We start from the raw sequence: 576,716 nt of genomic DNA, 5'->3' as shown, positions 1-576,716 counted from the left end.
TGAGAAACACTTGTCAGTTTCAAGGAACATGCTCACTGTGGGACAGAGAGAATGAGAGTTTGAACCTAGACTGGCATAGTAAATGCAAAGAGGAGGACACAGGTTGGAGAGCGATTCAAGAAGGAGAAATGACAGGGCAGAGTGACTGGTTGGGAGGTGAGGAGGAGGAAGAAAGGGAAGTGAGTGTCTAGGATGGCTCCTTGGCTTTGGGCTGAGTTGGCTGGTGCCATTTACCAAATCACAGAATACAGAAGGAAGGATGGGTACTAAGGAGAATATAAATAATATCCTTTGGGACGTACTAAATTCAAGTTGCCTGTGGGACCACTAGGGGTAGAGAGGAACTTTTGCTCATCTACTGACGTGAAGAACATGCACAGCTCAAACAGTTCTTTCATTGCTGCTGGGAATTTGCCCTATTTACTTTTGCCAGTCCTTCTCTCACAATCCTCTTTGAAAATAAACATATGCTTGGGTGGGGAAATATATAGTTTCTGATATCTTTATTGTGACTTTGTGACAAGAGAGTCAGCGAGCTAAAAATATTGAGAACCTGGGGCCATACTGATCTTTAAAGTCCCACATTTATCTCTATCCTCTCTTCATCAAGCTGAAACAAAGTCCCTTTAAGCCAGGCATGGAAAAGCCTTTAGCTACCAGCCAGTCAAGCACTGCTAAGCTCCCACAACCCCTTCTAGTCTCCAGCCTCCACCTCCGAGGGCATGCTGCCCATGCCTGTCACAAGGTGGCAGTCCTGCCCAACTGACCCGGTATGAAGCCGTGGGTGTTGACATGAATCCCCCTGCCTCTGACACCCCCTCAGTTCTCATCCCAGATGCAACCTTAGCTCAAAAACCTTTAAGAATTATAGAACTGGAGTTCAAATTTCTTAGCCTGACAACCAAGCCACACTCAAAGCAGTGAAGGAGGAAGGAGTGTCTCCAGAGGCCTGGCAGCATTTTTGATGGTAATTAATGGAATATCCTCAGGAGACAAAGGGACTTTTAGGGGATAAAGGTATGGATTTCTAGGTCTAGATTCCATTGCCTGAGGGTGGGGTATGCTTTTACCAGAAACAGTGGATTTCCTTTCCTTTATCATTTTTCAGTCTACGATTCTTCTTCAGTGCTTACTGCATATATTCTTCCTGCTGTCCATTCAGCAGGCAAACATACACTGATTTTATTGTAATTTTTCATCATATTTGTCTTTATCCCTAATTAGATTTTTAAGTCCCAGGGTTTTATATTCCTTACAACCCATAGCTTAGGCTGTACACAAAGCAGGTATCAAAAAAAAAAAAAAAAAAAACTTGTTGAAAAAGAAAATACTTGTAGAGTGAATGGATGAATATATTGCTAAGTACAGATCACCAGGATAGAGCTCACCTTGAATGGAGAAGCTCGATGCAGGCGCCCCAGCCTACCCTGTAAGGACAGCTCTGGGTTCTTCTAATCTTCCTTCAGCTAATTACCTCAAGGTCAGTGAAGCTTGAGAGTAGGAAAAAGATTATTATAAAGAGTGGAATTGTGTTCAATAGGTTAGTGCAGAGGCTCAGCTACTTGCTTCTTGTAGAATCTTGAGCAAATTACTTAATCCACTTGGACCTTATTCTTTATCTATGAAATTAATCCATTATGGAGAGCCAGCACAGTATAGCGAAAGGAGCATCGAACATAAATCTAAAGACACTGGTTTGAGTCCCGGCTCTATTGTTAGTTAGAGGTATCGTCTTAACCTGCTTAAGCCTCAGTTCTAGCATTCTATGTATATTAACTCTTAAATAACTCAAACTAAAACCGTGCGTGTATATATGTGTGAATGTGTTTGTGTGTGTATGGGGGGGCATGGTGTTTGGATATCTATTGCTGTATAACAAATTACTCCCAAATTTAGCAGCATAAAAGAACAAATGTGATGATCTCATGCAGTTTCTGGGAGGTTGTGGGTCAGAGTCTCTCACAGGTTGAAGTCAAGCTGTTGAGTCAGGGCTACAGTCATCTCAAGGTTCCATTAGGGCTTGAGCTTCCCAGCTCATTCCTGTGATTATTGGCAGGCTTCAGTCCCTCAGTGGCTGATGGCTGGAAGCTTCAGGTCTTCACCACGGGTTGCTACCAACATAGCATCTGGCTTCCCCCAGAGCAAGAGATCCAAGAAAGCTAGCGCTAGAGCAAGAGTACAGATAGTTGTGGCTGAAGTGGGGTACCCAAGACTGAGGCTGCAGTCTTTTATAGCCTAATAATCTTGGAAGTGACCATCATTTCTACTGTGTACTGTTGGTCACACAGACTAACCCTGGTGCAATGGGGGAGCAAATCACACAAGGGTGTGAACACCCAAAACAAGAATCCACAGGGGTCATTTTGGGGGCTGGCTGCCACAGTACTCAACAGCAGAAATAACAGTATTCTGAAGTACTCTTCCTACTCTTTCTCATCTCATTTGTTTGTCTTCCCTGCCAGAGTGTGAGTTCCTTATGCTTTGCTCTCTCCCCATGCTATGCTCTCAATATTAGTGAAATAAAATGAATGAATGAGTACTACACTTTATCCACGTTTCAGTCCTACCATTTTTTTTTTAAATGAGATGGAAGAAAACTTAGGCAGCCCCTAGTATACTTCATCTCTTTACAGATATGAAAACCAAGGTCCAGAAAGTTTTCCTTATTTGTTAGCAGTAGAACAAAGACTAAAATTTGGCCTCTAAACTCCCCATTCTCTATATTTTCCACTTCACTCTCTCTTCAGTCTTTGTAACTTGGAATTATCCTTGACACAAAATTTAGTAGCTTTGCTAATAAATCACCTACCTCTGCAGCTCTGCCTTTTATGCCATTGCCTTAGTTCCACTTGTACTGAAATATTCAGTAATGCTTTCATCTGATTTCCCTTCTATATGATAATTTTCTCTGTCTGCTCACTTTCTGATTCACTGGTCCTAACCCTAAATGTTCTGAATGGCCAAGGTTTCATGGATATTAGGTTCTAATATTAACTTGCACTATCATCTTCCATGCTCTGTTTATTTTTTATTCTTGTAATACAGTTCATAATTATGTGTCTGAAATGGCTTCTAGTTTAAAAGGCAAAGGCAAAGATCCTTTTGCAATAGGTCCTATTTAAATGACAGACCACATTTTTGCTTCATTTCTCCATTCTTTCCCTTATCTAGTTCTAGCCTCATTAAAAAAAAAATTTTATTTGAGATCGCAGCATTTCTAGAGTGAAGATGTCTCTTTCCCACTTACCGATATTGGAAGCAGCCTTCTCCACTTTTCCATCTCTGACAGTGGCATTTTGCACATTAAGCTATTATAGCATGCACCACATTGCATTATTTACATGTCTGTCTCCCCTATTAGCCTGGGCACCTTGAAGGCAGGCTTGTGTCTTACTCATTTTTTATATATTCCAGTATCTCATAGTACAGCACCTAAGAGGATCTCCATACCTATTTGTCAAGTTGAATCAAGCAACTCTTAATGTCATTTAGAATACTAGACGAAAGCGTCCTCTTCCCAGCAGTGATGGTGCTTACATAAGATCTTCCTGTACTTCTCTGGGTTGGAGACAAGGATTATTATTTTTTCAGGCTCTCATATGCTATCCTTTCAGGATCCTGTTGCCCTAAGTCTGACCCGAACAGAGACATTGGAAAGCCCTCCCTCCCAGGGCAATGTAATTCGAGGTATGCCTGGAAAACCTCTCCCCCACAGGTGTGGTCCTTTTTCAGGTAAATCCAAACCCTTCCTCATTGGAGGCTGAAGACTTAGTTGACAAGAGGCTCCTTGTGAAATCCAGGTGTCGCAAGGAGAGGCTGTAACTTGTCTCTCGTCTGCTGGCACCTTAGCAGGACTGGCCTTTCAACAGAAAGCTAGAGGAGCAAGCGGATTTCTGGTGGGATGCAGCCCTCTGTCTGGAGTGGAGGTGGTCGGGGGATGGCAAAGGGGGAGATGAGAAGAGCAAACACAGACTGCAGGCCTGCCCTCCACATGACTCCATCACCGTGAGCAGCAGTTGGTACAAAGAGGAGAGAGATGCAGAACAATGCCTTTTGTCCTCTCTCACTTGCTTGGGCTTCTTGGTTTTCTCTCTTTCTCGTTTGTATTTCTTGAGCTTACACCGAAAGCTGGAAAATTAGCCACCAGGCTGCTACCAGCTACCCTGCCTGCTTTGGTGACTGAAGCAGCCAGGAGGGTCAATCTGCTGCACGCACCTTCTGGAGGCGCTAAGAGGGCTGTAGGGAGCCCTTTACTCAGCAGAGGGTGCTGTGCTGGCAGCCTCCCTCACTCTAAAGAACGGTCATTTCTCAATCATTCTAAAGTTAGCTCCCTGTTTCGAAATTTTGTTTGTTTTTCTGTTTTGCCACACAATGTAACCCATACACTGGATGACAAATGTCTGCTTTTTAAATTAAACCTTAAAAGCATTAAAACTGTTTTTGAGAATTAAATCCTGCCCACCCCCCACTCCCCCAAAACCTCAGATGGAGTTAAATTCTCAGGTGATGTCAGGAAACAGGATTGGATGTTGCTGCCCTCCTTTTGTAGCAAGTAGATGTGTTTGCTGACCTTTAGACTGATGGCTGAGTCTTCACCCTCACTGAGGCCACCCACAGAGCAGGGGTGGTTAGGGGGTCCCAGAAAGAGGTGTATGTCTTTGAGGATTTGAGTGTTCTCTGACTGAGCATGCTCAGGATAGTTCATTCCTCTGGTATTCAGGAAGAGCCTAGCTCAAGGTAGAGTCTAAGTAAGAAGTACTGGGCTGGATGTGGCCCCCCAAGGGGGCCTTCATGGCCCACCTCAGTAGTTCCAGGAACATTCTAGGCCTTGCCAAGGTGATGAGAGTGTCTGTGCAGTGACTGGCCTATGACCAACCTCTTATCACTGATGTGCTTTGGGCAAACCCAACAGCTGGCAGCATAATCCTGACAGTCTTTCACTTGAACCTTGGGACTTCTGCCCTGTTATTCCTGGGAATTGCCTCAGGATGGACACCGGACCCTTACCCCCTTGGCTTCTTAGAACTTGCTCTCCAGTTTCATTTAGACCTTGTGAAGCAGGAACTAATGGAACTGCCTAATGCTTCTTAGCATTTCAATGTTGTTGCATTCATAATGTTATTCAATTTAAAAATAAATGTATTTTCTACTTTGCAACTCTTATGTTCTCTTTCATTCAGCTGTTTAATAATGTCAAATGCTTAGAACCCAGATTAGAATTGCTTACAATGGTCTCTGATTAAACCCCAATAAAAGCACAGTCAGGAAAATTCATAATATAAGGCATGCTAACTAACTCTTGGAAGGTCAATTTATATTTTGTAAGTCTTAAAATAATTTGAGGATTATGCCTTAAAGTGAAAAGCTTTATGGGTACTTTGGCAAAATATTAACAATAATAAATTTTTAAAACCCCAAAACTTGGGTAGTTTTGTTCATGCATTCATTACCTTGCCTGCTTTCAAAAAATTATTTGAGACAATGTACCATAATTCCTTAAAACTACTGAAATAAAAATACAAGGATGAAGACAAAGCATTGAAGGGCATTCAATAATGATTCCAGAAAACTTGGACCAAGGGAAATGTCTACTTTGAAGTCCAAGACTTAGTTCCAGGTTTTCCCAGAGCCAAGGCAAAAAGAGAAGTATGTTGGTTACATCTCTCTCATATCTAACATGAATAAGTGCATTGGACAAATGTCTCCTGGAACTAAATTCTAAAAATATTTGTGTTGCGACTCTTTGGGGATATTGATCAAGATAGTGGGCATATCTTTAAGTAAGATGCTCTTTATTTGATATTATCTATACAAACTTCCAATTTAAAAGTGAGGGCATGGTATTAAATCATAGTTTGTGAAACCATTTCTATAAAGAGCTAGAGCGGTATTCAGGTATATAATTTTCTGTTGAGATAGCACGATATAGCTTAGAAAATCTAAAAGAAATACAAGGAGAATGAAAAGTTAAAATTGCTGTCGTCTCTCTTTCTTAAGCATCAATAGTCTTCACTGGGTTTTTGTTGGGGACTTAGAAAAGACACTTTAGAACTAAGGTTACTGGTGGGAACCTGAACCCCAGGTATCCTGTGTTGTTTGAACTAATATTCATATACCGCAGAGATGTGGTGAATATGTTTTATTATACATTTTCAAGACTCTGACTTATCTTCCTATCCTGATGATAGACCACTCCAATCCTGAATAAATGAAGAAATGCCTGCAAAAGTATTAATAAAGTGCTTTGCAGACTGACTGGGCCTTAGAAGGCACTCAGAAAGCGTGAGTGCTCACTTGGTAGAAGCAACTTGCCGTGGGCCTTGAGCGTGCCTACATGTTCTTGCAGAGTGGGCCAGATTGCAAGGCTTATCCATCTCCTGATACTGAACAGTTTTTGTAGTTGATCCCACAGCCAACTATGTAGGTTTAGGTGACCACAGTGCAACTACCCTGTGACTACTTGCTCCCCAGGTGGAAGGGGACTAACTAACTTCAAAATACTCATTGCTGCTTTTTAAATTTTAATTTCTTTTAAAATATCTTTATTTTCTGCTTGGTGCAATGTCTGCTGCTTGATCAAAAAGTTCTGGGCTTTAGGCCTTGGCTTCCTCCTCTGCAAAGCAATCCCCCAGTATGTGCAGGTATCGTTTGGTTTTATCACATCACGCCTGTTAGCCTTGAGAACTAGGCGAACTGATGCCAGTATGCTGATGCTCATGTTGCCTACCATGCTGTGAGTAATAAAGTTCTTTGTCTCTGACCCAGAAATCTTTTGTCTCCTGTCCATGAAACTGTGGTAGATTACCTGGTTAGCCTGCAAGTGGGGAAAGTCTCAGACTTTTTACAACTTTTGACAGTCTTCCCCTGTCATCATGGCTTATTCTTCCTTCCTCTTTAGACTGCCCCTTTGAGGAAGATTCATTATCATCATTATCTCTAAGAGTGTTTCCTCCAACTGGCAAGCTTATTTTCCTTTTACTTTATTTATAACTACAATGACCTGGACTTACATTCTTCAGCTTGAATGAGAATTGTGACAGTATAAGAGACCCTGGGTGGGACATACAGTCCATAAATATTGCTGTCAAATGATAACAGTAATAATACTAATAACACAATATTTTTATCATCATTATATATGAAGAAATTGAGACTCAGAGAGATTGTGAAGCTTCTCCAAGCTCATATAGCCCATGAGCAGCAGAAATATAATTAAGACCTAGGCCTGCTGACTCAGTCATTATTCTGTATTACTTCCCCAGCAGTAGTTTCCAGTTCGGTTTCATATATATGGATATTTATATGTAGATGTGTATTGTTCTTACTTTGACCTCTTATCCCTCCTAGCTAGAGATTAGTAACCTCTTTTTAATCTCAGCTCAAGTCTGGTGACTGTTCCCGTGTCATCTTCGTCCTTCTTCAGAGTTGTCTTTACCCAAATTGGCCTGAGTCCCCTTCCGTTTGCTTTGGGCTGGTAGTCTAATCAAGTAATGGTAGAACCAAGGAAGTTACAGTCAGCAATTACTCATAATGGCCAATGAAGTTAAAAAATATTCTTACTCCTAACTCCATAATAGTCATTGCTGCTCCTCCTATTTTTAATTTCTCTTAAATATCTTTGACTGATTTTTTGGTCCACTTGTCATTGTGTCTGCACACTTTGGACAATATTAAAACTGTTCTGCTGATGTCTGGGAGTTGAATCCTTTCATCTGTGATATTGGGAAAACTTACTGAACCATCTACGTGGTGGACCTGGTGTTTGTTGTGGGAAGGACTGGTTTCCAACTGCTCCATTTGAAAGAATACCTCTGACTCTAAATAGAAGCAGAACTTTCCTCCATTGTCCTTCTTACTTTCCACTTTGAAATAATTCACAGCCACAACTTGACCAAAGACTCCTATTTCCAGGGCTGCATGTCTCCCAGGCAGATTCCTCATTACTGGTACAATGCAATAATTTGTTATGCCCTGATTGCAGGTTATAAAATGAGCAAAGGAATAATCATATTGGTAACAATAGTTAAAAATATTATACTACCTCCACCATCGTTTATTGAATATTGACTATTCACAAGGCTCAATACTCAGTTTTATAGATATTATCTCATTTAATCCTTTTACCACTGTACCTAAAGTAGGTGGTATTATTATCAACTCCATTTTATAGATGAGGAAGTTGAGGTTCAGAGAGGTTAAGTGGTTTTCCAAGACTGTTCAGCTGGCATATGGCAGAACCAGACCTCCATCTTAGGTGTTCAGCTGTCAGAGTCCTCTCTTTAAACCAACATGTTCTAAAGCAGAGGTTCTCAAAGTGTGATTCCAAGAACAGCAGCATCAGCATCCCCTGGGAGCTTGTTATTAACATAGATTCTCAGGCCTTATCTCGTATCTACTGAAAAATGCAGAGAGTGGGGCCAGCAATCTGTTTAAATGTCTTCCCAGTTGATTCTGATGTATGCTAGAGATTTTACAATCACACTCTAAAGCTTTTTCCTCTTCCTATAAATATCTAGTATCAATTCCATTAATATTAATAATAAGAAATAACTTACTTAAAAAGGGCATATTTGTTAAATATGAATATGTTAAAATGTACATTGCCGTACGTAGTATCATGTATAAAGTATTTTTGGCAAAAAAACAAAACCTAAGTCTGGTGAAGCCTCTAGCTCTAGCTGCCACTTTACAGGGAATACAGTGACAGAAGAGCATGGTAAACGACACCATGGGAATGTATTCAGCAAAATCCAAACTGTGAGACGTTCTACAGGATTAATGACTTCGTTTCTTCAGCAAATAAAGTGCAATGAAAAAAGATATGAAAGAGAAATGCATAGATTAAATGAGACTGAAGACATCAACCAAATGCAGGGTTTAGACTTTGTTTGGATCCTGACTAAAACAAAATTTAAAAAAGCAGATAAAACAATATAAACACTATATGGGACAATCAGATATTTAGGGACATTTAAATGCTGATTGGACATTCGAAGGTGATAAGGAATTAATGTTCATTTTTAAAGCTATGATAATAGTGTTGTAGTTATGCTTTTAAAAATGTTCTTATTTCTTCAGACAAACATACGGGACTATTTACTGAAATAGAATTTCCTAGGGTCAAGCCACTGGAGTTAGTGAACATTATGGTGCTTCCCCACACGTTCCCTTTTATCCTGGTGTCTACCCAGATTTTCATTTGAGTGTTTATACCCCTCTATCCTGTGTAGTCCAAATAGTGGGATATGTAGCTTGGGCTTAATTTAGCTCGATCTCAAGTCCTAGCTATATTTTCTAGCTTGAGGATGGGCCAATTAGGCAGGAAGAACGTTTTCTGGAGATTTCTAGGAAAGAAATTTCTCTGTTCTTTTGAGCAAATTCCAGAAAGAAACTCAAACTTGCTTCTCTAGGAGACAGATGGGGTAGCCAGTGCCTCAGATGGTCTCTTGGTATCCATGACCTTGTGTAGTCTCCTTCCACAATGAATCAGGGCTGACCTGTGTGAACAATAGAATGCTGTGGAAGTAATGGTGTGTGACTTTTGAGGCTAAAGACATTGCAGCTTCCTTCCAGCTCTCTTTGATTTCTTGCTTTGGGGAAAGCTGGTCACTATGTCATGAAGACCCTTGAAGCTCCGTGGAGAAGCCCAGATGAAGAGGAACCAACTTGCCAACATCAGCCTATCAGGCATGTGAGCAAACCACCCTGGAAGTAGATCTTCCAGCTCTAGACAGACAGGCCTCCAGCGACGGTAACTTCAGCTCACATCTGACAGTAATGTCATGAGAGATGCCTAAGCAGAACCCCACAACCTAACCCCTCCAGAATTCCACACCTGCATTGACTTCAAGAGATAATAAGTGATTATTGCTGTTTTGAAAGTACTAGGTTTGGTGTAATTTGTTGCACAGAAATAAATAATGAATATAGTAGATGAAAAAACTGTAGCTCAGGGAGTTGTAGTAGGCATCTTGTGACCCTGGGAAGGAGCCAACTTGAGGTGAAGCTTGCATTTTGGAAGACAAAGCAGAGAGGCTGGAAAGAAATTGATTCCTCGTTGTCATCACTGAAGCTCATCTCACTCTGCACTCTGCAGGTCATGAGCAATAAATATTTTACTGTTAAAGCCAATTTGGGTTTCTGTTACTTTTGACTGCCTAATTAGGGAAAGAAACATGAGAATTTTGATGGTACGAACGGGCTATAGGGACAGTATGAGAATAAACAAAGGAGTAATAAGAGTGCAAGGTGATCCTGAACAGACATGTTATTGTCTTAGTTTCCTAGGGCTATGGTAACAAATTCCCACAAACTGGGTGACTTCAAACAACAGGAGTTTATGCTTTCACAGTTCTGGAGGCCAGGGGTCTGAACCAAAGATGTCAGCAGGCTTTTGTCCCTTCTGGAGACTCTCAGGGAGAGTCTGTTCCTTGCGTCTCTCCCAGCTGCTGGTGGCTGCCAGCAATCCTTGGTGTCTTTACCTTGTGGATGCGTCTCTCCAATCTCTGCCTCTGTCATCACCTGGTGTTCTTCCCTGTGTGTCTTCACATGGCCTTCTCATGAGGACAGCAGTCATTGGATTTAGGACCTGCTTTGATCCAGTAAGGTCACATTCTGAGGGTCCTGATAGACACGAATTTTGGGGGGACACTATTAAACACAGTGCTGCTATGCTTTGTAGTGTTCGTTCATTCACCAAATACTTATTGAGTGCGCACTGTATGCTAGGCCCTGTGTTGCTTATCAGGGATAGAGTGATGAATAAGACAGATGTGGCACATGTCCCGCATGAAGCTTACAGTCCATACAGCACAGATATTAGACTTCTATATAATAGAAGACAGATATTAGACAAATGGCTGCAAGTATAATACAAATTACAAAAGAGGAAACACTGGAGGCAATGGTATCACATGAGAAGAGACCTAAACCATCTGAGGTAGGGTGGAGGATGATTAAAAAGGCCTCTTTATAGAAGGGACATCTAAGCTGAAACCAAACAGCATAGGTATTAGCCAGGGGAAGGGTATAAAGGCCAAATGACTACAAACTAGTGCTGCAGATGAGAGTTTGCACTTTTAAACAGCACTTCAGTAATGCTCATGCATCATGGACTTTGAGGATCCCTGCTCTGGGGCCTCAGATGACCCAAAATGTGCCCCAGTTTCCCCCTGTGGGGAGAGCCTGTCTCCCTCTGCTCCCCCATTCAGCCCTGTGAACTGGGGCCAGGTGGGGAGGCCCCTTCATACTTAGCCTTCCTACCCATTCGTTCACACGTGCTGCCTTTCACCACTGTGCAGGATCAACTAAATAAGACATGTGGCTTCTCTCTCGCTTAGTTTTTTCCACTCCTTCCGTGAGCATTCTCCAACTTTTCCCTTCCTCCAACCCTGCGCTATTTTCTGCCACATGCCCAGCCTATTGCTTTGCATTTTAGTTGGTAATTTATTTGCCATTGAATTGAAGAAGGTTGCTTTTCTCTTGCAAACATCTTAACTGTATGTTACCCTCATTCAGTGATTTTTAGGAGGAAAAGGCGTTTACATTTTTTCACTTCTCATCTTCATCAGCACAGAAAGTGTTTTTTAAAAGTATCTTTCCTTCAGAATAAAAGACAGGGTTAAACCACAATAATATTTCCCAAATATCACAACTGAAAAAAAAAAAACTGTAACAAGATTTGGGGCTGTTTCTCCGGAAAACTCTAGTAGATTCTTACAATTTGGCTCCTTTGCAAGGTTACAAGACCAACATTTAAAATGACGTGATCATAGATTTTAGAGCTTTCAAGAATCTTGGGGGTCATCAAAATTCTGAAAGACCATCCTCCATGTTATTTTGTGGACGAGGAAAATTAAATCTGAAGGCAAGGTGAGTTACATAGTCACTCTTAGCCAGATAATTCAAAACTCCTGTTACTCTTCAAAAACTGTTATTTTATTTATTTTTAATGACTTGGTTCTCCACCTTACTTTGCATGTGTGGTGAGGCTCTTTACGTCTGGTCCAATTTCTCCAGCTTTCTCCTCCTTATTTGTTGCCACAACTCATAAGAAACCTAGTACTCTCCTCACTCAGTGGGCTGAGTTTCGGGAAATGGGGGTCACCTCATATCAGGTCTAAGGGCCTTGCCCCTACACTGGAGCTCAGGCTTCTGAGTCTTTTTCAAAAGGTTATGCATGTCTTAAACATACAGAAAAGAAAAAAAATTATTTTAAAGCCGTTTTCATTCGCTGTCTTCAGTCTAAAAATAGGGTGACAGAGGGATCGTGGGATAAGCAGCCGGAGCAAGGAAGAGTCGGTTGCCACAGTAACCAATGAGCCATTTCGCTGCATTTGCCTTGACTGTGTGATTTCTGGGAGTTTTTTCCCCTTTCCTTCTCTTGTGCGTGGGGGTGGGGGTAGGTGGTGGGGGCATTTTTAGATTATATAATATAGAACCAGATTCCTTACTTCCGGCATTAACCACTCTTCATGAATATGCTATTCCTTTTTACTTTTCCCCCCACTGCAAACAGCTTAGGGTCACTGGCTTTGCTGGGGACCAAGAGGAAAGATTATGATCACACCCATCTCCTTGCACGGGAGTGCCTTTCTTGAACACTTCTCCAATTTTTGACAACCTAGCTCCATAGAGATACCAACCCCCACCCCAGTTTCTATCAAGTCCTCAAATGCCCCATTCTCCCGCAACCCACCAGGAGACTACTGGGCCTTTCCTTTGTTCCACAGAAGAGAGAGGCAGCTCTGTGTGTGGGTGGAGTCAGTGAAGTCACTCTGAAGCTGACCTGGTTCTGCTGTCCTGACGGCAAGCTCCACCCTCTCCCAGTCTGCAGACCCTGGAATCTGGATACAGGCCCACATTGGAGTGTTAAGAGCACTGCCTCTGGAGGCAAACAGATCTATATTTGAATCCCGATCCCAACACCTAGGACTAATCACTGACATTTATGAGCCTGCAGTGTGGTTGTGAGAGCTGGTACACCTAAAGCAGCCGGCACAGTGTCTAGCATGTACTAAGCACTGAATACGTGTTAATCTCTTCCACTCCTTCCCCAATTTCCCAGTCCACCCATACCGCCTTCTCCTCTCCCTGCCGTAGCAGGGCTCTGGTGGACCCTTGCAGGCTTACTCCCACACAGCGTTTGAAAGAGCTAACATATATTTGAGGGGTCACCCTCTCCCACGTCTGTTTTAAGGGACCCTTTTCTACCCAACTCTCCGTAGTCCTCCTTCTCCTCACTGGCTGCTTCGTGTCCTCACATGGCATCCCTCCAAGCTTCAGACCCTTCCTGATGCCTTTTCATCAAAGCACATCTGTTCTCTATCCTATTCATGAAGAGCCCAGTAGGTGCCTGGATGATAGCTAATCAGGTTTAAATCAAAGCATAAAAATCTGTTCAGTGTATCCAGATGGATTAAAATGATACTTGAAAAGCTCCAATCTTTACTGCTTATTAGGGGGATCAGGAATGAATGAGAAGCTGAATTGGAGGGTATTAGTTAGAAATCATTTTTTAGTTGCAGTGATAGAAATTCAACCTGAACTCACCTAAGCCAAAAAAGAAGACATTAGCTAACACAAGTGGAAGTTCAGGAGTGGGCTGTCCAAAGCGATCCCAGAGATGTAACACCTGTCTTCAGAACTCTTTCTGTTCCTTAACTCTGCTTGTCTCTGAGCGGCTTTAGCCTCTGTTTACCACAGACAGGCTTTGTCAAAATCAGTAACACGGCCTCAGACTTACATCTTTCCAGCTTCTAAGAGGCAAGACTCCTTCTCTTTCAATTCCAAATTGGATAATTCCAGGGAAAGGCTTTGGTTAGCTTGGTTTGGTCTTATGCTCACCCTGCACAAAGTTCTGTGGCCAGGAGAATAGGGTGCTATCATTGATGATGTTTTGTCTCATATCAGGGAGGTGACTGTGATGGGCGGCCATCAGAATGACATGATTAGAATGGGGGAGGATCAGTTCCCCAAAGGAAGGTGGAGTGTTGGTGGAAAGCAGAAACAACAGAGGTCCACTTCAGAAGAGGAACTGAGAATAGTACTGCTGGACCATCAGGAGACGACTTAAGGAGAGCAGAGGTGGGACAGAGCAAGTGCTCGATCGACCCTGAGGAAGAAGACAGGCTCCCGCCCTCTGTGCAGGAGAAAGGACTAAGAACACAAAGAGAAAGACAGGTGGAATCACAGGGACAGGCCCAAATGCACATACACCGCCAGGGAGGAATCGAGAGAGGACTGAAAAAGAAAACTGAAAATTGCGGCCTCTGTCCAAGGAACCAACTATTCATAATAACATCATATCTCAAATTGGGTTCCGTGGACCCCCCATGTTCCATTAGATGCTACTAGGTGCTGCTTAGAAAAAAGAAAACGGAAAAGAGAGGAAAGAAAGAGAAAGGAAAAGAAAGAGATGGAAAAGGACCCTGGCAATGTTCTGGAAATTACAACTTAAAGTTGATTAGATTTTTACATTTTTTTGTATTCTTTATGTATCAATTCTCATTCCACACTTATTTGACCATAGAATCAACTTTCATAACCACAGACCACTTACTAGCATCTTGACGTGGACCCACGTCGCATAGATCATATTTTGGAAAATACTGCCGTAGCGGCATCTGCACAAATCATGGTGACAATGAGAACGGCAGATGCAGAAGAACCTTTAGAAATGTCTGAACAGTTTTTCTTTTAGTTAAACTTTTTATTTTAAGATAATTGTAAACTCATATGCAGTTGTAAGAAATAATATAGAGAAATCCTTTGTACCCTTTACCTAGTTTCCGCAATGGTGACGTCTTGAGAAACAATAGTGTGCTATGACTGTCTGGTTATTGACATTGATGTGGTCAAGACACCAAACATTTTCATCACCACAAGATCCTTTATGTTGCCCTTTTATGGCCACGCTTACATTCCTTCAGCCCTACCCGCTCCTTAATCCCTGAAACCACTAATCTGTTCTCCGTTTTTATAATTTGGTCATTTCAAGAACGTTACATGGGTGAAATCATACAGTATGTAAACTTTGGGGATTGGCTTTTTTCACTCGGCATAATTCTCTCGAGAATATGCGTACCAATAATTTGTTCCTTTTTATTGTTGAGTAGTATTCTATAGTATGAATGTATCAGAGTTTGTTTAACCATTTATCCATTGAAGGACATCTAGGTTGTGTCCAATTTTGGGCTGTTGTGAATAAAGCTGTAATAAACATTCATGTACAAGCTTTTGTATGAACTTTAGTTATTTCTCTTAGTTATATGCAGATTGCAATTGCTTGGGTCAAAGAGTTTAAGTTTTGACAATCCTTTATGTTCTTTATGTTGTTCCAGATACTAGTCCTCTGTCGGGTGCGCAGTTTGCAAAGATTCTCTTCCAGTTTATAGCTTCTGTTTTTATCTTAACAGGGTCTTTCACAGAGCAAAATCTTTAAATCTGATGAAGCCAAATTGATCAGTTTTTCCTGTTATGGGTTGTGCTTTTAGTGTCAAGTTTAAGAACTCTTTGCCTAGCCCCAGGTCCTAAAGATTTTCTCCTGTAAAAATGTTTTGTAGTTTGTTTTGCGTTTAAATCTGTGATTCATTTTGAGTTAATTTTTGTATAAGGAGTGAGACTCTGGTAGAGGTTTATTATTATTATTTTTTGCCTAAGGATGTCTAATTGCTCCAGCATCATTTGTTGAAAAAGGTGTCTTTCCTCCATTTGCATTGCCTTTGAAGCTTTGTCAAAAATCTGTTGGGCATTTTCACGTGGGTCTATTTCTGCGTTCTCTCTTCTGTTCCACTGGTCTATGTGTCTGTCTCTCTGCCAATACCACACAGTCTTGAGTACTGTAACCGTATAATAAATATTGAAATCAGGTAAAATGATTTCTACAACTGCTTTGGACTGAATGGTTTTGTACCCCCACTCCCCAAATTCATATGCTGAGCCCTAACCCCAGTGTGGCTATATTTGGAGATAGGGCCTACAAGGAGGTAACTGAGGTTAAATGAGGTCATTAGGGCGGGACTCCCACCTGATAGGATAATGTTCTTATAAGAAGAGATGCCTGGGAGCTTTCTCTCTCTCTCTCCCCCTCACTCACACTCAGAGGAAGGGCCAAGTGACGTGCATACGTAGTGAGAAGGTGGCTCCCTGCAAGCCAGAGAGTGCTCTCATCAGGAACTGAACCCTGCTGGAAACTTGAGCATGGATTTTCCAGCCTCTAGAACTGTGAGAAAAATCTCTGTCGTGTAAGCCCCTCTGTGCTATTTTCTTAGGGAAGCCCTAGCCCGCTAATACAGCCACCTTAATCTTCCTTTTCAAAAATTTTTAGCTATTCTAGTTCCTTTGCCTTTCCATATACGTTTTGAATAATCTTGTCTATACCTACAAAACACCTTGCTGGGATTTTGATAGGAATTGTGTTAAACTTTTATAATAATTCTTTAAATGTTTCGTAGAATTCTCAAGTGAAACCATATAGGCCTGGAGATTCATTTTTTGGGAGTTTTTCAAATTTTGAGTTCAGATTTCTTAACGGTTATAGCATTATTCACATTATTTATTTACGAGTTGTGATAGTTTGTGCTTTTTTTTTTTAAGGAATTGATTCACTGCATCTAAGTTGTCAAATTTATATGTATGGAGTTGTTTATAGTATTCCCTTATTATCCTTTTGATACCTGCAGTGTCTGTAGAAATATCCGCAGTTCCATTCCTGATCTTGGTAATTCATGTCTTTTCTTTTTTTTTCTTTGTCAGTCTTGCTACAGGTTTGTCAATTTTATCGATTTTTGAAAAAAACCAAGTCTTTTTCCACTGATTTTCTCTATTGTCTTTCTGTTTTCAATTTCATTGATTTCTGCTTTTATTTTTATTATCTCCTTTCTTCTACTTGCTTTGAGTTTATTTTGCTCTTCATTTCCTAAGTTCTTAAGGTGAGAGCTTAGATTATTGATTTGAGACTTCCTTCTTTTCCTATATGCATTTAAAGCTATAAATTTCTCTCTCAGCACTGATTTAACTGTGTCCCACAAATTTTGGTATGTTCCATTTTCATTTTCTTTCAGCTCAATGTATTTTTTAATTTCCCTTGATATTTCTTCTTTGACCCATATATTATTTAGAAATTTGTTCTTTTGGGTCATGAATGTTTGCAAATTTCCATTGTATCTTTCTGTTATTGATCTCTAGTTCGATTCCATTGTGGTTAGAGAACACACTCTGATTTTAATTCTTTTAAATTGTTTGAGGTTTGTTTCATGGCCCAGGATTTGTTCTATCTTAGTATACGTTCCATGAGCACTTGAAAAGAACATATATTCTGTGGTATGTTGGGTGTAATGTTCTGTAAATATTTATTGATCCTATTGGTTGACGGTGTTATTGAGTTCTTCTAACTTTCCTTGCTGATCTCCTATGTAATTGTTCTATCAACTGTTGAGAGAGGGATGTTGAAGTCTCCAACTATAATTGTGGTTTTGTCTATTTGACTTTTCAGTTCTATCAGCTTTTGCTTCACACATTGTCTATTTCTGTTGTTTTGTGCATATGTATTTAGGATTGTTATGTCTTCTTGGTAGATTGACCCTTTTGTCATTTTATATCTATCTCTGTCTCTTTTAATTTTCTTTGCTTTGAAGTCTATTTTCGGGGCCAGCCCCATGGCCGAGTGGTTAAGTTCTTGTGCTCCACTTTGGCGGCCCAGGGTTTTGCCAGTTCAGATCCTGGGCACAGACATGGCACCACTCATCAGGCCATGGTGAGGTGGCGTCCCACATAGCACACCCAGAGGCACTCACAACTAGAACATACAACTATGTGCTAGGGGGGTTTGGGGAGAAGAAGAAGAAGAAGAAGAAAAGAAAAAGAAGATTGGCAACAGATGTTAGGTCAGGTGCCAATCTTTAAAAGTAAATAAATAAACAAAAATTACAGTCTCCTTTCCTGATGTTCATAGAGCATGCCTGCTTTCCTTTGATTAAGGTTTGTATGAGCCATCTTTTTCCATCCTTTTACTTTCTACCTGCCTATGTCATTTTGTTTGAAGTTAGTTTCTTTTAGACAGCATGGAATTAGGCCATATTTCTTAAATTCACTTTGCTAATCTTTCTCTTATAATTGGTGTATTTAGACCATGTTCATTTAAAATGATTATTGATCAATTAGGGCATAAGTCTGCCATTTTATGTCTTTTGTTTTTTTGTTTGTTCTCTCTGTTTTTGGTTTCCATGCTTTCTTTTTTCTGCATTCCCATAGGTTGCTTGAACATTTTTTAAAATTTCAGCTCCATTTATTTATAAAGTTTTTGAGTGTATCTCTTTTCATAGATTTTAAGAGTTTGTTCTAAGTATTACACTGTACATGCATACCTTGTCACAGTCTCCTGCTATCATCGTATTATCAGAGTGAAGTGTAGAAAGCTTATGTCCCTTTGTTTTCACCCTTTCCCATTTATAATATAATTTTCTTAGATAGCTCCTCTACATATATTCAGAACCACATCAGGCCATGTTATATTTTTTGCTTGAACCATCAAACATAATTTACAAAACTCAAAAAACATTAAAAATACAAACCTAGGAACAGTATGAAGGAATAAAAAACACAGAAAGAAAAAAATGAGTAAATACAATAGACAAACAATTTACAGAACTCCTTCATTTTGATGAGAAATCTAGTGTCTTTTGAATTATTTTTCCCCTATTGATAAGGTGTTATTTTTCTTTAGCTAATTTCAAGATTTTTTCTTTGTCTTTAGATTTCATGAGTTTGACCCTGAGGTATCTTGGTGTGAATTTCTTTGGGTTTATCCTGTTTGAGTTTCATTCACCTTATTTAATTTGTAGATTTGTATCTTTTGCCAAATTTGAGGAGTTTTCAGCCATTATTTCTTTGCATGCTTTTTCAATCTCACCCACTTTTGCCTCTCCTTCTGGGACTCCAATGACAGAAATGTTAGATTTTTTGTTATAGGCCCACAGGTCTCTGAGACTGTTTATTACTTTTTCAGTCTATTTTCTCTCCTTTGTTCATATTGGATAATTTCTATTGTTCTATTTTCAAGTTCGCTATTTCCTCTGTCTCCTCCATTCTACTTTTGAGTCCATACATTGAGTTTTTTATTTTAGTTATTGTGTTTTCAGTTCTAAAATTTTCATTTTGTTCTTATGTCTTCTATTTCCTTGCTGAGACTTTTTATTTTTTTGCTGAAGCTTACAATTTTTAAATGTGTTTCAAAAATGTTTGAAATTGCTCATTAAAATATTTTTGTGATAGCTGCTTTAAAATCTTTGTCAGATAATTCTAACATCTTTGTCATCTATTGATTGTCTTTTCTCACTCAGTTTGAAATCTTTCTGACTCAGTATGACAAGTGATTTTCAATTGAAATCTAGACACTTTGGGTATCATGTTATAAGACTGGATCTTATTTAAACATTCCACTTTAGCTGGCTTTTTCTGACACCACTTTAGCACGAGAAGGAAAGGGTTTCCACTTCATTACTGCCATGTGAGAGCAGAAATCCAGATTCCCTACTCGGCCTTCACTGACAGCTGGGGCTGTGCCCCTTGTGACTGCTGGGTGGGAGTGGAGTTCTGGCTCCCCGCTAGGCCACCACTGATTCCTCCCCGCCTCGTTACTGCTCCCAAATGGGCTGCACTGATGCCACACAAAGCCTCTAATGACACCGTGAAAGAGGTGGTCTCATTATGGCTTGATGGTAGTTAAAGTTCTGAATTTCCACCAGACCTTCTCTAACATGCCAGTGGGGAGGAGGACGAGCATCTCATCACTACCAGGTGGGGATGGAAGTCCAGGCTCCCCACAAAGTGTCTATTGACACCAAGGGCTGTAGTTTGCAGCCTCTCGATAGGGATGAAAGTGCTGAGTCCCTTCTTGGCCTCCTCTGACATCATCCCAGTGGGGATGTTCAGGTGCTTCATTACAGCCTGGACAAGGTAGAAGTCTAGGCTTCCCGCTTGGCTTTTGCTGGCATGGGTGGGAGGTTGCCACAGCTTTTTCTACACTGTTTGGTTATAGCTGAGTGGTTCTTGTCTAAAAGTTTCATGTCTTGCTAGCCTGCCCCTTTCCTGGTCCTTGGGCTAGAGAGAGCATGCTTTTGTTGGGGTCATTTTGTCTGCACCCATCGATGTCCTAAAATTTCAGCTTTTTCAGACCCCAGTCTGGGATACATGAGGCAAGGCAAAAACCAGGGAACTCATCATTGTGTTGTTCTTTAGGTCTCAAAGTCCCCAGCTGACCTGCCTTCCTCTCTCTACCTTTCAAAGTCTTCTTATGTTTGTTTTTATATCTGTAATGTAAAAAGATTTTAGTTGTACTTTATAGGAGGAATAGGGAATAGGGAAAAGTATGTGTACTTAATTTTCCCAGGAGCAGAAGTTCTCAACACACCTTTGATAGACAAGAAAATTGAGGTTCAGAGAGGTTAAATGAGCAACTGAACATAGAACAGCTATGTTCATACTCAAGATGGATTAAATACCCAGCCTCCTTCTTTCCCTATGTTTTTCTCTTTTGCATGCCACCTGAATTCTCACCCAAGAAATGCAGGTGAAATTTCTCTTGAACTCTGATGATGCTTATGAAGCTCGGGATTTTTAAGAAGGCTGAATAATGAAATGGTTTGTAACCTGTGATTTAATGGAATAGCAAGTCCTCCCTTAGATAAAAACAGCAATTGTCAGTGATCTACTATTTGTTTAAAATGAAGGAAAATTTAGGAATAAATCCCAAATGCTGTGTCTGAAAATAATACTCATTTTCACTGTCAAACTTAATTCCAGACTCATAGCCTTAAAGCAGCCTTTTTAGACTGGCCGTTCCCATAGCCATGCTACCAGTTGTTTTTCACCTTTCTCGTATTTCTGATTTAACTGAACTTCTATGAAGCATCATTTGTAATCCCTCCCCTTTCTCTTTCCTCCCATGCTTCCCCTCTTCCCTACACACCCAGCCAAAGTGGAACAGTAAGGCCCTTTGAGATCTGGACATTTTCAGAGCCAGGTTATTCGGGGTGGGAACAGTATTTTCTCTTTTCCCAAGTCAAGGAGAACCCCTGATCCATAGTATGGTCTATCCATATAACTGTAACTGCTGGTGTAAATATTTCTGGCATTTGTATTTAGAAGAAAATTTATTTGTTCCTTAAGAGTAGGGCCCATATATATATATTTTTTTTTTTAAAGGATTGGCACCTGGGCTAACAACTGTTGCCAATCTTATTTTTTTTTTTCTGCTTTATCTCCCCAAACCCCCCCTGTACACAGTCGTCTATCTTAGTTGCATGTCCTTCTAGTTGTGGGATGTGGGACACCGCCTCAACGTGGCCTGACAAGCGGTGCCATGTCCACGCCCAGGATCCGAACTCTGGGCCGCCGCAGCGGAGCGTGTGAACTTAACCACTCGGCCACGGAGCTGGCCCCCTTTTTTTTTTTTTTTTTTTTTGACTTGTGGTAAAGTATACATAATGTAATTTTGTCATTTTAACCATTTTCAAGTATACAATTCAGTGGTATTAATTACTGACTTAACTGAGGCTGTCATAAAAATATACCACAGGCTGGTGGCTTAAACAACAGAAATTTATTTTCTTCCAGACCAGAAGACTGGAGACTAGAAGTCCAAGATCAAGGTGCCAACATGGTCGGTTTCTGATGAGAGCTCTCCTCCTGGCTTATAGGTGGCCAATGTCTTGCTGTGACCTCACGTGGTGGGAAGAGAGACTAATTTTTTTTTTTTTTTTAAATATTGGGAACAGCATCTTATAGTGGTCATCACCAACTTGATTTGTAAGTGACAATTACCAGGGTGGAGGGGAGGGGGAAAGGAGTAAAAGGGCACATGTGTACAGTGATGGATGGTAATTAGTCTTTCGGTGGTGAACATGACGTAACCTACACAGAAATCGAAATATAATAATGTACACCTGAAATTTATACAATGTTACCTCAATAGAAAAAATAGATGAACAAATATCCACCTGAGGAAGACAGCCCCAGCTGGGTGGGCTGAACCATCCTGCTTCCTCCCCCACTTGGAATTTTCTTACTTGATTATTTGCCTTCCGCTTATCATAGTAGTCCACTGCTCTTCACCCTGAGCTGTAAAAGCTGGAGGGACCCCAAGCTTGGTTCTAGGCTCTCGATTCTCTTCTCCACTCTCCCCTTATGTAATTGTATCTAATTTAATTGCTTTAAATGGCATCTATATGCTGATGGCTCTCACATTTGTATCTCTAGCCCTGACATCTTCCCCAAATTCCAGACTCATAGACAGCTGGATTCATAGCTAGCGTATTTTTTTTTTACTGTTTCCTGTTTTTGTTCTGACTTTTGTCTTCCACTTTTTTTCTGCCTTTTGTGGTGTTAATGGGACATTTTCTATATTTCATTTTCTTTCCTTTCTTTGCGTATCAGTTAAAATTTTTTGTTTTTCACTTTTTTTAGTGGTTGCCTTAGAGTTTGCAATATACATTTACAACCAGTTCAAGTCCACTTTTAAATAACACTATACCTCTTCAAGGATGGTGCAAATACCTTTCAACAACAGAATAATGCTATTCCTCCTTCTCAAACCTTGTATAATTGCTGTCATTTATTTCAATTACACATAAGCATATATATAATTATATAAGTATGCACACATAATTGAATACGTTATTGCTATTATTATTTTAAACAAACTGTTATTCGTTTAGCTAAGAATAAAAAAAAATATTTTATCTTCACTTATTTCTTCTCCAATGTTCTTCTTTTACGTAAATTTGAATCTCTGATGCACATCATTTTTCTCTCCCAAGAACTTCTTTTAATATTATCTTGCAAGGCAGGTCTACTGGCAACACATTCCCTCAATTTTTGTTAGTCTGAGAAAGCCTGCTTGTTTCTCTCCACTTTTAAAGGATAATTTTGCAGAGTACAGAATGCTGGCTTGGTGGGTTTTTTCTCTCAATACTTTAAACATTTCATTTCACTCTCTTCTTGTTTGCATGGTTTCTGAGGTGTCAGATATAATTCTTTAGTATTTTGGGGGCATTTATTCTGTTTGGTGTTCTAGGAGCTTCCTGGATGTGTGGTTTGGTGTCTGACGTTAATTTGGGGAAACTTTCAGTCATTATTGCTGCAAATATTTCCTCTATTCCTTTCTCTCCATCTTATCCTCCTGGTATTCCCTTTATATGTATGTTACACCTTTTGTAATTATCCCACAGTTCTTGGAGATTCTATTCTATTCTGTATTTTTCACTCTTTTTCCTCTTTGCTTTTCTGTTTTGAAAGTTTCTGTTGACATATCCTCAAGCTCAGAGATTCTTTTCTCAGCCATGTCCTGTCTACTAATGAGCTCATCAAAGGCATTCTTCATTTCTGGTATGGTATTTTTTAATCGCTAACATTTCTTTTTGATTTTTTCTTAGAATTTCCATCTCTCTGATGAAATTGCAATATGATCTTGCATGTTGTCTGCTTTATCCATTACAGCCATCAACATATTAATCATAGCTGTTTTAAATTCCCTGTCTGATAATTCTAACATTGCTGCCATATCAATCCTTTTTCACTTTCACTTTTTAAAAAAATTTAAAAAATTTTTTTCGTGAGGAAGATTGGCCCTGAGCTAACATCTGTTGCCAATCTTCCTCTTTTTTCTGCTTGAGGAAGTTTAGCCCTGAGCTAACATCTGCACCAATCTTCTTCTATTTTGTATGTAGGTTGCTGCCACTGCATGGCTGACGAGTGGTGTAGGTCCTCATGTGGGATTCAAACCCGCAAACCCTGGACAGCTGAAGTGGAATGCGTGAATTTAACCACTATGCTATGGGGCTGGCCCCTGCCATATCAATCTGAGTATGATACTTGCTCTGTCTCTTCAAACTGTGTTCTTTGCATTTTAGTATGCTTTGTAGTTTTTTCTCTTCTTTTTGTTTTTTGTGAGGAAGATTGGCCCTGAGCTAGTGTCTGTTGCCAATCTTCCTCTTTTTTTTTGTCTCTCCAACCCCCCCACCCCCAGAGTACATAGTTGCATATCCTTGTAGTTGTAGGTTCTTCTGGATCTTCTGTGTGTGATGCCACCTCAGCATGGCTTGATGAGTGATGCTAGGTCCATGCCCAGGATCTGAACCGGTGAAACCCTGGGCCACCGAAGCGGAGCACTCAAACTTAACCATTTGGCCACGGGACCGGCCCCTGTAGTTTTTTCTGATAGCTGCACATGACATACTGAGGAAAAGGAATTCCAGTAAATATGTCTAAGGTGTTGAGGACAGGGTAGTGTTCTTGAGTCCCACCATTAGGTCTCAGTCTTTTAGTGAGCCTGTGTTTCTTGACTGTCAACTTCATCAGTGCTTCTCGGCCCTCCTCTTCCTGCCCCCGAGGTGGGATAGGGTGACTAGAGTAGACTGGAGTTGGGTATTTCCCTTCTCCCAGCTTGTTAGGCTCTGATAAAATCCCAGCAGGTTAGGTTGTGGCTAATAGTTTTCTTGAAGCAAGGCCTCGTTAAGGACAGACTCTTCTAGAGTATTTCAAAATGGTTTCTTTTCCCCTCTGCTGGTAGCACAAAGGGATTTTTTTCCCCCAATACTCACTGTGAGAATCTGGTAGAGCTCCTGGTGGTAAAACTCACAAAAATGTATGGGCTCCCGTGACTAGTCCCCTTGGTGTTTTTAACTCACAGACTGGTCCATACGGAGCTTCCACAATTCAGCAATTACAGTTACGATTTCCTGCCCCAGCACTGGCTCTCACGCAAGTTTCTGCTCATGGGTTTCTACTGCAATAAGTTGCGATTCTCTGTATTCACTTGTCTGTCCCTCCAATTTAGGGAACAGCAGTTTGTCCTGTGACCTCACTTCTCTGATGGTTCTAAGAAGAGTTGTTGCTTTTTCAGTTGGTTGGGTTTTTTTCTTGTTGTTAGAATGGAATGGCAACTTCCAAGCCTCGTGCATGCTGGACTGGAAACCAGAACTCCAAAATCATTTATGCTGCTGGCTACCACCCACCACTCCCGTGTCCTGACCATGAGCAAGTCTTGTGGGTTCTACCACCAATGCACAGCTGCATCCATCAACTTCTTTCCCACTTTGACCATCGAAACAGTCCAATCCAACATCATCTTTTGCCTGAATAACTTCAACAGCTTTCTAAATCATCACCTGACTCTTCTATTCTTGTGTGCCTACAATCAATTCCCCATTGGCAATTTGAGTTATCTTTAAAATAAAAACCAGATGTAGCTTCCCTTTAGAACTTGCCAATGACTTCCCATTGTGCTTAGAATAAAACACATTTTCAAATAATGTTCTATAAGGTCTTACATGATATAGCCCCTGCCTGCTTCTCTTAATTCCTCTCTGCCTTCACAGTCACTGCACTCTTGAATGGATCTTCCATTTGTTTCTTGATGTGTGCCTTAGACAGCCTGGGCTGCTATAACAAATTACCAGAGACTGGGTGACTTAAACAACAAACATTTATTTCTCATAGTTACAGAGACTGGAAGTCCGTGATCAGGCTGCCAGTATGATCTGGTTTCGGCAAAGGCCCTTTTTCTGGTTTACAGATGACTGTCTTCTCATTGTCTCCTCACGTGGTGGAGAGCAAGCGAGCTAGCTCTCTGGCCTCTTATGAGGGAACTAATTTCATTCATAAGGGCTCCACCCTCATGACATAATCACCTCTGAAAGCCATACTTCTAAATATCATTACATTAGGAATTAGATGTCAACATATGAGTTTTAGGGGGACACATGCCGACCATAGCAACATGCTAAGATCATATCAGCCTTGGGGCCTTAACATGAGCTCTTCCCCTGCCTGAAATGCCCCTCCCCAGTTTTTCACATGATTGGCTCCGTCTTGTCATCCCGATCTCAGCTTAATTAGTACTTCCTCAGTGGGATGGTTAGTTTATGTGTCAACGTGGCTAGACTATAGTGCCCAGTCAGTCCCTCAAACACTAATGTGAAGGTATTTTGTAGATGTAGTTAACATTTACAATAATCGACTTTAATTAAGGGAGATTTTCCTCAATAATGTGGGTGGGCCTCATCCAATCAGTTGAAAGGTCTTAATATCAAAACCCAGGTTTCCCTGAGGGAGAAGAAATTCTGCTTCGAGGCAGCAGCATCACCTCCCACCTGAGAGTTCCAGCCTGCTGGTCTGCCCTATAGATTTTGGATTTGCCAGTCTTCACAACCACACAGGCCAGTTCCTTGAAATAAATCCTCTGTGCATGTGTGTGTGTGTGTCCGCTATTTGGTCTGTTTCCTTGGAGAACCAGCTGTCACGATAAATGCAGTGACGGCCTGTCTACCTACCTCTCTCTGTTCCTCCTTCCCCATGTCACTCTTATAGTGGGTAACGCTGTTTTTATTTTCTTTATAGCACTCATCTCTCTGCACATCTCTCTTGATCATTTGTTTGTTTGTTGTTTGTCTCTCACGTTTCCTTACAAGGAACATGAAAGCAGTCTGGGTAGCTTCTCTGCCTTGTTCACCCTTCTGTGCCCGGCAGTTAGAAGTGCCCGGCACCCTTCTCAATAAATATCGTTGAATGAATAGATGAATGCTGCCTTGACTTCTTCCCCACGAGGCCTGGTCTCTTTTTCTTACCTTGATCCTGTGCCATCCCAGGGAGGTGTATTCTTGGCTCTCCTGGTAGAACAAGATGTAAAAATGGGACTCTTTTAATGTCTGTTTTACCTAAGGCCTGAAAAAGTAAGTTGATAATAGGTCTGAAAATAGTAGGTCAAAAGCATCTCCACATTCTAACATGAAGTGCTCAGCCGCCCAGGCAGGCATTTAAGAACTTGCCTTCTGTCCCCATAGAGCCAGCCACCCAGCCCGTGGGAGGAGCGAGGGTGCGCCCTCTTCACTCAAGCCTTGTTAGGGGGTTTCAGGGGAAATGTTATGGACTGTGACGGTCTCCTGCTTGTGAAACATAAAGGCAAGTGGCTGTGGCTGGAGGTGCTTGCTGAGCTGGTAGAGCAAGGAGAGATGGCTCAGGAGAGGCTGGTGGAAGAGAGGGGCAGAGCTTGGCAGAGTGAAAGGATGACGGAGGGTTTTCTGTGGAGCATGTGTGTACCGGATACGGGCCTCTCCCTCCCAGAGAGAAAGCTGCCTGGGGTTTGTCTTTTAAACTGCCTGTGAGGGCTCCCTGCAAGGGGCAGGGGACCGCGGCAGAAACTATAACATCAGATGTCTAAATGCTGAAGGAGGAAACGTTAGTGACCCAACTGAGGAGATGCATTTTTTGCGGCAAGGGAACTGCGGATAAGCCATTTCCGGTGGTGTGTGGGAGCATCTCGGAAGTGCTCACGAAAATGCCAGGAGAGGAAATGTCTTAAACACCTGCCAGTCCCAGAGAGCACGGACTCCAGCTTACAGCACTGGCCGTCCAATCAGACCTTCCTTGTCTGTGGTGGCGCCAGCTAGGCCAGCCCTGGTAACAGGTCAACCCCAAATCTCAATGGCTAACACAGCAATGGTTTTATTTGGTTTCTTCAAAGTCTATGCAGGTGGCCCTTCACCATCCCATGGCAGGACACGCGGGGATGGAGGAGCCACACAGGCTCTTAACCGCCTTGATCCATAAGTGACACTTCACTTCCACTCACAGTTCACTGGCTAGAATAAGTCATATGGCCCAAACCTAACCGTAAGGGAGGCTGGAAATGCGGGGGGAGCACATGGAGTATCTGATGAACACAACCTCTGCCCACTGCCCTCCTCCTCCTTTCCTCTAGCTCCTCCCCCTTCAACCTGGACATGGGACCGATATTCAGCCCAAACACTCCAGTGTAGTCATACTGGTTGTTAAATTCTTTTAAATCTAGGTGATGGACAGGAAATGGTGATTGTATTATTCTTTCTGCTTTTGTATATGTATGAAATGTAAAATTTTGACAATTACACAGGACTGGTTTTTTTTTTTTTAATTGTTTACTGGGCATTTATTATGTTCTGGGGTCTTTTCAAATATTTTATTTTTAAATCTCTGCAGGCCCGTGAAGTTGGCACTAGTAATATCCCCATTTTACAGACGAGGACAATAAAGCGCAGAAGATGAAGTAGCCTGGCCAAAATTGTCAGTCTAGTAAATGATCTCCCATTCATTGCAATTGCCTGTTAGTTGTTTGTCAAACAGAGTAGGAGCTTTTTGGGTGAAGGAATCATTCGCTACTCAGTTTAGTATCTCTAGCATCCTGCCCAGGGCTTGGCACAAAATAAGCATGCAGTAAATGGTAGGAATAGTCATTTTCATTATTGAAATGGAAATATAATATGACTTGAGATGACTTAAGAGACTGAAGAAATCCTAATTATTTGGGTGAGATTGGAAAAGCCATGGGGCATGTTCTAGACTTCTCCAAGGGGCAGGATGAACCAAGTCCCACTAGTGTGAGCAGAGTGGGGCTTTCTTCATCATGCACCCTGTGCGTTCCACATGTTCCCTGTACAGGTAACACTCATCTGGGAGATGATTTTGTAGGACTCACCTTAAATGCCACCTCCTCACGCAGGCCTTTCCTGAGCATGGGGGCCCAGGCAAGTCCCCTCTTGTAGCCTCAGGCCCAGCCTTTTACTAGTCTTCTTTATAGCTCTTACTGCAACTTGCAATTTTTTATTTACTTTAAAAAAACTTCTCCACTAGAATGCCAGCTCCATGAAACAGGAGCATGTCTGTTTTATTTACAATTCTCTCCCCAACCACAAGAAGGAATCACACATATTATGTGCTTCGGAATATTTATTCGGTGAGTAAATGAACAAATGATTGAGGCCTAGCCCTCATGTCACCTCCTTGTCCTGTACCCCGGGGCCTGATAACAGCGGCTTGGATTGAGTGGAGCCCTCCATTTGCGCTACTCAATAGGTGGAACCCGGGGAGGGAAAGTGGCAGGAAGGCATCTGACCCAAATACTAGCAGAGAGAGGTCGGGACTCAGTGGACAGTTTCCATGGTGCCGTTTGTCCAACACGAGGCTATGCTGCAGCGACATTGATGGATTTTGGGAGTGGGGGAGGATATCTAACCTGGGAACCTTATTATCAGTTCTAGTTGTGCTTCTGTGGGAAAATGCATTCTGAGTTTAAAATTACAGGCTTTAAACAGCTAATTTATAAGTTCCAGCCTGTCACTATATAATATTAATGTCTCATTAGGAACTCAAAACTTGTTGACATGCTAGCATTGTTGGCAGTTGGGAAATACAGAATAAAAGGCACCTTTTCCTCCCGCAAAGATTGCCCTATCTAGGGGAGAGAAGGGCTGAGATTGCTATCCCTATCCTGAAAAACTGAAGAGAAATTGCTTCTCACTCACAACAGTATGGATTCCGTTGTGGGGAGAGCCAGACATGAAAATAATGATAATTTAGAGTTATTCTAAATGCTTTATGCTTTACTTTTAAAGAAAGCAAGATACATACAATGTAATGAAGAATCAGGGTGTCATTTAAACCAAATTTGACTTTCTTATTTTAAAATAGTTTTCCTCTTTTTTTCCCTCTTCTAATATCTGTATAAATTTGGTCAAATGTTCTGTATCCTCTACAGCTTGTAAGCTGACGAAATACTCGCTGCCTTTCGCCTGGGGTTACATTGGCAGCTAACATGTCTGTCTTGCCCCATAGACTCTACGTTCCTATGCCCCAGAATAATGGCTCCCTGCTCTTTATGGCCCTGCATCCCATGTACCGTCTTGCTCATGCTTAACCCGTGGAGACTTTCACTCGCTATTAACTAAAACGTGTGGACTATGTTTTCTTTTCTCCAAGACACCTTTTGAGCACTTTGGGATTCTTGATATTATTACTGTGAAAGAAGAAATATATGTCCTGTGCACACTCTGGCTGTTACCAGAGGTAGCAGTTGTCATCAAAATAGATGATGCTCCCACGTCTTTTCTCTGAGAAGCTACTGATAATTCCATATATAATTATGGTGAAAAAAATTATATAGAATTGAGTGTAAAGGATAATTCCTTTTCAATTTTTTAGGATAGGGTGGGAATTCAAACCAAGGGGCTCATTTTTAGTGACAAGTGGAGATGGGTCTTTTACCATCCTTGTTATTCAAGGAAGTATTAGGGAGTGGGAAAATGGTATAGTTTGTAGATATTTTTCATGTGTTTTAATTTGCTTTAAGTTTAGAGGTTGACATTTTCCACTTGTTTCCAAGTGAGAGTCTGTCTGTGTCAGTTAACTACTGCCTGATTGCAAACTACGCCAAAATTCAGTGGCTTCAAACAAGGATCATTTACTTAGCTCATGAGTCTCCAGGTTAGAGACTGCATGTCTGGGCATTTCTGCTGATCTCGGCTGATTTCCCTGACCTGTCAAGTGATCAGCTGACCATTGGCTGAGGCAGTTGAGCTCCCCGGCTCTCAAGCTCCAGCAGGCTAGCCCAGGCTTGTTCTCGTGCCAACAGCTGAAACACTTTTTCACAGTTATGCATATGTCACATCTGCTCACATGCCATTAGCCAAAGCAAGTCACGTGGCTAAACCTTGAGAAATGCAAAGTCACCTGGCAAAGTGGCCTTGAAACAGGGGAAGTGAAGAACTGAGACCATGAATGCAATTAATCTACGGAACTCCTCTCAGTCACCATCACATCCCTCACACTGAAGAAAAAAAGAGGTTCAGAACTTTGGCTGGACTCCATCATGGAGGAACGTGAGTAGTTTTCCTTGGTCCTCTCAGGGGTCCTCTGCAACGTGGTAGGAAGATCACAGGACTGAAATCAGAAGATTGGGTTGGAATCCAGACTCTCCCACATCTTTGTGATTTTGGTCAACTCACTTCAGCTCCACAAACCCCAACCATAAAAGGGGGTTAAGATTACCTGTCCCACAGTGTTGTGAAAATCAAATTTGACGATAAGACTATACATAGTGCTTGGTATAGTATCAGCTCAGTAAGTGTTTTCTTTACGGCAAAGATTGGCTACTCTCTTATGGATACAGGTGGTAGAACTTCTCTTTTTCTTTTGCCTTTTACTACTAAGAGGAAAATATTACTCATTTTAATCAAATGGATGACACAGTCATCTATAATATTGAGGCATACACCATATTTACGTCATGTGTGAAGGATGGCTTAGGAACAGTAATAAGTTTATATCATAGAGCATCCAATATTACCATCGTTATTTCACCTCCCAAAGTAACACGGTATTTATGAGTTAAAGTTTTTTCCAATTTAATACATTTAAAATTCCTTTCTTCATTTGTAGCATCTCGATATACTTTACTCCAGCTTCGTTGATGTGTGGAGATTCTTATTCATTATTTAAGGTCCCTATTAAGAGCATGGATGTCAAAGTCTTTCCACTTTATGGGTATTGGCAGGGCCAAGAGTGATCATTAGAGAAATTTAAATTCCATTAATAGCCCAAATATGTAAGCTACATTAAGAACAAATTGTTGCATAATAAGTAAATACATTTTCCCCACTAGTTTGCTTCAAACGCATTTAGTAAAAATGATCAGGGATGGCTTTTTGAGATTTTATTTTAATGTTTGTAAAAGTGTAGTGGGACCATTAAAAGCATTTGAAACATTATAGAGTTTAAAGACGAACATATTTTATCAGCCTCTTATAACAGGTTCTTTAATGTAGTCTTGTCTGTAATTTTGAAGCTAAAAGCACAGTTTACATTTAAGATGGTTTTTCCCAGCATTGCAAGCTCCATCTGTGGCAAGTTTCAATAGCTGCCCTTTCTCTTCCTAACCTTATGGACTCGTGAGGTCCATCAAGCAAAGGGTGGGGGAAGACTGGGGGGGCTGTGCATTATTACTGTCAATCATATTTTTCAGTGAAACATATTTAATATTATAGAGAAAGTCAGCTTATAATCAAGTGTTTAGGTTAAATAGCCTGAGAAATAATCAGTTCTTTTTGTTGTCCCGTTAATCTCATTTAAAGATTTCTTGACTCCCCTTACGCCTATATTTCTCTCAGACGTTAAACAGAAGTTGTCGTTATGTTGTTGTCTGATCTAGTCTTTATTTAAAATTTTGATGTTTTGTTCATTATGGATTGTTTTCATTAATCATAATTTTTAAAAAAATGTCTTAAGATACTATCTCAGTTATTGAGTTTTTAGGCATCCCCTTAAATTTTGCACCCCCAACAGAAGCCTCACTCACATCCCCCTAGTCCTGGTTCCGGGCAGTTTTACAAGTCAGAATAATATGATGTTGAATTTTGTACCCACTACCAATATCGTTTTTCAGAGAGAATCAGGATTTAGGAAGTGGTGTTGAGAAAGGAATTGTAGCAGTTAGCTATTGCACTGTTACAAACCACTCCAAAGCACTCATTTATTAGCTCCCAGTTCTGTGGGTCAGCAATGGAGGTTGTGCTCAGCTGGGTGGTTCTTCTGGCGTCAGCCAGGCTTGCTCATCTGTCTGTGGTTAGCCGTGAGTCGGGGAGGCAGTTTTGCTGATCTTGGCTGGAAGTGTGGAGACTGGGGTGAAACAAGTGAGGAATTGAACTTTATCTTATAGGTCATGGGATGCAGAAAAGTTTTGTGTGGGGGAATAATAATAATAATGTTGTCATGAGATCTGCATTTAGAAAGCTCACTCTGAGTAAAGTATGCAGGTGAAGTGGAGGGAAGAGTTAGAAGGCTGCTCTGCTGGTCTGAGTGAAATATCTTCAGGGTCTGAATTAAAACAGTGGCAATGGAAAAAGTAAGGAAGGGGACATGGCTGTGCTATATTAACAAGGACATTCATGTGACCCAGGCTCACACTTTGCATTTAGTTGTCATGTTTCATTAACTTCCTTCAATCTGGAACAGCCCCTTAGGTTTTCCCTCAACTTTTCTGACCCTGGCACTTAAAGAATAACAAGCTGGGGGCTGGCCCTCTGGCTTAGTGGTTAAGTTCAACACACTCTGCTTCAGCAGCCAATGTTCGGTGTCTGGGCATGGACCTATACCATTTGTCAGCGGCCATGCGATGGCAGCGACCCACATACGAAATAAAGGAAAATTGGCACAGCTGTTAGCCCAGGGTGAATCTTCCTCAAGCAAAAAGAGGAAGATTGGCAACAGATGTTAGCTCTGGGCCAGACTTCCTCAGCAAAAAGAGGAAGATTGGCAACAGATGTTAGCTCAGGGCAAATCTTCCTCAGGAAAAAAAAAAAAGTGAAAAAAAAAGCCAGTTCTTTTGTAGAATGCCTATGGATTTACAATATTTGGTGATTTTGAATAATGCTCCTATTTACATCTGGCTGGTATATTTTGGTGTGTACATGTATGCATTCCCCTTGGCTATATTCCAAAAAATGGAATTTCAGAGTATGTTTATACTAGATTACGTGGTTAATGCGAAACTCTTTTTTATAGTAGTGGTACCAATTTACATTCTATTAGCAGTTTTCCATAGGGGCTGTACCAATTTACATTCCCATTAACAGTGCACAGGGGTTTTTTTTTCTCCACATCCTTGTCAACACTTGCTATCTCTTGTCTTTTTGATGATAAGCATTTTTTTTGAGAGTTTTAAAGTATTTATTTGATTTCTCTATGTGATCACAGCTATGATTTTACATCAATATAGTCTGTTACTACTCACAAACAGAATACATATTAAAACAAAAGCACTCCTTTCCTCCTTAGAGTTATATAGTGGGTGCTGGGCTTCCTGTGAACAAGGGGTCCCTTGAAGTCTTTGAACTATCTGAGGTGCTATCTCATTGTGGTTTTGATTTGCATTTCCCTGATGATTAGTGATGTTGAGCACCTTTTCACATACCTGTTGGTCATGTGTACGTTTCTCTGAAAAAATGTCTATTCAGTTCTGATGTCCATTTCTTAATTGGATTTTTTGGGTTTTTTTGATATTGATTAGGATGAGTTCTTTGTATATTTTGGAAAGTAACCTATTATCATATAGATAGTTTGCAAATATTTTCCCTCATTCTGTAGCTTGCGTTTCATTTTGTTGATCATTACTTTTTCTGTGCAGAAGCTATTTAGTTTGATATAGTCCCACTTGTTGATTTTTCTATTTGTTGCTTGTACTTTTGTTATCATACCCAAAAAATTCCTCCCAAGACTAATGTGAAGGAGGTTTTTCCCTATGATTTCTTCTAGGAATTTTACAGTTTCAGTTCTTATGTTTAAGTCTTTAATCCATTTTGAATTAATTTTTGTGAGTGGTTTAAGATAGGAGTCCAGCTTCATTTCTCTGCACGTGGTTATCCAGTTTTCCAACACCATTTGTTGAAGAGACTATCCCTTCCCCACTGAGTGTTCTTGGCTCCCTTGTCAAATATTAGTTGACTCCATATGTAGGGATTTCTTTCCGGATTCTTGATTCTGTTTCAATGGTCTATGTGTCTACTTTTATGCCAGTACCATACTGTCTTGATTACTATAACATTGTAATACAGTTTGAAATCAAGAAGTGTGATGCCTCTGGCTTTGTTCTTCTTTTCAGAATTGCTTTGGCTACTGGGGGTCTTTTGTGATTCCATACAAATTTTAGGGTTGTTTTTTCTATTTCTGTGAAAAATGCCATTGGAATTTTGATAGGATTGCATTGAATCTGCAGATAGTTTGGGTAGTATGAACATTTTAACAATAGTAATTATTCTGATCCATGAACACAAGATATCTTTCCATTTTTTTGTGAATTATTCAATTTCTTTCATCAAAGTTTTGTAGTTTTCATTTCTTCTTAAGTGTTTTATTTTATTTTGATCTTGTGAATGAAAACTTTTTTTAAAATGTCTTTTTCAGATATTTTATCATCTGCATATAGAAACACAAATGATTTCTGTGTTGATTTTATACCTTTAAACTTTGCTGAATTCGTTGATTAGTTCCAATATTTTTTTGATGGAGTCTTTAGGATTTCTGTATATAATGTCACATCATCTGCAAACAACAACAGTATTACTTCTTCTAATTTGGATGCCTTTTATTTCTTTGTCTTGCATAATTGATCTGGCTATAACTTCCAGTACTATGTTGAATAAGAGTGGTGAGAGTGGGCACCATTATCTTGTTCCTCATCTTAGAGGAAAAGCTTTCAGCCTTTCAGTATTGAGTATGGTGTTGGCTATGGTTTTGTCATATGTGGCCTTTATTATGTTGAGGTATGTTCCTTTTATACCCAATTTGTTGAGTGTTTTATCATGAAAGGATGTTGTATTTTGTCAAATACTTTTTCTGCATCTATTGAGATGATCATACGATTTTAGTTTTCCTTCTATTAATATGATGTATCAGATTGATTGATTTGCATATCTTGAACCATCCTTGCATCTGAGGATAAATCCCACTTGATCATTGTGTATGATCATTTTAGTTTTCTGTATTTTGATTTGCTAATATCTTGTTGAAAATTTGTACACCTATATTCCTTAGGGATATTGATCTTCAGTTTTCTTTTCTTGAAGTGTCCTTATTTGGCTTTGGTATCAGAGTAATTCTGGCCTTGTAAAATGAATTTTGGACTATTTCTTCCTTTTCAAGTTTTTGGAAGCATTTGCAAAGGATTGATGTTAATTCTTCTTTAAATGTTTGGTAGAATTCACCAGGAAAACCATCTGGTCCTGTGCTTTTTGGTGTTTGAAGGTCTTTGATTACTAATTCAATCTGATTACTTGTTATTAGTCTGTTCATATTTTCTTTTTCTTTGTGATTCAATCTTGATAGCTTGTATATTTCAAGGAATTTATCCATTTCTTCCAAGTTACCCAATTTGTTTGCATATAATTTTTAATAGTAGTCATAATCTTTTCTATTTCTGTAGTATCAGTTATAATGTGTCTTCTTTCATTTCTGATTTTATTTTTTTGATTATTTTCTCTTTTTTTCTTAGTCTAACTACCAGTTTGTCAATTTTATTTATCTTTCTAGAAAACCAGCTCTTAATTTCATTGATCTTTTATATATTTTTTTTGGTCTCTATTTTATTCATTTCTGCTCTGATCTTTGTTATTTTCTTTGTTCTGCTTACTTTGAGCTTAGCTTGTTGTTCATCTTCTAGTTGCTTGGGGTTTAAAGTTAGGTTGTTTATTTGAGATCTTTCTTTTTTCTTAAAGTAGGCATTTATTGCTATAAACTTCCCTGTTAGAACTGCTTTTGCAGCATCCTATAGGTTTTGATTGGTTGTGTTTCCATTTTCATTTGTTTTAAGATATTTTTGATTTCCCTTTTGATTCCTTCTTTGACCCATTAGCTTTTCAGGAATGTTTCGTTACTACATACTTGTGAATTTTTCAGCTTTCCTCCTATTGCTGATTTCTAGTTTATATCATTGTGGTTGGAGAAGATATTTGGTATGATTTCAGTCTCCTTAAATTTGCTAAGATTTGTTTTGTGACCTATCATATGACCTATTCTGGAGAATGTTCCATGTGCACTTGAAAAGAATGTGTATTCTGCTGCTGTTGGTTGGAATGTCCTGTATATGTCTGTTAGGTACATTTAGTGCAAAGTATGGTTCAAGTTCAACATTTCCTTGTTGATTTTCTGTCTGGATAATCTATCCATTGTTGAAAGTGCAGTACTGAAGTTGCTGCTATTATTGTATTGTTGTCTATTTCATCTTTCAAATCTGTTAGCATTTGCTTAATATATTTAGGTGCTCTGATATTTGGGTGCATATGTATTTATGATTGCTATACCTTCTTGATGAATTGATCTAATTATCACTATATAACGATCTTCTTTGTCTCTTGTTACAGTTTTTTGAGTTAAAGTCTATATTGTCTGATATAAGTATAGCTACCCCTGATCTCTTTGGGTTTCCACTTGCATGGAATATCTTTTTCTATCCTTTCGCTTTGAACCTATGTGTGTTCTTAAAGCTGAGGTGAGTTTTCTTTAGGAGCATAACATTGGGTCTTGCTTTCTATCCATTCAGCTACTCTGTGATTTTGATTGGAGAATTTATTTGATTTACATTTAGAGTAATTATTGATAGGTAAAGTCTTACTAATGCCTTCTTTTTTTTACTGTTTTGTAGTTCTCTTCTTTTTTTATCTCTCTTGCTGCCTTTTTGGTGAGTTGATGATTTTCCATAGTGGTGTGCTTTGATCTCTTTTCTTTATCTTTTGTGAATCTACTGTAGGTTTCTACTTTGTGATTATCATGATTATATAAAACATCTTGTATATATGACAGTCTATTTTACACTGACAACAATTTAACTTCAATTGCATTAAAAAAAACTCTAGTCTTTTACTCCTCTCCTGTTATGTTTTCGATGTCACATTTTACATATATTTATGCTGTGCATCCATTAACAACTTGTCATAGCAATGGTTATTTTTAATACTTTTGTCTTTTAACACTTATACTAAAGTTAATTAGTTAACACATTACTATGTTACGAGAGTAGAGTATTCTGAACCTGATTATGCTTACCTTTTTCAGTTTGTTATTTATTGTTATGTTATGAATGAGAATCCTTTAATATCAGTTTGAAGAACTCCTGTCAGCATTTCATGTAAGGCAGGTTTAGTGGTAATAAATTCCCTCAGCTTTTGTTTGCTAGTGAAAGTTTTTACCTGGCTTTTTTTTCTGAAGAACAACTTTGCTGAGTAAAGTATCCTTGGTTGGCAGTTTCTTTCATGCAGTACTTTCAATATAGCATCCCATTCTTACGTGACCTGCTCAGTCTCTACTGAGAAATCCACTTATGGCCTCACAGGTTCTCTTGCATTAGAAAAATTATTTTCTATTGCTGCTTTTAAAATTCTCTTTTTGCTCCTCTGGTTGGATAATTTCAACTGATGTGTTTTCAAGCTCACTGATTCTTTCTTCTGCTTGATCAAGTCTGATGCTGAAACTCTCTGTTGAATTTTTCAGTTCTGTCATGTATTCTTCAGCTTCAAATTTTCTGTTTGATTCTTTTTTGTGTTTTCTATCTCTTTGCTGAACTTTTCATTTTGTTCTTGTATTGTTTTCTTCATATTGTTAAATTATTCATCTGTGTTCTTTTGTAGCTCTCTGAGCATATTTAGAACAATTATTTTGAATTCTTTGTCAGGAAATTCCTGAATCTCCATTTTTTGGAATAGTGGCTGGAGGTTTACTGTATTCCTTTGGTGGAGAAATGTTCCGGGCTTCTTCATGATCCCTGTAGCCTTGAAGAAAGAGTCTCTGCATCTGAAGAAAGAGTTACCTCTTCTAGACTTTCTAGAATGGCTTTGGCAAGGGAAGAGTTTCACCTGCAGGTTCAGCACACTGGAGCATGCTGTGACCCAGGATCTAGTGGTGCAGGGTGCCAGCGTGGGAATGTGTGATGGCACTGGGTCCAGACATGCATAGTGTCTTTTCAGCTCAGGGTCCACAGCATTGACAACTGTGTAGTTGTTGGCAAGCATTGTGGGGGTCCTCAGTGGCTGAAAGGGCTGTTGGGGTCCTCAGTGACACCTCCAGGTCTAGCAGCTAGGGACCAGGGCAGCCAGTGGTGATGACCAGAGATGGTGGTATGCACACACTTGGCTGTCAGGGCCAGTTGCATGGGGCTATATAGTGGTAGGGGCCGGTTGCAGGCACACACATAGTGGGGGGGACCAGGGCAGGCAGCAAGGACTGGGGCCAACTATGAGCTCACTGATAGCTGCAGTGGCTCTGGCTGTCAGTGTCCTCTCCTGCAGCTTCACAATCTCCCCCTCCTCAGATGTGCATGCTGCAGTGGAGGCCAGTGATGGAGGTTGGGCTGGGGGTATGCAGGTGCAAAGCTAGAGGGGCTAGCTATAGGTGGACATGGTGGTGCAGGCCAGTGACAGAAGGTATGACCTGATTAGGGCCCACAAGCAGCTGCAGGGCCATGTCTGTCAGTGTGCTCTCCAGAGGCTGTACATTCTCTCCCTGGGCATGTGTACTGCAGTAGAGGCTGGTGAGAGGCGTTGGGCCAGTGACATGCAAGCACACAATTGCACACACAGCCATGGGGGTCAGTCATTGGGATCTAGGCTGGCATCTTCCACTCCTGTAGCTGCAGAGGCTTAAACTGGCTACTGATGTGGCTCTCATACTCCGTTGGGGGCCAAGGAGAGAAAGGGGGCAGGAGTTAGATGGCTGGCTTCAACAAACATGAATCCCTGTGCGACCAAAGCTGGTAAATTTGCAGGGGTTCTGTAGCAGCTGTGCTGGCTGTTGATCACTTCTTCAGTGGCTACAGCTGTTTGGTTTGTAGAGGAGGTCACTGTGAACTGTGATAGCTCCCACAGTGCCCCTGCTTTTCTTCCTTGCTCCTAACCAGGTCTACGTCTCTCAGCTTTGCTGGTTTGGATGGTATGAAACTGAAATGAGAACTTCATTTGCTGCCCTGGAAGGCTGGAAAAGCTGGTTGCTCGCCCCACTCTTTCTTCCTTGGTGAGGAGAACTCTTTCCAGCTGGGCAGTTCCCTCTTGTGCTGAGAAATGCTAGCTTGGGGGATGGGATGAGGCAGGCAAAATGAAGCTGTCTTCTTTCTCTTCTTGTGTGGTTATTCTCAGGGTTTTTTGTTCTGCTGTGTTGCTGGAATTTCTTAAGTGGGCCCCAGAGCTTTCCCAGAGCTGTTTTCGTTCGTGGATAGCTGTCTAAGTGTTGATCTTTGTGGGGAGACAGAGGCTGGGGTCTCCTACTTTGCCATTTTGGTGACTTCACCTCAGAAATGCTTTAGTTGTATGCACAATGCTCTTTAACATGTCTTTGTAAATTTATTCCTGGTTTTTAAATTTTTTTTGATAATCATAAATTTAAGTTACTAAAAAAATTTATTTTTCTTAATGTTTGTTGCTGGTGTATATAAATATTTTTTTTCTGTGTTGATCCTGTATTCAGTAACTTTGCTATACTCGCTAATTCAATAATCTATCTATAGCTTATTTGTGTTTCCTAGGTATACATCATATTATTTGCAAATAACAAAAATTTTATTTCTTCTTTTCCTACATTTATAAATTTTATTTTATTTATTTTTGCCTCACTGCATGGCCTAAGACCTGAGTAAAATGTTTATTAGAAGTGATGACAGCAGGCATTATTGTCTTATTTCTAATCTCAGAGGGAAAGCATTTGGCATTTCACTATTAAGTAAGAATTTGCTATAATTTTTTTTTGACATACTTTATCACGTTAAGAAAATTCTCTTCTATTCACAGTTTGCTAAGAGTATGTTTCTTATAAATTTTGTTAAATAAATACAGTGCTTTGTTTATATCTATTGTGATGATTATATGTCATTTTCCTAATTAATAATTGATAATTAAAATTGATTGATTAAAGTTGATAATAATAATTAAAAATTTTGCTTCAGTAACGTTTAACTTTGGTGTTATCAGTTTCATATATTGCTTGATTTATTCTTTTCAGATTTATTAATTTATGTTTATGAGTAATGGCGGCCTGTAATTTTTCTTTCTTAAAATGTTTTTATTAAGTTTTGGTATCAAGAATATGTCAGCCTCAAATGAGTTGAAAAGTGTATTTTTTTCTCTATTTTCTGGGAAAAGCATGCATAAATATGGCAACACTTTTTTCTTATGTATTAACTTAAATGCATCTGCAAAATATTTTCTTCTGGAAAGGATTTAAGTTATAGACTAAAATTTTTAAAGAGCTATAGGGCTCTCCAGATTTTCTCATGTATCACTCTGGGCAAGATTTTTCACCCTAGGAGTTGGTTCATTTCATCAAAAATTTCAAATTTATTAGCATAAAGTTTTTCATCATATCCTATTTTATTGTATTTTTAATATTGGTGGGATTTATTACAGTGTTCCTGTTTTTATTGTTAGCATTAGTTATATATGATTTCTACTTTTGTCTTAGTCTTTAAGGCTTTCTTTTTTAATAACAGCTTTATTGAGATAGAATTCACACACCATAAAATTCACATGCCATAAAATTGCAAAATGTACAATTCAGTGGCTTTTAATACATTCACAGAGTTGTGCAACTATCATTGCTAATTTCAGAATATTTTCATTACTCCAAATTAGTCCCTGCTAATGTATCCATTAGCAGAGACTTTCCATTTCCTTCTACCCTAGCCCTAAGCAATCACTAATTACTTTTTGACTCTATGAATTTGCTTATTCTGGACATTTTGTATAAATGGAATCATGCTGGCTTCTTTCACTTAGAACATTTTCAAGGTTCATCCATGTCGTAGCATGTATCAGCACTTCATTGATTTTTGTTGCCAAATAATGCTCCATTGTATATATATTTCACATTTTGATTTTCCATTCATCAGTTGATGGATACTTGGGGTTGTTTTCCACTTTTTGACTATTTTGCTATGAACATTCATATAAAAATGGTTGTGTTTACATATGTTTTAAGTTCTTCTGTGTATATACCTAGAAGTGGAATTTTGGGGTCTTGCTGTAACTCTAGGTTTAACATTTGAATAACTATCAAACTGTTTTCCAAAGTGGATGCAGCAATTTGTAATTTCACTAGTATTGTTTAAGCGTCCCAATTTCTCCACATCCTCACTAAACTTGTTATTGTCTGTCTTTTTTGTTTAGCCATCCTTGTGAGCGTGAAGTGGTATCTCATTGTGGTTTTGGTTTGCGCTTCCCCAACAATTGGATATAGTAAGCATCTTTTCATGTGATTATTGTCTATTTTTATATCTTCTTTGGAAAAAATGTCTACTTATATCCTTTTTCCATTTTTAATTTGATTATTTGTCTTTTTATTATTGAGTTGTGTTCTTTAAATATTCTTGATAAAAATCTCTTATCAGATGTATGATTTGCAAATATTATTTCCTATTTTGTTGGTTGTCTTTCACTTTTTTGATGGTGTCCTTTGAAATGTAAACATATTTAATTGTGAAGTTTCATTTATCTATATTTTCTTTAATCACTTGTGCTTTTGGTATTACATCTAAGAAACCCTTGCCTAATCCAAGGTCACAAAGATTTATTCATATTTTGTTTTCTAAGAGTCTCACAGTTTTAGCTGCTACGTTTAGATCTATGATCCATTTTGAGTTAATTTTTTTATAATATGGTGTGAGGGAGGGGTCCAACTTTGCTCTTTTGCCTGTCAATATCTAGTTGTCCCAGCATCATTTGTTGAAAGATTATTCCTTCCTCATTGAATTTTCCTGGCCTCCTTGTTGAAAATCAACTCACCATAAATATAGGGGTTTATTTCTGTACTCTCAATTCTATTCCATTGATCCTTATTCTACTATTCCACTGTCTTGGTTACTGTAGCTCTGTGGTAAGTTTGAAATGAGAAGTATGTGTCCTCTGACTTTGTTTTAGTTTTTTAAAGACTGTCTACTCTGGGTTCCTTGCATATGGTTAGAACATATGAATGCTATGAGCAGCTTCTTAATTTCTGCAAAAAAGCCAGCTGGGATTTTGATACCAACTGCATTGGATCTGTAGATCAGTTTGGGTAGTATTGCTATCTTAATAATATTAAGTCTTGCAATCCATGATCACGGAATATTTTTTTATTTAGTTAAGTTTTCTTTAAAGTTTTCAACAGTTGTATCGTTTTCAGTGTACAAGTTTTGTATTTCTTTGTGAAGTTTATTCCTAAATATTTTATTCATTTTGATGCTATTGTAAATGGATTTTTTTTTTTTTGAGGAAGATTAGCCCTGAGCTAACTACTGCCAATCATCCTGTTTTTGCTGAGGAAGACTGGTCCTGAGCTAACATCCATGCCCACTTCCTCTAATTTATATGTGGAATGCTTACCACAGCATGGCTTTTGCCAAGCGATGCCATGTCGGCACCCAGGATCCAAACCGGCGAACCCCTGGCCGCAGAGAAGCAGAATGTGGGAGCTTAACTGCTGTGCCACTGGGCCGGCCCCTTGCATTTTTTTCTTAATTTAACTTTCAGAGTATTCAAAGCTAGTTTATCAAAATACAATTGAGTTTTGTATATTGATCTTGATTCTGGAATCTTGCTAGTCTTGCAAGGTTTTTGATCTTTTCTTTTTAGCTTTTCCAAACACCAATTTTTGGTTTTGTGGATTCATTATTGCACATTTTAAAAACTTATTTCATTAATTTCTTCTCTTGTCCTAATTATTTTCTCCCTCCTGCCTTTTTTTTTTTTTTTCGAGGAAGATTAGCCCTGAGCAAACATCTGCTGCCAATCCTCCTCTTTTTGCTGAGAAAGACTGGCTCTGAGCTAACATCCGTGCCCATCTTCCTCTACTTTATGTGGAATGCCTGCCACAGCATGGCTCAACGGGCGGTCTGTAGGTTCACAACCGGGATTCAAACCAGCGTACCCTGGGCTGCCGAAGCAGAACGTGCAAACTTAACCACTGTGCCACCAGACGATCCCAACCCTCCTGCTTTTTTTTGGGTTTAAATTTCATCTATTTTTCTAATTCTTGAAATGGATGCTTAGATAATTGATTTTCAGCATTTTTCCTTTCTTATATACATTTAAAGATATGACTATCCATTAAAGCATGGTTTAACTGCAACTTACAATTTTCAAAGTATAATATTTTAATAATTATTAGTTCACATATTTTCTGTTATGATATTTTAACATATACTTGACTTATAGTGCATTTCTTAATTTCTCTTTATTTCTTAATATGTATTAATTTCCAAATATGTGGTGATCTTTAGTTATCTATCTCTTGTTAATTTCTCACTTAATTGCACTGTGGTACTGGACATATTATATACCATATCAATCTTTTGAAAGTTTTTGATATTTCATAGCATAGCTTATAATCAATTTTTTGCAAATGTTTTATACACAGTTGACAGTAATATGTATTCTATAGCTATTGAGTGCAATCTAGTATGTCATATTTGTTAATTGCATTGTTCCAATCTTGTATCTTTTATATTTTTCATCTACTTAATCTATCAGTTAATGAGAAAAGTTGTTAAAATGCTCAGTGTGATTGTCGATTTGTCTATTTCTCCTTAGAGTTCTATCACTTTTAGCTTTATATATTTTGAGGATTTGTAATCAGGTGCATACACATTTAAAATTTTTATCTTCCTAGGGAATTAAATCATTGTGAAAGTTTCCTCTTAATCCAGAGTAATGGTTTCTACATTTTGTCTACTTTGTCTGATATTAATATAGTTACAACCACTTTCTTTTGGCTAATGTTTGTGTTGTGTATTTATTTTGCATCCCTTTATTATAAACCTTTTAATCCTGTTTCAGTTATCCATCCATGAGTAACAAACCACCCCAAACCTTAGTGACTTAAAAACAGCAATGTGTTCTCTCTCTTGGTTCTGTGGTTGATTTGGCTCAGCTCAGCAGTTTTCATTTAGGAGGGGATCGCTCATGTAGCTGCAGACTTACGGTAGCAGTTGCTGGAATCATGTGAGGGCTTGATTTGGCTGGATAGCCAATCAATTTTTTCGTGAATTATCTCCAGATACAGACGAGACTTGTTGAGTACATTACTTGGATACAGTTCCTTTCAATCTATATTTCTAAAGGCATGGTAATTTTAGAATATTTGTACTTCTTTCAGGATGACCATCTTTCCCCAGAGCACATTTGCCAAGAAATTAAGTTGGATGATACAAGGCTTATTTTGACTTACCCTTGAAAGTCACAAAGTACCACTTACATTAAATTGTATTGGTCCAAAGCAAGCCACGAATCCATCCCAGATTCAAGAGGAGGAGATTACAAAAGAGCATGAATATAAGGAGGTGGGAATTATTGGCGCAGAGGGCAGGGGGGATAATTTTGATGGTTAGATACCACGTAACCTTCTATTTTACATATGTTAGCTGTAAGTAGTATATTGTTGCTATTTTTAAATCCATCCCAAAATATATTTTTGAAAAAATAAAATGTTTAGGCCATTTACATGTAATCTAATTATAGGTATATATTGGGTTTTATTATTCCATGTTACTACTTCTTTTCTATTTATTTCACCATCTTGTATGCCTTTTTCTTTTCTTTCTTGACTTCTTTTGTATTGAGTAATTTTTATTATTCTGCTTTCTCCTCTTTATTAGTTTGGTTACATTTTACTATTTCTGAGTGCTTGTTAATGAGTTTACTGCATCCGAATTCTTGGAGGAAAATTTTTCTGGCTATAGAATTTTGATTGCTGTTTATTTCTTTCAACACTTTGAAGATGTAACTCCATCATCTTCTAGCTTCTAATATCTCCTTTGGGAAGTTATACAGCATTCAAATAGCTATTCCTTTGAAGATAGTCTTATTTCTTTGGCTGCTTTTAAGACTCTTCTTTGTTTTTTGTTTTTATCAATTTTATTATGTTCCTCAGTATGATTTTCTTTATATTTATTCTGCTTGGTATTTATAAGACTTCTTAATTTGTGGCTTCATGTCATTAATCTATTTTTGGAAAATTACCACCAATGTTTCTTCAAATATTTTTTCTGCCTCATTGTTTTGATTTTAAAGACCAAGATGTATGTCTTGGACATAATCTTCCTCTAGGACTAGAAGTATAGAGATGTATACTATGTTGTGGTTGATATTCTTCTTCTTTAGTATCTAGAGAATTTTCTTATTTTTAATGGCTATATAGTATTTAGTTGCACAAGAATTATAATTCATTTAAATAGCTCTCTATTGACAAAAATTTATAAATAATAGCGTACCCCTATTTCTTGGAATATATTTCTTCTTTGCCTTTTTCTTGTTTACTTCTCCTTGGTAACTCATGCCAATTCTTTACGACTAATCTTAAATACAAAGACCTAACAAATTCTCTCAAAAAGATTTACTCTTTCCCTTGTTGTTTTTACACACCCCCATTGGAGCAATTATTACAGGTGGTTATAATCTTCTGTTTGAATGTCTTTCCTCACAATGTGAACATCTTATGATCAAAGGTCATGCCTGAGTCATTTTTGTCTGTCAATTGCCTAGTGATATTTTTGTAACTGTAAACGTTCAATAAAGGCTGAATAAATAAAAGAGTTTTCCCTTCAGAGATCTTCTTCTTGCCTTCCTATCTCCCTGCTGTGTTCATTAATTACCTTAGGAATTCCAATACTGATTGCTGAAAAGACTCACAGGAATCAAATCACTTGTACTCATGGAACAGTTTTAGTACAGGCAAAAAATACAACACAACAATATCAGGAAGATGGTATGCATTTAAAGTGCCTGGAGATTTCACGTCCAGGTTTATTTGTCTACTTCTTGCTAGATTGAATAACACACGCTTTGTCTCCAGGTCTCAAACCACCACCATTGTGTGTGCAAAGCGCCTTATTCCCAGGAAGCCCAAAGACTGCTCCCGGTCCAGGTCTCTTGTAGTGAGCGGGTCATAGAGACACACTACATTTGTGGGATCAGATTCAACTGTCAAAGAGGAACCTGCCTGGCTCCACCAAAACCAAGTACAAATCGTAAGTTTTATTATAATTAGTAAACAGTGCTGATTGATAGGCTGGTGCATCCTGCCACCAGACAACTCACAGACTGATGGTTACAGAGCATCATTTATCTTCAGTTAACATATTACATAATGCGGGCCAAAGGTTACTATTATGCAGCAGGAAGCTCTGGAAGTAAACATCCCAGAACAGCAGAGATTATTGTGAAATAACTGATGAAAAGGATAATGTCAGGACACTTCTCCTCAGTTTCCAGAGCACCAAAGATTCTTTTAAACCCTAAACATGAGAAACATCCATCCTTACCTGGGCCACGTGAGTTTCTCTGTAAATAAACCCAGCCAAACTTTGAAATACATTTTTTTGGAAGTAACTATCTATTCTTGAAATCACAGCTATCCACTGTCCGTCCTCAAACTAACTAGATATTAAATGGCTCAGCAGAGATGAAGTCAGACCAAGAGGAAGTTATAGTTTAATTCACCAAACTTCAGGTGCTATTCAATTACGAGCTCCCTGTAACTTACCATGCCTCAGACCTCATTTTAGGTCCAACTTAATTATAGAATCTCAGTAATGCAGGGGGCCTTCATTTATCTGAGGCTTACTTGCTCCTACTTGTAATTTTCGTGCTCCTTTTAACACAAATACTAAAAGGCAGGTCTATGTTATTTCCACTGAAAAGAATTCCGTTTCCTCAAAGCCCGCCTGTTTTAGTGTGCTGTTATACTCAGTTATCCTTCCCCCTTCCCTTTTCATTCTGTTGTGTATAGTGCCTGGCATATAGCAGTTGTCCAATAAGTGTTTGCTAAATGAATTAAGGAATATGAAAGTAATTGTCATGCCAGATCAAAATCAGATCTTTCCCACTGTTGCATTTCCAGCGTTTTCCTCTGAACTGCTAAACACTGCAAGAGGGTATGATTCATTTGGGCTGATATGACCCATTCTAAATCTACGCTATTAAATCCAGCTGGGTCATCATTGCTATTGAACAATCTTTTCAGTCAAGTCTTGTTGCCTTCCTAGAGCATTCGTCATAGTAGTTTATCCCAAGCACTGTAACTCCTCAAAACCCTAACACCACCCTGACCTTCCTTACTTTCAGCAGCAAACCTTTTGAGAAAATTCTCACTAGCAGCACTGCCAACTTTCTCCCTTGTGGGGTGGTTATACAGGGTGATATATGGGTGGGTGGTTGTATGCATATCTTATTTTGCCTTCTTATTGTAAACTTCTTGAGGCCACGGTTCATCTTTTACTATCTTCTACCTCAGCCTGCTTCATAGCCCATTAGACATAGAACAGTGGTTTTCCGATATGTCGAGGTCATCCATTCTGGTTATTGTGGCATAATAAATCACCACAAAGTTAGTGTGTAAAACAACCATCTTATTATCTGTGAGCCGGGGATTTGAGAAGGGTACAATGAGCATAATTTATCTCTGCTTCATGATATCTGAGGGTCTTAGCTGGGAAGACTCAGAGGATAAGGGATCATTGGAAAACTCATTTATTCATATGTTAGATATAGGGTAGGAGGATCAAAGACAAGTACTGCCACTGGGAACACTTACATGTCGCTTGGCTTTCTCATAGCATGGTGGACTCAAAATTGTCAGACTTCTTAAATGATTGGTGGTTCAAACCTTTGAGTGTGAGTGTTCTAGTAAGCAAGATAGAAGCTGAATTTCCTTTTATCCTGGCTTTCATATCTGTTGCACTCTATCGACTGTTGAAATAGTCACAAATCTTGCCCATCTTCCAGGGGAGAAGGGCCGCAGACCCTAGCTTTCAATGAGAGGAATGTCAAAAATCAAATTGCAAGAAGGGCATGTGGAACAGTGGATATTGTTGCAACCGCCTGAGGAAAATACAATCCGCCACATTACCCCCTACATTTTCTCTTTGTTGCCTTCAAAAATCCCGTTTGGTCTCAAAGGCAGAAATGTACCTCCTCTTTGCCAAGGCTAATACCTTCACCTCTACTCTCACCACCTTACTGGCCCTTGTTTCATCAGTGCTGCTTCTTTTGTGTTTTTCTTCTCTGCTTTTCCATTTGCCCATATTCCCTTCTGTCTAAAACATGACCATTGTCCTTTATCATAAACATCCCCCTGCCCAAATTCTTTCATTGATGCTATTTTCCCTTTAATTACTCTCCTGTCATTTTCTTTCTCATTCAAAACATATTCCTGTATCATATTTGCACATTATTCTCTCATCTTTAACCTTGCATTTTGGCTTCTTTCCTCTGAAATTTCTCCAAAGGCTGCTAACATATTCCTAATTACCAAACTCCATATAGTCTTTTTGCAGTTTTCATGCCCTGTAACATCTCTGCATTATTTTATACTAATGCCATATGTGTACCTACATAATCGATCTAATTAACTGAGAACACTGAACAAGCTTTATTTTTTCCTACCCCTGCTCTTACACTCAAGATATTCTCTTTACCAAAAATGCTTTTCCATTATCTCTACCTTTCAAATTTTTTCCATCCTTTATGCTGTGACCCCAGATGCCTCTTCCTCCACAGAGTCTCTCCCAAACACCCAGTCTCCTGCTTCTGACTTTCTTTAGAATTCATTTTCTGTCATTTATTGAAAAGCACATTAGGCATATGTTAGAATCCTTTTGATTCCGTCACTGTATGACCTTGAACAAGACACTTAATTTATCTGGGCCTCAGTTTCTCTCATCATACAAATCTTAATTTAAACAATGTTACAAATTTTATACGTTTGTTGTAGCCAATATCATTTAAAAATTTACTTTATATGAATAATATTTCCCACTCCTCCCCAATTCTGCTTGTGTTAAGACTTTGCCTCAGATTCTTAAAAATATTTCTATATCTATTTTCATTAAAAATAAAACAGGAGGGGTTGGCCCAGTGGCATAGTGGTTAAGTTTGTGTGCTTGGCTTTGGCGGCCTGGGCTTCGTGGTTTTGGGTCCCAGGTGCAGACCTAAACACCACTCATCAAGCCATGCTGTGGTGGCGTCCCACATATAAAATAAAGGAAGACTGGCACAGCTACAATCTTCTTCAAGCAAAAAGAGGAAGATTGGCAAAAGATGTTAGCTCGGGGTCAATCTTCCTCTCAAAAAATAAATAAATCAAATCAAATAAATAAAAAAAGATACTTCTATATTCATGTAACACGTACATACGAACACATGTGATATACACATTCACACAAACATTTTCCCAATCTTCCTTTTTTTCCTCCCCAAAGCCCCAGTACATAGTTGTACATCCTAGTTGTAAGTCATTCTAGTTCTTCTATGTGGGATGTGACCACAGCATGGCTTGATGAGCTGTGTGTAGGTCTGTACCCAGGATCCAAACCGGCAAACCCAAGGCCACCAAAGCGGAACGCATGAACTTAATCACTCAGCTATGGGGAGGCCCCGGTATGTGACATTTTGAGAGTGGATTCTCTTACTCAGCATGATAGTGTCTACATATACAGTGTCTCTGTACTATACAGGGCCCGCTGCTCACTCTTCACACCAGAAAGAGAGAGCTTCTCTTGAAGCTCTTGCTGTCTGTGCTGAGTCCACAGCTCTGGGATTTGGGTTGCTTCTCAGTACAGGCTGGGAGATGACGAAGGAAACAAATAAACACCTGGGAAATTCATCACCGGATCATTCATAATTCAGGTTCTCTTTCCTCAATCTTCCTGCTGCTGTTCACTTTTCAGAGTCTTCAGATAACTTCTTCATGCATTTCTTAAGGTTTCGGTTATATTCAGTCTAGCCTTGCAGATAAAATACAAGACATCCTGTATAATTTTTTAGTATAAGTTTATCTCAAATATTGCACGGGACATACCTATACTAAAAAAATTCCTTGTTTATTTGAACATCAAATACAAATAGATATTCCATACCTTTATTTGCTAAATCTGGCAATCCTAATTTAATGGGAACAGCGAGGAGTGTGCTTACTCCATCTTACCCTGAACGGAACTTGGCCTCATTATTTTGAACAGTTGCCTACCATCCCCTTGTATGGAGGAACATAATATGTTTAGCCACTCCACTACTGAGGGACATTTAAGCAGTTTCTAGTTTTCTCCTCTCTCAAATAATGCCACAGTGGCATTCATTTAGATTTATCTTTGGACATTTTGAGTCTCAGTTTCTTTATCTATGCCAAATAGGGAAGGGCAACTGCCTATCTCAAAGGGTTGTTGTGAGAATCAAATGATATAATGAGTGTGAATATGCTTCGTAAGCTGTTAAAGACTATAGAAATAATTTCTCAGCACTTTTCTTGTACTGAGTTGCAATGGACTTACAAGCATACATGTTTAGTTTCCCTAATCAACTTAAAAAAATTCCTTGAGTGGATGGATTTTGTCTTATACAGCTTTGTAATCACTTCTATCAAGTTCTATCACAGTACTTTGTTTTTAAATGACTCTAAAGAAATAATAATTGAATAAGAGAATAAAATTTGCCTATATCTTCTAACATTCTCTCTCTCCTCTTTTAGATATAGCTCATTAATTATATTTATCTTAGTTCTTTTTCCCAAATTGGCTATTTTTTAAAACCAATTTCCTAAAATCATTCATCTTCAGCTTTTTACACATATTTTTGCCAAGTTTCCCAGTGATTCAGATGATCAATCAGGCCCATGAACCCCTAATCTAATACCCTGTCCCACTAATGCAGGCACTGGTATTTATTTACTGCATCACAGACGGGGGGGTCATCTGATCTTGCTTCAGTCCAGGTAGGGAACTCACTCCTCCAGGATTCTCGTGGTTCAAGTTTCAGAAAACTCAAATAAGCTTAAGCCATAAAGGTGAGTAAACATGACTGAAAAATCCAGAGGTAGTACCAGCTTGATCTACTGGCTCACATGTTGTCACTGAGGTGGTAGCATTGCTCTGCCTTCCTAGGTAAAAGCTTCATACATAGGGGTTCCCTGCCACTCTAGATTTTCCTTCCAGATTGCAAAATGGCTGCCGCAGTTCTAGATCTTGCATCTTCAAACTATACATTCTAGGGGGGAAAATCTCTGTAAGTAGCTCTTGAAGAAAAGAATTTTCTTCTTCCTGGAAGTTCCAGCAAGCATCTCATTGGCTCTGATTCCTAATCAAATCACTATGGCCAGGGGAATGGGATATGCTGATTGGCTTACTTCACAGCAGCCTGTGGTTTGGGAGGGTCTGGTTCTTCCAAACTCTGGGTGAGGATGAGAAAATGATTTTTCAGAGGAAATTCAGAATGCTTTTAAAGGAAGTGGAAAGGATGCTGGGGAGCCAAAAAATGCCAAATGTTGTCTACAGGAACCTTCTATGTTTCAGTTTCATTTCATCTATCTACTGAAAGCATCTTATTTTTTCTCGTCTCTATTACTTTATTTCTCTGCATCACTACCAACTCTGCTTGATAGAAGTCTGCTCAATGGTAGTTCTATTTAATGAAAATGTTTTTCTGAGAGTCAAGCAATTTCCTTTTAGACACAGATGAATTGAAATTAATCATTTACAAAGAGAAGAAAATCTCTTTAACCATCTCCATTGAAAATCTCTTACCATTACACACCTTTGCATTCAATACAAAGTGAAAATACCAACTTCCTTATCCAAAGGCAGGCTTAACATATGGTTGCAGGTGGGTTCTCACTTTTAAATTGAAGTTAATTATAATAATTTGCCTGGGCAAGAATTATCCTAAACAGAATAGGAACAAGATAACAGTTTTCATTAAAATGAGAATCAACTGGGCAACTGAAAGCAGCTGCCATGGATGGGGGCAGACAAAAAAAATCATAGACTCAAGAAAGTCCACAGCCAGGAAGAAGGGAATGTGTTCTTTCCCTCCTTGGTTCTCTTACCAATGTCTTTAAAAAATAATTTAAAACAAACAAATAAAGAAGAAGCAGCAGTAGGGTTTGCAGACCAGCGAGAGCATAAACTATTGCGCTTTCTAAGCTGTTCCCCTGCCTGAGGCAAAGGGAGAGTGAGCTACTGGTAAGAGATGCGAATTAAAGGCATGAGGGTTTTAAGAGTAACCGCTGATTTCTTCCCTTTACTCCATTTTTGTTGCTCACTAGACCATCTAAGATGACAGCCCAACTCCTTCTGTTTATAAACAGAAAATGTCTTTTGATCTGGCAAGCAACAGACAAGTATGGATAAATCAGACCTGAGAGTGTGTTCACAGAACCAGACCAGACAGTGGCTCTTGCTTCCAATAGAATGCAGGTTAAGTGCTTCCAGGTGTTGTTCTCTGGTTACTGCACAACTATGACATCTTTGCCAGTCCGCTCCCCACCAAATTAATCTCCTTGCATAATATCCAGTGATCTAACCATCTAGTACCTCTGCCTCTCTTGTCTTTTCCATCTTCTTCGTGCCTCACTCTCATCTGCTATCAGGTTCTCTCAGTGCCCACCTCTCATGCATGGTCTCATCCCCCATATTCTCATTCTCTCACTTTAGCTCACCCTTCTTCTATCACTCTAGAACTTTCTCTTTCCCTTACTGCCCTTCTTTTTGGTGTCACAATCATGTTTGAACTTTGGCAAAGGGAAAAATCACTCTGCAAAACATCAATGATTCTGATGGAAACAGCTATGTCCTCTGAGTTGGGAATGAATGTTGTGAATGGTGCTTGTTGTAAAAAAGGCAAGTAGAAGGGAAGAGTTCAAAAACAAAATCTTCTACTTTCCATAGCATTTTCTAAAGCATTTTCATTCCTTTCACCTATCTGTTTCACCAAAAATGTAGCTAAGAGATTTCCGAATAAGTATGAGCTAAAACTCCCTCTGAAGTGGAAAACTTTCAATGAGTGTTGACATTAGTCTTGTAGTTTCCATCTCTACTGTGGGAGTTTTAAAAGATTTATTGAAGTGCAAAAGGAAATTAATCCAAACATCAAATTGGTTGGAGTCATTTATAGTATTTTGTTGTTTATCAGATAATTAATTAGGTGTACTTCTTGATCTGTAGTCCCTGGTCACCCTTTCTATTCATTTCTGCTCCTCCTCCATCAAAGTTTTACAGACTATGTTAATCAAGGTCCGAGTAGGAAATATATGACACCCTCAAATTAGGAACACTAGAGAAGAGTTTAGTAAAAGGACTATTTACAAAAGTGGGGAGAGGTATAGAGGAACCATGATGGATGGTCCAGGAGCCATGGGCTCCCTTACCAGCCCCAGGCCTGCAGGTGAAAGAGGAGAGAGCAGTTGCTGGAACTTTCAGAGAGAGAGTCATGAAGAGAGAACTTCTTTGACAGGTGTTGTGACCTTTGGTTGAAGGACACAGCTTCCTCCCTACTCTCCTTTTCTTTTCTGATCTCCCACCAGGTCTCTCCACTGGTTGAACCCAACCAGAATCTGGAGGATAAAGGAGCCTGTTGATGCAGTCCATACCTGTAGTCTCTCAGCAGAGAGATTAGGATGGAGAACAGTAGAGAGTGGATCAGGAGGGGCACACAGAAGAGATATGACATTCAGGTACACCCTTTGTGAGAGGAAGACCAACTGTAAATATAGAAAAATAGTACAGAAAGTTTACTTAAATTTATTGGGATAACATTACATGAGTTAGGAACTGATCTGAGATAGAAATACAAGATTCTTTCATCTTGGTCTTTGATCTTAATTTTTAACTTTAGACCTATGTAATTTTTGCAAGCCTATTTATACCAATGGGTAAATAAAGCTTTAAAATATGTGCCAATATTTTAGGTCCATCTCGGAATGCTACATTAGAGGGGAAAAACCTTAAGCATACTCATGATTAAATCTTCTATGTGTTGGTAGTGAATAATTTTAATAAATGAATATAAGTGCTTATGTTTTATGAAGAGATGCTGTAGAGGACCTCTGTTGATTTTAGGCCTCCTTTCTGTCTTCTTTTAGAAATAATTCCTTGAATTTTTATTGGGAACGCACTCATCCTCTCTTAGCATTTGTGGATGTGAGTTGACTTGGCCAAAGGGTATACTCAATCCCCTTAGCCACAGGGTTGTGATCAAGGATGAGCACCTGCAACAAGATAGACCAACATTTATTCTTAAAACTCCCCTTGAACTCTGGAGAGCACAGGATGGAAGTTGCTTACAACCATTTCTCAAGTGGACCACGTGGCCGCTGACAATGAAAGCAACATCAAAGAGAGAAAAACCCAGGTGTGGAGAGAGAAAAGGCTCTGGTGACAGAGTTTGAACCCTTGGCTTAGTCTATGCCAGAGGCCAGCTCTAGTCCTGTTGCAGAAGCTAGCAAGTCCCTTTTTACTCAAGCTAGTTTGAGTTGAATCTTCTGTCACTTGGAACCAAAAAGCTGTTAAACTGATACGAATGTTTTCTAGTCAAGTTACCTGTATAAGACTTTTCCTTAAAGGCAAAACTATTTTCCCACTGAGTTCCATTATAAAGTTCCCTCTGAAAAAAGTATTTCCACAGACTGTTGGAAATGAGATCAGTAACACTACATCGCAGGACCGCGTAGTCTGTCAGCAAGCATGCCGTGTTTTCCCAAGAATGGGGATATCTGCCCTTAGTCCTGTGCTTGCACTTTGATTTGGTTCTCATCTTTCTTTGGACTGAAGACTTTCAATGGTTAACAGTCTAGCTCCATCTGTAGATATTGCCATGCACATTAGCATTCAGAGCATCACATAAAGTAGAGCAAATTTGTTCCTTGCTTCATTGATCCTGTAAGATCAGCCTTTGGTATAGTTTATATGAATGAACGTTGTTTCCATACACACATTTAGTGAGTCTGAACCTAGTCTCTTTGTATCTCAAGGGCAAGAGAAGGAAGGAGAGACTGAGTTTTGTAGAGCTGTGGAGGTCACTCTTGGAGCCATTCTGCTTTCTTGGATGATGGTAAGAGTAGTGATTAAAAGTTGGACCTGAGTGTCAGCTTCTCAGTGTTCTGATCTGGAGAGAGGGAGGAGAGTAGCTCTGCTATAAGACTCGGCGGAGACTCAGCTTGGGAGAGAGTCCCCGGCTGAGCAGATCCCCAAGGGAATGTGCTCCAGGTGTGTGGGGAAGGCTGTAGCCACTATTTTCTTTCTGGCTTACTAGGGCAGTTCTGGTCCCGTCAGTAGCCCTGGGGTCCTGTTCTTTGTGATGGATGTGTAGGTCAGTGCAGGCAGTGGGACATGATTCTTTCTTTTATCAAAGAACTGAAAGTGGAAGAGTGAGTTATCTTCTTTCCGTATCTACAGTAGCACAATGATTTGGCTCTAGAGTCAAAGAGACCTGGTTCCAATTCTAGCTCCATCTTTACAAGCTGTATGGCTTCCATAAGAAGGAAACAATAATAGTACCTACCTCAAAGGTTGTTGTGATAATTAAATGGGATAATTCTCATTAGAGCAATTAACATAGTACCTGGTACATTATAAATCTTCATTAAATGTTAATTTGAAAGGGAGAATGGGAGAAAGGGAGAACACTATATGAGATTTTTAAAAAGCAAAAAATCTTTCTATAATCAACTTCCATTTGCCCATGGGCCTCCCAGCAGCTACTTAGCTATCTCCAAGTTTCCTTGTCACACTGTTGAAAAATGACTGTAGATCACATTGCATTTCAAATAATCTAAGAACTGTGCAGCCAGCTCAGGATCTGAAATTAACTTTGCTTTTATATTGTTCATGCTAGTTGCTCTTCAAGTACGATTATAATCAGAAAGCTAGCACTAAAAATAGTACCAATTCTCATTTTTTCTCTCAGTGTTATCTGCTGCCATAGTGTTTCCCAGGCATGTTTATTTACTTGATTCACAACAGTGAATCTTTTCTCTTATTAGCCTGAAAGCAAGAGTTGGATTCCACAGCAACGCTCCTTTCAGCTGGTAAAATCGTTATTGCTGGTGAAGCGCAGGAGGCCCGGGCTGCTGTTTCCCCTTGAGAAACTCAGTGGAAGTGTATGTCATGGTGAGAGTTGTCGGAACATTTTGCTGTGGAAGAAAGAGAGGACCAGAGGAGAACGTTCCCTTTGACAAGTTCAGGATTCTTTTCCCTCTGAAAAGAATGACAATTTAGCCTTCAGATTTTTCCTCGCTCCCTTTTGGCCACTTATTTGTGCTTTGTATGGAAAGGGGGATTTAGTGGTAGGTAGAGAGGCCTAGTGACAGCTCCCGGCCCCTCTCGCCTCCTCTCCGATGTCTCATACTCACAACCCGGCAGTAAACGATGGGAGTAACTTGAGAATTCTGTTTATAATCTTTTTGATTATTACATGCCAAGATGTTGACCAGTCAGGTAAATCAAAATACTGTAACATTGGAAGCATTTTACCCCGGGGTATTTGCCCCTAAAATGTCTCTAACTTGTCCATCACAAACCTGAAAAGTTAGACTGAGACGATTTGGGGTCTTAGTGGGGTTATTAGGTGAGCACCAATTGCTGCTAATTCTGTAATTATTCGGTTCTTCCCCTCTCCCTCTCTAACATCCCTCCTCCATTAAAAAAAAATCTTGATCCAACCCTGAGAAGAAGCAACAGGCAGCCTGAGGACACAGCTCTGTAATCTGTGAGCTCCAAATGCTGGCTGTGAAGCTGGAAGGTTTGCAGCCAAAGCCGCCGGGGAAGCAGCATCTGAAACAAGCTCCGAGAGTCTGGGGGTGGGAGGGAGGGAGAGGGAAGAATATGAGGGGGGGAAGGAAGGGATGGAAAGTGAACAAACTCAAAACAGGATTTGAAGCAAAAAAAAAAAAAAAAAAGGCAAAGCCAACCAAATCAATATTCCAGTTCCTTCAGTTTTGGGAAAGAACGGCATGCTGAGATGGGCCTGCTGCTGCTGGAGGAAGCGGGAGACGTGGAGAGGGTCCAGCCCCAGCACAGCCCATCACTAGCTGCGCGGGGCTCCAACAAGGCTTTGGGCTGTTCTTCCCGCATACGTAAAATGGAGGATGCGTACAGCTGCCCGAGCATCTCCTAGGGTTGAGGAGAGGCTGAAGCTATATGAGAATTCATGAAACCACTTAAAAAACGGAAAAGGCTGATACCCAATGTAACACATTATTATCAGTTCCCTTCCAGAGAATGTGTCTCCAACACACCTCAAGCTCCTCTGTTTCTTCCCTTCCTCAGAAAGTGTGATGCTTACTCTAAGGCATCCAAGGCTCTGCACAGAATCTTCCATGGTCAAGTCACATGCCATCTCATTCTTAGCGAAGAAGTGAAGACACAGACCCTGCTCTGCCACTAATTCCCAGAGATTAAAACAGTATTGGGCAGTTGGTCGGGTCTTGCCTCCAGCCAGGCTTTTCTACTGGGGATTACTGTCCAATTGGCAAGCTCTCTCTGGCCGATCTCCAGGTATGACTTGTAAGGTGGTCACCACTTCCTGCCATGTATGGGGTGAGGAAGGGAGTCTGTGGAAGGACACGGCTAGTGAGCTGTGGAGCTCTGTGGTCCCTAGAGGCCTCCAAATGACTTCGATTGTAGCTGTAATTCAAACCATTTCCTGCAGTTTGAGGAGAGGGTGGGAATCCTCAGCATCCATACCACCCAGACTTAGCCAGACCACGTTGCTGCCAAATGTTTGGGAAGTCCATCATTTTTACCCTGGAGCTTGGTAAAATTCTGGGGCTAAGCTTCTACATTGATCTTACGCAAATTGAGGATTAGAGCAGAGATTTTTCAGAATGTTCCTTGGTCTGACTACTCAGGCATGACTTGGGGAAGCCTTGGAACTCCCTGGGAGATTTTGTTCTTTATGGCATGCCGGGACAGCGAGATATAGCACCTCTGACATGATCCCTTTTCACCAATCGTGGCAATATATGCATCATAATCACTCGTTAGTGACAGACTTCCCTCATTGTTTTAATGTCTAAGCTCTTCATTTACTCACACAACAATTTATTGAGTGCCTATTAAATGCAAAGCACCACAAAACCAACAATTATTTATTAGATATCTTGAGGACTACATGCTCTCAAGGGATTTTCATTGTTGTGCCTGAGACATATGAGATATTTCTATAAAATATGGTACGGGACATCTCTCAGTGCCCAATGAGTGGTAGAGAAAATAAGTGCTATAGGACCTCAGAGGATGAGGAGATCCACGCGTGCTAGCGTGGTTTAGGAAGAGTTCACAGAGAAGAGGGGATGGAAATTGGGCTTTGAATCTGTATGAGTAGGACTTGAAAGGCATAGAGAAAGCGAAGGATGTACCACATGGGGGACGCAGAGGCAGGCTTGCACAGGATGGAGATTGACCCCAGAGCAGAATGGGAGTTCAGTATAGTGGTTAAGACCATGGGCTTTGGAGTCAGTCTGATACCCACTATCTGTGTGACCTTGGGAAAGTTAGTGATCACCTCTTAGCATCATTTTTCTCTCTTATAAAATGATACTAATTCTAGCCTTGAATGGTTGTCATGAGGAGTAAATGAGATAACAGATATAAAAATCCTTAGCACATTGCCTGGCACATAGTCAACCCTCAATAAATGGTAGTAATTATTAGTAATCCCAATAATAACAGTTGAGTTGTGGAATTTATCTTTTTTCTGGGGAAAATGGGAAGCTGCTGAAGATATTTGTATGGGGGTGTGACATGGCCAAAGCAGTCATCTCGGAAGGTGAGTGAGGCAGTGATGTGAAGAATTTGTGGAGAAAAAAGAGGCTAGATGTGGGTATTCCAACTAGAAAACAACTTTAATCATTCAGCCATCAAGTAATGACCTTAGTCTTGGTGGAGGCAAGGAAGGGTTGGAAAGAAAAGACATTTACACTAATTTTCACGATTGGATGTAGGGGATAAAAGACTGGAAAGTTTCCAAGATCAGAGTGTAAGCTTATTGAGGACAGGAACTGTATTTTAATTCTCTTCAGCCCTAGTTCTTAGCACATTGCCTGGTATACTACAGCCACCAGTAAATGTTTTTGAATAAATGAATGAGTAAAGGAGTGAGTGAATGAATGAATAAATGACAGAAAAATGATTCTTAGGTCATGAACACAGGTTGTTGAAACAATGGAAGTTGCCACTGACCAAATTCACTCCTTTCTTGGAATATTTCTGGTATCAATGTACTCTTTGCCCGTGATACTTAGGCAAAAACATTTATGTACTTTATACACAAGGTTCTGATATCAGTATGCAATTGCTCCTTTCTAAGGAAATGGTTCAACTTTAATGAGTGTGGCTAAAGGGAGGGTTTTAGATTAAGGAATTTTTGTTAGATTTTGTTTTTTTAACTTGAATAGAGATTTTACATAAGCAGGGTGTTCTTTTTAGAATCACTAAAACTCAAACCTATGCAAGTTTTTATTCAGTTTCACGAAATTTCTTGTAAACTTTAAGATTTATAGAGCGGGATTAAGAGGCCATCTCCATTTTTACATTTGTATAATTCTGATCCTTTTCTCCTTTTTCTGTTTCACAAGAAATTGGAATAAATTGATTTGTTTCTTTAGGCCAATAACTTTTGTGGAAAACTCAACTCTCTGGTTTCTGAAAATGGAGGAAGAAATTCTAATATGATCAGACCCAGGGATTTGGCTGCCATCCAAAGGTGAATGTTCACCATCAATCCGTAGGCCACAACCTGAAACGGTTTACTAAAAGACATCAACTTCCTTAGATTTAAATTCATTCAAAGGCCTTGTTCCTATTTTTCAGAGAGGCAAAAAGAGACCCAAGCACGATGACATCTGGCAGTGGGACACTTACTTTTATCCTTCATTGACCCTTTGCAAGACTTATGACCTTGTAAAGTTCTGTAGCCCTCATTTGCTGGACGTTTAACTAAGATCATTTTCCCTTTTCAGTAACAAAACCGAATCAATTCCCAGGCTTGTCCTGAATGAAATAGATGGAATTTAGCCATGTGACTGTGTGAGCTCTTACTGAAAACAAGATGCCCTCAGGAGCTGTTCAGCAGCATTCACCTTTCCCTGTACAAATATAATAGAAAATGACTTTGTTACCTGCAGTCTTTTTTCTGAGTCCTGAATTGTGGTAATTATGTAAGATTCCAGCACTTTTAACTAAGGTTTCTCATGTTAGGATATTATAGTAATTTGTAGAGGAGTATAGATTTTTGATGTCATGGGGAACAACGTTATATAATGGCCAAAGCTACCCTGGTGGGCAGTGGAGAAAAGAGCTTGTACTTGGTGCCACAGACCACCAAATACCCAGCTTCCTGAGAAATCATTTATAGGAACCATCATCTATACTTTCTTCCTCCTACTGCCACCACCAAGGCTGATCCTGACAGCACAGAGTTGATGCCCACGTGATGAGTGCGTGGGGCAGTAGGACAGGCGAGCTTTCATCAGTGAAATCGTTATTGACAGAGACTTGCTTCTATCTGATGTTAGCACTGATCTGGGCAGTAGTGGAACCATGAAGAAATTTAAGGTACCAGCTTCCCTGATCTACTGTAAAATGAGATTATCTTCCTGGGCAGCTGCTTCCTTCTGGCCTCTGCACAATAGAAGAACAGGAAGGGGCCAGTGACCCCCGAGGAACCCTTAGGAGCCAACCTCGGGCTTCTATGCAGCCACAGCTGGGAATGGGGCCTGCATTAATTCAGGTTTTTTTAGCACCCAGGAACAAAAACCAACTCAAGTAGCTTATGTGGGAAAGGGGATTTCTTGGATGAATACTAGAATATGTCAGAGTCTAATGAAGAGTTGAACACTCACTCGTCAGGAAAGGTGGGGACCAGTGTGGCTCTGGGGACCTCAGAGTAGTAAAAGCCTTCCTTTTAGAGCCTCACTGTTAAACAGACCCAGTTCTCAAAGATTTCCAGCCTCTGGGTCTCTGTTCACTATTTCCTATTCACCATCGACAGACTCTTAATTGTCTGCCTTGTACTAGGTGTCCATTTTTAGACTAATTAGTTATGGCTACTGGGGCAGAGTCAAGGAACAGAAAGATGGCTGCCAGAAATCATGCCTCTGGAGAGCTCGAGCAGCTCTGTGAGAAGTTAATATAATACATTTATACTGCTTATTTATTAACGTCCTATTACTCTGCAACAAGCCTGGGGAATTGAGATAGCATTCCTTAAATGTGGAGGGAAACTCATCATTCTCTGAGGCATTAAAGATGCTTCAGATCTTTGGGGAATCTCCACTATTTCCACAAAATAATGAGCCACGAAACCCTTCATCACTGGTGTATCAGTTACGTATTGCTGCATAAAAAATCACCCCCAAATTTTGTGGCTTAAAGCAACACTGTTTTTATTTGCTCATCATTGTGTGGGTCAGCGATTTGGGATGAGTTTAGCTGAGCAGTTCTTCTACTGGCATCACCTAGAGTCACCCATGGGGCTCAGTCACCTGCAGGCTTGAATGGGGGCTGGATAGTCCCAGGTGGCTTCACTCACTTACCTACCATTTGGTGTTGGCTTTGGCTGGGCCCTTTTCCCCGTGGTTCTTCCTCCTCAGACAGGAGAGCCAGGCTCCCTCACATAGATCACCACATTATAAGAGGCCTCTTGAGGCCTGAGCTTGGAAGTTCTACTATGTCACATCGCTGCATTCTACCATTCACAGCAAGTCACAAGGTCAGCCCAGACTCAAGAATAGGGGAGATAAACTTTTTCTCTCAATAGGAAGAATGGCAAAGTCATGAGCATGTGGGGATAAGAAACTATTGTAGCCATCTTTGCTAATAATCTACCATGCTTGGAACCTACTGGCATTAAAACAAAAAGAAAACATTCAAGCCAATATCCAGCCTTGGAGAAAGTTGAATGGCATGGTATCATAACATCCCTGTGAGAAGTTAGTGGCCAAACAATGACGCTTATAATTCTGGTAATTCACAGGACAGTTGTGAATAATGCACATCCAAAAGCATACTGCATTGAGATAAAGGGGGATTGGATCATAGACCAGTCTCATTACTGACTTTCTCTGCAAATTTTACAAAGCACTGTACCTCCAAGCCTCAGTTTCCTCATAGACCAGACAAGGAAATATGTAAATCACACGACTTTCATGAGAAAGTGTTCTGTGAGCTGTGAAAATGCTATATAAAATGAAAAGTCACTAAAAAGAACTCAAATTGTGAAGTCTTGTTTTCCTCCTCTCCTCCAGTTATGTGGTTTAAAACAAGGAATGATCTCAGGCTTAGGTTGCTACAAAAGATATGTTTTTATGAACATTTTCTTTCATCTAAATGCTTTTTGATGATTTGCCAGTGAATGTAGTGCAATCTATGGTCTTTCTAAGTGTACAAAAATGTGTGAAATTAAAACACCCAAGAGGAAAGTAATTGGATGTATCCATTTGGGGAAAAAAGGAAAGCGTGTGGAAAAGAAAATGAGCTTAAAAGCATAAGAAAGACTGTGTCTTTTAGACTGTGTAAGAATAATTAGGTGAGATTCCTCTGTGTGGACAGTTTTAAGAGAAAATGATTTGAAATGGTAGAGTGTGTGCCAAGCTAGGTATGAGGGCTGAGCACACAGTTAACTGTGAAGGAGGAAAACAAAAGAACTTTTCTAAAGCTCAGCAATTTCCTTGGGGAGTGGGTCATGATGAATATAAAAACACAAGGTTTTAGTGTTTCCAGAGAAAAAGGTGGTATGGGCAGGATGAGTGAGGACGTAGGAGAGCCTCGTGAGGTCACTTCAGCACATACGTGAGAAGGTGAATACATTCTTCAGGATTTCGCAACCTCCATTCGTCCCTTAGCGCATCTGGGATGCACTTCACCTTGTTCCCTTAGTCCTTCTGACTCAGCACGCTTCCATGTCTCGTTGCCAGCCAAACACACTGCACATCCATTTGTGCTGCTTTCTCAGTGTCTATGTACACCCAGAAATGGAGGCAAGGTTTTCACTCCCTAGGACAATTCTCAACCATTGGACATAGGAACTGGTGGAAAAAAGAATTCCCCAGCCTCCCTATGCTCTAGCTCAGGGGCTGGCAAACTTCGGCGCATGGGCCAAATGCAGCCCATCTGTTTTTGTAAATAAGTTTTATTGGAACACAAGCATGCTTGTTCATTTACATATTGTCCGTGGCTACTTTCGTGCTACAACGGTAGAGTTGAGTAGGTACAACAGAGACTGCATGGCCTGCAAAGAGGAAAATATTTTATATCTGACCCTTTACAGAAAATGTTACCAGCCTCTGCTCTAGTGGCACAATTCTGAGGCACATTCTACATGGTTTCTCAGAGTGTCCCCCACAAGGGAGACCCAGTTGCCCACAGTGGTAACCAGCACATTATTGCACACTTTAGCGCCTTTTTGCCCGTCCTTGTCTCTCTTTCCCTTCTCCTTCACTTTCGCTTCTTGGGATCACTTTCCAAATGAACCACCTGCACTTGAGACCTCATCCATTTGTAAATACTAACTAAGCTAGAACTCAGTGCTCCTCGGTAGTTCTTTGTCATGTTACACTTATGAGACTTTGCTCCATTATTTTACTTTGTGACTCATCACAAATACTATGCATAAAACCAAAACACACACACGACCTATCACTGAAACAAATGTTTTATGAAATATCTATCTTTGCCACCAGTAACATATGCTTGTATTTTCTATTCTATTTTACGCTTATATATTTCATTTAAAAGATAGTCTGGTCATGACCAATTAAATTGATTTCAACATAGCCCTAGAGGTCTGTTTACCAGTTTTTGAACCCATGGGTCTCTGAGTGGCCACAAGCCAAGCTTGCAGGGGCATAGAGTCCACAAGGCTGTGATCAGATTGCCTGGCAAAAGGAATGCAGATTGGGTATCTGGAAGATGTGACCAGGAACTGTTGTCTGTAAAGGCAGAAATGCATAGCTCTATCCTGAGAAGAGCACGGGGAATGAAACGAGAGGATGAAGCAGTGAGGAAAGAGAAAATTGCCTTTAGGATGAAAGAGGAAGACAGAGAGGAGAAAAAACCTAGTGAGAAGGTGAAGCTGCAAAGAACCACAGAACATCCCTCCACTTTTGCCTTGCGTGAAACCGTACCCATGGGTAAAAGTAGCAAGGAATAACATTTGAATGAATGTAAGTAGGCAGTTAAGTCCTTCCTTTATTTTTAAGTCGATGTCGTCCATCAGTTACGATTTATGTTGTCTTCAGGTCTTTACCCGTGACTTCAGATGACCTCCTCCTGCTTAACTCTATACTGTCTGGATTCTTCTACCTCTCCGGTTACTCCTTCTTGGTTTCTTTTGCTGGATTCTCTTCTAGTATTTGCCCTTAACTGTTGATGTTTTCTGGAGATCAGTCCTTTACTTTGTGGGTTTTTTCATGCCACACGCTTTCCCTAATCAATTTCGCTCACTCTCATGGTTTACTGACCATTTCTACGCTCCTGGTCTACAAAATAAATACCTTCAGCCTAAATCCCCTCACCCCCAGCTTTGTTTACCCAATAGCTTACCTAATATCTAGATCACAAATTTAGTACATTCCAAATTGAACGCATTGTCTGTAATATCCACCTACTCTCCGTCTCCTCCTGTTCCCTGTCTTGTATTCTGTCTTTTCCACCATCAGTACGGTCACCTAGACCAGAAGTCTGGGAGCCTTCCTAAACTCCTTTCTCCTCCATCCAAGTGCTCACATGTCCTAAATGTTGTTAAAGTCATTCTCCTCCTCTATTTCTACTGACACTGTCCTAATTTTGAGCGTCATCATCTCTCCTTTGTATTATTGAGATAATCCATCCGTTGATCTTCCTGCCCCTGGTCTCTCCCCATTCAGTTCTTTCTTCACAAAGCCACGAGGGTCATCTTCTAAAATGCCCCAGTCGGGGTTTGGATCAGGGAAACAGAAACCACACGAAGTACTTTAAGCAGGGATAGATTTAATACTGCCAAATGGTGCTTTTAAAACATTGGAAAAATTGTAGGACTGTAGATCAGAGAAGGTTGTCGGTGGCTCTGAAGTTTGCTAGTAGGCCTACCGTGTGATAGTAAGCTTTCCGGGGACGAGGAAGCAGCTATTGCTGCCCTGCTGAAGGACTTCAGAAAACCACTGCCGAAATTCACAGCTGTCTGTAGCACCAAAGTGGGTACTTCACACATGGCAGAACACTGAGAACAACCTCACGTCTGCTGCAGCGCCCACATTTGCCTGCCACTATCGGAGGAGTAACCGTGGCCTTTGGTTTCCTTCTGCCTTCTGAAATTTGGCAGGATTCTAAATTGGTGAACTTTAAACTGGAACGCTGCTGACAAGAGATCTGAGAATTATATTCCAAGATTTCCAACTCTTGTGGTACAGGAGTGGGAATGGCTCTGAGGACCACAGGTAATCTGGTACCCTCCCCTCCACCACTGGTGGGATCGAAATCCAAACTGCTCAACCATGACAACCCACATCCTTCACGAGCCAGTGCCTTCCTACTTCTCCAAGCACCTCTCTCCACTCCCCTTTCTTCCTCAGTGCCAACCTGATTGAATTACTTACTCGGTTTCATGACCACACTTTACAGTTTCCCGGCTCAATTCCTTTGCATATGCTGTTTCCCAGGTCTGGAAGTCCTCCTACCCTCCCACAGCAACCTTCTTGGCAAATTTATATTTTTTCTTAAGACCCCAATTTCCTCTTCTGTGAAGTTTCCTTAATTATCCCAGTAGAACTGAGCCTCTCTTGTACCAGCACTGTGCCTTGCACTCGCTTCTTTATTTAGTAGCTGCAATATTCATTTATGTGCCTGCCTCCTCTATTACACTTTGAGCTCCTTAACTCTTTCTTCTTTACCTTTATCCCACTAGTGCCCTACCTAGTGTTTGACTTATAGGAGGTGCTCCATTCACAAGGAATAAATGAGTAGGTGAAAGCTTCTATAAGGCACTGTATAAGTTACTTCTATAAGGTACTGTGCCTTGAGACATAGCATCAGTGAAATTGCTTACAAGCTGTGTAAGGAACCAGACCCCTTGTAATAGAGATACCATTTACTAAATTCTACCCCACGGAAGACAGGTTTATATAGTAGGTTCCAGCTGTGTTCTGATTTCTAGCCTACATTCCTTGTCACATTTAAGCAATTATTCAGCAGCTACCTGTATTTCCACATCCCAAATATCTTTTTAAATGGATTCTGAATTTGGAAATGGTGTAGGACTTTGGCTAGATACAATTCAGCTTAAAAAAATATATACTCATCTAAAATGCCTGCTTGCTTCATCTGACTGTGAGATTTTAAAGAAGGAAATAGCAATGGGGCTGGGGATGGGAAAAGGGAAAGCTGGCCATCTTTTTGAACAGAGAATGAGGAGGAGTGAATTGGTTTCCTAGGAGATAAGGCTGTTCTTTATTTAAAGTTTTTCCACAGAAAGATTTCTGTACTGGTGTCTTCTTCTTAGTCATAAGGAGTTCACCATCACAGACGCAGCTCAGAATGGCTTTCAATCAGCAGCTGCCAAAGGTGACCCTAATATCCTGGTCTTTGGTCCTTACTTTCTCTGCTGAAGACTAATAAAGGTAACTAATTATACTAATTGCAAAAGACATTGTCGTTATTTAATCACCTATTGCTAGGACAGGATTTAACGGTAGATCCGGTGGTAGGTCATAGGCTCATCCTCCCCCTGTATAATCTCTAGAACAGTTGCCCCACATGCTGCCATCTAAGCTACTTCCTCCCACCAGGTTTTCTCAGATGCCCTGAAGAGAAGGGAGCACAATAATCTCTCAGCTCAAGGGCTTTAGTATCAGTAGCATCTCCCTTCCAAGGGATCCCTTAGCTTCAGAGCAATTGAAAGTAGCACCTTCTCAAAGAGCTTGTGACTCTATGTCCCTGTGTCCCTGTGAGCAGGCAGAGCCAATTTCCTCATCACACACAGCTTTATTCATCTTGGTCAGTTGGAGGTAATCAAGACAGTCTTAGGTCAAACCCTGCAGAAGCTAGACGTTACGCCAGCCCCTGTTTCAGCGTTTTCCCCATTTCCGGTGATGACCACTCTTCCCCAAGGTCAAAGAAAGTCAATGCCGACAGACAGCACTGAAGTATTGCCCCGCAGCAAACACGTTTCCAAGTGTCTGTCCAGCTCACATCTCTCTTCTCTGACTGTCACCCTCCTTCTCTCTCAGCTGGGCTGCCACTATTTACCTTTGTTTTATAAGTACCTGAGTTTCTGGTATCCATTGATTCAACCAAGGTATATTTCTAACTCAATCTGGGCTAGGTAATTCTCCCCCCAGTGAGTTTAAGATGAGACCAAGAAATACTAGTTCCCGCCTGAGCTGGCTCTGTGGATGGAGATGTCAAGGGCTGTATGGTAGTCACGCAGGGGACTGGGAGACAGAGGGACAGAGAGACTAAGGAGGGGTGCCAACCTTTAGTGCAGCTTGTACAAATTCTTCAATAAATGTGTTTTGTTGTTGTTGCTGGTATTTTATTTCAGAGTCAAAGTGAAAACTGAACGTAGAGAGGGTCCTTGGAGAGAAAGGATTGTGGTTAGTACAAGCATTCCTGAACTCCTCCTCGTCTATTTTTTTGGACCTTGGATAATAAACCAGAACTTGACAGCTTCCATCTTAGAAAAAGCATAGCTTGAGCGGGATAATGTGTGGACCCTTTGTGTAGAAAATCTGGTGAGGAAGATGCACTATTTAGCTCCCTTCCCAGCCCAGCCTCCCTAACCTGGAAAGTGGGTAATCTGCTGGTCAGCTCACCCAGGTTCGACTTGAGGTATCTATAACCCAACACTTGCCATGGGAATTAGTATTTCCTACAAATGTGGCGGGATTTCTGCAGTTTTCCCAGCTAAGAGAAGCCATGATCTTTCTTTGCCTTGGGCTTTCCAGCCTTCCCCCTCACCCTAACCTCTCTGCTTACTTTCAGGTACTTATTGCCTCCTGTGCTTCCTCTAGTCTCCTAACACATCAATGACTGCAATGATGTTAGCTATTCTGTTCTCTAATGTGAAGGCTGTGTCAGAGCTAGAGCCACTAGAAGCATATTTCCAAGGACTGCTAAGCATATTGCCTAAGGCTTCTGTCAGGTGTGGCTTCAGGACCAGGGTCCCTTCTGCAAGAGTGTGGGTCCTCTCATCTAACCGCTATACTGTCTTCGTTTACTCCATGCTCTTCCCTCTGCCCCAAACTGCCATCTGTCCATTACTCAGAGTCTATCTGCAACTCTTTCTCTGGCTGCTCCAAATGGCTACCTTTGCTGAGTGTCTGACTTCCTGCCTGGCCTTCTTACCTTCTCCTCTCCTCTCCCTTCCCCTTTCTTTGATGCATGGTGATCAGGTAGAATTGTCCATCCAAATTTGCCTTAGAGTTTCACCACAGGCCCTCCAGGGCAGAAACTTCAAGAAGGGAGCACTGAAAATTGCTTCTGCTCAGCATTATCTCAAGGATGGGACAGAGAGAACTTGGCAATATGGCCGAGAGCACCAAACACCTCACCCCTGGGTTGTATTAGGTGGGGGAAGAACACTGAGACAGAACAACACATAGCGATAGCTTTGGAGCCAGGATTCTGATTTTTTAATGATGCTGGGGATGGGCTGTGTACGAACACTTACAAAGAATTCAGGAAAGCTGGAAATCTTGGTCTAATTTGTTAATACAAGAGAACAAGCAGTATAAAACTTATGCTAATTTTAGTAATTTATGAGAATGACTTACCCTTTACAACTAATTACTGCATGCACCATAGCTATTATGCACATTATTAATAGGTGTCAGACTAATTTTATTGTAAGTTTTCTTTGATCCCAGTGCTAAGTCCCATGAATGCATGTGCAGTCTTCTCGTCTGACATTGGCTTCTGCTCACAACTTTCAATAAGTAGCAGAAGCACCACAGGAAACTCAATCTGCTCTTCACAAGATCATATGAACTTGGGAACACCATTGTTTATCTATTTAAAAATGTTCTTGTATTTGAAAATGACGTGGATGCACATACCTTATGTTTTCCTGTATTTCACTGAAAAGATCAGGCTTGACCTCCATTTCATTCCTCTAGATCTGTGCTGTCTGCTAGCCAATTGTGGCTATTTAAATTAAACTAATTACATTAATTCCTCAGGTATACTAGTCACATTTCAAGGGGTCAATAGGCACATGTGGATAGTGGCTACCTACTAAACAGTTCACATATAGACCATTTCTATCATTGCAGAAAGTTCTGTCAGGTGGTGCTGCCAGAATCTTGGTGATGGTGAAAGTTGGGTCTGTCTGTCATGGGATGACTAGATCTGCTGCCTCTGAATTTTCTGCATGGATGTGGGGCCCAGGGAACCTCAGGGGAGGATGTGGGGGAGATAACAGTGAGAGTAGCTGTGACTCATAGGAGTGGACTCTCCCGAGAGAAAGCTGCACTAGCAGGTCGGGGACCCTGGTGGGAAGTGGGGAGGAGGCCTCACAGCAGTGCAGGTCCCATTCTGCACATGAGAGTGGGTTGCTACTCTTTACTGTCGCCTTGTTCAGTGGGAGACAGAGAAGTCACATCCAATCAGCTCAATTTATTGGTCTCACAGTAGCTGGAGGATTGTTCAATAAAAATTTGCAGAGTCAGTGAGGGACACAACAGACACGGCAGATTTTTATAACGTCAACAGCTTTCTCGCATACAGAGCTTTACAGTTAATGCGCCCCTTAATGAATTCTTTCATTTGATGCTCATGACCTTGTAAAGTGAGCAAGAAATCTACTATCCTTTTCTTGCTGATGAGAAAGTCAAGGCTCAGAGAGTTTAAGACGTTTTCTCAGGGTTACCCAGCTAACAAGTAGCAGAATTGTGATTCAAATTCGGGGTTTAGGATTCCAAGTGACATGTTCTATGGCAATGCACGGCCTCTTAGGGGCCTTTCCAATACGAATATTTCCAGCAGCAGACTGCTGATGTGGTAGGATTCCAGAGTGCCTTTGACTCTTAGGGGATCCCAGGGACCTGTTGATTCAACTCTGATAGGCTTTTTAAGTCGTCGGCCTGATGCGTGGTTTTTATTTTGCACATTTGCCTGAATTCACGCTTTCAGGCTTTCACAGGCAGACTGCCTGGCATTCTGAAGCAGTGGCTTTCACACCGTGTCCCACCAGCCCCAAAAGCTGCACGGAGGGGCCACAGAGGCCGCTGTGGGGGTGGGGCACAGTGGGGAGGCCTTGTGTTTGGGCTCTGGGCTGTTCAGGGCTGATATGCTTTCAACTATTTTTATATATTTGACGTTCCACAAAAAAAATTCACTTGAAAAAAGGGTTCTTTTGCTAACCATTAGAAAAAGAATCACTCTTCTAAAGGGTTTTTGTGGCAGCTTGCTTCCTGCGACAAGAAAGTGGGGCAAGCTGAACTCTCCACCCAGGCATCATCCAGGAACGGGATTCATCTGTAGACCAACACTTTCTTTCTAGTTAGAAAAAACTCGTAGAAGTTCAGAGTCTCCTGTACCATATGGAGCCAGCTCTAAGGTAGGACAGGGGACAGAGGCCACTGTGTTGGGACCAGAGGGCCCACGGTCATTTGAAGGATCCGCCCTATTGTCTTATTCTGACACTTTGCCCTTGTTCTCTTCTCAGGCAGGATTCCTCTTCGATGGCTGAGTCCACAGCATCTGCCGAATCCTCTCTCTATGGCTTGCCACTTGGTCCTAAGGGCTTGTTGGTCTTCACCAGAAGCAGCTTCCAAATTGCTTCAACCTCAGAGACCAGCAATTGTGGCCTCGTCAGCCTGCCAGATCCTGTTGTTGCTCACCTATGTGCAAAGCAAAGAACTTTCAAGAAGGTCAGAGAATTCCCCGACATCAGTTTTTGGATTCCTTGTTCCTCCCTTGAATGTGAATACAGTAAAATTGATTAAATAATCCAGGATTTTTACATTATAATTCTGCTCCTGTGTAACATTTACTGTGTAATTAATCTTAAAGCTCTTAATTTTTCATTGATAGATTTGAATGAGCATGATGCCACTGTCAGCACAAAAAGGAGAAATGACGTGTGTCACATGGGAACTGGAAAATAAGGTTGACTTGTGACAGTAAAACTCAAAAAATCCACACCTGGTGGATGAGATCAGCCAGCTTTAAAATTTACGTACCTTGAGGAATAATCAAGAAATAGTGCCTAGTGCTTCCTGAGTGGCAACACCATAGTATATAGAGCAAGATGACTAGGGTATGGTCTCAGGAAGGTGAAAGGGTAGCATGATGTTTGAAAGACTAACCCAAACCATTCCAGAAAACAGATGAATTGAATCATCTTCTACAGTAATAACAAGGTCAAAACACTGACGTGACCAATTGTCTGCTGCCTTGTTTGGGCAGATATAACTTTTATGTTGTAATTATATGTGTTGAGAAGGGGACAAAAACCTACAGAGGGATTTTAAATCACCAACACTGTCCAAAGAATCCAGGATCTGGACACTGGCTCTAGGACACAGGAACATTTTGGGGAGAGGCACACTCTCTGTTGGGTAGCAAACGTCATCTAGCTTTCCTAGAGCCTGGGTGAACGCATTTGACTTTTTGGCTACAGGATGTAGAGGAGAAGTTACAGTTCACCTCAATCAATGGGATTTGCTGTGAGATACATGGGAGAGCTGGTAGGTAGTTACACGTAGCACAGCAGAACGACTCACAGGAAGGAGGTCTCTCACCTCACTAGTCTTCCAGGTGCATGACTCAGCACTCCGGCTTGGCTTCCTCTTCTACTTGTCTTTGTTCTACATTGCCAAACTACCAATCTCCATTTTCTCTATATTGATGCTTCCATGAAAGCACTGTTTCTTATGTCTTCAGGCTTTTACTTGTTCTCTCTCTTCATGTGTTTCCTATTCAAAATCTCATAGAGAAGCGATCTAACTAAGCTGCTATTCAATACAGGGCCAACTTCTAGACCTCTAGATGGTGACCCATCTCTGCAGGCTCCAGTGGAGCAAAGGATGGAAATCTATCAATAGGGAAAGTTTCAAAAGGCAAACCTTGGAAACGTCTCAGAAGGTTAGTAAAATGGGCAGGCACTAGTGGAATCTGACCAGTACAGTGAGTTATTCCCCCCACCTGTCCTGCCACCTTTGTTCTGATTCACACTCATCAAGTAGCTTAAGTCTTGTTATTTAAATCTACCAGATTCTCTGATACTACCATTTCCTGGCTAGTGGACACAGATACTTTAATCCTTGGGAAGAAGTGCCCCAAATTTAAATTAATAAATTGACATTTTGGCTAATGTGATGGTTAATTTTATGTGTCAACTTGGCTGGGCCTTAGTGCCCAGATATTTCTTCAAACATTATTCTGGATGCTTCTGTGAGAGTATTTTTGGATGAGATTTACATTCAAATTGGTGGACTTTGAGTGAAGTAGATTGCCCTCATAATGTAGGTGGGCCTCATCCAATCAGTTGAAGGCCTGAATAAAACAAAAGACTGACCTTCCCCAAACAAGGGAGAATTCTGCCAACACAGAGCCTCCTGACTTGAACTGCAACATTGGCTTTTCCCTCGGTCTCCAACCTGATGGCCTACCCTGCAGACTGCCTCCATAATCACGTGAGTCAATTTCTTAAAATAAATCTCTCTCTATTTATATACACACCCTATTGGTTCTGTTTCTCTGGACAAACCTGACAGTTTGCAGTTCATGTCAAGTCTCTTGTGAGTTTGTTTAGCACAGCTCAGTTCTCCTGTGTTCATCCTACTCTGGGGGCTCTGAAACTCACATTTCTTGAGTAATTGTCATCTTCAGTTAATATCTTTCATCTTTTTCCTCTTAACCACGTTGATCTCTTTCTGAGACATTCAGTGATTTATTTAATGCTTATTGAAACTTCTTAAGATTCTTAGGTGAAAGTTCCATAGCACTGTAAAGTGAGATTCACACGAGACTCCAAATAGCTTTTAAAGGACAGATGGACCCTGTGGCTCAGGGTACTAGTCAAAGTTGAACCCAGGGGGTTATATGTTGTACAAGGTGGCAAAAGACCAGATGGACAGAGGACAATGTCTCTAAAAGTTTTGGTTATTGTATTCCTTTCCTATTGTTGTTTTTACAAATTACCACAGAGTTAGTGGCTTAAAACAACACACATTTATTGTTTTATGGTTCTGAACGTCAGAAATCCAAAATGTGTCTTGTGGGTCTAAAATCAAGATGTCAACACAGCTGCATTCCTTCTAGAGGCTCTAGCAGGGGAATTCCTTTCCTTGCCCTTCCCAGCTTCTAGAGGCTGCCCATCTTCCTTGGCTCATGGCCCCTTTCCAGCTAGCAATTACATCACTGTGACATCTACTTCTATTGTCACATCTCCTCCCCTGACTCTGACTCTCTTGCCTTCCTCTTTCTCTTGTATAGATCTTTGTGATTATATTGGCCCACTCAGATAATATAGAATAATCTCTCTATCTCAAGACCCTTAACTTAATCACATCTGCAAAGTCCCTTTTTTTATATAAGGTAACATATTTACAGGCTCTGGAGACTAAAATCTAGACTTGGGTGGGGGGCATTTTTCTGCCTACCACAGTTACATTATTTTCTAATTACATACTTTTAATAGGCATTTAAGGGTTATAGTGTGGCAGGACTCTAAAAATTGGAAATAAAGAGAACAAAGTCATTTAGAGTCACATTTTAAAATGAACACGTAATTTACAATAAAGGTATGCAAAATGATCTGAAGAAGATGAGATTACTTGTAGGCAAGCAAGCTTTCACTGTTAGCTCTTTATTGTCTTAATATCATGGGTAGAATTAGTTCAAATTAAAGAAAAAGGAGAATAACATAGGTACGTATCGGCAGTGCTTACCCAAATACTACAAGGGAAAAGGGAGACTCTGGTGCTGGACTTTATTTCAGTTTCATGGTCGGTATGCCTCTCAAGAGTGAATGACACGGGGCTTCACTCCTTGCATTTCAAGTACGCTAGGCCCGTTGGCAAGTCCATTGCTAGGGTAAGATTGTATGTCAGGATAAAGAATTTGATTGGTGAATTCTAAACTATATTTATAGAATAAGATATTCTGTTTTATGTGATATTGATAAGTGTCCCATAAAGATAAGAGTCAAATTTGTTCTAGAAAAAGCTGCCTATCCAAGCCCTTGGAGATTCACAATGTACAACAGCAGACCAAAGGAAGTACTCAGTTATGAAAGCTGTTTAACTTGGTTTAATCCAGCATTTCTCAAATTTATTTGATTACTGAACCTCCTGTTGTTGTTGAAAGATCTATTAAAATGTCTTACAGCACATAACACATTTTTGGGAATGATGCATTAAAGATTTGATTTATCTACCTCCCCTTGTTTTGAGTCCGTGCTCACAAAACCACCTTTTGATTTCCATGTAGTTGGACCGCAAGAAAAAAGAATGTTTTGATCAAGACAACATGATATTTCTTGCACGGGTGGTGTTATATTTCTCCCTGAAAATTAACACACCAGTCTTTTGATGGCTGCTTTTATCTCATGTGCCTTTTAGTTAGTGTGAGTTGATCTTTTTTGTCACCCAACTTCTATTTACTTTCAAATGCCTGTCTACTCACCAATATCTGCAAAAGGAAGGGTAGCCAGAACTTTACTGCTAGAGTGACAGGTGGAAAATAATAATGAGTTCTGGACTGCAAATACTTGTCCTGGTGGCCTGACATCATGAGAGTTGCCTGGACTACTTTGGGAAATGAGTGGAACTTGAAGCTAACCATCAAAATAAAGACCTAAAATCACTACATTTCTGTGTCCTTAGGCAATCACTTCAATTTTTTTCCTATCAACTAACTGATGAATAATACCATCAATCTATTATATGCGGTTACTATGAAGTGTATTTATACTCCTGATCATAAGAAGGTCCTCCAAAGCTTAGAGAGAATATGGGGTTAAGGAGGGCCAAAAAAGATTAAAAATATCGTGTAGTTTCATTTTGAAAATCAACCTGTAACCCAAAGATCTTTTATAAGAGCAAGTTATTGTTAGAACCAGTGGCCTTTCTCTTATTGCACTCGGCTGTAGCTAGACTCTAATACATATTGTGATTTGTACTAAAATTCTCAGCAGCTCGGAAGAGAAATAAAATTTAGAGGAAGTTCAAATAAGAATAATCAGGTATTGTACTATGAAAGTCAAGGAGAAAGATGAAAGGATATAGAATCATTTAGCCTTTCAAAGATAATAAAATAGAATTGCTATCATAGAAATATATAATGAACTTCTATAATTCATTAAAAATTAATATATTTAAACAGACTAAATTCATGGTAAATAAATTTTTAATAGCCTTGTAGGCTTCATTCTTGCCATCCTTCCTCCTTTGAGTTCTCAATTTACTCAAGCAGAATTTCCCTTTGCAAAGTACTGTGCCTCCAGCTTCTACCTCTCCATCTTCCAATGGTTCTTAATCACCACCTCACGGAAGAAGACCCCAGATTTGCTCTTCTTCTCCTTTTCAGGACCTGACATTTAAGAATTTCCCTTGCCAACAGTTTATCCTGGCCTAGGCTTACAGTTCCTCTGTGTCTAATTCTTTGCTAAACTTTGTCTTAGCTCTCATTCAGTGTAAAAAAGGCCCCTCTGGCCCCCACCCCACCCCCTTTTGGCATTAGAGAGGAGGTTGAGCAGGGAATTCCACAGGCACAATCAGCAGTAAGACCAGGACTCGTAGAAAACAATGGAATCCACAAGAGCTGAATTAGATCAAAGAGAAAGCATACTTCCCTAAGAAAAATTTTGTTTATATCTCCTGTCTTTTGTGCATAAAAATGTTTAATTTTAATGTTTTATTAATAAGATTTTTTCCTTTATTTTTATTTTAGAAAGAGTGCAATTAAACACAAGAAAATCTGCATGTGATTTTAATAGCCCCAAATTATAATATAATTATTAAATTTTAATATCAAGTTTCCACAAAATTTTAAAATCTTATAAAGTCAAATGACTCTAAATCAAGAGCCATTTGGGGCCAAAAATAGAAAAAAGCTGTACTTTTAAATATTTTTTATTAGATTTATTTAGTCTCTCACTGTGCTCTAGACATAGATTGAAACTTAATCTTTGAAAATTCAGTTATTTTAGAATTGCAGCTTTGAAAATGGAACTTATTAATCTCAGAAGTGACTGTATAAGTGGTTTTAAGTGCTCACTATTCTCCTTCCTCGTCTCCAAATAAGAAAAGGACTAGAATATCAAAGACTCCACTTAATTTCTGAGTGCCCAAGAAAATTTTACGGAGAAAGTTTTTTTCCAAAATCTAAATTTCTAAAAGTCTTTCTACTCTTCGCCTCATGAGGAATTAGTACTAACCTTTTTTGCCTTGGTTACAGTTATCAGGCATATATATTAATTATTTTTGTGCAAGTTTTCTTAAATGTACTATATTTCTGCCTCTTCTTAATCAAAGAAAGCCACTCAATATAGCGTTTGCTTGATAAGTCGATGTCATCCTTATGAAGCTTAATATTTTATATGTTGTTTTATTGATGTCTGCGTGAGTTAGTGAAGCTTACAGGGCTATAGCACTCATAAAATGGCCCCTGGTTAGTGTCTGATTATAGTTGGGAATTTGGCTGTTTCCCCCAATGTTTTTAATTGCTTCTTAGGCATAGCTTTATGCCTTTTCCAACACAACCTGTACGCTCCTTATAATTTAAGAAAACCTAACAGTCTTCTAGAGAAAGCAGACAAGCAGCTTATGAGGTCTGTAAGCCTTTACAAAATTGTAGGTCTTAGAGCCCATGGCAGGCTCTGCTTCTTCTGTAGATAAAGTCCATAAGCTTTGCTATAGCTGGTTTTCTGGCAAGGCAGAGATCTTTCTGGTTTCTGGATTAGTGGTTATGGATTAGATATCTGTGGCTGCCAGAAGTCTTCCCACTAATCTATTACCTGCAGTGTGTGGCATTTTCAAACGACGTTAGAATGTATGTATACCGTTGTTGAGAAAACCATATAAATATGGGATTGATAGGCAATAACTAGAATTATTCGGTTGACTCCTGTTTTTTAAGACAATGCTGTGGGTCCAAGCTGTAATTGCTACGGTCAAGTGTGGCTAAACAGGCAAATGTGGAAGGAACTATGCACGTGTGAGATGTGACCCTGGGTTAGCAGGTGTAGCCTACTGTTGTTTAACTATTCTCCTGAAGGCTTTCTTCACTTTCCTTACAGTGGCAGCTAGGGCTACTTTGTGTACTGCTGCGATTTCCCAGCAGTGCAAAGCTCTGTTGCATTGCTTGATGCTGCGCTTCGGTATGTTCTTATAGCATTTATCCTGCTCTCCTTGCTTGTGATTTTTCTGACTTCAGCTTTCTTATACAATAGCTCCTCGAGAGTCCTGCTGTCTTCCATTCTCTGCATACACAGATTCCAGAGGAACATCAATATGAGGACCATTTCAATGCTGAGACTGACAATATTCCTTAGGATGCTGGTGAGGGACCTGATTTTAAGTTAACATTCTTAGATCTGGGAGATGGTATTGCTCCCTAACACATAGACATCTGTTATGACCCATGCAACATTACATTATAAACATCTGTTTATTGTAAGTTCTATCATTCGAGTGAGGGACTCTAGGATGCCTTGTGCTGCCCCTATAATGTTGTAGGTATGCTATTGTAGATGTTGACCAAATGGACAAAACTGCTTCAGAAGCTCTGCGTGGTGTGCACAAAAGATACAGAGGTTTTAGCGAAACAGAAGTTTAGAATGTGTTCTTGCTTATGGACTCTCAGCTTGTAATGCTAGAGTAAGAGAATAATGCTAAGCTAGCTCTAAACTTGGTCTGTCAGGCTCATAAAAGACACAATGGCATTTTTCATGTACTTCTCTACTTCTTTGTCAATAATTCTCGGCAGTAAATGGTTCTTTTAAGCTTATGCCAGTCCATTGCTCTCTCTTGACTCTATAGAGAATTTCATGATAAATCCATGCCAATTGCCAATATCTCCACGGTGTTTGATGATGCTTGTAACTTAGACATTACCCTTCAGCTTGAATCCATTGAAAAGGCTGTACAAAGCAGAGCATTGTACAACTTTGTTTTACTGATGATGTGGAACAAGTTAGACAGGACACTGTCTATTAGTAGGTTACTGCGTAAGTCAACATTGCTGCATAACAAACAATGTAAAAAATCTCAGTTGCTTATAATAAATATTTATGCACCTATAGGGCAACAGGGTTTCTGCTGGGGTTTGGCTGAACTTGGCTGAGCTTAGCTGGGTTTGGCTCCAGGCTGAAGAGTGGATGTACATATACTTCACGCTTCTTTATTTTAGGACCCATGACTATCCAAGGCGTGCACTTCTGATGATGGATCACAGGAATGCAAGAATCAAGCCAAGTCATCAGAGTACCTTTAAAACCCATGCTAATATATCGCTGGATAAAGTAAGTCACATGGCCAAGCTCAACATCAATGGGGCAAGGAAATATCCTCTTGCTACTCTAGGGAGAGCTACTACAAAGCCATAATATACAGATATTTGCAGCTATTGTAGTGTGAAGAGGTCAGTGAATCTTCTCTGTAAAACAAGATTGAATACGAAACTGGACAAAATTTTCAACAACCATTTCAGGGCTATGGAAATTGACCAAAGGCAGATAATAATTGAGAAGTATTTATTCTTGAAAAACTGCAAGAATTTTGAGTAAGAACTGTGGAAATATGCAGCATTTTTGTTTGGCACTGCTTCCATGCCTCTCCCAGCCCAGGTTGGTCAGTGAAAGCTGTAGTTTTACCAAGTAGCACTGGTCATCAACACCAGCAGGTTTGCTTCCTGAGTGGGCAGACTCAGTTTGAGGCTGAAGACAAAAACCCCATGGCTTTGTCATCTGAAAGTAGGAAACTCAGTAGGAAACAAATGGGGAAAATCTACAGCTTTGCCGGCCTGAGGCTCTGATTCTATTTGGGGCAATTGGTGGACCAGCTAGTAACTTAATGGGGAGATCTTGGAAGTGAGAGAGTCATAAAAGGTCTCAATAAGCTTTTCATACCTTCCTGGCTGACTGGGACTATGAACTATGCACATGCCCAGAGGAGGCCCAAAAGAATCTGGTGGAAAGTAAAAGCCAAGGCATACTTGAGACCTAGCTGAGCTTTGAATGCATTTTTCAATCTATACACATTTTGATTGGCAAAGAGTGAAAGTGTTTTTTGATTTGGGGTGTTTAAGCAAACCCCTGCATAAATCATTAGCTGATCACTAAGTTATTAGTGACACAGGGGTGAGCCCTAATGTGGCAAGTGGAAAAATAATTTTTAAAACACAATTTTGAACCCTGAGTAGAAACATTAGGAGTTGCACACAACGTGGAGACAGATTCTATAGTTTAAGTTCATTCAAGTTACCTTAAAAAAATCCTTTGGGGCTGGCCCCATGGCCAATTGGTTAAGGTTGTGCTTTCTGCTTCAGCAGCCCAGGATTTTGCCACTTTGGATCCTGGGCACAGACCTAGCACCACTCAGTAAGCCATACTAAGGCAGCATCCCACATGCCACAGCTAGAAGGACCCACAACTGAAAATATAGAACTATGCACCTGGGGGCTTTGGGGAGAAGAAGGAAAAATAAAATCTTAAAAAAAAAATCCTTCAAGGGCTGGTCTAGTAGTTCAGACTGGTGCTCTTTGCTTCAGTGACCTGGGTTAGGTTCCCAGGTGTGGACCAACACCACTCATCAGTGGCCATGCAGTGGCGGTGACCCACATACAAAATAGAGGAAGATTGGCATGGATGTTAGCTCAGGGTGAATCTCCCTCAGCAAGAAGAAGAAAAAAAAAGAACCAAATAGAAATTCTATATTTGAAAAATACAATAACTGAAATGAAAAATTTACTGGCCAGACCAATGAAAAATTTAAGAAGACAGGAGAAACAATCAGTGTACTTGAAGAGAGATCAATAGAAATTATCCAATCTAAAGAAAAAAGAAAAAATAAGATTGAAGAAAAATGACCAAAGATTCAAAGACCTGTAGAACCATTTCAAGCCTATGAAACACTTATAATGGTAGTCCCAGGAGGAGTGGAGAGAGAAAAAGGGGCAAATTTTTTGGAAGAAATAATGACCACAAACTTCCCAAATTTGATGGAAAACCTTAATCTATAGGTCCAAGAAGCTCAATGACCACCAAGTAGAATAAACACAAAAAGACCCACACCTGGATCCACGATAATAAAAACATTAAAAAGCCAAGACAAAGACAAAGTTTTGATGCAGCAAGAGAAAAATGACTCATCATGTATGGAGAACAACAATACATTAATGGCTGACTTCTCATAAAAATATGGTATCTAGAAAGCAGTGGAAGAGCATATTCAAAGTGCTAATTAAAAAAAAAGGGCTGTTTACCAAGAATTTTCTATCTAGCAAAACCATCTTTCAAAAATCAAGGCAGTAGGGCCAGCCCCACGGCCTAGTGGTTAAGTTCAGTGTGCTCCACTTTGGCAGCCTGGGGTCAGTTCCCAGGTGTGGACCTATATCACTCATCAACAGCCATGCTGTGGTGGTGATCCACATACAAAAATAGAGGAAGTTTGACACAGATGTTAGGTCAGGGCAAATCTTCCACACCAAAAAAAAAAAAAGAAGAAGAAGAAGAAGGCAGAATAAAGTCCTTCCCAGATAAATAAAACAGACCTGCCCTATAAGAAATCCTACAGGCTGTTCTTCAGGCTGAAAGGAAATGAGAGCAGATGGTGAGTCAACTCCACAGGAAGGAATGAGGAGCACTGAAAATGTTAAATATGTGAGTAAATATAAAAGACTATTTATTTATTGTTTTCTCTTTTTTCTCTTAATTTCTTTAAAAACAAAGGCTATTTGAAACAACAATCATATTGCTATATTTTGGGGGAGGGGTTGTCACATGTATAGATGCAATACGTATGACACTACTAACACTAAAATGAGAGGAGAAAATGGAAATGAGCAAAAATGTGTTTTATTATTATTGTTGTTGTTATTATTATTATCCTGAAGCAGAGTGTGATAAGTTGAAGATGTACATTGTAATCCTTAGACAAACTATTAAGAAAATAATTTTTTAAATAGAGCTAAACCATTTATAGAGAACAGAGCAAGGTGCAACTCTATGCTGTCTATAAGAGACATACTTTATATTCAAAGACACAAATAGTTTGAAAGCAAAAGGACAGAAAAGCAACAGTAACCATTAAAGAACTGGAGTGGCTTTATTAATATACAAAAATAGAATTTAAGACAAAAAATATTACTAAAGACAAAAGGAAACATTTCATAACAATAAAATTTTCAATACATCAGGAAGAAATAACAATTATAAGCGTATAAATACCTAACACTAGAAGCCCAGAATACATGTAGCAAAGACAGACATAATTAAAGGATAAATAGACAATTTAATATTGTAGTGATTGAAAATTTCAATATTCCCTTTTCAGTAATTGATAGAAGAACTAGACAGAATATCAGTAAAGACATTCAAGACTTGAATAACACTAGCAACCAACTTGACATAAATAACATAGAAGGCTCCATTCAACAACAGCAGAATAGACATTCTTTTCAGGTGCACACAGAACCCTCTCCATGATAAACCATATTATAGGACATCAAATGAGTCTTATAGTATGTTTTCTGACTACAACAAAATTAATTAAGAAACCAACACCAGAAAGTAATTTGAGATTTCCCAAATATTTTGAATTTCACAATATACTTTTGGAAAAATGATGAGTCAAAGGTGAAATCACACAGTAGATTAGAAAATGTGCTGAACTGAGTGAAAATGGAAACCGAATATATCAAAATTTATGAGATGTAGCTAAAGCAGTGCTTAGAGGGGAACTTATACCTTAAAATGCTTATGTTAGAAAGGAAAGAGATCTAAAATCAATCATCTAAGATTCCACTTCAAGAAGCTAGATGAAGAAGAGCATATCAAACCTGAAGTAAATAGAAGGAAGGAAATAATAAAGACCAAAGAAGAAATAAGTGAAATAGAAATCAGAAAAACAATAGATTAAATCCATGAAAACCAAAAGTTAGTTCACTTTAAAGATGAACAAAATTGACAAACATTGAGCTAGACAAACAAAGAGAAAAAAAGAGAGAAAGAAAGACAAACTGAGAAAATCTGGATGGAAAGGGAAAACATCTCCACAGACCCTACAGAAATTAAAAAGGTTATAAGGGAATATTATGAGCCATTTTATGTTAACAAATTAAACAACTTGGATGAAATGGTTAAGATCTTTGAAAGATACAACTTACTAAAACTGTCTCAAGGAATGCAAGAAATATGAATAGACCTGAAATGCCTAAAAAGATTGAATTAGTAATTAAAAATCTTCCTACATAGAAAAGCCCAGGCCCAGATGATATCACTTGTAAATTTTATTAAACATTTAGGGAAGACACAATACCAATCTTATACAAATCCTTTCAGGAAAAAAAGGATGAGGGAACGCTTCCCAACTGGTTCTGTGAGGCCAGTATTAGTGTGATAACAAAGCCAGACAAAGATATGACAAGAAAACCATAAATCAATTATTTCTAATGAACATAAATGCAGAAATCCTTAACAAAATATTAGCAAATTGAAACAAGCAACATATACAAAGGATTATATACTATGATGAAGTAGAATTTATCCCAGGAATGCAAGAATGATTTTACATCCAAAAACCAATGAATATAATATACCATATTAACAGAATGAAGGACAAAAGCTACAAAATTTTCTCAATGGACACAGATACAAAATCTAATACCCATTTAAATCTAATACCCATTTGATAAAACAGACTCTCAGTGAATTAGGTCTAGAAATGAACTTTCTCTACCTGATAAAGAACATGTATGAAAAATATATAGTTAACATTGTACTTAACTGTGACTAACTGAAAGCGTCTCACAGAGATTAGGAATAAGGCAAGAACATCCACTCTCATCACTTATATTCAACATTTTACTGAATGTTGTAGCCAGTGTGATAGAGCAAGGAAAATAAATTGAAATCTTTATGCTTTTGTATGTAGAAAACCCTAAGATTATATGTTTATATGAATGTATGTATGTGTGTATATATTATAACTAATAAGTGAGTTTAGCAAGGCTGCAAGATAAAAAATCAATACGCTAAAATAAATTTTCTTTATACTAGCAAGGAACCATCAGAAAATAAATTCAAGAAAGGAATTCTAATCACAAAAGTATCAAAAAGAATAAAATTCTTAGGAACAGATATAACAAAAGAAGTGCATGAGCTAATAGTACAAAACATTGCTGAGAGAAATTACAGAAGATCTAAATTCATGGAGAGATATACAATGTTCATAGATTATAAGACTTAATATTATTAAGATGGCAATTCTCCCCAAAATGATCTCTAAATTTAATGCAATTCCTATCAAAATTTCAGAAGGCTTTTTTTTCTTGTAGGATTTGACAGGTTGATCCTAAAGTTTTTATGGAAAATGCAGTGAACTTAGGTTGTCAGAACAGTTTTGTAAAAGAAAAATAAAGTTGAAGAACTTACACCAGCTGATTTCAAACTCACTATAAGGCTACAGTATCAGACAGTGTGGTATAAGGTCAAATATATAGATCAATGGAACAGAGTTTAGAAATAATCTCTAACATTTACGGTGAATTGATTTTCAAAAAAAATGCAAATACGATCAGGGAAAGAATACTCTTTTTAACAAATTGTGCTGGGACAATTGGATATTCCTATGCCAAAATTTTTAAAATGAACTTAGTTTACACTGTACACAAAATAATTAACCCAAATCAATCAAAGGCCAAAACCTAAGAGTAAGAACTATAAAATTTCTAGAAGAAAAATAAGAGAAAACCTTTGTGATCTTAAGTTAGGAAGAGATTTTTTACATCTGACATAAAAACAATCTATAGGTGGCAAAATAGATAAATTGGACTTTATCAAAATTAAAATGTTTTACTCTTCAAGAGATACCATCAAGAAAATGAAAAGGCAAGCCACAGACTAAGAGAAAATATTTGTAAATCACATATCTGGTGAAAGATCTATTCAGAATGTATATCTCTTACAACTCAGTGATAAGAACACAAACAATCCAATTAAAAAGTGGGCAGAAGATTTGAATAGACATTTCACAAAGACAGGCAAATGACTAATAAATACATGAAAATATGAAAACTTTTGGGAAAGGTATATTAAAACTACAGTGAAATATCGGTAGAATGGCTATTATCAAAAAGTCTGACAGTATCAAGTGTTGACAAGGATGTGGACAAACCAAAATCCTTATACAATGCTCGTGAGAATGTAAAATGTTACATCCACTTTGGAAAAATTTTGGCAGTTTCTTGACAAGTTACACATATACTTACTATACTGCCCAGCATTTCCACTCCTCTGTAACTACTCAGGAGAAATGAAGAGATAGAAATTTTTGCATGTGAACATTTATAGCAGAGTTATTTTTAATAGCCAAAATATGTAAACGATCCAATGCTAATCAACTAGGAAATGGATAAGCAAAATGTGGTCTATCTGTACAATGGAATACTAGAAACAAAAAGGTAGTAACATGAATGAATCTCAAAACCATTGTATTTAGTAGAAAAAAACACAAAAGATTATATTTTGTGTGATTCCATTTATATAAAATTTATGAAAAAGGGGAAACCATAAAGAGATGATTGCCTGGGACTGGGGATAGAAGACCAGATTGATTGCATACAGCATGAGGGAACTTTTTGGAGTAAAAGAAGTGTTCTAAAACTGGATTGTGTTGATGGCTCCATTACTGTATAAACTTACCAAAAATCATTGAGCTATACACTTACAATGGGTAAATGTTATGGTATATAAATTATACTTCAATAAACCTGTTAAAAAGCCATATGGCACAGAGAATATAATGTATAAATATATAATAAGGAGGAAATGAAAAAATTGGAACAATAATTCAGTCTACCACAGTTACCAAATACACTTTTTTAAAATAAATAAAATTTGCTGGTGAATTTCTTGGGGCAGTCAAACTTGAATTGCTAGCTTCTACAGCCCATATCTAATATTGGCTTCAACTAGACTCCTCCATCCACATCTTTGTGGTTCACCTCTGCACCCCTAGCAACTAGCACAGTGCATATAGCAGGTGCTTAATAAATATTTTTTGAATGACATAAAGTAAGGATGTCTTGAAACTCTATAATTTTTGATATCTACTATATAGCAAAAGCATATTCCATTTTTCAGTAATATCTAAAGTTACATTGCAATTTTAAAATATTCTCTTAAAAATTTTTATTTTGGTTTTGAGATTTGAGTATTCTTGCCAGGAAAAATACATATATAACTCAAATTATCCTAGCTATGGACCACTAACCACGTAAGTATTTAGACCTTTATGAAGTCCTGCAGTTTCTCACCACTCTAAAAGTCTCAGCAGCCCAGGGGATATTTCATGTGTGCTCAAGCGTAGTTCTTCCTGCTAGTATCCTCACTGCCCTTATGGACAGGGTAGTTTCCTTGCTTGTGGCTCTTCTCACTCTCCCAGGTATGGTAGATGGTGCTTCTCCTCAACTGACCCTCTGCTGCACTGTGAGCAAGCACCACCAATCTGTATCATCCAGCAACTGGGCCTGGCACAGTGGCAGCAAGGGAGTGTCATGTTAGTCTATGCTGCTCCAGCCCTGGGAGTTGGCCATGTCAATTGCACACTGGCTCCTGCACCAAGCTCTTAGCATGACAAGGCTTTGAGGTGTCCCACTGTGGAACCGGAGAAGGTGCCTTCCTACCTTCAGGGTTGCATTGTGTTAGGTGTCCTAAGGCAGTCTTGCTTGGGCCCCAAAAGGTTAGAGTTTGAAGAAAGATTTTGTTTTACTCATAGGCTCCTTTCTCCTTAGGATCCAGACCTGCACCAGGGGAGCAGTGTTGGGAAAAATTTATGTGGTCTCCACCATGCTGTTCTCAGAATCCCAATTCTCCTCTGTCTTGAAAGGTCACTCTTGTCATGCTTGTGTCCTTCCCTGCCACTAAGTTCTTTAGAACCCCATGAAAATAGACTTTTATCAGGCTGCTCCCTCAATTTGACAAACACGTGCAGATATGCCTGAAAACACAGCAATGGGTGATGGCTCAATAGTGATCTTTACTACCTTTGGAATCTTACCATCATTATTAAAGAGGGCCTGCCATGGCACCTGGGACAATGAACATTTGTTTTTTTAACTCTCAGACTTACTGTTTCTTTTTATCTTGTTAAAATTATTTAAATACCAGAAGTTTAAAATATAAAATTATTTTATAAGATATTATTTACAATTTTGATAGTGGAAGAGTTTCTTCTCTTTTTCTGGATTGTGGTTGCTCAAGCAAGGTAATGAATAGAACATAAATTGGTAAGTGTTGCAAGAGGTATATTTTGCACCATCACTGTGACTTCTTCAGAAATTCATCTATGGCATCGGTTGAAAGTCTGCTGTGTGGCAGGTGTTAATTGCTTCCCCAAATCTATTATTGTTTTGTTCCTTAGTAACCACATCCTTGCAATGGGCCCGGCTGAAAATTTCATTTCCCAGCCTCACTTGCAGATTGATGTGGCCAATGAGATATAAGTGAAAGTGTTACTTCCCAAGGTGGGTCGTCTGCCCCACCACGAGACATGCCCATAGTCAAGAGGAAGGTGGTAGGAGGGAAAGGGTGTTTTTTTATTACAGCTTGCTAGCAAGAGGGAAGATGACTGAGTAATGTCTCAAAGAACTGTATTACAGAACAAAGACTACAGGCCATTTATACAGGGGTCTGGTCTCTGGGTGGGTCAGACATCTGATCCCAGTTCCTGATAGTGTTTTGTTTTACTGGATACGCATCAGAGACTGGAGCAACCCTCCATACCCTGATCTTTCAGTTGTCATTGATGATGGCTTACAGCATAGACACTGCCCTGCGGTCATCACATTCCTAAGGAACTCAAAGGAACAAAGTTATCATCTTATCGCAGCTGGGAGAAGCCATAAAATCCACAGAGCCTGCAGTTCCCCTGGAGACAGACCCTTACTTACCTAGGCAAAGGAAAGCAAAGATTCAAAAGGGCGGGTGAGTAGGGGTTAGTTAATCAGAAATCATTCAAATTTATAATATAGTTTCTTTTCTATAATATGGCTTCCTTCATGTCAACCTTGCATTGAGCCAGTACCAAAAGATGACTTCTAGGAAGGAGTTCCTTAAAAGCAAGAGGATGAGCATGCTTTCTTCTCTTCCTTCTTCATGGGGATGTGATAGCTGTAATTAATCAGTCATATTAGAACTGTGAATAAGCCTTAAGAATGGAAGACTTGATTACGAGGGTTGAAGACTTTGAGGGGTCACCGTGGTGGGTCTGGTCTGCCTGCATAGGCCTTCTTTTAGGTTTAAGGGAGAAATGAAGTTCTGTATTGTTTAAGATATTCTTTTTTCTTGGAATACGCAGCCAAGTGTTATTCCTAAAGAAACATCTGCTAAGCACAAGAAGAAGATGAAATGTCCCTGATATCAGAAGAATAAAGCACCTGATTATTGTGTATTGATTCGGAAATGGTTCCCATTATGAAACGACATCTCAAAGGAGCAGCTGTTACAGCATCCAGTTTATCTGAAGCCTTCAAATATTAGTTAAAAATAAATGTTTATGAATCAGAGTCATAAATGGCTCAGAAATGAAGCTGGGCTAAATACCAAACCTCTGAGACTGAAGTCAGAGAGGACAATTGTGTTTCCTATGCTGTGTCTCCTGGGGCCTTTGTTAAGAAGAATGCTAAATAAACCTAAATTCTGATTCACAAAATGGATCCCATATTGCCATATGTCAATTATCTTAATTCTTCTGCCTCTAAGGGAAGGCTATTTATTTGTTAAAAAGTAATATATCCATATAATAAGAAATTCAAACAGTACAACAGGATAGAAGGTATCCTTTAAACTACTAAAATCTCCATCTACTCTGTTTTACAGATGTTTACTAAGAATTTTTTCCAGCTTCATTGAGGTATAATTGACAAAGCTGTAAGATATTTAAAGTGTGCAATGTGATGATTTGATATGCATATATATTGTGAAAGGATTCCTTCCACTGAGTTAAACACATCAATCACCTCACATATATACCTTTGTGTGTGTGTGTGTGTGGTGAGAACATTTAAGTTCTAGTCTCTTAGCAAATTTCAATTATACAATATAGTATTATCAACTATAGTCATCATGTTGTACATTAGATTCTCAGACTTTATTCAAAGAATGTTTTTGTGATTACTACAGTGCCTAGTATATTTTGGTCTATTTATTTATTTAAAATTTATGATGATGATAATAAGTATTATTCTAACTAGGTTATTAATTCCCAGAAGATAGGAGCTATGTCTTAAGTTCATAGGCCAAGCCATTGGCCTATAATTACCATAATGGTATATGTCAAAGATAAATTAAAACATAATTAAAATTAAAAACCCTCATAGTAATACCACAGGACATTTTGGGATTCAGATATTGTAGAGGTTTGAGTGGTGCACCCATTTATTTGGGTTTGGGTGCTTTGGCATCTGAAACTAGTATGCTCTACCCAACAGGTCTCTTTTGCATCCACAAATTTACATAGGAGTAGAAGATTCTCTTGGAGAAAATCAGATGGTACCCTGACCATACCATCTTCCAAATGAGGTTCAAATACATAAAATCACACCTGTTATATGGGGATGGCTCTAACTGAAGCTGGTTGCAGAAAAGGAAAATGGGACACTTGAGAATAAAATTTCCACAATGTAGGGGTGAATATGTGACAAGAATTGGGTTCAGTATCCAGACATAAGTTATTAGAGAGGAGCGTTGGTTCTGGGAGTATGGACAGGCAATAGAATTCATCCTTGCCCAGTGTATTAGTTTCCTTAGGCTGCCATAACAAATTACCACAAACTTGGTGGCTTGAAATGACAGAAATTTTTCTCACGCAGTTCTGGAGGCCAGGATTCTGAACAAGGTGTCGGAGCACCATGCTCCCTCTGACGGCTCAAGCAGAGAATCCGTCCTTGTTGCCTTCAACTTCTGGTAGCTCCTGGCATACCATGGCCTGTGGCAGTGTAACTCCAAACTCTGCCTCTAGCCTTTCATCTCTGTGTCTGGTTCCCCTTCTCTTCTCTTAGAAGAACCAGTCATTGGAGTTAAGGCCCTCTCTACTCCAGGATGATCATGTCTTAAGTTCTCTAACTTAAGTACATCTACAAAGACCCTTTTGCCAAATAAAGTCACATATACAAGTTCTGGGTGGTCATGTCTTTTGGAGGGCTTGTCTTCAACCCACTTGTTTACCCTCTGTCTACCTAAAATTCATGTCCATCCCACATGCAAAATAGTTTCACGCTATTCCAACATTCCCAAAAGTCTGAGTCCATTACAGCATCAACTCGTAGTCCAAAATTTCATATAAATATCATAAGCTCAAAGGCCCCAAATATCATCATCTAAATCAAGTAGGGGCGAGACTGTGGGTATCATGTATCTTGGGACAGAATTCTTCTCCATCTGTGGACCTGTGAACATAGAAAACAAGTTATTTATTTCCAAAATATAATGGTGTGGCAGGTATAGTATAGACATCTACATTACAAAAGAGAGAAATTAGAAGAAACAAACGGGTCACTAGTATGAAGCAAGTTTGAAATCTAGTGGGGCCAATTTCCATTAGGTTTCAAGGCTTGAGAACAATCCTCTGTGGCTTGAGGCTCCTCCCTCTGTGCTTGTGGCTCCATCATCCTCTGCATCCTTAGTGGCAGCTCCATTGTGCTCTGGGCCCTTGGCAGTGGCTCCATTCTCCTTGGCCTCTGGGCACACAGAAGTCCAGCCTTCTGAGTCATTCTTCCTTTTTCTGAAAGGGTAGCACATGTTTGCAGCTACGTAGCTCTATAAGCCCATTTCCTGCCTCTGTACTTTTATGAGCAGACAGCCTTCTTTCATGTGCTCCAGTCTCTATCTGTGTCATCCAAGTTGGCATGTTTTTGCTGGTATAATATTGTCAAAGCTGTGTGGACTTCTTGTGTATCTCAAGGGGGTCCACACTATCAGACAAGAGGGTTCTGCATGGATTCTTCCTGGATAACCTCACCTCTGTTAGATTCTGCTGAGATGCTTGACTGGAACATGAGTCACACACCTAATCTTTTCAGCAAAACGTTGTCCAGCTACACTCCTGTCTTTCTTTCCAGAGCAGGCTCTCTCAATAGTGAATTTCCTAATTTTAGCATCCTTGGCTAAAGGATGGGTAGACTGAAACCTCTCAAATCATCAAGTGCCGGTTCCTTTTTGCTTGACAGTCACTTCCTTAATTTATCTCTCTTCTCCTGCATTTTACTATAAGCAGCAAGGAAAAACCAGGCAGCACCTTCAACGCTTTGCTTGGAAATGTCTTCAGTGAAATATTCGAGTTCATTTCTTACAAGTTCTGCTTTTCCAAAGTAGAACACAGTTTAGCCAAGTTCTGCCACTTTTTAACAAGGATTGCCTTTCCTCTAGTTTCCAATAACATGTTCCTCATTTCCTTCTGAGATCTCACCAGAAGTGCCTTTAATGTCGGTATTTCCACAATCATCTCCATGAAGCAATCTAGGGTTTTTCTGTCAAGCACCTCCAAATTCTTTCAGCTGCTACCCATAACCCAGTTCCAAAGCCACTGCTACATTTTTAGGTGTTTGTTACAGTAGCACCTCCCTTCTCAATGCCAAAATCTGTATTAGTCAGAGTTCTATCAGAGAAACAGTAGGAGATATAGAAATCTCATTATATTTTTTATCTATCTATCTATCTATCTATATCATCCATCTGTCTATCTACTTAACTATCTCAATAAGTTGCCTTATGTGATTGTCCTGGCTGGCAAGTCCAAAATCAGTAGGGCACGTCAGCAGGCTAAAAATTCTCTCACAGGAGCTGAAGCTGCTGTCCACAGTCAGACTTTCCTTTCTCAGAGAAACAACAGTTTTGCTCTTTTTAAAAAACAGCTTTATTGAGATATAATTCACATGCCATACAATTCACCCACTTAAACTGTGCAACTCAGTGGTTTTTATTATATTCACAGATATGTGCAAATTTCACCACAGCCAATTTTAGAATATTTTCATCATATCAAAAAGAAACCCCGTATTCTTCAGCTGTCTCTTCTCATTCCTCTATTCCCTGCATCTACCCCGGCCCCCCCACCACACCCTAAGGAACCACCAATCTACTTTCTGTCTCTACAAATTTACCTATCTTGGACTTTTATATAATTGGAATCATATAGTATGTGGTCTTTTGTGGCTGAATTCTTTCATTTAACATAATATTTTTAAGGCTTATCTTTGTTGTAGCATATATCAATACTTCACTCCTTTTTATGGCTGACTAATATTCCATTAATTAGGTTGCCAGATTGTCAGATGAATTATCTATTCATCTGTTGATGGGCATTTGGGTTGTTTCCACCTTTTGGCTATTATGGATTAAGCTGCTATAAACATTTGTGTACAATTTTCTGTGTGGACATATGTTTTCATTTCTTTTGGCTATATACTTCAGAGTGGAATTGCTGGATTACATGGTAACTCATGTTTATTCATTTGAAGAACTGGCAGACTATATTCCAAAGTGGCTGGACCATTTTGCATTCTCACCAGCACTGTATGAGCCTTCTGATTTCTCCATATTCTCACCATTTGCTGGTTATCTGACTTTTTGGTTCTAACCATCTTAGTGGATGTGAAGTGGTATCTCATTGTGGCTTTAATTTACTAATGATGTTGAGCATCTGTTTGTGTACTTATTGGCTTCTGTATATCTTCTTTGGAGAAATGACTATTTGGATACTTCCCTGAACAAAAGCCATTTTTTATTGGGTTATTTGTCTTGTTATTGAGTTGTAAGAGCTCTTTATATACTATATAAAGTATCTTATAGATATATGACTTGCAAATATTTTATCCCATTATGTGAGTTGTCTTTTCACTTTCTTGAGAGTGTTCTTTGAAGCATGAAAGTTTTTAATTTTGATGAAGTCTAATTTATTTTTTCTTTTGTTGCCATATCTTAGAATTTTGGTGTCATCTAAGAATTCTTTGACAAATGCAAGATCACAAAGATTTTCTCTTAGATTTTCTTCTGAGAAAGTCTTTTTGCCCTTATATTTAGGTCTTTGATTCATTTTGAGCTAATTTTTCTATATTCTGTGAGTGTGGTTCCAACTTAATTCTTTCACGTGTGACTATCCAGTTGTCCCAGCACCATTTGTTGAGAAAACTATTTTTTCCTATTGAATGGTCTTGGCACCCTTGTCAAAAATCATTTGACCATAAGAATATGTGTTTACTTCTAGTTTCTCATTTCTGTTCTATTGATGTATATGTTTATTTTTCTCCGTATTGTCTTATATATCATTGCTTTGTAAATACCTTTTGAAATTAAGAGATGTGAGTCCTCCTTTATTCTTCTTTCTCAAGATTGGCTTTTCCATTCTGAATCCCTTGTAATTAGATATCAATTTTAGAATCAGCTTGTAAATTTGTACCAAGCCAACTGGGATTTTGATAGAGATTGCACTGAATCTGTAGTTCAGTTTGGGGAGTACCACCATCTTAACAATGTTAAATCTTCCAATCCATGAACATGAAATTTTACTCCATTTATTCATATCTTTAATTCCTCTCTCTATATGTTTTATAGTCTTCAGAGTATAAGTTTTGCAATTCTTTTGTTAAGTTTATTCCTAGTATTTTATTCTTTGTGATGCTACTCTGAGTGGAATTATTTTCATAATTTCATTTTTGGATTGCTCATTTCAAGTGTACAGAAATACAATTTATTTTTGTATATTGATCTCATATCTTACAACCTTGCGGAACTCATTTATTAGTTCAAATAGTTTTTTAGCAGATCCTTCAGAATTTTTCTATATATAAGATCATGTCATCTGTGAGTGGAGATACTTTTATTTCTTCCTTTCCAATGTGAATAGCATTTATTTCTTTTCCTTGCCTAATTGCTATAGCTTGAATCTCAAGTAATATGTTGAATATAAACAATGAGAGCAGACATCTTGTCTAATTCCTGATCTTAAGGGGAAGCATCTTGTCTTTCACCATTAGGTATGGTATTGGCTGTGGGTTTAGTTTTGTTCTTAAGGTCTTTTAAATGATTGGATAAGACCCCCCTCCCCTGCCTTGATTGAAGATAATCTTCTTTACTTAAAGTCAACTGATTGTAGATGTTAACTAAATCTACAAAATACTTTCACAGCAATATCTAGATTAGTGTTTAATTTAATAACTGGGTACAATAGCTAGTCACATTGACACATTATCACATCCAGGTTCTTTGAAAGGTAGGTGAGAGCAAACGGCTATGTGTGTGAAATAAATGAGGTATAATAGCAAAATCCACCATGCTTTGGAGCCCCTTGGTGTGGAACCCTAAGAGGATTAAAAAGAGAAGCACTCCTTTTCTCATTTCACAAGAGTGTTGTCAAGGACCTCAGCTCTGAGGTGCAGCATCAGGGTTTCGGTTTCACTGACATCAGATTTTCTAGATGGTGTTGGAAAATCCATCTTTTCCCTGAGCTCCAACTTGGTGAGTGTCCTACAAGCAATTCAAATTTAAAATAAAAGAGCTCATCTCTTTCTTTCACACTTTACCTCCTTCCTCTCTATTTTTGCTTCTGTTCTGGTCTCTGCCTCAATGCATGGTATCATCAAACATCTGATCTCTTAATTCAGAAGCCTCAAAGTCATCCTAGATTCCACACTATCACTTACCTTCTCATTCAGTTAATATGGTGTCCTAGAAATTCTTTCCTCTCAATTTCTTTCAGGCTACCTCCTTTTCTATTCCCCCCATTACTGCTTTAAGTCAGTCTCCAAATGATCTTTTCTGCCTGTGGTCACGTTTACCCTCTAGTGAAATCCTCCACACAATTCCAAGAAAGATTTCTTTAAAATCCTAATCTGATGACCCAAATGCTCTGCTTAAAACCCATCATTAGCAACACATTGCCTAGAGGAGAAACGCCAAACCTCAGAATGTGGTAACTAAGGCTTCCATAGCCTTATCTGTTATTCACCATCACGTCCTCACCTTTACTACCCGGCCCCCGAACCAAACATGCATCAAGATTCCAGCCACACCCAAGTACTCGCACTTCCCTAAACATGTTATGCTGTTCCCTATCCCTGTGCTTTTGCTCTGGCTCTTCCATCTGTTTTGAATGTTCTTCTCTCCCTACTGTGTTTCTCCACCTTCATAAATATAAAAGGGCACACAGTTATCTTTTAAGACTCAATATCTAAAGGAAATAGAGGAAGGAAGAGTCTTCAAAAAAAGTTGAGGAAGAATTATACATGAAAATATATAAGAAAAAGTATTGCGTCCTGAATAGTGTTAGAAAATGACATGGTTACTCAGAAAAGATTGAGATTACAAAACAAAATATGTCCTTGAGACTCTAAGAGGTTGATAAACTTTTATATGCTTTTAGACTCAACCTTTATATTAGAATATTCTCATACCCAAAGATATACAGGTACTACATGATATCTTTGTACACTTTTTAAAGTTTAATAACTTGGGTTGGAGGTATGACAGAAGCAATGTATATTTATCATATAAAGTCAAAAGAAATTTTCTCCTAAAAAGTGATATGGACTTTAATTCCATAGCCAAGGTTATCCGTTACCTTCTTGTTTATGGCAGCCATTTGTGTTATTTGTAACAGGACTTGCAATGAGTGTATATTGTTATAACTGCATAATATGGTTGGCCTAGAGTTTAATAAATTCACTTCTGAACTTCCACATAGGTTATTTCTATCATAACCCCAAACTAAGTTATTAAACTTTAAGATGCACAGGGGAAAGAAAATAGAATGTAGCTTTTTGAAAACTCTGCAAGTATTTATATGTGTATATGTGCATGTTCAATATGCGTGTGCATGTAAATGTTTAGGCATACACAACACATTTTTCTGGTGCAGTTTTAAGTCCATTTTCTTTTACCCTGTCCTGAGTGGAATGAAGTTAAGCTTGTCATCATCTTTCTTAGACTTAACATTTATGCTCTTGAATACTGTTACTAAGCCATCTGTTAGCCTATTCACTGTACAAAAATTATCTAGCTCTTTTCATTTGTCTTCACCCTATTTCCCAAATGTGAAGTAATTCCAGTCTAGAGAATGCTGTCAAATTCATGGCAGGCTTTAGGGGTACGAAAATGGGGTTCCCTATTTAAGGAAACAGCACTGAAACGTGGAATCGAGTAGGAGGACTATTCTTCCCCAGAGTTTTCTAGGAGGTGCTTTTACTTATTCAAATATTAAAATGATTGCAGCAATAACAATACCATTTTGTATTCCAGGTATCATTTGAGGAATTTAAAAACACAAAATTTTTTGAAGAAAACAATGAGATCTGGTTGCTTTGCACTTCAGAAAACTGCAAACCTAAAAGTTCTTAAAATCTTGGCAGTTTCTCTAAAGTGAGAAGTGGCCCCTGGTTTCAACAGTGTACGGGATGTGGCATTCACTGATAAGCAAGTCAGAGTGAAGGACCTATTATTCTGTAGGACTACATTCCAGTTATTGCTCAAGCACATTTTTCATTATACAAATGTTCTTGTGTGATTTTATATCTTTGACTAGTCTTAATATTAGTCTTAATAATACTTTACTCTCCAGAAAGATTTTAGTTACAGTAGTACTTTCTCAAAAAAGGGAGTATATTCCAAATGATAAGGTTCTCTTAAATTTGTGTTGAAATGAACAGACTGCAACTTCAGTTCTGCACAATGACTGCATTCCAGAAAGTGGAAAAAAGGACCAGCTCTACTGGTGGGCATTGTCAAGAATTAGCCCGTGATTTATACATTTGAATTTTCTCTGTGCATATGTAACAAGCACAAAGCGACCTGAAAGGGAAATACCTTAATGTTACATTGGTCACATATCCTAGATCCCAGATATCAATTGGGAGGGGAAGAGGCATTGTCCTTCCTTGCTCATGCCCACTCAAAGACTGAGATGTCCCGGGACAGGACTGAGGAGCAGAGGAGGAACAAGAGAAGGAGGAACAATTGTGTGTTTCCCACTTCTGGATCAATTCAGCTTCTGCTGACTTGACAGTTGTCCATAGTAAGTTGTCCTCATACCAACTGCATGGAGAACTTGCTAAAGAGAAGGGATGCACATGTAACAGGCAACGTAAGAACATACATTTAATAAGCAGCTGTAAGAACACCAATGCATTCACTTACCTCCCTAAAAAGACGTGAGGAAGTTCACATATCAAGTAAGGGAAACCCCATGTTCAAATCTTCTTCCCATGCCCACCAAATACTTTATTCTCAAACTCCTATGATTAAAGTGGTCTTAACCTCCTCATCTCATTTGAATATTCTGCGAGCTTTTCCCTGGTTCAAAAAGATCATTAAAACATACTGGGTACCATAAAGCTATTGAAGCTTCTCTTTTGCTCTTATAAAATGATATTAAAATGAAAACGACCTCTCTCCTGCCTCCACTTTTGCACTGTCCACTCGCAACTATCAGCTTGCTGCTATTGCTGCTCTTGCTGATGGGTTTCTTCTCAATGAGCATTTATTCAATGGCTCAGGGGTCACTTAGACATGCTGGAGCATGGTAACAACCCATCTAATGCTCCAGTTTCTTATATCATAACATTTTTAATCCATGCTACTGAGCAAGAGTAGCAGTTAAAGGAAAAAAATCCGATGAATATTTTTGTGAAATGTTTATTTATAGATCAGAATTTTTTTTATATTCAATCATAGTGAATAGGGGTTGTTTGTGGGCTTTTTTGGTAAACATAATATTTAGAACAATCAATTATTTCAAGGCACTTTCCTGACTTACCTTATTCTGTGTCTCCTTTGTCTTCCTCAAACTTAATGTGACCTGACTGGTATAAGAAGACATGGAGAAATAAATCAGAGACAAAAAACTCTAGCCTGCCTTACAGCTTTCTGGTTTAAATATAATAAAAATCTTTATTTCTTCTGCTAAAGGGAGACATAAAATATTAGGAAAGATCATTTTAGACAAGATGTTACGTGGTTTTAAACAGGGAGTTCTTCTAAAAATGGTTATGAATTCCACTTCTCTAAGAGACGAGGAGGAAGCAATCTGGACACATATTTTCTAGGTAGGACGAACGCCCCGGAGGGTGGGGCAGAAGCACACAGAAAGCAATTCATCTCTTCATCTGGAACTGACTGAAACTTTGAACACAGCCAGCTCAGTCTATGGAGGTCTCCAGTTGGGAAGGACAATAGATTTAATTGGCTGGTGAGGCACGTCCACCGTTGGGCAGGAATTTGAAACCCCCAGTTCGAAGTTGGAACTGATAACCTGGTAACTGTTTTTGTGCTTCCCTCCCCAGAGCAAGGTGCACAGTGGCACCTATTGTTTCTAGTGAGCTAGATAAAGCAATGAACGTGGGTCTGTTGACTCCTTTCTTTCTGGTGTTCCTCTTGGTCACTATATGGTAGTCTTACATTCAGAACTTCTTTGAGGGTAGAAGGAGAAAAGGGTATGAGAGGATTTAGGAGGGTAAATGAAAGTGAAATTTCACTAATGGGAGGAAGACTTTCAAGTTGACGTGAAAAAAATCTCTCTTTTGTCTTCTTTTCCTTCTCTGGAGTCTGAATAACTTTGGGGTTCAGAAGATAGCACAAGAGAGTGGAGGAGAGAATTTCACCAGCACCCTACTTTTCTAGGACAAAAGAGACCCAAGTGATTTTGTCCAATTCTTCTCTTGAAAACATCTTAAAGGTAGGCAAAATGCCTTTCCTCAAACCATTAACTAAAACAGTGCCAGAATCAGATTTTCATCAACTCTTTTGGAAAAATTGTATACACTGTTCTGTTATTAAAAATGATCTTTTGTTTGTTCTATGAACATAACCCTAATAATTAAATAAGTAACAATCCTAAGATTGTGGCCTTTTTGAACATCCTATTGAAATCTTATAATATAGTTTACAAGTCCAGAGATGTCCTTTTTGCCAGCTGTTTTATTTTTGTCACTTGTGTTTTTTCATTCTTTCTTTTTAAAATTAATATCAAATCAACATTTACCATTAAATGTAGAAATTAAAAAAGAAGTGTTACGATGAGTAGGTCTATAAAATTTATTGTGCGAATTAATATTTTTGTTGATATTGGTTATACTTAAGTTAAATTAGCTTTCAAACTTTGGGATGGTGCTAAAGCATGTGGTTTTCATTTTTTGCTGTAAACTCTTTCATTCAGGAATTATTGACGCTAAAATTATTAGGCAAATGTAGAGCATGCTATGCTTGTAGAAGATTTCATAATCTTCTTTATTAATTATTCTTCACATCACATCTGTCTAGTGAGTATAAATTGCCAGGAAGATAATATCATCAGACCTGAAACAATAATTTTATTTTTTGAGGAAGATTAGCCCTTAGCTAACATCTACTGCTAATCCTCCTGTTTTTGGTGAGGAAGACTGGCCCTGAGCTAACATCCGTGCCCCTCTTCCTCTACGCGTGGGACACCTGCCACTGCATGGCTTGACAAGTCGTGTGTAGGTCCACACCCAGGATTCGAATTGGTGAATCCTGGGCCACCAAAGCAGAATGTGTGAGCTTAACTACTGCACCACTGGGCTGGCCCTGAAACAATAACCTTTAAAAGTGATAGAGATTAATATTCAGGGCTGAGGGCTAGTCCCAACACTCTAAGTGCACATTTACACCTTTTTAAATGAAAATATGACCTTTGGCCTCAAAGATAGCTCCAGCTCTGGATACAATTTTAAGTTGCATCTTTATAAAATCTTGAGCCTCAAGTCATCATTTGGAGAGTAAAATAAAAGTCGAAGCTTAGAGAAAATATTGCAGAAAGATTTTGCTGCAAATTCTTAGAATTCTCAGGACACACGACTCTATGAAAGGTGAGAGAGTGTAGGCCCTCAATGGTGGAATGGAGAGGGTTCCTTCTTCAACATACACAGGGACATAGTCCTCACACACAGTAGGGAAGGAAACTCAGAGGGAGACTGAGCAGGAAGAACATCTCTCTCAGGGTCAGCCATTTCTTCCTGAATTTTCATCTCATTCAGATCCTCTGCCACCTGCCTCGTTAAAGTGAGCACAAGGAAAGAAAGGCAAAGTCGCAAGAATAAAGAAAACCCCAGAAAATAGAGAATAAGACTCCATTATGTGTCCTTCTGTGGCACATGTTCAGGGACAAGCCATCTGAAAGATGCCTCTGGATATCCAAAACGTGAACTCTTATTTTAAGCACAAGAAGAACTTTATCGTATTTTGGTCCTTGAATGGGATGGTTCTTTGCATATGTTTTATTTAAGAAAAGAAATACTAAAACAGAAAATTTCCCAAGTGGGGAGGGAAGATGTTAAGTATTGGAAGCGATCTTGGATAAAATTTGATGAAGGTGAAGGGAGTTTTGTTGTTCAGAAATGAACAATATTTTAAAAGAACATTTTTGCATGTGTAACTAGTGATATATTTTGGAGGACTGATTATTCAAGTACAAAGAAGTTGACAAAACACTCAAGAAATTTTAAATGTTCTTTTCTTCTTCTTTCTGAGCTTGACCTGTAATTGAAAGATCCATTGATTTTGCTTTGTCATTGCAGTTAGTGGAATTTTTGTGTTGTGTAATTTGGATATAATGCATATGTCGCCATGAGATAGAGTCAATGCATTTATTAGCATCTATAACATATTAAATGACCACGACATTAAAGCCCAATGTGTTGGTAAACACATCCACTATTAAGTTAATAAAAATCATTATAATTTATATAACATTTTGTAAGCTTCCGCTCCAAAAATATAGAAATTGGATTAGAGAATAAATCTATTCCTAAGATGAAAGCTCAAAGAAACTTGGGATGCAGTCATAAACTGCATTCCTATTTCCACTTAACAATATTATATCTGTGTTACTAACTATAGGACAACCATGTGAGGATGTGAGTGATATAGTATAATTCATCACTTTTGTAGAATCAACAATCCAAATTTTGCAAATAACAAATATCCTACAAAATTTGGTGCCATGCTAAGCAGTTTAGATTCTATCCTGTAAGTGATGACAGATAGCTAAAGGATTTTAAAGTGTAGGGTTCCGTGATCAATGTGTGTTCCTGAAAGATCCCTCTGATTTAGTGTGCTAGTGGATGGGAGTGCTAGTAAGTCTGGAAGTTGGAAGAACAACCAAGAGTCTATTGCAATAGCTCAGGGAAAAGCTATGGAGAGCTTGGAATGAAATAGTGAGAGTAGGGAAGCAAAGGATGAGATGGATTCAAGAGGTATTTACAAAGAAGACTGAATTAGTGTGAGAGATATGAGAGAGGGGCAAATCAGATTCATCATAAAAATTCTGGCTCAGACAACTAGGTAAATGTTGATATTACCCACAGTGTAGAGACTATAGTAGAGGAAGCAGATCTGGCAAGAGAAGAAAGAATATGGATAAGTATGGGACATGTTGAGTGGGCAGTGCCTGTAAGATGTAAGTACCATCCAGGCAGCAATCTGCAGTGCACTTGAAAATGTGGCTCTCAAGTCCAGGAGGAAGGTTGGACCTAGGTCATAGGTTTGGAAATCATTGTTGTACAATTGGTGTTTGAAACCATGGGAGTAGATGAGATCTGTAGGAGATAAATTCTTGTGAAAGTGATAGTATTGCTTCAGTGAACTTCCTAATGCAATATTTTTCCCATAATAAGAATGAAGCTTCAGAAAGCACAGGGAATTTCTCAAGATGAGGCTTTTGTTCTTTTAACTTTGAAGTGGTGGATGACTGTTGTTGTCAGAGAAAAGAGAGACGGTTAACATTGTCGCAAGAAGGTGCATGACTCTCTCCTCACAGTGCTCAGTCAGGGTGAATTTTTATTTATGTTTATTTCTGGTGAGATCTTGGCCAGGATGCTTCTGGAATGGCTTCTGAAAGTATTGCCCACTAATGTATTCTTGGAATAATAGTGTGGATTTAGGCTACTATGTGGCACTGTAAATTATATGATCTCTGCTCTATGAAAAACTACCATAGACATGCCTTTCCCACTCTATATTTGCTCACTTTGTAAAAGCATAAACCCTGGCTGTGTGTCGGGTCCAGCCTTACTCAACATCTATAATACTGATCTGCCTGGGTAATTCACGAAGTCGAAATGCTACAGCCACATTGCAAGGAAAGTTGGAATTGGTCAAAATTCCATTGAATCAGACTAACTTAGGCCAATGTGAATTAAATTCCTGGGAGTTGAGTATGGTAGTTAGGAGTTTCTGTAGGTGCTTCTGTGATAAATATATTAAAATATTTTCAATAGAAATATATTAAAATATTTTCAAAATTAAGATTTTATTTTTATTTATTTATATTTGGTGAGGAGGATTGGCCCTGAGATAACATCTGTTGTCAAACCCCCTCTTTTTGCTTGAGGAAGATTGTCGCTGAACTAACCTCTGTGTCAATCTTCCTCTATTTTGTGTGTGGGATGCCACCACAGCATGGGTTGATGAGTGGTGTGTAGGTCCATGCCCGGGATCCAAACCCATGAACCTTGGGCCACTGAAGTAGAGTGAGTGAACTTAACCACTATGCCACCTGACCAGCCCCCCAAATTAAGATTTTATGCCAGAGAAAATACACAAAATAAATGTGATGGATATAATTTGAATATACAAATGTAGAGACAATAATTATAGATACATAAAGTTAATATTTCTTCTCCACAGAATGATTGACAAAAGAGGAGGACAAACTATTTGCACACAAGAAAGAATGAAAAATAAATCAGTAAGCTTGATGATATCCTTAGATAAATACCTTAAAGACCATAGGAGATGCTCCTTCTTACATGTTATATAAACAAATATAAATAAAATAATAAAAACCAAGTTTGCAGGGCAGTAGAAAAAGAAGTACAAGTAAGATTTTGCAAACTCATAAAATCTCCCTAGAAAAAATTGGAAATGAAAGCAATAAATATGCTACTACTTGATGATCAATAATCCACTTTGGGGAATGCATTCCAAGTGAATATTTCTGCAAGAAAAACATGTATTTTTTAATCCAGATGTTTATAGTATATTATTCATCATATTGAAAAATTGGAAACAAATGTTAAGGAACAGGTTAGTAAATTACAACCTTTATCTTGATAAACATGTGACCTATGTAGATAACTAGGAAATTATATACAAAGTAGGTTTAAATGAAAAAAAGAACAGAAGTAAACATAATCACATCTTTTAAAACTACATAAAATTTAAATATATACATATATACCTATAAAAGATTGAAACAAATGACATAAATAGCAAGTGTTTTAAAAATAAGTCATAGGCTAAAGACTTCTTTAAATGTAAAAGTAATTAAAAATACTAATACAGAAGAAAAGATTTTTGAATCTTTATTAATAGTTTTAAATTTAAGTTCCTTTCAAATTAAATGGGATGGTCGATTATTTTTAGGGGTCAGAGGGCAAGATAAGACATAAAAGTGGATGTTCTGTTAATCTAATTCTAATAGTCTTGATGTCAAGGGTAAATGTGCATTCTTAAAAACCCGGAAAATCTATAGCTTGGTAGCATGAGTCTTTGGAAGGTCTTAATTAAGCCAATCTATTGTTCCTTCTGCAATCATGTTAGTTAATCTTTCTCCCCTGTTCTTCCTTTAGATGTTGACATTATTAGACAGTTAAGTTTTTGGTTTTAACATTTCTCATGCCATCAAGTATGATTTCAAAGTACAGGCAAACCTTATTAATTTTGACCTTACTAAGTGGAAATCTGTGATAATTTAGGCAAGATTTGTTTTGGTTTTACTACGTCAGGCAAACTCTCCCATGGCAAGATTTCTCAGGGACAACAGAGGGATTCTGAAGACTACCCCTCTCTAGTCTTCCTTATCGCTCGTCTGTCCCCATGAACTGTCACCGTCTAAAATTAGCCTTTTTTATGTAAGTCTTTGCTATAGTTAACACAAAATTATCCCTGGGGGAAGCACTCTAAACCAGGGGTCACAGTCTAGATACTGACAAGAAGTTGTGTTTTGTTTGATCCATACAGTGTTTGTGTTTTCCCCTCTGAATGTGAAAGCCTTTTAGTAAAGCATATACTTCTCGGTTCCCCAGAGCTCCCAGCCCCGTTACTCCTGGCTACTTCATACATCTCAGTTCACCACTTCTTTAGCTGTTAAGATACTCTCATAAAACCGTTTCAAAACATGCCACATTGTTCTTCAGTGATCTTCGGAATATTAGTTCTTAACAGAAGTGCTCACTGTCACATGTTTCTGCTGCTTTGCTTATGTTTATTAACATTTCACAGGCAAAGCCTGAATTCTTAATTAAATTGTAACTTCCTGAGGGCAGGGATGGGTTATAAATAATTTTGTATCTTCCACGGTGCCTAGTAGAATGCCTTTCATCCAAGTGCTCCGTGACTGTCAAATGACTGCCTAATATGCAACCAAGGGTAGATAGAGACGTTAACATCAAGTAGAGTGATACTATTCATATCTGCTTTGAAGTTTGCAAAGCATATGGACTATGTCATTTGGTCTTTTCAATCTCCCTGGACAGGAATGGGGGTGTAACAGGTAATAGAGCATGAACACCCTAGATTCTGAGAAGGGAGGTAGAAATTAGAATATGTAAGTATACATATGCTTATACAAATACATTTCAAATTAGTTCTTTCACCTTGACTTTGAGTTTTAAGACTCAAATGTCTAATTACTGGTATGTCCTGAGAGGCCATACAGTTGAGGAAGTACATATCAGTGCCGCTCAACAATATTTATGGCTCCAGTCCTTCTAAATAGGACTGCACCTCCCTGTCCCCATGAAGTTGGGCTTGGCCATGAGACTAGTTCTGACTGATGAGTTGTGGGCAGGAATTAGATATATGTCTCTTAGGACAAAACATTTATCTGCCAGTTCAAGAAATGTCATCCCTCTCCTTCCCTATGGCTCCTATCTTGGTAGCATATGTTGCTGAAGTGACTTAAGATTGAGGCAACAGATAATGTTTTGTCTTGAAGGGTTGCTTGAATCTGCAGTGGGTTCTGAGAGAGCAAGAAGTAGTCTTTTGTTGTGTTAAGTCTCTCTGGTTTGGGGGCTCTTCACTGATGACCTTGACTATCCTGACTAACACAGTTATCGGGACTCGAGTCTGACACGTAGGTAGAAACTTTATTGACTGATTCAAGAGTGTAGTTGTCAAGAGTGCAGCCCTAGGGCCAGATCACCTGTGTTCATATCCAAGCAGCGTTACTACTTGGGCAAGTTTCTTAAAGTCTCTGTTCCTCAATTTTCTTATCAACAATACAGATAATAGTAGCACCTACCTCATAGGGTTGTTGTGTGGATGAGGGAACTAATTAATGTAAAGCACTAAGAACAATGTCTTAGAACGGTACTCAGTGAGAGTTATTATTAATATTATTATTACTAGTTAGAAAGCTTGTCAAGGTGATAACTAAACTTAGTGTCTTTGGTTTCTTACCGCCAAATCTGCTTTTCCTCTGTCCCCTTTCTTAGCGGCATCACAAGACTTCAGTTAGCCATGCTCAAAAATGAGGAGTCTTCTTATCACGCTCTGCCACCAGACATATTCAGCCAGTTGCTGTTTCCTGGCAATTCTACTTTGGCAAAATAAATAAATAAACACAACTGTATAATCCCTGTATCATACATTCTCTCTTCTCTTTTCTCATTGCCACTGTCATAATTCATGACCACTGCCTTGAGTATAGCAACAGCCTTCTAATTTGTCTGCCTGCATCTGATATTTGTGCAGCGGACTGATCCTGGTAGGGAGATCACGCAAGCTGACCTTTTTGTCATGCAACCTGACCTTGAATCCCAGCTCTACCTCTTGCCAGCTCTGAGATTTGGGGAAAGTTACTTAACCTTATTACGTTTTCTTTTTCATCTATGTAAGGGGATACCAATATTTACTTTATAGGATTGTTGAGAGATTATATGAGATAATTAAGGTAAAGCCCTCAGAACGTAGTGGGGAATCGATCATGCTTAATTTGACTCCTTTTCCCCCATGGCCTTTAGCCCAAGTTGTTGCCAACCTTATTTTCAAAAAGTCTAGGGCGAGTCAAATTTCTGTCCTCCTCCAGAACCACAGAGTGTAAAATAAAAAGCAGACCCTTTGTGTGGAATTCAATAGCCTCCACAACCTGCCTTAATACTTTCAGTACATTCCTCCTTGGACTCTGCATTTCATCGCTTGCGATTACTTGAATGTGCCTCTGAGATTCTGCCTATGCTTTCCCTTCAGTTTAGAATGGTCTAACTCCATGATGACTATAGTTAATAATACTGTACTGTGTATTGGAAAGTTGCTAAGAGAGTAGATCTTAAAAGTTCTCATTACAAGAAAAAAAAAAATGTAACTATGTGTGGTGATGGATGTTAACCAGACTTATTGTGTTGATCATTTTGCAATATACACAACTATTGAATCATTATATTGGACACCTGAAACTAGTGTAATGTTATATGCCAATTATATCTTAACTATAAAAAAAGTCTACTCCTTCTAAGTTCAGAACTAGTACCACATCCTCTGAGGTGCAAGATTTCCTTTATCCCTCTGTATGTCAGTTAGCTCTTGCCATAAAATTGATAAACCATAAACCACCCCAAAATGCAGTGGCTTAAAACACCAAGCATTTATTCTCACAGATCTATGGGTTGGCTGAAGATTGCTTGAAGTATGCTGGGCTCAGTTGGGGTGTCTCAGTTTTGCTCTGCATGTCTCTTCCTTCTTCCTAGGACAAGCATGTTAGTCTAGACATGCTCTTCTTGTGGCAATGGAAGAGGTTTGAGAGCTCAAGCAGAAATCTGTAGGCTTCTTGAGACCTACATGTGGAACTGTCTCTCCATCAATTTTGCATCATTCTATTGGTTAAAGCAAGTCACACTGCTAAACCTGAAGTGAAGACGTAGGGAAGGATGTCCCACCCATAATGGCAGGCCACTGCAGAGTTACATGGCAAAAGATGTGGTTATATGAAGAGGTGAAGGATTAGTGCCAGTAAAAGCAATCCTCCACACTCTATTGGAATGAATGGGTTTTACTCCCGGGGTCTTATTGCTTCTGTCTCTACTATAGGGGGTAAATAGTTCTGCATTTTATTGTTTCTTTGCTTACATATTGTTTTCTTTTCTTTAGACTATCACCTTCTGGAAGCAGGAATGTGTTTTACTTATTTTAGTTTTTCCAACAATACTTAGCACTCCACTTCACACATAGTCAGTGTTTGGTTAATGTTTTTCGAATTAGTATTTTAAAATTTGAAGTAAACGAGCTAATTAACTTAGAGGTGTGCTTTAGCATTTTGTAAAACAAATTTGCAAAATGTTTTTGTTCAAAGAAGAAATTCAGAAATTGCTAAAGAAAAAATTCTCCACAGAGTAACTAAATTATTTATGAATCAGCACTCACAGCAATCTACCAATGGATAAAAGAAAAATTTTGCAGAGAAGGAAATCTGGAAGGTTTATAGAATGTGTCAGTGAACATGAATGAAAGAGAAATGGTATTTGTAAGATGTGAGAGAATATACATTTTGAAGCTTCAGAAAAGGGCATAATAATTTTTACAGGTTAAAAATAAGTGCACTGTATAATTGGGGCTTGCCAAAGATCATCATCAAAAAGCATTTATTAGTATTCACTGGTGATCAGTTGTCATAGTGGAGATTGTAAAATGGTGGTCCTCTACTTCTATCACTCCTCAGCATTTATTAACTAGAATATTTGTAAAGAAGAACTTTTCTTCCCTCCTCTCACCATCATTTTCTTCAGGTATCCCTACAGACTAATAGAGACTTTTCAAATTCAATATGTCATAATCAATAATGGTCATTATTCTTTTTTTGCTAAAATTGTCCCAAATTTGGGCAATGGGAGATCCTTTACGCTGGATTCTACATCCCTTTGACATGTCCTCATTAATCTTAGAGCACTTCCTCACTTTTAAGCCAAACAAGATGTTCCAGGCTCACCTTGTATTTTCCCTGACCCGGCCCTGGAATCAGCCATTTCTTCAAGGATCTCTGGTTCCTTTTAGTGGAGAATGGTGTTTAGAAACCAGGATCTGGGTGCTAGGTGTGCTTATTGTTACTGGGATTTCATTGCGTTTAGATCCTTTTAGTGGATAGAGCTTATATATATATATATTTTTTTTTTCCCCTCTCCATAATTACTGCACAAATACTACTGCCAACAATCAACACACTATTTGAAGTTTAAGATTTCTTTTTGATACTCTTTGTCCTGAAGTTATTAGGAAACAGGAACATGGGAACATAGTCTCAAGTTATCACCCAATGGGTTACTTAATAATTAGAAAATATACTTTTACAATTGAGAGATCTGATAGATATCCCCAAAATCAATGATCAAATTTGGCATCATCAATAATGAGACAAATTGGTATTATGTGCCCTCTGATATAATGCAATGGAGTTCACAATATCACTTGGCCAAAAATGTTCATCCTTAATCTATTCATGAGGGAAAAAAATCTGACAAATCCAGATTGTGGAATGTTCTATACGATAACTGGCTCAGATTCTTTAAAAAATATCAATATCATGAAAGACAAAATATTTTAAAATTTGAAGTAAATGAGCTAATTAACTTAGAGGTGTGCTTTAGCATTTTGTAAAACAAAATTTGCAAAATGTTTCTGTTCAAAGAAGAAATTCAGAAATTGCTAAAAAAAATTTCTCCACAGAGTAACTAAATTATTTATGAATCAGCACTCACAGCAATCTACCAATGGATAAAAGAAAAATTTTGCAAAGAAGGAAATTTGGAAGGGTTTATAGAATGGGACTATTCTAGATTAAAAAAGACTAAAGGGACAGGATAACCAAATGTCTGATAAAAGACAAAAGACATTTATGGGACAACTGTAAACTCTGAATACTGATTTAAGTATAATTCTGATATATGCATATTGGAAGACACAAGGGTAGAAATGTGCATATACGTGATACATTAGTTTTTGTTTTTGTTTTTTTGTGAAAGAGAGGCAAACCCTCATCTTCCATGGTGAGATGTCAAGAGATAACAAGTGAACTGAAGAATTAAGAATCAGCAATGTAAGCATGCCATTTTGAGCTGTGAGGGTGAGTGCCAACAGTTTCAATTAATAGAGCTGAAAACGGTTTGCTTTAGGGAGTAGGAAATGGTGGTAGTGGGAGGTCATAGGACCACTGTTGAACTAGACATCTTCTTCGACTTACGATGGGGTTAGTCCCAATAAACCCCGTGAGTTGAAAATGCATTTAATACACCTAACCTACTGGACATCACAGCTTAGTCTAGCCTACCTTAAACATGCTCAGAACTTACACTAGCCTACAGTTGGGCAAAATCACCTAACACAGAGCCGATTTTATAATAAAATGTTGACTATCTCATGTAATTTATTGACTACTGTGCTGAAAGTGAAAATCAGAATGATCGTCTGGGTACAGAATGGTTAAGTGTATTGGCTGTTCTCCCTTGTGATCCCGTGGCTGACTGGAGCGGTGGCTCGCTCCTGCTGCCCAGCCTCATGAGAGAGGATCCTATTGCCTATCACTAGCCCGGGAAAAGACTGAAATTCAAAATTTGGTTTCTACTGAATGCGTATCACATTCTTACCATCATAAAGTCAAAAAATGGTTAAGTTGAACCATTGTAAGTTGGGGACCATCTGTACTTGATTATTCTAAACTCTTTGCTTACATAACTTTGATAAAACTAAAACATAAATTTAAAAAGAAAATAAACCTCAATTTAAAAACAAATTAAAAAATGAGTGCATGCTATGAAGAGATACAGAGAAGAGGGAAGTTGGGGCCAGACTATGAAGAAACCAACATGTCAAGGGAGAGTTTGAACTAAATCCTGTTAGTCGGGAGTCTGTTGAGACATTCAATCAAGCAGGGTCATTGAAATGCAGCTCTTAGAGAGGCAGAGAAAAATCCTTCTTTAAATGCTTTCAGACCTCATTCTTTCGGTCCTCTTAGAAGTCACTCATTTGTGTATTCATTCAGGCACTGCTCTGGGTGTCGGGAATGTGCCAGTGAACAAAATGGACCAGGCCCCTGGCCTCGTGGAGCTTATGTTCATGCCTCTTAAGGCACCTGTGCAGATCTGGGGCATGTGAGGAAGAACTGCCCCTCGCCTCAGATGGGAGCCTTGGAGTTATATCAAAGTGCAAGGATTTGTGTGTGTGTGTGTGTGTGTGTGTGTGTGTGTGTGTGTGTGTGTGCACATGCACCCTAATGAAATCCAGCTTAATTTACACAATTGCACATTTATTTTGTGGGACCACTGTCTCCAGACATGGTCGTCACATGCCGCTGTGACTCCATGTTCTCTCAAGAGCCTGCCCAGGTCTCCCTGCCGGCTCTTCTTTCCCTCAACTCAGGCAGGAGATCCCCAAGCTGCTTTCTCCTTATTTCCTTTAACTGGACTTCGTGTAAGGTCTCTTGGCTGTCAATGGGAAGGCTGCAGGGAGCAGAGGGGCCACAAAAAGTGGGCAGAAGTCCCCATCAATAAAAGCTACTCCAGAAGATAAAGGACTCTCTGAAGGGGGTATGGAAGAGAGGTGGCATCTCCATGAAGGATGAGGACAAGAACCATTCCAGCGGTAAAGGCCCACATGGAAGGAGGGGATACTGAAGGGGAACAAGAATTTTGATATGTAGCTCATGAAGAAGAACCTTACAAAATTTCAGAGAAAGGCATGAAGTGAGAGAGAGAAAGGAACTAGTGAGAGGAGAGAGATAAAATTTGTCTCCATTTTCTTTTATCATTTGCATCATTATCTGACTGCCTCTGGTAATAAGATGTTTCAAATGCTTCAGATGGAGATGCAGTCTCTCATCCATGTTGTCTGTAGTAAAAGAAATTAGGGCACATTTCTCAAGAAGCTTGAACAATCTGATAGGGAAACACCAGAAGAGTGCATCTTCTCTACCTCATAATGCTAAGACTAGAGACGGTTTTTTTCCAAAGTGTTTAGATGGGAGGGAAAAAAAAAAAGGGAAAAAATACCTATTCAGGTAGATAAAATCAAGATTCTAAAGGATTTCTTTTAAAAAACAGCTGGGTTAGATATGGTGTTGTCATATCTTTGCTGTGTTGCAGGAGGAAAAAACACAATTAATAAGGCAGTGCCAATCTAACTGTGCTTAATAGGGGGTTATTACCATCTGGGTGTGTTCTTGCAGGAGTTGAGTGATGCTAGAAATAACATCAGGCAAATTCTTCTTGTTCTCGATTACAGACAACACTTAATATCACACATCTTTTATCTCTTACTTTCTAGATTCAATCATTCTTCTCTGTGAGAGTCTTATTTGTTCCTCCCTTTTCCTCTCCTCCTTTCTTCTCCCTTTGTGTAATTTGGAAAAGAAAAGGGCCCACTTAGGGAAATATTAAAGAAATATTTCCCTGAGGACACAATGTAAATGTCTAGAAGTGCATTGTTACAATGTACACAACAGGCTCAATAAAATGCAGTGGATAATGAAGACTATTTTCATGGTTGGAGGACAGGCAGGTCTTCAGACATGGGATGAAGGTTGTTTATCCCTTTGAGAAAAGACTGCCCGAGTTGAATAATTAATATCGTTATGATAAGAATAAAATAGAGATTCTTTTAAAAGAGTAATGATGGTAGAGTCAGGATCTCGGTATGCTTGCAAGAGTTATTAAAATTGAATGCTTTGCCTATGTTTCCTGTACACTTCAGGAATTGCAAGCAAAAGAAGATGGATTGGATTCAGCAGAAGGCATTAATATGCATGTTGTCAACTGAGCCTTTAACGAATTATTTTTTCAAAGATAAAAAACATCCAAATATTTTCTCCAGAAACCAGGAAGCCTGTTTTAGAGGCTTATGAGCAGAGGCAGACTGACTTTGAAGCTAAAGCAGCTTCAGATTCTCAGCCCCTCAGTGGGGACCCTTTCTAAGGCCGTGGGAGAGGCCCTAATAATGTGTCCAAATGTTTTAGTAAAATTGGCAAAAGTAGCATATTTTAATTGCAATCATTTAAGATTGCTGTCTCTTTCCACTCCAACTTTCTCTGCCTGATTTCCCCTCCCACTGGTGTCCTTGGAGTGGCGGGGAGGATTTTTGGGATGAGGTTAAGAGGAAGTCGAGTTGGGCATAATGTAATGTAATTTGGGTTTTAGTAAAATATATTTATGCAGCTTGCAATCAGCTTCCTGTAGAGTTAAGTAATTGCCAGTTGTCCCAAGCAAGGAAAACCTTCCCGGAAAATGCCACCTGCCCCTTTACCCTGCTTCCCTAGCATTGTGACATGAAAGTGTCACAGACGTGTGTTCTGTGGGTGAATCCCATTATTCTGGTTGGAGAAAAACCTGCCTCCACCTTTCCTAAAATTGTTGACCACTTTTCTATCTTGTAACACTTTTTTTTCTTTCAAATTTGTCTCAAAAATAGAGTATGCAACAACTTAGAATTTTCTTTAAAGAATCAAAGTGTAAAGTTTCTCATTAGAAAGCTGCTTAGGCTTTGTAACACGAGTACATCACATTAAGGTTCTAAAATTTTCATAGGCTGGGAAGAGCAAACTGAACAGAGCGATGTAAAAAAATTTATTCCAAGAGTTGATAAAGCTTGATTGCGCCACCTTACCTGCAGTTAGAAAAGATATTTTGGGACATTTTAATAAAACAAGTGAGAAAGTACAGACTGCTGTTTGGGACATATTTGAAGAGTTCCTTCTATTATTACCTACGTTTATTAAAGAACCAAGAGAAAATTCAGATAATAATTAATAGAATATGAAACAAAAAAGATAAAGATTAGCACTGACATAAATAGAAATCAATCTGACACTGAGAAGCAAATTGCAACATTTTTTTCAAATCATCCCCAAACTGTAATTCTTTAAGAAGAAAAGAGAAATTTTGAATAGAAGTAATGAATAGGCTTCTGGTTTGTTTGATAATCCAGTTAATGAAGAGGAGTGAGTCATACGAACACAGTGGGAAAAAATTTAAATTTCTGGCTGGTTTGAGACAAAATACTGACATTGATGAAGATAATGTAAAACTTATAATACATTGCAAACTGCTTAGTGAGTGTCATCAATTCAAGGGATCTTTAAGATTAGTCACTGTACAAGAAAACTTGAAATCCTTGCAACCTTACAGCTTATATACAGATAAATTTGATAAAGGTTTTCCTCAAAGGTAAATAATGAACATTTCACTACTACCAATAAGTAAGAAGTTTTTCTAAATGATCAATAATGAAAAACAGTTTTTGAACAACCAAGGTAAAGAACAGACTGGATTCTATTATTTCCATGGAAAATTATAAATCTTAATGTGAAGAAGTGTTCAAAGAGTAGGGAGTCAAAAATATAGAAAAACAAGCATTATAGAAGTGTCAGGGAGTAACTAATAAAAATTATTTAATTTAAAAAATATGACATTTATAAGTATCAAGGAATTTTTAAATTATTTTGATTGATTTATTTTCTCATTTTAAGTAAATATTCCCTTTCACTCCAAATTTTCTGTTCTTTTCCTTAAAGAGGAATCCCAAATTGTAAGTTTCAGGTCCCACCCTTTTGTGCTACCAATGTTTGATCTGAAAGAAGTTGTGAGTTAAATATACTTTTTCATTTTTGCTGGGCAAGGTATGGGCTTTGCATCTGCTGACTGGGCCATGGACAAGAGTGTTTGCATCTTCTGAGATCCTGTCTTTGGGTCAAGTGAGCTGGCAGACACCTCCGCCAGTGGCATCAGCAGCCTCAGGCAAGAGCTTTTACTTCAATAAACAATGCTGTGAGATATAATCCAACATCTTGTCTTGTTAGAATATTGCTTTCTGTACCGCCTGAGTAGGAGTTAGGAAATGCATATTTGCAATGTTGAGAAATGGTGTTTCAAATTTCATGAATCTGGATGATCCTTGAAAATATTTTTACTGAAAGGTTTGTGGTCCTTGGAGAAGGTTGTTCATGAGAAGTGCAAGTGAGTGACAGGGAGTCTGAGAAATAAGGAGACAAGTCTTGCTCTCATGGAATAGACAATGGGCAATGAATACCATGGAGAAGAGCTATCACCTTCCACTTCACAAGCTGCATGCTCCCTAGAATTAGCTCTTCCAGAGTCAGTAAGCCTGCTTGAGAAAGTGGTTTCTAATAGTCAAAAAAAAACCCTTAATATTTACTGAGTCCCCACCACATGTCCGGAATTGTGCCGTGTTGGAGGAGGTCATCAAGAGGACATGACCACCGGTGACCTATGAGGTGCACTGGGGTAGTAAGGGGCTCCTTCCCCTCTCCCCTCTGCTTGGAATGTATGTTCTGCCCATGTTCCTGCACTAGGAGCCACTTCAAGGTTGCAGCCTTGAGAGAGTAATGTGTTGTTGAGACCCGTCTGGACTGGATATGTGATGGAACCCTGTTAAGGCATCTGTATAAACTCTTAAGATACTGGCGAGTTGGTGCAGAGACCTACTCATCTTGCAGCCACCCAGGACAGGCCTCATATGTAAGTTCCCTTGCTTATTAAACCTGACATCTACCAGTCTGGAGCCGTCTGCCTCTTTCTTCCGTCTCTCCTTGGCCTTCAGGTACAGGGGCCAATTTCGAATTTCACCCTGGGAATTCCCGAGGTTGTGAACCAACAGCCAGATGCTGGGAATATATGGATAACCTAGATTGTGCTCTATCCCCTTAAGGAGTTAAACACTAATTGGGAAGGCAGGAAATATACATAAGAATATATAGACATAAGAGTATACATATACGATTTTAAGTTTAACCTTATGAAATTGCCTTTTTATTATAGGTCAATAATGACTATTTCATATGATTGGCAATTTCCTGTGATTGTAGTTTTAATATGGTTCAACATAAAAAGCTTACGGAAGTATTATTTTCCTTTCGGGCCAGTTCTTCACAATGTAGGACCAAATATCCAGTTTAGTACGTGTAGCATCTTCGGTGACTGGATCATACATGCCAGTAGCATCACCCAGTCATTTGATAACTGATCACACAAATTCCTTGGCACATTTCCACCTGCAGGGCGTGGGAATCCAGGGGATGGTGGTGAGGGGCCATGCCTCATTTTAAAATCCTTGAAATTGTTACAGAAATCAATTCAGGCTTGGTTGATTGACAAATATCCTCAAAAAGGTGGGACTTGAGCTAGAACTTGAAGGGGAGGGTGGAGATAATTAGGGAGAGGGGGTCTGTGTGTTCATTCTTCTCTCGACACTTGCAAAAGTGAACAGGCTGGAATGGAATTGCTGGGTTCAGGAAGGGGGGAAAAGAAAACAAAAGAATGGTCCAATCTTGATGAAGGGGATGATGAAGGGGATTGGGGATAGGAAAGGTAAGGTGGGCTCAGAGATTAAAAAAGAAAAGAAGGTTAAAGGGCAACCCTTGAGTGAGCTTGGATCTTATTCTGAAGGCAATGGGCATTCCTGGAAGATCTGGGGAAGTGTTTCAGGAAAGCCCCATGGGGCCCTGGCCCTCTGCATCCTAGCCCTCTCCTGGAATCCGTGTTCTAACAATTGGAAATCTGTACCTAGAAGGGCTTGGGTTGGCTACTGTGTACCAAGAGGCACAGCATCTCTGGGGTGGTTCTGCAGCGCTCCAAAGAGGAGGAGCATCAGCCCTAACCCATTTTAGAAAAACAGCAATCCCATCGCCAAGAAAGATTCACTTACATGTGAGCACACTGTATTTGTGTTTTCATATAATGCTTCTGTGTTTGTGTTTCTTAAAAATTTTAAATTTAAAGATTAAACCTAACAAAAACTAGGAAACATGAAAGAATTAGCTCAGGTGTATTAAGAGTACTGTCTGCTCTAGAGGAGCGCAATATACATCTGGTGTATTCTGCATAGATCAAAGCAAGCTCCAAGCTACTAGGTGTAACCACTTCACACAGGATTGTTACCTGTGTATTTGTATGTCTGCTTCTCAGGAATGTCCGTGAGCAGCTCATGATATAAAGACATGAAAATGCTCCACCGCTGTAATATTCTGGATCTTTGAAAAGACCGTGGATCAGAATAAAAATGATGCATACACAATGATATTGATATTAAAAACAAACAGTACTACAGGTGGTGATAAGTGCTATTAAAATAGAAAACAGCTTAAGAGACAGCGATGAATAGATGTTTGCCTTTTACAAGAGGGTGGGTTTGTAAATGCCATGAAATCTAGATTGTATTCACAAGTCTCATCTTCTCTCTTCAAGGTCTCTAAATAACAGGATCTGCTTTAATAAAAAACTCCAAACTCCTCAAACCTTTGCAGGCAGTCAGCAAAGCACACATACATCTGTACTATACAATGTAGCCCTTAATTACATTTCGCCTTGCTTTGTTTCCCATTGTTTTACTTGTCAGCCTCATGTGCTCAAAATAGATCTTAAGCTCCTTGAAGGCAAGAACTCGGCTTTAAACTGCGGCCAGCACATGGGGATGCACGTACCAAGCAAAGGCTGATTTATGGAAAATAAAGCAAGGGTCTTAAATTTCAAACTGCAGCTCCGCCTTGGAGATGCTTTCCGCAGCCCAGCGCGGCCGCCCACCACTGGCACTGTCTCGCTCCCAGCACCCGTTAGCAGCCCTTCCTCATTGCTGTTCCCCACTGCGGCCAGCAGGAGGCGCCACGGACTCGAGTTAAGCCTTTTCCCCCTTTCTACCCCACTGGCCCCCAGCACATGATGTGGGAAGCTGCCTCCGCCAGAGTGAGGGGGTGAAGGAGTTTGGGGGTAGGGTGGGGAGGGGGATGTGGGGAAAGAGGACACGCGCACGCACACACACCCTGGGAGCAGAAACATCTTCCCTAGCTTCGTGGGTTTCTCCTCCCACCAAAGCCAGTGTGTGAGAGGTAGGGGTGTGTGTGTTTGTGTGTGTGTGGGCGGGGGATGGGGGCACGTTTTTGAGTGTGAGACCCAAATCCAGACCAGGCAACCTGTGATCTCCCGCCCTCCCCCCGTCCCCGGTGATTAATACCATTTTTCTTACTCTCCCCCCGCCTCCCCTTCCTCTCCCGCTGCCGTGCGGTTGATCTGCACAGCCTGCCCCCGCCCGCTTCCCCTCCCCCGGCTCCAAGCATCACCAACTGGAATCTGGGCTCCTGCCTCTTCACCCCCCTTTTTTTTTTTTGAGAAAGGAAGGTCCCCCCACCCCCTTTCAAAAACCACTTCCTTCGGCTTCTTCACCTCTAGGAAATCTCGGGGCTTTGCTCTATCGAAAGTGCTCGTCGGGGTGATTTTTGATCACCACAATGCTGAAGTGCTGGCGTCCGAATGCATTTTCTTTTGCTTTGCAAAGAAGAGTCGTGAACTTCAAAATCCCCGAGACGGATTATTAATCCTGCTTTGCAGGGAAGGAAAACCCTCAGTCCCCGGTCACCGGCCACCCCTCTCCGGAGACTCTGCAATCGTGAGGCGCTCAGAGTCGGTACGTAAATAGGCGCTTTGGAGTCTCTTGTCTCAATTTTGGGCTTTGCGGGTGACAGGAAGATAAAGGGTCGAAGCAGGGGAACCGTTAACCAACCTGGTATTAGGTAAAGCTCTTAAATCCAGCAGAAGCCAGCACTTGCTAATTTGGACGTGGCTTTTTTTAAAAAGGTTTTTTTTAGGGCGAAGGGGTAGGGCTCTCCCCGGTCTTCGGGGGGATTGATCCCCTCCCGGAGCAGGGAGGCTGGGCATGGGTGCCCCGGGCCGGACCCACGCTCCGCGACCATCCGTCCAATCGACACGTTGCAGGTGAAGCCCCGTGCGCTGCACATCAGCGCGGAGGCGGCGTGAGTGTGCGCGGGGGTGAGTGTGCGCGGGGGTGAGTGTGAGTGCGCGCGCGGGGGCGCGTGCGCGTCGGGGGCGTGTGTGTGCGCGCGCGTGTCAGTGTGCCCCTTCCAAGAAATGCCCAGTGTGCACCCGGTGCACAATCAGAACCCATTCAGCACCAGCGCGGGGTGGGAGGAGGCGCTGCTGCTGGAGGAGATGGGGAGAGCGAGACAGACATGTCAGCAGCAATGCAGATGGGGCTGGGGGCCGCACTTGCTGGCGAGTTAAGTGGGGATTGGGTTTCTGCGTGTGTGTGAGTGTGTGTTGCTATATGGTGCCGCTTCTCCCTCCCATCCTCCTTCCTTCCCACTTCCCTCCTTCGCTCCCTCCCTCCCTCGCTCTTCTCCCATTCAGGTTGGCTTTCCCACCTCTCATCCATGCCTGTCCCAGGAATGGTATAGCCAGACCTTTTCTGAATTATTTATAGACCGGTGCCAGCTGTTTTCAATTCCTCTCGTGTGCACTCTGTGGGAAATGCGGGGTTTCCTCCCCCTTTTCCTTAAAACGAATTGATATCTTTTTCGGAATGCATTTTTCTCACCCTCCGGGGACACTCGAACCAAACCCTGACCGCGTCTTTTTCCCCCTTAGGAAGGGGACGCTTTGGGAATGACCATGCTCCACGGAGGGACAGAGCCGGCCCACAGCTTCTCCACACAGAGCCTCCTCCACTAAAGCTCCAAAAAATCAAAAACCGTAATTGCCAGAAGAATCATTAAAAAATATAGTCCAGCCACTAACCTCACATGCAAACGGAATAATTACTCTGGATTCTGCATTGTGAGCTGCTCTCCATACCCTGAATTACCTTTGAATTCAATCTTTTCTTTCCTTTGAATTTGCATCTCTTCAAGACACAAGATTAAAACAAAACTCACGCTAAATTGGATTTTAAATTACCTTCCTTTCATTTATCCTCCGTCTTTCTTATGTGGATATGCAAGCGAGAAGAGGAGACTGGACATTCCCAACATGCTCACTCCCTTAATCTGTCCGTCTAGAGGTTTGGCTTCTACAAAGCAAGGTAGGGCAAATTCGATTTCATTTTCTTCTCACCTGGGGTTGGGATTCCTTGTTTATCTCTCTCTTCAAGTCCCTCAAATGGGTTTTTTTTTGGGGGGGGGGAGAAAAGGTAACAAGATATTAAAATAATGCTATTTTGGGAAAAAGGCTTATTACAAAGGAGGAAATCTCCCATGTTATTTCTTTTCCTTCCTCAGCAAACAGGTTTTGGGCTTTTTGCAGGGGGTGAGGGGGGATGTATGTAACGGCAGAAGATGTTGCATGGCATGAGGGATGATATGTGTGCAGACAGCTGGGAGACCTGTGTGATTTTCGAGTTAAATTGCATTTTATTCACTCAGAGCTAAAGCTCTGATTTTTATGGGAATCCAGAATTTTTTTTTTTTTTCAGGCTGGCTTTTCCCCCTTGCCACTTCCACGCCTCTCTCTCTATCTCCTGCCTCTGCCTTCCTGGTCATCATTTCTATACCTTTAAAAAATGAAAATAATGATTGAGATTACTGTGGTCGGTGCCCCGAAGTCCACTTGCTGTCTAAAGGGTTGACCCAGGGCCCAGAGATCCCGGGAGGCCTACTGCAGAGGGACAGGTCCCGGTGGGGAATCAGGCTGGTGTAGGAACACCTGGATTTGAAGGATGCTGCAGGTTAACAGGACTTAAATCTTCAGCTTGGAAAGAAGGAATTCTGTCAATATTCTGCTTTTAATTTGTATCTTTTGTGTGTGCTATTATTTTTGAGCTGTAAATTTCTCCTTCTGTCTACACATCTATTTATACCCACACATCCTCCAAGCAAACTGTTACTTCCACACTCTTGCAAAATGGCTATCTTGCAGAGTTCTAAAATGCTGTGCATGTGGAAGGGGTGCAGAATTCGACACGTGAGTCTTTGTGTTAAACAAAGAGATGTGCCGTTTGCCTGTGTTGGTCTTGTACCCTCAAAATCGAATTCATACTTTAATTTTTTCCCCCTCTCATCAATTTTTACAATATTTGAAATGCGGTTAGGCAGTATTTTCATGTACTTGAAAAGAGAAATAGCAGGAGAAATGGAAAAGACTTAGCTAATGACTCTTCAGCTAGTCACTCATGAAATCCAAGACAACTCCTGAGGAAATCCAAATATCCACCGGCTGGAGGGCCATGATAGTGAGCTGGCTGCTCCTCTCCTTAGTCCACTGACCATATATCCCCAAACTCTGAAGGCGCCCAAATGCGGGAATCAGGTTGAGAGAAAGCTCTTCAAAATAATGTAGCAGGATCATTAGCATCAATAGTCCTTCTGAAAGGAATCTCCCCCCAAATCTTTTTTCCTGGCATTTTTTTAGAACAATACTTTAAAATAATCCAAAATACTAAAGGAATGTGGGAGAAGTAGTGGAAGGTCCTTGTCATTCCACAGTAGAAGATAGTTCTTCATTGTCCAGAGAGGATGGATATAATTCAAATTCCCTACCCCCCTCCCCCAGGTTTCATTCTTTTGAGCATTTATTGCTTAAATGGTAATCGGCAACCATGGTGTCAGCCAAGTGAGAGGGTGGGATCCCACTTTCAACCATGTTCTCACCATGTCTACAAATAACTGAGGTTATCTGATGTGTGCTCACCTTAGAGACACCTGAGCTGGCTCCCCATCTGCTTCTACTCCTTCAAGTGGAAAGATGAACTCTTAATTTTACTTCAAAATAGAACCGAGGTAGGGATGAGAAAAGCGGCTCCGTATGCGATGATCTCATACGTACAGATGAGCAAGGTGAGGTGGGTATTGGAGGGCATATGACCCCTTTGCATTCCTGGTGCCTATGACACTGCTCTACACCAAGTGGTCTTTCATGTTTTGTTTATTGGGGATGAGGTTGACAGGAGGCCTTTTGAAAGGGTCTCAGGCACATTCACCTTGAATGCTAGTGGGATTAGGCCAGGTTCTAGGCCATCATCATTAGTTGGCCCTAAGACTAGGCAAAGGACAAGAGGTTTAAAGGGGAGTGTGCTGAGGAAGAGGAGGACTGGGCAGTCGAAAGCTACAAAGAGAAAAGAGAGGAATTCCAACTGGAAAGGGCTTGCTGGGATTCAAGGAAGAATCGCCACAGGTGGTCTGTACCTTTTCCACATCCAAAGCCCTTTTGGAGATCCTGGTGAGGACGCAGGTGTTCCCTGTCTTCGTGAGCAGATTCCGTGAGGCTGTGACTCAGTGGTGTTCTGGGCTGTCTTGGAGCCATTGTTCTCTCCTCTTTTTTTCCTCACAGCACAAAGAGCTGACTGGGTTCTATTTTGTCTTCCGTCCTTCTGCCACCCCCTAACCCCTTACAATGTGGGTTACCTGGGAAAGAAATGTGGCTCCTGGTGGGAGGAAGAGCAAATTTAATTTCAATCAAGGATCCTTCATGATGTACAATTAAGAAAAAAACTAATGGGAAATAAAGACTTCCCAGGAAGGGTGTTAGATTGGAGATTTCAAGGGAAGCAGAACAACATGGTTGTCTTCTGTCCGTGTGTTTCAGGTGTAGCAAAGCATGATGGATCTGTGAACACAGAATGATATGGCAGCTTAGAGATAGATCTTAACTTGCAAGGAGAGGAGCAGGGTGTGCCCCTAGATTGTCTAATTTCTTGTCTTCATAGATTCCATCCCCAGGAAGCCTGTCTGTCTGAAGAGTCTTGCTTTGCCACTGCATGTGTGTAATTTATGGCAGGGGTAGATGCAGGCAAAGAGAATAAGTCAGGAGGCAGAATGAAGGAAAAGGAGGAGGAAGAAAAAAATTCCACTAGTCACTACTTTGCACACCCAGTGCCTTTCTTTTAGGCTGAGCAAGAAGAGCGACTTCCTCTGGCGAAGGGATAAACAGCAGGTACCTTGATTTTGTATTCCTGCTTCACCTCCAGAAAGATGGCTTCAGAACCTTGATGGTCTTCCTTCCTGGGTTCGTGTACACCCACCCAGCCTTGTGTGGGGAGGGGCAGTGGGCACCTTGGAGGTGGACACATGGTTTGAAATTGGTTGGTGGGATGAGTGGTGCTTGACAGGGAGAAACAGGACTGAGCTGATCCAGCCCTTGGGCACATCCTCATTACCTTGTAAAACGTTGTCCCATCTCTTCCATAAATTTGATGAACCCGGGATGCTGGGGGTTTTTTCCTCCTATTTTCTTGTTCCAGAATATGAAAATGAAGGTGACATGTCCACCACTACTGACAAGTTAAAGCAAACATTTAGTTAATATTTATGGACTATGAAATATAGAAGGAGGCAGGAGAAAGGACAGGATATATGTGAAGAAACCATAGCAAAAAAATCAGCCCATAGAAGCCAGGGTGGGTCTCACCATTCTGAAGGTTGGAAAACTATTGTTCTGAACAATAGCCTTCTTTCCTTAATAATGAAGACTGTAAGTTGTTGGGGTCAGGAGTGGATAAGCTCCTTTTTCTCTCTGCCATTCTATGCCCTCCTTAAGAATTCTAGAAATTTCTTCCTTTCAGTAAACTACATTTTCAGTCTCTGCTGCTGTGCATATAGTCGGATACTAGCATCGTCTGTCTCTATAAATAAATATGGATCAAAAGAGTTACTGGTCTAATGAATTGCTCACATTTATTAAAGTGCATCCCCTCTTTGCAACCACAAGAAGAAATCTCCAGGGAGAATAGATTAGTAGTTGAATTGATATTATCTTTCAGAAGGATGCAGAAGACAGAAGAACAGAATGCAGTGGGAATGAAGGAGCAGACATAACTCAGAGGAGGTGGGTTTCTGAAATTGACCTGTGGCTGTTAATGGTATGTCTGTGGCCATTACACAAGATCTATTGTGTGGATGAGTTCTTGGGGTTTTGTGAACCCAGAGAGGTGTGTTCAGGAACCTTTGGTTGGTTCTTGGATGCTCTCCAGCCACCTTATTTTTGTCTTTTCACTTTCTAGTGCCTTCAGCTGAGGCTGGCAGAGAAGAGACCTAGTACATATGTTGACTCTTGCTGAAATCCTCCATGACTGCCCCAAGCAGAGTGATTGCTCTGCCTTCTGTGCATCACCAATGCTTGCTCATGGTTATTTGTACACTTTATCCTAATTTTGTTTATATGCCTTGTTTCCCTAAGAAGTTTGTGAGCTCCTTGAGGACAGGGTGGGATGTCTATTCATTTTAGAATCCTTTGTACTTAGCATAGTGACTGGCACATAATAGATACTTGAAAAAATATTAAATGAATGGAGAGAGGAAGTGAAATAATTAGTGAATGATGCTATTTGTTGTTTGTTCTGGTGGGTATAGGAATGGCTTGAAGTTATGATGTTTGATGAGATTAAGAGTATCAGAGCTCTATGACACTTTAGAAAGCATCTACTGTGACTTTCTCCTTTAATGGATGGAGAAACTGAGATCCAGGGACATTAAGTGATTTGCTTAAGGTTGTGTAGCTGCTTAGTGTCAGTGCTTTGTGCACCATACCATTGACTAGAGGGAGATGTGGAGGTTATCTATGGATTTCAAATGTCTACATCATTGTGCCTCAAACTTTACATAGGAATCACCTGGGGATCTTGTTAAAATGTATGTTCTGATTCAGTAGGTCTGGGGTGTGTACCTGAGGTTCTGCATTTCTAACAATCTTCCAGTTGATGTCAAATATGCTGGACCATGCATCATTGGTCTACATCATTCCTGAATCTAATTCTATATCTTGGTTAACTGGCAGTTTCACATATATATTCTACTTTTGGGGTTTCTAGCATTTCTGCTTTATTCTTAAAAACAAAAGAAGAAAAACCAGAAAGGGACCTATGCGTTTAAGTTCACTCATCTCCTCTCTTCCAGCTCTCTTTCACCCGTGTATATCTTTTGCCTCTTTCCCTTTCATTTTCTATGCATTCTTATTCTGGTCCTTCTCATAATTGCTTCTTCTCTTTATTTTTATGTTCTCCTGCATCTGAGTTTATCTATTTATTAATGTTTCTTAGTCTCTTCTCTTTCACACTATCTCTTCTTTTAACTTTATTTATTTTTATGTCTTTAGCTCTACTCAATGATTCAACAGACATTTGTTAAGAACCAATATTTGTCAAGCATTGTGTTATGAAAAAGAATTAGCTCTGGTCTTTACCTTCCAGTAGCTCATGATTTAACAAGGGAAATGTGTAAAGAGATCACCGTACCCTTAGGTAAGATCTATAAAGGAAAGAAGCCTGGGAGAATGAGGTGGGCTTTGTGGAGGGATTGACATTTAATCTATGTATTTAAGAATAAATAGGAGTTTTTAGGAGAATGAGAGAATGGTCATTTTAGGAAGATGGAGAGGGAAGTTGGTGTAAAGGGGCAAGCCCCTTCCTGGCATCCCTTACCTTGGAGAGAAGAGCAGCACAGGAATGTGCTGGTTCATTCATTAGGATTTTCAGATTCTAAACGATGAGGCCAGAGAGTAAAGTCAGGGTCTTCTGAAAAGGAGAGGGCAGAGGTTCTAACTTCTGCTTTATGATTCTACACTTAATGAATCCTAGCCCTGTTTATTAGGTTTGCCTCTAGAGTGAGCAAATGATACAATTTTCATCTTAGACCACTGGATTGCAACTAACTTTGTTGATGGCTATTATAAAGAAAAGGACAGCTGTTAGTTGGTTTGTAGCCAAGGAGAGAGCTGGATCCTAGCCCAGGCCAAGCTGCTCGGAATGAAGGGCCAGCCTAGCCCTGTGTTTCTAGAGTGTGGGGTAGAGAGGTGCCTTGCCATTCAGACACTGGCTGCTTTCGGTAATGGCAAAGGGGAGTGATGGAAGAAGAGGGGCTCAGTTATTCCTAGGGAATTCACAAAATGTTTTCTGGTAGCCTTTTTAGATGGCTTGCATTTTGGAAGTCTTCTTTATGGGGATGCCCAGGTGTAGAAACATGGGAAGACACCTTCAGCCATTGCTTGATTAAACAGTAGCATTGGTGCCTAAGGGAAGATGGATTTGAAATGCATGCTCCTCTAAATTTTATTTGCATCTTTTTCTGCTCCTCATCCTTTTAGTCTTCTTTCCCCACTTTCATCATTTCTTCATATATTGTGGTATATATTTCTCCACTTTCATCATTTCTCTGTATATTGTAGTGTTTCATTAGCAAAAGGAACCTGAGCTCAGCCTCAAGACTTTTTAAAGATCCACCACATATAAGAGATTATCTTGAGTCTGAATGTATGTGGAGAAGAAAAAGTCACCACTGGCTGAATTAAGGGACATTCATTCCAAGGTGACTTGTGGGGGAAGGTGGTGGACACATAGTGACAAGGCTGTGCCTAGAAGGACGGGGATCAGGGAGAAGATGGAGAAGCAAGGCCAGACCTGTGGAAGTGGCTGACCTGGAAGGAAAGCGAAGCTACAGGCTTCGACCCTGCTTGGAGTCATGGGGAGGGTAATGTCTGTAGTGGAGAGCTTCCTAGATTAGGACAATTTAGGGTTTCAACTAACTCGTTCGACTCATAAAAGCCACACTATGCTGTACACATGCCATCATCCATGTCTTTGCTCATTGCCTCACTCAGACCCTGAATTTCCTTCTTCAGAAAGAAATGTCAAGTTTAAATTTCTCATTAATCTTTATATAGACCCTCTCAGGGCTTCAACTGGTTAGAATTTCTTAGGAAATCAGATCTTGTTTCTTTTTGAGAGGCGGGACTTAAAAACAATGGCTGGGTAAAGCACTGCGTGGTTAGGAGCAGAGAAGAGGAGAGTCCTAGAAGAAACCTGAAACTTAGGTGACTTCTTTAATCATTTTCCCAAACCTAATTGCACTCTGTGAAAATGCCCAGACTTTCTGAAGCTATCCTCGCACTTTCTAGGGGCCTTAGTCTGGTCTCTCAGCTACCACAGTAGCTGGTGTCTTTGGATTAGAGATCAGTATATTCTGTGTGTATCCAAATACACACAAATCACATGCACCACACACGCTAGCCTTGTATATGTATGAAGATGTTTGTGCAGTGACTTGCCTACCAAATACAGTAGTCGAAAATAATCTTAAATGCTTTACATGTGTTTGTGCAGTTTAGGTACAGAAATGCATGTGTGTGACATGGGATAATAAGAATATTTAAGCTGACAGGCACCTTGAAGATTATCTATCCTCTTCCACAACCACCATCTTAAAGCTGTGAAAATAGTTCTAAGGTTAGCCACATTATCTAAAGCCACATACATGTGGCTGAGCCATGTCCACTGGATCTCCTTTCAGTGCTTTCCCCTCCACTGCCTTGCCCCTGGTCCCCTTGGAATGCATGCCCCTTACGTCATCCAGTGGGGGGCATTTGCTCATTCACATACCTTCAGAGCCCAGAGTACTCCCTTGATATGTAGTGCATCTTTAAAAATGTTGTTTTCCCAGGAGACCCGGTAACTGCCTAAACCATAATGGAAGAGGTGGTGGTCCTGGGACTCAGGAGCTCCCTTCTGCTTCTGCTTGTGCTATTTTACTTGGTGGCCATGCACAAGTCATTGACCCTGGGCCTTGATTTTCTCGTTTCTGAAACAGTGACACGGGCTAAAGTAGTGTCCCATAACCCCATTCAACAACAAAATCACCGGCAGAGCTTCAACAAAAATCAATACGAAAAACTAAACAACAGCAGCAAAAACCAATGATGTCCATACCTAGGCCATACCCCAAACAGTTAAATTAAAATCTCCGAGAGGAATCCAGGCAGTGGTCATTTAAAAACATCCCCCAGAGGATTCTAATCTGCGGCCATATTTGAGCACCACTGGGCAGTGATTGAGAAGGCACCTTTGAGTTCTAGATATCATGCGATCCCAGCATTTTAACATGTAACGTGAGACCCTATCACTGTTAAACTGTGACTAGCAGAGGGTCCCTGAGCCAGAGGTCAAAAGAAGTGGTTGGAACATGAGGGGATTTAGTGTATAGACTGCACGCAGGAAGTGGAACTCGTGTTGAATTAAGAGCAGAGCTGTATTTACCCTGTTCCCAAGCTCTCTCCACAGTGACACAGGCCTGGTGTGGAAAGTTAGGAAAGTTAGAGAGCTGCTTTCCCTGACACCCTTGAAACAGGTGTGGCTGTGAAATAGGGCGAGCAGCCCTTGGTTCTGCAAACATCCTCTGTTCCACTTAGTTTTTAGTGAGGGTGCCCCATTTCTTGTTTCAGAGAGAAAGCCTCATTTCACTCCTTTGTAACACTGTAAATGTAGGAAAACTATTAATAAATGGGGCTGGATAAGCAGACCCTGATTGACTGGTGAGGGGTGTGAATGGTGCAATTATCTTGGTGCTGGTTGGAATGTACTAGCCATGTTGCCCTCCCTCTCAGTGCCTGAAGTAGAATATTAAAGGCACGAAGAGGAGGAAGAGAGGAGGAGGCATTAAGCTTCTTTCTTCTCTAACTGTAACTTTAATCACTGATTATTACACTGGTTAGGTTAATAGTTTTCTCACATCCTTCCTTTTTAGCTCCCTCCCTTCCCCATTTTAGAATAAATGTGAACCTCAGTCTACAGAGGTGAGAAAAAAAGCAGATTTATGGATCTGTGTCCCTTTAAAAAGACAAACCGTAAGAGAGTAAAATTACTAGTTCTTTTTTGGACCTCTGCTAATAGCGGTTGGGGATGTGAGAGAAAGGTTATGAGTGTAGTTTGGACTCTCGGTGGTGTTTGGTGGGATATGCAGAGGTGTAAGGCACTGAATATTGAGGAGAAACCTAAGAAGTGTACTCATTGATCTGAATTTCCAGATATCGGTTGGTGGGCCCTATGTATGCAAAACATCCAACCCATTAAGATCCTTTTCCCTTGGATTTGTTGCCAGGCAGAAATGCTTTATCCATGAGTTCTGTTTGGCCAGAACTGATATCTTCAGAGTTCATAGCTCTCCTTTTTATCACCTTGTTAGGAACTCGAGGGTTGTTTCTGGGCTTAAGGGGAAAAGGAAAAATTTCCTTGTCTGGTCCTGTTTACATCTGTATCCTGGTTTTCCTTCAGCTCGTAGAGGAAGAAGGGCTGCAGAAGAAATCCTGCCCTAGCCAAATAAATACAGGTGTTCAGATTTGGAAGGTCTTTTTTGGGTAGGAGAATGTTGACCCCTTGGATCTTTGGAAAAAAAGTGCTGAATGGGTTTTCTTAGAGCCTGAATGTAGAAGAGAAATCACTTTTGTTGATTAATTTGTCATTTTTTCATGAGAACAAGATTCATGCTTTGTGTCACTATGTCCTCAGTGCTTGGAGAATACTCTGCACACAGGCTGTGCTCAGAAAATGCGAGTTGTCGATACAGATGATAATGGAAATGAATGTGCATTGAGGATAAAGTTGACATATTTATGCCTTTTATGTTTACATTTCCTTGCCGTCCAAATGCTTCTTGATGCTTTGGGTGAATTTTACTAGAGTTGAATAGGTGAGAGTGTCTTTAGTGCTAGCCACAGGCCGACAGAATGACAATATACCCACTTCTTGGAGCTTCATTTTACATTGTGTTCAATAAGGATATTTTCTCAAAAGCTCTCACTCATCTCTAATTATGTTTTTCCCCTTTCCGTCAAATTCCGTGTAAAAACTGTCCATTCCTCAAGGTCCATCTCAAAGGCTGTCTCACCCATGAAGTCTTGCTTGATTTTCCCAACTAGAAATAACCTCTCCCAAGCTGTTTGTTCACATACCATTTTTATTTTTTCCTCTGTTTGTAGCACTTTTTTTAATGTTGGCTTTTGGGATAAGTACCTTGAGGGCTTCTTCATCTGGTGTCACCCAATCACCTTCACCACGCTGGGCTTTCTGGAATAAATAAGATCATGGTTACTCACCTCTCAACCTCTCCTTTGTATTCTGTACCTATTTACAAAGATGCTGTGATTTCAACATAAAATTCAAGGTTGGCTCTAAAACTTATGAATGACCTTTCGGTCACCGTAGCAGGGAAACTAGTTTATGGATAAATCTGCATTTATGCGACTAAAACAGAGTTTAGGGAAGGGAGTGAGAAGGTCTTGGAATTAGGTAGCCAGAATTTATAGATCATTTTAGAGATAAATGGTGAAATGAAACTGCTAAGAGTTATTGCTGTCAGTCCAAATATAATAGTTATGCAAAAGGAATTGCCTCACCTTTGCTTGAGACAACTTCCTCTTGAAATTGGGCCTTGAATTGGCAACAGATATCTGTGGTGTGCCCATTATATCCTGGGCTGTGTTAACCTATGTTATCTCATTTCATCCTTACCACAAGGCTGACATTATTATTTCTGTTTCTCAGATGAACAGAGTGAGGACTAGAGAGCTCAAGGTCACACAGCTGCAAGCAGCAAGCCAGGATTCCAGTTTATGTCCTCTGATTCTAACTTCTGGTTCTTTAAATTATATAGAGCTGCCTCCACGTAAAAGAAGATAAGGGTTTATGTCGAGTGTAGAGGAACCTGTAAATACCACGTACTTTGAAACTTCAGCTAAAGTGACTTTTTTCTAGATCCGTTCTCTTTGGGCTTTGCTTTTGGCAAAGGGCAATGTTGCTTTCAAATGGAAAAATAGATCTCTACAAAATAATAATAGTAAAAAATTTCTAGACCTTAATTTAATTCAGTGAGGACAAAAGGTGAGAAATTCAGGGCACTGCTAATCAGCCTCTCTTTTATTTCACATGACAGTGGAGTCTTGGGCACCATCTTCTTAGCCTATTCCAACCATTTTGTAAATGTACTTCACCTCCAAACTTGAAGACTCTACTTCCTTTAAGAGGAAACAATCCTCTTCTCTCTGCTCACTTAATCTTGGGCATTCTGAAGATTACCCATTTTCTTGTACCTGTTTCTTTCTCAAACTCATTTGTAAATTACTATAGTGGAGACTAATGGTTAGGGTAAGAGAATGTCAGTCAGGACTACTGCTTTGTTGTGGGGTTTTTATTATTAACAGGAATCCTTATTGGTGTTCTATGCTGTATTCTCACTTCATTCCAAAAAGGACATGAGGGAGCTGGTTTTGTTTCAAATATCTGCATCAACTATTGACTCAGAGGGCAGTTTTATATAAAATAAACATATAATATAAAGGTTACATTTCCTATGTTTTAATTTTTCTATCTAAAAAGAGGCTATCTCTCGGTGCCTCATAGATTTCTGGTGCCTTAGCTTTACAACATGCATATTTTAAACTACTTTTCAGTAATTTGAGGCAAAGTGCTATGTGAGGGAGCAGCACTTGGCAAAGGGCCAGGAGACCAGGTCCCGTCGCAGCCCCGCCTGGGCTCCGTGTGATGCAGGCAAGTTAGACAACCTCACAGAACTGACGTCCTCATCTCTAACATGAGGTCTTTATGGAGACAATTATTGTGTTGTGGTTTAAATGAGGAAACATAAAAAATCCCCTCAAACCATAAATTTAATATACACACACACAATATTATCATTAATAACTCCATCCTGCTCAAAATAACAGCTTCTCAGTGGCCTTCAGTTCAAACATCCACTCCCAGTGGGCAAGAGAATCAAAAATATGTGCTGGGGAAGACTGGCAGCAGTGGCAAAATCACCAGTGTTCCGAACGCAGAGCGGCACCAAGGCATTGTGACCTGTGGTTTTAATCTTTGGTCTGTCTCCTTCTCAGGTTCTCTTTCACAGTATTTATCTAGAAAACTAGATAAATACTTGCCAGAAAGGACAGCAAGACTAATCTTTCTAGCTTTATGTATGGAACTATTTTTTCCAGGCTTATCTTTCATCTTTACGTGATTCAAGAAGAGTAGAGATGGAGATGGCGACACCAGCCGATGAAAAGGATAATGGGAAAGGCTGTTTCACAATCACGGCCTTTGGTCATGTCTCTTGCTCTGTCTGCGGTGCCCTCCCCACCTTACCTCACCTGCTTCACTCCTATTCTGCCTTCAAGATTCAGCTCAGGGATCTCCTGCTCTTCCTGAGTCCAGGTCTTCCTGGTCCCCCCAGGCTGGAGTCACTGCCCTCGTCATGCGCCCATAGCCCTTGGGTTTGAAATGACTCTTGCTGTGTCTCTATCCCGCCCACCCAAGGACATGAATTTCTAAAGGGCAGAAGCAGCCTCCACTCTCTATCCCACGTGTGCCTAACAGAGTGCTGGCACACAGTGGACACGTCATAAATAGCTGCTCACATGGTGTGAGTGCCTGTAGGCCCTGCGCTCAGTGCTTTATGTGCGTTAATGAATTTAACAGTCCCAGCCACTCTAGGAGGTAAGTATAATTACTATCTGCATTTTATGGATGAGGATACTGAGGCACGAAGAAGTTAAAACTTGCTTAGCTCGAGTGGCAGAGGCAGGATTCAAACCCAGCCATCTAGCTGAGCTCACACTCATAAGCTTTATGCTCTGCAGCTTTGTAGTAAATTTTTATGCATGACTTGAATGGTCAGAGACTTAGAAGAAACATATTGTGTGGCCGGTTCTACATATGAGGATGGTGCAGGGAAGAGAAGAGAGTGCACAGCAGGATTAGAAGGGTGGTTAGGACTTGGATTTTTATGAATATTTGTGGACCTCATTCTCCTGATATGCTCATTACATATAGGACACACCCAGAACCATCTTCCAGAAATGCATAGGAATGTGATTAGTGTAATTATTATTGTCGAGTTTTGCAGAGGATAAAGTGGGTTGTATTTCCAGCACTTGTACTTCTCAACTGCTTACAGAAATTGGAAAGTCACCTTTCCAATTCTTAAGTTTTCCTGGCCACCATCTCCTCCAGTGACACTTCAGGGAGGCTGGGGGCCTACTGGCCATACTCCTCCATTCTTTCTTCCTGCATCTAACATGGTGGCAGGTGCAGAAAACAGTGGTTGAGAACAAGATCTCAGGAGTCAGACAGTCAGGGTCTCTGTTCTGCCCCTTATTAGTTTACTGGGAAAATGTCTTCACTTCTCTGTACCCCCAGATTCCTCATCTATAAGATGAGGTAATAATTATTCTGACCTTTCAGTTATTGTGAGAATTAAGTGAGTTATTTCAATTTGAACAGTAGTTGTCACAGAGTAAGCATCCAATAAGTATTAACTACTATGATGGCCCCTGGTCCCAACCTAGTCAAAACCAGTTTGGGTGGCAAAGGTGTAATGCAAAGTTGTCCCATGTATGGGGCAGTCGTTTATGAACTAGAGGCTTCCAGATAAAGACTGGCATTAACTTCTTTGAGTAGCTCATCAATTCATAGCTGGCAAAAGAAGAAAGTATGGCCGAGAGCTGACATGTTCCTAGAATATTGAGAGAACATGAATTCTTAGTACAAAAAAAATGCAGAAGATGCCTACAAATAGGAGCCAATTAATTAAGGGTTTAAAGGTTGAAGTGAGTTTTGGGCAAAGTGACCATGAACTGATTAAACATGGGATAAAATGAGAAGCTGTAAGGCAACCTGCAACAAACAAACAAACAAACATTTTGAGAAAGAAAGAAAAATTTTCAGTGAAAGAAGGTAACAGAGACAAAGACAAACCAACCTGGATGTAATAATAACCATCACTTACATTTCTGGAGAGCTTTATCATTTACCAAGGGCTTTCTCATATATTTTCTTCCCAACACGTTTTTTGATCTTCCCAAGAACCTACTAGGAGGGATTCTGGGCAGGAACTATTATCCTTGTTTCACAAATGAGGAATTGAGGTACAAAGTGCTCTAGTGATTGTCCAAAATTGTATAGTCAAGAAGAAGAAGCAGATGGAACTTAGTCCCAGCTTTTCTGAATCCCAGGTCTAGGGCTCACTCTTCTCTGTGTAGGCCTTGGGAGAGCCAAGAAGAGGAACTTGTTACCTTGGGGGAGAAAGCGTGGAGGAACCCTTTTGGATAAACAAAGAATTTACTCTGAAAAGAAAAATGACTTTGGTGGGCAGGTGAGCAAATTTAGAACTAGTAAAGTTTATGAAACCTGAAAAGGCAAGGTCAACATATTATGCAAAAGAGATATGGGTTTTGCGCAAAAGAATTATTATTTTACTTCTCTATATTTCTTTACTTCCCAAAATTTACACAATAAAGTGCATTATTTTCATCTTCAGAAAAGATGAGACAGGAAATAAAAAAAGAAGTTTAATTATATCAGGCATTAGATAAAAGTAAAGGGGTAAAAGTCATCTCCATCAGGGCAAGAGGTATACCCTTACTGTCTTAGAAATATAACTGGGAACTGGTTGCTAATGTACAATCGCATACGTGTGTGTATAATCCGGATTCTGGTGTGGGTTAGGGAACAAAAAACCACGTTAAAATTGGAGAGGATTTTAAAACATTAATTAAGAGTCTAGTCAATAACCTCAGGTCTTCATGACAGATTCTAAAATGCCTCTCACAAGGAAGTGGTCACTGCAGGGCCAAAGGCTGCCATTTGAGAAAATCACAGAGGACTGGAAAGATATCTGAGGGCCAGCTTATAACCCTTTATAAAAACAGATGATGGCTGGAAATTACAAACTCACAAGCATAAATGTTAAATTGGAAAAATATTGAACCTAATAGTCAGTTACCAACACCTTGCAGAGACCAGGGCATAGTAACCATCAAAATGGCTTTTTAAAGAACAAAGCCTATTAGATCAGTGGTTTTGTGAGAAGGCCAGGCTTGGCAGGCTGTAGGAAACAGATACATGTAATTAAGAAAAAGTAATGAAAGTTTTAGATCTGACTTCCCCTGAGATTCTACCTTTTAAACAGGGAAAATGGAGTGGGTTAAATAGTTGGTGCTCAAAATGGAGCAATGGGCAGTGGCTGGTGGCTAGGGTGATGCCATGGAAGTGTGATTGGTTCTTATGTGGGGGGAGCTTGAACTCAGCCTCTATTAACATTCCCGACAAGGTGGGGACAGTGAAGTACTAGCCTGCCTCTCATGTCTGAACTGAGGAAGGGCTGTGCTCCTGTCTGGGGGGTGAGGAGGTGTTCTGCCAGATTGGCTTTGCAGCCGTGGGACACAGGAATAGCCCATTACAGCCTCTGCAGGCCATGCTGCCACATCTGTGCCTTGCTCCCTGCTTTATCTTTGGCACCCCTCCCGCTCCTGATCCACACATGCATGTGATCAGCGATTCCTAAAATGTGTGCTCGCTTTTATGCACACTCCAGAAATTGCACACAGAGTATTAGGGGGCCATCCATGGCCGCCAGGTTAAGAACCCTTGCTCGAGACTGTGTGTCTGGGGCACACCCTGGTGGATATTCCTCCAGTTCTTTGTCCCTGGAAGGTAGGCACCGTGGGGAAGGATTTTCCTTGAGACCCCAACTCCTTAGTTCTTCCAGGATTAGCCAGCCTCATGGATTCATTTACAGAATGTTTATGAAGGCTTGTGGCCAAGCGCAGGGCTCCAGGCTCTCTTTGCTGTGGAATCAGGCATTGTGCCTGTCATCTGAGAGCTGACAGACCAGGAGCTGAGACTTGAGCAAAAATGGCTGGAGAAGGAGGCAGAATTGAAGTGTCTGTAAGGTGGTCTAAACCAAGTGATGGAGGAGCACTGGCCATCTGGCCTAGACGTGAGCAAGCCAGCAGGGCCACCTGGGAGTTGGGGGCTTCAAGTGCTTTGGAAGGGGTGAGTATAATTCAGATGAAACTGGCAGATGGGACACTAGCTTTATTACTCTCCCTACTACGTCATCCCTCCCCAGTCTACCCCAACTGGCTTCTTGAGTCTTGTCTGAGGCCCTGAGAACAAATTCGAACCCAAGATGAATTCTCCTTTGGGACCCCAGAGTGAGGATTTCTTAAGATTTCTGGTAGGATTCCCCGCCCTCCCAACAGAGTGGACATTATGGAGATAATCTTTTTGGATTCCCTCCTTACCCCTCTCACAATGGGAGCTTCATCTCTATTTTCTATTGGGTGTCAGGCAATGCCTTTCCAGGATGCATCAGTGCCAGTATCCTCAGGATTTCTAGGCTGGAACTGCTGTGGCTTTTAAACCAAGGCAAACCTAGATTTTGAATAGCGTAAGTCTGGAGGTAAAGGCTGAAGCTCTATTATCACTGTCCAGAGAAGCAGCCTGTGAGAATCGAGAGCCAGGTCTTTGATGTCAAAGGAATTTGAGTTCAGAATCTCGAATTTGCCTCTCGCCAATGAGTGACCTTGGGTAAGGCATTTTATTTTTTGGCCCTCGCTTTCCTCTTCTGTAAAATGTGGGTTATGTGAAGGTCAGATGAGGTAAAGTATATAAAGTGCCTGGAACTTAGCTCCCTTACCTCTCCCATCCACATCCTATGAGCAATGCTGGCAAGTTCTCAGGAGAACAGGAAAAGGAAAAAGTGATGGTCCTTGCCGCCCTCTTCCATCTCCTATTTATCCCACACAAATGCCTACCCCAATCTATCCCTCAGCAGTCCTCCACTATGGCTCTAGAGCCAAGAGGAAAAGAAATATAGACGCTGGACATGTTTGTTTCTATGAGGGAGACAGAGTGAAGCGTGAAATCCAGTGGCCTGAGATCACCTCAGGGAAAGGGGAGTGTTTTGAAATACGTCCTGAAATTAGGTAAGTCTATAGGGGCAATCTGGAGAGACCTGGGGGCTGAGATCCTGGTGTTATTAGAGACAATGGCGGTAGCAAGAAAAGAGGGAGAGAGAAAAAATAGAGTTTGGTGGAAGCAAAGAGAGGTAAGTGCCATATCCAGGACATCAATTTCAACCAAGTTCTTTATCCTTTTCCTCCACTTTGTGGCTTGAGGAGGAAGAAAACAGGGAGGGGGAGAGAAAGGAAGAGGATGGGTGGAAAGGAAAGGGTAGAGGGCGAGTAGGCCTTCAGGAGGTTTCCACCTCTCAGACCATGGGGCCAGGACTGGCACAAAGAGAGGGCCTGTCCAGTGTAGTCCCAGTGAGGGTGGTGCCCACTGCCCCGTCCACCTTCCCAGCCTGACCCAGGACGATGACGGAGTCATCAGCAGTTTTGGCACACTTCCGGGGAGAGTCAGAAAGCGACAGCTGCTCTGCCACCCTGGAAAGTCCTGTCTGGACTCCCCGGGAGTTTTTGCGACCTTTTTGTGGAGGTCAGCCAGCCCGCCTGCCGGCCAGCCCGTCCCAGCTTACTTGGGTGTTACAGTCCCTGTGATGATCCAGTCCACTGCTGAGCAGATGTGTGCCGTCTGTAACTTGCTCTGTGTACATATCTTTGTCTTACTTTTGCCTCTAAATGGTGGCAAACAGACATTTTGGGAAAGAATTAAGCATTATGAGTTCACAGAATGTCAAGATTTCAAATGGCAAATACAAATCAGTTTTGAATTTTTCGTGGTGTTACATTATTTGTACCATGGTGCCTACCAGTAGCATAGGCAATTCAGGGTTAATCTTCTACAAAATGAATGAGGTTTGCTAAAATCTGAGTTTAGCGAGTGCAGGCTGATGGGATATTGGTCCTTGTGAAACCCTTCCTTTTCCGTCAGAGAAGGGGTGGTGTACATTTAAGGCATTGGGTTCTGGTCTCCCTTTGGTGTCGGAATCATGGGTGGGAAGGAGGTGGGTGTGGAAGCAAGAAGAGCCTTCCTCTGCTCCTGCCTGGTTTCTCGGTGCCGTTGGGCTCCAGCCCAGATGCAGCTGGAGGACGAAGCTGCTGCCAAGTAAAGCCATGCTCCCTGCTGCTCACTGTGTGGAAGAGCCAGCTCGGTGCACGTGTGCATGTGTGTGTGTGTGTGTGTGTGTGTGTGTGTGTGTGTAAGAGAGAGCGAGAGAGAGACAGACGAGACAGAGAGAATATGAGAATATGAATGGGAAATCATTCCTTTGCAGGGTACAAAAAACTTTGCAGAAGGTTCACAAGGGTGCTGATTCTGATTTCCTGCTTGGGCACCGGTACATTTGAAAGGCTGCCCGGGTGGTTCTAATGTACAGCCAGGCTTGCGAGGTGCTGTTCCAGACCCTCTGCCCCGGCTCTCCCACTCCTGCTCCTTTGTCTCATGCATGCATGGTTCTGCTTTACCTCCAACAGTGCGGCTTGCAACATCCACTCTGAGGGAGGAAGACAGTCCCCAATTTCCTAAAACTCCTGGCCATTCTTGTCTGCCAGTCTACTGGACCCATGTTTCTAGAAGACATGGTGGATTGATTGGATAAATGCTCTTAACTCTGTAATTTTATGCACACAGCTCCTCATGCTGTGGAAATAACTGTTCTTAGATTTTTCATTGTAAGTGGATTGTTCAGATTGCCCAGAGGGAAAGAACTTTCTCTAATTTTAATAAAACAAGTGTTTATTTAGCTTTTCAGTTAAAATAGTCAACATTTTTGCTCTCTATTCTGTTTTCTGCTATATTTTAAAATAGACACCAAAGAAACTTGTTAACATGTTGGATTCATGGGTTTTTGCACATCCCATTTCACATCAACCACTTACCAGCTAAGATGCATCCTTCACTTCATCTACATTGCACCTCCGTCCAGATCTCCAGTGATGCTTTTCCCTAAATTATCATGTCTTTTTCACCCTCTCCCCCCGCAGACCTGGATTTGCCCTCCTTGTGACCTTCAGGCTTTGCTTCCTCTACTTCACTGTCACTGACCCTTGGCTTGTCGGGATGGAATCCTTTGTTGCTTCCCTCCCCTCGCTACTCTGCCACTTTACGTTTCATCACATTCTAATTTTATTTCTCCTTTACTGACCCATCAATTTGCACTCATATTTGCTTTTTTCTGTTCTGCCGCTCGTGCTACTAAGGGCAGATGAAGAAAGTCCCAGAAGTGAGCTCACCTGGGCTGCTTCAGAGTCTTCCTTCCAGAAGGCCATCCTCACTGGAAGATGGGTGACTGGCCTTTGTTTATGAGCCTCAGAATCACATGCCTGCCCAGTTCTTAAAACCTCCCTCCCTGAGCGTTCTCTTCTCCCTACTCCTGCTCACAGTTGATGGTCTCATCACACTTGGCTGAGAAAATCAACACGCTCTGATGTAAATGTCCATAATCATTCTCTTTTCAACATAAACATTTGTGTCTGTCTTTTGTTTGCTGGAAACTTCAGAGCGGCCTTTGTTCCATCTTTCACAGCTTTGACAGCTTTTGTTTCTGACCCAATTCATCTTTTCATTAGGAGTTGTGCTGTCACACTCAAGGCCCCCCGCCTTTCCTGACATCATGAAAATTTGTCTTCCCACTGCTTCTTCACTGCTGCTTTCAGTGTGGTCACCCGAAAACCTTTATTTATCCAAAACAAAATTCATTTTCTTTCCCAATCCAACCCCTCTTTCTGGGGTCCCTATTTCTTGGCTGGTATCAGTATTCTCCCGGTGCCTCAGGCCTGGAACTTTGGGGATCTTGTATATCTCTCTAAAACTCTCTCCCCAGCCCCTGATGGATTCTATGGAATCTGTCTTCAATGTGATGGATGGATCACATTGGTGATGGATGGTAATTAGTCTTTGGATGGTGAACAGAATGCAGGCTACACAGAAACTGAAATACAGTGATGTATACCTGCAATTTATATAACGTTAGAAACCAATATTACCTCAATTAAAAAAAGTAATTAATTGAAAAAAATGTAACCGCCAAAAAAGTGCTTTTGCATATGATTTCTCCTGTCCACAAAAAGGCAGTAGAGCCTTGTGGTAAAAATCATTGACTGTGGAGCCAAACTGCTTGAAGTTGTCAGTTCCTCATGGTGGGACCTTTGAAAAATCATGTAGCTCTCTGAGTCTTAGTTTCTTTATTTATAATTAAATTAATTAATAATACCTATGAAGTGCTTAGAACAGTGCCTGGCACATCGTGAGCACTCAACAAAAAAATGTGAGGTATTATTACCTTGACACCAGAGATTCTCGACTAGGGATCATTTTCCCTCTCAGGGTATACTTTTCATTGTCTGGAGACATTTTTGAATTTCTTGACTAGGGGGAAGGGAAGCTACTGTCATTTAGTGGGTAGAGGCCAGGGATGCTGCTAAACCTCCTATAGTGCCCCCGGAAACAATGATCCAGCCCAAATGTCAGTATCGAGGTTGAGAAACACTGCTCTACATCTTGGCCCCAGAAACTGCCACCATTTTCTCAAGGTGTAGTCTCATGCCCATTTCCGTTTTTTTCTCCATCCTCAACTCTTTGGAAGGCTCATTTTATCACATGGTTTCAGTTACAAACTAATTTCGGTGGTTCTGAAATCTACATTTCCAGCATGCTGATTATGTCTCCAGTGGTTTTTTAGAAAAAATCTCCCCTGGAACATTCTGTCGATATTGGAAAATGTTAAAGGGGAAAAAAAGACCCAGTGTTCCTCTCCCTTCTCCATTCAAATGGCCACCCTTTTCCAACATTTCCATTGTTGCCAGTGGCACACCGTCCTGGCACTGGTTCCCACTGGCTGACTTTCCAAAAGCCCCCACTTCTAGTCTACACCGATTTCTGCCAGTTCTTCCTCTGCATTGTTTCCTTTGATCCTCATTTCCATTTCCATGGCTACTGCTTAGTGCAGAACTCTCCATGGCTTCCCCGCCTCCCCTTCTTGCCTGCATCCTCCACACAGCTGCTGGAATTGTCTTCATTAAACACTGTTTTCCTCTGCTCAAGAATCCACAGTGGCTCTCCATTACCACTTATTAGCAAAAGGAAATTCCCCATGAAGCCCTTTATGGACTGACCTCCCTCTCGCCTTGGGTCCCCACCCCAGCAGCCGCTAGCCTTTGTATTGGTCCCGACACGGTCGCTGGGCACTCACCTGTCTAAGCTCCTCTTGTCCTTGTCTCTATGCCTTGGCGCGTTATAATTTTCCTCTTTGGAAAGCCTTTTTCTCTCCTTTTTGCCAAACCATGTCTGTCAGCTCTTTCAAAAGCTGCCTCAGTTTTGAACCCCCCTAGGAAACCTTCCCAAATAACCCACCAGATTCTCCTTGTGCTATTACTCAATATCTCATTTGGATCTTAAGTACTTATTAGACTCGGCCGACATTAATTTACACCTGCTGATATGTACAAAAAATCCCTAAGTATTTTTAAAGCTTTCCCAAATGTGTACATTTCATTCCTCCCCCACCTTTTTTCATTAGTACATCTTTTTTTTTTAAAGCTAATTCCCACAGCCCAAGTAAAGTGCACTGGATATAGCAGGGCTTCAGTAAATGATGTCTCTGTAACTGTCTTTCTTTTTTTTCCTCAAAGCCCAGGAGGAACTCCAAGGGCATATTTTATGGGTGACTTTAAAATAACCTGCTCTTCTCTTTGTGTTTGTGTTAGTGATGGGTGGGAGGAAGAGGAGGAGGAGGAGGAGGGAGAGGAGGAGGAGGAGGATTAGGAGAAGGAGGCAGCATGTCTGGATTTGCCAAACACAAGGCAACAAAATGGCTCTGCTAAAGAGACTGCCAGCAGGAGCATGGATGTGGTGTGAGAAAAACACACCAGTGCCACAGCTTGGGCACTGGCCAAAGGAGAACCTTCACAGGGATAAAGGAGAGAAGTAGGAATCTTAAGTACTTATTAGACTCTGGATGTTTTAACTCATGAGGGTAACAACTAGCTATTGTTTAGCATTTTGCAGCAAACAGGGCAAGCTTAAATATATTATCTTGTTAGATTTATGAGGAAGATGATGATATTCCATTCTGCAGCTGAGGCAACTACAGCTAGGAGAGATCACGTGACTTGGCCCTGGGACTCAGGACCATTGTGAACTCAGGGCTCCCCCACTGCGCCCCACTGCCTTGTCTTACTCTGTAAGATAAGGCTTTAGGGGTCACCTATCCGGTTCGATGCCCTTATTTTACAGACTGGGCTGCTAAAGGATTCCCTGATGGCATTAAAGTCCATTATAACTAAAGCTGGGCCTCAAATTAACTCCTAATTAGTGCTCTTCTCACTTTATCACCAACACTACATTTTATTCCTAATCCAAGGTGCAAATTGATCTCTTCATGACAACTTTCAAACCAGTGCTGTCCAATCGAACTCTCTGCCGTGATGGAAATGTTCTGTATCTTTACTGTCCAATGTGATAGCCGCTAGCCACATGTAGCTAGTGAGATTGGAGATTTTAAATTTAAATGGTCACAGGCACTTGATGGTTTCCACATTGGACATTGCAGCTCGAGACTCACTATTTTCTCATACTTGTCAAAATTAGTGATTTGCCTAATCTGGGTTTTCATCTCATCTCCCTTCCCTTTTCACCTGCTGGGAGGTCACAGAAAACCATGAGGGACCAGAATGTGGGAGCTTGCTGGAGACCGGCTTGCTCAGAGCCTGGATCTTCTGCAGGAGAGAGGAGAGAGCTGAGACAGCTGACTGCTGTCCGGTGTGGGAAGCGTTTATGGGGAAGACACCGCCAGTTCCCGGTCTCCTGCCTCCCAGCAGCCCCATGCGAGCTCAGCGCTCAAACCTGTGGGGCCCTTGGCCTCTTCCCACAGGAGATGGGCTGAGGAGCGAGCTGAACTGCTTGTCAGAGGTTGGTGTGGAGGGGGCTCTGACGTGGCATTGTGGCAGTAGGCTAGTCTTCTCCATGTGGTCCAGAGGAAGCTTTTTAAGGAGATGTGAGTTCATTTGGTGCTTTTGTCTTTAATTTCCACTGAAAAACAGCTCAGAAGTACCTTATAGCTGACGCCTCTCTTTACAGGTCTCTGCCTCTCTCCTGTGTGTTTGTGTGTGTCCGTGAGTGTATACACATACCTTTCTTCCCATACCTTGCCTTGCTTCAAAAGTACTAGTTATTCTGCTTACTGAGGCTGGACTCCCAGAAGAGGCTCCTAATGGCACACTTGTTACTGCCCAGTCAGGTGGAAGCATCAGAAAATGACAAACCCCCAAGAGAATAGCTAATAAAAGCGATAGGTTGATGGTTTGGCCTGACCCTCTCTTCGCCTGTTTCTTTCCCATTTCTTGTTCACATATTCTGTTGAACTTGAATTTTTATCTAATTCATTATTTATGCCTACAAGAAAAAAAATACTGAATTCCCTTTAACCTGTGGGGCATAAGGCATTGGGAGCTCTCACCCTAGATAAATGGAGTCTGATTACGCATGGAAATGAAGGATAGAAGAAGAAAGAACTTTTCTTAGAAATTTGGTCTTTAATTACAGGACTAGAGGGAGGATTCTGAGCTCTGCTTCCCTGAGTCCAGAGAAATTGTGAAACAAGATAACCTTGACATTAACTATTTAAGAGACAGAGGCATCCATGTAACATGTATCCTGTTGCTCTTTATTGCCATATACATTTATAGGAAAGAAGAAGTTTGTTCTTCAGCAGCTCACGGGCTTACTGGTGAACCCCAGGAGACATTCCAGGTTTTGTTCATGATGTCGCAGCTGATTGCTGGGCAGACAGATGTGACACCACACAGGGCATCCAGAGTCCATACGGAGTGAACAGTTGGAGGCAGTGACTTGGAGAACAAGGCTCTTGTTTTCAGACTGAGGCTTTTAAAATGGAGCGAGGGTAGGAGGATTCAGGGCTGCTGACAGAGAGAAAGAGTTATTGCCCTGATGAGAGATTTTTGCAAAATTCTCTCTGAGGAATATGGATTTTAAGAACATAACTCAAATTGCCATGAGTTGTCTTTTAAATCAGAGATCTAATCGCATCTGCCTTCTCAAAAACCTTTAAAGGCTCATTATTGCATGCAGAATGAAGTCCTGCCTTTCCCTGCTGGCGCTCACAGGCACCCGAGGTTGAGGTTTGGCTCTCAAGGGCCTGTGCAGCCTCATCCCGGCCCACGGCCCAGCTTTCTCCTCTCCCCTCTGCTCTTCTCTTCTGTGTACTCAGCGCATGTGCTTGCCAGACTTCTGGCTTTGCTCAAGCTGGTCCTTCATTCCTTCAGTCAGGCACATCCCACCACCCCCCACACCTTGGCTTCATCAGAATTCTAGCCCTTCTTCAAGGTCCCATTGGAATCCCATCTCCTCTCAGAAGCCTTCCATATCCTTCAAACAGGCAGCACATTTCTCCCTCTTCCTGCCTTCTTATGTATCACTCTGTGTTCTCCATGGTGCTTGTCACTGCCAAGTCTTATTTCAGAGTTATTAATATATGTGTCTGACACCACCACTTGATGGTGGGCCCCTGGGGGGCCAGGCTGCATCTTGTTCATCTTCATATTCTGCGCAGAATCTAGAAAAGCGCGTTGCATACAGTAGGCATCATTAAATGGAACTGTTGTTCGTTTCTTCGCTGAAACAGCTGGCTGCTTCCCTTTATCTCTTCATTTACCTTTTATACCTGGTTCAGGGTTTCTAAAGATTGTATAATCTATACGGGCCCAAATTTGAAATTGAGGTAAGGAAGAAACCTGCCCCTGTGTCTGTGATGAATTCTGCCCAGTTCATCTCAAAATCATTCTGAAGCAGAACTAATTTTAGCTAAGTAGAATAAATATATTTTGCTTCAGTTAGAACTGGTTCAACTTGTTTCTCGTTCTTTCAGTTCATCAAAGTAAAGTTTCAGGTTTGAATGCCTCGCAGGTTCAACTCTGTTTGGATGGAACCAGAGTAGTGATTTAGGCCAGATGCTGAGCTTGCTGCAGACATGTCCCCACAAGACTTTAGTTCTTGTTCTTGGCCTTTCAGCATCTTTACTGTCATTTCAGGGTATTGGTTTTGGATGAGTGTTTTCCTAGATTATGTTCTTGAATAGTATTTAGATTTATTTACAGGTTGAATCCTGTTAAAGGAGTAGCTTGAACACGAAAATCTCTCTACTACCAATGAATGCTAGGTCTAAACATATGACTCACTTGTCTCAAATAACTGTCAGTTGAATACAATTTTTGAACTTAAAATAATTTATGGTCAAAATGTTTATAGTTTAATGCTGTCTTTCATTTCCTTTAAATATCTTAAGGAGGTTTTGTTAAATCAACAATTTTGTTGAATCCTCTTCTGGGAGAGGAAAGAGACAGGGGATGGTGAGTTGAGGGAAGAATCATTTATATACACCTGAAAGCAAAAAGGGCACTAGTCTGCCTTTACCCTTCCCTCTGTCAGCTCTATCATGAAGGTGTTTCTCTGGCCTGGAAGCTTTCCCCGGTGACGGGGAACTTGGCAGACTCAGTTGCTCAGATTTTTCACTTTGTGACCAACTATGCTCCTTTTATGTCATAAGATTTTTTTTTTTCCCCTTCAAAGAAGAAAAATTCTCTTTTCATATGTTTTTGAATGTCCCCAAATGGTTCCCTTGAACCTGGATGGGGCTCAGTCTGCAGATGGCCAGGCTTACTTGTAAGGGTCCAATTACAAACACTCCTTATTTACCTAGAGCAGTGGAGCCAGAACTGCCCTGAGTTTGGTAGCAGAGCTCTCACACTAACCTGATGCCTGGCTTCATCCTCCTTGTGTCTCACCCTCAGCATCAGGGGCTGGTCCTTGCTGTGGACCTGGCACCATGCTGTCTAGCCTGACCAGTCCCCTTGGTGAATCATGTAGCAAATATTGCTTGTTTGTTTGTGTTGGTCATTTTTTGTAGGGGGGAGAGGGGACTGAGGTGAGACATTCTGGATCAAGCTCAGTGTAGGTTAGGCCTGGACCTATTGGGCAGATTAGATCTGAAAGATGGGTCATAGAATGTTAGTGCTGAGAGGGACAGCTCATTGTGTGGCTGAGAACACTAAGGCCCATGGACTAAGCAAATGTCAAAGTATATAGCTAGTGCCTGGGCCAGGGCTGGAACTCAGGCTCCCTGATACCCATTCCAGGGCTTTTTAAATGACATCAATGATCTATGTGTTCTTTTGATCCCATGTTTTTGGCTTTTTTGTTGCTGGGAAAGATTCATGCTGAGCTAACATCTGTTGCCAATCTTCCCCTACTTTTTTTTTCCTTCTAAAAGCCTTGGTACCTACTTGTATATCCTAGTTGTAAGTCCTCCTAGTTCTTATATGTGAGCCACCACCATACAGTGGCTACTGACAGATGAGTGGTGTGGTTCTGTGCCTGGGAACTGAAGCCAGGCCACCAAAGTAGAGCACATGGAACTTAACCACTGGGCCATAGGGCTGGCTCTGATCCCATGTTTTGATCACTAAAACATTTTGGAATATTTATCCCCAATAGGTATAAATTTACTATATAGTCAGGAAAACAGAGCCCACACCAGGTAGTTTGAACAGGAAAACTTAATATTGGGAATTAGTTACAGAGATTGGAACAGCTGAAAAGCTAAATAGGGCATGGCCAACCCCATATGCAACCCCAGATCAGCAAAGCAGGAAGTCAGTATTGACCTTTGGGTGACAGAGAACACGATGGAATTGTCTTTTGGGAACTGGAACAAGTGATGGCTACTTAGCAGAGAATGGAAACCACAGCAGAGATACAGCCACTGGGAAGATGCTGACCATAGCAGAAAGAGAGGGGGAGAAAATGTCTTAGCTGCCTCTCTTTGGCAGTCTCTTGGCAGTACCTTTTTTGTTTAAATGTAGCCGGAATCTATTTGGCAACAGAGCCTGGGAAATGTGGTCTGTAAGATTATTCCCCCTGCAATATAGAGCCATGCAGAGGAGGGGAGTAGGGGAGCAGATCTCAGAGCAAACAGAAAAATTGAGGCAGATTACTTTCCAAAGAAGAGAGCGACAATATGTCCCATCCCACCTGCTCTTCTGCAATGGGACCTAGCCACTTCCCATCATGGGGTGGAGCCTAGTGTCCACCTCTTGTGTCTGGGCAGTTTTATGACTGCTTCCATAAACCAAATATGGAGAAAGAGACACTAGGTGGCTTCTGAGGCTAGTCAGGAAAGGCCATACGGCTTCCACTTCATTCTCTTGGTATGCTTGCTCTCTGGACCTCCAGCTGCTGTGCTGTGAGAAGCCATATGGAGAGGCCATGTGTAGGTGCTCCAGTTAATAGTCCCAGCTGAGCCCAGCGCCAGCACTGTAAGTTAAGAAGTTCCAGGGGCGGCCTCATGGCCGAGTGGTTAAGTTCAAGTGCTCCGCTTTGGTGGCCCAGGGTTTTGCTGGTTCAGATCCTGGGCGCAGACATGGCACCGCTCGTGAGGCCATGCTGAGGCGGCGTCCCACATGCCACCACTAGAAGGACCCACAGCTAGAATACACAACTATGTACTGGGGGACTTGGGGGAGAAAAAGCAGAAAAAAAAAAAGATTGGCAACATCTGTTAGCTCAGGTGCCAATCTTTAAAAAAAAAGAACTTTAAAAAAAAAAAAGAAAGTCGAGATGATTCTAGCACCCAGCCCTTGGAGTCGCCTCCCAGCTTTTTGAATCTTCCCAGCTGAGGTCCCAGAAGTTGTGGAGCTGAGACAAGCAATCCCACTGTGCCCTATCCAAACTCCTAACCATCAGAATTTGTGAGCATAATAAAATGATAGTTATTTTATGCCACTAAGTTTTGGAGTGGTTTGTTATGCAGCCATACATAATTGGAACACAGTGACCAGGATGTTTGTTTAGCACATAATTATATGTGTATACCGTCTAATATGTTGTGTCCATTATAAAGCACACACAAAACCAGAAATTAAAAATGGGTGAGATAAAGTTAAATGTAAAATGACGTTCTAACATTTTTTTCCTACACCTAGTGAATGGTCTTGCCCAGCTCCTGGGGTGTTGAAGACCACACATTATTCTATACATTGTATCCAAGGCCAGAAGAGGATGGACTATGATATTTCTGGTCTTCTAAATCACCAATGACTGCTTCAACAGTCTGAGAGGAAAAAAGAAAGATTGTGGGGGGCATTGATAGAGTTGGGAAGGACACTGCGGAGGTGCCCAGGGAAGGTATGTAGTAAGGAGAGAGACAGGTAAATGTGGGTGAAGGAGAAGTTCTGTGAGATGGAAAACAGAGCTCCTAGACAGGGTGGAGATCATCCTAAAGCAGAATTAGGCTTTGAGGATATTTAGTTTCACTTCTGTGTTGCCATTCATGAGGCCTATCTGTGGATTTCTGTGTATACTGTATAATGATTAATAGATAAGAATGTTGTGTTACAATTTCATTAACACAATGGGAACTATTACTGAGAGCCGATTCTAGAATTGAGTGCCTCAGAAATTTGAATACTTTTGGAAAGAGATTGGGTTGAGTCTTTTTTCTAATATTTCTCACTCCCTTTAAGGAAGCAAATGATATGCACATATAGACACATACTTAAAGTCCTTATGTACATTTTTATTTTTGTATCATTATATCATGTAGGCCTCTTCCTTCACTGCTCCTATCCAAAAATGCAACAAAGATCTTTAGAGTTCTTCTTTCTTACTGCTATATATATACATAGATCTACTGTTAACATAAAGTATACTTACATATAAAACCCATAAAATAAACATATCTAATCTATTGAGAGTATTGAGGGGAATTAATAAATCTATAAAAATATATATATATATATTTTTACTTAGTCCCAATAAAGTCTATTTAGCACCTTCTTACTATGAATTTCCTTATAGGAACCATGCAGGTCAACCAGCTATGTTGTGTGGTGGCCAGCCACTGTTAGGGGTGTGGTTTCACCGATAAATTAGACTGTGTCCTTGCCCTTGAGGAGCTCACAGTCTAGAGGGAGAGATGGACAGATGAATGGGTAATTATATTTTGTGTGGTGGGTGCTGTGATGGAAGGAGGTATAGTGTGCTCAGGAGCATGTGGGATGGACACTTAGTTTCCATGAAGTTTTCCTAGAGTTTTGACAAATGGGGGCAATTATCTAGCTCTACCAACCATGAATCACATATGCTTGGCTTTTGGATGCAGTGAGCTTTCTACAAACAGACTGAAACTTTTGACTTGAGTATTCTGTTAACGAGACAAGCTAATTTGCCCAATGGGACCTCTTCACCCCTTACATTTAGGCTAAATGCTTTTCACATTGGATTTTCTTATTCCAGTAGCAGGATTCCCGTCTTCCCCTGGAATGAATTCTCTCTAGCCTATCTACCAAGCAGAGAGACTGTTCAGGGCTCAATCTATTTTTTCAGTATTTCTAGTTCATTTCTGGCCTTGGCCAGTCTGCATACAGGAGTTTCCCTATACCATGTCTAGGGTTGCCAGATTTAGTGAATTGGAACATGAAATGCTCAGTTAAATTTGAATTTCAGATAGACAATAATTTTTAAGTATGTTCCACATAAGTATGTTCCAAGTATTGCAATATTTGCATACTTATGCTAAAAATATTTGTTGTTTATCATTGAAATTCAAATTTAACTGGGTGTCCTGTATTTTATCTGGGAAGCCATACCACCACTCTCCCTTTGCTTCATTCTTCTTGGAATGTTCACAAGGGAGTGGGAAGTGTTTGCAACTTTTATCTCTAGAAGCACCACTTCTGGAGTGGAGATTTTGTCCTTCATTTTCCTCTTTCCTGGTCAAGCTTAGTGTTTTTCTATGTTGCATGTGGCTAGGCCTGTCAATCAGAGCAACTGTGCTGAGCTTATTTCTGATATGGGCTCTGGTGATAATAAAAATCTGGCCTCTGGTTAAACTGCTTCTACCAAAGCAATATTGTACCTAAAACTTATTTTGCTCCATAAACTTGAAGTGGAAACTATTTATAAGGAATTGTGCCTGAAGCATGAGTCTGAGGCAGGAATGTAGACTCAAGGAGCAAAGGGCATTCACTGTCTTAAAGGGGTCTGAGACATCTAATCTGACAGATCAGAAATCCTTTTCGTTTATTTCTTTGTTGTTGACTGTTATCTGATAAACAAGATCTCTGGGCAAGTAACTTCTGGTTAGGCAAGGAGTCAAATAGAAGCAACGACAATAATTTATTGAACATGCGGTTCATGCCAGACACCGTGCTAAATGCTTTCCACACAAGTTTTTATTTAATCTTCACAATAATTTAATGAGGTAAGTTCTTTTATCACCCTCATTTTCCAAGTTAGGAAACAGGCTTTGTTGTTAAGTAACTTGCCCAGGGTCGCATCCTAGGAAGTGGCCAAGATGGGATTTGAACCCAGGTTAGTCTGACTATAGAGCTCCCACTTTTGACTAAAGCACTACACTGCATGGAATTAGGTCTGGCTAGGGGGTCTCGGTAAACAGTTGTGGGTTAATTTGCCTACTCTATTTTCATGCTTTCTAACAAGGAGGGATCCTTTACAAACTCTTCAATAACTGCTTCCAGTGTGTGATGCCCCATTTTGACAGGCTACTCTTCCATATGTTAATATAGTGTTTTTCCTCTGCAGTATAAAACCATAACTTAGCTTCAGTGGAAATAGCAAACTGATCAATGTCTTCTATATAAAGTGGTAACTTTTCTTTTTCCTTCAGCCATCTAGTCTTTCCTCTTAGGTTCTATAATCAACAGTCATGATCAAAGATAATTCAAGTACCTGTTTCCTAATGTTTGGTACTCTTTGTTGTTCTCTTTTGAATTCCTCCTCAATTATACGTACTGAGTGCATAATAAATATGAATTTGATTGGTTTGGTTCTTGCAGGCGTCTGTACTGCAGAGACGGCATAGCCTGGTATGTATTGAGAGGTGGGTATTGTTTTGCTGATTCCCTTGAATCTATATCCATCTCTTGTTTCTCTCATCACCCATCAATATGCACCACATTGAATGTACCTTCTTGATAACTGTGGTTTGTGATCTTAGTAATCCCAGAATATGTAAATGAATAAAAGGGTTTGTTAATAATCCTGGGTCCACTATGGGATGCCTGACACCCTGGTATAGAGGCTGGTGAGAGTGTAGATGTCATATGTGGTATGACCGTAAGACCGTAGAGCTCCTCACACCTGAAGCACCCCATGTCAGTGGCTGTGAGCTGATTGCAGAATGCCCTGCAGCTTTTGTGCTTTAAGTCCTTTGAAGACTTCAGAGGCCCTGTTGTCCGTCTGGTTGGTGTTCAGATCGAGGGTCTTGGAAACCTGTGGCAGCCCAAGGAAAAAGAAACGGGAAAAGGGAGAGGAAGAGTTTCAGAGGGCCTGGAGGATGTGGGAGAGCCTTGGAGGTGGAACAGCTGGGAACTCTCTTTTGAGATTTCCTGGTAGCAGGCAGCAGCTTCTGGGATGTCTCTCATAACTTCCACCCAGCTCAGGTGGACTTGCTGTCCAGGCTGAAATGCAGACCAGCTTCTCCCTTCTCTTCCGATTTCTCTTCAGGAACTCTGGGTTCTTTAGCTAGTGGAATCATTCCTGACTTGTATCCCCCAGTGTCCAGCAACCACACAGATATTTCTGCCATCGCCAGCTGCAGGGATGAGTGGCCTGCCCTGCTGCTATAGGGAAAGTAGTAGGAGTGCCCTCTCAGCCTAATTTAGCCACATCCTCTTTTCCCAAGCACTTAGTTCTTTCAAAGAAAAAGTAGTCCGCAGTAGTATGGCGAGTTTGTGGTCCCTGGGTTCCTGAGTAGCTGCCCATCAGTTTAGAGGGACAAAAGTGCCAGTGACTCCAAATTGTCCCTCTGTCCCCAGAGTTCTCATTAGTCAGTGATTGTCTTCGTTACACCTGGGCTGCCTGTCTGAGGACCACAACTTCTGAGTCTTCACTGTGAATCAAGACGCACCATCTTTGGCATGCCAATGGGCTTGATGTAACCTACATTAAGAGGAATTCAAATTTTATAACTAGAAGTTAGAAGCTCCTTGCAGAATCCAGGTCTCTTAAGTCTTAGCTCCTCTTCCCTTCAGAAACATGGCTTTTGAATGAATAGTCTTTGTTAAGTCACCAGTGTTGGCTGTGCCACCACCAACTGTGTTACAATCTTTGGCATCAGAGCAGAACCGGATGACGCTGGCAAAAATGAATTTAAGAGGATATTAAAAAAAGAAAACCTAAGACCTAAATCTATAGGACTGTGCTTTGTCTGTGAACAAAGAAAAATAGGACTTCTTTGCTTTTTACAGTGCTGTCTCAGCAAGGTACACATTTCAGCATCTTTAGTCCCCCCAGAGGACTAACAAAGGTTTGTGGTTCTTTCATCGCAGTACATTTTGGAATTTAGCATTTAAACATATGGGGCAGAGTTGGATTGATCCTTATGAAAAGAAAGCACTTACCCGAAGGATCCCCCCTGGCAGGAACTTCTTTAGGCTTTTGCTATGAGGCAGTGTGGCTATATTTGCCCCAGAACCTTCTTTTTTGTCTCCATTCAACAACAGTTTGGCATTTTGTATTGTATTTGCCCATGTGCTAGTTTTGGGTATCATCTTCTCCTCCCCCAGTAGCACTTTTTCTACATTTAACTGAAAGATTGTTGGCTTTTGAGTGAATAAATGCCATGCTTTCAGGGTCTAGGTGGAACTATGACAACTTTTGCCATAGTTTTCTTGCAGGGATGTCCTGAGGAGATTGAAAGAACAATTTCAGTTTAAAAATGTGCTACTTCCTTCATTCTGGGACAGGCCAGTAAACCTAGAAGGTGATAGATGACATGAGTTTAACATTGTGGAAGTGATCTGGAGAAGAATTCATACTTCATCCTCAGCTTTGCACTGTATGTCAGCGATGGTTGCCATGGTGATGTTTTTGGTGTCATCAGCAAAGGATTTGGGCTGCAAGTGGGAAATGAGCCACAGCCGGAGGAAAGGTCCTATAGGATCAACAGCCACTTTTTGTTAGGGTTTCAAGTTGAAAAGGGGAGGCTGGAATGGATTATGGAAAATATAAGGTTCAGAATGGAGAATGTCCAAGGAGATGTTGAGATATTATGTTGCAGGATATGGGATAAAATTGCTATTGGATGTGTGAAGAAAATGTGTGTGTGGGGTTGCAGCTGTCTTTGCTCCTGTCATTGACCACAGTCCTCTAGTGAGGGGAACCTTGGTTTTTGAGCTGTGTTACAACTGCCCTGGCAAAGGCTGGTTCATGGGCTTTGCTGCTTGCTGGGCCAAGCTGTTGACTCACCCCTATTGGGAGATAATGAGGAGAAAAAAGCAAGGTGCGGCCTAGATTGGTGTTAACCCAGGAGAATTCACATAGTGAGCCTCAGCCTTTTGCTACTCTGGTGGTATAGACAGGGAGGGGTACGTACATTCAGCTTCGTGATTTATTAGCTACACTGTCGGTGGGAAAAATAACAGGTCTGCAGTGTTCCACAAGTTCTTAAACACAGCATCCTTCAAACTGGAGAACAGATCCTTTTGTGAGCATGTGAGGACTTTTCATGGGGTATGGAGGCATGAATAATTTTAAGGGACTTAATTTCCACATCTTCAGTTTTCTAGTGTATTCTTTCCTAAAACCCATCTGCATGAGAAAGTCCTACCTCCTCTTTCATGGTTGCCCTTTTCTTGCTTTATAAAAGAAAAGCATATTTCTCATTTACCCAGAACTTTATTATGTGCATTGCCCTCAGGTGAAAAAACTTCCAGGGGGGCCACAATCAGGGATAATTAGAAATATTGGTGGAAGCAGAAATTTCCTTTATTTAAGACACCATAAAGTACCCCTGTATCCAGCTTATTAAGGGACATATTTCTAATAAGATTCTACTACTTATGTTTAATACTCATCTGTCAAAATTTGTATTTGTGTTATTGTCACCAAATATTTGCACATAATAATTGTAATACTATCTCAATCCAGAACAGTGAAACACTGAGAGCCCGTGATTACAGATAATACAAAATAATAGAAAACTTCAATTTCTATACATATTTTGGTTGCAAAGAAGTATGATAGAGAGTGGTCATTAAAGTACCTTCAAGCATAATCCACATTACATATCCATAAAATCTTGTGAGGGAAATGAGAGAGAAATACAATGTCAGGATAAAAAAGGAATAATATAAAATTTGCGATGCTTAGAGAAGAGCTTAATCTTATATTTTAAAAGTGGATGGTGGTAGATATAAAGTTACTATGGTATTTATATTTCATTGAATACATTTAAAAGAGTGATGGAACAGTTTACTTTAAAATGTTAATATTTACTATCTGTCAGAAATTATATCCTTTGCAACCATTCAGATTATGGTGAAAAAAATTTTTATGTCAGTTTAAAAATGGGCACAGGGTGCATAATTTTTAAGAATCCTTTCAGTGGGTAACTGAGCCAAAAAGTTTAGACATTATTCACCTCTCTCCCCCCCAGTTTTTGTATCTTTATACTAACTTCAAAACCTGACTTTCCTTGTTTCCTCCTTTGACCCACCAATATTTTTATTCAGTATCTCCATGGAGTGGTCTACATCATCTTCTGAAGTTCCTAAGGAGCTGCTTGCCTCCATTTCCAAGTCAGGCTTGCTCATCCGCCTCCTTACATTACCATACGGTTGTAATATGGGCAGTGTGGTTTGGCATCCTAGACTACCCTGTTGGGCATCTGCACAATCATTCTTTGGAATTAAGCCTAGTGATAGCTGGTTTACTTCCGAGTATGAATGCATCATACTATGCTTCTGAAATCAATGTCAGGTGAAGAACCACTTGTTTCTGATACCTAATCTCATAGACTTCAGTTAGGGTTGGACTGACCTGTTTTTGCCACTGCCCTTATACTGTTGATTCTGTTCCTTTGACAAAATAGACTACTGTAGCACTCATGGGAGTCTGAGCCATCACCCTCATTGACTCTCATACGGCCCGTCTCACTGTAGTGTTGCCATACCTGTGGGTACTGGTGCTGTCAGGGTGCTCTGTGGAAAGGCTGCCCTGGAGAGAGAAAAGCAGAGGTGGTATATAGGAAATCTGCTGTCATTGTGTTCACAGGAACTTGACACTGTCCTAACAGGTAAGACAAAGGTTCAGGTATGAGCACCTGTACTTAGTTCCTAAAGAAGCTTTCTTTGGGATCACACAGGTGGAGCCAGGCTTAGGCAGTAACATCCAGGAATTCAGCAAGAATCTGTAGTGATACAGACGACACAGCCATCAGAAAGGAAGTGTAGTTAGTTAAAAAAATTGTAACACCTCATAGAAATGCTTACCCTGCCTCTTCTCACTCTTTCTAACATCATAACAATGACACATTCGATGGATTAAGCAGCTGGAACAAGAAGATTAGCAGGTACTTTGTTAGCATTTTGTTTGGTGGGCCTGTAGCTGTTGTTTCAAATTTTTTTGGCCTGCCCCAATTTGTTTCAGACCTTAGACCTCTAAGCCCCTATTTAGTATTAGTGCAAACTTAGGAATTTGTATTGAATCCCTCTGTTCTTGAAAAGCACATAATACTAGAAAAGCAGTTTATTTTTCTAGCTATTGCCATCTGTGAGGTGAAGTGATGTACGATCAACAATTCACGGTTTACAGGAACCACATGAATTAACTTACCCAGTAGTCCATATCCTGGAAAAATTAAAGCTATGAGCCTGTAAGAAAATCGGTAACTGAACCGATGGCCCACAGCTCGCCCTCTCAGCTGGGAACCTATACCTTTCTTTTGTGTTCTAGATTACCTATCATGGTTTAAGACACAGAGTAACTGCATGAAAAATACTTGAATAATTAGGTAAAAGCCTTAATATTTCTCTCTTAAAACTGGAAGAAATGTTTCTTCCTTGGACTCAAGTCAGATCTGGGTTCATATCACTGCCCGTAACTAACTTCGTGACCTTGGGCAAGTTATTTTACCTTGCTGATACTTGCTTTTATCATTTGTAAAATAAACAGTAAAAAGTCTACTTTTGTAGTTGAGAGGACTAGAGAAAGAAAACGTGAAATACAAAGTAGGTGCTGAGTGATTATTACCATTTTCCTCAAAAGCATCTTAAGAAGTCTTTCCCTAGGCATGGGGCCATGCTTGAACCTGGCATACAGAGGCGCACAGCAGACCACCCAGCTATAAGCAGTTAAAGCTGACTTACATGGCTCTACGGCTCTTGGGGAGCTATACTGGGGCAGGGGCAAGGATTCTACCTGGGGTAGCACATGGTAGTCATTTGGTTATTTAGGCTGTGAAATGTTAGGTTGTATGACTGAGATAGTGGTCTTGAAATTGTCACCTCTCCTCAGCAGCGTGTGGTCAGAGAAGGGTTTTAGGAGATCACTGAAGGTGCTTATTATGGGGAGGGTGTGTGGCAGTTCAGAAGCTGATGTTTTCGATTTGAGGAAGGATATAAGAGAACACCTAGATGGGGATGGATAAAATTAGATCAAGTGGGTAATAAATAGGCCCATCTGCATAAAATTGTCTTTTCCAATGAAAATTAAGGAAAAGTAGGCAAATCTGGATATATTGATAAAGAAATTTATGTTCATCCATTCATCCATTAATTCAATAGATATTTCTTGAGTATATTCTATGTGCCATGAACTGTGATAGTGCCAGTGATACAGCAATGAGCAGGCGAGGCCAGGTCCCTGTCCTCCTGGAGCTTTCAAGTAATGGGAGAGACAATGAACAAACAGATGTGAATATGATGGTATCAGAGAATGATAAGTGCTGTCAATAAAGCTGAAGACTGAAGAGGGGACAGAAAGTGATGGAAGTTTCTATTTTATACAGATTGGGCAGGAGAGGCCTTTTAGATAAAGTGACATTGAGCAGAGACATGAATCAAGTAAGGAGGTGGGTCATGTCAACATCTGGGTTGAGTGTATCTCAGGCAGAGGGAACAACAATGCCAAGACCCTAAAGAAGAAATATATATTTTTGTTTAAGAAAAAGCAAGGAGGCTTTGCTGAGATGGCAGTGAATGAGGCAGAAGTAAGGGAGGTGAGTCACAGAGGTAGTCAAAGCCAGTTTATGTAGGGCTTTGCCTGTCATGGCAAGAATTTGGGCCTTATTCTAAATTCAGTGGGGAATCTGTGGAGAATTTTGAGTAGGGACATGACACGACCTGACTTAATTATCCTTTATGTGAGCAAATTATCATCAGAAACCTGTCTTAGAAACTGTCATTTGATTTGCGTAGCATGTCTGATGGGTTGATTTCATTGCAGACATGAGGAAGTAGTACAGGCCAAGAGTTACTGGCCTGAACTTTAGGCTCAGACAGACTTAGATTTGAATCTCGACTCTACTTCTTAAGGTTAATGTTGGGCAAAATACTTAAAGTTGGTACACTTCTCTTTTCTCATCCTCAAAATGGTGGTATGATAATATCTACCTACGGAGCTGTTTTGAGGATTAAACAAAATAACATCTCTGAAGTGCTGGTGCATTGCAGGCACGTCCATGGAGCAGTGCTCATTGGATGGTGGCCATTGCTCTTATCAGACAGGGGAGGTAGCAGCTCTAAGCCTAGAAGTCAGGCCCTGTCATTCCCTGGGGTATCCCTTGCTCCGCCCCCAACCCATACTGCCTGCCACTGAGGAGATGCTTTTCTCATGAACCACCATCTGGGGAGGTGGCCTCTGCAGGGACTCAAGGGGTCCGGGACATGATCAAAATGCAAGCCAAGCAAGGTGACTCTGACAGCGGCTCTCAGGATTCTCTGTGATTTATCCTCATGGGGAAACATCATAATGAGATTGTGCTCTATCCCCACGTATAGTGCTGTGTGAGCAGCAGGCCCTGGATAAATATTTGTTAAGGATGTGAATCCTTTAAAGTGATTATCGTCTCTATTGAAAGATATTGTATTGTAAATTCCCATTAATTTGGATTCCCTTAATTTAGATGAATTCGGACCTCATCTTTATACTTTGTATGAAATGAAGAGTTGGAAATAAGTGACTTACCTGGGACTTTATAAAAAATAGATTATTACCTAATTTAGGCCTATCAGGACATTGTTAATTAATTTGCCTCATTTTATTTTACTTATTATTCGTATGTATCTTCATTTAAAATGTTATTTGTGCAGCAATTAAAATTCATAAAATAATTATTTCCAAAAGATTTAAGTTTTCATTAATTTTGATAAGGTATTCTAGCCCTTAAAAATTGCAAAGGAATTAGATTTAATTACATTATTCAGTCATACAAGTAAGGTTCCAAAACACTAAGTGCTTGGGCATATGACTGAAGAGTTGACAGGGTGTGTGGTGGGGTGAAGATTGGAAGATTTTTTTCAGGCCCAAGTGAACAATTCCAGAGCAATAAATAGTGAAAGGGGTTGCTGCTTAAAAAGTGGATAAGTAGGACGTTATGAAGTTCTGGGCTGTCCTCCCCACCCCCATCATATGAGCTATTCCTATAGACAATTCCAGTTCCTTCCCCACAACCACCTATGACCCACGATTGAAATCTGTGATCTCGGAAGCCTTTGGTTCCAGTGGGAAAGGTAAACTGGTGGTAGCTGGGGAAAGAGGTTTGCAGTGTGAAAGATGGTCAAAGGCAGCCCTTTTTCAAAGGTTTGTAGGAGAGCGGATTAAAGATTGACAGCCTTGGGGCATGCAAACTTGAGCCAGTTGTGACTCACTGGTCTGTACTGTCTTTGACCTTTTGCCCAGGAGAGGGCAGTAACATGCTAACATTTAAGCTTTTCCAGTTGTCCTTAGACACTGCAAGAGCTGCTATAGAATTTGCCACAGTTGTGCCTCATTTTCATTCTCACCTGATCAATGTTCAGTCTTGTGTTTAGTTGTTTTTCCCTTGACTTCCATGGTCTGCACACACGTAGATCTGGAAGTGACATTTTTCACCCGTTCATAGGATGCTAACATATTGGAAATCTGCAGTGATGCTCTCCTACGTTTAATGCTGTGAGTGCTGCATGCCTTGGTTACCACTTCCCACTGGATCAAGTTTAAGGGCAGTGTATGCCACTCTATCTCAGTCATTGAGGTGGCTACCCTATCCCTGAGTTTTCTAGACTAGCACATCACTCTGCCCACTGTTTACACATCCTCCATCCTCCTATAGAGCTTTACACCTTAGACTTAGAAACAAAATGTCGTGCCTGGTCCCATGCCTTACACAGGATTTGAAATGAGACCAGCATTATTTTTTTTTTTTTTTGCCCCTTTGTCCATCTTCACAGCAGGAAGATTTGGCCCATGCCCCAGCTTTATCATGCATATGACTAGGGTTATCTACTTTTCTTTGGGAGAACTTTTTAGCCCCAAGGTCTGTGAGGAGTTGTGTGCTACTTGTAGGCATTTTTAGCTTCTGACCAGGCTTAATATGGGAACACAATGTAGTCTCGAAGTACTAAAAATAGGAGGAGGCATTGGAATATAAAATAATCGTCATTATCTAGCAATACTATTTTGATCATTCTTGGTAATTGGCTTAGCTTTATCCAAAAGCCCCAGAGTGTGAATCTCCTCCCTACTCCCCTCCCTCCCCACCTCCACCATCTGCTTATGGGTGTGCCTGCCTTCCCTGGGGCCAGTGGTACCCTTAGGGGGCGCCAGCATAAATACATAGGTTAATGAAAGAAAAATGTGAGAAATGAAGGGAAACTGTGAGAAATAGAAGGTGGACAGGATGAGTGGTGGGTGCTGGGAAGGTTGATGAGGTGGTGGATAGTTAGAAAAGAAAGGATCAGTGTCAACTGGAACCTCACAGGCCCTGTGAGGTGCACAGTGAGTCACCTAGTTCCGGGCATCATGTTGAAAGGTCTGTGAAGAGTATAAATGTTTGTGAGATGTGTGCGAGTGTATATGTGTGTGTGTGTGTATGAATGAGAGACAGACAGAGAGAATGAATACAGAAATGGAACATTCACTCATCACAGAATGACTTATTGAGCAGAGCAGCTCTAGGATATGAGTGAAATGTAAATTTCACCTCTGCTCCCTTCTCTCCACCCAGCCAGGCCACAACCCGTTATTTCCCTTGGTTGAGTGTTTAGTGATTTCCAGCCATAGGGCTTCCCTGGCTTCTCCTGGGAGCTGGCTTCACACTCTGTTGAGTTTCAAATGTTTCTTGATACTCAGCCTACACTTCCCTTTGCTCAATATCACTCCATTATCACCCCTTGTACCACCCTCATAAATCAGTCTCTTCTCTCACTTCATCATTTTGGTAGTTTGGAGCCTTATTTGTTTCTGTATGTGGTGGGGGAAGGGGATGGGTTGGAAGGCTAATGGGAAGGTGAGAAAAACCACTGGGGAAAAATGCCTTCTGGCTGTGCTACGTGGAGTTCTTTACAGGTGAGGAGGTGTCCTTATTGTGCTCTTCCATAAATCATAAAGCAGTCTGAGTGAGGCAAACCTCATCACAATGATTCGAGTGCCCGTATCACCCTTCCAGCAGGTGCGCTGGTTGCGAATGGCGCAGGGAGCTGAGGGGTGAACAGGGTGGCACAGCTCTGAAAGGTAGGCTCTACTGCAAAGGATTTAAATCTTAGTTTCATGGTGAAACTGTAAATATCTCAGGGGACTGCTGAAACTTAGTGATATAATCTCTGGATTTCAAACTCTTGTCCATAGATTCATAAGCTTGCAACGGACATTCTACTGGACCATGAGCTTGTGTTCCTGGGTTTTCAGGTCATTGCAGCTGCTACCCAACTCCTGCCTGGAGGCTGGAGCTAACACAAAGGCACCCTCAACCTTTCTAGTTTTGCGTTCTGTGCACCCCGTGTGGAGTGGGAATGTTCCTTGCATTAAGAACACATTTTGTGCTTTTGAAGTTCCCTGTCTCCACAAGGGAATGTTAGAAAGTAGATTTTAGGCAACTAAACTCTACTAAAGATCAATAAAGGTGATCAGTAACTACAATAATAATAATATTAGGTGGTAATTCAAAGACTTCATTCAGAATAGACAGGGGTAGGGAACAGTCAAATTGTTTTGAGGTGGGTTTTTATTTTATTCTAATCCTCTGCTTCTCTCTTTTCTCTTTCCTGGATAGGTGTGAGTTGGTCAAGTTTCATGGATGGCAAAAAGAGGAGAGAAACATTTAATTACCTTTATCTTTTTAAAAAAAAATTTAAATCAACTTTATTCAAGTAAAATTTACATAAAATAAAATTCACATTTTAAGTATACAGGTCAATGACTTCTGACAAATATATACAACCACATAACCACCACTCTACTAAAGAAATAGAACATTTCCATCCTCTCAGAGAGTTCCCCGGTGCCCCTTTGCAATCTGTTTTACTCCCCAGTTCCCTGCCCAAGGCAACTATCAGTCTGCTTTGCAATCCCTACAGATTAGTTTGGCCTGTTCTACGAATTTCATCTAAGTGGACTTAGACATGATGTAATCTTTTGAATCTAGCTTTTTTGCTCAGCAAGATGTCTGTGAGATTTATCCATGTTGTTGCACATTATTAGTAGTTCATTCCTTTTTATTGAATAGTGTTTTATTTATGAATATACAATAATTTACTTATTCACCTGTTTATGGACATATGGATTATTTCTAGTTTTTGGCTATTATGAATAAATCTGTGAAGAATGTCCATGTCCAAAATTTTTTCTGGACATACGTCTAAGAGTAGAAATGCTGGGTCATATAGTTGCATGGTATAGTATTTTTCATCCTTTTACTTTCAACCTGAATATGTCTTTATAAAATGCATTCCTATAAACAGCATAGAGTTGCGTCTTGCTTTTTTAAGCTAGCATGACAATCTCTGCTCTTTCATTGGAGGATTAGTATATGTATACTTAAAGCAATTATTGATGTGGTTGAGTTTATGTCTACTGTCATGCTATTTGGATTTTATTTGTCTCTTCTGTTTTTCTTTCTCTGTTACTTCTTTCCTGCCTTCTTTTAGGTTAATAAAATATTGTGTAGTGTTTTCCATTTTCTTTCCTCTGTTGACTCCTTATTTATACCTCTGCTTATTGTATTTTTTGGTGGTTGCTCTAGGACTAACAATATGGATTCTTAATTATGGCAGTCTTTTTAGAGTCAATATTGTATCTCTTTACACTTCACATGTGACACTGTATGTGTCCTATTTTCCCCTTCTCACTTCTTACTTCACACCTGTCACTTCCCAATTCCCACTTCCCGTTTCCTTATTCACACTTCCCACTTGATGGATGTAATAACCTCACAGCAGCAAAATTTCATTCCAAATTCCATTTTGTCCTGTGTGTGACTATTGTCTTATCTTTTACTTCTACGTATTCTGTAAAATTTGCCTTAAGTTGTAATCATTTTTACTTTAATAAACAGTATTATTTCATGTAATTTATGAGAAAAATGAGAACATAATCTTTTGTATTTACTTGTTTATTTTCCATTTCTAGTGCTATTTATTTATAGATCTGAGTTTTTTAATTTGGTATTATTTCCCTTCAGTGTAAAGACCATCCTTTCACTCAGCTTTTATTTATCTGAAAAATTCTTGAAGGATATTTTACTACTAATAGTACTCTGGGTTGATAGTTTTTTCCTCTTCTTTTAAGCACTTCAGAGATATTGTTCCATGGCTTTCTTGTCAACAGTTTTTTTTTATTTTATTGTTTCCATGTAAATAGTGTATCTTTTGTTTGCTGGCCGCTTTCAAGATCCTCTGTTTCTTTAGTATGGCCTTCAGAAGTTTGAGTATGATGTACCTAATATGCTTCCTTTTATATTAATCCTGCTTGGAGTTTGCTGAGCTTCTTGGAAGAGTAAGTCAATGTTTTTCATGGTATTTGGGAAGTTTTTGGCTGTTATTTCTTCAGATATTTTTTCTGCTTGAATCTCACTCTCTTTATCTTTTGAGACTCCAATTATATGTGTGTTAGATCATTTGATATTGTGCCAAATATCAATATGCAGCTCTTTCATTTTTAGTCAATCTTCCCCCCCACCCCCCGCTTTTCTTTATTTTTATGTTATGCTTGGCCTCTAGCTCTCTTTACTGCAGTCAGAAAATTGTCTCTAGGCAGAGAGCCAGAGTGAAACAAAAGAAAAGAATAAATCAATGATATTATTAATCTGTCTTCAAGTTCACCAACTCCCTGCCATCTCCAATCTTCTGTGAAGCATATAGAGTGATTTTTGTTTTAATTTCAGTTATTGTACTTTTTAGTTCTAGAACTTTCCTTTGCATCTTTTTGTAATTTCTTTTTTCTACTGAAATTCTCTATTCACTCATTAAGACCATATTTTCCTTTAATTACTTGAACGTATTTTCCTTTACTTCTTTTAATACATTTACAATAGCTGCTAATAGCTTCTTTTGAAGTTTTTGCTTGCCAAGTCCACATTCTGGATCACATTTTGCCTTTTCTCTGTATGTGTGATTTTTTAATTGAATGCTGGACATTAATGATAATATGCTATAGAGACTCTGGATTCTGTTATTTTCCTTGGTGAAGTATTAATTCTTGTTTTATCTTGCAGTTTAAATACTGGCTGATCACCTTGAGCTTGTGCAGACTTGGTTTTATGCTTTGTTATTGCTTATCTATGGAAAGTCCATGGTATTTCCTAAGCCCTTCTAGCTTGGTGGACTCCAATCTCTAAATTCTGTCTCCTTACGGATCTTGTAGGGGGTTGGATTTAGTCTATATTAGGGTGAGACTAGATAGGTCTTATTTTAGGGTGTGGTCTTTATTCCTAAGGTGACATTTCTGGAATCTCTACTCTGGAAGAGCTGGAACTCCAACAAACTCCAGCACTTCCCTTTCCCCATCGGTGCTCAACCTCTAGTATCTATGTTTTACTTTCACCCCTGTAGTAACTGCTGTCTTGAAAACCTTGGGTATCTTCCTCTGAATATATGTTCATCCCTCAGCCATGGATTTAAAGGAGATCTCATCTTGAATTTATGGGGTCCCTCACTGCATATTTCTCTCTGATACTCTACCCTGCAGATTTCAGCCTCTTTAGGTGCCAGGAACTCTGACCTCTGCCTCCTCAGCATAGTGTGACCACTGCTGTGTTTGGTCTTCGGCTCTCCATACGCCAGTCAGGAAACTGTCTCTAAGCAAAGAGCCAGGGTCATCACAGGCTTATTTCATGAGTTTCCTTTTTCTTAGGAATTGAAGTCTTATGCTACTTTTTGTCCACCTCCTGGAAACAGTTGCCCCATATATTTTGTTCAGTTTTTCAGTTTTGTTCAGTAGCTATCCTTGTTTCCAGTAGGAGGGCTAGTCTGATACCAGGTATTCCATTATTGTAAGAAGCAAAAGCCCTCAACTTACTTTTGTCTTTAATAAGCTAGTACTCATCGAATATGTACCTTGTGCAGGATACTCTTCTATTTATATGTATTATCTTTTTAATTCTCACTATGGTGCCATGAAATAGGTACTATTGTCATCACAGTTTTTTAAGTAAGGAAATTGATGTGCTGAGGGTTAAGTAACTTGTGGCAAGAAATCCAACTAGCAAGTGTCAAGAGTCTAGATTCAAACCAGACTGAGTTCACACTTTTAAACCATATACTGCCTAACTTGACAATACTCAGTGCTCTAGGAGTATCACTTAGTGTCATTGTTAACACATAGAAAATGCCTTCCTCCTCTAAGGATGAGATGAAGTGCTTCATAAATGCAAATATGATTATTCATGTGGGATAATACCCACATGATACACCCCCAAATCAAGGTGCAGCCATGCTGTATTCTGAAGTTGGCATGTAGTCAAGTAGTTTAGTGAGTTCTGTTTTAGTATAACAATTACTAACTATTGCTTATATTAAGATTTGTATGATATAGAGGGCTTACAATTTCTAACTGGTCACACATGCTTGTCTTTTGAATAGCTGAGGCAGAGCCAAACTCATTCAGCCATGGCTCTTGAAAACCCCAAACTTTGTATTGTTATATGCTTTTCTCATCTACAGACCACCTGTTCTTTCTGTCATCTCTGTCTTAAAGTCTCAGGAGGTCCTGGCTGTCCATTCTTAAACACATTAGGTCTTCTTTGAAAGGGAAAATGGGAATAAGCATTTCATCCATGTAGGTGAGGCGAGAACAGGAGAAATAAGACATTAAGCTGCTGCTTGTGGTTGGGTTTTTTAGCTGGACACATAGGAGGGTACCAGAGCAGATATTATTTTCTGGCTGCTATTCATAGCTGCCTTGACAGATGACCAGGAGGTGGGGATGAGTGAGCACAGGGATGTTTGGTTACATCAGAACTGAGAGCCATGCTTTCCATATAGAGTGCTGGTGAGCATTATCCCAAGTGTGTGCAGCAGGAAGTGGAAGCCAAGATTTAGGACTCAGCCATGTGCATTGGGGTCTTGGCTCTGCACCAGTGATGCAGCTATGAATTGTGGCCAGATGTCCCATTATGTTACATTCATTTGATAGGGCGTGGACAGGGAGGACAGGGCGTGTTAACCTGGGGTCAGGGAAGAGATGTGCTAATAAGGAAGCAGTGTCAGGTAGCAGACAGACACCTGGGTTCTAATAGGAGTTAAAATCACTTACAAGCCCTGTAGTCTTGTGTAAATTACTTAATCTTTCTGAGCCTTGGTTTCATTAATTGTAATGGGAATCATAATGCTTGTTGTATCCAACCTTAAGAATTATTGTGAGAAAATGAAATAAATGTATATGAAAACTATATTATCTGATCCAGTATCCAAACAGTTTTCTGAGAGTACGAGAGTCAATGGCATGCAACTTGTGGCAATTTAATTATTGTGCACTCTCTGATTTTTAGAAAAAATAAAATAAATGGAACCAGTTGACTGGGGAGATTTAGACATTCACAGAGGAATGGAATATTAGGATTTGAGTTCATGAGAGTAACTTAAATAGGGCTGCTGAGATGAGGCAGTGAGTTAACAGACATTTTCTGAAGTCCTTTTGGTGCTCAGCACTGTGTTGGAGAACACAGGAGAAATAGAAGGCAGAGTCCACGCCCGCTTTGGGCTGTATATCCTCAAGAGGTAAGACTGGATGATGGTAACAGACGTTTTCAGAGAATCAGCAGTTTGAGTAGGTTGAGGAGATACTGAGGGGTAAGAGGAAGGTTTGAGGAGGAGGCAAATATCCACTGTTGCCTTTCGTAGCCCTGTTCACCTTCAGGCAGTGAACCTCATTCTGTCAGCTTAGATCAGTTCCTCTCCCAAGCTGGGTTTTACCAAGGCAGGTAGTTCTATACCCTCTGGCCAGTAGGATCTGGCACAAATTAAGCTGCTCCAAGCTTGGGGTCTGGCAAACTGAGTAGACTTGGGCCACGCACCTGCAGCCTTCCCTTCAACAGTTACTGTCCAGTTCCATCATGGGGCTTCTACTTTGCTTTTTCGACGTACTTTCCAAGGCCTCTGCAGGGCTAGGAGCCCATCTCTGAGACTTTGCCCATTGGCCAGGCTGATACCGTCTCTGTAGAGGTACCAGCAATGCCTGAGCTATGCTGGGGACTGGATATGGCTGTATTTGAGAAGTCAGGGTAGCTGGAGGGTGAAATTAGGATAGAATTATAAATGCAAGGATATTCGGGTGGGGCTATATCAGGTAGATGCCTGGGGATATGGTGATTCAATGGGTAATTAGCTGGAAACAAAAGCAGACTGTTGTTAAATTAATCTGCTGGTCTTGGAGTTCAAGTAGTGACCAAGAAAGGAAATAAATGGCTGTCACATTAAATTCACTGGATAGCAGGTGCTATCCAGGGAAAGGAGCCATCTTTCAGGTCTTACTTAATGTTTCAGTCAGGGTGCCCGCAGGAGAAAGTGGCAAACTCAAATGGTTTAATTGAAGGAGGTTTGATGGAGGCACTATTTTCAGAGGTATGGGAAGAAATAAGGGACTCATCATGAGCTGATGAATAACAGTCCAGAGACTAGTAACAGCTGGAAGCCGTTATCACCCCTGGCTGGGGGACAACGGGAGGGAACCATGTTTAAGGACCCTGCTGAGAACTGTAGCTATGGGAGAGGGACTGCCTAGCAGGAGCTGTGGACACACACACACACACACACACACACAGTCCCTTTGAGAGCAAACAGCACTTTAACTATCATCTTGGAGTACCAACAAACAAACATCAATAGTTTTTGACTAGTTTTTTTCCTACTCACTTTATCCTGGAGCAAGATAGCACAGAAATTAGGTCTTCATAGTCAAAGGATTGACTGCCTTCTACTTCATCCTGATTTTTACCACTAAGTCTAAAACCAAAGTTCTCCAACCTTTTGGTTCTTGACTCAGCATTTCTCTGGATCTTTCTCAGTTCTGGAAGTCTCCCTAAATTAGTCTTGCTCTTTGTGGTAGAAGCTTAGGATGGGCATCCAAGAAAGGCTTCTCTGCCTTCCCTCCCTCAGGACTTCTCTTCCATGTTCCTGTTTGTTTTTTGAATGCATAATACCTCTTAAATACGGACTTTCATTAAAACCAAAAAACAAAACAAAATAAAAAATAAAACTAAGCCTTTGCAGAGATTCATGACTGGGGCTTTCCATTTCCTTCCCAGCTCAACACACACCTTCTCTGGAAATCCTGGTCTCAGAGTCCAGCCTTCTCTGGGCTAATCCTTTTGCCAGCAGTCCTGAGCCCATGCTCCTTCCTTGCACCTTGAGGCTGTCTCTTTTCACCAGCTTCCTCTCTTCTGCTGCTTGCAAACATGCTTAAATATCCTTCTAAAACCCTCCCTGAAACCTGACTTTGCCTTTTGAGCTATCATCTTTCTTCTCCACTTTCTTTCACCTACAAACATCAACTTTGGCTACATTTATTTCCTCAGTAGCCACTCACCTGTTAATCACTCACAACCCAGCTATTGCTCCTATCAGTTTATTGAAACTGAACTCTTTGTCATTGTTGTCCTACTCTTCTCCAAATCTTGTTGGCACCTTTTTAGCATTTATTCTCTTCCACCTCTCTGCATCCTACAGAGAATTAAGAGTGGTCAGCTTGGATGTTAGACGTCATCTAGTCCCATCTTCCTCCTGGTGCAAGGGCCCTTTGTATGAACCTCTCATGGATGGTCATTCAGCCTCCACTCGAATACTTCCAAGGATGATCTCTACTTGATGAGGAAATAGTAGTTGAACATTCTGCCTTATATGGAGCTTAAACATATCTCCTTCCAACTTTTCTATTCATTAATTCTGGGTTTGCTCTCTCCCTCTACATGGAATAAGTTATTTACTTCAGTTAGGTTCACTTTAACAAACATTAATTGAATGCCTGCTGTATACAATATGTTCTGTGCTAGAATAAGCATAAATACTAAGATTCCATAAAGGACTTTTTAGGTTTTTCCAAAAAGAGGAAGACAAGTAAGGAAGCAATTGGCTCAAAGTTTGGGTAAGATGATAGAAAATTACCAGATGAATTAACTTGGCCCTTAATTTATGAGCTAGTCTGATTCACCTTTTAAATGGCAATCCTGCATGAGACAGGATGTTCACTGCTGCTTACTAAGTGGTAGGCACTGTTCTAGTCACTGGGGATACAGCAATGAAGAAAACAGACAAAAGCTCCGCTCTGTAGAACTGATTTGCTAGTAGAGGCCATAGATATTAATCATGTGAAAACATTATATAATTTTAGATAACGTTAAGTTCCTCAAATGAAGTAAAGAAGGGTTCAGGGCTGTTTTGGATAATGTAGTCATGGAAGACCTCTCGGAGGAGGTGGCATTTGTGTAGATACCTGCTAAATCAAAGGGAGTGGTCCATGGGGGAACCAATGGCAAGGATAAACACTCTAAGACAGGAACAAGCTTGGCATGTTTGGGTAGTAGCAAGAAGGTCAATGTGACTGAAATGTAATGAACATAAGAATATTAAAAAATGAGATTGGAGGGGCTGGCCCTTGGCTGAGCGGTTAAAGTTCTGTGCACTCCACTTTGGCGGCCCAGGTTTGCCGGTTTGGATCCCAGGTGTGGACCTACTCCACTCATCAGCCATGCTATGGAGGCATCCCACATACAAAGTAGAGGAATACTGGCACAGATGTTAGCTCAGGGCTAATCCTCATCATGCAAAAAAGAGGAAGATTGGCAAGAGATGTTAGCTCAGGGCAAATCTTTCTCACACACAAAAATAAATAAATAAAGAGAAAAGATGAGATTGGAGAGCTAGATAGGGACCAAATCATGTGAAGCCTTGTAGGTAATAGTGAGAGGCCTGGGTTTTTATTCTTTGTAATGGAAAGTCATTGGAGGACATGTTCTGATTTATATTTTAATCCAGCTACAGAGTTTCATAGTCCAGGTGAGAAATGATGAGGACTGAAGTAGCAGCTGTGGAGGTGGTGGGCAGTGTTGGATTCTAGGTAAATAGTCATTGTAGAGCTGACTTACTTTGCAGATGGATTGCATATGGAGGAGGTGAAGGAAAGAGAGGAATTATGGATGACGATGGAGTCGGGTAAATGGTGGTGCTAGTAAATGAGATAGGAAAGACTTGGAGAGGGGTAAAATTGGTGCAGAAAAAGGCGCAGTATTTTTTGTCTGAAATAGTTGGAGGTATTTCTGATTTAGAAATCCATTGAAGCCTTAAGGTTGGAAGAGGTCAGGACTGGAGATATAAATTTGGGAGCCATCAGCATAGAGATAGAATTTAAAGCTATGAATTCACATGTGATCACTTAGGGAGTGAGCCTAGGTAGCTGGAAAAATAAAGTCAGGTAGTTAGCCTTGAAGCATTCCATTTTTAGAAGTTATGAAAAGGAGGAGAGGCAGAAAGAAGACAGCCAAGACTGACTACCGAAGCAGAAGGAAACCAGGATACTGCAGTATTATTGAAGCGAGAAACGCAAGTGTTTCACAAATAAGGGGATAGTCAACACTGTTAAATGCAGACAAGAGATGAGATGGTAAATTGACCATTGGATTTGGTGATATGGGGATCATTGATGACCTTTATACAAGCAGTTTCAGTAGAGGGCTAAAGGGAGAATGGAATGTGAGTAAATAGTGTTCTGCAAGTATTAGGTGAGTGCCACAGTCCATGTCTTCTTCTCTACACACTATATATACTGGTTCTTTCAACTGTTCCTAATGTATATAATTTTTAGATTTTTCTCAGTTTCTTCCTAGTCAAACCATGTACAAACGAGCTCAAGTGTTTCTAGATAATGTTCAGAACTGAATATAGTACTCCACATGTGATCTATCCCATGTAGGATATATCAGGAAAATGATTTCCTTCATCCTAAGTATTCTACATCTATTATTGCAGCCTAAGATACATAGCATTTCTTTTTTTGACGAGACTGAACGTTTGATTGATATTAAGTTATCATCTAAGAGCTCTAAATCTTAGACATACATACTATTTCAAAGCTACTTCTCCATCCTGTTATTATACAGATGAGTGGGTTTTTTGTTTGTTTGTTTTGTTTTGTTTTGTTTTAGCCAAGTGCTAGACCTGATGGTTGTCACCGTTGTACTTCATCTTGTTTGATTTGGCTTGCTATGGTCTATTTTGGGTCTAAATTCTGCCATTCAGTGATTGATGTAATCCTTTTATAGGCAGGTTCCTATGCCTTCATTCTAGTCATTAATAAACATGTTAGTTGCTTTATATATTTTGTGGAAGAGGGTAGGTATAATTATAAACCACTAACGCATAAATATAAATGTGGACAGGCCAGAGGCTGTTCTTAAACACAATTCAGTAATGATGAAGGCCCACAAAGTTAGAGGGTCTGGTTCTTACTTGCTCAAGCTCAGAGCCAGGCAGATGCTGCTGTCACCTAGCTGTGTCTAGTCTGTTCTCCAAAGCTCTTTCCCAGCTGCTTTAGTCCTTTCCTCTAATCCAGTTGTGAATCTTCCTGACTGCGCCGTTATTCTGCCCACCATTCTCTGTCATTTTCTCAAAGATCTCATGGGAAACGTGGTCAAGTCCCTCATTGAAATCAAGATTCCTTATATTTACATTTCTCTGAGTCACCAGTCTAGCAATCTTATCAACACAGGTTACAATAAGGTTCTATTTAAAATCTAAGGTTAATAATAACTTGTAATAATTAATATTTGTTTATCATATTGTGGTATTCAGAGTGTTTTAATATATGTTTTCTGTTTCCTCACTTAACCATCACACTAATCCATCACAATAACCTAGTGTTACCTAGGATGCTTCATTTTGCAGATGAAGAAATTGATCATCAAAGAAGTTAAGTAGCTTACCCGATTGCTTATAAATAGCAAAACTAGGATTCAAACCACTGACATGGGAGACTGGAAATGGGGACCTGGGAAGGTCACTGAGGCAGTCTATTGTTCACAGGTGATAGGAGATAGAGGAAAGCTGAAGCTTGATGCTCCTGTGGACACTCAAAGCTTTGTTGAGGCCTAGCATAGTAACACCAGGTATGTGGCAGAAGACTGTTTTCAGATATCCATCACTAAGGGGGAAGAATATCTTCTTTAGCACATCCTGGGGCCTGGCTTTCCCAGTTCGGGGTTGGATCTGGACAGAAACTAAGTTGTTATGCTGCTATTATTACTGGCAGATGAGTGAGGCTAGGGTACAAATGGACCAAGGGAGAACCTATGCTGATTCCTGGTGGTCACATCTTTCTTTTTTTTAAAGCAACCACATCATTGTTTAAGTCTGTTTTAGAGCTTTTCTATGAATCTGTGCAAGTTAGAGCTGATCAGATTTTCTAGACTTCACTATTTTTTGTTTGTTTTAAAAAGAGGAACATATGCCAGTCTCCAATTTAGAGACCCAGTCCTCTAAAGGATTAGTAATAGTGATTCTTGAACAAATCTTCGAGTTATTTAAATGTCCTTAAATGCAAGACTTTGGTATTAGTCAGACTTGAGTTTAAGACCTAGCTCTATACTTATTAACTGGGAGCTTGGATAAGTTTTTGACCTTTTATTTATTCATCCATAAAATGGGAAAAAATGCTAATACATAGTATAAACAGCATTGTCATGGGGACTAAATTAGTTAATGCATATCAAGTATTTAGCACAATGCCTGATACATCCTAAGAAGTCAGTAAACGCTAGCTTTGTTGTTGAGTTGCCATTGTTCTGGGTCAGCACCTGATGTATTTGTTTAACTGATTGATTGCTTTTTTACTGTTTCTTTTCCTATGTAAGGTTTCGGTTTCATCTTAGCCATATTTGCCTTACCCTTTTCAGTTTGAATATCATTCTCCTTGGTGGAAGAGATAAAAAGCAAGATAAAAGTTGAGTATCTCTGCCATCTCTCTGTCATCTTCTAACTTTCTGTCATCATATAAAGCTGTTTCTATCACTTCCTGGATCATTTTCTTTTGAACACAGCTTTAACAAGTCTTTTACCATTTTTTCCTAAGCTTTAGTGACTTTTCTTACAACTTCATCCTTATGTTTTTATAACTATCCTCCTTTTATATATTATGAGTACATCCTTAGCTTTTATACATTTTGTTATATAATCTGACATAATCAGAGAACTTTCTGGGTATCTGTATTGTCTCTTAAATATCTTCTGCATTGGGATTCTTAGCTATTATATAGCTGGAATCAAGTCATTTGAAGCAGTGCATCTCTTCTGAATCACACTGCCTTTTTAGAAATGTCCACAGGCTCAAATTCATTATTTCCAACTTTTAATTTTTCTTCAGAAACCATCTTACTAAATTACACATCTCACTCTCCACAGCATCCTCTTACTTAGCTAGTCTAAATTCCAGTAGGATGTGATCATTTTCTCAAAGGAATATCATTACTTCTACATAGCCATCCAGGACAAGGATCGACAGACCAAATCTGGTCTGCTATTTGTTTTTGTAAATAAAGTTTTATTGGAATAGAGTCATATCCATTTGTTTACATATTGTCTGTGGCTGTTTTTCTACTACAAGGGCAAAGTTGAATGGCTGTGACAGAGACAGAAGCCTTGTGGCCCAGAAGTATAAAATGTTTGCTATGTGTCACCATATAGAAAACAATTGGCTGGCCCATTACTAGGGCTTCCTTGAGAAGGACTGTTACACCCCCTGTAGCAGCTCTCCTCAACGATTTCTTAACCTTCTGGAAAACACTGCTGTCAGAAGGGAAAATCAGAATTGAACTTCTACCATGTCTAAATAATTGAAATCTCATATCGCTAACATATCTTGCCTTTCTGCCAGTTTTGTGATCTTTTTCAGGAAATATTTTCAATATCCTCTGTCAGCCTAAGATGCTTGGTGGTCTACTCTTACTGTGATATTATTTTCTGTCTTGTTTTATCTTTCATCCAAATGCTCTCAGCCATGTATCCTGGTTCGTGAATTTCCATACAAGTCAACACCTCCTTAAATGCCTTCTATACAAGTCTGTCTTTTTAAAAATGTAGGCAGAGGCAGTTAGGAGATAAAGTCCTTGACTTTGTTCATTTGCCGCAGATATGCTCTGCTCCTTTTGCTTCAATTGTTGGACATCCTTCCCTGCTCTTATCTAGCTTCCACCCAGGATGGTACTGGGGAGGAGCTGGAGCAAGAGGGTCACTGTACAAAGTGATCTCTGAGTCTATGTATCAACTGGAGAAGGAAAAAACTAGCCAGGAGAGCAGCTGCTTCTGCTGCCTGGGAAGAAAGGATTGGGTACACTGTGTAGGTGTAGATGGTGACTTGAGTACATCAACAGGAAGGGTCAGTAGCCCCGGCATTAAGCAAGGTCCAGAACAAGAGAGATGAACCTGGACACGTACAAACCAGGCTGGACGTTGCTTTTTGCAGTTGCAGCTCCTTAAAAACGCTGAACCCTAAGTATTATGAAAATCCTGGACCCTAGGCATTAAACTAAGTGACATAAATCAGAAAAAGGCAAATACCATATGATTTCACCTGTATGTGGAATTAAAGAAGAACAAAACAAACGAACAAACAAAATAAAACAAAAACAAACTTATAGATACAGAGAACAGATTAGTGGTTCTAGAGGGGAAGGAGGGTAGGGGGTGGGCAAAATGAGTGAAGGGGGTCAGCTGGAAGGTGATGGATGGTAACTAGATTTGTGGTGGTGATCACTTTGTAGTGTATGCAGATGTCGAATTAGAAAGCTGAACTTCTGAAACTTACGCAATATATAAAAAAAGATGAACGCTAGCTGTTCCCTAAGCCAGCTTTCCCACCTCCATTATCTTCCCATTTTCTGCCTTCTGAATTTGTACTCCTTCCCTTCCCTCTCCCTGGTCTGATTGTGCCCCTGCTGGATTTATTTCTTCTCTAAACCACAGCTTCATACAAACAGGAACTCAGAATCTTGCTTATTCTTGCCTCTTTTTCATTGCTGCCTCTGATTCTGAGTCACTAAAATTTATTTTTTTTGTGTATCTCAGTTTTCTTTTTCCATGAACCCTTCAAACTGAAAGGAAGAAAATATTTTAGTAGGGAAAGAATTATGAGAAAAGAGCTAATGGATTAATGTAAAAGCCAATCATTCTGTATTTTAACAATAGGTCATTCACAGTACTTACTGCAAGAACCATTAAAATCATCAACAGGTCATTAGTGCTGACTTTGAACTAGCTCATCAAAATCTCACTATTAATAGCTTAATAGCTTTGAAAACTGTTCCAGAATGCTTGAATTTTAACAGTCAGGAATTAAAGATGGAGCGAGATGACTACTGGGCTCCCTTGGTTTTAAGGTCCCAAGAGAAGTTCCAGGTATGTGAGGTCCTTTCCAAAAGTGTGAGGTTGTCATGGAGGGCGGGGAATTGAGTTTGCTCATAAAACACTTCCTGGTGCCACTGTCAGGGCAGAAATAAAGTGGTTGACATACTGGTCTGACCTGCTGAGCCAACCACATGTTCCTTTCCAAAGAGGTGGAAATCAGAAAAGAAAGCGGGGCTTTGAAGATTCTGTCAGCAAATATCTCAAAAATGACAGCTGTCCTACTTTCTTTTGCAATCCTTTCGTGACGTAACAGCTCTCATTTTGTTAAGAGCTTTTTCTAACACCGTACTTCTAAATTACCCCTTAATTTCTTCCTGTTATTCCTGCTCTGTGACGTGCTGTGTAAGAGAATTTTGCAGAAACCGGAGTCCTGGATGGGTTAAGTCACACAGGAGGCCTTGAACTTAGTCTCCAGTCAGAGACTGGGAGGTGCTGAGAGCTGTTCCTAAGGTGGAGCCAGGCAGACAATTGCTGCTGAAGGCGATGCTGCTGTTTCAGCCATTTTTTAAAAAAGGTCCTCCTAGTGTAGGGGTAGTTTTTGCTTCAGGGGTACATTAGAAGATACCTGGATTCTGCCCTTCTTATGTTGTTAAAGCAAAGATTTCCATTTTCCTTTGAGGTATTCGGGGGGGGGGGGGAGTTAGCATTTCTATCATCATCTTCATTTTCCCTTTATGGTTAGAGTCTTAAGGAAAGTTTTGTCCATGTCTATGCCTGGGTATGGATGGTGGAAAATGAGAAAATACCACTTCTGCACCCTTACCCCTAATTTTATAACTGAGACAATTAAGGAAAATGTAGATTAGCATTTAGAGAGGGGAAGAAGATCTTACCCAGAAATAGAAGGGTTAAAATGAACATCATGTACTTTGGAGGAATATGTGAAGAGCTGTCATGATGGGAGAGATTAGAGATATCAATATAGATACAGAAATGGATATTTCTCTGTCTGCCCCTCAAGATCCACTGCCCATCCTTGCATTCTGCTTTGACCACTATGAGGCTGAAACCTGGTTTACCAGATCTGTGGGCCCCCTACTGATCTGGTTAGGATTGGCAGGTGGGATGCATGGCAAGAGAGAACATCAGGAAGGTGAGGCTGAATGACCATTCTCCAGTTTCCTTTGTCCCTCCTATGCTGTGGGTTTAGAATGCCTGCGTTCTTCTCTCAAAGACTGCAGCTCCCTTAGGGTGACCCCTCTCACAGGTCCAGCTCCTGCTGGGTTGCTTTATCAGCCTCCTTACCTCGCCTCTTCAGGGATCCAGGGCTGGGAACAGTTCCCACCATTGCCAGACCCAGGGTGTTGCATCACCCCTTGTTGGTTTCCCTGGACTCTGCCCACACCTTTATAAATAGCCTGTGTTAAACTCTCCTCAATCTCCCCATTTGGGATTGCCATCTGTTTTCCATTGGGACCCTGACAGATACAATTCTAGATATCTTATACCTATATATAATATACCTACTGTCATGTACCCATTTTATTATGCAGAATATGGTGTATACCTCAGGTCTTTCTAAAGCACCAACCAGCATGTGGCACTGGTGAGTTCCCCCAGAGGCACTGCTCAGAGATTCTGGGAGGAAAGAACAATAGGGGTAGGATTTCTGGTTCTTTGTAGGCTAGGAAATGGATCCTGATTCTCTCCAACACTGAGAAGAAAATACCTTCTTCCCTACCAAATTCTCCCTGCAAGAGAGTGGCATTTTTAGTTAACAGGACAGCTTCTTCTTCTGGCCCCAAAGCAATGTAGGCGAGTTCATGGAGGCAGAGTAGGGTTTGCTGGGTGACAGACAACACCCAGTCGGGCTGAGATTAGGCTGGCCTCATCCTTATTCTTCACATACTCTTTTGAGCCTGGATAACTGAGATTTTTGTAATCAGCAAGTCTGGCACTTAAAGTCTGCAGTGGCTCTTAGCCTCAAGCAAAGATGGTGGCATCCTTATATGCTCTCCGCTCAGGAGAGCAGGGCTGTTGGAAAACAAAGTTAGTGTATCTTTAGCATTCATCCCTTTACCCTGGATAGCCTGATTCATTTTTAGTACACTTCTCCAGACTCCACTGGGTTTATCCTCTCCTCACTCTCCTTCTTTAAAGAAAGTATGCACCTAATAATTCAGACAATGTACCATAGAGGTCACTTACTGTGGTTGCACTTTGCTAATGTCTGATGTGTTGTACTTTACGCAACACAGAACTTTAATGGCATTTAAAAGTGCCTCTTCATATTGCAATCTCATGTCTGATTCTTTGCTTTCACCTTAGTTCTAAGGTTAGGTGATTTGTTCTGTTGTGTGAATATGAGAATCATTTCTTTTTCCCAGAAAAATGTCAATGTGAATTTTTTTCAAGTTGAATCAAAACACTGTGATCTTTTAAATCACTTGCTTTATATATAATGGTATATCTTACACTTAGGTCTGAAAAGTATTCTGAGAATTGCTGAAGGGTCAGATAAACAGAAGGCATTCTCCAGATTTAGTAGAAGCTGCATCTCTGTTAGTCGGGCCTTTTGGTTGCAGTCCACAGAAAATGATATTGACTAATTTAAGTGGGGGAAAAAAGAGAAGTATATTAGATTTGAAGGGAAAGGAAAGGGAAAAAAGCCACAGTGTTTCCAAGGATCTGGGTAGCAGGAATTAATAGTTTTTTCTCCCAGAGATACACACTACTAGAACAAATGATGCTTAATGGTTCTATGGTTTCTAAAATCTTTGTGATACTCTGCTTAAGATTCAAATTCCAAGGAGAGGGCATCATTCTGGCCCTGTGTGGGCCACCTTGTTTGACAATCCCATGGAGATTTTATCCACTGGGGGAGGAGTGGTTTCTCAAAGCACAACTTGGGTGTTGTTACCACTGAGAGAAGAACGGGTGCCTGGCAGGCAAAGCCAACAGATGTCCACTTCAGCATCTCTCTTTAGTCTTCTGTTTATCGTTCTTCCAGATCATTAACTAAGATGTTAAATAAAACTGGACTTAGCACGGGTGCCACAGGCTCCCCACGAGGCATTCCTCTGACTATGTACATTATCCTTGATAATTGTTCATTTGCCTTTAGTCAGGTTTTAGCCTCTGTGATGAGATTCTCACTCCTGCCAGTTTGAATTTCATGTAAGGAGTAAACTTTCATGAGCTGCTGTTATCAGTTTCTTTTTTACAGTCAAAATATATTATTTCATTGACTGTGTGCTCCTCTCTACTAATCTTGTAATCCTACCCCAAATAACAATTTAATTTGGAAGACTGCCACATGGCCAAAACATCAGCTTTCCCTAGCCAGCTTCCATCGTGTGAGCAAGGGCCTGAGCTAGGACAACCAGGGCACCCTGTCACCTGCCATTCTGGCTAATGAACTGGAGACACAATTCCTATTTCAAATGACCTGCTGAAGCACTTCAGTGCTCTCTGAACCATTGAGGAAAGATTGAATTAGACTCAATAGAGTTGTATAATCTAAGCATATTTTAGGCTATTCAAATCCAGGGAAAATTGGTAATGATAATAGCTAATATTTATGGGGGAGCTTACTATGTGCCAGACACTTTGCACTTTGCCTGGATCACCTTTCTCAAACCTTCATCCCAACCCTAACAACTCTGTGAAAAAGGTTCAATTATTATCCTGATATTCCTGATGCAGAAACTAAGGCTTAGAGACAAAATAACTTGTCGAAGGTTACATATTTAATAATATACATTTGTATATAAACTTTAACCTCCATTCCGTGTTGCCACTTGTGTTAGGCAAATATTTATCCACCTATCCATTGATTCACTGATTCCTCAAGTCAGTGAATAAGATATATATTGAGTGCTTACTATGGGTCAGGCACTGTTGGAGGCACACAGCACAGAACACACAGTTGATTAGACATGATCGCATGAGAGATCTTACATTCTAGTTGGTAAGAGAAGATGTATACGGAAACTCAATGGAACACTGCAAGTCCTGACTCTGCTCTTCACGGAGAGTACATAGACTTTCAACCTGCCCAATGCTGCTGCTCCATCTAGAATCCCTTCTGGAACAGGAACACAGGAGAAGCTTAGGGAGGGAGGGAGGGAGGGAGGTAGACAGACAGATGTGCACTGTGTCTCTAACTCTTCCACCAAGAAACTCATAATAGCAGAGGGTAGAAACATGTCCTTCAGGTTCTGATAGTGCCATGTAAAGTGGCCTTCTGCAAGAGTTCTTTGCTTTTGTTTTGTATTTTATCCTAAAATTTTATTTTAAAATATCCTTTCCTCTGTAATATTTCAATGATTATTTTAATATAAAAATAAATTCCTTAAAGTAAATATTATAAAGTATGGCTCAAGGATATGTACCATGTTTCTCTGTGCTTTTATATACCCTGGCGCCCACAGGGTTGGTATGTATACTCCGATTTGAGAAACGTGGAATAGACTAACATATCAGTCAGGATTCACAGAAGGCACCATAGATATTTTGAATAGGAAGTAGTCTAATACAGGGAATTCGAGGTTTACAAAACCTTTGGAAGGCTGGGGGAGTGAAGACCCGGAAAGCCCTGGTCACGAAAAATCTAAGTGCAGGGACTGCACTGAAGCAAGCGGGTGATTCTCCGGAGATGCTGAGGTCACAGGTAAAACCCCACCTTTGTTATGTGTCAACGCCCAGGAACTTGCCTCTGGGTGCATGCTGGTGGAATCTAATCAGAAACTTGCTAGCAAGGGCATCTGGAAAAGGTAGTTTCTAGGCTTTAGTGACCTAGCATGCAAGGGTCAGCTCAGAGAGGTGAGAATGGTGCTGAGGATCAACAAACAACATCCTGTATAATTAAAATATGATGTCTTGGCCTAGGATAAGGCAAGATCATCCCATTCCTTTTTTTCCCCCCTACCTCAGTCCTATCCTTTAAACCTCCTCCTTGAGAAGCTAAATTGCAAAGGAATGATGTCTAGTGAGAAACATAACAGAGTTGGGGAAATTTAGTTCCAGTGATGCTCCTTCTCCTTTTTTATTTCACCTTCCTACGCTCCACCTTCTTGGTTCTCCCATTCCCCCTTTTTTTTAGGAAAGAGAAGGGCTGTTAGTCTCAGGATTGTGTTTGAATTCCTCTGGGGGCTTTTTATCATTCTAGGGCTTTTGAGAGATAAGCTCTTTAGGGGAGACACAGGGTGAAAAGCTGAGTTGACTGAAAGGATGTGTAGTGTATTCCTCTGTGGCAATGTGACCTTCCTCCTCTGGTAAATGGAGTTAAATGCTCCAGCCAGTTCATCTGCAACATCACTGATCTCATTTTCAAGATGCTTCTGATATGAATTCAAAGAATATGGTCTGTTTTCTTTCAGTCCCTGAGGTCCCATCAGCCCTCAGAATGGGGAGCCTTTCCATTACTTTCCAAGAAGACCTTTTCTTCTTTAGCTCCCAATTTTAAAGCAAGATCTTAGTCAAAAGCTTTCTTTGGTTCATTTTGATGCTTCCTTACCTTTTTGTATATGGACGCCACCGCTTTTTACTCAAATGGATTAGTTTAAGTTAAGGGCCATCTTAAAAGACTGCATCACATGTTTTTTTGGTATTTTTAGAGTTGTCATTACACCTGTAAGCAAAAAAAAAAAAAGCCATATGGCCTCTTCCTGGCATCTTTCATGTCAGACAGGGCCATTATTTCCAAAATGTTGACACCATTCCAAAAGTGTCTATTAGGGAATATTAGTTTAGAAAAGAATTTGAATTTAAGAAAAGTGAGGGAAACAAATGATTTAATTTATGTGGGTGAGTGTTTCACTGGGATAGTTGAAATAGAATCAATGAAGAATAGAGTTGATAATCCTACACTTGGTTTTGTTTGCTTTGTATATGGATTATATATTGGGACTCCTAGATCTATAAATTCTACACTGCATTCAGAAGGTCACCAAGTACCAAACTTAGACACCCTGACTCAGAAGACTGAAGATAAGGATGGCCAGGTCTATGTGCCTGTTTATGGGAAGGCTTGGTTATATGAGTGTTAATATACTGAAATCAGGCAGGTAAATGAAGGGCTTTTGGGTTCTGCATGTGGCGGAAAAGGAGCTCAGGCACATTGTGGGAATTCCCCAGAATGGAGATTTCGAAGCAGGTGAATCTCTCTCATTAGCTGGAGTTAGAAGTCTTTATTCCTTTTGAGAACAAGCGAGGTATTAAATAAGTGAAATAAATAAAAGTAAGTTAGTTGGAATACCAATAGTTTTGAGTGGGTGGAAAGATTGAGAAAGATCTTGGAGAAAGAAAGCTGACTTTCGAGCTAATTGTTCCAAGAAGAGATCACAGGAGGGAGGGACTGTGAAATCTTTTTTGAGCTTTATTTTGAGAAAGTCATTCATTTTGTAACTGCAAATACTGTGTAAAAAAGGAGACCCCAACTTCAAAATGGGTAGTCTATCAATCAATTATCCATAGGCTTTTAGGGGAGGGAGCAAATAACCATTCCTTTAATACATTTTCTTTTCCCTTAATGAACATCTTATTGCAGAATGTGAAATGAGAACTGGGGTTGGTTAGTGCTGTCTGTGACTGATAATTAGGTGAGAGATCAGAAACCAGGATTTCTAATAACTATGTAGACATTTTACTGAACATGTCCATATTTCAGACTGTCAAACTCCTACTAATGGATAGATGCATGGTGTTTATTGGATTCAGCTGAACTCAGATTTATTGACTACTATTTTTCATTTGCTTTCACGCATATCATTGTATTTAATCTTCCTAACAATCCCATAAGGTATTCCTATTCCCCTTTTACAGATCAGAAAATTGAGGTCCAGAGGAGTTGAGAGACTTGTCTTTTAAAATGCACACAAGGAGAAAGAGTGGACCTGATATCAAAAGCTGATAGATGTCTGATGGCAAGTCCGATGCTTTTTTCACAGTGCCGCCCTACTTGGTTCCAGTTTCTGGGGACCTGAATTCCATCAGTGATATTGCCAGCTGACCACTGTGATGTCTTTATTTGAGAAAATCCACCCAGCATGTTCAAAAAGCCTGGTGAGGTGACCTAATTTATAAGAGGATACAAAAAAACCCTACAAAAATATCTGATATTTTTCTAGCATACAGAATAAGAAGAAAGCAGCAAGAAGCATTTTTGTATATTCTGAAAGTATCACTTAAAATGAGATATTCTCACATAATGGAACAAATGTTTTTCATCCAACAATTACAGGCAAGTTTTGAATATATATTTATCTGTAATATTATATAGTTTTCTGTGAATATTCTAGCTTCTTTCTGCACTTTGGGATAAATGTACCTTCTTAAAACTTGGTCTCTGAAGTATAGAGACCAATTTTAAGAATCTAATGGCATGCCAGAAGAATTTCCAGCTAGCCTGCATTTACCTTGGTCACTGCCGTCTCCCCTCTCTTCTTCTGCATGACTCTATTGTACTGCACTTTACAGCAGCTTTTAGCCTCCTGACATTCCTCTCATTAAATTAACTGTCATTTAGCGTTTCTTCTCCTTTTAAAGTACTGCACCACTTCCCAACACAGCCGGCCCACCTTAACTGTCGCCAGCTACCTCTCAAATCTCTAGATCATCATCCTAGGCAGCTGGCTACCTGCAGCAGCGGTGTAGGGTTCTTCCCCCAAACAGCAAACACTGTTCACATGGTGTGTTGCCGGGCCTTTGTATGAAAGCAGGAGCAGCCTTGATTAGTAGGACCATGGGATTTGGTGGGGACCCAATTTGGAGCCTTCTCATAATGAGGTGTGACCCAGAGGAACAAGATGTTCTAGGGCTGGCCTCATGAATTTGCAAGAGGGCCCACCGGCCAGGAAAGACTGGGAAGACTGAGAGGCTCTGAAATGAAAACAGGGCCAGTTTTCAGGCTTGTCCTAAGTGTAGAAGGTTCATTTCACCCTTGGTGCTTTTGCTCTCTTCCCATGTCCTTTTCCTGAAACATGAGTCCCCCTTTCCCATCCTTGCCTGGCATATTTCTATCCATTCTTCAAGTCCCAGTTCAAAGGCTACCTTTTGGTAAAGCCTTCCTTGACTTTCCCTGTGGCATGTGCTACTCCATTCTGTGTGTTTCCAGACTGGCTTGTGTGGATCAGGTACCTCGTATGTGGTACTTACTTGTTTACAGATTTGTCTCTAACGGAGCTTGGAGCCCCAATGTCATCTGTGCCATCCTGGCATGTAGTAAAGACTTGATATTTATCAAATAAGCAGATAGGCTTTCCCTTCTGTCCTCAACGGTCTCTTCCTTGGGTTAGGGTTTTTTAGTTTAGTTTTGTTTTTGTCTAGGGCAAGTGGCTGAGAAGAATCCACAAAGACGTTTAACACCCTGGAATGAAGGTCATTAATACATGCAAAGCTCACAAATTCCAAACAAGAGGATGAGTCTTCTTTCTCTCCATCCCTTAGGGCCAATCTCAGTTTGGCAAAGATGATAATTTGTGTATGATTTCAAACCTAACAAACTTTCTGACTTAAAATAAAAGCTAACTTAATATTCTTTATTGCTTCTTGGAATCTGATCTTGCCAAGATGAATGTAAGAAATACTGTGAAGTAAGGTAATTCTTGTCGAAATTTGACTGAGTGGAATTGAAATGCCAGGGTTCTCATTTTCAAAAGGTCCCCGGCATTTTGCCCCTCATTTTCAGTTAATGCACAGGCCTTTAGTTCCTGGCCTGAAAGCTCTGCCCTTTGGTGAGATACCCTATGACCCTTCAGAGTAATCCCACTGAGGGGAAACCCTCAGGGACTGTTAAAAGGATAATTGCCATTTACAAACATTCCCCCAAATACAGTGAACCAGAGAAAATGTTGATTTTTACCTGCATTTTAAAAACAAGGCTTCTAGTTGCCTGGTGATTGAAGGGGCATTGGAAACAACCTTCGAGTGACCTCATTTTCCTGCTCCACCAAGTCAGCCTTGATGGAGGTAGCAAAGCTCAAAGAGAGATGCCTGCCAGGTAGTTGGAAGGTTCAGAAGTCTTGCTTGGAAGAGTAGCTGAAGTTGGCACTTTGGCAATAAGTGGAGGTGGCTCTAAGGCTGTGCTGTCTGGTACAGTAGCTACTGGTCATACATGGCTATTTACATTTAAATTAATTAAAACTAAATGCAATACAGATTCAATTTCTCAGTTGCTGAGCTGCATTTCAGGTGCTCAGGGGCCACGTGTGCTGCCCTGTTGGGCGCTGCAGATATTAACTACCGTCAGTGCAGAAAGTCCTACTGGGCAGTGCTGCTCCAAGGACCTGGAAGTCTGGATGTAACCTTCTGCAAGATGCCTGACTTCTCTGGAATGGCCAGGAGCAGTCCTGGGAGGCGCAGCTTAAAATAGAGAGGGAGGTCAGTGAACAGTGTTGGTTTGCCTGTGGCCAGGGGTTGGGTGATGCCCTGCGATACAACCAGCAGGTGTGAAACATGGCTAGTGGAGAGGGAAGAAATGGAGTGGTTTAGACTCAAATTGAAATCTAAGTTATTTTGTGACTAATGCATGCCAGGACCTATGGTAGTGGCTTTCACCTGTTACCTTACTTCCACCTTTAAGATTACCCGCTTTTTACAGATGAGAAAACAGGCTGAGAGACATTAAGTAACATGTATAAGGCCACACAGTGAGTGGCAGGGCTTGAGTTGGAACCTGGTGTTTCTAACTCTTAAGTTCAGTGATTTTCTGGCATTAGGGGTGGGGAGAGGGAATAGGGAGCAGGTGGGCAAAGAACTAATAGTTAAAAGAGGGAGATATTAATTTGAAGAAATCGACCAGGTTGCTCCATCCACTAGTCCCTCAGAGCCTATTATGACTCAACCACCTGCTCAGGGTCTGTTGTCAAGGGCTCATGCTGAGGTGGAGTCTTCTCCCATGGGAAGCTTAATGACTGGAATGAGGATTTGTTGAATCTAGACTCAAAGATGAAAATATAATAATAATAATGATAATTATGTAGTAGGTACCTTTCAGTGTGCCAGATACTGTTCTAAGCCTTTGTATAAGTTAGTTCATTTAATCCCCATAACTACCCTGAGGGAGATACTGTTACTACCGTTATTTTATAGATGAAGAAACTAAGGTTTGGAGAGAGAAAGTAAATTTTCCAAGATCACACAGTGAGGAAGTGGCATCTTCAGGACCAATTCTCTTCATTGTGGCTGTCTCAGATGGCCTTGGGGCAAGGCGGGTGATGTACATGCTTGAAGTCCCTGAATGTCATGCAGCAGGGAAGAGTGGAGAGCTGGAGTGTATGCCCAGTCTAATGTTTCAGATTCACATTAAACAGCAACAGCAGCGCCTCTGTGAGGCCCAGCCAGAGCTCACCTGCAGGTAGCATACTGCAGACTAACAGAGAATTTGCAAGCATTCATTTTTCATATGTTGAAGCAGAGTCCTAAAGGGATGAAATGACTCACCCAGTGCCTCAGACAGTAAGTAGCAGCACCAGTGGACCAGTTCCCCTTATAAACCTTTCCCTGCCTCTAGTCCTACAGTTTCAACCCCTTCTCAGGATAAGTGGTTCTCAAAAGGGACACTGCTTAGAAGTTTCTGGAGGCTCTCTTGTATGAGTCAGAGTATAAAAACTGTCTTCATCATCCATTTCACTTCAGCTGTTCCATGTGTGTCTTGGGTTGTGTGTGGTGTAGGGTTGATATAGGAAGGGCATCAGATGTGTTGGATAGAAGATTCTAGACTTTAAAACCATGTTTTAATGCTGACTTCTTCTGGTGCTTTAATGAGACTTTTGTTAGAAAAGAAGAGGAAATGTAAACATGGCTCTGATATAATTAAAGACATGATGGGATCCTTCACCCAGGCCACATGGACTCTGACTATCTGTATCCTTTTATGGCTCTTTGCTACCCACTGCCACTGTTCCTCTTGGTGCAGGTGGCAGGTGCAGGGCTTGTTTGCAGGGCTCAGTCTCTTCTTTCTGACAGGAAGATTGAGTAAGGTGAGATAGTATCAAACCCACTGAGCCAGAGGGCTTCAATTCTAGCTGGCAGGACCAGGAGCCTGCCTACTTCCTCCTCTAAGCAGACGCCAGGAGGACGGACCCCAACAATTTGTTGTGCGCATCCTGACTCCTCCTACTCTTCTGCCTCTTGCCTCCTCATGTTGGGAGGCACCTAAAGCTGAGACATTGAACTTTATAAAATGCACATGCATTAAGTCCTCTCAAAGAAATCTATGAAGGATATTATATTCAGCCCCATTTTACAGATGAGGGGACTGACTCTTGGAGGCCAATCCCCATATAGAAAAAAGTAGTTGGAACTCAGCAGCCCCAAATCCTAAGGCCATGCTCTTTCTGCCCTGCAGTCACCTTGACTCTTGTTGAGGGCACTTCAAATTCAGACAGATCCAGGCCACCTTAATTTGGCTGCATCCTCATCCTGTGCCCACCAAGTACAGAGCTCTGAGCAGGAGGCTCAGGTGAACCTGTTTCTCTCTCAGACCTGCTGTGCTCTCTGAAAGCTCAAGGCAGTTTTCTGCAGGTCATATTAAGTATGTAGCTTCAGTAGTAGTATTAATTCCTTACAGTACTGTTCACACATCATTTCCTTTAAATGCTAAACATGTGAAAAGTAATTCACGTTCTCCTCTCACTCCTTTCTTCCTCTTTAACCTGTGATTGTCTCCTCTCTCTTTTGCTTTTCTCTTTCTCCTGTTTCTCTGTGAGTGGCAAGAGACCCCAGTTGGTTATTATTCACTGCATACAGTTGTTAAATTACACCCAGAGTGAATGTCAGCCTGTGATGGAAGAGCTGCAGCATCAGCTCCATCTTAATGACCACCCCATGCTTCCTGGGGTGGGAAGCACTACCGAGCTGTCCACAGCATAAGGTGCAGTCGCTAAAGGGAGAGGTGGGCAGCGGGGTACGTGGGACTGGGTTAATTCCTGCTCCTTAGTCACCCACCCCCTGCCCCTGTGTGTCAGGTGCCGTTTTCATTTCTGTCTGTTTGCCCCACACGGTGTGGCAGAGCTTCGCTGTCCTGACGGCATGGGCAGTCAAGCCTGCCGTTTTCCATCTAAAAGCTTTCTTCATGAGGAGATGGAAAAAAACAGAAGAGGAGGAGAATGAGAGAGCCCTAAGTGAACAGGTACCTGAATACCTTCCTCTATGTGTCTGCAGCTCCTCCCCCTCCTGCAAGGAGAGACCACAGTGATTGACCCCCAGCATCCTGTAGGAAATCTTTGCTGCCATCAGTCATTGTGGGGGTACCTGTGTGAGGACTGGGGTGGAGAAGGAGCCTCAGGCCTAGAGTAGGAGTCCTGACAAAGGGAGAGAGAAGAGATCATCCTCCCTCAAAGCTATGGAAGACAAGGGACTCTCCAGAAAGATCAGAGTTTCATTTATTGCCTTAGGTGAGCAGGTAGCCAAGAACTGTGTAAAGAATAATAAATATTGACACAAAACGTAGAGAGGTTGTGGGTTGGTTCCTGGGTCCCAGGCTGTGAGGTCAGAGCAGACTTCTGAGACTTATTTGCTTTCCTGGCTGGAGTTCCCTTGCAGCTCACTTCTGGGGGTTCTCCCCCTCCCTCACTCCCCACCTCCAACTTCTACCAAAGCCTTGGTGTCCAGGCGCTAAATCCCATCCTTTCCTAAGGTCCCCTCGAGGCTGAACCATCTATATTATCATTCGTTCATTCCTTTATTCAACAATACCATTTTATTTGCTGTAGCCTCATTATCTCTTATTTTTTTCTTATAAATTCTGTGCTAAATGCTAGAGATATAAAAAGGAATGAGATACTGTTGTTTTCTAGAGGAGTTCCTGGTCTAGTTGGGGGGGACAGACAAGACTCAACACAGTACCAAGTGTCACAGTAGAGATATCTATAGGGTCTCATTTGAGAACTGAAAGTGGCCTGAAGGAGGGCAAGCCCAGGAAATGCAGGAAGGGTCAGAAAGCCTTTTAAGAGAAGGTGATGCTGGAACTGACTAGATAAGGAGAGAAGGGAAGGGTGGCCTAGGCACCCTGCAGCATGAGTTAAGGCGTGGAGATATGAGAAAGCACAACACATTTGGGAAACCAAGTAAAGGGCAATAGGTTTGGCATAGATGGGGTCCTGAGGGGTCATGCCTTGAGAAGAGAGTGAAAATCTATGAAACGTGCAAACCACAAAGATCATTTTATGTCACGCTAAGGGATTCATTTGAACTATATCCTGAGAGCTTCAGGAACCCACTGAAGAACCTTTACACAGAGCAGTGACAGTAAAATTTGCATTTTATAAAAAAAATTCCTTGGGAAATGGTGTGCAGGAGGATTGCTCAGAGCAGTGTGACCTGGTGGCAGAGCTCATATAGAGGCCTTCACAGGGATCTTGGCCAGAAAAGAGGAAGGTCTGAGCTAGAGCAGCGGCAGGCAGATGAGGCTGAGGGAGGAGGACTTGGCAGAAGGGATTAGCTTTGGACAGGAGGACGCTGCTTCTGCTCTGGGACGGCAGAGACGGGAAAGAAGGCTGCATATTGCTAGAATTACATCCACATATTTTTCCCATTTCAAACAAGTTTAATTCAGTTTTCATCCTTGAACCTAACACCAAGGCATTATAATGGTATTGACTCTTGTAAATACTCTCTGGAAGAAACTTGCGGGTGTTTATTTGTGTGTCCTATCAGTTTTCTAAGACGCTAAGCTCTTCAAGGGAGGGCACACGATGCATTTATCCATCTATTATCTGCAGCATTCAGCACACCAGGCATACTTAATAAGCATTTAATAATAATAAGAGCTGAGCCCCAGGAGCATTATTAGATTTGTCAGTGAAGGAATAAGTAGGTTTGGAAGCAGTTTGTCTAAGTTTAAATTTTACTTAAAAAATATCAATTGTTTGAACTTTTGAACATATTAAAACCCATTCCTGAAATATAATACAAACAGCTTCTGCTCTTGGTTTCCTAGGTAAATATTTTAGTTGGCTTAATTGGAGATTGTTTCTTAAAATATAGGAGGTGGTACTTCTCTATAGCTTAATAATCTCTGACAATCAATCAACCTGTCTTTAGAAAAAGAGCTTTTGACAAAGAAGGTTGACATTTTCTAATTCAGGTCCCTATTCTCTTTTTTGATATTTATATAAATTAGAATAACCACCATTAGTTTATCTCTTATTTGCAATATCTTTTTCTCTCTCATATTCACTTCCTTGTCACATTTATCTTTATTACTCCTGGGTATTCCTCCATTCCTTAAGGCCGTCTTCTCCTCTTTCCTCCTGAGTCTTTCTAGTCTCTGTCCCCAGTTTAATGACCAGTAAGACATCTGCCATCAGGCCACTGGATACAATGTATTTCCACAGTTTATCAGTGCTGGGCACCAGACCGTGCTGTGCCCCTGTGTCTTATGATGCATCCTTTCCCTGAGACTTTGGTAAGCCTGAAAGAAAGTTTTATTGGATTTAAGAACAAAACTCACTATTTCCTGCCCTCCCCCTCCATTTGGGCTCTACATCCCTAGGACACACAGTGCATCTCCAGTGGCCCTAACCTGAGGGTACTATTATAACCATTGCAATATGAACAATAGATTTTTGACTCCCTGTGTTGAATCCAGGCAGTCCTCATCAAAGATAAGTTCTCATGAGTGGGTGGTGTTCATCTTTATCTACTTAGGCTGGCTCACAGCCAGTCTTGGGTTTTCATATGGACTTTTACACATATAAGAAGTAGTAAGTCAACTTTAAATGAAGCCCTATGTAACATGGCTTGCCTGGGCCATGGAATTTGGAGCTCCAAAATTTTGTCCTTTGTGTTGGTCCAGGATCAATGGCTTTGATCCAGTTTAAGGAAAGTAGAAGGAGAGAAGGAAGCATGTTTATGTCTTTCCTGGAGGCTGCCCTCATTACAGAGTATAAGCTAGTGCCCATACTTACTAGAGTGTGTTTATACTACACATGGTGTGTACACAGAATCCCAGGGCTCCTTCTGATCACTTCCACTACTTATCAAGCATTTCTAGATTCCATTAAAGTGGTTCTTGTCTTCTGCAGCGGTCCAGCAGTGTGCTTTGTGTCAGGCACTTATCAGGCCACTTTGAATGCACTTTCTTCAATTCCAGGCAGTCGCTGAATACACTGGGCTGTATTCTGTGACAAGTCTCAAGCAAGCGGACAGGACTTGAAACAAATCATATAAGAGACTGTAGAAGGAAGTGGTGGTTTTTAACTTGTAGGAGAGAAGGTCAAGGCAGGACGTGATGGTTTTCTTCAAGCATTTGAAATTTTGTCATATGGAAGGGGATTAAAGTTGTTCTATGTCTCCCCAAGGAGCAGAATTAGGTGCAAGGTAAAGGGAGATAGAGTTCAATTCATTATAAGGAAGGACTTCAGAGTGTGAGAGTTAAGAATTTTTACACTGGAAATCAAGCTCCTTGAGTTTAAATCTACCATCTGCTAGTTACTAAAACTTGGGTAATTTCTTTCTTTCTTTTTTTTTGCTGAGGAAGATTCCAGCTAAGGCATCCATGGGCAGTAATAAGTAAAATGCCATTCATGCACACTTTTTTTTAAAGAAAAGGATGAATTGTTTTATCCTGAATTTTAAGAAACATTGAAATAATAAATCTATCATTTTTAATGTCGAGTTGTTTATACACTTTTAAAAAAAATTGAGGTATAACACACACAGTAAACAGAGCAAATCTCAAGCGTACAGCTTGATGAAATTTTACATATGTACACACCCATGCAACTACCACACAGATAAAGGTAAAAAACATTTCCAACAAGCCAGAATTCTCTCATGCCCCTTTCCAGTCAATACCACCCACTGTTCTGATTAACCGCTATTCAGACTTCTGTCAACCTTAGATAAGTTTTGCCTGTTTTTGAACTTCGTATAAAGGAAATGAAGCAGTATGTACTTTCGTATCTGGCAGCTTTTGCTCAACATCTTATCTATGAGATTCTTTCATATTGTTGCATGTAACTAGTTTGTGCAAAAAGCTTCTTATTTCTAAATGGTTTTCCATATTACAAATAAATCTTTGGAAGAAATGTGAGGCTAGAAGGAGTCTTACACAACTTCAAATCCCTGTCCTTTGATTTACAAATGAAGTATCTGACACTAAAAGATACTAAGTAGCTTGCATAGATAACTAATGGCCAAGTAACACAGTCTGCTATGTCTTCACAGAGGCAGATCTATTGCAAACATTATTCTCAGTAAGCGTCATGCAGATAGTGTCTAAATTATACATAGAAAATGTGAATTATTTAAAATTACAGATTACTAGGGTACAAATTAATCCTGTTCACTATTGGGTTGTATACACATTTTGACAATGACATTTTTAGAACAGTTTATTCTGTTTATCCAGATAAGGAAGTCATTGTCGTCATTCCCATTCACACAAGTCACAAAGCCCTACATTCAACAAAATGGAATTGATTTTCCCAGACTAAATCTTAAACACATTCTCCCTCACACCTGTGCAGGTGGGCTCACACTCACTCACACACACACACACAAGCACACATACCCCACCTACAACAGCCTATGTGAAAACCACACATTTCCTAGGATATAATCATTCATCTCTATATCACCAAGTGAGTAATTGTCTCTCCACAGCCCTATTGTTCCCGAAATTCAAAATGTGGTTCTTGGAATTGACTGAATATAGCAAAACTGTATAGTAAGGAGAAAGGAGGAGACGGAAGGATGGTAAAGAACTGCCTTCAGTGGGCAGTGCAGTTTAAGCTTTGATACTGAGGACAGGAGGTAAGGCCTGGGGGGCCTGTGGATTTGTTTGTAGTTGTTTATGGATGGAATACATTAAGTAACAGAAGTATAAAGAAACGCCATTTCATCTCCGGGAATGTGGCAATCTGAGTATTTAGGCTAACCCTCTGGCTAAAAACAAATGAAAATACTGGATAAAAAGGATGTGGTCTTAAAAGCATCAAACTGCTATAAGAAAATGAGGAATCAGGAGGCTGAAATCCAAGACAGGGAAAAGCATTGGGAGCTCTGTTTACCCAATGGTATTTGCTGATCCTGGAAACTGAGCTGCAGTCTTGATGGCGAGCAGGAGAGGGCAGAAAACAAAGCTTGGAACTCAGCCCAGGTGGGGAGCCCAGGGAAACCCTCCCATATTAAGCTAGAACCTCCGAACCAGAAATACCTGCATCACATCTCCAGGCAACTCTATGGAGAGCTTCCGTGAGACTGAGGACAAGGGAGTGAGGTCGTGAAGAAGCGAAAGAAAACTCGTCCCTGGGAAGTTGTACCCACAGCCCGCTCTCAGCCCATCAGAGTACTTGCAACCCATATTTGCATAAATGGATGGTCAAGAACCCTCCAGCAGGAAATTTAGTTTGAGGTGGCTGTGGGTTCGCAGCACTCTTAGGCACCTGGCAGAAGGAAATGCAAAACGTTGGAGGAAGACATTTTTATCCTAGACCCCTGGGAACTACCTCTCCCTCTATTTAAAAGGGTACTGAACAGTGCCGTCAAAGAAAAGCAGCACATAACGAACCCAGCATGGACCGGAAGAAACAGAGCAAGACAGACCACCAAAATCTCCAGACTTCGGCCTCACCAGACATATATTATAAAACGACTACACTTACCGTATTTAAAGAAGTAAAAGGCAAGCTTAAAAACAGCTCCAGGAAACAGGAAAGTATAAAATGTATTCCACGAGATTTGAAAAGGAACAAACTAGGGGTTTTGGGATTCCCATCTGACTGACCCTGCTTGGCCTGACCCACCGCTGGTGAGTGGCGCCTGCGCCTTCAAGGGCCTACATCGCGCCGCACATGCGCACATGCGCACATGCCGGTGCTGGGACTGCGGAGGCGCATCGGAGCCTACCCAGGAGGCAGTGCGTAGTCTCCTCCAGGACGGCGCACTACCCACGCCTCAGGGGCGTGCTCACAGCGGGAGCCGCCATCTTGTAGTTTTTCGCGTTCCTCTTTTTCTTCCTCCGCTTTCTCCTCTCCTCCGGGCCCCAGTCAGACGGAGCCGTTTTGCTCAAGGTTGAGAGCTTGGGCCTGCGGTTTAAACTGATAAAAAGATAAGTTAACGGGAAAAAAGGAAGGAAAACAGACATAACTTGCTGGCTTGTCTAGAGTCACATGTACTTAGGTGACAATTTACAGAAAGTCAACTGTGCAAGTTGATGGACGACAACTGTTTTCAGTCTAAAAATAATTAAAAAATGGCAGAATTCTTTATGGAATGTGAAGTAGAAGAGCTGGAAGCATGACAGAAGAAAGTGAAGGAGGAGGAGGATGTTGAGCCCATCTTTGTTGGAAAGATACCAAGTTCAAAACCAGCGATTTCAAATGTTGTGAACAGAGTAAACGCCAGCTCACATTCGAGGGGAATAAAGAATGGAGCAGACAGCCGAGGTATTACTGCTACATTAAGCCTACAAGTCAACGCTGCACGAACCCAACAACAAATCCAGTGGCTGCTTCCCCAGTAAATTTTCATCTTTGATCTACATCTTCAGATAGTTCTGTTATGATTCAGTCTTTGTCTACACATGTAAGTCTTTCTGAAACTACACAGTCATCTCAAGGATACATTGGATATTATTTATCAATATCAGTAATACCCAGTTAAAATTTTGGGTTATCCTGTAGAAGCATAATTGGCGTCAGAAAATATCACCATTTTATGATAGCTCACCCGGGAACTAACTACCCAGCCTGTTCATGAATCAGGTAGTATGCTTAAAATGAAGTGCTTAAACTTTTAAAATAATAATATGCTTAAATTAGACAGGTACAGTGTTGAATGCTGTGCTATCAAAACATGAATAAACTTATAATCAGTAATGAATATTGCATAATGGTACATTATTTAAGATTATAAACTAGGCCAAGTGTTCTTAGTTCTTAACTGGCAAAGTTGTAGCTTTTTATTCTGAAACCATGCTTTCATAGTTTAGGTTAAAGAACTCAAAAAAGTTTAGTTAATATTTATTGAATTGTTGATATTTGTAAGGTTTTGAGCTAAATGCTATGCATAAATTAATCTCATTTAATTCTTAAATGTTCCTGTGAAGTAGGCACTACTATGATTATCTGTTGTTTTTTTTTCTGCTTTTTCTCCCCAAAGCTGCCCCCCACCCGCACCCCAGTACATAGTTGTATATTTTAGTTTTGGGTCCTTCTAGTTTTGACATGTGGGATGCCACCTCAGCATGGCCTGATGAGCAGTGCCATGTCCGTGCTCAGGATCTGAACCAGTGAAACCCTGGGCCACTGAAGCAGAGCAAGCGAACTTAACCACTAGGCTGGGGCTGGACCCCCCCCCCCCCCGCTTTTTTTTCCTGATTATCCTTAATTTATAGTTGAGGAAACTGAGGCTCACAGAGGTTAAATAATTCACTCAAAGTCACACAGCTGGCAACTGATAGATCGGGGGCTTCAATACATATTAATGTGTGGTTTATATGTATATGAATGCATACATCCGTTATATGTTGTATATAAATGTATACTTAAAAAAAAAAAAGGGCCGGCCCAGTGGTGTAGTGGTTAAGTTTGTGCACTTGGCTTGACAGCCAGTGTTCCAGGGTTAGATCTCAGGCACCGACCTAGCACTGCTTGTCAAACCATGCTGTAGGGGCATCCCACGTAAAATAGAAGGAGATTGGTGCAGGTGTTAGCTCAGTGACAGTCTTCCTCAAGCGAAAAAAAACAAAAGAGGAAGATTGGCAATAGTTGTTAGCTCAGGGCCATTCTTCCTCTCACACACACACACACACAAAATGGAAGTATTGCCTTAGTGTGACAGTTTTCAAGGTATAGTCTTCAGTGCCCTGGGTTCTACTGAGACTCTCCTATAGGTTTGGGAGTCCACGTAATTATCATGGTAATACAAAGATACATTTGTCTTTTTCATCATATTGACATTTCCAGTGACGATGGAAAAGCAATGGTGGGTAAACTGCTGGTGCCTTAGTGTGAATCAAGACAGTGGCACCAAGCTGTAGTAGTCATTTTTGTATTAGTCACCACCATGCACTCACAATAAACAATATTCCAGTTACACTCAATTTGCTTAATGAAGTATTAAAAATGTTACTAATTTTGTTAACTCTCTTCCCTTGAATATGTCTTTTCAAAATATTTTGTGTGATGAAATGGGTAGCAATGTGTAAAGCACTTCTGTGTCTGAAGTATCATGGTTATCTTGAAGAAAAACACTGATGTGATTGAACTATGAGCTAAACTACCTACTTTTTTAAAATAGAAGACTACTTTTACTTGGAAAAAAGGAACAACTAGAACTTTGAGGAGCAGAAAACAAAATAACTGAAAGTAAAAACATATGATTGATTTAGCAACAGATATATACAGCTGAAGAGAGAATTAGGGGACTGGAAGATGAATCAGAAGAATTATCTAGAAGGCAGCAGGGAGAGATCCTTCCCACTGTTCTTCTTGAGAAAAGAAAATGTAAAAAAGAGGTTAAAACACGTGGTGGATAGAGTGAGAAAGTAAAGACCACCTCTGCGTATAATCAGAGTGCTAGGAGTGGTGAGAGAAAATAGGCAGAAGCAATATATTTGAAGAAATAATGCCATAGTTTGCATGCATAGATCCCATTGGTTGCATCATAATGATAAAAAGTTTAGTTTACTAGAAATATATAACAATTTAAAATTTATATATACCTAAAAGTCTGACCCTAAAATAGCTATATCTATATTTATCTACTTATATTTTATAAATTAACAGATTTACAAGAAAAAAATGTACAGATTCAAGAAGTATAACGAATACTGAGAAACATAAATAAATGTATATTTAATTTGTATTTCAAAATAGTTTTTGATTTAAAATTATATCATATTACAGCATAAAATCAACTACATAAAGAATATTTTAAACAAAGTCATAGAAAAATGATAGATTATTATAAAGAAATGACCAGTAGACTAACTCCTGACTTCTCCACAGCCACAACAGAAGCCAGAAGATAGTATAAACTTTACATGCTGAAAGAAAATAATTGATACCTTAAAATTTTATACAAGTGAAATATCTTTTAAGAATGAAGTAAAAGTTTTAAAAACAAAGCAATATAAAAACTAGAATTTTAGTCACTAGCAGATCTTCACTAAAGGACACGCTAACGGTTGTACTTTAAACAGAAGGCACATGAGCCCACCATGAAAGGTGTGAGTTGCAAGATGGAGTGAAGAACAGATAATGAATAAATAACTGAATCTAAATGAGTATTAACCATTTACAACAATAATAAAAATGACTAATAGTAATAAAACTAAAAATTGAAAACTACATGATAACAAAAATGTACAAATTAAGTAGGGAGGTTAATGGGGTTAAAGTGTCTTTCTTACTTTTTCTGAGAGAAGGGTAAAGATGTTAACTTTAAACTTCAACAAATTAAGTAGACATCTTACTCTCTAGGATAATCACTAAAACAGTAGAAACTGAGTGCGTAACTTATAATTAGCAGATGGAAAATAAAATTAATAAAAATATTCAGTCATCTAAAAGAAGGCAAAGAAAGAGGAAAAAAACCCAGGAGAGGAGGAACAATTAGAAAACACAGAATAAGATGATAATTTTAAGCCTATTAAGTACAAAAACCAAAAATGCTCTAATTCAAAAAAATAGCAGATTGGTTTAAAAAAACCAATGATATGCTATTTACAAGCAACATATCTAAAACATAAGGGTATTGAAAGAATGAATATAAAAAGTTGGAAAAATATATACCATGCAATATTAACCAAAAGAATAATGATATAGCTATATTAGTATCAGATGTAATAGACTTTAGACAGAGGTCAGTTCAATGATTAAAAGTTTTGATTGACTAGGAAGATATAAAACTTTTAGATTATGTGAATTTAGTAAAATGACATCAAAATATGTGATATAAAAATTAACAGTTGTAGAAGGAGAAATAAAAACATTCACAATTATGATAGGCGATTTAAAGAAAATACTCCTCTCACTCACTGATAGAACAAGCTAACAAAGTATCAATAATGGATATGGAAGATTTAACCAATATGATTAACGAACTTAATATAACAGATATATGCAGAACACTGCAGTAAAAAGCTCAGAATACAATGTCTTTTCAAGCAAATATGGAACATTTAAGAAATTGATCATTTACCAGACCTTAAATCACTTGTCAGTGAATTTCAGAGGACTGAAATGTCAAAAGACTTTATTCTTTTTGACTACAGTGCATTTAAGCTAGAAATCAATAACAAAAAGATAACTAGAAAATCTCATGTATTTGGGATAAATAACTCACACATTAAAGGAAAAATCATAATAGAAGTTCAGAAACTATTTTGAATTGGACAGTAACAAAAATGCTACATATTGATACATATGGGATGCAGATAAAACAGTCCTTTGTAGGGAAATTTATGGTGTTTTATAGCTTATATTTAAAAAGAAAAATCCTGGAAATTAATAAGTTAGACATCTGTCTCATGAAGTTTGATAAAGGGAAATACAATAATCTAGAAGAGTGTACAAAGAAGGAAATGAGTATAAATGAAAGAAATTGGTAGTAAACATATACAGTATTCACAAAGTCTAAATTTTTTTTTTGAAAAAATCTTACACATTTACAAATGTCTAACAAGGCTGGTCACAGAAAAATGATAAAAGGCACATGTAATCAATCTAAGGAATGAAAAAGAGGATTGCACAATAAATGGTACCTAAAAAGGTAAGAAGTTATAAAAAATTTATGCTAATGAATTTGAAAATTTAGTTGAAATAGAAAAATTATTAGAAAATATAACTCAGCAATTGTTGTTATTACATGCCCTCAAGATGTCTGTGACTCCTGGCTATCCTATGAATGAGTGATGGTCACAGCGTCCTGTCCTCAACAGCCCTGCTCAGCTCCTACCTATGACTTCCTTTATGGAGTCAATCCATCTCATATTTGGTTTTCCTCTTTTTCTCCTGCCTTCCCAGCATTGTTGTCTTTTCCAGAGAATCCTGCCTTCTCATTATTTGCCCAAAGTGGACTCCTCATTTTTATCATTTTTGCCTCCTATGATAGTTCAGGCTTAATTTGCTCTAGGACCCACTTGTTCGTATTTCTGGCAGTCCAGGGTATCCGGAGACCTCTCCTCCAACACCAAATTTCAAATGAATTCATTCTTTTGCGGTCAGCCTTCTTTACTGTCCAGCTTTCGCACCCATACATGGTAATCAGGAATACGAGGGTATGGATAATCTTGGCCTTGATCTTTAATGACACTTTCTTACACTTGACGATCTTTCCTAATTCTTTCATTGCTGCTCTTTCAAGGCTCAGTCTTGATTTCTTGGCTGCATCTCCATTTAAATTGATGACTGAACCAAGATAAACAAAATCTTTTGGGGCCAGCCCCGTGGCTGAGTGGTTAAGTTTGCACACTCTGCTTTGGCAGCCCAGGGTTTTGCCAGTTCGAATCCTGGGTGCGGACATGGCACTGCTCATCAAGCCATGCTGAGGTGGCATCCCACATGCCACAACTAGAAGGACCCACAACTAAAAATACACAGCTATGTACCGGGGGGCTTTGGGAGAAAAAGGATAAATAAAATCTTTAAAAAAAATCTTTTAACAGTTTCAATGTTTTTATTGTCTATGTTAAGGTTGTGTAGTTCTTCTATTGTTAAGATTTTTGTCTTCTTGATGTTCAAATGCAGTCCTGCTTTGGCACTTTCTTCTTTCACTTTAGTCAGAAGTTGTTTCAAGTCATTTCTGCTTTCTGCAATAGGATACTCTCATCTATTTCTTGCATTGTTGATATTTCTTTCACCAATTTTCACTCTCTCTTCATCTGAGTTTAGCCTAGTCTTTCATATAATATGTTCTGCACACAGATTAAATAGATAGATAAAATGTGCCTTTGTCAGACACTTTGCCTATAGGAAACCATTCTGTCTCTCCACATTCTGTTGTGACAGTGGCTTCTTGTCCACAATGCAGGTTATGCATCAGGAGAATCAAATCCTGAGGCATCCTCGTTTCTTTCAGAGCAGCCCGTAGCTTTTCCTGATCTACACAGTCAAAAGGTTTAGTGTAGTCTAAAACTTCTCCTGCAATTCTTTGGAGCACTCCAGTAGCCAATTAATAGTCGTAATTAGATCTCACATGCTTCTCCCTTTAAAAATACAGCTTGGACATCAGGGGTTTCTTGCTCCATATGAAGTAAAAGATTTTGTTGCAGGACCTTTAGCATCATTTTACTTGCATGGGAAATTAGAACAATGGTCTTATAGTTACTGCACTTCTTGGTGTCTCCTTTCTTGGGGATTGGGGGATATATTGAGCATTTCCATTCTGTAGGCCATTGTTTTGTTTTCCACATTTGTTGGCATATTCTTGTTAGGATTTTCTTTCAGATTCAGTCTCTGTGGCTTGAAATAATTCTATCGATATCCCATTTACCCCTGGTGACTTATTTCTACCCAGTACTTTCACATCAGCTTTTATTTTGCTTTCTAAAATTACAGGTTCTTCCTCATAGGAATCTTCTTCAAAGGAATCTGTTATCCCTTTGTCTCTTCTGTATAGATCTTCAGCATACTATTTATTTCTTTCTTTTACTTTCTGATCAGATCGTGTGCTTCCGTGTTGATCATTCAGCATTCCTAATCTAGGTGAAAGGAGAGTCCCATGCTGCACAACACGCACAATTGGAACATGGAACGTGAGAAACGTGAACCAAGGTAAACTGGAAATTGTAAAGCAAGAAAGGGAACTCACCAGTACTGATTCTCAAATAAGTAGAAAACCTAAAGATTATCATAATCTTTAAAACATTCAATTGATAGTAAAATAAATCTTTCATAAAAGAAAATGCCAGGCCTGGTGGCTTCATTGGCTCGTTTTTTCAACCATTAAAGGAAGAAAAGTTTCACTCTCATGTAAATTTTTCTAGAGAATATAGAAAGAAATGACAATCACTAGTTTTTTGTTTTATGTTTTTTAAATGAGGCTTACATAGTCTCAATACCAAAACACAGCAAGGGTATGAGAAAGACAAATTACAGGCTTATTTCACTCATAATATAGATGCAGAAATTTTTTTAAAATATCCAATAGCAAATTAAATCCAATGATCTTTGAAATCATTTCTATATCATGACCAAGCATCTTTCCAGGAAAGCAAGTTTGGCTTAAGTTATAACATCAATTAGCTTAATTCACCACATTAACAGATTAAAGGAGAAAATTATATTATCATTTCAATAGATGCACTAAAAACACAGGGGCCTTTTGCGGTAGTTATAATATACTATTTTTGATCTGGGTGGTAGTTATAGGAAGTGTTTGCTCTAGAATTATTTGGAAGAGTGTACATAAATATTTTGTGAACTTTTTGTGTGTATGTTTCACAATAATAAAGAAAGCCCTAAGCTGTTTATATTTTCTTGAGTATATTTGAAAAAAAGTTGTAGAGGAAAGATATTTTAGAGTGGTGTGAATAGATTCAAGAATAGAGACAGAGAAAGATCATTCTGGAATTGGAACATCTTGAAAACAGCATGGAAGTGGGAAAACATGCTTCTTTGAGTCCTCTCAGTAGTACCCATATCCTTTAGGAGAAGGTGGGGAATTGGTGGGAAATAAGGCAGTTATATAGGTTAGGGATATATCATGTGAGATCTTCCTAGACTTGAAACTGTTTTGAAATTATTCTTCAATTAAAAAAAAAAACCCGAAACTGTTTTGAGATACATGGTCTTCTACAAAGCACACCTATGGATTTGAAAGGAAACATGACCATAGTTGTGTCCTTGTTAGCATCAGAAAGAATAAGAAAAAATTTCAACGTCTTAACATGCTATTCTTTGTTTACACTACCTAACAGGAAGTGGATAGTTGGCGATTTCCCCATTTGATTTATTTAATTACAGATGAATCATTTGGTTTAACTTATTGTTTTGACGTAGGAAATAATCATGTCTAATATTTATAGATTTCTTAATATGTATCTGGCACTTTTGACCACTGTGCTGTGTTGCCTAGCAGAGCTTCTTGGGGCAAAAGGAGACACCCCTCTGGACTTTCTTGCCTATTTTCATTTTCATTTTCATTTTGGTTGAGCATGGCTTACATAAAGCAGCCCCCCCCCCCCCCCCCAATTGCCCTGCAACTAAACACTTTTCAGCTTGGCACTGAGCCACTTACTTTTGTCAGGTCATAGTGTCTTGTCTTATTTCTACTGAACGTTATCCAGTATTTTTGTGTGTGGGGCGGGGAGGGACTGTTTTTCTATTTTAAAGAAGCTTCTTTTTTTTTTTACTTTGAAAGAGTTAGGGGCCCTGCACAAGTTAGTGTCATACGTCAGTTTAGTTAATGTGGTCTTGATTCCAGCATCCAAATCTTTGATAACCTATTTTGGGTTGAGTAAGACAGTGTTGAATTCTAAATTTGTCTCCACCTTATAAGCTAATTTGACCTGAGGCAAATTACTGACTTCTCTGAATCTTAAGTTTTCTCTTCTATAAAATGAGAAAAATAATTCTTACGTAAGCCTAGCACAGAATGTGACAAAACACAATTATCATTGAGTGGTGGTAGTAGTAATACTAGTAGTTGTTATTATTTGCACTAGGAAATATGCCAAGAAATGCAATGAGCAGACAAAGAAGGACTACATTTATGCTCTGCCTCTTGAATTCTCCCCACATCCAGCAAGCAGGATCATCTGGCCACATAGTGACTATACAGTGGTAACCAAGAGAGGTTCTTCTCTCTGGTTGAAAGCACCAGCCTGGGCATCAGGCAGTCCTGGGTTCAAATCCTTACTCTGCCATTTAGTAGCTGTGTGACCTTTAGCTAGTAACTTAACCTATCTCTAAAAAGCTTTGAATATTAAGTGCAATTCTGTGTGTAAATGGCACAGCAGAGTGGCTGATGTAATTAATTATTCAGTAAATGGTTATTATTATTTTCTCCAGGAATCTCCAGGAACTATTTCTCCAATAGTTCAATTAATCAAGAATATAAGGATCTAGAAATAATGATGTAGAAAATCCCTCCCTTTCAGTGTCTGACCCTGATGGATCCTATTTGCAGACTGTGGATTCGGTTAGCTCAGAAAGGAGAGAAGGGGAGTAACAGAAGCAACCCTTGTATGTCATTATTGTCATTGTTTCTTTCCGATCTCTCTTTTTTCGGCATCAAAAGCAAGCTCTGTTGGCAGAGCCAGTGCTGGTTGAAGGTAGCACTTTCTTTATTCTGAAGAGGATGGCAGTGGGAGGTGGGAGGTAGGAGGATGGACATTAAGGACCAAGTTATTTATTTATTATTATTGCGCACAACATAAAATTTAACATTTTAATCATTTTTGTTAAGTGTGCAGTACAGTAGTTTAACTATATGCACATGGTTATACAACGGATCTCTAAGACTTTTTCATCTTGTGAAACTGATACTCTATACTCATCAAACACTCTCCTTTCTTCACATCCGCCAGCCCCTGGCAACCATTCTCTTTCCTATTTCTAAGAGTTTTATTACTTTGGATGCTTCATGTAAGTGCAGTCATGCAGTGTTTGTCTTTTTGCAGCGGGCTTATTTCACTTAGCATAATATCCTCAAGGTTTATCCATATTATAGTATATGATAGGATTTTCTTAGTTTCATAGGTCTATTTTAAACTTTTTGTGGAACTTCTATACTGTTTTCCATGGGGGTTATACCATTTTACATTCTAACAGTGCTCAACAGTTTGCAGGGGTCCCAATTTCTCCACATCCTTGCCAACACCAGTTATATTCTATTTTTATTTATTTATTTACTTATTTTTTTTTATAAAGGCCATCCTAAAGGGTATGAGGTGATATCTCATTGCAGTTTTGATTTGTATTTCTCTTGTGATTTCTGGTGTAGAGCATCTTTTCATATGCTTATTGGCCACTTGTATCTCTTCTTTGGAGTCCTTGTCCATTGTTTTAATTGGGTTACTTGTTTGTTTGTTGTTGACTTCTAGGACTTCTGCTTATTAACCCCTAATCAGGTATGTATTTGTAAATATTTTCTCCCATTCCGTAGGTTGCCTTTCATTTTGTTGATTATTTCCTTTGCTGTATAGAAGTTTTTAAGTTTGATATGGTCCTATTTGTGTGTTTTTGCTTTTGTTTGTGCTTTTAGTGTCATATCCAAGAAATCATTACCAAATATAATGTCATGAAGCTTTCCCCCTATGTTTTCTTCTAGGAGTTTTGTGTTTTCAGGGCTTATATTTAGTCCTTTAATCCATTTTGAATTAATTTTTGTATATGATATAAAGTAAGAGTCAGACTTCCTTCTTTTGCATGTGGGTATTCAGTTTTTCCAGTACCCTTTGTTGAAGAGACTATCCTTTCCCCATTGTCTAGCCTTGGCACCTTTGTCAAAGATCATTTGGCCATATATGTGAGGATTTCTTTCTGGGGTCTCTATTCTCTTCCATTGTCTACATGTCTGTCTTTATGCCAGTACCATACTGTTTGGTTACTGTAGCTTTGTAATATGTTTCAAAATTGGGAATTAAGAGGCCTTCAGTTTTGTTTTTCTTTTTCGAGATTGTTTTGGCTATTCAGAGTCCTTTGAGATGCCATATGAATTTTAGGATGGTTTTCCTATTTCTGCAAAAAAACACCTTGGGATTTTGATAGGGATTGCATTGAATTTCTAGATCACTTTGGATAGTATGAATATTTTAACAATATTGAGTCTTCAATCCAAAATCATGGGCTTTTTTTCCATTTATTTGTGTTTTTACTTTAATTTCTTTCAGGAATATTTTGTAGTTTTCAGTGTACACATCTTTTGCTTCTTTGGTTAAGTTTATTCCTAAGTATTTTATTCTTTTTGGTGCTATTGCAAATGGGATTGTTTTCTTAGTTTGCTTTTCAGATTATTCATTGTTCGTGTATAGAAATGCAACTGATTTTTGTGTGTTGATTTTGTATCCTGCAACTTTGCTGAATTCACTTATTGGTTATAACAGTTTTTCTCTGAACTCTTTGGATATTTCTGTGTATAAGATCATGTCATCTGTAAACATAGATAATTTTACTTCTTTTCCAATTTGGATGTCATTTAAAATTTTTTTTGCCTAATTGCTCTGGCTAAAACTTCCAGTATTATATTGAATAGAAGTGGTAAGAATAGGCATCTTTGCTTTGTTCCTGATCTTAGAGGAAAAGCTTTCAGTTTTTCACCATTGAGTATGATGTTAGCTATGGGTTTTCCATATATGGCCTTTATTTTGTTGAGGTGGTTTCTTTCTCTAGTTTTTTGAGTGTTTTTATCATGAAAGGGTGTTGAATTTTGTCAGATGCTTTTCTGCATCAGTTGAGATGATCATGTGGTTTTTGTCCTTTATTCTATTAATGTAACATATTACATTTATTGCTTTTTGTATGTTGAACCATCCTTGCATTATAGGAATAAATCCCACTTGTTTACAGTGTGTAATCCTTTTAATGTGCTAGTTTGGTTTGCTAGCATTTTGTTAAAGATTTTTGCATCAATATCCATGAGGGATATTGGTCTATAGTTTTCTTTTTTTGCAGTATCTTTGTCTGGTCTTGGTATCAAGGTAATGTCGGCCTCATAAAATCAGTTCAGAAGTGTTCCCTTTTAAATTTTTGGAAGACTTTGAGAAGGATTGGTGTTAATTCTTTAAATTTTTGGTAGAATTCTCCAGTGAAGACATCTGGCTTTGTTCAGAGGTTTTTGACTACTCATTCATTCTCCTTACTAGTTGTAGCTCTGTTAAAATTTCTATTTCTTTATAATTCAGTCTTGTAGGTTGTATGTTTCTAGGAATTTGTCCATTTCTTTTAGATTATACAATTTGTTAGCATATAATTATTCATAGGAGTCTCTAAAGATCATTTTTATTTCTGTGACATCAGTTGTAATGTCTCCTCTTTCGTTTCTGATTTTTATTTGTCTTCTTTCATTCTCAGTTTAGCTCAGGGTTTGTCAATTTCATTCATCTTTTCGAAAAACTCTTAGTTCCATTGATTTTTTTCTATTTTTTTATTCTCTTTCATTTATTTCTGCTTTATTTTTTTTTATTTCCTTTGGTCTGCCAACTTTCAGTTCAGTTTGCTCTTCTTTTTCTAGTTCCTTGAGGTATAAAGTTAGGTTGTTGATTTGAGACCTTCTTTCTTTTTATATCTAAGTGTTTATGACAGTAAACTTCCCTGTTATAGTACTGCTTTTGCTGTGTCGTATAAGTTTTGGCGTGTTGTGTTTTCATTTTCAGTAAGGAACAAGTTATTAAAATAATCGGGGCCTGGGACATAATTCTCCAGTAGAACTAAATAATTAAGCCATACTCAATTATTGTGATTTTCCCAATAAAAATGTGCTCTCATTATGTATCTATCATCTGTCAATCATCTATATAAATATCTCTCTGTTTATCTATTTCTGGAGTGTATGTTTAAGATTACCTACTACAGCATCCTTATTTTCTAGAGGAGGATTCTAAGCCCCAGAGAGATAAGTGTCTTGCCTGAGATCTAATAGCCAATTACTTCCAGGGGTCTAAGGGCTCCAGACTTATTTGGAGAGCCTATGCATCCTATAGACTGAAAATACACTTAGAATGCAGAAGGCCTCAGGAGACCTTTCTTGGGAAATGATAGGTAAGGAGATTAATATTTCAATTTGTACTCTTGTCAAATATTAAAGATTTGGGAGTCTCTTAGCTGATCATCTTTTGTACTCTTCATTACACAGTGGTGTTTCTCTCCTCTATACCTGCTCATTTGTAACTTTTGGCTTTATCAGTGCAGTGCAGGTGGGGGTTGGGAGTCTTATTTAGAACGTGCTAACAGAGAAGGTGATGGAGCAATTCGGATAGTTTCTGCAGCAAGGCTCTAACTGGTCTGAGGCCACGATTTCCCTGCACGAGAGAGGCATGAGTGAGGCTGACTAATATGAGAAGCTCTGAGGAAATATGCTCTGTCAGTGAGAAACTTTTCTAACACATCAGGCTTTTCCCTAGTTCTTGTCCATTTCTCAGAGAGTTGTGGGGAGGAGGGGAGGCAGTGAAATGATACTTCTTTTTAGGGCAATCAAAAAGAGCAAGGGAAGGAGAAATTTAAATGTTTGCACTATTTTAAATAAGTAACATCCTCCTCATCATAATCGTTGTCATAAATAGTATCTGTTATAGGGGCAGATGTGCCAGGCATCTTTCTGGGTACTTTGCATACATTAAATGAGATCATTTAATTCTCACAAGAGTTCTGCAGGGTAGGCGTTATTGTCTCCATTTTACAGATGAGAAAACTTTGGCTCAGAAAGTTCAAACAGGTTGCTTAAGGTCACTCAGCTAGTGTATGTCAAAGCCAGGCTAGCTCTGTTTACAGTCCTTGCTAGATGGTGAAACTTAACTTGTACATAAAGTGATAATAGTCCCCCCAAACGCATTTTATATTCTGGACTTTTTTCTTTCAAGGACTTTGCTTGTCCACAGAGCCATGAGATCACCATGTGAGTATAATAAAATAATAGAATGGATTTTTTCAGTATGACTTATGGAAATCATTGCCATGTAGTTGTACATTGCATACTTTTCAGAGATGTGTTTCAATTTTTACAAACACTTTTATGGTCTTAATGATAGGTCCCTTAAATCGTCAAAATTTTCATAACTTTATTTGAATTCTTTGCATGTTCTTGCTGGCCAGTGGTGATACTGCAGACCTTCTGAAGGACTAACCCCCTCACTTATTGCTTTGCTCTTTTCTTTGGATACCTTATCTTCTTGATTCTATTCCAAATGTCTGCCTTGATCTTTAATTACAGTCCTCCATGGACTTGTCATAGCCAGGCTCATCCTGCACCTAGCTTCATCAGCTTTGCACTCCTGTCCCAGTCTTCATCACTGTTACTCATTTCCCTTGGCACAATCTGTCTGTTCTCAGCTCTGAGTTTATTGCCAGTTAAAGGAGCCTCCCTATTGATAGAGCCCTCTGTTTCACTTCACCTCTCCTCTGAAATCACATGATGATCCTCTCTTTGCATATGTTATTTTCTATTGTATTATTGAATTCCTATATGTAGAAAATATTTGCATTTGGAATTTGCTTAAATATGCACACATACATTTGGTAAAAACCCATTGGATATAAAGAGAGTTTAGGTGTTCTGCCAAGTGTTTTAAGTCATGATTTAGTCAACCTCTGTTACATACAGTAATACCCTGATTAATAGGCACAGGGATCTTAAGCCATAAGACACCTCCTTAGACCCCAAAGTTAGAGGAACTGACATAGCATGAAAAGATCTAAAGATCTACATTTAAAAACTTTTTTTAAAGCCTTCAGATAACAAGCTTAGTAAGTCACCTTGAAATACTTTACCTATGTCAATCACAGCCAACAAGAATCACAATGCAGGGATCGCTAGCCTAATGTATGGGAACAGTAAAATATTTATTATCTGCAGAGTTCAGTTTACATTGTTAACCTACTTCTCTGTCATTTCTCAAGAACTTCTGAAATTCTTGGCCTTTCAAATTTTGGAAGGAGCTGTTTTGATCTTAGAACAACAACAAAACAAACACTGCTTTAGCCTCTCCTTTCAGTTTATTCTGCTAATTGAGCATTTATCGACCACCCAGGACAGTTATACACAGATCAAAGAGCTCAGCCATGCACTTCCAAAAGCTTTTGAAGTCCCTTCATTATGCAAAATGGTTAAAGTGAAAGTGCTCATTTCCTGGGTATGGTAAGAGATGGGTGTAACTGCAACTTTAATTTCAACTTTCCACTTTCTTACAGTCATAGCACTGGGGTATAAGCTTGGCAATGTAAATTAGTGGAAAACCTCCAAACTGGTAGTCCAAGCATACTGGCTTTGCCACTGGCTGGCCACCTGACCTGAGCAAATTTCTTTGCCTCATAATTTCTTTGGGCCTCAGTTTCTTCTTCTGGCAAGAGAGAGGCTTATCTAAACCAACCCATACAATTCTTAGTTGCTCTTATATCTTTATTATGTGTCTACATGATGCACACACATTCACAATATTTACGCAACGTGCAAGTGCCTTTAGATGCACATAAAAGAGGGTGCAGCACTTTAAATAAACTTGATAACTCAGAATTAGACCATGACTCTTACTTTGCAGAAATGATTCTTTCCAAAATGATTCATTATGTGATTCCCTTAAGTCACAAGTAGGAAATATGTGACCCTAGACAGATTTATGCACTTAATTTTATTCAGCTAATGGGGTAAATATTTTATATGCTTGTAATTACTAAATCACAAAATAGCCTTAAAAAATTTAGTGGCAGGACCTAAAAGAGAACAGGAAAAGGCTGATACTCTGATAATTTGTTTCTCTGCCTTATTTCAGTTTTATTCTTCTTCCTTTCTTTATCTTTTTCTATTAAATGACTGGTATAAATACTTGAAATATATGTAATATATAACTTTAATAAAATTTTTTTCTGATTATAAAAATAGCAAATGCTCATTGTGGAATATTTGGAAAAAATGGAAAAGATGGCAGAAAGAAGAAGAAAATCACTCAAATTCCAACAAAGTAATTGCTGTTAATATTGTGGTATATTTTCTCCCGTGCATCTTTATATAGATAGAATCATACCTTTTTTTTGCTGCTTTTTTTTATTCAACATCACAGCATAAGAGATTTTCTATGTTGTTAAAAATTCTTGGTAAATGTAATTTTTAAGGTTATTTAGCATTCTGTCATATAGCTATGGCATAATTTACTTAACCACTTTCTTACTGTCGGCCATTTAATTACTTTCAATTTTTCACTATTATAAATGATGCTGCAGTGAACATTTTGGTTATAAAGCTTTTCTGTCTGTATTTTACATTATTTCTTTAGGATAGATTCCCAGAAATTGAATTACAGTTCAAAGATATGAACGTTTTTAAGGCTCTTGATCCATGATGCCAAATGGTTTCCCAAAATGGTTTTTATCCATTTTCACTCCCTGCAAATTGTGAGAGTGCCTGTTTCTACCATATCCTTGGCTGCTCCCCTCTAAAAGCTAAATAAAAAATGTTTATGATTTGGTAGGTAAAAATTATACTCTACTGCTATGTTTTTATTTCTGTAATTACTAGTGATATTGAACTATTTTCCATGTTTGTTAATCATCTCTGGTTTCTCTTTTGTGAATTTTCTCACATCTACAGTCTATTTTAAATTCTTTATTATATTTATGAGTATAATTTTGTGCCATCGCTATATAAATCAGATGAATACAAACCCTCTTCTTCCTTTAAAAATGTCATATTAAGTTGTTTTTTGGTTATTCTCTGCTGATTTTTTTTCTATCATTCATTAGTTTTTCAAAATCATAGTTTTAAATGGCAAGCTGTCATGATGTGCCTCTGAGTAGATGGCTTTTAAATATATGTGGAATAAACTTATAGAATTGCGTTTTATGTCTGGCTTTTCAGGCACATGTCTATTAAATAAAGTGAGATATGCTCATGCTTATCTTTTCACAGATTTCCAGGTAGCTGTGTGGGGTTCGAAATCTTCTTAAGTTTTTACAGTTTGTCATTAGTTAATAATGATTAAATAAATAATTTAATGAATGTTTTTCATCTAATATTTTGGTATATCTCTTCCCTTGTTTCTGTGGATTTTTTGATTTGGAATCACAAGTTTTTCATGTTGCTCTTTTCATTTGATATCACAATTTAAGGATTTTTCTGTTACTAAAAACTCTTTTGGAAATATTATTTTTAATGGTCTCTGCTACCTACCCCCCACTCCCACCATCTGTCTTCTGTATCATTCTTCACCAGCATAGGAAAAACAGGAACACAAATTTCTTTGGTAGTTGGCTGTATGATTAGAAATCAATGTGTGCACAGGCCCCATGAATATTTTATTGATAACAGTGGTGAAATAGAGTGTGTTCACTCTTTTAAAATATGGCTGCTCAGATGTAATTAAAAAGCTGTTCAAAAAAATTTAATCAAATTTATTTGTACAATAGCACTTAGATATGGACCAAGTGCTAGTCACTGATCAAGGTAGATCAAGTAATTTGAATATTGAACAAAGCCCAGAACCAAATGAACAATTCTCAAAGGATGAGGGGTTGTTTTTGGTCAGGTCATAGCTCAGCTCTGACTCAGTCATCTCCCTAATGACTGTTACTCTGAGCTTTGAGTCCACTAGTTCCATGAAAGAGAGTGTACTTTTAGGATGTCAGGTGAATCAGTTTAGAACAAGTTTTAGGATGCATTCTCTAAAACCAGTGATATTATATCTTCTGGGGGTGCTAACTGGAAGACCTTCACTCCCCTAAAGTCTAAAGTCCTCAAAAGAATTGTATGATTAATGTGGACCACAGCTGGTCCTTGGAACTCTTGTTGGAAGTTCTGGAGCCCCCTCCATATTCTCATGGATCACAAGGCTTTTGAGAGTATTTTGTATTTACAGGGAGAAGCCTCTTTATCAAAAGTGGCAGTCTCTGCCTTGCCTTTGCCACTTCTGCAGAACCAAGAGGAGTAAACAATTTGTTGGAGAGTAGAGAGAATGGGAAGTACAGCTTCCCCCGGCCTGTGCACTGTTTCGGTTCACAGTGCCTGGGAATCTTGGGCCCTCACCAGCCCCCTGGATCACTTTGGAAATTTCGTTTATTCCATTCCCAACAAAGGAAGGATAAATCTAGCCTATGCAATGTTTCCTTTATGAGAACTGAAAATTGTTTTTAAAATGATATTCTGTATAAAGAGACTAGGACTAGAGAACCATGAGAATATTTTATTGAATCTGACATACAAGCATAAAATACAAATTAGAACTGGGCCATTGGGAGGTGGAACTTCTGATTCCTTTCTTCCCCTATGTTATTATAGCCCTGAATGAAAACCCTTTCTGAGAGTTAATTTAAGGATCTCACCTTGCTTCTTTGGGACAGTTGTGTTTAGCCTATGAAATTTCAGTTCAATTCATTTAACAATTATTTATATGAGAGTCACTGGAATGGTTTCATTGAGTTTGAATCTGGCCTCTATCATTTTTTAACTGTAAGATCTTGGACAAGTATTGCTGTCATGAGGGACCAATGATGTGCCCATGTTGAGTGCTGAGCATGGTGCCTGGTGCAAAATAAGTGCTAAGTAAATATTAGTTCTTGTCATTATTTTTATTAGATTGTACCCTTCTAAAGGACAAGGTTTATCTTACCTTTGTATTTTTGACATCTTTGAAGAGTGCCTTTTACGTAGTAGGGAAATAATTGTTGGATTTGATTTGTTTCTTTAATAGCTTTTCTTGGGTTGAAGCAAGTCTTTCTCTCCTTGTAGCTTTGATGGTGGTTATGTTGATGATGATGGTGGTGGCTCTGGCAACATCTGTAAGATAACATGTAATTTACTATTCTGAGGTTAAATAGAGGATGTGCTTTTGCAGTTGCCAGTCTGACACCTTTTGCCAGCACCCTTGTAAATTTCACTTTAAAAAGCTTTGTAAACTGCATTGTTTTAAAAAGAAACATTGTGTGGCTGCATCTGTACAGTAGGTGAGAACATTTAAATTTAGAATTACTAAGGAGACTGTCAGATTCCATGAGGTTAAGAATAAAATTCCAAATTGGCAATGAGGTAGTGTGATCCTCATTGTGTTTGTAGCACACCTATTGAAAGATACTAAATAATGCCTTGGAATGACCATTATAGGTTTAAATGTAATTCAGTGGAGCCTGTAATTTTCTCAGGGCTTTGAAATTCAGTGAAGTTACAAGCTGGTCAGGATCTTGAAGGGAGGAGGGAGAGACCATTGATGCAGGAGGATGCAAGGAAGATGATCTTTCTTCTTGAATAGGAATCACAGTCCCATTAAAAGAAAAATGCTAGAGTCTTGGCAGAAAACACAGATTTGCATATTATTCACATATATTTGCATATTGAGTTCAAGAGGCTCTATCTTCAAGTATGTAAAATAAATAGTGTAATCTGCTGCAATTGTGTTCCAATCCAGTATCCAGGGCATTGCACAAATGAAATACATAACACATTTAAAACTCACATTTCAGAAGCCAAAAGATGGCAATCAGCTGAAGGTAGCAGTCATCAGTAATACTGACAGGGAGCAGAGATTGTCTGACTTGGCTAGAGTACAAGGTTGGGAAATCCACTGCCCTCGAGTGTCCTCACCTGCAGAAGAAGCCTGCTTTAGGTTCGTCCTGGACCTGCTGGAGTTTGCAACTTCAGAGACCATGGTGCCCATGGAGTTACTGCCTCTCTCCCAAAGTCGAAAGCCTTCATGGTGCCCAAACAGCACTTCTTTCTATTAAATCCTAACTGACCTGGGTGGGAATCTCACTGCGTACAGGGTATTGGTGAACAGGGCTGGACCACATACCCAACATCCACTTGATTTTACCAGCTCTTCTAGTTTGGTCTTAGAGACTTAAATACTTAAATATTAATCAATGAGATAACGAGCGATGTGGGGGAAACATAATCACATAATATGCACAAGCCTTCCTACAGTACCCCCTCTCCTCAGTAAACATATACACTAAGTAAAAATAGTATTTGCTATGTAAATGCTGCTTTATGACAATCCCCTGCCTTCTTTTTCCAGCCATATTGGTGCCCCTAAGCCTCTCTTAAATAGACATTCTAGTGCTGCTGTTGGGCACACGGAGTGGTGGTGGTGGTACAAGGCACTAGTCAGCAGCAGTCAGTCAGATTTCAAGATCCAGTTTAGGCTCTTCAGTTTACAAATCCCTAATGTGGCTTTCAGAAGCTATAGAGTAATCCATAGGAGATTCAGAGTACAGAAGTTCCTGATGTATTTTGCTTTCTAGAAGTGATAGGTAGGTGGGCAAACTTCATGGGATGTTAAAACCAGAAGGGTCTGAGAGAACAGGCAGTTGGGGCAAGAGGAGTTTACTGGAGGAGGCAGTAATGCATTGGTGATAAGCAGCGGCAAAATATCCGAGAGAGGGACACCCATTCTTCATCAGTGTTGAAACTATGTTCTTAATGTTTAAAGTCCTTAGTCCATGAAGATTTAACTTTAAGATGTCGTGGAATCTTAGCTGTAGGGAGAATGGAGGATGAAGATGGTGTGTGAGATCAAGGAAAGTAGAACTGATCAAGCAATAGAGATAACCTCAAAAGGAGATGGGATGGAGGGAACACCAAATCACAGAGTCCAGATAGGCACAAGGAGCTCAGGTCTGGACCCATCCCTTGCTGAGAATCTGGAGATCCTTGTGTCTGCTTAGAAGGAAAACTCTGGTCAGCGCTCTGGTTGGTGGGCTGGAGTTCAGGGCAAGCCTCTAGCTGTATTAGGGGATTGTAGAGCATTGCAGAGGCAAGGTAGGCCAGCCATATGGTCAGGATCAGCCCAGCAGGGGCTACTGGTGGGCAACAAGGTCTCAGTTCCTTCTAGGCACAATGAAGACACAGTTAGGGTAGGAAGGAAGGCCATTTCAGTCCCCACTAACTGATGGGGCCCAGACTATTGCCTTGATCAGGCTCTGCTTACAAGCTTAAAAAAGATGGAGTCTGATGATCAGCAAAGCTGAAGAATGACAGTGGTTAATGATGAGCTTTGTTCTCCTGATTGTACATCTTTGTACCTGTTACCACTGGGTATTTTAGCTTCCTGGGTTCATATTTACATGTGAAAAATGCACTTATTTTTGTTATTTGAATGAAAACCAGGTGTATGCCCATTTTACCAGCGCAAAAATCCATCCTTGGTGCCTTCCATAAGTGCTAGGAGGTTGAGAACACAAGTAGTTTGGAAAAATATGGGTTTGGCATGGTCTTAGGGAACAGAAATACTTTACTGCTGTTCACGTTGTAATTTCACATGCCAGCCTCTCTCTTCATTTTTAGGTAAGTCACTTAACCTCCTGCTCTTGGTTTGTCCATTTACAAAGTTCGTGTTTAATACATGCATACCTTCCAGAGGTTTTATGAAAATTAATTAGGTAAAGGTTATAAAGTAGTTGGAAGATGAAGCACTAAATGTTATTAAGTTGGGTAATTATACTGTGCTTACCTAAAATTTCTTCAACAGACTCAGATATAAAAGGTTTTTTATGCCCAATCCCAAGCTAATAGGTAGATGGCAAAATTGTTTCCTTTGCCTAGAGATGTTATGTATATTAATTTTGGGTTAAACGCAGCTGTCTCTTTGTCTCCTTTTACACTCATTCCACTTATTCTCTCTTCCTCTCTCATTTCTCTGCCTTCTCTTTCTGATGCCAATTCAGCTGTTTCATTGCTTGCTCACTGGACTTGGAAATGGGACAAAGGAGTCAACAGGCTTGTAAAAGTGGCTCAAGGTGGACTGTGAACTTTATCAGTCCTGGGTCTAAGTCCATGGCCACGAAGACTGAGCTGTTGTCACCATACATTTGAGGACATGACATGGTTTCTTTCACATTTCAGAGAGAAGGTGCTTTATAAATATAATCCCTAGCCACAAAGCAGACTCAGAAGTAAATGCCTGAGAGCTATTTGCCCAGCGAAGCATTTATTGGCCCTCTTTCCTTTTCGAGATAGCTCCAAAGAAATGAAATACAGGAGATCTGCAAACCCCCAGTCTTCATTACTCACTTTGCATAATTATTACTTGTCCTGGATAAGTGGGTAAGTGTAAGTAAGACTGAAATAAATCCCTAAAGTGTTCTGAAAGCAGGTTGCTTTGACTAAGAATTGAATTATTCTTTTAGGAGTTTTGATTTTTTTTTCTGCTTCCATTCATGCTATCACTTGCTGATATTTTTGTAAGAGCTCTATTGACTTCTGTGCCTATCTTCCCAGCCATGTATATTAGTTTTTTTTTAAATCTAGTTTCAGGGATAGAGAGAACAAGCATTATTATTATTTTCTTTTTTAATTTTTCTTTTTTTTTTTTTTTGAGAAAGATTAGTCCTGAGCTAACATCTACCACCAATCCTCCTCTTTTTGCTGAGGAAGACTGGCCCTGAGCTAACATCCATACCGTGAGCTAACATCCATGCCCATCCTCTTCTACTCTGTATGTGGGAGTCCTGACACAGCATGGCTTGCCAAGTGGTGCGAAGGTCTGCACCCAGGATCCGAACTGGCAAACCCTGGGCCACCAAAGCAGAACGTGCGAACGTAACTGCTAGGCCACCGGGCCAGCCCCTAGCATTCTTTTTTTTTTTAATGAAGATTTCTCTGTGCTTAATTATGAAGACATTTAAAAACATCAGTGATGGTTTATTTTATAAAAATTCATTGAACTGCAAGTACACATAATGTATGTACTTGTGTAAATGTTACCTGTTAATAAAAAGTTTTTAAGAAATCATTTATATTATTGAAATTTCTATAATATGTTTTCTTCTTTATTCTTGTTTGTTTCTTCTGTGTCATTTTAAGTTTTTTCAAAAGCATTTTAGCTTACTTTTGTAATTATTTTCCAGCTTGAAATTTAATTTGTATTCCTATGCTGTCATTTGAGAAGATGTATAGGGTAGTGATTAAAAGCATAGATGCTAGAGATAGCTGCCTAGGTTTATATCCCAGCTCCTCTATTTAGTAACAGTGTAACCTTGGGTTAGTTACTTAACTTTTCTATACCTCAGTTTATTCATCTGTTAAGTGGGGCTAATAAAAGCGTCTGCCTCGTGGGTTGCCTGAAGATTAAGTGAATCATTATATTTAAAGCACTTGGAAATGCATAGCACACAGTAAGTACTTTGTTTGTTCAGAAGTGAGGATTTATTCTGTGTACCTCCTGTATTATGGTACTGTCCTACCCTACATTATTTGGTTGAGAAACTCTGAAGCCCCTGGAGTTGGCTTGGGTTCGGGGGGTTTACTATGGGGCAAGGAGTGTGGGCCTCCAGAGGAATCTGGGTGGGGTGTGGGAGGAGTTATTGGACAGCCTGCAGGAACCAAGCAGCTTCTCTCCTTGTCTCCTTCCCCCGCTGGCTGTAGGAACTCTTGACGTCTTATCTCTGTTTCTCTGTCTATGTCAATATTTTGGTTCTCTTTGCCACCTGGCCCTTTCTGCTTGCTCATCAGCACTCCCCAGCTCAAAGTCGCTCACCCCAAATGATAACCTCAGCCTTCTAACCTGTTCAGCCTCACAAGTCCATTCCCACAGCAGCTAACTTATTCAGCTTCTCTGCGTTCGAATTCTAGTTTTACTAATTGATTGAGCTTGGTCAGGGGCCTAGCCCTCATCCAGTGAGCTGGAGTAAGTGAGGTGATGTGGAACTGTGAGGACAGGTGACAAATTCAGTGCTTTTTCTGAGGCAGCTTCTATATGAATTTCTCCATGGCTTTTCAAAAACATGAGATGAACTGAAGAAATGAGCCAATTTTGTAAGAGTTCTACATGAGATGAACTGATCTTTTCTCTTTTATTCCATTAAAAAATGCTAGTTGAGCCTATAGTTTGGGAAACATTGCTCTGAGACTTGTGTGTCCTGGTGGATCAGGGTAGGGAACGATTGATTGGCTTTTCCGCCCACTCTGCCCTCCAATAAGGGCTTCTCTCTCTTTAGTGCACAACAGTATTACTTGGAGCGCTTGTGAAAAATGCAGATTCCCAAATTTCATCTCCAGAGATTGTGCATCACCTTTTCTGGGGTCAGGCCTGGGTATCTACTGAGTTTGACAAGTGCTCAGGTGTTTCTAAGGCAAGTTACTTGCAGGTCGTATTTGGAGAAACACTGCATTAGATGTGAATTCTCTAATAAACCATATACCTTGCCCTCCTCTTTTCCCTCTCTATGCATGAATACTCTATCTTATAAACAAGTTGTATTCTGAAAGTCAGTTTCTGAGACTCTTGTTTAACACTTAAGAATACCACCTCTTTTAGGAAGGTTGGTAGATTCCTAAAGCAACATATAAAGCTCAATTAAGCTTTCTTTTAAATTTTGTCACCAGCACTTCCCAGACTATACAGCTGGCAGCACTAGTGTGAATAAAGTGTGAATCAGAGGCTACAGGCATGATGGAGGAGAAGAGCATTTATATGGCGAGTGAAATAGATATGAAGGAGGAAAGAGTAAAAATTCTCACGTTAATGGGGAGAAATTTGTGAGGAGTTTCTAACCACACCCAAGTAAACAGAAGGATCTTCTCTTAAGGATGTGTATCTGTGCTTTCAATTTAGGGAGAGATTTCGTCTTTATTTAGTTGACACTTAAATCAGTTTTTTGGCCCTGGCCGCTCGTTTTCTGTGGTTTAGTATTTATCTTTCCTTGTCTACAGGATTTTTTATAAGTATATGTATTAGTGACACCTAGAAATTGATATAAAATACACAGAACTTATTCAGTAAATTGTTTCCCATCACTGACTTCTCCATCCCCAAGTATTCATATAGGAGATAATTTTAATACAATTTTAGTCTTCCCCCATCTCCACATCTTACTCTATTTTACTCCTCATCAATTTCAGATCTGTTATCTCCTTTCCAGCAATTTTGTGTGGCCTGATTATCTTCTGCATGAATAGCTGTAACCTCCTTGGGGGCTTCTTGCTTTCTGTTTTCCTTCAGTCAATCTCATAAACTCTGACCAAAATAACTCAGTAGGTACGCTAATTTAAATTCACCACTCTCTTCTTCTCAAGTCTTTATGAAAAGCTTATAGAAGGAATCTTGAAGCAAAGTGGAAAAAAATATTTCCAGTAAAGGAAGCAGACCAGAAAACCTCAACTATGTATCCAAATTCATGACTAAAAAATTTTCATCAAATTAGAAATATAAGGGAACTTCCTCAACCTGACAAAGGGCATCTATGAAAATCCTACAAGTAATATCCTACTTAATGGTGAAAGAGTCAATGCTCTACTCCTAAGATTAGGAACAAGACAAGGATGTTCTTTGACTACTCCCTTGAAAAATTGTATTGGAGGTCCTAGCCAGTGTAATAAAACTAGAAAAAGTAGTGAAAGGAAAAAATAAAACTTTGTTTCTAGGCAACATTTACTGTCTATGTAGAAAGTAGAAAGAATACACTGTAGTCCCCTGATCCATGGTTTTGCCTTCCATAGTTTCAGTTACCAGCAGTCAACCATGGTCTGAAAATATTAAGTGGAAAATTCCAGATATAAACAATTCATAAGTTTTAAATTGTGTGCTGTTCTGAGTAGTGTGATGAAATTTCACGCCTTCCTGCTCCGTCCCTCCCGGGATGTGAATCATCCCTTTGTCCAGCTTATCCACACTGTATATGCTACCCACCCATTAGTCACTTAGTAGCCATCTGGGTTATCAGATCAACTGTCTCCGTATCCTAGTGCTTGTGTTCAGGAAATCCTTATTTTATTTAATAATGGCCCCAAAGCGCAAGAGTAGTGATGCTGGTAATTTGGATATGCCAAAGAGAAGCCATAAAGTGCTTTCTTTAGGTGAAAAGGTGAAAGTTCTCAATAAGGAAAGAAAAGGCTTGTGTGCTGAGGTTGCTAAGATTTATGATAACTTTTATTACAGTATATTGTTATAATTGTTTTATATATTTTATTATGTTATTGTTACTAATCTCTTACTGTGCCTAATTTATATGTTAAACTTTATCACAGATATAAAAACATAGTATATATAGGTTTGGTACTATCTGCAGTTTTATGCAGCCACTGGGGTTCTTGGAACATACGCCCCTGGATAAGGGGGGACTACAGTACCAAAAAACTAGTAAGATGAACAAGTAAGTTTGGTAAGGTCACAGGATACAAGATCAATATACAAAAATTAATAGTATTTATATGTACTATCAATGAACTATTACAGATTGAAGTTTAAAAAATAAATTTATAATAACATCAAAACCATGGTATTCTTAGGCGTAAATTTATAAAATACCTGACCCAATAGGCTTAAGATGTCACTTCTTCTCAAATTTTGTATAGATTCAACACAAGCTTAATAAAAATCCTAGCAGTCTTTTTTGTAGAAATGGACAGCTGATTCTAATATTTCTATGGAAAAGCAAAAAAAGCTAAAACAATTTTGGAATAAAAGAATAAAGTTGGAGAACATACACTGTCTGATTATAAGACTTACTATAAAGCAACAGTAATCAAGATAATGTGCTAATGGCATAAGAATAGATGTAAAGATCAGTCAGGCTGGAGAGAGAGTTTAGAACTGGAGCCACATACACATGGCCAGTTGAAAAAAAAAATCCTCAACTCATGCCTTGTGCCATGTAAAAAAGTTACCTTAAAATGTGTCATAGAACTGTAACTATAAAATTATGAAACTAAAAACTTTAGAATAAAATAGGAGAAAAATCTTTGTGTCTTTGGTTTAAGCAGAGATTTTCTAGATATACAAAGAGCATGAACCATAGAAGAAAAAATTGATAAATTGGCCTTCATTAAAAATAAAGAAGGTTCTTTGAAAGGTATTGTTAAGGGAATAAGATAATCCACAGAGTGGAAGAAAATAATGTGCAAAATACATATATAAAGGCCTTGTGTCTAGAAAATATAAAGAACTGTTATAACTCAATAGTAAAACAACCCATTTAAAAATGGGCAAAATAATGGGCTTTAAAAAATGGGCTTTAGCAAAATAAAGATGTAGGTGTTAAAAAAAAAAAAAAGAGCACTGGCAAAGACCCTCAGTATCATCAGTTGTCAGGAAAGTCAAATCAAAGCCATGGTGAGATACCACTAAACATCCAATACAGTGAATAAAATTTGAAAAAAGAAAAAAGGAAGGAAGAAAGGAAAAGAAAGGAAGGAAGGGAAGGAGGGAGGCAGAGAGGAAGGAAAGAAAGAAAAGAAAGAAGGAGACAGAGAGAAAGAAAAAGAGAAAGAAAGAAAGAAAAAGAAAACTCACAAGACCAAGTGTTGGTAAGAATATGGAGGAACTGCTGGTGGGAATGCAATTTCTTATAAAGTTAAAACTACTCTTACCGTATAACCCCGCGATCCCACCCCCAGGTACCTACTTAAGAAAAATGAAAACATATGTCCACACTAAGAACTGTACGTGAATGATATAGCAGCTTTATTCATAATCACCTAAAGTGGAAACACCCCATATATCCATCAACAGTGAGTGGCTAAATACATTGTGGCGTATCCATACAAAGGAATATTGCTTGTCAATAAAAGAACAAAGTAGCGATACATGCAACAACATTGAGGAATCTCAAAAGCCATTATGTCAAATGAAGGAAGTCAGACACAAAAGGCTATATACAGTATGATTCCATTTATAGAACATTCTGGAAAAGGCAGTAGGGACAGAAATCAGATCAGTGGTTGCCAGGAGCAGGAGAGGGGAGAAGGAGTTGATTACAAACACAGGGAACTTTTTGGGTAATGGAAATATTTTATATCTTGCTTATGGTGATGGTTACGTACTAAATATATTGCTAAAAACTTAGCTGTGCAACTAAAAGAATGAATTTTAATGTATATAAATTATACCTCAGTAAACTAGACCAAAAAAAAGAGAATTTTATTATTAGTTAAAGTTCACTTATTGATGTATGCCTGAATGAGTAATTTCCATGTCAGTTCCATTTAGTAATGACAAACCTCCATATTTGCATAATATCTTTCAATTTGTAAGCTACGTTCATACCTATTTTTTCATGTAAATTTCACAACCCTGTGAAATAGGCACTGTTGTTTACATTTTAGAGATGAGCCACTTCTCTGAAGTTCAGAGTCTAAGTGATGTGCTTAAGGTCACATAGTAAATCTTTTTCAAATCCAGGGCTTCTTCCACCATTTCTCAATGCCTCTTTAAAAAAGTTGATCATATTTGCCAATTAGGAAAAAAACAGTTTTTCGTTATGGCTCACTTGGCTGCTCTTTCTTCCCCTTGATTAGCTTGGAATTCCTGCTTTGGTGCTTTACACTTATTCTCTGGTCCAGACCAATTCCAGGGAGCTTCCTGGTGTTCCACTCAGCCCTTTCCCTTCTTTCATACACCCTCTGTCAGAGCCCTTACATTTCCTCCAATGTATAGATCTCCTGGGAAAACACTCTTGGGCACCCACTGTGTCCCCTTCCTCTGGCAAATGTGTCAAATACTATAGTTTGTGTTGTATCTAAATGGCTGATCTCGCCATTATTTCTTCATCTGTCTCTTGGTGGAGGGATTTGTGTAAGAGAGAGCCATGTTGACTCCGGATTGGGAAACAGATGGAAATTTGGAGAATTGATATGAGAATGAACAAGTGCGTGGCTGGTAGAAGAATGAGTGAATTTCAAGGCATGACTCATTAATTAGGTGCAGGAGTAAAGGCTTAGCAGCTCCTTTTTCTTAGGAGCTCAGACTGGATCACTTTTGTTTGTGTCAAGCTACATTGATACATTTCTATGTAGATTCTTAAGGGAAGAGGAGAATAGGAAAGATGATGTCAGGTTTTAAAGAAAGAAAAATGGGGTTTGGCATGCAGAAGAAAATGATTCTGTTGGGAATAGTTTGATATGGAGTGAAAGAAGAAGCCAGAGGAAAGATTGTTGTATGAAAACATTGGGACATTCCTTGAGGTGATGAAGAAAGAATTTGTTGCTAAAATAGAGAAAGTAGCAGGGTTTGACTTGGACTTTAATATAAATTAGACAAAGAAAAACAAGGGCACGTGAAGAGCTGTGAAAATCTTTCAGACCTGTTAACCCTGAAGTGAGGCCAGGCAACTAAACAGACAGATAAAAGTGTAAAACTAGGCCTTTCTTTATAGGTTACAGATAGTAAGATTTGAGTCACTGGCTCAGTTGAAGGAGAGGAAAGTGTAGGGGTTGTGGATAAATTCTGGGGAGAAATGATGCCCTCAGGAGAGACAGGATAAGGAAAGAAAAAGAGTGATCCAGAGAAAGTAAAACTGCAGAGGAAGAAGCACCCAGAGACATTCAGGTACACGTGGACCAGGGAGATGCAGAGAGGTTAAGCATCAAGAGACATGGCGAAAAGGAGAAGCAGGTGATAAATCTTGTCAAGCACAACCAGGGAAACTTAGAACAGCAGGAAAAAAGAGGCAGCTGGAGTTGTTCCTGAACATGTTGTTAGGACTCTTGTCAAGGTAGTTTTAGTAAAATGGAACAGATGAAAATGTGAAGACACTCAATAAGAACTCTAGAAGAGGAAACTTTAAGAAAAAGACAAGATGAGTTTAAGAAGCAAGGTGAGGAATGCAATGAAGGATGGAAGAGAGGCAAAATTAATGAAAATAAGATATTCTCTCTCTCTCTCTTTTACACATACACACCCCCCCCCCATACCTATTTATCAGCCAAAGTGAGGTGAGAGAATTTGAAAACTGAAAAAAGCTGACTAAGAATGAAGGGTTTCAATGAGGCTGTGGGACAACTTTTGAATGAGCAAGTGAAAGTAATAAACAGGAATCGCTGAGGGAGTAGACTTAGGATAGAGATGAGAGGAGGAGAGAGGTCTCTGAATACAAGGACAGTTTCAGGCAGTAGTCCAGGGTGGTTGTGTTTAGGTTCATGTTACCACAGGGTTCATGTTGAGAAGAGAACTGTTTCTGTGAATACTATTTCAATCAAAAACACTTCAGTGAATGGTATTTTCTAGGCACTTCGGTCTCTTAATCATTATAAAATTGGGGTCTTAGCTTGTCAACAGTGATGGCTATTATTGAGAGCAGAGAAGGCATTTTCATGCTGTAGTAAGCCAGCCTCGTTGATTGCCCAAAGCTCTTGAAAGCAGCTGCGGTTTCATTCACCTTGGAATTTGAGAATAAACTGGATTTAGCGATTAGAGATCTGTGCCCCCCACAACTCCTGTTCTTCCATCGTTTCTTGTTGCCTCTCTAGCAGTAAGTCCTAAGCACCTTTGCTGAGCACCCAAATTCCTTTGCGTACCGTTTCAGCTTTATCTCACAGCTACTCTTGCCATGAACTCTTGCTTCTTGCCAGGCCACCCTGTTTACCATCCCTGGTAAGCTTTGTGTCCCACTGCTTTTCCACCTTCGTGCCTTTGCTCAAGCCCGTTTCGTCATCTTAGATACCCTCAGAACTTTTTAGCCAGATAAAGTTGTTCTCAGACTCCAGGCTCAGAGCAGTTTCTCTCTGCTCATCTTCATTCTCATTTAGCACCTTCATGCTCTCTGACAGTCCACTGTTGAGGATGTGTGTGTCTTCTCTCTATGCTGGAGTGGATAGTCTTTGTGGGCAGACACCAAGTCTTAACTCCCTGGAACACTTCATTGCGATTCGCATGATGAGCCCTCAATAAGGATTTATTGATTCATTGGACTTTTGAGGGGAAAGGGATAGAAACTGGTGTGTGAGGTTGTAAGTCAAGTTTTCTACTTTCAAAATCTAACTTTTCCCAGTTTTATTGAGATAGAATTGGCATGCAGCATTGTGTAAGTTTAAGGTGTACAGCATAATGACTTGACTTACATGTACTGTGAAGTGATTACCATATAAGCTTAGTTAACATCCATCATCTCGTATATCAAAATCTAATTTAAATGGGAAAGCCACAGATATGCTAATTACACTCTCTGTATCTGGATGTGCAGATATCTGCCCATGGATTCTGGCACAGCCTGTGGCTGAGTAGTGTCAGGGAGGAGCTTCATTTTGGCCCCAGTGGGCCATGAGAAAGGAGGTGGACCGGCTGCCATTTCTATGGTGACAGTGGACGTGGTAATTCAGGCCTGATGTACATTCTGTTCTAATAATTTTTAATGCAGGATTCAGAGGGAGCAGCTACTTGCTTTGTAAAAACAATATAAAACGTGAAGGGTGGCCAAATTGCAACTGTATTATTATCATTTTGCCAAGGGTTCTCAAACAGTTTTTCATTCTTTTTCACTATTTTAATTTCTTTTCCACATATCAAGAAAGAATACAAAGTTAACTGTCATATGTTTCCTTGAAATATCACCTTTATGTTTTCTTGTGTTGTTGTATGTCTTTGTTTATGCTTTGGCCAATAATTTGTCACTGAAAATTGATTCTAAAACTCAGTTTTTTCATGAAGCAGATTCCAAGCAAATAAAAGAGCAGGAAAAAAGAAGATAGGGCTTCATTAACCAGTTTGTTTCTTCAGCAACGTAAAGTCTCATTTAATGACCACATTTTCCTTCATGAAAATGCTCTGCCTTTCTCTGGATTGTGCTTTGTAGTCACTGTGATAATTGCTGGGGATATTTTTCTCATTCCCAATGCTTTTACATTCCTCACTCTCAAAAAATACTGGCTCCTGAAGGCTGTTCTCTTGAAATATTCTACAGATGTTTATCAATTCTTGCAGAGGCCTGGGCACATGGAGAGCATTGCTGCTTACAGTGCTGTGAACCAGGACCTGAGGATAAGCAGGAAACATTATCAGGAGAGGCCATACCTTATTTGGTGGCAGGTAGTGGTGGAATTCATGTCCTGCTTTTGCTATTTTGAACCTAAGAGAGGCTCCTAGGCATTATTGTGTAATGCAGGAATAGTCTGTATCATTTATGGCCAGAGTAGGAAACAGATGGCACCCTCAACTGGTTTAATTTGAAGAGAGTTTAGTAAAGGGACTGTTTACCAAGGTGTGGGCAGTGCACAGAAGCCACAAGAACTAGTATGGTGTCCTGAAGCTAGTAGCAACTTGGTATAGTTACCACCACCTGTAATCCTGAAGGAGGAAAGTGAGAGCAATTTCTGGAATCTGGAAGGGGAATTGTCTGGAGACAGTCACGTGGAAAGGGTCATTTCGTGGAAGCTGTGACCTTCAGTCAAGCAATACAGCCAACCTGCAGTGAACCCACAGGGAGGAAAGCACAGAGAATAAATACCCTAGTCCTGGTCTTCTTGTTCCCTCTGGGCTTCTGCTTGTGCTCTCTGTGGGTCAAACCTGACAACCCACCTGGAAGTCAGAGGACTAGGAAGTCCATTGATGTGTTCCCAAAGCTCTGCCTCCCAGAGCTTAAAGCAGAAAAGAGTAGAGAGTTGATCTTGAGGGGAATGGAAGACAGAGGGATTCACAGAATTGTAAAGCTGGAAGAGACTTTGAGAACAACCAGTCAATTTCTCTTATTTCACAGATAAAGAAATAGAGCCACGGAGAGGTTGAGTAATTCTTTCTAAGACACATGGCTTGTTAGTGGCAGAATTATAACAGGGCCTGAGATTTCCTGATCCTTAGTTCAGTGTCCTTTCTGCTACACCATGATTCCTATAGAGTAGTTTGAGAGGAAAGGGAGAGAGAGCAGGAAGGGCAAGTGAAATTAGAGAGATAGTTTCAGTTTATGATTAATTCTCTGAGTAGCTGCTTGATTTCACATATGATGTTATAGGGGTTTAAGTGAATTTGGTATTAGTTATGATTGATTGTGTGGTTATCCTTGTGTGGTTATATACATACAAGTATTTGTATTGATGGCAATAATAAAGATGACATTTTATTTTAAGGATAACCAGCCAGCTCAAATGGTGTAGCTTTTGTTCGCTCTTTATTCTGGCTTTGCAACTGTGCTCTCTTTGAGGTCTTTAATGGCCTCAGAGTCTTGTTGTAAATGTAGGCTCCAAAGTGAAGTCTGAATCATGTTTGGGTGCCATGCTTCATCAGCAGAACCATCTTAGAACTCAGAGACCGAGGGAAAGAGGGCTAATTTGTACACATATACATATATCACTCGTATGGGTGTTGATTGACACATTTATGTACACTTGCAAATAAACACCCAGATACATAGGCAATTATTAACTAACAACATTAACCTAGGAATGATCCCTACATAATATCAAAAAGTTGGAAATGGTATTGGTATTTATGGTATTTCCCCTCATGTTATAACCCTTGGAGAGTGAAGGACCTAGAACAGTGTCTTTATTTATGTGTCAGTGGAGATGGAGAAAGGTAACTTATTACTGCTGTTCTTAAATTCTTATTCATTGGTTCATTCATAAATGTCATCAACAGATGTTTGTTGAGCACCTACCATATGCCACACACTATGCTAAGTACTGGAGATAGATAAGGAAGACAGATGTAATCCTTGCCCTCACTTCTTTAGGGTTTGCAAGAAAAGCTATCTTACTAGCCAAAGTAGTGAGAGTTGGGTTCTCCTTTCCTATTCTCCATGCAGGGAGAATCACTGTTGGTGAGCAAAGATAATAAATGACTCTTGATGTAGGTGAAGTTTTCATATTACTTTGTACAAGATTTCGTGGCTATTTAGGAGGGGGGGAATAGATGCTGGCTGGCTCAAAGATTTAAAATCTATTTTAAATATTGCTTTTGTTGGATATCAGGTTGTTACTTATAGACTAACTTTTTAAAACAACCTATTTCTAAGGTCAGAAGAAACTGTACTAAAGCTGGGGAGGGAGGTGGGAGGGAAGAAGTTCTTTGACTCTTTTCTAAGTAATTCCAGGCAAAAGAAGCTCCTTATCTGCCTCTGAACAGAGTATATTCACATTCAGTGAATAAATATCAGGTACCTGCTATTTGCTAGATGCTTTCAAGTAAATTGTTTAATATTCACAACAACTCTGTGAGGTGAGGATAATAACCCCCATTTTATAATGAAGAAAGTGAGATTCAGGTAATTTAAGTTATTGCTTCCCCTCCTGCCAAGGGAAGTAAGTGTCAAAGCCAAGTTTCAATTCTAGATCTTTTGACTTCTAGGTCCTTGCTTTCTTTACTGTATCATAATACCCTTCTAAATAATATTTTATTATTTTTGCAATTTCTATCTATTGTTTTCATTACTCTTTCCTGCTCATCTGTTGGTACTTAGCTTGTTACTCTCCTGATCTCCCAGGCAGGATTAGGTGGCCTCCTGTGGCATACTGGGCATGCTCTACTACAACGCTTACAGATTGTGCTGTAATTTCCTGTTTGTTTGTCTGTCCTGGCCACTAGACTAAAGGGTCTTTGTAGATTGGTGACCATTTCAGTCTTGGATCTCATCTCCTAGCACAATCCCTGGCACATGGAAGACATTCAATAAACATTTGTTAAATGAGTCAGTCTTCACAGTAATCCTGAGAAAGCAGTCATCTCATGTTTTACAGATGAGGGGGCTGAGGGTCAGAGAGGTAAAGAAACTGATCCAAGATCCTACAGCAAGTTAAGAGTAAATGTAAAACACGTGTTCACCACTCAGAAGCTTTGCTCTCTCCACCACAACACAGAACAATTATTATTGCTGGGTGGAACTAGGGTTTGCAGAAGAGATTTTGTTGAGTGTTTCAGTGGCTTGGAATATACTTAGGCAGTAGGAGCAGATCATCTTGTGGGACTTGTAAATGGCCTTTTTCAACGTCTAAATTTTAGATCTATTTTAGCACAGGCTGCTTATCTTCAGCTCAGAACATGAATGTTTCTGGGTAGATGCCTATGGGTTTGGTGGTTCCTGCCCCATCTCTGGCTCACTGTTGCCCTCCCAATCTGTTCCTTTGACCTCCTTCCCAGTTGAGATTTTCCTGTTGCCCTGTTTCTGTGCTGCTGCTTCTTTTTTTTTTTATCATCTGTCACCCATTTTCACTGCTCATCCCCCCTCTTAATAGTCAGTGACAAGCCAATAATTTTTATTAACACTTGAAAATGCTATTTTGCTGCTAAACCAATACATGCAATTGCCCTAATCTGATGCCAAATGGTAATAATCAGAATTAGGTTTCAAAAGGTTTGGATTTCATCAGGGCTTCCCACACTGTCCTTGGAGGCATATAAATTGATTATAATTAAGAACCGTATGCAGATGTTAGAAGAGAAACTTTGACCAATTTTGGTGTCCACTCTTGCAGAATATTAAAGAAAAAAAAGTCAGTGGCTGTTGCTGGTGAGAGTACAGATAATCATCTATGTTTGTGTTACAAATTTCTGTTAAAATGCACACATGTAAAGTGACTTATAATTCTTTATTAGTTATCTGTACAACACTTATGTCAAGCACTTGAGTGACAGTAGAAGTGATACTTCTGCTTTGTGCATACAGCAGGAAAGAACAGGTCAAATAGAAAAGTCTGGATTTAGCCACTGAAAGTGTTATAGAACAATGAAGGAGCTCAGGTGGTAGGTTTGCTTAGACCAAATAAGAACAAGAAGGCACTTATTCAGTGGAAGTCCTAGGAAAGAAAATATCTCTGCCAAGGAATTCAGTGCTGCATTAGTCCTTTGCAGTGATGAGGCCATCTTCTCATAGGGGTCTAAGGGACTGGTGGTCTTTGGAAGGGCATCCTTACCTGCATTGTGTAGGAGGACTTGATGGTTCATCTGCTGGCTCAGTATTTGCATATTTTTTACCTGTATCTTGTCCCTCCCTCCTATCTATCCTGGTTTCTGATCAAACGCTTTCTCAGAAGTAACTTAACTAAGGCTCTGTTTTCTTTGATTTTCTATTTACATTACTCGTTGTGGTTATAGTATGTTGAAATGGATTTGGGGTTGGCTCCGCACAGGACTGTATTTAGATAAGTAAATACCCCATCAGGACCAAGGAATGCTCTTTATTGTCATATAGGTCACTACATTAAGAATGGATTTGGCACGTTTGTAGGATGTCCAGGTAGACTTTTCTTTTGGCACTGGTTTCATAGGCACACAATCCCAGCACCTGCACCCACCCTCCCAGACTATCAGGATTTCTTACCTTGTTCCTTTCTGAAGAAAGAACAGGGACAAGGGAGCTCAGGAGCTCTGAAAGAGTAATGGATGGTGGTAATAGTGGGATAAAGAGGAGAATAACAATGCAGAGAGAAGTTTTAGGTTCTAAGTCAACTGAAATCAAAGGTTGATGCCTTTTGTATGTTATTTCTACAGATTTAGATGATGTTTAGGTGATGTTTAGCAGACCCTAAATTCATTTGGAGGGTTGAAATTGGGTTTCCAAATGCCTGAATATATAGATGGTGTTGTATTTCATTTGCTAGAAATAGATATTGGTCTGGTACTTCAGAATGGCATTAGAATAGTAGATGTTTGGCATCTGTGATACTCATACTTTCTGCTTCAGATGGTTGGTGAGCACATTTATTGCCTAAGCTAAGTATTCTGAATCAAATTCACCTCTTTGGTTGAACATTTGCTCTCCTCCTATAAATTTGAATTTAGAAAGTATATTAAAACCCAAAATTGACTTGGAACTTAAAACTTTTAAAAATAGTTAAAAAAATTTTTATTTTGGATCTGTTTTGCACAGTTGAGTTAATCGTACTTCTCAGTTCATGGCACACTTTTGTTATTGGTTCAGATAAGGATGTCTTGATTAATTAGTTTTTATGTAACTTTATTCTTCTATATACATTTTAGAATAAGTTAATACAGTTCCTTAAAAGATCCTACTGTTTTTTTGGTAGGAGTTGCCTTGAAATTATAGATTATTTTTGGAGAAAATAGGACTCTCTAAAATACTGTTATCTCATTCATGAAAGTGGTACATGATTACATTGTTCAGGTCTACTTTCATATCCTTTAATGGAGTTTCAAATTTTATCTGCAGAGGTCTTGGGTATTCTTTGTTAATTCCTAAATAACTTATAGTTGCTTTTGCTATTATGGCTATTATATGTTCTAGTTGGTTAAAAGAGAGCTGTTGATGTTTTCTAAGAGTATCATTTATCTAGCAATCTTGCTCTACCCATATTAAAATTAATAGTTTTAAAATTCTGTTGGATTCACTATGTAGATAACCATATTGTCCATATAATACTAGTTTTTTCTCTTTCCTTCCCTTTTCTAAAACTTTTCTTTTCTTGACTTATTTTATTTACCGGAATCTCTAGTAACAGTGATAGCACTAACCTTGCCTTTTTCTCCATGTCAAAAAGAATGTAATCAAGAGTTTTTGTTATATACTATTACTAGGTAAAGACTGATGGTTTCCTTCCTTTCCTATTATCAAAGAGTTTTTTAAAAAAACATATTCTAACATTTATATCATAAATAGATGTTTCCCTTAATCAAATGTTTTCTTCATTTTTTTGATATTAATGTAAATTCACCACGTTACTGTGGTGAATTAATTTGATTTCTATTCTGAAGTTAAGCCATCCTTGCATTCCTGGTATAAGCCACAATTGATTATGATTATTATTATTTTTAAAATATACCGTTTGTTTTGGTTAGCTAATATTTTGTTTAGGATTTTTTTTTTACCGTTATGTTTATAAGTGAAAGAGACCTATGATCATCTTTTCTTGTACTATAATTATCTGGATTTAGTATTAAACTGTCCTTATTTTTCTGTTTTTTTCAACTTGTATGAACAAGGCTCATTTCTTCCTTAAAAGTTTGATGAAGTGGCTGCCCTGGTGGCGTAGTGGTTAAGCTCAGGCACTCAGTTTTGGCGGCCCGGGGTTTGCAGGTTTGGATTCCAGGTGCAGACCTAGCACCACTCATCAAGCCATGCTGTGGCGGCATCCCACATAAAACAGAGGAAGATATGCACAGATGTTAGCTCAGTGACAATCTTCCTCAAGCAAGAAGGGGAAGATTGGCAACAGATGTTAGCTCAGGGCCAATCTTCCTCACAAACACAAAAAGTTTGATAGACCTCATCTATAAAACCATGGGTACCTGTTTTACTTTTCTTTTGGCAAAGATGAGGTGGGGTGATGGGGTTGTTTTGGTGGATTAGAATTGGAGGCCTTTGATAACCATTTTATTTTCTTTAATGGTTATTATTATATTCAAAATTTCTACATTCTTTTTTTTTTTTTAAGGATTTTATTTTTTCCTTTTTCTCCCCAAAGCCCCCCGGTACATAGTTGTGTATTCTTCGTTGTGGGTTCTTCTAGTTGTGGCATGCGGGACGCTGCCTCAGCGTGGTCTGATGAGCAGTGCCATGTCCGCACCCAGGATTCGAACCAATGAAACACTGGGCCGCCTGCAGCAGAGCGCGCGAACTTAACCGCTCGGCCACGGGGCCAGCCCCCAAAATTTCTACATTCTTTTGAACCTCTTTTTGCTTTTTTTATTAAGTATTTTTACATTAAATTTTAAAAGAAAGTTTTCATAATATTCTTTTATTATTTAAAAATTTCTAAGGGCTGGCTCCGTGGCCCAGTGGTTAAGTTCTCATGCTCTGCTGCGGCGGTCCAGGGTTCGGATCCTGGGTGCGGACATGGCACCGCTTTTCAGGCCACGTTGAGGTGGCGTCCCACATCCCACAACTAGAAGGACCTGCAACTAAGATATACAACTATGTACGGGGGGGTTTGGGGAGATAAAGCAGAAAAAAAATTCTATTATATATGTTATTTTCCGTTTTCATTATCAATTTCATTTGTATTTTCTCTAGTTTTTCCTCAACTGGTCTTTCAGAACTTTTTCTATTGTGGCCTTTTAAAGGATCAGCTTTTGGTTTTGTTTTTGCTCTTTTCTTTGCTTTCTGTTTAATTAATTTCCGCCCTTATCTTTATTATTTATTCCTTCTTAGGGTTGACTGTTAATTGTTCAATAAGTAAAAATTTAATTACAATGAATTTTCATTTTCTTATAAGTAAATTTAAAGGTATAGGTTTTTCTCTGAACTGTTTTAGTCATGCTCTAGAAATTTTGATATTTAATATTTTCTTCTTTCTCTCTCTCTCTATATATTTTTTTTGCTGAGGAAGATTCACCCTGAGCTAACATCTGTTGCCAATCTACCTCTTTTTTGTTGTTGTTTGAGGAAGATTAGCCCTGAGCTAACATCTGTGCCAGTCCTCCTCTATTTAGCACGTGGGATGCCTGCCACAGCAGGGCTGACGAATGGTGTAGGTCTGTGAACCCAGGCTGCCAAAGCAGAGAGCACTGAACTTAACCACAATGCCATGGGGCTGGCCCCTAATATTTAATATTTTCATTGTCATTCTGTTCAAAGGATTTCTTAGTTTCTCCTATAATTTCCTTCTTAACCTTAGGGTTGTTTTTATTCTCTTTTTGCGTGAGGAAGATTGGCCCTGAGCTAACATCTGTGCCCATCTTCCTCTATTTTATATATAGGATGCCTGCCACAGCATGGCTTGATAAGTGGTGCATAGGTCCACACATGGGATCTGAACCCATGAACCCTGGGCTGCCAAAACAGAGTGCATGAACTTAACCACTATGCCACCAGGCCAGCCCCTAACTTAGCTATTTTTTTTTACATTGTTTTTAACTTTTTCTTAAGATTATGATAGTTTACACCCTGTAGAATTTCAGTTGTACATTATTGTCAGTCATGTTGTAGCTGCACCACTTCACCCTGTGTGCCCTCCCCCCACCCCCCATTTCCCCTGGTAACCACCAGTCAGTTCTCTTTGTCTATATATTTAACTTCCACCTATGAGTGGTGTCATACAGAGCTCGTCTTTCTCTATCTGGCTTATTTCACTTAACATAATATCCTCAAGGTCCATCCATGTTGTTGTGAATGGGGCTATTTTATCCTTTTTTATGGCTGAATAGTATTCCATTGTATATATATACCGCATCTTCTTTATCCAATCATTTGTTGATGGGCACTTAGGTTGCTTCCACATTTTGGCTATTGTAAATAATGCTGTGATGAACATAGGGGTGCATGGGACTTTGGAATTGCTGATTTCAAGTTCTTTGGATAGATACCCAGTAGTGGAATGGCTGGGTCATATGGTCTTTCTATTTTTAATTTTTTTAGGAATCTCCATACTGTTTTCCATAGTGGTTGCACCAGTTTTCATTCCCACCAACAGTGTATGATAGTTACTTTTTCTCCACAACCTCTCCAACATTTGTCACTTTTTGTTTTAGTTATTTTTGCCATTCTAACAGGTGTAAGGTGATATCGTAGTATAATTTTGATTTGCATTTCCCTGATGATTAGTGATGATGAGCATCTTTTCATGTGTCTATTGGCCATCCGTATATCTTCTTTGGAGAAATGTCTGATCATGTCCCCTGCCCATTTTTTGATTGGGTTGTTTGATTTTTTTGTTTTTGAGCTGTGTGAGTTCTTTATATATTATGGAGATTAACCCTTTGATGGATATATAACTTGTAAATATTTTTTCCCAACTAGTGGGTTGTTTTTTCTTTCAATCCTGTTTTCCCTTGCCTTGAAGAAGCTCTTTAGTCTGATGAAGTCCCATTTGTTTATTCTTTCTATTGTTTCCCTCATCTGAGGAGATATGGTGTCTGAAAAGATCCGTTTGATACTGATGTCAAAGAGTGTGCTGCCTATGTTTTCTTCTAGAAGACTTATTGTTTCAGGTCTAATCTTTAGGTCTTTGATCCATTTTGAGTTTATTTTTGTGAATGGTGAGAAAGAATGGTCAATTTTCATTCTTTTACATGTGGCTGTCCAGTTTTCCCAGCACCATTTGTTGAAGAGACTTTCTTTTCTCCATTGTATGCCCTCAGCTCCTTTGTCGAAGATTAGCTGTCCATAGATGTGTGGTTTTATTTCTGGGCTTTCAATTCTGTTCCATTGATCTATGCACCTGTTTTTGTACCAGTACCATGCTGTTTGGATTACTGTAGCTTTGTAGTATGTTTTGAAGTCAGAGATTGTGATGCCTGCAGCTTTGTTCTTTTTTCTCAGGATTGCTGTAGCAATTCGGGGTCTTTTGTTGCCCCATATGAATTTTAGGATTCTTTGTTCTATTTCTGTAAAGAATGTCATTGGGATTCTGAGTGGGATAGCATTGAATCTGTAGATTGCTTTAGGTAGAATGGACACTTTAACTATGTTTATTCTTCCAATCCATGTGCATGGAACGTCTTTCCATCTCTTTATGTTGTCATCCATTTCTTTCAGGAAAGTCTTGTAGTTTTCATTGTATACGTCTTTCACTTCCTTGGTTAAATTTACCCCAAGGTATTTTATTCTTTTTGTTGCAATTGTGAATGGTATTATGTTCTTGAGTTCTTTTTCTGTTAGTTTGTTGTTAGAGTATAGAAATGCTACTGATTTAGAAATGTTGGTTTTATACCCTACATCTTTGCTGTACTTGTTGATTATTTCTAATTGTTTTCCAATGGATTCTTTGAGGTTTTCTATATATAAGATCATGTCATCTGCAAACAGCGAGAGTTTCACTTCTTCATTGCCTATTTGGATTCCTTTTTCCTGCCAAATTGCTCTGGCCAAAACCTCCAGTACTATGTTGAATAAGAGTGGTGAGAGTAGACACCCTTTTCTTGTTCCTGTTCTCAGAGGGATGGCTTTCAGTTTTTGCCCATTGAGTATGATGTTGGCTGTGGGTTTGTCATATATGGCCTTTATTATGTTGAGGTACTTTCCTTCTATACCCATTTTATTGAGAGTTTTTATCATAAATGGGTGTTGGATCTTGTTGAATGCCTTCTCTGCATCTCTTGAGATAATCATGATGGTTTTTGTTTCTCCTTTTGTTAATGTATTGTATCACGTTGATTGACTTGTGGATGTTGAACCACCCCTGTGTCCCTGGTAGAAATCCCACTTGATCATGGTGTATAATCTTTTTAATGTATTGCTGTATTCAGTTTGCCAAAATTTTGTTGAGGATTTTTGCATCTATGTTCATCAGTGATATTGGTCTGTAGTTTTCCTTCTTTGTGTTGTCCTTGTCAGGTTTTGGGATCAGGGCAATGTTGGCTTCATAGAATGTGTTAGGAAGTGCTCCATCTTACTCAATTTTCTGGAATAATTTGAGAAGGATAGGTATTAAATCTTCTTTGAATGTTTGGTAGAATTCTCCAGAGAAGTCGTATGGTCCTGGACTTTTATTTTTGGGGAGGTCTTTGATTACTCTTTCAATTTCTTTACTTGTGATTGGTTTATTCAGATTCTCTCTTTCTTCCTGCTTCAGTTTTGGGAGGTTGTAAGAGTCTAAGAATTTATCCATTTCTTCTAGGTTGTCCAGTTCGTTGGCATATAGTTTTTCATAGTATTCTCTTATGGTCTTTTGTATTTCTGTGGTATCCATTGTGATTTCTCCTCTCTCATTTCTAATTTTATTTATTTGAGTCTTCTGTCTTTTTTTCTTAGTGAGTCTGGCTAAGGGTTTGTCAATTTGTTTTTTTTTTCAAAGAACCAACTCTTTGTGTCATTGATCCTTTCTCCTGTCTTTTTTGTTTCAATTTCATTTATTTCTGCTCTAATTTTTATTATTTCCCTCCTTCTGCTGACTTTAGGCTTTGTTCTTCTTTTTCTAATTCTGTTAGGTGTCATTTGAGATTGCTCATCTGAGGTTTCTCTTGTTTATTGAGATGAGCCTGTATTGCAATGAATTTCCCCCTTAGGACTGCTTTTGCTGCGTCCCAAATGAGTTGGTATGGCATGTTTTCATTTTCACTCATCTCCAGGTAATATTTGATTTCTTCTTTAATTTCTTCAATAATCCATTGTTTGTTCAGTAGCATGTTGTTTAGTGTCCACATTTTTGCCTCTTTCCCAGCTTTATTCTTGTAGTTGATTTGTAGTTTCATAGCATTATGATCAGAAAAGATGCTTGCTATTATTTCAACCCTCTTGAATTTGTTGAGGCTTGCTTTGTTTCCCAAGATATAGTCTATCCTTGAGAATGTTCCCTGTGTACTTGAGAAGCATGTGTAACTTGCTGTTTTTGGATGGAGTGTTCTATATATATCTATTAAGTCCAGCTGGTCTAATTTTTCATTTAATTCTTTAATTTCCATGTTGACTTTCTGTCTGGATGATCTATCCATTGGTGTTAATAACCTTAGTTATTTTTAATAGTAAGTTTTAAAAAATTTTGGATATGTGATATTTTTTAGCTACTAAAAAAATTTATTTGTAGTTTAATCACATATAGAAAAATGGCAATTGTTTCATATTAATTTTTTGGAATTTATTGAAGCATTTTTTTAGATTGAATATTTTCCATGTACTGAAAAGAATATATGTTCTCTGTCGTATATGTATTTCTAGATATCTCAACTAGTTCAAGCTTATTATTTATGCTTTATTTTTTGATTGTTTATGTCTTTGTTTATATTTTGTCCATTGGATTTATTGTTTCTCCCAAGAGTAATCTTAGTTATTGCTTTATACATGTTAAGCCTATATTTTTGGATTCATATATGTTCATGATTATTATATCTTCTTGGTACTAGTAGGTGACATCTCTCATTGTCACTTTTGATGTTTTCACGTTGAAGTTTATTTTGTCTTGTTACTAAAATTTTGATAGATATTCCCTTACTGATCTCCAAAAAAGGTTATACTTATTTGTACTGCACTTGACTTATACCACATGAGATCCCTTGTTTCCCCACACTCTCTGACAAATTTTAAGGCCTGTGTATCCTAGCTTTCTGTCTTTATTGGTAGCTTGGGAAAAAGGACCTGATGCATGGTTCTGGCACTTTTAATCTTCTTTTATTCCCTACCCATCATATTCTAACCACTGTCTCCATAACTAGGTCACTCCAAAGAGTGTCCTGACTATATTAAAGGATGGTTCTTGGAAAATTTGACTTAATCATCTATTAAATCACATTTTACCCTTCCTGTTGTGGTTGCCCAGTTTTCACTGAGGACAAGATTGGCCCACCTTCTCACTCAGATGTGTCTTCCCTTGGAGTCTACTCTGAGCAAAGAGTAAAGTGGTTCCTGCTATAGTTACCCTGCAGTTGTAGGCATGAACATAGGCTGCTGTGGTCTTCTGCTTGCTGTAGATCTGGGTGCCACTCAGTTCAAGCTTCAAGGAGGCAGAGGGCCAGGAGGCGAACAGTTGACCCCCTAATCCTGTTGCTTTGTTGTTGGTTCTGCTTGTGTACCCTGGTGCCTGAATTCATAGCATGATTTGGGGATGCTGAGCTCCACTGATTCCCATACCAACCCTGGCCTGAATGACTCTTGAATTCTGCTACATGACTGGTAAACTGTCAGTGGAGTTTGCTGCTACCCTAACACCCTTATATGACATCTTCTCTACAGAGTTATAACTGTTATGGACCTAATATCTCTTGCCCATTGTGAGACTTCCCTTAACATTCCCCTCAGACCCTCAGTCTGCCATTCTCTTTCTCTGCCTTTCACTTCTACCTCCCACATGCTGACTTTGTGCTTTCATAAATAGCTAGGCTCCTTGGACAACTTCTATGGATGCTTAAATGTAACATCCTTTGCATCTGTAGAATATTTTATATTCTTCAAAGCACTTCCATCTTGTTGTTTGATCCTCACATAAACTCTTTCGGGTATGTAGGTTGGATATGTTATCCTGATTTTACTGATGAGGATATAGAGACAGTGATTAGGTAACTTGCCCATCCCTAGGCACTTAGTTAACGTGGGACTAGTATTAGGACACAGTTTGTTTTTGGTTGGTTATTTCGTTCATTTATTCATTCATATACTCATATTATATCGAGAGGCAGCAGAATAGAGAGAGCAAGGGTTTTAGGGACAGACAAACTTGATTTGAAACTTGATGCCATCCCTTATTAGCTGTGTGATTTTGGTCATGTACTTTTCCTCTCAAAAGATCGATTTCCTTGTTTGTAATATAGGGAAAAATTATGACGTAATGTTTATGTATGATTTAACACTATATGAAAATTACCTGGCAATAATAGTGTCTGGCATATGAAAGGTTATAGGTAAAATGTTGTTATAAATATATAATATATAAAATAGGCTACTGTTATAGGTAAAAAGGGTTAAATATTGACAATTTTGTAGTGGTAGAAACTCAATGGCTACCATTATGGAGTCCTTCCCTATTGTATATGAGGCCCTGCTAGACCCCAAGAATGGAAACAGAAATGAGACAGGGTCTTCTTTGTGGGACTGTGTCTTCTACTAGACTGTCGTCCTGGAGATTAGAGCCTATGTCTGTTGTATCCTTACACCAAGAACAGTGCTTGCTAGAAAGCTCAATAAATGCTTGCTGAACTGAAAAGGTCCCTGTCCACAAGGAGATTATCAAGTAGTTAAGATAGGCAGGCACATGATCATATAACTATAGTAAACTGTTACAGGTATTTGGTAGACACATGTAGGCTTTGGTGAGAGCTAAACGGAAACAGTACTCAGTTCTACCGGGGGAGGGTAAAGTGCAGTGGAGAAAAGAGGGCAAAGCTTCACAGGGCAGGTGCATCAAGACTAACACATGGTCTGTCCGTGGAAGGAAGCAAAACCAGTTTGCTTATCTTGGACTACATGCTTACTTTCAACTAACCCCCTTCTAATGTGTGAAATTGAGTTTGTATTCAAAGCAGCTTCTTTGTCTCACAGTACCTCTGTTACTGGTATCTCCCATAATGTGTTGCTTTTAAAGTGCTTTGCTCTATTCTGAGTATAAAAGAGACGCTCAGTAAAACCAGATTCTATTCTTTGAGAGTCACAACTAGCCATTGCTTAACAAAGTATAATATATTGTGTAAGAAGAAATAGAGGAACACAAGAGATATTTTAAAGAGAGAAAATAAAACATCAAAGTGGGAGAGTGTAGAGTGCATTAAAGTTAATAAACTGTTGTGGCAGAGTGGACCACTTTTCAGTGTGAAGGAATCTGATTTAATGACTGGTAACTGTAGGATTAGAATCTCGTTGGAATGAGGTTAGCTGCTAATTTTCCCAAATTCTAAATCTTTTGGTTTTTCTTGAGAACTAGCCCTTGAAAGTGAACAGATTATTATTATTGTTGTTGTTGTTGTTATTTTGCCAACAGCTCTTTGAGATGCTAAACCAATTTGTCTTCCTCTAAATATTCAGTGCTGTTCAACTCTATGTAGTGCTGCTTTACTTTAAGCTCTAGGAGGAGGAATTCAGGCCCTGGCTCTCCTGATAGATTGGGTACAGTTCATCAGCATGGGTTTCCAGGGCTTGTATAGTCATTCTCTGTTTCCACAGAGACACGGAGACCAGAAAACTGTCAAGAGTGAACTTTGCTCAGCCATGAACCACTGAGCTACTCGTCTTATTCGCAAGAGATAGACAAGGCAATCGATACAGGTCTCTTTCTTGGCAGTGTGGAAGGATGACTACCGCAGCAAGAGTTCCAAAATGTTTTCTGCCAAGAACTGGATTGGATTTTGTGCTTCTTCAGCCACAAAATGTCCCCACATCTTGCTCCCAAATCATTAATGTCCTTTGCAGTCGGTCTGCTCAGCCTGAATGCTTCCTTATCTTTCTTTATTCAATGCCCTCATTATTATTGTTTTCTTGTGTTAGCTAAACTCTCAAAGTTTTTGGCTGCCTAGTATGTTACCTTTTTTTCCAATCAAGCTGGAGATAATAAGCTGCATTTTCATCCTTGATTACACTCTCTCTCTTTGTAGAAAAATGAGAATTCCTGGTTCTAGTTTTGGGTACAGTTTGTAGAATATTTCCTTGGAGTATAAAAATGCTATGTTTGTGTATTGGCAGGCTGGTATTATAATATCATTGACCTTGGGAAAATTATATCACTGTTTTGAGCTTTAGTTTCTTCATTTGAGAAGGGAAATAAGATGACTAATTTATAGGGTTTCTATGAGGACCAAAGATATTGCATAGGAGGAAATGCCCAATACAGCACACAGCACATGGCAGATGTACAGTAAATGATTATTTAAAACAAATCAAAGCAACATAAGCAGAACCAGTTCTTTTTAAATAAGAAGAGCTCTTTGAGAATGGTGAGAAATGTAAAGAGAAATGACCAAACTCTATAGAGAGCTGTGTCCTCAGTCTGGTTCATAGTATAAGATTTAGGGGCATTTGTGGAAGTAAAAAGGCATGAGTTTGTTGTAGCTAAAGGTAGTGAGTTGTATGTAACCATGGAGTCAGTCATTTCAGGGAAGTCACTGCTGTAGGATGTCAAGGAAAATTTTTCAAAGGTGACTCTAACATTACTGCAGATATTAATGGTATTTGTCCAAATCGCTATACTTTGATGCATAAACATATCAGAATAAAACTATTCCTTGCAATAGTTGGTGACGTAAGAGGCATGCACGGTGTAATGCAGTGGAATGTAAATTGGCCTAGAAGTCAAAAGATCTGGGTTTACATTCGTTTCACTTAATTGGTTGATGGTTTTGGACTTCTTAGCTTCTTTGAGCCTTAGCTTCAACATCTATAAAATGGGGATGGTAATATCTTTCTTATTTTTCCCCCTGTTGGCTTATTGTAAGGATCGATTGAGATGTTTTTAAAAGTACGCCCACATATTGGTTGTTTTTTGGACTTGGTAGTAAGAGCCAGATACTAAAAGGGTTGCTGAAGAATTTTCAGGCTCTTGTCCTCTTTGGGGTGAACATGAAGTAAAGGCAGCAAGAATGTGGGGCTTATGTATCTGCAGCTCCCTCTATCCAGCTTATCCAGACCATGTTTTGTGGCTAACCTCTCCTGAGCCCATTTTGCTGCTCACTTTGCCTGGCCACTGCCATTCCATTGGCCAAAGAGCAGACTAGGATGGGTTGTGACAGGAGTGACAGGGATCACACAGCAACAGTAAGACCCCTTCTTGGAGACTTCTGCGTTTATGCCCTTGGCATGACTGCCTGGACCACTTGCATCCGCTTTGCCTCATTTGTCTCTGTATGTTTGCTGCTGATGGCTATACCAATAGCATCTTTTATTATCTTGCTCAAGGATTTCTGATGCTTTTGAAAGTTTTTTTTTTATCTCACTCTGCTGAGCCAACGTGAGAGATATGAGAGTAGGCTAGAAGATGGAAGTTGGGTTTGATAATCAAGAAAAGGAGATAAGGCCCTTGACTTGGCAGTACCAGCCTCTTCAAAGACAGGTCATGTAGTGTGGGTGTTGATTTAACCACTCTGTCTTTGTGTTTCCAGGGAGTCGACGAGTTGAAGATGAAGCCCAGAGCAGAGTGCTGTTCTCCCAAGTTCTGGCTGGTGTTGGCTGTCCTGGCCGTGTCAGGCAGCAGAGCTCGTTCCCAGAAGAGCCCTCCCAGCATTGGCATTGCTGTCATCCTCGTGGGCACTTCAGACGAGGTGGCCATCAAGGATGCCCACGAGAAAGATGACTTCCACCATCTCACTGTGGTGCCCCGTGTGGAGCTGGTAGCCATGAACGAGACTGACCCAAAGAGCATTATCACTCGCATCTGTGATCTCATGTCTGACCGGAAGATCCAGGGGGTGGTGTTTGCTGATGACACAGACCAGGAAGCCATCGCCCAGATCCTTGACTTCATTTCAGCCCAGACTCTCACTCCCATCCTGGGCATCCATGGGGGCTCCTCTATGATAATGGCAGATAAGGTAAAAGGGGGCTACAGTAAGAAGAGCCTGGGAGATTTGTATTGAGAACTAAATGATGCATTTGTTTTAATGCAAAACTTGATTATGAAAGATGGAAGGTAACCAGAATGCACTGAGTATAATGAGACCAGGAATTAGTCTGATTGCTTAGAGGTGAAAATGGAGGAAAGATGCTGGTATCTAGAAGCTCCTGTAGTTTTGAACAGATTTGTGTGTCCATTTGTTGGTAAATGGATTCACTGAAATGAGTAGGAGATATTGGAGCTGTAGTTCTGTGATAGATTTTCTTCCAATGTGTGTATACATAGCTCCTTCACAACTTTAAAATAAGGTGTGCTATATTTTTCCTTGGTAATACTTGTTCTCCCTGCCATACCAGTTTCAAGAATATAAAAAGAAAAATCCCTTGAGGCACATAATTTCTCTCCTTGAAGATACAGATGTTATGGAGAAGTATTTCTTGCTAAGGTGTCTAGGCTCATCACACGTTGATCTGCACTTTGAGTGGATTTTAATCCATAGAACCAGTAGCAGCTGCGTTTTCCCCATGCATAGATTTGAAGGTAATGGTTCTTAACCTTGGTTGCCTACTGGAATCACCTGAAGAGTTTTCAACACCGCCAGTGCCTGTGTCCCACCCTCAAAGATTCTGGTTATTGGCCTGGGTTTCTGGATTTTGAAAAGCTCCCTAAATGATTCTAGTGTGCAGTTAAGGCTAAGGACCACTGCTTTAAAGTCTAAAATAAATCCTAGTGTCTCCTATATTAATATCATCTGACATTGAGGCTTATTCTCTAACTGCAGAAAAAGTGTTTTGTTTGTGGTTATGTTTTGTTTTACATTTTCACTTGTTCAGTTATTTTCCCTTGCTTTACTGATTATTGATTTTTGTGTACATACAGCATTTCTCACATATGTATTGTCCTTTGCAGTCATTCATATCTTAGGATGATTCATTTCACCCCAAGTGCAATATTTATTGTTTTTTTATAACTTTGGGTTTTTAAAATAGTTTGCACCTTTGCATTGTCATCTTATACTTGTTAACATCACTTTAAAAACAGCTTTAGTTTTCTACTTAAAAGACATGCCTTGGGGTTAATGATGTTTGTAAACACTTCAAAACCTAGCACAGACACCACAAGCCTGCTAAGTGGCCAGCTGAGAACCAGCACAGTGCAGGGCTTAACCCAGTGAAATAACCTTGCATGATCACTGTCGCCATCTGTTGGCAGCAGTCAGAAATGGCTAGCATCTGTTTTGGAGCTTCCTCTATTCAATCTAGGAAAGGTCAAGTGGAAAGTGCTAAGTGGAGGAACTTCAGTAGCATATGAGAAAGATATTGTCCCATTCACATGGGCGTGGGTAAAGATGTTAGAAAACAAATGCTGGCATGAGAAGCCCATGCTAAGGGAAGTGGGATAAACTTAAGGGAAATGGAAAATATAGACTGTGGCAAAACCCATTGAGTTTTTGCTTCAGGTAGATTTTTTTTAACATCATTGTCCTTAGCAAATTATATTATATTTTAGCAGTGGGAGTTTGAGGGCACAATATGGCACTGAAAGAATGCCAAGATGGATGAGCCAAATTTTTGAATCATAAATAAGTATGTACTTATTTTGAGAGCAAGACAGGTGACAATCTTTTTTTTTTTTGCTTATGTGAGCTGTCATGCAACCGTGTTATTTCAGATCCACCGCTCCCTCCCCTCACTGCCTCTCCCCAGTTTAAAAGGTTATTGTCTAAACTGGTTGGTTGCTTCTCTGTTGTCTATCTTACAAATGCGTAATAACAATATAATAATATGAAGTAAGATGCACACCATGTGGAGAGCCTGGGCCCTTTGGTTCACCGATGTATTCTAGGTGCTTTAGAGTGTTTATCATAGGCTGGGGACATAGTGCTTTGCACTCATTATCTTTAGTACTTTTAACAATCCAGTGAGCTCAGTAGTAATATTCGTTTCCATTTGACAGATGAGGAAACTGAGCCTCAGAGACATTAAATAACATATCCAAAATGATGTAGCTAGTAAGTGGCAGCCAGGATTTGAACATTGGTTGCTGATTCCAAAGGCCATGCACTCTCTTGCCTCTCAAGAAAGTGGAGAGGCTGGTTAAGGTCTCACATACCTTCCTATTCTTTACTTTCTTCTCTGTTATATAGCATTGGGATGGAGGTTATCTGACTAAAAGTAATCCATCAATTGATTCATAATGGTAATACTGGAATCTGACTAGAGGAGAGAATTAATGAGGATACAAAATGATGTATCTCTCGGTGTAGCATGATTCCATAGAGAGTCCATTGGTTACTGCTTCTAGGGGTAACAGAGAGGATTAAGCCAGTGAGGTGGATTCTTTTAGGTCATTGTAATGAGATTCTTCTCTGGTCTCTTTCCACTTAGCCCCATCCTCCCCCATTGCAACCACACCCAAATATTCCATCTTTTCTTTTCTCTCTCCATCAAAAAAAGGAGGTGGGCAATGATTTTTAGGCAATTTCCTAAAATAGCCTAAACAGTATTTAACTGACTTTTGGAGTGAAAAAGATAAGTTTTCAAAAGGTAGGTAAGAGGAAGAAAAGGAAGAAAGAAGGAGGTCCTGATAACATGGAAGCTCAGCCACCAGGGGTTAAATGCCTGAATGGGCAGCTGGTGGTTGCAAAGGAGGGTGTAGCAGGACCCACCAGGACTGAGAGGGCAGCAGCGCCAAGGTTCCTGGGAGCTGTGCAGAGGGACCTTCACAGGCTTAAAGGATTTGCATGAAGGCAAGTAAAAAGAATCCCCCAGATCTCAGAGAAATAAACTTTTGGGGCAAGTTTCAGAAATAAAACACCTCTAATTCTAAGACCATTTTTCAAAATAGAAGTTTATTTTTAAGTATCATCAACATATTTTACAAACATGGAATGAGGACACAGAGTTTGACAACTATGAATCAACTATGGGGCAATAGGACAAAACATTTGAAAGTAGAACTGAAGCAGAAAATCTAAGAAATAAAACTGCTCTATGTTAAAGGGATAGTCTTCAAGGTATAGTTACCATCTGAAGGATGATAAATAAGTCTTCCATTTTGCTTCCCTCTTCTAGGAGATGGGTAATTACCTCTCCATTTTAACTTAGGTTCTTTTTTTTGTTAGTTTGTTTCAAATAAAACCCACTTATTAAGTGTCCTTGTGGAGGATTGTATTACAGGAATAAAGTCCCTGATTCAAGGAGTTTGTGATAGAAGAAAGCACAGTTATAAAGATTTTTGACAAAAGTAGAGACACAAGTTTAGCATCTAGTCAACTAACTTGTGCTCACTTTTTTTTTGCATATACTAATTAATCAGTACAAACATTAATTAGTGCTCTACTTTTCCAGTGAGGAAGTGCACCTTATGCCATGGTAGAAAGAAGCATAGGAACTGGTAGAGTAGAGCTGTTAAAAGTTCACAATTTGGAGTCAGATCTGGTTTTAACCATCATTTCCTAGATGTGGGAATCTGGACTACTTACCAACCACTTACTCTAAACTTTGGTTTCCTTGTCTATATAACGGAGGTGATAATATATCTGTTATAGAATGTCGAAGATTAAATGAGATATTACATAGCAAATGCTTCCCTAAGTGTCCAGCATAGCATTCAGTAGGCTAAGCTGAGGGTGATATGGAGCAATTTGAAGGGAGAGGTTTCAAGATACAGAGAAGGAATTGGAATTGAATAGTGTCATGCCCAATTGTAGAGACACTTCTGAACTGGAGACCAAACAAGAAGAGGGCTCAGGTGAAAGTCTGAGGAGGACCTTGAAGTGTGGGATGGGAGCCTTGGTCTTGCCCCACCATGGAAACTGAGGCTCTTCAGCAGTGTAGCCATGCCATAGGCAAAAAGGGCATGTTCAGTTATAGAAGAGCTCTAACGAGGAAAGAACTGCCAGGCACTTGTAACAAAAGAGTGTTTAGAATAGTAACGGAGAACATTTAAAAATGTATAAGGTGATGTTTGGCAATCCCCACTTGAGTATAAAGAGTCTGTTTTGTTTTGCCTTGTTATAATTGCTTTTATTCTTCCCGAAATACTGGATTTAGGATGCCCATCTGAATCTAAATAATGAACTAGACGTATTTCCATTTCTTTCCAGGAGGTTTCTCTGATGATTTGCTGAAATCTTTCTTGGGTTTTCAGATTTTAGCTCAGAGAGGTAAAATAACTAATCCAGGATATCATAGCCTATGAGCAATGGGACTGGGATTCAAATCCCAGAAGTACATGTTTTGAAGCTTGTGCTTTCTGTTTATACAGTTCTGCCTCACAAAGCCCTGAACTAAGAATTAGGCCTGAGTTTTAGTTTCCATTCTCATGAGCAGCTTTGGAAATTTGGGCAAAGAAATCACTTAAGCTACGTGATATTCAGTTTACAGTTTATAGGATTTGAATTTTGTTTTCTGCTCTACCCACTTTACGAAATTTTGAAGATAAAATGAAGTAAAGAGTGGTGATAGAGAATGACAGACTTATTGACAACTATTTTGTCACTAGCATTAGGACCAATGAAAATGGCTTAGGCAGGAGGTAGGAAGGAAAACAGAAAGTGAAAGTGAGAGTAGGATCGGGTGAGATGATGCAAGATTTAGTCTTTAATGCTGCAAGAATGGAAGAGAAAGGGTATGCTGCGTGAAGGGTGAGGGTCTGGAAATTGATCAGAGTGAAGTACAATAACTAAAACATACGCCATATTCCATATATTGTTCCTTGTTAAAGGACATGCGGAAATATTCTTACTCTGGAGTCTGTTGCTATGATTCTTTCCTTTCTGAATTGCTTAGTTGAGAATTGATGCTTTGAATAGCACTCATTTTCTGTGCAGAGAGCCACATTTTGGAATCCAGCTGGGGCTAGGAAGATACTCCCTGCTCTTCTTTGGTCCTTTCTTTTCTTGCTCTCCCCACTACTCGCTATGCCCCCTCCCACACACACACCTAATGGCAATGTGTTTGGAGAGAGTGGCTGACCCAGCAGTGGTATGTGACACTGTAAATAGGCTTGCCTTCCAATCGCTCATGTGGGATTCCATATTCAACATAATCTTGAAGCCAAGAGGGCTATATTACTCATACTGTACTCTGTGCTTCTTCCCTAATTTTTGTGTCTTTTAGTTTTTTACCTTGCTTTTAGTTGTCAGTCATATGGCATTCCTTGGGACAGAATACGTCAAGAGCAAACTGTGGTTTTATAGCATTTCTTGGATGAGCAGAGTTAAGACATAGAGGTGGGAAAGGTCAGAGGGAAGAAGCTAATATAGTATGCCAGCTTGGTTGCAGAATGATGTTAATGATCATTTTAATTCTTAGGCAATCCTATGGGATAAGTAGTAGTATTTCTTTTCACTTGATGTGGAAACTAGATCAGAGAGAGTTTGTGTACTGTAGCCAAAGTGACATACCTAGAAAAATAGTGGTACTGGGATCTGAATCCAAGTATGTTTGACTTTCAAACTTTTTTGGTTGAATTTAAAACTCCCTCAGTCCACACACTGAGGAAGTCAGGAAAAAGCTAGGATAGAATTGCCTGCCTTGAGGTCAGTTCCTCTTCTCCTATTTTCTCCACTTGCTTGAACTATGCTTTGAGGGACGATGGGTGGGCAGTTCTCTCTAAGACACTATAGACTTCGCAGTGACGCACCTCTAAAGTCTGTCTGTGTGTCTGGATTCCAGTCTTGCCACCTGCTTCTGTGGAATGTGTTTCATGTTGGCCAGCATGTTCTCTCATTTCAAGTTGGACCTAGGATTTGCTTTCAAGAGACTGGCCACTTGAAGTTCGGGTGCAGTTTTAATGCTTGGGAAAACTGAGGCCGCAGAAATTGCTTTAGGCATTCACAGAAATTGAGGTGCTTGGTGCTAGAAAGTAACACACGAGCCATCACTTCTTATCCATACTCCAAGAAAGTGATGTTGTGTCTATAGGAAGGCAGTGTCAGAACATGGAGAGAATGCAGCCTCTGGAGTGCATTCTCAGCCGTGTGACCTTAGTTGTGCTCTTTAAACTCTCTGAGCCTCAAAATTTCCATTTGTAAAAAGGGGACAAAAATAACACCTAGTTCTGAGTGAGCATTGAGCCTTATGAAGCAATGTACCCACTGCTTGGAAAACAATAGGCCCTCAGTATATACTATCTTGTATTTTCGTATACCAGATCTTACCTAAATTATTTGGTGAAAATGGGATCCTAAAGTTTTCCTGTTAACTGAAAGAGAAGAGCTTGGGATGTTACTACCCTTCATTTTAAGCCTGGTGAATAAGCAGCAGTTCGGTAGATTCCCCCTCTATGGTGATGCAATTACTCACTGTGACATGATCAGAACTTATCAAGATTTTCGAAGCAGAGACATACAGTGATTTCAATAAACTAATACACATAGGGTATAAGCAGTGAAGATAAGTCAAGAACGTTAAGAAAGAAAGCACAGCAGACTAAAATAGTGTTTGAATTCAAGGTCACTCATTGATTTGGAAGTGTTGATATATGAGAAAAAGTGAATTATTAGATAGGGAAATAATAAAGATACCAGGTGGGAAGTAGTAATATGTCATAGATAGAGAGGAGTACTTAATTTACTAATTTTGCCAGCCAATTTTTGATATATTACTCTGTTATTGCTGAAAAACTCCTTAGATTATGACTTCTACACCAAGAAAATATTTTCATTCTTCTTTTTGAGACTTCTGTGATTTTGTCTTTTTGCCTCATTCTTAGTCATTAGATCTATATTTTATTCAAAATTATATTTTGATTTTGTGGTTTAAAAGGATCCAGCAATCAAGAAAGTAACATTAAGGCTAGTTTTATTTTATTTTTCTGGGGACAAAAACAATTTATTGCTACAATTCTATTTTACAGGGACAAAGAACACCCAAATTATCATGGGTTGTTATGAGGTTACAAGGAGAAAGAACTAACGTTGACTGATATTTACTTTTGTCAAGCTCTGAGATAGTCACCTTATATGAGCTTATGTATGTTATTTCATTTAATTCTTTCATTGAATTTATGAGGCATGTATTTTGTCTGCATTTTACAGATGAGGAAATTGTAGATCAGAGAAGTTAACTCTTTTGCCCAAACCTTTAGGTAATGATTCGCTTACAGTGGCTTCAACAAATAGGTGTTTATTGGAGTCTCGGGACAAAGTTCCTGGAGACAGGGACTGCTGGGGGTGGTTCAGTGATGCAGGGATGTCAGGGCTGACCTCTGGGATTCTCTTGGCATTTTTGTCATGGTTGCGAGGAGGCTACCCTAGCTCTAGGCATCATGCTTCTACTCACATAAGGAAGAGGCAGGAGGTGGGTATTAGATCAGGAAAAGTCTGCCCCATATCCTTGATCTCACGAGCCCAAATAATGTCACATGGCCAACCCGGTGGGGGTTGTGAGGCTTTCTGATGGAGGTGGCAAGGGGGCGGGGTTGGGAACAGCTTTGGGGTTAGTCAAAAGTGTCTATCAAAGGGAGTAAGAGACAACCTGGGAATTCAACCAGTGTTCCTGTGATTCTAAAGCCCAACGTCTCTCATCTGTCATTTCTCCTGTTTCGCACCAGACTCTGCTTTTGTGCCCAATCTTCTCACATGTCCTCTGGAACTAGGACCTTGCTCATCAGTTATTTCCTTTTTTCCTTGATTATCAACTTATTCCTCCCTGTTGGCATCTTTTCTCTAGCTTAGTGTTCCTCAGGAGATGTTTGGAAATGTATTGGGGCGGTGGTTTGGATGTCATAATGACTGGGGGGGAGTGGTGTGTTTGTGTATGTATGTCTGTGTGCTACTGGCAGTTAGAACCTGGAGACCAGGCATGTTAAGTGTCCTGCAATATATATGATAGTACCCAACAGTCAAGAATAGTCTTACCCCAAATATCAATTTTACTTTCATTGAACACGCTCAAGTCCCTCTCATGTTAGTATATGAGAGTAGATGTACATGAGTAAATAAACAAACATAAAGGCTTTCCTTTGCTCTGGTTCTTCTTCCCTCTCTCCTTCTTTTCACAGTTCAGCTCTTTAAAGGGCAGTCTAAAATTGCTGTTTTCACTTTCTCATCTGTCACTTACTACAAAATGCCAAATCCAACGGAGTTTTCAAGTTGTTCTTGACCTTCTGCAGCACTGAACTCTGTTGACCCTTTTAGTGCTATTACAAAAGTTATGATGACAAAACTAATTAGATTTGTCAGATTTGGTGACAGTGGGAATGAGAATGAGTAGACTTTAAAACATGGGTGGGTCATATAAATGGAAATGTCTAGTAAGCGGTTGGATTTGGAACTTGAGGTAAAGAGAGTGATTTGGGCTGGAAATACAGATGTGAGCCTCATTGACAAGGAGAGGGTAGTTGACACCAGCAGAGTAAATGAGATGGCTCAGAATGAATAAGTGGAATGAGGAAAGAAGAGTGTCAAGGGTAGAACTTTAGGGTGCACCATCATTTGAGGAATGGTCAGAGGTGGAGATGATAAAGGAGCTGAGAAAATTATTAGAGAGATAAGAGGAGAACAAGAAAAACAAGGAAAGAGAGTCATCATATATACCAAGAGGGAGTTCTAAGAAGGGAGTAGTTATTCAGTCCAGAAATTAACCCAGACCACTTCCTTCCCTTCACAACAGTTACGCAAACAGTAGAGAAGCCTTCTTACCAGTCCCTTCCCCTCCATGCACTATGATGGCCTCAGTGCTGGCACTCCTTCTCTCTTATTTACATCACCATATGGTAGCTTACCTGTGTAATTTTTTAGAGACTCAAATCTGATAGTTACGCTTTCACTTAAAACTGCGTTGGCTTCCCACAGCTCGGAATACGACATCTTCTTTGATGTGATCCCAGGCCGCCCTTCCAAGATTTTCTCGTAACCTCCCTGCCCTTGAACAGTAATGTCAGGCCACAATAAATTATTTACAGCTCCCTGAATGGTCTTGGCTGTTTACATCTCTGCTCCTTTGTGTGTGGTACCTCGTTTCCTTAGAATATCCTCTTCCTTGTCCACCCGGAAACACCTACTCACTCTTCAAAAGTCATAGAACTTCTTCTGTGAACCCTTTTCTGACTGTCATCCTCACAGAATTTACTGTTTCTTTTTTTTTGCACTCCCCTTGTTCCCTATTTATGCTCTTATTGTAACTCATCTTATTTACCTGTCTGTCTCACTTGCTGTATAACGGGCTCATTGTGAGCCAGGGCCATGCTTTACTAATTTTTGTATTCCCAGCACATGCCATAGTGTCTGGTGCATAGTAACAACTAACTTTTATTACAAGATTAACACTTATTACACTGTACACTCTATACACACACTGTAATGGGTTGAATGGTGGCTCCCCAAAAATATATGTCCATGTCCCAACTCCTGGAGCTTGTGACTATGACCTGATTTGGAAAAAGGGCTTTTGTAGATGTAATTAAGTTGAGGATCTCATGATGAGATCATCTTGGATTAGTCCATTGGGCCCTAAACCTAAAGAAAAATGTCCTCATGAGAGATAGAAAAGGCAAAGACATAGACATAAAGGAGAAGGCCTTTAAAGGGAGGCAGAGGCTGGAGTTATTTAGCCAACAAGCCAAGGAAGCTACCAGAAGCTGGAAGAGGCAAAGGAAGATTCTCCCCTAGAGCCTTCAGAGTGAATGTGACACTGCCGACACCTTGATTTCAGGCTTTTGGCCTCCAGAGCTGTGAGAATATAAATGTCTGTTGTTTTAAGCTACCAAGTATGTGATAATTTGCTATGGCAGCTCTAGGAAAGTAACACACACCATAGTTAAGAGGGGAAACTCTGGAATCTCACTACCTCGGTTGTTTCCTGGCTCCACCATTTACTGTGTGACCTTCAGCAAATTGCTTAACTTCTCTGAGCCTTGGATTCCTCATCTATAAAATGGTGATAAAAATAGACCCTATTTCTCAAGATTATTAAGTAAAGTTGTTAAAAGTGCTTAGAAAGGGCCTGGCAAATAGTGGGAATCAGTAAGTATGAGTCTGTGAGAGGTATTCAGTAAGCCTCCATAGAATAAGTGAATGAGTAAGGAGGGTGATGTAAACAGAAAAAGCCGTCAGCAGTATGATCTATAGAGCTCACCTAGATCTGTGCTAAGTGGGCATGCACTTTGGGAGCTCTATCCAAAGGCGGTGATCGGACATTCTGGACCACCCTGGGCCTGGGACAATGCTGAAAGGGTGAAGGGTCAGCCTTCTGTTCAACTGTTCCACTGCTGGGCCTCTCGGCCGAACTATGGGGCAGTGAAGTTTGTCTTTTAGCCCTGATACTTCCCTCTCTGCACTCTTCTCTCCTTGTTTTTATTTTTGCTTCTTTGTTTTGTGTGCATGTGGGGGTGTGTTTTCAAATGAGGTGGCTGGTATCTTTCTCCTTCCCAGTGCCCAGGATGGTGCGTCTCACCTTGGGCTGCCCTCCCCATCCAAAGTCCTCATGCTTTCAGATTTTCCTTCTTCTCTGCCTTCAAATCACAATGCCTGAGTTTTTTCCCTGTATTTCCTTTTGTTCCATACTTTTCATAGTCCTAATTGCAATGGTGATAATCGTAATAGTTTTTTTTTTTAATTAGCTGTCTGTCCTGCTAGACTACAAGCTTCATAAGGACAGGGACTATGTCTTTTTCATTTTTATATCTGTAGCGCTTAACATATGGCTTAGCACATAGTAAGCCCTTAATATATATTTATTAAATGTATGGAACAATTAATTATTTCAGTGCAGCAGATGTCAATTGCACTTAAGAGAAAAGTATTTTAACCCAAATGAAAATGGATGATAGGATTACTCTCTGGTTACTGGCAAATGCATTCCTTATCTCTCTCTAGGCTGCTATCTCCATCACCCTTGCCTTGTTCACATCTGCCAGATAGCAGCAATCAACAACCTGGCACTCACACCTCGAGTTATAACTTTCATGTCCACTCTGTTTCCAGCTGTCAGACATGGCAAAAGGGCTGCCTCAAGTTAGGGGTGCAGTCTGAGGTTGCAGAGAAAAGCTTTTCTCATGCAAAGCAGTTGGGTGCCAGTGATAATCTTTACTTTATTAGCACTCTTTTGAAAGAGAAGCAGAAAGAAATAAACACTTTTTTAAAGTTTTGATAAACTTAGGCAATTCATATGACATGCTAATCAGCAAGATATCACCAACTAAATTTAATCAATGCAATTAAATTTCCAAAGGCAGTAGCAAGAGATTTTGAAATTTCCCTTAGCAAACAACATCCTTTCTCATTTACTTATTCATTCATTCAAAAAATATTTATTAAGTATCTGCTGGGTGTCAGGAACTGTTTAAGATCCTGGAGATAACAGTCAATAAGAGAGACATTGACTGACAGTAAACAAACACATAATTAAACACATAAAGTAAACAATCTTACAGTCGTCCTTTTGGTATCCATAGGGGTTGGTTCCAGGACCCCTTGTGGATACCAAAATTTGTGGCTGCTCGAGTCCTGTATATAAAATGGTGTAGTATTTGCATATAACCTGCACGCGTCCTCCCATGTACTTTAAATCACGTCTAGATTACTTACAATACCTAATACAAAGTAAATGCTGTGTAAATAGTTGTTATACTGTATTGTTTAGAGAATAATGACAAGAAAAAAGTCTGTACATGGTCAGTACAGACACAAACATTGTAGGCCTTTTGATCTGCAGTTGGTTGAATCTGTGGATGCAGAACCTGCAGATGAGGAGGAAGGACTGTATTGTAGGTAGTGGTAGATGTTTTAATGAAAAAGAATAGGAAAAGGGTATCATGGGCTATTTTAGGGTCGTCAGGGAAGGTCTCATAGGAGGTAGCACTAGAGATTTGTCTGACAAGGATCAAGACGCATGAAGAATTGAGGAGCAGCATTTTCGCAGCGAGAACAGCAGGTGTGAAGGCCTTGAAGTGAGGCCATATTTCTTGTTGTTTGTTTGTTTTTTTGATGAGTAGCAGGAAGGTCAGTAGAGTTGAAAGGTGGTGGACAGTGGGAACAGTGGTAGAAAGCAAGGTTGAAAGGCACTCTGGGAGTGGACCATGTTAGGGCCTGAGAGTCTTAGCACACAGAGTTGCATATTTTTCACTTCATTCTAGAGGATGTAAGAAGGGAGTGATATAACTTGACTTAGCCTCTTTTCAGCTGGAAGCAGTTTTGATATGGATAGAATATATACCTTGGAGCCATTTTGAGTCTTGTCTCCACCTTTCAGAAGCTGGGTGACCTCTTGGCATGTTGTGTGACTTCTGTGATCTGTTCTTTCTCATCTATGATGTGACCAATACTCATCAACTTCAAAGAGCTATTATGAGATGAAAAGAAATAACCTTTAAAGGACTCATGACTTTGCTAGGCACGCATCTGATTTTAAATAAATGGCTGCTATTGTCGTTTCTAGTAGTGTTGAAATACAAATTTCTTTTGAATCAGCCCTCATTTTCTTTTGATATATCTATGGATTATGAAGGCTTTTTATTTTGTTTTTACAAATTTTGTTTATAAACTTGGGAACAAATTAGCAAAGTAATGTAGGAAGTTAGAAGCATTATAATTGGCTTTACTCTAACTGAATAGCTGCTCTCTATTTGAGTTCTTAGAGTTCCCATGCACCAGTGTCCCGTGGCTGGTTCCTGGACTTGTGTCTGCATAATTGCAGTCTGATGTAATTTCCCCTCTTTCCAAATGAAAGCGATGGTACTGAGAAGAGTGCCACAGGGAATGGAGCAACTGAGGTAAGATTTTGGGGTGAGAAGTGTGAGCGTTGAGAGTAGGAGGTAGTGTAATGGCACAGCCAGTCTGTGTAGCCTGCCTTTAACTAAGGATTCCTGGCATACCTCCAAGTCCTCATGACCTGCCACCATGTGTCTTAGATGCATCCTGTTGCCTTGACAACATGTTGTCCAGAGTTGTAGGGAGCAGGAGCCTTCAACCTTTGAGCATCATGCTTCTAGGACAATAGACTTCATAGGAAGCCAGGCTTCACTGTGGTTTCTGCATGCTGCTGCAACCCACCCCTCCCTTCTACTCCTACTGCCTACCCTTATTTCTACTGCCTTCCCTCTGCATTCTTACTTCTTCTGCTTTTATAGATCCACTGTCTGCATAGCCCTTCTAGCTCTCTCCAAGCCCTTTGCCTTTCTTTTTCTTACCATGCCAATGTTCTCATTGCTCTTATAAAAGCAAATCTTGTAAATTCTCAAAAAATAAAGCTGCATGATGTAAGTTGATGGGATGGTGAGAATGAAGGAGTTAGAAAACGTTAAGAAAGGGGGAAAAGGAGCTTGATGGAATTTCTGTAGTTTACTTGTAAAATATGTGGTAGTGATTCTTAAACTGACTAGATCTGAGAATCAACAGAGGAGTTATTTTATTATTATTATGTTTTAACAATACAGATTCTCTGGTCCCATCCCCAGAGAATCTAATTTAATAGGTTTAGAGTAAAGCCCCACTAATTGCTATTTTTACAAACTACCCCCAAGGGATTCTGAGCTACAGCCAGGTTTGGGAACCACTGGTGAGTAGAAGATGGCATGTTGTTTAGGTTATAAAGGGTTATAAAGTTTTGTGACGGATCAGGATCTATCTGTTGAGCTTTATTTTTATGGTCCCCACTGCAGTGTATTCATGTGGCTACTTAATAATGATTAAGAAGGAAGAAGAGGAGTTGGAGAAAGATGAGAAGAAGATAAAGGAGATGAGGAGGACAGCAAAGGAAAATGAAAGGGAGGGAGCAATGTGAAAATGATAAGGAGAAGCTGTGAAATTGGGGATGGGGACATCAACCATCAGATGTCAGTTCTACGTCCCTCTTGTCTCTGACTTTCAGTTGGAGTATCTTGGTCTAGAATCCATTAACATGCTCTTTTGGATGTGTTTTGAATCCTGGATTTTCCCTGGTTATTAAGAGACCAGCGTGGGCTAGATCTAGAATTTCAGAAGAAGTCAGCTTCATTCTATTCCCCACTTTTAAAAAAACCAAGTGTCTACTACCTTTTAGTGCCATGGCATGTTAGTGCCATACTTTATATGAGATAGTGGTTTACCTGCATTTAGCCAATTCAGTTCTCAAAGGAGCCCCAGGATTTAGGCAGTAGAATTATTCTCCTTCTTTTACAGATGAAAACACTGAAGATGGGAGAGGAAGGTGGCCCACAGTCACACAGTGGTACTGGCAATGTGGAACCAGGAAGCCTTGTCTGACTAACAGTAGAGCCTATGGACTTCAGTAGTTTGCTTTACTTTCTCTTGAACACTTTCATTTACTTGGTCTTCTTGTGACCTCTAGCTCAGCTTGGAGGGGAATGTTCCAACTGTCCAAACAGGGACCAACTGGAACTTGGGCATAGTTGATTCCTCCATCTCCCAGTTGATCTTGATTAGGACCTAAACATTCAGAACAAGAAAAGAGCTCTGAAGGAGAGAAGAGAGTAGGACAAGAGACAAAAAGTAGAAAGGAAAAGAGAATTTGAAGAGAAAAGGACATGGCGGTGAGCACAACAGCCAAGGTGATTCCCAGTCTGATGGGGCCCGGGACTGAAGCTGCTCAGGAGCTCCACCTCCTTCTCAACTTTAAGCTCTCAGGAGCGAACCTGAGACCCTCAAGTCCATGACACTTCCAAGTGTATGCCCCAGGATTTGATTCCTGAATCAGATCAAACTCTTCAGTCACATTTCTGGGGTTAGAGGGGTATTTTTTTCTAGCTTGCTGTATGTCAGGAGTAAGTGAAATCAGATGTACCTCAGTCTAAGATTCCATCTCAGCAGATGAGAAGTTGACAAAGTAGGAGCAGTGTCTTTGCCTCACTGTCCTGGATGGCTGTAGGTCTTGGAGAAAACTGTCTCTTTCTGCTTCCTGAATAGTCATAGCAAATCAACTGTAACTGCTGTTACTTTGAAACAAAATCCCTACCAGTTTCTTGAGTGGTGCCCAAAGGTGGCTTCAACTGGCCCTCTCCTCAGCTCCTTCTTGCTATACCTCTCTTTGCTGGGCCTTCAGCACATACTCTCCCTGTTAATTCCTGATGATCAGAGGCCAGTGTATGTGCAAGAGTGGGATTCAAGTGTGTGAAAGGTAGCCATGTCAGGCCGGAGAGACAGATATTTAGGTGGGCTCAGGCAATGCAGAAGAGAGGCAAATTTATCTCACAAGTGTGAGAATCCTTTCCAAAGGAAGAGAGCCCCTTAGTCTCCTCCTCTTGTGATTGGGACAACACGGAGCACATCAGGCGCACTCAGTACGTATTTGTTGGTAATGATAGAGCCTTTGAAATCAGATGGGAACAGGCCATATGCTCTTGGAAAAGGGCCTACATTGCAAGGTGGGATGGATGAGTGAGATGTGTTTTTGCAAGTTCTTTTCATCTCTTACATCTGTGATCCTGTGAATAATTCTCTTCCTCTTGGCCTTGGCTGGCTCCTTGCCTGGAATCTCTGCTAGAACCCTCCCCTCACAGTGCCTCTGAGAGGAGATCACAGAGGGTCTCCTACTCTGGATGGATGGTTCTGGAAACTGAAGTTGATACTGAAAGTGGCAAAGAAGGTCTGTATCCTGCGGTTGGAGCCCAAGGATAGAGGAATTTGGGCAGGAAGTGTGAGTGCATAATTCCCAGAACCAGGCAGGAGAGGAGTAGGGAATTTCAGCTGAAGTTGTCCTTGGCAGCAAGAACAGCAGCTCCATTTGCCCTCATGTAGGCAAGGGAAGCTTTCGTGAGGCTCACTAGGGGCCAGGCTGAGCAGTAGGTCCCAAGTCAGGGCTGCTCTGCAGGATAGAAAGAAAGGGTGGTGGTCAGAGTCCCAGTTCTCATCCCATCTGCCTGCCTGCCATCCATTTTCCCAGAAAAATCTAGCCTGTCTGTATCAGCAGAAGCTAAGAGATAGGAATACTTCTCTTGTGAATGCCCTGATCTCTGATTCTCTGAGACTAAATTGGTGGCTAATTTTACCAAGGAAAGTAATGTGGCCTTTGGGGTTCTGGAATTTTTCCCGTCTATCCCTGCATTTTCTCTGCCCAAGGGGACGTCGCATTGGTCAGTGAAAGGAAAGAAGTGATGACACCTTGAGTACTTGGTGTCATTTCAGTTCTTGGAGACTAGATCAGTGATTATTACAAAAACTAGCCTGTTAAGCAGAGAAGGGGATTTGGACACAGGTTCACTCTACATGCTCTTGAAGAGGACATTTCCTCTTCTCTTGGTGTATTCAACTTTTGTGCTCTCTTTCATCCAGTAGAGAGGTTCCCCAGTCATTACAGTAGGGCCTCTGATGCTTCTAAGAGTTGCAAGTATCTGCAGCTGGTTTCTTGTCTGCTGGGGGGTAGCATTAGAGCTTGAATTGGTTTCTTTTCTGTGTTTCTGGGATTTCCAAGTAGTGACCGTGGGCACCTTTGTTATCCTGATCTCTATGGTTAGCCCTGGGAAAAGTAATGCAACTGGAAACAAATACATTTTTAATCTTTGTTTTAAATTCCCTTTTCCCACACTCCTCTCTCCCCTTTTGACAATTGCCACTTCCTGTACTTGTCCAGTGTCCTTTTTCTGCCTCTTGGCTACCGAGACAACTCACCTTCCCCTGCCCCAAGCTTCCTGCGTTGCCCTCTGATGGGACTTCCCCATGAATCACTGTGTGATTCAGTCCTGGACCTGTTTTCCATGTAGCCCCCCAGTGTGTCCTCCTTATAAGTCTCTGTTTCCTTTAAAACTTGGAGACAGTCTATAAAACTAAGTCTTTGCCAGGGTCTAAATAGACAAGAGGAACTAATGTGTGACCCTTTCCATAGGCATTTATATTTTAACTCAGAGGAAGAAATTTGTACAAGTGGAATTTCAGATACTATGTTGGGTCATGATGAAAATATATTTTTAAAAAGGAAGATACTTTGCTAACTCCTACAAATTGTGCCATTCACAGGGAGCCTCGTTAATCCTAGCATGAGGCTAGGCTCTGCTGGGAGGCCTTGCTCCAAATATAAATACTGAAGGCAGCCACTGAGAAGGGTGTTGGTTATCGTTGGCTGAGCAGGAGACAGCACTGAACCTGCTCTGGAGCCTTGGAGAGCATTACAGCTATTAAGGCAGAAGGGCTTTTGGAGGTCCTTCTGAGAAGGGGAAGAGAATCAAGCAGAAGTGGGCAGCTCAGATTAATCAATGAACTCTGACAATTTCTAGATGGTTTTGATTTTCCACATTATAGAAAGGGCTCAACTCCTACTTTCTGAACTAAGAACTCTTAGCTGCCTTTTACTGCCCCAGAGACTCAACTCCTAACCTGTCTGTGTCTGGGTTCTTCTTGGTTTTTCTCTCTTGTAGATTCTCTGATTTCTGCTTCTCTCTGTCCTCCTTTCCCTCTCCTGTCTGCTCTGTGCTCCTGCATCATCTCATTTCTGGTTCATGTTTCTCTGTCCTTCTCTCACCTTGTCCTCTCCCCTGTTTCCTGTGACCCACTCTTCCACGTGACTTGTACTTTATGTGGTACACACAGCTGTCTTCATGCTTCATCCTGTCAGTGTCAAGTCCCTCAATGCCCTACCTTTGGACCTGGCATAGTTAAAAGTTCCCAGCTGGTCTGCTTTTGACTTTTGGAGCTGTCAAACGTTAGTTTTGTAGTCTGTGGCAAGTTGGTTCATTTGGTTAGAACTTGGCATTTAATAAGGCCAACCAAGGACATATGTCCTGTCTCTGTAGGACCCTGCTAGCTCTCTTCCATTTCATGGCAGAGGTGACTTTCAGCCACCACCTTTCATATTTATGCCCTTGGTCACAGTGGGGGTATGGCTAAGGGGCTGTGGCTGAATCAGTGCTCATTTACTGATAAGTAACAATGGTAATAACACTGTGTATATATTTTTAAAGTAAACTTTTTATTTTGAGATCATTGTAGATTCGCATTTTATAACTTTAAAGGTCTAAAAGTGTCATAGACTGGGGCCGGCCCCTTGGCCGAGTGGTTAAGTTTGTGTGCTCTGCTTCAGCGGCCCAGGGTTTTGCCAGTTCGGATCCTGGGCGCGGACATGGCACTGCTCATCAAACCGTGCTGAGATGGCACCCCACATAGCACAGCCAGAGTCACTCACAACTGGAATGTATAACTAGGTACTGGGAGGCTTTGGGGAGAAGAAGAAGAAGAAGAAAAAGATTGGCAACAGTTGTTAGCTCAGGTGCCAGTCTTTAAAATAACTAACTAACTAAATAAATAAAAATGTCATAGACAGAATATCTACAGAATTCAGGCTCAGACAGACTTGGACTCAGATTCTGGCTCTCTTCCTTATTAGTTCTGTGACCATAGCCTATTTACTTAACTTTTCTGTGCCTCAGTTTCCTATCTGTGAAAGAATGATAATAATAACTACTGTAACACATGTTTGGCCTCTTTCAGCCTCTCTCTGCTTGTATTCCTTTCTCTTCCTGTTTTGGCACTAAGTCTGTTCTGTTATACTGTTTTTCTTAATTGTCCTTTCATTTTTACCAGTGTCTCCAGAAACTCTCTCTGCTTTCTCTTCTCACTCTTTTGTGTTCTCTTTCCTTTTTCCTCACTCTTAGCCCACTCCTCATTCTTACTTTCTTGCTTTCTCTCCCATCACCCCCTCATGAAATTTTCACTTCCTTCTTAAGGCACATTTCCCCTTGTCATTCACTGTTCCTGAGCCCTTCATGGCTATCGGGAGAATATACAGCCCTTAATTATTTATAAGCATGAGAGAATAATTATAGAAATGGTTTAATTACTTTTTCACATAGATCCTAACAGCACCGGCTGGGCTAGATGATGGTGGAGTTGGAGCATATCAGCAGGCACACTCGACATGAGGAAAAGGGTTGTTTTGAGGTGGGGATGCAGCTATAAAGAGTGTACAGAAGATGTAATCTCTTTTGTCAAAGAACTCAAAAAAAATCCCACAATAGGCAGTTATACACAGCTATGATTACATAAAATATGAGATGTATGTCCCCAATATCTGAATTGAGGAAAGAGGGTTTGGGGCTAATTTTTTTTTTAAAGATTTTATTTTTTCCTTTTTCTCCCAAAGCCCCTCGGTACATAGTTCTGTATTTTTAGTTGTGGGTCCTTCTAGTTGTGGCATGTGGGACGCCGCCTCAGCATGGCTTGATGAGCGGTGCCATGTCTGCTTCCAGGATTCGAACTGGCGAAACCCCAGGCCCCCGAAGCAGAGCACGTGAACTTAACCACTTGGCCATGGGACCAAGGGGCGAATTCTTTTTAAGATCACTTTGTATCACAAAGGTAGTATAGTGAATGCAATACTACTGCTCATTTTTTTTTTTTAGGAAGATTAGCCCTGAGGTAATATCCGCCAGCAATCCTCCTCTTTTTGGTGAGGAAGATTTCCCCAGAGCTAACATCTGTGCGTATCTTCCTCTATTTTATATGTAGGACGCCTGCCACCGCATGGCTTGATAAGTGGCGCATAGGTCCGTGCCTGGGATCCCAACTGGCGATCCCTGGGCCACCAAGTGGAGTGTGTGAAGTTAACCATTACACCACTGGGCTGGCCCCTATTCCTCACTTTTGGGGTGGTGAAGGGGACCTTGTTGTCCCTTGGGCTACTCCATGGGGTTGAATGGAAATAATTCATTCAGTGGCAATTGGGGTTACAGTGGAAAGAGCCTACACTGAACTATAAAGTCAGGAGGCGTGGTTCTCAGCCTTGCTTTACAACCAACAATAGCTGTTTGACTAGCCAGGTCCCTTAATCTTAGTCTCACTTTTTCATCTGCAAAATGAAGGGATTAGGATTTATAACATGCAGAATGCTTCACTAAAGGAGAAAAATGACACAGAAATTAGATGAAGAAGACTGAATTTGATAAAGTAAGATCTGAGAGGCCTTTACGAAAAGTTTGCAGCAGTGAGCTACAAAAACCAGGCAGATAATCCATTCTAGAAATTTCTGATATGATGTCTAAGAAAAGAAGATGTTAATTGAAGAAGTGAGCAATTGAATAGGGGGGAGCCACAGAAAATGTACAGGGGTCAGTGTGAGTAGATTAAAAGTTAACGAAAGAAACGAGAGAGCGCGGCAAAATTTGAAAATGTGTCGTCAAATTATGAGTTGTGAAACTGCATCCTTTCTGATGGATTTTGAGGTTTGGCATGCAGAATGTTGTGAAGAGAAGTTGCAGCTCTTTACATGCAGTGAGCAGGGAAAGGGAGTTCTGAAAAGGAGCACCCTATTCTCATCCTCACCCCATCCTAGTCCTCGCCCTTCTGCAGAAGTCCACGTGAACGTGTTATCTTGCTGTACTATGTCAAAGACCTTTCGGCCTGGAACAGATCTCGGAGGCTAGGGAAATGCCCTTATTTCATGGTAGAGGACACTGAAACCAAGAAAGATTAAGTGACTTGCCTGAGGCCACACCTCAGTTCTCTCTTGGAGTTGGCCTAATTTTCCAGATTATCAGGTCAGTCTCTGGTAGGACTTTTACCTCAGCAAAACACCAGTCCTGTGTAGTAGTTCAGTCTAGCAGATAATGTGATGTAATGAATTGCTTTCTCTCTCCTGACTAGAGGTGAGGGGAAAGAGCAAATTGAAACTAGGATGGGGAGGGAGGGAATGAGATTTTTTTTTTACCTGGTTCTCTTTTATCTGCACTAAATGTGGTCTGAGATAATTGATTAAAAGTATATTAATGAATCTGTCAGATATTGATAAAAGTAAATATCATTGAAGGATGTTTTGGACTATATTTAGTGGAAGACCTATATGCTGGGGATTGTAGAAATTTATGATAATCACAGGTAGGAGGATGGAAAGCAAATTTGGATAAAGTAAATTCTATTGGTTGAGACTCTTCAGTGATTTAAAGAAAGCTTCAGAAACTGGTATCTCCCAACTACTTACAGGCTGCAGATAGGTCTTCTCTTTTCTCCAAAAATGATGCCCTGAGATTACCCCTTTCACTTCTCATCTTGAAGCGTCCCTCTAACTGAGATACTTGGGAAAGAAGGACTCAAGTATGCATGGAGATTTGTGTGCAAGTAGGGATTCGTACTAGAAGAGCAGGGAGACTTTCAGAAAGAAAGGAGAGGGAAAATAGATCAGAAAGAAACACCACAAATGTGTGGCTGGAGATAAAAAGTATATAACCAAATCTTAAGTTTTATGATATTTTACATTTTTCAAAGTGAATTTATGTACTTTGTCTCAATTTGATACAATTATTGTGCAAGAGGAGAAATAGATAATTAGGTTGTTTCTCTGGAAACAAAGATGATTATTATCACCATCCCCATTCTCCAGATAAGAAAACTAAGATTTTAAGAAGTTAAAAGATACATCAAAGACTGAGAAATTGTAAGTGGCAGATCTAGGTCTTCTGGCCCCTAATCTAGTGCCTACAAGAGAAGGGAACCATGTAAATCACATGGAAGTGTGTTTAGTGGTGATGAGCAATCTATGGTGTCTGGTCAGAACAGGGGAGTCAAACAGAATGGTAGAGGGTTTGGCCATAGGAATTCTTTGTAGATCTTGGCTGATGAGATTTAAATTGAATGAAGAGCTCAGATGGGACTGGAGAAGATCAACAAGTTACTTAAAGGGAAGAAAAAGAAGCTATGGATTTAGTAAGTCTAGATGCTGAAGAACCAAGACTTATTAGAAAGATTGGGCAGACATCTAGAATGGGGAGTTCATGGGTAAAGGCCCATACAGAGGAATTTAAAAATAAAGCTCATCATTAAACCTTAGTGTTAGTGAATAAAAGGCAATACCATTCAAGCAAAAGATGGCAAACCCAAGTCTTCAGCCTCTCACTTTATCTATCCTCTCTTGGGGAAAAAAGAGCCACTATTAAAGCTTTTTACCAGGATACACTTAAACCTGTTCTGAACAAAGCCCAGAATGGGCTGGGGACATTTTCCCTTCATTAACACTTCATTAAGCTTTGTCAGATATAAGCCTCCTAGCCAGATCCTGGCAAGGGACTCTCACTGAGGTGATAATGAGGAGAAAATGTACTAGGTTTTTGGCCTACTCCAGAGTTGTTAAATGTAGGCTAAAATATATTTTGATAACATTGGCTTTAAAGTGGATATTAAACACCGTTTTACACTGAGCAGTGGAAATAGAATACATAGGTACAACGGAAAGAGATATGCACATCAGTATAACCTGACACATTTCAGAGACTTGGTGATTTTTGCGAACAAATTATAAAAATCTGAGTCATGTTGCACTTAGCAAATGATAGGATCTTGATAGATTTGCCACTTTTACCTGTTATTTTAAAAATGCCTCTTTCAAAAACAGATATAATTATCTTTGTAACTCTTGGGATATTGGTGCTTCTAGCCCTAGTTGATGTCTTCTGGCTATTTAGTATTTATCAACTACCAGGTGTTCTTAGAATTAAATAGTGCTTACTCTTTAGTAGCTTTTATAGTGTTCCTCAAAGTCTTGTCACACTGATTTATACTGTGAAAGCCTGAAGGTGAAGACATATTAAGAAAAAAAAGTATATTTAGTGTTTGCTTTGAAGAAGCTTTTGATTTGATCATCCACAGAAAATTGGAAAAGCTTTAAAATTGGATCAAATATGAATGGCCCCTAGAAGTGGTCTGGGCCATTTGATATGGACACAGTTGGCTGGAAGATTATACTTATAATAATCAGCGATCTGATGTTAACCAAGATTTTGGAAAGTGTGTGTGTGTGTATGTGTGTGTATTCTGAAGAACATAACAAGTGGTGAAATGGTGTTTTCAAGGTGTTTTGTCTTGGCCCAGTATTGATACCATAGTTTTTTAAAAAGCAGTGTTATGACAACAATAAAGCAGATTTCCTAAAAAAAGAAAAATAAATCACTGCAGCATTCCAGTGAACAACTAATCAGAAAAGAGTTGGAAAGGGAAGAAGATTAATGTTTATGGAACACTTGCTATGTGTAGGAACTTTACGTTTCTTGGATTGTAATTCTCATAATTATTTTTGCTGATGAAAACCCATCACTTCCTTAGATCTTCCTTTCACCCTGTTTCCAAAATGAACTGTAAAAGCTAGCTTTCCTTTCAGGTCTATTTTCACAAAAAACGTCAACGTTTTGATAATTCCATCGAATTATCTTGAAAAGTAGTCAAGATTAATGTATTTATTCAATAAATATAATTGAGCATCTATTATGTGTTAGATGTGGAGCAAATCACTGAAAGTACAGTAGTGAAGTAGGGGAAACAGGTTGACATCAATAGGATTTTAATCAACAGTAATGTGCAGAATGCTTCACTAAAGGAGAGTATAGCACAGAAACTAGATGAGGAAGACCAAATTTGAGAAATCAGATCTGGGAGGCCATCATGAAAGGCTTGTAGCAGTGTGCTACAGAAACCAGGCATGGTCACCCTCAATACTTAAGGCTTGCCTCACAGGGCTAGGAAAAATAATACATGTAAAGACTGTTGATATAGATATTGGCACTTGGTAGGTTATTAGCCACCAATGTTAGTTGAATGTGAAAAATGGAAGCAAACAAATTAAAACAAAAATCCCAAATATTATACAAGGAAAACCCCATGTGACTCAATTTAGAAGATACCTGAGTGGTGAGTGTCGTGTTGGAGAATGGTTTTACGAAGCTTCCCGAAGTCCCTTGACCCTTGCAGTGACAGTCCCTTCTCTAAGCCTCCACTTCTGCTGGGAGGGCTCCACTCTCAGTGGAGACTTTAATGCTTCCAGGCACACAGCCTCTATTGCCCATTGCTAAGAGAGGTTTCTTGGTTTCTTGATTCACAGACTATTTTATAATGATGATGGAAGTGGTGGCATGATACATGGTGAGTCTTTATTTTCCCAATTAAAAATATATTTTTAAATGCTATACATTTCTTTTTAAAAGAAAGGACATGGATATTAAAAACAAAACTAGGAAATACATGATCTCAGAATAAACAACAGTCTTTTAAATTGAATACATTTAGTTGTATCAACAATCAGTGCGTTATTCTTATTGTTCTCATTTCTCTGTGGGCCAGTGATAACTTTATCGTGGATTGTCATTGATCCATGGACCAGTGTTTGGGAAGCGCTTGCGTAGATATTATTGCTATAAACAGTATTCCAAAGGAAATTACTTTGAAGACCTGTGGCTCCAAATGCTTCCTCTGAACAGTTGCTCTGGAGTCTGACAGGTTGAGGACTCTGCTCAGATCCACTTTCTCTAAAGAAATTGCAGCACAATGAAGAGTCTTGCGCTGAGGTTCTCCGGTATATCATAATCTCCTTTAGTGACTGACTGATGAGGCTTGGGGATGGGGGAGTAGTGATCGATGGACTCTGTCTTTACTTTAGCAAGCCTTTTATTTCTGTCCTGTGTGACATATTAATCAATAATCTGAGAAAATAAAATCTAGGCACAACTTTCTGGTTGGGAGGTTATTTCAAAGTTGTGGTATAGAGGAGAAGGGGCTTATCTGAGAGTTAGACGTCCTGGGTTAGGGTCTGGCTCTGTCAGGGCTAGCTGTGTGATTTTGGACAAGTTGCTTCATTCATTGGGTCTTAGTTTCCTCATTCTTAAGATGAGAAGTATCCCCTGGGGCTCACCAAGTTACCTTCAGCGTCCTAAAAACCTGACAGTAACTTTACATTTACCCACAAATAGGCTGTTTAGGCTAAGAAAATGATGTGTTTCTTTGCTTTGAGTTAACGTTATATCAGCTCATTGATGTATGGTTATCTCATGCTGCTCTAATACCTATTAATGAAAACAGGAGAACTATGATTATTTAATAAATGCATGGATATAGGGCATTATGTCATACTCATAATGAGGAATGATTTTCCTTTACTTCCTCTTGCTTTTGGCCCCTGGAGTATCAAGCTGAAGGAGTTGTTCATACATTTCCTTTTTAGAAGTGTGTAAAAAATGATAGGAAAACAATTCAAGACTCAGAAGGGAAAAACCAAACAAGATGTAGCATATTAAAGATAAAAATCAGTCATGTAGTATTATTTTAAAATTAAATCAACAAAGAAATACCCAGTGATTTTTGGACATATAAAAGGTGGAAAGTGATCTAAATTCACCTGAACAGGTGCTTTGTTGAATGCTTTATATTTTATTTTGTTACATTTGATTATATTCTTTAATTGTATTATATTATTTAACATATTGCCTTAATGATATCATTTTGACTTCCCTATAATCCAGTGAAGTAGATATTATTGCCTCCATTTTATATAGGAGAAAACCGAGGCCAAGAAATAAGTGGTTGTCAAGGTTGCACATCAGGTAAGAGGTACAGCCAGGACTGAAACCAGGCACCTTTGGCTCCAAATCATGAGATTCCCCTGCACTGATACATTCATTCATTGCCACTTCCTAGTGCAGGGTAAGTGTCCAAGGCACTTTTTTCAGCCCTGGAATCTCTTTACCTATCTTATTCTGCTGTTTTTACTTTTTTCCTTTCCAATGAGATGACCTTGAGTTCCTTTCCAACTAATGTTTCTAGAATGTCTGGATTCTTACTGAATGAACAGGTTCCAGAGGGAGCAAAACTGGCCCCAGTGATATGGAGGGGTGCAGTGGGGCAGAACTGAGAGGTACAGAATGAAATAGAGCAGTACGTTCCACACTGTGGTAGCATGCATAATGTCCTCTTAGAGATGAAGTGAAACATGCCTTACCGTTTGAGTTACAAGTGGTTGGTGCTTCATTACAGGATAAACTAGTTCTTTCTCTGGATAGGTGGGGAGAAACATTACGTTTTATTCTGAAAGATTCAAGTATAAAAACATTCCATGATTTCTATGTAATATAAGTACACACATATGCAGATTTTCTATTATGGAGTTGTTTTTGTTTTTTGGTGAGGAAGATTGGCCCTGAGCTAACATCTGTTGCCAGTCTTCCTTTTTTTACTGAGGAAAATTATCCTCGTGCTAACATCTCTGCCAGTGTTCCTCTATTTTGTATGTGGGACACGGCCACACCATGGCTTGATGAGAGGTGTATAGGTCTGTGCCAGGGATCTCAATGTGTAAACCCCGGGCTGCTGAAGTGGAATGTGCAAACTTAACTGCTACAGCACTGGACTGACCCCTATTGTGGAGATGTTTTATGTTCACTGAATGAGCTGTATGAATCCATTCAATAAGTCAAAGCTTTGACCTGGTTATTATTTACTATAGAGGGTGAATTTTTAATAGCCAATTGATGCTCTTGGGTGGCTTTTAATATGCACATTATTTCTGGTTCTTGGGCTTTTCTTGTGCCTGTCCCTGTTTCCCTGAGGACTGTGGACAACAGTGGCATAAATCTGAGGCATGTAGTCACAAGACCTTTGTCTGACACCTGGGTCTTCCACTTGGTTCCATTTCTTGCTGGCTGCATGACCTTGGGCAGATCACTAAACCTCTCTGAATGAAAGTTTCTTTGTCCATAAATGATAATGAATGATGTAATGATTAAAATGAGACAATATATATGAGAGTGCTTTGTTAAGCTATAAGCATTATACAAGTGTTAGGTGTTATTATTACTCTAATTAGAAAGAATTGAAAAGAACTCAGGGATTTTCACCATGGTGATTGTATGTGTAGTTACATTTCACTTAGTTGAACCACTTTCAAATTTCCGTCATCTGGAAAAGGTTCTAGCCTGAACCTTTCCTCTGTGTGAATAAATCATGGAAAAGCTGCTCCTGGGCCCCATCACTTTCCCTCAGTTACCTTTTAGCCCTTATCCAACCTGTTCCCCTTGTTTTGTGGATGTCTATGCACATTATGCCATATAATTGATTTTAAATGATGGAAAATCAGCCAGGCTACTATAGAAACTGCTGGATTCTTTGCTGTTTCTCTTGTAGATTTACTTACCTTTTTGCACATGCATGCTTTACAATGCCAGAGCTGACTTCACCTCAGAGTGTGATCAGTAAATGTTATAAAGAGAGTCCTTTATGGCATCTTTTGCTACGTGTTGGCAGAGTGGATGAGTGAAAGGGTTGACAAAACAGTGGTTCGGGCACTGGGGGCCTTGCTAAATGACTGCAGATTCAACGAGCTCCCCAGAGGAGCTTCTGAGAAAGTCACCTTGTCAGTGAAGGTGAGTATGTGAGTGCTGAAGTGCCTAGAATAACATGGAAGGGGGGAACGAGACAGGTTTATGCCTTCTTGCATCAGCAGGGTGCCAGGAGCAAGCGGCGGTTCCCTTTATGTATCTCCTCTGAAGTACACTCCTGAGCCAAACATCTGGCTTCTCCAACCACTCCCCCTCCCCACATCTTGCCTGTTAAATAGCTTTGAGGCCATGTTAGAAATTCTCCTGTGTCATACCTGATCCTCAGTGACTACTGGTTGAATGAGTGTTTTGACCCTATTAATCATTGAAGAGGTGACAGGAGAGGAAGTAGGTAAGAAGAAGAGACAGACACCAACTTTGTAGAAGGTGGAGGCCAAAAGGTTGGCACTGTAATCACAAGAGGCCATTTAAGTAATGTGATGAAACAGTGCATGGATAATTCAATTATTTTTAAAATGCAAGTTAATTCAACTGAGGAATGGAGAGAGAACTAGGAAGGTAAGGTACAAAGAATAAGAATTTGGAAAGAAAAACACTGCCAAAGTCTTTGAGTTCTGCAGGCCTGGGTTGCTCCACATATAGAAGTTTCTCTGAATCAGATGGACTTATACCAGGAATTTTTCCTTAGACAATGAGCCATCTAAGGGAATATCCGGGCCTTTAAGGGTAGAAAATGGACCACATAGGAGCTTTGGGTTATGGCTGGCTGTGTTCCATGCTTTGTTCTAAGTGGGATTTTAAACAGTGAGTTTGTTAAACACTTTTGATTTTTCTCTCTCCTTTTCCCCCGTTTGCTGTTTATCTCATTCTTTGCCATTCTCACCCTTCTGACATGCAGCCTTTTGCTCATTTAATTTTTATAACAATGAATGCTTTCACTTTTCCTCTTGTATCTCCCTCTTAAATCTTTAAATCCCTTGGTAATTCATGGAGCTCCAGCTAGAGAAAAAGCAGAATTGCAATCAAGGAATGCGTGGTATGATATTTTCTATTAAACAAATATTTATTCACGTTTATTAGAACGGCCATGTGCTCCTGGCAGCTCCCAGAGAGGCTGGGGGTGGGAGCCTTTAGCCCCTTCACAGATTTCCATCAGCTATACCCCCCACTCCCACATGAGTTACCCCAAATAAACACACATAATAAATGCAGGCACTGTTTGCAATGAATGGCAGCCTTAGTACAACTCTTGAAGCCCTACCTTCAAACCAGACTGCCAACCCCAAGCCCCTCTGTGTGGAAATCCTGAGCCACCATTGAGAGGAGGGTGGTGGTTAAGGGCAGCGACCATGAAAATCAAAATCAAATTCTGCCCACTCCTGGCTGTTTGAATTTAGGCAATTATGTAACCTCTTAGAATCTTAGGCTCCTCATTTCAAATCAGGGCAATAATACCAACCTTGTTGGGTCGATGGAAAAGGAAATGCCTTACAGTGCTTGGCTGAAAGGGAGCCCTTTTTATTTCAGCCTGCAGATGGGACAGGTACTATGCCTCACACCTCCACAGACATCTCATTGGGTTCTCACAACAGTCCTGTGACGTGGAGATTATTGTGCAAGGGAAGAAATTTAGGACTCGGTGATTGTGGTTTGAGCCTGTGTGGAGTGGTGGAGGAGGACTTGTTTTAGGGAAAGATGTATTCTAGGTTGGAGGGGATGGGATGAGGGAGAGGGTATTTCTGGTGGGAGAGGTGTGGTTTCCTTCAGCTTGGGATCTAGTGAAGTCTCTGAGGCCTCTGCCTTGAGGCAGGGCCGTACAAGACAAGACAAGGCCCATTCTGGGCTGTAGGATGTATATGGAACAGGAAACTTTCTGATCAAGCACAGCAGAACAAGTGGAAATTTCAGTTTCATATGCTAAGAATAAATCTATAGGGAAAATGATTTGATGTAAACAAATGAACAAAAAAAGGGGAGAGAGGATAGGCCTGGGGATAGCAATATATATCTGCTTTTATTCTTCTTGTTGTTATGCTAGGAGGAGAATCGTTTTCCTCATCAGGTTACCTGTGATGCACACCCCTCCACCCTTGGGCATCTGGGTGGGCCACCGGGCAGGAGCCATTCACTTTTCCCTCTGCATTTCCAGCTTGACCCTTGCCTTTTGGAGCTGCTCTGTTCACCCTCCTCTGTCTTAGGAGAGCCCATGGCCCTAATAGAGGAGAAATGGGGAAAGCCACAGCAGGCAAGCAGGCCAGAAGGATCAGGAGTGAGACTTTTTAAAAGGAAATGATACAAAGTAATGTGAAAGGCAATATAGTTGAGAATTAGTTGCAAGGTAAAATAAAAGCTGAACACTAAGTGCATTATTTGAGTAATTAATGTTCCGCATGGGAGAACAATTTTATATTCTTATTCGTATTTTCTAAAGGTTCAGAGCCACACAGTAAACTGTTTCCTGAATTCCTGTCATCACTGGCTTGATCCCAGAGATCCACACATTGCATAACTTCATTTAGGCGTGGTTTCCAGGTGGCTTTTAAATTTTTTTGTAAATGAAATGTTTTTTTCCTTAGGCCAGAATTCCCAACCAGTGTGCCATGAATGGGTTACAGGTGTGGCCCAAATATTGTTCTCCTCAGCCCCAAGGGCTGCCCGATTTCCTGCCCCTTTGGCACAAGACCACCGTCCCCTTGGGGGTCCTGGGAGGAGGCCTGAGTGCTGCAGACAGGTTTAATGTTGGGGCGGCAGTTCTGAGGAAGGTGGTTGAGAAGTACTGGGTTAGCATCTATATGCCTTTGGGAGAATCTTTCTTAAGATACAGGTTAACTATCTGCAAATACAGTCCCCAACCTGCCCAAATCAGAGAAGAAAGATCCAGTTCAGAACTTGAAGCTTCACTGAAATCTCCCTTGAAGAATGGCCAAGCTTTGGGCAGCATCGCCCTCTGGCCCACAGCAGGCTTCAGGCTTCTTCTTTCTCTCTCAAACCCCCTACACTCTTCTCTTTCTTCTCCTTCATAGTTGAACTATTTAACACAATGTTTAAAGGCATGCCTGACTGCCTTGTGGAGATTCAGAGTTGCCATGGCAATGTGGCCTGTTTCTCCAAATTAGAACATGTTCTTGCTGCCTTCCTTTTTTTTTTTTTTTTTTTAAATGTGGTATGTTCTCTGTCTCACACAACTCTTTTGCTTCCTTAAGTCTTTCTTTCTCTTTCTTTCCCAGAATGCTAATTTAAATGCCTCTCCCCAGAACTGGACAGGTCTTTAGCCTAAGGAGACACTTTCTTGAGGTTCTCTCTCCCCTCCCATCCTCCCACTCCATGTGGGACTGTGCTTGCTGAAGTGCATTTCATTGGCCTTCAGAAAGTCCTTTCTGCTAGGTTTGCTCCTGACTGCTGTTCTGTCTGGGCTGGGCTAAAAGCAAATGAGTTTTTGTTTTATGTGAAAACCTGTTGTGAACGGAAAGAGGTAAGGAAGAGCCAGCTATAGCTTGGATGGTAAATATTATTTCTCAGATATGTCTTCCTAGGTACATAATCATTTTAGGGAATGTTCACATGATAAACAGTATTCAGGATAAACGAGGGTGCATGCACCTTGTCTTTTCCCTTACCACTCATTTTAGGATCCCAGAAAAATATGAGCTTCAAATCAAGAAAGCTCTATAATCCAAGAGTAAGGACAGAAATTGGTCAATGCTTTGACCAAAAAAGGCAGGAGGATGGAGGCGTTCCTTTCCTCCAGGATTATTTTTGCTCCATAGATTATAGATAGCTCTTTGAGCCACTTGAATTACAGTCTGTGATGAAAATGGGGGAAAAAAGAGAACAAGGAAAGCGAGACAGATTTAACTCTCCTTTCACTCACTTGCATTCCGTGTGCTCTGTTCTTCGCACAGGAAGGTCAGTTAGAAAATCTTCCTTTGGCCCATGCTTAGAGCAGAGGTGCACAAACTCAGCTGCACTTTGGAATCATCTGGGGAGTTAAAAAAAATATAGATGCCTGAGTCCTATCCACAGAGAGTCTCACGTAATTTTTTGGGGGTGCACTCAAATGTAATTTTTTTTTTAAAAGAAGCTCTCCAGGTGATGCTAATGCATCGTGGAAGTTGAGATTTTACTGACTTAGATAGTGTTTGTTTTTGGAAGATAGCAATCGTGGCTTTCATACACTTGGGTTTAAAGTACCATCTCTGAAATCCTTGGGGAGAAAAAAGGCACATAATTCTCAAATTTTGTTAGTTCAAACTTCCCCCTCCCTCTCCTGCATATCAATTTTAGGAAATCCAAAATCCTCTTAAAACATGACCGTTCTTTGTCCTGTGAAAGAGGTGAAGGGGGAAGACCAACACAATTAGCTAGTAAGTAGATGGGAGCTGTCACAGGGCCAAGGTCTACCAGTAGATGAGGGATAACAAGATGGGAACCCAGGCAGTGTCAGGGGTTGCTAATATGAGGGTGAGGAGAGGGAAAGAATGTGCCGTTGCAGTCACACTTAGGTCCAAAGATGATGCTCTTAGTAGTAAACCGGAATGAAACATGACTTGGCGTTTTGATTTGCTTCTGGAACTTGACCTAAAGCTGCTGATGGAACTTCCTATGGAGGGTTTCTTCTAGTTCTAGACATTATCAAATAGAAAAGCTGTGTTTTACTTTGCTCCTTTTTCTTGCCTTTGCTTGTGGTCAGTGGGAACAAGTATAGCAAAAGGTAACAAGCCTTCAAATACAAACTTTGATCACATTCAGGAAACATCACTAGAATGACTATCAGTTTTTTCTTTTCCTCCATGATTTCCATTAGGGAGGAATCATGGGGTTGTGAGAAGGGCCTGATATCTGCTTTGTCATTAGCGAGCTGATGATACTGTGATACTGTGGAGAAGTCCCTTATCCTCTGGGGACCTCATTTTTGCATCTGTATAATGGAGTGGGAATGAGAGTGAGGTGGGCCCATTAGGGCTTCTTCAGTTGTAACGATGTTGTTTTTAATCAGTCTCATGTTAGTCTGAGTAGTCTCAGTCTAACATTTGCTAAAAGTTACTTATCAGGTGGCAGCATGGTGACAGGCCCTTCTTGGATGAAGATGGGAGATAAGCCAGATGAGAGGATTCTACATTTGGAGTATCCTGGGCTCAGGAATCATTCAGAAAAACCAATCAGAAAACAAGTTAAAACAAAACACATTCTCAATTAGCTTAAAGAACCAGAATTAGGGATCAGGGAAAAGCTTTCAAGTAAAACAAGAATAAGAAAAAGGATAAGATTCTGAAGAGACAGACAGGAGGAAGGTTTCTTCGTCCATCATGACTGTCCTAAGGCAGGTTATAGTGTGTTTATTTCCTTGTGAGGACCAGTCCTGGACAAGGGGCCTAACAATTCTTATACTTGAGTGCCTACAACTCTTCGAATGGATTGATTGAAATTTTGAGATGTCTTAGTGGTCAGCTATCTTCCAAGTTCAGATTTACGGTATGCTCATGGATCAGTACAGATCCACATTCCCTATTTACTTTCAATTCAAGAAACAATAGTTTTTAATACTGTACCATATGCCAAGTACTATGCTAGGCACTTTTTCAAGAAGCTTACAACCTCATAATAACTACAACTTTAATGATGACCATTTGTATATCATACAGTATACAAAGCCATTTTCCCATTTATTCCCCATATCACTTATTCATTCATTCATTTATTCAATAATTATCCACTGAGCACTTGTTGTGAACATTCTAGACACTGGGGTTACAGTGTTAAAGTCACTTTATTGATGTAGGTTGTAACTGAGTGGGTCGTTAAATAATCACAAGTAAACCTAAAATTCCAACTGTAAGAAGTACTAGGGATGTGAGGTACATGATGTTAGGGGAACTTGACCTAGTCACAGAGGTCAGGAAGGTGTCAGGATGAGTAGTGCCAAGTGGGTACAGAGAGGAGGAAAGAGGGTTCCAGGCAGAGGAAATAGCATGTGCAATGGCCCTGTCAGTGGAGGATGCATATAAGGTCAAGTCTGAGAGTCTGAAGAAGGACAGTGCAGCTGGAGCCAATACATCAAGGATACAAATAACTACAACACAAATAGGGAAAGGATCACTACAGGAAGTGCACTTCCAGAGTTCTGTGGTGGAGAGACCACCCCTGATGGGAACAGCAAGGAACCTTTGCTGGAATGCTATTTGAGTGACTGTAAGTATTGTTTTTGAAGAAGGGCCTTGAAGGATGGTTAGGCTTTCTGTACATGGAGATAGAGTGGAGGGGAATCAGGCAGAAGGAAGAGTAAAGGCTACAAAGCATGGCATGCCTGGGAGGGACAGCAAATAGCCATTTTGGCTTTTTTGTAAGGTAGTTACAGGGAAAGTAACAGAAGGTAAAGATGATAAGGTGGAGAATTGACTTTACTCCTTGGGAAGTAATACATTTTTGAACCCTTGCAGAAGAATACAGAAAGCTCCCTTTCACTGGCATCAGAAAATTCAAATGCAAACAATAATGGGATATTATATTTTATCCATCAGAGTGACAATTTTTTAATTTAAAATACTTAATGTTGGTGAGAGTGTGGGAAAATAGACACTCTCATAAATTCATGGTAAAAATGTAAATCAGAATGACCTTTGTGGAAGACAGTTTGGCAATAAAAGTATCAAAAATATGTATACCCATTACAGCTGTTTGACTTATAAAAACTGATCCTGTGACAATGCCAAAATACTTATTTGAAAGATGGTCATCATAGCATTGTTTATCATAGTGAGTAAATTGAAACATTTTTGCACCATCAGTGATGGACTGCTTATATTAAATTATGGTGTGGAAGATAGCCATTAAAAATTGCATTGTAGAAGAAAATATTTAATGAAATGGGAAAATGTCATAGTCTATAAATACATGAAAAAAGCAGGTTGTAATATTTGGTCAACAGATATTTGTTGAATCCCTACTATGTTTAGGACACTGTAGTAGAGACTAGGGATAGAGTGTGAGTAAGACAGACAGACCCTAAATTCTAGAGGGTTGTATCCAGTGGGGATGGAGGGTACACACTCTGAAGGTTTTATCCAGCCGTCCATCGTTGTGGTGGGGTGTCCGCTCTGGAAGACTATGTCCAGTGTGGTGAGTGTTTTTCTGGGGATGGAGAGTGAGCTTTGGAGGAGCACGTGTTTGTAAAAATGAATATGTTGTGAAGATGTGAGCATTGAAAGAAGGTCAATAAGTTATCTCTGAATGAAGGTAGTATAGATGCTTTAAATGTTCTTTATGTTTTTTATAATTCCCCAATTTTCCACAATTACTAGATATTATAATACTCTTACAAAGGATTAATATTTGTAAAAAGAAACGTAGACGTCTTAGGAAAATTGCTAAGTTTTTGTAAACTCCATGCTCATTTGCGAACACCACTTTTCTTTAAGTTTTTCCCCTTATTTATACTGGCCAACACCAATAAATAAAAATAAACTCACAAAAATATGTCCCCTCACCGGAAAAAAACCCCACCTCTACATATAGAAGCATATATTTTGGAATAGATATGTAAATGGCTTCTCTTATAAAGGCAAATTCCCCTGAAACCTTATAGAAAACTAAAGAAAAGCAGAATACTGCTTATTGAATTTATTGTGGACCTGCTGACTTGTTTCTCTTAAGCCCAGTCAGATTACTTCTTGTTTCTGGATATGTCAGCACACAGTCTTTATAAGGTTGAATAAGAACAGAGACTAAAAATGTCTAATAAAGGAAGCAGCCTGGCCTGGTGTAGAGATGGAGCTCTATAACATTGGTCTACTGACTGGCTCTAGAGAAAATTTTTGTGGGCAGTCACCAGGTTCCCCCACATAAGCCTCTTTTTCTCCTTTCTCCTGTCCTTGCCAGTTCCCAGTTTATTGCCTTTCTTTTACTCAATTTCAAACCCTTTCAGTCTAGCACATTTATTGTGTGTTGCTGTGTACCAGTATTGTGCTAGTCTCACTCTCCCTGTCCTGGGCTTTACTCACTGCTCCCGTGCCTTCATGCCTGTCAGGCCTGAGCTGGCATCTCCGGTGGCCAGAAATGGTGTTGGTTCCTGGTGTAGAAGAGAGGATCACCAGCAATTAGTAAACGCTGAGAATTCTCCCACCTCAAACATTGTCTTTTGGGGCAACTTAGAATTTACTTGCATTGATTTGATAGGGAACCAGAAATCAACTTACTTACCTATATTTTTCACTATACACCTGTGATGAGTGGGTGGAGAGGTGGTGATGATGGCGATGTTATAAAGATTAGGACTTCCCTGCTAGGCTTCATTTCTCTCCTTGCCAAAAAAAAAAAAAAAAAAAAAAATGGTGCTCTAAGCAGAATTCGGGGGGAATACTGCCTATCATTTAAGCCTGCCTCAATAGGAAAGAGGCTTTCAGTCTGTAGGGCATATACTGTCCTGTGGATTAGTTTCTCAGCTTGAGGGGGGATATAATATGTAGTATATATGTATGTTTGATATGTATAATATGTAATATATGTATTATATATGTTTTAGCTTTTTTTCTTTCTTCTTTTGATAAGATGTTCTGAAGATAAGCTAATGCTTGTGTTTGCTCCAGAGAAGATTGGAACATTTGTTTTTTCTCCAATTATATTCTCTGTAGTTTCTATACAACTCTCATTTTCATTAAGAAATGAAAGAAATGGTATCTTTGGGTGTTCGTATAGCATCATAAAGCTAGAAATCGTATGTCAAAAAACCTATTCCTTAAGTTAGAAGCATGAGTAAGTTAGCTTATTTATTTCAGTTTTTGCAATGCTAATAGTTTTCTTATCTGAAAGAATCTATGTGTTCATGAGTTATAATCCAAGTCAGAAAAATAATATAATTTAGTCATAACACAAGGTATAAGAATGAGTTTACTGACTTTGTCCTTCTTTGGTTTTGGACACCTCCCTGAGTTATAAACCCTTACCTTAGATCCTTTCCTCTATAAAGTCCCTTGCTTTTCTCAAATATCTTGTATGTGAGAGTTTAAAAGGACTCTGGCTTGTTGACAGACCTCAAACATTTTTTGATGACATGGTGACACATTTGCCATCTCTGTCTGCCAAATAGTGGCTCTCAGGTGCTTTGCAGAATGGATTAGAACTGTCACACATGTTCTTGTCTCATCCCTCATCTCACATGCTCGTCCACCAGCACACTACACCACTTCCTCACTCCTTTACCTTCTCACAAAATATTGGGAAGAGGGAGGAGAAGACACTTTATCTGAAGTGGCTCCTTTCTTCAAGACAGAGAGCTATGTCACAGGGAGTTCACAGTATCAGCAAGGCACAACTGCTTCTGTAAAGGTAATCCTCCTGTGAATTCAGGGATATCCTCATCTGAGAAAGAGAAAGGTTTCTGAAATCTGAACAGGTGGACTTAGCAGGGCTGGTGGTCTCTTACCTCCCACATCTCCCTCTTAGAGACTGACATCACAGAGAGGATTTCAGTTTTAATTTGATAAAGATAAATCTCAAATGTTTGACCAAGACTTAGTAAAATTCACATAATCATTAGGTCTTTTCAAATTTATTTGTTAGGCTAGGACTACAGATAATGAAACAGAACTGGGAGTGTTGAAAGAACAATTTGAAAAAAGGGTGTCAGCATCCTTTAGGGCTTAGTTCCCTCATTGTCTTTTCTCTTCATTCTAGGCCATAATCCTTTCTCTGTGTTCTAAGTTCTAATTAAAAATGAACAATATTATTTAATTCAACAAATACTTATTGAGTACCTAGTATATGCAGGTTCTTTCCTATGTAGTGGATATTGAGGGATAAATGGACAGGTTTCAGGTCTAATGGAGTTTGCATGTCCAAATCTTGTAGGTGGTCAGATAATGAACACATCAGTAAACAATAATTTCAGATAGTGATAAGTTCTACAAAGAAAATAAAGTGGAATCTTTTAATGCAGAGTAGCTGGGGGAGTAGATAATTTAGATTGTGTATTCAATGAAGGTATTACTAAGGAGGTAAAGTTTCAACTCAAATTAAATGAAGATCTATGGTAGACACACTCTAGGAAGAGTTAACAGCAGGGATAAGGGCTCTGATGTGGAATTGTAGAAAAGAAAGAAGGCAAATGTGGCTGGAATATAGTGAGCCAAGGGTGATTGCTAGGAGGCAAAGTCAGAAAAAAAGATAGGCACCACGTCATGTGTATCATTATAGGCCATGGTAAGAAATTTAATTCCACTTGTAACATGAAGCCACTGAAGGCTTATGAGCAGAGACAATATTATCTTATTTAATATTAAAAATAAAAACTCACTTCCAGCCATGAGGGAGTAAAGCTATCTAGAAGTACCCTCCCACCATAAATAACTGGAAAATTGAAAGGTAAAAAAAGGAAATAGCTAATGTTAGACATTGGAAGACAGCAGTATAGCATTATTATTCCTGAGAAAAGGGAAATAAGGTTATCCAAGGCTGTTTACCTGGAGATAATTTCAGGACTAGGCACAGGGAGGGATATGCTGAGCAGAGTTCAGCAATTTCACGAGTTAGGGAAATAGAGATCAGACTTTTGGGAGGCTGGGCAAGTTTTTTGTGGGATAGGATACTTGAAATGAGAAAGAGCTCCAGAAATACGCATAGGGTTCTTCTTGAGTCTAAATATCAATCTGTGCATATTTGAGGTGAAACTCCATGAGACTGGACAAGAACAATTTCTGAGGAAATAACAGTTATCCAGGAGCTGTAAGAAGAACAATTCCCAGAACTCCCACAGGGCCAGGGACCATTCTAATTCCTTTAAGTCAGAGTGGAAAGACTTCATTGAATACATAGGGCATTCAATAGAGATATTAGAAGGGCTGTGTCTTAGAAGTGGGATTAAATTAGTGCAAAAAGAAAGGTTATTTGATAAAAAGGAACAAACTTACCCACAAGTAACTCCTTGCCAGGAAAAGTCCTACATTTTTAAAGGGAATTTAAAATACTCATGCACATACAAAACAGGAAAATATAACCTATAAACAGTACAAAAACCCAAGGAAACAGTAGAAACAGATGCAGAAATAACAAAGATGTTCAAAATATAAGTAAAGGATACTGAAAGAGCTATTATAAGTATGTTCAAGAATGTAAAGGAAGATGTCAATGTGATGAGGAAGAAAAATGGAAGACATTTTTAAAAGACCTGGTGGAATTGAGAAAGGGGGGAAACCCCTCAATATTTGAATTAAAAAAATAAACTGGATAGGATTAACGGTAGATTAGACATTGTAATAAAATTTAAAGGAATTGTAAGACATAGAAATAGAAACTATTCAAAATGAAGTTCAGAGAGCAAAAAGACAAAAATATGAACAGTTTCAATTACTTTTAGGATAATATCACTCAGTCCAACTTGTGTGTAACTGGAGATCTAGACGAGAGAGGCAAAGAAAAAAAATTGAAAAAATTAATGCCTAAAATAGAATTGCACATTTGATGAAAACTTTATGAAACTATTTGATGAATACAATTTAGAAAGTTATTAATCCACTGATTTAAGAAGTTGAGTAAGTCCCAAATAGAAAACACATGGAGAAAACCACAAGAAAGCACATCATAATAAAATAGCTGAAAACTACTGATAAAGAGAAAAATCTTGAAAACAGCCAGAGAAAAATGGCACATTACTTTTACAGGAGCAAACATCAGAATGACAACAGCAGACTTCTCATCAGAAAGTATGCAAGTCAGCAGAAATAGACCAAGGTGTTTAAAATACTGAAAGAAAAAAACCTCAACTAAGAATTCTATACTCAGCAAAGATATCTTTTAAATATGAAGGTAAAATAATGAGTTTCATAGGGACAAAAGCTCAGGTAATTAATCAGTGGTACAATTTGTCTGAAAAAGCAAGTTTTTCAGACAAAAGAAAAATGGTATCAGATGAAAATTTGTGTCTAGACAAAGAAATGAAGAACATCATTAATAGTAAATATGTGGAAATTAGTAATCATTTAAAAATATCTTGGGAAAATAATTGATTGTCAAAAGCAAAAATAATAACAATGTGTTATGGAATTTATAATATATGTCGAAAGTAAAAACTATGATATTAATAGCCCTAAGAATGGGGGAAGGATGAAATTTACTGTTGTATGTTTCTTATATTACTCTGTAGTGGTATAACATTATTTGAAGAAAGAATGTAATAATTTAAAGATGTATATTGTAAATCCTAAAGAAACCATCAAAATAATGACAAAGAATATAGCTAATAAGCTGATGATGGAGATAACACAGAATTATAAAAATAGTCAATCCAAGAAAAGGCAAAAAACAGAAAAAAGGAATAGAGGTAAAAAATAGGAAACAAATAGCAAATTGGTAGATTTAGACCCAAGCATATTAATAATAATACTAAATGTAAAAGGCCTAAATATTCCATTGAAAGGGACAGATTGTCATATTGGATTAAAATCCAAGACCAACTATATGCAATCTATAAGAAATCCACCTTAAATATAAGGAGACAGATAAGTTAAATGAAACAAGATATACTATACAAGAGCTAATCAAAAGTAGGCTGTATTAGTATCAGACAAAATGGATTTTAGGATAAGGAATATTACCGGGTATGAAGAGGAATATTTCATAATGAAAAGGGCTCATTGTTTTCAAGAAGATGTAATAATGCTAAATGTATGTGCGCCTAATCACTTCAAAATAAATGAAGCAAACACTTATGGAACACTGATGGAAAAGAGAAATAAACAAAACTACATCCATAGTTTGAGATTTCAGCACTCCTCTTTCAGTCATTTATTAAAGTATGCCAAAACATACTAAGAATATAGATGAGTTGAAGAACATTATCTACCACTTTGACCTAATTAACTTTTATAGAAGACTTCATTCAACAACAGGAGGATATACATTCTTTTCTAGTACATATGTAATATTTACCAAAATAGACAGTATTCTGGGCCATAAAACAAGTCTCAATAAACTTAAACTTATTGAAATCTTACAAAATGTGGTCTGTGACCACATCAGAATTAAACAGAACTCTATCTGGAAAATGCTCAAATTTTGGAAATTAAATAAGAAACTTCCAAATCATACATGCATCAAAAAATCAAAAGGATAATCAGGAAATATTTTAAACTAAATTAAAATGAAAACAACATATTAAAATTTGTGCAGTATAGCTAATGCAGTGCTTAGAGGGGTATTTATGGGATTAAATGCTTATATTAGAAAAGAAGAAAGGTCTACAATCAACGATCTAAGTTTCTACCATAAGAATCTAGGTAAAGAAGTACAATATGAATCCATAATAAATAAAAGAAAAATAATAAAGTAAGAGGGGAAATCAATGAAATAGAAAATGGACAAATGAAAGAAAAAAAATCAGTGGAACCCAAAACTAGATCTTTGAAAAGATCAATAAAATTGATAATCTTCTAACAAGACTGACTAAGAATTTGAGAGATTAAACATAAATTGCCAATACCAGGCATGAAAGTGGGACACCACTATAGATCCCATAGAAATTAGAAGGATAATAAGGGAATATTTTAACAACTTTGTGCCAAAAAAATTTGACAATTTATATAAGTGGACAAATTCCTTGGAAGACACAAAACTACCAAGGCTCACTTGAGAAGAAAAGATAACCTGAATTCCTCTATATCTATCAAAGAAATAGAATTCCTAGGTAAAATCCTTCTCACAAAGATAATACTAGGCCCAGTGACTTCACTGTTGAATGCCACCAAATGTTTGAGGAAAGAATAATATAAATTTTACACAAACTCTTCTAGGAAATAGAAGAGGAATGAACATTTTAAAACTTATAGCCAGTATTACCTTGGTGCCAAAATGAGGCAAGGTATTATAAAAATACTATATACTAGTATTCTTCATGAACGTAGAAGCAAAAATATTTAACAACATACTAGCAAATAGAAATCTAGCAAGTTAAAAAAAAGTTAATATATCATGTCCAAAAGGTATTTATCCCAGGAATGCTGTATTGGCTTAACATATGAAAATCAATGTAATTCACCATATTGACAGAAAAAAAAAAAGAGCAAAACCATATATGATCTCAACGGATGCAGAAACACATTTTGATAAATTCAACACTCATTCATGATATAAAACTGTCAGCAAACTGAGAACAGAAGGAAACTTCCTCAACCTGATAAACACATCTGTGTCAAACCTACAGATAACATCATACTTAATGGTGGAAGAGTGAATACTTTTCTTCTAAGATTGGAAATAAGGCAAAGATGTCTGCTCTTATTGCTTCTGCTTAACATTTTACTAGGGATTGTAGCATACTCAATAAGTAATGAAAAAGAAATCAAAAAGGAAAGGAAGAAGTAAAAGTATCCACTCTTCACATATGACATGATCTTCTATGTGGAAAATTCTAAGGAATATGCATACAGTCACTAGAATAAACAAATGAATTTAACAAGGTCCGGGATTCAAAATTGATACACAAGAATCAATTGTATTTTTATATACTATCAGAGAACAATTGGAAATTTAAGAAATTAAATAAATACTACTTGTAATAGCATTAAAAATATGAAATACTTACAGAAAATGTAACAAAACATGTGTAAGACCTCTACACTGAAAACTATGAAGCATTGCTCAGAACAATTGAAGACTTAAGTAAATGGAAAGATATAATGTGCTCGTGGATCAAAAGATTCAATATTCTAAGATTCATTTCTCTTCATCGTAATCTTTAGATTCATCTAAATCTCAGTCAAAATCATAGTGGGATTTTATTTTAGAAGCTGACAAGTTATTATAAAAAGTTTATGGAAATACAAAGGACTTAGAAAAGCCAATAAAATTTTGAAAAAGACCAAAGTTAGAAGACTTAGACTACTTCATTTCAAAACTTGTAAAGCTATAGGAATAAAGACAATGTGTTATTGGCCTAAGGATAGATACACAGATCACTAGGACATAATGGGGATCATAAATAGACCTCTACTTTATGATCAGTTTATTTTTATTAAAGACTCCAGGATAGTTCAGTGGAGAAAGAGGCTTTTCAGTGAAAGGTGTTGGAAAAGTTGGTATCTGTATAGAAAAAGAAATGATCCTCAACCTTTGCAGGTATCTTTAAACAACTAAAACTAGGAATTGTAGGTTGTGGACTTTGGGTGTCATTTATGTAAGAAAGACTGGAATTCCAGTCATCAAATCAACAATCAAAGAAAAGGCTTTGTCTTTATGTCAAAAGATTAGCAAATGAATGCACATTTATATATTTTAGCTTAAAATAAGATGCATGAGATATAAATATTCCTTGCTTTAACCAAAGTTTTCTGTCTGGCCTGATTTTGTCAGATAAGAGGACTTCTACCATAGTGACTTTGTACGGTTATTATGAGACTTAACAGGATGTTGTAGGCTGTTTGGCACATAGAATTTTCTCTATAAATAAAAGTTTTTAGTATTACTCCATACTTTCATTTCTCATTAACCTTTGTCTGATTCCATCATATTTTAGTTACCTTTTCTCCTGGGCACACTTTTTTTTACCAAATAGGTCATAAGTGCATGGACTGTGTACTTATTTGTAACACCTACAACCACCCTTCAATGCCTGAGACATTTAGATCTTTGACTACTGCTTAGCCAACTGAGAGGGTAAAACTACTCTACAGATACCTTTCAGAATCTGTTAGATTGTTTGGCTCCTTTTGCCCAAATATATTAGAAAGGTGATACCATTATTTTTAACCAAATATGTTACAAATGTGGTTCCATACTTTTTTCATAGATTTCTCTTTTTGCACATCCAAATTCCCTTCTGAAGTTACTCAGTTACTAATTCATAAGACTTTAGGCCCAGGCTTTTAGAGGATGCCTACAGTACAGAAAGAAGAATAGAAAGACAGAGAGAAGTAAATTGCTTTCAATCTCATTCTCTGGTTTTCGTATGACTTGTTATCTTATCTTAGAGTTAGGGCATATTTCATGGCTAGGATTGAGAATATTTATGGGCAGTTCCTTACTGCTTCATTGTCTCCCATATTTATTCTTTATAATGGAGAAAGTTAGAATGTTTAGAAGTCTTAAAATTCCAAGGAATATATGTTTACTTCATTTTAAGTTTGGTTGGTTGAAAATTTTGGCCCTGGAAAGGATGGTAGACTTGTAATTCTTGTGAATTCAATAGTTCATTTGATTGTAAGCTGTTTGAGGATAGAGGCTATATCTTAATCAATCATATTTGGCTCCATAGGAACATTTCACAGTGGCTGGTACTAAATTTTTCCTAAATGACCAAGTGTTCAAGGGTCTTTGGTTACTATATGGGCCAGAATTGATCCCAGGCAAATGACAAAAGAGGGAAAGTTTGTTTTATGCTCTCTCCTACTTCTCTTATTATGTAACACCTTTCTTCCTTTCTGACTTCTGTTTTCTTCTCTGGCATCAGTCCCTTTCTATTGCTCAGCTGTCCATTAACTAATCCCTGATAACAATTGGCTGATCATTAGGTTAGCCTTTGCATGTGATACATCTTTCAGATATTTACATTTTAACAACATTCTCTTAAACGCAGAGGGTTGCATTTCACATTTCAAGTTTGGGGCCAGGAATGACCTCTGTCAAGTGTATAGTGCATGTTAGGGATGGACAGAGCCCTCCATCCTGGGACCCTTCTTTACTCTATTGCGTGGTTTCAGAGGAAGAGAATGACTTTGCCTGAGGAGTGGGAGAATCTCTATGTAAGAAATGACATTTGAGTTGGGCCCTGAACAATGAACCATGAGTTTTTCCAGATAGGAGGTGATTTGGGGTAAGGGATGAAGGTGGGAAAGAGGAGCAGTAATAAAACATTACAAAAAAATGGAACAACAGGATGGGCAGAGGTACAGAGATGAAAGAGCAGGATATATTTTAGGAACATCGAGTAGTCTTGGGTAAATGGGGCAAACGTTGAATGATAGGAAGTGGGAGGAAATTGGGAAAACACACACACAGACAATCCAGGTTGGGCTGGATTGTGAAGGGCCATATATGTAATTCAGAGGAATTTGACTCTCCTCCTGGGGGGCAGTGGAATGATCAAATTTCTGTTCTAGAAAGCTCTCCTTAGTAGCAATGTGGAAGGTGAATTTTTGTGGGCAGGGAGACCAGTTATTAGCCTGTTGTGGTAATCAGCCAAGAGACAGTAAAGACAAGGTGGGGAAAAAGAGAAAGGATTGCCTTTTAGATAATTAAAAGATAGAATGGATAGCAGTTAGTGACCAAGCTCTCCCTCATCCCAGTTCACTTCTTCATTAATTGTCAACATTTACCTAGCCCTCTAATGTAGGCCAAACATTGTGCAAAATACGTCAGAAATAAATAGGACATGGCTCCTTCCCATAAGAGGCTCAAAGTTTAGTAAGGGAGGTTGACATTTAACAATTAAAATGCAATGCAGTGAATACTATGGTAGAGGTAAGCAATGTGTGCTGTTGGAATACAGAGAAAAAAGGTTTCTAAGAAGCTCCATGACAGTAAATTCAGTGTTTTACTTATGCTTGTATCCCTAGCACTTAATTAAGTTGAGAAATATACTAGGTGCTTAATAAATATTTATTGAATAAATATTTGAGTTTGAGTGGGTGAATATATGGGCAGGGGAATGATAACTTCTCTACTTTATTGTAAGCTAGAGAAGGGATCTTTCTCTTCGTTTTGAAAATAGAAGGGTCAAAATATATGGGGTTGTGTTCCTCAGCAGTGGGGCTTAGGATAGCACTAGGTACTTGGCTATGGACCTTGTTTCTTCTTTTCTCTTGGGCTCATGTGGATTATATTGGGGCCTGTAAGCCTCTGAGAACTAGCTATCAAGAGGAGGGTCAGAATAGCTCTGTTTCCCCTTTGTTAGCCCTTGGGATTTAAAAGTCTTTTTGAAAGTCCTAGTTTATTCCATCAGAGATAGGGGAAACTAAGGAACAGGTTTTGTCCAAACTTGGGCCAGAGATTTAGGGAGAGAAGTATCCATCCAGGGCCAGGAACCAAAGTAGGAGAATCCTATTAAGAATGTGAAACCTCAGGGCAGGAAGTTTATGTTACTTGCTGGTTGCTTCTATTCACCAGAAGAATCTCCATTTAATTCTCAACTCTGGAAGTTCTGGATTTTATTATATTAAGGGAGGTAGACGGGGTCCACGATCTCATAATTGCAATGAAGAAATACCACAAATTCTGAAAAACAAAGTGTTTTCTGTAGTTCAGTTATTGTTAAAACCCAGCCTAGTATGAATTCATTTGGCAGCAAAATTTGACCTAAAGTGATATGAAGCTTTTTGTAGTCTTAATTTCATCTTAAAAATGTTCATATTCTTATGTTTTGTGGGAGAAATGCTTATGTGTTTGATTATAGAATCTTGCCCTAGACACCCATACGGTGGTGTTAGATAAAAGTCAGTAAATGCACCATCATATTACTTTTTAAAATGTGAAGATTTTTGAATTATCAAGTGCATCCTGTTCCTAGAGTCTTAGGTAAGGATTGTGGATTTATATTTCCTTTCAGAGATTACTAAAGGCTTTGGACAAGATGAGTGTGAACTGAGTTTTGAAGATGCATAGAACCTTGTTTTGCTTCTCAGCTGGAGATAGTATTATCCCTTGTATTTGTTTGCTGGGGCTGCTCTAATACATACCGCAGCCTGGGTGGCTTAAATGACAGAAATTTATTCTATCAAAGTTCTGGAGGCTCGAAGTCCAAGATCAAGGTGTCAGAAGGTTTGATTTCTCCTGTGGCCTCTCTCCTTGCCTGGCAGATGGCCGCCTTCTTACTGTGTCCTTGTGTGGTCTTTCCCGTGTTTGTGCATGTCTCTCATGTCTCTGTGTGTCCAAATCTTCTCTTCTTATAAGGACATTGGTCAGACTGGATTAGGGCCCAATCTAATAGCCTCGTTTTAACATTATCACCTCTTTAAAGGCCCTATCTCCAAATACAGATGCATTCTGAAGTGCTAGGGATTAGGGCTTAAACATATGAATTTTAGCAAGACACAGTTAGGCCCATAATATGCCCTTGGGGTGTTTGGAAATGTGCGAATGTATTTTTTAGATGTTGCAATGACTGTAGAGTGTTATTCTTACTTAATGGATAGGGGCCAGGGCTGTTAAACAGCTTGTGTATAAGGGAGAACCCTGCATGATAAAGAATTGTCTGCCCAAAAGGCCACAAGTCCTCTGGTGTGAAACACTGAGGGAGGATCCAAAGAAAGACTTGGACCAGTCCTTAGGGTGGAGTCTGCCATGATGGTTCTGTCTTTAACAGAGAGTTGAGGCCTGGCAATCTTCAGGTGATGAATCTTTTCTTTTTAAAACTACTTTCCACTCTACCCTCTTCGCTCACTTTTTAGTTGGTTCCCTCAAGAAGCATTCCTGGCCTCTGTAAAACAGATATAATGAACAAATGGATTTAAGTGTATGAGGTTTAGATTGGAGTTTTGGCTTCTCAGTCTCTAGGAATGAGAAATTTACACTTTCTATGTTTCCCCAGCTCACCTGTGACTCTTAGCCTGAAGTAACACCCCCTTTTTAAAATAAACCCTGCCTCGCCTCTAGGCTTACAGCTCACCTCTAGAGCTTAGCACAAGTGCGTAAACAGCCAGGGTATGAATTAGTACCCAGAAATGTGCCTCTGGCATGAGTGGGCTCTGACATCTTCCTGGAATGGCCCTTGGTTCCAGCATGTTCCCTTTTCTTTCCCACTGAGTCCCTTGCTCCTTCCTGCCCTTTGATGAAAATGAAGTGGGACTATTCAACCCTTTTTGCGTTTAGAACATCGAAATGCTTTACAAATATTATCACATTCATTAGAACCATCATAGTTGTTAATTAAGTTATAAACCAGTGCATCATACAAATGTTAAGAACAACAAAATGACTCTGTTTCGTAGGCATTCACTGCCCAGACAGTACTCCAGTTATGTTTTCTTGAGTCATGCTGAATTATTCAGTCCTCTTTTTACAATTTTAACATCCAGGAGAAACAAAAAACTGTAACAGTTGCCACTACAATATGTAAATAAAAATGAATAATTCAGAACTCCTGTCTTATTTTACTCCCTTGTTTAACTTTGACTGATCTCAGCTTTGCTTTCCATTTCACAGTACTCAGGAAGGCAGGCAGAGCAGAATTTTCAGGTGTAGAAATGAAGACATAGAGCATTTTAGTTGTTTGCCCCAGAAAAACTATTCCTGAGCTGCTGGAAACTCATGGCCCAATTTTAGTCCTCTACGCTTGTATGTGTGGCCTGTCCCCACTTTCCATGTCTCATCAGGTTATTCTGAAGAGTTTAAGAAATCACAGCCTTTTTCTAATCAGCCATTTTTGAAGCCCTCCTTGATTATGTTCCCTCTTAACAATTTTTTCAGTAACTGTAGCTTTAGGTTCTTCTCAGGTATATGCTTTTGTGCATTTGTGCATTACACATGTGGTAGGGTCAGTGTCCCAAGATAATTTTATCAGGTGGAGAAAGAACTGAAAACAGAAGTGGGATTCTGAGGGTCCTAGCTGCAATCCCCTGGCTGGGCCAGGAGCCTTTCTGATATGCCCTGTCAAGTTCTGGAGCATCTGCTAGCTAACAGGCTTTCTGACCTTTCCCTTGCTCCCAGTCAGTGGGCATTGCTCCATCTCGGCTAGAGTGCACATGGCAGAGGCAGGTTCTGGACCAGTCCACCACTGGCTGGCTGTAACTCACCTCCTCAGAGGGATCAGAGAAAGAGGCACGAGGGATACAAAGCTTGCTAAATAACCCATGCTTCCTTCTATTGGAATTTTCTGAGTGATTCTAGAAGACCATTTCCAAACTTTTATTCTACTTTAAAAATCATGACCAAGGGATGGAAACTGAGAAAAAAATTCCACCAAACCTCCAGTTGACCACCAATGGTAAAGATTAAGGGAGAGCCTCTTGTACATTCTAATAGTTAATTAAACTCCTTCATATTTGTCTGCCAGCATTCCAGACAGACAGAAGAGGATAAAAGAACCCAATGCATGGGATTAGTAGGCCCATCTCTTTAATATACTACTTGGCAAGATTTTCATTTTTGCAATTTCAAGTTTAGGGTTTGGGGCCTTTAGGTTTTTATTTTTCTTTTCTTTATCTACCACCTCACTCCCACCTCCAATAAAGAGGAAAAAAGTCTGATTTTTTTTTCTCTTCTTTGAAGGACATTAATGTATATTAATATAACCAAGCAAAAGCCTGGTTAGGGCCCCACTTTCTCAACATACCCTTTAATCATTTGTGAGGGGGTGGGGGCATGTTATGCAGAGGTGGGTATTGGAGTGAAAAAGGGAGAGATGCTTCAGTTTCAGAGGGCCTGGAGGCAGAGTCACAGAGAGCTGTTTCCATGGCAGTGCTATGGAAACCAGGTTCTGCCGCTCCCTCCTTCCCAGAGTGGAATTTCCATGCTTCATGTAGCATGGGCTCCAAAATAGCCTGCTGGTGTCTTATCTGAACTGTGACTTTATGGTTCTAACCTCAGTGTAACCTATTGTTCTGACCTCTTATATGTGAGGGGAAATGGAAAAAGATAGAAGGATAAAAGGTAGAAAATCTGAATTTTAAATATTCTGTGTGTTATTCAGTAGGATGGAGAGAAAAATCACTTTTACTGTATATCAGTTGTCAGTTCCATATGTATCCACTTTTTTGGGGTTCCATTTTAGAGTATTGTCAAATCCCATAGTATTATACACGTCAGCTCCTTGTACCTATTTTTTTTTCTATAATCTGTTGGACTAAGGGTGCAGAATCTGTCACTTTAGGGACCTGTCATCTTTTATATCTAGCCATATATGGTAGTCTTATCCTTGATATGACTTATACACATGTGCTCATTTTCACAAGTGGGGACCAGACCATGAATGACTCTTCTTCACTCTGCAAATGCCTCTGAAGTGTATGCACTTCTGGCGGTGAGTTTGTGGCATCATTTCATACGTGGAGAACTGCAGTTGTGTGTGTGTTGGGTCTCCTGACATAGAGTGTTGATTTACACTTACAATTATCACCTAGTTAGGTTCTTTCAATGTAAAGATTACTGTGTAAGAAATGACATCAAATGAAGCCCACGAAAACAAGTACCAGAAGAAGAAACGCTGAAGTCTAAAGGTACATTTTTAGATGGGAGATAGAAAATGCATGAGTATTTTAATCTACCTTTCTACTTCAAACATAGGCATAGTGGGCTTTAATGAACACCACCAGGAAAGGTTGTTTGCAGTGTGAGCTTGTTTTCTTAGACTTTAAAAACTGGCCATCTTAGACTATGAATACATCTTTTCTACAATCTCTTCAAATTTCTCTAGTACATATCCCCACATCTCCCTTTTCGAAGTGACTCTATTTCCATCCTCAATAATAAGCCCACACTTAATCATTTTTAATCATTTTCTGCTCAAATAATTCGTGAATTCCTAGATACTCAGTGACCATTTTATTTTTATGATGTCAGAAGCTCCTGTATTTTTTTTATTTTCTGTTCTGAAGGGCGCCTAATACTAGATTCAGTGCTGAAACATATTCCTGTCATGTGTTCTTTTTTTCTTTTTAGATTGGCACCTGAACTAACATCTATTGCCAATCTTTTTTTTCCTTCTTCTTCTTCTTCCCAAAGCCCCCAGTACATAATTATATATTCTAGTTGTAGCTCCCTCTGGTTGTGCTATGTGGGATGCTGCCTCAGCATGCTGTGAAGAGCGGTACCATGTCCGCGCCCAGGATCCGAACCAGTGAAACCCTGGGCCACCGAAGCAGAGCATGCAAACTTAACCACTCGGCCATGGGGTGGCCCCTGTCATGTGTTTTTTATTTGAGGTTTTTGCCTCGTGGTTTAAGCTCAATACCAAGATATTTGCCAGTTGATCTGAGGAAAGGAGAGAACCACTACAAGGCAAGTGCTTTTGCCTAGAGTAATGCTTAAATATTTGCTTCCCACCTAACTTTGTCACTCATTTGTTCAACCAATATTCATTTGTTTATTCATTTCTCCTTTCTTTCATTCATCCAACCACAGATGGTTCCTATGTGCATAGCACTGTGCCATGTATTGGGCATACCAAAGAAGGCTAAGATCCATTATATAAAGTTGAACCATCTGAGATTGCTGATAGTTTACTGTTTTTTACCTGTAAAAGGGCAATTTTACACCTAGAAAAACAATATTGACATTTAAAGATAGATTTTAAAATATGAAAGAGATGAAAGGGGAAGGGTTGAAAATACTATTCAGAGACAGGAAGCAGTAGGAAATAAGAATCCCGTCCCTCTCAGTACTCTAAAATTTCTGCAGTGACCAATACAGTAGTCACTATCCACATGTGGCTATTTCAGTTTCAATTTAAATAGTTAAAATGAAATAAAATTAAAAATTCAATTCATAGTGGTATAAGCTGTGTTTCAAGTGCTTAGTAGTCACATGTGGCTAGTAGCTATCGTATTAGCACAGATATAGAACATTTCTGTCATTGCTGGAAGTTCTCTTGAACAATGCTATAAGGCATAGAGGAACTTGATCCTCGAAGAAAAGATTGGTTAGAAGAAGTTAAACTTTCTTATGAATACCTGTAATGGTAAAGAAAAGGTTTAGTGACTTGGAGGAAAATCTGGTTATTCACTGAAATTCATTAGTTCTCTTCTTAGCTACTAAGCCTTGCAGCTGTTTCATAACTGTTAGTAGCCCCAGTGAAATTGGTCACAAATCCTGGAATGTATAAAATAAATATCACATTAAAAAATCACTTGCCTTGTAGTGATTCTGTCCTTTGCTGGCCACCTCAGCCAGCCCTAAGTGTAATATTTGAAGTCTGACCTGGCTCTTTTCTTTCTTTGGGTCCCTCTAGCTGAGGAATGTGTGGAAGAATGCACTGAGGAATGCACGGAAGAGGAAAGCCAGCATTTGCCTGCCTTCGAATGTTTTATTTTGTACGTTAGGCATTAAGTTCCTAAATCCAAACACTTTCCAGGTTACCTGGAAACCCAAATATTTGATCCCAGCTCTAAATCTCTGCTGTCTTCTTCCTTATGACTTTTTATCTATGGTAACTTTCTTATTTCGTCCCAGAGGAGCCATTTTAGGGAATCCTTAAGTGGTGACACATTCATCATTTTTGCCTCTGAGTCATTGCCCACGTTGATCTGAAGACTCAACTGATGGTGCATAAGAACACATGTACCCGAAAGTGTAAACACTGTCAGCCTTATGATTTTCAAATTTCCCCAAAGATGAGGCTGTACAGCTTAATTAAAGAAAGGCTGAGAAAAAAACACAAAACATCTCGAGAAGGGTAATGTGGTTACCTGTTTTGTGAGATTGGACACACCTTTATTGATTTGGATGTATACACTTCAAAAAAAGAATGAATTCTAAATTGTTACTACTTTTACCCTAAACGTTATTTAATGAATTAGCACTTTTGAGTTGGGTAGGCTTGGGTCTAGGTCCTGCATAAATGACCTCTGGCAAGTGCCTTAGTCTTTCTGACCTTCAGTTTCCTCATTTGTTATAGAACCTTGTAGAGTGGTCATTAGGATGAAATGAGAATGTGTGTAAAGCGCTGGTGAATAGTAGGTGCTCATTAATTTTAGCTATTATTATTACTCTTATTTTGCTGCTGCTGTTGTTATTGCTGCCACCAAACTTTTATCCTCACCCTGTTTCCAGCTTCTAGTACCCAGAGTCTCAGAAGTGTAGTAATGTTTGGGATCTTCAACATTCTCACATGCTCGCTTTGCCATCTGGTTCTCATTTTTGCCCACTTTTATTCTATCCTTATAATTCTTATATTCAGTATTCAAATGGATGACTCTTTAAATAGCTTTGTTGCTTGGTCTTTACTTTTCTTGATTTCCAGTTTTACATAAAATTTCCAGAAACTTAATTTCCTTACCTCATTGTAGTCTAAATCCCAGTTTACCATGCTTCATGAGCTGCCTTTACTGATCTCTACAATGGCCACTTCAAGGGCAAGTCCACTGTCTTTACAGTCTCATTGCAAATGATTTTGTGGTTTTAAATATCATGTGTCTATAATGGACACCCTGATCAACATATCTATCTTACTCTTAATTTTCTTGGTTCTCTTCCTCACTTCCATTTCTTTCAAACATTGTAATTTAATCTCTTGCAGCTGCCTCAAATTTAATAGAGTAAAACACAGAATTCTTTATTTCATTTGCACTTTTTATTTCTTGGATTTTATACTATTCTTCCTTGATAGAATACAAAGCACTGTAGCAGAATTTTGCTTATGGAAAAAGTTCAAAGTTGAAATAGATTTAGTAGCAGATGAGCAAAAGAAAAGTGAAAAAAAATATGAACAGATGAAAATAGAGGTTGGGAAGAGTAAGCCGTGGGAAATGCAAATAAAATAAGTGGATAAAATTCAATCCAAAGGCCTGATCCCAGAAGTTAGTTCAGTCAACATTTTGCTAAGAATTTTGTTCCCACATAGAAGAAAAGAATGCTAACGTTTTCTTGCAGTTTCTTCTGTTAGGCGTAGCCCTAGAAGTGGTGCTACACAGTGTCTTGCACACAATTTTTGGCTTCCCAAATATTTGTTGAATTGATTTTTACGGTGGGATAGATTGATTAATTGAAAAATTTAATCCTGTCTATGAACACTGCTATATCTTAAGAGTCATGGGACATATTCCTTTTTTCTGTTGAGACTTCTGTAAAACAATGTCATTGTGCAGGCATAGGGAGGATCCTTCTTGAGGTTTCTGTGGCAATGTTGACCATATTTTTTGTAAGACTGGGTCATCTGTAAAAAGGGCCTGTCCCTTGCAGACTGGGAATGGGGTAACAAGGAGAGTTTGGTTTTCATACTGCCAACTCTGTTTTGCTTTGACTTCTTCCTTATGATCTCCTTCCCCGGTTATACATGTCCAATGTCAATTTACTGAAGTTAGACCACTGATTTCAGCTAGTTATCATAGGTGGCAATGGCTAATGATTAGACAAATGAATCTTGCTGCTGGATCTGATAAATTAACCCTACTCAGTGTGACAGGTAGCTAATATTTTGTTGCCTGCTGATACCTTAATCCAATTTATAGAGTCAGACTTTTCTACACAGTAGTAGACTATTGTTTCTAGAGATATTTGGGAGGAGAAGACAGAATTTCCATGGCCTTCTTCTCATACAGTATGAGCAACTGGCCCAGGATTTGGTTATATTGACAGAGGAAAGAAGGAGTATTATTTCATGTTCCACTGATTCATCTGACTGTTGGGAGCAATCAGCATTTTTGACTGTCTTTTGTGTGCAAAGCATTATACTAGACATTAGGAATAGAAAAACTATTAAGAAGGACACAGAATCTGCCTTTCAAGTTCTTACAGTCTGGAGTGGGATATAGACTTGCAAACTGACTGTTCGTTCAGTTTGATGGGGATTATTCCACTTCTCAGGGGCTGGTACTAAGGGAGGCAGGCTGTCGGAAAAGTATACAGACTCCACTCACTAGTAAGCAAATACTTTAGAAAGACCATGTATTCATTCAACTCCATTTATTCAACAAATATGTACTGAGTGCCATTGTAGGCTAGAGCTTGGGGCTACTGAGTGGACAAGACAGAATTCCTGCTTTGATGAACTTACATTTTCATGAGGGAGACAGACAGAAAACAGATAACACAAAACTATAATTTATGACAGAATTAAATACTATGAAAAAAGTAAAATGAAGTAAGAGGATAAAGAATAATGGAGAATGGGGAGGGAGTTCATTTAGAGAAGATGGGTCAGGAAGGTCTTAGGAAGAGATGGCATTTGAGCAAAGGCCTGAGGGAGGGGAGAAATGAAGAACTTTCTAGGTTAAGAGAACAGTAAGCAGAGAAGCCTGGAAGTAGGAGTGAGTTTGGTAATTGGAGAAAGAGTGAGAAGACCTCCTGGCTGGAGCAGAGCCAGAGGGGAGGGAGCAGGAGATGAGGTCAGGGAGGCAAGCTGGGCCCCACAAACCAGGCTAAGATGCCTGCATCATATTCTGTGTGTACAGAGAAGGAATAGGAGAGCTTTGTGTTTACAAAAAAGTACTCTTAGTGCTGGATGAAGAGTAGGGGGCATAACAGTGGAATAGAAGGCCAATTTAAGTAGATTTACTCTTTGATTCAGTATTCTTGTAGTACAACTATGTCATATCTGATCCTTGCCTTGGAGGAGCCGTCTTCTAATGGGCGTTGCTTATTTCTCTCTTTCTTTCCCTCCCTAAACTCTTTTAAAACAAACCTTCATGGTGACAAACCAAGGTGGCTAATGTTTCACTTTACAAGTTCTCTCTTTATCTTAGATTGAGATTTTAGGATTTTGAGTAATAATAATTGCCACTACTTTTTTTTAAAGATTGGCACCTGAGCTAACATCTGTTGCTAATCTTCTTTTTTCTTCTTCTTCTCTCCAAAGCTCCCCAGTACATAGTTGTATATTCTAGTTGTAGGTCCTTCTGGCTGTGCTGTGTGGGATGCCACCTCAGCATGGCCTGATGAGCGGTGCCATGTCCGTGCCCAGGATCTGAATTGGTGAAACCCTGGGCCGCTGAAGCAGAGTGTCAAAGTTAACCACTTGGCCACGGGGCCAGTCCCTGCCACGTTTTTAAACTATCTCCTATATAACCAGATGCCAGGCATACATTATTGTCTGTTTTAATCCTCATGAAAACTCTTGAATGAATTATTATTTTCATTTTATAATGAGGACACTAAAGCTCAGAGAGATAAAGTACCTTGGTCATGGCCACATACCAGTATGTGGTGGCTGGGACTTGATCATAGACCTCTTGGCCTCCAAACCTTAGGGTCTTCCTACCATACTATGCTGTCTCTTAGAGCTGAAGGGCATAATGAGCTTATTTAGTAAAAGTTAGGAAATTGGTTTTTCTAAGAATGGTATTATTCCAGAGCAGTGGTTCTCCATGGAGGGTGACTTTGTCCCCAGGAGACATTTGGCACTATCTCATGACATTTTTGGTAGTTACAAGTTGGGGTGGGGAGTGCTACTGGCATCCTTTGGTGGAGGCCAGGGATACTACTAAGTATCCTTCAATGTACAAGACAGCCCTCACATGACAGAATTATCTTGCCTAAAATGTCAATAGTGCTAAGGTTCAGAAATCCTGTTCCAGAATTATTTTTCAGCATTCCTGATATGTCTATAACTTTAATTACTGTACATCTCCAGTGTACTAGAGATTGTCAGTCATCACTCTGATCATATTTCTTTGTTCTCGTTCTAAGGAGAAATTAGAATCCAACTAAAGAAGAAAGACTTCTGTTGTCAAGTCACTTTTTGTTTTATTTTGTTTTGTTTTTGGTCAATGAGTGGTTGTCTTCTAGCAGCATTTTATCTATTAGTTGATGATAGCCTGGGCTTTGAATCTAGGGCTCAGGAGCCCCTGAGTCATTCTATGACGTCCTTGGGCTTCTTCACTGAGCTGCCCCATTGCTCCATGCTAGTCTTCCTTTGTAGTGATGTAGGTCAGGTTATTAGCAATGGAAAAAGTCCTTCTACCAGAAAGTTGTGTGAATTGGGAGCAGGTCAAACCTAACTCCCTCCTGCTGCCAAACTCAAAGTGACCCCAGAAGCTCTGAGATTTTGCACATGGTCTGGTAAGCAAATTGCCCTCTACCAGATAGCATGCCTTCAAAGTTTAAAAATACTGATGCACACTGATAGGAGAGACAGAATGACCGCTGTGCCCCATTACCCCCCAAATGCACATATACAATCTTTATGGCTTTCTCAGTTTAGACACTAACATGATTCTGAGCAGCTATAGTGTATGGTCCTGTAAAGGTAGCAAGTTCTCCACACAGTTGATTTTAACTTTATAGTGTATAAAGTCACCCATAGTCATCATTTGTCTCTCTAGGTCAGGAGGCTCATTGCATTACTTACAGGATAAAAGATTATACATTATCTTTCTGCTTCTTAAACTTTCCATCAGAGGAACAGTCCACAGCTGGGTGGGTTGATCGAAGCCCTGATTCTATGACAGTCTTTCTCAGGAGAACATGGATGTGGAAACAGGCTGAGGGTCCTTGACTTGGTGCCCTTAATCAGAAGCCTCTTGGCACCTTTGCTTTCACTCCAACTTGCCCTACTACAAAAAAAAAAAATGCATTCTGCTTAATAAATGTCTGCTTGTAATATTCTGAAACAAGGAGGCTAATCAAAGGCCCTGTTCTGCAGAACAGGGACACTAAATGACAAGATTAATTTCCGTAATCAAGCAGCTTAATTTGGACATTTTTTTCCTTCTCTGTTGCTGATTTAAATTGAGGCAAATTTCGCTGTGGGGAGATTCTGTCCTGGCCTAGTAAAGCTTACTTGCTGGGCCCAGAAGACGAGAGACAAGGTGACTGTGGTTAGAGAGGAGATTAGGGGAAGTGAGAGGGAGGAGAAGGGTAACACGTGAAGTGAAATGTAAACAAATGCTGAAAAGTCACTGGGAGTTTTCTAGGGCCTCTTATTGGAAGTAGAATGAAGCAGTTCATGCAGTTATCTACGTGGTAACCACTCACCTACCCCAAATGTTTCTGTCAGGGAATTAGAGCACAGCAGTCATGTATATTCATACAGCCGTAGCATGTTCGGGTAGAAGAACACCATAGAAATCTTCTAATCCACCTGCCTCTTTTCATAAAACAGTCCCAGAAACGTTAAGGAACTTGTGCCTTGTTCATTAATATCAAGCAAAATTTCAGGACAGAAAGTCAAGAAGCTTAAGCAATCTCATGGGATTTACAGGAAAATAACAGTAACATGGTGGTAGACCTTAAGTTTGTGTAAAGTATTATAATTTACAAGGCACTTTCTGTATATTTAAGTGGCAGACTATATTGTTCAAATTAGATTTTGAACTGAATATTTTTAGATCTTTAATAGCATAAATGATAATAACCTTAATGCTTATTGTTTCTTAGAAAAACAAACACCTTACAATGGGGATTCAAGCATCTTACTTTGTCTTGTGCTGTCGTTAGCATTGAAAGGTATTACTTTCATGGAAAAAAACCCACAAATCTTGTAGTTTGAGATAACAATTTGGAATTTTGACCTTCAGGTTCTTCTAGAGTCTAATCTTGTTTATGTTATGAGGTTATTTTATACCAATCTATGACTCCTGGTTCCTAGTGGGAAATGTGGTGAGGTGGGTAAATGTGTGGGCAAGAAGCTAAATAGCTGTTGGGTTTAACATTGGCATTGTCTTTGATCTTCCATGAGTCACTGAGCCTTTCTGTGGTTTAGTTTCTTAATTGTGAAACAGGGCTGACAATACTGATTTGCCTCACAGAAAAATAACAAATGATTGCAAAGCTCTTCTCAAACATAAAATATTAAATAAATACTAAAAGATGACATAAATTAACTCCTAAATAAAATGTATATAGGGAAAATTAAATCAATGCTAGACCAGACTAAAATTAATAGCCAAGCAGCAAGGATGTGTGTGTGTTTGGGATAAGAGAGGGGACAACTTAATGCCCAATAAATCATGGACTCTAGGTTAGCACAGGGAAGTACACATGGATTGAGACACCGTTGTGCACATTAGCCCTAGCCCTCATGACCAGGTTTTTTTTTTTTTTTTTTTTAAAGATTTTATTTTTTCCTTTTTCTCCCCAAAGCCCCCCAGTACATAGTTGTATATTTCTCGTTGTGGGTTCTTCTAGTTGTGGTATGTGGGACGCTGCCTCAGCGTGGTCTGACGAGCAGTGCCATGTCCGCGCCCAGGATTCGAACCAACGAAACACTGGGACGCCTGCAGCGGAACGTGCGAACTTAACCACTCGGCCACGGGGCCAGCCCCCCTCATGACCAGGTTTTTAAAGAAATGTGGTTGAGTCAAGTTGTTCGTTTATTTGAAAAATATTTATTGAATACCTATTATAGGCAAAGCATTATTGCTTTAAGGCACTCTTCCAAATCTCATGGAGTTTAGAATTTATTGGAGGAGATAAGACATAACCAAAAGTATATAATGTAAATTTCTATGAGAAACACTGCAGGAGCTGTAAAATTAAGTGTTATATATGAATGCAGAGGGAAGTTTTAATTAGTATGATCAGAGAAAGCACTCTGAAGGAAATGGTGTTTGAATTCCATAGATCTCTATGGGTAAGGACAAGGCCAGAGAAGAGGGCAGTCTAGAGAAGGACCAGCCTGGTCAAATAGGAAAGTGTAATGATTTTCAAGAATGAGGAGTTCAGATGTCTTACTTTTGGATTTGAGTTGAAGAGTTGAAGAGAAAGAACTAAAAAATAAGTAGGGGAAGATTGTGGAGAACCCTAAATGATTGTGGAAAGCCTAAAAGGCATAAGATTATATGAAAGTAAAACTTTTAGGAATAACAATCTAAAATACTAGCAAAGCGCTAGTCTTCCTGGGATGTGAGAAGAGCAGAGAGTGAAAATCAGTTTAACAAAATATAAGCAATGTATAGAATAGGGTGGACAAAACAAGCCGTAGAAGATTAAAGCACAACTTAAAAGATTTTTAATCTAAATGTAGTATCTCACTAACAAAAGAATCTGTAGACACGACAAGACACAATGAGATCAGAAAGAAGAGGCAAAAGTTTGACAGGTTCATACTTGACCACCTAGGAATGCATATTCCAGTGAAAAGATCTTATTTAGCAGATTCAGAGAAGGGTGAAAATGGGTAAATAATGGATAAAGCGCCTAGTGAAGTGACAATTCATATTGAACACAATATAATTCCATGTACTGTACTTCACATAGAAGCAAAGGGGCATCAAATCACTGTTTTGGACAAACATAACTGGAGGTTCACAGGCAGAAAGGCAAATGTCCATCTGGGTTGACTTTCTCCATCAGTTGAGATTTGACTGTGGGTAATCCTGTGTGAATTGTTGTCCTCGTATGACTGTGTCTTCATTTCTGGCACCTGGCTGGCCCTACTTTCTTCACCTCTCACCACAGGCTTTAGGATGCTTTGTTTTGTGCTCAAATATAAAATAAAAGCAGTGTTTTGAAAGTATTTTTGTACCTGTTCACAAGCCCGAAATTTTATTTTAGTTTTCACTTTTAGTAGTTTGGTTTAAAAAATCTTTCGGTTTGGTTTACATGGAAAACTTTTTTTTTAACATCATAGTAAATCGATGAAAAGAATCTAATTCTAGGGAATAAATACTGGGGACTAGCCAACAGGGAGGGAAACAGGAGTTTTGGAACAGGGTTTCTAATCCCAACTCTGTTAGTTGCTAGTTGTCTGGACTAGGCAAGTCGCTTGATCTCAGTCATCTTCAACAAGACTGTGAAAATTAGAGCTAGTATATGCACAGAGCCCAGCCCAGTTCCTGGCACATGACATGCACTTTATTTTCTTCTGAAATTAAGTATAACTATTTTTCTTATTACAAAGGTAATACATGCACGTTGGAAAAAATTAGAAGAGAAGGGAAAATTAAAGCAGACATTATCTCACCAGATAGTAGTACTATAAACATCTCTTAATATGTTATGTAAAATAAAAATGAGGTCATACTATGCATATTGTTTTTCATCCAGCTTTTTCTATTTATCAGTGTACAGTGATCATTCCTTCTGGTCAAAAACGTCCTTCTACATTATTTCTAATGATTGCACAGAATTCTGCAATTTAACCGATTCCCTGTTGATCAGCATTTTACATTATTTTCAAATTGAGGGATTTCACAAATAATATAATGATGGACATCCTTGCAGATAAATCTTTTTGTCTGTTCTTGGTTATTTCTTTAGTTAATTTGTAGAACTAGATTTACTTGGTCTAATAGCATTAATGTTTTGTGGCTTCAGATATATTATCAAATTGATCTCCAGAAATTTTAAACTAATGTATGTGCTTATGTATATGTGTATGTGTGAGAGTATCCATTGCTCTGACCTTTGCAATGAAGAAAAAACTTGGCATTTTTAAGAAGGTAAAATGTTATTGTTTAAATTTCTGTTTAGTTAATTTCTTAGTGACATTGAACTTTTAGTGTATACTTATTAGCCACTTGATTTTTGTTTTGCTTTTTTGAATTATCTGTTATTCTGGTAGGTACTTTCAAATGGCAGCTTCCCCCGCCCCCGTCCCCGTCCCCGTGTCTGTCTTCATGATTTTACTTAATAAAGTATTATTCTTTGTGTAGATGTTTGTTACTTTGGTTAGATTTCAAGCTCCTTCAGGGCAGCATGATACCTTATTCTTTTTCTGTCCTGAGCACCCAGCATAAGAAGGATGCAGTTAGCATCTCATGGGTGTGTGAATAGATGGATCCCAAGCGCATGGAAGGAAGGTGGCACTATAAGAAACAGTCGAGGTGAGCGCTCCCTGTCTGTTCACCCAGACAGTACAGTAGGCTAGGCCATACAAGAGCAGAGCTCAGAGCTGTTCCCAGGGACCAGACTAAAAGGCTTAGGCCAACTCAAGGTAGATGACATGTAAGATAGTGAGTAAAGAGGCCAGGAATTCTTTTAATTAGCTGAGTGCTCAGTACAGTTTCAGGTGGAGGAAACTTCATTCAAATGAGGGAAAGCTCAGTGACAGTGCTGCATTTCTTTTGTTTTGTCAAGGTTTTTCCCATCTGACACCTTGGAATTGTGATATCTGATTTCCTCATTGATCACCTCACCCGGAAGAAACTCTTTGGAATAGAAAGGGTCCTTGCTGTATTTATTATTGAAAAGGTTATTTTCATTTGGTCAGTACCATTTGTTTTCATATTGGATGGTGGAGCCATTTCTACAGGACTGACTGGGATGTTGTCACAAGGTTCTCTGTCCCCTCAGTCATTTGAGATGTTGGACCTGGTGGTATAGCATAACCTGGTCATAGTCACTCGCCTTCTTTCTCTCTCTCTTGGGAAGTCTTATCTTTTGAGCTCCCCATATTTATAGAGAAAGATATAGAAATGAAAAGAAGGAAGGACATTGACATTAGATAATTAATCGTTTATAGATTCTTACAGAGTTTTGATATATGGGTCACAGATTGTGATTTGAATATGTCGTGGCAGAGTATTTTATACAGTCTATGTATGTTAGAAATATTTGCATAGGATATTCCACGTAATGTGCTTAATGAACATTTACTATGCTTATTATATAGAACCTAATTACAAATCTGTATTTACTATCAATAAATATATGTTGATATGGCAGATTTTGGTTTATTACAAATTATATACAAATTGTATATTTGCTGATTGTTGTTTTAGTAGGGACAGATAGTTTTGTCAATCTCCGATTTATTAGGCATTCAACCAGAGACAAAAGAAAAAAGAAGATAAGTCCCTTGAGGAATGTATTCTTAATTTGTATAAACTGTTAACATTTGCTAAGCTACTAGAATATTCTCTTTGAGGTAGTTAACATATATAGACCTTGCATCTTACATCATCTGCTTACATATTACATCAGAATATGACATGACATTTAAAATATGTCTATGCAGTAGAAAGTGAATTTTTGACGTTTAGTTGGTTTATTGGATCATTGTAGATTTTCAAGCCTTATGACCTATGTTCATGGTAAATGTTTTTTGAACCTGTGACATCCAATGTGGTCATCCTTAGAAGCAAAATTGATCAAGTAATAATATTTTTGTCATTTTAAGAATATGCTGCCCAGGACACCATGTTGGTTTCGTCTTGTAATTTCTGTGCTTGTGAGACCAGAGATGTTAATCCCATATGGAAGCCCCATGGGTGGGCATAGAGTGAAAGTTTAGTCAATTAATGGAGATTTCAAGTAGTGGTTAACAACTAAATTTAAGTAAATTTGTACATGAAGAAAAATAAGGAGAAATATTAATAACTTTGAAGCAACTTTAGCTAAGTGATAAAGATGGTCAGGAGGTTGGATAATATCAGTCAAAATAAAGTTAAGAAATACCATTGATGAAAGTGGGGCTAGGAGAGGAAAATGAATATGATTGTGCTCTACAGCTGAGTGAACATTGTAACTAATCCATTGTACCTAACGGGACTTTGATGGGAGAAGCCAAGTAGAGGTTAAAAAAAACTAGCAAAGGCAGCAGAAAGTGGAGTAGGTCTTCAAGGTCAAAATTGAGCCCAGCTGTAGGTAAGTCATTTGGTCCTAAAGTTGTTGCAATAGGGAACATTCTTAAGGAAACATGTCTTGGAACCCCGACTTGGGTGAAGCATTGGATGCTGAATCAAGGAGCGAAATAGCATGCATTGGTTGGGTTAGAGGGAGGAGCTTTGTATTCCTGTTTCCAGAGCTCTTTATGTTTGGTGCTGATCTCTTATCAACATTGAATGGATGGTTTGTATTGTTCAGTAGGGTCCCCTGGGAGAAATAGAGTATTCTGGAGCTATGACATCTTCCAGGCAGGCAGCAGGTTTTCAGGTCTGGCAGATTTTCATACGAGGATCCTAAGTTCCCTCCTTATCCCTGCTTAGCACATTCTCCTGATGCATTCTCTGCCCCCCTCTAACCATGGGAGTCATCTTTAACTTGCCTTCACCCCCTACCATCTTTTGACAGTCAATTTTTCACAGAAACAATCTGTGAAGCTCCTGACCACCTCCCCTCCTTCTTCCCTTCTCCTTCCTTTCCTCCCTCCCTCCTGCTGATTTGTTATTATGTACTGCAGCTGCCCGGGGAGGATTTTAAATAGACCCATAATGGCACAGCAGCGCCTCTTGGAAGTTTAAATATAACCTTCTTGTTAATCCTGTCTGTGGAGGCAGCAGGAACAGCACCTGGAGAGGAAGGCAATGGGCAAGAGATGCCCTGGGGTTCTACCCTGAGATCATGGTTTAGCAATCTCTCAGGTGTCCTGTGATCTGAAAGCATTTGGGCTCACCCTCTCAGTGGCTATGCCTTAGCCTAAGTGGATTTGGTGCTGGATTGACAGTCCCTAGAAATGTAAGCACAGTGTAATACCAGAGCAAGAGAGACACGGTGAATGACAGTGAGAGCCTGAAATTCCTCTTCACCCTCTGCCAGCCTGTCACTAACCTTCCACCACCCACAGAGGCAGAATGTGTTTGGCCTTATTTAGCCTTTGGCCCTGTGAGGGGACCTGGAGTGGGAAGGGCTAATTAGTGTCAACTATGTGAGTGGACATCATTCTTAAGGAACAGGTGTCTAGATAGTGTTTCCAAGGCACAGTATAAAGGCCTCAGACAGCTTCCAGGGGATGTGATGGGTGGCTGCTCTGACCCAGGGCAATGAAATTGTTCATGAAGAGAAGAAAGGCTACAGATTCTGGCCCCAGTTCCAAAACCTGTCAGTATTTTCTTGGATTTAACAAATGTCAAACCCTAAGATTAATTCAGTCATTCAATGGATATTTATTGAGTACCAGTGATTATGGGAAATGTTCTGAGATCAATGGAAGAAAGGCCACAGGGAAATGGAAGTACCTTATTAAGTTCAAGGAGGACCTTAATGTTGGAAGGATAAACCATTCAGAACAGAGATTTTTCCGGAGGAAATGCCCTAATATCCATCTGGTTCAGTTTTTTTTCCTGTGGAAATGTTGTAGGATCTACTGCTTATCCAAGGATAGGAATAAAAGAGGTAAGACATTTAGTGAAAGGGAATTTAAATTCCATAGAGTGTGAAGAACTATGCTAAACTCTTAGTTTTGGTAGAAGATTTAAGGTGGTATTTCTTATCCTAAGGCAGTGTACAGTATAAGAGGCGAGGCTGAACAGATAATAATAAGCACATCAAACCTTTTTATAGTATATATTGGAGTGTGCTGTAAGTTCACATACATAGTTCTATTTTATACTTATACTACCCTGTGAGGTGAACATTGTTATCCTCAGTTTATAGAAGAAAAAACTAATACAAACAGCTTAGATAGTTTTCCCAAGGTCAACCAAATAGTAACTTATAGGAGGAAGACATCTATCTCCAAGTAAGATTTCATGTTATTCGTTTTTGTATCCCTAGGGGCTGGTCTGATGCATGCCATATTGCAAAATTGATACTTTTTAACTGAATGAATGAATGAGACCATTTATTCTTTTTCATAACACTGCAATCATATATTCATTTTACAATAAACACACAAAAAGCATTTTAAACATTTTAGTAAAGAGGTTACTGAGGAAGGAGGATGAGTCAGGAATAATATGTGTTATTAAGCAGACATAGCAGGTTATAGTCGACACGTGTGTGCCATTAAGGAAAATTCCATGTCACAGTAGACATACTGGTAATTAGATATCTCAGGTCATAGTAGTGACATCTGGGGAATTAGGGAGACACCCCTGGTCAAGGTTGGGTGTAGCTGCTTGCAGCATCAGTATTTTCAGGGATCTTGTTAGAAATGCAGAATCTTGGGCTCTACTCCAGACCTGAATCACAGCTGTGACTTAAAAGATGGGCTGCATGTGATGGAGTGGGTAAGGGGGCTTTTGACAAACTGGAATCTGAAAGTTATTGGAGGTAAGAGATATAATGGTGGTAAGGAATTAAGCATTGCTAGAATTTCACTGTAATAAAACGGCAGAAAGTAAGCGAGGACAGAAAGGATCACAGGCGGGCATCTATCTAGTTTGTGTCTTCGTGAGGGAGAACAGCTGAACCATTCAAGTTGGACAGCATTGTTTTATAAGCTTTCTAAGAATAAAGATCACACAAAGTCATTTTTTTTAGAGTCTTATACCCATTAAATAAGGACATTATCTCATGAAACTCTTGTTTATTTAATAGCTTTTAATCCTAAAGGAAAGTGGAGACCAATTGGTTGTTAACTTTGTACAAAATATATAGTTTCCTATCCACTTGCATGAAGCTGGACTTATTTGAAAATGGCTAGGTAGGTTCTACCCGTATTCTGAGAATCATCAGAGATTTTTCAGAATTATTAACACAATTATGTATAATGTGAGTGAAGCAGAATAAACCAATCCTTGCCCAAATGGAAAGTAGTTTATCTACTTTCCACTGTCATTTTAGTAAAGGTGCAGTTGATAAATATTTTTAATCATCTGTTTCTAGCTGTGAGTGAGAAATGCAAAAGCTAGATGCTTTATCCTCCTTTAAGGAGCTTGCTGTCTAAATAGAGAGGGTGGAAGCATCATATTCCTTGTCATGATAAAATCTTTGAGGTGAGAATGAACAAGGTAGGTATAACAGGAAATATAATTAGGAAAACTAGGGTCTTGTACCAGTTTTGCCACTAAATTCTTGTTCTTGGAAAACACCTTAATCTCTTCAGGTCTCAATTCCTCATATGTTAAAATGGGAAATCTGGACTGGGTGGACTTTAAGGTCTTTCCTGTTCATTCCTCCAAACCTACAGGAAAATGGAAAATCAAGTGGGGGAAGTGATGGATGGGGAAGGTTTGACTGACCAGATGGAAGAGACTAGACTGCTGCAGGAAGCCTGTTTATCTCACAAAGATGTTTTAAATAAGTTGATCTTTTTTTTTTTTGCTTTATAAGGTGACAATATTTGCATTACTAATTGCCTGCTGTCAAGGTTAATGGACATTTCAATTTCAAATGGTCCTAAAAGCTTTTCTGAATTGGGGAAGGGCTTGTCTGGTCACTTGCAAGCCCAGCTGCAGTTGTTCCATGCTTGTGCCCTGTAGTCACAATTATGCTCCCCTTTGGCCCTCTTTGCTCCACTCACAAAGTGAAGTTAAAGAGAAAGATAGCCAAGCAGTCTGACTGATTGCCTAGGCTGAGCCTCATGGAAAGGGGGAGGGCCTCAAAGTTTGCAGGTCTAGTCCTTAGCTTTTTCAGTCTGTAGTTGGTCAAGTTTTCAGGTGAGGACATATTTTACAATGTTTAAAGCATATATTGTTCCCCAAGAATCTTCTATATTTCTACTCATCTTTTTTTGGCAATATCAGAAATAGATGTTCCATTAATAGCTAACATTTGTTGAACTCTTACTCCTTGCCATGCACTATAAAGCACTTTATATGCATTATCTCATTGAATTCTTACAACAGCCTGATGAATTATGTATTGTTATTATGTCCATTTTGCAGGTAAGAAAACTGAGGTTTAGAGAGTTTATGCCAGGTGGCATAGTGAAAGTGCAAATCAAGGTCAAATCCACTTCTGAGTGTAAAACCTTGTTCTTTTTGGCCACTACCTCAACCTGATTTCTTTCTCTGGAAAAGATCTAACCCATATATTAATGATGATAACCACCTTCTTTTGTCTGCCTTACACTCTTAAATTTAGATTTCCTGATATAAGTTTTTCTTTCCTTGTTACATCACTGACTCAACTTATTGTCCACTAAATGTTCCTAGATTGGCTCCGCTTCTCTGTACTAAGCAGCACTTGTCCCTGTTAACTTCACTCTCTTCATTCTGATCATGTCACGATTATGTACTAAGTCATTCCAAATTCTGGTGGGTGAGCAGAGCTGAATTCTGATTGCTCCTTTAAGTCCTGAAGCATCAGAGTGGCCTAAGGAATCCTAGGGCTCTGTGGCCTTACCCAGCCATCCCAGGAGCTGGCTCTAGGCATGGGCAGCTCCTTTTCTGGCCAGGCTAGCTGGCAGTAGAGAAATAGAGCACATACCTGCAGTGCAGTCTGGCTTCTGTGCCCAGGAAGACGAGGTGGCTTAGTGTCCATCTGGACTCAGTGATCACCTCCTGGGAGGACAAGACCTGAATTAGATTGTCATGGCTGAACAGAAAAGGGCATTTGTGTATTCTGAGGCTTGGTGCATAAAGAAGCGCTTGCCAGCATTTTGCTGAGTTATATCTTCCCACTCCGTGGCTAACGTTATTTATTTTTAGCCTCATTTCTTCTGATTACTCAATTGTCTTGAACAACTTCGTGAGAAAAATGATATCCCTGTCAGACAATTGTAGAGGAATTTCTTACTGGAGCTATACTGATGTAAAAATATTTTATTTTCCTGGATGTCACTGAATCTTTGTGACCTCTTGGGTTTGGGAGGGGAAGGTGTCACAATAATGGAATTACTGAGGGATGGTTGTTTGTTCTGGTGATAGCTCATCCTAGTTGAGTGTTTAATTTAGTAGAGAGGTACCTTTGCAGATGCAATGAAGTGGACTTGCTGCTATGGAAGTGGCTACTGGCCTGTTGCCATAGAAACAGAGGTGGTCCTTACTCAGGACCATATAAGTACATAAATTACATTCTTTTTCTTTGCTTTGAATTTTTCCATTTTCATTAAGGAGTTGAAGACATATATTTCAAAGGAATTAAAAACCTGCCCCCCTCCATCCCTTACCCCCTAAAATGTCTGTTGGTGAAGGAGAACTTATTGATTGTGCTCAGATGCTGAGACAGAGTTTGAAGAGCCCCACTGGAACACACCATTCAAATAAGGGGCCAAACCATGGAGAAAGCCAAGGCCAGAAAGGACTGATCCAATTCGTGGTTGTCAGTGAGGAGAAGTGCTAAGGCTAGGATACTGGAGCCCTTTGGAAATTGGCAAAGAGAGGATAAGAAAACTTAGGCCAAAGAAGAGTGTGAGAAAAACAGAACCACATTTCGCAAGGTCCTTAGTACTCAGTTCATTCTGTTTGGAAAAGAGGGAGGATGCTGAACAAATTTTTGTTTGGAGGACAGGTGTCCTGAAATTTTCTTGAGGACTAAAGATTTGTGAGTTTTATAACTTTATCTAGAATATTCAGATCCACTTTGGGATTAGTTTGAATTATAAGTATCACAAGTGAAGTTAGGAACATTACGTGTAGCACTGATTTTCCCAGGCCTCACCACTTTATGCATAATAGCACTAACAGTCTGAATTGCACTGATACTTGCTTCCTCCTACTCATTTAAGACCTTGATCCCCCGTAAAGTAATCATCCATTGGTGTGGTTGGGGGAGTTCTCAGGACAGTATGTCATAGATTCACAAACAGTTCTGGTGCCATATTTGCTGGGAATGGCTCCCATTTTCTGTAGGTTTCCTGGTTTTTCCTTGGTACCAGTGCTGTTTTCCCTTGTTTTTTTTGCATGGCTGCTGCTTCCGTTGAGTTCCATGGCATCTGCCTTGCACTATGGCCTCTTTCAGACCCAGCTATCTTCTCGCATTGAGACCACAATCTACCTGTGGATATTATAGTTTCCCACTAGGCACCTGCCTCAAGTGCACTGGAGCCTCCATGGTGCTAGAGCTTCAGCATGGTCTGTGGTGAAATATCAGGGGGAAAGATTCTTATCCCCTGTGATGTTATATACCGTTCCCAAACCTGGATGCTCATGACATAATTTCTTCTAAAGATTTTAATGAAACAGCTTTTCAGTTTTCACTTACATCTCCTCCTTCCTCATTTCCTGAGGACCCACAGGTCAGGCTGGGGAGAGCTTTAAGTGATAGCCGTCATGGTGGCTTCTAAACAGCTCCTCCCATCCTGTGACTATAGCTTTGTTAATGAATTGAACTTAGTTGATTCCTTCTTTCCTCAAGGTAAGTTCTCCCCCAGGCTGCTCCTTCATTTCTCATCAAAATAGACTTTGGAAACCCCTCCAGTTTCCAAGACATGCCCAAACATTGAAAACACCAGTGCTGGCTCACTCTGGGAAGTGACTTTCATGGGTCCTAGGCCAATGGCTGCCCTTTAGGAAATGAGAAACTCTGCCTTCAGTTGTGGTAGGCAGCTGAGGCTCCTTAAAAAGAGCCACAGACATGGAGTTGGATCACATATTCTAGTCCCAATTCTGACACCTGTCAGCTCTGTAGCCTCAGCCAAGTTTCTTTGTATCTCTGAGCTTGTTTCCTCATCCCTACATTTGAGTTAAGAATTCCTACCTCACAAGGCTATTGAGAAAATGAAAAAGTTAATAGTGGTATTCTTATGATTAAACTCAGAAAATTGTAGGAAAATTATAGGCATCCTAGTAAGAAATAGAGTGCAACATACTGTCTATGGTACAGTCTTGTCATTCTTTTTGTCCTTAAAAATTCTGTGAATCTTTCACAAGAGATGGAATGTTAACTCTGTTATCATGAACAGATTCCATTTAAGTCCCTTCATTCTCTGCACTATTTTTTTTTTTTTTCTGTAGCTATTATATGGTGATCCATGCTGAAATAAGTAAGGACTACCCAGAGAGTTCCCCTGAGCCACTTTTCTCTTTCTCTGATGTGGGGCCCAGGCTCTAACCCCTGTGTCCTTTTGGGCCTGGTGTTCTGTCTCTGGGGCAGAGCTCCAGCCTTGTCACTCTTGCTCCAACACCAGCCCCTGGCCTTGCTCTGCCTTTTACTCCTGGCCCCACTCTCTGGGTTTTTATTTCGACCTCGGTCTTGTCCAAACCAAATTCCTCACTTTAGGTCCTGCTTTTAGCACTAGCTTAGGTCCTAATAATCATCCTAATTTTGCTTTAACGGCTTCAACAACAGGAGTAGACATCTTCTCTAGGTCCGAGGTTCCTACAACATATTTTATTAAATTGCTGTCCATTGGTACTGCCCACTACACCACCACCATACCATGCCTCCCGCCTGCCCCCCAAAAATAGAAAATAAATGATTCTCCACAGAGAGTTCACGGGAGATGACAACTATAAAATGCGGTCACCCCAGAAGTTATAGAAAATGTAATGAGAGACCTTGGTGGGCCTGTTGGTGCTGTCTTTAACTGAACATATCTATTTGGATCTCTCAAAAGAGAAAATAAAAGCATTTTCATCTGAGTCAGATGGACTCATGATTAGGGAACAGTATAAAAAAATTAAGGTCTTTTTTTCTTTTTAAATGAATCTGTGGTATTCAAGGAAAGCAGAGATAATGAGCTCAGAGAGAGATAGATGATTCAGATCAGAAGGGCTTGTGGAGGAGTGGGACACGGAGGCCTGAGGAGACAGGAGGACACAGGAGGGGCACAGATTGTCTCAGAAAGATGGGAGTGCTGCTAAGGAGGTGAGTCCCTGCAGGGATACTGAACGAGGGACTGAAGACCCTCAGGCTGCAGGTTAGAGAGATTTACTGCAGAGGGACCGTATTTGTGTTGGACAGGCAGGCAGAGGCCAGGAGAGCTGAGGATAGATTCACACTTTGCATCCCCCAGTTCCATGGGAGTTCAGAAGTTGAAAGCTGGGCAGACATCTTGAAGAAAGAGCTGACCCCAGCTGATACCTCAAGTGTTGGGTTTAGTACCAGATAACTCTGTACAGAGAGTGATGATGGTGTGTTCATACTTTAAACTCATGCCAGGCTAGCTAACATGAAACTCTGCTTCTGATTTGCTGCATCTCAATGGTTGTGTATGTTCTGACATCCCTCCATGTTTTAGTAAAAACTAGTTGTGCACATAAACACGTTGCATCAGATGCTCTATGGCCTGGAGAGAGAAGGAATACTGCTGGAGAAGTGAAAGACTGCTTCTTGCACTTACAGCCTCCCCAACCACCACTGTGACCTCCCTGCCCCAATTTTATTTCTGGCTGATGGTAATAGCAAGGTAGTTTCAATTGATACCAGTAGTGATGGGGACTACTGAAAGACATCCTATTTAAACAGATTTTTTAAAAGGAATAGCAGTTAACATTTATTGATCACTTACTTGTTGTACTCATTGCTTTGCCAAATTCTAATGCATAGCCCTGAATCATTTAATCCTTCCAACAATACTAGTACAAGGGCACCAATATTATCACCAATTTGCAATTGAGGAAACTCAGGCTAGTAGTGATCAATTTCTTGGAATATTCAGAGCCACTAACAAGCTGATTTTGCACTGACACTCAGGTCTGACACCAAGGTATTTCCCACCAAAATATTCTTCTTCATTTTAAGATCTCTTGAGGTTTGAGAAGGACTGGCCCAGGGGATACAAGGAAGCAGGGCATCCTAAGTTGCAGCACCCTTTAGCCTTACCCAACTACTTTAAGTTTCAGTTATCTTCTAAAACTTTTCTGCTGGAATATGGAAGGCGCACACACTTAGTTTAATAGTAACATCCTTTTGCAGTTATTGCCACTTAAGATCTCGATTGGTGGCAGGATACCATTAGTGCACTGTTGTCAGTGGTTTATTATTCTGCTACCTTGGCATGGGTCCTACAGAGGCTGTTGTTGAGTATAAGTGTTTATAACCTCCGGCATGCAAAGCTATGGATAAAACACTATTTGACTGTTTTAAAAAACATTCGCTCTTATTTAATTAGGTTTTTAAGTGTGTATAGGAAAAAAAATCAAGACTCTTTAAGAAGTCTTTGGCAAGAAGCTCCAGAAGTTCATCTGGTGCTGACTTGAAATGTGGAGATGAGCCATTAATCGGCTGGTCAGCATGTTAAGTTAGTTCGACATTTGCAGGAGGTTTATTGCTCTATCACCAGTTTTGTCTTCCACTTTATTCGAGGTAGCAAGTACAGAAGCCTGATAGTCAGGGCCAAGGACGGCTTTCCTTGGAGAAAAGGGAAATAGTCTCTCCTGGCAGTGAAACAGTTCCAGTAGAGTCCTGAGTTCAAAAGGAGATGTTTGGGATGAAACTATTAATACTTTCCCTCAGATAACCAACCTCTCTGGCTGGGAGCAGGGGAAGCATCAATACAGAGAGATTAAAGGCTCCTCAAGGAAGGGAAACCAAAGTTTATATAAGAGGCACATGAAATAGTGCTCCCAAAAGGGAACCAGGTAATTTCTGTGTCTAAGTAACTGGAGTATTTTCTGGAAGTCATTCAATTTATCCATCCCCTGGTAACCTCATTTTTAAAATGAAAGTATTGGGGTAGATGACCTCCAAGTTTCCCTTATGTGCAAAAATTCTGTGGTTCTAGTAAATTCTTGGCAAGAGTTGAGTATATTGATAAAGTCTCTATATGTAGATTTTTAAATTGTATCTTTCTATAATTAGTATATAGTGATTATAATCAGTGGAAATGAGAGAAATGTTATTATTTTAATAGTGATATTTGCTGAAAATAATTATATTTGCAGTTAACATTCTGTTGAACACTATAGTGGCCTCTAATGTTCCAAGAGTCCAGTTCTGCCCCCTAAACTCAGCATCTTTTCTTAGGAACAAGGTGGAAACTTCATCACATGCCATCTCCCTTCCTCTGATGTACTCTGGCTTTGGGAGGAATATTATCTTTCCGCTTCTCCCACCTGAGCCCCTCTCCAGCTGCCATAGTAATGACCCAGATGGAACCTGATATTTTCTCCTCTCTCCTTTTCCTTTGGCTCTGAGATGACAGGATCTTAGTCCTGAAGGGACTTTAGATCCAGAGGGTCTCCATGGGCGTATGGCTCAGGCCTGAGGAAGACTCTTTCTGGTGTGTATGAGATAAGTTGGTATTTACAGGCTGGCCTGAGATTAAAATCACCACTTATTACACTGGATCAGTGGGAGAATGCTTTGGATTTCTAAGTGATAACTTAAGAATTAATCTTTGGAACATGATACATTTGTAGATTGGGGACTGACCAACCTAGTTAGTGAGCTAAAGAAGGTAAGATGTGTATTCTAAGAAATGTGGGTTCCGTATTTATGCCTTCCCCTTTTTTCTTCCATATCTGAAGTGAACAGAGGAGGTTTGGTACCTTATTTACAAATGATTGCTTCCACTAGCCTAAACTGTATCTTCAAAGGTGTTGCTGAGTCTGTTACATGTGTTGAAGTTAGTAGTCTTAGTTATAGGCCTTAGGAGAATAACAGGATGTATGAAATCCTTAGATAATTTGCAAACATTATGAAAGCTCGTATTTCTTGCTTTTCTTTCCCTCATGAGATCGTTTTCTAGCCAAATTGGCTATTATTTGAGTTTCATTTCACTGGTACTGCCCACCCTTTGGCAGAGGTGCTAATAAGCTATAACATTGCACAGTGGGAGGGGGCTGGAGGAGAAGCAATGGCTCTGTTAAGTTAGCCTTTGAGGAAAGAACGTCTGAAATAAAGCAGGTGTTTCTGGCAGGTAGATGCACAGCCCTGGAATTTGCAGATTTCTATTAGGGCGTTTCCTAGCAGCAAAGATCCATCTTACCTGTCACCGCCCTTTCCTCTAGATTGTATAAAATAGAATCTTCACCTTTTCTGATGATGCATGTGAGATAAGCAATGAATGGCTGAAGAGGTCAGGAATGCAACTGAAGTTCATCTTCTTTCATATAGGAATTCTCATAAACTTAAGAAAGTTTTTAAAATGATAGTCAGTGGACACTTTTCCAGGCCTAGCTTAGGCCTGACCCTGTGTTTCATCCAGTCAGTCACTTGTTATGCCTGTTTTTATAAGTCTTAAGAAAAGAAAAAAACCACCTCTTAGTTGACTCGGAATTTTGGGAGGTGGAGGATGAACATAGAGCAGCAGGGAAGAGCTGTCTATTAAAGGTTCCTTGGAGGAAGTGGATCACTGTAACATTTTCTGTTCTCCTTTGAAGTCTGCGTTTGTTGTCTCTTTTGTGGAGAGTCTCAGACTGGGAAGACTAAGCGCTTTTGAATAGACCCTTCTCCCACCCCCTCTGCAGCCCCTGCTGCTCTCCGTGGCTGTCCCCACCTGCTGCACAGCTGTATTCACAAAGAAAGGGAATGGACGACAGGCACAACAGCAAAACAAGCTGTGTCAGTTTCCCTTTCTTCCCCTTGGAGTTGGTAAAAGCTATTTCTAAGCTTACATGGTTCACCTGGGTTTGTATTCAACCAGGGCTTTTTCCTTTCTTGTTTTTTCAACCCCGATACTTGTGGACAAAATCTGGTCCATTCCGGATTAACTATTCCTTTCTTTGCCTCTAGCCTCAGGAGACTAATAACCACAGGCCAATTGCAGGCCTGCTTTCCTAAGTGTGTAAGTGTGTCCACCAGGACTAGGGACTACCCTGGTTGACATTGTATGTAATTAAAAGGGAGTGCAGTTCTTGAAAAGCAAGTTCAGCTCTGTGGTGCTCTTTGGGAGACCAGTACATGAAATAGGACGGGATGAGATTAGCATGTTTAAGGCATCAGTGGTACATATGTAATCCCAACAGAATTGAATGCAGTTGGGAATATGGGAACTTTAGTTCAGTTGTATATTAATATGGTTATTGGGTGGACTTTTCTTGACATTTGAATCAGATGAAGCCAAGAATTAATTTGGCTTTAGACTTAGTTTCTTCCTCTAGCCTTGGAATCCTGGCTGAATAGCTATGGGTGATTATAGCAGCAGGAGAAAATGAAATTTACCTGCTTAGTTTAGTTTAGTTACTGTAACTGAAGAAAATGGACAAAGGCAAAACTCTCCTGCTCTGCAGAGGAGACCAGTCAGCAATTATGTTTTCCTGGGTGGCACAAAATTAGTGTAAGATTGGTGCATCCAAAGTATGTGATTTATGATCTAGTAATGCTGATGACTCTGTGACCTTGGGCAAGTCATTTAACAACTTTGTGCTTTAGTTTAATTTATTACAATAAATATGGGAAATTCAAATGACAACATGATGTAGCATAGTGTATTTTCATCCTTTAGATGCACATTTTAACTCTGCTACCTAGTAGATATTTGACATTGGACTGATTAACCTTTTGAGTCTCAGTGTGCTCATCTATGACATGTGGCTAATAGTAATAATAGCTATGCCATAGGATTGATGCAAAATTAAAAGAGAATACAGATAGAGTGCTTAACACAGTGCTAGCTAATAGTACATACTTAATAAATATTATTGTTGTTGGTGCTATTATTACATCATTTGCATTAAGTAAAGATATGGCGGAGATTAGGATAGATTTTTAGAGGGGGTAGCTTTGAATGGGATTTTGATTGGCAGAAAATTGTAAGCATGTGAAATGAGTTGTATGGAAATAGGAAGGTAGGAACGTAGAAGACGTGTTTGTGAATTGTGGAGGCAGACTGGTGTGTCTGGGACATAAGGCATGTAAGGGTTGGGGTGTGAGACCAGACTGGAAAGCAGTATTAGAGCAAAAATGTGAGAGATGTGATTGGCCGTATGCGTAGTTCACACTTTATTCTGTTCTGTGCACGATGTGAAAGGTATAAGCTTTTTGAGGAGGGGAGTGATATGATCACACAAATACTTTATGATGATAACTCTTACTTATTATGCAGATGGGGTTAGAACAAGGACAAAGGCCAGGAGATCAGCTAGAGATTGATTTTAATAGAAAAATTGAGAAATAAATGAGGATTTAAAGAAGGTAGTGGCAGGTAGAGGAAAAAAGAGAAAGGGCACATTTAGACATGTTACTATTGAATTAATGACAAAGATTCTTTTTTGCATTTTCTTTTGAATTAAATTCTTAGAAGCTAAAATATATCACAAACATTTAAAAGCAAGGTCCATAATAACTTAAAAGCAACATCTAGTGAGGTGTGTCAGTTTGCTATTGTGTAATACACTATCTAAAACTTAGTGACTTAAAACAGCAACCATTTATTATTTCTCACGAGCCTAGAAGTCAACTGGACGGTTTTTCTGGTCTCAACCGGACTCATTCATGTATCTGAGGTCAGCTTTGGGTTGAGCTGGCTTCTCTGCTCATCTTGGCTTTCTGTCATGTTTGAGTGTTCACTGGCTATAAGCTGGTCTATGATGACCTCAGTTGGGACACTTGGGCTCTTTACCATGTGGTCTCTTATCCTCCATTAGGCTAGCATGGGCTTATTTTCACAGAATGGCAGGTTTCCAAGAAAGAAAGCAAAAGTATGCAAAACCTCCTGAGGCCTAAGCTTGGAATTAGCACAGTGACACTTCTGCCACATCGTATTGGCCAAAATGAGTCATTAGGCAAGTTCATTTCAAGGAGTGAAGAAATAGACTGTATCTGTTGATGGGAGGAGCTGCCAATTCACAGGGCAAAGGAGTGCATCCAGGGAGGCCATCAATTGAAGTCACTAGTACATTCAGTTTATTGCATGGGGACAGCTCAAATTGAGCTATTGTATTCACCTGACAAATATTTATTTAGCGCTTACTATATTCTAGTCACTACTCCAGGCCTTTCCTCGCTTCAGGAAGCTTCCTATTCACACCTATATAGCTAGCTAGGACACAAAGGGATATGGTCCAACAGGAACGTTCTAGAGTTTTTCTGCTTAGAGTGGGCTTTTCTGCTTATTTAAAATAAGTTCATTTCCCTCCTTTTCTGTAATGATTTGCTTCATTACAATGAAACATATTTTATCGTGGAAGGGCCCAAAGACCTTCATCAGTCTTTCCGGCTATTCAGAGACCTCAGTCAGCCACCTTTGTACATATGCCCCAGATTTTTGTGCCTAGATCATAGTGTCTTTATTATCATGGTGTTTTAGCTTTTGAAATATTTCTCTGTTAACACCTATCTAACTCTGCCTATTGCTTGGAAGAAAGGGCTGCATTTACCCGTACTGCCCATCTGTGGTTTTCTAAAAATCCATTCATGTTAGTATTCCCCTTGTCTTGTGTTTTGGAGATCAATAGAATGTCTGTAACTCAATACATAGGGAATCCTGTTGCCTATCAGCAGAAAGTAAGTATTGTACATGAATCAATAACTTAGTTTTTCCTTTATCCCCTGGTGTGTGAGTCCTATTTTTTCAGTATCCTGCCCCTTTGATTATTGGAGTAGAAGGATGAGCTGACCTGGAAGAGCCCTAAGTGAATTTTCAGTGGAGGTTTTGAGTAAAGTGAAGCTCTTCCTATTTTTTGGTAGCATATTATTAACTTTTTTTAACTTTATATCATTTAAATTTGACACTGTGTTTATACGAATTATAGTTTTTTATATTAATAGTATTTTTAAAATTTTCCACTCAATCTTTGGAAATATTTGGTTTCTTTTGGGAACAATGGTAGCCTTGGGTCAAGTCACTGATACTTTCTAAATTAGGGAGTCTCTGGGTGTTCACACAGTATGTGCTTCTTCCTATGTAGACTGGGTGAATCCATTTTCTCCATCTCCAGAGAGTAAGGATGGACTCCTTCCATATCTCTACCTTCAGAGTTCTTGGCCTGCTGCTGAGCTATAGCTTTGACCTTTAGTAGAGCGGTAAGATGAAGCCAAGAGCGTGATGGACAATAAAAATATATGGGTGACTCAGGTCTAGAGCAAGGAGCCTCCCAGGTTTGATTCACCAAAGTGAAAGACAGCTCGAGGATGATGTATGACGTGGATTATAAAGTAGTGAGAGTTCTTGGGGCTGGCCTGGTGGTGTAGTAGTTAAGTTTGCGGGATTTGCTTCAGCAGCCAGGGTTTGCCAGTTCGAGTCCTCAGTGTGGACCTACGTACAGCTTATCCAGCTTTGCTGTGGCAGGCATCCGACATATGAAATAGAGGAAGATGGGCACAGATGTTAGCTCAGGGCCAGTCTTCCTCAACAAAAAGAGGAGGATTGGTAGTAGATGTTAGCTCAGGGCTAGTCTTCCTCAAAAAGAAAAATAGAGTTCTTTTATCAAATCTGCGAAAAATGAACCTCATTACGTTATTGTCAGAAAGGGAGCCATATTGAATCATCACTTTTAAAACCAGAAGAACTGGGGGGCTGGCCCTGTGGCTGAGTGGTTAAGTTCGCGTGCTCCGCTGCAGGTGGCCCAGTGTTTCGTTGATTCGAATCCTGGGCACGGACATGGCACTGCTCATTAAACCACTCTGAGGAGGCATCCCACATGCCACAACTAGAAGGACCCACAACTAAGAATATACAACTATGTACCGGGGGGCTTTGGGGAGAAAAAGGAAAAAAATTAAATCTTTAAAAAAAAAAAAACAGAAGAACTGACAGATAATCTAGAATTCTATCTGTATTTTATTGTAGCGTCAACTCAAAGACAAAAAATGATATCTTACAATCTGACACATTTATCCCTCAAGAGGAACAAACGTATAATTCTGTTCTTAACCTGAATGGCAAAGATCATCTGGATATAAAAGAGGAACATTTGCTCACAAACTGCTTGGAAATATTGACAGTCACAGAATCCTAGTCTTTGTCTGCTGCCAGGAGTCAGTGAGAGTCTGTGTGTGTGTTTGTGTGTGAGTCTCTTGAGCAGCTCCTTCCTTTCCTTTTCCCGGTGTCACCAACATATGCAGGAGAACTGAAAACTTTCATTTTTCTCTGTAGCCTGTTTTCTCCCCTTGACAGGCCTGCTGACTGACCTATGCTTTCGAATTATGGAAAAGGTGAAGCCTATTTCATCAACTCAAATAAATTCTGATCCTTTTTTACAGTCACCTCACTAGCTCAAAGTCCAGCACACAATTCTGTTGACATAATTGATCTACAGACACTGAAGAGCTAAGGTTTGACTCTAGTAATAACACACGTACCCTGTGATGGGGTATGTATGTGTAATTACCTCACATTTGTGTTATAGTGTCAGACAGAACTGACTCAGTTTGTTCTTATTTTACTACACACATACCATGCTAATCGAGTCTTAGAAGCAACCTTAAAGGTCATTTAATTCAAACTCTCACTCAATGCCGGAATCCCTGCCAGGTGGCCCTGAGACTCTTTCTGTTGTAACATTTCTGGTGGTAGGGAACTTACTTGGATGGCCAAGAGAATCTATCCCATTGAGGTTATGAAAGATTTTTTTGATATTGAGACAAAAATCTACTGTGCCATAACTGCCATTTTGAGGGTCATATCCTATTCTCTGGAATTATTTTTAACCATTTTTTCCATGTGACTGACTCCAGGCACATTACGATAACTCTCAGGCAGTCCCTGAGTTTTCTCCTTCAGACTGTGCAGCCTAAATGTCTTCGGCTGGTACTAGAAGTCAGTCATTTTCAGATATTTAATGCTGGACATTTTATCAAGTTACCACTTATCTGTTTATTGTTGTCTTCTGTTTATTGTCAAATACAATAGAATTATCATTGCCCTTATTTGGCATGCTGTCCTTCTAATAGAGTACCTTAAGGATGCATTAGCTGCTTTGGCAGTCTGGTCTCCCAAGTTTACAGTTACCTGCGATCCAAAGTAAGCTAAGCCTTCCTCATGTTCCCTTTGTGCCATTAGTTTTAAATTTAACGCAGTTCAGTATCATTTGTTTAGGTTGATCTCATCTTTCTAGCCTGACCATATATTTTTGAAGTTTGATCCTTCTTTCTGGTACCTCCGTTATTATTCCCATCTTCTTGTCATGTGCATATTTTGTAAATTTGTCTGAGTATTCTTCCCCAAGTTGTTGATAAAAATGCTGAATAAAACGGGATTCAGCAAGGGTCCTTTGGTTATCGATCAGAGATCTCCCTTTATTCTATTTCTCCATTTTTTACTAGAACCATTTTAATAAGGGTCTTTATTGAGTGTCCTGCTGAAATATTTGATCATATCTGTGATCAGAAAATATTCCTTCTTGAGAAAAAGTATAGGTGCATACTGTGTGTACAAAATTGCTCCCCTCATTTTTTTCTCCTTTTTTGCAGGTTTCATAAGCCCTGCCACTTACCTATACAAACATGTTTTCTATTCCTTGGCAAACTCTGCTCCAGAACACCTTCTCTGAGTGCCACCCCCTCCCCCCACCAAATGCATTTTTCTCTGCAAATAATGTCATACAACCTAGCTCTGCAAGTATTTTTTGCTCTTAGATTATTTCTCACTCTTGACTTTTGACTTTCTCCTCTATAAAATTCTCCTGCCATGTGGCTTTATAAACTCTTGCTCCCTGTTAACAATTTTACTCTTAATAGAACTGAGTTCTTTAGATTCCCTTCCTACCTTTATACATCTATTCATTCATTCCAAGCTTTCCAGTCATTAATATTCCAAGTTCTCCTGGCATCTGCAGGATTGTTTTTGAAGGAGTTTTAGGAAACATGGTGCATCTGCTATTCCTTATGGTTGAAATGAAGCCATGCCTGGGGATGGATACAGCAACTGCTTGAAGCCCACATAAATAACATTCTGTAATATCTGGGAGGGTAAATCATGGCAAATGCTTTTCTCTGACTGAACCTTTGTGAAATACTGGCTAGACTCCAGGCATAGAGATAGAGGTTGCTTATGTAAATGAGAAGACTGGCTTTAAAAAGTAGCTCTGGGGCCAGCCCTGGTGGATTAGTGGTTAAGTTGGGCATGCTCTGCTTCAGCAGCCCAGTTTCCATTCCTGAGCATGGACCGACACCACTCATCTATCAGTGGCCATGCTGTGACAGTGGCTCACATACAAAGTAGAGGAAGATTGGCAACAGATGTTAGCTCAGGGTGAATCTTCCTCAGCAAAAAAATAAATAAATAAGAGTTGCTCTGTGATGAATGAGGATTTAGACATTAGGTAAATAAAAATTATACTTCTCACTGTGTCTGTACTTGGGCTGTACTTGGCTAACTTCACTTTTGTGTTACCTCTGGTCTGTCTAGACCAGGATAGTCATCATCTAATTAAAGATGTGAGACTGTTCTGGGTCATTGTTTCTCCAGCTGAGTAAAGGCAGTGGCTGGGCAACAAGTTCTTAGAGAGGGAAGTGTTTTGATGTGGTGATGAGTTTTTTTGGATATTTAATAAAAAGTTGGAAAATGAATAGTAATATTGGGAGATAAAATAGCAAAATAATGCTAGTGATAACAACAGCTAACTTCTATTGAAGTCTTATTATGTTCCAGGAATTTTGCCTTCTCATTGAATTCTCACAATAATCTTATGAGGTGTGTAATATTATTATCACCCTTTGACAGATGAAAAACTGAGGCACAGAGAGATTGTATCCCCTAGATGAAGCAGTTAAGAAGTGGTGGAGCTATAAGTGGCTGAGTTAGGCAGTCTGGCTCTAGAGCTATGCTGTTGAGTACAGTAGCCTCTAGCCATGTGTGGCAATTGAGCACTTTAAATTTGGCTGGTCTGAATTGAGATATGTTCTAAGTACAAAATACACACTGGGAATTGAAGACTTTGTATGACCAAAAGAATGTGAATTACCCCATTAATAATTTTATGTTGATTACACATTAAAATAATATTTTAGATATATTGAGTTAAATGAAATATAAAAATTAAGTTCATCTATTTCTTTTTTTTTGTTTTTTGAGGAAGATTAGCCCTGAGCTAAGTACTGCCAATCCTCCTCTTTTTGCTGAGGAAGACTGGCCCTGAGCTAACATCCATGCCCATCTTCCTCTCCTTTATATGTGGGACAACTACCACAGCATGGCATGCCCAGTGGTGCCATGTCCGCACCCAGGATTCAAACCGGTGAACCCCGGGCAGCTGAGAAGCTGAACATGCGCACTTAACCACTGTACCACCAGGCCAGCCCCTCACCGGTTTCTTTTTATTTATTTTACTGTGTCTACTTGACAACTTAAAATTACAAATGTGGCTCATATTCTATTTCTGTTGGATGGTGCTGTTCTAGAGTACAACTCTTAAGGACTGCTATTTAGCAACAAACAAACAAGCAAGCAAACCTGAGTTTTGGTAACATTCATAAAGTTAGAAAGGAATGAAGAAAGTTACAGAACAGAGCAGCTTGGTGAGTTGAGTTGGGTTCTGTAAGGAAAGGAGGCTGCTTATAGGATATATTATACCTGAAACCTAGAAAGGCCACAGAGTCAAGATAAAGGATTGATTTTTCCCTGAAATTAAAAGAAAATATTTGGTCAAGAATGAATTGATTTCCTAGAGGGCAAAATAATCTCAGAGTACTGGTCTTGGACTAAAATATAAAAGCAAAAGTGGACGATTAAATTAAGGGAAGGATGACCTAAAATAATGGGTTTCAGGTGATTTTACAACAGCCACACTGGAGATAGATGGAGCAATATTTTCAGCCAGATAAAATGGGATCAAGTAAGATCATTCCTGATGAGCTTACAGACTAGGGTTTAGCTGGTAAGCACCTGTATGGTTGTACAGCCATTAAACTATGGAACTAGTCCTACACCACTTGGTAAATAGCAGCTGCTCTGAAGACACCAAGTCCTTCTTCCAAGCTTTCCCACAAGTCACCTCCTAAAGGGCTAATGTCTAACAGAGCAGGGACCCAAGACCCCGCTCCATCCTTAAGGCCACCTTCAGTTCTGATTCGCTGGTGAAGGTGCCAGTTGTTAAATATTTTGAATATTATCCATGCTTAAGGACAAATTATAACCTGTGACTTCTCTAATTTCATATAATTTGCACCATCATGTAATATTACCAGAGAGAGTTGTATTCTCCAGAATAACTTTCAGAGGGAGCAATATATTCTTCAAAAGAAACAACTTGAAAACTCCACCTGGAGTAGAAACTGAGTTTGAGAGACTTCAGAGTGGGAGAAACTGTTCTGCTTGATATAAAAGGAATTACATGAGTGAGGTGTAAATAAAAACACTTAATATATATGAAGTCTCCAAGAACAGAATGATAGAGGAAGAGATGGGAGAGCAAGGGTGTGCAACAGCCATGAAGATGGTACAAGTCCACTCTATCAATAATGTGGCCCTTCCCTACATCTACCCAGATCTTATGAAAATTACTAAGCCCACAGGATGGAGGAAACAGGTAGACTTTTTCCCTTTATGTAGAAACCAATTAAGGCTGGACTTCAAATTTCAATTGATCTGAGTGGAACAGCAGCAGACAATCATGGCAAACATAGGAACTCCAAGACAGACTGAGAGAAAGTAAGTCATAGGAATTGTGAAATGTTCAGGAAAGATTTTTGACTGTGTCAGCCTAAGAATTGACATTTGGACTAAAATTAATAAGACTGCCCAAGAGTAGGGGGCACCCTGACATGTGGGCCACATGCATATGTGGGCCACAAGCACATACTTGGCACTTTAGAGATCTGCGTACATTCTGAATATCAGTGTCCAATGAGAAAGGGGAACAAAGGAGAAATGCTAACAAATCTTAAGGCTTTGAAGGTTAAATTGCGCATGTTCCCCAGGTGCCAATGATGGAAAACCAGCAAATGACGTGGCACCTTCTCTTGTGTAGGGGCCTTTCGTCCTTTTAGATCTTGGAGCCATTATTGTTCTTGTTCTCCAGCAGGCTGGGGGTATTGTGGCAGATTTTGGGGCAGTGGGGATGGTGACTTCCTTTGACTCTTCCTTCTGCCGCCTTTCCTTTTCCCAGCTTGACTTGCCTTTCTGCAGTTTCTTGCTACAGGTGAAGTGGACTGATGTTGACAGGGAAAAGGAGAGGTCCAGAGGAAGCTTGGAACTATTGAGTGGTCAGGATGTAGATGAGAGTTCAGCTAGATGATCACTCTTGGGGAACAGAAGTGTTTTTAAGGAAGTTGGTGAGAGGAAGCTTGTGGTTCCAATACACTCCTATTCTTGGCCTTATTTATAACTCCCTGTTTTCTCTGTGTTGACTTTCTGTTCTTAGAACCAAAAGGGGGCATTCTAAAGGTGACTTGGGCCAAAGTGTCCCTATCCAGAAGCTCTTCTTACTCAGGTTCTTCTTTTTTTGCTTTCAGGTCAGGACAGAAGACAGGGTCACTAGGTTAATGGAATGGGGCTCCAGATTAGCTTGGCTCTGAGAACAGTGCGCCTCTGGGACTCCCGTTAATGTGCCCTTGTGTTCCCCTTCCATTCTTGCTCTCCCCCACCTTCCCCTCTGCGTCACCATACATTTTGCAGCAGAAGCAGGAGCTAAAGACATATTTGTTCAAGTACAGAGGTGGGGAATGAAAGGACATAAAACTATGAATATGATAATTTTAGGTTTGGGGGGCTCATTTCTCTTCTCCTTCCTTCCCTTGCCTTGCTTTGATAATCAAATTGTTCTCACTGTCTTTTACTTTCTCTCTTTATTTTCTTCCCTATTCATCTTTCTATCTTAAAGTTTTCTGTTTATTCTCTTGTCTCTGGTCTAATGCATATTAATTCCCACTCCAAAACCCCATGAACTTTCATTAGTATTAATATAGTTTATTTCTGTTCTTCCCCAATAATGACAACAAATGAACTAACACATGTAAACTGTAGAATAAGATCATATTAATTTGTGCCACTTAGTAATTTTCAAAGACTTCACATTTCCTACCTCTTTAACGCCAAACTCTGTAATGAGAATTCCCAGTTTTCCCATTTGTAAAATGGGAGTGCAATTTTATGTGAAGAAAAATATGTGTGGCTAATAAACATGAAAAATGTTTAGACTCACTCTAATGAAAGATGTGGAAATTAAACAACAATGACATATATTTCATGTACCAAATTGGCAGGAAATTTTAAAGAATATATTAACTGTGGAGTATAGTGAGATCAGCACATTTATACACTGCTTATCAGTGTGAAACGATATGATGATTTTGAAAACAATGTGTGAAAATGTATTAATGACTTTTAAAAAGTTAATATCCTTGACTGATTTGTTCCTAATTCTACTTCTAAGAGACTGTCTTCATGACGTCAAATATGCAGAAAAGTACAAACAGATAAATTCTTTATGGCGCTATTTACTGACCACTTACTCTGTGTCTGCCACGACCTACGTGCCTCCCAGGCATCGTCTCATTTACCCTGTGAGGCACGTGCATTACTGACTCATTTTACAGATAAGGAAACCACAGTAAGAGAGGCTAAACAACTTGCCTAAGGTAAGAAACAGGCTGTAGGTGGTAGTCCCATTCCAACCTACATAATCCTACCACAGAGCTCCTGCCCTTAACCTCCATGCTGTAAGGCAGTAGACTGCTTACTTATTAAGTTATTTTTCTGTTTACCTTTTGCTTCTCTTTTATACCATGAAAGCTTAGGCAAGAAGCTCCTGTCTCTGTCCCCAGCCTCCATCCTAGTGTCTGGTGTTTATTAGGTACTTGATAAATATCTGCCAAAGGAACAGCCTAACTGAACATTTATTGTCCCTAGAATTAATTCCTCACTTCTGCTTAACCTGCTCCCACCACTAGAATTGGCCTTTTACCCTGTTAGTACCTAGTGATAATAATCACCACCACCACCACCATCATCATCATTTTACCTCTCCTCCATGAATTCCTGATTTCTCCTGATTTCTCCTGATTCCTGATCATGTGTGATTGTTCTCTTTTTCTAAGCCCCCATAATATTTGTTTCCATTCATTTTGTGATAATTACCTTACGCTTTGCATTATTGTCACTTGTATATTCTGGGTGTCAGAACTGTAAACTCTTTTTGATCAGCAATAATTTCCCCTTACTTCTTGCATCTTCCTTAGTGCTTAGGACAGGGTCTTTCATGTAGTGTGTGCTCAGGCATGATTAAATGCCTATTAGGTCTTTAGAAGTATATATATAAGGCTAGATTATTCATAAAATGTATCCCCCCACCAGAGCCCTTGATAAAAAAAAGCACTGCAATATTAGGATACCATTTTATAAATTTTAAATTACTTACTTTGTACATTTGACTTTGCAAGGTTAGTAACCCAGTGAGTATTAATCCCTTCTGCTACGCCCCTTTGTGCCCCAATTAAAGCCTGTAAGATCAGGTTAAATGCCTATTCTAGACTTAAGATTCCACTATTCCCATTCATAATACTCCTAGCTTCCATCCTAGAGATGAGCATCTCTGATAAATTTGGCTTGGAACCACATTAGTGGCTGAGTATTGGGGCAAATGAGCCATCATTAACCATCTGGATGTTTACCTTTCACCTCATTACATTTCCATTTTCTTCACTTTGTGATAAAAACCCACTAGCAAAATTAACTAAGTTGAGCCCAAAGTGGTTCTATCATTATCTAATATGTGTAGCTGATTTTGTACCCGTTTGTACCGGTTATCAGCTTGGGTAAAAAGCGGGGTCACATCTTTTATTTTTTAATTTACAATTAAAACTACCTTTTAACTATATTAGCAGGAAAAACAATTTCACCCTCGGAAGGTCTTTCTAATATCCATGTCAGATTGTTTAAGAACACTAGGAGTTTATTCAGGCCATGGGTCAGCCTGATTCTAGATCTCAGATGGATAGAGAACCAGACAGTTTGAGCAATCTACTAGTAGGCCTTGGCTTTTATTTTTGTTTTTTTTTTCTAGTTTATCTTGGGCTCGTAATGTTTCACCTTGTATTCATTTGCTCATCCATTGTTTTCAAGACAGGACCATTGTTCTGGAATGTCTGTATCTGGAAGGATTTCTAGAATCAGCCCTATACTCTGTCGGAAATGGTCCTCCTCCATGAACTTCTAGTCTGTTATGTTGTGCTGGGTTCACATCACAGATTCCCCATTGTCTCATGGAGAGTTCCACCATTTTCCTTTCCTGTCAGTGGTCTGTCTGAACTATATCAATCTACAGAAGAATTTCTAGTAATTCTGAAGGAGTTTGGGCTATCAGTCTCTTTTCTCCCAACAGAATCATTGGCTTCTTATTATTTTTCCTCACCTCGTCTCCTTGGATCAGAGTTGTCCATACCAAGAGGTATACTTTTGTTATGCCCCAAAAGTCGTCTCCTACTTCTCTCCTGGGAAGGAAGGTGTGTGTTTGCCTTTGGGAGCTTCTGGGAAGATGCAAACTTCTTTTCCAAAGTGATTCTCTAAGTCCACCGTAATGAGGAAACCGCCAACAACTTCTTTTCCTAAACAATAAGTTCCATCTCACCATGACTTATCTCATTTGTATTTAACAAATATGTACCCTCTATTATAAATCTTTCTGTGTTGACTCCCTTCTGTCTTTTTTGCATGTGCACACACAATATTGTTCAGTTGTGTGCATGCACAAGCTCAAAACTGAGAGCACACTAGCTATTTCAGATAATGTAAAAATTGAATTTGGAAAAAACAGGGAAAATGCAGGTCTCTGGATAGAGAAAGTTTTGTCTCTTTCATAGACCCTTGCAGTGTCTACATGGCTGGATGGGAAGAAACTTACCAAGTCTGTGTCTGTGGGTCACTCCGGTGGGGGCATAGAAACACTGGTCACTTCTGCAGGTCTAAGTATCCCCTCCAACCCAACATCCCTTTAGACTTCAGATGTTCAAGAGTTTCTACCATGCTAGTGTTTGAGTCTGAAATTCCTCCATGACTATAATCAGAACATCACTAGGCCTTCCCAGAGAATGGGCCTTAGAGCATTTATTTCACCATTCAGGGTGAGGGTAAGAATGGAAGTTGAGACTTTGCTAAGTGAGAACACATTAGTTAGAGAGTTGAGGGTAGCTTTGATGATGAGGAATAGAATGTGGAAATGGAAAAGTGTGATTATTTTTGTAGACCTGTGAAGGTATTTAGAAATTAGTTGCTTTGTAAAAGAAAAAATCTGTTACAAGACTTCTATGTTGCCTGTGATAGAAATGTACTGTCTTAAGTAATTCAGATATTTAGAATTTCAATTTATTATTTCTGCTTTATCTCTTCTTGCTCTTAGTTCAGCTATTTCCTTTAAGTAGACATGATTTAAATACTACTTCTTTCTCAGTAGGAATTATTTTGCATACTTTATGTGTGTGCCTATAGAGTTTTACATTGTAAAATTTTGATTAGACGATATTAGATGGATATTTCAGTGTGTACATGCTGACTGATGAGTCATCAAAGAGAATCAAGAGAAGAGGGTGGAGCTAGTGGCCTGGGCAGTGGGCATGAATTGGAGTGAGAGGTGAGTAGTTTTAGTTTTTCTTTATGTTTAGAGCAAACCAGTCTGCAAATGAGCCAAAAGCTAATGATATTCCTCAGATTGGAGGAAGAATTCAGATTGGGACAAGCCTAGAGGGAATCTGTGATTTTCACATGGGAAGGAAGATAATGAGGAAGAATTGTGTTTAGTAAAGTAAGGTAGCCTGATGGTAAAGAGCCATTAAAATGGCACCTGCCAAATAGACCCCATGGAAGCTTTTCCCTCTGAGAGCAGGTGGTAGCTGGGAACAATAGCTGAAGAAGATGACTTTTATGAAACAAGAGAGTCAATATCATCAGTGGGTTGGTGAATGTTCTTCAGGTATCTGACTGAACAGTAAAAAGCAAGAAAGAGTCAAGAATATGTCTCTTGGGCCAGAAATCATAGCAATCATCCAGTTGAGTGAATGACCTAAAATCATAGGAAGAATCAATAGGACCCATGTCAAGACCTGAGAAAGTGGAGTGTTCTCATGTATTCAGAAAGGGACAGTTTGGGAGCCCATGCTGCTCTGGGTTGTATTGAAGGTCCAGTCAAACTTGGAAGCTGTGTTTGACCAAATACTACTGATGCTTAGGCAGTGAGGACCATAAAGTTGATGACGAATTTGTCGACTGAATCAGTTTATAATATGTGTGAAATAACACTTTTCCTTCCTTATATTTTTGGCCATCATATGTGGTGATTAGATTTACACATAATGAATCTGAGAATTTACTGTGTGCCAGGCACTGTACTTGGCAATTTCATGTGTATCATCTCATTTGATCCTCTTTACAACTCTATAAATTAAGAATTAACACTTTTATTTTCTAGAGGAAAATAATGGTTGAATAAGTGAAATAACTGTCTAAGATCACATAGCTAAGAAGTATCAAAATTTGAATCTGAATTTCTGATTCCAGATCCAGTTCTTTGTCCATAGCCCTAGTATACTTCTCATTTTGTACTTACTGCTTTGTTACCTTGCCTCTTAGTAAATCTCTTAAAAATCATGGAAGTTTATAAAGAAGAAAGTCCAAATTTTATTTTTCACTTAGGCACCATTATGAAGTGGTGGCTACAGGAAACCAGTTATCAAAATCACAAAGAAGGTTGAGGCACCTTGAGGTGAAAATCAGGGAGTAAAAGTTTGCAGAAATCTCTAGGGGTCAGAGCCCCTTGTTCTTGTCAGACAGAACTCATCACAGGATATCTTTAGATCACTATTCTCAAGAATAAGTAGCACATATCTACCTCCCTGTGGGTTAAAATGGGGGGAGTTTGTTGTTTGTGTTGAGATGCTAATCCCAGGGCTAAATTAATGTTTATTTGACATTTAATCTCAATGCTAATAAATAACTCTGTAACCTCCTCCCATACGCCGTATTTTGGTGAAATTTATTAAATGTCGCAGAAACTAGTCTTTTTTACAACTACTCGGCCACCATTTTACAGAGGGTAAACTTGATATTTTACTTTGTTGTATTCTTATACCCTCAGAATGAGCCACATTTGGTCAAAGTCAATAACCATTAAGTTCTTTTGAAGTGATCATGGACAGATAGGTCAGTGTGAAATTTCTGGTGATTCAGAAGAAGCAGAACTCTACCTTTGATGGTTAGAGCCAGTTCTCCCATCCTAAATTCAAAAGGATATGGGAAATGACTTGATTTGAGTCAAGTGCAGACTAGCTTTATGTGTAATGAGGAAAAGTTGAAGATTGGGGTAAATTTGGCTTTGTTCAGGGCATATTGATAAAGTACTTGAGACAGCAAGGCGAGGTGGGAGAAGCTTCAGTTCTTGAAACTGTGGAGAAGGAGATGTAAAGATTTTAGTAACCAGAAGCTATAGTCAGATTGGCAGAAAGGCAAACAAAATAGAAGTTCAGGTAAAATAAATAGCTCACTTTCTGAACTATTAGACGTTGACGTCGTCTTACAGGAAGCAGCTGCCTCGTAACTGTGTGTTGTGAGGCTGTACTCTTCAGTTTTCTCTCTACTTGTACAGTCTGCATACAGTCTGAGCTACCTGATGCCATCCATGGCTTTATTTATTTATTTTGGGGCTCATTTGTAAGTAATTTCTGATTAGCCCTTTCAGTGCTCGTGAAAGGGATGTGGTTTTGTTAGCATCTGTTACACATAGCTTGCTAAGGCAAATAGTCTTTATCCTCAGGTAAGCTGTAAAACATCAAGTAAATTATTTGACTTTATCTCCAAGTAAATCATACCTACTTACAGTGCCCAGTTCTATGTTATCCATTTATTATATACTGAATAATCACCAATGGCTGGATAGATGAAAGAAGAGATGGAGGAATACTGTCAATATATACTCTGATGCTTTCAGGGATGTACCTGAGAACTTGAGAAGGTGTGCACAAGGTTCTGGATATGAATGCAGCCAGCTCACCAGCCATCTTTAGGACTGGGTGACAAGAAGCCACACTTGAATGAATATTGCAACCAGCTAGTAGATAAGAACAGAATGGGGAATAAGAAAAGGGCCTTGGAGGGGAGGGTCTTATGTGATGGCCTTGTGTGCTGGAGGGGACTCTGTCCAGCCACCCTTTCTGCTCCAGCAGTCTCAGGCCAAGGGCCGAGGCTGACTCTCAGCAAGGTGAAGGTAAATAGGTTAACAGGAGATTAATAGGAGGTTAAAGGTTAACAGAAGGATGTTTTCCTTGTGAACATGGGAAGCTGCAGAATAAATTTCAAGGATAATGCTATAAAGCAAGAAAATAGTAACTCATCGTAGCCTTTTTATTTTTAATTAGGCACTTTTAATTGTCAGGAGCAAAGACCAACTAAATTATTTCAAAAAAACACAACACAAAATACCAGGCAATTTATTTTTGAGAATGTATATGGAGAGGGCTGGAAGGCTGTGAGGAACTAAGACCGCTCCAGGGCTGGCTACCTGCTGGGTCTCTCTCAAGGATGTTGTCATCTGTATTTTAAAGTCTCTGCTTCTCACATTCATCTGAAGCCTTCTACTTCAAGCTTCTTCTGCCATCCCATAGCTTCTATTTCTTCATTGTTTCACGGTGCTCATGACCTTGGTTTGTCATGGCGCTCGGTCTATTTCACATTATAGATGAACGACCTGCTCATTCTCTCAGGTTTTTTGGTTCCTGAGAGAGACGGAAGGTCTGATGAGCTGGGTGCTTTTTTCTAAGCAGGCGCAGACTGCAGGCATTGGCCAGTTTAAGGTTGGGCTGCTTTGGCCAGGTACTCACTTCTAGTTAATAGTACCAATGCTGTAGCAAAGAAGAGCTGAGCCTGAGGGCAGGGGAGGTTAATCTAAAAGTAAAATTGGGTATGACTGGTATGATTACTCGACATATCAAAGAAGGGAGCTTAACTGATTCTGCCTGTAGAAATCATTCACTGAGAAACATGGAAACCCTCTTCTAGCCCATATTTAATAAATAAAGCCAGTTAGACATCTGAAGAGTTTTAGTATAGCCAAAGCAGAAGAATCTTTGCCTTTATGTGAAGGAAATGAGAAGGGAGTCTGGGAGTTATTCTACCTTACACTAGGAAAGGGTTAAGAAGTTGAGAGAATTGTGGAGAGATGAACTCACCCTTCATCACTGAAGATTTGTATATTAAGAACTTACTGTAAGTAGTGACAGATTCGGTGGAGTTCCTTGGTAGGAGGACTTTTGGGGACTCTGTCTAGATAATTTGGATAATGTTTGCACCATTGTGGAAGTCAGAAATATAAATACAGAGATACTTTCTTGTGCCAAGACGTCCTTCTTTTTGTGTGAAGCATAACTTGGGAACTGACCTGATTATTTCTAGTAACTTTGTTAATACGTTGTTACATATGTAACCAACATAAGCATCAACATTACAGATAAGGACATTGTGTCTCACCCCATTTAGACCTGGAAGCACCTCCAGTTCAGATTGTGTCCCCTTTTTTTGGCAAAACGTAAGAAACTCTGTTACTGTGTTAATACTCAGGTATGCCATTGCTACTGTATATTCATTTAATTTGATGGGCCCAAAAATAAAAGGAGATCCTAAAATATACTCTTGCTTTATCGTAAGAAAAAAAAAGAACATTATGTTCCTTTAATCGACATGAAGGCAGTTTTGAAAACCGATGCCATTTAGGTACCTATCTATGTATTTTTTAATGAATAAGGTACAGGGACTAATAAATTGAAGTAGAGAAAATTTGGCATCAGGCTACTTTTGTGAGTTGCTTGGACTTAAATTTGCAATCCCAGGTCATCTCTGTATAGGGAGCATTGAAATAATTGATTGATCTCCTGACCAATGTGTACAATTATTGAAAACTATTAGAGGGCCAGTGGAAAAAGGCCAGTTAAAGAAAACAAATACATTGAGAGAAGGGAAAGACTAGGAATTATCATTCCCCAGCCTTTTCTGAAAGAACACTGGAAAGAAATCTTCACAAAATCAATTTGCAATCATTTGAAGAGAAAGTTTTTTTAACTAGCTAGCCTGACTTTATAAAGGACAAGTCCTGTCATGCTAATCTAATCTTCTGAGATGAAAATGAAAGGCCAGATAGATCAAGGAGAAAGATTTATATATAATTCATTTAGACTGTAGAATGCTTTGGATATGATACTATATGGTATGTCCATCAGCCCCTACATCACTGCCTGAGATAGTGGACATCAGAGGCTCGTTGTCCACCTGAGGACAAGTCTAATGCTGAGTTCAAGGCTAGTGTTACTTATATTTCTATTCACAGTCCAGTATTTGGATTGAAATGCATGGGTATTTAATTTGCTTCCTGTACAGAGCTGGTGGGGGAACTGACAAAGAGAGAGAGAAATACAGAGAGCTTAAAAAATATAGCTGTCCAGCAGTGGTGCACTCTGTTCTCATCATTCCTATGACACATATTCTAAACCTCATGCTATCTTAGGAAAGTCATCAATTGTTTTGTATATTTTGATCTTCTAATTGGCTCACCCTGAGGATGAGGATGATGACTTATACTTCATCTCTATCCTCTACAGCACCTAATAGGCATCTAATAAATATTCAATTCATTAGCAAGCAATTAATAAGATTATAAAGTACCAGTTGTGTGAGGTCCAGTGGAAGAAGACTGTAGGGTAATTAAATGTACCAAGTCCATCACTATTTAGCAGTTCCAGAGTGCTAGTGAATGGATGCATAGGAGTGAAGCTTAAGAAACTCATGAAAATAATCTCTGCACCATGCTAGGCAGGCGTTAGACTTTTACTAGATGACTGTGATAATTCTATGGTTCACAATTAAAATAGGAGATTTAGATGGGAGCTACAGAGATAGATTAAAGGAAGCTTGAGGATGTGTGGTGCTGTGGTTGAGTGCATGCATTCTGAAGTCAGATCTTGCAAGGTTCTCAAACCAGCAGTGACCTTGGGTGAGTTACTTAACTTCTCTAAAACCCGCTTTCTCTATTGGTGAAATGGGAGAGAGTAATAGGGCTTGCTTTGTAGGGATATGAGAATTACTTGACATAATGCATATATAGCATGTAGTACACTGTAAGCAACTCAATAAATATTGTAATAAGAACCATAATAAGTGGGAAAGAAAGGGGGACTAAGGAAAAAGAGGCTGAGATTAAGCATAATATTAATCTTTACACACAAGGTGCTGACAAACCATTGTCCATCTTGACCTCAGCTTGATTTAATTCCATAAAATTTTTGAGGGTCTGTTGTGTGCCTTTCACCAAGGAAAGCATGAGAGCCAAAGGGCTTACTCTGCAACATGGTAGAATCAAGGTAGACAGACATAGGGAAGGATTTCTGAAGGTCAGGATTGCTGGACTCATTGACATGTGTAACTAAGGAAAATTGTGGAATTTTCTTTGAAGACTTGGAAAATAATCTAGTTCCACTTCACCTTCTCCCAAACTGGTTTAATTGTGGTCTTATTCTGAGCTGGACTAGAGTGTTCTCAAGCCATTCTAGTTAATGTCTGTTCTTTGAGATCTTGGGCTGGCGTTATTTAACAGAGAGTTTAAGCTGTGCTTATAAAAGATCAACATATGGGCACCTTTCAGCTGTACCAAATTAACATCAGGATGTCATTGCTGAGCCATGAGGCTGCCCCCTTTTTGTTTTTTTAGCGTGGATGAGAATTCACAACCAGCTAATATGAGCCTGATAGCTTCAGAGGTGCTTTACTGGCAGTTCTAAAGATAATGAGACTGTATGTAAGACTCATACTCGTCTGGAATGATTCATCTATAGGCAAGGGCCCCACTGGGAAGGATCCAGATTAGAGGTTAATAAAGGCTACATCTGATTATAACAATGGCTCTTTACTCCAGAGACTCTGATGAGGATGGGTGAAAGGATGAGCTCTGAGCTCCTTTCTGTTTGAAATGCTGATTGGAATTTTCTTTTAAAGAGCTCCTTTTTCTGCTTGCATGCTTCCATCAGAGGAAGAGTATTCAAGTGGAATGCTGTGAACTATAGAAATGTTGGAGACGACTGAATGTGGCTTAAAAACAAACTTCAAAATAGAAATGAATAGACGGGCCATCCCTTTGCTTGTCAAGTTCTTATTTGCAGGAAAGATCTTGCCAACTTTGATATCTCCCTTGAGCAATGGCTACTGCTTATCCCTGCTTGGCCAATCTTCCAGAGTCAAGTTGAGATATGGATAGCATTTCAGCTCCCGAAGGCCCCAGTGGAGAGAATGGAACCACTGGTTGAGCTAAGAGTGTAGGCCTCTTAGGATATTCCAGTGAGGTGTTTATCTGTGGAACTAGGGCTGCGGGAAAAGGGAGGCAAAGAAGGAAGAAGCCTCAGCCTGGGCGGCAGTGCTGACTACGGGAGTGACAAGATGGTTTCCGGGGATGTTGGCAGGGTTGGTACTGCTAAGTCAGAGGGGACAGGCTGGGCCAGAGAGAGTGACCCTGGTCTGTGTTGGAAGCTGGATCCACAGCATTCGGTACCTTCTGAGCCAAACATTCCTTCTGTGTATGGAGAGAGAATTGGATAGGCTGTTTTCTAGGAAAACGGACAAGACTTTGTGGTCAGAAAAATAGTTTCAGTGTGATTCTCCCTGTTTCAGGTTAGGAGGTGGGTATCAATTCTAGTAGATTGTGTTGTACTCTCAAGGAGACTCCATATACCCATGCCCCCCAGAGCATGAAGGAAAGAAAATGAAGGGTAAGCAATTAGGAACTCTGAACTCTTAAAGATCCATTTTTACTGCTGATAACCATCATCCGTAAATGAGGCATAGCGAAAGTAAGAGTTTAACAATTTTGGAAAAGAGCAATATTCAATATAAAATGAACAAAGAAAATCTCAAAGTTGGATGCATCCAATCAAACACTGGACTCCATTTTCATTCTATTGTAGGCCAGGCATACTGGAATCTGAACAATGAGTCTAGGGATGGTCAGAGAGCTGGGAAAGACTGGACTTAACTTTGCCATGTGGCTGCCTGCCATAGAATATGGGCCAGCAAGCTCTGAGAAACCTATTTTAGACCAAATAACCCACTCAGTGTGATTCAGACTGGGAATGCAGGGGTTTGATATAATAGTGGACAAATCAACATAAACCTGTTGGCACTAATAATGTGCTAATCATCTCACTGTTAAGGGCAGGTGCACAAAATACTGGGATTAGAGCAGCCTAGTCAGCTTTAGAAGATGTTGGTGAAAGGATGGTACTTGCCCAGTCTTGGTTTAAAGGTTGGGAGGCAGTGCCTGGTGGCTAAAGTTCCAAGTCTTACAATCAAGTGAGTCTGAGACAGGCAGGTGCTGACAAGCTGTTAAAGATAAGTAAATATATTTTTAATCTGCCTGGATGCAATTTTATTTTCATTTCTGGAGGCCTTCAAAAAGCATTGTCTCTTTTAGACAGAGCACCAAATTTATTTGAAAGATATGAATAAATTCAAAGCTGTGTTTATTGTGAAGAGCCATACTTCACTGTGTGTGAAGTAGTGATCAGTTTTCCAGTCCAGGGACCTAGGAAAACCAATCACTGGATGTTTAGTGAGAAAAACTTTCTCAGAAAACTTCTTCCTGTCATTGGAGACAATGGCTTGTTAACCTGTGCCAAGGGAGCATGATTGGTCCAAATTCTAAATTCAGTGATGTTTAGTCTTTCTATATGGAGCAGGGACAAAAAGACAAAGAACTCTGTATTTTCCAGGGATCCACATGTATGAATGTAATCACTGCATCTAGAACCAGTACTTTTGTTATTTTTAGCAACAAATGAGGTACTAGCACTCATAGCTTGATAAGTATTGTGTCCTTTCTATCCTTTCCCTCTCAGCACCTCCCCACTTCTCCACTCCCATTGGTATATGAACGTGATGTTCTGATCAAACACGTATGAAGAGATCAGAATGTTAATTTACTTGAGACAAATGTCAACATTTTTACTCTGAAAAATGCTGCTAGTACATCAAGTACCATCACTGACTTGTACTTAACCCTGTTCTTTAATAATAATAATAATAATAATAATAATAATAATTCTGTAAACTCTACCCTCTCGGCTTAAGTTAAATGGAAGCAGTTTGATGGCATAGGCAGTTTTGGATTTAGTGTTTCATACCTAATAAAATATTTTTGTTCTCCATTGGTTTTCTGATTCAGTTTTATGATGTCCTTCTTTTCATCCCATGAAATGCCCGGATCTATATTAGTGTTGAACACACTTGATTTTGTAAACTTGTCTAAATAAGTTTAGTCTGATATTGATAATCTTACTGCCTATTAGTACTGTTAGTTTAATATTTATGCTATTTTTCTCTATCCATTTTTTAAAAACTTTTTCTATTCCCCCACGTCCTTCCCTTACATTTATTTAAAAGCACATTTATTCAGCCACAGAATTTGATTGTGGCGGAACTTGTCAGCTTGCTCTTTTATAGAAAAGAACCTCTTAATAAAAATACAAGTCAATCTATCTGAGAGTTGTTTTGATGGGCATAATGGGGAGCCATAAAGAGGAATTTTCATTTAAGATGAAATAGCCCTGTTAAAATTTTGGCAGTCCTGATACCTAACAGAAGAGCATACACACATTCTAGAAACTCTCTTAGTATTTGCCAGGCCCTTTGCCCTCTCACTTAATTCTATAATTCATTTGGGTATCCTGGTGAGAGAGGATCTGCCTTTTATTCTTCCCTCTTCTTGCCCTGTCTGTTGTTTATAAGCTTTCTTCTTGCTATAAAAGTCTCTGAGACCTAGATTCGGAAGAACCTTGTAGACATTCTCAACATGAATACCTTTAGTTTGTTTCTCAGCTCGGGTTTAAATTTGGTGATTGAAGCACATCCAAGAGGGAGACTCAATCAGGGAGTAAAATGGGACACAATTTAAGGAAAAAACAAAGTTATCTTCTGAAAGAATACATAAGAAAAAGAATGCTAGCTTCTGTGGAAGTTATTTGGTTTTTCCAGAATGGCTGTTATACTAGGCGAATCTGCTTGAATTTCCATTCATGGACTTTTGAAAACCCAGAGTGTTCTCCTTTGAATGCAAGTGTTTAAAAAAAGAATGGATCTGGCATTTAACAGGCAGGAAAGATCATGATTCTCCACGAGTAAGCTTCCATTGTGTGTTTCAGTCATGATATTTCTGATTAATGGCAAGGCTGGAGAATATTGGGCATTTTCCCTGTCTTGCAAGGCGTTGCTCACAAAATTATGACACTATTCAAACGCACCCTAAATAGCTAACACCACCCTTAGTCACCTGAAAAATGATGATGTAGAATGAGAATTTATAGTCACCAAAGAGGGAATCTCTTGGAGTTAGGTAGGTAAAGAAAATCCTTCCTTTATTTTGGGAGAGAAAGAGATTTTGTCCCCATATTCTGCTTTTACTCTGTGCTCAGTGTGGAAGAAGTAAAGAAGAAATATCCAAGACTTTCCCTTGGGGCAACTGGGGTAACCCTGACCTCTCACCCCACCATTTCTACACTTGCCTTCTAAATCTAGTGGTAGTGGAGAAAGGTTTCAGTGAAAGTCTAGCAGTTGTAGCCTTTTATCAGACACAGATCCTCCTTAAGAACTGAATTTAGAAGGTGAACAGAAGAATTTTCTTTACTCATATACTAAGAGGAGGGACGAGAAGGAAAATCAGATTTATTTAATCTGAAACTACAATAATGTCCTATCAGGATCATAATCCCTATGATGCTATAAAGTAATAAGATTTAAATAATGAATTACCTTTTTTTTGAGGAAGATTATCCCTGAGCTAACTACTGCCAGTCCTCCTCTTTTTTGCTGAGGAAGCCTGGCCCTGAGCTAACATCCGTGCCCATCTTCCTCTACTTTATATGTGGGACGCCTACCACAGCATGGCATGCCAAGTGGTGCCATGTCCACACCTGGGATCTGAACCAGCAAACCCCGGGCTGCTGAGAAGCAGAACGTGCGAACTTAACCGCTGCGCCACTGGGCTGGGCCCCACCATATTTTTTTTAATTCAACAAATATTTACTGAGAGCCCACTGTGGGCCAGGCACCATTCTAGGTGCTGAATTACAGCAATGAACAAACAAATATGATTTCTGGCCTGTTGGTGTTTACACTCTAGTTAGAAATAGGCAGTAAGTTCATAATAAATCTATCATGTAGTCTGTTAGATAGTGATAAATGCTATGGAAAAAACAAAAAAGTGGAGCAGGCTGAGGGGGTTCCTGTGACAGGAAAGGGCAGGCATTAGTATTGCATTACAGGGTCAAGATTGGGCTTTGTTGAGAAGGTGAGGTTTTAGCAAAGACTTGAAACAGGTATGTGTGTTAGGCTTGTGGATACCTGGATAGCTGGAGGAAGTGTTTCAGGTGGAAGAAATAGCTGGAATAAAGGTCTGGGGCAGGAACGTGCGAGTACGTTCAAGAAAGGTGAGAGTGCATGGAGGAGAGTGAGAGGGAGAGTCTGGGGGTGTGAGATCTGAGGGATAGTTGGGGTTCAAATCAACAGCATTGGCTTTTTCTTTTTAGTGGGTTGGGAAGCGATTGAGCGTTTGGGGCAGAGAGTAACATCTTATTATTTAAGTTTTAAAAGGATCCTCCTGCTTCTTTGTTGAGCATAGACTGTAGGGGGCTGGGGTAGAAGGAAGGATCCTCCTGCTTCTTTGTTGAGCGTAGACTGTAGGGGGCTGGGGTAGAAGGAAGGATCCTCCTGCTTCTTTGTTGAACATAGACTGTAGGGGGCTGGGGTAGAAGGAGGGAGGCCGGTTAGAGGCTCTCGCAATGATTGGGTGAAGGTTGATGGCGGCTCAAGCAAAGCTGATGAAAAAAGGTGGTGTTCTAGGTACACTTTGAAGGTCAGGCAATCATGGTTTCCTGACTGATTGGATATAGGTTTCCAGAGAAAAAGAGGAGTTAGAACTGGAGGGAGAGAGTCGCCTTTAACTGAAATGGGAAAGGCTGAGTTTCCTTTTGGAAATGTTGGAGATAGTTCAAAGATACCCGAGTGGAGCTGTGGAATAGGCAGTTTGATATATAAGTTTGAAGTTTTGGAGAAGGATGTGTGAGAGCGATTGGCATTTAAATGAGTTTAAATCAGGAGACTGAGATCTGTGAGGAGGTGACTGTCAACAGAAACAATATGAGGACCAAGAATTGACCCTGGGGGCTTCGGCTTCAAAAGGTCAGAAGGAAGAGTAGGAACCAGCAAAGGAGACAGAGAAACAGCAACCACTAAGGCAGGAGGAAGGTCAAGAGAATGCGAAGCCCTGGAAAGCGAGGGAAGAAAGCATGTCTAGGAGCTAGTGATCAGCCATGTCAAATGCTACTTATAGGTAAAAATGTCTGCATGTGGAGGTTGGGTTGGCAATATCAAGGTCACCAATGCCTTTCACAAGAATCATTTTAGAGGAGTAGTGGATTCAAAAGTCTGGTTGGACTTAGTGTAAGAGAATGGGAAAAGAGGAATTGGAGGAAGTGAGTATAGATGATGCTTTCAAGGAATTTGCTGCAGAGAGCAGTAAAATAGTGGCTGGTAGCATTTTCTTCCTCTCTGGCTGGCTTCAAGGGGGATCCCCCTCACATTTTATAAAAGCCCAGTTTATATATAACTATTCAGGCATCCCTTGTTTCTATGAAGTAGATATGTATCATCAGCATAGAAACCAGATGAGACTGTCAAGGCCATTTCAGTTAATCTCCCACCCAATAAAGGAATTTTCTTTATAATATGAATACAATAAATATTTAAAAAAATTTTCATTTGCAACCTAGAGATCCATAGATGAATAAGGCACAGTTCTTGCTCTTAAGAAACGTATGTTTTTAATGGGAGGAGGTAGGCATATATGCTTCCTGTGTGATAAATATTATGATAGAGGCACATCAAAAATTTTGTGAAAGCATAGGGGAGAGAGAACTAATTAATATTTGAACTAGGTCTTGAAGATGAGCATGACATTTTCCAGACAGTGTGTTGGGGAGAATCCTTTTACCAGATAATAATCCAGTTCCTGTTTGAATGCTTATAGCAACAGAGAGCTCACTACCTCATGAGGCCCATTCAGTTTTAAATAGCTATAATTATTGCAGATATGTTTCTTATATTGAGCCAAACAATACCTTTTAATATTTCTACACCTTGCTTCCAGTTTTCTCCTGTGGAGCTAATGGGCAAAGTCTTACCTTCTATCATAGAAGTCATTTCTGTATTTGAAAATGAATATCATGTTCTCTTTTAAGCCATATCTTTTTCATATTGTAAAAATGGAAATGGCTAGAGTCTCAGGTTGGGTTCCATGGGAAGCAGAGTCTGAGACCAGGTTTAGTGTACCAGAGGTTTATTAGGGAGTGCTCTTGATATCAACGCCATGAAAGGAAGATTGGGCAGCAATGAGCACAGGGAGAAGTACAGGTGTGATGCAGTTTTGATGGATGCTCCAGCCAACCCTGTGGGAAGTTCTGAAGATAGGCTGCTCCTTCAGAGTGAGGGCAAGAGGACCAGGTCTTTATATTTCATGACATCCAGTCATTCAGAGCCATTTACCCTGGGGAGGGGACATGACTTTGGGTGAGGTGGTTCTCTTCAGCTCATGCAGTTCCCAAAGTGGGCTGACAGTTGAAACCACTTTCTAGGGGCATTATCAGCAGGTGGAATAATTAATCCTTTATGTCTGAAGTGGATCTATAGGGGATCTGGGTGATGCAGAGGAAAAATCTCATGTACTGCTAGTTTTTTAGGCAGTTATTTTCTGAGACAGACAATAGAATGAAAAAGTACCTGTTTTTGTTTCTTCTTACTATTAAATAAACACTATGCACGTCAGAGTGATGAGGGTTCAACATAACCATTCTAGACTGATGGGGTATAATGTATAATTAACACCTTCTCTGTTCTAATTGCTCATCTCAGTCATGGTGACCCTGCATATAGGAATGCTTTAAAGATGCTCTCAAGGCAAGTTGAGGAAGTACATTTATGCAATAAATTTGACTGGGAATCTTCACTAGGAGGAAGAGACTGCTCCAAGGACCCTTACACATCAACATTTGGTAATGACATTAGGAGATAAAAGTGTAAGTGGGGAAGCATAGTGACCTGCAAACTGAATTATTTCCCTGTCCATCCTAGAAGATGACACTTCTTATGGTGATCGCAATGCATGCTGGGTGCCTGCAAAGATGGATGCGTGGCCACCAGTCCTTTCCACTCCATGCACACATGAAGATTGCTCTTTGATTTGTGGCTGTGACCATAATTTGCAAAGCCTGTCACTGCTTGCAACTAATAGCCCAAAGCTTTGTTGAAAAACAGCCGTCCCATTACCAATTGCTGTACACCAGATTGATCTGTCAACTAAATTAATAAGGTTGGACCACTCATTATACTGGGAAATGTTTGCCCAAGCTATAACTCTGTCTCTTGATTTCTGTTTTGGCTTCATTAACCTCCTCTTGGTGCCACAGATAAAATGGTCATGTAAGGCATCCTTATTTAATGAAGGATTGGCAGGATAAAATGGTTGAACTGGACATTGGTGGGAGCAGAGGAGTCAGACAAAGGATGATTGTGGAGAATGATAGAATTAGAAGGTGAGATGAGGCTGTGGTGGGGGTAAGATGGAACCATATTAATATTTCTCTTTTCTTACTTTCACCATACATTGGCTTTCTTCATGTAGTAGCTGGCAGTTTCTTTAGCTCATTTATAATTGTGAAAGAGTTTCAAGAGAAGATTAAGAGAGGGTCAGGTTGGTATATAAAATAGTGGTTTTCTTTTAAATTCGATGTCATGAGCATGGGCTCATTTACTATGGGCCTGCATGGGTTTTTTCTCAAAGCTACTTCTAGCTCTGTATTTGTACTAGCAGTGGTTTCACTGTAGATGGAACTTTGTGGGTATTCAAGAACCTCCTTGTGATAAGCTATGTTCATTTTTCATAGAATGGGTAGACTTAATTTGTTTACAATTGGGGTCTCTTTCATCCTAAGCCTGTACATTTTAAGGTATGTTTGGAAGCTTTTGTCACTTTGTTATATCCATTGAGCTTGGGAAAACTCAAGTGATGCCTCATTTGAGAATCCCCAAAATTCCCTTTAGCTGAAAAGATAACAAGAAAAACAAATGGCTATTTCTTTAAAGCAATAGCCCTTCTGGGTGGGTTATTCTGTAGCTGGCCTTCCTTTTCTGTTGTTGTGGCTCTCTGTAGGCCCCCGACAAGTCTTGATATAATTAAGCTTTGTTGTCTTGGATTGCCACTATATCCTGTAACCTAAGGACTAAGTCAGCTTCACCTGAAAAGCAGTGCTTTTGTTGTAGTTGGAGAAGACCAGGAGCAGGGGCTGGCTGAGGTTTGGAAGGTACAAGTATGAAATCATTATTCTATTCTGAATTCATTCCCACTCCCTCCCCACCCATTCTCAGTACCTAACCCTCTCTACTTCTCCGAATTGCATGGTCCTATGAGGCTCCTCTTTGACTGTATGTTTAAGCCAGGGGAGGGAGCCATAATAAGCACCATTTTACCCTTAACAGAAAGAATCGCCCTCAAATGATTAAGCATCTACTGTTACATTCTGGATAGCCTGTGAGAAATGTGAAAAGTTCAAGTCACATGAAGCAAGAAGCTCTGGCAGAGCTGAGGGGCTGGAAGCTTTCATTGCCCAATCAGGGTCTTTGGACACGAGCTGGATATTTCCCAACCTGTATTTTTTTCAATAGTAGATGCCCCCAAAATACTTAGCAATTTCTCAGCTATGCAACAATATGTTCCTGAACTAAGAAATCACTGTATAATTTTGTTTAAAAGCCTGGTCTCTTGTAACTGTACTTTGAAGCTGTAGTCTGGGGGATAGAAAAGAACTGCCACTTTGAGAAAGACACAATTTTGTTAGCCTGGATTGTTATACAATGGAGATGAACCATCAGATAGAAGATAGGGGGCACTGACCAGGAAAAGAGATGCCATTACCCAGGAGGAAGTCAGGGGAAAATGGACTGAGAGAGGACAGGGTGAGAGGGTCTTTATTTTGTGGTTTCAGATTCTTCTAGCTATAAGGTGGAGATAAAATGCAGAGCTTAACATCTCAGAACAGCAGGTGAAATACAGCTGAAAATGGGAGAAATTTAAAATGGCTTCTCCCTCAAAAGGAGGGAGAAAACATAAGATGCTCGGAATTGACAGAGGATTATGTGTGTAATACACAGGTCAGACCGAGACTTTAGACATTATATAAAAAAAGAGAAAGAACAGTCTTCTATTTGTTGCTCTAAAATAAAGCTTAATCATATATAAGCTTGAATACAAGGCATTCTAACTTGTGGCTTAGATATACTGTTTGTGCCTTACTCTAACTTGAATATCTCATTATCAAAGTAGAAGATAAAGAGAAAGCTAAATGTGCTATTAATTTAACAGTTATATCTTTATGGAAAATGTACTGACCAAATCTTGTACTATACATGCTTCTCCCTAATAACTACATCTGAGTACCACCCATTTGCTGGGCCAGCGTTCCTATACCACCTCCATGGGTAGGTTTAAGGGTAGATGGATGGCATTTTGGATTATTCACTCTGATTGAGTGATACACATCCAAAATTGATAAGTCCAAAAGGTTTGAATAATGGGAAGTGTGTGTGTGTGTTTATATAACTCACTTGAAGGTAAAACCTGACCTGAACTGACATGAAGCTGTTTAGAATCTTTATCCCACTTTATATGTTTTACTATAGAAATATTAACATATTTGATTTTAGGAAGCTGCCCTACGTTTTGCAGTAGCCCCAAGAATTTCAGATAAGGAAAGTGTAGACCTGTATTGGTTTTTTTCTAGAGTCTAGGAGATAGTTTTAGGAAGAATGGTATTACAAATGTTCTCAATTCAAACACATCCAATTTTAAAGGCATTATATGAAAACGTAAACAGTGAACACAAACGTTTGTATCCACTTGGTTCAAACTCTTCCTTATGATCTTTGGTTTGAATTTTCTCTCTCTTTTTTCTTTCTTTTTTTTTTTTTTTTTTACATTTTTATTGTTCTAGGATGAATCCTCCATGTTCTTCCAGTTTGGCCCATCAATTGAACAGCAAGCTTCCGTAATGCTCAACATCATGGAAGAGTATGACTGGTACATCTTTTCTATCGTCACCACCTACTTCCCTGGCTACCAGGACTTTGTAAACAAGATTCGCAGCACCATTGAGAATAGCTTCGTGGGCTGGGAGTTAGAGGAAGTCCTTCTGCTGGACATGTCCCTGGATGATGGAGATTCTAAGATCCAGAACCAGCTCAAGAAACTTCAAAGCCCCATCATTCTTCTTTATTGTACTAAGGAAGAAGCCACCTACATTTTTGAAGTAGCTAACTCAGTAGGGCTGACTGGCTACGGCTATACGTGGATTGTGCCTAGTCTAGTGGCAGGGGATACAGACACAGTGCCCTCAGAGTTCCCCACTGGGCTCATCTCTGTATCCTATGATGAATGGGACTATGGCCTCCCTGCCAGAGTGAGGGATGGAATTGCCATAATTACCACCGCTGCTTCTGACATGCTGTCTGAACACAGCTTCATCCCTGAGCCCAAGAGCAGTTGTTACAACACACATGAGAAGCGAATCTACCAGTCCAATATGCTAAATAGGTGAGTATGGAACAGAGGGCACACTGATGATGGAGGTTTGCAGAGAGCTTCTATGACTGGGGTTGGAGGTTCAGAAACTGTGGGAAGAGTAGTTCAAGATGGCAGAGCTTTGAAGGCTGGCCTCTGGAATGGCAATTTGTCATGATAATGGGAGTGTTTCAGATCCAAAGCTTGCTGTACTATGTTCTTGTTTTAAGAAATACAAAACAACTCCCACTTTTTGAGCACTTATTATGTGCTAGGTGTTGCTCTGTTTTGCATATTTGATCTCATTTAATCCTCAAGACAACAACCTCTATTAGGCAGATTTTTAAAATTGTTTCCATTTTGCAATACAAGAGATTAAGACTTGTAGGTGTAAATTGTCCTAAGTCATGCTGCAGATAAGAGGTTCAGTTTGGAGCTGATCCCTACATACTTGGTCACTGTGAAAGATGCAGTAGATGTAGAAATGAGGGAAGACCAATCCACCTACCTTTGGAATGCTGCTGTACTAAGAAGAATGAAGAATAGATTACATGGTTTGTAGGCACAGGAAGAGGATTCTTCCCGTGGTTTTTCTCTCCTTTGCTTCTCTTCACGCTGCCTTTGAGAGTAAGGGTACTGCTATAGAGGCAGCTTTCATGGTTGTTCTTAGTTTGGTTTATTCAATAAAAAGATACGGGTGGAGTTCTGCCCCCCTGACCTCACCTCATAGTCCAGCCATGACTGCAGCACATCCTCTTAGGAGTAGTATGTGATTGTGTGGGGTAGAAGATTCTATTCTGTGCTTTTGTGGTTTTGTTATTTGTGTAAAACAGCTGTGTGTGCACATTGTAGAAAGTCTAACAATGTAGAAGAGCATGAAGAAGAAAGTGAAAATGACCTTAAATCTGACTAACCAGAGGTAATCATTGTTGAAATGATTAGTGAACATCTTTCTAAATATATCCTTGTGCATGTATACCTATGTGAATATAAATCTATAATTTTACGTAAATGGAAATATAACTATACATCTTAAGTAACCTGACTTCTTTCACTCAACAATATGTTTTCAGCATCTATTTTAAATTTATTATGAACTATATCATGCACATAGAAAGGTATTCAGGAAAAATAAATACTCAGGTAGCCACCATCTGGCTTAAGAAATAAAATACTAGAAAGTGTACTATGGAGAGATTGAAGTATATCTAGTATAGGTTGAATATGTACCTACTTACGCTTGTTTAACTTCTTGAAGGGGGTTGAACTGTAGCCTCTCAGCTAAGCTCCTAATTCAGAGTTGAAACTAAAACTAGTTTTCATGTAGCTCTATCTGTGATCCAATCCTAATATTCTCCTGCCTTGAAGTCGGCTCTTTCTGCCATCCCTAGCTATCACTGTTTGTTTGTATAGACTGTCTTGGTTTTCTTCCTCCCTCTTGTCTCAGGCTCTTTGACATGCTCTTCTTCCTTTATATATTGCTTTTAAATATTGGTGCTTCTCAGGGTTCTGTCCTAGATCATCTTTTCTCATCCATTGCAAAGGATACAGTTAATATCTGTATGTTCCCCCAAATTGACATCTCTGGCTGAAACCTCTCCCTTGAACCCCAGGTCTGTATCTCTCATTGTGACTAGATATTTTCCTTTGGATGCCACAGGGGCTGAGAACACACCATATCCAAATCTGAACTATTTTCTCCTCTCCTGTTAACCCTCCCACCCTCTTCTACCAAGTATGTACCACCTATAAAGGGTACATCCTATTACCCAGTTGCCTAAAATAAAAATTTCCAAGATGTCCTTGATTCCATATCCCTGACACCTCGTAGCCAGTCTTGCACCATTCCATGGATTTCCTCTGGAGTGCTTCCACTTATTTCATGCCTGTAACATATCCCAGTCCATCTCTTCTTACCTGCATCGCTGCAGGGCCTCTTAAATATCTTCTGGCTCCCAGTTCTGCTCTTTTTCAATCTACGTTGCAGCCAGAGTGATCTAAAATGAAAATGTGATTTCATCACTCTCCTGCTTAATACCTTCAGTGACTTTTCATTGCTCCTGTAATAAAGTCCCATCTCCTTAATGTGGTTTATAAAGTCTTCCACAGCATGGGCCCCCATATCTTTTCAAAATTGTCTCATGCTACTCTATCCCTTAACCACTACATTCCTGCAATACTGAACTTGCTTTAATTATTTGAAGAAAGCATGTTCTCTCTCACATCCGGCTCTTCTGTCTGCCTTCATTGTCCACCCCAGGTGCACCTACCCACCAGTACACAAATACAGATGCTCCTTTAGCTGCCTCATTCTGTTCATTTCTCAGGCTTCAGTTTCGCCCTTGCTTCCACTGGGAAGGCTTTCCTGAACCCTGGCTAACATCACCCTGTTATATGCCTTCACTGCATCTTGTACTTTTCCAAGAAAGCCACTCTTTCAGACGATTGTAATTACATGCTTTATTATCTCTCTTCCCTGTCAGTTCTGTGAAAGCAGTGATTTTTCTAACTCATTTCTGTGTCCCTCACTCCTATCATAGTGTGTGGCACAGAGAAGACACTTGCAATGAATGAATGACATCCTTCAAGACACTAAACGGGGGGCTGGCCCGGTGGTGCAACGGTTAAGTGTGCACGTTCTGCTTTGGTGGCCCAGGGTTTGCCAGTTCGGATCCCGGGTGCAGACATGGCACCGCTTCGTACGCCATGCTGTGGTAGGTGTCCCACATATAAAGCAGAGGAAGATGGGCATGGATGTTAGCTCAGGGCCAGTCTTCCTCAGCAAAAAGAGGAGGATTGGCAGCAGTTAGCTCAGAGCTAATCTTCCTCCAAAAAAAAAAAGACACTGAACTGCCCAGTGCATATTTACCCCACTGGAGCCTTCTTGTTCTGCTCCTCTTTGGAAGATAATAGAAATTTCCTTTAAAAACTTTCTGTTTATTTGGTTCTATGCATTTATATTTTCTCCTGCTGTTTTTAGTGTTAAATTCAAATCTGATTCAGATTATTTTACCAAACGTTTGTTCATTAAACCAAAGCTAACAGTGAAAGACTATAGACTAAAACACCAGCCAAACAACACAAGGAGATCAAGTGGGTGTCTCCTTAAAGTCCATAAATATGGTCCAGGAATGTCTGCCTTTATCTTAAAACTTCTTCTAGGTAACAGTGATCTGCAGACTATTATTATTTTCTATTTGGCTTACTTTACATTAGAATGTAAATGTTATCTCTGAAGCCTGATTTCTAGCCACTATATCTTTAAAATCACAATTAGTTTTAACCTTTGTTACCATCTCTTGTTGCCACTCAGGAAGGTGGCCCTCCTCGGTCCTCTGTTCTCCTTCCTTAGAGGTTGTTGTCACTATGGCCACAAATGCCCACCTCCATCTTCTCAAGTGTAGCAGTCCTAAAAGGAACAAGGATTATACAGTACAGATTATTCATAAATTCCTCGAGTACCAATGGAGAGCAGAGAGAGAAAGAGTCTACCTTCACGTGATTTCCTAGTGTAGTGTTTGAAAGTGTCTTCAGTCTCACCAAAGTGCTTCTTCACTAAGATATTTCCTCTGTGAACTTTCTCTCCTGCCCTAGTTCCCTGACTTTTCTGGGGTTCTGTACCTGACTGCCTGTTGGGCATCTTCTCTTGGCTGTCTCCCCTGTCCATATACCTGCATCCATTGCTCATCATTCTTGTCTTTTCCTTACCCACCTGCTTAAATCAGCTTCTCATGGTTCCTGAATCCAGTCTCTAGGCTCTTTTGGAAATATTTTGACACATTTTTCTATCAGGACCCAGAAAGGATGGGGGTCGACTAACAGGGAGTATAAGGTGCTATCTCCACAGTTTGAGCTATTATCACTGGGCACAGTGCTCTCAAAACATCAGTGGAATTCAATTAAGCACACTTAGTGTAAACTTCTTCCACTTATCCTCATCTGAAATCAGACTCTTGCCCCCCTTGGAGCTCTGGTCTCACTAGGGTCACTCTTTTAAATAACAAACCAAGCAGCCACACCATTTAGCCACAGCAGGAAATCTTTGCAAATAAAATTGTTGCAAATGGTTGGTTGTTTTATGAGGATGACTTTTCCTTTGGCCTGCTGCTCCTGTGTCTGCAACAGCAGCAGCTGGGAGGAGGGCTCCTCAGGAGTTATCTGGGAGTGACCCAGTCCCAGGATGGCACTAGGAATATAGAGTTAGGAAATGGCTTCTCTTCTCACCTTCTGAAGACCCAGGAGCATTAACAGGTCCTGCCCTCCCCAGAACATTGTAAGGGGAGATAGGGCTCTCATTCGTACCTGACCAGACTGTGCCTTTCTTTCCATAAAAGGGAAGTTTGTAAGGCTAGATTTAGGGAAGAGGGCCAGGAGGTTATAAGATATTCCTGAATCCCAAAGAGAGACACATTGAAGTGATTTACTTGCTAGTTACTGAAGGAAGATTTTTTTTTAGAAAAAGAAAGGATATACAATCATACCTTGCATAATGATTTTTCAGTCAACGAATGACAGACCACATTTACAATGGTGGTCCCATGAGATTAGTACTGTGTAGCCTAGATGTGTAGTAGGCTATGCCTCTAGGTTTGTATAAGTACACTCTGTGACGTTTGCACAATGACAAAATTGCCTAATGATGCATTTCTCAGAATGTGTGTCAGGTGTTAAGGGATGCGTAATGACTGTATAAGCATTCTTAGAGAGAGTCCTTAAAATGAACATTTTTAGTTCACTATCAGATGAACGTTATTTATCAGGTGTCACTCCACATTCCTTACTGATAACTTCTGAACTCCTTGAAGCTTGGCCAGCTATAGACATGGTGACTACTTCCAGATAGTCTCTAGGCTACTGGACAAGGCTTTTTACCATGGTTGTGAGAAAAATACAGGAATTCAGTTAAATTTGAATTTCAGATAACCAACAGATGATTTTTTTTTAGCATAAGTCTGTCCTAAATCCTGATACTAAAAGATAATTTGTTGTTTATGTGAAATTCAAATTTAACATGGCTCCTGTATTTTTGTTTGCTAAATATGACAACCCTACTTTGTACACTAATAAGAATGAATTTTCTGTTGAAACTTTGTAGCATTGATTTATGCCTTATTAGTAAATGTATTACAATGCCCTATACCATAGCCCAAGCCATATGGAGTGCGTTTTATTCCAATGGAGAACTTTATTTTATTGAAAGAGTTGGAAAATTTCTTATGTCGTGCATTCTCTAAGTAAAGGATCTTGTTAGTTTCTGAGAAAAGTCTGAAAACCTTTTGGTAGCAGATGATTTGCAAGTGTTTAGAAAGTGATTAGGCCAGTTGTCTAAACCTTCTTTATACCCCGAACTAGAGAAGAATCGTTAGCTATTAGTAGGCACATGTCTATATTTTCCTTTATCACTTCCCCAACAGTTAATGCTTATCTCCTTCTCAATGTGCTCTCTGATACTCTGCCAGACTGTTTCTGTACTCAGGTGATGGCGCGCCTCCCAGTCACTTCTAGGCTCTCTTTCTGTCCTAAGGACCCAATGCTCCTACTCTTCATAAAGAACAACTTTTGGAACTTGTAGAAAAAGCAGATGCTATTTGAGATGGCTGGATGTCAACATAGCAAACCTTTTTTGAATCTCGAGTAATTATTTTTCCCCAGTGTCCTCAGTTTTCCTATTGAACATTTGTTTTGCACTCTGGCCCCCAAAATTCTTCCTTCCTGGTGAAAGTTACCACCTCAAAAGGCCATAATCTTGAGGCTGGCCTGGTGGCATAGTGGTTAAGTTCGTGTGCTCTGCTTTAGCGGCCTAGGGTTCATGGGTTTGGATCCCTAGTGCGGACCTAGCACAGCTCTTCGAGCCATGCTGTGCTGAGCCCATATAAAGTGGAGGAATATTGGCACAGATGTCAGCTCAGTGACAATCTTCCTCAAGCTAAAAGAGGAAGATTGGCAATAGATGTTGGCTCAGAGCCAATCTTCCTCAAAAAAAAAAAAAAGGACCAGAATCTTCCTCCTAGCCCAGCCTTTGAGAAATGGGAATAACTGAGGTAAAGAAAGGTGCTTTGTTAGGTTCTTATTCAAGGAGCTGAGGTGAACCTGTGATGATGTATCTCCTATAACCTTGAGACAGACTCCCCAACCTTGGAACTGTTGTATTAGCTGAAATGATCTCATGGGATGCCCACTTGACTCTCTTGGTCTGGAAAGTGCTGAGAGGTTAAGAAGTAAATGAGGAATTGAGTCAATTAGTTTTTAGACACTATAAGCAAGAGCTTCTTGGTCATTACCCATCTCTTAGTTGTTATTCCTGTTCATGGAATGCCAAGCATAGGCAGATTTATGGTAAGGCAAATATATATTATAGGTTCACTTAATATAATTTATATGTCAACCAGTCAAAACGTTCTGCGGATGCATTGTTATAAGTGGACTAGCACACATAGTGGCCCTCCACCTGATTAAAGAAATCCACTAGAGTCTAAGGAAAGCTACATTTTCATATGAAATGTTTAATAAAGCAAGACACACCTGTGTATATACAAAGAGACTTTTCTCAGTGGTGTAGAAGGAGATGTAAATTGGGAAAAATAACTGAAGAATCTCATAACTATCCTAAAAGATATAGTCAATGCTTATTGTAATTCAGGCAAAGCAAGCTGCAACTGTTCATGGAAGAATGACTGAATGTGAGGATTATTCAAACACTTACGTTTTCTTCCAGACTTTCACATTCCTCATATAAGATTTATAGATGGTCAGTTCAGTAAGTGATCTTTGCTTCTTTCTCTTAAATTCAAACCCACGAGAGCATTCTCAAATGTTTAACACTGAGGCCCTTACATGATTCTTTCCTTAATCACTATTTAAATCTATGGCTGACTTGTAAAATTTAAAAGTTACCCATGACATATATGGTGTTTCTTTCCTCTTTCTTCTCTTCCATTTTTCTCCTCCTCCCCCTCTTCCTCCCTGCTCTTTTAATTCCTCTTCTTTCTCCTCCTTTAAAAAACGATTTACAATTTGGAGGAGAGAGCAGGATGATAAAGAGGGGGAGTGAGTGGGGAAAGAATTCCATTCCACTAAGGATACTTTTGACGGGGAGAGAATGCACATCTGTGCTGGGAGAGAAGACACAGGTGGTACATTGTCTATGGGAAGGAACAGGATGTCTCGAAGAAGAAAGAAGCAAGAGCAGAGTAGGACAACAGCTCTTAGTGGAAAAAGTAGACAGGCCTTATTCTGAATAACAGATTCTGCCTCAGAAAGGATGTGGGTTGGTGGCAATGGTAAGGGTTAAGAAGAGAGTCATAAAGTATATGCTCAAAAGCAGCCACTTTGTCAGCCAGCCTGAGGAAGTTATTAACTCCAGTATTAACTCCAGTGTTGGTTGCCTTCCTGAGTACTTACTATACACTCGGCATTGTGCAGGTAGCTAATTTGATCCTTGCAAAAATCCTGATCGACGCAAATGGCCTTGGGAAACATTCCCTGATGACCCTGTTTAAGAGGCACCTTGCACTTACCACCCTCCCAAGCACTCCCTATCCCCATCTCCTGCTTTATTTTTCTCTGTAGCACTTATCTGACATACTGTATATATTTATTTTTAAATATTCTGTTGTCTCACTCATCTCGGTTGAACTCAAGCTCCACGAGAGCAGTAGTTTTTTAACCTCTGTGTTCTTGGCACATGCCTGAAACATGTAGGCACTTGATAAATATTTGTTGGATAAAAGCATGAATGAAGACAGGAGTCATGATCCCCATTTTACATATTTTTAAGAAACCTGAGCCCCAGAGACCCCCAGCTTAGGCTTTGTGATGCTGGGATCTGGCCTGGATCTGCCTCAAGGACCTACATTTCAGCCCCTCGTGGTGCTGCACATTAACCAAGCTTCAAAGAAATCTCGGCTTCACTTAAAATCAGAGCATTAGAGTTGGAAGAGTCCTTGGTGCTCATCTGATCCCACCCTTTCAATATGTATATTCTCACAGAATAGACAGTAGAGTGAAGAATGAATTTTTACAAATGGGAAAACAAAATCTCAGAGTGGTCACTTATCAGTCAGAGGCTGGTCAGGTACAGAACCTGATGCTCTTGATGGCAGGAGCAACACTCTTCATAGAGCATGATGCCTCTTAACTGCTTGACCATGTCCTCAGAAGGGCTGGCAGGCAGCCAGGGCTTTCTTGTTAACCTTTGCCCTGGTGTGGTAATGTCCCCATGATTCTTGCTCCCTTGGTTCTTACCTAGACTAGGGTACAAATTCACAGTTAATGGGAATTGAAGCTGGTGTTATTTAGGAATTGAGTGGGAGTCATTTCTCCATCTGCTCTCTTTTCCCACGAGGAGATAAAGGCTGACTGTGTTGGGGTAAGGATGGGGGCAAGTTGCCAGAAAGCTAGAGTGCTGTCATTTATGGTTACAGACATGGGCTGGAAGCCTGAATGAGGGCTGGACCACAGCCGGCTGAGGTCAGCTTAACTAACATGAGCTTCTTGAGAGCCAAGATGGTTTTGTGGCTTTTGCATCTATATAAGACCTCATACATTTTAAATAAATAATAGTTTGAGACTTTCTCTTTGTTTCCTCTCCAAGGGAGCTGTCAGGGATGCATAGATGGTCATCTCCTGGAAAGAATTCTCCAGGACCTGAGAAGGATTTGGAAGGAGCAGGGTGTTCAGCATGACTGACCTTCAGCAGTGGTTGCCAAGGGGTTTGAACCAGCACTGCAGACAGGGGCATGTGTAGAATCCAGGAAGAGGGTGGCAGCAGGAGCTGGGATAGAGGAAGCTTCCCTCAACTTTTCAGGGGTTTGTCACTGGCATATTCTTTTCTGGGAGGGCCTGGTGGGGTTAGTGTGCCCAGACTGGCACCAGTCCCCAAGCTGCGCCGGCTGGTCACACATGAAGGAACTGCTGCTGACAGATTAGAGCTCCCTGCTGTTGAAATCTGTTCCCTCTTGTCCAGCTTCCAGCAGCAGCAGCCGGCCAGGGGCTGCCTACTACCTCCCTCGCTGCTCAGGCTTTTTCTTTTCCTCATTCATTACTGCTTCACACCGCCCTCCACCTTTCTTTCTTTGTTCTTTCCCATCTCTTTCTCTATAGGGTGTTCTCTTCATTGATCTTTTGCTGCCACTCTCTTCTTTCAGTCAGCTTTCATTTAAAAGCTTTAAGGGCTTTCCTGCCTAGCTTTCTATGTTTGTAAATGAACATATGTGGAATTCTTGCATGCACATACACGTATTCATGTGTGCATGTATTATACATCCATACAGCACATATTTATGTATGTACATTTACATCTGTCTAATGGAGTAGAGCATTATTAAGAGAAATGGATAACACACTTTTACATGTTGCATTTCCCCAATTCTCCCTGCTACTGAGACTGTTTAGTTGACTGCATAAGAAGAGTATTGCATTAGTCGAGTATGGGATAGAAGTTGGGAAGAATCCTTTCATATGGCTTCCCTGGAATTAGCTCTGGTGAATATCAACAAGATTTTTCCTTCCAATCTGATTCCATTTTTAAAGTCTTGATGGCTGTAAGGATGGTTGCTAAGAAACTCTAGCACATTTATTGTTTGGGCAAAGGAGATAGACTCAGTAGTCAAGTGGTTCTGTATACTTTTAAGAAATCCATAAATGTCTTCTTTTTCTAAATGAAAGATCTTCCCTGAGGAAGCAACAGAAATAGCCATGGAAGCCATACCATGACAATACCATATTCATTCTAAGTGGTGCTTGTCATAATTCTCTGAAAGAGATCACAGATGGAGTCCAGATGAGAATATGTATCAAAATACATTGAGTGTTTGACATAAAACTTGATGATCAAAAACTTCAGTTGTTTATTTTTATGGCCAATGACGATAATAATAAAAGTGACCATTTTCATACAGAGAATCTTCTTGTATATCATCTCACTAAATCATTACAACAAACCTGTGAGGGCTTCTTCTATTCACTACACAGATTGACAGTGGATATCAACAGAGAAAACTCAAATACTTACTTCCTTTTAATTTTCCCAGTGGCATTTCCAGCACTCCCACCCAATTTTTTTTTTCTCATTGAATAAAAATCTACCAGGAACTTTTGTTTAGGCAAAAATAGCACATTAGAGTGTCATTATAATATAGTTCATTATTACATAGGTTTTATTTATATATCAAGTTCTCTCATTATTGAGTATGTTGAGAAAAACCCAGATGTGTGTGTGTGTGTGTGTGTGTGTTTGTGTGTATTATAGACTATGACTTAAAATAGTGAGGATCCCACAGGCTACAGAGAGTCATTATTCTCATTGCTGTGTTACCACATGTGTTCACACAAAGACTTACCTCTTTTACCTGGCAGAGGGGAGGTCGCATATTCAACAATCTGATGTATCTAGAACATAACCAAGAACCACAAAGAAGGCCAACTTGGGCTTCGAGCTAAAAATCACTGATGTAAAATACTTTCCCTAAAATGACTGTCGTTTATTTTAACTCAGAGCTCATTTACTCTCATTTTATACATACTTCTAACTGCTAAGAAGCTTGTGGGGCAATTGGATTAGACATGTCATAGAGTATCAATAACCCTGTTTAATAAGATACATAAACATATTTAGGTGGTTTGTTCAGAGGTGGTACAGTAGCTGCATGATCATCAGGACGGAAACTCCTGCTAGCTTTCTCGTTTTTTAGTTTATCGGGTGTGGCCTCTATCCCCATGCCCAAGATGGCTGCCGAACTCCACTTTCAAGCAGCAGATTGAAGTCAGGAAGGTGGGCAAGCCCTTTCCTTTTTAAGGAGATTACCCAGAAGTCTCATACTTTACTTATAGCCCATTCCTTAGAAAGCAGTCAGTGCCCACAGCTAGCTGCAAGAGACGCTGGGAAGTTTAATTTAGTTTAGTTTTTAACCTGGGCAGTAATGTACCCAGTTAAAAATCAAAGTTCTGTGAGCTAGAGAGAAAGTTAAGGCCGTGTCTTTGGTGGGCAACTAGTAGTGTCTGAGATACGTGTTTATCTGATTTCCCAGATAACAACAGCTTAGAAATAACAAACATGATGAGAGTCAAGTAGGCAAGCTGATAGCATTAAGAAATAACAAACAGAATGATAAGGTCCTGAAAATATTAGAAAAAAACCAGTGGGAGACCTTGAAAGGAATGCTTGTCTAAGACTACTTGGGGAAAATTGTCATATACTCCCCAAAAGGTATATCTCCCCCGCCTTAAAGCATCCCTGTATAGCAAAATTGCATAGTCATTGTTGGGTCATCAATAAGAGCTTAAAATTATTGATTATCTTTGGTTTAAGAAGTCAGAGAACCCTGTAATACCTTTCTGAAATTTTCCGTTTAAAATGCTTCCTATAATCAAAAAAAAAGCTTGGTACTTAAAAATACTAAGCTTCAGCAATTTAGAAAATTTACTTTAAAAAAAGGTAATTGAATGAATACTATGTGCCAAGGGCTTTATATAGCCTCATTTAATCTTAAAAGTACTGTACAGCAGCATTACCACCTCCATTTTTCAGAGACAGAAACTGCGATCCAGAAAGGTGAAGTTCCTCTTCTACTTTACTTGCAGATAATGCTGGGTTTCACACACAAGGCTTTATGAATTCCGGGCGTACTTTGCCCCATGCTGTTCATCCTTCTGAGAACGTCTTGGTACTCTATGTATATGAACACATCATTAACCTGTGGGACAGGTGGGTTTGTAATAGAGTTTCCTTTCCCGTCCTCTCTGCTGAATTCTTGTCCTGAAGACTAGATCATGCGACATCCTGAATCAGTCTGGGGACAGCATCCAGAACACACATGTTAAGGATGTCCCAGACTGAGCCTGATTATTTTCCTGTCTGTCCTGAAGTATGTCGCATCTCTGTTTACTGGCCTTGCTTTGATCTTGCTTATGCCTTCCCTTGCTGATTGGGAAGGATGATTGTTTTTTCTTATCTTATTCTTGTATATTACAAAGTCCTTTTACCCACGTATGGAAAAACAGCAACGTAGTATTTGCAGACCTGAAAGTCCTTGGAAAAGTGAGAGCAAGACTTTCTGTTCTAAAATCTGCTAGGGCTCCCGGAGGTTACAGACACGTTGAACATACTGTCAGGGACATGTAATAAAACAAAACAAGACCTTGGCCTCTGTCATGATTTACAAATGTCCTCCAGGGCCACTATTTATTTTTGACAGGTCAGATAAGTTTGGATTTGTTTAAGGGTGATGCTGTGGCAGAGATTGGAGAAAGGTAAAAGCAATGCTATTGGGAGTGAAAGAGATGTGACATGTGGAGGGCCGCTCTTCTGAACCTCACAATATTACTTTCACTGATATGGACTTAGTGACAAGGTCAGTAGGTATTTTGACTCCCTGTTATGTACTGAACCCTGTGCTAGATGCTGGGCATACAGACAATACACATCATCCATTTGATTGGCCTCATGAGGAGTGGGTGTCTGCAGAGTGTCCTTTTAATTTGCTGGTTTGGATTTATTTTTCTTGTAACATAAAGTGAATTGCCTAAGAGGCTAGCAGAATGAGCCTAAGAAACAGAATCAAAATCTCAGAATATGTTGGCTAAAAATATCAAGAATTTTCTAGTACTTCTGACACAAGGCCATGAAGGATCCCTTCTGATAGAGAGCAGGATAGTGGAGCTGAGGAGAAAAGAACCATTCTAATATAGCTGATTCTAGCTTAATTCTTGATGTCGTTGTCACAGATTATTAGCCATGTGCAAACTCAAAACCTCATAAAGGAATATTCTTTTGAATATATTAGAACCCCTCCCCCACATGTATACACATGCACTTTGTGCCCTCACTCACAAGTTTAAAAATAGGAACCGTGGTGTTGCCATGACTCCCAGTGCTACTCGGCGGCCTTCCTTTCCTTTTGATGTGATTTCACTTCAGAACACGATTTAGCAAGGATTCGGCTCAGAGCGGCCTCTAGTGGCTCAATCCTTAGGGAAGTTCTTCCTTCACGGAACATTCAGCCAAATTCTAATATTAACCTGTGTTAACCAACTTGAACACTTGTGTATTCTGAACCATTCTCCATGTTATCAGCTTTTTGCAGCATCTTTCTCACCAGCCATGAGTAACAAACCAGCTGGGACCTACTGTGTGCTCAGAACTATGGGGAACAGTCCAGGAGTTCACTGTCTTGCTGGGGAGATGAGGACTGCATCCCACAAGCACTTAAAGAAAAGTATATAGAGAGCAGGGCAGGGAAAGTGGGTGGTAGAGGTAGTGATAAGCGAATGAAGTGATTCAAATAAAATATGTTTCCTATGATCATCAGAAGTTAACATTTTTCGTTTTCAGATAAAGGAGTCTTCTAAAATTTATCACCTGATACTGATTCAACAGCCCTTAGGGAAGTGTTGATGTGCTGACTTGCTCCCATGCTGTCTTTAGTTTTGTGTTTTGAGTTTCCTGTGTTAGTGCTTTGCAGTCCTGACTGCACGTTAGAATTCCCTAGGAAGTTTTAAGTAACTGTATACAGATCCTGAGGTCCCACCCTGCAAAACTGTGTTGACTTAGAAAGGAAGGGAGTAGGGACCTGGGAACTGACATGTATTAAAAGCTCTCAAGTGGGTTCTAAAGAGCAGCCAGAGTTGTGAATCACTGTTCTCAACTCTCCTGTCATTTTTGTGGCCCCAATGACCAGAATAGGGTGAAAGGCAATGATAGCATTTGCATAAATTTGGACTTGATTCTAATGAAAGAATTCCTTCCTTAGATTCTTTCCTGACGATGTCTAAAATTTGTTGTCCCTCTTAGCGCTATGAAACTCAAATTCTGGAAAGGGGACAGGATATAGGCATATCGTCAGTGGTGATTCTCTTGCAGGTGGTCTTGATTTCCTAAGATGGTTTTGGTCCTTTTGCTTATGCTCCGTGTGTCCATTTTATACAGAGAGATTTGTCAGGAAAGCTGGCAGCATGAGCATCAAAAGAAATATGACTTTAAATGGCACTTCATTCCCTTGTACAAAAGAAACAGAACTTTAAAGCTGCAAATTTGATGCTGCTGGCCTAGATGAGAAATTTATGCTTTGCTAAATTTTGGAGCACACAAGTGGTTTTAAAGTGAAAGTTATTAGCACTAGAAAATAATATCCTTTATATTACTACACTGTTATTACATTTAATGGAATTGCTCCCTAAAGTGCTACAGAATGAAAGGAAAAATGGAGTTTAGAATGAGGAAGACACGTGAGGAGGGCCAAAGTGAGAAAGGACGTGATGGGCCACCTTGATCTACAGCTCTCGCCTGGAGTCTGAGAGAGCTCTTCAGGGGAACCCATTGAGTTGGGCTTGATAATGTCCTGGCAGGAATTTTCAGGTAGTTTCATAATGTGTGGCATTATTATGGTCCTGTCTGCTGTGAGCAAGCAAGAAAGCTAGGCTAAGGCATAGCCTTGGAATTGTATTAAGGAAGGACATAATTTTTCAGAATAGAGTAATGCCATCTATCTGATTAAAGACTTTGAATGGCATAGGGAACTTTATCCAGAGGAATAAGAAGAAGAGAAAGAAATGCTACATTATTGTTGTTAAAGCTCTTTGTGATTTGTAAGAGAGAACCATGACAGAGTCTTCAGACAGCTTACCAAGTAGGTAATTATTAGGTGATTGTTGTCATTGCCTTTAACTCCTGTCTTCCACTCACTCAGCCATGTCTCCATTTATTATAGAGGTGCCTGGCTGGACAGATGGCATTTTGCATCGTGTCCTCAAAGCCATCAGACTTGAGCTTCTTTGAATGAGCAGGGGGGATGAATCCAGAATACTTATTTTTTCCCTAAACCCCAGGTTCCAGATCTGGGCTGTTTTATGGAGCTTTCTGGCATCTCTTCACCAATAGCATAACATGAGGGAGGAACTAATCACTATTAAGAAGCATTTATTAATTGCTACACAATGTTTGTTCCTCTTTTGGGCTCGGCCAGGCATGTTCTGATATCGAGCTGGCTCCTCAAGGTTGAATTGAAAATATCTTATGCAGGCAGTCAAATCTTTATTTTGCATATGCTCAATGACTGCTGCTGTAAGTAGGATTATGTGTTTAGCTGTTTGTTTTTAAATGTATGCAGGTTTTTCTGGAATTCATGTCAGGGACACACAAGACAATGTTGGGTTCTGCATTGGAGGTGAAGGGTGGATGAAAGGAGGTGTAGCTACTACGCTGCGAATCTCAATTGTGGGCCCATGAGTCCTAAAGGCTGAGAGCTGTGGCCATTCTATTGTCCCTTGTACTTTATAGGGATTTTCTTTCCCTTGCTGGCATTGTTTTCATCTTGCCTGAAGTGGTATCAACTTCTTTTCCTTCGGGCTGTTCGGTGTTTTCTTAAGAATCAGGCAGCGAGAAGAAAGGACACAAGAGTTAATCTCCCCAGAGTACCTCACTGTGCTGTCCGCCATACTAACGCGGCGAGTCAAAGAGGTGACCTAGAAACTCCATATGCTCTCCTGGAGGATCTGAGGGTATATCCAAGAGTTGAGTGGTCTCCTGGTATTTCTTTTTCCTCTTTTCTGTGGGAGAAGATAGTTCATATGTCTCAGTGTCAGGAAGGCTGAAACATTTCTTTTTCTATTGCAAAGGTAAAATTGGAAAGTGGGAAAAGAAAGCAGGCACAGCACTTGATTGAGCCTTTGAAATCTTTTGGGTTCCTTGTAAAGGACACACATGCTATGTCTGTCAGCCCTGGCAGTGACACATGCTTCAGATTGTGAGCTTCTTTTTTTCTAAAAAAGTGTCTGTCTCTTCTATTCCTTCTGAGCACTGGGAAAGGATCCTACTTCTCCACACTTGGTTGTACCAGCTGTCGAATAAGTCACTCTGGTTATTAGTAAGCAGCAGGGAAATACGTCTATAAAAAAATAAATTGACAGGAGGTATAAAGAAGGAACAGGACATATCTCAGGAGTAAGATTCACTTCAGAAATAAGTAAGACCAGGATGTGATCCTGTAATGCTTAGGTGCTGAGCTCCTGATCACAGAGCCCCCAGAACATGCCATTGGTCCAGCCTGCATTGGTCCCTCCTAACAGAGCAGAGCTACTGCCAAAGGAGGATCAGCCTTATGAGAGGAGAGCAGTCCGCCTTAACATAGCAGCGTCATGCCTTGACTAGAAAATGAAAACCTTGTTTTGTGAACTTAATATAGGGGTGAAGAGGTGATCTCCTTGAAGGAGCTCAAAATCCCTCAAATATATTGTGATTGCCTTTCCAAAGGAGAAAGAACCAGGCCCTGATTAGACCTCAATTCCAAAAGCAGGACAAAGGCCTTGGCAAGCATCTTCCAGGAAGCTGATGTTGGGTAGTTGCTTTGGATGATGAAAAACCCATCACCTTGGCATCTGCAGTTTTTTGGATGGCGAGATGGTCATTGAAGACCTCGAAGTGGCTAAAGTAGTCTTTCTCAAATCAGGTTGGGGATGAGGAAGAAGTTGTAGCCCATGACTTACTGAATTAAATAAGATTTGAGTATTTTGCAAATAATGAAGAATTGGCTATCTAGAGCAGAAAGCTAATTTTTCCGAAGATCTCTGATGGCTTCCTTTTATCCACTGGATGAGATATGTATTCTTATGCAAGCCATAAAAGACTTTTGAATATCTGGGCCTAACTTTCATGACTGGACTTGTCTTATCTGTCACCCATTTCCAACTCCTCACCTTGCCCCAACATAACACTGCTTGTGATCCAGTAACATCGAATGACATGACTGGTTATTCTCTAAATAGGACAGTTTTTTACTGCTCCGTGCATCTCCATGGACGCTTCTCTCTGATGCTCCTCTTTCCACTTCCCTGGTGAATACACAAATGTCCTTTAAGATCTAACACAAGTCTCCTCTCCGAAGCTTTCTCTAACGATTCCAGGTAGAATTAGTCATTCCTCTCTTTGTGCTCCCATAGCCCTGTGTTCATACCTCTATTATAACACTTAGATGTGCAAGCAGTTCAAATTAAAGGTATATCTGGGAGTGTCTAAGGCTAAGAATGTCTCATTCATTTTTGTAGCCATCCCAAGACTCAGTGCACAGAAAACTCAGACATTTTTTATTGAATGAAAATATGAAATGAATCAATAAAGATGAAAGATAGGGGTTGTGCATGTGGAGTGAAAAAGTGATTATTCTTTTTAAAAATTAAATATGCTATCCTTCATATGTGAAGGTGATTTTTCTGATTCATTGCAAGTAAAATGTAGGCTTTGAACTAGTTTTCAACATTTGCTCTGTGTTCAGAGAGTGTTCACGTGGTCTTTTGCTTTATAATCAGTAACATACTTGGAAATGATCCCTCACTGCCCTTTGCTCCTTTTACATATAGTCAGTCAGACTCCCAATAATTCCTGCATAGTGCCCCTAAGTTAAGTTGTTCCTTCCTCTGTACTTTCATAGTCACTGTCCTCATTAGCTTGTGCCTACTTTTCTATAACAAGCTTCTCTGTGTCCCTTATCTTTAATATCACAGCAATCATCTTACCCACTCTCAGGTTTATATTTTCAAATATCATTTTACTCATATGATTAAGGATCTGTGGGAACTTATTTTAGACAAATTGAAACTTAGCACGGCAGTCATCCTCCCTGGATCTCAAATTGCTGACCTCAAAACCTGATCTCAAATTACTTTCCAAAACAGACATCTTTTCTAGGCACCTCCCTCTCTTCACCATCCAGCAATGTGGTCTGTATGGTAGAGGGAGCACTCTGCTGAGAGGTTGGAGAGCATGATTCTGTCCCCAGCTTTTTTACTGATTAGCTGTGTTACAAGTCATTTCACCTTTTCAGACTTTGGTTTTCTCATCTGTAAAATAATGTTAGGAGAGATGCTTGCTTGGAAAGAATTTGAAAGAGCCCTGTGTGTTCTTTCTGATTCTAAAGTTCTTTGATTTCATGAAGTATTGAACTTCTGTGTTCCCTTCCAACTCTATGATCAATGAAGTAACTTGAATAAGATTTGAATCCAGAACCTTGGCCTCATTCCTAGGACATTATTTTACAGCAACTGACTAAGCACCAGAGGGGCATGAAGAGGAGGGCCTCTGTGGAGCCTACCTTTTTGCATGGATTTAAACAACACCAGGAGCCATCCTTTTTCAGATTAATTTTAGTTTTTCATTCAGCCAAGCTTTTGATTCACTTGATAAAGAAAAATAAATGGGTTGGATTTGATTTTATTTGATTGAAAAGATTTATTTTATATTTTTCCTGCCTCAGTGAACACTAACCAGCAGTTATTCATAGTCTAGTTACCCAATTCTGGGCCATCTGAGTTCTTGATTCTGCTTTCCTCTTCTCAGGCCCAATTTTTGGTAGAGATTTTACTTTTTAGGAAACAACACCTGAAGATAAACAGTGTAAAGGTTAGGACATGGACCTCAAACTGCTTCTTGTCAACTTTTCTTATTTGATAGGGTTCTACTATTGGAATTGTTCAGCATGCCCAAGGTTGAATTTTCGTGATATACCCCCATAAACCTTTCCCTCCACTACTTTTCTCCATCTCAGGGGAATGGCATGGTTATCCTTCTGGTTGGGTGTGTCAGAAATTTGCAAATCACCTTTGATTCTTTTCTCTTCCTCACCCCCTTCATCTAATCAATTTCCTAATGTTACTGGTTCCATAGCAAAATATATCTCAAATTTGTCCACTTTTTTCAATTTTCCCTAAATTCCTAGTTAAATTACATGCACAGACACACACACACACACATATGTATGCATTAATGTGATTATTTGTTTAATGTTTGTGTCCTCCTCTGACTAGACTATTAGCTCCATGTTGGCAGCCATGTGTCTGTTTCACTTACCATTGCACTTTAATGCTTAGCACTTTAATGGCTCAGAGCAGGCACTCATTAAATATTTGTTGAATGAATGAATTAAGTTAAGCTAATTTTAAAATTAACCTTTGAATTATCTATGGACTTGATATCCTCTGGGCCTCTAAATGATCTACTTAAGACTTTCGGGTTCTATTCTTAGGTTCTTTATATTTTCTACAAGGAGTGCACAGAGCTGTACTTGGTATGAAGGACAACGCAACAGAAAAGACACGTTCTAGTTCTCCCAGAACTTGAGTTTAGTTTAAGAAGTAAAGCCTGCACACACAAAAATGTTGAATAAAAGTTCAAGGCAGAGTATAATTAGGTGTCTCAAATGAGTAGAACAGTTCATTTGCTACAGTTAAGGAGTGTTGTCTGTGTATGCTGAAGTTGCGGCCTTGAAACATCAAGGAGAAATTGGAGGCACTGATACTTGACCTAGATTTGGAAGAATGTAGAATGTAGAGGTCCAAGGGAGGGTGACATTCCTCCAAGTGAGAATGATAGCGTGAACAAAGATTTGGACTTGACATTTGACACAGAATGTTCATGTGAAGGTTATATTGGCATGAAGTTCATCTGAATGGAATTGTAGACAAGTCATGGGAAATGAGAGTGGAGGTTACAGTGGGGCAAAGTTGTTCTTTTGAAAGGCAACATGCTATAGTAGGAAAAGTACCATATTGGGAGTTGGCATCTAATTGTGTGACCTTAATCAAGTCGTTTACTCTCTCCAGATCTCAGTTGTTTCACCCAAAAAAAAAAAAGGTATGGTAAAGAGCATGCATCAGTTAAAGGTAGGATTACATCAACTTTTAGCTATTATATATTTCTGCAAAGGAGTTGAAATAGATAACAATGATGTGTCTTTCTGCTTTAAAATCCTGTGCTCTATGAAACAGACTATTTGGTTCTTGAATCCGTGGCTTGGGCTGAATGAGTGTCACTCACTGCTAACCAGTAGGTCATGGGAAACCCTGCAAACTAGATTAATGTCACTTAACTTTATCCTGTGAGGTAACCATAGGAAATACTTGATAAAATGGTTGTTTTATTTGAGAGAATGGGGAAGAGTTAGCCAAGGTGGGAAACAAGTCAGGACTTTTCAAAGTACTCCAAATGCAAGGTCACAAGAGCCAGGATTTTGGTGGTCACTGGGTTTGCAGGAGAATTTTGAAGCCTGCTTCTTTAGGATCTGGTAATGTCCTATAAAGAGATAATATAGGAGATAAAATACTCAAAGCTGGCTTTTAGATTTTAAGATTGAAAGGATGGTGATGGATCAGTGGAAAGTGAGAAGTTGAAATGGGAAGCCGTTTTTCACAGAAGATGCGTTAATTTCTGAGCTGAGGGGTGGACATGTAGGTGAGGATGTCTTGCAGTGCCTACAGTTGTACAGCCTGGAATGCAAAGTTACAGGTTTGAAATTTATCAGATAGAGTAGATACCACTGTCAGTGGCCAGCTGAGAAAAGATCAGTTCTCTCAGGAGAAGAGTATATAGAGAAAGGTAAAGTGAAGTTCAAACTGAGCCTTGAACATCCGGTACAGTTGGAAGGGGAAAGCAGAGTATTCAGCAAAGTCCACAGGCCTGGTGGGGGCAGGAAGGTAGGATTTTGGTGCTCAGCTCTGTAGGGGGCAGGTTATTGAAGCCAAAAGAAATGACTTTAAAGAAAGGAAAAGGGGTCAATAGCGTCAAATGTGCTAGAGAGGGCAGGCATTTGTGGACCATAAATATCTTTTGTTTCCTCTTTTATACCATTAACCCCCATTTAGTTTTTTGATTGTTCAGGTTAGTTGCCTAGTTTTTGATCATTTTGTTATTTTTAAACAGCATAGAGAGAGAATTAAAGGAAAGGGAAGGATTCAACTATTTACCCCCCTATTACCAGGTGTAGGAAAAGGTTGGTGGGAAAGGAGCTTAAGACTCTCTGTTGCTAAAATAAAATTTGAATCCTTTGCACAATATCGGAAGCTATAGGGGTCTCTGAGCATCCTGGCCCCTATACTTGTTTGCTGAGTGACCATTGCCACATTACCTAACCTCTCTGAGCTTGCCTACGACTTCATCTGGAAAAACAGAGATAACACTAAAGGCTTCCTGTTGTGTTTGTGCTGGTTAAATGAGAAGGTGTGCTTAGCAGAGACCTGATACCAAAAAAAATGCTCAAAAGAACATACTCATTGTTTTTGTTATTATTATCTTATTCTACTTGTTTTTACTGTCCTCACTCATAGTGACACTAACAACTGAGAATTCAATGGAAAACTGTATTTAGAAAGTGTAAGCATTAAAGATTGTATTTTTCTTTCCTCAGTTTTTCCAAGAGGGACAGATTTCTTCCGCTACAGTTTTGTAAGACATAAATCTATATGAAATGCAGACAGTTACTTGCTCCTGAATCTTCCCTGCCATGGACTCCTAGCATTGATTTGCCTAAAGTGTGGTGACAAAACATACATGAGGAATGCTGAGGAAGGGGCCAGGAAATGCCACATGATAGGAGGAATGAAATTATTTTAGTCTCTCGGTTTGAAGTGTTCAACTGATACCGGAATGGGGGGAGTCATTCTGAAAGAAAAAAAATGTGTATATTTCTGAGAGCAAAGGTGCATGTGCTGACAATTTAGATTTTTGCCCAGAAAGATGCTGGCATTTTCTTTCTGGGGGCGGTTCTTATGTTTCCAACAGTGTTCCCACTGCATACCATGTTCTCTCCTCTTTCCACCCCCCTCCCCATATGTCTTCCTCTTTGTTTCGCCCACCCTACTCCTGGTTTCTTTCTGTCTCTCTATTCTCTTGTAGGTTATTTCCCTTCAGTAAGAACATGAGTCGTGTCATAGAACAGAGTATTACTTTCCCCAAACCCTGTTCTTCATCTCTTCAGCTGTTTCTTTTCTGAAAGTTCTGGAATGAGCAAGAGATCTGGGAAACAGTCTTTTCTACATATTCTATTGTACTTCTCCCATGTTTCTTTTTCCTCTGATAATTCCTTTGGCACCATCCTCTCTCCAACTTCCCCAAGCTTCCTCCCTAGTAACTCTTCCTTCCCTTTTCCTTCAAGACTGTCTCTCCATGAATTGGCTTTTCCCAGCCCAAGGATTATTTGGCCTTGGAAATCTTCATCACTCAAAAGCTAGGGCAGACAGAGAACTACATACAAATGGGAGGGAGCAAAGGAGTAGAGCTCTGTGAGAATGAGTTTGAACATGAGTAAAACTGACCTGAACAGCCAGATGCAGCTGTAGAGATGGCAGTGAATTATTTGGGACAAAGAATTCCGATAGATGACATGACATGCAGGGGCTAGTTAACATTAGCTTCCACCCCACCCCCATGCAGGAGTGAATGTTAGGTTATTGCTAGCATGTTTGCGTTTCTTTTTTTGAAGCACAGGGTATCTAGTGCCAAATAAATGACAGAAAAAGACAAAACATCTGTCTTAGACTTTAACCACATTCTGATTTCGTCTCTTACTCAGATGGAGACACAATACCCTGAATGAAAATACCATCATATTATGCTGTTTGATTTGTGTGAGAAGATACTTGTGTAAATAGAGGGTTTCACTGTTGGGTGATGAGGGAGACAGAGTTTTCTTCTGAATGACTGAATAAAGAAGAGAAAATAAGTAGATATCAGTTCTGTGCAAAGAAAAATCCAGAGAGGGAATTAATCGCTATGAAAGTGATTCTCAAACTGGGAGGTTATTTGGACATTCTGACCAGAGTTACACAAGTTTGGAGGTGACTGTTGGTAATGGTGGAAATAGCAAATTGTATTCCTTCCATCCATCCATCCATCCAATTTTTATTGAGCATTGGCTATGTACATAGCCAGTGTCAGGTGCTGTGTTTACATTTGCTTCCTGCCATTAAGGGATTCTCAATATTCTCAGTATTGCAGCACACACAAAGAACGTATGAACTAGCATTTCCCCTGTGGGCCTTTTCTCCACACTTCTCTTAAAATTGTCTTTGAAGCCAGAAACTGTAGCTCTCTGAGTGTCTCCTGAGGGATTAAAATGCCCACAAGACAAAATGCTAGCTTGAGATTTTTAAAAATTTGATTTAGTTTTTATTTTTAATATGTATAGAAAAACATTCTGATGCATAGGGAGTTCTGGGCACCCTTTGGAGGTTGGGTGATAAAATATTGGAGAACTATTGGACAGTGGTTCTCAAAAATTGGGTCTAAAAAACTGCATTGACTACCACATTCTAGTATTAGTCCTGCCCAACACACAATCCTGGGAGGGTTACTTAGTGTATCGTTCTTGGAGGACAACCTGAGTCATGGAGACTGCTGATTGAAAGCAAAATGTTTGCACTTCAAAGAGGTTGAAAAGTCATTTATTCAGGGCCAGCCCTGGTGGCCTGGTGGTTAAATTCGGTGCACTCAGTGTTAGTGGCCGGGTTCAGATCCCAGGTGTGGACCTATACCACTCCTCTGTTAGTGGCCATGCTGTGGCAGTGACTCTCATAAAAGAAAAACAAGAGGAAGATTGGCAACAGATGTTAGCTCAGGGCAAATCTTCCTCAGGGAAAAAACACATCATTCATTCATTCACTGTTCAATCACCATTTTCTGAGTGCCACCCATTCTACTGGCTTTGTAAATACAGACATAAAAGACTAGGGTTCCTTCTCTTGAAGGGTTCACAATCTCCAATGACACAAGTGGCTGAGAAAAAAGTTGAAATACAAAGTGCAATCAGTTTTACATGAGGTTTTCCTGTGATGCTACAGTAAGAGCTGATATGAAAGATTAAGTGAGGGCATGCCTCTCCATGCCCAGGGGAAGGGGAGCATGTGGAGGTTTCTATGACCCCCAGTTTCTCCATTAATACATTTTAAGGCATAAGGCATCTTCAGCGTTACATTTTTCCTCACAAAACTATTATCTAAAGCTATTAATAATAGGAACATGGTTTGCATTTCCTAGCTTTTACTCACAGCCACCCCTCTCCCAGTCGTGATCTCAGCCCCAGGTCCTCCCACCTTGAGAAACAATGACCATCTGAGTTCATATCTTTGTCACCATTTCACAAACTCTGCAGAAATAATGGGTAAAACATTGTGCTTTTAACAGGACTAATTATCATCATTATTGTAATAACAGGATTTATACATTTCTTCCAGTTTGCAGGATACTCTCCCATATACCTACTAGACTTTCCAGAGAGGTGAAGCAACATGCTGTAGTCTCACAGCTAATAAGGGAGACCTACAACCTGAATCACCTGATTCTAAAGCCCCACAGGACTAGGTGCAAACCCTTAACAATCCTAAATGCTTTTACTATACATCCCTGGTGAAATGAAGATCCACTGTGATGTTGTAAATCTACAGATCAATTGAAGAACTCATGGGGAACACCACTGACACATAGCCCAGAGGTGAAGACTGCTGTCTGGAACCATGGCCGTGGTATACAGCAGCAAAAACACTGAACTGGAAATCAGAAGACCTGAATGCCAGCCTACACTCAACCCTATCCTTGCACGAGTCACTTAGCTTCTTTGTGTCTTACTCCTTTCATCTGCAAAATGAAGGGGGTGGGTCAAATGATCCTAAGGTTAAGAGCATAGACTTTGGAGCCAGATTGCTTGGTTCAACTCCTGACTCTACCACTTTCTAATTGTGTGACCTGAAGCAAGTTAAGCTCTTTGAGCCTCAGTTTCCTCATCTGAAAAAATGGGGATGATAACTGTGCCTAACTTATAGAATTGTCATGAGTCTTAAATAAGTTAATAATTTTAAGTGATTAAACTGTGTGGCTTAGGGTAAATGCTATATGATTGTTTCTTGAATTTAAAAGAATTGGTCCCTTAGCTCTAGGGTATTCTGATTCTTTGAAGCTTAGTTATTACTCGAAATGGAAAAAGAATGTACAATTTACAGAGGAACTGGTTCAAAAGAAGAATGCTGAAATGGCAAAGAGTTATGACAACTTCAGCCGGAAACTTGAGAAAGGGATATAGTATAATAAATTAGCGGTTTCATTGGTACGGATGGAAATTCATGGGCAGAGATCTTAGTAGGGAATCAAAGGGAGGTGGTGTAATGCTCTGGACCTTCAAAACAAAGCAGAACAATTGAAGATAAGCAAGAAGCTCGAGTCTGGTCAAATGGCCTGTGGTGTCATTAAGTTCATTGTGTAGTTAGCAGCAGCTGGCTTGCTCCTCCACCCATTCCAATTCCAAAGCCTGTTCTGGTTCTGGGCTCCCTCATCCTGGCGCTGACAGAACTCAGGGTCCAGAAGTTGATGCTGCTCTTCACATATCTTTGGGCCCTCTTCCCTGAAATTTGTTCCATATATACTTGTTTGGTAACCATTGCTTGTTAAGCAGAGACAAAATGAAAATATCCTGGTTGCCTGCAGTCCGATTATTTGTAGTTTCCCCATAAATTGGTATATCCAAATAAATCCACACTATAAGGAGGCAGAAGCCTAAAGGCATCCATGTGTCTGATCTGCTTGGTTTCCCTCATTCTTGGTCAAGCCCTGTCTCTTACTCATGCTGTGGCACAACCTGCAACTCTTAGCTGCCAGTTTAGCTTAAGAATCAGTTATTTAAAATGGGACCCTAAGTCTTGGCCTCCTCATCTGTGTGACAGAAGGACACCTTGCAAATGTGTTATGGTGATTAAATAAAATAAAATGTGTGAACTCATCAACTACAGCACTGCTACCCTCCTGCCTTACTCTTATTCCCTCTCACCTGTCCACCCTCCTTCTCCCTTCTCCTGCAACTTCCTTTCCTCTCATTTTTCCTTTCTTCCTTGTATTCAAAGGGACACAATTGGGTGACTAATTCCTGATCTGCTTTTTGGTTTCCACAGAAGGGGATCTGATCCCCCCAGGGGTCACTGTTTTCCTGAGGCCAGATAGTTACAATGGAGGAAAACTGAACTGGGAATGAGGCGCAGTCATGCCCAGGGAAGAGCAGTTTCAGAAGGGGCTTTTGGTAGGCACAGGCAGAAGAGATTGCAATGGCTATATTTGCATTAATCTTCCGTCTCAAGGAGTTGTTTGCCTTTAACTTCTGTCTGAATTTACTGATTCAGGTGAAGGGAGAAAAAAGGAAGGAGGAAATTATTATCTCTTGAGGACCCACTATGTCCTAGATCCTATAGTAGAAAGTGTCAGGCAGTAATTTTTGGAGGCAGTGGTAGGGCCAGGAGCAGTCTCAGGATTCTTTAGCTTGCCTCTAGTTTCTGCTCCTCAGAAGCAGCCTGTTTTAGCCTCTGTGCAGGGAGTTTATGTTGGCAACAATCTTTGGGAGCAGAAATTAGAGACTAGGAGAGTGAGCTAGGGAAGGAGGGAAAGCCAATGGAAGGAGCTTTACTGAGCTGATGAGCCAGTGGGTGGCTAGTGCTTGATCCCATCAGGACTTTCTCAGAGAGCCTTATGAAATGCATCTCAGAGCAGAGTCAAGTAAACATTCTCCATGTCACTTCATACTTCCAGTCTAACATGCCCACCTCTTTAATCTTCTGACCCCTTTTACAATATTTTGCCAAAGTCAGTCATTCCATCATCTGCTGCCTCATTTGCTAGGCCACCAACCCAGGAGCTTCTTAGGAGTGCCTCTAGGAGGCTTTGCCAGGATCTTGCCCCTTAATTCACAGGAAAGTGCTCCCATGCCAGTAAATCCTATATCCCACTGTAGCCTACTCTGACTACCTCAGACTCCACTCCCACATATGCTCACTGTTTTCTGCAGGTCTATCTTAGCCAGGTCTTTCCATTGCATTTCCTTCAGTATGTAAGCTATTTCCTTCTAGCTATTTGCCCTTCTAGGGACTGTAGTTGTGTATGACCTGCCTCTAGTTATTGGCCTGGAGGGGATGAAGGGAGACAGGGGTACATATATGGGAGGAGAGGAGTCATATTGAAAGGCACCTGCCTCAGATGAGGTCTTTGAGGAGTCTCTAAGTAAGGTCAGGTGTCCTTCCTCTGGAAAAGGGGGAGGAGCTTCTCTTACCTTCTAAAACATTTCAAGAGAATCCTCCCTCACTGTCTACCCAAATGTCTCATGTTTGTCTCAGGGTCTCATTTTTTTTTTTCTTTTAGAATTTTCACATAGGAGATATTACAGGGTTGTGCATTTAGTCTCTTTTTGAGCATTGTCACTTTCATGGTTCCTGGGTCTGATTTTCAGCAGCCTGCCCTTGGCTGCAGGAGATGGGAGTCTCCTTAAACATGGTTTAGAAGCCTTTCTGGATTTCACAGAATGCCTTGAGTTGATAGTTGGCTAACTTGACCCTGTCAGTTTCTTTTTTCAAGACTTGCAAATATATTAGCAAAGCCACCTGCCCACATTTTCTTCAAATACCAGAGCCACCACACAACCCAATATACCACCCTCTACCTCCACCTCATCCAAGTCCACCACAGGTGAGAGTCTTAGTATTTGTGAAGCTAGTCCATGCTAGGAGTTACCATTACACCACTTACTCCCCAGCAGTGGGGTCTTTGTTGAACTCCATAATCCCATCTTGAGGGTCTGATTTCTGTAGCTATTCCTAATACCAATGATCTTATCCTGAGTTCCCTTGAAGGCACAGGCTTAGCCAAAGACTTCTATTCTTGTATGTAGGTAGCAGTTTTTTGTTTACTTGTTTGTTTTTTTGAAAGTGACCCTAGGGAACAGGAGTTAGGGACCAGAAGAGTGAGACAAGGAAGAGAGAGTTAAAACAAGGATACATTATTGAGTTGAGCATTTCTGAAGGCAAGTGGTCCTTCATCCTGCCAGAATCCTCTAAATCTTAAGAAATGTGTGTTAGAACTGTGTACTTAAAGACAAAAGGGGAAGCATTTATTTATAGGCTGCCATTTACTCTCCACTTCGATTTGCATATGGCAGTTCCTTCACTACTGTACCTCGTCGTGGCAGCAGAGAAGCCCCAGGGCAAGAAGCCAGAGCTGGACAGGGTGGGCCTGAGGTGAGGTGCTACATGAAGCTGGCTGAAGCCTGAGCACAAATGGTCACCACGTCCATGACTGGAAGAGCAGGGGAGGCCAAAGGATTTGAAGTGGTGCACAAGCAATGCCTGATACACAGCCCCAATTAAACAAACTGCCCATTTCATGCCTGCCTCAAAGCAGTTGCACAACTCCAATTTCTCCTCCAAGCTGGCGAAACACAACCATGATGACAAAGCCACAGATCTCCAACTCCTGCCCAGCACTCCTGCTACATTTCCTACTATATTAACTTTCTCCTACTCCAAAATAACTTCACACTCTCTCTTCTCACTTCAAACCTATTACATCTCTCTCTCTAACTAGCACTCTCTGCTGCTAAATCCACCTCACACTTCATTGAGAAAATGAAATTATTCTCCCAGGAACTTCTTCATTTTCATGCTACAAAACCTACCTGAATTAGTACCCATGCCTTCTGCCTTAACTCCAGGTACTGTGGATGAAGTCCACCCGTGTATTAGAGACCAACTCTTTACAAATAGCAAAGTCCTCGAGAAAGCACAAGAGCTTGACTCCAGATCTCTTGAACTCCTAAATTCTGGATCCCAGATGTTTTGCTTTCTTGAGGACTTGTCCATTTCTCTCTCTCTACTATACCATTTCCACCAGCCACAAATAAATTCTAATACCTCCTATATTAAAAATAAAAGAAAAACAAAAAATACTTGACCACACATCTTCCTCTGCTTCTGTCATTTTTCTGTTCCCTTTAGTAGCAAAATGTCTTGAAAGAGTTGGCTGTAATTGCTTTCTCTACTTCTGCACCCCCCATGCTCTCCTAATCCATTCCGTTCAGGTTTTCATTCATACCACATTAATGGAAGGACTCTTGTGGCTCTTGCCATAGTCACCAGCAATCACCATGTTGCCAAATACAGTAGTCAGTTGATTGCCATCTTGTTCTCTTTGTGGCGTTTTCCTCATTGAAGTACTTGCTTTTTTTGCTTTTCATGAAGCCACACTCCTGTGATTTTCCTCCCATCTTATTGACCAGTTCCTCTCAATCTTCTTTGCTAGCTCCATTCTTTCCTCCACTTCTAAATGTTGACTGTCCAAAGGACCCTGTTTTGGGCTCCCTTATTATTATCATTATTGTTTTTAAATTTACACAGATTTCCTAGGTGACTTCACCTGGTCTATGGCCTTACATATCCTCTATATGCAGTGACTCTCAAGGATCTATCTTCAACTCAGACCACTCCTCAAAACTCTAAACTGACTATATAGTTACCTGCTAAACATTTCCTCACAGTATCTGGAAGGCAGCTAAAACATATCATGACCAAAATGGAAATTCATCTCCCCTTTCAAATTGCTCTCTCTTTAGTCTTCCATGTCTCAATAAATGAGCAACCAGATTCACCTCATTGCTCGAGTTTTCCTAAAACTGCTACTTTTTCTCACTCTCACATCCAAACATAAGCAACAGCTATTGAGCCTGCCTTCTCATCATATAAATCAATTGACTTTCCTTTCCACCAATCACAGATCCAAGGTGCCAGCATCCTTTTCCTGGATCACTGCAAGAGACTCCTAGTTGCCCTCTGCACAGGGTAGCCAGAATGAATTTTTTAAAAAAGGAAATGAGATGATGTCGTTTCAAAATCCTCCGTTGGCCTCCTGTCACACTTAGAATTAGGTGTTAGAAACCCAACACCTTCCCGCCGTACTTTATCTGTTACTCTCTTTTCTCAGCTGTTGTATCCCAGCTGCATCCCCTTCCTTTATTTTCCTCAAATATGCCAAGCTTCTTCCTGCCTCAGGATCTTGAACATGCTCCCCGCTCTTCTTGGCATGTTCTTATCTAGCCAGCTCACTGTGTTGTTTAGAGCTTAGCTTAACTGTTCCTACCTATCCTAGACACTCTCTATTGTATGACTGACTAATTCTCTGAATAGCTAGTATTGTTACTATTTTATTGTCTCAATATTATGGTTGTCCTTTGTTTATTATCTATCTCTCCCTTTAGACCTAAGTATCAAGAGTCTAAGGTCCATGTGTAATTTGTTCATAGCTGTTTCTGAAACCCTAATCCCAGTACAGAATAAACTATATATATATATATTATTTATTTAATTTATTATTTTATTGAGGTCACATTGGTTTATAACATTATGTAAATTTCAAGTGTACATCATTATATTTTGGCTTCTGTATAGACTGCATTGTGTTCACCGCCAGAAGTCTAGTTTCCATTCATTACCAGCCAAATGTGCCCCGTTATCCCAACAATATATCTTGAAGGAGCAAGTAAGTAAAAATTGTGCACTTAATTTACAAGAGCAACTTCAAGACAAATCCTGTAGTCTTGCTCCTTATGACCAGATTGCTGCCTGCCTCCCACCCCCACCCCAGGATCTCTCTATGTGAACATTCTAGGAGCCCCTACTATGAATAAGATGTTTGTTTGGTTAGGACTTTGCCAAAATAAATTTCAGAGGATGAAGGGTCTTTGAAGAACGATGATAGGATAGCCATAAGATTGAGGGCTTACTCTAGGTTTCTCTAGCCCTTCAGAAATCTGCTAGTGGAAGGAAGGAAATCAGGGACTGTAGTTCATGTTTCTTCAACAACTTGCTTTTTTACAATACTGTGAACCTTAGCTTAATGTACTGTTGGTGAACATTCACCAGGAAATAGTTCTGCCACTGAATTAAATACTTTCCTTCAAGGTCTTCAAGATGACTTTTTGCTCTAGTCAGTTTTACTTCTCAGATACGTTAGTGCCACTCCCTTTCCATCATAGCAAGTCCTGTTCACTGGTCTAGATCATCTGACAGTGCTAGAAAGGGCATGTCATTTTTTATTGGGGAATGTAAGAAAAGAAAGACTGCTTGGTTGAATTTGCCAGAACTGAGGAGCCAGATGCCCTGTGACAGATGCCAGGCTACAGGTGCCTGGAAAGTGACATAAGTCAGGGGATTATCCACATGAGAAGGTTATTTTTTTAATTAGACAAAAACAGGCTGACTCGACATTTACCTATGTCTCCATTAGTTCCAGAGGTTGAGACTCAGGCTCATCTTTTTCATCTTTGTCAGTTCTCCCTCCATACTGTAAGTGAACTACACCATTCCCAGGACCAGCTCTTTCCCAGCTTCACATAGGAACCCATGGTTTGGGTTAATTGTCCCCTCTATCCATTTAAAGGTACAAAAGGGAGCTGAACTGGAACTCTTCCACAATTCATGCAGTAGTGCTGTGGTTAACCAGTTTTGGTGCTTGCAGGCAGAGGCTCCAGAATCTTAATGGACAGAGCATCAATTAATGGGAGTGATTGCGCTAGCAAATTGCCTTCCATTTCTATGAAATAACAAAAGAATTCCCTTTGACCCTGTGGCCCTACAACAGCTACATTTCAAAAGGGACAAGTTAGCATGAGAATGGATTTCTGAAACAGATCCAATGTAAAGATGTCAAAAGTACCTGTGTGAATTTGATATCTATGTTTTGGGCTTATCACAAGTTTTTATGCATGGAATAGAGCTCTTCAGACAATGAACAGAAATGCTCGTGTGCCCTGTGCATTGTGCTGTGATGGTCTCCTATTCAAGTGCCACTGTTTCTCCTCTTACAATGATATGGTGAGAAACCAGAGTGTTACCACCAATTTGGTTGTTTGGAAGGTCTTCTCTTGGCTGGATTTCCATACAACATCAAATATTTATTAAAATTTTTTGGAGAATTTAGACATTTTTCTAAAAACGAACTATGTTTGTGCTTTGGAATTTACAACAAAGTACAGGGATGACTTATTAATTCTTGTCTGATTAGTATGAATGAGTGAATTAAGGAGCAGGTCTCCACTAAGTGTTCATTTGAATGGGAAAAAGCAAGTGCAAATGAGTGACAGAATGCACTATATATGTATTTATTCAGGGGATTGACTCAGGAAGCGAGTGGATCAGTGTGCAAGAGGAAGATAGTAGTGCTAGGTTGTACACAGGAGTGTCAGTCTCCTTTGTTGGATGGTGTGTGTAGGTCAGCCCCTGGCTTCTGGGAATGGGAGAAAGTGAGTGATGATGGGTGAAAGTGAATGTGTGTAAGTGATTCCAGTGTGTGAGTGGTGGATTGGGGAGGATTCATGTGAAAGCAGGTGTGTGGGTGAGTGGATGGTGGCCTCTCACCAACATCGTGCGTGGTTGAGACTTAGCATGTGTCTGAGCAAAGTAGGTGGGGCAGTGCTCTTGTCTATTTTAGAGTGGAAGGCTTGGTAGATAGGGCATCTTTAGTCATTATGCATGTGGCTGAGTTGGAGAGAGGTACTCAGTGAAGCATGTTTTCTCCTCTGTGTTTCCACTTACGGCATAAAGGGAACCAGTGATTGTACCCCTTCTTAAATTAAATACACCAAAGCCATGTTATCAGTGATAGCCCTGTGGTGCATTAACTTTCTCATCTCTAAGCTTAACCTCATGTGGCAGAGTTTGCCTACCAGGGATGTCACGTGGTTGACTAAAGGGGCTTCCAGATCCTTTTTAGAAGCTGCTGTGGGAGGCAGCATTATGATTTCTCTTATTTACATTTTAATCATCTCCAGTCCCACAGAGTTTCCTAGAGAAGCTTCCTAAGACCACAAAATACTGTAGGGCAAAGCAAGCAATTTACACCTGGGTGTAAGCCAGCAACAACTCCCTGCTTCTCCCGCTCACCCCACCCATTCATCTGTGAAACTGCTTCCATCCAGGTGTTTGCCCTTTTTTCCGTGGTTCTTCCTCCCTAGCACTTGAAGGCTCCTGCGGACTGTCACAGCTGATTCTCTCCTTAAAATACTCCTATTTGAGTTTCTTGAATGATCACTCTGAGAGGCTTTGTCTCCTCACCTTAAAAGAGGGAAAAGGAGGAGGAAGAGCAGCATGTGTGTAGTATGCAGGCAGCAGAGATGCTGTTCTGGGACCTGGAGTTCTCCCACGCTGTTCTGGAGAATTGCACAGCAGCTAAATCCCTGCTAGGGGGTGGAGGAGAGAGAGAGAGAGAGAGAGAGAGAGAGAGAGAGTGTGTGTGTGTGTGTGTGTGTGTGTGTGGTGGGTGGAGTCCCATCCCAGAATAGGAGGCTTTGGTGACCATGTCAAGCATAGGGAGAAAGCTGTTGCCCATGAGAGGCAAAAGACTTTCCCATCCGTAAGGAAAGGCAAGGAGTCACCCTTTTAGATACCAGAGACAAAGGAGGTCCTGGAGGAGAGAGAAGAGGAAAGATAATAGAGAAAAAATGGGAGGGAAGTGCCCCAAGGAGTACCCTTTCTTGTTGAGAGTGGTGCCTCAGTGTCTGACCTCAAGCCCCTGTACCCCTTCTGGGATTTGCTTACCTGTTTCTTCCTCTAAGGGAAACTGTGGCCACAGAGGAGACTACTGCAGAGGACAAAGAGATCAAGAGACTGATTTGCAGAAAAAGGATGGGTCTGTTTTCCACTTTGGATCCCCCACCCACCTGCAGGCTGGGCTTTCACCTCCAGCTCCAGTGCTTTTGTATTTTTCACTTGATTTATGGCAGTGAAGGCTTACGTGGAGTGATTTCTGAGGGTGGTGCAGGGATGGGAAATCCTTAAGAATAAGTTGACCATCTGTTTTAAACAAAGGAGATGGTCTTGTCAGTTTTCTCACTTCTACTTCATTATCATTCAACAAATATTTACTGAATGCCTACTGGGTGCAGATTCTGTGCCAGGAGCCCTGTTGTTCCAGCTACAGAGTTAGGCACATTCACAAAGGTACATTCACAAACCATATTTAGTTTGTGATGTGATATTTTTGTACAGTTGGTATTATGTCATTTTACATAAGAGAAAACTGAGGCTAGGGGCCAGCCCCATGGCCAAGTAGTTAAGTTTGCGTGCTCTGCTTCTGTGGCCTGGGGTTTCCCAGTTCAGATCCTGGGCGTGGACCTAGGACTGCTCATCAAGCCATGCTGAGGTAGCATCCCACGTAGAAGAACTAGAAGGACCTACAACTAGGATATACGGCTATGTACTGGGGGGCGTTGGGGGGAAAAATAAAGAGGAAGATTGGCAACAGATGTTAGCTCAGGGCCAATCTTCCTCGCAAAAAAAAAGCATACCTTTAAAAAAAAATGCCTGAGGCTAATAGAGTAATTTATCCAAGGGTTGGTGATGGAAATAATATTCCAAGAAGGTTATTCTGCTTAATTCACGTAATTCTAGAGGTCTTTTCATTATTCTGCACTGTCTTGTTTTTACCTCAAATTAAAATTTTGTTCTATTACCAGGAATTGCCATGTTATGCCTGTTTTCTGAGCTGCAGTATATTTTAGTCAGCCAGACCTGCTTATGAATCTCAGAACTTACTAGCTATTTAATTTGTATGAAACTGTCTGCACCTCAGTTTTACCAATTGTAAAAAGAATATATTAATTCATAATTTTAAGGGTTTCTGTGATGATTGAGTGAATATATACACATACATATGTGATAAGAACTCTTATTTTCTCTGGTTGCACAAGATTTTCTATAGTTCTTATTCTTATGATTGAAGAACAAGGATGGGCACGGTACGTAGAGGTGATGAATAGGAAGGACTTTCTCAGTAAAAAAGACCAAAGATTGTAGAACTAACACCACAATCTGTGGACAGGTTGGGAATAGAATGATAGGGATACTTGGCAGTTCTAAAGCCTCTCTATTTTATGTCCTACTGAAGAATATTACATGACATTCATTCCCAGCAGACAGATTAATCCTTGAACTCAAATTGTGAAAAGGAGAATTTCTTTCATTGAAAGCCTTTCTTTCTACCTTTCTTTTTCATGTTCATCCCATAGCACTGTCTTTTGTCCTTCTTGAAAAATTCAGCCTTGATCTCTTATATGGGGTGCTTCTCACTGCACTGTCTTTCAAAGCATCTCATATTTCATCTGCTGTGGTCCAGTGTGACAGTGAAGTGCATGGCCTACTCAGCCATGGTCTCTCTGAAAGAGTAAGATATTGAACATCAGAAAAACATTGGGTATGATGCCTCTGTGAGATTACTGTGGGCCCTGGGAGCTTAGGGCCTTTTCACATTAGGTGCTTAGATTAGTACTGGCTTATAGTACAGCCTTTTATTTCAGCATCTTATTTAAATTCCATGTCCTCTATGAAGTTTGCTCTTACTTTACCTTCCCACACTGTGCTCTCCTGTTTCTAAACGTGCACAGTATATATTGCCTGTTGCATCATCCTAGTCTCACTTCTCTGTTTAATTAATGGACGTTTCTTAAGTTGTTTTATTCAAGACTTCGTATTAGGTTTGCTGTCGCTAGAGATAAATTAAATACACAGTATTCTTATCTCTGAGGAGTTTTCAACCTGGTAACAGTTTAGGTCAACTATCCATTGATACTTTAAGTTCTGTTATTTTTTTTTAATCCTACAGAAAGGATTTTGTGGCTGTTAGCTCAGTCATTTTGGACTCAGATCATTACGCACAGGGTAATGGTTTGGGAGTAGATATTGTAGAGGAAGTGAGCGAACACTGGAAGAAACACACCTCTGTTTTCACTTTGCATAGGAATCAAATTCTTCTGCTTTCATAAATCTTCTGGTTAGAATTGATATGAAAAATTATAGTGGCTTGAAAAAGAACTTGCTCTTATGACATCATTATGACGTTTGTTTTGCTTTGTCATCAGGGGGTCATATTTTGCAGTGTGCTCTGGAGCTCATATAATCCTACATTGCTCATTTGAAATATTAGCGTTCAGGTTCCCTGAGATCATTCATTCAGAACATAAGCTCCAGATTTCTTAAAATGTTATTTTTACCTGCACAATAAGTAGCTAGTCTAATAAACAGAGAAAATAGTTCGAGGAGCCTTTCATTCCTTTACTTACTCACTCATGTATTTATTGATTCATTTTACAATCATGCATGCATTCATTCAAAACATTTGCTATTTATTGCGTGTTACTTATCTTGGAGGGTGAGGAATGAAGGCAATTCTTTAACCTTCTATGCAAGTCTAGTCCTGAAAAGCCTACTATTATTAAGAAATTTGGTAGTTATAATTTTGTTAACTCCAGCCAGAGAGAAAAATATTTCTCAGTCGGATGATGTAAGCTTAACTTGAATGCTTTTAGATAGACTCCTGGAATTCGCTTTCTGCCATATCTGTAGTATTCTAGGAGTAGCAAGTATGACATGGAGGACGATAACTGAGAGGCTTCAGAAACGTGAATGAATGAATACATACATAATAATTATTTTAAGAATAGTTTATCCTGTCGGGTCATTTTTTAAAAAAATTTGGCTTAGTCTTGTTAATGAGCGTTGTTGTCTTCTTCATTACTATCACCATCGTAACCTCCACCACTACCATCATCCATCAGTATTTAGCACCATAAGACCCATGGTATACCGTATCCTAGGCACCATGAGAATCAGAATATTTACTGAAAAGAGTGGACCACTGTTTCCAGGATCTTGGCAGCTAACTTAATTTTAACAATGTGGTTATAGTGCATAGAAACAGATTTCTTAGAGTTTTGAAATCTCTTGGCAAAACTCTTTACTTTGGTTTTCTGAAGAATTAGATGTTTTGTGTCGTAAAATATGTTCTCAGAACATTTGATCTTCTGAGTCTTTCTTATCCTTTTTGGCGTAAGTGGAAGGCTAGGTACCCTCCTAGAGTTTCCCGTTGGTCTTGAGATTAAGAGGCAGTATCAATATTGTTCATTGAAGTTCATAACCCACAGAATGCTTAAGACCCAGCAGGGCTCTGTGGAATGGGGTCATTTTACAGAGAAGATATGACCTCCTTTTCAAAGAGCTAGGAGTCTAGGTCAGCTTTAAATCGCAAGCATAGAAACAATATTTCTTAGAATCCCAGAATCCCTAGGGAAGCTATTTCTCTCCAGTTTCTCTAAAGAAAGAATGGTTCTTTGTTTAAAAATCTCCTTCTTATCAGGCCTCTGTCATGGACTATTTTTTTCCCACCATATCAGAGAAAGCATCTTACTGAATAGATCTGCTTTCCTCCTGTTTTCTGGGAATTATTAAAAGAGCTGACTGCAAACAGATTTTTACTGTCTCAGTGTGGACTTATATCAGGTAGCACCCAATAAGACTTGACAAGCTGACATCTCCTATCCATCAGCAGTGATGGGTGGAGGAGGGACAACAGGAAGCAGCAAATCTTATTCCCACCCACTTCTGAGAGACAGACTTTAGTTGAGTGATATAGGGTCCATTTTTAGAAATCTATCTAGTTTCTGAGTTGGAGTTTTGGGCATTTTGCTTCCGGAATATAGGACTAGAAACAATACCCACCTTGTGAATGCTAAACAGAAGTTGAAAATTACATTCTCCTTGGGTCACAAAGGAGCACTAAGAATGAGTCCTTAGGAGGAAGGAAAAAAAATCCTTACAAAACACCGGTGACAGAGCATCTTAAACAGTCTGCATTGTTTTCCAGCCAGGCATTGTAACAACTCTGTGTGATTGGTAATGATGGCAAGCTTTTGTTCAGAAGAAGGAAAGATCTTGTAAGCGCAGATTTCCAAATATGTAAACTGTATAGCAGCAACTTTTATCCCATTCTCTCCTTACTTTTCTTTCTTAAGCATCAGTGATACTGATTTAAAAAAAATGGCAAAAACTACAACCAAATTCTGAGTTGTTCACTTATGTAATTTTTGTTTACATGTGGATGTGTGAAATATTAATGAATGTGACTTCTTGTTCTGTTAAGAATATGTTAGAAACACTGATAGCTCATTCTTAGGAAAGAAGTAATTCATGGCTGCTCTTTCTTTGGAAGAATACAATTTGCTTAGACAATTTTCAGGATAATTAGATTCTATGATTCTTTTGGAAAGAAGTTGGTGCCTCTTTAGGTGGAAATCATACTGACTGTCTTGTGTAATCTGGGGCCCTCTTGAATATTGAGGTTTAAAGCCCTAAGGTCAATGTTCTTTGAAGATCATTTGCTAAAATTATCAGGACTAATGAAAATGGAGATTTGGTAGAATGAAATCATCAATGTCTGCTAATTATGTTTGCTAGGAGCATAAAAGTAACATGTCAAGTGAACGGGGAGTGCGAGTAAAAAAGTCATCTTATTAACTTAGAACGGCTTTCAACCAAGGATGTTAAAAGAAGTACCTAACATTTCTCAAATGCATTGTAAAAGTTTCATATCTTATTGACTCCCTGTTACCTGTTATACTTTTTTAAATTCCTTGTATTCTACCTATGTTTTAATTGTTTGCTATTTCATTATCTGAGTCTAGATGGTAAGCATCTTGAAGGGAGGACTCTATGCCATTTATCTTGGATTTCTTATATTGCTTAGCACTTTGACTTGCACACAGATATGCTCAGTAAATATTTATTAAAGTGAACTATGTTGAAATGAAAAAATATTTACACTGTAAAATATTCTGAATGTAAGTTAAGAACCAAGAGAAACTGTGTCCAAGAACTGTTTGAAGATGTGAAGGTGACTGGAACCTTGGGAGACAGTAACCATATTAACTTAGGGTTTAAAAGTTTGAAGTTAGAAAACATATAACCTATACTTTGTGGAGAGATATTTCAAAAACTGATAGAAAAGATTGACTTGACTTGATGGTCAGAGACTCTAAAATATCCTCTAAAGATATAATTATAATGAAAACAAAGCACACTAGGTATTTCAACATACGTTTTAGGCATATATTCAGTGAGTTTTGACAAATGCCTTCATGGGTGTAACCTACACCTCTATCAAAATACATAATATTTTCATCACCAAATTTTGCCTCATGCTCTTTCTGGGTCAATCCCTACCTTCGCCCTCAAAGATAACTGCATCAGTTTCTTTCACCATAGATTAATTTTGCCTGTTTTAGAACGTCATATAAATGCAGTTATATAATTTATATTATTTTGTGTCTGACTTTCTTTGCTCAATATAATGTTTTGAGATTCACCCATGTTGTTCCATTTATCAATGATTTGTTCCTTTTTTTAAGCTAAGTAATATTCCATTGTATGAATATGTTAGAATTTGTTGTTTTCTGTTGATGAACACTTGAGTTGTTTCCAGTTTTTGGCTATTATGAATAAAAACACTTTGAACATTTTTGTTTATGTCTTTTCGTGGACATATGTTTTCATTTCTCTTGGGTAAATACCCAGGAGTAGAATTCTTGCTTCATGGGTTGGGTTTATGTTTACCTTTGTAAGATATGGCCAAACCATTTTTAAAAGTGGTTATACCATTTTATATTCCCACGATAAATGTCTGAAGGTTTCAGTCAACAGGAATGTTATAGAGGAAACTGGAAGTCTGAAAGAGCAAAAAGGGAATGCTGAGAAATAATACCTACAGGAACAGTTATTATTCCTAGAGCTAGGGTTGTTGTTATCAGAATTCCGAAGATTAGAAGAAGATATAGTCATGGTGCCCCGTGAATCTGGTATGATACTTAGAGCTCCAAGGAGGACGTAATTCCCAACCTCTCTTGTTACTTTTAAGTCACTGACACTTTTCTCTGCCATCAACATTCTGGTTACTGAGTCCATTCCCTCGGTATTTTTTATTTTGGCTATTATATTTTTCAGTTCTAAAATTTCCATTTTAACTTTTGTTTCAAGGGTGTTCATGATTGCTCGTTTGAGTATTTTTATAATAGCTACTTTAAAATTTTTTTCTGATAACTCCAACACATGTGTCATTGCATTATTGGTGTCTATTGCCTTTCCCCATACAAGTTGAAGTTTTCATGGTTTTATGTATGCTGAGTAACTTTGGATTGTATTCTGGATATTTGGAATATTATGTTATGAGATTCTGAGCCTTGTTTAAAGCTACTAGTTTGGCAGTACTCTAAATTCTGGTGTTCTTCCCAATCTGCCTCTTGATATTTGATTCAGAGAACTCAAATAGCTGTTTCATGCATTCTGTCTAGGTTTTATAGTTATGTCCAATGGGAGAAAAAATTAATCATATGTTTACTGTATTTTACCTGGAATCGGAACCAGTAAGCTTGAATTTTGAAAGCATACATTCACAAGATAAAAGAAAATCCACTTATTTATGTACCTAGGTTTATCATTTATTATCTGGTTACCACCATTAGAATTTGAGCTTCACAAGGACAGGGATCTTTGTTATATTAACAATGAATCCGTAGTACTCAGAATAGTTTCTGAAATGAAATAAATATTATAAGCATTCAAGAAATATTTTGGAATGAATGAAAAAAGCTAATAAACAAGAATACACTAGTGTACACTGAACACTATTGCAAGAAGATAATTAGAATGACCAATATTTGTGACCTTGTACAAGTTGATTAACCTCTGTGTGTAAGTATCAGTGTTTTCTTTTATGTAAAAAGGAAATGATATTTATTTCACAGGGGAAAATAAAATATGTAAAGTATTTAACACATGGTTGGTGCTCAAAAAACCTATAGATTCAGTATTTACTTTCCACTCTTCTTCAATGCAGAGACAATAAAGATAGCTTTTAAAATTTGGAGCAAGAAGAATAACTAAATGATAGGCTCATTTCATGGGGCAATTGGTTTTATGTAAATAGATGACGAATGAAGGCAGAAATACTCCACTCTTATTTCTCTTCTATCTTCTCTATTAAGGAAAAGGATCTTCAAATGGAAAAGGATAATGTCATGGGCTTTGAAGTTATATTGGTTTCATAGGGGACTTTTCTTAACCTCCCTCAGACCAAGCCCAGTTCTCTCCATAAAATGAGAATAATAATGCCTACTCCCACAGAGCTGTTTTGAATGTAACAGGATAAAAATTATGGATGTGAGGGGGAATGGGAGGACATAGGCTCTTCTTATTCTCCAGCCTGTCAAAGAGCCAGCTCAGTTCCAAGACCAATTCTGATGGTAAATAGGTAACCTTATTATTTTTGCTCTATTGACATTTTGGTTCTGTATTCCTGGGCTAAGTTTGACACAACTCTGCCTGCTGAGTCACAGCCTACTTCACCTTATTCCTACTGCATAAAGCCTATGACTTCTTTGGTGCCTGCATACCAAACACCACATCCATCAGGCTTCCAGCGTTGCTTGGAAATCACCTTGGATCCACACCAGAGCAACTCTGTACCACAGCTCTTTAGGAGACCTGGAAGCCTGTTCTTCTCACCCATTGTTGCCCAATAGTCTTGTTCAATATTTCACCTGTTACTAATTCTCAGTGCATCATTTCTTACCAAAGAATTTTATCTCTTTCATTTATTCTTTTCTGGCATTGAATAGGAATATCCCTAATAGCATTTCCTAAAACCTAAATTAGTCAAGTTTTTTCCACTCTGCTGCCCACCAAGCATCCATATTTTATACATCCTCACCGCCTCCGTCTCACCCATGCCCTGCACCAAATAGGTGACAAGTGAAAATGTCAGGCTTTATGACTGCCACACAGTGATGCAAGAGATCTGGTAAGCATTCAAAAAATATGCCTTGACTGCCTTGATTTAATTGTTCATTGATACAACATTAATGACCTTTTCTTTAGACTGCTACAACATTTTAAAGACTATGGGAAGATGCTGTTAATGTCTAGGAAATTATATAAATGTGTAGCAAATGGACATCTCTATGAGTATCTTCAGCTCAGTTTTATTACTCTTTGACATCATAGCTGTTGAATTCAGGGAGAGGATGTAGGGAGTGAATATGGAAAAGGGACCAGAGTCTTCCTCTCCAAAGTCACAGGCCATCATTTAAAATATGTCCTTTAGAGAGTGTGAGGAGACCTGCTGTGTTGTCTAGTGTGGAGATCTTCTGAGGTGCCACCTGATGCCAGGGTAGATCTACTATTCTTTAAATGAATCTCTCTAGGATGAAGAAGGAGCTACAGAGCCTTAATTAATAGGGTGAGAGTGACAGGATTGATATTTGGTAAGTTCTTCAGGAATGAAAACAAAATGAGACTCCCATTTACCATCTCAGAAGGAAATGAAGGCTAAGGAGCCAAACCCAAACTATAAGAACATTTTCATTATTATTATAATCTTGTCTTTTAAAAATTCATCCCACTTATTTATCAGCCCATACTAATTAAGAAAATATTGTTGAACAGAGAGGAGCTTATATACTGGTCTTCATGGGCAGCAAGAAGTGAAGGGTTGGAGAGACTGATTTTCACTCCTTAGCCAGGCTTGAGTGAAGAGATTTTACAAGAAATAGTGAATGTGGTGGAAGTTCCTAAGAGGAAAGGAAAGGAGACTGCATCCTAGGAGTCTGCATCAAAAGGAGAGAAGACAGCCCTGGGAGCTATCTGGGCCCAGAAGGATGCCCTGCGAAGTGGCAGGCCAAAACTTCTCCCACTATAGTTGACTGCCAACCTTTTGTCTCTGTAACTCTGAACTGAGGCAAGCAGGGGTCACAGAGCTCTGATGGGAGCAATAACACAGATTCCAATGCAGTTGTGTGCTGAAGGAGATGCGCCTCCTGGCTTGGGGGATTTGGTAAATCTTCATAGAGAAGGTGACATCTAAATTGGGATTTTAAGGTGGTTAGAACTTTGATGATCTGAAAAGGAGTGGAGGGTTAATTCCCAGCTCAGGCTAGAGGGAGAAGTGTCTGAGACTTATTTGGGGGAATACTGCTATCCAGATAGCAGTACAGCATACAGCTGGCGCTTTAGATCTGTGGGAAGCATGTTGATGTACTGGAAAATATGGTTAAATAATGAGTCTGCTTTGGCCTTTTAATTTTCTCTACTGATTGAGTTCTGCTTAGGTCACTAGAAGAAACTTTATTTCATTTGTAACCATTTAGTCTCCCACGGGGAAAATATGAGTTTATGCATTTTTCTTTTGATCTTGACAGTTAGTGCAAGAATATGATCGTACTGGAGGATGGCACTTCTGATGTCTATTCAGTATTTAATTCTAGCACTAATCCCTGCTTTTACTCAGCCTTATTGATCCTCAGCCTTTTGCCAGTTCCAATATATTGCTGTGAGCAATGAGATACCAGAAAATTCTGTTAGAGTCATCAAATCAAATGGTTGGAAGGGACCTCTAGAGGTGGTTGTGCCTCTAGGTAGATGATTTCCAAAGCCCAGCGAGAGAGTTTTTTATTGTCTCCTTGAAGCACTCTAGAGATGGAGACTGGCAACCTCACTCAGGTAGTTCTTTCTAGTAATTAATCAGCTGAAAGTTTCTTCCTTATGTCTAATTGAAATCTTTTCTGATGTAATTTAATTTATTTGCTCCTGTTTTGTCCACTGTGGGCCTGGATAGCAAATGATTACTACATCATTCCTAACACTCTTCATGAAGACAAGCTCTCATCACCTTTCTGCCCCTCCTTTATAAACTAAACAACTTCAGTTTCCTGTATTGTTCATCAAAAGGTTTATTTCCATGTCTTTAGTTATCTTTATTAAGGTTCCCTGAACTCTTGAGTTTCTCTGCGTTCTTTAAAAATAATTACTATAGTGAACAGAATAGTCTGAGTGTAAAATACTGGGAGATCTCATTGATGGCTTTCAGTGTGAAGAAGCTCATGAGCCATTTTCAGTGGAGATAAAAATAACTGATGCTAGGACCAGGTTTTAGGTAGTGCCATGGGTAACACAATGCATTTTTATTTTTTATTATTGTTTTGACAGACTTAATATTATTTTAGTATACCTACATTTCTTTGGAATCTTTGTGGACATGGTCATATGCCTTTCTGTCATGAAATTACTTTTACATTATAAACCTAAAGAAGACAAGGCACTATGCCTTATATTGTTCATTCATTTTTTTGTCTAATCAATTTGGGAGTGTTTCGTCTAATGTATTTTAGAGTACTTTGTCCAAAGAATCTGAAATGATGGTTACTACAAGTAAGTGTAAGAGTGTATGGCATTTATTTCCTTATGAAACAACTTTGTGGTTTATAGTGAGGTTAAGGAGGTAATAGGTAATGGGGATAAGCTAAGGTGGGAGAGCAGGGGAATAAAATTCAACATTCATTAGATGCCTCCTCTATGTAAAGCACTGTGTTTCTTTCTCTACTGTGTAAGGTACTGTGGCTATACAAAAATGGGTAGAGACAGGGCGTTACCATTAGAGGAAAGGTAAATGAATGGATAGGATGGTCAAATCAGGGTATGTTTGTGTGATGACACTGTAGCGCACCTGGGCGCTAGAGAAGGAGCAATCTAAGGAAGTATCAGTTTGGGGATATTCCACTGAAATAAGTCATTTGGCTTTGATTTATCAGGTGGAAGGAAACTGGCTCCTCAAAATTTGAGGCTAAGTAAGAGATGAGGAATGAAAATACCAGTGACATGCATATTACGTATAAATGTGAAAATAATTGTAATAATGGTTAAAAATTTTGAGCTTTTACAATATTCCCTGCAAAGTGTTAATAAGTCCTTTTCATGTATTAATTCATTTAACCCTCACAACAGTGCTATGAGGCACATACTGTTTTATCTCCATTTAACAGAGACACAAACATGGAAGTGAATAGTGAGAAGCAATACAGGGAGTGGTGAGTATGAGAGGTAGGGAAGGAGTTCACTTGGAGATGCTGCCAGTAGGATTTAGTGAGATGAGGGCACTAGATTAAGTTGGTATGTGGCTGCTTCTTGGAGTTGGGATGGCACTGGGGGATGATGTGATGACCAAGAAGGACTGTAATGCTGCAGGTGTTCTTTCCTCATATTTCTGAAAACAGATGAATGCAGAATAAGTGCTATCTGTTGGTTGTGTCAGCATTTGGTTTGAGTCTTCAAGAGATGCTGAGTAACTGCATGTGCAGGGATTAGCCATATGAGCAGTGTGTTTCACAGGGTTCAGATCCTTCCTCTCTTCATCAGCCCATGCCCTTCCCCTCCGTTCTTTCTCTTTTCTCATCTAGGGTTGTGTTCTCCTCTAAGACTCCCTAGAGGCCATTTTCTCCTGGCCCAAGCCTTGGCTCTGCATGGCTGTGGTATGGCTCCCTATCTGGCTCAAATCCTCCTCACTGCATCATACCCTTGAGCGTAAACATCACTCTTGGCCTCCCAGTCTCAGCATCAAACCTTTCCTAACTGAGGATTGCAATGCCTTCTTCTCTTCCCATAACTGGATATGCCATCCTCATGACCCCATTATTACTTTCTTCTCTCTCTGATGAATCCCTGCCTGACTTTCATTTCTCCCTAGCCTTCAGAACTCCTCTCCTACTCCCCACCCCATCTTCACTCACCCCTAGCTGCGTCCCAGCTTCTCCTTCTTGTTGGATGATAGAGACAAGTGAATGCATGACTTTGTGTACCAGGTAGATTTCTGTATGAGTCTAAGTTTGAATCTGAATGTGAGTGAGAATGGAAGTGAATATGCAAGGATATGTATAGAATTAAGCGTGTATTTGTGCCCATTTGTATATGTGTATATTTGTTCCCTGGGTGGGAAGAGGCAGCTGGGAGTAAATTGATTGAAATCAAAAAGATCCTGTGGTCAACCTCACTTAAAACAAAGAAAAGGTTAACTGCACAAAGATATACATAAGAAGGTGATTGTCCATTTGTTTTGTAAATTGAGAACATCTTAAATTTCCATTATGAGAGGATTGATTAAGTTTTGATTAATTATTCAATAAAATATCATGTTGTTTTTTGTTTTCTCGAGGAAGATTAGTCCTGAGCTAACATCTGCCAATCCTCCTCTTTTTTCTGAGGAAGACTGGCCCTGAGCTAACATCCATGCCCATCTTCCTCTACCTTAAATGTGGGATGCCTACCACAGCATGGCTTGCCAAGCAGTACCTTGTCCGCACCCAGGATCCGAACCAGTGAACCCTTGGCTGCCAAAGCGGAACGTGCGCACTTAACCACTGCGCCACCAGGCCAGCCCCAATAGTATGAGTTTTTAAAGATATTATATTACATATTCTTACTTGTGTATGTATAGAGAACAAGATGAAAGTATTAATTGAAAATAGAAGGTTAGAGCAGTTGTGCGTAAGGTAATATGTATTTTTATTGTATTTGCATATTTATCCTTGAAAACATCTGGTAAAATTGCTAAAATAATAATGTGGTTACCTCTAGAAGGTGAAATTATTTTTCTTAACTGCATTTTCTGATTCAACACAGTGAACATGTAGTATTTGAATAGTAAAAAATGTAAAGTTGTGAGATGACAACAGTATTTTAGGAGAGACACTAATATGAAGAGTGGGCATTCAGGATGAGGTCCACTCTTGGAACCAAATAAGGGAAGTGTTGGAGGCCTGTTAGCCTTTCTCTCCCTCCTTCTCCAGCTGGCCTTATGTGTGTGGGATCACTTAAAGAAGAGCCTACCCACTGCACAAAACCTCTCTAAAAGTCCTGCCCCATTAGAAATTTATTTGAAGTAATAATTAAACCCCTGAGAAGGCAAAGATTTATCAGTGATTGACAGGGTATTTTAGTTCATAAGGCACCTTTGTGTAAATTAGAAAAAGGTGTTCAAAACACTTTATTGCCATGTGCTGGAAAATTGTCCTAATGAAAACACTAATGGGCAGTATTCATGTTATGATGACCCTCCTGCGTGTGTACAGGGCCCTTCCTGCACACTCGTAAGCAACGTTCCTTCACCACGGATGAATTAGTAACATGTAGATTGCTCTCCTACTCTGGCTGAGACCTTAGTTCTAAGGAATGGGAGTATTGATGAGCACATGGTATGATAGGAAGGGAGGAGCAAACACTGAATTTGGAACACCTTGCAAAAGATGGCTGGGAAAGTTCCGAATCCAGAGACTTTGGACAGCCTGAAACAACATAGGGCATCAAACTAAGGAGAAAGCAGGACCTGGGAAAGAAATGAGAATCCAAAAGCTGTACTTCAAATTCCTAATGCTGGCCAGTGGGCTCCTGTGTTCATGAGCGCGTAGGAAGCTGTCCTTTAATTCTCGTGGGGCCCATCCTCATGGGCTTTAGAAGTGAGCTGAATCCCTGGTTTATAATGGAGGGCATGGATAGACTTGTGCTAATGGTGTGTGGAACCCTATGGAGGGCAGATTAATGGAATCTATTCCTGTGTTCAAATTAGAATGGTCATTTAACAGCTGTGCTTCTTGGTTTAGTTTATAGCCACTTATGACAGTCTCCATTCTAGATGTCTTCATCTATCACTCATGCAGAGACATTCCTGATCTACTGAAGTCAGGGCATAAGAACAGACCAGGAAGTAAACAGATCTCTGGGCAAACAGATGCCATGTGCTTGCTCTGGCTGTTTTGTCATATGATGGAGCTCTCCTTGACTCTGGGCAGTTTTGATTGTTAACAGTATATAAAGTTATCAAATAAAAAGCGAATACCTTGAGATTCCATCTTCAAGGGAAAGATCTTGGGGAACATATTTTTGAAATAATAAAATTACTATGGACATTTTAACAATTATAATTCTGTTGCTCTGGATGTGACGGTAGTAGCTGAAGAAGGATCGGGCTAAGGTCCCATGGGGAACAGTTTCTGAGAATGATAATGGAAGAACTATGATGTCCATGAGAGAGATCCATGAATTATAAAACACTCATTTTACAAATCTTAATTAATGTAATTATTTTTTGGCAAATTGCTGAAGTTCTATTATTGCTAAGATTATTCAAATAAAAAAAAAAAACCTTCTTGGAGTTTGTATTGATCAGCATTGATTTGTATAGCAAAGACTCTAAACTTATTTGGTAGAGGAGTTGCATATGAATTTTTCAGGAGGTCTTTAAGGATTCTTCTCACTGCTCTTGTAAACTTCTACTTTGTTTTGTATTTGTCTTTCATCCAAAGCACCCTGAACTGAGGTTGTGTTCAGAAGGATGGGTAGAGTTCTTGCCTGGATCTTTGAGTGCTGGCCTTGAGGAAAAACCACAGGAACTGGTGACAGCAGTTCAACATACATTTTAGCTGTGTAGTTCTGGGCTTCTTGGGTATGCCAGCCTTCACCACCAAAACAACCTCCACTGTGATCTGGCCTGGATAGTGCAGTTGTAGTAAATTCAGTTAGAGTAGGCAATGCTAATGCAGTTGGTGAGATGAACTTAGATATTTACTAGACCAAAAACCCTGTGATAGGCGAAAACTGTGTCTATTTTGTTTGCCACTGAATCCCCAGAGCCTAATACATAATAGTTGCTTGGTATTAGTTAAATGAATAATATTTGTTAAATGAATGAAAAAATATTCCAGAGGAGGCCAGTGGGATGCTTGAGCAGAACTTAAATAGAAGCTGTTACTTTGATAGGGTTGTGATGACCCTGTGAATTTTTAGGCTCTCAGTCTCAGTTGTATAGTTCTCTCAGAGTTGATCAGAATCAGAGCAATAACCCATCCTAGCTAAACTCATAGGAGACTCAACTGTAAAACAGATGACAGTTAGTAATATAGATTTTGTTATCAATTGTACCATAACAAATCACCTCCAGACTTAGCAGTTGAACGTAACAACCAGTAAGCTAATAGTTTTGCCATTTGAGAAAGACTGGGCAGTGCTCTTAGCTCCAGGTGGCATCAGTTAGTGTTTAACTAGAGCTAGAGGATGTAATTCCAAGATAACTCACTCACATGGCTGGCAAACTGGCGCTGGATGTTAGCTGGGAGTCACCAAGACTCAATTCTCCTCCATGTGGGCCTCTCCTCTTGGCTACTGGGGCTTCCTCAAAGCATGATGGCTAGTTCCACCTGGCACAGTGTCACTTCTGCTGTATTCTCTTGGTCGAAGGAGTCACAATCCCAGCCCAGATTTAGGGGAATAGAGGGGAATAAGAAGCAAACCACCTCTTGATGAAGGAAGTGATAAAGAATTTTTAATGAACTCTAAATATTCACTGAACAATATCTTTTAAGAAAGATTTTGTACTGAAGTTGATTGTTGATTATATTCTCTTTCTTGTAGAAAAGTTCCACAGTAAGCTAAATTACATCGGTCAAGAGGAGGGGTATGGTATTTCGCTTCCTTAAAATTTCTATCAGTTCGCCTTTCAAACCCTGGCAAATAAACATTCAATCTAAGTATAAAACCAATGTACTTATAATGTAGATGTCGTTTTAAGACAAGTCCCAGTGTGCTAACATCCTCCACCCCACCTCCCCACACAGACTGCATATTGCTGCTCTTCAAAGAGCTCCTCTTCTATTGAAATGCTGGAGCTGCCACTCTTTAATTACAGGACGATTCCCTGGTACCTTTAGAGACATAGAAAAAGGAGTGAATTACATGGTCTGAGGGGCTGGTGTGACTGAAGCTATGACGTATCCATCTCAACTCTAGTGTTACCTGTCAAATGTATTGTTACCTGCCAAAAACAAAAAATTGGTTGGTTGGTTGGTTTTTGATGAGGAATTGGCTCTGAGCTAACATCTGTTGCCCATCTTCCTCTTTTTGCTTGAGGAAGATTGTCCCTGTGCCAGTCTTCCTCTATTTTGTATGTGGGATGATGCCACATCATGGCTTAAAGAGTGGTGTGTGGGTCCCTGCCCAGGATCTGAACCTGCAAACCCCAGGCTGCTGAAGCGGAGCGTGCCAAATTAACCGCTACACCACCAGGCCAGCCCCTTGATTTTTTTTAAGGTCCTTCCAGGTGAACTTCTCCCCTCTACAGTGCTAGAAAAATCACTGGCAACTTCATATACGTTGGTTTTCCTTTTATAGGTTTCAAACAGACAAGTTTCCTTTGTCGCTTCAATCTTTCTTCAAAGATTCCTGTTAAATAAGTTGTATATGGGTATTCGTTTTATTCTTTGCAGATTTCTTATATTATTAGAGCTACCTCGATAACTTCCAAGCTCTGCTTACTCTGATGTAGGAGGCCCTAGTAGCAACCATTTATTAATTATGTATTGGTACCAGGCAGTATGAATGTGTTACTCTGTCCCCAGTCTGTAGCACAACACCACACCATGGGTATTTGGGGAGAGGGGACCTCTGAGAAGCCAGCTTGCCCAAGGTCTGTGTAGTAAATGCCCCAGCAGTGGGGTGTAAGCTCAGGTCTTTCTGACTCCACTGCCTTCGTGGTGTTTTATGCAAGCCCACATCAGCCATGATAAGTTGAATTTTACTAATTTACTTCTCAGAGTCAACTTATCTCCCTTTCTTGAGTCACTTGGTCTTAGCCCCTAATAAGCTGATTTAATGAGCTGTGGTACTGATTCCACTTGTTAAAAATGATACATAGATAGATAATAGCAATAAGAAAATTGGAAACAAAAGAAAATTCACTTATATCCTCACCACCGTAACACAAGTATTTTAATTTTATTATAGCCCTTAACCTTGTCCATACTATTTTTATGCAGTTGCCATCACAGTGCACATCTAATTTTTCATTAGTTTTTCAGACAACAGTTTTGATGGATGAACTTTTTCTCAAGTTTCTACATATTACAATAATAATTTTTATTTGTTACAATATTTTATACAGATGACTAAATTCTTTTTGGTTTTTAAAATATAATTTTTTGTATATAAAAGTAATATGTTTATATTATAGAAACATTTGGAAATTTACATAAGCATGAAAAGAATACAAAGATTTTTATCACACCCAGAGGTAATACTGTTATAGTTTGGGGTATTTTCTTCCAGGCTTAAAAAAGATGTTTTAAATATTTTTTGTTTGTATGGACACACGTATGTCATTGTATTGTGTACAAAAGTGGAATCATGCTATCAGAACAAAAACTTCAACTAAGATTTGCATGTCTTCACAAAAGGATTTCTTTTTCCTGATTCTTTGCTTTTCTATAGGGAACTCCTCTTTTGGGGGGTTTCACTGTTTCCGCAGGTAGGAATTTCTTGGGAATTTGAGACATTCCTAAATGTAAAATCACTTCCCCTCACATCAGGCTGCGTCAGTACAGAACAGCATGCACCTGCATCCTTTAGCAGCACATGTTATGCATTCATTGCCTCATAAACCATGGAGCAAGGCCAATAATGATGTGGAGAGGTGACCTCCAGCTAAACACTGAAGCTGGAAGAAATGGCGCTGTTCTGTGCAACTGTGGTTATATCTGAATAATGTCCCAGCCTCTCACTTAGGAATGCTACAGTCCTAGTGGAGGAGAGTGGGTAGGGTCTATTTATCATCCTACATGTGAGATAGAAAAGTGAATCTCATCTGTGACTTTGTTATATATTTCAGAGTCTTATGCTGAATTGGGTATGGACACTTAGTATTCAATAGGAGTAAATACTGTATAACATAGCAAAATGCATTTCCTAGGATCAACATTCTCTGCTTTAGTTAACTATGAAGCAGAGGAGTTGGTGCGGGTTCACTGTCTTTTTGTTCCATACAGTGAAACATTTTTAAAATGTGGAAATCTTTAAATGCACAGGAAAATACAGAAAATACTGTCTCAGATACCATGCTTTCACTGCACAGATTTAATAGATGTTAACATTAGCCATATTTACTTCATATCTCTTTAAAAGACAATATTTCATTGGTCAGTATATCCTCCCTAAATGCAATCTTGGAAAAAAACCTTTGGGGATGAGAAGTCTGGGGGCTAGGCCATCCTTCCAGCTTCTCCACTCTAGTTCCTGCTCTCAGAATGTCACTGTCAAATGAGATGAAGTCCCTCTACTGACTACAGCACCCACAGAAGAGAAAACAAAGGATGGAACAAAAGGAAAGATGAAATCAGGTGTTGTGCAAAGCTAGTAGAGTGACAAGGGGGAAAAAAGGGTAGGATAGGAATGTGGGCTGAACTAGATGTTAATTGTACCATCTCTGAGTGTATCAGAAGCCCTGATAGACTCAATAGACTGTGTTTTTCCTTTTTTTCATCACATTTGGAGACAAGCTGCTTCCTGAATTGGATGAATTTTAAGCTTATGGTTGCACATTTAAAAAGTGAAAATTGAGGCTTTTCCCATCCTTTGCCTCTCTCCTGAGTTGGAGTAATTCATGGCAAGTTAGAATTTACGTCTTGGAGGAAACTTGCTTGATGATTTGTCTTCATTGCATTTGGGGTAAAAGTAAGCCTCATCAATCAGATCCTGATTTTCCAAGAGCTCATCATTCAGGCCCTTATTATCCACTCTGTGTAGTTTCTAGGTCCTTTGATTTTCACCCTTTCCCCTCCTGCTGGGTTTGGGTCATTTTGCTGCTTATTAGGACTTCCACCAGCAGGTGTGGAGGAGCAAAGAAAACAGCTAAAGCATTATTATTAAGTTTTGCTTCGTGTTAGGAGCTCTGCGAAGGCTCTGTGGGGGAGAATTTTGAATCCTTTGCCTACAATAAGGTTTGGAGTTATCTGTTGATTTTGGTTACGTATGCCCTTCCTGTCCTCCATTAGTGCTGATAATGAAGAGTTGACTTACAGAAAAACAGGATGGGAGGGGACTGCAAAATACAGCCGAGAAGAGCAGTGAGGCATGACTTAAACATGGTCCTGTAATATGATGCTGTAATGAGAAGAAGCCTGAGTCCAGATGAGTTCATTGCAGTATCAAATTGGTGTGCAGTCTTTCTTCTCACTTAGCATAGGTTGAGTTGGATATGAAAGCTTTTCAGTGGGGCTGGGACTGTGTGGTGTAGGTAGATTCTAGAATCACCTGGGGCAACTTTTCAAATTATATGCATTGATATCTCTGCATGCTAACATTTGAGAGAAGGTCAGGGAGTGAACTTTGGAAAAATTACTGAGGTAATCATATAATCCTATATCCCACTATGTAAAAGAGATGGCAGTGATTTTGAGAGGGTCTGAGCAAGAACAATGAAAACAGTTGAAGGGACTCCAAAAAGAGGAAAGGAATCAGAATTCTCAAACCTGAAGATAGGAGGACTCCCAAGATAGCTAAATAAGTTTTTTCAGGTATATCAAAGGTCACTTGTGGGATGCTGGCTCCCGCAAGTCATTCTCCCCACTCCTGCCACCATGATTTCCAACATGCAAAATGGTTATGCTGTACCCCTTCTAGGTTTTTATTAATGCCCCAAGCTCCCTTTTATTCTTGGTTCTCCCAGCCTTCCTTCTCCTTCCTCTTCTAATTTTAATGAGAAGCAGTCAGTTCACCACTGACCTTCATGTTTTAAGGAGGTCCTGGTTATAATAAGAAAGGTCATAAATGCAAAGTGTCATACCTTGAGAGTTGCCTGCAGAGCTTAGAGCTATGAGCTCTTCTCTCTCTAATGGGAGGGAGCAATTGATGCAGTTAAATTCACTACATTTCACATTCCACATCCATCTAGTTTGTTAATAATAGTCTCTTAGATTGTCCTCCAGCATTCAATCACCATTTCCACTACTACGTTTCAAGTTCACATTGTTTCTCTTATCTAGACTTTGAGCCCCTTGTCTTCATGCCAAGCATTATTCATCCTTAAAAAATTAATTATTAAAACTAATTGGATCACTTATCTGCCCTGTTTGAAAAATTTTCTTGGATACTTATTTATAGGGATATAGCATCATGTTCAAGACCTTCATGAATGGCCTCAGTCTCTCTTTTCACACTTAGACCTTGCCACTGCTTCTCCTCACTCCAATGACCTTATTCCTTTTCCTCCAGCCTGTCCTGCAGCTATAGCTTCATCATTCCTACATACATTGCCTTTGAATGTGCTATACTCTATGGACTCTCCATCCCTCTCTTCTCTACCAAATAAACTACTCATTCTTTAAGACCCAGCTAAAATAGCTCCTCCTTGTGAATCTGTAAACTCCTTCCCCGCACAGCTTCCTTATGTCCTCCTGTGTGTTCTCACTTTGTTGTAAGGCCGTTACAGTACTTAACACGTTGTGTTTGTGGGACATTCCTCTCCTCAGCGGTGGCCCTTATTGGGTCACTTATTGCTATGTTATATTCCTGAGAGATATAAAAATGGTAGGCCAGTATTTGGAAAGGCAGAGAAGAAGGAAGGGACAGGTGAGTGGAAGTGATGCACATTTCATACAACAGTTTCCCATCCTGATTATATATATATGATTGTTGAGACAAACCCAAAAAACACAGATTCCTTTATTTCCTTGATAAATGCTCCTTTCATGTCTATTTTCTCTTCTTGGTAAATTGAGTGGGGCAATGTAGAAACCCTAAGGATCCCTTTTCAGCTTTCCATAAAACACCAAGCTCCTTATTCCTTGTCTGTGACATCACTTTAAATCTTCTTTATTCTTCAGTCATTCACCTCTCAAGTAGAAGGCATGCATAGCCTCAAGTCTTAGGAAAGAGGAAGAATGAAAGGAAAGGCAAAGCTATATATATATAAAATCCTTTACTGCACTCATAGAAAAGCTGTCCTCACCTTCCCCAGCCCTGGACAAAGGAATGGGAGAAGTTTCTCATCTCTTCTCAGAAGAGGGAATTCATTTTTTCCCCACAATAATTCTGTGTATCCTTGGTGCCTGTTGGGGATTGAAATAGTGGGGGAGAATGGACATGTAGTCAGCCAGATTAATTTTAATATATACATTTCTGTTTGTACCCCAAACTGTGGGAAAGAGCTAGCATGGTAGGTTAAAAAAGCGTAATTTGGAGATCAAACCTCAATTTTAATTCTGTTCTGTCATTTACTAACCAGCTTTGACTTTGACAAGATGAGTCACCTTCTGAGTCTTAGTTTTCTCATCTGTAGCATGGGATTACATAAGGTAACATGTGAAAAACACCTGTAACAGAGTAAGTGTTTGGGAGATGCGATTAACTTCTCTTACTTATCTCTGTATTCACAGTGCCTGATATATAACAGGACTCAATGATCATTTGTTGCATAAACTTGACATTGCTCTTGTCAGATGCCTCACCTAGTAAATTTCCCTTTTAAATAGACATTATTTAGTTAGTTTTGGAGGAGATTCTTCAAATGTTGGGTTGTGTAAATCTGAACTGGAAGAAGGATAGTGTTATTGAAAGGTAAGAGAACTGAGTATTGAGGGCTCCTTTGAGTTTTCTGTGATTTTTATGGCAAGGTTATGATGCAGGGAAGTGCCTCTGTGGATCAATAGGAGAATAGAGTGCTTTTATTTCTCATTCAAAATTTAGCTATTTATTTTACTTTAAGACTTAACTGTTCTTACTTACTGCCTAAGCCCTCTGATGTAAACTATATTCTCTTTCTACCTAGTTCACCCCTGTCCCCCCACATTTATAGGAGAGTGATCCCAAGAGCAAACTCTCCTAGACGGAAGAAGTTGATGACCAGTGCTGGTTTCAGAGTCATTTTTCAATGCAAAATGACACTTTTTTTCTGGCCTGGTGAGCGCATGAGGGGCAGCTATCTGCTAGGTTTGATGATTCTCCCATTCCTGAGAGTGAGGAAAGTCTCACCTCCCCACTCTTTGGCAAGGTATGGAGGGGAGAGGAGTCACCAGAGAGTGGGAGGAGGAAAGTGTGCTTCATCTGATGGTTTCCATGCCTGTCTAAACAACAGAATACCTAGGGAGCTTTAATATGCATATTCTTGGGCTCTGTCTCATGCATATTGAATCCCTGTCTCTGGGGTGTGGCTCAGGAACCCATATTTTTAACAGGTTCCCCAAGTGAGTGTCAGAGACTTAGCTCAGCCACTACAAAGGTACAAACCTGTGTAGAGAAGCCCCGTGTAGCATACTGTCATGGGGCTCTCCATGAGTGCTGTGGGAAGGCACAAAAATCCTGGCCCTCTTGATGGTTCTTCTTCTTCTTCTTCTTCTTCCTCTTCCTCTTCCTCTTCCTCTTTTTTAGCTGAGGAAGATTTTCCCTGAGCTAACATCTGTTGCCAATCTTCCTCTTTTTGTATGTGAGCCACTGCCATAGCATGGCCACTGACAGACAAGTGATGTAGCCCACACCCAGGAGCTGAACCTGTGCCACTGAAGTGGAGTGTGCCAAACTTAACCAGTAGGCCACTGGGGCTGGCCCTTCATGGTTCTTATGTGATGTCCTAAAGTTATAAAGGAAGGACTATACATTATATACAGAGTAACTTTAAATGTCTCAGAAAAGATCTTTCCAAGCAACTAATTTCTGCAGAGATATGTTGACTATATCTTTCAACAGGATTCTCTCCATGTTACAGGGATAGATTTTGCCAATGGACAGACAGCCTAGACCACTGACATAGGAACTTTGTACCTATCTTTACATGTCCAATAATATTTCCATCAACGTTGTTTCTCCTACTTCAGCCACCTGACAAATGAAAAAACATCTGTTCCTTCTGTGCAAATTGCTGAAAAGAGTTGGGAAAGCAAGCTAATGGCTACAAGGAAATTATTTACCTCACTCAGTATTTTTCTTTTTTGGCTTGACTGGGGGCTCTGAAGCCTCATTCGTACCATCTTGAGACCTTCCTGGATGAAATTTGGATTTGGCAGCAGCCACATTTTAGTTGCATTCTCACTTGAACTGGAGCTGTAGGTATGGTTAGAAAAAGAAATGGAAAGAAGAGTTAAACTCACAAAGATAATTCATGTCCTCTAGGTGGTTTTTGTCCATCACTGAGTTCTTATCTCCTCTTTCCACCAACACCTGCTTACTTGGATCTTGACTTATTTTGGCAGTTCCCTATGCATGTAATGTGGTTGCCATGGAAGTGTTATCTAGCATGCTGAATGCTGTTTCATCTTCTCTCCATCTCATCGTTTCCCTCCAGTGTGTACTTGCTCCTTTACATTCTCTCTTATACTTTCGCCCTAACCCCCTTTATAATTGAAGACATCAAACACTGAATTTCTTCAAGCCGTTTTGCTGCTTTACCCCCAGTCACACAGAATGTGTTTTCCTGTAATCAAAACAACCTGGTAGTGACTGGAAAAGAAGGAAGGAAATTAACTCAAATGCTAAATTCCTCTAGGTTATGCTAGGATGCCCAAGAATTTGAAGGAATTCAGGCAAGTATTAATCAAATTAACTTCCCTCTGCGTTCATAGGGATTAACCTTTTCTGAGATTCAGAGAGACTTATTAACAATCCCTTTCTGATTTCCACCTGGACTACTTCTTCATGTCATGGTGTTATCTGCAAAGGAAAGAGTATGAACTATCCTCAACTCTTAATTTATCATCCATGAAATATTCACTCTGTTCATTATTTGCATTGACCCATAGGCCTCTCTGCAGATATTGACGTTCTAGGTTATCAAGAGTTGGGCCAAATTAAAGAAGATCTTAGTATGAATATCTGCATATTCACCCTCATTTTCTCTTCTGCTCTTGCTGAGGTATGGGGGGAGTCGAGGAGTTGGAAGGGGTGAGGGAGGGATTTTCTATGTGCCTAACTATGTTTATCCCTATGCTCCACTGAGGATATTTTAATTTTTCTGAAAAATTGAAAAGTACCATAAAACAAATAGCAGATTCCCCGTTTGTTTTTGTGTTTTTTAAAAGACTTTCTCATTTCAGTGTTATAAACAAAATGAGTTCTATTTTTTCTGTTCCTAAACTAATAAAGTGAATTTACATTGGTAAAGAACATCTGAATATTATTTTTACATATATTTCAGGTTCCCCCAGTGCTTTTATTTTCCAGAGGAAAAAACATTTATTTCTAGCAACCTTAATATCAAGAAGTCTTATTATTTTCCTTTCTCATAGAATAAGATTTTGGTAGATTACATGATTCTCACAGGCAGACGTGTGTTTTTATGGACTGTATAATGGGGAAGACATTCAAAGGAGAGAAGTTTAAAAAGGGCCCATGAAAGAATGAAGTCAAGCCTGCTTTTTGCCTCATTTAGAAAAGAAAGAAAGATTGTAGGTGTATATTCTTTAGAAGTTATTCTTTTTTAAAATCAATAGTTGGAGGAGTCACTTTCTTCCACTGGGAATCAACATTCAATACCAGATGTGTGCGTGTATGTGTATATGTGTGTGGGCATGTGTTGTATGTAATACATAGAAGAGGTGGGTGTTGGGGGGATGGGAAGTGAGAAAGCAGCAGGGGAGGCTCTCAAGACTAATCTTCTGAAAGTTCGAAACAAATCAGTAAGTATTTTTTGAATACTTACTACAAGCAAGACACCAATTGGATTCTTTGCCTTGCCAAACAAGGCAAAGGATAACAGAAGGACGAGATTTGATTCTTGCTTTTCAACAGTATATTGTCTATCATGAAGACAAGATACAAACAAAAAGTTGAGTAACAAAAAGGAACAACTGGGTCAGGTCAACAGTAAATGAAATGCTGAAACGTGGAGTGGAGGCTAGAAAGGGCAGGAGGAGAGAAGAGGACAGAGGGTCTTGGATGGTCAGGAAAGTGTAGATAGAGGGTGAAATTTGATCTGACTCCATAAGCACGAGCAGGATTTGGATTATACTCCATTGAGAGAACATGGAACAGAGGCAGGAAAGTGCAAGTAATGTTGAGGGGACAGTGAAGAAGCCACTTGTCTTTAGCAAAGGTTCAAATAGAGGATGGGAGAATTCCAAAGAGATAGATAGGGCCAGGATGTAGAGAGCTTGACTGCAGGCAGGCTTTTATTCTGGGTAGTGGGGAACCGTTGGAGATTTTTGAGCAAGTAGCGACATAGCACAAAGAAGTCTTATGGTTAATAAGTAACCTTACTTATAGTAAGATTAAGTGCCAGTGGTATTTGGGGGGTTTGATATAAGGCAGGGGGCCCAGGAGAGGGGCTGTTGCAGGTATCTGGGTGTGAAGTGGTAGATGCCTGATCTAGGATGAAAGTTGTGGGAGTGGAGAGGAAGTGACAAATGAAAGAATTATTTTTTAAAAAATGGAAAGTGTGAGGGGATTAATTGGGCATGGCAAACTAAAAAAAAGGAAGATGTCAGCAATATCTGGGAGATTTCAAGACTAAAGGAGTAAGGCTTTATTTACTGAATAAGTAATATATACAGAGTGCCTACTATGTGCCAGGCACCATTCCAAGTGCTTGGTAAATATTAACTCAGTAAGAGAGGGGAATTAGAAAGTCAGCTATTTTGAGAAGGAGAAAACAAATCATTTCTGGCACTAAGAGTTTGTAACAGGGGAAAATGCAAGCAGAAATGGCCAGCAAGGAATGGAAATTGGGGATGAGAAAGAGGTCAGAACTGCAAGTATAGAAGTGGGACTCACCCACTTAGAGGAAGAGTTGGTGCCCTGAGAATGGCTGAAATTAACAGAGACCTTGTACTCAATTTCCTAAAAACTCTCAAATAAGAGAAAGATAAATAAAAACAGCCAGCAAAGATGGTAAAGAGGGAGCAATCATAGATAAAGGAGAAGAACTAAGATAATGTATCTCAATGGGACCTAGAATGAAAACATTTCCGGAGGAAGAGGGTGTTCTACAGTGTAAACCTATGAAGAAATCCAGCGGGATAAGTACGAAGAACGATCTATGTATTTGACTGTCCAGATCAGAAGTAGTGTTCTCCCTCCCTTACCAAGGGTAACTGAGAATTGATTGTAGCTCCAAAGGAATACTTTAACGTTGTATTTTAAGTCCAGAGAGAGCTTGGAAATTGTGTGCCAAACCAGGATAAACTTTTTATTTCCCAATCTTAACCAAACCAAATAAATATTCTAGCTCTTGTTGTCTGCCTCTAACAAGAACTCCAAGAATGCAGTCCTAGACTTTTATAACTGACTTCCTCCCAAAGTGTGGTCTGAGAATTAATTCCTCTATAAGTCCAGTGAAGCTTACTGCTTTGTGGTTTGTCTCTTGTTTTCTTATAAGGCAAATTAATTCCATTTCTTCACTTTTTTGGGTTAGTGCTTGTGAAATATGAGATTGACAGCTCCTAGAGACCAGAGTTCTTTTGTTACTCTGTGAACATATCTCCTGCCCAGTAAGTGCCTCTTGTCTTTCTTTGGGCTGTAGAGAGCCTGTGTGTTTTGCCCTCTTCCTTGTAGACCTTCCTTATGATGCTGGCATGAGGGACAATAAAAGCAACTGATGGACTGCTGCTTGGTGATATAAATAATGATTAAGAGCTCAGGCTTTGGAGCCATTCAGATCTGGGTTTGGATTTTAGTTCTACCATGTTAGAAGTTTGTGACTTCTTTGTTTCCCTCTCTCCCGACCATTGCTTCTTTTAACAACATTATTCTTAGTGTAAGGCAGTGGAAGGAACATGGGTTTTAGAATCACTCAGAATTAAATGGATTCACTTCCACTGCCACCTACCTTGGACCCTCATTATAATATTATCAATTATTTTATAGCAATCCTGTGGGAATTTAAAATAATGCAAAGCATGCAGAACAGAGCTTGGCATGTGCTCAGTAATTGGAATCATTGTTACAGTTTTTTTTTTTTGATTGACCAGAGCAGAAATATGACTTCCAAGAAATTTCACTTGTAGGCTAGAAACTCCTGAGATTCATTTTCCTTGGGGAGACAAAACTCTGAAAAAGGGGAAAAAAATTAATCCAGCTTATTTTGTACATAATGCTAAACTACAACTGACGTTTTAATTGATTTGACTCATTCTGAGAATGTAGCTCATAAGAGTAGTCAGCTTATTCTCCTTTTTATTTATGTCGTAAAGATGAATTATAATAGAGAGGGGTAAGTCAAAGCTCTGTCAGAATTTTAAAGCTTTAAGAGTGGTGGTCTCATTGCCAAAAGACAGAGGAACCTGTCTTGGACTTGGCCGTGTTAAGTTTGACCTGATATCAGGACATTTAGGTAGAATAGTCCAATTAGAAATATCAAACTGAAGGTAAGGAGAGAGGTGGGACCTCCGATGGAGACTTCGGAGGCCTTGGTGCTATGGCTGTACGTGAGTCTCACAGAGAGAGACCAGGAGTGCAAAACTGAGTCTTGCAGTACCCCCGAGTTGGGGAGTTTAAAGCAAAAATGAACATAAAAGGAGACAGAACTGACCTGGGAAGTGTAAGGAGAAACAATAAATTATCCTGCTTTAAACAACAAATAAAGGAAAGGGAAGTTGCTAAAAATTTGAAAGTGTCAGTTGTTAGAAGCTATATAATGTCAAGGAGAATTATGATGGAGTAAAGGCTACTGATTTTATTTTTGTTGACCTTGCTTTGATTATTGATGACCTTGTAAGAACAGTTTTTCAGTAGAATGATAGAAGCAAAAGCCAAGATTTCAGGGATTAAGGAGTGAGGTCTGGTGAGGAAATAGGAGCATCAGGTGTCAATTACTTTTTTTTAAAGATTGCAGTAAAAAGAGGTAGAAAATGGAATTAACTTTTCAGGGATTGGAAAATAAATCTCTTTGTCACCTGCCCTGGTCAACAAAGAGTTAATGGTATAAATGCACAGTAATTTCAGAAGCATTAAAGAGCATGTTTCCATGGAAACATCAACCTACAGAGGGAGAGAAGGAGCTAGGATCCCCTGACAAAGAAGGAACAGCAGAGTTCTAGCCCCCACACAGTACAGCACGGAGAGATGATTACATGTTTCTTTCAGTTTCCCGGTGAAGATGCAGTTGAGGTTCCTGATGCTGTCTTCTTGAGGATGAGGAAAGAGGGAAATGGAGTTTGGTTTAAATAAACTCTTGCCCTCACCTTGCTTCAAATTCTGACTTAAGGGTCAAACCCATTTTAGAAAATTGGAAAAGATCAGCGGGTGTCTTTGGCTAACTAACATTAATTAAATAAATCAACAAACAAACAAATTTGATCTTTCCCTGACCTCTCTGTTCTAACCTGGTCTAGAAATAGTGCCATAAAGTACTGTGATTTAGAACAGCACTTACCAAAACTCTGCAAACTTAGGATGTGTGTTTGGCTTATAACCTTTGACCAGTACCTTGCATTACGGTTTCCATCTTGATGTATTCTTGATTGGATATATTTTTGGTCTCATTGTTTTCAGGTCCATGATATCCTTTTCATTGCCAACTAGTATACATTTCCTGCACCTTTAAATGCAACTATACTTTTAGGGATGGTTCCTCTCACCAAACTGTAGCCCCAAAAAGCTGTTCTCCAGACTGTGCTACAGGAGCCACGTTGACAACCTCCTTGTTACTGACTAATTTTCCTTCAAGTTCACTATCTCCACTCTCCTATTATATTCCACTTTGCATCTTTTTCATTCCCCTGGTCTTTCTTTGTACCCTAGACTCAAGAAATCAATTTATTTCCTATGTGAAAGGGCTTTATCCACATAGCAGGTGTGATTCATGACTGGGTTTTCTGAAGACAGATATGTGTTCTTGAATGAGTCAACAGCTTCCACCACTCTTTCTGTCTAAATCTGTAGCATGATGTAATTATGGGGCACCCATCTCCCCTGAAGACATAATCTTCACCCAAGTATCTTGAGTCCTCTCTGTCTGTTGGATACTGTCCTCTGCGCCTGGAATATCCTCCCTCTTTTGACCCTTTTCCCTTCCCCTATTCAATATAATTGTTTCTAGGAATCTCCATTTGAATATCTCTGCAAACTGTTACTGGAAGACTAAATTATAACCCACTTTTTCCATGGATAATATTTCTTGATAACCTCCACCTCAAGTCCCTGTAACTTAAGCCATCTCACTAATTCACCTCACCAATTCTTTTGCCACCCTTCAGTAACACTGTTGGAGGGAGCTGTGAAGTTAAGCATATGGTAGCTACAGACAGGATAGGGGCTGTGTGTATGGAAGTATTGCCAATGTGTTCACTTTGTTGACTCTCTAAGGTGTAAGAGAGCATAGAGAGGGGCTCCAAAAGAGGGAAGAACAAATTAAGGAAATGGAGAAAGGTCAAAAGAGAGAGAAAAGCCTTCCTTGATATCATTCTTTTCCCTTGATATCATGCCCAGGTCACTTTGGATTCTTGGCTCAGGGCTTCTTAGGTATATATGCCCAGGGTTTCTTTCAGTAAGTCTGAAAGTTCACAAGAAGGAAAAGGCTTCTGGTCAAAGTTGAATGTCCTAGACAAATCTTTGCCAGTCATTGTTTGGCTGGTTTTGGCATAGCCCTGAGTAGTGTTGCCAGCTCCTGAGCTAAAATGGATGTCAGAAAGGCAAGCCTTCACCTTAAAATTATTAGTAGGCATAAAGAAGAAATATCCCTGTACTTCGTGATCAGCTAGCCTTTGACCTGTCTCGGCATTTTCTCTGGGCAGATCCCACCACTTTGTTTTGAAAGCCAACACTTGGCTGTATTCGAATATATTCCACCTAATCTATGGAAGAGGAAAGGAATTTTATTCAGTACTTTTTAAAAAGAAGGTGATTTTAACTTATGTATAGAATGTAAATATGAACTTAAAAGGGAAAAAAAAAATTTCAGAGGCAGTAACGTTATCCAGAAGAGTTACTTGATTCTTTCCTGCTGGGGAGTTTCACCTTTCTAACTGCCTCTAGAACTCTGGGTTTCCCATAGCACCTTAGCAGGTTTCACCTACAACAGAGGTGACTAAGGGCTGTGGGCATGAGGACAAGGAGGAATTCCTTTTCCATTACTGAGTTCTGTGTACAGTTCCTTAAACGAGAAAAAGCTTTGGTATTCAGCACACTTGATTAACTGGCATCAAAAGGTGGCATCACTAGTTCCCTAAGGAACACACAAGCATGAGTGTGCCCCCTCCAAAGGAATTTTAAAGAGAATTACATAGTATTCAAAGCAAGGCTCTGGGAAGTCAGAATAGAGGTCATTTGAGGGGTCATTGATTCTACAGAAAATTATGGGGATATGAGCTCATCTTTTGCCTTCCTCGAGAAGTGAACTTACATTGAAGTAGTAAGATTAAGTGATTCCCCACTGCAAAAAACCTCACAGGGGTAACTAATCATAATAGAAAAACAAATGTCCCCAACCCTTAATAGTCTGGGATGTTGTGGGAATGAGAGGAAATGTGCTGGACTGGTGGTGGTGTGGAAAACCAGACATCCAGGAATTGGGAGACCTGGACACTGAACTTAATGTGTCCAAGAGTGGCAGCATCTCCCCAGGCTCCAGCATGTTCAGCTCTAAATATGAAAGGTTAGACCCATCAAAAAGTTCCTGCACACTCTAACATTCTCTGACATCTAAGCAGTATTTTTAAACAGGTAATTATAATAACAACAACAATAACATCAGCTAACACGTAATGCTCACTCTGTGATAGATACTGTCCTAAGTCCTTTATGTATATTAAATTATCTAATCCTCACAACAATCCTAGGAGATAAGCACTATTATTATTCACATTTTTTTATGGGGAAAAACTGAGGCAAAGAAAGGTTAAATAACTTGTGAGATCACACAACTTCAGAACTGGTGGATCAAGGACTTGAGCAGAGGTCCTCTGACTGCAGTGTCCTTGCTCTTGACACACCACACTCATCTGTCTGTTGTTGTTTTGTTGTTGTTATTGTGTGTGTGTGTATGTGTGTACATAGCATGTTCCTTTCCTCTCCACTTACTCTGTTTCTCCCTTTTATTTTCTTTCTACTCACTCCCCACCACTAAGCATTTTGAGGCATTGTCCAGGCCTTTTCATTCATTTGAGGTACAATATGTTATTGATGAGAACAAGCTCCTGGGTTTGATCCCAGATGGACCTATCAGTAAGACAGAATTATTCATTGGCTGTGGCTGCCACATTGACCCCACTTGGTGAAAGGGTACAGTACAGATGGGTAGATATGAGGCCATCACAGCTGATGGCGGAGCCACTCAGAATACTCATTGATGTAACATCTTTCTGGAGGAAGGTTAATGTTCACTAGCTTCTTATATCCAAGCAGAGATTGTTGGGTCACTCCCAATAATGCTCCTCTGTTTTCTTTGATTTCAGATGAAACTAATTCATGGCAGTCAGTCATGAAACAGAATCTGGGTAATAGCTCTCAGAAGTATTTTATTGTTAGGCCTAGGGGCCCCAGAAGACTTTTTCATTGTAATAAATGGTGAATTGACACTTCACCATTTACCCCTCGAATGAATGCAGTTCAGCCTGGACTGCTAAGGGGCCAAAGCACAATCCTCACCATCAGCAGGAGAGAGGAAGTATATTAAATTTATATCAGTCAGTCTCCAAGATAGTTTAATATCTCATTAATTTAACACTATGAATTTAGAATTTAAATAACTAAGATATGGACTAGCCCAAACTTGAACCTTTTATGATTTGTGAAGAATGGTTTGCAAAATAAATTAAGGGTATAAATACCATTTCAGAGAAAATGTTTAATCTGCTGGAAGACAAATTATTTTTAACCTGTTTCAAATAGTTATAAATTAATCTTACAATCTGCTATTTAAATTAGTTCTTCCTGAGGTTTTTTATTAGGTATCATGTTACAGAAATAAAAGAAAAGGACTGCATTTGACAGCTTAGGAAACTGGTATTTCTAATTATTTTGTTCAATAGCATGGTTTAAGAATTTTATATGTGACATTATATGTCAAAGAAAACTTTTAAAACTTCTTCAAATCCCTTTGCCTTAAAAAGAAAACCATTGTTGGCAAGAATAAAATAATTTATTGTGCCTGGAAAAGATTGTCACACAATGTAGGAACTGGTGGGTCCAGGATTTGGACAGAGGTTGTCTGACTGCAGTATCCTTGCTCTTAAATACCATGCTGTCTGGTGGTAGTGGTGGTGGTGATGATAGAGTGTGTGTGTATAGTACATACTGCATTCCTTTCCTCTTTGATTAACTTATTATTTATGTTTCTTCTGGTTTTCTTTCTACAGCATTTTGGGGCATTGTCTAGGTCATTCATTTGAGTATAGGATATCTTACTAATGAGATAGTCCTTCTGGGTTTGATCCCAGAAGAACCCATTGGTAAGTCCAGTGGAGAATTTTTCCCTGTCCATGGCCTGTCATGTCAATAACATTACACTGGATTGGTCATTTTGGATTCATTTTGATAATTATGAATTTATAAGTTGGAGAAAAGTCAGAAATTTCTATTTAGTCTACCAAACCATAACATTGAATATCTAAGTTTTAAACATCTTTGCCTCTTTTCTCCAATACCGGTCTCTAATTAAGCAGATTTTAAATGTTTTAAAGTCTACTATATTTCTAATCCTGTGGGAAATTGTTTCTACTATTTTAAGAGAAAAAAGGTGTATGAAATAGTAAAAAAAGACCAGAAAAAGACTTTTTTTAAAGATTTGTGGTTTTGTCATTCAGATGACAGAGTGTAATGATGTAATAGCCACAGTATTAATCAGATGAAATAGAGAGAGAGCATGTCAGAGGAGCATCCCTGTACTTCCCTCATGAGGCGAGTAGGATGGTATGAAACAGTCTATTTTATAGTTGAGAGAGCTGAAAGCTTTGGAACATGCATGAGTGGCACAGCAAAGACACAGTTACAGAGTTACAGATTTTCAGAGCAGGAAATTATAAATAAAGGATCAAGAATTCAAGCCTCCTGCCTGAAATTGTGTTCTTTTATTACTTTGTTCTTAATACCTGGAGAATGGAAACTGAGAGCTATGAAAAATTCCACCATGGTTGAGGCATGGTGGTGAGTGGAAAGAACACTGGACTGGAGGTGAGGACAACTGAATCCCATTTCTAGCTCTATCATCTGATCTTGGTAAAGCCCGAAACTCTTCTGGACTTCATCTAGAAATGAAAAGATTGGATGAGATGAGAGACTTATCTCTCTTATTACCACATTAACAGATATTAATAAGAAAAAAAATTAGTGCCTTGTAAAAATATGGAGGGCAAAATAAGTATTGTAGTGCCAGGGCTCCTGGTTTTTGGAAAATTCTGGCAACGCTCTTTTGGATACCTCCCACACAGGGCGTACTGCTAAATCATTGCTTTAGGTATCAACGTGGTGCAGTGGATGAGCTCTGAGTGGTATGGTCAAAGTCAAAGAGGCACTAGGGCTTTTTTACCTCAGCTTGACCTCATTAAACCCATTGGAGCATGACTTTGGCCATATAAAGCAAATGTATTGGCTCTGAGCCCATCAGGGTTCTGAGGCTATTTCTCAACAAGGAATCAAGCAGGAAATGAGATGGATTTTATTTTATGCAGTCTGTGTTAGGGATCTACATAACCCGGGCATGACATGGGACATGAGAATGCTAAAATGCACATGTGGGGCTCTGCAGAGCTAATTTCACTTAACTTGGTGATGTAACAAAAAGAACACTGAACTGAAAATCAGAAGACTTGAACTCCAGTTTTGAACAGGCCGGTCACCTTAGAAAGTTGAGTAGCATCCTCGGGCCTGTTTTCTCCTTTCTAAAATGAGAGATCTCAATGGATACTAAGTTTTCTTCTGGTTCTAGCAGTCTGAGATTCTGTGTAATATTAGAACTTTATGAGACACACAATAAGGTTCCTAATAGGTCAACCTATATCCCAGAGACAAATCAAGCAATTTTTTTTTCATATACCAAACCTTGATGGGGCTTCTAGGAGATTAGAGTCTTATGGGTAGAGCTTGAATTTGGCTGCCTTTTGAAGCTAGGCTTTTTGAGTATAATCTTGAGGATGACATGTTTAGAAAAAAACAGAGTAGCTGTGGCATCTCTTAATCTTAATTATAGTTTAATTATTGACTGAGGATTTACACATGGAAGCTTTGAAGTTTTAATTAATGTTCTAAATTGACAAAGTGCAGTGAGATCCAAAGGTAGTTGGATATTTTTCAGGTCTTGTGGAAAGTTAAAGTGATTAATATGACCGTTTGACCTAGTTCATCCTCTCTATGTGGTATGCAATCTCTATTCCTCCAATGTATTCCATTGATAATTGGGTCTTGTTAAAATGTAGTCATCACACTTTTACTCACTGAGCTCCAAGATGAGGCAAGTTCCCTGTGTTTAGATACTCAAATCATGCTAATATATTCTTTTCCTGAAATTTTCCTATTATATAACCTTATATTTGTATTATATTTTCTATGATTGTCCTATCCACTATTTTATTTGATTATCACGATAGCCTTATGCGATGAGCTAGAGAGAGAATAATGTTTCCATTTTAAAGAGGAAAAACTGAGGTTCAGGTGCCAGAGTCACATGTCTAGAAGTGACCACACTCTCAATTATTTTTTCACACTTTTCATTACCGATGAATGGATTGGTTTGTTCTGCTGTTCAGAGGACATCCTTGCTCAAGGCAGGTGTATATTTGCAAGCTCCTCACTAATAGCTAAATGTTGGCAACTCAGAGTGAATTACTCAGAAAAACACAATGTGAATGATTAATCTATATACTGCTGAAGAATATGAATGATTAAAGGATACTTTGAAGAAGAATATTTTGTATATTGTCATAAAGTTTTATTAATATTTTTGATAAGTGTAAAATATGTGAGAAGTGCGTAGGCAGAATAAAATCTACCTGTAAAGCTGGAAGAGGGTGAACATCTCAAAAAGAGAAAAATTTATAAAAAACATCAGAAGGATCTGGAGCAGGAAAAACTAGAGAATTTAACTATGGAGTAATTACATTACCCATAAGTGTGGTTTATTTTCTGAAACTTTGAAATTTTCAACTTATATACCCGATTCAATGCTATCCCCTTCAAAGAAGTCATCTTGAGAGGCTATACACTCTATTCCATTCATGCTTCTTATTACTTAAATTATTTTTGGAATTTCTCTTTTATAATTGCCTTCTGAAATGGACACTTTCTTTTAAATATTCTTAATGGCGTTTTAGATAAAATCAGAATTATGCAGAGCCATGTCTGGTGCGAGGATGGTGCTTAAGCCAGGTAATTTATTTCCCTTCCTCCTTCCCTCTCGCTCTCCCTCCGTCCAAACCCCCTCCCTCCTTCCTTTTTTTTTCCTTCCCTTTTTCCCTCTCTCCTTCCCTCTTTCCCTCCCTCTTCCTCCTTCCCTCCCCTCCTCTTTCTTCCTTCTTTCTCCTTCACCCCCCTCTCTTTCTTCCTTCCAAAAAAAGAGATGGGACTAAATTTTTTTGTGAGTCTCATAAACCTTCTCTGAAGACTTCCACAGATTACTCTAAGCGATACAGTATTGTAGTAAGAACATGTTTTCCAAGTTAATTATGTTGGGTGCTTAAATTCTGGTTTGTTAGTTTAAAATATTTTGTTTTATACTTTTGTAATTATATTCCCTGGAATGAATTATATAGGGCTTTGGTTGGAATGTTGAAGGCGTAAACTACAGGAGACCTGAATATTGTTTTCTTACTCGTGAGGGCTTGCACAGGCAGCACTGAACTGAGAAATGAGGAACAGTGCAGGGAATGGAGAAGATGCTGTGTGGAGCATTGAGTTGAATTAGAGATGCTACGCTCTTACCTATTGGAAGTGTTTAGAGAGCAACCAAGGGGATAAAGGGAGGGAACTTGAAGCCATGGCATATGATAACTACGTAAAAGAACTGGGGATGTTAAACCTGATGTGGCATATGAGAATCAGAGGGCTGTGGTAGAGAGGACATGGGACTGGGAATATGGCTTAAAATGTTATTTCTGCTCCCAATTAGCTTTAGAACATTGGACAAATAATTTGACCTCTCTGTGCTTCAGTTTCCTAACCTATCAAGTTGAAATTATAGAACTAAATGAGCTTAAAGTTTCTTCAAAGATTAAAATTTATTTTATGAGGGATACCTGATAAATATCTTCGGATGCTTGGAGAACTGTCATGAGGAACCAGGATTTGACCAAGACTGTCTGATATCTAAGGAGAAGACGAGGTTGAGGGGTGGCAGGGGTGCAGATTTCAGCTTTAAGTAAAAACGAACCACCCAACAGTGAGATGGCTACCGTGAGGGTGGAGCGTGCAGTGGTAATCTCCCCATCAGTGAAAGTATTCAAGAAGAGCTGAGAGGACCAATTCTATGATGTTGTAGAAAGGAAGCATAAACTGTAAGAAGTGGTGGGCTAGTTGATTATGAAGGTCTGTTTCAATTCTGAGATTCTAGAAATCTCTACTCTTTTGAGGTCCTCAGTGTTTTTGATTGCATTTGTGGAGCTACACAAGACCAGGAATGACAGGCCTAAAAACCTCAGGCAGGTCTAGAATTGAGAAGTGGTCCCTAAGGGTTTGGTTCATGATTCCTCGTCATCTTTATAATTGCCTGAAGGATAGGCATCCTGGCAACCTGGTTGCTTAAACTAATGTTACCTGGAAGAATCGAAGGAGAATCTCACAGTTTCACTGAATGAGAAGACTTAAAAGAGGAACCGATAAGCTGCCTCCAGATGCATTCTTGTCCCCTTCAATGTATTAGGAAACCATTGTTGATCACATCTGCAAAGCCTTTTAGAATCCTCATGGCAATTACAAGATACCCCTTTGCTTCTTAGCAGAGACAGTTCTCACAGCAGCATCGGGCCCAAGGCTCCAGAGTAGCATGTCATGTGAACACAGAGCTAATCATTATTGATTCCTTGGGCCATTATGGCAAAGGGACATTAATTACCATCAGCACAGTTACACTAATGCATTTGTAATGAGCATGCCTGTGGGAATTCCCAGTGAGGGAACTCTTCATCAGATCAGAGCAGCCAGCAGGGGAATGGGGCAAGCTGGGGGTGCAGGTGTTGAGGAGAAAGACAATTTCATTGGTCTGACTCTAGTTATTTCCAGAGTTTCCCTTCATTTATGTACCTGTACCTAGAGAACTCTGTGAAATGCCTCTCCCTCCACCCCTTCAGTAAGAAATTACTGTTACTGACCAGAAACAGTATTTTCTGTTCGCTATACACAGTGCAGTAACTGTGGTTTCCAGATGCGTCTTGTGGAAACAGAACCCTGACTGCTGGACTCATCTCACAATTTTTAGAAGTAGGGACTGGGCAGGATTTTAGCAAGAGTTCAAAACCACGTGTGTAGCTCTGGAAGGCCGAGAGACCCAAATCTCCGATATGCCGCCTTTCTTAGCAGAAAGTGGTCTTGCTACACTCCTACTTTCTTCTGTTGTCTCTACCACTTCTGCCTTTTAATCCACCCCCTTTTTTGCATAATAATTGTTAACACTTAATGAAGGTTTACTATTATGCACCAGGCCTCATGGTCCTCATGGTAAGTTATCTCATTTAAGCCTTACAAACCCAATAAAGTAGGTTTCTTTATTACCCCATTTTTTATAGATAGTGAAAAAAGTGATGTTCAGAGGGCTAAGTAATTTGGTCAAAATCATAGCTATGGACTAAACTCAAACTCAGTGCCCTTATTTTAAATTTTGTATTATCTTTTCATATTATTCCTATTATGTGAAAATTTGGATGACTATTGTATATTCAACTGGGAGCTCAAGGGGTACCGAGTTTCACAGTGGTATTTGTATATCTGTCTACCTGTCTGTCTCCATCTTTCTCTCTGTCTTCCTAACTATCTTGTTCTTAGCCTACCTTCTTCAGACTTTTAACCTTCCTTTTATTTTATCTTTACAGGTATCTGATCAATGTCACTTTTGAGGGGAGAAATCTGTCCTTCAGTGAAGATGGCTACCAGATGCACCCGAAACTGGTGATAATCCTTCTGAACAAGGAGAGGAAGTGGGAGAGGGTAGGACATGTCTTTGGCAATTCTTGAGCAAAGTAGAAGGATGGGGATGTAAAATTTTGCAGGACAATAAAGAAAAACAGTCCCATGGTTTTGGTCTCTAAACTGGGCAGCAAGAGATGAATACTTCAGTACTTTGAGAACACAGGAGAAGCCATTTCTTACACTTGCAGCTTTGTTTTCTTGCTACGTGGGTTAATCTAGAGATTATTTTCTTTCTGTATTATTTTTATTGGTTATGGTGCTGTCTGAATCACAATTTTGTTTTAATGGAAGAGTATGCATGTACAATATAACACAATTTAGTGAAGAAACTGAATCAGTGGTACACTTCAGAGGTCATGTCCTATTCAGTATACTGGGGAGGCCTATGAAAACTAATTTAAGAGCAGACAGGTTTGGATTCACCGTGGTTGGAGGCTTGCTATGCAAGGTTCTTCTCAGGATCTCTCCCAGTGCCAGCTGATCACAGGATCTGAAATTCTACCACTAGAAATTAATTTCTGTGGGTGCCAGAATGCCTAGGTTCTATTTTCAGCTCCTCTACCCACTAACTAGTTCCACACAGGACCTTGGACAAATGTCCTAACTTCTCGGTACCTCCACTACCTCATCTATAAAATGGGAATAATAATAATAGTACCAATATCTCAGGAGTGTTATGAGGATTAAATATATTAATATATGTAAAAGACTTAGAAAAGTGCCTGGCACACAGTAAGCACTCAATGGGTATTAGGTTTTAGTGTTGTTATTGATTCCTAGTTAAATACAAATCTTCCTAAGAGTAATGTCATCACTGGTGTTTCTCCAAGTTCTGCAGGGCATTTGTCCCTTGAGATGCTTTGTTGAAAAATGGTTACGCAGTTAAATAAGGTTGGGATATGCTACCTGCTGTTTCTTATTCTGGGAGATTCTCAGAACATATTAGCATTTGAAAGTTCAGAGGTGTCTTATAGTAAAGAAACATCTTTAATTTTATTTAATCTAACTTTTTCCAAAATTATTTTCTTGCAAAACCCTTTTGTTCATGAAATTCATATTCTGTGAAACACATTGGAAACTTTGATTTGAGTCCATTTCTACAGATTCCATGGGCCAATTGACTGAGAACAGGCTTTAAGATGTCAGCATGGCTCTGACTGGAATGGAAACCAAACTATATATTTCTAGAGAAAGTAGCCAGGAAAAGACACCAGAGACAAACTTCCCAAAATTCACAATCTTGTCACAGAGAGCATTGGACAGGTAGTTATGCAAATGCTCACCTGTGAAACGGGGCATGTGTGGCTCAGATAGTGGCACCAAAGGCCTTATTCTTCAGATTGAAGGACCTCAATCTGTCACGTAGCTCCTCGCGTCAGAGCACAGCTATGAGGCTTATATTCTGCCTGGTGTTCTTGATTAAAATTGCCTTCCCTCCACTGAGTTACCATTTGTTCAGAAATGGTTGTTCCCTGGACTCCTGCTCTTCACCCCAATCAAGCTGCTTTTCACTGCTACCATAGAGACATAGTAATTTAAGAAGTGTTCTGGGACCTCATGTATAACAGGCACTTCTGTATATTTCAGAAGAGGAGTTATTAATAACTGAGGTTTCATACGTGGATCAGAAGATGTCCAGCTGGGGTAGCTTTTATGCGCTAGACTCATGATTACTGTTTCAAATATGGGGCATGTCATAACTGTCCTTTTTTAAAGAGACATCACTTACTGTCACTTGTGCTGATTTCTCTTCCTTAGGCTGGAATCTGAGGTCTGCGACCTCCACCCTTTTCCAAAACTAGACCCTCCCCCTGGGGTTTAGATCCCTTCTCTCCTTATCAATTCTATCTTTACACTAGCTCTTGAATTTAATCCTTACTTTTTATATGATCCAGAAACTATGATGATTTTTTAAATAAGCCTTTCTGTCCCTATGTCCACCTTTATCCATTCAGATAAGTCCTTGGACATGGCTGCTAGAGTGAGCTTCCTTAGGCACACTTCTGGTTATGTTCTTTCTCTGCAAAAAAACCCATTCAAAGTTTCTGTGGTTTATGGATTGGGTCCAAACTTTGTCTTTTCTTACATTTGAGGCTCTGATCTACCTTTTAACATCTGTCTTCTCTTGCTTACCATTTCTTGTCTCACCATTAAGCTACATTGGGCTCCTCTCTGTTCTGAGAATGTATCCCTGTCCATCTTGCTCCCTGTACAGCATGTCATGATGTTTCCTTTTCCTGGAATGAATTGTCCAATTATACAAATCATAACCATCCTTTGAAACCCAATTAAAATGTTGCTGTCTCCTTCCCTGATCTTTGACCGAGATACAATCTTTCACTCTCTCGTCCCCTGTAGCTTTTGTGCATACATCTGTTGTAGCACTCATCACATCTGCCTGTGTTAGAGTTGTGTGTATGCATGCTTCTGGGTGGCAGAGGCTGTGTCTTTATATCATTGTGTCCTCACAGCAACCTGGAAGAGTGTGTTGCATATAGCAGTTGAATAAATATGTGTCGAATGAATGAGAACCATTACATAATACAAGAGGATAAAATCTATCATTGAGAGTCTAAGTTTATGCTATTGCCCTTGATGCAATAGCTGTTTTCTGAGGAGGAGATAAAATCTTTATGTAGATTGAGTTTTCATAGATCATATTTTAAATGTACTCAGGGAACTTGTTCTTTAAAGAAATTCTGTAGTTAATCTTTTTTGTAAAGCATTCTGGGAGGGGTTTGCCTCATAGAATAGAACATTTCCATATCGACTTAGTTAAATTAGGGAACATTGCTGGAGAGAGATCTTCAGTGTTCATTGAGTTCACAGAGCCACGCAGCTCCCAAACTTGGAAGCCCCCGTTAGGACTCACTTGTGGTCAGGGAGGAGCAGCAGGAGCCAGGCACAGCTCTAGGGCGTGTCTGACATGTGGTGAAATTGTACTGTGGGAAGTTGTACATTTGCTCAATTCTTACCCTGGCCCCCAGGCCCCTTCTGCATTCCTAATGAATTAGGATTCCTAATATCACTCCAGAAGGCCCCCTGTGGTCCAGGGAAGATTTAGTGTCTGTCGACTCCACAGAGGCAGGCCCCAGGATGAGGATTCTACACTGAGGAGATGGACACTGGGAAGATAAGCAGGGAAAGAATCTGGATTTGTGGAAAAAATTTGGCTAAGAGACAGGGCTCTCAGCTTCCAGTCAGATCCCTAACTCAGCTGTGTGACCTGCTGTTATCACTTTTCTGGATCTTTCTTTCCTCATGTCTGAACTCATGGTATGAGGTTAAAGACTTGTAGGATCCTTTCCAGCTCAAAATTCTGGGATTACAAATTCATGTTGTAAATAAATAGGAAGTTGGAATGGAAATTGGATGAGAGCTGGATCATACAAAAGGAACCTGAGTTTGTTTTTAAGGACAGTAACTCCCAGGACATATTTGTCATTCTCGTCATTTAGATAAATATCATCTCAGAAGGCCTTCCCTGATGACCCAAGCTAAAATGCCACCCATTCACTCTTTCACAAAAGTTTATGTTAATTTTCCTGAGTCTACTTATTATCTGATATTTTGCTTATTTGCCTGCTTGTTTGCTTATTGCCTGTGTCATCACACCAAGACAGATGCTTCGTGGGAGCAAGGACCTTGTTCACCTCTATAATCCTAACACTGAAGAAGAGAGCCTGGCTCAGAGTGACCACTCAAGAAATATTTGTTAAATAAATGAAGAATCTGTGTGCTTATGAGAGTTAGAATATTGGCCAGTCATTTCACTTCTGCCTGAAAATCTCCCATTTAGATAGAGGAGTTTACTGAAGAGAGAGTGAGAGCAGGTGTATTTCCCACCTTTGGAGTGAGCACTCCAAGTGCCAGTGAAGGACTCGGGGGCGCTCTTCATTGAGGCTCGATTTCCAGAGGAAGCATACCCAAACAGTTCTTAACAGGAAGCCTAGGGTCAAAGAAGATTCATTAAGTTGTTGGTGTGAACCATGTGATGGGATTTCACAATATTCCTTCAGGTTTTTAAAAAGTACTCTCCTGGGGGCTGGCCTGGTGGCATAGTGGTTAAGTTCATGCACTCCGCTTGGGCAGCCCAGGGATTTGCAGGTTCAGATCCCAGGCATAGACTTACACACTGCTTATCAAGCCATACTGTGGCAGCATCCTACGTACAAAATAGAGGAAGACTGGCATAGATGTTAGCTCAGGGACAATCTTCCTCAAGCAAAAAGAGGAAGATTGGCAACAGATGTTAGCTCAGGGCCAATCTTCCTCATCAAAAAAGAAAGAAACATTGAAAGAAAGAAAAGTAGTCTCAAAGCTACTATCTTATAAATTTGGCTTCTTCTGAAAAACTTGAAGTCAGGGCAGCATAGTCTATGGGACTCAGATTGGTTTTGGAAATCAGAAACAGCTGAGTTCAACTACCCACATTGCCATTTATCAGTTGTATAAGCCAAGTGGCTGATATCCCTTAATCTATTTCCCTTTTGTAAAATAGGGTCTTACATAAAGCTATTGTAAAGATTAAAGGAGAATTTTTAGTAAAACACTGGTTAATAGTGACTGAAACATAGCCAGTATTCAACAAATGTCAGTTGGTAATCCTCACCCAGTTTGTGTAATTTTTAAGGTAATATTTGCACATGGTGAAAAGTTAAATGGTATAAAAAGTATCCAGTAAAAAGAATGTCCTCTTATCATCTGTAATCCTTGCCTCCCCCAGGCACCTCCCCAGAGCAATCATTGCTCTCAATGCCTTATGTATTTGCCCTGAAAATACTCCAAGCATATACAAATTTTGTATATTTAATCAATCGCTTTTTTAAAAGAACATAGTACCTGCTTTTGTGAACCTTTAAAAGGGTCTTATATAAGTAGTCACTAAGGAGATGGGGATGTCGGGGGCTAGTATAGCAAAGAAATCTCTGGATCAGGATTATATTCACAGAAAGCCAAGTCCATTTCTCTGGTATGTGGGAATGTGAGGAAGAACATTTTAAAAAATACACACACACACACACGCGCACGCACATATGCAGGCATAGCATGGTAAGTTGGAAAGAGGAGGGGATGGTGAAAAAATAATTGTGTACAGAGTGGGTTCATTTGTAAGTCTCTCCCTCTAAGTGGGGGACAGCTGCATAAACTTGCATTAAAAATAGTCTGGCTCAGAGAAGCAGTTACAACAAACATTCAGGCTTTTGTCTTTATCAGAGGCTCTCATGATTTGCTTCATTGCTACTGCTCTCTGCTTCCATTTAGTCATTCCTAAAGTGGGGATAATAAAAATGAAATGCAGTGGGGGTGTGTTCTGAGTAATGACTTCAAGAAATGATGATGGTGCATTTTCAGGCTGTGAGATGTAAACAGACCTTAAAGGGACTGTCTGGGTCAGAATTACAGGAGGATATGTATGGTTTGCATCTCTGCTTGTCTTTTACCCAGAGAGATAAGAAGTGTATTTTATAAGCCCATGCCCTCTTCCGTGCCTCCACCTACCAGAAAATACCCTTCCTTATGTAGGTTAAAACATTCTCAGTTTGTTTGGGTCATTCTTTGGGCTCCAAAACCCCAGTTATCATCTTAGTCTTGCAATACTTGGATATTACAGCCACATCCACCACTGAAGGAAGTGCTAGAAATGAAAGTGCTTTGCTGAAAGTGCTGAGCCCATCATGCTACTTATGAATTAGTGTATGGATCGGTGAGAGACAGGAAGGGTGACCAAACTGGTAGAAAGAAGAGTCATCTAAGAGCTGCAGCAGCAACTACAGCATCATAAAACAGAATGCTCTACCAGTGCCTGGAGCCTGGGATGAATGAGACAGGTTAAGGGATGCTTCTGGTAGCCTAATATCCAGGAGACAGCACTAACTCCGGGCCGTAGGTACTCTATGACTAGCACTTAAGGACTAGAGTGATCAGACTCCAAATGATCAGTTTGGTGATGATACAACAGAGGTTGATGGCTGTTGTGGTAGATACCACTTGAATGCTGTGTACTGACAAAATAAAACAGCCTCCTCATCTCCTCATGCACACACATGCACAGACTCACTCATGTACAAACTGACAGACTGCTAATGAACACAGGAACCATATATGTTTGATTTTGCACTACATGTCTGTGCCCAGCACAGTGTGAGACATTACTGAGTAGGCCAGGAAATATTTGGTGATGGCTCAAACACACCTGAACAAACTGTGCTCCGCCTTCCAGCCTCAGAGGAGAGGCCAGGGAATATCCATGCTCTCTCTAGATTCTGCACAGGGTGTCTGAGGAGGGAAGCAGAAGCTCCTCATGTCAGGGGTATTTGTTCTGGATCTCCTGATACCTCCATTTGGCAATATGCTATTTTTACTGACTTTGAACTGAGTTCTAATGTGCAGCATTAGATTAAGGGATTAGAAAACAGGATCCATGGAGAAAGGCTGTGAGAATTGGGATCATTAGGGGAAGAAGAAAAGGCAATGAGGTGATGACTTACTCTCTTTAAATGTATTAAAAATTATTGTACCAAGAGTTGAGATCAGCTGTTCACTTTCTCCTGTGAGACAAAACGAGAGTAAGTGAGCTTAAGATCAAGCAGAGAGGATTTATGTTAGCAATAGGGAGAATTTCTCATAGAGAGATGTGTTGAGTACTGAAACTTTTAACAACACCAGGGGATAACTTTGGAAGTCCTAAAAATTGAATATGTCCTCATCTCTCTGTAGTGTACAGTCCTGCCCAAACTACAATTCATGGACTACATGGCATTGAGACAGTTTTCCTCCCTTCCCTTCCCTTCCTTCCCCTTCCCTTCCCTTCCCCTCCCTCCCTCCCTCCCTTCCTTCCCTCCCTTCTTCCTTCCCATACATAGTTACTGATCACCTACCCTGTGCCAAGCATTGCCTCCACTGAATTAGTATTATAGTTTTCCTAGTGGCCAGGGGATAAAAAGTACATTGCAAGGAGAAAGGTGCTTATTGTGACACTTAAAATTTCTATAATCTAAGGTAATTTTTATCTTACTATTTCATATGGTCTAATAGTTGAGTGGATCTTTCATGTTGCTTGGTTAATAAAGACCCTACTGGTATATATTTTATTTATGACAATGGCTTGCAGACAGGGCTGCTGGATTACATATTTTTGGTTGTCTTTCCAAGTTGTGATTGTCACAGACTCTGACATCCAAGTATTCCCTTCTCGTTCCCTGAGCTCCAAGAGCTGTTTGCCACCCTGTTTGCCTACACTCTTTTCTAGGATTCCAGAAAGAGACCACTGGAGCCAGCCCCTGGGAGGAGAAGGTGTGCCCTTATCCCCTAAAATCTGAACACCACTATTAGACTGAGTCCACAGTGTCAAGCTTCTACCCCTAAGTATGTTTGTGAAATAATCAGAAGAGAAGAGCAGGATGTATTGGGGGAATAGACTTCAGAAATGTCATTTCAGAAAGGCTAGTTGTGTTTATGTGCTTGTCATCGGCCACTGAATGAAAAGGATAAAAGAACAAGGTAACCTTGATTGACTTTACTTTTAAAGCCTATACATGCTGATGGGGAGAAAAAGCAGAATTGAATTTGGGGACTGAAGTGCTACCTTAACCTTGGCTTAAGGAGACATGGAAAATAAGAAAGTGTCCCTAAAGCCAAAAGATGGCTTTTATCCATCTTGTTTAAATTTTATTGAGATTTTTATTTCATGACAGTTATCTGTGGTTGGCTCCTGAGTCCTCTGAAGTATCTTTCTAATTTCTAGGTTATAACGTTTTTCTAGTAGTGGTATTGAAGAGGAAATAGTGGTGTGGCGTTCAGAGGACTCATGTTTATATACAGATTAAAAACAACATTTATGATTTTCTTATTGTAAGAGAATCGATGCTTATTAAAGACATTTGGGTGGATAAAATAAAATGTTCCTATATACACACCTGTAAAGAATTAGCATTTACATTTCTTCTATTTCTTACCAATGTTTTCTGTGCATGTTATGTGTATGCGTATATGTTATAACACAATATAATGTGATACAGTGGAATTGGGTACACAATGTATAAACAGTTTGAAACCTACTTTTTTTGTCTTATTGTGATATTTTAGACATTTTCCTATTTTATTAATATTATCCAAAAGCATGGAACTTAATGACTGCCTAATATTCCATTGTAAGGATGTATCATACTTCTTGCTTCTTCATGATTAAACTTTCATATGTATGATAAATAGAGACTCTAATACTCATATGAAAATAATTTCAGAGTTTTTGATGGTCCACTTTTGTTGCTGTAAGATTGTTTTCCAAGGTAACAACGTTTGGTCACTTTTTTAATCTAATGTCCCTAAACATTAAAAATAACAGCCCTTAATTTGAGAATGGCTTGAGTTATATTAATTCACTGAAAGCCAGTGGACACATGTGCAGTTAGTTTGGAAGGCTCTGCTTTGTGATTCTTGGTCTGCTGGGAGTTGCAGAAGGTTTTCACTTTTTGGTCTTCTGATTGAGTGTGCCATCCTCTAACTTTGCTGATAAGAATATTTCTCTTTGTCATTACATCATGCAGAGAATGGGGTTGGCCATGTATTCTGTTTCTCTGTGCAATTTTCATCATACTGGGACCATTTTCTTGAGAGTTGGAGGCTTGTAAAATTCAAGTCTGTATTCCCCAGGAAGTCCTAGAGTTCATACTTGGTGTGATGTCCTTTCTAGTGTCTTTTCTATTCTCTCTGCCACAAGCAAGGCAGGAAGACGAGAGAGTAATTCCCTTCTTTCACCAGTTGGGGCAGCATCTGGCTAACTCACATACCCACAGGCTGACGTGGCTGGTGACTGACTGGGCCATCACAGCAGGGTCCTATTCTTTTCGAACCTTTATGTGTTTTCCACTAAACAGGCTTCTTTGTGCATACATTAATAGCATGTTCACTTTAGCCGAGATCTGAAGTTTGACTTTAAAGCTATAATGTCTGAATGTCCTTCATATGCAAGCATGCCTCTATTGACCTAGCACCGGGAGATCTTCTGCTTTGAGTTTTTCCTACAGTGAGGATGGATTTGTACTAGTCCACCTACAGTCTCTCTCTCCATATAAAACCTATTTATGAGAATGTCCAGGAACAGGGTAAAAGTAATTCGTGTACACAGGGAGAGAAGCTCTGACCTTGGCATGTTAACTCTGCTAATCAGCCTGCAGTACAAAGATTTGAAAGGGTGTGTTGGCCAATTAAAAGAAAATAAATTGTCTTTGAGAATGAAAGCTATTAGTAAAAAACATGGATACAAATCTCCCCCAACATCCATAGCACCCAGATCGTTTGGGGTGATTTTATTATTTTCTCTGTTAGGATTATTTCTGTTCATAATTTGGTGAACAGAAATTTAGTTCATTCTGAAATATGTATGGAGAGAGAGAGAGGACTTAGGACAGCTCGTGTGAGCCAGGTGTTCTCTGCTGCCCATAAAGGCAGCCCGCTGCTGGTTCCACAGGCTTTCCAGGTCTTAGCTCTGGCAGCTGAATGTTCAGAAGGTTTAAACTAAACGTGGATCTGTACCAGGGAATGGTGAGAGGGAAATGTGATTTGGGGGAGGCAGATAAAAGAGGAGAAGAGCACATGTAGAAGGCAGTCCTGGGAGAAAGTGACAGACCTCCAGGGGAAAGAAAACCGTTCTCCACTGCTGTATTTTCCAGGTGCACAGCATTCTCTGTTTACACCAAACTCCCCCGGATATCCTTTCACGTTTTTTTACTCCAAGGATTTGGTGTAGGGAGGATCTTCAGATCATCTTTGGCTATTCCTGTAATAACATGAATCATTTTTTCTTCATTCATCCCATAGGGAATGGAGCTTGCTGGCAAAGAAACAGATTACTACCTGTCAGGTAGAATTTCTGGTGGATATTTAAGCCACCTCAGCATTCTCTTTGTAGACTAGCGAAAAAAAATTTTATTTTCCCTATAGGAGCTGGGAAAGATGTACAATTTCTAGAACAGTCTAGCCTGGGATTAAGGGATTTGAGGAAGATTTGACCCCTAGCACATCTCATATTTGTATAGCACTTTATTAGCAATGCAGTTTATGAAGAGCTTAAGCATACATGCTCTCATTTTGATTCCTATTAAAACTTTGGAAAATAACTTGAACCGATAAGTAAACTGAGGCTCAGAGAGGTCACATGATTTGCCCAAAGTTACACAGCTAAGTAATGGCTAGACATTTATATACAGAGTATATGAGTACAACTAGACTAATAGGATCAAAGTGCAGCAATATCAGTGGGAATAATTTTGTAGACCAGAGGACAAATCACACCATGGAAACATGGGCCCTATCACTTAAGAGTTTTAAAACTGTGTGTTAAGAATGAGTCCTGCATGGGCCGTGGGGAGTGGTTAGCCCAGGATGTGACTGGCTGTTTCAGTGTAACATTTTTCTGAGATTAACAAAAATGAAAAAGGAAGGAGGGAGAGAAAGAGGGAGGGAAGGCAGAAAGAAGGGAAGACCGTCACTACCTACGGAAACAGCTATCTAGTCCCGATTGCATAGAGAGGATTTTCTAGAAAGAGTTATCCTCCGCTTTAAAAGCTCTTCTAAAATGCAGGCACCATGGCAGTGGCACTGTGGCCATGCAGCCCCATTGATCAGACATCTGCTGAGGTGCAGAGAAATCTTGAAACACCAAGGGGAATTTAAAATAGCTGACCTACAAAAGAATCCTTAAAGTTTAGTAGGAGAGTGACATGAAATTTTAACTTTGCTTTGCATACAACACAATCAACCAAATATTTTATGAACTTAAGTAGCTAAGAGAGAATAGTTTTGGGATCTCGTATAAAACTAGATGAAGGCTCATTAAGCTAAATATGTATGTATGAAAGAGAAAGTAGGAACAAAATTCAACGAATAAGAACACTGATCTTCAGTGATTCATCATTGCCTCTTCAGTGTTTCCCAAGTATGATTGTGGGTTTCACTGTGGTGAATTAATTTAAGAGGGATGAGTATTTTTTATTTAAATAATCATCTGTTTGTTTTTATAGTTATCTTCTATCTTTGGCAAATGACGCTTTTCTCTCATTTACAGTGAAATTTTTTAAAATTATATTTTTATAAGGAAGGTTATTTCATATATTAAATTAAAAATAGTGTAGGTGGTACACAGATGTGAAAATTGTTAGAAGTGGTACTTGAATGAGTGAAATTTGGGAAATGTTTCCATAGGACAAAGTGTGCTCCCTACCCTGACTCTCAAGTCACAGCATTCAAGGCTGACCTACCTCCCCATCCTCTTGCCCCATACCTCTGTACATTTAGTCTACACTTAATGGACGCTATTTAGCCAGCATAATTGAGACTAACCCTTCTCTAATACCTCTTGTACTTTTATGCCTACAAGTCTTGGATTATGCCCTGCCCTTAACCTTGAAATATTGAACTTGTCCTTTGAGGCATAATTTAGAAGTCAAGATGCATCATATCTTACTCACTTCTGCCTAGTGCAGTAATTTATCTGAAGAGTATAAATAGACATTGCTTCACCCTTCTGTGCGTCAGTTTCCTCATCTATAAAATGGGAAGAATAATAATGCCTACTGCAGATTGTTGCTATAAGGATCAAATAAGTTTTAATTCATGTACAATTCTTAGCACAATATCTGTCATGTAGCGAGTGTTGTGCAAATGTTCACTGTTGCTTTACTCAAACATATTTTAAACCAATGATAATAGAATTGAAATTAGGTTGTGGAAAACAAGAAAGTGAAGAAGATGACCATACATGCACATATGCAGAACAAGGTTGGATTTTGGCCTCAGTTGCTGAAAGGAAGGAACTAGGAAACAACAAATAGAATTTTTCACTTGCTTGGTGATAAATTGACAGTGAGCAAGCTCTCTTCCTTTATTCTTAAACACTTTTGCACAGGGATTTAAGAAAACTAAGTTTTATTAATAAGAAAATAATGGCAAAGTCTACAATACAATACAGCAGCCCATGCTGGGCCCATCACCCAGAAATCAGGCAATTGAAAACCTTCTCAGCTCAGATTTAGCACTAATTAGTAATAACATTAAATAACAACCAAAACACATTAACCAATAATGACAGTTTATGAAACCTTGTAGTATATCCTTGTGCCATTTGATCTCCTTGGGTTTCGTTTCATTGTAATAAGCCCCCACTTTGTGGTTGGTGATAAAGAACTGCCGGTCTCCTCTTTATGGCTTTTTTATTGTGCAGTGGGTAGCTTGGCCCATAACCATTAAATTCCTTCTACAGGGGAAAGTGGTTTATGTCAAAAGACATGTCATAGCCAGGGTTGAATATAAAGGGGATGTTGGTGAAAGCGGGAGTGGATGATAGTAACAATTGACACCTGAATAGTGTTTTACAGTTTACACCAGGGGTTCTCAAAGTGGGGTCCCTGGACCAACAGCATCAGCATCACCTGAGAACTTATTTGAAATGCAGATTCTCAGGTCCCTCCCCAGAATCTCCAGCGATCTGAGTTTTGACCGGAAAAAATTCAGGGATAGTTTATTATAGACATTTCCTTTTCATGAGGAGAAGAGAAGTATCTGTTTAATGGATATTTGACTGCTACTCTGTCATTGTTCTCTGTTCTCATTTTATTTTCCAGCCATTAACTATGAAATAAAACTGAATCTTTATCCCTCCATAAAGTGGAAGACAGAGCCAAAAGCCCGGCAAGAAAGAGTTAAGGCCGGTGCCACTCACTCCAGGAGATTTTGAGTTACATGTGGCCTTGGGTAACTACACCAGATATTGGGCTGATTGGGTTTATTCATTCAGTAGATGTCTCCTGAGCCCCTACTAAGTGCTAGGCACTATTCTAGGTGTTGGGGAAACAGTATTGAATAAGATCAACAAGTTCCCTGCCCTCAAGGATTTTATGTCTTGGGGAGGAAGGTCAAAAACAAACACATCAGTAAATAAATATGATCATTTCAGATGGTGCTAGTGCTATTAAGTTGGTGAGAGAGCATAGAGTGTCTTTTGACCACGTGATGCCAGCTCCTAAAGGGGCTTTTAGAAATGGCTTTATTATTTTAGATAAGTTGCCAGTCAAATTTCTAAGGACTATGTCCATTGGCTGTTGTTAGAAATTTAACTAGCAACTTAAAGTAAAAACTTTTCGAATTATGCCTATAGGTTCTCTGCTTAAACTTTATATGGATACTGTGTAGAGACTAAAGACCCACTTCCAAGCCACAGGGGAAATGTGGATAGTATTTGATCTTTCATTTTTTCCATTGCTACTAGGTTTTAGAGAATTGGGATATGAATTTTATAATTCAACACATCGGGCTATAAACATTTCAGTATAGTAGCTTCTTGGCCTTTTGGCTAAGATCAAGTGTAGTATCTGTTTTTATCAGTATTAACATTCCAATATTAATGTTTGCTTTTTCCAAAGAATCAAGAAGCATTAACCTTTATTGTTTAATAAGAACTGCATTTAGTAAGTTATCTACCCTAGCCTACTGTTCTAAGTGAACATGGCGTTCTTTTGCAGCTATTGTGACAATTATTTCACTTCCTCAGTTGTCTCCATTTGACCCTGTCAGGATGTGATACTACACAAGGCCCTGGTGCAAATGTTTAGGAAAACTCATAAATGAGCAGTCCACAGACTGCTTTTGGATCGTAGACATGTTCTCTGTGGCCTAAGAGTGGTATATTTAAGATGCAATTGGTTTTTAGTACTTAAAAATTGAGTCTCCCTTAGGACTCCAGATTTCTGGATTGCCTGAAAAACCAGGATAGTGGTAACACTGGCCTACATCCTGCTGGGCTGAGGGGGGCGGTGCCTCCTTTGGATGGAATGCATGCTCTCCAGGTCAACACAGCCCCCCAGGTGTCGAATTCTTTTGTTAATGACCTACCTTGTTCCTATAGACGTTGGAGTTTGCAACTCCCAGAACAAGGATGACTTCAGAAAGATTCAGTCCCTGCTTAAGATCTAAAATGTATACCTTGGAAATGGGTTCATTCAGGTATAAGGAATTGGGTTTTTATGGAGAGGACACAGCATTTTGATTGCTCGCTGCAGTCCCCCTTGGAGTCTCTAGGGGCCAGCTGAGAATTCTGAGTACTCCCCTAAATAGGCATCAGGACACGGGGGTCAATCAGTCTATATTGTACTGAATACCCAAATTCACCTTAGAATTATAGAAGGCAAAAGACACTATCTGTTTAAAGGGCTTTCTATTTGTCAGACAATGAAATACAGAAATATAAACTTTTAATGCCTTAAAAGGTTTTGGGCCTACAAAGAGTGTGAATTTGTCTTCTTTCATGGCAAAATAACAAATAATCCTAACTGGAGGAATATCCTGGAAAGGCTTCATAGGTGTGAACTTTCAAGGGGAATTTGTATGATCGAAGGGCATTTCCCTGGCAGAGAAAGGAAGGCTTCGGCAGAGGGAAAATTCAGCCAGGAGATCAGAAAAATGAAGGAAAGGGGGTGAGCAAGTGAAAAAGATGTGGAATAGGAAAAAATGAAATTAGAAATGAAGGTGGGGCAAATGTCACGTCTTAAAGTAAGAACAGAAAATTGATAGCGATTAAAGAGAGAGTGGCAGCATCTGAGTGGAGAGAGAGCAAGATGACTTTAGTCATGCTACTCTGATTAAACCAAAGCAGAGAGAGAGGAAAAAAGCAGAGACAAGAAAAGAGGAGGTTGAAGCTGTCAAGGCAGAAGAGCCACACTCAGATGAGCTTTTGAACATTCAGGATAGAAGGGAAGGAAGGTTAATAATGAAAATAATGGCACTTGTATCCTTATCTTTGTGCAAGTGCTAAATAAGGATGCAAGGGGAGCGCTTGGTCTCTTTCTGCCCCAGAGACAGGATATTTTAGATTCCCCCGACCCTACCCCAGAAGTTAGAAACGCTCCATCTCAGAAAGGAACTTCCTATATCCCAAGAACTATGATGAGTATATAGCATTTTCTTCTACCCTGCAAAGCTCAGATAAACTTTTTTTCTTTGATTCCTGTTGGCGTTTCTGCTTTCCACTTGAAAGAAGAGTCTCAGAGTCCACCAGAAGAAGGCATTGCTTTTGCTTCCTGTATCCAGAGTTATCACTTCTTTTATCAGGCAGCCTCAGTTCAATTCAACAAACATATTCTGACAGGCTTCCCAATGAAGGACTGTGTGCTAGGTGCTAAGAGGAAATAAAGGTAAACAAGACACCCTGTTCTCAAGAAATGTACCTCTTAAGAAAATTACACAGCTGTAATACAGGGAGGAGTATGGTTACAGTAGGCAGCCACTAAGATGACCCCCAAAGATCCCCACCCCTCCAGATGAATTATTGGCCACTTAAAAGACTACACTTGAATGTACTATCCTAGGGGAAGAAAATACCTTAAATTGAGGTTTTAAATGTATTGCACACAAAGTTATGAGGATCTTTTTTTAAGAACCAGAGGAATTCTGTTCCATTTTGAGTAATAAACCTCTCTTTTATGTAATAATATTTGTTATTTGTATCTGATTCCAAAAGTACAGTAATTGCTTGTTAGGGAAAGTTAATAAAATAGAGAAAAGCATAAAGAAGAAAATAAAATTTACCTCAAATTCTACCACTCAGAGATCTTTTCTGTTTGCATTTTGGTTCCTATCATTCTTGTTGTTTTTCCTCTATGCTCTTATATGTTATAGATGTGCTTTATAAATGTAAGTGCATATTTTTATAAAATTGGGATAGTATTATACATCCTATTTTGTAATCTACGTTTTCCTTTAATAATATATTGTGAATGGTATGTCATAAATATATATCATTAAAATATAAAAATATAAGATTTAATGATATAAAAATATATCATTAAATATTTATACATTCATCTGTTATCTATATGCATGTATTTATCACATAATTTTAGAGCTATATATTACTCCATTGTTTAGAAACTGTGTACATATGTATATATGTTACAGAATCCCTGGCCCCGTAGGCCCCCCACACACACTCAAGGGGCCAAACCTTGGCCATGGCTCATTGGTCTGAGAATGTTGACAGTAGGGAGGTCTGTCATTGTTGGGGCTTGCCTTCTGCACCATCACTTCCCAGCCAGCTGCTGAGGGGAGTATGCCAGCAGGTGTCCTGGAGAATGCTGGATACCTGTCTGTGTTAGCTCTTCCCATATTGCTGAACGTGAACTCTGCTCCTACTCTAAAGAAGCACAGCCCTCCTGGGACTGACATCGTAGTTACAAATCTGTCTCTTGGTGCTTTTTCCTAAATGCCTTTTTAAACATGCTCAATAATAGATGAGCACCTGGGCCCTTCTTCACGAAGGAGAGCTCAAGCAGTTTTTAGAACATGAAAAAGCTATTTGGCCCTTTAGACCTGATCCTTGGAACATCCCCAGTTCCCCAGGGCACCTTTTAATAACCACTCACTTGGGGACAGCAAGTGGTTTGCCTGGTGGGTTCTGTTGCTCCATTTCCTCTTCGCGTTACTTTTTCAGTCCTGGATACAACTTTCACTGAATCTGTGTAATCACTCAGCATGGACATTCCCGATCCCCTTCCGGACTTGCTTTCTCTACCCTGCTCTCCTCACTGCTGCACGACTCAAGCAGGATGTCTATACTTGCTTTGGTCCTTGTATCCTAGAACTAGGCAAGTCCAAGTCCCCTTGCCCTGTCAAGTCTTGGCTCTGCCATCAGTCTACTGGGTGACCTTGGGCAAGTCACTTAATGTCTGTGGTCTTCAGTTTCCATATAAAACAAGAGAGTTGCATTAAACCCTAAAATCCTTTCTAATTGAGACAATCTGTGGTTTCAAGTACATGTTTAGATTGTCCACAGTGTTCTGCCTATGGTATATTTTCAGTGACAACCATTTATTCATTAATTAGTTGTAAGAATTGCTTATTTTAAGAACTTTATTTCCTAGATAAGGCGGTTCAGTCATTTGGCTCTTTGAGCTTTGTTGACGGCTACCTTCGGGGAAAGGAGCTAAGAGGGGAGGTTGAGGTTTTTCACTGGCCTGCTTCTCTTGCCTTTTTTAGTAATTTGCGGTAATAACAATCTAGAGCAGCCTTCTGTGGCACCTTGCTGCTGAGCAGTTAGGGAAAAACCTTTGAGTGTCTTCTCCTTATGTAGTTGGGCCGTTTGTGTCGCCATGAAAGACACATTGGTGGCTGGACTCAGATGGCGCTGCCTACACAGCAGCGTGTCACAGTTGCACAGACACACAGGCCTCCAGAGTTCTCTGCCCCACTCTAAAGCAGTCTCTTCTCCTTATTGTTTTAGTCTGTGTTTCTGGTTATTATTTTGCAAATGACCACTTATCTCTTTTTCTATGATCACTTTCTTCAAAATTAAAAATAATTTATAGGGCATGATAGTACTTTTGTTTCCTTTTTGTATTTTGAAATCATTATTGTGTTCTGCTTTACCACTCATTCAGCAAATTTTTAATGAGTGCCTACAATGTTCTGGATGTTGTTCTTCAATAAAGGAGTGTGAAGAAGAAGAAAATGAACAGATGGGTGGAGAAAGCAAGAGAGCAGGTGAGGAAAAGCGAAGGCACAACAGAGAAGCTATAAAAGAGGGAAATTTCACAAAAGGGGTGAAGAACAGTGTAGACTCCACCCGGGCCAGAAAGCAGGGGAAATGAAAAGAAAGGAATCAAAGATTTAGGGAGTCAAAACCCTAGTATGTGCCAATTCGTCTTCTAAAGAAGATTCTCTAAAGCCATAGGAGCCCTGGCTCTAACACTTGAATACTGTGTCATTATTTATAAGCCAGATACTGTTCTCAGCAGATTACTTATAGTAACGCACATTTATCCTTACAACATCCCTTTGGAGTCAGTATTTAAGATGAAAAAAACAAACCAAAAAAATCATGAGGCCCAGAGAGGTGTAGTGGCTTTCTGAAGCTTGCACAGCTAGTGGTGGAGGAGCCAGGATTTGGACTATGCAGTTGAATTCCAGAGAGTACATGGAACACTGCACGCTGCTGAATGTAGCCCAGGAAGTCTGGTCCCCTTCACATGCTGTCAGGGGTGCAGTGGGGATTAACGCACACCAGCTTCCATGTGTCCTGATGCTTGCTTCCCTTCCTCATCAATTCTTGCTGCTCTGAAATTCAAGCCTCATGCTCAATGTTTGCCAAATGTGTCCAGCATTTTTTGCTTTAGCCTCAGGCATTGAGTGTAGTCATCGCTGGTCGGGCTGTGTGGTTCTATTCTGGGCCAAGGCAGTTAGGAGAACAAGCCTGAAAAAAGACGTGGCATTTGGCCCGCAGGTTTGCTGGAACATGGAAAGAGATAGGAGAATTATGCGGCTTTTGAATACCTTGGATAGCTCATGCCTGATGATTTCTCTTGTTTGAATGGTGACTCTCTCAAAATGATGTGCAGCCAACGCCTCACACATTTCTACCCTCTCCAGATTTCTCGGAAGTGCAGTCCAACTAAACAAGCAAAACAACCAGCTCAACTTAGAGAGTTCCTAATTTCTTTCTTTCACTCAGAGGGAAGAGGCTGTGGCAGTCTGACATTTTCAATTCCATTTCCTTAGTGGAAACGTTGTTTCTTCTTGGTCCTACTCTCTGACGGTCCAGAGCCTCTGTTTCCCTTGTTTGAAGCCCTTCAGGGAAGTAGCCAGAACTTGGGCAGAATGTCATCCTCAACTCGAGAGCTGTTCTTAAGCCTTAGACTGGGCTTTGCAGAACGAGGCAAATCCAGCTTCACTTCATCATAGTTGCCATCGTAATGGGTGGACAGGGATGCCAGGACCTCAGTTATCTGGACAGGACCAGCCCAGAAGAGCCCAGCACACCAGCAGGATGGCCAGAATTGGACTGCAGAGCTGTTAGCAGTTTCAGCTACAGAAGAGAACAGACTCAGCACTTGTTGTATACGGGAGCTCAGCGAAAACAAAAATAAACTGTCAGAAACAGAACCAGTTGACTCATTGGCAGCAACCAGTTTGGGGGAGCCAGTGCTAAGAACACCCTGTGCATTTTATCATTGGCATTACTCTGCAAGGCTATTATTGAAAGTTAAAGCAGAGACCATCAGATATAAAGCATCAGCAACAGATTTCTTAAAAGATAGGCTTCATGTCAAGATTCTCACTTTGGTCTTTCGTATACAAACAAGCAAATGGGATTAGTTAACCAAGCCCGAGGTCTTTCATTCTTCAGTTTCCTACTTACTTCTCAATGTTCACACATTTCAAATATTTTCCCACAGCTTCTTTGCAAAGAAACCAGGGAAGCTTTTCTTTCCCTTGCCACCCCCTCCTTCTTTCTATCCAGCCCTGCAGTGAGCTTCTCATTACATCTCTTATCATGATCATTCCAGAAATAGGATCTACCTTTTCTATCATGCCTTTTATCTGAGGATTTCCATTGAGCCACTAGCAGTGGGAGCTTTTTTAGTGACTCCACCTGTAGAGCAGCATTCCTCTGATTTTGGGTCCCAGAGGGAAAGTACTAGAAGCACAGGTACAGCCTTTTTGTTCTTTGAGAGTCAGGAGAGAGTGCAGGAAGGAGGTAGCTGAGTTGTGCACCCCTTTTTTTGGGTGATTTTTGACAAAACCAGATATTTAGTCCTGTGTCTGGCTTAACAAATAGAAAGTCTAGTGTGAAGGAATCATAGACCTATACTGCAGAAAAAGGGAAAGCTAGAAAATTAATGTGACCAATTAATGGTTACAGACAAAACTTGCCTACTATAAGTGGATGGAGACATACTTATTTGAAACAGTAGAATATTATTCAGCCTTAAAAAAGAAGGAAATCCTTGAGGCTGGCCCTGTGGCCAAGGTGTTAAGTTCACATGCTCCACTTCAGTGGCCCAAGGTTTCACCAGTTTGGAGCCTAGGTGTGGACATGGCACTGCTTGTCAGATGATGCTAAGGTGGTGTCCCGCATAACACAACCAGAAGGACCTGCAACTAGAACATGCAACTATGTAGGGAGGGGCTTTGAGGAGAAGAAGAACAAAAAAAGAAGCAGAAGAAAAAGACTGGCAACAGCTGTTAGCTTAGGTGCCAATCTTTAAAAAACAAATTAAAAAACATTTTAAAAAAGGAAATTCTGCAATATTCAACAAGATGGATGAATCATGAGGACAATTGCTAAGTTAAATAAGGCAGTCACAGAAGGACAAACATTGCATGACTCCACCTATGTAAGATATCTAAAACAGTCAAATTCATAGACTCAAAGAGTGGGATGGTGGTTGCCAGGGCCTGGGGAATAGGGGGAAATAAGGAGTTGCTAATCAGTGGGCATAAAGTTTTTCTTACGCAGGAGGAATAAGCTCTAGAGATCTGCTACACAACATGGTACCTATAGTCAACAGTACTGTATTGTGCACTTATAAATGTGTTAAAGGAGTAGATGTCTTGTTAAGTATTCTTATCACAATAAAATAAAATTTAAAAATTTTTTTAATTAAAATTAAAAATATTTTAAGAGAGAAACTAATTTCCAATGATTAATATAAAGTCACAGTGTTACTTGAGTTCCTGCTATATATACTGGAGAACAGAATGGAAATTGTCTATTGAGTTAACACTGTACTATGTTCTTCCATTATCATTACCCTTCCTAATGCCACTTGTGACTCCCTAGCACTCAATCCGATAAATTGACTTATTACTTTTCTGACCTCTCTTTGGTAGTTGACACTGGTGAGCGCTCTTTCCTTCTTACAACTTCGATTCTGTTTTGTTTGTCTCTCCTTCCTTTGCTGGCTTACTTTTCATCCTTACGCTCATTCTGTCTGCCCTTATTTATTGGTGTGCTCCAGGGTTCCATTCCTGATCCTTTCATCTTCTCACAGACCTATCTAGATAGACTTTATGGACAACTCATGCCCAAAATGATGACTTCAAATCTGTATGCCAGGTTTTTCTACTGAGCCCTGGATGTATATGCCCAACTACCTTTGTAAAATCTTTGCTTTTATGTCTCATAGAGACCCCAAATCCACCAAACTCAAAACTAATCTCCCCATCTTTTCCTATCCCATTCCAATGTGTTTCTCTTCTGTTACTAATTTTGGAACCACCATTTACTCAGTGATCTAAAGTAGAAACCTGGGAGTCATTCTAGGTGATTCCTCTTTCTCATCTATCTGTCTCTTTTATCTACCTGCTTCTCTTTATTTCTTCTCCTATTGCCTTTGTCATTTATTGTGTGAGTTACTGCAATTGCCTCCTTTCCCTGACTCTGATCTAGCCCTATTCTAATCTATCCTTCACACACTGTCACAGGGATCTTCCTAGAACATAAAATTGTTCCCCTAACTAAAACTCTGCAAAAGCTCTCCATTGACATCAAGATAAAAACTCAAAAGCCATGCCAAAGAAGTTTGATTTTCATTTTCTGGCTCCATTTCCTGCCTGTCTCTTCATCCTCGTTTTCTATCATTCCTCAACTTATTCCCTAAGTTCTATCTTTTTTTTTTAAGGAAGATTAGCCCTGAGCTAACATCCGCTGGCAATCCTCCTCTTTTTGCTGAGGAAGAGTGGCCCTGAGCTAACATCTGTGCTTGTCTTCCTCTGTATTTTTCATATGTAAGACGCCCACCACAGCATGTCTTGATAAGTGGTACTAGGTCCATACCCCGGATGTGAACTGGCAAACCCCAGGCCACCAAAGTGGAGTGTGCAAACTTAACTGCTATAACATCAGGCCGGGCCCCCAAAGTTTTATCCTTAAGCAATGATTATGGTTCTCTGAATCTACCATACTCTCACCTTCCTGCACGTGCTTCCTACATGTGCTTTTCCCTCTGTCTAGAATGGTCAACCTTTTCTCTACCCACCTCAGACCTTTTCCATTTGGCTAACTTTTAATGACTCTTCAAGGCTCAGTTCAGAAGTCTCCTTTGGCAAGTTTTTCTTGACCTCCCTGCAGGCTCCATTCAAAACTGAAAATGTGTGTTCTCTAAGTAACTGACACATACCTTCATCCAAACACTTATCGCGCCGTATTGTCCTTGCTCATTTTTACACGTCTCTTTTCTCCAGATTGTAAGTTCTGAAGAGCAGGAACTGAGTCTTTAATCTCTTTATCCTTAGTGTATAATGCAGCTCAGAACATAGTAAATGCTCAATGAATGTTAAATGAATAAATAAATGAACTCAAATTATTTCATTTAAGCCTCACAACTTCTTACAGGGTAAATATTACCCTAGTTTTATAGATGAGGAGGCTGAGATCTGCAGAGGTTAAATAAGTTGTTCAGGATCACACACATATCAAGTCATGGAGCAACATGGGTCTGTCCAAACCTCGTGGAGATTTTGCATGAGCCAGTGAACTAATTTCTATCTACCGGCACTCTAAAACAACTTCTGGTGTAGAATGTTTTCCAGCTTGGTTAGGAGAGAGGGAGCGAAGAGTTCATATCAAGGAGCTTAGGGTCAAAGTTAGGCTGAATGAGGAAATCAGCAATAGATCCTAAGCTCAATGAAACAGATGAACTTTATGCTGGCCTCTATATAGTAGCAGAATTTCTATTAACGCCTGTAAAATCAACACCAGCCAACCAATCAGCTAGCATTAATTAAGCCACCATTATATTCTTGGCTCCCGAGAGAATATAAACTAGTATTGCCATTTCTTGATGAAGTTCATACTGTAATATCTTTCTTCCTCCTCTCCTCTCATTTCTGTTTCTCCCCCATAAGAAAGTAAACTTTTTCCTATGTACCTCTCTCTACTAAGTTGGGGGAAATATGTTGGAGGCCCACTTGTCCACACATGTTTGATGACCAATTTTATTGATCACATGCCTTGTTTTAATGAAAGACAGAGTCACTGTCAAAGACATGTGCTTCTGCCTGAATACTGTGTGGTTCCTTTTGCACATTTCTGGGTTCACATTGCCCTTTCTCCTTGCATAAAGAAATCAGGTCTTGTCATCCTTCTTCTTTTCTACCACATGCTAGTCTGGCCTGAGGGACTGTCCCTACCTTGAGTTAGGAAGTCTAGGCCAGCTTAGGTCTAAGTTTTTGAGACAAATAGTATGTTCTTGCTTTCTTTCTCATTCCTTTTCTTCTGGCAATAGTGGATATGCTTCAAATGGGACTTTCCTCCTACTTAGTGGAAAGATTTGGGAGATAAAAGAGCAGAGAAGAAGAGGCCTTATTAAGCCTTTAAGTTAAGTGGCATTCCCTGTATTCATTTATTCACTCAAAAAATATTTATTAAACACCTTCTATGCACCAGGCACTTATCTGGTACTCTAGCACTAACATCCAGTAACAAACGAAAAAGACAAAAATCTCTGCTCTCATAGAGTATCCATTCTAGTTAGGAAGACAGAAAATGTTGGGACTAAGTAAATTATACAGTATGTTAGACAGAGGTAAATACTAAAGATAGAAAATAAAGCAAGATAGGAAGTATGAAATATTGCAGGGAAGGTGTTGAAATTTTAGGTGAGTAGCCAAGAAAGACCTCTGAGAGATTGAGGAATTAAGAGGGTGGATTAGAAGTTACTGAACTGAGTGAAGTGGAACTTTTCCCCCATTGTTTATGGGATACACATCCTCGTTCAGGACTCCAGAAAAGGAAGGGGTAGCTGGTAGACTTGAATCTGTAACCCTTGAGATTTCATCAGAAAGATAAATCAACATACATGTAAAGGGAATTTTCTATCATCTCAGTGAGAGTGCATACATTAAGGTCTGTTGAATTTTCAGTGAGGGACCATTTCTCAGTCCTTCCTATGGGATCAGGGAGGACTTTTTGTTATTCACTGCTGTCCTGAAGAAAGAATGAAATTTATGTTCACAGAGGAGGAGGAAAGGGATTGCAGGCAAGATGATGCTGTGAAAGAAGGAGAAAAGCATATGGTTGGGGCATAGTGAGAGGAAAAGAAGACTAATTTAATAGGAGGAGAGCTTCCAATGGAGAAGTAGAAGAGGTGAGATCCCAAAGTTGGCATAGGGTTACTGAGAGATGAAGCATATAAAATGGCTAACTCTAGAGGGTTTTGACTGCCAGGCCTACGTGACTTCTTTCCATTTCTACTTTGTTCACAAGGAAAGTCCTTGCATTAACAATCAATTGAAAGAACCCGAAGAGTGTAGGGCATCTATCACAGAGCACGGCACGTGGTGTGTGTCAGTGAGCACCATGAAAGGCTTCATTGAAGTGAATTGCCGGTTATCTAAGAAGAGATGTAGTAACATGTATAACTGTTGAATCCTTAATCATGTAGTTCATGTCTGCATGGAAATGTTAAACTGTTAGAGCTAGAAGGGTACTTCGAATATGTGTCTCCAACCCCTTATTTTACAAATGAGAAAACAGAGGGCCAGAAGTTTGAATGATTAGTGCAGCTTAGTTGATGGAGAAGATGGAGTTCTTCCAGATTGTTTTCCCAAAAGCTTCTTCTGAGGACTTTTTCCCCCAAACAGACAGTTCTGTCTCTCTCTCATACAGACAGTATGCTATCTTGGTGTAAATCAATATTCTTCAAATGGATGTTCCATGGAACCCTAGCCCCATGTGATCCACTATGAAAAACTGGTTCCTGTTAACTTGGGAGAGGCTATCCACTATATCATCATCTTGAAGAGGTTAAAATGCACATTAGAGAAATATAGACTCTAAAATTCCTATAGTAAAGGAAATTATTTAATTTTGCTGTAACGTTTCTCCAAATATATTTCACCATGATTTTTTTTTTCACTAAGCACCTATAATCCTGTGGAGTTGTCCTAGGAACCATAAACAATCAGTCCTCAGCTCCAGTTGGCCTGTTATTAAAAGAGCCTATATGGTGAAAGAGGAAGGTGGATAAATCAGACAAGTTTCAGAGGAAAGTCTAAAATAATCAGGAAAATAAGATAGTCAAGGAGGGGCCGGCCTGGTAGCACAGCATTTAAGTTTGCAAGTTCCACTTCAGTGGCTTGGGGTTCGCCAGTTCAGATCCCGGGTATGAACCTATGCACTGCTTGTCAAGCTATACTGTGGCAGGTGTCCCACATATAAAATAGAGGAACACGGGCACGGATGTTAGCTCAGGGCTAATATTCCTCAGCAAAAAGAGGAGGATTGGCAGCAGATGTTAGCTCAGGTCTAATCTTCCTCAAAAAAAGAAAAAAAGTCAGGGAAAAGCCAGTGCTCCTCCTTCTGTCTTCTCTGCCTGCCTTCCTGCCTTCATTCCTTCCTTCAAAAAATAACTCTTGAGTGTCCACTGTATGCAAACCATTGTACTACAGGCTTTGCATATATTATCTTGCTTGTTCTTAACAACCCCCTGGCTAGGTCAGTAATAGCCCTTCCAAATGAGGAAACTGGGAAGCTGAGTTCAGAGACAGTAGGTAACTTGCCCAAGATCACACAATTAAATTAAGTTAGTGGCACAGCCCAAATTCAAACCACTGTTAGCTAGTATTTTTGTCTGTTGTGTTATTCTTCTCTCTTTTTCTTCTCTCCCTTGTGATATCAACAGCACAAGGCATAAATGTTAAAACCAATATCCTAAGAAGTTAAGAGAGATACTGGACTCGCAAGGAAATTCAACAGTAAGGCTTCTACACCTCCTATGCCTCTTAGATATTTAATTTAGCATGTAGTTTAGTATTCCTTAACTAGCCACAAGATCCTCCAGGGCAGGGATTTGCTATCTGCATTGTGAAGTCCTCATTCCACACTGCCTAGGCATGCCTTTTACTTGGGAGGTGCAGATGATAAAGTCCACAAGTTTCATTGATCTCATAGCCCTTTGCAACTGGACCCTGCCTGTTGTCATAGGAGGTAACTGCAATAAGGTCTTCCATCAAAGGAGAAGCTGTTTTCTTTGTGGCAGTGAGAAGGAATTTGAAATTCTGGGAATCCTTATAGGAAATGACAGTCTTTTCCTTAAGCCTTTGACACCTGCAACCTGGTCTTCCAAGTACCTTAGTGTCATCTAATTGACTGCATTAAAGCTGGAGCTGGCTGTGCTGATCCAAAGATGGCAAATTCCACAGGCCTGGAAGGTTGTTTAGTTATTGATGTACATGCTTCTCTGTCTTACTGGATTATAGACTCTGGGAGGGTGAGGGCTACGTCTCACTCACCCCTGTCTTCCTCACAGCACTCAGCCGTGGTCCCGGCAAGGAATACGTTCTCAACTGTTTGTTGAGCTCTCTGAAGCCCTTGCTTTAGAAATTGAGTGTTGTGATGGACTAGATAGAGCTAAAGTTTATACTACTCTGTATATGCTCCCATGTAATTTGGCATGTCAAAATTTTGATACAGCCAATTTATTACTGTTCCAGTAATTTAACCAAGGCACATGTAAAGTACAGTCCAACTCTGCCCAACAGCAGACAGGCCCAGCCAAGCCTAACCAATGAAATTGCAGCCTTTATAGGCCACATCAAAAAAACAGCCCCTAAGATATCTGAACCAATGCTCCTTGACTTGTCAAGCTCAAAGTCAGCCAGCTTCCAGCATTCTTTCATCCAACCCAAATCAACTGTATTGAAACAAAGCTGCAGGATTGTTACCCAGCAATAACCCCAAGTGTGGAACCTTGTTTGTCAGCTCCAGCCTCCTGCTCTGGGGGACTCCTGGTGGGAAGCTTATTATTGTGATCCTCAGAGCTTTTCTCTCAGTGGGGCAGTTCTTTTCTGGGGGACATTCGTTTCATTCCCCTTTTGAGTGTGTGAGAACCTCTCTCCAATGCTAGTCAGGCAGCCCCCTTCATTCTACTCTTTCCCTTTCTTTCCTCCTCTCTTCTCTTTCAGGGGTGAGGAGTAGGAGCATTCTTCAACATGATGGCCAGGGATGGGGGCATGGAGCAAGGAACAAGCTACTTCAGTTCTTTAATTTTTACCTTCAAGACGATATTCCTTATAGTTTCATAACTGCCAGAAGTCATATTTCAACCCATATGTGGTAATAGCCCATCAATAATGCCAGTTAATGAGAAGGGAAGTGTGGAAAGGCAACATGGTATATTGGAGAGCAGTTGACCTTTGAGCTTTAGGGAGACCTAAGTTTAAATATGAGTTCTTTTGCTTACTGGTTGTGTGACCTTGGACAAAGTTACTTCAGTTCTCAAAAGCTCACACACTTAACTTTCTCCAAAGCTTGCTTTCCTCTTCCATGAAATAATGATAACAATTTTATTAATTTTTTATTGCTGCATAACAACTGACAAACTGGTGGCTTTAACAGCACATATTTATTGTCTCCCAGTTTCTGAGGGTGAGTCTAGGCACATCTTTAGCTAAGTCTTCCACTTAGAGTCTTACGAGGTTGCACTCAAAGGGTTGGCCATGCTGTGTTTTCATTGGAGGCTTGAGTGAGGAAGACTCCACTTCCAAGCTTATTATTCTTTGTTGGCAGAATTCATTTGCTTGTGGCTATTTGACTGAGGTTCTTACTGGATGTTGGCTAGAGGCTACCATAAGGTTTTAGAGGCCACACAGACCTTCCAGCCATGTGGTCCTCTCCATAGGCAGTTGACAGCTCTTTGCTTTTTCAAGGCCAATAGGAAAGTCTCTTCCTCCAGTTTATTAAGAAGAAATCTTACACGTAACATAACCATGGGAGTGACAATCACATCACTTTTGCCATTAATATAACCTAATCAAAGGAGTGGCATCCTGTCACCTTTTCCATATTCTGTTGGTTAAAAATAAGTCACAGGGGAGAATACACAAGGTAGTAACTCAGTGGAGGTCACCTTAGGGCATATTTGCCACAATAATACCTACTAAATCCAGTTATAGTGAGGTTTCCATGAGATAATCTACGTAAAACATATGAAAGAGATGTCAGTTCTTTTCTTCCTGTTTAGGAGACACACTGAGGCAGATGTTCTGAGACTCTTAAGGAAGAGGAGGCAAAGACAGTGGACAGAGTCAGAGGAGGAGAAGCAGGTAATAAAGGAAGAACTCAGCAAAGTGAGGGCAGATGCTTCTGTTCATAAGCTGTCATTAGAAGCATTCCATAGATCTCTTGGGATCTTTTTTTATAATTTCAGGGAGAGGAACTTCTGGTCATTAACCTCATGATGGGCTGCTGTATCGGTTCTTGTTTTTGGTTCCTTGTAGCAGCTATCACAGTCTACTCTCTAGTTTGTTAGTGAGCAGTGTTTGACGGGTTAAAAAAAAACTTTCAGTGTGTTAAGGTGACTGACTAGAAGAATATAAATTTCTAAGGTGAAGTGATGCTTTCGAGTTTCTTCTAATCATTCCTTTCATATATGTCTTTCTCTGTACCCTTCCCCAGATTCCACAACTAGGTCTTTAGATTCTCCCCCTCTTTTTTGCCTGCTATTTAAGCATTTATTTGTATAGAACTTGCTTTGCAGGAAAATTCAAAGGAATCAGAGAAATCATTACATTGGAGGGTAGAAATGTGAAGGAAGGTCAGAGAAGGGGGCTGTTGACATCATTCCACCTACCTGGAGGCTTAATCCAGTCTCAAGGGGGAAGAAAATGAAAAATTCGGGGCTGGGCAAAAAAAGAAGGAGGAGGAGGAGGAAGAGGAGGAAATTGTTTATTTCTGTGAAGAAATTAGTACCAAGAATTTGACTTTTTAAAAATGATGATTGTTTTCCAGACTTAGAGCCAAGTGTCTTTAGAAAACAGCGTTTATGTATTTCTTAAAGAAAATTATTTACATATCCCCAGTGTAAGAAAGTTTATCATTACCTCTGTCTCTAGGGGCTGAGTTCATGGTCATTCATCGTTCAAAAAGAGATGCTCCTCCATTGTGTGGTGAGGCATTTTAGTTGATTGCTGTTATAATTGATAGTATTTTCTTTTATAGCATATACCATACTGAATTTGAACAGTAAGTTAGGTGGCCAGGGGAGCATGCCAAATGGAGAGAATACAGAACTCTGTGGCCAGAAACACAAGTTCAAACCCCAACTCTGCCACAAGCAAGCTCCGTGACCCTGGGCAGTCACTAAACCACTCTGGGCCTCAGTTTCCTCATTTTTCAAGTGAAAATTCTGAAATGGAATATTGGTTGCTAGTGATATCACAAGGAAATGACAAATGTCAGAGCACTTCACGTATAGCTAGCATTCAGATATTTGAGAATGCATGGAGAAGGAATACATAAGCAAATAAACATGCATTTTTGGGGAATAAATTCTAAACAATGTGCAGAACTACTCTAACCCTTCTGAAATGTGTTCCAAGTTATAATATTGTATATAAGTGTCATGGGAAAAGTTTAAAATCAGAGAATGCATGTAGTAATTTGCCACTGAGAATAATTAGGCCTTTAATCCAGAGAGAATCACAGCCTCTCAGATCTGGAAGGCACATTTGCGGTCATCTGATCAGAGCCCTTCATTTACTGACAAGGATAAGGTCTCGGCTGACAGAGGTTAGGTGACTCACCCAAGGTCATATGCTAAATGGCAGAGATGGAGCTAAAAGCCAGGACCTTGCCCTCCCCCCCCCCCAACGCCCCCTCAGCAGAGCAGAGTGTACATACGAGTGATTCCCAGGGAGGAATGGTGAAAATAGGTACTGACTTTTATATTCAAAATAGTGAGTTTTTTTAAAAGAAAGAAAGCTACATTTTGAGGAATGACTTTGATTATTTAATTTCACTTGTTTGGAACAACAGACTTGAAATGACAAAAATATCACAAATTTTATCTGAATGATCCCAGATTCTGAAGAGAAAGGCTTATATTTTCTAAACTGAGCTTCAATAAAGCAGCTGCACATGCATTACTTTTGACAAGTAAACACGTAAAAGTGGTGTTGCACAGGGCTCAGTCCTGGATCCACTTCGAGTTAAGACTGTCATCAATGACTTGGATGGCGGAACAGCATACTCATTAAGTTCATAGATGAGACTGAATTTAAAGTGGAGGCTAAAGCCTTGGGGGATGCAATTAGAATTGGAAATGACCTCAACAAATTGGACAAGTAATCACAAACTAACAGGATGAAGTTCAGTAAAGACAAGGGCAAAAGGAAGACGAGAACTCAGAGAAAATAAAGACAAGAAAAGTCTGAGACATGGAAATGGCAGGCCAGCATGAGGACTAACAAAAGATGTGTGGGTTACAGTGGACCTTAAAGTAAACATGATGCACTTATGTAGCAGGATCACCATTTACCACAATGCAAGTCAATGTATACATTTGGGGTCCTACATTATATGGAAAGGAGAACGATGATTCTGAAGTTTTACCTCCTACATGGTTCTCCTTATAGTAGGATTATGTCTACCAAAAGGTAACCTGGTGTAAGAGCTAGTGGTTAATATTGCTCAAAATTTTAAAAACTGCCAATTAAAGAAAAACTTCACTATCTTCTGGCTATCTGAGTAGGTAATGAGTGTGGTCCTTACGTGCTCATCCTACCAACTAGATAGGTTCCTTCTCAGTCACACATTTGATTCCTGGAGGTACATGGCAACCTGGCCATTCCTTGGCCCTAAGCTGTTCATTCTTGTAGATAGCTCAGAATGGTCCAGAAGTATTTAATATTGTCCTTATTACCATTCTTTAAAATCAGCATGTCACTGAGATGCTTGAGGGTTTTGTCTACATGCAACACTCTGTAATGTCTAATTATTTCCATGTAAAAGTGACTCAGAGTAGAGGAGCATAGACCATGAGGAGAATTCAGCCAAAGAGAAACCATGACATAGTGAGAGGGAATGAGCTGGATGCTGAGCCAGGACCAGAGACGACAGCCATGGGAGTAATAGAGAGAAGGTAGGATTAACAACAGCAGGACAAGAGACAAGACAGGAGTAAGTGTTTTGCCTATGATTTTTTAATGTCCTACTTCCCTGAAAAGGCCTGAACTGAATTTACACGGGTTATCTCATTGAATATTCAGACCTACACATAAGTATAGTTGATATCTACATTTTACAGACTGAGGGAAGAGGCAGGATAGTTGCTCATCAAAGGGCAAACTAGGTGGAAGAATTAACATCAGAACCAGGTTCGTGTGACTTCAACACCTGTTTTTCAACTCAACTACTTTGCTTCTAAAAATATAAAAGAGGAAGAGAAGGTGAAGAATAAGAGGTGGAGAATGTGGGAAAAAAAGAACATGGGAAATTTAAGAAGTAAAAGGGATGGAGAAAGATGAAAAGAGAAAAGGAGTAGAGGAAGGAGAAAAGGAAAGAGAAGAAGGAGCAAAGACAGGGAGAAATATATAAGAAACAGAGGGCGAAGAGGCTGCAGTACAATGAAGGAAGGGAAGTGTGAAGCACCTGCAGAGTTCTGAGTACTGATTGAGATATCTTTTTTCCAAGACATATTGTACTTTTCCAGTCTTCTTGGAGTACTGGGTCCTGTTGAGGACTTTAGAATTCATGAGTGTTAAAGAGAACCTGGTGAGTGTCTATTGGAAAACCAGAGAATGATTAAAAGGGCAGTAAATGGAACACGTGTGGGAAATGGGACATTGAACATTGAGAAGTGACCCATTGGTGGTCGTCAGGTATGAAAAAGTTACTAACATTGTGACTACTGAAAACTGCAGAATTTATCTGGAATAAGAGCAGACCTTCTCAATGTCTAGAACACTGACAGCTTTTACTGCCTCTCCCACTGCAGAATATTTTTAATTTTTATGATTTGTCCAAAGGCACTATCTGGCACTAGGGTCTGCTGCTGACTGTTTGCCACAGTCTGTGCATCAAGAAGCATTGTTCCTGAAATTTTGCTGGGACCTTTAGTAGACTAGGCATGATGAGAAACAGACCTCCTTCTCTGGAAAGAATATGGCTTTTGGGGAGACCACTGGGTTTGAATATTGACACTGCAACTTATTAGCTGAGTAGCCTTGGGCAAGTTCCTCAACTTTTCTGAACAACAGTTCTCTCCTCAGTAAAATGGAGAAAATATCATTTATGTCACTGGGTATATAGACCTTCCTCAGGAATTGGGATGTGGAAGGTATTCCATAAATCTTATCTTTTTTTTCCTTTTTCCTTCCCATGGGGTACAACAAAGGTGAAGAGAAGGCCTCATCTACACTATGGACTGTCCTTGTAGGGATGCCAAGAGTAGGGTAATGTCCTGTGTCCAGAAAATGCAGACCCATCCCCTGTCCACAGATAGGGGTAGGACGTGGCTTGCTGAGGTGACCATTTCTCTGGGTGATATGACTTACTAGAAGCTCCCTCCACCTCCATTTGCTAAGTGATTCTTCAGTGTTAAAGACTGACATCTGTGTTCTTACACTTGCCTTTTTAAGACAGAACCATTTTGAAATGAGAGTTCAAGTGCCCTTCTCTAGACAGAGGTGGACTCCTACACCTCTGGAGAGGTGTTTAATTGCAAGTTGAAAAGACCTTCTTGTATTTTTGACAGAGGGCCAGATTGAAAACTACAAACCCCAGCTCTGACTCTCTTTGGAAGGCCTGGCTTTTCCCAAGCTATAACTTTCTGTGATCAGTGGTCAGTGCCCAGTGATTGCCTCTGCCAATAGCCTCCTTCTGCCTGCTGTGCACATCCATCCCTGTTCATTCAGCATGGACTTATGTATGCGTATGGACGTAGCTTGGCCTTGGTTTACTTCTTGCAGAAAAAAGTCACCAAGTTCAAAGTGCTTTAAATCTGTTATTATCATTTCCAGGTATCGTGGGATACCTTGGTCTAGTTTCTATATGAGAGTTTTTTTAGTTACCTTGTAAACCGTAGTGTAGAAAACAGTGTCAGGGGAGGTGTCCTTGTCTGAGAAGTTGTATCTTTTGTACTTAAAGCCATTGGAGATGGACTTTTGCTTAGTTCTTCAAGCAGAGATTGTTTGTCTCTTTGTTTTCTCTTACACTGTCTTTGGCTCAGGTCAAGGAATGTGTAACTTTCACCATCTGGGACAGTGAAAAGATGACAGCAGGTCTTTCTAAGAGTAGAAACCTTCTTTCCACTTCAGTGGGAAGCCTAATCTTGTGTCTTTTAAATCCCCTTTGCCAGTCAGACCTGCACGCTTATTTACAAGTCAGTGACATCATTTTGGTCTAGACTCTTAACCAAGCTCTGTTTGAGTTAGTGAAACAATTTACTAATGCAGCATAGACTTTATTTATTTGGTGCACAAAGCAGAAAGTACAGGGGAAAGAGTGGTGATGTATTTTGTGGACTATCTGAATAAGCTTCTTAGTATATACAGCTTCTATATATATATTAAGGATCTAATGTCCTGAGCAGGGAAGAAAACTAGTAAACCTTTTCATTACGGTCCTGTTTACACTTAGGTTATGAAGGATGATGATTTGTTAGCTTAGGTGAGGCCCTGTGTTGTGATTATCGTTATCATTTTGAGAAAATGCTGACTAAGCTGTGAACTATTTCTTACTGCAAATGCAAAATGTATGGAAATTCTGACATTTCCATTCACTGCTACATGCCAAAACTTTCCTGAAGACAGAGCATCTCATTTAGAAGACCTACTGATGTTTTTCTTAAGGAAATGTACACAGGTGCACAATTAATTTTCTCATTGTCTGTTTCTATACTCATATTTTTTAACCTGCTCAATATGGGCTATGAGTGTTATGACTAAAAATATACAAAGAGGACCAGTGAGCATAGTTATGAATGAAAGTTCTTCCTCCAGGTCTCAACTCAGACATCAGTTGTTCAGGGAAACTTTCCCCATCCCTCAAGTCTAAGTTAGCTCCTCTTCTCATATGTTACTCTGCCACCTCGCCTTTTTCTTGTTAGCTTTCAAAACACACTAATTTCTTGTCCATTGCCTGTATTTGCTCGATAAGGGCAAGATTATACTATCTAATCCCTTGACTTACAAAATCTTCTTCATGTGGATATCTCCCAAATTTATATCTCCAGTCTGGAACTCTCATCTGAACTCAGGCTCTTATGCCTACCTGCTTATTGACATTTCTCCTGGGATGTCTGATAGGCAACTCAAACTTAGCCTGTCCTAAATTAAACTCGATTTTCTCGGCAGGTCTGCTTCCCACCCTCCATGTTCTCCAGTGTAGCTCATATTTGCTGAGAGCTTCCTGTATTCCAGACCCTGTTCCAAGTGCTTTACAGGCCTTAACTTATTTCATCTTCATAACAACCCTATGAGGCAGATATTATTAATAGTTTCATTTCACAGAGGATAAAACTGAGATATAGAAAGAAATACAGAGACAACTTGCCTGAAGTCACAGTGCTCATAAGGAGCAGATCTGGGCATCAATCTATGCTGCCTGGCATCCACGCCTGCATTGGCCTCAGCCTAATCACTGTTCTGGACAGGGTCTCAGTAAATGGCACCATCATTCACCCAGCTGCTCAGGCCCAAAACCTCAGAGTCATCTGTGATTCCTTTCTTTCTCTCCACCCAATATCAAATTCATCAGCAAATCATGTCATCTCTGCCTTCCAAACATATCCTGAAATTAACCAACCCACACTCCCTCTGTTGCCACCATCACGGTCAAAGTCACCATTGTCTCCTCACTCACCTTCTGCATCTACTCTTGCTCCCCATAGTCAGTTCTCTACATAGCAGCCCAAGTGGTCCTTTCAAAACATAACAGTACGTGTCAGTTTTTTGCTCAACACCCTGAAACAGCTTTCTCTCAAACACAGGTGATCCAGTGCCTCACTGTGTAGCATCTCTTCCCGACCCTGCCAGACTCATTTCCTGCCACTCTTCCCTTGGATTTCCCAGCTCCCACCATTCTAGCTGACTTGCTATTCCTTAAACACTCCAAGGGAGGTCCCGTTGCAAGATCTTTGCCCTTGCAGAGTCTTCTGCCTGAAGTCCTCCTCCTTCAAATATTCATGTGACTCTCACTACATTCAAGTCTCTGCTCTTTAGAGACAACTTCCGTGACCACTCTGTCTAAATTCCATCCCACACCATCCTCTTCCCCACATTTAATTTTCTTAATACCAGTTCTCTCTAACTGACATTGTGTTATATGTCTGCTTATTGTCTTATCCCTCACTAGGATGTAAACTTCTGGAAGGCAGGAACTAGTTTGTTTACCTCTATCCCCAGCACCTAGAAAAGTGCCTGTCTCCTGATAGGTGTATGATGATATTTACTGAATGAGTGAATGAATGGGTGGTTGGACTCAAGAGCAAAAACTTGTATTCTAATTACAGATATCAGTGCATGAAAGCTCTTCCTGAGCTTATGTTTCTACTCTAAAATGCCAGAGGTATAAAATACTTTTCCCAGCATAATTCATGGGAACTCAAACATATATTCATTTTCTCACTGCTAACTAACTGCCCAAATGAAGCAGAATTCCTTGCTTAAAGCAAGCAAATGGCTAGATTCAGGGCACCAAGTTATAGAGCCCAGGCTCACATATTTGCTAATCCTCCTGTGCTCACATTAAACCTTTTGATTACTACTTACATCTGTTGTTTCCAACAGACACTGTGTGTCTGTTGATTCCAGTTAGAAAATTATCTTTGCAGAAAAGCAGCAGGGGGGGTTGTAAGTCCAGATGTGTGCTGCTTTGCCATCTTCCTCTGCTCCTCCCAGTACCCTGAACTAATAAAATGGTGTTTGGGAAAGTGCTGGCAGGGTAGTGAGGGGGAGAAATGAGATAGGTATCTTTTCTTCACCCAGAGGGAGCTCTTAAAGAGGGTCTATTGATTTCCCCTCTTTGTAGAAAACAGGAAAAAATGCAAATGGCCCTCTTTCCATTTCCAATCCCTCTTTAGTACTACTGACTTTGTTTCACCATTCTACTCTTCTCAGTGTGAAGAGATTTTTTCCCTCATATTCCTCTACATCTATTTTTTTAAGTCTCCTTTTAGCTTTAACATCCCATCATATCCCAGAACAAACATTCATGCTGAGTAAAACATTCAGTGTCCTGTCTCACTGGACCCTCTCTTGGGCCAGGCACCTGAATGAAATCCATCACTTCCTGATAAGTGCCGACGCTCAAGTGGTTTTCATGCATTGGCATCAAGCAGTGAGTTATTGGTTAAGAGGAGGGTCAGAAAAAGGTCAAAGTAGCATCATTTGAAGGTCACTGCCCCTCTCTTGAGGGATTTTTCCATAGCATCCCAATAACACTCATCCCTGGAGTGGACTGTACTGCGTAGTGTTCCATAAAGCTCTAGGAAAAATCAAGGAAGTAGCCATGAGGATGAGATCTTCAGAAATTACAAAAGTAATGCAAGATAGTGGGAAAAATAAACAAGGCAGACATATATAAAGAAAAGTATTACTAATCTCCCCCCCAAGCTTCACACACCCCCTCAACCATGCTTAGAATGGCAGAGACTGGAGCTATTTACCAAAATTTGTTTGCTCTTTTCTCTGGACAAATGCAGACTCTATTTCCCAGCTTCTCTTACAGTTACGTGTGATCATATGCCTGACACCCAACCAGTGAAATGTGAGCAGAAGTGATGGGTGCCACTTCCAGGCTTGGCCCATAGAATCCTCCCACACAAGCTCAACCTTGCTCCTTTTGTCTCTGGCTAGCTGGAATGGAAACATCTCCATGAGGACCTTGAAAGCCTCATGTTGAAGACGGAGGAAGCTCCTTTGGTCTGGGTCCTCAAATAACTGCATGGAGGAGCCCTGCCAACCTCAGTACATTTACATGAAATTTTATTGTGTTGGAATTATAATACATTTCACAGATTATTTGCTATAGCAAATAGCCTACCATAGCTAAGATATCAGATGTTAGAAGTTGTTTTTCAATATATATATTTCTTCTCCATTTGATTATAAGCTCCTTGAAAGCAGAATCTGTATCAGTGCCTTTTGTGCTCCCCGCAGGCCATCACACAGAGCCTGGCAAAGGACACGTGGTCAGCATCTAGTTGTTAGAGATTTTATTTCTACCTTTTATTCCAGAGTGAGTTAAAACATGAGTAGGAACGTGGCCACATCATGTGGGTTTTTCATTTTGCTTTGAAATCCATCTTAGGTGTGAAGGATCTGTTATGTATGTATAGCAGCTCAGAACTGACATGGTCAGCGAAGTGCGACACACATTTTTTATTATCCATAAATGGATTATCTGCTGTGACCCAGCTCTTCCATCATTTCAGCACATCCCTCTTGTCAACAGCTGTGTGGTAGGCACTGAGAAGGGCCCTGAGCCAAGGGAGAGTGAGAAACAGGTCGGGGTGGGTTTGGGGGGGGGTGCTTGTGTCACTGACTGGATATGAGTTGTGAATACATTCTGCAAGCAAATGAAATGTTGATTATCTTTTACTATTATATGCATCTTTCTTATTATCTATTATGAGATATAATCAAGAGTTGACAATAGGAATATTTAAATTAAGACCAGATAGGGTACTGAGTAAACCCCCATCATAGGCAAAAATGGAACTTTTTCAAAACAGGAATTTATCAGTTTGGCATCATATCTCTTTCAGGGAACAAAAGGCATTTTATTTCCACCAGCTGGCTGCAAGTCAGGCAGGTGACGCATGGTAAATATTAAAATCCTCATTGTAGATGGCGATAAGTTTTACCCTGTGGTCCTTGATTACTCCAAAGAATGTCCTCATGAACCTCTTACTACTGCTCTCTACCTCTAAAGACTTGTTGTTCAAAAATGATGGTCTAAACCAGTGGTTCTCAGACTTCAGCATGCATCAAGCTTGTTAAAACCAAGATTTCTGGGTTCCACCTCCACAGTTGCTAATTCAGTAGGTCTGGAATAAAGCCTGAACATTTGCATTTCTAACAAATTCACAATCGATGTGATGCTGATGCTGCTGGTGTGGGGACCACACTTTGAGCTGGTCTAAACCCCCTCAGCCTCACTCCATGTTAATGAGGGAATCTACCAATATGCACAAGTGTGACAACTTGACTAGGTGAAAGATCCCCAGCAGTGAGATCTCCCTTTCTCATAAAGCCCGATTGAAGCTCTGAATGAAGTATGGAGCTGCTCAGGGCGACTTAGTGAAATGCCATTGACCCACTCTCTCTCTCTTTTGCTTCTCCAAATTTATCCGTTCGTTTCCCTATTAGTAAAATGAAGAGGTCACCATAGATGAGTGGTCCTCAATCCTGCTGCCTGTTAGAATCACCTGCAGAGATTTTAAATAATACTTTTGTTTAGACTGTATCCTGCTTAGAGATTCCAGTATAATTGGTCTGGGATAGAGTTCAGGAATCAACATTTTAATTGCTTTACAGGTAATTTTGATATAGAGCCTGATTGAAAACCATTGATGTTCTCTAGATCACTTTGAGATCTAAGTGTCTATGTTTATGCCCCACTCCCATGGAATCCCACCTTGTCTGCTGTCCTTTCACCCTCTGCCCAGCCCCTAACCCTCAAGCTTCACTTGATGCTTTGCTCTGACCCTTCACTTACTTCTCTCTATACACATTGTATTCTATTTACTGTGGGGCACAAAGTCACTTCATACCTCATTAACTTCCTCTGCTTAATTAGGCAGAGGACAAGTCCCAGACAACTGCAGAATACATGGAAATTCACTGATAAAAACATAAACAACAAATTAGGAAGGCTTTTAGAACCCCCAGGAAATGTTAACTGTGGAAGCAGAGAAGGGACCCGTTCCTGGAAAGTGGCTTTGACTCATAAAGTTACACTACAGCTGGAACAGTTAATATTGGCTCCAAGTTATTTATCCTCTTAGGCTGGCCCAACCCCATGTTGTTGTGATTCCTACAGATTTCACACATATTTTATGTTTACAACAAGTAACTCAGGTGAAAGGACTTCTCTCTTTCCTAAATAATCCTTTAATTCTTTAAATAAGAAAAATGAAGTAGAAAATTGAGGCAGTGGTGTGGATGGTTTGGTTTTTCTCAAACACACTTCCATTGCAACCAGGAAGACAGTGGAAGTGAAGGTGGTGGCCTTGCCTGGTGGGAATTAGTGTTCTTAGTTTTCCATTTTATTTACCTCAGTAGGTACAGATTTGGAATTTCCAACTGCTAGTGGGGTGTAACCTAACTTCACTTTAATTTTGTTCTGACCCTTTGTAACTTGAACTAGAAGCACTGGAAACTTCTTTATCTTCTTTTCTGGACTGTACTTGAGGCTTTAGTTGGTGGAGCCTTTTTGGTTTGGTTGTCATTCTCATTAAGGGTGTTTTTTTCCCCCAGTCCAGTGACTTTACTTAAGGTGAGGGGCACTGAGGCAATTTAGTAATTTAGTTCTACCATGTGCTTTAGACAGGAATCCAAGGCTGGGGACTGCTGCCTTTCTGCTAATTAATTCTCCATGTCAGGCATCTGGAAACCCGCCTCTTCTGCCTCATCTGAGTTGACTAATTAATTAAGCTGTGTTTGTAAACAAGCATTTTCTCCCCTAGCACTTTTTTCATCATCTGTTTCTTTAGCCACAAGCTGGTAACCACATTTAATAGTAAACTACCTGGCCAATAATTTGTCTCTCCTGCAGGCTAAGGAGTTCCATTTGGAGGCCGCCCAGCACTATACAAGAAGCCTAGGCTTTGGAGGGAAGTAGATAAGGATTTGAATCCAATTCAGCCATTTATTAATTAAGTGACCACAAGCAAATTACCCCACATCTCAAAATGTCAGTTTCTCCATTTTTCCCCTACAAAACCTACCACTTAGCCCAATGTCTGGCACATCATCAGTATAAATACCTCTAAATAAATAAACACCTCTAAACATCGTGTGTTTTTGCTGAATGGGAGCACTCATACTACCTTGCCTTTGTGCAGGGAGTAGCCAGTTTCATATACTTTATCACATGTGTCACTCATGAACCCCTATGGGGGAGTTTTGATAAATGTTGTTACCCTCGTATTTTACAGATAGAGAATCAGGCTAGGCTCAGCAAGGTTAAAGGACATGGTCCCATGGCTGGTTAGAAGCAGAAGCTGACCACGTCTTCACATTCCTGGCCTACAGCTCTTGCTTTGAGACCAGGTATCCTCCTGACCTTTAGTGCATGATGTGAAACCAGATTATAAACACCAGAAAAGAAAAGTTACAGAAGCTCTCCCAAAAGCACCTTATAAAAGAAAATAACAAGATACCGCTGATGGTAAAGGTGTTGAAATACCTATTAGAGAAATATTATTTGATACAGGGAAACATGCTGGCAGTTTAACTTCTGGATTTCCCATTCCATAGCATCTTCCCTCACTCTCCCACCAGCTTTCGTTGGTCCATAGGTAAATGGTTAGTAATTGTTGTGACCCAAAGTTATTAACTAATATCAATAACATTAAAACTTACATTTGGACAATTTGTTGTACATTTGCTTCTCCTACTAGCCCTGTGAGATTAGTAGGAATAGAATATACAGTTTCTTTATCAGCAGAAGGGGGAGATATGTACATACATATATACGTATGTATCTCCCCCCATACATATATACCTATATGCATATGTATGCACACATACATATCTCCCCCCTCTGCTGATAAAGAAACTCAGATTCTAAAAGGTTAAGTGATTTGTCACATTCACAGGGCTTGTCAGTGGTAGGGCCAAGTCTGAAATCCAGAACTTCCAACTCTAATTTTAGCGCTATTTCAACAGTACTACAATTAAGAAGGACTTATGTCAGCACTGTACTTATTTATATTAAAGAGCTCTAAAGAACTTTGTGCTATTTTGTCTTTTAATTCTATCTCTGTTTGTCTTTTTTCTTGCTTCTTATCTTCTTCCTTGGTTTTGCCTAATATGCGTAGCCTTTCCCCAAGGTGGATATATTTTAGTTACCCTCTGTTATGTAAAAACCACCCCAAAACTTAGTGGCTTGAAACACCTACCATCTCATTACTCACCATTCTTTGGGTCAGCAGTTTGAGTTGGAATAATAAGCGGGATGGTTCTTGGGTTGGTCTCACATGGGTTCACTCATCTTGCTGCATTTGGTGGCTCAACTGAGGCTAGATAATCCAAAATGACCTCACTCATATGTCTGGCTTTTGGTAGTGGCTGTCAGCTGGGCCTCATTCTTCATGTTTGTTCATCTTCAAGGAGGCTGGCCCAAGTATTTCAGAGTTGTTAGCAGCCTCCCAAAAAGGTGAGGCCCATTGCCATGTCACTCACCAAGTCTCTACATATGTCACATTTTTTGCTATCCTATTGGTTAAGGTAAGGCGCAAAACCAAACCCAGAGTCAGTGAGACAGGGGACTATACAAGGACCTGGATACTGGAATATATGATTCGTTGGGTACCACTAATATAATAACCTACCATAAATGGATATACAAATAATATTTACCTATAAGACTATTCTGAGAATTAAATTCAATAATGCATGTGCCTTGCTTAGCATGGTCCCTGACACATAGTAAATGCTTAATAAATATTAGCTAGTATTGTTAGTAGAATCACAATTATCTATTATTAGCTGCCAAGAGCAAGTTCTCCTTTTGAAATTCCATTACTCATTTGTTCAACTAGCATTTACTGAGTGCCCACTGTGGTACTCTTCCCTATGCTAGGCATTGGGGATACAAAAAAATAATAGTTAGTTCCTGCCACTGAGGAACTCATAGACTACTAGAGGAAACCAGACACATGAGCAACTAAGTACAGTATATTATGGCAAGTTGAGTGATTGAGATATGCACAAGGTATTTGAGGAGTACTAAAGAAGGACCTAACTCAACTCAGCCTGGGGGTGTGGTGAGGAAAGGCTTCTTGGTGTACAGACTACCTGAGCTGAAGCCTAAAGGTTAACTAGGTGTCATCTAGAAGAGCGGGGGTTTAAAATAGAGAATTCCAGTATGAGTAAAGCCATTCAGGGAAGACACAGCATAATGTGTTGTTATCAGATAAAATCAAAGGCTAGGAATCCTGAAGAGACAAGCCAAAAAGAAAGCAGAAAGGCAAGAAAGAGGGAGAGAGAACGGGAAAGGGAGGGTGTTTAGAAGAGAAGAGGGAATATAAAGAGAAAGGCTGGGGACAAATGTGTACTTTTCCAAGGAGGTTAGATATCATTATATCATAGGCAAATGAGGAGGCACTGACAGGCTTTGTGAAGGGTAAGGATGAGGTCAGATCTTCATTTTAGAGAGAGAACTATGGGAGCCAAGTAGAGGATGAAGAGGAAGAAGATAAGAGGTGAGGAAACCGGTTAGGAGTAATCCAGAAATCCAGGCAAGAAGCAGAGTGTCTGAGAATGGAAGCCAGATGAGATCCTTTCCTGCCATTTCTACCCTCCAAAGCTTGGAGGAAGGCATTTCAGTGAGAAAAAGGATGACTTTGGATATCCTAGTTTGGGATAGCATCGTCCAGAATATTCCACAACAACTATTTTCTACATACTTAACAGATATGCTTGTCCACAAAGTTGACCTTTCCAGCTAAGGAGAGGTGGTAGACCCCAGGCAATCTTAAGAGTGAGCCTTATTGTTAGGGATTTAGTCCTGTATTGCATGGCCTTAGTGAGGGGTGAGGAAACTTCTCTGAATTCTGTGAGGTACCTTCTTGGACACGCATCCTTCAGGATTTTTTCCTTTTTTCTGTGGTCTAGTCTTTTTACATTGCAATGTATTTTCAATGACTTTGACCTCTTCTATTTGTGTTCCCATATCACCTCAGTAGTTTTTATGTGTCTTTTCAATGTTTATGCCTTGCTTCTTTTCATATATATTCTCAACCTTATGCCTTGGATTTCCCGGATGATCACGCTTTCAGCTATGCTGCTTTGTTGTCCCTGAAAACACATTCATAATTATCAGAGTTTACATTCAGGTTTGTAGTCTGGAAAACATTGTCATTATACTTATGCAATATGTTCCTTTTCCAAAATGCCTCCCATTAGTTTCTTTTTGGCCCTTGTGCGTGAGCACTCTGCAGTGCTAAAAACAGCTCTCCACAGTCTCACCTGATGAGGTCCTGCTCCAGTCCAGGCCACCTTTTCTAGCTCCTGAAACTTTACATGAGAACTCGATTTTGCTTGTTTGGTTGGTTTATTGAATGTGCAACAATTTGCATCATTTTTCTTAGTGTCCTGAGATATGCTTGAGAGAGGTGCTAGCCTAGTGTGTCTAAGATCTGTGGGTAGATTCCTGCATATTTTCAAATAACCTTTTCTTTAAACCTATTGAATATATTTGCAATTCAGAGGTGGATCATGAAGGAGGATGTGATGAGACTTATCAGGAGGCAAAGGGCAAAACAAGCTGGAATCAGTCCAGTAAGCACTTTGAAGAGCAAAATAATCATCTCTGGCTCCCAGGGGTCTTCCACAATAACTTGGTGCCTTCTGGATGGTGGCACTGCTTCCGTTTCATGCTTTTCATCCTCCTGCTGCTCTGGGCCCCAGGACTTCTAATGCTATGGCAGTCCCAAGGCACGTGGAGAACAGGACCAAGGCCCAAGGAGAACAGGACAGCTGGGCTCTTCTGGATCACTACCATTTATTGAGCAGTATTACTACATGCCTGATACTGTTCTTATGTGTCTTATCTAATATTTGAGGCAATGTAGAGGAGTGGTGAAAAGCAAAGGCTCTGGTATCAGACTTCTGGGTTCAAATCTCACTTCTACCACTTGCTTGGCTTGGAGAACCCCCACACAGGGATCTTATAGGAACCTTCAGGTTATGAGCTCTTAATCCTGGGAAAGGATTTGTGGAAAGGGTGCGTGGGGAGTAGAAAGGGAGATAGAAGGCATGGAAATGACTGGACCTAGCAGCAGAATTTGGCGTATGGGCCAGTTGTTATGAAATGCCAAATGACTTGTTGAGTGGGATTGGCTGCAACTATAGACACTGTGACTGTCCAAGTAACCCCCACAAGGCCTGTGGGTTGGGTAGGGGATGCAGCCACAAGTCACTGTTGGACTTTACAGCTGGACCTCCTTCTGGTTGGCCCTGCCTAAACCCAAGATTCTGAGAGCTTGAGTGGAGACCTCTTGCTTCTCCTTTCCTTGGCCCCATGCACGGAGGCACTTGTTTAGGACTGGCTGTGGAATCTGCCTATCACTGGTGACCCAGCCTGCTTCCTGGATCCTGAGATGTTCGCAGAAAATTGATGATAAATACCACCACTACCACTGCAACTGCTGTCATTTACTCAGTGCTCACCATGTTCCAGGCATTTTGCAAAACAATTTATGTACATTATTTCATTTAATTTTCGTCAAAATCCCAAGAAGATAGTTATAGTTATTATCTATTGCCATGTGTAGATGATATGAACAGTGCATTCTGAATACTGTTTTGATTATAAAGAATAGACACCTAGCTTAAGAAAAAGGCAAATTTATTATAAGGATATTGGATCATCTCGCCAGAATCCACAACGGGAATGTGGCTGCGCCTCCAGAATACCTACAGGCCAGGCCCTTGATGCTCTTATATGTCTTTCTCACTCTCACTTGTATATACTCTTCTCTGGGCTCTGACTTCATTCTTCTCTTTTTCCGTAGGCCGGTTTTCTCCATAGGGTACAAAACATGACTGCCCACAACTTCTGAATTTTATATATTGTAGCTTATGCTACTGGGATGAGATTGACTTAAATACTCTTTTTGGTCCTAAGGCCCCAAATCCCAAGGGTTTGACCCAGCTGGTCAAGGCCAGCCCACTCCCCCTACCCCCACAACCACTCGGATGTAGCTGGGCCAGGGGATAGACTGGGAGGTGTAGTAACGCGGCAACTTCCACAGGACTGTGTGGTTGGAGTTGTGGAAGGGGCAGTTCACAAAAGGGGGATCAGGTAGAGGATGGATGTTCAGTAGACAAAACACCAGGCATCCACAACGCGGAATATAGAAGGCTAGGCAACTTGTCCAGAGTCACACACAACCAAAGCCAGAACTCAGATTAAGCCTTTCTGATTTCAAAGCCTATGTGCTTAACTAATATGACAAATTAGAATGAAGTAGTAGAGTGAATGAATGAATAATTTATACATACATGCACGCATACATATATACGTAAATACTGGTGAAGACCTTGCCAAGCCAGTGCTCAAATCTAGGAAGTCACATTCAGAATAGTCAGATATTATGCACTTTTGCTCTAGTCTTACAGCTTGTCATCTGAGAGTAAAGGAAGAGAGTAATGAGAGGATAACCTGGTGATGAGCAGTAATGTCAATGACTAGAGCCTGTGGCCCAGTCTCCAAAAGATGGTTATAATAACACCCACATCCATCAGTCAGTCAGTCAGCATCCCTGCTGGGCTGTATTCTGGAGCAACCCAAAGCCTTGGGCATGTTGCACACATGTCTAGAGCCCTATGGTATGGGAGGAAGTTGACTCAGAAGAAGTAGGACTAGCCTCAGTGCTGTTTAATTTTGAAAGGTCCTTGACTTGGTCGTGTATGTCCCAGAGGATGGTTTAGGACTCAGTTTTGGTGTTCAAGAAGAGGGACCTTTTTTGAAAGAAGATAGATCAGAGGAGGAGTTCAGGTCTCAGTAATTGAGCTCCTCTAGTCCCAGAGTGGGACTCTGAGGATCGCTGTCCCAGTGAGGAGGTGGGACTTGGGAAGTTCCAAACTCTTAAACCAGGAAGGCATATCAGATACTTCTGAAAACATGGTGAATCCTTTAGCCTGTTTGAGCCTGTATGGGAAACTATTTACAAAATAGTAAATAGTTTTTAGTATTTTACTGACCTAAAAGAATTAATGCCCTTTCTAAAATATCCATCTCAACCCAGGGAGGGGTCTATGGAGAGGGAGCACCTGGCTCACTGGGACTCTTTGGGTTCAAGCCCTTCAGTAAATCCAGAAGGGTCATAGCGTTTTTATCCTTGTGATTTCTGTTTTTATTTGCACCTGAATAAAAATATTGCATGAAAGTGAAAGAATTGCATGGAGTTTATCCTGACATTTTCAAATAAATTGAGTTAGAAGTTTGAGAAGTTGGAGTTTATTCAGTATTTCCCCTTTGCCACTTGCAAGCAAAAAGCTATGTTTCTGGGAGGAAGTTAGGCACAAAGGAATTGCACCAATGTTTTCAATAGCAGGAGTAATAGTAATAAAGAGGAGGGGAAGAAGGAGCAGACAAAATAACAAATACTTGCATAAAACTAATGTCCCAGGTGCAGAGAGGTGAAATAACTCACCAAGGTCACACAGCTTGTCAGCACCCTGCCTCCTACTGCCACCTGCTACCATCCTGCCTGTCTGGCCCACACCATGGACTTCAGTTGCCACTTATCGTGAAGGCTTTAGACACAACCATGAGTCGCAGTTTCTGGGAGGCTGAGGTGAGGGTGGGAGGCTATGAGGCTGAAACAGACTCTCTGCTTTCTCATGTCACAGGAAGGTAAGGAATAAAGAGGTCAGGAATATCCTCTTGGCAACATGGCATGGTGAAAGAAACATGGGCTTTTAGAGTCAAACAGATCAGGGATAACATCCTGGACCCTCAACAAGCCTCAGTTTTTTCATCTATATTGTGAGCATAACAATATCCACCTTTGGGGGAATTAGTGACAGTGGAATGCTATAACTCTATGTAAAGTGCCTGGGCCCTAATAGCTACAATTACTCCAATATTATCACATCTCTGTTTGGGGTGTTATCTGAAATGACCACAACTGTTCCCTGGTGCCAAGGGAATCAGCAACTGCCATTCCTGGCAACAGATTCTACTCGGGCTTGCCACTTTCCTATTCCTTCACCATCCAGAGCAGGAGATATGGAGGGAGGAGGAGTGGAGAACAGGGGTCACTCCAAGGGTGATGGCTGGCAGCAGCGGTGGGTATGCACAACCCGTAGGGAGCCCCAGGCTCTCTTGGAGAGGCAGAGGTCCGTCAGGGATAGCAGCTGAGGCCTGAGATGACAACCGATGTCTCAGTGTCACTGGGAGAGACACACAGGTGTCAGGCAAGAATGGCTTGATGGACCTCCCTTTGGCATGTGCACCCAGAGCCACCAGTCCCCAGCATAATCAGTGTGAAGCAGTAACAGGCCAAGGCAGTCATGGATCAAATTTGAATATGGAAATTGTTTTCAAACACATTTTTCAAATGCTGGATTTCTAAACCTAGACCTCACTAAGTATGCAGATGATTAAGAGAAGGAGCATCAAGCTGTGCCAGTGGCCTTGTTAGATACTCAATGCAGCATATTGTGCCATTACTTACAGCAATCCACGTGGAACTGAGTCTGTCCAGGGCAACTTTATAGTCAGGACGACTGAAGAGGCAGAGAGAAGAGAGGTGCTATGTGGGGCAGACTTCACCTCCTGTAGCCTTTTCATGAAAGAACACTGGAGTGATATCTAGTGGAGGCTTTGTGGAAGATATGATGTATTTCCCCCCAGTGACCTCAGTCAGTAATTTACTGAGAACCCGCTTGTTCAAGCCAGTACAAGGCACAAAAAGATGTAAAATAATATAGTCCCAGCCCTCGATTACTTAAAGACACATTCAGAGACAGGAATTTGTATATCAAACTATAACTAACATTTTAATATAGTAGCCAAAGGGAACAGTTGACCCACAAAATTATTACGAAAGATTAAATAGAGTTTTTTCTCTGGGCAGGGGTGACCAGGGCCAGCATCAGGGAAATGATGAGACCTGAGAAGGGCTGAGAGCACGCAGAGCACTTGAGAAATATGAGGGGGGCTGACAGAGGGAAGACTGTGCCGCATGTCTGTCACACAGGGAGCTGGAAAAAGCTCCGTGTAGAGAGTAAGAACAAAGAAGAACACTTTGAGAGTGGGCTAGGTCTTTTTATAAGTAAGGCAGGAATCTAAATGTTCTGTCTAAAAAGACATATTTTACTTCAAAAGAAAAAAAGTAAAAGTAAAATTTTGTGCATTAAAAGAATACCAAGAACAGTCAGAAGACAAATCTCAGAATGAGAACACTTTCAAGCATATCTGACAGATACAGGATTACCATCATACTACACCAAGAGCTCCCTACAAAGAGGTGTGAAAGCAAGCACCTCGATAGAAAACAGCTGAAGGATGTGACTAGAGGGTCAAAGAGGAAAATCTGAATGGCACACATATGTGCAAAGATGCCTAGCTCACTACAAGTCGAGGAGATGAAAATTAGAGCAAGCAGATACCGTGTCTCGTTCCTCAGATTGGCAAATGTTTCATAGTGATAAAAACCTGGTGCTGGTGAGAACGCGAGCAAGGAGCACTCATGCTTTGCTGACAGGAATTTCAGTTGCCGTAAACTTTTGGTAAAGTATTCTGGCAATGTCAAAACATTTAAAAACATAAATATCCTTTATTGTGCTTTTTCATCACTGGTAATTGATGCTTTGGAAATACCAAGGTGTAGGGGCTGGCCCCGTGGCCGAGTGGTTAAGTTCGCGCGCTCCGCTGCAGGCGGCCCAGTGTTTCGTTGGTTCGAATCCTGGGCGCGGACATGGCACTGCTCATCAAACCACGCTGAGGCAGCGTCCCACATGCCGCAACTAGAAGGACCCACAACGAAGAATATACAACTATGTACTGGGGGGCTTTGGGGAGGAAAAGGAAAAAAAAAAAAAATCCTTAAAAAAAAAAAAAGAAATGCCAAGGTATATATTATGTGGTTGGGGTAGATTTTTTGGGAAATATTGTAAATATTTATCAATAGGGGTATGATTGAATAAAGTGAGGCACATTCATTGTTATGAACTACTATGCAGCTGTTAAAAGGAGTCAGATCTACCATCTGTTGAATTGGAAGAAAGCCCATGATATATAATTAAGGAGGAAAAGCAAGTTGCAGAGACATCTGTATATAATGATCTGATTTTGGAAAAACACATACATATACATACACATTCACACATATCCCCTTATTTATATATATGTATTTTTGTAGAAAATGAATGGCCACACACCAGAATGTTCACTTGGTTATAAGGGATGGATACAGAAAAATAAAGATAGAGTAAAATGAAGTGCTATCAAGGCACTCAATCTAAAAATCTCAGAGCTAAGATGTGTAGCTTTGGGAGAGGAGAAATGGGAATGCCTTCCCATACTCAGATTTCTGCTGTTAGGAGTCTCCAGCCTCTCCAGGGGCAGCCCCAGCACACTGCCAGGGTCAGCTGCCTGCTGAGACACCACTCTGGGACAGAGTGGGATGCGGATTCAGGCTGCCTCGCAGAGACTCTGCTTATCCCTTCAGTTTGCTCAGGGAAATTACATGTAGTTTTCAATTTTACGTTTTAAAAGTCAGATGAAGGCTTAAAATAAGCAGCAAGTGTTTAGTGTTAGATCCAGATGTCATCTCAAGCAAGAAACAAAAATGCTTTGATTTTTGAAAAATAACCTTTGACGTCTAAAGAGGCTCTAATAAGTGCTTTTGTTCCAGGATCTTAAAAAATGACTTTCTGTGCAGATGAGAGAGGCAGCCCAGGGAGATTGATGTCCTTTGCTATCCGTGCAAGGACTACAGCAGCATTCACAGCAGCCATGCCCTGCCTGGGCTCCCTCTCCCTTCTCCATGATGACACATCCACCAAAGGGACAAACTCAGGGGCTTTCAGAAGGAACACTGTCCCTGTGGTCTTTTTTGTGTGTGGCCTTGTCAGGGTGCTAATTGGTGCCAATTTCACTGGTGGTAATGGAGAAAATCGGTTAGCAGAAGGAAAACTTTGAAGTCTAAAATCACCATAGATCGATTCTCTAGAACTTTCATAAGGGAAGCCTTATGGAATAGTATGCTGTAGGTTTGTGAGGTGTAGCCTTCCTTCTGAGGAGAAATTCCCGGATGAGCAGGTGTTCAACTTGTACTGAGAGAAGCAAGCCAGAAAACCTAAAAATGACTCCATGTTTTTCTGAGAAAACTAATCCGATTTTTTTTTCTCTTGAGAAAGATGATTTCAGTCCTCAAGAGATCTTTTTAAATGTTAGTATGGTAGAGAACTGCATTTTTTATAGACAGATGGTGTTGTTAAATGCACTTGTGGTAATGATGTTTGTTTAGTGCTTATCTCTAAGGAATTCAGAGCGCTTTACAGACACTTTCTTCATTATTTCTTAAGACTTTTCTTTTTCCTCATCATATTTTAATCTTGACTATGAATTTTTCATTCAGTTCTTCTCACTAGATTTTCTCTGAAATATCTCCCATGAGCCTCATTTCCTACTACTCTCTGCATTTCCAGTATTATATGCTCACACCAGTTCAGACATCCTAGAAAAGCATTCAGGATGTTGCCTTTCTGTGTCTCAGGCTTCTCTCTCTATTTACTGGTCTTCATCACTCTTACAAACTTCCAAGTTTATAATATTTTCTCCATACTTCCTCTTCCTTTAAAGAAGAATTGCTTGAAACATACCTTGTTCTTCTACGTAAATAATCCCTATTTTATTTAATTTTAGTTGTTCACTTGTTTGCAACTGCCTTGCTCCATAAAGAATTTGAAGTAACTAAACTTGTTCTTTAACATGAGTCCTGTGTGTTAGCATTGTGAATCTGACATTCAGAGCACAGATTTTTTTTCAAAAATATTTTTCCTTTCAGTTCTCAAGGAATTTGTTAACTTTCCTGTTCACTGAAATCATCCTTGAGGAAACCATAAAAAAGAGTCATGACTTTAAGACAAACTAATCTTTTGTATAAACAACTTATATACTTCCCTGTCTTCACAGCCACTATGAACACCTTTTCACCATGCTCTAATTGGATGGAAGGGTAGTAGAGAGCCTCTGTCCTAAAGAGATCCTGGAATCATGAGATAATGTAGAAGGCACCTTAAAAATTACTCCCTTAATTTATGGATGTGTAAACTGAGGCTCAGAGAGTGTTAGAAATTTGTCTCTAGTCACAGAAGCACTTAGGGACACGTTTATAATTTAGTTTAAGAGACAAGATGTCTGAAAAGCTAAAAAGCCACTAAATGAGGTAGTAAGTAGCATTAAATAATGAAAGATTTGTTTACTCTGGGCAATGGAGAGCTGGTAAATGCTTAAAAACTAGGGGCAGGGGTGGGCAGAGGAATCCCTGATTTGTAATGTTTGCCAATATCATGGTACCCATGACCCGTTTTAAGCTGCTAACCTGACACCATTGAACAGTGAGTTGGGAAGAGATGAGTACAATTCAGTTGGCCCTCGAGAGTAATAGAGATCATCTGGCTAGAGTGAGCAGGTCTTTAAGGAGGAGGAGAGCTGAGCTAGGCCATTTCTCCCCATATATCGGACCTTTCAGCTGTGAAGGACTATCCTTGGTGTTTCCATTGAGCAGCTATAGGACTCTGCGACTTTCCTCTTGCTATTGCCTCAGCAGATAATTTACACTTCACCTAGTAAGTTATAACTTACGTTTAAAAACCCTGCTCAAATATAAGGGTCTCTGTCAAGCTTTTCCCTGACCTTTTCAGAAACAATCACCTCTACTCTGAATCCCAGAGTACTTTATTTATATCTTTTATTAGGGTAATTACCAACTCCTAACTTGATACTATTGTCAATAGATAGTGCATTCCCCATTAGACTGTTCTTGGAGGGCAGGCACTGTGTCTTACTCCTTCACTGTCAGAGAAGCAGTGCAGTGCAGTACCTAGGGACCCAAGCTCTGGAGCCAGACTTCTCAGCTTCAGATCCCAACACTGCGCTCACTCACCGTGAGACCATGGGTAGGTCATCAAACCCCTCTGTTCTCATCTGTAAAATGAGACATTAAATAAATAGTAGTCTCCACCTTACAAGCTTGCTGTGATGACTAATGAGATTATTAGATATGTACTAAGCCCTCAATAAATGTTATTTCAGTATTGTTGTTATCTCTAGTACATAGCCCAGTGCCTGGCACAGAATTGTTGTGCAGTTGTTGTTGGTTGAATTGAAGTGAAGCAAGGATGTGATCCAGCTAGCCTGATAGGAAGTTGGGAAAAAGTATACTAGAGGGGACTGCATGAACAGATTATTTTTGGGGAAATGAGAATGATCTAGTAAGTAAAAGTCAGTTGATCATAGAATTATAGGCTCACAACCTAGTTTTCCAGCTGTGGTATGATGAACACAGAGCATAGTGGGATCATCCATGCCCTCCTCTCACCCCAAGTGCTAGATGCTGCAAGCCTGTAAATATACCATTTGTTATTGCAATAGCTTGTATAGACTGTTAATTGAAATATCTCCTTTGCAATACTGTGCATTTGCTTTTTAAAAAAATCTAAATGCTATACTTTATGTAGAAATACTGTTAAATTTCATTCCATTTGGTTCAGTCCATTATTCCAATTAATTCATATCCCTTCCAACCTTGATTCTGCAATGCGGTATGTTTTCTATCCTGTCTAGCTTTGTGTTATCTGCAGTTTTGTGAGCATGACTTCTATTTTATTTTCTGAAACACTGTACGGGTCACTTCTAAGAACAGATTCTCCTGATATCGTGTCACTAGAGACCTCTTTCCATGTTGGCATGGATTCATTAAACAATCTTTCTTTTTTGGATATGGATTTTAAACTCTTTTCAAATCTATCAAAGTATACAATAATCTGTATCATGTTCCATCTTGTTCAAAAGGATGTCATGGAAAACTTTGCCAAATACTATATCTGTAGCATTTTTGTCTCACAGATGTAGTAATCCTATCAGAAAAAAAAAATGGGGCGAGCTTGTTGAAACCTGTTCCTGATTAACCTGTATTAGCTCCCAATACCAACAACTTCCTTTTCCAACTTGAACAAATGATTCATGTTTCAAAATTGTGAAGTTAATTGTATCGAGGTAGATTAGGCTCAATGCACAGACCTTGGCCATCTAAGTGAGAAATTTGGACACAATTCTGAGGGCAGTGAGAGGTTGTTGAAATTCTTAAATAGGGATTGTATGACAAAGTGATGTTTTAAGAGCCATCTGTCAGCAGTGTCAACAAAGGACTCTAGGGAGAACCTTATGTGAGGTTTGACATTTCCTGCAATAATCCCGGAATGGGCTGCTGGATTCCTGGGCTAAGCTAGTACCAATAAATATGGAAAAGAATAAATTTGGATTTAAAAGAAAAAATTCCAAAGGAACTATTGGGGGAAGATGATAGGAGTGAAAAAATAAAATAGGTACTTTTGGGCTTCCCAACCTTTTTCAAATCAACGAACATGCAAAAATAATATTAATTTGGATACTAGGGTAGATAGGGCTGCTTGGAGATGGAGATGGAGGTTACCCAACATCATGGGCCCCCAGGGCAGAGTCTCCCCTCCCCCAAGCCCGCCTTCTCCTAACCGCTGGCAGAAGACAATATCTCCACATGGCTGGGAAGCTATTTGGACATTTCTGCTTTAGAAATAAGTAGTCTTAGCAATATGAAGAAAAACAGACTTGTGCCAAAATCAGGACCAACTGTATGGAAAAGACTATACATATAAAGGAAAGCAAACATTTGGTTCCATGCATAATTCTAAACACAGAAGTGAAGTATGGTTTACATACTTGGATGAAAACTAGCATCAGGGTTAATGCCAAACAAGGTAGCCCAAGACACCAAGCCACTGTCCATGTTATAGTGACGCAGTAAAATAAGGGTGTTGGCTGTCTAGACCTAATGTGAGCGTGGAAGTAGGCAACACTTACTAACTAGACAGGTTGGAGGGAGGTCCACACCACACCTACAGAAGCACCAACTAGAAGCCTCAGTGAGGACAAGAGCAGAAACAAAGAAGGAGGGAATTTTGGTTTTGTATTATTATGGAAATCTAAGCCTAATTGCTTGAAAACTTAAGAAGTACTGCCAATTTTTTGCTCCTTATTGATTTCGGTAGTCAATAAATTAAGTAGTTTTGCAGTCCTGGTGCCTCACCTGTCTTACTAATTTGCATTGCTGCGTGGAGGAAATTATAGACTGGGAAAATGCAGGAGTTTGCAATCCATAAGTCCTTGTGATAATTGGAGACATTCAATTACAGAAAATTAAAAGATGTTCCCTCTTTCTTCAATAAACTCAATGACGGAGTGAGAACAAGAACTCACTAACGAAGTCGTGTAGATTCTATTATAAAAACAGGAATGAAGGGCTCTTCTAAAGATAATGGAGCCCATACATTTCTCCTGATGATTGGCGGCAGGACCACCAAGTGCATGATTCCAGGGGCATCCATCTTTCACATTGGAGTACGTGTGAATGGTGCTCTCTGAAGTTGGGGCACGCAGTCTGTGTGACCATATGTGGGAGCTCACAGAGAGACCTATATGATTCATCCCAAGGCTCCCACCCAGCCCAGCAGGTGCATATCTGCACTGACCTCTGGGGTTCATCACCAGCCCAACCACACTCTTTTCTCCAGACAAGCTGTGTAATTTTTCTTTATCATTTTATTCCAGTTTGGGTCTACCCAATTCTCTACATGGCTTCCCACTGGACCTCTGTTACAAGCCAAAACACATCCTTCTGGCTCATTGGCTCCAGTCACTCTGTTGACCTTTCCAAAGCTATTTGCTGCTCTCACTACCAGCTCCTTTGTATAGTTAAGTAGAAAAAACTGACAGCCACACAAGGCGGAAAACTGGCATCCTCCCAGTACTTGGTGCAGGCTTCGGTCTTAGTGCTTACCACGGCACTGTATACATTTGTTTGCAGTTCTAACTCCTTCACTCAGTGTGAGCTTGACGAAGGGCAGAATGATACTTCTTTGAGCCATGGAACTTAGTAGGGTGCCCAGCACATAGTAGGTCCTCTTTTAATGTTTGGACAGTGGGTGAGTAAAGGAATATATTATCTTCCTTAGATTTGGACATGGTAGTCTCATTTGAATGTATTAAATGTACAATGCCTGAATTTCTTTGCCTTTGTTTAACAGCTTCCTGGGTGATGCTAGCAGAGGCTGCTAGGGTCTCCGTCAGTGGTTGCTAAGTCTTTCATTTGCCCTTGTGCAGGTGGGGAAGTGGAAAGACAAGTCCCTGCAGATGAAGTACTACGTGTGGCCCCGAATGTGTCCTGAGACAGAAGAGCAGGAGGATGACCATCTGAGCATTGTAACCCTGGAGGAGGCCCCGTTTGTCATTGTGGAAAGTGTGGACCCTCTGAGTGGAACCTGCATGAGGAACACAGTCCCCTGCCAAAAACGCATAGTCTCTGAGTATGGCACCTTTCCCAGTGGCTCTGGGTGGCATGGGATAGTCAGATTTAACCCAGCTGTTAGCACCTGGCTGGCCTGGAACCTGAGGCATAGAATGAGTTAGGCACCATGTCTGATTTTCATTTACTGTTGAGTGACGGAATTACTGTCAGCCTTGTGATCTGATGTCTGGTTCTGTCCAGATCTTGACCTGGGAGAATTACTGCTAACTATGCTAATGTTTCTTTGGCGTTGCCTGGTCTCAATAACCAGGATCTCAAGTAGATAGAGATTTAAGTTTACATTGGTGTTGAAATATGTGTTCTAGGGCCAACATATTGTGAAATTTTGAGATTTAGAAGCATTTTTGGAAATAGGTAAACCTAATCTATGTTGTTAGAAGTCAGGATAATGGTTCTTTTTGGTGAGGGTGGGAAGTGCCTGGAAGAGAGAACAAGAAGCCTCTGAAGTGCTGGTAACTTTTCTCTATCTGGATTTGGGTGCTGGTTAGGTGGGTAGGTTCAGTGTGTGAAAATTATCCAACTGAACCCTTAGGATGTGTGCACTTTCCCAATATATATTATACTTCAAAGGAACATTAAAAATTGTGAGAAAACATGGTTCAATTGTGATGAGACAATGACAGAATTGCAGTTCTGTGGTCTGATTTATTTCCTCACTCAGATCTGATGTAAATTGTGCAGAACTGTGAAGGGGAGGCCTGATTTTGGGTTGGAGTTTTAATGGCAAAGGGTATTATTTTGCCTCTTGTTAAAGCCTTGTTTTTGTCTTTTGTTTCTTTAACTGGTTAGGAATAAAACAGATGAGGAGCCTGGTTATATCAAAAAATGCTGCAAGGGGTTCTGTATTGACATCCTTAAGAAAATTTCCAAATCTGTGAAGTTCACTTATGATCTTTACCTGGTTACCAATGGCAAGCATGGGAAGAAAATCAATGGAACCTGGAATGGTATGATTGGAGAGGTGAGTGTCAGGAAATAAGGACCATTTCCACTTTTTATTTATTTTGTTTCATTTAAACATTAAAAAGTGCTCATTTTACAAATTTTAGAAAATATAAAATAGTAAATAGAATTTACTGTTCCCACTAAAGAAAATCACTGCAGGGCTGTATTTTCCTTGTGGTGACCCCTCACCTCCCTGAATGTTCTAATTGGAGCATTGCACCTTTCTCTCCAGGTGGTCATGAAGAGGGCCTATATGGCAGTTGGATCGCTCACCATCAATGAGGAACGATCCGAAGTAGTCGACTTCTCTGTGCCCTTCATAGAGACTGGCATCAGTGTCATGGTGTCACGCAGCAATGGGACCGTCTCACCATCTGCCTTCTTAGGTAAGTGATGTGCTTGCAGGTGTGAAGGAAATGGAATAAAGATGGATAGATGGAATAGGGAAGAAGTGAAGGAGCACATGGCTATTCATCCAGAAGGTGGTTTGCTAGGAGCTTAACCCAGCCAGGAATTTCATTTGGGGGACTTCAAAATTGATTATCCCCCAACATCAAAACTGAAGAATACCCCCGCAAAGTAGGAAAGCAAGAGGCCCTATAAGAAAACAGTGCTGGACTGGTGTTCAGGGATCGGGCTTAGTCCCATTCCTGCCACTTACTCATCATTTGACCTTGAGCAAATTTGCCCCATCCTGGGACTCAGTTTCCTCCTCCATAGAAGAAGGCATTTCTGATTTCTGAAGCTGCTACTGGCTGATTTCTGAGGCTGCTTCTTGCTTTAATAATTTCTAATTCTGGATATCATTGAAATATCTATTTATTTTTAATTATCTTCAAGAATTGAGCTCAGTGCTACCAAAAAAGATTTCCTGTTTTCACATGAATTGTTTGAGGCTTTGCCAGATAAAGCTGATCTGATTCTTCCTCCCTCCCCATCCCATCCTTCCTCCCACTGTTCTGTACTTCCCCACTCTCCAGCATCATGTAAATGTCAAAAGCCTTAGATGTGATATAAGACCAGGTAAGAGAAGGCCAAGATTTTAATTAGATGAGGTCTTTCATGAGCTCATACCCCATATTTTTTACAGGGTCTGTTAGAGCAAGGGGTTGGAAAATAAAATGTCACCTTGAAAACAGCACACTGGGCTGGGAGACAGGAAGCCTGGTTTGGACATAAACAAGCTGTAAGCCCTTGGGCGAGTCACAGTCTCTCCAAACGACATCAACATTTTTTTCATGAGGATGTTGTAATAGTCAGTGGCTAACATTTATTTAAGCAATATTCATGGGAGAATTATTCAATTAATGCACTACAAAGTGGAGTTACAGTTTCCTTAGAATTTTTCTATAAATTACTCAGGTTTGTCAGCTAACCTTCTTACTCATAGTGAAGCAAATTCTGGCCCTGCCAATTTTATGTGAAATGTTATTAGATAGCACACACTATATTCATTAATCCTCATAACAGCTTTATGTATTTTATTTGCTTTTTTCCTTTACAAGGATAATTGAAGCATTAAGAGATACAAACAAAACTACATTCTAATTCTAACCCTGTCAGCCTAGCACTAACCTTAATTTCTGGACAGGAAGAACCAGTGATACATCAATATAGCCCTACGACGACATTGAAATGCCGGGTGTGGTGGGTGAGGGGGTGTGTGTGTGTTTGGAGGAGGAACAGTTAGTTAATTGCAGGGGTAAGAGAAGCCAACATTTATCGAATACCTATTGTGTGGTGTGCCAGGCATTATTGTACATCCTTTGATTATATTATCTTACTAATACTGTTATTATACCCATTTTATGCTGTGGAAAACTGAACCTTAGACGCATTAAGCAATGTTCCAGTACTCTCTCTGCTAGTAACTGGCAGATCCAGGATTCAAGCCCAGATGGGCTACCTTCAGAGCCTGTGTTCTGGTACACACAGGGCCATTTCAGAGCTCAAGTCCTAAATCAGGAAACAGTGTGGAGGATAGAGACTAACAAGTGATATAATACAATGAGAAAGCACAGACTTTTGCTCCAGAAGATTCATTATAACCTGGCCTGGCCACTTTCTGAGTATGAACTTGGAAAGTACCCTGACCTCTTGGTCTTAGTTTACTGCTCTGTAAAGTATATAGTAATACCATAATGAAAGGGTCATTAGGAGGATTATATAGATGACGTGGTGAAAGTGCTTCCTAAATTGTAAAGACCAATACAAATGTTTGTTGTATTTTGTGTAGAGAAGGTTTGCCCTGAGCTCAGTGCAAGGAAAGACAGACTAGGGACGATGCTTTGACTCAGTTACTCCCTGATCTTAGACAAAAGTGAAATCAGGGGAGGATTGCAATCACTGAGAGCCAAGGAGGAGAGGTTTTCTTCACTCCACTTTGTAGTGGAGCACCCTCTGCCCTAGCATCGCTGGCTGTCACTGAAGGTTTTCATTTTACAGTTGCTCTGTGCCTTATCAAGGTCCTTTTTAAATTGATTAAGTGAGGAGGTTTTTATAATTCCCTTGAAAGTTCAAAAGTAAAGTAAGTTTCAAGTAAGGAAACATTTTCTAGTTTCCAGTCAATTTTTCCCTGTTTTCAACTTCATCTTTATTAATGATTTGGAAGATGGAAAAAAAGCAGCATGTTAATTCACTTAGTTATGAGTTTACAATGTGTTGTGACGTCTAAAAAGGCCAGAACTATTTTGAGACACAATTGAGGGAGCATTGTATTATAGGACAGAATAGCGGTTGTCCCTTCTTAGGGCCTTCAGAGAGATGGCCCCTGGAATATAGTGTTCAATTTCTGGATACCTCTAAGCCAGAGAGATTTAGATCAACTAGAAGAGATTTGGCAAAAAAGATTAAAGAAATTAAAGCAAGTGTGTGTAGAACATTCTTGCTCTTTTACCTGGTCTTGTCCCATCTACCCTGTCACCTGGTGATAGGGAATAGCTTGTAGTTGTTTTGTTAATTACAGCTAAAGCATGTTCCCTTGTCACCTGCTAAATTCCCACTGCTGTAGATGCTGATATTCAATGTGGACAGATTTTTTTTTTAATGTTGACTTCTATTCTCATACCCTAATGACATCTAATAAAATACGCCATATCAAAGTGGGTTGAAAAAAGTAAATCTAAGCTGGGAAGTTTAAGAGAAGTGAGGCTAGGGGGCAAGGGAGTTATTCATTGTATGTAATTATTACTGAACCAAAACCAAGCCTAAAATAGTAACTAAGTCTGTTGAGAATGAATTTTCCCACAAGGCTCAGAAGCATTGGTGAAAATTTGTATAGGTCTCTACTGTGTGGTGTGGCCATATAGATGAGAACATATACCAAGAGCCAGTCCAATATGATTCATTTACTCCATATCTAGTACTTCCTCCAGTTGCACCATTTACCAGAAGACCCAGATAGTGGTCCAGTAATGGCAGAATATGTATAATCTCAAAAAGTTCACAAGCAAGAAGCTGTTTCTTCTCAAGTGTTTGAAAGAAAATAATCTTTGACATGCCCATCAGGGGAATAGAGATGCTCTTACTCTTCCTCCACCCAGGTCCTTGCTCTCTGAAGGGACGCACACACTTGTGGTTTGTTTACCCCAAAATTACGTGTTGTGTGAGCAAATGAACATGTGAGTTAATCATAATCTCTTTGTTCTCTGTTTTAACCCTGAGCCCTCATTTCTTTTCCTTTCCCAGAGCCATTCAGTGCTGACGTATGGGTTATGATGTTTGTGATGCTGCTCATTGTCTCAGCCGTGGCTGTCTTTGTCTTTGAGTACTTCAGCCCTGTGGGTTATAACAGGTGCCTTGCTGATGGCAGAGGTAAGGCCAGCTGCAATTGTTGCATTTCTGCATTTTTCTCATTCTCAATTCCAAATCTTTATAACCCTCATTTGCTGTCTGCCTCCTCCCTAACTTATCCATTTCTGAAAATGAACCCTCAGCCTTCTATGTCATCAGCTTGGTGACTCACTAGAAATACCCCAATTAAGATGTTACTTTGAATCTGTATGTCCCTTCTCTGGCACAAGCCTGACCCCACGCCTAGTTCCATCCCTCGGTAAATGAGAGGATAGCTGGCCGTAGATATGTGTAGCATAAACATGTCAGACGAAACTATTTTGATAACTTTAGTCTATGAGCAGTCTGTCTAAACAGATAGACTAACAAGGCAAATTATACCCATCTATTAAGAATAAGGAAAAATAGGCTGCACCAGGGTATATGCAGGGTAGTTGTGGCTAGAAGGGTTCTCCACAGTCAGAGGATCACCACTTAGCTACAAGATCTCCAAAGCATGTGTCCCTGCTCAAATCCCTCTGCTAGGGAGTATGGGAGTTGGGTGTTTGAAATAAAGTCGCCAAGAGAGACCAGTTCTCACCCACAGATACTATTGGGGGCAGTCCACTTTCCTGACTAGGTAGGTCCAGAGGTGTAAGGACTGCTCATGTGTTTGAGGCATTTGTGAGACTTCACAAAGAGTTTACTAGATTTATGAAGGGGGCCATGAGATCCTTGTAAATAGCTCCTCAGAAACTTCCTGAGAACCCTGGGATTAGGAAATATCTCACCTCTGGATCTTCTCCCATCCAGAATGTGAGCTTTATCCTGGAATTTTGTCTCTAAGAGGAAAGATTCTTAACCCCAGCTACACATGAAAATTATCAGTGGGAGACTTAAAAGATAGAGGTACATGGACCTCATTTTCTAATATTCTGATTCACAAAGTCCAGGGTGGAGCTTGGACCATTGTATGTTTCAAAATAGTGGTTCTCTACCTTGGTTGCATATTAGAATAACCACCATCCCCCACACCAATTTAATAAGAGTCTCCGGGGATGGGGTGCCAGGCAGCAGTATTTCGTGAAAGCTCCCCCAGTGCTTCTGTTGAAATCGCAGTCCAAGCTGTGAACCACCACTGCACTGAAGCTACCTTCAGCTACTGACCTACCTTCTGATTTGGTTTGTAAGTTCTGAGGTGGAAGTTTGAATGTCTCCACAATATGGTATAGTCTGGGGGCTTTCCACTTGTGCCAGAGGGTCTTCCAGAAGCCGTGACCTGCCCGCCATCCTGACAGGCATTAGTAACAAGTGAAACATGTGAGAAGCACACAAGTACATAAGTCTGTTGACAATGTCAAGAACTAAAGTTAGTGTGTGCCCTCCCCTCGCCTTGAAGAAAATCAAGGAGAAAAATCCAGACACAAAATTCAGAGCCAGGGCTTATATTTACTCACTTTACCAAAGGATTATTGTCTTCACAAAGGAATTCAACATGGGGCCACTTTAAATATCAGGTCTCCTTGGGGCATTTTTACAATGTACAAAACTTTGATTTATAAACAACTTTTTGGCTACACATCTGTTCCATGAAATAAGGTTCACATACACAGATGTGTGTGCACAGTTAGATATTAGGCTTGACATGTGTAGTCAATGATGATTTAGTTGGCTGAGCAGATGCCATCAGGATCACAGATAGCATCATAAGACCTGTGCTAATGTGTTGTAAACTGTGTGGCAGATGTTCATTTCTGCAGTGGAGGGGCTACATGCAGACCAGACATTGGGCAAGATTTCACCATTACCAATCAGAGAAAGCAGTGAAGTCACTATAAATTCATGAGCAGAAGCCATGGCACTATCTGTATAAAGGTTGGGGGGAGGAAGGTCAAAGATAGCCAGCCTTTCTGCCCTCAGATATGCGTGGCAAAGCCAGGGGCTCTATGACTTCCTCTCTGGGCTTCCTGATATTCTTTTACACAGAAGCTACTACTCTAGGAAACCAGTTGGGAGGTGTTGACTTTGGAGTGAGGTCAAGGTTGTCTTTGAAACATTTAGTGCTAAGTGCTAGAAGCTAAAGAAAAAATCAGGGTAAAGTGCACTCAGAGCCATCCAGCATCAGTGTGAATAAAACTGGAAGAGGTCTATGTGATTTTGGAAGAAGACCCCACACAGTTCTTCTGATCATTTTCAAGTTAAATGCTTTCTTGGTAGGGACAAATATAAATTTTAGGAACAACAGTAATAAGGACACAAGTGTGACTAGGGTGGGATAGTTGCCTTTGTTATTCAGTTTTGATGTGATCTTGAGGGTCTTCTATACATGGGGCAGGAAGCTGGCTCCTCCAGTGCTCTGGCTGAGTCATGACCATTAGTTGGAGCAAGATCCCGCACACATCCCAGGCCTCTGGTTTTTCTCCTAGAGACCCCTCCTCTGCCTTCCTGAGAGTCCCAGGAGAAGAGAGACACAAGCTCTCAAATTAAAAAGCTGTCTATGAAAGGGCTGGGTCTTAGCTGGAGCGTTTCCTGCTCTAAGCAGGAACTTACCAGCTTGGTGTACTTATAGGTTTAAATAGAACCAGTGACTCTATCTTAACTTTCTGTCTTTGTCTTTTCATCATGCCAGAGCCAGGTGGCCCATCTTTCACCATCGGCAAAGCTATTTGGTTACTCTGGGGTCTGGTGTTTAACAACTCCGTACCTGTGCAGAACCCAAAGGGAACCACCTCCAAGATCATGGTGTCCGTGTGGGCCTTCTTTGCTGTCATCTTCCTGGCCAGCTACACTGCCAATTTAGCTGCCTTCATGATCCAAGAGGAATATGTGGACCAGGTTTCTGGCCTGAGTGACAAAAAGGTAAGAGAACCATTTGAAACCTCCATCTTTCCCTCACTATCATTCTGAGCCATACTCAAAAGTTCTCATGTACCTATTAATTTTCTAAATCTTTAGAATTGACAGTTCTTTCTTGTGTTTCCTTCAATTGGAACATGGGAGCAGAAATCAGTTTCCCTACTGAAATAATACTACTTCACGTTCGCCTTCTGATTTGTGAAAGGTTCTCACAGGTACGCCCTGAGCTGCAAATAAGGGGCTTGGTATTGTCAGTGGCTTTCTGAGTACAGGGTACCTCTTGTTGAATGCACTTGGGTGGCCTATCAACACAAGCCTGCCCATTTGGTGTGTTATTAGAGGGCCGCCCAGTGCACCCACGCTGAGGGCACTGGCCCATTATGGCCTTCATTTTCCTCCCAGTGGTGTTTGGCTATGGGCTCTCCCTTTGTTCCTCTGCACACTCATGTGTTCCCAGGGCTGAGCAGGAGGGTTGTTCCCATTGTGTCCTGAAAAGAAGTAACTCTATTTAACTCGATTGATTGCCCTGAGTGGTGCTGGTGAATGGGTTGCCCCCATACCAATTGTAGGCCTCCCTGCTGGCCCGTGCAGTTAAGAGAGGAAGGAAAGTGTCTGCTGGTTTCCATCTTTTCTGGGTGAGGATGTGCAAAACCCATTCTAAATACATCTGACTCTGTAGGTCTGCCGGAAGTATCATGGTTTCTGTGGGAGCTCTGTCTCCTGAAACCATGATAACCAAGATGGTTCAAGACTGGTGATAGGAACTACCTTAATGGAGCGTCAAGTAAAGCTCATGGAAACCTTAGAATAATTCTGGAGACTTTCCCTTACAACAAATTTCCTACTCTATATTTCCTTAAGATTTAGAAGATGTGACTTCGAACCCTTTCTCCTAGAATGAAGCTATGAGATATAGACTGATATATATTTAGACCAGATAGATCGGATAGTTACTGACTTATCTCATGGGTTAGGTTTCCCCAAGATAAAACTTTAAACACTTAGCAAGTGGTCTGAGAAGAGTGGGAAGGAGGAGATCCTTATGCATATATGATCATTCACTATGCTTACCTCTTCGTATTATCTCTTTCTCTGATTTGTCTTCCTTTTTACTTTATTTTTCTTCCTTATTTTTAAAAATATTCCCTTTCTTGTATTTCTTTTTCCCTTGTTTTTAAGCTTTTTTTTTCACTTCTCTCTTCTAACTCATGCTTTATTATGCGTTTATTCATATAAATCTTTCTCTATCTCTGGTCTTTTGTCAGTATCCTTCTTTCATCATTATGATCCTTTCAGAAAATTTAACATCTCCCTTCATCCATTTTACAACCACTTCTTTTTGTGCCTCTTTCTGTAACCTGGGCATTAGTGGGGCTGAGAACAACTACTTCCTCAGGACTCCATACTTGGATGTGGCATGGCTGAAGTGGACCATGCCCATCCTAAAACATGAATGTAGTGGAAGCGTGGATAGATCATGTCCCTACATGTGGATTTTTCAGAGGTATGGTAGACCATATCCTCACGTCAGGATATGGCAGAGGTGTGGTGGATCATGTCCCCACACAGAGTATGTCAGAACCATGTTGCCATGCAAAATAATGTGGTAGAGGTTTGATGGGCCACAGTCCTTCCTAGGGCTCTGGGCTGCTAAGTGGGGGAATCCACCATATTGGCCACCTTGTTTTCTTCAGATGTCTCTTGAGAATTGCTTAGGACACTGTCTTTATCGTTCTCATATCTTCATGGGTCACTTGGCAACAACTGAATAATTTTCTATTTGAACCAAGCATAATTGAGATGGAGGGAGATTGTTCTCCCTTCTCTGGTTTTGAAAGAGCATATCTCATTCTAGGCTGCTTAAACTGGAGAGGCTGTGTACCTGTCTGTCCTCTGCACCTTGTTGGTTATGTTCTGAAAAGCAGGAGCCCATCAATTCTTTGCTTAAAGAACTTTAGTAGCTCCATTGCTTATAAAATAAAGATGTGGTTTTATTCAGATGTGGCTTTCAAAGCTTTTACAAATGATTCCCAGTGTGCTCAAGCTCTTGTCTCATCAGCCAATGCTTACATTCTTGCATCCTACATTCTAGGCATCCTTGACTCCCTATCCTTCCCAACCATGCCTCTGTCTGTACCTCTACCTGGATGTTCTCCTCACCCGTCAAACTCCTTCTGAAACTTTAAGACCCAGATTGGAGATCACTTCATTTGTGGAGCTTTCCTTGGCTCATCTTATTCCTTCCTCTATCATGGCAATCATTCATACCTTTATCATAACACTTGTCTTCCACATTGTACTGTATAGTAATCTGTAGACCTATACCTGATTGTATCTCCTCTATCTGACCATGAGCTCCACAAGGTCAGTGATCATAACTGGTTATCATTAAAAAAAAAAAAGTTCTGTAGGGAAAGAGGGTATATTTACTTAAGAGCTTCTTAGGCAGAGCAGTGGACTAAGGCCTTACAGGCAACGATAGCAACAAAAGAGCAAGAACCTTTTAACAGCTGTTTAATTTGAAAATGCTTGAAATGGTTATCTGATGTATTTTAGAACTTTGCAAATGACAAAACAGTAAAGTGTAGGCATCCTACCAGAGAATGTCAACATAATTTACATAATTACAGAAAACATTTAAGTAACTAATAACATCTAACTGCATATCAGTGTCAGGAACAGTAATCTAAATCAGAGTTTTCTGAAAGTGCACTTAAAATGTCAAAATTCTTATGACTTTTACTTCAAAACACCTAAAGAAAACAAAGTCTTGAGACTGACTTTGCATGAGAGGAAGTGTATTCCATGAATTTAGAAAAAGAAAAAGAGTAAGGTCAAAACAATAACATTAAGAATAGAAATTAGTTGATTTTGAAGATTCTTTTTTCAATATATTAAATTTTCATCAAGGAAAGTAACGTTTAAAATGGAGAGGTGTTCCTAAACTTGTTCTGACTATCACAATGACATATCTTCTGTTTAACTCAGATCAAATGATAAATATCTTGGAATGATGATGGGAAGATAGTTGTAGACATTAAATGTGTATATTTTTAAGAAATTATCTTCAATTTTATGGGAGAAAAGTGTTCCCAGATCTCACTTATGTTAAGGTATAAAACCAGAATATTCAGAGTTAAGTTTCCATGAAAATCTATTTTAGGGCTCTTTTTTACTGGATGGCTTCCATTTTGCAGGAGCACATTACGTCAGTGAATTCAGAATTATTCCACTACAGGCTATAACTAAATATGGGTGCAAGCTCTAACATTTAGCAGTCCTACTGTACATTCCATCAGCTTCCCCAGTGGGAGGAGGATGTAAGGAAGCTGGTGACATCTTTCTTCTCTTAACAAAGAGCCCACAATGCTAATTCTTATATTTCTCACCTATCCAGATGGATTTCTCATTTTGTAGTCTGCCAACTACAGTATGGAAGGGAAAGAGCTTGGCCAGGTGAAGGAGGGGACATATTTGCTAGGCAGTGGGTACACTGGGTATGTTACATATATATGTATAATCTTCATATAGGTATGATCACTCCCATTTTACAAATAAGGACACTGAGACTCTGGGAAGTTTAGTGACTTCTTTAAAGTCACACATAATCAAGTGACAGCCAAGGTTTGAGTCCTTGTGTGTTTGGTTCTAAAGTCACTTTGCCAGGATGTCTCCCTTGTAGCTAATCCCAGACAAAGTTATAACACAGCTAAGGATTGGCATTGACAGCCCTACCCCCACTTTCTTATTTAATTCCCTACCCTCTGGTTTAATGACCTTCAGTATCAGTTCCGCTTAACCCAACCCTTCTCAGGGCACAGTACACTACCACTGCCAAGACTACTATTACTAATTCTATTACTGCTATTGATAATAATGGTAACAATTATCATTATTAGTAATATAAATTCAGCAATAATATCTCTGCTAACATTGCTTCGGCTCTTACAAGCCAGGCATAATTCCAAGTACATTACGTAGATTATCTTATATAATGGTGCTATTAATATCTTCGTCTGTAGATGAGGAAACTGAAGCTTGGAGAGGTTAAGTAATTTGCTCTTCCCATGTTCCTGGCTGCTGACAGCCCCTAAAGATTGTGCCACCCTGTTCAGATCTTGATGCTTTTTCCAGTTAATCCCCTTTCTTCCTACCCTCCCATCTACCTTGTCAAAGCTTAACAAGTTAGATCCATTTCCCCTACTAGAAAGGAGCTAGCTGATTAACTGGTCCATAATAATTAGATAGTATTTTAACCTTTGCAGTTTACTTAGTAAGTCTTTCAGAGGTGTTGTCTTAAACGGAGAATAATGGTGATTTCCAGTCCTTGGACAGGCTGATGGCCCTTAAATTGACTTTAGCCTGGGCCTAGCATAACCCTGAGCTTTAAGCCACTGTTGGAGGGTGGGAGAGGGGTGGCAGCAGGAGAAAGAAGGGTCAGTTATGGAGTCAGAGGTGAAGGAAGCCTGCAGGGAGACAGGCTGCAAAGATCACTGAAGGCTGCTGTCTGGCCTTCGGGCTCCCGAGAGTATCTGGCTATGTCCTGCTTCACACATTCCTACCACCAATGTGACATACACCCACATTATATTTTGCGGTTCTTTTCCTCAAGGAGCTACAAGAACTTTATTAACTCTAAAATGCCAAAAAGGTGCTTATCTAGTTAATGAGGGCAGCCATCTTTGCCTGCAACATTGGAGGTACAACCAGGATGGCCCTCTAACAACTAAATGAGGACCCCATGGTTTTTCTGGATTAAGATTACTCTGAGTTTCTGAGAATTCCCACCGGGTCTGGAAGTCATCTCATATCCTTTTGGGATACAGACAGTATATGACTTTTAAACAAGTGAGCAAACAAGTAAGTAAATATGCATTCTGGAAGAAAACTAGCCTGGTGAGAAGCACTTTTACTTCACAACTTCACTGAAATGTTTGGGTGTATTTGAGCATGTGTGAGGAAATGGAGCCATGCTTTCCACTGAACAAATGAGTCTGCCTTGCCCTATTAACTTTAAGCTGAAAGCCAGTGGGGGACGGCTGACGTCAAGCCTGATCTGTCATACCTTGGTCCTGGCCCAGTCCATCTTGGTCAGACCATGGAATACCGAACTAAAAATGGCTTACTTGGCAGAGCAAAAGGCATGACTGACTAGCCAGGGAGGTAGAAATGAGGGCCTGGGCTGGACCTCCAGGTGGTGGAGCAAATTGTAAGAGTATGGTTTATTGCTTGAGAGTCCTCTGGATCTGTCAAGCAAGTGGTCCTCTTGTAACATCTGGTCAAGAGCAGTTCTGGAGGAAGTGACAAGAGAAGAAAACTCCCCAAACCCTGGGAGTATATGGGGTACAGGATATGCATGGGTGGGGGAAGGGACACCAGCCCCTTTGTCTCTTAATTAGCAGAACCAATGTGACACTGTACATGGACTACTTCCCCAAATACTGGGCCTCCCTCATTACTGCCAGGGTGGCCTCCATCCAGATGGACCCCAGAACAAAGCACTGGGGGCTTTGGCAACCACAGGTCTGTTGGTCAGGGTCAACTCTCACCGCTTCTCTAGTTTTATTTGAGAATGGAATGACTTATGTCCTCTCACCAGTCCCCCTTGAACCTTTATTCCTGAGTCCATTCCTGATTTGACTGGATGCCTTGACTGAGACATCCAATGGGACTTAGCAGTGGTCACCCTCCCAGTCCCAGAATGCAGATGTTTGACTACTGGGCTCCCAGGGGGCCCCCAGAGTTTCCTTTGCCTCCTTCTTTTTATGTACCCATTCACAGCATCAGGCTTCACTCTACCCTCTTCTCCTTGAATGACCACCTGGCTCCTGATATTCTGTGACTTCCCCACACAGGATCCCTCATCTCCAACGTCTGCTATACTTTTGGGGCTTATAGTGGATTGAATGGTGTCCCTCAAAAGATATATCCATGTCCTAACCCCTGGAACCTGTGAATGTTAACCTTATTTGCAGATGTAATTAAGTTAAGGATCTTAAAGATCATCCTGGATTATCAAGGTTGACGCGAAATCCAATGACGTGTCCTTATAAGAGAAAAACAGAGAAGGATTTGACACAGAAAAGGAGAAGGCCATGAGAAGGCAGAAGCAGAGACTGGAGTATCACAGCCACAAGAAAAGCCTGGAACCACCAGAACCTGGAAGAAACAAGAAATGGATTCTCCCCTAGAGCCTCTGGAGGGAGCACAGCCATGCTGACACCGTGATTTTGGACTTTTGGCCTCTTGAACTGTGTGAGAATAAATCTGTGTTGGTTTAAGACACCAAGTTCATGGCTGTTTGCTATGGCAGCCACAGAAACCTAATATAGGACCTTTGTGACTCCTCTCACAACCTGACCTCCAAGTTCATTGTACCCTCTAGAGTCCAGCGCTTCTAGTCATCTCAGTCTTCTCTGTCAGCCACCCAGCCCCGACTTTCTAAAGTGGGCATTTCTTACAGCAGGATCCAGTTCGGCTCCTCTTTTCACTAATCTTTGCTTAGAAGAACTGATCTACGTCATGCTGAAGATGTGTAGAGACATGTTTTATACCCAGAGGGAGTCTTCTCCATCTGCTTAATTTTAGGGAGACAATAGAAAACCTAAGCGTCATCGTGTGCTCCCTTTTGCTCTGTCCTTGAACCTGATTACCATTAGTTTCTCACAATTATGTAGTGTGTTATTTGTGTGCACACTTCCCATACACCTTCCACTAGAATTCTTGATTCTAGTAGAACCAAGTAACAGCATTGTCAAAGGAGATTGAGGACATGATTTTTGTAGTGTATCATTTTCACAACTTTTTTCTAGAGAAAATGTTATTAATGCACCCCTCTCACTGTTCTGGATTGTGCTTCATTGTTCTAGTAACAGAACTGAAAGGCCCTTTATTTGATCATCAGGCTCAGGTGACATTTTTCTCATTAAAGGCAAACAGGTATCCTCTCTCTTCATGTCATGAACATACATTTCTTGTTACATTCCTTGTTACACAGGAATGCACACTTATATATGTGTATATCTGTATACATATATGTAAACACACACACACACACACACACGCACATATATACATCCTCCAAACCTACATCAAGATAACAAGATAACTGGGTAATTAGGAGCTCGGCACTTACAAAGCTGCATAAGGAACACAACTTTCCAGTGTGCATAGAACATAAGTTTTACAAAGTGGATCTGAGGAAGGTTGTCCTTCTCACCTGGAAAAAGAAGAAACCTATGTCTCATTCTGCTGATATTAGTGAAACCATCTTTTTGTGAAATGAAATTAAGGAAGGAAGGAAAAGGGGAGGGAGGGAAGAAAGGGAGGAGAGAAAGAGAAAAAAGAAGGAAACAAAGAAAGGAAAGAAAAAATAAAAAGAGCATCAGAACCTGATCTTGGGCTAGATCTGCTCTGTATCCCTCTTCTTAGAAAGGTATCCCTATGCAAGATATTAGAGGGATAGAAGCTTTCCTGGAGCCGTAAAAAATTTTTAAATGCAACTACACAAACTAGCATGAGTATGAATTCATAATTTCTCCTCCTGAATTCAATTGAACTGGGCCCCAAATGAAAGCCAGCAATGGGCAACAAACAATTTTGGTTAACATATACATATACAAAACATATACATAGCATGGCATGCTGTACTTAAGCTTCGGGTGCTCTGGGAGTGGGAGATGCTAGTGAGCACTTTCTTGAACGGGTCTGATCATTGAAGTTTTCTGTGTGGCTTCCATATGGGGCCTTTCCCAGTCAGGCCATCTCCCACAGGTTGGGAAGAACAAGTGACTCTGGGGACTCCCATGGAAGTTCAGATCCACTTACAGCCAAGTCTCTAGTTCTAAGAGAAGAGAGCTATTCCATTTAGTTGACTGTTGAAGGCAGTTTCTTTGTTCTGAAGTTTATTTACATCAAAGAAAAATTAGAGTGTTCCTCAACATCCTTTTCTCTATCATTAAAAACAAAAATTAGAAATAAGTGTTTTACTACAAGGGGGCTAAGCTTTTATATGCTCACTAAATCTTGGTTTGGGTTGAGGATTTATTAAGAATTAGTGTTTCACTTCTGGGCAACTAAGTTCGAGTCCTTTGAGACAAATTAATGCAGCTATGAAAATTTATATGTGGCCAAAGGCATCAGGCCTAAAATGAATCAGGTTTTAAAGATGTCAGAATTGTTTTCACAGTGAAAGTTGTGGTCTGGGCTGGCTCTGGGCTTTTGTGGATATTGCAGCTTTTTTGCCTTTCCGATGCCCACCCCTCCCCGTAATGATGGCATGAGTGGACAAGGGTCTCAGTGGGCTGTGTGCAGCCTGTTATGTTTTGGGAACCTTTCTACATATCTGGGCATGTGCTAGGGCTAGTGGGGGCCTGAGAGTGCCTGAGAGCTTTAGTTCACAATTCGATGTGGAGTTTTCATTTCCAGCCTGGGTCACGAGAGCCATTGAAAGATCCCTCAAGCTCTGTGAGTGCTATACTGTAGTCTCAGACATTTCCTCTGGTGTTTTCAGCCAGTTCTGTTTGGGGCCTTTGATTCAGAGTGTCAAAGTCCTTGGCTCCAAGCCAATATGATCCTGAGAGCTGCCCAAGTGGAGAGGAGAAAAGAAGCAGGCAAGCAAGCTCCCTCAAGGTGCAGGCAGCTTGCACTTTCAGGAGGAAGAGCCAGGAGGTGGAAGGCCAGGGCCTCAGGTCCTCACTTTACAAATGATATGGTTAGTCTATATGGGTAGTTCTTTCTGTTGTGGGGACACAGGAAGGAGTGGCTGCCTGGGAAGGGGTCGGGTAGAGCGGGGTGTTGATATCAAAGTCACTTGGAGAACTCCTTCAAACTAAACAGGACTGTGTCCACCCAGCTGGAAATGAAAGTTCCAGTGGACAAAGCTCCCACCTTGCAGGACCTGTCAGGAGGCAGCCAGAAAACCAAAAGTCTAAAAGCGTAGTGAGAACTCTTCTGGTGCTTTGGGGGAAGTTATTGGAGGGCTGTGGCATCCCCCCCTGCTCTCCCACTCCCCTCAAATCTACTGAAGGGGGTTTGAGGGGATCATTTGGAGAGCTTGCTATTCACCCCTGCAGTTAGACTGGCTGGCATTTGATCCATTCCTGAGAAGAACAAGCGTGACAGGTCTTGGCTAGACTCATCAGCCTGGCTGGTGGGCCACAATCCCGTCAGTGGCAGGGAAGGCCTGTGTTCCTCAAACCAGATTATGCCTCATGGGAAGGAGTCAGTCTGGGATGGGAGCAGAGGGAAGTGTTCCTAAAGGTACCCTGCCTGAAGTACTTCCTGCTCAGGATGAGGCAACAGAAACAGAAATACACTGGAGGGGTGTCATCCAATGGAGAAGCTGAAGGAACTGATATAAGCAAGCAGCTGCACTGAGGGAGTTGCAGACCAAGATTCTCACTGAGAGACTCTCTGGGGAACCCGGGAACTTGCCTGACAATGAGAGGAGTCTGCTTTGAGCACCAACCATGCCTAGAGAGCATCAGTGCCGGGTCACCACAATGTCACTCAAGTGAGTGCTTTCCTGCCTCTCAGGCCTCCTCCATTCCCTGCCCCCACCACAGAGAGTGGGAGGACAACAGCTAGAATACAGGATCTATAACAGCTGGCTTAACTTCAGTTTTTATTTCTTGGCTAGCTAAGAGCCACTGGGATTCATGGGGCCAAATCTTCCTGTTTTTCTCTACCCTTATTATTGAACATTTATTGAACCATTTAATAAATGTATACCAAGCCCCAGGCCCATTGTTAGAATCTTCATGTCTGTTGCTACTTTTAATACTCATGCCCACCCGTTGAGATTGATATTACTGTCATTTTACAGACGAGGCAAGTCATGTAAGGGTTAGGCAAATTCACCGAAGTCACACGACTAGGAAGTGAGGGTGTCAGGATTTGATCCAGGGAGAACTGACTTCAAAGCCCACAACTGTCCTGTTAGAATGCTCTAGCACAGCCCTGTGTTGTCTTTGTGTGGACACAGGAAAAAGGTTCACGCTTTTAGAGGTACTGGCCTGAGGCAGCAGCAGCCAGTCAAGCCTCCTGTCTTGGGGACCCTCTCTGGCCTGGCTTCTCAAGGGGGTGATGCTGGACCCCCACAGACCCATAGAGAGTGGGTAGACCACTCTCTGCCCAGCTGTGAGTACACAGGAACCTGGGAGAGACTTTTGTTCACTTCAGTCTAAGAGTCTCCAGCAAGGCCTCTGTTGTCTTTATTTCCGGTACTCACTGTCCCTTACACATTTAAGACCCACTTATTTAATGAGGGTTGACTGCATGAATGAATCAAAGAGACATGGAATGTTATTGGGTGCCATGTTTTCTCTCTTCTTGGAAGCAACCAATATACTCAATTCAGCTAGAAAGGAAAAGATCCCACTCTCAGGAACCTTCCCTTTAGGAGAGAAGAAAAGGAAGACAGAAAGGAAAGAATTGGAGAGGAGGGAAATGTACCCTACTCCATCCCTCCATCCTCATCTCAGGAGGGAAATAAAGCAGGAACGGTATTCACTGTTTCTTAAGTACTTGTGGTAAGGAGACCATGAGTAGCTTAAGTCTGTAAACCACCTTGATATTAAATTTGCTAAATGCTTAATTCCTTAAAACTTTCTCACGTCTCCCAGTTTATCACTAGCACCACAGCACATTTGGAGTTAAGTATATGCCAGTTCAGTTTCTTTCAAGAACTGATTGCCAACAGGCTCTGAGACGGCTGGGACTTAGCCTTTTTTGGACAGAGTACAAAAGAGATGTTGAGCTGGGTGTCATCCTGTTGCTCAAGAAAGAATACTGTGATGTCTAATGATGTCTCCTAGTGGCATCAAATACAAATTGAACAAGATGGCTAACAGCGTTGCATTATGAAGGATGCTGCAGCCACAGGCCTCCCGGGCAGAGGACCTGTGTGGATTGAGCCTTTTCTTGCTCCCAGAAAAAAAAAAATGCACCTGAACACACAAGGTTATCCACTCACATGCTTTTACACGACACATCCACCCATCGCTGCAAACACACGCACACGCCACAGAGGGTGCAGATGTAGCTTTGACTTGGAGCACTGAGCAATTTTCTACTTTTTCCTTTTCTCCTTATAAAAGCATGTCAAATTAATTGCGGCCAATTACGTACAAATCCCTTTTTCTCTGCCAATCAGGGCTGCCTGAATGGGCAAGCGCTCTCACCTGCTTCATTATGCAAATTGTATTCAAGCGCTGAAGAACAATGCGGGCTTCAGCAGAGCAGTGATTCCAGGTTGCTAATGAGAAAAGGCTGCTGCCAGAGGAGTTGCTTTACCCCTCTGATGCTGTTGTGAGAAAGCTGAGAAGCCTTTAAGTGGAGATGGAGGCAAGATCAAAGTCCATGCCAGCTCCCAGGGCACCTGTTACCCTGGTGCTTCTGGGGCCCTGGGTAACATGGAAGGAAGGTTACCACCAGGTCTGACAAGATTTGGGTACAATTTGGAGTCCAAACAGTGTAGGCAGAATAGCTGGAGTCTTTAAATACTACTGTGGTCTGACAACCAAAGTACATTTCACAGGACGCAGTGGGCATCCATAAGTATGGGGTCAGGTGTGGCCATAAATGTTTCAATATCAGAATACCTGCAGTCAAGGGCAAGCACAATCCACCACACAAAGTGCACAAAAATGATCAACACAGGTACACACATAGAAAGGAAGAAATCAATGAACACAAAGATCTCACATCACGAGATTAATTTATTTAGAAAAGGCCTGTTGGCACTCAGCATTCATTCATTCGGGAACTACTCTATGCAGAAAAAGTTATTTTATCCCCCAGTAATCACAGTTGTAAGGACTGACTTCTCTGTTGACTGCCTCACCTTGTTACCTTACCCCAGCATTTATAATCTCCTCCTGAATTGGAATTACAATCTTGCCTCTCAACCCCAAATTGTGGAAAAGAGGCTTTAACAAAATTATGTAATTGTCATCCTGGTCCTCTCTGCTGAGGATGATATGAGCCAGACACAGCACACAGCAGTGTGGGGCATTTCTGCTTGGCAGCTGTGGTCTCGATGACATGGAGTGGGACTGGGAGGAGTTTGGTGTCAGGAAGCTGGGCAATGTTCCAGCTCCTCCTGAATAGTCTTCATAATGTGACTATAGTTTTCTGTTTGGAGTGTCATGAAATCGCACATCATCCAGTACACCCATGTTCCAGGATGAGTCCTCGAGGTTTCAGATGACCCAAACAAGCAGCCACTCCACCCCCAGCCCTTCCCTTGGTGGTACCAGCACTCCATGTGAGCTAGTGGATACACACAGAAAGAACAACATGACATTCTGGCAGCATCTGAAGGATGTGTGGCTCAGTGAAGAAGACAGAATCACTGAAAGAAAATGGTTCCCAAGGCAGTCCACAGGCTGGGCCGATGGGCTGTGTGACCGCTGCTTTTTTAGATTGCTTTCATGTACTTACACTTCCAGTTTAAACATTTATATGAAAAACAAAAAAAATTTAAGCTGCTTCTTAAAACGCAAGTATCTTGGGAATGTTGAGTAATGGTTTAATCACAAATCAGTGAGACTTTTTGTTTTAGGTTGTCTCCCTCTTACCACCTAGGTGTGATCCCTTTGGACTGAAAAAACAGGGCTTTTGATTTTGTGGACATGGATCATGTAGGAAAACAGGGACTGTCAGGTTTGGATGCCCCTGAGAACCAGGGCCCCAGAGATGAGGTATGGGTATAGAAAGTGAAGTGCAAGGGCTGGCCCTGAACCCAAGCAAGGAAAATTCCTTCTTTCCTCCAGTCCTTCATCACCCATCTCCTGCCTCTCCACATCCCCAGATACCCCAGCCCTCCTCCTATAACAGCCAGAAGCCACCTCTGTCATCCTCCACTAGACTCACTGATAAAATGCCCATTTCCTTCACGCATTGTAAGCTCCTTGAGGCAACAGACATACTTTCAATAACTCTTGTCTATTCAGCTCCTGGGGCAGTGCCTGGTACATCACACAAGTGTGTTAAATGAATGAATGTTCCCAGAACATAGACTAATAATATTAACACTAAAGTTCTGCTCTCTTATGGATTAAATTGCCTTTAATGAGCTAACCATTTACAGTATTGTTACTCTGGGGAAATATATTTCTGTTTCTGAACAGCTGATTTATAAATGAACTATTGAGGACAACCTGTTCGTAGGTTGGAAGCTGCCTATTAAAAATTACACTTCCAAAGCCTAAAATAAATTAACCTTTGTGTTATGTGTTCTTTTGCAATGTTAGCAACGGTGGCCCTCATCCATGGTAATCACTATATAAAACCACAATAGTTACAGTCTCAGACTGATTTGTCAGTCTGAGAACTTCTAATACCCAATCTAGATCTAAGATTCCATTCTAGTTTGGGGGTTCCAGTATTATATAAAATCACAGGGTGGCATTCCCTGGGCTAGACGCTTTACATTCTTTGTCTCATTTACTTCTCCTCCAAAACCTTTTAGGCAGATGCTACCTCTGCTTTACAGAAGAGAAGATGAAAACCCAGCCATTGGAAGTATGTGATATGGCTGGGCTCCTAAGCCTCTCTGGTGCCTCTGTCTCCTAATTATAAAATGGGGATAAAAATGTTACCTACATTATAGCTGTTGTGCTGATTAAAGACTTATAATGCCTGTAAAGTGCTTAGAACAGTGCCGCATACATACTAATCCCTCAATAAATGTTAGGGCTTGGATCCTACAGCAGACCCAGGGTTTGTGCCTACATCCGTCTCATAAAGCCCATGCTGTTTCCAGCAGATGATTAACACGTGCCTTGAAAGCCATAGACAAACTGCTGCTAACCCACTATAGAGCCCACCATGTGCTCCTCCCTCCACACTCCCTCCACACTCCCTGCACTTGCCTATTTCAATGAGAATCCAGGAGGAGGGTACTGGTGAAGTGACAAGCATTAAGTCAGGGCTGGAAAGGTGTGCAGGGGAGAATGGAGGAGTCACTGTGCAGTGCTTCGACTCCCTGAAAATAGCTCTGCATCCAAGGATGCCTAGAAGGGTATCTGCCATGGGCAAGAGGAGCCCTGTACCTCTTTGCAGCCATCCTTGTGGGTCTTTTGAGAGAAAGCACTTAGCATGCCCCTAGATACAGAGGAAGAGCCCAGTAAACATTTCTAAACCTAAATCTGTCACCCATTGCTGTGATAGGAAACAGTTACTTCGAATATGATTTCATTTGGACCCTACCCCAAACAGTTTCTTACAGGAGTCGACAGATTACAAAACTGGGCTTTTCTTAAAGCCTTCCTGCTTGCATGGTCTGTGTTGCCAAAGAATTGTCTGTCCTTTCAGTCTTCCAGAAAAAGTAACCCTAACTGCTCCTACCTCAAGCTCTCTCGGAGACTTAGAAAAGAGCTGTAGCTTCACTGCAAATTATTGGTGAAACCAGAGAATTTATAGCATTCGTAAGTCTATCATTAATACCCATTTTGACTAGTTTATTTAGCAATAGAAATTGTGTTCTTACTGTCATAAATGGTTGCTACTCTATCATAAATTGTCCACTAATGAAGGAAATACTGTTGCTCCCTAATGACCCCTTGCCGTTTTGAAAATTCCCAGAATGTCAAGTTAGATGTGGGTTTGGGGGAGCCTGAGATCCCATGGTTTCAGCCTCAGAAGCTCCTCTTCTCAGTTGCCAACCCAGTGAGCTCTCTTCCCATCCTCCATGCCATTTAGGGTTTCTACTGGCCAATTCATACTTAACACACGTTATATTGATGGACTTTATCCTGTGTATCTGTACAATGCAACTATAATGTAATGGTGTTCTCTAAATAATCAGTTTCGTTGCTTTCCAGTCTCACACCTGCTCTTCATTTATTCATTCAGCAGATAGGCCCTAAATGTCTGCCATAAACCGCTTACTGGAACAGGGTATAGAAAGATCAGAAAGCTCTGCACAAGCATTTTATCTCTAACCTTTTTGTCACTGCTGAGCTCAGAGTCCAACCACACAGTTTATCTCAGGAGTCCTAGTAACTACCACGCTGTCCATGGCTAAGGCCTAGAGGCCCTGGAATTAGAAGGGCTAATAGTTGTACTTCTTCATCTCGAAGAGTCTCTCCAGAATCCCCCCTACCCTGTGTAAGCCCCTTGCTCAACCTGGATTCTGCCTTCCAGCAGAATCTTGCCCCTCTCCACAGTTCTTTGGATTAACTAAGGCCTCTGTTATATCATCTGCCTGGCCTCTTACTTAAATTTTTATATTCTCTGCACTTACCATAATACCTAGTACATAAGAGCAGTTAATTCTACAAGTAATTTTTGGATGGTTAATAATTACCCTGTGAGTAGGGCTGCCAGATTTAGCAAATAAAAATCCAGGACACCCACTTAAATTTTAAACAGCAAATGTGATTTTAATACAAGTATGTCCTGAAATTTCATGGAAACACTACCCCTGAGGTGTTAGAGAAGTCTTGAAACAGTCCCAGTCTCATAGTCCAGGGAGAGAGGCAGACACTTAAACAGTTCTTAAAACATAAGATGGCGAGTACAGTGACAGAGGAATTTCCCTGGGTGTTCCTTTCAAGGTTAAGTAAACCCAGTCTTTTAACCTTTCCCCATAAGACGTACTCCCTCATCTTTAATCGTTTTCTGAAACTTCTTGAATTTCAGTTGTGAGTTTTGTGAGTTATAGAAGAAAGCACACAGTGATCATAAAGCCCTCCCACTGGTGCATCACGAGGCCTGATCATGTCCTTCCCATCTGCCACGTTGTTCTTTAGCTTCCTATTATAGGCTACGTATTTAAATAGCAGCTCTGTGTTGTCAACTCGCGCAGCTTGTGGTCCACTAGGGCTCCAAAATCTTTTTTGACCATGCTTTTGACAAAGCCAGTTCCTGTCCCTTCTTAGTCTAGGGCAGGGTGGTTTTACATCTTGTGAGAGTTACTTTGTGTGCTTCCTAATTGAATTTCATCCTTTTAGTATCTTCTTTCATCATGCTAGACTTATTGTTTTGATGTTTAATTCTATTTCCCAAATGGCCGGCCACCCAATCCAATTTAATGTCATAAGCAGATTTAAAGAGCAAGTTTTCCATCCCATCATCTAAGTTATTAAGGAAAATGAGACCTTTCCTTGTGTGTTTAGTAAGTTACCCCACGCTCCCAACTCAAGCTGATCATGTCTACCCTTTCACCAGGTGTCCCACCCTAGTCATAGGGGCCTTTTATTTGATAACGAGAAACTCCTTTCTTTACATCTTCCTTTGGCATTTGCTAGAGACTCTTTCCCATTTTGTTAATTGGCTCCTGATTTGGAATTTATAGAATAATTTTGAAGTAGGCTAGCTTCTCTGTCCCCATTCACAAAGGGAACATTACACATATACTTGGAACCATTAAAAAGACCCAATGCTATGTTATCTTGAAAGAATCTTCACAGAGCTTAATAAGGAAAGTTTTGAATAACTTCCTACCAGGTAGCTGAGAAAATATCCTTGAATATTTCCCTCTGATTATGTCCACCCAGACAAGAATTATTTTCCAAAATCTCTGTTGCAGTTCATAGGCGAGCTGTCCTGATACTAATCCTCTCTCTTCATCTCATTTGCTTTTCTAGAAAACGTCTCTTCTCTAAGCCTGGGATGAAACACACCTGGGGTTTTATTTAAGTGGAAAAATAAATTTTAAAATGTTTATCTGATGCAAACTTGAAGTTTTCCCTCTGAAAATTCACATCAGACAAAGCTAGTGGGGCTAACTTCGAAGAGGAAGGCACTTCCAGGTGGTATATTGTTAGACAAGAGTTTCCAGAGAACAGTGACATTGTGGCCCTAAAAGACAGTCTAAATTCAGGACATCCTGTGGGACAGGCCACCAGATAAGCATCCAATCTAAAATCTGGAAGAGGCTTTAAAAGGTTTATGCCTGCCTGTCTGTTTTTCTCTTTTTTCACATTAATAGAAATTATGTTATATGATGTGGCATACTAGTATTTAACATATTTACGATGTTTATCTGTCTCTCCCTACTAGACTGTAACATCCATGAGGGCAAGAATTTTTGTCCTTGCTTACTGATGTACCCACAGTAACTATAATAGAGTCTGGCAAATAAAGATGCTCAAATATTTGTTGAAAAATGAATTAATGAATCATTTAGTCGAATGAATGAACAAACAAATGAGAAGACAGTTATTTAATTCATATAGTGTTCATAGTATAAGCCAGTACTTTTCTTTCTTTATTGACCATTTGAATTTGAGAAACAGCAGGAGATAGTTTCATAACCAATCGTTGAGGGGGAGGAAGAGAGGATAATATAGATAGAAAATATTTGACATTTATAGTCTCAGATAGAATTTGCACAACTTGTGGTTTCTACTGTCAAATCATCTAAATTACGCAAGTATTTAAGAATAAATGGGGTCTCCAACTGTGCTACTATTGTGGCTTGTGAGATCTTAAGTTATAAGTGATTTCAGAACTTATTTGGCACGATATTTGATTTCTTTAGAGCCCCTGATGCTCCTCATCTCATCTAGGGGAAGAGTATAGTCGGCCCCTCCCTTGTCCATGCGCTAAGCCTGCATTCTTCTCTGAAGATGGGACTTCAGCTTCTCCATCAGCCCTGTGCTCACTGAGCACTCTCTGCTTTCCTGTCATTCATTTGACACGAGGTAGCCAACCCTGAAATAACTATGACAGTGCTACTGTCCACTTTTAGAGGGGAAAAGAAATAAGTGATAAAACAAGCTTATATAAAGGAATTATTAAAAGTAAAAACAGTTTCTAAGATTTTCCAGGAATAAGTACATATTAAACATAATCTCTTAAACCATCTATGATCTTTTGTGCCTAAATTGCTATGTAGCGCCCACATCCCAGTATCATGACGCGTAGCAGGTGCTCATTGAATATGTCTGAATGAAGGGTAACCCGAAAGAGGAATGTGAATTAGTGGAGTTTAAAATAACTTTCAACAAAAGGGTTGAAAGTAAAAGGGCATTTGGGCTTAAGCCTAAGTCAACTGGAAAAATTAAATTCCACTCCTCTGTTGATATGGTTATTGCTGTTTTACTTTTTTAGCAGTCACCTTATAATGATTATGTTAGCATTGTAATTGGAGGCCCAGTAAGGACAAGGTAAGCATACCCGGCTCTCATTATCCCTAAAGCATTAGGGCGTGGAAGCGTCTGCCGTCCTTGCCATTGACTCCAGCACAGTGCTGGTGCCGAGTGGGCACTCAGTGCCTGTGTGGTGACCAGATGAAGGAGAGAATGGAGGGGACAGGAATAGAGAATGGCCCTTTGGTCTTGAGGTAATGAGCTGCCCAGGCCTCTGCTTCCTGCTCTGAACAGTGAGGAAGTTGCTCAGTCGGCATTTCTTGAACTCTGTTTCACCGCCCACGAGTGTTCTGGGAGGCATAGTGAGTCTTCTTTAAAAAAAAAAAAAAATCCATGGCAAAATATGTTGGGAAAATGCTGTGTCAAGTTTAAATAGAGGGTCTGTTGTGAACCCCAGAAGGGGACACAATATGCACAGTGGGATCACGAAGGCTCCCTCCCAGTGCTGGCATTCTGTTAACTGGAGTGTCCCCCATAGAGCTGACTTTATTGACCAAAGCAAGAAGGTCTGCTGTGCTGTAAATGGGTCACAATATGACCGTGTGTGCACATGCTGGCATTTCCATTTCTTGGTTTGAAATTGACTGATCTGATCGATTGCCAGGAAAGCAGAAGTGTGCCTGTCCCTCTGACATGCCTCTCCCTGGATCCTCACTTACCCCAGAGCCTGCCTGGTGCAGACCTTTAGCAATCCTACCCTCACCCCAGCTTCATGACTCTGAAGACAGTAACACTGTGTAGGAACCTCAGATTGCCATGCTAACAACCGGACTGCCCTGCATTCATTGGGATAGCTTGCATATGGAAGTCTTGGTAGTAGCCTTTAGTAATCTCCCCGAAATTGTGTATGAGCTGCTGGGGCTTCTAGTGATGCTCTGGAATCCCAGTTTCCATAGTGAATCCATCTATCCCCTTTACTTAAAATCTTCTTTAAAGGTCATTTCTCCTTGCTAGCACCCACAATTTTTATAAAATCTGCAGAGACCCCTGCATGCTCACAGGCCAGTCTATGAGGCAGAGTGAAGTGGATGGCAATAGCACCTCTTTGTAAGAGTCTCGCCTGAGGGGAGGTTGAGGGAGCACAGCCACAGCCACCTGTCACACAGAGGATGACTTAAGGACAAAACTCGAATACCTTAGTCCCTACGCCTCCATTTCACTTCATCTCCTTTTTATCATAATCATCTCCAACTCTGTCACATTTTTAGTGCCAAAGAAATATTCATATGCATTGTCAAGTCTAAATTTGACAAGCTCTTGTGGGATCTCGGATCTGATATATTTTTTGAAGGAAAAATGGAGAAGGTGCCAGAAAAGATGTCCTCAGTTGGCATGAGGACAAATTCACTCTTTATTCACCAGGGATGCCATAATAGCACTATATCCGAGAAATATTCATGTTCAACTATGTGTTGCATGATAATGCATTGACCAGTAAAGATGGAACTTTGAATGATTTTTTTAATATAATAAATGTATCTACATTTATGCTATTCAGTTCGTTCATTCATTCATATTGAGAACCTACTAAGTTCCAGGTAATGTTCTAGGCACTAGAAATACAGCAGTGATGAAGAAAGACAAAAATTTTGTCCTTTATATCACTTGCATCCTAAAGGGCGGAGGAGAATATAAGTTAAAAAGACAATTATACACAATGTTAGAAGGTGTTAACTGCTACAGAAAAAAATAAAGCAGAGAAGGGAGATAGTGAGTGTTGGCAGAGGAGTTGCAATTTTAAGTTGGCTAGTCAGGGATGGCCTCAGTGAGAAGACCATCAAGTCTGACCTGACGATAATAAGGGAGCAATGGATATCTGGGCTTTCCGAGCAGAAAGAAGAGCATGCTAAGGCAGGAGCTTGCCTGGTATGTTCTAGAAACTGCCAGGAGGCCAGTGTGGCTTCTGAGGAGTGGGTGAGGGAGAGGTGGTAGGCATGAAGTCAACTCTGCTACTGCATCGCTTTCGTTCTTCTGAATACATAGACACACTGGACCTCTGTCAAGCCTTCCATTTTGATAGCTTTTTCATATATTCCTCCCATTATATTCCCCATGAAAATAGTCCAGACTCTTAATGATTTCCCAGTGGTTGTCTCTGCTCCAGCCTCTCTGTTCTTCAAGCCATATTGCCTTAGCTGAATAGTGATACCTAAGTGCTGTGGTATGCACACCACATCCTTCCGCAGCCTGACCATTCAGTGTGCTCTGTGGTATATCTTCTATCTGTGCACCAACTCGGTGATCCACATTCACACATACGAACATTCTTTCCAACTGCAGTTAAGACTCTGCTGGGGTCCCTCTGCATCTTTGCTCATGCCATTCCTCTTGCCCCACATCCCCTCCCCACACCTCTGCCTGTAGAAATCTTGGTCAGTCTGCAGCTGTCACCTCTATCTCTGCTTCCTCTCTGTAGCCTCCCCATCCCCATCCTCTCATAGTAATGTCCACTCCGTCTAAACTTCCAGAGCCTTCATATTCCTTGTGTCCCATTTGGAACTTGGCATACTCATTTAGTCATTGGATTTTTCTCTTCTACATGTGTTTGCTGAGCATCCGTTTTATGTATATTGAACTCTGTGATATGTTTTACAGTTAAGTGTGAGGACCCTGGGTTTGAATCTCTGCTCTGCTAGTTTCTAGCTGTATGGCTTTATTCAAATTACTTACCTCTCTGTGCATCAGTTTCCTTATCTGTTAAATGGGGATGATAATACCTACCCCATAGGGTTGATGGGAAGATTAATGAATTACTGTATGTAAATTGTGTGGAACATTAACATAGGAGTGTTAGCTGCTGCTGTCATTATAATAGCATTATTATTTCCACCTGACCTGTAATGTAGGACTTGGATCTGTTGCCTCGTTTCATTTCAGATATTTATTTCAGAGCTCAGTGACTTATGCATGGATTATACCCATTAAATGTGTGGTGGTGATGATATTTTATGGCCAGCCACAAGACTGCCAAACAGCTAAGACTTCAGGGTACAAGTATGACATGGTAATGTTAATATAGGAACAAACCTATTTGCTTGGCTCTACTAGCTCTGGGACCAAACCTCAGCTAGCAAACATGAACTCTAATACCATTATCTGATTTTATGAAATATCTTAGGAAATATTTATTAAGGCTCATATATCCAAATTTTGTAAAATACAAAAGAAATAACTGCCTTACTATGAGGAAAACTGATAATTAACTAAATTCTAGGAATCTGAAGAACTAGTGTTTTATTTTCCTCAAGCTTTTGTTTGGGGCCCAGCAGGAAGGTAATGACAGGAGAGGGTGTTCCGTTCCCTCCCTCCCCTCCTCCCCTCTAGAGCCTGTCATAGGAACCCCAGCTCCAGGCTGAGCTCAGAGAGGCCAGGGTCCCCTCCCTCAGCACAGCATCCCAAGCTGTGAACTCATGCTTACCAGGCTGCTCACATCCAAGTGCGAGTTTCTTCACATACAAACTTAAGTGTGTTTGCTACTGTGGACAGCCAGAGCACTAGTGTTAATAATAAGAGAAAAAAAGAGCAGAAACGATTAAGGTATTGAGTGCTTACACTATGCTAGCTCACTTTCTAGCAGTAGCAAAATGGCCTCAGGTTCTCCAGGGGCCCAGGAAGAGAACTGAGTTAATTTTGGCACTTTTATTATATACCTGTATCTTCTAATTACATTCTAAAATGTTATTGTTATTGCAATTCAGTCACCTACTCTGAATAAGTTTGAACCATACTCTCTCCAATGAATAATCTATAATGAAGTATAAAAACAATTATTTTTTCCTCCCACCTCCATAACAGATTATAACTTTCATGGAGGTAAAGAATCTGACTTTCCAATCTGTCACTATATCTGCAGCCAGTTTGTTACATGGGTAGGGTCCTCAGTGGCTGCCCTGCGCCCCATGTTTTGAAATGGAGGATTTGTAGTGAGATTCTACACCTTATTTCTCCTTTTAGAACATTGTTGAAATTCAGTTTCAAAACTGTGTGTTTATTAAGTCACTCAGTTAATAAGTGATAGAGCTTGGATTTGAACTTAGGTCTTTTGAGCCCAAAACCCATATGCACACTTACTGTTTTATCCTTAAATTGCCCTTTAAATGTAAGCATAGACTACCTCCTTTTTCCATCTGTCCCAAGTATGTATGGGCCATGCAACAGTGAAGAAGATCCTGCCTTCAGAAAGTCTGCTCTTTGTGCTATCATCTGTCCTTCTTCCTACTTTGGGCAAACAAGGGATCATGTTGGGAGGAGGAGGCCGCTTCCTCCAGCCACCTCCTCCCGCATTCTTCAGAGGTTGCTCAGAGTCTGAAGACTAGCACACATACCTACTTCATCCTAGTTAGGCTGCAGGATGTTATTATGGCAAGACTGAGTGGCAGACAGAATAAGAAGATAATAATAATTGCTGTACTTACTTTATATTTCCTGGGAAAATCAAAAGAGGGGAAGATATGCAAAAAGAGTTGCACTTTGTGGGGGAGAGGGGAGATATGACCCAGCCCTCACACTCCTGGCTATTTACCTTAAGGAAATGAAAACTTATGTTCACACAAAAACCTGTACATGAATGTTATGGCTGCTCTATTCATGATTACCCCAAATTGAAAGTAACCTAAATGTCCTTCCATGGGTAAATGGATAAACAAACTGATATTCCATTCAGTGGACTTCCACTCAGCAATAAAAAGGAATGGCCTGCAGATACTTGCAGCAGTATGGATGAACCTCAGAGGCGTTGTGATCGGCAAAAAAGCCCGTCTCAAAAGGTTATGTACTGTGTGATTCCATTTATATGACATTCGGGAAAAGAAAAGTTTATGGGGACAGAGAATAGATCAGTGATGCCAGAGGTTAAAGGTCGGGGGAGGATGACTATAAAGGAGCAGCACAAGGAAGTTTTTGGAGGTGATGCAGTTGTTCTGTGTCTTGATTGTGCTGGTGGTTACAAGATTCTATAGATGCTTAAAATTTGTAGAACTAATGGGGATTTAGTGTTTGATAGGTACGTGGTTTCATTTGGGGAAGATGAAAAGTCCTGGAGATGGACGCTGGTGATGGTTACACAACAATGTGAATGTACTCAGTGACACAGAACTGTACACTTAAAAATATTTGAAATGATAAATTTTATGTAATGCATATTTTACCACAAGTTAAATGAATGAATGAATAAATAAAGTAACAGAATTCATAGAACTGTACATAAAAATAATAAAGGTCAATAATAAAAAAGTACTATGAACACAGATGGTACTATTGGTAATAATAATAATAACAGGAGGGTGCTGGGTAGGAAAAAAGTGGTCCTCTCAGAATTCTGCTGTTCTACCACCTTCTCATAATTAGTAGCACCAGCCAAAAGCCACCCTTGTATTCTACGCCTTCCCACCTTTTCTCTTGGGAGCCTCGGAGGGCCGAGTGGCATTTGGGCATTGATTCTTTTTGTGATTCAAATGTAAAAGTAGAGGTAATGGAATGAATATTTATGTGTAGGATTGTCAAGCTTCGAAGACAAAAGCCCCCAGATTCTGTATCTCATATGGACGGACCCTACAAATGATATAACAGTATCAGTCTCTGCAAGGTCACAGGGCTGGTTTGTCCTAATCTGCATATGCTGAGGGCACTCAACTGAATGAGGAAAGCCATTTTTCAGGGTAGCCAGCTACTCAAGATGGCATTTCCTCTGTGCCCTCTTCATCCTAGTAGAGCTGCTTCATTTGTGTGCTGTCATTCACAAGATCTCACTCTAATTAACCTCTTGGGCTTTGTCTAGTGATCAGCACAAAAGCCTGGATGCCATCAACATTTGGGAGAGTTTTTGTTTTGTTTTCAGAGCCTGCTCTTTCTCCTGGCATTATGGCCTCAAAGACTTCTCTGCAAGTATCTGTTTGCTCACTCACCATGAAAAACTAAGCAGTGTCAGAGGAGAAGTCTTAACGTGGAGGGGTTCTTCTAGTGTGAACTGGTGTTAACTCTGCATCTCCACCCTTCAACTCCAATCCATCCTCCCTGCCAGCTTCAATCCAGCCTCCTTTATGAAGCCTTCCAGGAAACCCAGGCTGGTTTTGGAAATTTGGTGGCACTGGTATACACCTCTGTGGTCTTGTGTTTTATCTGGTTGTGCATAGGCCGTCTGTCATATTCTTAGAAGGTAGTGACAGTATCAGATGATGCTTCTGTTTCTTCTAATTCCCCCTGCTGCCCAGACCATCACTGGAGCTCAGGTCCTCCTCAGCTCCTGTTTATCTTATTCTTTCCAACCTGTTCTTCATGCTGGCACCTCTGGACTCTTTCTAACACAAAAACCCAGTCTTAACATTGCCAGAATTCTTCAGTTGCTTCTGATAATGATGACGATGGTGATGGCAGTAATAATAATGATAATGACAGTAATAATAGCTAATATAATGTATTTATCCCATGCCAGGCACTGTGCTAACACTTTGCCCAGATTAACTGGTTGAATAGTAAAAAGCCTTATGAGGTAGGTACTATTATTAGCCCCATTGTAGAAATGTGGAAACTGGAGCACAGAGAAGTTAAGTGAGTTGCTCCAGGTCACATAGCTATCAAGCAGCAGAGCTGGGATTTGAACTCAGGCAGAGGCTCTGCTGTTTCTTATCCCTTAGAGCATGAACTTTAAACATCTTTGCACAGAATTCAACTCCCTTGTGATCCAGCCCCTGCCTCCCTCTTCAGCTGGTTCCACCTCCAGTCACCACAGCCATTATCTATTAGGCTCTGGTGATGACAAGCTGCCTGTGGTCTCCAGTCATGCCTGGGCTCTCTCTGTCCTGTCTTTGCACGTACTGTTGTCTCCATCTAGAAACCTCTTCGCTCTTCTAGTGCAACTGGAAAACTCTTTCTTTAAATCTTAGCCCCGGTGCTATAGCCTCTGTGACACTTTTCAGGATAGCACCCTTTGCTCTGTGCTCCCACTGCCGCGTGGACACAGCTGCTCCATAGCACCCATCACATTGTTCACTGCCCCCTCACCACACCAAGCTGGCCCCCTTGCCAGGCCTTCACGTTTGCTGTTCCCTGGGCCTGATGTACTTTCCTCTGATCTTTCCATGCCTGGTTTCTTCTCATTGTTCAGGTCTCCATTCAGATGCCACCTTCTCAGACAGGCCTTACCAGGACAGCAATCTAAACTTGTTCTCCTACCAATCATGTTTTATCCCATATAATAACTATTTCAATTTCTTCATAGCACTTTATTTTCATGATTTGAAATCATCTGTGTTCCAGTGATCTGTTGCTGTACAGCAAATACTGCAGCACTTAGTAGCTTAAGGCAACAACCATTTCATTGCATTTCCCTATTTTGTGGGTCAGATATTTGGACAGGGCTTGGCTGGGTGATTCTTCTGCTTCATGTGACATCAACCAAGCTCACTTGGTATTCAGCTGGTGGCTAGGCTGGTCTGAAGGGTCCAAGATGGCTTTGCTCTAATGCCTGGTGCCCTGACTGGAATAGCTGGAAGGCTGGGCTCAGCTGGACTGTAGACAGAAGCGCTTACATGGGTGGGTCCAGCAAGGTGGCCTCACGGTTGTTGGACTTCTTACAGGGTGGACTGCTTCCCTCAGAGAGAGATTCCAAGAAGCACATGTGGAAACTGCAAAGCTTTGTATGACCTAGCCTCAGAAGTCCCAGAATGTCCCACATTCTACTTGTCAAATAAGTCACCAAGGCCCGGCCAGAATCAAGAGGAGGGGACATAGACATCACCTCCTGATGAGCAGAGTGGCAAAGAAGTTGTGGCTGGCTTTAGTCTACTACATTAAAAAAACAAAAACAACAAAAAACAGGCTTATTATCTGCCTGTCTGCTTTACACTGTGCAATCTTGAAGGCAGGATCTTATTCTTCTCTAATACTGTACTGTATCCCCAGCACCCAGAATAGTGTCTACACGTGATAGAGACCAATAAATACTTGCTGAATAGCTGTATGAATGAAAGAATAAATGAATGGGCAAATGAATGATTGAAAAAATAAATGAATGAAAAATTAAATGAATGTTTACATACCAGAGGTATGTAAACTAATTGAAAACAGTCTGATTATTTTCATCTTTGTATCCTCAGTTCCTGATATAGTCCTCAGGAAATAGACAGTAAATATTTGCCAAATGCATTAATGCATTTTAATTATTATAGTTAAAGGAGATAATGTGAGTTATTCCCCACACATATATAGATGTTGAACGTGAGTGGCTATTATTAATGAATTAATAATGCCTTATACATAGGAAAAACGGTTTATGTATTTATTTAATAAATAAAACAAAATGGACCAGATTCCCGCTTCCCTGACTTCTTCCCCTCTCACTTTCTTCTCTGAAACAACTGTAGGAGAGGCTTTCTCTTGGGAAGGCAGCAGCCATAACAGCCCAGAGCCCTCCAGTCCGATCATCTGTGGGTGGGATCAGGGGCCTTCACTCCTGGTCTTCTGGCACCTTTCTCCTTGCATGACTGGTGAGACTAATTCACTTTGCGGTCATTAAGATGGGGGCTGAGATGATGATCTGAGCAGCTCAGAGGGCTAAATTCTGATTCTCTGCTGCTCTCTAGGAGGATCAAGTGAGATTACAGTTCTCTTGACATGCTGGCATTGTTTTGCCCTTGTGCAAGAGTGTGCTTACAGTAATTGCTGAAAGCCGTATGTTGAATCCAGACGGGGAGTGGGAGTTGGCATTTGATATGCCAGAAAGAGAAGGATACCCTCACCAGGTGTCCCCACTTACAGTATGTGGCTTCGCTCCCCAGTAAACAGGAGTGGGACTAGCTGGCTAGCATTTGAGCCTGCAGTAGGAAGGCTCTGCTCCCAGCAGTCAAGTCTCAGCTTGTCCTCCTACTTCACCACATGGCCTTGAACAGCTTACTTGGCCTCTTCAGGACTTCAGTTCCCTCCTCTGTGAAATGGGATTGATCTCTAAGTTTCCTTCCTTTCTGCATTTTTCTTTCTCTATCTAAATCTGTTTTTATAATCCTAATCTGGGTAACTCTGGAAAAAGTTTCCAGAAGCCCTGTGATGGCCAAAGGTAACTAATAAGGTGTACTATATAAAATTCCCTACTTTAAAATCAGAATAAGTTTTTAAATCTAATGCTGGTCTCCTTGGTGTATTGGGTTTTTTAATTTTTAAAAAAATTGTTTCTTGGGGTCCTCTCTGTTCTGTGGATTTTAAGACTTCTGGTTCTTAACAGTGTTAAATTTTACTCCTTCCTAAAGCCCCAGAGAGCATCGATTGCCACTCAGGTTAAGCAAGTGCCATATAGTGCCTCACAGTGTGAAGTAAGTTTTATTACAAGGGCATTTATTGGAAGCATCAAGGTATTTGGAAGATTATTTCTTCCTTCTTCCTCACAGGCCTCGCTAAACATACAGTTCTCTGTGGTCATAAACTTTAGTAAAGTTCAAGTCCCAATAACAGTTTTTTAAAAATCTATGTTTTGTTTAAACCTCACCAAGCTGGGACAAGAATTTTCAAAGAAAAAGGCAAACTCACTTCTGCTTCTGCTTTGGCTAATTCTGGGGCAGTGCACTCTCCCTGTTGGTCCCTGCCCTGGTCTAGTTCAAGGAACAAATTAGAGAATAAGAATTTTCAATCTTAGAGAACATTGCCTAACATAGAATAATTTTAGATATTAGAACTTTATCCTTGTAAAAGCAATTAATAATTTTGAGAATCCACCTTGTGCCAGATATTGTGCTAAGTGGTTTTCTATATATTATTTTATTATTCATTAGAAATAATGCTTCCAGGAAAAAGGGACTCTGTTAATTTAAGTAACTTGCCCATGTTCACACAGCTGGTCAGAGACAGAGCTGGAATTGAAATCCAAATTTTCTGCCAAGACCAGTGCTTTCCACAGGACTGAACCTTCCCATTCTTTAGGGCTGGCTGGTTTCTCTGATTATTTTCTTATGGAAGATACTTTAACTATATCAGAGTCTTGCTATGTTATTATTTAATTCTTTTAGTTTTATAATAGCTTTAATTTATTTTTAAATATTTTCTACCAGTTGGTCGCTTGTCTCTTCATGATCTTAACTGTGTCTTTCAAAGAGAAGTTCTTAATTTTGATAAAGTCTAATTTAACTTTTTTTCTTTTATTTTTTTGGTGGATTGTGTTTTTGGTGTTGTATCTAAGAAATCGTTGTCTAACTCAAGTTTACACGGATTTTCTTCTAGAAATGTTATAATTTTAGGATTTATATCTAGGCGTATGATCCACTTTGAGTTGATTTCTGTATATCTTGTGAGATGTGAAATGCAGTTCTTTTTTTGCATGTGGATATCTAGTTGTTCCGACACCATTTGTTGAAGACTCTCCTACCTCCCCGGAATTGCCTTCGCACCATATAGGTGTTGGTCTGTTGATGGGCACTCTATTCTCCTACGATGATCTCTTTACTATTTCTATGCTAATGTCACATTGTCATGTACTATAGCTTTATAATAAATCTTGAAGTCAGGGAGTATGAATCCTTCAACTTTGTTCTTCTTTTTCAAAGTTGTCCTGGCTATTCCTTTATCATTTCTTTCATTTTGTTTAGTTAGGGATGTATTTATAAAACAGAATCTAGAAATCTAAGATAATTTAAAATTCAAATTTACTAAAGAGTAGTATAGAAACTTTGCATAATCTAGCTTCATCAGGAAGTGTCACACTCTGAACATCAGAGTCCATTTGGTTAATCAAAAATTGTTCCATATACACATGGATTGCCAATTTTCAAAACACTGGAATGTAATAATTTATACCAGAATTGTATTGGATATGATTTCAATTTTCATTGATGTTTCAGAAAATACTTTGGGCCCTAGAGAATCTTGGTCATTGTGAGCGTTGGTTGTCATTGTCCTGGCAAAGTGGGAAGTTACTGATTAAAGGGAGTTTATTGAGTTATATTGCTGCCTACCATAGTATCTAGCCTACTTTTGATTTGGGGGATACCTTTGTTCAAACATCTGAAGTGTTATAAATGACAGTGATATGCTTAGCATTCTGGTATCTGTCTCTTCCAATAAAGCATATCCCTGTTTACTTTAAACTTGCTATCTGCTGAGGACAGAGGAGTACTATTAATTAAGCCAGTTGATCCCTGGTAATTTTGGTCATCGTTGCCACTGTGTGACATTGAGCAAATTACTTGTCCTCTTTGGGGCTCAGTTTTTTCATTTGTAAAATGAAAAGTTTGGACTAGTTAACCTTGAGTGGCTCATCCAACTCTAAAATCCTTTGACTCTTTTGTAGTGTTTTCATTCCATTAAAAATGGCAACCTCTCTAGTAATAATGAAACAAAAACTCTTAATAGCAAAAAGCACTGTGGTAAGTCAAACTGAGAGCTTTTTGAGTCAGAAAGTAGCAATCTTTTGATGCATCACAGATTGCCTAAAACCACTACATGACTCTCCTTTTTTTTTAAGCAGGGGTTTTATTTGTTTGTTTCTTTGCTGAGAATGATTTGCCCTGAGCTAACATCTGTTATCAATCTTCCTCTCTTCTTTTTTTTCCTCCCCAAAGCCTCAGTACATTGTTATATCTTCTAGTTGTATGTCCTTCTAGTTCTTTGTGAGCCACTGCCACAGCCTGGCTACTGACAGACAAGTGGTGTAGTTCCACACCTAGGAACTAAACCTAGGCCGCCAAAGCAGAGTGTGCCTAACTTTAACCACTAGGCCATCAAGGGTGGCTCTACATGACTCTACTTTTCTATGGCCAACTCTGAGCAATTAAGATGGCATTTATGGCTCCTGGCACTGCAATGTTTTGTGGTCCATGAAACCGCTTTTGAGCTTCTCAGGTCAAGGGAAGAGGAAAGGAGAGTGGCTCTAAGCTCAGGCACCATCAGGGTTTAGAGTAGTCCTGAATTGGCAGGGTAGATTTTCAAATGTATCTTCAAAGACGTGTTGAAACCAAGAAGACTTTAAATATCTGCATCGTCTTTCCTGTGCCAAGAAGAGCAGAGCTCCCCTGGTCATAGTCTATCTGAGCATTGCTATACTGTTAGGATGAGAAGCCTGGAGAGTGTGAAGTTCAGTAGGGAATGTAGAATATAGACATGAATTAAAAATAATAAGAGGAACATTTATTGTGCCTATTTATTGAGCACTTACTATGTGCAGTGTGCTGTGTGAAGCATTTCTTGTGCATTGTATCATTTAATTCTCACAACAATCTTGAAAACTAGACATTATCATCTCCTTAAAAATGAGGAATGATGCACAGAGAGTTCATGCTACTTGCCTAAGGTCACACAGTAGTAAGTGGCAGAGCTGGTTGTCAGTCTGTATGTCTCAATCTAGAGCTTAAACTCTCTTGGTGGCTATGTCAGAGATTAGCTCTCATAACTTAGCCAGCTCATTTAGAGAGTAATTGAATTTGTGGTATGAGTTACAGTGATCTAAACAAAGAACACCAAGTGCTGGTGGGTCACTTTGGGCAGACATAATGGAAGAAGAAACTCATGAAAGGTTTCCTGAAGAAACTGCTTTGAATTACATTTTGACACTAAGGACATGAATTGGCCTAGAGAGAAAGGTGAATTTGTGCTGAGAGTACAGATTATATGAGGCCATGAAGATACAAATGAACAAATTATGTGTTCAGGAAGCAACATACAGACTTACTCATTTCAAGGCAGTAGCCAGAAATAAAGCTGATGTCATAGAGGTGAAAATCTAAGAGATTTCACTTTATTATGATAGGCACTAGAGACGTACTCTCAGTTCTTAAGCAAGGGAAGGAGCATAAATAAAATTGTATTTGATTTTACAATTTATCCTACAACTCATGTAAGATAAATATGAGCTTTTAATACATGAGGGAAGGTCAAGAGAAAATTTCTTAGCAAAACATATTTGATACCCAACAAATTATTTTCAGGTATATGATGTAGCTCACCTCACTAAGACCCTGTGACCTTAATAGTGCAATGGCAATGTATTTAGGCCCATAAATTAAGAGACCTGGAAGCAAATTTTACACAATTTCTAAAAATAAAGGTGACTAGTCCACTGCAGTTAAGCTAACAGCATATTTCCATCGTCACTGGTATTGTGCAGTGTACATAAGTGGAACACATACGGGTTACAGCTTAAAGTCAGGATTGGGCAAATAGAAAGCTCTCAACAATATGTATTAAACTGAGTTGAATTAGAGTCCACTTTCAGATAGCAATTGCTGCTCCTGAGTGAGGGCTAATGTATTTGGTGAACTATAGTCGGGTCCCTTCCCATTATAAATCCACTAATACTAATTTAATATCTCTTCACATTTTCTGAAGCATTTTCTTTTTCTCTTTCTCTCTCTTTCTCCCTCTCTAGTTCCAGAGACCTAATGACTTCTCACCTCCTTTCCGCTTTGGGACTGTGCCCAATGGGAGCACAGAGAGGAATATTCGCAATAACTATGCAGAAATGCATGCCTACATGGGAAAGTTCAACCAGAGGGGTGTAGATGATGCATTGCTCTCCCTGAAAACAGGGTAAGAACTGCTTCCAAGCTCAGAGTCTTTGATATGTTTCCCACATTTATTAAACATACATTGAGTCAGATGAACTATGCTTTGGTGCCATACAAAGTTAAAGCAAATAAGACTTCATTTACTCTTTACAGATTTCCAAGTTAAGTTTGACAGTATAATTCAGGCCAGTACGCAGAGATCCCTATGCTATTATTTACTTCTCTGTGGTGTTTTTTACAAATTATATTCTGCTTACATTAATGTTACCATGAAACAGGAATTAAGTAGAAGTCAAAGTAGAATGGAAGAGTCAAGGATAAGGTTCATGCGTTATTCGTGAAAGAAAGACCTATTGACTCAGAAGTGAAAATGATCATTCTGGTGTGTTATGGACAAGAGAGAAGTAAAAGAAGAAAAGGGTCAAGGTTTTTAGACAACAAACATTAAGAATGTGTTGACTGATCTCCAGTTCCAGCTTTTGCTGGCCTTCTTTGATCCAGCTCTGTACTCTAGGAAGTATTTGCTCATTAGGAGGAGCTGGTGAACTGCAAATATGCTGGTTTGCATAATCTCAGCCACATTAGTCCTTTCATTTATTTGGCCTCCCAGAAGCCACAGCTGTGGAATAAGACAGACAGTTGAGCTTGAGAGATGTGGGATTTTTGGGTCAAAGGGTCTTATAATCTGATTTCCTGTGTTGTATGATAACTAGCAGCACTTGGACCTCCTGGTGGCTCCAGTTTTTGAAGAGCCACCCAGATGCATGGCTACTGAAATACTGTTATACTCTATCCTATCACCTTAAAGTCACAGCAGGTTTCAGGAGATGAGATTTGAGCTTGGAGTAGGACCACTTTGGGGACTGGCCCCTGGTACATCCACAGTTCTCAATCATGTCAAAGCTTGGGGGGTTTGGTGTGCCACCTTTCTATAGGGTACTCAGGGACCTTTTGAAAAATGTTCTGCATTTTATTTTTCCAGAAAGGGATTATTTATTCCTAAGGAGGGATAGAGCTAACTTAACTTGTAAAAGTGAAGGGAACAATGCATGCTTTTCTTTCTTGCAGACTTCTCTATTACCTGTGTGGCTATATCTGAATTTCTTCCTCCACCTTTGATGTATTTAAATGTTGATTTTAAATATTGATCCGTGCCTTCCTGCCCTTACCCTGTCTTAATCCCTTTCCTACATACTTTTTCCTTGCAAAGCACATTATAGAAAATGAGGTTCTTACACATTTAGGAATTTGAGAGACCTGAGCTCTTCTGTATGTTGCATTCTCTTGTAGTTTCACACATTTGCTCTTAACACAAGCCTGTGCTGCCACCGCCCCAACCCCAACTACTCATTTCTCTCTTTGTGCTGCAAAACCGAATATTGAAACCTTTCTGACCACAAAAATAGCATTGCACATCTATTGAAACTCATGCACCTACACTTATCCCAACTCTGGACCATAATGAACTGAGAAATGAAAAATGTTATATAAATCTAACTCATGCTATTTGTTCTTATGACTGTGATGGTTACTTTTCATTATTTCTATTATTATTTTTATTGATTCCTTTTACTCCTCTTCTTTTCAGATAGAGCTTATGAGTTGGCTTTAGGCCCAACTTACATTCTCATCATTCCCAGTGGGAGGGAAAGAACTCCTCCTTTCAACCCAAAATCACATAAACAACAGCCTGGGATTTAGGCTTTAGATTCTGGCTGAGTTCCAACTTGAGCCTTGCTTTGAACTAATTCTTCCCATAATTTGCTGGAACCCTACTGCTTCATACTAATGGCCCCACAGGTAGTTTTGTACTAAAATTCCTCCGTTGGATTTTGTTTGTTTGCTTCTTTCTTGCACAGGAAACTGGATGCTTTCATCTATGATGCAGCAGTGCTGAACTACATGGCAGGCAGAGATGAAGGCTGCAAGCTGGTGACCATTGGCAGCGGGAAGGTCTTTGCTTCCACTGGTTATGGCATTGCCATCCAGAAAGATTCTGGATGGAAGCGCCAGGTGGACCTTGCTATCCTGCAGCTCTTCGGAGATGGTGAGTTAAAGAGAGAGAAAGTGCCTATTTGGCCTCTTCTGATGGCCAGTCCAAAACATCCACCCCTCTTCCTTCTCCATGCCTCTAACCCCTGCATTTCCAGAAAAGCATTTCACAGCATACTCTGAGATTTGGGGAGGATGTATTAGTTTGCAAGGGCTACCATAACAAAGAACCACAAACTGAGTGACTTACAAAATAGAAATTTGTCTCAAAGTTCTGGAGGCCAGAAGTCTCAGATTAAAGTGTTGGCATTGGTTCCTTCTGAGAGCCTCAAGGGAGAATCTGTTCCATGCCTTGCCCCTAGTTTTGGTGGTTTGCTGGCAGTCTTTGGCATTCCTTGGTTTGTAGACACATCACTCCGTCTCTGCCTTCGTGTGTTCACAAGGCGTTCTCCCTTGTGCGTTTTCCCTCAGTGCATGTCTGTGTCTGATTTCCTCGTTTTTTAAAGATACCAGTTATGTTGGATTAGGGGCTCACCCTACTCTAGGATGACCTCATCTTAACTAATTATATCTGCAATGACCCAATTTCCAAATAAAGTCACATTTCAAGGTCCTTGGGGTTAGGACTTCAACATAGGAATTTGGAGGGTGCACAGTTCAACCCATAACAGGGTGAAATTTAGGGGGAAGGATTGAAGTAGTTGGGTCAAGGAAGTATGTTTCAGGATTTCAGGCTATGATGAAACCTTCAGGGATAAAGTAAGAGAGGCTGGTATTAAATGTTGCAAACAGTCTTCTCATATGTGGCCAGAGCAGTGTATGGAACTTTGGAAAGTTCTCTGCTTTTTATGTGCCCAGAGAAAGGGCAGAGAAATATGCTTATGGCTATCGGCTCATTCTTCCCGCTCTCCCATCTTGCTCTTTCAGCTGGAGAAGGTAGGAAGCGGGACTGGGGTCCTCAGAAGCAGACACCCAGAAGATATTCCCCAGTGTCATTCTGGCTGCAGACTGAGCGGCCAACTTGCTTTGAGAAAATCTCATAGGAGATGAGATTTCATTATATACTCATGTCTTCTGCATAGCTCTTCACTTTATTGTCCAAAGTACCTACTTCTTCTGTTAGCTTCACAGAAGCTAATCCAGTTATGGATGAGCAGCCTGACTCTATTTGGCCCCTCAGGCCATCAGCCAAGCAGTTCTCTAAATTATGTCTGCAGAATCTTCGCTGTTAGGGATGAGATAAGAGGCAAAAGAGCATAGCTGGATTTTGAGACTCCAGGTGAAGTTAGTTATTTGACTAGGTAAGGAAATCATAGTTTGATCAAAGAAATGAGTAAAAATTGATGTGATTAACATTGGAAAGAGGAGGGGATTGTGGCTGGCGTGTTCACAAGCCACTTTGGTATGAGAGCTTCTGTGATTTTAATGTAGCTCACTTAAAGGCAGTAACGAAGCCTCTGTGGTTGAGGAAGGGCAGCAGTAGAGACGATTCGTACAGGTTGCCAAGGCTCTAGTCAGATTATGCAAACAAAGTTCAAATTTTTAACTAAACTGGAACTATTGGAACAGGCAGTTTTCTTCATCAGATTTTCAGAATTTGTCTCGTCTAAAATTAGATGCCTTCTTGGCACATGGTTTCTTTCATTTTCCTTTTGTCTAGAATTTCTGCCTTTCTAATTGCTAGTATCCAGTGAAGTGGATAAAGATTATTAAAACCTGCCATGAATTGAATTAATCAAAGCTTCCTTCAGCAGAGTTAAAAGGAGGCAGGTCTGACTTTGGTGGTCTCATTTTATTCAAACTTACTCCCCTTTACTCTTAATATTTATATTTTCCTCTACAAGAAATCAGTAAGTCTGAGGGTCCCTAGGGAATCAATCATTCTCTTTGCTGATCTCTGTCTCTCCTCCCCTTGTCCAATCTGCTTCACATTTTTAAGATCAGTTTTTTGAACTGCTTGTTTGATTATGTTATTCCTCATTGTCTACAAAATAAAATGCAAAGTACTTAGTCTGATACTCAAGCCCTCAGCAAGCCTGCATCAACCTTTTCTGTTCGGCTTCCTTTGCCTACTATTATTCTGTTTAAACTGTTCTGCATGCCTTTCCCTAACCAAGCCTTGTCTTTTCCCACCTCCCTCCCATTTATCATGCTGTTTCTGTATCCTGCAGTGCCTTTTTGTGCAATACAAACTAAAATTCACCCATTCACCATCCCCACCTCCAAGTCCTACCTCCCGCATGATAACCCACTGGCCATCCCATCCACAAAATTACTCTCACCAATTTGAACTCTTGTTCCTTACATATAGCTTGTCATGTTGATTATTTATATACCAATTTACACTGGATAGGAAATAGAAAGCAGAGGTAATGTCTCATATCTTTGTATCACCTGCACTACCACATTACATTTTCATTGAATACTTATTGAATATATTGGTAAATTAACATATAATGGTATTAATAAAATTACTGTTAACTTTATTAATTTTCTTTCTTTGTGTCTTCTTGTCTCTTTCTCTCTCCTGTTTTTCTCTCCCTTCCCCAACACCCTTCTACTTCTTTCCTCTCTTCTCTCTTTATTCTGTTTGCTTTTCTGCTCTGTCACCAGGGGAGATGGAGGAGCTGGAAGCTCTCTGGCTTACTGGCATCTGCCACAATGAGAAGAATGAGGTCATGAGCAGCCAGCTGGACATTGACAACATGGCAGGAGTCTTCTACATGTTGGGGGCGGCCATGGCTCTCAGCCTCATCACCTTCATCTGTGAACACCTTTTCTATTGGCAGTTCCGGCATTGCTTTATGGGTGTCTGTTCTGGCAAGCCTGGCATGGTCTTCTCCATCAGCAGAGTAAGTGCTTTGATTTAGGTGCCAGGAGGTTGTGAAGGACAGCTTAGCCTAGCACTGTGCAAAGGAGAGAGACCCAGGAGGCCACTAACTCCCCTCTTATGCTGCTAAAGCAAGAAACCGTGTCATGTATGTTTCCCCAGGGGGTTGGGTGATATAATTTCAAGTGGCCCCAAAAACAGGTGATGCTATTTTTCCTTCAAGAAGCAGCTTTCTGTGTGGGGTTTGAGCACTGGGTTCTCAAATAAGAACTGGTAGATCTATCAAAATGAAAAATGCCTTTTACCAAATGCCTTTCATTCCATTAATTAAATCTGTATAGGGTGGATTAATCATTTAATCCTTTTTAAAAAATCACATTTCTGTTTAAATAGTGAAATGTAATGTGTCTCTGTTATCCTGAGAAACAAAGGTCTATTATTATTAGTTTCACTGTTTCACTCTATGTTTTAATCATATGTGAATTATGGGGAGTTAAAATGCTTAATAGAACCTTCAGAAAGTCCTGACCCGTAAGGAATTTACATTCCAGAAACTTTTTTAATTGGAGAAAGAATGCAACTCTTCAGTCATTCTTTAGTTAGGTCTCTTCAGTGTTCTAGTCACAAAGTGAGGATTTGGAACACAGTTTTGAATATGAACAGAAGGTCACAGGGAAGAATAAAAAAAATGGGGGCTTCTTTTGATATTGTTAATAAAGTCATGGGATTCATTCATGAGAGGTGAACTCAAATGTCCTTTTAGAAGAAAGGTCTAGATTTCAGATAGAACCAACTTTGGCTTTAATGGACTTACGTAAGAAAAAGGGTTTCTCATTAAGTTGTTTCATCTTTTGATCATTTTCCTGTAGTATTTTAGTGATAGAGAACAGTTTTCTCTCTGGCTGTGAGTTGATTCAGACCATTCAGTAACCTGGGAGGAGGAGAGTGGAACTTGTGGTCCCTGAGCCACGTTGTTCCACTGTGTGGCCCTTCCCAAGGTCTCAGATAGGGTGATGGCAGAAGCAGTGGAGATGGTGACCAGTAATAGAAATCCCATCATAGCCCTTCGACATAATCACTGCCCTTGTAGAGGAAAACTGCTTGGCATTTTCTCCTGGCTGTAAGCAAGGAGGACTGGAAAGAAAGCCTGAAAAGAAGGCCTGAGAAAGGAATAAGTAACCTTACCTTGAAGGTCTTACATCTTGCTGCTGCCCTCTGCACAGGGAGCCTCATCTCATCTAAACCTTTCTTCTTTTCCATTTGCCATTCTCCTTTCCTGTCTTCTCTCTTCTGCTCCCCAAGCATTGGGACAACTTCCCTTTCCAAGTTAATCCCCTTTGTTTTAAAGATACAATTCAAACAACCTCCTCTTCGAATACTTCCCTTACCAGAGAGAAAAGTTCCAAAGTTGTCCACCTTTCAAAGCAGGGAACAAGATATTAGCAGGTTAGCTTGACTTTAGACCTGGACCCAATTCATAAATTCTCCTGGCTGGTATTCTTCAAGGCCCTGTACTAAGATTTGTACACAGGGAGTTCTCAATCAATACTAATTTGTTAAGATATTAATTATGTATGATAAGACTAAGTGAATGAGAAAGTAGAAGAAGGAAACCAGTTGCTAAAGAGAGAATAAATGAGAGGACTCAACAAGGGAATTATTTATTCCTATTTAGTCCTTGATAGCTATCCCAATTCTTCCCTCCCACAGTGTAGGGCACAGCAAGAGAAAAGTCCTTCTTTGACCCCAGGCCTTCCTAATTCTCTCTGTGAATTTGGTTCATGCTTGGCTTGAGAAGAGAACTGCTCAGCTGTTATCTGGTGACCAAAATTCTAAAAGCTGCTCAGAATTTGTCAAAACTCAAAAAGTGTGGCAATTGTGAGCTACTGAGCTCCCCTGTGCTTTACTGCAGCCAAGGTTGGCCAGCCAGGACAGAGCAGCCCCAACATCTGTAGAGCATTGCTATTGATTTCCAGCAGGCTGACAATGTTTTCTGCTATTGGTTGGTACCATTTTTAAGATGGCAAGATTTTTAAGGTCTCATTTTTAAGATTTGAGAACCTGGGCATAGAAAGGAAAATCAGTGCAAGTCAATGGTGGAGTTGAGGCAAGGATGGCCCCTGAGATTCCAGTCTATTTGCTCAGGTCACTTGGTGGAGCCATGTAGCTGTGCCCCCTCTCTGATAGCCAGGCCACTGACCTTAGCTCATCGTATAAGACTTGCTAAATGCAGGAGGACAAATCAGGCAAGCTTCTGGCCGCATCTTTCTATGAGTATATAAGATTGTTTCATGTTTTCCCTGACTTTTCTTATCTGGTTAGGCAATTAGTGGTGGGAAGGGGCATTCTTTATGGTCACTTTTAGCCTCACTGGAGACCTAATCTGTCCCATTCTCTTCTTCAGGGTATCTACAGCTGCATCCATGGAGTGGCTATCGAGGAGCGCCAGTCCGTGATGAACTCCCCCACCGCGACCATGAACAACACACACTCCAACATCCTGCGCCTGCTCCGCACAGCCAAGAACATGGCTAACCTGTCTGGTGTGAATGGCTCCCCACAGAGCGCCCTGGACTTCATCCGACGCGAGTCATCTGTCTATGACATCTCTGAACACCGCCGCAGCTTCACGCATTCTGACTGCAAATCCTACAACAACCCTCCCTGTGAGGAGAACCTGTTCAGTGACTACATCAGTGAAGTGGAGAGAACTTTTGGTAACCTGCAGCTGAAGGACAGCAACGTGTACCAAGATCACTATCACCACCACCACCGGCCCCACAGCATCGGCAGTGCCAGCTCCATCGATGGGCTCTACGACTGTGACAACCCGCCCTTCACCACCCAGCCAAGGTCTATCAGCAAGAAGCCCCTGGACATTGGCCTGCCCTCCTCCAAACACAGCCAGCTAAGTGACCTGTATGGCAAGTTTTCCTTCAAGAGTGACCGCTATAGTGGCCATGATGACTTGATCCGCTCAGATGTGTCTGACATCTCCACCCACACTGTCACCTATGGAAATATTGAGGGCAATGCCGCCAAGAGGCGTAAGCAGCAATATAAAGACAGCCTGAAGAAGCGGCCAGCCTCGGCCAAGTCCCGACGGGAATTTGATGAAATTGAACTGGCCTACCGTCGCCGGCCGCCCCGCTCCCCTGACCACAAGCGCTACTTCAGGGACAAGGAAGGGCTGCGGGACTTCTACCTGGACCAGTTCCGCCCAAAGGAGAACTCACCCCACTGGGAGCACGTGGACCTGACTGATATCTACAAGGAGCGTAGTGATGACTTTAAGCGTGACTCAGTTAGTGGAGGAGGGCCCTGTACCAATAGGTCTCACCTCAAACACGGGACAGGTGACAAACATGTGGTCAGCGGGGTCCCAGCACCTTGGGAGAAGAACCTGACCAATGTGGATTGGGAGGAGCGCTCCGGGGGCAACTTCTGCCGCAGCTGCCCCTCAAAGCTGCACAACTACTCCACGACGGTGGCGGGGCAGAACTCGGGCAGGCAGGCGTGCATCCGGTGTGAGGCTTGCAAGAAAGCAGGTAACCTGTATGACATCAGTGAGGACAACTCCCTACAGGAGCTGGACCAGCCAGCTGCCCCTGTGGCGGTGACATCAAATGCCTCCACTACTAAGTACCCCCAGAGCCCGACTAACTCCAAGGCTCAGAAGAAGAACCGGAACAAACTGCGCCGGCAGCACTCCTATGACACCTTCGTGGACCTGCAGAAGGAAGAAGCCGCCTTGGCCCCGCGCAGCGTGAGCCTGAAAGACAAGGGCCGTTTCCTGGATGGGAGTCCTTACGCCCACATGTTTGAGATGCCAGCTGGTGAGAGCACCTTTGCCAACAACAAGTCCTCAGTGCCCACTGCCGGACACCACCACCACAACAACCCCGGCAGCGGCTACATGCTCAGCAAGTCGCTCTACCCCGACCGGGTCACGCAAAACCCTTTCATCCCCACTTTTGGGGATGACCAGTGCTTGCTCCATGGCAGTAAATCCTACTTCTTCAGGCAGCCCACGGTGGCGGGGGCGCCGAAAGCCAGGCCGGACTTCCGCGCCCTTGTCACCAACAAGCCAGTGGTCTCGGCCCTTCATGGGGCTGTGCCAGGCCGTTTCCAGAAAGACATCTGTATAGGGAACCAGTCCAACCCCTGTGTGCCTAACAACAAAAACCCCAGGGCTTTCAATGGCTCCAGCAATGGGCATGTTTATGAGAAACTTTCTAGTATTGAGTCTGATGTCTGAGTGAGGAAAGAGACAGGTTAAGGTGGGTATGGGAGGGTAGGGCTGTGGGCGTGTGGTGTGCATGTCACAGAGGGTGACGGGGGTGAACTTGGTTCCCATTTGCTTCTTTCTTGTTATTTTAATTAATTTATGGGATCCTGGAGTTCTGATTCCTTATGAGGGCAACCCTGGTGACCAGCACCATCTCTCCTCCCTTTCTAGTTCACTCCTCCTTCCCTCATCTGTCAGTCATTCCTGTTCCCATGAGAGAATGCAGGGGGCTCCTCCCTCAGTATGGGAGGGCAAAGTAGAGAAAGGAAGTGGCTGTATGTGAGCTTCCGCCTAACATGGAAGGACTCTTTGCCACTCACTTTGAGTGAAGCAAAGAGAAGCAAAAGGAGATCACGTGATTACAGCATAGCTCCTCCCAAACTGATCTTTATGTTAGGTGAGGAAGAAAAAGCATCTAAATAAGACCATTGAGCATACTGCCTGTGAATGAATAGAGGCTTTTGCTAAATTCTTGTTGTTTAGATGGCATTTGTTTAGGGATAATGTGCCCAGCAGAGAGTGGGTGGCCATGTGTGTTTATATATAAGCCAAAAAAATGTTTGCTTCAATTCCATGAGACTCATTAGTGGTGAACTGGAATGACAGGTCATTGGTGGATGATGGAAAGTACACCACAGCAGTGTTCCATGGTGCATCGGAGGGAAGAGAGGATGGACTGTGTGTCCATATACACTTGCAGACATGTGTAGTCTATACACACATGTGGTCAGGGTCCTGTAAATGTAGAGAAGGCAACCTTGACTCATAATGTTGTTTCTTTCATTATCCCTCAGCAATGTACTTGTTTTGGCTTATATACAAACAGAGATGGTCATGTTACCTGAATTCTGGCTGTTTCTCCCCTTCACCCTTCCTGAATGAGGAGAATGGAAGTTCTTGACAGAGAAGATTCTGTGGTCTAAACAAAAAGGTGATGAACAGTCCTCCAAGAGCAAGGTACAAAAGTAATTCCTTTGTGGTTGCCACTACTTTCAACCAGTCTTGGCCAAGAACTTTCCAGGAAGGCTAAAGGGAAATAGAAGCAGCCATGATTCTTTTGCCCACACTTGAGAGCAAAAGATTCTCTAAAGCTCTTTTGAGCTTTTTAGACCCTCAGCTGGCCAAGGTTTGGGGAGGAGCTAAGTAAGGCTTTGAAGAATAGGGGAGTCATTTATGGTGTGATAAGTAAGAGAGGGGGATGTTTTCAACACTTTGATCCCTTCTTACTTAACCCGGAGCTAGGAGAGCAGGCTTGTTCCCCCAGAGTTGATCACAACTGATATGGAACAGACAGTTAAGAGGAATGAGCTTGCTCCATAAGTACAGCTCAGGAAGAAAGCGTGGAGGGAAGAAGGGAAGAGATTTGGGAGTCTGGAGGGTAGCGGGAGGGGACTCCCTCGCTACCCTGTGGAGTCTGGCTGCCTGAGAATGCGACAGTGAGCCCAATGTGAACACTCTCAGTAGAAGCCCTTCCACCTTCCCGCAATGCCTGCTTTCCCTCCCAGACTGCACCATTGAAGAATTATATATATATAAAGAATTTTATATATATATATATATAAACTCCAGGGATGAGGGTCTGGCAGATGAGATGCCCCCTTCACTAAAAGTTGGAAACTTGAGAAGGGAAATGAGTATTTGTCACTGCCAGTCCTGAAACTTGGGGTGGGGTGTTCTATGGGTGAGTTCCATTGTCCTGCCATCCTCTCCTTTACACAGGGTGGCAGCCTGAGAGCCCCGGGTCTGTTTGGAAGCTTGACTGCAGGATCTCCATGTTGCACACAGGACATATAAACCAGAAAGGTGCTCATCCTCCTCTGGAAGGAAGCTGCCATGTCTCTTCAAGTCACACCCTCCAGGGCTGCTCTCTGCCTTCCTGTCTGCCCTGACTCACTACCCTTCCTCATTCCCTGCCCTCGACTGCTGTCCCCTGCCCTCCTCCTTGATTTTTACCTCAGTATCTTTTATTTTAAAGCCAACTGAAAGCCTTGTAAAGCTTTGTTTTCTTTCTAAAACGAACCTGGGGGCAAGGGGCTGAACCTCTCACAGATATGGAGAGAGGAGCACCGAGTGCTTTACCTTAGATTCAAGGAAAGACTTTGAGAGAGAGGACAGAGGGCATGAGGCGTCTCCAGGAGGAAGAAGGAGAAGGGCCATATAAACATTGCTTCACCCTGACTCTGTCCGAGGTCAGGGGCTCCTCCCCTCACTCTTCCTCTTACCTCACCCCTTTCAAATAAAAAACCAAACTAACCAACCTAGCGAACAGCAATCTAGAACAAAGGGGGCTCTGTCAGTCTCCACTGGTGACAGAAATCAAGATGGTGTTTATTTCATATGTAAATATTTTGTTTTCTAATTAATTTTGTATAGATAAAGTGTTCTCTTGTGAGTATTCAGGGTGTTGGGCTGGAGGGAGTAGGGTGGGGATGGGAATGAAGGGGGAAAATGTGTTTTGTTATGGATTTTCATTTTCCCTTGGGGGAATTGTTTTGTGTGGCTTTTACTTCAGGGTGTCTGGAAAAAAGTGAATGCGGATGGAGGCCACTGTGGTGAAAAAGCCAGGGAAAAGTAATTTGTGTCCATGCTCCCCCACCTCACCAATTTTCTTAATGATCTGTGAAAAGTGTTCATGCCTGTCGGCCTGGGCTTGTACAGGGTCCAGTTTGGCTCTAAGCAAACCCCAGGTCCAGCTCCTATCTTCTAGGTAGACCACAGATTCCCAACATTCCATGCAAAGTCAAGCTGGTGGCACCGTATTTTTCCTGTCAGCACCTAGGGTAGGAAAGATTCCCAGAAGAGCTTAAACCAGAATTGAGGTCAAATTAGCCTCTCATTCTTGATGTGGCTGAGAGGTTACAGGAAGCCCAGTCCTGAGAAATCTCCCAGCAGCCCCCTCTGATGTTTAACAACCATCTCAGTCACTCTGACTCTTTTTTTCCTAGTGCCTGGGCACTGGACCTCTCCCTACTCCCTCTCTCACTCCTTAGAAATCAGCACTGCAGGCGCACCCAGAAAATTCCACTATGTCTACTTTTTGAGCATGTGATATCTGGTTACAGGGTGGCAGCACCTTACAAATTCACATGCTTTTCTAGAAGAGGTTACCAGACCTACTCAAAATTCAGTGGCCAGATGATTCTCTTAGAAAGGTTGCAGAAGTTGGTTTCAGAGGTAGAAAGGTGGATATGAGACGGACGGTGCCAATAGTGACTGTATATTTGCCTTGTCCTCATTTCTGCCATCAGGAAGGTGCTATTTGCCTCTAGCCAGGTATTCATAACCTGACCTTGGGTTAACTAGACAAACAGAATCTCTTTTACTGGACTGTTGGCTTTGTGAAGGGTGGCAGCCTCTCTCTCTTTACCACAGGATGGAATTTCCAAATCCATTTACCCGAGATACCACAGTACATTTTTTCCTATCGTCTCATCATCAGAAGTTGTCAGCTGGATAATTTCATTTTTCTAAACCCTTTCTTAGGCCCCAGTTTGTCACTTCTCTTGAACTGGATGTTTGAATTGGGACCAAGTAAGATATTCATGGCCTGCTCAAGAAAGCTTAAAGAAAGGAAGGCTGAGCATTGTCAAGTTCTAAATGTTATGTCATTCCAAATTACAACCCAGTAAAATGCATGAGGATGAATTCTGCAGTAAGCCTCATCTATTTCACAGGTGGTTCTGGTCACAGACCCAATCTATCCAAAACTGTGAGATTCCACAGACACCCTCAGGAGCATCAATTGTTCCAATTTTCTTCAGAATCCATGCTTTCTATCTTTTGTGTCCTCTTTCATTCCCTTCCACCATGGAAGTGGGTTGGTGGGTGTGGTCCTGTATCACTCCTTTCAGTGGCAATGCTTAAATCTCAACATTTCCACTGAACTCAGTTAATCTGACCCTTGAATTTGCCTGCATCAAGAATGTGCACACCCTTCAGAGTGATGCATGTACAGTGGATCTTATCATTTCAAAGTATGTCATTGTGTATTCTCAGCCAGAACATGGGAAACATCCTTGATGTGGATTCCCCTATACTGGCCACAGCCATGTTGTAATTAGGTGAAAAAAATCCCAAATGATTCCATTAAATGTTGGTGGTTTAGTAGTGCCAAAACGCATGTGCAATGTGATAAAATATGAGTCGTCTATATGATTAAGTGAATATCACCTACCCAGTCTTCCATGGTCATCAGGAGTTGCCTAAGGGGTAATTCTCTGCATGGGAGGTGAAGAAACCATGTTAGCAAAACTGCAGTGTGCTGGTCACCTGCACATCTCATTTAAAAACTAGGGTTTCTCTTTTTGCTTTTTGTTTATTTTTTAGTTAGTTCAGGATTCAGGGAAAGAAGAACAGATTGGGCAATAGCCTCTGGAAAATGCTACTCCAGGAATCACTTTATTCTTTTAATCCCCTTCCCTCTAAAAAAGCCCTGTTTTTCCTTAACACCCTGTATGGTCTGTTTGGTGTGTTAGGAATGATTCAAATGTGTGCATAAATAATGCAGCTGCAGTACTATTGATGAGTACACTAGGCATTTCCAGGTTTTGTGGCCATAACTTACACGCTCTCTGAGCCCAAAGCCATATAACAAATGTTTGCTCAGTAGACTGCCAAATACTTTGGGAGAGCATTTGCTTTCTTCACTTGAATGTCATAGACTCTTCTTCCTGTCTGAGGAACTCTTTATAGATGAGAATCAGCTTAAGATGGGCAGTTATACTGGAATGGGTCTGGCCTTACAAACGGTATATGGTCCATGGTGTGATTTCAGAGGTCCCAAGGAAACCTTCCCTTTACTCTCCACTCCACTCCAACTACTGGCTTCCCACACGGATATATTCCTTTAGCACTGAGCTGCTCATCTGTCATTTAAATGAAAATAATCCCAGGAAGGGTAACATGTTAAGCCATATTAGAGATTTATACATTTAAGCACATAGTTTACATTAGGATTCTGATTCTTTTTCCTGGGAATAAAGTAATGATGCAAGAGAAGAGGGAGAGAGCAAAGAACACTAAGAGTAATAGACAAGGGAGTGAAGGTACAGGTTCTAAAGTATAAAGACATTTAAACCATATCTCATCTTCTACCTGCTTTTATTTAAGGCTCATGTGACACAGGAATAGGACTCTGAGCTAGGAATTCTTCTCAATAAGCAGTCACATGAGTATCTAGTTTATGAATTTCTAAAGTCAATGCCTTGTAGGGCAGGCGTAAGGACTGTGACTCTTTCTATAGAAAATGGAAGACTGATGCTTCTCCTCCATTACAGGTTACTGCATAAGCAACTAAAAAGATCAAATTAAATTAATGTTATGATAATAAAAGGTTACTATAATTATCTGTTCTCTGTCCCCATTCAATCTTCCAGTTCAGCTGAGTTGTTCTATATTCTGTACTTCCCCACCTCCATGCGGGGTGCCCAATGATCCCAACACATGCTAACTGTTAAGGAGATACTGGACTGCCATGTGCAACTTAACCAGTGGGCAATTCCTTTTTAGTCCTACCAGATATTTGGGACATCACTAAATTGTAGATTTGTCAGTCTGAGAACTTCTAATACCCAATCTAGATCTAAGATTCCATTCTAGTTTGGGGGTTCCAGTATTATATAAAATCACTGGATATTTGAATATATCCCACCTCCATCTCATTCCAACCATGTTGACTCAACCACACAGATGCCCTATGGGTTCTGTGACTTAAAGTAGATAAACTTATTTATTCTCATGACAAAGAACCCTTCAAAAACCTTATATGAAAGTCAGGGCTATTTCCATTCCTTGGATAGATTAGTGAAGTTTGGGGTCTCAGATTTATAATATTGAAGCAAAGAAAAACAGTTTTGCCCCAAGAGTGATGAGTTAGGATAGCAGTACTGGGAATAAGCGGGCAAAGTTAGAAATCATCCACATTTCTCTGCCAGTGTGTCCATTTGCATCCATCTGAGAGCTCATCACAGTGAGTTTCTGGTGCTGTTCCATGCTTTAAAACATAATTGCTGGTGTGATTATGAGGGTGAGAACTCCTGATGAGAACTGAAGGTGGAAGGCAGAGTGGATGAGTAGAATTTCTCATAGCCTTGGGTCTCTGGTGTGTAGAATCTGTGCTTTGGCAAAAAAGAAACGGAAGTCAGTGCAAGGAGTAGGGTACAACTAAAAAGCACAATACTAGGTCCATTATAAAGCTGTTATTTAAAAACTTTGGTTTCCACACTTTAAACCTGAACTGTCTTTATTTGTAATTATTTTAGCATTGTGATTTAGGAGGTGGAGTAGGTTCCAGTACTATGCAGGAGAGAAAAAGAAAAGCTCTAGTTAAATATGTTAGTTCAATTAAACCAATGTCTGTTGAGCACATACTATGCCTCTGGGCTGGTGCTGTGAAGAATATAAAAGATTTTAAAATAGAGTATATTGTATTCACATATAATATATGAATGCAAAAGTTTAAAATATTTAAATATATGTATTACGTATGTATAAATTAGTATATTTATACATGCCACTTTAATTGTTTCTGGTTTCAGGGTATGAATGAAAGATATTATCCATTATAGTATTTAAAAAACACTGCAGAGATTCAGCTGTCCCCATCATGGCCAGTCCTGAGCCTCTTCTTTTGGAGTTATTTTACCCCCCAGAGCTAAAACTCTGAAATTCCCTCCCTCACTGCAACCTTGCATTTTCTGTGTCTTATCTCCTTCCTTCAAGCTCCCTCTGTCATTCTGGTCCATAGACCCCTCTGATTTCATTTACTCCCCTTTTTGGTCTAACCCTGTGTTCACCCACAACAGTGCTCTCACCAGCAATCTCTTCTTCCTCTTGCCTTCCACCTCCAAGAACAGGTCTTAAGCCTATGGTAAAGAACACAAATTCGAGCCACTTCATCTCACCTGAACCCTACCCAGCTTGGACATCTTTCTTATTTCTCCAGTGTTGACTCCATGTCACATTCTCCAAGGATTTGTTAAATGTATTTTTCATTTTCCTTTCATTTTCATCTCTTCTCTTTCATTAGGCAATCTTTCTTACCATATTACTAAGAACAGGTATCTGAGTTTTTAATTCTCACATGACCTCTCTTCCTTTAAATTTCTCCTGTCCTTCGTTCATCTTTTTCATCCTCCCTCCCAACTCAGTGCTCCTGCTCCTCGTGCTCTGATAGCCACCCTCTGACCTCTTCTAAGGTCCACTCCAACTAATAGTACTTCTCTCTGTTGCGTCTTTAACCTCTTTCACACATCTGCCTACAGCAATCTCTAAAAACAAACCTTCTCTCGACCCAGTTAGGTTCGTGAATTCCTAGACTATCTTTGTTTGTCTTTTCACTTCCAAACTTGTCTTTCTTTACTTCCTCACATAATGCTCATGGCTTAACCTTTAAAACTGGGCTGTACCTTGACACGACTGAAACTGCTCTATAGCAACATTCCAGTGAACTTCTTGTTACAAAATCCAATACTTTTTTTTTTTTTCTTGCTGTTTGGCCTCTTGAATGTTAACCTAAATTTACCATTGGGAAGCAGCATGTACTGCTTTTAATCCTAGCCTCTGGTCCTCTGTATGTCTTCCTTCACTGATTACTATTTCTCTTGTCCCCCGGCATGGACTTTCCATGCTTTTCTGAGCTTGACCCTCTTCTCCTCCTTATCTGCATGCTTCTGTAGCAATATTTCTGTCTTCCACAAGTTCAACAACTCTGAATGAGGATGAATTCCAAGTCTTCACTTTTTCACTTCAGCTTAATGCACATATTTCCAGTCACCTCCTCAATAAGTAACTTCATATTGAGTCAGATATCCAAGACCATCCCTGTAAACCAACATAATCACCAGGTTCCCCCTTTTGATTAATGGTACCACCATTCCTTATATCACCAAACTAAAGCTTTTTGGCCTCTTTTGCCTCCTCCATTTACCACATCCTGCACATCTAATCACTTGCAAAGCCTGTTAATTCTTGCCCCTAAAGTTTCCCAGTCTTCTCTTTTCATTCAGGCCCTTCGTTCTTGTCTGGATTATTTCAGTGTCTTTTAGCATTGTTCTAAGATTTTATAGTTGAATATACTCTTATCAGTACTCACTACCTAAATACAAATTAAATCTTGCCACTCTCCAACTCAAAAAAAACAAAAAAACCTTCAATGGGTTACACTTGCTGTAGTCTACCAGCAAGAATAACTTCTTGTTATTTGCCTGTGTGTGCCCATGGCCCAGACAAGCTGAATTACACATTTATCTCTTACCTTTCCTACACTGACTTTTTTCCCCACTTGTTTCTTCCATAAATTGCTCCCTATCCCCCAAATTCTCTCCTTCCTATCTCCCAACTCACTCCCTTTTTGGATAATATCCGTCTCCCTGTATACAAATCTTCAAAGACTGGAACAAATGGGCCACCATGTCCACCTTCCTTCATCTCCTATCCAAAAAAAAAGAAAGTATGTATATATATCCTATCCAAAAAACAAATATATATATATATATATATATATATATATATATATATATATATATATATTTAGGCATTTTGTGAATGCTCATAACACTTTAATTATATCTCTCTAGTGGCAGCTATTACAAACCATCTTATTTTATGGTTATTTGATTATACATCTCATCTCCCCTGCTAGATTATAAACTCCTTGTGCTTACGGGCAATGCCTTTATTCATCTTTTTATCTCCTGTAGCACCTACCAGTGCATCTTATATATAGAAGGCATGGGTACATATTTGTTATTATTATAAATTATAATTGAAAAGGAATCATTTTATGTTGCCCACAAGATACTTGAATATTCAGTAAAACCTAAGGCTGAGTCTCTCCACATTTATCTCCGTATTTCTGCACCTACCCACAATCACAGCAATACACTACATGTATACATTTCCATGTTAATTATTATTTCAGATGGAAATTTGGATTTTTATAAGTTTTGCCTTGTACTTGGAAGTTATTCTGTGACTGCCTTACAGTTAGTAGAGTGTACTTGGAATACTACGTGTACACCAAGTAAGTGACAGAAGGAGAGGCCATCAAGAATGTTGACCAAATGTTAGGTATCAGGAGCTTTTCAGGTGCTTTGATGGAGCTTCTTTCTCTCCAGACACTTCACCATCCGGACTGAGTCTCTAACAACCTGACCTGTGCTGACATTGATCTGGCTTTGATGCAATCTGTAGCCTTTTTTTTTTCCAACACTTGCACTACCAGAAGGACCTTGTCACAATTCAGGCTCGCTAATGACACAGTCTTATGGATCCTGAATGGTGGTCCAGTAGGACAATGCATTATGCCATATGCTTGTACTTTCTGCATCTGTACTATCCTAGGCCAGACTTGGGGGAACTGTTTGTGCTGTTCACAACCTTGTCTTGATAGTTCTTTCCTGGGCTCTCTGGATTCTCACCCTTTCCAAGCCTTGGTCTACAGGGTGAGTTGTCCCAAGGGGAAGATGAGAGTTGAAGTAATCGAGCACTTATTTCTGATCTGCATATTGCAGTTGAAAGTAGGTTAGGATTTAAATGAGGTGGCTCAGAGAGAATTCTAGTCTCTAAACTACTCCTTCTTCTCTAAATGTGAAGGGACTCATTACATTGAAGAAAACAATATTGCCTCTGACCTTACGGCCCTCCTGCCCCTTTATTCTCTGAGCCCTATTCACCCTTCCCCCTTGCCTTCTTGGTATTCTACTAAGCAATCTGTCCTATTCCTTCTAGTCAGTGCACATTGCTGTTTGTCGTCCTGAAGAAACTCTTGGAGCTGGTACTGTCCTTTCACTTAAGCTGCTCCAATAAATAATATTCCCTTCTCCTGGCCAGCCTCCTCTATAAATCTTACTATGTCATTGATCATGAATTGTTCTCCTTTAGGAGACATCTTGTGCCATGTGTGCTAATTTAAAGCATACTATAGAGAACTGAACTCAAAGAAGTTACAGGCAGTGACAAGGCTCTTCTTTAAAAAGCAAACAAAGTCCATTCTTCACTGAGACAGAAGGGAGGGTAGAGGAATTATTATTGGCAAAAAGGGGCAAAATGTGACAACTTGGGTGACACCCTGATGAAAATTAAGATGTAAATCTAGAGGAGAATTTTTCTTCTCAAAAGTCCTAGTTGGTCAAGATAGTCCTGCTCCTGGGAATAGGCATAGTTAACATTTTGGAGCAAAATCTAGCTCATTATGTTATGAGACGTACTTTTTTTTTTTAGCCAATGAAATAAGTAATCTGATAATAGCTGGGGGAAGGTTGGGAAGGCACATCTTCATGAAGAAGGACCTTCATGAATCTCTGTTGGACTGACGGGATGAAGAAAATTCCAGCAAATTTAAAATACATCCAGAAGGCAGTTTTACCCATGAGGCGTTCATGTCAATTTCTTGCCTGTAAATATTTATAAAAGTTGACAGGATAGGAGGAAGGAAAAGGACAGGAAGTCTACAATGGAGCTTCACATCACAAAGCCAGGAGCCTGCACTCCAGTCTCTTGGATCCCCCTTGGTTTACTGGTTTTGATGATAGCTTCAGAGAAGAACAAGACCCAAAGCTGATGACCTTCCAGATGTCTGTTCCTTTAGTCACTCCCAGGGAGTGAAAGCTCACTCAAATTTGGAGCTTGTTTCCTGGGCATAATTGGACTGAAGATAGAATTACACTTATTCTCCAATTTCACTTGTAACCTGAGATGTAGCAGGAGGGGAAATAAGAAATTTTTTAAAAATTAAAAAGTACTTTCTGAGTGACACCTTCATGCCCATGTGTGGACTGGAGGTTGTTTGATCCAATGCCAAAAATACCAGGAAAGGTAACAGCTGTCCAAGGCAGTGCCAGGAAAGCAAGAACCCCATCACAGCTGCCTTCAGCTATCACTGTGCCCACCCCAGGATGAGTGAGGAACCTGGATCCTGCCACATCTGTAAGGTCCTGAATGTCCACAGGGATTCAGGCCACATGTCAGCCCTAAGCTAGTGCTCAGGCTGTACCCTTCGGACTACAGCACCCAGAGAGCCCCTGATCATTAACTGGGCAGAGAAAGAGTGACTCATCACACCACCCCTACCCACAGAATCTAAGCCACCAGGCCGTGACTCTGTGTGTCTCATTGCATTAAGAAACTCACAGCCTCTGAGATCTTACCGGAGTGCAGCTTCAGGGGGATGTGGCCATGGGAATGGGAATGTGCTGAGCTGCCTGGCTCTCGTAGTTAAGGACATTACCTGTTTCCAGAGGGGACGTTTTTTAAAAAGCCAAAACATGCCTATCTGAAACCTCAGTCATATTTAGAACAGTCCATGTAGTTAACTCCCAATGTCATTGTCACCTTTTAATTGTAATTGATAATTTTCTTTTGAAATCAAGGGCTATTTTAATGTTGCCTTGCTGTGATATAAGAACCATCTGCAAACCAGAGACTAGGCCTTGACGCTGCCTCTGCCTGAGCTGTGCTCTCAGTCACTTACACATCGCTTCCACCTAGTCACCTGGACAGCACAGCTGCACCGAATTTGGTCTCTTTGCCATGAGCTCCCTTATGCTTGTGCACCTTCCCAACACCCACACATGCCACACACACACATGCACACTTCTTACAAATAGATCCCAACTTGCCAATTTCAATCACTTTAGTGGAGGAATAGGGATACATTCTTGGTAGATGAAAGTGTTCACTTAGAACTGGAGGGACATACTATAGTTTATCCAGCTAGCGTTTTCTCTTTTGCTTTACGTAGCTTGTGGATCGCTGACACCTCAAGGTTTGACTGAATATCTAGGCTTTATGTGAAGGGAGCATTTTCTCTATGAGAGAATAACCTCGTTGTCCTGCTGCCTGTCCCTGTTTTACCCTGTGGAATCCGTGTGGTCCTCTGATGTCCTGCTAATGGATCATTGCTAAGAGGATAGTGCAGCAGAAGCCAGTCTCTCCAAGGACAGGCAGTCCTGTTGCCTAGATACATACATATCTGTGTGCCCACATCTCTTCCCGACAACACCATGAGCAGGGGTGCAGAGGTCTATCGTCAGTGGGGACAGGAATGGCAGTACATGCCTTGGCAGATTCAATAATTTTTTTCTCTCCCAGAGTCAGGAGCAGGGAAAATATGAAGCCTTCATGTCAGTAGGAAGCAGGGAGGCTAGAGAAGCATCTGAGTAGACTTTTATGGAGAAAAACATAAAATAGTAAAAATACCCTTTCTTTGATACAAATGCACTTGAAAGACAACCAGGGCGCTTACAGCTGTGTTCTCCCTCATTGACTTACTGATCTGTCTCAGTTTAGGGATCTTGAGGTATTCTGTGTCCTGAGTCAGCTCCAAGCAGCTCACCCTCAAAACACACACACACACACTGTTAGGGTGAGAATGTGAGAGCACAGAGCTTGAACATGTGTGTGGTATTTAATGTTTCCAAACCAGAGCCCAATAAGTCTAGTACAATCAGCCCCCCTCTATATTAATGACTGAGGAAGGAGCCTGCTGTGCATAACTGGGTACTCTGGATCCAAGAAAAGAGAACAACTTTCTTACTAGATTGTTCCTAAGACTCCTGGGAACTTTCAATGATCAGGACGATTACCTTGGTTATTTCTTGGTAACAGGCACAAGAAATGGAGCACATAGAACTTTGAGGAGTCATTCCTTGAGCATTCTTAGCTTAATTCCCATGTAAAAAAGGCCATGAGCTGTGGCAGTTTCTAGACTGACTCTGCTCCTCCTCCTTGGAGGATAGAGTTTCTGGGGTCACCAACAGCCAACTTAGGCCTCCACCACGTTTAGCCTGTGATACATTCTGAGTAAATCAAAGTCATTTGTATGTGGATATGGGATAATTTACCATAACCATTTCTCCAAATGGCCTCCTTTGGCATGGAAATACGATCATCTTTTAATTTTACAGATGAAAAGCTTGAAGCACAACAAAACTTGATGACTAGCCAAAACTAAGGTTATACTGGATACTCTTGGCAGAACCAAAACTTGTCTGAATTTCCAGCCCTCAGCCTAGCTCATTGGGTAATGCTGCCTGAATTGTCCTTCCCACCGTGTGTTCAGCACCTGATGGTAAAGAGAACTCATGAAAGCTAGGGAGCTGATTTCTCTAAATCTTTTCCATGGAAATTTGTCTTCTTCACAGACCCATCTATACAAACACACTCTCCTCATGAGTCTACAGAGACAAGTCAAAAGAGATAGGAACAAAGCAAGAACTTTGAAAATGAGAAAGGAGTGGAAAAGTTTCTGTAATGAAGAGTTGAAGGCCAAATAACAAAAATGTTTTTGAATTTTGTGGGATAAGACATTGTGAATAATTTTTTATTATTAAAAAATTTTTATGTAGCATGTAACCCACAGAAATAAAAATCTCAAGAAAAACTGAGACAGAGGATTTCTTCCAGAGTGTTACATGGGGAAGGGAGCCTCCAGGAATGTGTAGGAGGAAGTCATGATACTCTGAAAGTGTCAGTATTTTTGGTCAGCCCACAGTGAGGACAACCTCAAGGGAGAGGCTCTTGGATTCTTCTTCTGGGTACCCCTATGTAATTTAGTCAAGTTCAAACACAGTAGGCTTGATTCCAGTATTAAGGCATGGGTTAGTTCTGGAAGCATGAGTGGAAGTAAAATGAAGTTCATATATACAATGAATTCCAGAAAGAAGAATCTATATCCCACGGATCCATAATAAATAATTATTGCCTTCCTAAAGCCTGAAGGAAGGGAGGCATGGGTGTTGCAAAGACTAATAAAGGTCTCCTGAGAATTCTTATGAAACCTTGATTTTGCCCCAAGATTATAATGGTGAATTCTTTAGGCACTCCAGGGCCAGGGAATCCTGCAACCACCTTCTCTCACAATCCACCTGTTCACTGATGAATGATATTAAGCTCAGGAAGTAATCATCAGTCTTTCCAAAGAGGATAGTGTCTTTAGTTTGTGCCACAGAACAGATTTTTGTTGATATACAGAGCATTCTGCTTGTACCAACAGCAGTGAAAGAGCTCTAAGTGTCCTAGCATAATGTAGAATTTTTTTTGTTTTTGATTTCATCAGTCCATCCTGTCCCTAGAGGAAAGATAGGAGTGGAAGTAGGAAGATGAAAAAGTCCTTACATGGGTGAGTGGCGAGTCTTCTATTACGTCAGTTTCACGGTGTAGTCATTCCCAGAGCCTAGTTCAAGAGCCTGGCTTCAGGAAAGAATATGGGCAGAGAGAGGAGGCAAGTTTTATTCCCATGCGTGGGGATGGGATAGAGGAGGCTACTAGAGCTCTCCTTAAGCTCAAAGTTTAGAATCAAGCCAGTTACAAATATCCCTTCTCTCATTTTTGCCTCCTAATAAGCCACATGAAATCATGATGGTATCATAGTAAGCTAAGAGAGAGGGGCAGGGGCTATTCTATCTTGACTCCATGGTGACTTCATCCTTCACATGAGTGTCATTATAGACACTTGGATCATGATGCTCCTTTATGACAAGTAACAGAGCCAACAGCTGATGAGCATTTGGAACACCTTAGTCCGCTGAGATGACCATTCCCTGTTAGGCTACAGATGTATTCATGGGGAGGGGAAATAAAAGGATTCATGGAGATCCTAAAGGCATGAAACAACAAAGAATTATTTAATCGAAACTATGAGCTCTTGTGATTAGTATCAAAGATTATGGTAGAAATGAAAAAGATAATTCTCAAACTCAAACATAGCTACCAAAAAGATAGCTAAGGGAAGCATTATGAAGGAAAAATTTTACAAAGAAAATCCGTATCTGCACAAGACCAAAGCTGCTCAGCTGAGAGTATATATAAAAATGAGGGCACCTTCCCATTTCGGGTAGATTTTAGTGGGCCTGGGTGCTAGGTGTCCTGTGGAAAGGCAGGGTAAAGTTCATTTCAGAGCCCAGGACACTCTGCTGAGCAGAAGCCTCCACATGAGCATAAACTTCTCCCTGAGACTGGGGGCAGAATATAATTCCTCTGATATTGTGGTTTTGATTTCTTCCCAAGCCAGGCTTCTCCATTTGGTCACTGACATTGGGTCTGCTCACACCTCTTCTTGGCCTCTTGCTTTCTGTAGCTTACAGGGAAGAATAGTCTTCATAACTCTGTTTGGGTAAGGCCTGGTAGATGGGAAGATAAATGAGACGGAGAACAAAACTATGATCTTCTGGGACAGTGATCATTGTTTACTGATTTCCTTTGTTTCTTTTTTATTTTTCCACATCGTGGGGAAGTCTATCTGGTCACCACCAACCAAACATCCTACTGGCAAAGTTTTCTATAGAAATTCAAGAAGAATAAATAGAATCAGCATATTTCATTTAATCCTGACCATCTTTTAGGTTCTTATTCTCTCCCCCAGAGCTATGTCTTTTTTCAGGCCCTTGTTCTCTTCTTTCCTTTCCTGGCAGCTGTGATTCCAAAACAAATTTCAGTGGTTGGCGCCAAACAAAAAGAATGATAGCTGTAATAGGAAATAGATCAAAATACCTATGTTCTTAGCTATTACAAAGTGGATTTTATCGTTGAACCTTCCAGATTCCTTACATGGAAATTCTTCCTCACCTCTCAGCCTTCTTGGCAGCTCACCTGGTTCCTATTCATGGTTTTGGCTCCCCTCCTCACCACGTTCCCTGCAAAGGAGGGATGTATTCCTTAAGCTGAATTATTATAGAAACTATTAGGATGTTGAAAGAAACCCTTGGTAACTGCTCATGGTTTTCTCATTATTTTTTAACATAGGAAGATAGAGATGGTAAAAAGGAGAGTGATAAGCAGATGAAAAAGGCCTTATGACCAGATGCTTCAACTCAAGGTCAGGTCTTGAGAAAGTGTGTGCCCTCCAGTAAGAGCCTGCAGTTCTGCTGGTGGAGAGGGGTGTGCTCTGAAGTATTAAGCAACTTCTGTGAGAATGTGCACCACAGCTTTGACTGACGTGCCTGTCATGTGCGTGGAGGCATTTTATGGTTGTCATTGTCTTCTCTCTCTTATTTTGTTTCAAAGTGCAAGCCCTGTGTGATAGGGGATGTTTGGGTTTCAGTTTGAATGCGCTGGTGATATGACACTATTCTCAGCTCTCCTTGGCTCTAAGGCTGCATAGTTTCTAGATATCTTACCAGTGTTATTTTTTAACCATAAATATTGTGCATCTATTGGAAGGAGAGAGAGAAGGTGAAATAGGAAGTAGATTCAGTGACAAGTAGACAAAAAACTTGATTCTGAAAAATGGTCTTCGCTGAGCGGAGAAAAATTTAAAAGCAATGAAGGGAGAAATCGGGGTAGAATGGTTTTGGGGTGAGGAGACAATGACCCCAACATCCAGGTGCTCTGGTTTATTCCATAAGAGATTTGCTTGCTTCCCCTATGAGCTCCAGCAGAAGAAGCTGTGCTGCCATTGATTGTTCAGAAGACTGGTGACGGACTGACTTTAGAGGTATAGGCCTCCTTCCAGGAAGACACTGTTAAGCACTGTACCTTAACTCTTCAAAAATTCATCTACAAACCTTTAGGACAGCTCCTCTGCAAAGATTTCCATTCTCGTCAAGAATTTTCTGAGTAGAAGAGCCTTAGACCCATTATGATTACATTTACTGAAATGGGGAACCCAAAGGGCACTGTGGAGAACAACATATATCAGGGGAATAGAGTTAGCTGAACCTTTTTTTCAATTTTAGAATGATTTTGGATCACACAGTTAGGTCACCTCTGAGAGAGAAAATCTTTTAAATAAAATTATATCTTCCCATCCCCAGTGAAAACACCAGGTTTCTAATCTGATTACTATTTACTTCAGGAGGAAAATTGGTAGATTAGATTACAAATAGGCATCTTACAGATTGATTTAATCTTGAGTCTTACACATATTAACATCGAATTTACTGACTTAGACATAATCTTTTAAGCTATAAAATATCATTGAAGGGCAGTAGATCATATGTTCTGAGCAAACCAGAAAGGCTAAGATGTTAAGTAATCCTCCCAAATATTCAGAGTCTCTATAAATTCTACTGTATCCACAAGGGATTTAGGAGTCAGGCAACAGGAGGAGAGGGGCAGAGAGTCGTTGATTGAGACTCGAGGTCATTTCTTTCATAATTATTAAAAAATAATAATAAATCCAAGGACAATTCTCAAATCAGAAAGAAGCATGGAAAGTGAGCTCTGCTCTTATCATTTAGAAATTTGGTTAAAGTTTAGAATAAATATCCAGGTTTTTTTTTTTTTACTGAAACTCTTTATTTTGGGAGATTTGGCTTGCAGTGTAGAAGCATGATTTGGAGAGATGGTTTATTCATGCATTAATATTTATTGAGTGGAAACCCTATGCCAAAAACAAAGATACAAAGTGAACAACACAAAGTGCATGCCCTCATGAAGCTTACATATTGAGAGGAAATATAGAAGAAATAAATAAATATGCTTCATGTCAGATACTTCCAAGTGCTGTGGAGAAGAATGAGGCAGATTAATGGGGGTATGAGGTGATAGGATGGATGTGGACTTGTTACTTTTATAGGGTGGACAGGAGAAGTTTCTATGAAAAGGTGACATTTAAGCAAAGGCTTAAAGTAAATGAGGGAGTGAGCCTTGGAGCTTTCTATATGAAGGGTTTTTCAGGCAAAGAGAAAGAAATTGCAAAGGTCCTGAGGTCAAACTATGTGCTTGATATACTTGAGGAGTAGCCAGGAGGCCAATGAGTGAGGAGGAGAGTGTGACAGATGAGGTCAGAGAGGTGGCATCGTAGGGCCTTGTAGGCCATTGTAAGAGCTTTTACCAAGAGCGAGATGAGAAGTTGTAGAAGGTTCTCAGTAGAGAGTGATATGATTCAACTTCTATTTTAAAAGAATCATTGCAGCTGCTGTGTTGAGCAGAACTGTGAGAGGATGCGTGATGGAAGAAGCAGTGAGACCAGGTAGGAGGCTACTACATTAACCCAGGTAAAAGATGATAGTGGCTTGGGCCATGGTGTTAGCAGAGGTAGTGAGAAGTGGTTGGATTCTGCAGATATTTTTTGAAGGGTGTGCTGAAGAATTAGATATTGAGTGTGAGAAAGAAAAGAATCAAAAATGACCCTAGAATTTTTGGCCTCAGCTACTGGAAGTTTGGAGTCATCATTAATAAGATGGGAATTAAAAGTAGGTAAAGTAGATTAGGGAAGAGAGCCTTGTAATAAGTTTAAGATGTGCATCAGACATCCAAGTGGAAATACTGATAAGGCAATCAGATATGTGAACCTGGCGGAGAAGTGGCAGATCCTGAAGGTATAAATTTGGAATTCATAGGCATTTGAATAGTATTTGAAGCCATGAGACTGGATCTAGGGAGTGAGTGCAAAAAGAACAGAGTTCCCAAGCCTGAGCCCTGAGGAGTGTTCAGAGCCCCAGGAGATGAGGAGGAACCAGCACTGGGAGGAGTGGACAGGGGTAAGTGCTACTATTGAGTTGAATCAGATCATCTAGAAACATGGAGGTGATTCCACTGATGACCTGGAAAAGAGCTGTTTCCATGAACTGGTAGGGACAAAAGCATGATAGAAGTCTGTTCAAGAAAGAGTGGGAGCGGAGGAAGTGGAGACAGTATGAAGAGGCAACTCTTTCAGGAGTTTTGCTGTAAAGGGAACACAGAAATAGCAGTAGATGGTAAAGGATATGGAGTTCAAGGAGGGATTGCTTTTAAGATGGGAGAAATAAGTCTGTTTTATGCTGACCAGAATGATCCAAGAGAGAAGGAAGATTGATGATGCTTAGGGAGAAAGAATAATTGCTGGAGTGATGTCTTTGATGAAGTGAGAGGGGACCGGATCCAGTGCATAAGTGAAGGGACTGGCTTTAGGAGCCTAATCAGATTGTAGGAGGGAGATAGTGTATTTGGCCACAGATGCAAGCGGGATGGAAAATATGATGGTGGGCATATGTCTTTTTTGACTGATAATTTTTTAGTGAAATACAAAGGGGGTTCATCAGCTAAAGTGAGTATTGGGGAATGTGTTTGGAGATCTGGGAAGAGAAGAAGGCATGAATTACTCATATAGCCATCCAGCAGAAGAATGAGGAGACATGCTAGGTGGCATGAAGGACTTCCTTGAGGTTCTTATGGTCATGAGTTGAAAAGAAATTTTCTTCAGCTACGTTCAGCTGCTTGGGTAGAGAGTTGGATTTAAGCAGCGTTGGGGTTTAACCGTGTGAATGCAATGAAGGCAGCAAGAGACACGGAGTCAAGGGGAACTGAAAAGTAGTGATTATAATGATGGGCCATGGAATCTAAGCTGAGTGAGGAGAAAAGTGAGGATTTTTAAAGAATGGGGGAATAATGAAGTGTTGGAGGGGCAGGGGATTGAGAGGCAGGCTGGGATTACCAAATTATTGAATTAGATTCAAGAAGGAGTAATCTTGAAATTAGGAGCTGAGTCAGAGAGTGGGATGCTTGAGGCTGAGATTAGGGAGAGGTGCCAGTTATTGGTAGTGACATGATCTGGGATCTAGTGTGGAGTGTTGGGCTGAGGTTAGATAGAGGACAAGGTTGCTGAAGGAGCAGAGGCCAAGGTACTGAGAGGCCAGGATATAGAACGTTGATTTATGTGGCTATTGAGGTCAACAAAAATTATGACGGGAATGGTATTTAAGGCAGTGACAAGAATAAGAGTGGTCAAGAATATTTAAATTACTGCTTCAAGTAGGGGAAGCAGCTGGTAGTCTGATGTGTTTCAAAGCTGGTTTGTTACTTTGTGTAGTTTTGATTTTTAAGAAAGAGGGAGAGAAGATGGTTTGGAAGTGGCAATGAGGAGCAAGGAAGGTCCCTACTCCACCTCCAGGCCCAGTGGCATGGGGAATGTGGGACAGGAAATGCCTTCCACTTGAGAGGGCTCCAGACTCCTCAAGGAAGATCCAAGTTTCAGTGAGAGCAAGGAGGTGAAAGTAATCATCAGGGCTGTGGCTGATGAGAAGCGTGGACTCATGGAAGGATTTGGGGAGTTTGTAAAGGATGGGAAATGAGCTCAGATGAGAGATGTACATGGTCATCTGGGGATGAAAGTTCTGAGTGATGAGGGATATTCCGGGAGTCTTGGGCTCCTCATGGTGACTGTCCCAAGCAAGACTTACCAGTGCTTTGGGTCAGTTCTGGTGGTCTCTTTGTCAGATTGAGGGGGTAAGGCTATGACTGCCGGAGGTAGGGTCTTGCCAGCAATACATGGAACTCTAGTGCCTCTTCTTAAATCCTGATGTTTGTTTTTTTTAACTTCCACGAAAAATTCCATTGCCGTCTATGGTAGTCCACAACATATTTTTATAGATATTAGCAAATGTAATCCTGGATTGAGGCCACATTTTGACTATTTGCCCTGGAAAGAACACATTTTCACAGTAAATCTCCTTTTTATTTTCAAGGCTCCCAACTAAGTTGGTTTCCTTAGGGGAATCATAATTCTTTGTTCACCTTTCTCACTGTTTATCTTTTAAAAAAATCAAAGTAAAAGGATTGAAAAGCAGCTTTGCCTCTGCCCAATTCTACGAAATGAATGTTTTCTCTGACTGATAGTTTTTATTTAGTATTTTCTTTTGTGACAGAGAGGAACAGTGGGACAGTAGCGTAAGGAAATGATCTAAAGTCTTTAAAAGCTTTGGGCGGAGGTTTAGAAGATCAAAAGAGAGTTAGGAAGAAAAGGACTTCGAGTGGGACTCCATGAAACAGGGACAAGTGAGGGCTTTTAGGGAGGGCCTGAACAAATCAGAAACTTGACCAAGAGAGGCAGGGGAAAAAACCCAAGTGTTGTCATTTAGAGATTTAGCAAGAGCAACCTAGAGCCTGCCCCCAGGAACATTCCACATACTTCTGACACAGATGGTGTGCTGATTCTATTTTATTTCCTGTGCCCTTAGGGAAAAAAAAAAAACCTCATAATTTGAAGAGAGACAGAAGCTGTTCAATCATTTCTAGTGGACTAGTTCTCCAAGCCTCCACAGATCTTGAACAGGGCATGAATTTTATCACAACCACTGCTGCTGCTGGTTCAGCTTCTCTGTCCTCCAGTAAAGGGACCCCTTAACTTGGTCATGTCCTTCCTGGCATTTTCCCCAAAAGATTAAATTGTGTTCAACTGGGCTTGTCTAATGCCACATCTTGAGTTCTTGTATTGGAAGGATATTGCAACCAAGACAAGGGGTTACACTGTGCTTTATGCACTGAAGACTAATAGAACCATATTTAGGAAGGAAGAAGGAAGCAAAGAAAGCTAGCCAGGGAGGGTTTTCTCACACCCTCTCTGCTTTCTGACCTCTGGGAATGCAGTCTTTCAAAGGCAAGCAGAAAACAACATGACTTCCTTTGCCTCTGCCTCAGATTTCCCCTCATTTAGGTTGCCTCCTGTACCTGGTTAATTGGGTGCACCTGTCTGTTAAGGATATTTGCAGGAAGTAGGGGGCAAATCTTCATAGGAGCTTTGCTAGCCAAAGACCATTCCAGCATTAATACTTCAGAGTAGCCATGACGCTTGTGGAAACATTTCAAGGAGCTAGATGGCATGTTACAGTGGAGAGCAGAGAATAGACAGTGTAGGGCAATGAGCTCTTGTCCCTAAGGGCAAATCTCTTTTCCTCCACTTGACAGGTGCCAATGCTCCAGTAGTGTCATATTAGACTTAGCCACAATGACTGGAGCATGTGTGTGTGTGCCTGTGAGGGTGCGCACATGTGTGTGAGTGTGAGGGGGTGATAATGGAAGCCACAGAATACAAATTCACTATGGGGTTGGGTTGCAAACCCAGAGCTGCACCCCTGCCAAGGTAACATGGCAGAGGGGACACCTTCATAGCTTTCCCAATGTGGTCTCCTCCCCAGGGAAAACACAGATGACTCAGGCTTGTCTTGACTCTGTGAGGCCCAGATCCCACCCCTGGAGCCAGCTCTCCTTCCTCTTGACTCTCAGATCCCCAGCCCATCCACCTCCAAGTTCTTTTTTGTTTATTTGTTTTGTTTTTGTCTTCTGTAAATATATATTTCTTATTTTGGACGTGCAGGGGTCAATTGAGATTCTGGAGTGGGGGGAGGGTGTGGATGACTGGGTCTTTTTATTTTTTCCTTTCTCTCTTGGATTTTGGTGTTTGAACTTGAAAAAATAATTACAAGTATATATATAAGCAAATGACTTACCTTTAAAAAAAGAAATAAGTTGATTTCATTCTTTTGATTTATCTTGTTTCTCATTGGGGTTGGGTGGGGGTGGGGGGTCTTTTGGGTGGAGGGCTTTTTTGTGAGCTGTATAGATTTCCAGTTTGGACTTGTTCAAATGATGCAGGAACAAAAACTAAAATGAATTTAAAAAAAAAAAGACACAACATAAAAACAAGAAAAACTTTGTGATGTATAAAAGCTGTAAATAGTCAAAGATTCTTTCTCTTTTCTAATGGCAAATTATTTCTGTCACTTTATATTCAAAAAAATAAAGAAACCTACCACAAATTATCAGGGTAAAAAAAATCCAGAATCAGAGTTTTTTTGTTTTTTTTGTTTTTTTGTCTTTGTGCTTTCTTTACTGTGGCTTGGAAAACTTGTTATAACAAGGTGCTGTTTGGGAGAATCTTTCCCAGTCAGTTTCTGGTTGTCAGTGGACTGATGAATCCAGTTGAGTTAGGAATCTGTTTCTTCTAGCTGATGCTGTGGTCTCTTGGTATGGGGTTGGGGGAGATTAAATGATTATGATCTTAAAGCAATTTTTTAGTTTCTGCAAGATTCTTTCTTTACTACATAATAACTGTCACCTACTTTTTTTTCTTTTCAGCATGGAAAATTTTAAACATATTCAAAAGTAGACAGAGTGGTATAATGAACTTCAGTATCCATCACTCAGCTTCAACAGTTATCAAGTTATATCAGCCTTGTTTCAACCATGCTCCTATCCATTTCCCTCCTCTAGATTATTTTGAAGCAAATTCCATAATTGTGTAATTTAATCTGTAAATATTTCACTACGTATCTCTAAAAATTGAGGACTCTATTTTAGAGTAACCACAATACCATTATGACATCAGAATTTAGCAATAATTCCTTGATAACAACTATCTACTTGCTCTTCAAATTTCTGATTGTCTCAGATATAATACTGTCTTACAGTTTTGGGGATTTTTCATCGTAAGGCAATAAGGTTCACACAGTTTGTTGCTATGTCTCAAATTTCTTTTGAATCTATAGGTTTACCTCTAAACTCTTTTTTTTTTCTTGAAATGTATTTGTTGAAAAAATGGGTTCTTTTATCCTGTAGAGGTTCCCACAGTTGGATTTTGCATCCGCATGGTAATGATTAACATGTCCCTCTGTCCTCACTATAAATTGGTAACTCTTTTATGCTTTCACCTTCCATTGGTTAGAGGAATCAGGAAAGCAAACTGGCCCTCATTTTAACCAATGTGCAAGGCGTTTAAAAGAATTAGCTATTTACATACATCTTCCAGGTGGACAACAGTAATGTGGGTTTAGTCACAGGATGACTAAGCTCTTCCCACAGCCAAGACAGGAAACAGACCTGGTCTGGCACTTCAACCTGTCCTTTGAGCTATTACATTTACCTGAGTGGTCTTTTTTTTCTCCTCCAGTCTCAATTCTGTCACTGACTGTATAGGTATATATATATATATACTTGATGATTTCTCTAACTATAACTTGATTTCTAAATTAGTCAAGTTAAATGATATTTCTGATAATAAAAGAAAATAGCATAGATATATTTAGCTTTTCAAATGGAAATCATAAAGCACATTCCAACATCACTTTTTTAAGAGCTATGTGCTCCTCCTCTAGTCCTAATACTTGAAAGGACTATATAGAGAACAGTTAATAGAACCCCATCTTATGACTAAGGAGCCTCAGTGAGTTAACATGTGGCAAAATCCTGACTAGAAGCCAACACTTCTGATCCCCGGTCAGGGCTTCCTCCAAGATGACCTATTGTCTCTTTGGAGTTGTTGTCTCAGGGGGATTCTCTGTGAGGGTTCCTCCTGCATTTCCCTCTGTGCTGAAACAAAAAAGTCTCCTTTATCCCTGAACATTGCTAGAACAAAGTAGGGGGAGACGCTCAAATTTTGGCTCTGGTTTTAAATAGGGGAACCTTAAGGGTAGGTATCTGAATTCTGGTGGGAACCCCAGTAAGGACATAGTTAAAGCTTTGGTCATGACCAGAGTATCTCAAAAAGATAAAGACTGAACTGACCAGGTCACCCTGTAGGAATTCTCCAGACTGCAGCAGTGTCTGTTCTTTGTACTGCCTGCCTCATCCACCACCTAGGACTTCTTAGATTAATTAGCTCAGAGCACCTGTGTCCTTTATATCTCTATGCCACCCTGAGTTCCACTCTAAGGGATTATGAGCAAGAGGAGTCTAATGAAAGGCTGAGGGGGCACCCAGCCATGTCCCCATCAGCCAACTGTCCTAGAAAGATGGGCTTCCCAGGCTGTTTCAGGATTGACATCCTTTCTCTGCATTTGTCACTCGAACACATACTCTGATCATTTGGTCTGAATATTTCTATTTCCATGTCCTTTTACAAACCCAAAATAAGTCCTTCAAAAATATAAATTATTCTCAGGAAGCTACTTCTTGTAGAATTCAAGAATGACCAAGAAAATGAGAAAGACCACCAAAACAGTGGATCTGATACAGAGACTGGGAACCCAATCAAAAAATTATACCAAAGCTGTCGTTTGTGGTCTTCAGCAAATTATTTAACTTCAATGGACCTCAGTTTTCTTACCTCTAAACCTAAATGTCAGCCTGCCTGCCCTCCCCTGACAAAGGTTACCTAGTACAGTAATTCTCAATTTTTGTTGCATATCGGAGTCATCTGGGGTGTTTTTAAAATGCTGATGCCTGGGTCTTATCCCTGAACCAGGGGATAATTCAATTGTTCTGGAGTGCAGCTTGGGCATTGGGCATTTTAGCACCTCCCCAGGTGATTTTAACGTGCAGCCAGAAGGAGAACCATTACCACTACTTCAGTGTATTTTGTAGGAAAGAGGTCTCATATTTACTTCTAATTCAACTCTATGTTGCAGTTGTCTGTTGTCATTCTCACCCTCACTATGGACCACCACTCACTTCATGGATGGTCACACTCTGGAACTCCTGGACCTCTTTCCTTCTCTATCAGAGCAGCAGAATGAAAAAAGGGAATGCTCAATTTACTGTTACCATCCAGTTCTTTAATTTTACATACCACCACAATCCATGGCTAGATGCAAATAGACTGAGAAGTTAGTCTATCTAAAAGAAATTCTACACATAAATTTTAAATTTGAGATGGACATTAATCATGACTATTCCCATGATCATGGAAGGAAAACCAAAAAGTTAAACCTATTACAAGTGGTTGGTTTATAGATGTACTGTAATTCCTGGATTTACTCCACAATTTAGAATGATCTATGATCTTCTAAAATTTTTTTTTCAGCCTTCCATAGCTTGAGTCCTGGTTCTCCATCCCCTCAGAGAAACTTAGCCTAACTGATGATGTTCTTTGCCTAGGAGTTAGCCTCTTCCCATCTGCCAGTTGGAATGCCCCAAGTATATGCCCCATAGTCCGCATAATTCAAATCAGCCTGACATCACAGGGGGCCTCATCAGGATGACAAAAGGTAGGCTTCGGTCTTCCACATCAGGTCTTTCTAAGGTCCCTCTACTAGAGTAGGGGACAGATTTCTCCCTCTAGGTACTCCTGGTATTATCCCACAGATAAAGGAATCTAAACCAAAGGTCAGAACCTGGAGCCCTCCAGGCTGATTCCATCAGGAAACTGGATTTTTTTGACAGGCACAGTTTTTTGAGTACTGAAATTTCAATGCCTCTAGATAGTGTCTGCTCTTGAATTTAGCACAATTCCTATCGCTTCTCATTACCATCCAACCTTAGGAGGTAATTAAGTCTGCAATGCTCTCCCCCTTCCCTACTATCTACCCCCGACACACACACACACACACGCACACACACATCCATTCTCCTAACTGCTGCACTGCACTCAACACTCTGGTGTTTCCACCATGGAAATAGCAGTTCTTGTTTCAGGGCAAAGCACTGACAATGTTTTATTTTCCTCCAGCTCTCAGTCTCTGTACCAAGGTCCCACTGATACCGAATAAAGTGGCCCAACACATGACCGTCTACACTATTTAAGTACACACACCCACAAAAGCTTTGAATGTCAAGTTTTCTGTCTCTCTCTTCTGCCTTTTTTTTTGAGATTAGGTTTAATATTTGGGTAGCTCCTTCCCTAATCCTTCCACACAGCAGTGTGATTTTTATTCCATCCAAGAAACCTCCCAGACATCAGAGGAGAGATTGGTTTTTCCTTCAAGTTACACCTGAAAGAAACTGTCATGTAATGTGCAACTACTGTATTCCAGGCTCTTTCATTCATTATCTCATGCAATCGTCTTAATAATGCCATTTCACAAATGTTATTATTGAGGTTTGGAGAGATTCATCAGTTTGCCCAAAGCCACTCACCTATTGTTAGAAATGATTAAAGCAGACAATTTAGGTGATACAAACAAACTTCAATACTTCGTGAAGCAGGCAGTGTCTGTTCCCACGGGTCCAGAGAACCGCAAAATGGAGTAGAAGGCAAGTGGCTTTTATAGGATGAAGAATGAAGAGTAAGGAAGTAAGTATAGAGCCCAGAGTCAGTTTGGCATTTGGGGATTGACTGGCTGGATCCACTGTGCTTCTGGTCAAGCAGAGCATTTGCAGGGAGGCAAAAGTCATCTAAGTTTTGGTTTGCTGATGTGGCACCCCGGGCAGAAGCGGCTCCATCTTGGGCCTAGAAATTTATATCAACACTGTCAAGTGAAAGATCAGCAGTTCAAAACCAGCAAAGCTGATCCCAAACACCCCACTCTCACCATTAAGTCAAATAGCCTTACAGATCTATTGAAAGGAGTAAACAATAAATATGAAGCTATTCTGGAAACTGCAGAGTACTCAGGATAAATGTAATGTCATATTATGATGCCTAGTCATGGCTTGGTATTCACTTGCCCATTTCTGACACTGAACAATTAGTTACGAGGCACCAGTCTTGGCAAGTCTCGTCCCTTTGAACCCTGCAACACTCTGCTTTGTCCAAAGTGTCACATTTAGTAGCTGTTCTGAGAAAGTCATGCAGAAATGGTCTTTCCAAGTGAAAACAGCCACCACCTCTGTCTCTACAAATATCACTTATTGAATCCTTAATCATTACAGCACTGTGCTAAGTATTTCACACATGCTATCTCGTTTGCTCTTCATAATAATGCTGGGACAGATCATGTTTCCCGCCCCATCTCTCTTTACAGAGAAGGAGATTGAGGTTTAGTGAGGTTACTTAATGTGCCTGGAGTTGCACAGGTGGAACAGATCCATCTCACCACAGAACCTTTCCACTAAAGAGCCTTTGAAGGCTTACAGTACCCTAAAACATGTCATTTTTGTGGCTGCCTTACTTCTTGCCACTGCCTCGTCCAGAGGTTTTCAACTCTGCATATTAGAATTACCTGAGGAGATTTTGAAAATACAGTTGTTAAATGCTCGGTATTTTGTGAGATCTAATGGAGCCAGGGTTGGGAACAAGTGGTTTCACTTAATGCCGGACAATAAAATCAGGGCCACAAGATGGGAGAGAGTCTGGAACAAATTTCTGTGGCCCAGTGAATGCAAAGAGGGTTCGTGGCCAGAATATATAAAAACCAGAAATATTTTTCACCCCACATGTCCTTTGGGGATGTGTCAGTTATTAAGTTTGGCCTCCTCCTTCCACACGCACCCTTCTTTGCCCTACTGCATGATACCATAGCTGGTCTCTGCAAGCTTCGTTTCTCCTTTGCCAGTCATGCCATGGGAGCCTCTGCCAATAGAGGGTGCTGGAAGGACACTGGGAGGCCCATGCAGGAAGAAGAGAATTTTTTATTCGGTCAACAAGGCAGCCTCTCCTTATGCAGCAGGCCCCTGAGTCTACACTGTACTGGTGTGTAGTTCCTGTGGTTCCAGAACAGCCTCCAGCCAGTTTCTTCATTGTGCGGCCAGGGTGTGCTCCTGCAGCAGCCATGTTCTCACCAGGGTGGTTGAATCTCAGCCTTGCTGGGCTCTCCTCTAAGTATCAAGTCCCTTCCTGTCCTCGCTTCCCTCAGTCCTGGGGGCGGACGCTCTTCTCTGCAGAGCTCTCCTTCACCCTTCCAGTATACAATTATGTGGTAAACAATTCCAGGTAAATTTTCCCTATGCAGATTATTCCTGTGGTTTCTGCTTCCTCGCTGGGTTACCTGAGAAACTTGTCTCAGCATGGATCACTCTCTTGATAACGCTGCTGCCAGAGCACGAAGCGGATGGAGGAAAAGCTTTGCACAGGCAGCCCCATGAAGCCTGGACAAACATGTCCCTTTTATACAAATAACAGATGTTATGTTTCTGGAAACAGATCTCGTGGGTATGGTAGGAATATGGCGATCCATCTCAATTGATGATTTGGGTTAAGGAAAGGCTCCATGAGCTACAGACTAACTTGTTCTGTCACAGTAAGCGCTGGACTTTTGCTTTGCTTCCGTCGCTATATCACAAGGGTAGGAGAATTCAAGTTAATTAATTTGCAAGCTGTATATAATTAGGAAACACTATTTCCTGACTATTTAAATAGACGATTATATTTACATAAGATTAGTTACATAATCTACTTTATAATTAATTTCCATGCAACCTATTTAATAATACAATTCATACAAGTAGAAGCTTATATGTTTTTATGTTTTAGATTTATTCTGGTGATTGTGGAAGCAGTAGAGGAGAAGAAGGAAGCCTTAATTATTTTGTCTGTGTCTCTTTTTATTAGGGTAAACTTATTAGCAAATTTTGATAAAGCCGGTCTGCTCCAAGTTAATAAGGGTCACAAAAATGAGGTGAGTGCTGGAGAGATGATTCCCAGACAAGGCCTATGTGAAGATTCTAGGGGAAAAGCAGGGCTTCCACGCTTCTACTTATTCTCATTCACTTATCCAAGTATTTGCTGAGTGTCTACTATGTCCCAGACACTGTTCTAGGAGTTAAAGATACAGCAGCTTGCAAGACAGAAAAAAATTCCTGCCCCCAAGGAATGCTCATGCTAGTACTTAACTGGACAGAGTCTTGGAAAGCCACACATGGCCACAGCAAACCTGGGGATTGGCTTCCAGATGGGATGATACTTGTGCCCACTGCGTTTGGCCCTGTGCATCCTTAAGGATGTAGATCTAGTCACTAGTCCCAGGAAATGCTACCTGTGCGTGGGGTGTCAGCTGCGAGGAAAAGCCTTTGAGTCTGGAAGGGATGTGTTAATTCCTCTTCAGAGAAGGGGTTCTCTTCCAGACAGATTCATTTTGAGGAATGTCTCCACAACAGATTATGAAAACCATACCTGAACTGAAGTAAGAAATAGACACACTCATTTACGGGTATAGAGAGCTCTGGAATTGGGTGCAGAGGCAGGTAGGGGATGAGAGATAAAAAGAGGTAAGTGAGTTAGGAAGATAAATTTTTCCCAGACAGTTGTCTTTCTGAGTCTCGCAACATCCGTGACAGGTAGGTAGGCAAATAGTAGTATTATCATGTTACAGAGGAGAAAACTGGGGAGGAAGTGACTTTTCTGAGGTCATGTAGTAAACAAAAAGTGGACCCCAGGTTTTCCAAGCCCAGTGTTCTCTCCATTGCACCATGCTACTTTCGTGATGATTGGCATGGATAGTTGCAGGAATTTATGGAAAAAAAAATGTAACGTAAGGTAATGAGGATGATGTGGCAGAAGAGAAGGTAAAATGGAAGCAAATATAGAGACACATGCACGCCCTTCCTTATGACTGATTTAGTCACTATTACAAAACCTTCACAGGAACAAAACAACGTGGCAGATCCTTTCTAAATATTGACCAGCAGGAACTGAATCACATGAACCCACAGAACTTGCTTTGGCCAGTCCTTCTCCCCACCACGGCGCCACAGCGCTGGTATGTAGTGGCACAGCGGCGTCTGAGGAAATACCAGAGCGAGGGTTGCGTTGTAGTCAGATTTCTGCTGGTCCACAGCCTGATTTCCTCCAGAGCTGAGTCTGTATTGAGCCCCTGATGGCACAGTGTCCCTCTCCCGCCATCCTGCTATGTCAACAAGTCGAGGTGTTTTCCAAGGGGCATGAAAATGTCCCAGATTCTTGCTGAGGCACTGCTTTCTATACTGTCGTGGCACTTCAGGCCCTAAACCATCTCTGCCACATCTTGTAGAGTCTGTAGTGTAGCAATTCTCTCTCTCCCATGTCATCCCACAACTCTCTGCCCTTCCTAAGTGGGAAAGGACAATGAATGAAGGACCCCCTAGGCTGCCACACAGCCACGGGACGAGTTCATATCACTCTCCCCAAACCCAGCCTTGGCCATTGAGATGTTCTCACACCAGACTGACTGTCAAGAGTGCCAAGCACTCAGGCCCTAATGATCAGAAGCTGAAGCTCCCCACTTCCCCCAGCGTCACTGCTCTTGTGCCCTCTGTCCCTGCTGTGGGCTCTGAGCCACTGTGGCTTTTACCTTCCAGGGTAAACATCAGAGAAACAGAATTCAAAGGAAGGATTGTAAAAGTGATTGAGGCAAGAGGAAAGGCAAAGAAAACCACTCACTTGGAGAGAGGGACTTTCACAGGAGAGTTTGGGAAAAGGATTGAATGCTTCGCTACACGATTTAGTGAGGACCAGCAGGAGGGAGGGCAGAGTGAAACCAAATATAGACACAGACATTCACCCTTCCCTGTGATTAAGTCGCCCTTCCCAGTAACAAAACAAAACACAACACAAACAGAAAGCCAAATCTTCCTCTCCTTTCCACATGAAGGTAAATGTCAGACCTGGGTCAGCTTTCTATTTTTAATTCAAACCTTTCTCTTCCTTTTTAGTCTTCTTCTTGAACATACTTCAGGCTTAACTTCATCATCCTGGCATGAGAAGCTCTGGGAGGGAAGATGACAGAGTTCACCCAAGTGGCAGGATCAGACAGACCCTGTGACCTCAAGGGAATTCTTTCCATGTGAGTGCAGGCTGTCACCCCTGCCTGCCTTCCAGGAAGCCAACCCAGCTCTCCCCTCCAATGCCTTGCCCTTGGAGTGTCGGCTCATAAAAGCAGAGAGAGCCATATCATGAGCCTGGAGGCATGTCAACCATGTTGATGCTTCAGGGAAGACTACAGGCACTTCTCCCACTAGCTTCTCCCTGTGCATCCTGGACCCATGCTCCCTTCAATCTGTGTTAACTTCTGCAGCCACTCTGCCAGTTAGGTTAGAGCCCTGGTTTTCAGGCTATAGTTCATAAAATCTTTCCAGTCTTTTGCCAGCTCCAGAGCAGAAGGCAAAAGGCTTTACTCCCTTGCATCATGTGGGAGAGTAATAGGCACTGTGCCATGAGCCTCATCTCACAGCAGCCACTGCATTCACATGGGGCCTGGGGCCCGGCAGGTGGCATTCAACCCATAATAATTCTCTGTTCTTTTCCCAATTACCCAAAGCCAATAGGTCCAAGGCGGACCCAAAGCTCAGCCTTTGCAATTTAGATGCCACAGGTAGCTTCATGCTTGGAGGGTTGAGAAAGGAAAAATAAAAACCTTGCCTTGCGTGGGGCCCTGCAGTGTCCCAGAGCTTCACAGCCTGGGTCTCTCAGACACATGTAGTGCCTTTTTCTCCTCTCACAAATGCTGCCCCTCCCCTGGTGGAGCCTGGCGGGGGTGAACCATCTGCACAGGAACAGAGCAGAGCCACTGAGGGCCAACAGCAAGAAGGGAGATGTGCACAAAGGAAATAGAAGGCCAGCAGAGGCAACATCCACAGGGAGAGTGTAATTCCATCAGCTGGAATCTGGCCGGATCCTGAGACACCCCATCCCCACCACCCTGCCTCACCTGGCGAATAGCACGGTAGGATCTCTCATAACACTTCTAACATAATAAAGCCCTTTGTGTTTCCACCACAGTCCCTTTCAGGCCAAGAGTTCAATGCACGTAACAAACTTTGCCTTTAGACATTCATGCTGCAGAGCGGGTTGGTGAGAATCAGCTTACCCAATTCCAACAGAAAGGAGAAACGAGGCATTCGTTGGTTCAAGGACTTGCCCAGGGCGACTCAGAAGTCAGGAGCAGTCATAAGGTCCTTGACTTTGAAATCCATGTTCTGTTGCCCAGCACATTACCGAGCAGCCCATTTATGTAGTTCTATGTCCCAGGTGTTCTGCAAGGTCACAGAGGGCGTGGGCAAATGGGCACAGCTGCGTACTTCAATATCTTGGTCCCAAGGCTTTCCTGCTCAGAATGAGAGTGAACTGATGGGACCTTTGCAAACAGGGCCTCTCGCAAAAATGCATCCCCCTTGGCCTCACGAGTTCTCCCTCCTCATATGCCATTTCCGTGCTCCTGTGCATTCGGACTCAAAGCCTGGGCCACTTTTGACTCTCCCCGTGTTCCTCACCCCAACATGAGTCAGTTGCCAAATCCTGTCAAATCTGCTTGTGAAATACATCTAAATGCCTCCCTGCTGCCCCTCACTCTGGGCTGGGCCCTCCAGATCTCTCTGGGATAATGGCAATGGTGTCCGGAAGGATGCCCTCCCCTCAGAGTTCCTCATGCCAATCCCTCCTTCAAATCTGCTAGGTCGACCTTACCACACAACACAACCCTGGCCATTTCCCAGCATAAGCCATCATGGCTCCCTACTGCCTGTGAATGAAATGTGAACGTGTCCCCTGACACTCTGGTCTGGCCTCACTTTCTAGCCTCCTTGTCTAGTGTTCTCTTACAGTCTGAACTGAAGCCACTTGGTTTATTTACTATTCTCAGTCATACCCCATGTTGCCCCACTTTCATGCAGATATGCCTATTTATACCCCTTGTTTAGGAAAAAACACCCCTGTATTTCTCCTCATTCTACTGAACACTTCTGTGACCAGATGTGTGGGTTTTCCACTCATCAATTTTGGGACACCAGCTGGATATTCTACAATTCAATTCAGTCCTGACACTGTGTACCTGGAGACAGCGTCAGATCCCACAGGTAAAGGGCTCAGTCCCTCAAGACTAACCCCCTCAACCTCGGATGCCCATTGCAAGTCCAAGTTGTCACCTTGCTTCTACATGACCAGCTATAAATCGGAGGTTCCCATGACCACCTCCTCGGGTTCAGTTAATTTGCTAGACCAGCTCACAGAACTCAGGAAGACGTTTTACTATCTTACTGTTTTATTATAAAAGAATACAACTCAGGAACAGCCAGATGGAAGAGACGCATAGAACAAGGTGCGGGGAAAGGGCACGGAGCTTCTTCGCTTCCTCTGAGTATGCCACCCACCTATCACCTCCACATGTTCACCAACCTGGAAGCTCTCCAAACTCTGTTCTTCAGGATTTTTATGGAGGCTTCAGTATGCAGGTGTGGCTGATTAAATCATTGGCCATTGCTGATTAAGTCAATGTCCAGCTCCTCTCCTCGCCCTGAGGGTGGGGGTGGGGTGAGGCTGAACTTTCTAACCCTGTAGTCACATGGCTGGTTCCCCTGGCAACCAGCCCTCATCCTATAGTTATCTAGGGGCTTTCCAAAAATCACCTCATTAACACAAACTCAGGTGTGATTGAAAGGGGCTTGTTGTGAATAACAAAAGACACCTTTATCTCTCTTATCACTTAGGAAATCCCAAAGGTTTTAGAAGCTCTGTGCCAGGAATGTGAATGAAGACCAAATATATATTTATTATAAATCACAATATCCTGCCTCCTCTACCCCATAAAATGTCACCTCCTCCTTGAGGCCTTTTCCAGTCACCTGAACGAGGTGGCCTCTCCTTCCTGTGATGCCCACATCTCTCTCATGTTATTCGTTTTCTACCTGGTCTCAAGACCACAACCAGAAGGACAGGTCCTGAGTGAGAGAAATCACCACTAACACATCTGTACTCAAGGGTGTGAGCAGGAACTCTGCACAAGTTGAAACAAAGCTTGCTAAATTAAATGGAAAATTTGGGGGCAAGCAATGCAACTCTGCCTTTCATTTTATCTTTATTTTACCTTCTCGTCTCCTCCTTTCCTTCCAACAAATATTTGAGCATCTACCATACGCCGCGCAAATGCTTGTTACTGAAGGTACAGCAGTGATCGGACCTGACAAAAATCCCTTCCCTGGTGTAGCTTGAGCTCTGGTGAGGGCAGGCAAATGGTAAACAAACACGGAAGAGGTTTAGTGCCCGAATGGTGACTAATGCTGTGAAGAAAAGTCAAATAGGAAGAGGGGGAGGGAGCCCTGCAAAGATTCCACGTGAGCAGAGAGTGAGTGAGCTAGGAAGGCATCTTGGGGAAGAACATTCTATGCAGAAGGAACGGCCAGGGCAAAGGCTCAGTGGACAGGAGACGTGTGGCGTGTTGGGGAAACAGCTGGGTGAGAGGGACGGAAAGGAGGAACGGCACATATAATATTCTTTTTCCCTTCTGCCTTCACTGGTGTCTAAGAGAGACGCTCACCGTCATGGCGGACAGAATCAGTGTTATCAGTTCCAACGGCTTAGCATGCTTAAACCCTGGGTTCCTTTCTCTGCCTCCCAGTCAGTGGAAGGCATACCAGCCCTGGCTAACTGATATAATAAAGGGCCTATTTTCTTTGAAAAGTCCTCATTTACCAGTTAATTGTGTTGCTAACACAGCATTTGGACAGCTGCCTAGCTTAGTCTAGCTGTGGCATTTCAGCATCCCATCCCTGTGACTGATTCCCAGGTGCAGAGTATCTGGATGCAAACAGAAATCAGATAGGAACAGAGAAACCAAAGGGAGTGGCAGAAACGCCTGCAGCTAGCGAAGGGCAGTGAGGACATCCATAAACTCAAGAGAGTGTGGAATAGCCATGTCTGATGGGAGGGATGACCACGGCCAGCATCACCAGGCTGTATGGACACACGCTGCTGCTGGATTCCTATATTGACATCTGCCAGGGGCTAAATCTTGGGTGCCTTCTTTTCAATATGAGGGAAGATGTGACCGGTGGCCTGCCCTACCCGTGTATCTCCTGACTTTTCACTTGCCGGGATGTATCTTTATTCTCAATCTCTTTCACACCTCACTGCCCAGGAAGGTCCACTGTGCACAAAGCTGAGGATTATCTCGGAGCCCCACGTTACTGGCTCAGTCTGCCCAGGGTCTCCAAGTCAGCACTCATGGAGATGCCGGCTAGACCACAAGCAGCCCTGCTTGAAGTGTAAGGTGCACACCGTCTTATCTGGCCTTCAATACAGAAAAACACCTTGGTTTCCCACCTCACTGTAGCATCTAGAACCAAGATTTCTCACCTAATGGGAAACAGGCCTTGGATATTTTCATGTCTGCCTTCATAATAGCAAGAGTCAAATTCACCACAAAGATGCGACACCACATACTTGTGTCATATAATCTTCACCATGCTGAAGGGCAGGGCGTAGCGATTTAGTCTCACTTTATAGAAGAGAAATTAAGTAAATAACCATGTAATATTCTGTGGGTCTTTGTGTTGGTCATTTCCAGATAACTATTAAGCAATTGTATGCTTCGGGGCTGACTGAGATGAGAAAAACATATTTATTGAGCACTGACTGAGTCCAGTCAGTAGGTTGGTTATTTCTATTTTCAGGTTGAATCACATGATAACAGCATGACATAGGTATCATTATTCTCATGTCCACCATGGAGGAAACAAAGGCTCAGAGAAGTTAAGAAACTTTTCCAAGGCTCCACAGCTAATTGGTGACAGAACAAAGATTCATGTCTGTGTGACTCCACAGCTCATGTGCTCCTGTGACATCCACCGCTCCTGACTCTGGAGAAGGAGGAGGCTTCACAGTGTGGGAAGCATCAAAATCTAAGTTGAGATGAAAAACAGCGTGTTGGAACTTTTGGATGAACCGTCCCCGTCGTACCGGGGCTGCTTCCTATGGAGCGTGCCCGCAGCACACAGAGAGACTGATTTCAGGGGTGGGCCAGGCAGCTCTGGACCCAGAAACAGATTATAAGAAGACGGTGAAAGGTTAAGGAACATGGGAGTTCCTAAGCAAGGTCATTCACTCGAAAGTCACGGTCATTTGGTTGCACCTAACTGAGCCTCCAGGGGGTACGATGGATCCAATGACAGCTGCTCACCCAACAGCAACCCACGGCCCCTCCACTCTCCTCCAGGTTCTCATGCTGCAAATTCCGTTTCTCAACACGATTCATCTTTTTCCATGTACATAAATAAGCCAGACATCTCCTGTGTTGAGAAATGCCCTCTCCCAATTCTGAGTCCACTTTTGGCTAGAATCAGATCTCTTAATCCCCATTACAGACAAGTCTCTGGAAAAGTGGACGATACTCTACTTAATGTAGCTCACATTTATTGAGAGATCATTAGGTGCCATTTCCTAGGCCAAGTGGCTTACATGATTTTTCTCAGTTTTTCACAACCATTCAATGAGATAGGTACTATTCTCATATATCCATTTTACAGACTGGTAAGCTAAAACCCACTCAGGTTACACAATTTATCAAGGCCACACAAGTAAGAAGTGTCAGGATGCAAACTCAGGTCATCTGAGAATGTAAGTTTTTTAAGAGAAGGGCTTTTCATCTTTTTGTTTTTGTTGTTTACTGATATATCCCTAGGACTTAGATAAATGCCCCAAATAAAGTGGATGTTCAACAATATGAGCTGAGTAAATGAAACTTCACTGGAGTCCCCTTCTTAATCACCTTGCTGTGCTGCCCACCGATGCCCTTCCACAGATGCCAGGCTCGGCTGCCCATTCCTGCAACCTGACTTCCTTCCCACATCCCTATTCTTTGCCCCACCCCTGAACTTGCTCTGAACAAGACAGTGAACATTTTCTAGGCCTCCTCTATTATTTGACACCGTTGAAAATTCCTTGTTGAAAGTCTCTCTCCTTTGTGCTGTCCGTGATGGCAATCATGCTCCCCATTCGCAGTTCGCTTCCCACCTCCCTGGCTGATACTTTCAGGATTTTTTTTTTTTTTTAATATGTTATCCTCTCTAGTCTACCTCTTTTTTGAGGAAGATTAGCCCTGAGCTAACTACTGCCAGTCTTCCTCTTTTTGCTGAGGAAGACTGGCTCTGAGCTAACATCTGTGCCCATCTTCCTCTACTTTATATGTGGGACACCTACCACAGCATGGTGTGCCAAGCAGTGCCAGGTCTGCACCCAGGATCCAAACCGACGAACCGCGGGCGGCCAAGAAGCGGAACGTGCAAACTTAACCGCTGCACCACCTAGCCGGCCCCTCCACTCCACCTCTTGAACATTGTGAGGCTCTGCCCTTAGCCCTCTTATTTTTACTGCTCACACATATACACGTACTTGTTTATACCTAATGCTTCAACTGCCAACTGGAATCTATAACTTCCAAATCTATACCTGTGAGCAGACCTATGTCTAAGTTCCAGAATAATATTTTTGCCCACCTGTTACATGCCGCACCTGGAGGTCTCTTCGTGGTCTCAAATGCGGCCTTTCTGAAATAGAACTGTTAGATTGTCCTCCATAACTGCTCCTTTTCCTGCAGCCCCTATCTTGGCAAATGGTGCTCCCATCTGCTGGCTGCCCAAAGCAGAATCCAGACGCCCTTGCTCACACCAAACAGTCACTCACTCCTATCCACTCTACTGCCTAGATGGCTCTCAAATCTGCCCCTCACCTTCGCCCCACTTCCAGTGTTGCTCACTCTATGTTCCCACCTTCTCCACATGCCATCACTGCTATCTTTCTGAAACACTACACGGTCTATGTCATCCAACTGCCAAAAATGCTTTAATAGCTCCTTGTCACCTACAGAACAGAGTCCAAACTCCTTGGATATCACAAAATCTTCGTAATCAAGCCCCGCCCACTTTCCCTGCCTCCTGCGCCATCCATCTATCTCTCACAAGCACCGCACACTCCATTGTAGTTGCATCCTATTGAATGTACCATTATCTGTCCTTCTCATCCATTTTCTTCTACTTGGGAGAGTCTCTCCTTTCTCTCCACCCCACTACCATCTTCTCCAGCTCCTCCCTCCATGTAAAATCCTCATCACTCAGCAAGGCTTGGCTCCAAGGTCCCAACATCGTCCTTTCTATTGATGTCTTCCCCTTTTGCTTCAGGCAGAATTAAGGGCTGCCTCCTGTTGTCCTCCCATGGTGACCAGGACATTTTTCCTTTTTGGCACTATAACACTGAATTTAAATGGAAGGCAGGAACCACACATCTTTGTATTACCAAGGACTACCATGAAAACTAAGCACAGTGCTTAGCTTTCACTTTTCATGAATCTTTTCCAAATAAATGAGTTGGTAAGTTAGTACCTAAGTGAAGGAATGAATGAGAAAAACTGAATTCAGGGTTCTACCTCCTGAAAAGTCGCTTAGTCAGTGTGACATAAAAGATCCTTTGATAGGAGAGTGATTTGGCTCAGACACAATTGGCTTCTCTGAACTTAATTATATTTCTTTTTCAATTAGAGTCATCTTAACTAATCCTCCAGCAATTCTGTAGCTGAGTTACTTGTAACCCAGGGGAATATGTGATTTAACTCATGCTCAACACTGTGTAATTGAACAGCAGCTTCAGGTCATGTTATGTCCCATGTATACTCGTTAGGACACTCCTTTTTCGAAGAAATGAAACTTGGACGTGTGGCTTGGGAGAGTTGGGGAAGGGTTGAGAATCGCTATCTATTCCAGCCAAGGGGAGGCAATATAACACATCGGTTATGCAGAGTTTATCAGCCTGTGGGTCTCACCCCATTAGTAAGCTGTGAAACCAAGTTGGGAAGCTCTGTCGAACATTTTTAATGAAATAAAATAGAATAAAATCAAATAGAAAATACCAAAGAACATTACACATAGCAAAGATAAGTATTAGTTGGTGAAAACTCATTTCAGGAGTGTGTGTGTGTGTGTGTTTGTGTGTATTTATCGTGGGTTGTAGTATAGTATTTCTTACTACGGATCACTGCCAAAAAGTTAGAAAACGCTGGTTAAGAGCATGAACTTTATTGAATTTGATTGAAAATTAGCTCTGCTGCCAACTCCCCGTGTGACTCTGGACAACTGTTTAACCTCTCTAAATCTTGTTTTTCTCTTCTATAAAATGAGAATAACACCACTCACTTCTTAGCGTCATTGTGAGGATTAAACGTGTTAAAATATAAAGTACTTAGAACAATGCTTGTTAAAGAATAAGAACTGTATGGGTTTTAATATTATTTTCATGGTCTATAATAAAGAACTGGACTAGACATGAACTATTAACCTCGTAAAGAAGAGAGAGTAGATTTGCTGGAACGCTGGTTCATAGATATACATAAGTACAAATCCAATGTGAGAAATATAAAATGGCGCTCCTAATGTGAGTCATTAATTCAATTCAATAGACATTTATTGAGCATCTACTACACAGTCCTTGTACTTAGGAGATTACATTCTATATCTGTAGAAGGCACTGAACCCAGCCTGGACCAGGACACCATGTTGTTGAGTTATGCTCCTTGCCCTTGAGCACTTGAAACCTAGCAGAGTAGCTAAGACACAGAACAAACATCTCACTAAAAGGCAATATATAATAAATACTATATTAATGGTATAAACAGTACCACAAGAGAACAAAGAAAATAACTTCTGGCTAAATCCATCAGAGTTTGGGAAGACGGGAGTAACAAAGGAGATTCTGTTTGAGAAAGGACTTGAAGAATGAGTACTATTTGAATGACAGAACACAGAGGAAAGTATCTTGGGCCAGGAAAGAACACAATGGAAGGTATGGAGATGGGAGATTGTGGTGCCAATGTAAAGAAGGAATGTGGAGTCAACCACAAGGACTGTGAGAGGTAAGAATCGACATGGAGAGAGAACTCGGTTTGATGCTTTTGACTTTGTCATCACTGATAACTGCATCTTCTCCGGAGTTGCACTTTCCAGCATCTGAGCACCTCCTCTCGGCCTTCCAGCTCAACTTCTCTTCTTCCACTGTCTCTGCAGCAAGGCTTTGACTTAGAGCAGTCTTCCAATCCATCTGCCACTTTTCCTACGCCTTTACTCCCACACATCTTCACCGTCCTACCTATGGCTGAGCAGCATCGTCACACTCATCCCCTCACAAACATCACTAACTCTTTTGCCCTTTTCTCTCTCCAGGGAACTTGCCAAGCAAAGCCCAAGCCTGGTTAGACCAAATTGTTTGCCTACTCTCTGCCTGCATGCCCTAACTGGTGAACCCTGAAGAAAAACACATGCTGTGCTGTTTCACCTTAAATTCATGAGCAGAAATTTCAAATGGCGCTCAACACTGATGATGGGCAATCCTACATCACTTCCATAGTATCTCTACTCTCACAATCCCCACAATTACTATTTCACACCTTGTTCATAGAGCCAGTGCAAACAATTGTTCTGTCACTTACTAGTTGTGTGAATTTAAACCTAATGTGCCTTAGTTTCCTCATCTGCAAAATGGAGTTAATAATGGAACTATATAGGATTGTTATGAGAATTAAGTGAGTTATAGATGTAAAGCATTAATATACTTCCTGGCACATGTAAGCTCAACAGAAATATTTGCTATGATTATTGTTCTCCTCTCACTTTAAAGATCCTATACCTTTTCTCTTTCCCTATTCACTCTTAATTAAGGGCCTTACCTCTGACTTGACTTGGACATAAAAGCAACTGGATAGCAACTGTTTCTCCCTTCCAGCAAGTCTACCATCCTCCTGACATCATACCCATGCCCACCCTCCCTCCTGCTCTTATCCAGAGCCAACCCTTCTCTTGTGCCCTACACCCATCTGCTCTCACCTTCAAGGACTTCAGTCCTGCAACTCTTCCCCCAGCCTCCCTCCTACATGAATGACTCTTTCCTCTCTACCGAATCATCCTGTTCAGTACACAGACACGCTCTAGCATCGCTTAACTTTGAAATAAAGCAAAACTTCCTCTTGAGCACCACAGCCTCAACAACTACTCTCCTATTTCCCCTCTCATTTTTATAGCAGAACTTCTTGAAAGAGTTTCCTGTGGTCACTTTCTCCAATTCCTATTCTTGTATTCTTTATTCACCAGCGCTGCTGGAATTTTAATCCTATTATTCCATTGAGACAATGTTTGACTAAGTTGCCAATGACTTCCACGTAGCCCCTGTTTTCATATTACTCCCCTTCTCAGCATTCCACACAGTAGATCACTTTCTCCACTTGAAAACACTTTCTTTTCTTGGCTCTCATGAAACCTCACTCTCCTGGTATTTCTCCTTCACTAGTCACTCCTTCATAGACAACGATGTCAACTCTTCCTCATGTGTTTCTCATGTGTTCATGTGTACAAACTATTGATATGCCAAAGAGCCTTGGTCCCAGGCCCCCTTCTCTGTTCGATCTCCACGCCCTTCCTAGGTGACGTCACCCCTTCTCATGGTGTGACCTACATTGCATGTCTACTTTATCCTAAACTTTATTGCTATCTTTAACTTTTCTAAAGCTAGCTGACTATATCAAATACTTATATTTATTTACTTTGCCTCTTTACTTAAAAGTTTAATAATTATCTTAAACCTAACATGGTGGAAAGAGAACTTCGGATTATCTACTCCCATCACCCTGCTTCTCCTTGAAACTTCCTCACCTCAATAAATGGCATCTAGCTGCTCACAACAAAATTCTATACCGTATATTTGATTTTTCTCTATCCTTCGCTGCTACATCTAAATCATCAAATTCTGCCAGTCCCATCATCAAAATATGCTCCAAATCAGATCACCCCGTCAATCTCCACTACTCCCATCCTAATATAAGCCAATGTCATCCTTGCCATTTTTGCCCTGTCCGGTTTGTTCTCCATGGAACAGCCAAATGATTTTTAAATACATAAGTCAGATCATGTTACAACCCTTTTTAAATTTAAATCTCCTCCAATTGTTTTGCATCCTCATCACACTTGGAATAGCATATAAATGAACTCCTCAGCCTGCCTTTAAGTCCACAACTGACCTGGCCACTGCCTCTCCCTCCAACCTCACCTGAGCCAAATCTTCCCCGAGTTCCTATGCTCCAGCTGTACTAGCTTTCTTTTTGTTTCTCAGATTTTTCAAGTTCATGACCACCTTTGTACTTGCTGTTCTCTTTGCCTGGAATGCTTTTCCAGCAATTATCATAAGACTGGCTCCTTCTTGTCCTTCAGATCTCAGCTGAAATGCCACATCCTCGGTGAGGCTGTGGACCACCATCTAAAGGAGGCATTAGTGGGGCTGGTTAAGTGGTTAAGTCTGCGTGCTCCACTTTGGCAGTCCAGGGTTTCGGCGGTTTGGATCCTGGGAGCGGACATGGCACTGCTTGTCAGGCCATGCTGAGGCGGCGTCCCACATAGCACAACCAGAGGCACTCACAACTAGAATATACAACTATGTTTTGGGGGGCTTATAGGGAGAAGAAGAAAAGAAGATTGACAACAGATGTCGGCTCAGGTGCCAATCCTTAAAAAAAACAAGAAAGGGAGCATTAGTGATCCTATCATTCCACTTTGTTTTAATCCTCAGCATGGCACTTAACTCTGTGTTTAGTTTATAATGTCTGTCTTCCCTTCCCCTCCCCACTAGAGAGCTAGCTCTGTGCAGTCTCCTCTGTCCATTCACTGCTCCCTATCCCACCAGTGCCTATAACTAGGACATCCTACAAATTAAGTAAATTTCTTGCTACATGAGAGAGGAGCAAATGGCTTTTGGGCTTCATAATTTAGGCTACGAGGGGCCGGTGATGTGTTGAAAGGAGTATAATTCTCCCTCTCCTTCAAAACCCCTGTCTCATCTCCTATGACAGAGGATACCCACGGAACTCCAGTCCTTTCATTCTACGGCACAGTCTTCTTTCTCTCCCAATACCTCTCACCTAGACAATTTTGCTTGCCTTCTAATGGTAGTCTCTGCCCTCATTCTTTTCCTGATCTAATCCATTCTACACACCGCCATCCATCCACTTAAAATTCTGCTGTCACCATATTGCTTTCCTGCCCCAAATCTTTATGGGTTTTCCATAGTTTACAGAATAAAGTTCAAAATCCTTGTCCTGAGCCAAAGAACCTTTTGCAATGACTGCAAAAGCCACCTCTAGATATAGAAAGATCTCCTACGTGTCTCTGGTCTAGCAGCTGGAACCCTCTGAAATGAGTTATTCTCCCTTTCCTTTGTAGCTTGAGTGATTTCTTAAAAGGCATAGCTGAAAGTTCAGTGCCAAACGTGCCCAGAGTAGACTCTGCTGCAACATGCCAGAACACCTGAGCAAGGCTCCGGAGTAAGTATCACCACAGGTCCCTGAGCTGAAGCCAAGAGTACTTGGAGATGCTTTAAGAGTTCCACACACACAAGGTTCTTCCAAAATAAATCTGGATTATTTACCAAGGTCCAGTGATCACTTCCTTTGGAAAGGCTTCGGTGGATGTGATGAGGGGTCCAGTATGTTACCTCTTCTCCTTCCATTCTTTTGATTCAAATCAGTCTGGACCAGTGGATCTCAATCCCAACTGCACATTAGAATCGGATTGGGAAATTTTTTGAAAATTCCAGTGCCCAAGCCTTGCCACATTCAAATTGAGTCAGAGTCTCTGGGGCGGGACCCAAGCATCAGGGTTGTACAATGACCCTAAATCTGTGACCCACTGATCAAGAAATGAAACAGAATAGACTTGCAGGAAGGAAGACTCCAGGAATCCTGACCCTTTCTAAAACATCACCACCGAAGTTTAAAGAACTATGAGTGTGGGGTGGAGGTGGCAGAGAGAGGTAATGGGGATAGGAGGAGGACTAAGATCATTAGAATAACAGCTAATGTTTGAGAATTAATATATGCCAGGCAGCTCTGCTCAAAGTGCACTAACTTATATAACTCCACTGCAGTCCTCTGAGAAAACATTACTGTTATCCCCATTTTACAGATGAAGCATCTGAGCCACAGAGAGAAGGTGAAGTAATTACCCAAGGTCAACAAGGTGAATCTTGGGTCTGAATCCAGAAAATCTGACTCCAGAGTCCAGTCTTCTCTACCACAAGTGGCAGCAGTATCAGCAGCAGCAAGCACTGACATAGGCCTTATTGAGTACAAGGTGCTGTTCTAAGCATTTTACACATATTATCTCATTTAATTTTTACAACAATTATGTGAGGTGGGCAATATTATTACATCATATCCCGTTTACAGATGAGGAGACCGAACACAAGCTGGTTAAGTGCCTCCACCAAGATCACGAGCATGCTCCAGGAAAGGGAAATCGGAACATCCATGCGTCTGCCATTCTCCTCCTGGAGATAAGGCATGTGCACTCACGAAGGTGGTGGGGAGCCCCCAGCAGACAGCTGACTGGTAGTATGTGCAGAGTCGAGAGAGGTGGAGTCCCCTCATCCCCTCACAGAGGCGTTTCTATAATAGGAGATTCTGAACTTGACCTTCTCTCCACAAGGAGCTGGGCTGCACATACTTTACCGCAAAGGATTCCAGGTCCTTGTGAGGTCCCTCGTGTTGTTTCCTGGTCCATCCACGTCCTGGATGGAGAGTCCACTTATGCCTTTAGAGCAGACTGTTCATAATGCTCATCAGAGCCCCTTGACCCTAAGAAACACACCATGCTCTAGTCCAGAACTTCTTCCTCCCTTCCCCCTCCATGAATATGTATCATATGAAACTTCCACTATAAAAATTGTCTAAATGCATAAAGAGAGCTTAATTTGAAAACACCCATCCTGTGTCCACCAGAAACCTACTTTCTGTCCATCTGTTAAATGCACCCACTTTGAATTTTGAACTGGTGCTGAGTGAACGTGCTATTTTTCCCAGGTGTCACAATAGTCCCATTATGACAATGGCTTTTAGAGGAAAGACAGGCCTTAATGATGAGAATTTCGGGTATCTTGGCCAAGTTGAAAAGTTGGTATTCAATTGTATAGGCAAGAGGAAGCCTTTGCAGGTTTTCGAGCAGAAGAGTGACATGGGACCTACTTTTGAAAATCAATCTGGCAGTGATATGTAGAATGAATTAGAGCAGGAAACAGAACAGTTGGTGGGAACATGGTGTTGTGAAGCCAAGGGCTTGGGAATGTTGGCACAGAACATGTGGATTCATCAGCACAAACCATTCTTGCTGCTAAAAGCCGGTCAAAGAGCACAGCTAACCGATGATGGATTTGTACTAGGAGGACAGCACTTAAAATATGTGTGCACCCTGAGCTGCTTTTATCTTCAGATACCATATTAAGAAGAAGCTTCCATACATCTGTCATTACTGAGTTAGTGGCCTCTCTGGTGCATTAAACCTTCTATTTTCAGATTTGAATGTCCTGAGCAAGTAATTCCATTTCAAAGGGATGAGGATGCTATTTCATCTCTCTTTATGTTATGCAGGGCTGGATCCAGGCAGAACTTTCTTCTTTTACCACCTCCCCTATGTGTTGGCTCCTCCTTCTCCTTAGCCACTTTATTCGTCTCTGACCTCAGTCCAGGACACTCCATAGAGCAGGAGAACCCACGTTTCTCTCTCTGCCCGTCATCCTCCATCATGCCTGCCATCTTCCCCAGGTCAACTTAAGCCTTCACTAGGGTCGCATTGGGATCTACTTTGAGCTTCAACTCTAACACAGTGACAGACAAGTTCAGGGGCAAATAAGTAGGAATCTCGTCCCTGTGAGAGGGGCTTTTCTGACCTCTTGGCCAAGTCTTGCCATGATCTACAAGTTCCATGACCTCTGCTGCCTGAACATCCTGTTAATCACTCTCGGGACAAAAGAAAGACCAAGGCTCAGGTACTTGTGAACCTGGGTCCTGTGTTTCTGCATATTCTTTCCATCTCCTCAGCCAAACAAGAGTAGGAAGGTCTTAGTCAAACCCTGCCTACCTGTGGCTACCATGCATTGGTGTAAAAAGCAGGATATGTTACAGTCGATAGTTTGGGAAACCAGATTTTTTAATGACTCAGAAAAAAATTGCAAACCCACCATTCAGACTGCATCCTTCCTTCCATTGCCACCCCAGGAGCAGCAAGCTGGCTTTCAAAATTTTCCCTCTGTTAGCCACTAACCTCAAGCAGTGCTCTGAAAGTCACATCTTCCTTCCTCCCCTCTCTGCCTGTCATTCTCTCTAACTCTTCTTCTGTTTTTCCTTGCTGTAGATAGCCCTACTTCTCTTCCTTTCTTTAACTTCTGGCCTACTCTTCACCTCCAAACAAAACAAAACATTCTACACCTTTTAGAGTATTCCCTATCTCAGCATAGGGCAACGTCCTTTACTCAGGAATCCAAGGCAAAGCCGCGGAGGAGGTTATTCTGGACGCGTGCTTCTCACACTTGAGCTCCTGCAGCAGACTCACCTGTAGGGCTTGTTACCATGCAAATGGACACTCTCCAGCCTCAGTGCTTGTGACACAGTAACTGATTTGGAAGGTCTGAGAGGGCCCCAAATGTGCATTTCTTCTTTTTTCAGTCTTGTTTTATTAAAGTAACACTGGTTTATAACACACTATAAATTTCAGGCGTACATCATTATATTTTAATTTCTGTGTAGACTACATCATGTCCACCACCCGAAGACTAATTACCATCTGTCATTGTACACATGTGCCCCATCACCCCTTTCTCCCTTCCTTTTCCCCTCTGGTAATCACCAATTTAATCTCTGTATCTATATGTTTGTTTCTTTGTTGTGGTTGTTGTTTTTACCTTCCACTTATAAGTGAAATCATACAGTATTTGAGTTTCTCCGTCTGACTTATTTCACTTAGCATAATACTCTCAATGTCTGTCCATGTTGTTGCAAATGGCAAGATTTCACCTTTTTATGGCTCAGTAGTATTCCACTGTGTATCTATACCACATCTTTATGCATTCATCCACTGATGGGCACTTAGGTGTTTTTCCAAGTCTTGGCTCTTGTGAATAATGCTGCAATGAACACAGGAGTGCAAATGTCTTTTTGACTTAATATTTTCATGTTCTTTGGATAAATACCCAGCAGTGGAATAGCTGGATTCTATTGCACTTCTATTCTTAATTTTTTGAGGACTCTTCATACTGTTTTCCATAGTGGCTGCACCAGTTTGTACCCTACCAACAGTATATGAGGGTTCCCTGTTCTCCACATCCTCTGCAACACTTATTATTTCTTGTCTTGTTATTTATAGCCATTCTGACAAGTGTGAGGTGATATCTTATCGTAGTTTTGATTTGTATTTCCTTAACAATTGGTGATGTTGAACATCTTTATATGTGCCTATTGGCCAGCTGTATATCTTCTTTCTAAAAATGTCTGTTCAGATCTTTACCCATTTTTTAATTGGGTTGTTTGTTTTTTGGTGCTGAATTGTATGAGTTCTTTATATATTTTGGATATTAACCCCTTATCAGAGATATGATTGCAACTGTCTTCTCCCAATTGTTGGGTTGTCTTTTTATTTGTTGATTGCTTCCTTGGCTATGCAGAAGCTTTTTAGTTTGACGTAGTTCCATTTGTTTATTTTTCGTTTCCCTTGCCTAATGAGACATGATATTCAAAAAGATAGTGCTAAGACCGATGTCGAAGAGCATACCGCCTATGTTTTCTTCTGGAAGTTTTATGGTTTCTGGTCTTACATTCAAGTCTTTAATCCATTTTGAGTTAACTTTTGTGTGTGGTGTAAGATAATGGTCTACTTTTAACCTTTTGCATGTGGCTGTCCAGTTTTCCCAACACCATTTATTGAAGAGATTTTCCTTTCTCCATTGTATGCTCTTGGCTCCCTTGTCAAAAATTAGCTGTCCACGATGTACGGCTGAAAGTTGTATAATGTTACTGCAGTGAAAAAGAAAAAGCTCTCCATAGATGTGTAGGTTTATTTCTGAGCTCTCAATTCTGTTCCATTGATCTGTGTATCTATTTTTGTGCCAGTACCATGCTGTTTTGATTACTATAAGTTTTTAGTATATTTTGAAATCAGGAAGTGTGATACCTCCAGCTTTGTTCTTTCTTCTCAGGATTCCTTTGCTGATTCAGGGTCCTTTGTTGTTCTATATAAATTTTAGATTCTTTGTTCTATTTCCATGAAAAATGTCATTGGAATTTTGATGGAGATTGCATCAAATCTGTAGATTGCTGTAGGAAGAATGGACATTTTAACTATATTAATTCTTCCAATCCATGAGCACTGGATATCTTCCCATTTCTTTGTGTCTTCTCCAATTTCTTTCAACAATGTTCTGTAGTTTTCAGTTTGCATTTATAACAAGTTGCTACGTGATGCTGATGCTGCTGGTCCGCCTATCACCTTTTGAGAACCTCTGTTCCAGATACCTCCTCTTTCCCCTTTTCCACTTTCTTCCCACCCAACGAGTAACTGATCAGATTCCATTGATTTTTTTTCTCATATTAGTCTGTCTCTTCCCTGCCACCACTGTTCTAGTTCAAGCTTTTGCCATTTTTTCTTGAACTATTACAATCATCGGCAAAGTGCCAGCTGGCTCCTCTACCTCCAGTTTTGCCTCTTCAATATCTACTGCTAGTGAAAGGATTATCTAAAACATGGTTTATACCCCCTCTGTCCGCTGATTAAAACCTTCAGTGGCTTCCACACTACTGATGAACAACGTTTGGCTTCTTCAGCACGACATGCAATGCCCCATGTGACCTGGCCCTGTGTACCTCTCCATTCCCATTTTCTATCACTCCTCATAGTAATGAAGTGTGAGGAATTCCCAGCATATTCCCTGCAGGTTCCTGTTCTCTTGGATGCTGTCGCTTTTTCTGGACCACTCTTCCTATCTATACATCTTGGCTATCCGCTCAGGCTTCAGTTGTTCAGGGACCCTTCTTTAAAACCCCCATAGTGAGCTCAGTGACCCCATGAGGTTCTCCCAGGGTTCCCTAGACATCTGTACACTGTTTCTGAGGACATTATATTGAAATATTCTGTTCGCTTGTCTTCTTGTGGCAGGAAATTTGTAGAGTTTTACTGTAGCACCTACATCAATGAATACTGCATTTCCTCCCCAAATCCCTTCTCTCCTCCTCCTCCTTCTAATGGGCCCTGTCCTGCTCCTCCCCCATACCCACTTCCCCTTGATCTGCACAGAAGAGATCAAAGATCTTAGAAGGGTCAGACATGGCTGAGCTCAGCCCAGTGGCCTCTCTCAGTCACCCTGTGAAGCCGAGTTATATTTTCTCACGAATCCTCAGTAAAACAACAGCTATACTTTGCACAAAATCAGCCTTTCTCTTCAGAGCAGTTGGGGAGCTTTGCAGCTCTGGCTCTGACATCCTGAGTGGAACCCTATGAGGTAAGAAGAGGCCAAAAGGAGACTAATGTGGTCCATTTAAAGGCCAAAGCCCAAATCAAATACATATCTTTTGCTGCATTCATGAGTCACTGTGGCTGCAGGAATCTTCTGCTCAGCAAAAGTCAGTGTGTCTGGTGTTCCATTTCTAAACTTGAGTAAGGCCAGGCTGGTGTGTGCTGGTTCATGAGCTTCTGACCTTGGAGCAACCAGGTAGAGCTAAGAGGCACAATCACAAATGACAAGATGTTTCCTTTGCTCCTGTCCCCCTGGTGCTTTCTGTCTTAGCTTTCTGAGTAAGAAATTAAATGCTCAAAGGAATATACCCATAACTTCTTAGCCATCTATATCATATTAATAGACAATAATTTTGAGGCTAAATATGTAAATGGGAGAAATCGAAAAGATTGGGTGGAGGCTAATGTAATATCTGGGATTAAATTTTTAAAATAGGCAAGATGAATAAATTTTGGAAATTAATCAAACAACTGATGACTTTTCATTTAATTATTTTATATACTCAATATACACTGTGCACATTCTCCTATAGGCATATGCAAATGTATAAACCTCGCATTTTAAATAGTAAACTAGGGGATAAGAAGTGCTTGAGGTGTATAAAATATTATTATTTTCCTTATTATTATTACTGCAAACTTGAACACCCTTTATTGGAATCATTATCTGCGCGGACAAATTTGCTGAGCTTGACAATTCTCCACTCTCCTGAATTTCCCTACAGGGAGAAGGGTAAGTAATGCAGACAATGGGTTGGAAAAGAATCTTGTTTATTCTCAGAGCTGCTCTGGCCTGGCTGCTGACTCTTTTGGCCGTTAATTGTCTGAGCCACCTGTCCCACATCTTCCATTTCTGAGAAATAGTCACTCTTCTCCGCACTAGGTTGTCTGGTGTTGGGAAGATACTCAGGGATTCTTGCCAGCAGGAACCGCCTTGATCTATCAGCATCAGACAGAAAGAAGATCCGGGTTCTTTGTTCTAAGAACTTTCTGAGGAATGGCGGTGGTTGCTGAATTTGAATTGTTGATGGAAACGCAAAGCAAGGTTGACATGGGGGCCGGCTTTACCAATAGAGCAAAGCCTGTCTTAGGCACTCTTTCAAGAGAACCATGAGATGGACCCTGGCGAGCCTACGCAACCAACAGGAGGAAGCACAGATGAATGGTTCTTGACCATTGCTCCTTGGCCCCTTTAGAATTAACCTTGGTTTCAGTTTTCTAATGCCAAACCTGCAGTCCTGTTACTCTTTTTGTTTGTGATAGCCTAAGTTTCTAATTCTAGATTTAAAACATGAATGAGAAAATGTCCAACCAAATATTTAGTGCTGCCTGGTTTATGAGCCTTTGATCCAAATAACTAGGGTCTCTATAGAGGTGAATGAGCAGGAGCTTAAACCAGTAGCCCCCGACCCACCTGGCAATGGTTTCCTAACAATGAGGGATAGGTGTTTTTATTAATGAATGTTGCAAATAAAAACATCTGGGCTGACCTAGTGAAATTTGGCAGATGTAACCATCCCAAATGCAGCAAACAGATATTAAAAAATAATGAATTTAATAAAGGAGTTTTACTCTAATTAGAAATTTTTTTATTAACTTTATTGGTTTTTAATGTGTTTCCTTTTAAAATTAATTCCATTGAGTTGAAAGGCCCGAATTAAGTTTTTCTGTGTATTGGGGCAGATCACCTCACCAAATCCTGGGCACACATGTCAGGCTGCATTTGGGCAGGCCTTCCTGCTTGGGTGTAAAATGCACATGAACTGATGTCACTGTGTTCATGAGAGGAAGGAGCTGAGGAGGACAAGAACACCTACTTGGAATAACAGTGACCTCAAAACATCTGAGGCTGCATAGAACACAGTAGACCATTCAAGGAACAACCCTTGACTTTTTACTGTTTACCATTCACCAGAATCCCTTTTCCCTCCTTTCTGATTGCTAAGATAGGGTATAGTTCAACAATGATCATAGTAACTACAGTTTAAGGGGCACTTATTATTGTGCTACTCATTTTATATGTGAATGTCATTAAAGCCATATAATAATCTTATTAGGTATATACTATTTTAGCCCCATTTTACATATAATAAAACTGAGACACAGAGAAGTTGAGTAACTTGCCCAAGATCACACAGCTAATAAGTGAAGGAAGAAAGAGTTGAATCCAGGCAGTTTGACCAAAAAGAAATGAACAAAATGCCCCACTTCTCCTAGCCCTATGCATTTATCTCCATTGGCTAATAGGAAAATGGAGAAATTTGGATCCTCCAGGTAGGACTAAATGCTGGAGTGCTCATGTTTACAGACTCTGGGGGCCATAAGTAATCTGTCTGCCATTCCATGCTTGGAAAACATAGGAAATATTTCTATGTGTGTATGGCAGCCAGCCTCCAAGATGACCCCCAAAGATCCCCACCAACAGGTATTCACACTCTTGTGTTGTCTCTCCCATCTTGTGCCAGAGTTGGTCTGTGTGACCAACAGCAAATGGCAGAAGTTTCAGCATGTCACTTCCTAGATAAGTCGTGAAGAAGTGTGGCTCCTGTCTTGATTGCTGTCTTGTATGCACTCTCTCAGATGACGGGCTCTGGGGGAAGTGAGCTGCCATGTCATGAGGACAGTCAGGAGTTGCCGTCATGATGAGGAACTGAGATCTGCCAACGACCCCATGAGGGAGCCTGGAAGCAGCTCCTCTAGCCCCAGTCAAGTCTTGAAAGGCTTGCAGCCTGCCTCACAATTTGATTAGCTGGTCCCGCCGAGGCAAGCCACTCTCGGATTCCTGACCCTTAGAAACTGTGAGAGATAATAAATATTTCTTGCTTGAAGCTACTAAATTCTGGAATAATTTGTTAGGCAGCAACAGATAACGAGTATCTAAGATGGGAAGGAGAAGACTACATCAGCATGTCTGTGCCAGAGGCTGGCAGATAGGAGCAGCAGATCCCAGGAAAAAAAGGAACACCGTGCTCTGAGGGAGGAAAGAAGCATTTGCTGGTGGAAGTGTGGCTTCACTATTCAGAAGTTTTATTTGTGTGAGTCTGCAATCAAGACTGAAGGTGGGCTGGGGTGCTTCATGCAAATCAGGACTGACGAGAAAGCGCGAAATACAGCGTGCCGTGTGGGAATGAGGGGCAGACCTCTGAGAGGAAGCGGCGAAGGCTGGTTCTGCAGGTGCCTCTCAGTGTTCGCTCATTTGCAGAATGCTCCGTTCTGAGGCGTGAAGCTGTGCGGGCTGCAGGAATGAGCCTAGCTCTGATTAGGGAGGCCTCTCTGTGATATCTGAAGAAGGCACTGCTGACTTGCCAGCCTCCCACAGGCCCACAATTAGAGTTGAAGTTCCAGAACATCAGGGAGCAGCTGAGGGATTTCTGGGCCATAACCAGAGAAATCAGTGCCCCCCAGAGGAACAGGCCCCCTTGTCCACCTCGCAGAGAGCTTTGACCTGGGTTCTGAAATGTAGCACTAATCTCTGGTGGGATGGCTTTGTAGGGCTGCCATAACAAACGTCCCAAACGACGTGGCTTAAAACACCAGAATTCATTCTCTCCCAGTTCTAGAGTCCAGAAGTCCAAAACCAAGACATTAGCGGGGCCACCCTCCCTCTGAAGGCCCTGGGGCAGAATCCTTGCTTGCTTCTTCTAGCTTCTGCTGGTTGCCGACAATCCTTGGCGTCCCTTGCCTTATAGATGCGTCACTCCAAGCTCTGCTGCTTTCTTCCCACTGCCTTCTCCCCTGTGGCTGTGTTTGTGTCCAAATGTCCATATTCTTATAAGGACACCAGTCACACAGTAGTTAGGACCCACCTTGTCTTAACTTGATCACATCTGCAAAGACCCTCTTGCCAAATAAGGTCACATACACAGGTTTTATGTGGACATGAATTTTGGGGGACACTATTCAACCTAGTACAGCAAGTATGATCCAGTTCTCAAATGTGTCTCCTCCTTGCCATCGATTCTGGGCAGCTCTGGTCCTCCAGCGTGGCAGTCCTGGCCAACGTCCTCCACAGACTCAGCTTCCAATCTTTTGACCTCTCCTTACCTCCTCTCCCACACTCTCTCTGCCCCATCTCTTCTACCCAGGCAGAGGGGCAGAGTGGCCAGTTGACATAGCTCTGGTCTAGATGAGGAGACAAAGGATCTTGCTTTGGGCTCTGTTGTCATGGTGTGATGTTAACTTCCTGAGTTATCTTTTTTTCCATCTATAAGATGGCCAGGTGTCAGGCGTCTACATCTCTCGTGAGTAACTGGTGCGTTGGATACACACAACCTCTTGAACCCTGTTACCTCAGGTGTTATTGAAGACACTGACCATGTCCTCATTCAGCATTTGCCTCTTCTTTCCTTTCAACAGATTAATATTAACATTGATATCTTAGCCTTCCAGATGCCTCTATCTTAGACCTTCCAGATGCCTCTATCTTAGACCTTCCAGTGTCTCCTCCTCCTTGGACAGATCTTGGCAAGGACACACTAGGTTCCTGGCAGAACCATGACCGCATCATCACCAAAGCCTCTGGTACCGCATGCCTCACCACACAGAAAGGCCAGGCCCTGCAGGTTGAGGGAGGATGCAACCAGGAACTGTCTCCCCGTTCTTCTAAATCTTGGCTTGTTAGCCTCTCCTTGCCTTTCTGAAAGGCACTGAGCTACTGGCTCCCTCTGCCTCTTTTAGCGTTCCCTGCTGTGTTCAGCACCCCACTCCCACCCTCCCCACAAGGCGTTCTGTGTCTAAGCAGAGCGCTGCTGAAGCTGTGTGGGCTTGAAGAAAGCTCATTACAGCCCAGCCACTGAAGGGGAGCTTGTGGGGGGCTGCTCGGCCCAGTCCCGCTTGTGTAGGCTGCCTATGGCTACACTGCTGAGAATTCCTTTGCCTGCAGGCTTCTCTCAGCGTGCTTCCCTCCAGAAGCAGCAGCTGACAGGGGGCTGCGTTATGGTGGGGACTGAACCTGAGCTATGAATTCCAGCCTGGAAGCCTCAGGGAGGAGGGAGGGCTGCCTGTTCCCTTGGGAGGCCATGCACCATTGGATTTCCAGTCTTATTTTTGGTATCTGGTAATTCCAGGTAAAACTAGGGTGGGAAGACAGTATACAAGCTAAAGGTTTGATTTCCCCCACCTCCTTGCTACTCACGCTTCTGAAGCCCCAGTACCATCCATCGTCTAGACCCGGCAAGGAGAATCCCATCTCTTACTTTGATGAAATAGGGGCTCCAGAAAGGGAGAGATTAAATGCCAAGCTCCTTCTACTAATTTGAGAAGTACTTTTAGACCCAATTTCAGAGTGTGCCCCAAACTCCACCTAAAGAACTGGGATCTTCTCATAGGACCAGGGACAATTCCTGTTCTGGGTCCAGAAGAGGATCTGGGAAGCCAGCATTCTGCACTGCACATGGTCCTCATGGAAGTAGCTCCTCCACCCAGCACAGGCTTGAGGGCTGAGGCCAGGTTGCAGGAGGCACATGGCAAGGCGGTAAGGAACAGGCCTGGATTGACTTAGTGCCCAACTTCGTAGCCTTCAAGTCCGTCCAAGCTGGAAATGTCAGGCATTTCTGTAGCAACACAAGAAGAGGATTTTATTCCCCTTGTCAAAAAAGAGGAAACATCTGAGAGGAAAAAGAGAATGATGATTTTGTGGAAACCAAGTTGTTTGGCTGAGGAGGAAGTGGAGCTCAGCAGGAGGCAACCAAGATGCAAAAATTCATCTTCAGTCCCATTATGCAATTTCTGGAGACTGTCACTTACTGAGCAAGCTATAGGTCTCACCACCAGGGCCTGCAAATGCCTGGAAGTGATGGTGAGGCGGCCAAGAAAGACACTGGCAGCTAACCACAGTTCTGGGGTGCAGGGTGAGGTGGGTTCTGACGGGGAGGTGGACAAAGACTTATCCAGTTCGTGTGGCGGGCTGACCAGAGACGTGGAACCTTCATAGCACAAGGAATAGGAAGTGGGAGCGTCCAGACCTGCCCTTCAGGGCTCAGGGCTCATGGAGAAGACTCACTGACGACCTGTCTGGACTAGGAGGCTGCCTCGGGGAGCCAAGGGGTTGGCATTCTGCTAGGTACAAACCAGGTTGACTCACCTGCCAGTGTGACCTGCTGATTTAGACGTCACTCACTCCTCTCAGCTTTGCTTTCCTCCACAGTCCTTACTGTGGGCTCTGCATATAGGGCATAGTATGTATTTCACTTGCTTGTTTGTCATCTGCCTCCCCCTGCTGCCTTGGAAACTCCACAAGAGCAGGCATTTTGGTTCATTTTGTACCAGCACCTGGCACATAGTGAATACTCAATAAATATGTTTGGAATGTATGATTAAATGAATGACTAAAAGATGCCTATAAACTTTAGACACTAGAAGTCATCTTTTTGAGCAAAACAAAGCATTGTATACTTTTTTATTGCTTTACTAACTCACTAGTCTCTGATGACAAGGGTGAGACCTGTTTAAAAACAGAAAAAGGCCAGAAATCTAGATTGTAGGTGGATTGTAATCCAGATTGTTTTCCAGTGCTCAAAGCAAATAACTAAATTAAGCTTTTACCCGGAAACTTGAAGAGCTATCTTGCTTCACAGAGCGCTGCTTCTGGAACACAAGGAATCTGAGATCGCTGTCTCTGGTTCTGAGGATTCATAGCTGGGAAGTTTTCTTTCTATGTTAAGCAAGATGGATAAGCTTGATCATCAGCATCACTAGAATTCAAAGATCCATAGCCGATTGGTCCTTAGACACATTCTTTTTTTCGTATTTTATATCTGAGACCAGGTTGCATCTTAGCAACATGGTGTCTTATAAACTCAGGGCAGTGGACGGTTAGCAGTACGCACTCTGGTTGCTTATTTGTTGCTCTTTGTGCACAAAGAACGCAGTGTGATTTGGCTTTCCAGCAAGAGTTATTGTATATATACAGAAAGGTACAGAAACAGAACAATGTGGTGTAAATTTGAAAATACTGAAACAAATGTTTGATGTTAGAAGAATGTCCCCAATTCTTTCTTTTCTTGCAAAGCAACACCAAGTGCTTTGTAAGACATAAGGAAGGAAGTTGCCCAATAGTAGATGAAGCCATGTTATGTCGGTTCATTGATGTATGCACAAAAATCGACACACACCAGACAGGAAAGCACTATTTTCAAAATTTGCAGAAGGGTTTCAACAGCTTAGAAGAAAATCCCAGAAGAAAATCTTTTTTTAAGAAATTCTGCATCCTAATGATCTTGATGGTGCAGAAGCTGATCTTGTGTGGAAAAACACAGATGTTGAAAACAATTGTAAAAAGTCACATTCTCAGTGTGTAGCATTGTTAGGAATTCCCTGACCAAATTATTTGGCTTACACTTTCTTTCCAATGTATGCATGCACCTCACTACTATGAAAAATTCTAATTATGTTTAAATAAGCTAAAAGAGCTCTTTTGAAAAATATTAAATAAAAGTTCAGTGTGGGGTTTAGCCCATTGGCATTGTTAAGTTTGCGCGCTCTGCTTCAGTGGCCGAGGGTTCACAGGTTCGGATCCCCAGCATGGATCTAGCACTGCTCATCAAGTCACATTATGGTGGCATCCCACATAAAGCAGGGGAAGACTGGCACAGATGTTAGCTTAGCGACGATCTTCCTCAGGCAAAAAGAAGATTGGCAACTGATGTTAGCTCAGCATCCTCACAAAATAAATAAAGAAAGAAAGAAAGAAAGAAAGAAAGAAAGAAAGAAAAAAATTCAGTGTGATAATGCATTGCGTCATAACTTAATTGGCAGCATTTTTTTTCTGGTACATAAAATCATGGTATGTCTTAAAATTTATGGCATGATAGATTTGAGGTAATATGGTATATCATATTTTGGACTCACTCTTATTTTGTTTGACTTAATTATTCAATAAAATTTTTAAATTCTTAAACAGTATCGACAATCATTTTTTGTGTGTATATTTAAATTTTACAAAGCCAATTAATAGCCTGGGAAAATTGCCATAGAGCTGTGGTCAATTGCTCCAGTACTAATGTGGGGGATTTCTATGGTGACTTGTGATGAAATTGGCTTTATATGTGGATTCATGATGAAATCCTAGGAGTGTAACTCTTGAGTGAATAAAAAATAATATTGTAATGGAAATAAAAAAGTTCTAGCCATGAGAGAGTTTTACCGCATTTCAAACGTCAAAGGAATGGCCTCCAGTATAAATGTTGTCTACAGCATGTAAGCACTGACTTCTTAGCCACTTAGCAGAACCTACGAAACTTCACTCTCAGAAAACCAGCATTTCATTACAAGAAGGCAAGCTTGGTGTCAGCTGGGATCATTCTACTCGATTCCTCACTGTGCACTTTCCCTGGCACAGTGCCTGGCAGTCAATAAATATTTTTGAATGAGTGAATAAAAATCAGCCCTGCGCAGGCTACAGGGGATTAGCAGCCATCCTCAGTTCTTCGAGACACAGTGTGGGATAGTGGTAAGAGCATAGATTTTGAAAGTAGACGGATTTGCCTCTGGCCACTTGTTAATAGTCATAGAGCACACTCACTGGGTAGTTAGGGAAATTAATTGACGTAATACCTGCCGAGCCTTTAGGACGAGTGAGGGATGTGCAGAATATGCTAACATATGACAATTATCCTTATGATTCTGATGGAATGTGACAAGTATTCTTCTAGAAATACAATCTAAATGAAGTGGACTTCTTATAGTCGATTAATCCCAGACCCCACCCACCAGAGAGGATGCAATTCTTTGGACATTGTTAGGGCTCAGGGACCAGATAGAGTGAGCTCTCAGGGTGCAGACAAGGCAACTAAAAAAAGACAATCGCACACCCAGTGACATAATTAGAGGTATAGACAATACTTTAGACTTGCGCTGTCCAATATGGAAGCCACTAGCAAAAGGTGGCTATTGAAATTAAAGTTTTAGTTACCTAAAACTAAATAAAATTTAAAATTCAGTTCCTCAGCCATACTAGCCAAGTGCTAGTGAGCACACATGGCTAGTGGTCATTGTATTACTGCAGTTATGGAACATTCCATTATTGCAGAATTTTCTGTTGGGCAGCATTACTTTAGACTATGGTCCCTAAAAGATTTTCTTGCCTGTGGAAATTGTTACAGATCATCTGTAAAAATGCTTGTGGAATTTCTTGGTTTCTACCATCTTTTGGGAAGTAGTTCTGGCCTCTACGTAATATTATTTGTCAGTAGGAGGCAGTATGATGAGGTAGAAAGGGCACTATTTGGGGACAGAAGATCTGAGTTTTAGCTTTGGCTCTGACTTGAAGAACAGCCAGGCAACTTACTTGGGCAAATCACTTTACTTCCTCCTTCCTCAGTTTCCTCATCTTCAGATGAATGAGTTGAGCTGGATATTCAAGTCACTGACAGCTCTTATGCTTGAGGATTCCGGTAAACAACTATTGGCTCCACACCATCTGCCATTTTGCAGCTCTGCACAGCTCCAGTGTTGTAAAGGAAAGCAGCCATGGTAGATGGTAGACAGCATTGTTATGGACCGAATGTTTGTGTTCCCCCAAATTCATATGTTGAGATCCTAACCTTCAATGTGGTAGTATTAGGAGGTGGTACCTTTAGGAGGTGATTAGGTCATGACGGTTGAGTCCTACTGAATGAGATTAGTGCCCTTATGACCCAGAGGGCTCTCTCAACCCCTTCCACCATATGGGGATACATTGACAAGGTAGCAGTCTATGAACCAGAAAACGGGCTCTCACCAGACACCAAATCTGCCAGTGCCTAGATCTTGGGCTTCTTAGCCTTCAGAACTGTGAGAAATAAATGTTTGTTGTTTAAGCCACCCAGGCTATGGTAGTCGGTTACAGCAACCTGAATGGACTGAGACAACTCTGAAAAACAAACTGACTTTGTTCTGTCATGATATACTCTAGCAAGCTCAAAAATCTCTACCATCAACCTTTCCCCTGGGGAGGCCCAGGTATTTTGCACATATCTTTCTTGGTACTTATTTCACTGCACGGTCATTGTCACTCTCTGTAGACTATGAGTTCCTTTAAGGTGGGCTCCTGGGTTTTTCATCATTATTTCTCAAGCACCTAATGTAGAGGGAGAGCTTGAAATGTTAGCGGATGTCTGAATAAAGATGGATCAATTTCTGACCTTCTTTTGTGTCCCCATGATCAAAGTTCCCTGTAATGGGTAACAGAGGTTGAGCCACTTGCCTAAGGAAGATCTGGAATCCAGAACCAGGTCAAGTTAACTTCAAAGCCCATCTTCTTTTCATTCTACCACAATGCTTTGTCAAAGGTCCTGTGCTTTTGTGATTTTAGTTTCCATTTCCCTCCTGGTTGTTGATTCGAAAGACTTTAGCCCTGGTGCTTTGCCTGGTCTTTCGGTCTCTCTGAATTCATTAGACTCAGGCTGTCATAGTCTACATTCATATCCCCAGTGTCTTTTAAGCCCTAAGTCCAGCCTGATCCCCAACATAATCACTGAGGCAAAACCATTTAAAATATCAGTGATTTTAGTAAGAATATGACAGTTATTCACA

General features: G+C 40.4%; 1 protein-coding gene and 2 pseudogenes across 3 annotated transcripts; all 3 read left to right on the top strand.

Annotated features, from left to right (window-relative positions):
* The first annotated feature begins 116,050 nt into the window (after positions 1-116,050).
* Positions 116,051-539,560, top strand: GRIN2B (glutamate ionotropic receptor NMDA type subunit 2B). 3 transcript variants are annotated; one of them, XM_070494300.1, is made up of 16 exons: positions 116,051-116,163; positions 116,504-116,738; positions 117,716-118,148; positions 237,822-238,250; positions 342,110-342,708; positions 413,640-413,754; positions 468,398-468,600; positions 469,392-469,563; positions 469,780-469,933; positions 473,235-473,360; positions 475,948-476,177; positions 507,618-507,778; positions 509,616-509,803; positions 512,362-512,600; positions 514,983-516,858; positions 518,586-539,560. In XM_070494300.1, exons 4-15 carry the CDS (start codon positions 237,840-237,842, stop codon positions 516,834-516,836), a joined length of 4,452 nt encoding a protein of 1,483 aa, XP_070350401.1. In that variant the 5' UTR covers positions 116,051-116,163; positions 116,504-116,738; positions 117,716-118,148; positions 237,822-237,839; the 3' UTR covers positions 516,837-516,858; positions 518,586-539,560. The 3 variants fall into 3 exon arrangements, with proteins under 3 accessions (XP_070350401.1, XP_070350403.1, XP_070350402.1); XM_070494301.1 differs by lacking the exon at positions 116,051-116,163 and having other exon boundaries at positions 116,455-116,738; XM_070494302.1 differs by lacking the exons at positions 413,640-413,754; positions 468,398-468,600; positions 469,392-469,563; ... (6 more) ...; positions 514,983-516,858; positions 518,586-539,560 and having other exon boundaries at positions 342,110-342,712.
* Positions 190,344-190,888, top strand: LOC139041648 (zinc finger protein 280D pseudogene; annotated as a pseudogene).
* On the top strand, positions 427,068-427,178 carry LOC123288509 (U2 spliceosomal RNA; annotated as a pseudogene).
* Positions 539,561-576,716: the final 37,156 nt, after the last annotated feature.

This window comes from Equus asinus, chromosome 22 (genome assembly GCF_041296235.1).
Source record: "Equus asinus isolate D_3611 breed Donkey chromosome 22, EquAss-T2T_v2, whole genome shotgun sequence".
NCBI classification, from domain to species: Eukaryota; Metazoa; Chordata; class Mammalia; order Perissodactyla; family Equidae; genus Equus; species Equus asinus.
The sequence above is the reverse complement of the archived record's forward strand: the minus strand, read 5'-3'. Positions and strand labels throughout refer to the sequence as shown.

Coding starts and splice junctions, on each gene's coding strand:
- GRIN2B (XM_070494300.1), top strand. CDS start 237,840: ATGAAGCCCAGAGCAGAGTGCTGTTCTCCCAAGTTCTGGCTGGTGTTG. Junction 476,178..507,617: donor CTGGCCTGAGTGACAAAAAG/GTAAGAGAACCA, acceptor CTCCCTCTCTAG/TTCCAGAGACCTAATGACTT. Junction 512,601..514,982: donor TGGTCTTCTCCATCAGCAGA/GTAAGTGCTTTG, acceptor TCTCTTCTTCAG/GGTATCTACAGCTGCATCCA.